This window comes from Sinohyriopsis cumingii, chromosome 1, assembly GCF_028554795.1.
Source record: "Sinohyriopsis cumingii isolate HCF-2022 chromosome 1, ASM2855479v2, whole genome shotgun sequence".
NCBI classification, from domain to species: Eukaryota; Metazoa; Mollusca; class Bivalvia; order Unionida; family Unionidae; genus Sinohyriopsis; species Sinohyriopsis cumingii.
Window position 1 is genome coordinate 179,171,443 of NC_142961.1, and position 551,407 is coordinate 179,722,849.

At 37.0% G+C, this 551,407-nt stretch overlaps 6 protein-coding genes across 18 annotated transcripts; 3 read left to right on the forward strand and 3 right to left on the reverse strand.

The window, feature by feature from the left end:
* Nucleotides 1–61,672: 61,672 nt before the first annotated feature.
* On the forward strand, nt 61,673–64,340 carry LOC149808474 (uncharacterized). The gene is made up of 2 exons (XM_089950712.1): nt 61,673–61,776; nt 63,765–64,340. The coding sequence occupies exons 1-2, from the start codon at nt 61,725–61,727 to the stop codon at nt 64,106–64,108; spliced, it is 396 nt and encodes a 131-aa protein (XP_089806838.1). The 5' UTR covers nt 61,673–61,724; the 3' UTR covers nt 64,109–64,340.
* A 34,388-nt stretch (nt 64,341–98,728) lies between these two features.
* On the reverse strand, nt 98,729–274,394 carry LOC149808475 (echinoderm microtubule-associated protein-like 2). 13 transcript variants are annotated; one of them, XM_089977845.1, is made up of 24 exons: nt 274,337–274,394; nt 223,132–223,212; nt 211,134–211,283; nt 210,320–210,563; nt 176,746–176,805; nt 171,922–171,947; nt 167,499–167,625; nt 165,702–165,851; nt 164,528–164,600; nt 159,855–159,902; nt 151,004–151,105; nt 150,323–150,424; nt 143,440–143,574; nt 142,140–142,239; nt 139,318–139,472; nt 136,539–136,664; nt 135,470–135,601; nt 130,858–131,014; nt 124,401–124,498; nt 115,221–115,308; nt 110,523–110,618; nt 105,282–105,412; nt 99,106–99,453; nt 98,729–99,027 (listed from the first exon to the last, which is right to left on the reverse strand). In XM_089977845.1, exons 1-23 carry the CDS (start codon nt 274,380–274,382, stop codon nt 99,328–99,330), a joined length of 2,553 nt encoding a protein of 850 aa, XP_089833971.1. In that variant the 5' UTR covers nt 274,383–274,394; the 3' UTR covers nt 98,729–99,027; nt 99,106–99,327. The 13 variants fall into 13 exon arrangements, with proteins under 13 accessions (XP_089833971.1, XP_089833946.1, XP_089833954.1 ...); XM_089977820.1 differs by lacking the exon at nt 274,337–274,394 and adding an exon at nt 256,125–256,568; XM_089977828.1 differs by lacking the exon at nt 274,337–274,394 and adding an exon at nt 256,125–256,568 and having other exon boundaries at nt 99,095–99,453.
* LOC149808476 (uncharacterized) lies at nt 270,580–361,048 on the forward strand. The gene is made up of 14 exons (XM_089977937.1): nt 270,580–270,622; nt 272,741–273,056; nt 290,900–291,093; nt 314,665–314,749; nt 321,568–321,715; nt 327,313–327,371; nt 329,143–329,407; nt 330,038–330,099; nt 335,539–335,655; nt 339,720–340,227; nt 341,886–341,955; nt 343,137–343,253; nt 344,852–344,941; nt 356,137–361,048. The coding sequence occupies exons 2-14, from the start codon at nt 272,745–272,747 to the stop codon at nt 356,312–356,314; spliced, it is 2,205 nt and encodes a 734-aa protein (XP_089834063.1). The 5' UTR covers nt 270,580–270,622; nt 272,741–272,744; the 3' UTR covers nt 356,315–361,048.
* Nucleotides 361,049–421,365: 60,317 nt separating this feature from the next.
* On the forward strand, nt 421,366–481,976 carry LOC149808477 (uncharacterized). Its single transcript, XM_089977948.1, has 12 exons — nt 421,366–421,463; nt 426,221–426,325; nt 428,481–428,544; nt 431,007–431,184; nt 435,570–435,881; nt 439,784–439,847; nt 443,095–443,153; nt 449,430–449,543; nt 456,936–456,989; nt 457,381–457,659; nt 471,462–471,527; nt 476,975–481,976. Exons 3-11 carry the CDS (start codon nt 428,482–428,484, stop codon nt 471,524–471,526), a joined length of 1,188 nt encoding a protein of 395 aa, XP_089834074.1. The 5' UTR covers nt 421,366–421,463; nt 426,221–426,325; nt 428,481; the 3' UTR covers nt 471,527; nt 476,975–481,976.
* Nucleotides 481,977–523,600: 41,624 nt separating this feature from the next.
* On the reverse strand, nt 523,601–525,721 carry LOC149808478 (uncharacterized). The gene is made up of 2 exons (XM_089969185.1): nt 525,469–525,721; nt 523,601–524,490 (listed from the first exon to the last, which is right to left on the reverse strand). The coding sequence occupies exons 1-2, from the start codon at nt 525,719–525,721 to the stop codon at nt 523,601–523,603; spliced, it is 1,143 nt and encodes a 380-aa protein (XP_089825311.1).
* A 5,049-nt stretch (nt 525,722–530,770) lies between these two features.
* On the reverse strand, nt 530,771–550,754 carry LOC149808479 (uncharacterized). The gene is made up of 3 exons (XM_089977959.1): nt 550,112–550,754; nt 539,075–539,140; nt 530,771–537,373 (listed from the first exon to the last, which is right to left on the reverse strand). Exons 1-2 carry the CDS (start codon nt 550,395–550,397, stop codon nt 539,076–539,078), a joined length of 351 nt encoding a protein of 116 aa, XP_089834085.1. The 5' UTR covers nt 550,398–550,754; the 3' UTR covers nt 530,771–537,373; nt 539,075.
* Nucleotides 550,755–551,407: the final 653 nt, after the last annotated feature.

Genomic DNA, 551,407 nt, shown 5'->3' on the forward strand with positions numbered 1-551,407 from the left:
TGTTTTATTGAAAACCGTATGTTGATACGACTAGGGAGGTTTGTCTGTTATTTGGACTTTTAACGTAGCTTTAAAACATTTCAGTCATATAGCTACGATATCGGCAGTGTTGCAGTTTATAGTAATGTCTAGCACTTGGGTATCATGCCGCAGACATGTAGCACGATGTCCCAGACAGTCACATTATCCTGACACCAGGCCGACCAGTACAAACACTAGCCTCTTAATGCTGAGCGAATAGGGAGGCAGCTGCTAGTATCATTGCTATAAGTCTTTGAAATGACTCGACCTGGTTTCGAACCCGCGACCTTCCGCATCCGAGGCGGACGCTCTAACCACTAGGCCACTAGAGTGGTCAACGACTAAGGAGGAGGAATAGATAAAAAAAGAATTTTGAAATAACCATTATCGCTGCCACAGTGAATGTTCATAAGAGACCAGTTCAATTTAGGACTGATTATACGTCAGAAAGAAACCGCGCGCATGGTCTCATGACTTTGCTATGCGTAGTACAGGACAACTATACTAAAATAACAACCATCAACTTTGGTCGTACCCACTGAACAACGGACGCAAGAAATAAAAGCTCCCTTTGTCTTCGACCAGGAAATCCAAAATTATTGGAACACATCTCCAATATATACTCGAATAGTTGGAATAAATCAAGATACACGAACAAGTGTTATGATAGCAGTCTTGTTCTAGGTTTTGCACATAACAAAAGTCCACATTTAATGTTCGTGTTATAACTTTTGTGCTCTTAATATATGTAGAAAGAATTCCCTCTAAAAACAACATAGAATTTAAAGTTTATTGACATCAAACAAATATGGGAGGGAAAAGTACATATTTCACTATGACAATATTCATTAGATGCGTTTCTGAGAATTGTATAAAGAAAATTTACACTTGCCCAGCTTCGCATAAGGGAAAAGTGTCCGTTAGGTGACACTGACCATTATAGCAGAAGATTCTTGGGTAGTTTTGCAATTCCGCTTCCTCCTCCGGCACCCTCTCCATTTTACGAGATTAAGTCTTCATTACCAAGCCATTGGCATACAAGTCTTTGTCCTAGTTATAGACAAAGGGATCTTCTAGACACTGACCATGATCACAGAAGCTGCGCAGACAGTCTGTAAGTGTGTTTTCTCCGTCAAGGCATGGACATATACATGGTATTCGGAGAAAAGATTTTTTAAAACTTGATAAACAATCTATACAAAGCAGATTTACATAGTATATATTGGAAATGTAATTTTATTCCTATATATAATGTTAGATGCACAATGGACGGGATCAGTTCTAAACCCCTCTCAGCCAGGTTAGATACACCATTTCGGAATTAATTAAAAAGTAGTAAATACTTTGTTGTCAAATGAACAGAGTGCCTGAACAACGTGGATTGAAGCAATGCAAATGAAATTTGCACAGATAGACTTATTCATGGGGGAAAATATTAAATCATGTCAAATACAGAAAAATTAACCCGTACAGTGCAGTGATAGGTCTGGGTGTAAAATATATGTTCAACTTATACCTTATGAAAGTTACATTGCCACATTACTTATAAACATACTTCCATAACAGTGTCACTTTTCAAAGTTAGATAAACATATGTCCATATGTTTCTAAGGGAATCCTATGTTACACATTAACGTTTCACTACTATTATTCAACAGTATCTTGCGAAAAAGAAGAATTTTCTTTACCAGATAGTGTAGATTAATCCAAAAATTTTCTTTACCAGATAGTGTAGATTAATCCAAAATGCAAAGAGCCAACACTTTTATGGTTCTCATAGTTCGTGGATAATAGTCAGCAGACAACTGTGTATTTAAACACGAGGAAATTGTTTTGATGATGCACAATAGTACAAAGGTTCGATAAGGAAGGTTTGCACTTGCGTAGTCGCCTTAGTTAGAAAGGTAGAATGGATATAAAGGCACATTGGTATGAATAAACGGTTAATTAATTTAACAATAACTCTGAATGAACATTGTTTGAACTACAACAACAGAACAGTACAAACATTACAACTTATAATCAAATTATATATATATATATATATATATATATATATATATATATATATATATATATATATATATATATATATATATATATATATATATATATATATATATATATATATATATATTTATTTATTTATTTATTTATTTATTTATATTTACGGAAAACAAGCCCTATGGCAAGAGTTTATAATCGGCCATACTGGAATCATTTTGAGAACTATGGGCATAGGACAAGGATGAAAACTTTAAGTTTCCACCCACCTTCCCATCCCATTGCTATTGATAACGAATTGCAAGCTTAGTGTGAAAATCTCCATATAATAGATAAAGCATCCGGCATGATGACATTTAAAAAATAAACACTTTGTCATTCAAACAGATATTAGGAACTAAATGGATCCACTCTATTCAGTAAGGAATGTTTTTGTTCGTCTGTTGAATTGACGAGGACCATTCTAGTCATCCGAGGGTTAGAGGGGTTGGTTCTGTTCTGTGCGTGTGCAGGTGGCCGGTGAGGCAAATTCTTGCACGTAATGTTCGTTTGCATAAGGGACAAGGGATGAGTGTGACATATTCAGGAGGGTTGATGACACGCGTTTTTCTGGCTTGCCTCTTCAGCTCTGCAACTGCTGTCCTACAACTTGAAGCCTTTGTGCACGGAGGAACGCCAGGTGACTCGATCGCTTGCTGTTGGCTCCCAGGAATCAGGGTTTACGTTGAACGCTTTCAATGCAAATTTCTGATTGTCTTTGAAGCGGTTTTCTGACCTCCGTTCGAATGCTGTTCTGGCCATAGAAGAATCTCTTAGGCAGCAGATGGTCTGGTATGCGAACAACAGGTCCCGTCAAGCGTAGCTGAGACTGCATCAGAATGGTGTAGATGCTGGGGATACATACCTGGGCGAGTAACTAAGTGTCTGCAACCTTCTCTTGCCATTGCCTTTGAGGATTGTCCTGAGACTTGTGGTGTGAATGTGGTTTAGCTTCCTGGCGTGGCACTGGTACACCGTCCGCGTTTCGCATGCGTAAAGTAGTGTGGGGGGCACAAATCACCTGTAGACCTATATTTTGGTCTAGATGATGATGCCTCTTCTATTCCAGACGTTGTCATACAGTCTGCTGAACGTTCCGCTAGCTCTGACAATGTGGAGATTCATATCTTCGTCATGAGTGACGTTCCGTGACAGTGTGCTACCAAGGTAGGTGAAGTGGTTCACTACGTTGAGTTTGTGGCCGTTGTCGGTGATGTTGGGCTCAACCTAGGGCTCGCCAGGAACGGGCTGATGCAGCCCTTCAGTCTTCTTGGTGCTGATGGTGAGACCAAAGTTTGTGCAGAAGCTAGAGAACTTGTCAACGCTGTGTTGCAGGTCGGCTTATGAGCCAGCATTGAGGGCGCAGTCATCATCAAATAAGAATTCACCGATGGCATCTGTCATAACATTGATTTTCGCTTGAAGCCTCCTCGGGTTGAACATTTTTTCATCTGTACGGTACCTGATGCCGACTACATCTTCGTCTCTGAAAGCATTAGTCAGCATGGCGGCGAACAGTACACTGAACAGTGTAGATGCCAGAACACAACCCTGCTTGACGACATTGGTTACTGGGAATGGCTCAGATACCTCTCCATTGTCCTGGACTCGTGCCTGCATGCCGTGGTGGAAATGATGCACCATGGATATAAATTTTCTCGGGCATCAGTACTTGACCATCACCTTCCACAAGCCTTTTCTGCTGACAATATAAAAGGCCTTTGTCAAGTCGACGTAGATCGAGAAAATGTCGTCGTTTTGCTCTTGACATTTATTTTGTAGCTGCCTCGCAGCAAACACCATGTCGATGGTTCCACGTTTTCTCCAGAATCCACACTTGCTTTCTGGTGCGTAGTGACGAGGTTCAGATGGATTCTGGCGAGCAACTTTTCTGCGATTTAGAGCATGGATATATCCCTGTGGTTATCGCAGGCCTGGCGGTTCCGTTTGCGCTTATACAGCTGGATTATGGAAGCGTCTTTGAATTCCTGGGGGATATTCTCTTGCTACCACATCTGTTAAAACAGTTGGTGGAGCCTTTCTATCAGGGATGTGCCCCCTTCCTTGTAGACTTCAGATGGAATGGAGTCTGAAACAGGGGGTTTGCAACTGGAGAGCAGACGTATCTCTTTCTGTGTCTCGAGCAAGGTTGGATGGTCATCCAGTACTTCGTTGATGGATAATTGGGGGAGACGACTGATGGCTTCATCGCTGATGGATGATGGGCGATTCAGGACGCTGTCAGGGTGTTCAGCCCATCGTTGAAGAATCTTCTTTTTGTCAGTAATTATTGTGTTCCCATCTGTGCTGGGAAGGGCGGGGGTGATCCAAAGGATGTAGGTCCATACACTTCTTTCAAGGGGTTGTAGAAGTTCTTCATGTAATGCCAGTCTGCGTAGCACTGGCTATCATCAGCTTTGTTGCTTATACAAGTGTCTCGCCTCTGACGGAGTTTATGTTGTAAAGTTCTGCGTATATCGTTGTACGCATCTTTCCTGGAGGTGGACTTGGGGATATTGATGTAGGTTTGATGGAGGCAGTGTTTCTCATCCAGCAACTGCTTGGTCTCGTCGCAGTTCTCATCAAATCAGTATTGGTGCTTTCTGGTTGAGGATCCCAGGATTTCCGAAGCTGTGCTGTAGACCAGCTCCCTGAATTCCGCCCAGTCGGTCTGCACATTCTGATTATTCAGAGAGGTGGATTTCAGACGTTCTTCAAAGGCATCCACGAGAGACTGTTTGGTACTGGTGTGCTTCATCTTGGTGATGTTTAGTCGTTTAGGAACCTTCTTTCCCTGGATGTCTTTTCGGCTGAATGCGGATGTTGAGCTCGGTGATGATGAGGCGGTGGTCTCTCCAGCAGTCGGTGCCGCACAAGGACTTGGCCACACGCACATCCTGCCTGTCCTTTTTCTTAACGATGACTTAGTCGATGAGATGCGAGTGCTTAGAGCGAGGGTGCATAGATGACGTCCGGTTACGGGTAGGGAGGCGGAAGACTGTTTTGGTTATCAGCAGTTCATCCTCGGCGCAATATCGGGCAAAAGGAGACCGTTGTTGTACAATGACCCTCATACGTGCTTTCCTAGCACTCCATCCCAGGCAAAGTGACCACGGCCTACTCTTGCATTGAAGACGCCAAGAATGATGAGCTTATCTGCCAATGGAACGTCCACAATAACGGAGTGAGGATCGTCATAGAACTTGATCTTCACTTGATCCGGTTTGGTTAAAGTTGGAGCATATCAACTGATGATGGTAAGTTGCTTTCATCCTGACAAGAGGGGAGTTTCATGGCCATTAGTGTACCGTTTACTCCCTTGGGAGGTGCAGCCAATTTGTCAGTCAGTGTTGTCTTCATTGCAAAGCCGACACCAGCCTCACGGCACTCTTCACTTCCTCGGCCGCTCCAAATGAAAGTGTAACCGGGGACACTTTCACAGTGTAAAATCTCCATATAATAGATAAAGCATCCACCATGATGACATTTATAAAAAAAAAACATTGTCATTCAAACCGATATTAGGAACTAAATTGATCCAGTCTATTCAGTAAGGAATCATTATGAAAGAAACCCTTTTTCTATATGTACAAACTGCTTGAGATCAAGTTCATAGTAAACCACGCTCTGGAAATTGCATGTAAAGTGCGCTTGTTATTCAATTTAAAGGAAGTAAAGTGTGTTTTAACTGTCTGACCACAGAAGCATATTCATTATAAAATAGAAACAGTCTATAGGAATTGAATAATTTAAATGTGTACATATACGCTGCATGCAATTTTTACACAGCAGTTGTTTCTCTGATACTATGACATTTTCTAAATATAGCATTTATAGCTCCAGTGTTTCAATACGGATAACTTGAAAACGTCTTACGCGTCAATCCAGCTTAATCCGCTTTGATCCAGTAGTTTAATTTTATTATAATGTCACATTACAATTTAGTTCATACAAAATAGTCATACCAATAACTATGTGGCACCATCTGGTAAATGATGACGTTACATACACAAGAAATGCGTTCACTTTCTGGTGAGTGATTACCTGACCTAAGTTAGTATCAGAAATGTGATGATGGTAGATAAACTAGAAAGTATCAGAAATGTGATGATGGTAGATAAACTAGAAAGTATCAGAAATGTGATGATGGTAGATAAACTAGAAAATATCAGAAATGTGATGATGGTAGATAAACTAGAAAGTATCAGAAATGTGATGATGGTAGATAAACTAGAAAGTATCAGAAATGTGATGATGGTATATAAACTAGAAAGTATCAGAAATGTGATGATGGTAGATAAACTAGAAAATATCAGAAATGTGATGATGGTAGATAAACTAGAAAATATCAGAAATGTGATGATGGTAGATAAACTAGAAAGTATCAGAAATGTGATGATGGTAGATAAACTAGAAAGTATCAGAAATGTGATGATGGTAGATAAACTAGAAAATATCAGAAATGTGATGATGGTAGATAAACTAGAAAATATCAGAAATGTGATGATGGTATATAAACTAGAAAGTATCAGAAATGTGATGATGGTAGATAAACTAGAAAGTATCAGAAATGTGATGATGGTAGATAAACTAGAAAGTATCAGAAATGTGATGATGGTAGATAAACTAGAAAGTATCAGAAATGTGATGATGGTAGATAAACTAGAAAATATCAGAAATGTGATGATGGTAGATAAACTAGAAAATATCAGAAATGTGATGATGGTAGATAAACTAGAAAGTATCAGAAATGTGATGATGGTAGATAAACTAGAAAGTATCAGAAATGTGATGATGGTAGATAAACTAGAAAATATCAGAAATGTGATGATGGTAGATAAACTAGAAAATATCAGAAATGTGATGATGGTAGATAAATTAGAAAGTATCAGAAATGTGATGATGGTAGATAAACTAGAAAGTATCAGAAATGTGATGATGGTAGATAAACTAGAAAATATCAGAAATGTGATGATGGTAGATAAACTAGAACTGAGTTCACCATGTTGAAGGAGACAACATTGCGTAAGGCAATACGTTAATGTTTACAAATCAATTCATATTGCCCAAGTTGTGATATCATTTTATAAATATGAAATTTAATGCGTATTTACATTGAAACGCAATCCTAAAATGCTTGAGTGAAATAAATAATGATATTACGGATGCAAAAGGGATCTCTAACAGGATCGAAGGTTAATATTGATTACATTTCTTAAATGATAAATGATAACCGTATGGACTTTAAATTGTCATACTGATGAATATGTATATTTACAACAGCGTGATAACTATATGGACTTCCATATGACGTTTAAAAACGTGTGTTGTGATGTGATTTGGATTTTTAACGTAGCTTTAACAATTTTTCAGTCATATCGCTACGATGTCTGCAATGTGGCAGTTTATAGTGATGTCTAGCACTGGGGCATCATGCCGCAGACATGTAGCATGATGTCCCACCCAGTCACATTTTCCTGACACCGGGCCGACCAGTCCTAACACTAACCTCTTAATACTGAGCGCCAAGCGAGGCAGCTGTTAGTACCATTTTTGTAAGTCTTTGGTATGACTCGGTTGGGGATCGAACCCACGACCTCCCTCATCCGATGCGGACGCTCTAACCACTAGGCCACCGGAGCGGTCTTAAAAACATGTGTTTAATTGAATCTCATAATATGATGAATATATGGAGTTATTTGGAAATATATCGTGTTACGTGTTTAGGCTTTCATAAACAGTAACAAGAAAAGAGTGAAGACAACAAGCTTTTAAAATTTAAGAAATAATTTATTTCCTATGAAATAAACAAGGTAAAATGAGGAAAGGAACTTACGGATTTAAGAATCAAATCCAAAACTAATTCAAAAATTATAAATTATTATCGAAAATGGAAGGCGATGATATATAATGTAGCCAGTATAGTATCGAAGTGTCAACATTTCTTGTTGAACCACAGAAAATAATCCTGTTTGAATTCCAAATAAAATTTCAATGAATATCTTTTTCCAAGAATGATGTATGAGCACTTAAATATTCCCAGGGAAAAGAATTAATCTCTTAGAATCAAAATAATGTGAAGATAAATTAAAATGTAACTCTTACTGGTCACAACAAATATAAAATACTTTTATATCTAAGTGTATAAAAGACCAACTGAGATTATTTCTCAAAACATCGGTATTAAACCTAGCTACTGCACAAAACAGATGCCCGTATGAGGGTCAAGTGATCACTTTCCAGAACAAGGTAGAAGCTTTTCCTCAAGTACTCTTATCACAGCCTCGATTTCACTAATAAATCACACATTAAGAACGAACAAAAATGATGTTGTTTACTGCAACTGTTACTAATTTTGAATTACGTTCAGGAACGAGGTCAGCATAAAGATACAAAGTTCTATTTTTAGGTTTTAACGGAAAAACAGTCCGGTCAAACTAATTTCTGGAAAATGTCAAATTTCAATGATCAGAATTACATTACTATAACATGTAAAGGAATTAAAAAATGTAAAACTAGCAACCAAACGATTAAATTAAATCAAATTTAAATGAAATCAAATATACATAATAATCGTTTGCGCCGTATGTAATTGCAACTGAATATAGCACAAAAAAATCATATGCCTATATTCTCATTATTTGTGAAATCCTTTAGGTACAACAAGAATTAGTATTACTAATTCATGATTGAGAAGTATTAATACTTTGATTGTCGTAACGATGGAAACTAAGCAAGACGAAACTAATCTTTGAACGAAAAAGAAAGAAAACTCAAGTAATAAACTTTTAATAGATACATAATAGTTATATTGAGGGCTGTTGATGTCAGAACTATGTAAACTCTGCCAGAATGATATAATAATTCTACCTAATTTAATGTAATACACAATTATGTACAGTCTCAAGTAACATTTATGGTAACGTTAGGTTCAAAGGGTCTTGTTCAAAGTCTTTGGCCCTCTTTAGTTACTTCTTCCTTGGACGTGTTGAAGTGTTGGAATTCGATAGGATTTTGATCGATATTTAAGTTGACGTACACATTGTTGATCCTATTTGTATGCGTGAATGTAGATAGCCTAATTATATATTAAAGCACATACACATATTCTTGTTCCAAATTCTTATTTATTGTTAATATCATTTAAGTGTAGATTATGTCAAACGTTTGCAACGAGAGCTTGTTTTACAATCAGTAACTCGCTTTTTTTGCTGCCCAAACGCATGAAAACGATTGGAGAGGCAATATGGTTCGTGTGTACTCGATGTTATATAATTTTCTTTGCAGACAAATTCAAGACATAACAATATGTTAAGTTTCAGCCTTTTGCAAAGAAAGAAATACATCTTGAACTACCCGCAAGATTGATAAAATTGTCATTGCTTGCTGAATGTGGGGTACCTTTTGTAATGAATACCCAGTACTACATTTTTAAATAGATGCAATTTGTTTTGAAACAAATGCCAGTAAACTTGATCAAGAATCATATTTTTGTGTCTCTCCTGACCCCCAGTTCATAAATTAAAATCTGTTCCGGTACCTACACCGTAACCTTATGTAAGTCTTCCAGGTAAGAAGAGACGATGACACTTACCAAAGTACTTTGAAAGCTACTTGTAGTCCCATGCTGAAAGTAATGTACACGAAGAACTGGAATTATTTTTTTGCAATCAATATTGGCAATTTATGTTTGTTCAATTCATTTTGGCACAACCTATATATGGTGATCAGTACCTGGTTACCTTAGAAACCCTTTCTTCTCTATCAAACCGACAGATAGTTGATCTAGAAAAGGAAAACATAGAGAGAGAGAGAGAAAGAGAGAGAGTTTCTGGAACCGTTATTTTTAACTTTACTAATCGAAGACTATCATTTTTAGGTCCGTAAGTAAAATCAATTTGCACTGCTACTCCTATCCAATTGTTGTGAGGATCGGCATACACATTTTTATTCTTAGGTTATGTCCAAAATTAAAACGGTCACCTCTGACAACCAATATAGTTGCCACGATAGCTAGCTTGAAAATATTGTTCTTGATACCACTTCTGATGAAATCGTCGTGTTGGCTTTGCCTTTCTTCCCCCGACTCCCTCTGCCGCCCCCCCCCCCCCCCTCAAAAAATAGAAAAAACAATAGGTTCGTAAAATCCGTTACAAAGTAGAAAAAAGATATTAAAGAATTGCAGAAACAACCAACGTAGGTTCTAAATTATTACTTTATCCACTAGAATAATCTTGCACTTTGAGCATTATTATTTCTGGGTAACTTTAATAATGCTTCAATGCATTCATGATTAGACTTTCTACGTACTCATATAGACATATACTGGAATCCAAGCAATTCATATCATAAAAATTCTCATTAGTTCCCTTTAGGAAATCACCTTTCAGTATATTTTCATCACAAAAACAAGATACAGTATTTTACCTATTTCTTTCTCAGAAATTCCTTCCAAATTTTCTTATTTTGCAAGTAATCAGCTATTTACGTCATTTCTATAATTACCTGCAAGCCCAATTCGCTCCTTATATGTTTACGTTGTTGTGTTCATTTGAATGAGTTGTTTTAATTGGCATGATCGATTTTAAAGACACTTAAGCCATATATTTTACAACAATTAATAATTTCTAAATGCACCATTGATGTACAAATTCTGTTTTAACAAGAACAGATAGTACGCCCGTTTTGATTCGTTAAAAATCAATCAATCTAATTACAGCAGTAATAGCAATCATACAAAAAAAATTATGTAGCAAAGACGGGCAATTGAAGAAGAATTCCCTCACATATTCACAGACCAAACCAACAATGACACACCACTAAATGACCGATTCAACCTCGATGAATGGAGAAAAGCACTACTTAACACAAAAAACTCTTTTCCCCAGGTGAAGACAACCTCGGCACGTCAAAAAGTATAGCAAATATGTTAGAAGACACTATGTTATCCATCAGGGAGACCGAAGATAAACAACAAACCATCGAATTCCGATGGGCACCTTCTCACATCAATCTGATTGGCAACGATAAAACTGATCGAAGGGCGAAATACAATCTCCTGAACAATGCAACAGAAACACTTATCTACAGTGTGCATGAGATATATAGTCAGATAAGAAGCAAAATGAACAAGAAAGCCCTGGGACTACACCAACAAGGGCAGACATTTATACAAACTGCAAAAAGAGGCCACAACGGTAATCAAGACACCTAAAATCATGGAAATCGTGGACATCCGAATTATCAATAGGATCAAAACAGTAAAAACTTTACTCCGAAACAGCTTTGGGAAACATTTCAGGAAGGAATTGAATCAAACTACTAACTGTCCACATTGCCCTGCTGAAGAAACACCGGACCACGTAAGTAGTGAAAGGGGTGAGATTAGCGTCAATGGGAATTAGCATTAAAAACACCCCCTGGGCGAGATTAGCGTCAATGGAAATTTAACATTAACCACCCTGGGCGAGATTAGCGTCAATGGAAATTTAACATGGGCAAAAAACCCTGGGTAAGATTAGCGTCAATGGAATTTAACATTGGAGAAAGGAAAAAAAAGGAAATATTGAGATTAGCGTCAAAGGCATTCGAACAATGGAAAAAAAAATATCGATTCTAGGGACAAAGGCAATTGAACATGGGGAATAGAGTTTGGGTCTGTCTAGGGACAAGGGGAATTGAACATGGGAATAGAGTTTGGGTTTGTCTAGGGACAAAGGGGAATTGAACATGTTAGAAAAAAAAACTACTTTAGGGACAAGGGGAATTGAACATGGGATTTTTTTTTTTTTAAATTTTATAAAGGGGTAGGCAATCGAAAGGTTATCTCTTTTCGAGAAATGTGGGTGGCCCTGAAAAGGGCCTTTGGGTTTATGTTAATATTAATATTAACATAGACGGCATCTGTCACATCTTCTTCTTCTTAAACTCCTTCTAACTGCAGGTCCATACACAAGTACCCTCTTGAGGCATCCTTGTCTTTCTATGTAAACTCTTCTCATCCATAGACTAGTATCTGTCCTATCAACAACAGTCCATTTGGACCGGACATACATGAGCATGTCCGTCCTAAACATCATGGAAGACACAAGGGTGGATGATTCAACTGTGGTCCACATCGTGAGGCGACGAGAACAGGTGAATCAATGCAGTGAACTGCGCTTATTTATAGGTAGAGGAAGGATTGAAACGGATTGAGTCCATTCACCAATCTGAACACGCGTTACAAAATTCAGACAGTCCGCATCCAATCCGAAGAGAGCAGTCTGTGACGTCATGTGGTCTATATAGATTCGCTAGCGCCTGTGTGCTGTCAATCTATGCGACAGTGATTCAACATGACGGAAACTCAGAAAACGATCCATTGGGGTGCACCAGCAGTGGAGACCGCCCAAGGGAACCCGGACTTACTTTCAGAAGAGGTACATTGGGATTCTGTGGATTTTCTTACCTCGCAAGAATTTGTTCCGGAACCTTCGTCTCATTCTTCATTACCGCAAGTGGAGAATTTTAGACAGAGACAGAAAGAAGAATTGGAGAAATTTATGCAACGACAAAAGGAAGCGGAACAAGCTTTTCTCCTACAGCAACAGCAACAGCAACAAGAAGAGGTAAGAAAAAAACAACAACAAGAAGAAGTAGCAGCAAAGAAACAAGAGGGTGAAAATCAAACGGCTACGGTACTGTTGGACATTTTAGCGGAGTTAAGAAGTCTGAAACAAATGTATCAGACTTCTTTATCACGACCGAAGAGAATACGACCTTCCCGAGCTAAACAAGCCAACCCTGTGACTAAGCCTATCGTACCACCCTTAGTGATTTAAACCCGATCATCATCATCATCAGAAGTAGGCCTCGGCCGTGCCAAAGGCTTAAGGCAGTTAAAGTTGATTGCTTAAACTCACCCCTACACCAAAAAAGGCCCTTTTCAGGGCCACCCACTTCTCTCGAAAAGAGATAGCCTTTCAATTTGCCAATAACTCAAAAATCAACAACAAAAAAACCATTTTACCCTTATAGTACATGTCTGTGTATGAGTCCGTGAGTGTAACTTTTTATTTTAAAATCAAAACTCAAAGACACTTACCTTATATAATTAATGTATTCTTTTCTCCATAGTTACAATCCAATTCACAATTCACAACAGAACACTTTATAAATTACATTCACTTCTTCTGTTTCTTTTTTTACTCTCTCTTTTTTTTCAATTTCTTCACCGTCACAGTCTTTTCCTCCTCTTCCTCCTCACTTTCTTCCCTTCTTCTTTTCTTCTCCTGTTTCTTTTTCTTCACCTGGCTGCTTTCTTCCTCTGAAGAATCTCTCTCTTCTTCTGAAGAATCCCTCTTTTCTTCCTACTCCTCTTGTTTCTATTTTGGGCAATCTGGAGACCAATATCCTTTTTCTTGACAATAATAAGAGGTATCTTGACTTTTGTCTTTTCTAGCCCCGGTTTTTGTTCTTTTTTGACGGTCTGGACACTCTGAAGACCAATGCCCTTTCTTCTGACAGATATAGCAAGTATCTTGACTTTTATCTCGAAAGGAAGGAGAGTAGTCCGTCGGCTGGTCTGAAGAGAATTTTCTAATGACCCCTCGCAAAGCTCTGATGAAACGTTCCATCTGGGTAGTCTCTTCCATCGTTGTGCTCGGTTTGAGAGGGAGATGAATAGTGAAAGGACAAGACACACACCCTTTTTATATACGCTGGTTTGTCATGACTATAAATTAGTCTGTGGTGTTTAAACTTGAGTCATTTGACGTTTTGCACTCAAGATGAAACGATCCTATTCATTCGAGAAGAAAGAAGAAGAAGAAAGTAAGAGGCAGAAACGTGATCTATCGCCTCGTACCAGAGCTGAAGTCTTGGCACAAATTCATGCCAGTGATTTTGAAGAGGACATGAGTGAACCAGAATCCGAACCCTCTAAACAAAGTTCACCACCCTTAGTTAACCCTGAAAAGTACTATTCCATTCGAGAGACGGAAAAGCGCTCCTCTAGAAAATTTAGAACCACGGCTTACACCTATACAGTGAAGTTTAAAGATTTCAAGTCCGACGTACCATTGGAGAAAGCAGAAGGGTTTATCACCGAGATGTGGGATTCTTTGCTCACCGCACTCAAGCGGCAATGTCAACCCAAAGAAGACGATCGCTTGACACTATCCATAGATCACGACGGTTTCAAATCCCCTGTTTGGATCGAGTTTAGCAGACCCGCAGAACTAACCCCTTCCAAAGTCATGGACAAGATTCAACACGTACAACAATCTAATGACTAGTTTGACATCACCGATGGTAAAGCCACACTGAAAATGTCCCACGTCTCTCCTCCTCAAGGGACCGGACAACGCAATAAGGTGTTAGAGGTGAACGACCTTCGCAGCACCAAAAAGAGTCTCGTCCAAATTAACAACCCTCAAGACCAGATGTGCTTAGCCCGAGCCATCGTGGTGGGACGAACCTATGCCAACAAGAACGACACGGCAGAATGGAAAAGAACCTGGAAAACTATTCAACAATCGGACCGAGCCAAACAACGAAACGAAGCAGAACTCCTGTTGAAACAAGCTGGCCTGTCCAAAGACACACCCTGTGGCATTCCTGAAATGCAAAAATTGCAAGATGTCCTAGCTCCACGCTACACCTTGAAAGTGCACCCTCAAGAAGTGCGTGGGCCTCTGTTGTTTCGAGGGAAAGACTTTAAGGACGGAAAATACATTCATGTCTATTATCACGATGACCATTTCGATACCATTACCACTATCACTGGATTCCTGGGATACAGTTATTACTGTGAGAAATGTGACTATGGCTATAACAATCGAGAGCAACACAAACATTGAGGATGGAAATGCCCAGGATGTTTGGCCTCTCCACCCTGTCTGAGCGAAGGACAAGAAGGAGTACATTGTCCTGCTTGTCTGCGCACGTTTGTCAGCCCTGCCTGTTACCAACAACATCTGAAGACGCAAGGTTCACAGCAGAAATGTGCTTGTCAACTGCTGAGACTGTTCCCTACGTGTCGACAAGGCCTACGTACCAATAATGCCAAGGCACACGTATGCTCAGGAAAGAAAAAATGTCACATTTGTCACCACATCGTGGACTTGGAACACCAATGTTACGTGCAAAAATACCAACCCCCACCAGAGAAAGAGGACGGTCACAAGAAGAAAGGCAATTTCATCTTTTTCGATTTCGAATGCATGCAAGAGACTGGCATTCACATTCCTAATTTCTGCGTGGCTCATCGAGCGTGCGAGAAGTGCATTCAAGAACCTATCTTCAGTCATTGCCCTCACTGCAGCAAGATTCCCGGAGGGCGTGAAAAAATCTTTCGAGGACCGAACACGTTAGCCGATTTTGCCCAATGGGTCTTAGACCCCATCGACAAGACGTGGAGCCAAGAGGACATCGAACGTTACGGAGATTGTCATCGTCATGCCACAGTGATGGCTCACAATTTCTTCGGATACGATGGACAGTTTCTTTTGAGATACTATACGGAACAAGGCACCGAACGTCCTAAAGTCACTTTGAACGGAGCCAAAATCATTTTCATGCAAGTGGGACAAGTGCAGTTTAAAGATTCGATGAGCTATTTGGTCTTGCCTTTGAGTCGAATGCCTAAAACGTTTGGAATGACAGAAATGGCTAAAGGGTACTTTCCACACTTTTTCAATACGGAAGCCAATCAACACGCCGTTCTACCCCATTTGCCTGAGGCTCACTATTACGACCCCGACAACATGCGTACCGAACAACGAGAAGCTTTCTACGCTTGGTACCAGACTCACGCCTCCAACCCTTTCGACTTTCAGGAAGAAATGCTAAAGTATTGTCGTTCTGACGTGGACATTTTACGGCGTTGCTGTGGAAAATTTCGAGAACTGTTCATGGAACACGGAGGGGTCGATCCTTTGAAAGAAGCTTGCACCATTGCCAAAGCGTGTTCCTTAGTGTATCGACAACGATTCATGCCTGAAAACACCGTGGCTGTCATCAGTCCTCAAACGACCCACTTTGTCAAACGTCAATACTCGGTCAAAGCCCTACGTTGGTTACATTACTTGTGCGACAAGGAAGACAAATGGATTCAGCATGCTCTCAACGGAGGAGGCGAAAAGACCATCGGAACGTATTCGGTCGATGGCTGGGACTTAGAAAACCCCAAGATCGTGTACGAGTTTAACGGTTGCTTATTTCACGGATGTCCCGTCTGTTACCCTGATCGTAGCACTAAAAATCAGTTTTTACAACGAACCATGGAAGACTTGTACCAGGACACTTGTCAGCGACGCCTAAAGTTAGAACAGCAAGGATACCAAGTGGTGGAAATGTGGGAACACGAGTACGATCACCGTATGAAAACCGATCCAGAGTTTAAACGTGCCGTGGAAAGTTACAAGCTGATGGACACCCTAAACCCGAGGGATAGTTTGTACGGAGGAAGGACCAATGCCACCTGTTTGCTGTACCAAGCCGACGAAGAGAAAGGAGAAGAAATCAAATACTTGGACGTGTGTTCGTTGTATCCTTACGTGTGCAAATATTGTCCCTTTCCTGCAGGGCACCCACAATTGTTCACGGAACACATCGACCTGAAAAACATTCGACAATACGAAGGCTTGATCAAGTGTAAAGTTTTGCCTCCCACGAACCTATACCATCCCGTCTTACCTCACCGTTGTCAAGGCAAACTGATGTTTCCATTGTGCCGTACTTGTGCCGAAACGTGCAACCAAGACCAACCTTGTCAGCACACCCAGGAAGAACCGGCCTTGACGGGAACCTGGGTCAGCGTAGAATTGTTCAAAGCTCTGGACATGGGATGCCAACTGTTAGAAGTGTACGAAATTTGCCACTTTCCCAAGACACAACAATACCACAAGGGTGACCCCAGTCAGAAAGGCATTTTCGCCGACTACGTGGATGCCTTTTTGAAACTGAAGCAAGAAGCCAGCGGCTATCCTTCCTGGTGTCACACTTCCGAAGACGAAAAAACATTCAAAGAGAAATACTATGAACAAGAAGGCATCTCTTTAGACCACATCGAGAAAAACGAAGGCAGGCGGTCGTTTGCCAAAGTGATGTTAAATTGCTTGTGGGGTAAAATGGCACAACGACCGTGTTTACCCAAGACGGAATATTTGACAGAACCTTCCCGCTACTTTCAGATGATTCACAACAAAACCAAATACATGAAACACGTGGACGTCGTTCGCGAGGATTTGATCTTGGTCAATTACGAAGAAGATCTGGACTTTGTACAAGACGACCCCTTTGGAAATGTCATCATTGCGGCTTACGTGACAACTCATGCTCGCTTAAAATTGTACGAAGCTTTAGAACTGTTAGGGGAACGTGTCCTATACTTTGACACGGACAGTTGCATTTACATCCATCACCCGAGTCAACAGCACCCTGACATCGAAGGAGACCGTTTAGGAGCCTGGACAGACGAACATCCCGACGACAAGATTCTAAGTTTCGTCAGTGGTGGTCCCAAAAATTACGGCTACGAATACCGGGACATACAAGGAGAATTGCACACGACGTGTAAAGTGAAAGGATTGACTCTGAATTATCGTACCAGTCGAGTGGTCAACTTTGGGGTATTGAAAGAAGCCTTGCAATCGGGAGAGGATGCAAACTTTAAAGTGACCACCTATCAACCGAACAAAATTGTACGTTTACCCACTCACCACATCGTCAGTCGACCCTTGGAAAAAGTCTATCAAATCGTGTACCAGAAGCGAGTGCGACTTCCCAATCATTTCACCTTACCGTATGGACACGTCGGTATTGGTCTGTATATAAAAAGGAACCCTAGGCAAGATCGATAGTTCATTGTGACTACCAAGACCGAGCGAACAAGATGAATACTTTCAGAGAGACACAGAACAAGCTTAGACAGGCACAATTCAAGTGTGGGGCTTCTGAAGTGGAATGCGATTGCGAGCCTTGCGACTTTTCAACCTGTGTTAGTGACGGTGCCAGAAGAACCCGTCACCCAGGACGGGACTGTCCTGGACAGGCCTGAAAGACCCTTTCGGGAGGACACTTGTGTGACCTTACCCCCTACTATAGAACTGGTTAGAACATTACCCAAAACATGTTGTACACACACTTGTGTTTATTCCACGTTAATGGTTTTCATGTGCCTTTTATCCTTATACTTAAGCCTTTGGCTTTTATGTATTTTTGTCTTTCGTATTCATGTTTGAAACATTCATTAAACGTGTTCTGAAAAAAAGTATATAAACTCTTGTCTTGTTTGTTTTCGTGTCACAAGTGACATTTCTCACACTATGGCTACCTCTGCTGTCTCTGCTCCCTCTTCCTCCACTGTCAAAGTCATCGACGAACACTTAGATCGTGCCAGTTGGGAGGCTTTGTATCTTCGCCATCCCTTTAACATGCTCATTGCTGGACCTAGCGGTTCAGGCAAAACCGAATTTGTCAAACGTTTGATCGAACATAAACATCATTTGATCGATCGACCACCTCAGCTGATCGTGTGGTGTTACAAAGAGTGGCAATCGGCGTACAGCCTCTTGCGAGAAAGTCAAGGCGATTCCATCGTGTTTGTGGAAGGCATTCCTAAAGAAGACGACAGCATCGTCTCTGACTCCCGTCAAACCCATTTGGTCATTTTTGACGACATGTTAGGAGAAGACGAAGAAGAAATTAAACTGTGGTTTACGCGCAAAGGGCATCACCGTAATGCCAGTGTCGTTTACATCACCCAAAATTTGTTTCAACAAAGTAAAGCCCATCGCACCATCAGTCTCAATGCGCATTACGTGGTCTTGTTTAAAAGCCCTCGAGATAAATCGCAAGTGCAAGTCTTAGCCAAACAGTTAGGAACGCCTTGGCTGACTCAGGCGTACGACGATGCCACTCAAACGCCACACGCCTATTTACTCGTCGATTTGAAACCTACGACCCCCGAGGATTTGCGATTTCGTACCCACTTGTTTCACCACTGGTGCCAAGACGGAGGGCCTGTCCTGTACACGTCTCCGTCCTCGACTTCATTTCACTCCACATAAAAAAATCTATAAAAGCCTCAGACCCTTTTTCGTCTGTCTCACTCACAGTGTGAACATGACGTCCCTTCAGTCGCATCTTCCCGTCAAATTGATTCGTGCCTTGTATGGCATCAGTCGAGAAAAAAATCCACAAATACGAGCTCGTGTCTTTGAAACTAGTCTCAAAGAAGTCTTACGATGGTTCACGGTGACGGCACGTAAAATACTCCAAGGAATCATTCAGATTCCTCATCAAACCAAACGCTTTTTCGATCGAAACAAAGTCGCTTTGGTCCAACTGGCCGATCCCCGCATCGACACTCAAACCAAAAAACAAATCATTTTGAAACCTGGAGGGAGTTGTACTCTAGGAGGGGTCATCATTCGCTCACTCTTAAGATGGGATCCTAATGCCCCCAAAGTTATCCCCAAGAAAAAAGTCCAACGAAGCCCCAAGAAGAAAAAGAAAAAGACCAGGTGCCCAAGAAGAACTTCTCCAGTGGCGGGACCCTCCTCTTACCAGACACCACCCCGGAAAAAGAAAAGAAGCCCCCCCCCCCAGAAAAAGAAAATCCACAGAAGAAAACTAGTCGCAAGAGAGGCACTTCGGCCAGGACGCAACCTTACACTCGCAAACCACGACCTGCCACGGCGGTGACCGCATCTCCGGCACCCTCACGTTCATCCACCTCTCCGTTGATGACACCAAGAACTGAAGAGTACTTGGAGACGTTGATCACACCAAGAACTTCTCCGTTGATGACCCCAAAAAGAACTTCCCCAGTGGCAGGACCCTCCAATTTAGTGGCAGTGGCTGCTGCTCACAAAGTACCTTCTCCCAAAATCAAAGTCCATGAAAGATCGGGTATGTTACAAAGTTTACTGGATTTGTCCAAGCAAGAACTGGCTCGATTTAGTCCGTTGCGTACCCCTCCACGACGTGTCATGCATGTCCTCAAACTGATACGCCGTAAAGACAATCAGTGGCGACGCGTTCCAGTATAAAAAAGACCTGTGACCAAGTCGGGGGTATCAGTGTTTTTTTGGTGCTCCTGAAGACTCAAAGATGTCACCCTCCAGAAAACCCCAAGGAAAGAAAAGAAAAGGACTACCACCACGTTTAGTCAAACATGGGGACATGTTATCTGTCCTGTCCAAAGCTTCTCCACCTCTACGAAAAAAACTCATTCAATCGGCCTCCAAAGAGGTCATCGATACCGTGTGCGAATGTTGTTTGAACGTTTTGAAAGGCACGATCCCTTTGTCCAAACACCAGAAACAATGCTTAAGCAAACATCGTCACGTTCTTCGCCAAATGGTTCAAAAGAAAATTCCCATTCGTCAAAAGAAGAAGATGTTAGTCCAACGTGGAGGCATTTTACCTCTCTTGTTAGGCCCCATACTGAAAGGAGTCTTGGGAACCATGTTGGGGGGACTGGTGGGAGCAAGATAAAAAGGCTCTCGGAAGTCCCAAGATCTCAGAATCGACCCCTGACAACCCTATGGAAGGACGAAAACTAGCTTTAGTGCCTTACAAACGATGGATCGAATACCATCGGTGGCAAGAACAACGCACCCCGCATTTACCTCCCAATCCCAATTTGAGCGAGATGTCCCAGTTACAACACGAATTGCAGTCCTTAATGGATCGCCAAGATTTGTCCGAAACAGAAAAATCGCAAAAGTACGGTCAACTCTTGCAACGACTGCAACTCTTTCACCAGAAAGCTTTAGACGAAACAGCTCTACCCACTCTGAAAGATTTTAAGACCTTGATGAAAAGTCCAGCACCATCACCAGTACCAGTACCAGTCCCACCACTACCAGTGACCAAGACAGAAAAAGGAGAAGAAGAAGAAGAAGGGTTTCAAACTCCACCAGAAAAAGTACGCAAGTTAACAACACCACCTACCTCCAGAATTGGATGGATTAAAAAGATGATGGCCACCCCTTCTTCATCACAAGAGAAAAAGAAAGTGAAGACAGAAGTGAAGACAGAAGTGAAACAAGAACCGATATCCCCCGCTCAGATATCCTCCTCTTCAACACCTATTGCCGGTCGCACACGCAAAGCATTGCAATCCAAGAAAGTACCCCAAGAGAAAAAGAGTAGCATCCTCCAAGAGTGGGTGTCTTATTAACACACAAACACAAAAAAAAATGGAAAAAGTCTTAGCCAGCATTTACTACGATCCCTCTCATCCTGCAGGTTACGCAGGAGTTCAAAAATTGTATCGTGCTGCCAAAACGCGACTGAAAAGTCTCCGTTTACCTCAAGTGCAACGATGGTTACAAGAACAAGCTACCTACACTTTACACAAACCCATTCGACGCAAGTTTGCCAGAAGTCGCACCCGAGTGGAAGGCATCGATCATCAATGGCAAGCCGATTTAGCCGATGTCTCTCATTTAGCCAGCTACAATCGTGGCTACAAATATTTGTTTTGTGTCATCGACGTCTTTTCCAAATTTGCCTGGGTCGTGCCCTTGACTTCCAAATCCAGCAGCGAGTTAGTGCGAGGCCTGCAACGGGTGTTTAAACAAAGCGGTCGTCACCCTCTTCGATGGCAAACGGACAAAGGCACCGAATTTCTGAACCAAGCTTTCCAAAAAGAATTAAAGAAACGTGACATTCATTTTTTTACCACCGAGAATCCCGAAACCAAAGCCAGCATCGTGGAACGTTTTCAACGCACTTTGAAAGAACGCATGTGGAAATATTTTATGCATCACCACACTCTGAAGTACATCGACATCTTACCGTACCTGGTGCAAGCGTACAACCAATCTTACCATCGAAGCATCGGACGTGCCCCGCAAGACGTGACTCCCGACAACGAAGTGTTGGTGTTTGAGCGTCTGTTCTGTACGTCCCCGACGAGGGCTGTCCCCAAGAAAAGTGGAGAGTTGGCCCTAGGAGATTGGGTGAGCATTGGCAAAACCAAACGCACTTTCGACAAAGGTTACTTACCTAACTGGACGACCGAATTGTTTCGCGTCACTGGACGAGTGCATGGCCGTCATCCTGCCGTCTATAAATTGGAAGACATGAACGGAGAAGTGCTGAAAGGAACGTTTTATTTGCCCGAGTTACAACGTGTCACCAAAAAAGAAGACGACGTGTACGACATCGAAAGCATTCTCGAACGCAGAACCCGTAAAGTGGGCAAACGACGTGTCAAAGAAGTCAAAGTACGTTGGAAAGGATATCCACCCAGTTTTGATTCTTGGATCGACGCTTCGCAAGTCATCGACTATAAAAAGAAGTGACCATCATGCCCTTTCACACAGACGCAGCTACGTCAACCACTCCTCCTTCACCTAGTTCTTCTGTGCAAGATTTACAAAAACAACCCTTGTGGGTGTGGTGTGGAGAACGTGTGCCTAAAACGCAAATCGTCTTTTTCTGCCAAATCTTCGTGGTGTATTGTGTCATCGGGGCAGCCATTGCCAATTTGAGTTTGCAACAAGGAGACAAACAATTGTGGACCATTTTATTGAGCAGTTGCATCGGTTACCTTCTTCCCAATCCCTCCCTGAAATTCTCCTCGAACGGGAACCACGGGAACCTTGTGTCCAGTGCCAGTGCCAGTCACCACTCCAACAACAACCACAACCAGAACCCCATTTTGGGCGGAGACACGCCTCTGACATCCACTAACCCCTCGGACAGCCACAGAACTCTGGAATTATGAGTCACGAAAACCAATTTCACTTAACCTTACCCAGTGACAGTTCCATGGAGGTGTTTCCCCACAACACGTTGTGCTGTTACACGGCCAAATTACCTCAAGCCATCCAGTTAGATCACGAAGCCCATTGGGAAGTGGCTTTAGTAGAAATGATTCACCCTACACAAATCCAAAACATCACCGAAAAGCAAAACACTTTTGAGGTCGAAATCCTGAACCAACAATTACAAGAAGCCATGAATGACATCGGGTTTTCAGGGGACACAAGACCATCCAACAATTCACCCTTCAATATCTACACCTTGAAAATTCCGGCAGGGTTTTATTTTAGTGGCCAACATTTGGTGGACACCATTACTTCCAGGTTCGAGTTAGCCTTTGGCAAAGCCCTGAACAGAGTCAAAAAAGTGTCACCCTGGAGTACCATAAAGTGGCTCGTCGCTTACTGATGAAATTTCAGGATACCCAAACGTTGTCCATCAGTTTTAATCGTGACTTGTTTGATATTTTAGGTGGAGACTCAAAAATGGCTCCAAATTTTAAACCGAAGATCAACAGTAATACGGAATTTTACAAGTTTTTTCGATTCCCTGTAGAACTGAACCAAGGACTGAATTTGATGTTCGTGTACTCCGATGTGGTGGAGTATAACGTGGTGGGACACACCTCTGTACCGTTACTGCGTGTCATTCCTTTCAAAGTGGATAGTACCACGACCAGTGACCAGGAAGGTGGAAACACCTATCACGTCCACCGGGAATTTGTGCATCCTCATTATTTGCCTGTCAGCAAGCCGTATTTGGACACGGTCAACATTGCTATAAAAGGAGATTTGGGACAAAATATTCCATTCACCAAAGGAAAAGTCACGGTGAAACTCCATTTTCGAAAACGGTTCTCTCACGACTCGTAAGTCATGTATCCAGTGTATCGAGGGGTTGCACGACAGCGAGGACACGGTTTAGGAGATATGTTAAAATCGGCCTTTCGTTCGGTGGCCCCGGTGTTGAAACCGATGGTGACACGCGGATTGCACGCCTTGAAAGATGCGGCACTGACACAAGACAAAGAATTTCTCCAAAATGTCATCATCGACAAACAAAACCCTAAAGAAGCCTTCATGAGGGCAGGCAAAAATGTCTTGCTGCAAACGGGTAAAGACCTTTTGGGCCGACAAGACACACCTATAAATGCCCTGCACGCTACCGAGTCAAGCATTCAGCAAGGACAAGGCAGAAAGAGACGACGAAGAAAACACCCTTTCACCAGATTTCAAGCTAGAAAGGCCAAGAAAAGAAAAACCGTTCGAGACTTAGACGTTTTCGATTATTGAGACACTGCAACAAAAAAATGATGAGTCTTGCACCTGTTCCAAGACGGAACTGGATCTGTTAGCCATGCCCCCCACCATGATGACCATGCAAGAATCCCAATGGGTAGAATTTCATCCCGTCTCCTCACTGACCGATTCCGCTCCCATCGAGTTTGAAATCAAGGGACAGCCCGAAGATTACATCGATCTGAATAGCAGTTACTTGTACCTGAAAGTCAAAGTTCTAGATAAGGATGGAAATGCTATAGACACTGAGCCAGTAGCTCCCGTCAACAATTTCATGCATTCCTTGTTCAGCTCAGTGGACTTGTACTTGAACAACAAACTGGTTAGCAGCAGCATGGATACTTACCCTTACCGTGCCTACCTGGAAAATCTCTTGACGTACGGAATAGACGCCAAGAACACTCATCTCAATGCCTGCGTGCTATGGGAACCTGACGAAGCGGGCGAATTTGATAAAACAGGTCTTGAAGCTGACCCCAAATCAAAAACAACCACCAATGAGGGATTTGTAGAACGAAGAAAGAGAATCATAGGACCCAACCAAAGTTTAGAACTGATGGATCGTTTGCATTTGGACATGTGGTTGCAAGAAAAATATTTGCTGAACGGGGTGGATGTCCGCCTGAGACTGAATCGGAGCAGTACCGCTTTCCATTTATTGGCTGATGCTGGCGAGTACAAAACCAAAATCCAAGAAGCCAGACTCTACGTACGTCGTGTGGAAGTGTTACCTAAAGTAGGTAACGACATCAGTCAGACGTTGAGCAGAACGACCGCCAAGTATCCGATCAGACGCGTAGAAGTGAAAACTTTCACCATTCCTAGGGGACAGCGATCCATGATCGAAGATCATCTGTTCCAAGGACAGCTACCCAAACGTTTGATCCTTGGTATGGTCTCGAATGAAGCCTTCAACGGAGCTATCACTAGAAATCCTTTCAACTTTCATCACTTCAACGTGTCCAAGATTGAAGTCAGTCGCGATGGCAAGACCTTGTGTACCCGACCTTTCGAACCTGACTTTGAGAAGAAGAATTACTTGAGATCGTACTTGTCCTTGTACGAAGCCACGGGACAGTTAGGAACCAACACCAGTCACGGCATTACGTACGACGATTATGACGGAGGCTATGCTTTGTGGGCTTTTGATTTCACTCCAGACCAAGGCAGCGACGAGGGACATTTCCACCCTATAAAATCCGGCCAGATTCGTGTGGAAATTCAGTTCGGAAACAGAATCGGTGATGATGATGTAACGTTGAACGTCATCCTGTATGCAGAATTCGATAATACCATAGAAATCAACAGTTTGAGAGAAGTCATTCTAGATTATTAGAAGCCATGGAAGACTGTTATCCCTCTTTACCTAGTGGAGAAGCTTTGAAGATGGAATGTGAGGAGACCGTGGAAGGAGAATCCCAACACAAAGACGAAAAGCACATCGTGATCAAGTCGAGATGGCCAGAACAAGAACAGCAATTGGTCTCCTACTGTGCTACATACCTGGCAGACACAATTACGACATGGATGAAGCATGATTACTATGGATGTCAAAACATCAGTCAAGAAGAAAAATTCAACGAATATCTGGACGAAGCTTGGAGTCTGTTTAAAAAAGATGTGTTACGTTGGTGGTATAAAGACTTGCGTGAACATTTCTGTCCTCCATTAACGACTCGAGACATCCATTACATCAAAACCCTCTTTGACAAATTCAAAGAGAAAGTCGAGATCGAAATTGATCACTTATTATCAGCAAAAGAACATTTAGTGACTTATTTTGATCGTGATTTTTCTAGAAACGATGAGAAAGTAAATCGTTGATTTTGTGACTAGTATGCTTATTTTGTTGTCTTAAGCTAGGAAACGTAGTGTCCATCCATGACTCAATGACTTGCAACAGTGGAAATCACAATTTCATTCACAACTTTGCCAACCCTGTTTAAAGTAGAGTGTAAATTGAAAAAAAATGTTTGATGTTATATTGTTGGATTATTGTTAAAAAATGTTAGAGTTGTTGGTTAGTGTTAAGTGATTTTTGAATAAAAAAATGATGTGTTTTGAAAAAAAAATGCCTTTGTGATTTGTTTGGCTATAAGAATGTTTGATTCATGCTCTTTGACTTCTTACTATCCCTCTCATGACACTCATTGAACATTGCCGCTCGAAAACCGTGGAGGGATGTTTTCCTTCACGTCCGCGCTTTGACTTTAAGAACCGGGTTGTTTCCAGTCTAACCATCCATTGTCGACTCATCCTCCTACGAAGATGTGCTCCAAACTAGCTAAGCTAAACGAAGCCTACGTGAATTTGCATAGGGTCAGACACAGTCTGATACCGAAGCCAGAAGAGATAGAGAATGTGAGAATGCTAAAAGTCACTGAAGACTTGATAGAAGAACTCTTCAGAGAAGAACTGAACAGGGAGAAAGAAGAATGGACAGAGAAGTACAGACTTCAGAGACAGCAGCAACAACAACAACAGCAGCAGCAACAGCAGCAGGAACCTGAACCTGAGAGAGGCTTTGTCGATTGTCGTATCGACACCAAAGAGTTCTTCTTCTCTTTCCGAAGAAGCAGACCTATCGCTAGAAAGTCTATCCTCAGAGGACATCGCATTCTTAAAAACAAAAAGATTGCCATAGCGAAAAAAAAACCAAAAAAAAAACGGCCCTTTTCAGGGCTACCCCAATACTCAAGAAAAGAAATAACAATCAATTTGCCAATATGTGTAGGTAGAGTAGTGTGAATATAAACACTAACTCTTTTTTATAGTGTGAGGGTATGTGTTTGTGTGTTTGTGTTTGTAACATCTCACGTACGTTGGTGTGGATAGTAGATTAAGATCATGTTTTTTTTTTGGCTGTTTGAGGTGTGGGGAGAGTAGATTTGGGGGGTTTGATTGAATTGCTTTGCGTATGTGAATAGTATATTGGAGTGATTAATGAAAAAATGTTTTAGCATAGGAATGGGTAGTATAAAAAAAGTGAGTGAGTGTTTCTTTTAGGTCCGCGCGTTGTTTTTTGGTCATGATCTAGGTAAGATCAATTTTATGTTTTTTAGGGGGATGTTTTCCTTCACGTCCGCAGTTTTAGTATAAATTGAAACTCGTTCGGCAGTCCAGCTACCCTTGTTGATTGATCAACACCAGAATGAACACGAGACTGGCGAAACTGTTGGAACTTCATGTGCATCTGGAATATGCCAGGCGCCTGTTGAACGAACTGGCCGCGAAGGCCATTGTGGAAGAAGGAAGGATGAGAGAGGAGGAGGAAAGAAGAAATAAAAAAGAGGAGGAGAGAAGATACAAAGAAGAGGAGGAAAGAAGATACAAAGAAGAGGAGGAGAGAAGATACAAAGAAGAGGAGGAGGAAAAGGAGAAAAGAAGAAGAAATTTCAGAATCCCAGAAACCGAAAATTGGGATTCTGAAGCCACATATCCTGCCTCTGCTCTCTCCCCAAAAAAGTAAAAAGCAACTGGGGAACAAGATGTGTATGTGGCGCCAGGCCTGGAAGGTGCCACCATTAACCAGGTGTCCATGAAGTTCCAAAAAAAAACAGCCCTTTTCAGGGCTACCCAATACTCTAGAAAAGAAATAACCATCAATTTGCCAATGTGTGTGTGTGTGTGTGTGTGTGTGTGTGTGTGTGTGTAGGTAGAGTAGTGTGAATATAAACACTAACTCTTTTTTCATAGTGCGAGTGTATGTGTTTGTGTGTTTGTGTTTGTAACTGCTCACGTAATTTTGTGTGAATGGTAGATTATGGGTTTCTTTATTGTTTCTTAGCGTATGTGAAGAGTATAGTTTGGGTTTTGTAACCGCTCACGTACGATTGTGTGGATAGTAGATTTGGGTTTGTTTTAATGATTTGCGTGTGTAAATTGTAGATTTGGGGTTAGTTTATTGTTGCTTCACTTATGTGGATAGTATATTACATGAAATGAGAAAAGTAGGGGATGTTTTCTTTCACGTCCGCACGATGTTAGGTCATGATCTAGGTAATATCAATTTTATGTTTTAGGGGGATGTTTTCCTTCACGTCCACGCTTTTCGTATAAGAACCCACAGTATTCGTCGTTCAAACCATTCTACAGAGAAGATGGCTTCGAACCACCTCGATAAATTTCAAACATTGCAAGACGTCCTTGACAATTTGGGCATGATAGAACAAATGCTAGTACGACTCAATGAAGACCACTATTCTTATAGTCCGCATAGAGTAAAAATGGAGATTAACAACTTAAGAAAAGCAAAGGACATGATAAGTGGTGTGATGAAGGAAATAAAGGAGGAGAAGGAGGATGAAGAGGAAAGGATAAGAATAAGAAAATGTAATGAAAAAATTGAAAAAGAAGAAGAAAATGAGAAGAGGAAGAAAGAAGAGGAGGAGGAAGAGAAGAAAGAAGAGGAGGAGAAAAAAAGAAGAAAAAGAGTGTAGGTGAGAAAATAAGAAGTTGGTGGAGAAAAAGAAGAAATTAGAAGCAGAAGAAGAAGAAGAAGAAACCAAAGGCCCCTTTTCAGGGCCAGCCATATTTCTCGAAAAGAGAATGACTTTTCAATTGCCTACCCCTTTATAAAAAAATTTTTAAAAAAAAAAAAATCCCATGTTCAATTCCTCTTGTCCCTAAAGTAGTTTTTTTTTCTAACATGTTCAATTCCCCTTTGTCCCTAGACAAACTCAAACTCTATTCCCATGTTCAATTCCCCTTGTCCCTAGACAGACCCAAACTCTATTCCCCATGTTCAATTGCCTTTGTCCCTAGAATCGATATTTTTTTTTCCATTGTTCGAATGCCTTTGACGCTAATCTCAATATTTCCTTTTTTTTTCCTTTCTCCAATGTTAAATTCCATTGACGCTAATCTTACCCAGGGTTTTTTGCCCATGTTAAATTTCCATTGACGCTAATCTCGCCCAGGGTGGTTAATGTTAAATTTCCATTGACGCTAATCTCGCCCAGGGGGTGTTTTTAATGCTAATTCCCATTGACGCTAATCTCACCCCTTTCACTACTCACGTATTCAACACCTGTCCCAGATACCATAATCAACGAGTCGGTTTCCAAGATTACCAAAAGAAAATTAATTCCCCTAGAACATACCCTGAATTTTTGGACAAGGTACGCAACAAAAACATCGATGCCACATACATGAACATAATAAGGTACCTCAAACACATTAACAAACATGGCAACATATAAATCCAACCACAAGTAATTATAATAGCAATTAATAGAAGGGTTAAAGCAGTAAGGTAAGACTGCTAGCTGAAGCGCACGCCCATGGTAGTTCTTGTTGTTGTTGTGTGTGTGTGTGTGTGTGTGGGTTTTTTTTTTGGGGGGGGGGTTGGAGGGGTTGGGGGGGCCGCATGTAGGTTTGCAGCTAACACAAAAATAACCATCATGGTCTGAGAAAAACAACACATATATTCCCATAACTGCGTATACATATTATAAAGGTGGCAAACCCCCGCCATCAGGCCCAGATACACACGACAACAGGAGTGGTAAGATATAAATAAACACAAAAAAATTCTTTGGCCCCAACCATCTTAAGACTATAAGGTGACCTAAGCCCATTCATCAGGTCCCTCACACAAGGCGGAACTAAATGAACACCAACAACACAATCCCCAATTATTAACAGGACATGTAAATCCAACACTGATACTCATGCAAAAAAAAAAAAAAACAACAAATTTATACAACAAAAAGAGGCACAATATACCTTCCAAATTCAATATAGCTATTAAACAAAGAATAGTTTCAATAAAAAGACCAGTCGCAAACACCAAGATCTAAGGCAATGGAAGTCGAGTCGAAGCAGAACAGAAAACTCTAGCAAAACAGCCAAACACTACAACAACACGAAGAAGAAAGAAAGAAGTTAACAGAGAATGAAGAAGGAGTAAAGAAGAAAACGGACATCGACTTTCAAATTGCCAATTTATATGAGGTTCTTCCTTTGGCAATTGAAGACCTCTTTCGATAAATATTCTATCACCACAACCCTAACTCGATCCTTTGTATACCACCATCAAAAGTGAAAACTGAAAGTAAACACAGCGTGACCCAAACATGTATAGGGTGCTTTACACCCAGCTGATTGACAACATTTCGGAAATTCAAAAGTACACCTTGTACACCAAATTCCAACTTTAATTAAAAATAGTAATGAAATTACACAACTCAGAGGATTAGGAAAATTATACGAATGGCTTATACACCATTGGAATATATTTTTGTTCACTAGTACAACTGGACTTGATTTGTTCTTACGCGCTTTGCCGATTCTGGGAGTACAGCTTTCCTGAGGCATTTCGCGTCCCGCGGGCGCCTTGCCTCCTTTCCTCGGCCGGACATGTTCATGATTTAAAAAGTGCGACATTCGCACATAAAAGCGGGACTGTAGTGGCTCCATTCCTACAGTCCTGATCAATTGAAAATCTCGACCTTCGAGACTTAACCAGTCGTGAAAGCACTAGTTGCGTAGGTGACTTAAATCCTTTAATTGATTGATTGATTGTCAACGAATTAAAACAATATGCAAATACGTTGTCTTGTAAAACGGTCAAAATGGTCTTAAAAATGAGTTGAAATTATCTTTGAGTTATACATGATGTATACAACATGTTTCACCATGTATAGACAGCACGCAAGACAAGGAACCACATTAGCTCCTTGGAAATAAAGACTTTAATGGACAAAGAATTGACGGGTTTGCCTGCACTGACACTTTTAGGTCACAAGGTTTCTCAGGATGCATCAAGTAGTCATTATAGCAGCATTTGTCCATTCTGTGGTGTTAAGTTGGCCATCATAAAGTAAATAAACTGTTACACTTTTAGATTTAGCGTTCAATATAGTAATATAGAACGTCTGATAGCAAGATTTTTATCGAAAACGTATTGTAGCAGACAGTTATGAGGGTTTGTAAAACGAGGAGACAACAGTAGCCAAATACAGCAGAAAATGATTTTGGTCAGGTAACGGTGGTACACAATTGAGGATTTATATGCAGTCGAGATTGTTAAACATAATTAAACTTGATGTTGTCAAATTAGGTAACCAGATGTAAAGTGTGTTTACCAAAAGGCTCACACATATCACTATGTAGTAAGATACTTTTGAAACAGCTGTCACCATATTACTTAATTTCCTTTCATGTTGGTCCTTGCGGAGTTTTAAACCGTTAACTTGACAAGTGTGGTTTTCATTGCAGAACAAAAGTGGGTTTCTTTTGTGTAATTCTGTTTACGGCTGAAATAATAGCATGATTAACAATCTGTCTGGGGAAAAAGGAAATATAATTTAGGTTGGTAAATAATATACAGGTATGCTGGAATCTAATTGTTTTTTCTACATATCGTCCATTTTGACTACCAGTTAACACGGTATTTACAGAAATCTTGCAAGCAAGATAATGTCCTATAAGTCCGAAGTGAATGATCAGGCATTTTGTGAATCTGTTTACAATACTTCTAATTAAACCACTCCTTTGCATTCCCCTTAGTTCCTGCCTCCAAAGATTCTGTACTTAGGGCATCTTGATTCAATCGTGTACGATCATACGAATATATTTGTATTGTACAAACTTTGTGAGCTAGATTGAACAAAACCGACTTCAATACAGAGAAACACAAATTTGTGCACATACGTGTGTGCATATTCTAATGACCTAAGCAGACTCTTATTTCATTATAATATAACGTTTGCTATTTTAACTATACACTTTTTTTTAAAAAATCACACAAGGAACTGGTGGTATACATATAGAAATCACCAAAACTCTCTGCTACGAAATAAATGCTAGCAGTCTGAACATGCATCTATATATTCTTCTTAAATGCATACAACACACACACACACACAGACACACACACACACACACACACACACACACATATATATATATATATATATATATATATATATATATATATATATATATATATATATATATATATATATATATATATATATATATATATATATATATATACATACATACATACATACATACATACATACATACATACATACATACATACATACGTACGTACGTACGTACGTACATATATCGATATTCTAACGTTCGTAAAGCATGTTCGGAAAAGCCTGTCTGCCAATCCCAGTCGCAGAATTAGGTACTGTAGCAAAACACTCCCTCGGCTACATTACCCTGAGTCTCGCTATCTCGAGTTCTGTAAGATAAGTCTTTGTATTTGGAGTGATATACCGTTGAATCTGTCTGAGGACTGGCGCTCCAGAGTGCAACTGATTTCTTCTCCAGCATGAGTCGCTGGGTCGCTGAATCGTCGACTTGGTGTTCTTTGGTCGCCGACTGGGTCGTCGACTCAGCCACTGGGTCATCGACTGGATCGTCATTTGGGTTGCCGAGTCGCCTAATCGCCGACTGTGTCGCTGACTTGGTTGTAAATACGCTGACTGTATCTATCTATGGTAGCAGACTTGGTTGCAGAATCGCCAACTTAGTCGCGGAGTCCAACGAAACCAATATTAAAGTTCATTGGTTTTCTTCATTACAAAATCCGCGCCTCCACTACAATGTGCTTCCACGCACATACGGATAGATAAAGAAAAAGAAAAATCACGTAAACCAGGGTTAAATTACAGCAGAACACAATATTAAATAATCACAAAAGAATTAATGTGCAGTTGAAATGACAGTCACTATTTCCCTGTGCCTCCTTCCAGCCATCATGGCACTTGTTCACAATTCCGGATTAGAAAAGTTTAATGCATATTATTCGTACAACGTCTTGGTTAGTTCCCCTGTTTCCTGGGTCACTCATCACCAGCTGTTCTTGACATTCCATTGTCGCTGTTGTTCACTTTGAGTTTTTCATTCATTGTGTCGATGGGGTAAAGCTCAACGAGGTTGGTATCATCACGGTCTTCGTTCCCTTGATTTTTATTAATACTTCCCGAAGTCTACGAGTCCAATTCCCTCGTCCCTTCAGCGACTTAATTACGTCCTTGATACCTTTTCAAGCGAGCAATGTGCACTACGTGAAGCTTTCCATATATACCGCATTTAACTCTATAACTAATGCCACTTAACCTATGAACGACTTCGCAGGGCCCATACAACCATGTCTGTAATTTCGGCGAAATTCCCATTTTTCTTTCTGGCGAAAACAACCAGACAAGATCGTCTGTCTGAAATCGCTCACATCTGGTCCTGCTATCATAATAGCGCTTCTGTTGCCGCATGTTGGATTGCATGTTCTCTCTGGCAAAACGATGTGAAATTTCTAACCTTCTTTCTAATGCTTGAATCCATTCATGCGAACTGTTGTAACGTTGATCTGGTGATTTTCCAAACTCAACGTCCAACGGAAAGTCAGCCTCCCTTCCCATCATCATGAAATTGAGAGTAAAACTTGAGGTTCATTCACTACAGAGCGGTATGCCATCGCTAGGTACGGAAGGTGTTCGTCGCAGTCTTGTTGTCGTTCTACGACGAAAGCAGATAGCATGGGTTCAATTTCATGAAAGAGGTCACTCCCGAACTGTTGTCCGTGTTACGTGTGAATCTGTCTTGTCACAACAAAACGCATTACGACATCTTCCACTATCAGTTGTGCGACAACTGTAGCGTCCTGACTAGGCATTGTAAATATCTGAGTCCATTTCGTAAAGTAGTCCGCGATCAACATAATGTGAACGTTTCCATTTTTGGTTTTCGGAAATGGTTCCAAGATGTCAACAGCTATAAGTACCATCGGATCCATAGCGGCAATTATCTCCAATGGATGTAGCCTGTCTGTGCTGGTGAATTTCACTTCGCATAGGCCTCATATCTCTAGCACCACAATCGCAAATTTTTCTGAAGTCCGACCTGTTAATATCCTTTTCTGACCTTATCAAGAGTTTTTCTGATGAAGATGTGTTCTCCACTTCACACGGTGGTTGTTTCTTGCTTTCCACCCAGTTCATTACAATTGCGACATCCTGGTCAGATTTTTGAGACAATGCGAATTCGTCGCTACCACAGGACATCTTTATCGCAGCTACCGGCATATCAGTTGTACCACTCTAATCCTTGTCTGTCGCTGGATCATGGCTGCTTACTTTTGTTTCTTTCTTTTCGGTTTAAGTCTCTACTTGAAAACCCCCTTGCCTACACGAGCCTCTGGAAATGTCTTCAGGGTTACGATGCATTCTTGGGCGATTTTGAATCTCAAAATTAAACTGCGACAGGACTTCGATCGATCTTGCGAGTTGCCCTTCAGGATTCTTGAAATGCAGTAACCACTTCAGGTAGATGTGGTTTGTCCTAATCCGGAATAGAATAGTTACGGTAGCACCCGTGTCAATCAGGAGATCGACACCAGCCCCTTCAATACTGCCTGCTACATATTACCCGACGTCAGCATCCGACTATCGGTTTCTAAGTCGATAAGTAACATTGTTCCTCATGCGTCTTTGCCTCTCGTTCCTGTCGTATCTCTTGAGACACGTCTACCGTGAGGTCGATTGTGATCTACTATTGTTAGCAGGACAGACTTTCTTGAAATGTCTCAGCTGGCCGCACCAGTAACAAACAAGTTTGTCACGGTTTCTGTTTCTGTGTCACTCTGGGACTTGTCTCGCTTGTTTAGTACTCCTTTCTTCAGTCCTAAGTTCAGCGACAAATCGAGTCAGCTTCATCATTTGCTCTCTCAGTTCTCTGATCGCTGGCTATTGTCCTTCTTCCTGCGGCAACACGCCACATAACGTGCCTTTTCCCACCATTACATTTTAGCTCAGATCTAGCAAACGCCTCTAACTCGACAGCCATCAGTACGGCATCGTTAGTCATAGTTAGTTGCACATTTAAGCGCATGTCAGAATCGTCCATGGCATGAATGAACTGCTTCTTCGGGAGTTTTCGACCGAAAGAAAACTCGACTCTTGTTAGGCTAAAGTCGCAAGACGCTGCATAGCCTACGCAAACTCTGGTAATGATTCTCCATTCTTACAAACTCCACATCTTAACTGAACTCTGTATAACTCGCTCTGGTTCGGTGATGCGAATCTTTATTCAAGAGACTGAACTAAGTCCGCGTAAGACTTCTTCTTTGGTACTGCCAACAATTGCTTTGCTTGATCGCAGAGTCACCGAATATGTTTTTCTCTGGTCGCCGACTTGGTCGCACGATCGTCGACTGGTTCTCCTTACGGTAGCCGACTGTGTAGCAGGGTTGGTCGCAGAGTCGCCAACTGTGTCGCAGTGTTTCGACGTCAAGCTGTAGCTGCCACAGTTGGCACGTATATGTATATAATGCCATCTAGCGTCTTAGTTTTTCTGTCACGTAATTTCGTCTATATATATATATATGTACCAACCAAGACGAAATCACGTGAAAGAAAACTAAGACGCTAGATGACACTGCAGCGCCCGACAAACATTTAAAATCAAAACATAAACTTTAATGAAACGAAAATTACACTAACGAAACGGAAATATAGACCATGGGTTTTCCTAGTTACAGTATACCAGATTATCCCCGCGTGATAAGATTAAATATTTATTCACGTAAAATTAAAATAGTTATAATGGTAACACTGACAAAAACGCTTCCATGACCGAAGCAGTTAGAGCGTCCGTCGCGGGTTCAATCCCCGGACGTTTCATACCAGTGAATTATAACATGGAAATATCAGCTGCTTCTCTTCGAGATCAGTATTAAGAGGTTAGTGTTAGGACTGGTCGGCGTTGTGTCAGAATATTGTTAAGGGGCTGAACATGATGCAACATGTCTGGCTGTATGATGCCCCACTGCTAGATATCACTATAAACTGCCACACAGAAGACATCGTAGGGATATGACTGAAAGTGTTAGTGCTAACATCCAAATCACACACACACACACACACACACGAGCGCGCGCGCGCACTGACCTATTTAGGAATAGAAATAGTTATATATGTGGTTCTTGGGGCGGAAATAGCATTAGGGGCATATGGGGAATTATTATGAATATGTCACTTGGGGGCATAAGGGGAATTTAACATGGGAATGGCACTTCGGTGCATAATGGAAATTACAATGGTGACGTCATGGGGTTTACGGGGATAAAAGATTTGGGCAATGCGTATTCGAGTCAATTTAGTGACCCTGAAGAGATCCCTTGAGTATTTCTTTCTTCCTATATTTCACCCACTTCTTTCGCGATATGCTCAGTTGGTCAACTAACTTCTCTTTCTTGTTTTTTTCAGGGATCCAGTCTGGATGCCCCATGGGTCTAAACATTTTTAGCACCTTCAACCAGTCCTCATTTAGTCTGTCAAAGTATTCATATTTTATTTTTCTTTCCTCTCCATTGCTCAGATTGATTTGATCTTTTGCACTTTTTCTTTTGTGGCTTTCCTCATAAGATTATCAACTTGTTTAAATCAGTTGATCCCCTTTTCAAACAGCATAAGGTTGGATACGGACAACTGGCGCAGGCCTAGATCTTTTCTATATATCTTCAATCACCACCCCATTGATTAATTTCCTACTTCCATAGGTCAACTCTGCAGTGTTCAAAGATTATTAATCCTTTCATCTTCTTCTCTTTATCCAACCATGCCTCTTTCACAAGTTCCTTCGCTTCTGTAACTGTAGAGACCCGTCTTGTAACACACTGTAGAATAGTTGCATATCTCATATAGGTCGCTATCTTCTCTAAAACAAGCTCAGCCTACTCCATCCGTTGCAAAGCATTTCTCAATCATCTACACAACTCATTTTCGTGTTGTTGATCAGTCAACGATAGGTAGTCAGACTGAGGAATGAATTGCTTTTTATGTCTGAGGCACCGACGTGAAGAAGAACATCCCTTCATACAGCCTATACATTACATAGAAAGCATCCAAAAGGGATGGTATAACAGCGCGGACCCAATATAAACTTTTTTCTTCCTTTTACAGACCAACACACTAATATATACAAAAAGGTATGTATTTCACAATAGCTTATGTCGTTTACTTTGATGGGTCCTGTGTTGTCGGTGTTTTGGGGTTGTTTTCCTTATCGGTTTTATTGAAAGTTGATTTTCCTTCTTTGTAGGATAAGCATTCCTCTTCCATAAGGCAATTCATTTCCATTTCTCGAGTGGTGTAAATGCAATCCGTAGACTTAGGATGGAGTAGTTCTGAGCAACTGGTACATTTTCGGCCACTCATTTTGTATCCACCAGTGTGTTGGCCACCGCAGTTGTCACATTTTAAATTGCGGTTGTCACATCTTGACTTGCGTCGGCAATAGCGTGCGAAGTGCCCCCATTCCTTACAGTTTCCACCGAAGCGTGGTTTATTAACATAATTTTCCAGTCTGGTAAATCGTCCCTGTGACACTAGTCTTACTAGTAGTGGTAGTGGTGTCTTGAATTCCAAAATAGCTGGTGTTGTCTCGTAACCTCTAATGTCCCGAAGTTTGTAGTAATAAATATAGCATGTTCAACTGAGTGATGTCACTGAGAATGTTCCTTTTCTTGGTTTCGCGGTCCTTGATCATCTGCTTCTTTCCTATGGCTTTGATTAGGATGGGTTATGCGATTTGTAGTATTGGAATTGTTATATATCTCCTTGCTTGATTTGTTATTCTTGGGCATTGTGGATTCGGTTTGATTCTTAACTTGGATGCTTGTCGTCAGTTCTTTAGGTTTTCCTGGAGTTTTCACTAGTTTCATTCCTTTCCCAGTGTATCCGTTGGAGGTTGGGTGCTTTGGGGTTTGTACTTTTCTCCAAAACTGGCTGTCTAAACTGTCTATCATTTGATCTATTTCTTTCTGCTCGTACAGATCGATGGGTTGATTACATTTGACGGCCCTGGTATCTGGCCATTGTGAATACCTTCGTTTTGCTTAATGTTGTTTTTGTTTGTCGACTTTTCTGCTGGTGAGAGTATACTTACAATTAATGATTTGGTAGCTTCCTGAGGTGGCCGATTTGACGCTTGGGTTAGGATGGCGGAGGAGGAGTCTTGGGAGATGGTGCTGAAATCGTACTGGATAATACCGTTGCTGTCGGTATTACCTAAGTTTTTCCGTCAGTATTGTTTCTTCCCCTGTATCTTAAAGAGTTGGATATTCAACTTTCTTTTTCGTTCCTTGTCTTTTCAATGTAATCTTGATTGGTTTTTGTTTCGAGTGAGTTAACAATAACACCTGCAACGTGTCACTAATGTTTTGGTATGGTTCCGATTTATTCCGTTGTTGTAACCTCTAATTGTTTCCAATGTGTGTTTTCCAGGCTGATATTATCGTAATATTTTAGGAACTAGTGTTGTCAATCATGTCTTCTGTCCTCATGTTTCCTACCCCAAATGGTGTTTCTTTCATTAGTTGAATATTGTCATCCAGTACTTCCGGTTCGTAGACTCGATTGTGGTCACAAAAAGTAATTTGTGTATCACCAGTCAGTGGTGAGGAGGTAAGCGATGTCGGGATAGGGATGACAAAGGTGACGACAAGGGAGGTGTGGATGGAATTATTGCCTGGAAACAAAGGTTGCGGGTGATAGTCTCCTTCACAGTTAAGCTGGTGTGAAAGTGACATAAAATTTTGTAAAATTGGCGATTATGGGGGTATATTTATGGCTATTGTCTCTTGTATTCGCTATTGCATTGATTGTGTTAGAGCATTTAGCCATTTTCTGAAGAAGATTGCTATTTTTCCTAATGTTGTGAATAATGGATATCACCTTATTTTTTTTTTATTTTTTTTTTGTTGCTGTGCTAATTCTAATGTAGAGACTAATGTATTTGTTATTATCTAATTGCAATTAGATTGCAATTAATGACTTCAATGCAGTTGCTCCATTAAAAGTTACTCTAGTGGCGGCAATTCTCACAGCGGTCGACATGAACATGTTAACTTGTATGGATTCTGCCCAGATACATGCCAGTATTGATCCTGACTGCTGTTTGAGAGCTCGGAATCACCATCAGAACCTGCACAATTCAAAGAGAAGCTTTGACTCACCCAGTGTAAATTGTGTCACCTATGCATTTTGTCTGTTCTTTCTCCACAGAAATAGTGAGAATCATTGATCGGTTATATCGCTAATAGTTGTTTTAGCTATGGCTGCCGAAGCGTTACTGTGTTGTATTTATTTAGGGTCCTATATGTTTTTGGATTCAATTATTTAAAATTGTGACCATGATGTTTTGGGGGTACAATCTTATTATTTCAGTTGTTCTGAGTCTTCCATGTGGTTGTTTTATTTTTTATTTTCCTCCTTGTGTAGAAAACTGTACCTCTTTGAATCCTTCTCTGGCATAAATTCATTCCATTCAACAAATACTTGTCTTGCAAGCACATGTCCAAATGCAAACGGTCTATCAGTTCTAAGCTGCGCCCTTGTATGATTTTCTTTCTGCGGTCGTTAAATCCCACATTGTGAAGATTTTCAGCTTCTGTCAGGGCTGTATCGTTGAACTTCTCCGACGTGTCAGGTTTCCATACTGGGCAAGCATCCAGATAAGTGTTCTTGGCCTCCTCTCCGTTAAGTCAAGAGATTTTATAGGTACGCTCGGTAAGGCTAAGAATCCATGTTGCTGAAAACCAGTTTGTTATTCCAATACAAATCCACTTAACTGAACAACGAATGCATAAAATTGCTGACGGGAGTTACTCCGGCATCGGCTCCTGGAGCGGTGTCGTCCGTTTTGAGAACTTTAACCTTCAGGTACATGTAACTGATTATCATCTCAATGTAATCTTCCATCTCTCCTTTGATTTCAAATGGGGCCTGAGGTCATCAAAGACGAAACTGGATGAAATTTACCCATTGGGATTCTTGGATCGTCATCTTGATGGTCGCATGTGAAACAGTTCCAGTCCTGACCTGAAACATTTGCATAATTGTTTGGTTTAATTATCAAAGATGTATAATTCTCTGGCTGTTCTTCTTTTCTTAGTCTTCCTCACAACGTGTGTTTGAACTACCATGGAAGGGAGTTGGCTTCTCTTTCTGCATTTTCCTTGCCGTGGAAGAATGACTTGGTCAGCAGCGCGCAGTACATTTATAGGAATCTTCGTGACGACTAAAATGTCTTTTCCAGTTTGAATCCATACATTTTTGCATGCTTTGAAAAAGGCTTTTTTGAGAATTTTGTTTCTCTATGTGAAATGTTTAGAGAATATTTTTTTCCTTCCGTCAAATCAGTATCTTTCAACGCGTCCAATCCTCGTGTTACCATTGGTTTCAAGACGGCAGCCACCCGATGAAACGCAGATTTCAGCTTATCTCCTAAAACCACGTCCTTTTATAACAATGTTGACACTGTTGAAATATGACTTTCTGACAGGAAAATAGTTAGGATGTACAAATTCATGGTAAACGTGATACGTGTTCCACCCTCGTAATAAGCGGTCATAGCAGAATACAGTTTGAAAGGAATGAATCACAGTAACGGCGCGACAGTGTTGGTATCGGAAAAAAACATGACCAGACGATGAAAGGTTTTATGGTACTCGATATTGACAAGTTTTATATGTTTGACTAGGGCTTTGCTAAACTGTTCGTCTAATATGAAAGCAATTGATTCCACCACATTTTCAGCATTAATGTAATACCCCAGATGAATTCACATGGTGTAGATAGTCAATCGACGATTAGATGCAGATGCCCTTTTGAATTCGTGCCATAGAGGATAATTTGTGTCAAAATGTTGTTGCACTTGTTCGTTCATAATATGGAGCACGAAAGTGTTTTGAGTTTTGGTGAAAATTAGGATTTGAGTAGGATTGATGATTTCTTCCAAAGCTGCTTCTCAACGAGTTTCGTGATCCAATAGGGTGGCCTCAGGTAAATTGACCGTGAAACAGCACAAGGTATTGTTAGAAAGCACATCCATAGAACTATCACTGGGTAAAGTTAAGTAAAGCTAGTTATTCATTCGAGGTCAAAGTAGTTTCCAAGAAAAGGTTGCTCCGGCACTAATTTGGTGGTGACTGGCTTTGGTGGCGAGGCTCCTACTGATGTGACTGTAATATTTCAGGAAAGGGTTGCGGAGATGCAATGCTGAGTAAAATGGTTCACAATTCCTTGTTGCAAACTCAAATTGGCGATGGCTGCTCTAATGACACGCTTAAGCCACACAGATTTGGTAGCAAATGACGATTTGCGTTTTAGGCATACGTTTTCCACACCAGACCCACAGACGTTGTTTTTTAAGATCTTGAAGCTGATGCTGTATTTAACTGCATGACGGTCACTTCTTTTTTATGTGGAGGACTTGCGAAGTTTTGATCCAAGAATCAAAACTCGGAGGATATCCTTTCGAAAGCATGTTTGCTTATTTTTCTCAGCGTTTGACAATTGTATGGGTTCTTCGATCTAGAAACCTTTCGATGTCATACACATAGTATTCTTTTGTGGTCACTCGTTGTAACTATGGCAAGTAGAAAGTTCATTTTAACACTTCAACGTTCATTTTTTCCAGTCTATAGACGGGATGATGACGGCCACGCACTCGTCCAGTGACACGAAACAATTTGGTGGTCAGTTTGCTAAATAAACATTATCGTTGGTACGCTTGATGTATCATATACGCACCCAATATCGCTGTCGGGATTCACTTTTTTGATGGCGCATCCGATGCACCGATGTTAAGATTGGTTCCAAGCTTTGACCATACGCGGCAAGACAACTGTGTAATTGGGGGTGTGTTGATAAGCAAATTATTTCCATGTGCGTTCTCTAAATGTACGTTGAAAACGTTCCATGATGCCGGCTTTGGTTTCGGAATTATCGGTGGCGAAAAAATGGATGTCTTTTTTCTTCAATTAATTTTGGAAACCTTGTTTCAGAAATGCGGTGCCTTGTCTCCTTGCCATTGAAGAGGCTGACGACTGATGGTTGTTTAAACACCAGTTTTAAGTCTCGCACTAACTCTGAACTCGATGTGGAAGTCTTAGGCACTAGACACTTGGAAAAGACGTCGATGTCACAAAATAAATATTTACTCTGTGATTCTAGGTGGCCAAACGAGATACATTGGCTAAATCAGCTTTCCATTTTATGATTGATGCCCTCCACTTTAGTGCGACTTCTGGAATATTTTCATCAATTAGGTTTATGTAACGAGTGCGTGGCTTGTTCTTTAACCATCGTTGCACTTGAGGTAAACGTACACTTTGAATTGGGTTTTGACAGCATGATGCAATTTTTGAGCCCCTCTATAACCTTCATGATAGGAAGGATTGTATTAACTGTTGTCTGAACGATTCTCTATCAGGACTTTCTATAATAAAACATCTACTATATTCTTCCGTCCGTGTGGTTCTTTGGAAACTCCTATCGTGTTCGACTTGCCACAGGAGTAGGCGTAGAGGGTCTTGGTGCAAAAGCGTTTAAAACCCTTTTCGTGTATCTTCCTCCTCTGGCATCCCTGCGTTAATCTTGGTCGCTGTGATTGGCGTTTAATCATGGCCTAGAAATCTTTCAGAGTCGGATTGGCTGTTTTTTCTAAAGCTTTCTGGTGGAAGAGTTGAAGATTTTGCAAGATTTGGTCTTACCGTTGCGAGTTTTTCGTTTCGGAAATATCGGTGCGATCCACCAACGATGGTAATTCGTGTTGTAAATGTAACATGTCGATCAAATTAAGATTAGAAGGTAAATGAGGTGTCTTGAAACGATGAAATTCCATTATTCGTGTTTTGAAAACAACGGTATTCCGTCTGTCGTTTATAGTACACTAAAGTCAGCTTTCGTCCTTCTATGGAATTCCAAAACACACCTAAGATGGCTTCCAACAAAAGTGTCCTTTTTATCTTCTTTCTCCTTCTTATCTCAAACCACTAGGTTCAGCACTTCCGATAATTTCTGCAAGCAGCGTTATAGTCAATCCTTTGATAAAGGGTTCTAGCAACATATCATAACAAATCCACCGTGTTGCACAAAATATCTTTAGCTAATGGGCATTTTCTTTTCTTTATGACCATCTGGCGTGGAATTTTTCGATGCTTTTGCTAAACGTTCTTTGTGGTGCTTGGATTAATGTACAGTAACTTTCTATCCTTTTTTGCGGCTAAAGAAGAAGATGATGATGAAGTCGTCACCGGAGGAGATGTTTCTTAGATACGGGTTTCATCAAATTGGTAAAGATGCGTGTCAAATCGGTTTTAGCTGGCATCGTCAGCAACAGTGAAGTGGAAGAACCTGCTGATGACGATGAAGACAAGGTCACAGAGGGTCGAGATTTGGAGAAGTAGGACTGCGTCTGGGCAGCACTGTCTCTCTTTCGGGTTGAAGCTGTTTTCTCCGGACATTTCTTTTTTCCGGGGATGTGACCTCGTCGTACCACTCTTTCTTCTCGGAACGTCTTTGGGGAGAAATTGGTGGCTGGTGCAGTGGCATTAGGGTCCCATTTTCAGAGGGATCCAATGATAACACCCCAAAGCGAAAGACTACCTCCAGGTTTCAAATTGATTTGCTATTTTCTTTTAATATCGTTTCTGGGATCTGCCAGTTGTGACAAGGCTATTTTGTGTTAGTCAGAAAAGAGTTTGGTTTGATGAGGCATGTGAATAATACCTTGAAGTAATTGACGTGATGTCACCCTAAACCATCGTAAGACTTCTCTCAGAATGGCTTCTAAGACACGAACACGAACTTGTGGATTTATGTCGCGACTGATGCCGTACAGGGCACGAATTAATTTGGCTAGAAGATGTTGACGATTTGTGACACAGACAAGACGTGTCAGAGATTTTTTTATTATTTTTTATTAAGCAGATGGGGACCTGTAAACGACGGGCCTACTGTCTTGGCACGGGGTACGAAATCTCAAATAATCGTGTGTTTTAAATCGATGAGTAAATTGGCGTGAGGTGTTTGAGTGTCGTCGTTGTACGCATACATAAACTAAGGAGTTACTAACGTTTTGAAAAATTCTTTCACTTTAGATTTATTTTTGGGGCTTTTAAGCTAAACCTCATTATGAGCATTGAGACCGATGGTGCGATGGGCTTTACTTTGTTGAAACCATTTGGGTAATTTAAATGACACTGGCATTACGATGATGCCTTTTGTGTGTAAAACTAAGTTTAAGGTCTTCTTCGTCTTCTCATAACATGTTGTCGAAGATGACCACATGTGTTTGACTCGAGTAGGACAGGATCCTGTCATCTTTGCGATGAACATCTTCCAGCAAGACAATGGCTGTAAGCTGATTGTCACTCTTTGTAACACCACACGATGAAATGGGGTGAACGATTGGGTAAATTGGTTTTGTGCTCGATCAAATTCGATTTTGTCTGAACCACTTGGTCCGGCAATCAACATATTACAGGGTTGGCGAAGATACAGTACCTCCAAACTGGAATGATCTAACTTTTCGTCAATGACTTTGAGATCAGAGGTAGAGGTAGACGAGGAAGATGTTGCCATTGTCAAGGTATTCAGAATTTTGAAACTAACATAGACAAGACAAGAGATTGTATACATTTCATGACACGTTTACTGAGTGTTAAAAATGACGATTGGACACGAAATACAACCAATCCATAAGAACCATGAGGGTAAGTGCATGTCAAACTAGCAAATCAAAATGATGAAAATGCGATACCAACAAAGTGACTTGACTGTTCAACATTTTCGACGAATGCGTGGTGTCCTAAATTACTTATGTCATAGGGTACGGCATCATTTTAATAACACGACACAGCATCGCACTCGAGATTATCATTGATCTTGAACCCTTCGTTTGCTTCTGTCTGTGTAAAATGATTTTGCTTTCAAGCTTGGCGTTTGTCGTCACAGTCGGCCTTGGAATTTTTCCCATTTATATACCTGCTGATATGAACGTGTCCTTACGGTAAAGTAAAGTTGTTGGAAAGTCGCATTCGCTCCTGGTAGATGATTTGATAGATTTTTTTCAAGCGTCGGATGACGCTTTGATGAGTGGGTAAACGTCACATTTTGTGCGGTTCGTAGGTGGTCACACCAAAGTCTTTCCTTCTTGAGACTGAAACGCTTCTTTCAGTACACCAAAGTTCACCAATTTCCTTGTTCGATGATTCAGTGTCAATCCATTGCTTTGCAGCCGGTGTACGGTTATCATCGTTTGCCACCGTACTCGTAGCCGTAATTGTTTGGACATCCACAAGCAAAATTCAGAATCTTGTTATCAGGTTGCTCGTCCGTCCAGACTCCTAAACCAACTCCTTCGACCACATGGTGGAGATGATCGGGGTGATGGATGTATATGGAAATGTCACTGTCAAAATACACGACGTGATCTCCTAAATGGTGCAAGGCTTCGTACAATTTTAAGCGAGCGTGGGCCGTCACGTACGCGGCAATTATGACATTTCCAAATTAGTCTGGTCTACAAACATACTCTAGTTTTTCTTCACTGACTAGAATCAAATCTCGGATCGACAATACTTTAACATTTCTTCCTAAAAGTCGAAGTGGTTCAAAGCGTGAGAGCGGTGACAAGCGTATAAAGCTTCTCTTTGTTCTGTGCGCATGTTGTCGCCAAGCAATTGTGGAAGGACAGCGTGTTGATTTGCTTCGGTATTGAAAAAAATGCGGAAATTATTATTTGGTAATTTTTGTCATTCAAAATGTTTTTTAGCATTCAGCTAAAAGGCATGGCTAAATAAATCGTGGAATCTTTAAACTGTACCTGTCCCACTTGCATGGATATGATCCTGACACCGCTCAGTGTGACTTTAGGGCGTTCGGTGCCTCGTTCTGTGTTGTATTTCAGAAGTAATTGCCCATCGTATCCCGAGAAAATGTGACCCCACACCGTAATATAGCGATGGCAATCTCCGTAGCCTTCAGTGCCCTCCTGTCTCCAGGTGTCGTTGGTAGGTTCTAAGATCCTTTGCGCAAAATCGGGAAGTGTGTTTGGACCTACACTCACACACGTAGACCGTTCAATCATCATGGTAAACGCATCCTTGAAAGTTTTTTCACGTCCTTGAGGAATCTCGCTAATGTGAGGGCAACGAAAATGGATTATTGTATGCACAACTATAGGCGTATTCTAGGAATCAGGTGATACTGGTAATGACAACGAATTGTTCTTCGTATTGATAGACGTGAATATATATTTCGACGGAGAAATTCTTGCCACGAAACACCAAACGTCCACGCACCTCATGAGGGTGCTCGTTTAACGTTTAATATAGCAGAAAGAAACATGTCTCTCTTGGTTTTTATTTTTATAATAAGGATCCACACTCACACACTCACGAACGTCGATCATTCAATCAGTATGGCAAACAAGGAGAATTAAGTTTTACTTGATTGGCAATCTTTGAGTAGTCACACTTTTTCTAGAGAGTTAGGTGGCCCTCGAAGTCACCGTTGAGTATTTGTTCTTTTAAAAACAAACGCATGAAATGGAGGCAGTGAGGTAATAAATTGTGCATATCTAAACGGTATCAAACGCTTACCTATTTTCCACACAAAACTATGCACACAATTAACAATCAACCTAAAAAGACATTACAACCTTTAATACTTATTTTGTTGTCTCAAGTGGTACTGTTAGGTGTCACGTGAGCTATGCTTACATTTCAATGTGTGCGACAAGCTAATATAATTACTTTAGAAAGCAATCTCCAAAACTAACATCTGTCATTTGCGTAAGCTACACCTAAAAACTTCATTTGATATGCTCTTTTTTAGTTTGAAGACTGCTGTTTGAAAGTACAGATAAATTAATGTAATCGTTCATGGCAATAAAATTATCAGTAGTCAGCAAAACTGAACGCATTGAATGATAATTAAATGATACTTCCATCTCTCTCTCTCTCTCTCTCTCTCTCTCTCTCTCTCTCTCTCTCTCTCTCTCTCTCTCACAGTGGGTTGACAAAACTTGGTCTGTACAGTTTGCAGTTGGACGCGTCTAATAGGCGAATAAAGATGGTAAATTAAATAAGAACTCAATTAAAAGCTATTTAGTCTGATTTTTAATTTTGTATAGCTTTGTATGGAAATGGGTAAGCGTTTGATACAGTTTATATATGCACCACTTATCTGAATTGGTTCAACTCCATTCAAAGGCGCGCAAAACTCTTATATGTATTGTACACAACTGATCGCTCTCTTGATTTTGCTATCAGTATGATATTAAGTTAGTGCCAAGAAAACTGAGTGAAAATTGATCCAAATCACAAGACATGTTAATCTACCGGTGCACCAAATGCCTTAGATGGGAGAAATTCACTTCAACCGAATTTGTACCTATTTTATTAGATATTTGTCCTTAGGCCATGCATTACTAAAGGAGCCAGAGTGTGTGTGTGTGTGTGTGTTTTGGATGTTTAATATAGCTCTAACAATTTTCGTCATATCGCTACTTTGTCTGCTATGTAGTAGTTTATATTGATGTCTAGCACTGGGACATATTGCTGCATACATGTAGCATAATTTCCCACCCAGTAACATTATCCTGACACCAGGCCGACCAGTCCTAATAATACAATCCTAATGCTGGCTGCCAAGCAAAGAAGCTGCTAGCTCCAAGTTTAAAATTATTTTGTGTGATTCGGCCGGGGTACGAACCCCCCGACCTTCCGCATTGAATGGTGCCCCCCCCCCCCCCGGAATAATCAGGTGTACATAATTCTCTGCCTGGGAATTGGCAGATATACGTTTCCGAACATGTTATTCCAATGTCAAACTGTGGAGAATCGGAAATGGCTGTAAGCATATATTATCTTATATTTTTTTAAAAATGCATTGTTACTGTTTGCCCACTGAACTCTTAATTTCCAAGAACCTAATGCGGTCCCTGTACACAGTAGTGAATGTTCCATCGAAACAATTACTTCTATTTCTCAATAGGTGCAAAATAGATGGTATGATAATAGGAATGGTTAATTATCATTTTAATTTAGAATCAATTTATAATGAAAACATTATTCTAAATCTATTCACGAAATGTCTGATCATTTCTCTTCTGACTTAAAAGAAATTATCTTGCTTGCAATACAGCTGTAAATTTAGTGTAACTTGTAGTCAAAATGGACACTATAAAGCCAGCCTACATTTATGATATTATTTAACAACCGAAATTCAAGTTGACAGATACAATCCTTATTTTCCCTCCAGACAAATACTTTATCGTATTATTATTTCAGGCTATAAAAAAATAACAAAACCGAAACACACGTTTGTTCTGCAATGAAAACCACTCTTGTCAAGTTAATGGTTCAAAACTCCGCAAGGACCAACATGAAAGAAAATTAAGTAATGTATTGACAGCTGTTTCAAAAGTATCTTTCTACATAATGATGTGTGTGAGCCTTTTGGGAAACAAATGTTACATCTATGGTTGGTTACCTAATTTGACAACATCAAGTTTATTTATGTTTAACAATATCGACTGCGTATAAATCCTCAATTGTGTACCACCACTACCTAAGTAAAATCTTTTTCTGCTGTATTTGGCTACTGTAGTCTCCTCGTTATAAACACCTCATAACTGTCTATTACGTTTTCTATACAAATCCTGCTATCAAACATTCTTCATTATTATATACTAAATCTAAAGGTGTAACAGTTTATCTACTTTATAATGGCCAACTTAACATCATAGAATGGAAAAACGAAGTTTCACGAAGTAGAAATCCAACGCGCAGAGAACAATGGCAAAAGTAAATAAATAAATAAATCGATTAAAATGCAAAATTATGCAACATAACTGGTGTATGGAATTGTGGTGTCAGAATGTAAAATACATTTGATTATTTAAACAATGAAATAATATTTGTATCTTCATTAATTTGCAAAAATATATATTAACAAAATTCAGGACTTGCGCCTACTCCACATGATATAATGAATTCTGGAAGAGTTGTTTCATATTTCATTACACCTGAAATGTTTGAAAACGTTTTTAATGTGGTACAGTCTTCAATATTGATTTTACCAAGCTGTCGGCTTTATATATAATTTAGTCAACTTCAGTGTAAAGTACAGGAAGTCGATCAATGTTAAATGAGGGAGGGGACATAGACGACTCGTCTTAAATGCTGCTATAACGACTACTTTATACAGACTGAGAAACATTGCTACCTGAAAGTGTCAGAGCAGTCCGTCGCTCTTTGTTCATTAAATTCTTAATTTCAACTAAGGTGATGTGGTCCTTCGTCTTATTTGCGGACTATTTATAGTGAAATATGTTGTATGCATCCAAGCTACTGGTACTTACTTTATATTTGGGATATTTTGGAATGTATTTTTCTGCACCAGTCCATTTCCGTATGTGAAGAGATTCTCATTAGGCCATCCAAGTAGGCATGCAAATATACGTACAAAATTTCAGTTCTTTGTGTTCAGCTTTTCTGTGTAATTATGCTCACAAGATGTCATATACGGAAGCCCATTAGTGCTAAATTGTGTCTATTTAAAAATACTTATTGCGAATATTCGCAATACATGGCTAATAAACGCAATATTAATTGAAAATCTCCGTAATACATTGCGATAAAACGCAATACTATTGCAAATGAACTGAATACATTGCGAATATTCACAATATGTATTGCGAATAAACAATACTATTGCGAATCAACAATATTATTGCGAATAAACACAATACCTTTTTGTGATATTGACAATCCTTTTCTTACATTCAACATGAAGAAGTTTTTGAATTTCTGTCGTCAAATCCACTGTATCCGTTGGTGAGTATGAAAGTATTATTTTACATTTGTAAGTAAAAATGCTAAGAATATTGCTCTATTTCTTAATGCATTCAAATGAATTTAAATTTTGCTTAACTATTTCTTTTTGAATAAGAATGAAATCAGGAAAAGACCGTGCTTCGTGCACTCAGTTTATTATTGGAAAAACATTGGTATAAACATAAATAATGTTTTGCTTTGTAAAGTGACTGAACCTTGATAAAGTTAGACAGAAGAATGGACAGAATATGTATTTTCAATATCAGATCTCCATTATGCAGTGATCTTATTCTTGCGACGTTTTAGTGAACTTGTAAAACATTTTGCTAACTTCAAATGATTCTAGTAGTATGCATTCGAAATTTTTTGTAGCACATACTTTAATTACCATTAAACTTTTTCATCACGAAAGGCAAGAAATAATTATTTCAAATAAAGTGATCTTTTCCTATAAATATGCTTGCCGAAGGCATGAAATTTCTTTTCAGTTCAAATTAAACTGCTAAGCTGTTTTATGACAAAAATTGTATATCGCCACTAACTGTACAATACCACTAATTTATAACAAACACACATATATGTATGTATGTATGTATGTATGTATGTATGTATGTATGTATGTATGTAAATACAAATGTTATGATATGGTAATGTACATGTTATGAAGAACAGAAAGCAGCTTATAATTGACATAACTTTGTCATTCCAATGTATTAGCATCTTAATACTTGGTCTCAATCTATTGAAATAAATATATATACTAATTTAATGACAACACTAGTATTTGTATGACATAATCTGAATAAATAATTGATGTTTTATTATTCCCATGCATCTTTGCAACGTGTTCTGGATATTGTGATTATTGGTTGTTGTGCTGGAACGTACTGTCAATTCATCGTGAATAAAGCCACTGCAGTTGCTTACTTCATTTCACAAATAGAATCAGCGAGTGTACAAGTCAGATAACTGTATCCACTTGAATGTGTCATCTATATATATTTAGTACAAAATAACAGATAACTGTATGCACTTGAATGTGTCATCTATATATATTTAGTACAAAATAACAGATAACTGTATCCACTTGAATGTGTCATCTATATATATTTAGTACAAAATAACAGATAACTGTATCCACTTGAATGTGTCATCTATATATATTTAGTACAAAATATCTTTTTGCAGTAATGTGTTATGCGTCACACTGATAGTAGCAATACATTTGAGAGTGGCTATAGAAACATTATCAGTACATATCCATGTTATAGTGGCCTTAATACATAAAGTATTATACATGAACAAATAGGGATTTTCATTCTTACTTTTAATGTTTATTGGAATTTATGATGACGAGACACGTATTAGTTCAGTGTACACTTATACTTTTTCAGTTTGCTTCATAGTGATCCAAAAAGTGCCGGTTCATATCCTTTTTTATTTATATATTTATTCTTTGCCAATTTGGTAAGAAATATTATATTTTTGTTCGTGTTTAAGGAAGTCTATCTGCAGTCTCATTGTTACTTTTACAGTTTGTCTGCATTTTTGATGGTGACACAAATCCAATCTTAAGGGACGAAAATTTATTTTAAAAATATCGAAATATTGATATGGAAATAGAGTTCATCATCTGTAATAATTATGCCTTGTAAGCTTCGGTTCTTCGTTTGTGTTAATGACATTTGCCATAAAGATATAAAATAAATCTTCGCCTGGTCCTGAGTTCATTCTTTATTTAGATCATGTGCCTTTTTTTAGATTATTACACTGTTATTACACTGCGTGGTGTAAGGGGTGCTCATGGAGGGCTGATACCTCCTGGTGGAGGTAGCAGTCATACTCTTTTGGGGATAGCTAGTCTACCTTTGGTCCCCACTTGGCGCTCAACTCTCATCTATGGCTCCATGAACCTGTAGCATGATCAGCGGACACACTACGGGCAACGGCTTCGGCTGGCGGGCTAAGCCAGGTTGAAGGTAAGCGACGGGTCTTAAATCCCCGGCGAGATTAGGGCTTGTCACCCATTGCATGTGAAGACTGGGCCCGGCGGACTGCGCGGAGGAACCAGCAGCTGGTCAACGGGCAGGAAGGCGGAATCAGCAAAACGACATGGATCGCTACGAGCAAGGCAAGACACGTAGGACGCTTTGGTCATCCACTGCATCCAGTCTCCATTCCAGTCGTTCTGACTATGTCTTACCAATGGACAAAGTGTAGCTTGACGAGGGAGTGAGGCTGACGCAGTGCAAATCTCACTCAGTCTAATCAACTTACGCTCTAGTTATTTATGTCATCACCGTGTCCAAGTCCTGCGGCAATGGGCGAGCTGTGACGCGGCAGGTGTGGATGCACTGGCAGCCGTAGTTGCAGACCTGTATGCAGGAGGCTTGGGTCATATATTCGTCTTCCATCGACCTGAAGCAGAAATGAAAGTCGGCAGCCGTCTGAGCGACTAAACAGACCTCTTCAGGATAGCACTGCTTACCTCTTTAGCCTGAAGAAGGGGATAGAAAAGGTGCCCTAAAACAAGGCTGTTTCTACTACCAAGACCAGCTTACTGCGGCTGGAGGGAATCCCATTATTGTGGTCGAAACACAAAGAAAAGCCAAAAGGTTCCACTCACTCTTGGTGTGTTGAACATACGGAACCTATTTGATCGTGCAGAGGTTGACAGACCGGAGCGAAGAACTGCCTTGATTGCAAGAGAACTTACTCGCTACAAGGTAGAGATAGCAGCCCTGAGTGGAATTCGCTTGGCCGACGAGGGACTGTTGACTAAAGTTTGTGCTGGCTATACGTTTTTCTAGAGTGGACGTGGCACCGACGAACTTCGTAATTCTGGAGTTGGTTTCGCTGTCAAGTCGAGTTTGGTGAATAAGCTCTCCATCTTACCAAAGGGAATTAATGACCGGCTTATAATGCTGAAGCTATCCTTACCTGGAAAAATGCAAGCCACACTCAATAGTGCTTATGCACCAACCATGACCAACTCGAAGGAAACCAAAAACAAATTCTACCAGGATCTGGAAGCTCTGGCTGCTTCAGTACCAAGGACAGAAAAGTTGATCATTCGTTGTGATTTTAACGACAAAGTTGGCGCGGATCACATCTCGTGGAAGGGAATTATTGGTAAACCTGGTATTGGCAACTGCAGCAGCAATTGACATATGTCCTTGAGGATGTCCGGACACATATGATCTCCTTATCACAAACATCGTCTTCCGCCTGCCTAACCGTAATAAAACAATGTGGATACACTAACGGTCTATGCATCAGCATGTGATCGACTACATCTTAGTCTGTAGGAATGACAGGCAGTATGTCCGTGCGACCAAGATCATGTGTGGTTCTGACTGCTGGACAGACCACAGACTATTGATTTCCAGGGAATTAAAGTCCCAAAGCGACTCAACGTCTCCAGGCTTATAGTCTGAAACACTGAGCAAGCTCTGTCTGAAAATCTGAAAGGCAAGCTGGAAACCACTGATGCTGATACCAACGACGTAAAGAAATACATGGTGGCCTTCAAGCATCTGGTGTACTCTCTACTGCATCTGAAACCCCTGGTGTCACTGCGCGAAAACACAAGGACCGGTTTGATGAGAACTTTGAAGAAATAAAGTGCCTGCTAGCGGAGAAACGTCTTCTCCATCGTGCGTAGAACATCAACCCCAAGTCCGCTGATAAGAAAGATTCCTTCAGCAGAGTCCGCAAAGCTGTGCGAATGAAACTGCGCGAGATGCAGGACACATGGCTGACAGAAACGACATGAAGAAGTTTTATAGTGCTCTTCTTGATGTCTTGAACAAAATGTCCAGCTATATATCACCTTTGTGGACCTGACTAAGGCATTCGATACTGACATTCGGGAAGGCCTTTGGAAGATCATTGCCAAATTTGGATGTCCAGACGTTTTCATTGAAATGGTGAGGCATTTTCATGATGACATGCTCGCCTGAGTTCAGAACATGGGTAACTATTCCGAACCCTTTGCAGTTACGAATGGTGTGAAACAAAGATGCGTCTTAGCCCCCACTCTCTTTATCCTCATGTTCTCTACAATATTGATGGATACTTTCAAGGACCGTGATTTGGGAGTAGGTCTCCGATGCCTTCTGGATGGTAAGGTATTCAACCTGACGGTTTCAAACCAAAACCAAAGTCTAAATTCAGAACATACATCACGATAGCAGGCATGAAACAGAGCATGAACCTCTTTTCCACAGCCAATTATCTCTGAAGAACTGAATCCAAAGGAAAATACAAATTTATAAAAGCCGTAAAATGTATGTTTGAATGTACTCAAATGTCAAAAGAAGTAGCCATTATTAAGTATTGCGTTTATTTGCAAAAGTATTGCGTTTATTTGCAATAATGTTACGTTTATTCGCAATAAGTATTGCGTTTACTTGCGATATATTTATTTTTCACAGACACAGTCTGGGACTAATGAGCTTCCGTTATCATAAAAATGATTAAGAAACGTAACTAGATTTGCTAAGCATATGTTCATTTCTGTTCTGATATACAAAAGTATATATATATATATATATATATATATATATATATATATATATATATATATATATATATATATATATATATATATATGGCTTGCTATACTTCTTGAAATAACTGGTTAATATGACAGAAGTATAGTGGAGGAGACATAATATGGTCTTCAATTCATGAAGCTGTCATGCCTTTGAAATATACACGAAGTACACAAAGAGCGAAAGTGAAGAAAGATTGGAAACTCTGTTTGACATAGAAACAGAACCGAAACATTTTTGTTTATTTAAGTTTAGATGTTATAACCGTGCTGTACTCCTTGTTGACTGTTGATATAAATATTTGCTAAACAATGAATCAACGATATATAGAAAAACACCCACCTATGTACACATCAAACCAGTTTCAAATAATAAAAACGTCTGTCTTTATACCTACCAAATCAAGAGCACATTACTGAACCTCAAGCATTAACATAAACACAACCAGGCAGGTTGCCTATATGGTATATTTTAAATGAATTCAATTAAATATTGATGGCTGCAAGGAATATCAAAGACCTTAACTGCAGATCTTGACTGTTATGCTGCATGTACGTGAGATGAAACAATTTTAAATATACTACATCATTAATTATGTTTAGTTCAAAAGGTTTGAATCCTTTATGAATAATTGTGCATACAGTATATATAGTTCCTGTTCAAACAAAATTTTTCTTTTATAAACTTAAAAACTTGTTGTTTGGCCCAGGTCCCCTTACGGATACTTACGGGCCCCGAACCCGGAGAGATATCCCCGGTTGTGTGTGTGTGTGTGTGTGTGTGTGTGTGTGTGTGTGTGTGTGTGTGTTTTGTAACAATCACTACACAGGTATAGACAAGTTACTGAGTATTTACATTTTCACTGATACTAACACCTATAGATTATAAAACGCAGGACTTTCTGTTGACACTTTATTTCGTGGATCTTTCTGTTGACACTTTATTTCGTGGATCTTTCTGTACACTTTATTTCGTGGATATAGAACTGGACTTCGTAGCAAATTCACAATTTAAAGTTCGTTAATTAAATTTAGATTGTATTGCGATAGCAAGAATGAAAATGCTTTCCTTGTAAAATGGACTGCGTGGATCATATCATGTACATTTGTGTATGGGTGTGATTGACCAATCCAAAATAGTATACCTTGTAAGTGTGATACTTGTGTATGGGTGTGATTGACCAATCCAAAATGTTATATCTGGTAAGTGTGATACTTGTGTATGGGTGTGATTGACCAAGCCAAAATATTATATCTGGTAAGTGTGATACTTGTGCAAAAAATATGCCATATTTGTGGGTCATATACAACCAACAATAGTTGTAATCTTTTAACATTCGTCTATTGCGTTCAACTGTTATCAGCATTAGATTTCGCTTTAGATTTGCGAGTGGATTTCTTTGCGTAGGATGCAAAATAATGGATTACAGGTGATTACTATGCTTATATTGGATTACAGGTGATTACTATGCTTATATTAGACTGGTCTGAGTGATTTCCATTAAATGTTTTCATTTACTTCTTTTATGCACGATTACTGCAAATTTACTAATATATTACAGACTCTTAGGATTTAAGTTTATTTTAGTGAGTTCTTTATTCTCCTATAACGTGAACTCCACTTAGCTATAACAATGAATTGTGTTGCAACTTATGGGAGCGTATCTCGTTTTGAACTATGCATAAAAACGTCAGCAAAACAACAACTCTTTTGCTTTTGGATATGTAATCTCAAACATCTAAATAAATGCTCCATATTTGTCCTTTAAATGACAATATTGATTTCTACACTGGCTGTAAGAAGACATTAGTATATTGTCCGTTTTTCCCCTATTGTTAAATATATTGAAACAATTATCCAAATTATAGAAAGAAAATCGGAATAGGAGGCTATTCTGAGGTATAAACTGCATTATGATGAAACAGGTGTCACTAATAAGTCATTCTTTAACTCGTGTAAAAAATAATTTAGTCTAAAACAGGAGTCGATAATTAACCACATCTTGAAACCATGTAAATACTCCATCATGCTAAAACAGTTGTCAATAATTATCCTTTTAACTCGTGTAAATACTCCATTATGTCGAAATAGATGCTAATAATTATCCCCATGATGCTGAAATAAGTGCCAATAATTAACCATCTCTTGAACTACTGCATAAATTAAATTATAACATATTTAATTCACAAAGAATTATTGTATACGGGATTGAAAGTTATACAAAGCATCTCAGTAAAATATGTTCTGCAATTGCGCGGAAATTAGGAACCTAAATTCTATAAACTGAACTAACTTGATCAAAACCTCGATGATACTGATAACACCTCTGGCCAATACATATTTCCAGTGATCACTAAACATACTGGGATTGACAAATTAATGGGTGCAACCTCAGCAAAAGGTGGAGCTATATACATGTCACATATTTGAAGAAACAAATTTGATATCATTGTGTAAAACATTTGGAATTCTCGTGAAACATGAAAACAGCGATTTAATTGGCTTATTGGTTTGTCTCTTTGATATTCACATTTATTATTCAGGTACCCTTAGAGCCATGTTAAATGCATGAAAAAACATACAAAATATGTCATAAAATTCATTAAATACTAATTAATATGTTATTCATTGATAAACAGAGGCCATAGGACATGCAGTGTGACATGTATGAATCTTACCAGCAATTATCACAGTTAAAATTAATGTGGATAGAACAAAATCAACTTCAGAAATGTACACTTGGCTGACTACGTAACTACCAAGGTTTTGTAAGAAATGTTATGTATTCGGTCAGTATTTGTCTAGAAAGTCTGCTGGTAATGACGTGTCTTCAAATCAGACACTGTGCAGACAATATGTCTCACAATTTCATGAATCCTGGCATTAATCGGACGATCATTAGTTTGGTCAAAGACTGCAAACTACGACAACAAACAACAATTTGATAAATGCCCAATTTGTAAGAATTAACTACTTAAAACAAATAGGTTTATGTGTAACACAATAACCTAAGATACAAAGAAAATGACAGGTCTCGAACAGTTCTGAGTAATCTCTCGCTTTTATATTTAGCATTATGAATAATTAGGTACCATGGTGTCCATTGGTGATTAATACAGAGTAGAGAGTTGTTCAGCTATGGGACTGGAAGGACTGACAATAACCGAGTCAACGTTTTCAAGGAGTTTGAAACGTGTTTCCTCCAGGCTGCTATGGTAGTTCGATGACAGCATGGATGTGCAGCTTGTACATTATGCTGATAAAAATTTACTATCATGTTTGGTCCAAATATGCCTTGTACATTATGCTGATAAAAATTTACTATCATGTTTGGTCCAAATATGCCTTGTACATTATGCTGATAAAAATTTACTATCATGTTTGGTCCAAATATGCTTTGAACATTATGCTGATAAAACTTTACTATCATGTTTGGTCCAAAGATACCCTTTCGGTTTTGAGATGTCAAAATAGACAAGTATGAGATATCGTAAGGAAGCCGTTATCTAAAACAGAAGTACTTGCAAATGTCTCTATACACCAAAATAAACGAAATAATCTGAAAACGTATTTGTTCAATTTGTGGCTAAGGATCTGACTCCCTATTCAGCAAGCAATAAAACTTTTATTAAATCTTGCGTTTGTTTAAGATGTATTCCTTTCTTCAAAAATGGCTGAAACTTAATACATTGTTATATCTTGGGTTTATCTGCAAAAACATTTGTACAAAATCCACTACACATGAAATATATTCCTCTCCAGTCATTCTCATGAATTTGGGCAGCGAAGTATGTCTTCATAGCTCTCTTTACACCGTTGATCCATTCTGGAGACCTTGATGAAAACATTCTAACGTAATTATCTTTAACTAGACATTTATGTTGTCTATGACCTGCAAAACAGTTATTGTTGGACGAAGAGTTACTGATTGTAAAACAAGCTGTCGTTGCAGACGTTTGACACAATCTACAATTAAATGATATTAAAAATAAATAAGAATTTGGAACAAGAATAGGTATATGTGCTTTAATATCTAATCAAGCTATCTACGTTCACGCAAGCAAATAGGATCAGCAATGTGTACATCAGCTTAAATATCAATCAAAATCCTTTCGAGTTCCAAAACATTTACGTGTCTAACGTTGCCAAACAAGTTACTTCAGATCGTACTTGATTACAGTGGAGTATATTAAATAAGGTTAAATTAGGATGTCATGCTGACATATTTTACATAGTTGGTATCATCAACAGTCCTTAACATTATTTAGTACTTTGTAAACACTAAGGATTAATACTAAGTGATTGTCTAGTTTGTAATATATCGCAATTACATGGTCGTCTCCAAAATATAATTCTTGTTGTACACAAACGATTTGACAAATAATGAGGTCATACGCACAACATATCTTTTATTAAGTTTAAAAACACCCAAATAATGAATTGTACACGAAAAGATGTAATACATTCATTGTAAGAAATTACAGGTTGCACTGATATATACGTGATTCTCACTTACTCACTATCTTACTTTCTCTCAGACAAGCCACTATTCTATATTACCAAATATCCTACAACATCAAAATAAAAATTAAATAACATCAAAGCTGATTTAAAAGATTTAAAAATATCTGGCTCTCTCTTTGGGAGCTATTCATGGGGTAGATTCTGAACAAGACTATGACTCCGAACCGGTGCTAGGCTGATCCCAGCCTTATAGTGTAATCTGGGCTGATCCCAGCTTCCATAGATCGTGCAAGGCTGATCCCAACTCAAGTAAAATCTGTGCTAGGCTGATTCCAGCATTCAAGTGTATTCTGGGGTGATTCCATCTGAACTAAATCGATGTTAGGCTGATCCCCGCATAAGAATATATTCTGGATTGATCCCAGAATAGTGGAATAGAGCAAGACTGATCCCAACATGAAGAGTATTATTATTCTTTCCTGTTTAGAAATTTAAAATATGCTGATCCCATCGTCAAGTGACTCTATACCAGGATACTCCAAGCATTACAGTGTATTTTGGGTTGATCCCAAATCAATTATAATTTGTGCTAGGCTGATCCCAGCATTAAAGTGTATTCTGAGCTGATCCCGGCTTTTGTATAGTGTGTTTAAAAATGTAAAATAAATGTATTAAACAATCATTACCTTTACGTTATTAGTATTGCATATGAGTATCTGTTTGGGGTAAAGTGCCGCACCCTAGCCCATGACAGCCCTTTGAGAAAGCACTGAAACTAAAGGCGTGAACAATCTAAGGGCACAACACAACATGTAGGCATCAGTGGGTGGTGAATGGGGTGGTGGCTGACCAGCACAAATCAGTAAGAATAGTTTTATGCCTAGATTCTAAATCCATTGCCTGTATATTTGAAAAGCCAGAAACGCGACTGATCACGCGGTACTCTACATGATCATGCACTGTTACGTAAGATTATATACTTTTAGTAGGCTCTTTGAATTCAGCTGTCAATGTCAACCCATAGGTAGAGTTCTGGTCATGCTCACTCCATTTGATCTTCCAACAAGACCCATGAATGCAGCAAGTAACGAGGCTAATAATAGCCTCTTGCATAATTCCCTGTCTGCCTCTCAATTTCAATGTACATATACACTACCCATATACAAGTGTTTGCCAATGTTAAGTCTTGTAATTCTACATTACATCAGCTTAGCACACCACCAGTTCGTCCCTTAGTGGTCATTATCAGACGTAGCCCATTACAAAATTGGCAATATGTACAAAAACTAGCTCAAGATTATCACGATGTGCAAAAACTAACCATTTATTAAATTATCACTGGCATTCGCATAGGGTGCAAACGATGTACTTTCACAATAACTCCAGTCATAATATGAAGTTCAATTAAATACGTTATTTAAATGTCCTATGAAAGATCTTGTGGCAATCCCGCTATTCTAAATATATACATTTATCACTGTTCCTATTTCAAGTCCTTATGCTCATCATTCAGTACTTTAGAAATGCAGTTGATATTAACATTCGATCTTGTTTCTGATTTCTTTTCTATTGTATTCTGTAAGATTAATTATTTCATTCAAGCATTTTTAGGATATATATATATATATATACATACATATATATATATATATATATATATATATATATATATATATATATATATATATATATATATATATATATATATATATATATATATTACGCAGCAATTCTTGTTTCATTTATTGCGAACTAGTTCCTACAGGTTCTTATGATGGAAACCTCACGGTAACTGTAGGTTCTAAAAGATGATAAACTATGCTTGTTGCTTGGTCCATGATCTACGGCCTGTTCTTTATCTCTAGAAGGAACCATTGTATTTCACATTCGTTTTGAGCAAATATTTTGGACGCAAGTTTAGCTGCTTCTGCTACCTTTTGTAATTCAACGATTATACCGGGTATATTCGCAGAAACATATTTTATTGGACTTTCAGCAATGTACTGGATTTTTTCTGTCTGGTATGCTTTTGAAATCATTGCTCATCGACTGGTATAGTTGTTCAACTATTTAGATGACACACATGATTTTCTTTTAAGAAATGAACAATTCTCCCTGATGACTTTGCTGGGAAATTTTAAGTACGTCGTTAAATAAATTATTACCGAGAAGTTTTCTGTATTTGTTAATCCAAATCGGTTTCATCGTAACTTGGATTTTTAAAATCACATCAAAATCTTTCACTTTATACTAGTTTCAAACGAAATAATTTTTTTTTACAATTGTGACAAGAGTTACGTGCTATTGAAGAGTCAAACAGAACTATCCTCACGTCCATTAAAAATGAGAAATTCAAAACAAGATCTGACAATTGGCCAAGCAAATGGCTAGCTCATAAAGAATACTGAAAATATTATGGAAAATAAGCAAAGGGATGTTAGATTCACTCCCAAACTTTGGTATTCTAACCGTAACATGTTGAATTAGCAAGTTTGTAGTCTCATACATAAAAGTAGATGTTATGTATATTTAATGTGTGTTTTTCGCCAGGATTATAAATTGTAATGGTTGTACTGTTCTGTTGTTGTTGTAGTTCAAACAATCTTTTTCGTTTCATAGTTTTTGAATTCATTAATCGTTCGTTCGTACTAATGTACCTTTATATCCATTAAACCTCTTTTCTAACTAAGGAGATTACGCACCAGAAAACCTTTGCGTTATCGAATCTTTTCTTGGAACAAATAAATCTTTGACATGATGAACCTTTGTACTTTTGAGCCGTCGTCAAAACAATTGCCTCGTGTTTAAACATGCATTCTTATGCTGACTATAAAAGGTTCATCCAAAATCTAGAAGAAGCAAAATACATCGATCTTCACATCAATAGGCAGATCTTAGAAGAAATAACCCAGGCATATCTAAACTATGAAGACCATAATAGTGTTGGCTCTTTGCATTCTGGATTCTATACTATCTGGTAAAGAAATTTCTTCGTTTTGCAACATACTCTTTAATAATAATAGTGAAACGTTTGTCTGTGAATTTGGATTCCCTTAGAAACAAATGTATGTGTATTTATCTAACTGCGAAAATAGACATTGGTATGAAAGTTTTTTTATAAAGTAATATGGTTGTATAACAGATAAGCTCTTCTTATAATAGATTGTTTACATCCAGACATATTGCATTTTGCCGGTTCATGTCAGTATTTGACGTCACCTAAACCTTTAACCATGAATTAGTCTTTCTGTGCAAATTCCTTGTGTACTGATTCAATTCGTTCAGTCATTCTGTCCATTTGAGAATATATATGTTTCACTACTTTTGAATTATTTCTGTAATGATGTCTCAATGTGAAGGCAAGATGAATAAATCTTAGGTAAACAAGACACCGTTTGCTGGATATACGCTCTAAACTTAATGGAATTTTCCATTCTAGAAGGCTATAAGGTCAGAATCAAGACTGTATTTTTAAATCTATTTCAAGTAAACATGTTTACCATTAAGAATGATCTGAATACTTAATCCTCAGAAAGAAAAGTTTAGCCATATTTTGTAGTTTACAAAATACATTTTAGTCAGGTCATTTTTAACTTGATTTTAGACAAGATGAAGTACAAATGTACATAGAAACATCAAGAAAAGCGAACAAACTTTACACGTTGAAAAGATATAACAGTAATTCTTATCATTTAAAAGAATGAAATGTCTTCGTTTAGGAAATGCATATATTTATTAAAAGGTAATACACACAATGACGTCTAGAGACATCTAGGAAATGCATATATTCATTAAAAGGTAATACACACAACGACGTCTAGAGACATCTAGGAAATGCATATATTCATTAAAAGTGAATGCACACAACGAAGTCTAGAGACATATAGGAAATGCATATATTCATTAAAAGGTAATGCACACAACGACGTCTAGAGACGTCTAGGAAATGCATATAGTCATTAAAAGGTAATACACACAACGACGTCTAGAGACATCTAGGAAATGCATATATTCGTTAAAAGGTAATGCACAAAACGACGTCTAGAGACATCTAGGAAATGCATATATTCATTAAAAGGTAATACACACAACGACGTTTATAGACATCTAAGAAATGCGTATATTAATTAAAGGTAATACACTCAGCGATGTCGAGAGACATCTAAACATTAGCATTATACCACATAATATTGACTTATTATACTTTGTATTCTTAGCAAATTATAGAATGTACTGTTCATTGCCGTATGAAACTATTACGTAATGAATATATCAAGCAATAAACATATATTGTTGTGTGTTTATGGAGAAATGATCAGTTTTTGGAAGCTCGAAAATAACTTACCGTTTAATTAGTCCATCGTCATATGGCGACAGCAGTGAAACTAATTAGTTTTAAATTAAATTTCCTTTTACAAAATAAAATGACATTATTGAAAGTGATTTTTTCGTTATAAAATCATGTTGTATTTGACAAGTTGAGGTTCTTAAGGATCACATGAAATGTATCATTATATACTCTTTAAGGAATAGTTCATTTTTCTCTCTATCATAGATGTATTCTATTCCATATCTGAGACACAAGAAATACAAAACCACAAGAATACACATATATTGTTCTCCTTTTTCTAGAACTATACATAATTGAGTATTTAAAAATCGAAATTTGCGACACAAAAACCTGGCTGGTGAATTAGTAAATCGATTCTCGTTTGCAAGGTGTAAATTACTTATATTATTATTATTATTATTATTATTATCATTATTATTTAAAAAATTGAATATGATGGAATCATACCAAAACATTGAATGTTTCCGAGCATTTAAAGAAATACGAGAAACGGAGATAATAAATGATTTGATATTGATGACATCATAAGATAATTATCCCTCATTTTAATTGATTGTACAAAAGCGGATTTTTTTTTTAAAATGTTAAACAGTACATTCTCTGATAAATTGCAGTTTCAATATATCCTGATGGCAACGAAGACCCTATTTCGGATTGCCCTGAATACTTCTGCAATGATGTTTTAACGTGCGGCTACGAAATGCCTTTTTCCGAATACCAGGGTAAGAGATGTAGATGTCCATGCTTTGAACCAGGAAACTCACGTATAACCTGCCCGAGCAGCTTTTGTGATGGTGATGTTGGTGATGATGGTGATGTTGGTGATGATGGTGATGATGGTGATTATGGTCATTGTGTAGATGAAGACTTCGCCTATTACCATGATACAGAATGTGAGTGCCGATGTTCTGAACAGAAAGACGATCTTGTAAAATGGGGGAAGGAACAGGCGGAGTAAATGGAATTGCAAACCTTCCCGAAAGGCTGCCATAATGGTCAGTGTCACCTATTGGGCACGTTTCCCTTAAGCGAAGCCGTGCAAATGTAAATGACTATATTAACCTGGCAATAATTCATTACCAAAATTTCTTTATACAGTTCACAGAAAAGTATCTAATGAATATTGCCATAGTAAATTATGTACGTTTACATTGCATATTTGTTTGATGTCAATAAACTTTTAAATTCTATGCCGTCTTCAATGTAAAATATATTTTCGAGATAAAACGTAAACTAATTGAATTAATAAAGGATTCTAAAAGAGTCCCTTGAATGGTGCAACAAAGGTCCATGGACTTATTTTGATACATCGGTAAGCACTAGTAGGGTATATTTAAATCTGGTGATCAATAACTAATTGGTCCCAATAACCTCCACATTTAGTAAAGATCTGTGGTCTTGAACTGAACTTAACATACATCACCGTCATTTTCGTATTAGACCTATCAATGTGACATCTGGTTTTCGGGTCATAAAATCAACCTATAAAATTATATAAGTAGTATATAGGGCCACCCTAGCGTCAATGGACCTACCATGCAAAAACGGTCCATGCACTCTATCGTCAAGGGGAATTTAACATGGGGAATTTTAACATGGATGGAACTGTAGAGCGTCAAGGGGAACTGAACATGGAAATTGAACAGGACTGGTGCTTTAGCGTCAATGGGACTTTAACGTTAAAATATGGGGTTTGCACTTTGGCGTCATTGGGAATTGAACATGGGAATGTCACCTGGGGATCAATGGGAATTAAACATTGGTGACGTCATAGGTTTATAGGGTCAAAACCTTTTATAGGGTGAAATGTATTTGTAGGGACAAAGGGTTGATAGGGACAAACATAGACATACAGAAACAAACAAATACACATCCAAACACACAGAAAAGAGGACAGAAATATTCTAAAGAAAGACTCACAGATAGAATAGAGACTCTAAAAAGAAATGTCTGTTGTATGGGTTCAAAACATTTATTCAAGTATATACATGGGCACTCTGGCCTGTGCTTTGGTCTAAGCACTATCCATTTAATACATAAACATTTGGACATAAAACAAACCTATTTACGAGTTGTTTAGTTATTGACTCTAGTAAACTAATGTTTAAAATTAACGTTCACTCCTTTCTGAAATCACTTCATATGCAACAAATTTACATTAAATGTTCGTTTATAAGAAAAAGCTAAAATAAAACAAGTAACAAACAATCAAATAAGAGAAAGTTCGTGTTTCTCTCTCTATCCGTCACACACGTTGTTTAAAATCTGGTCAGCTACCACTTGTGTCCCAGCATAGATGTTTCCCATCACGTACTCCCTTTCAGTCGTAAATCTGCTGTTACGTCCATCGTGCTAGGTACACTTATCGGTAAGCAGATCAAGAGCAGTCATCGTCTTCTTCCCATGGAGGTACAACATATGCCATATGAATAATCACTTTTCCATCGGTGATGTCAAATTTTTCTCTCATCGACTGCACGTATTCAATAGCCCTCAAAACTTTGGAAGAAGTTATTTCTGCAGGTGTGCTAAATTCGAGACATACAAGCCAGTTCAAACTGTCGTGATACATAGATAGGCTCAAACGACCTCGATCTTTGACTTGGCAATGACATTTGAGTTCCTCTAACAGTGAGACAAGTAGATCCGTAATGAAACCTGATACTTCCTCGGCTGGAACGTCAGACGCAAAGTCTTTAAATTTCACCGTGTAGGTGTAAATTGTCGTTCTAAATTTTCTCAAGGTCGCTGTCTGAGTCATTTGGATGCTAAAATACTCCTTTAGGTCTATTGAATCTTTTCCCTTCTTGAACGCACTTTGCTATGACGGTATGGTGGTAAAAGAGGTCAATGATGTTTGTTCCTTCTCTTTTTTTTCTGCGTAGAGTTATTCATCTTTCTCGTCGCTTGTCCTCGCAATGAAGTGTCGTTCTTGGAAGTTGTCCTTTTTATATGCTGACCAATATCAATGTGACCGTACGGCAACGTAAAGTGATTGGGAAGTCTCACTCGCTTCTGGTACATGATTTGATAGACTTTTTCCAGCGATCGACTGACGATTTGGTGAGTGGGTAAACGTACAATCTTGTTCGGTTGGTGAATGGTCACTTTAAAGTTTCCATCCTCTCCAGATTGCAAGGCTTCTTTCAGTACCCCAAAGTTGACCACTCGACTGGTATGATAATTTAGAGTTAGTCCTTTCACTTTGCACTCCGTGTGCACTTCTCCTTATTTGTCCCGGTATTGGTAGCCGTAATTTTTAGGACCGCCACTCGCGAAAATTAGAATCTTGTCGTCGGGGTGTTCGTCTGTCCAGGCTCCTAAACGGTCTCCTTCGATGTTAGGGTGTTGCTGACCCGGTCGATCGATGTAGATGCAACTGTCCGTGTCAAAGTACAGGACACGATCCCCTAACAGTTCTAAAGCTTCGTACAATTTTAAGCGAGCATGGGCTGTCACATAAGCCGCAATGATGACATTTCCAAATTCGTCGGCTTATACAAAGTTCAGATATTTTTCGTAATTGACTAAAATCAAATCCGCGCGAACGACGTCCACGTGTTTCATGAATTTGGTTTTGTCGTGAATCATCTGGAAGTAGCGGGAAGGTTCTGTCAAATACTCCGTCTTGGGTAAACACGGACGTTGTGCCATTTTACCTCACAAGCAATTTAACATCACTTTGGCAAACGATCGCCTGCCTTCGTTTTTCTCGATGTGGTCTAAAGTAATGCCTTCTTGTGCCCAGTATTTCTCTTTGAATGTATTTTGGTCTTCGGGAGTGCGACACCAGGAAAGATAGCCGCTGATTTCTTGCTTTAGTTTCAAAAAGACATCCACGTAGTCTGCGAAAATGCCTTTCTGAGTGGGGTCACCCTTGTGGTATTGTTCTGTCTTGGGAAAGTGGTAAATTTCGTACACTTCTAACAGTTGATATCCCATGTCCAGAGCTTTGAACAATTCTACGCTGACCCAGGTTCCCGTCAAGGCGCGTTCTTCCTGGGTGTGCTGGCAAGGTTGATCTTGGTTGCGCGTTTCGGCACAAGTATGGCACAAAGTAAACATCAGTTTGCCTTGAGAATGGTGAGGTAACACGGGATGGTACAAGTCCGTGGGAGGCAAAACTTTGAACTTGATCAAGCCTTCGTATTGTCGAATGTTTTTCAGGTCGATGTGTTCTGTTAGCAATTGCGGGTGTCCTGCAGGAAAGTGACAATATTTGCACACGTAGGGATACAGCGAACACACGTCCAAGTATTTGATTTCTTCTCCTTTCTCTTCGTCGGCTTGGTACAGCAAACAGGTGGCATTGGTCCTTCCTCCGTACAAACTATCCCTCGGGTTCAGAGGGTCCACCCACTGGTAACTTTCCACGACACGTTTAAATTCGGGATCGGTTTCAAACGGTGATCGTATTCGTGTTCCCACATTTTCACCACTTGGTATCCTTGCTGTTCTAACTTTAGGCGTCGCTGACAAGTGTCCTGGTACAAGTCTTCCATGGTTCGTTGTAAAAACTGATTTTTAGTGCCACGGTCAGAGTAACAGACGGGACATCCGTGAAATAAGCAACCGTTAAACTCGTACACGATCTTGGGGTTTTCTAAGTCCCAGCCATCGACCGAATGCGTTCCGATGGTCTTTTCGCCTCCTCCGTTGCGGGCATGCTGAATCCATTTGTCTTCCTTGTCGCACAAGTAATGTAACCAGCGTAGGGCTTTGACCGAGTATTGACGTTTGACATAGTTGGCCGTTTGAGGACTGATGACAGCCACGGTGTTTTCAGGCATGAATCGTTGCTGGTACACTAAGGAACACGCTTTGGCAATGGTGCAAGCTTCTTTCAAAGGATCGACCCCTCCGTGTTCTATGAACAGTTCTCGAAATTTTCTACAGCAACGCCGTAAAATGTCCACGTCGGAACGACAATACTTTAGCATTTCTTCCTGAAAGTCAAAAGGGTCCGAGGCGTGAGCCTGGTACCAAGCGTAGAAAGCGTCTCGTTGTTCGGTACGCATGCTGTCAGGGTCGTAATAGTGAGCCTCAGGCAAATGGGGTAGAACGGCGTGTCGATTGGCTTGCGTATTGAAAAAGTGTGGAAAGTACCCTTTAGCCATTTCTGTCATTCCAAACGTTTTAGGCATTCGAATCTTTAAACTGATACCCTTAAGATTTCAATCAAAACTACAATGAGACAGAGAGAGAGAGAGAGAGAGAGAGAATGTATTTCCTACTTTAAAAATATCACGACACGTACGTTTGTTTTTATGGTATATTTTCCTTATGAAAGTTTCAAAGAAACACTCATTCCACTTACGTAAAATAAGATAAGAATTCTTTATTTCAGACTACATAGTCTATGCATCTAAATTAAAATATAGATATAAAGTAAAATCATTGAAAAGATAAAAGAACATATAAAACATAACATAATCACATCCATAAAAAATACACCATTAAAAAATATCACAAGAGTGAACTGAACACGAATGTGATTAAAAAGTGACCACATAATGGTAGATCGAAACAAGTCGTGATCTAAAAAAACACAAAGATATAAGACAAGAATGATTAGAACGAACACAAAGACAGCAAACTGTAGCAACAAAGATGTTTTCCTTCACGTCCGCGTAACTTAAAGTTTCAATCCCTTTGCAAGACAAACTCGGTACCTTTTGTAGAGCTTGAAATAAAAAAACTGAACAAACTTAAGCACTTTGCTATAGATATTTTCTTTCGCAGCAACAGACTAAACAACATAAATACCGTTACAACAATAAATAATCTTGCATCTTCTATAAAAAAGGAAATACGTCAAAATATAGAATTAAAGATTAACGATGATTAACCAACAAAATCGACTTTAACAAAGGCAATGACATGTGTAGAAATGCCTCTCACTCTGAGAAGGTATTTGGATGTAATCTGCCATGCACCAACAACTTGAAAGAAATGTATAAACAGAGAGAAACCTTAATTCAAAATTTAACTTTATTCCAAATTGTTTGTGTCTTTAGGGAACATACCTAAGCACTAATAAAGGGTGGAATAGGGAAGATACACATAAAAGCTTTGATATTTCTGAAAAAATGAGGTGATATTCCTACAGTTCTTAACCAGCTTTATATGCTGGGACGGGTCTGTGGGATATCCACAAATAAAGAAGTACAGATTTCTGGTCACGTTTCAAGTGTGTGTGTGTGTTTTGGAAAATGGTAATAATTGGATACACAATTTTCTCGTGACACTTATAAAGTGAAGAGTCTGTGCAACTGTCAGAAGCCGAAGTCATATAACTTTTGTACGGTTTGTAAAGATTTCCACTTTAGAAAATGTGAAGTATCAAAAGTTATTATCACAAACAGAAATGGAACATAGGGGCTTGACAGTTGCTGTTTGGACACCTCCGCTGAACTTCACAACTTGCTTGCTCTGTCTCATATTTTGATCTTAAGGAAAGATCACCTTTGTGCAGCAACAGTGGTAAAAGCAGGAGGAGACGCTGTCACTGCTGTCGAAAAAGGGTAATTCTTTTAAAAATGAGTTTAGTATATGTTTTAAAAATATCAGATGAAGAAAAACGTGTGTTAAAACAGGGTTGGTAGAATCGTAGTCAGCGACAAAGTAGAAGTGACTGAGAGAAGGAGACATCGTTGTTGAATGGCTTAGTCTTCTGGAGTACGTACGTGTCCCAGCGACACAGTGCCACCGTCTCTAGCTCTCTTGAAGACACCAACTGTTTGGTTTTTTTTTCTTGCAACTTTTTTCTTTCGTGGTAGGGTTTGAATCGAAGGGTCGTCAAGATGCATGAGGTGTTTAAGACGCACCGCTGTCGTTGGGTTCCTATATGCTTGGCTTTCACTTGCCCTTGTGAAATATACCAAGTCATTGTGACAACAAGAGGTAGAGAGGGTATATATGGAGAGAATGAACTTGGTTAAATCATTTCTGAATCAGCAACGGAGATGAAACGATCGCACGATTTCAGTGAGAGAGAAGAAGAACATAAGATGCAGCGGAGTGACGTATTGCCTCACACACGAAATGAAGTGTTCGCTCAAATAGAAGACATGAGCGAACCTGAACCAATACCTTCCACGTCTGCGACCAGACATAGAGAGCCTACTCCAAACCAAAGTCCACCAGTATCACCCGCAAAGTATTACTACATTCGAGAGACGGAAAAGCGCCCCTCTAGAAAATTTAGAACCACGGCTTACAAATACGCGGTGAAGTTTAAAGATTTCAAGTCCGACGTACCGTTGGAGAAAGCAGAAGGGTTCATCACCGAGGTGTGGGATTCTTTGCTCACCACACTAAAGAGACAATGTCAACCCAAAGAAGACGATCGCTTGAGACTTGCCATAGAACACGAGGGTTTGAAATCCCCTGTTTGGATCGAGTTTAGCAGCCCTGCAGAATTGACCCCTTCCAACGTCATGGACAAGATTCAACACGTGCAACAATCCAATGACCAGTTTGACATCACCGATGGAAATGCCACACTGTCCATGACCTACGTCTCTCCTCCTCAAGGGACTGGACGCAAAAAGGTCTTATTGGTGGACGACCTTCGCAACACCAAAACAAGTCTCATCCGAATGAACAACCCTCAAGACCAGATGTGTTTAGCCCGTGCCATCGTGGTGGGGCGAACCTATGCGAACAAGAACGACACGGTAGAATGGAAAAGAACCTGGAAAACTATTCAACAATCCGACCGAGCCAAACAACGAAATGAAGCAGAACTCCTGTTACAACAAGCCGGACTGTCCAAAGACACCACTTGTGTCATTCCTGAGATGCAAAAATTGCAAGATGCCCTAGCTCCACGATACACCTTGAAAGTGCACCCTCAAGAAGTGCGCGAACCTCTGTTGTTTCGAGGCCAAGACTTTAAGGACGGAAAATACATTCATGTCTATTATCACGATGAACATTTCGATACCATTACCGCCATCACCGGATTCCTGGGATACAGATATTACTGTGAGAAATGTGACTATCGCTATAACAATCGAGAGCAACACAAGCATTGTGGATCGAAATGCTCAGCGTGTTTGGCCTCTCAACCCTGTCTGAACGAAGGGCAAGAACGAGTGCATTGTCCAGCTTGTCTGCGCACGTTTGTCAGCCGTACCTGTTACCAACAACATCTGAAGACGCAAGGTTCACAGCAGAAATGTACTTGTCAACTCCTGAGATTGTGCGCTACGTGTGGACAAGGCATATGTACCAAAAGTGCCAAGGCACACGTATGTCGAGGAAAGAAAAATGTCACATTTGTCACCGAATCGTGGACTTGGAACACCAATGCTACATGCAAAAATACCAACGCCAACAAGAGAAAGAGGATGGTCACAAGAAGAAGAAGAAAAGCAATTTCATCTTTTTCGATTTCGAATGCATGCAAGAGACTGGTATTCACATTCCTAATTTCTGCGTGGCTCATCGAGCGTGCGAGAAGTGCATTCAAAAACCTATCTTGAGTTATTGCCCTCACTGCAGCAAGATTCCTGGAGGACGTGAAAAAATCTTTCGGGGACCGAACACGCTAGCAGGCTTCGCCCGATGGGTCTTAGACCCCATCGACAAGACGTGGAGCCAAGAGGACATCGAACGTTACCGAGATTGTCATCGTCATGCCACGGCGATGGCTCACAATTTCTCTGGATACGATGGACAGTTTCTTTTGAGATACTATACGAAACATGGTACCGAACGTCCTAAAGTCACTTTGAACGGAGCCAAAATCATTTTCATGCAAGTGGGACAAGTGCAGTTTAAAGATTCGATGAGTTACTTGGCCATGCCTTTGAGTCGAATGCCTAAAACGTTTGGAATGACAGAAATGGCTAAAGGGTACTTTCCTCACTTTTTCAATACGCAAGCCAATCGACACGCCGTTCTACCCCATTTGCCTGAGGCTCACTATTACGACCCTGACAGCATGCGTACCGAACAACGAGACGCTTTCTACGCTTGGTACCAGGCTCATGCCTCGGACCCTTTTGACTTTCAGGAAGAAATGCTAAAGTATTGTCGTTCCGACGTGGACACTTTACGGCGTTGCTGTAGAAAATTTCGAGAACTGTTCATAGAACACGGAGGGGTCGATCCTTTGAAAGAAGCTTGCACCATTGCCAAAGCGTGTTCCTTAGTGTACCAGCAACGATTCATGCCTGAAAACACCGTGGCTGTCATCAGTCCTCAAACGGCCAACTATGTCAAACGTCAATACTCGGTCAAAGCCCTACGCTGGTTACATTACTTGTGCGACAAGGAAGACAAATGGATTCAGCATGCCCGCAACGGAGGAGGCGAAAAGACCATCGGAACGCATTCGGTCGATGGCTGGGACTTAGAAAACCCCAAGATCGTGTACGAGTTTAACGGTTGCTTATTTCACGGATGTCCCGTCTGTTACTCTGACCGTGGCACTAAAAATCAGTTTTTACAACGAACCATGGAAGACTTGTACCAGGACACTTGTCAGCGACGCCTAAAGTTAGAACAGCAAGGATACCAAGTGGTGAAAATGTGGGAACACGAATACGATCACCGTTTGAAAACCGATCCCGAATTTAAACGTGTCGTGGAAAGTTACCAGTGGGTGGACCCCCTGAACCCGAGGGATAGTTTGTACGGAGGAAGGACCAATGCCACCTGTTTGCTGTACCAAGCCGACGAAGAGAAAGGAGAAGAAATCAAATACTTGGACGTGTGTTCGCTGTATCCCTACGTGTGCAAATATTGTCGCTTTCCTGCAGGACACCCGCAATTGCTAACAGAATACATCGACCTGAAAAACATTCGACAATACGAAGGCTTGATCAAGTTCAAAGTTTTGCCTCCCACGGACTTGTACCATCCCGTGTTACCTCACCATTCTCAAGGCAAACTGATGTTTACTTTGTGCCATACTTGTGCCGAAACGCGCAACCAAGATCAACCTTGCCAGCACACCCAGGAAGAACACGCCTTGACGGGAACCTGGGTCAGCGTAGAATTGTTCAAAGCTCTGGACATGGGATATCAACTGTTAGAAGTGTACGAAATTTACCACTTTCCCAAGACAGAACAATACCACAAGGGTGACCCCATTCAGAAAGGCATTTTCGCAGACTACGTGGATGCCTTTTTGAAACTAAAGCAAGAAATCAGCGGCTATCCTTCCTGGTGTCGCACTCCCGAAGACCAAAAGACATTCAAAGAGAAATACTGGGCACAAGAAGGCATTACTTTAGACCACATCGAGAAAAACGAAGGCAGGCGATCGTTTGCCAAAGTGATGTTAAATTGCTTGTGAGGTAAAATGGCACAACGTCCGTGTTTACCCAAGACGGAGTATTTGACAGAACCTTCCCGCTACTTCCAGATGATTCACGACAAAACCAAATTCATGAAACACGTGGACGTCGTTCGCGCGGATTTGATTTTAGTCAATTACGAAAAATATCTGAACTTTGTATAAGCCGACGAATTTGGAAATGTCATCATTGCGGCTTATGTGACAGCCCATGCTCGCTTAAAATTGTACGAAGCTTTAGAACTGTTAGGGGATCGTGTCCTGTACTTTGACACGGACAGTTGCATCTACATCGATCGACCGGGTCAGCAACACCCTAACATCGAAGGAGACCGTTTAGGAGCCTGGACAGACGAACACCCCGACGACAAGATTCTAATTTTCGCGAGTGGCGGTCCTAAAAATTACGGCTACCAATACCTGGACAAATAAGGAGAAGTGCACACGGAGTGCAAAGTGAAAGGACTGACTCTAAATTATCGTACCAGTCGAGTGGTCAACTTTGGGGTATTGAAAGAAGCCTTGCAATCTGGAGAGGATGGAAACTTTAAAGTGACCATTCACCAACCGAACAAGATTGTACGTTTACCCACTCACCAAATCGTCAGTCGATCCCTGGAAAAAGTCTATCAAATCATGTACCAGAAGCGAGTGAGACTTCCCAATCACTTTACGTTGCCGTACGGTCACATCGATATTGGTCAGCATATAAAAAAGAACAACTTCCAAGAACGACACTTCATTGCGAGGACAAGCGACGAGAAAGATGAATAACTCTACGCAGAAAAAAAAAGAGAAGGAACAAAGATCATTGACCTCTTTCACCACCATACCGTCACAGCAAAGTGCGTTCAAGAAGGGAAAAGGTTCAATAGACCTAAAGGAGTATTTTAGCATCCAAATGACTCAGACAGCGACCTTGAGAAAATTTAGAACGACAATTTACACCTACACGGTGAAATTTAAAGACTTTGCGTCTGACGTTCCAGCCGAGGAAGTATCAGGTTTCATTACGGATCTACTTGACTCACTGTTAGCGGAACTCAAATGTCATTGCCAAGTGAAAAATCGAGGTCGTTTGAGCCTATCTATGTATCACGACAGTTTGAACTCGCCTGTATGTCTCGAATTTAGCACACCTGCAGAAATAACTTCTTCCAAAGTTTTGAGGACTATTGAAGACGTGCAGTCGATGAGAGAAAAATTTGACATCACCGATGGAAAAGTGACTATTCATATGGCATATGTTGTACCTCCATGGGAAGAAGACGATGACTGCTCTTGATCTGCTTACCGATAAGTGTACCTAGCACGATGGACGTAACAGCAGATTTACGACTGAAAGGGAGTACGTGATGGGAAACATCTATGCTGGGACACAAGTGGTAGCTGACCAGATTTTAAACAACGTGTGTGACGGATAGAGAGAGAAACATGAACTTTCTCTTATTTGATTGTTTGTTACTTGTTTTATTTTAGCTTTTTCTTATAAACGAACATTTAATGTAAATTTGTTGCATATGAAGTGATTTTAGAAAAGAGTGAACGTTAATTTTAAACATTAGTTTACTAGAGTCAATAACTAAACAACTCGTAAATAGGTTTGTTTTATGTCCAAATGTTTATGTATTAAATGGATAGTGCTTAGACCAAAGCACAGGCCAGAGTGCCCATGTATATACTTGAATAAATGTTTTGAACCCATACAACAGACATTTCTTTTTAGAGTCTCTATTCTATCTGTGAGTCTTTCTTTAGAATATTTCTGTCCTCTTTTCTGTGTGTTTGGATGTGTATTTGTTTGTTTCTGTATGTCTATGTTTGTCCCTATCAACCCTTTTGTCCCTACAAATACATTTCACCCTATAAAAGGTTTTGACCCTATAAACCTATGACGTCACCAATGTTTAATTCCCATTGATCCCCAGGTGACATTCCCATGTTCAATTCCCAATGACGCCAAAGTGCAAACCCCATATTTTAACGTTAAAGTCCCATTGACGCTAAAGCACCAGTCCTGTTCAATTTCCATGTTCAATTCCCCTTGACGCTCTACAGTTCCATCCATGTTAAAATTCCCCATGTTAAATTCTCCTTGACGCCAGAGTGCATGGACCGTTTTTGCATGGTAGGTCCATTGACGCTAGGGTGGCCCTATATACTACTTATATATTATCCTTATTGCAAGCTATCCATAAAGTCTAGTCAAGGTATTTACGCTAGATTAGTTAAATAGTTTTATTAAAGCTACAATAAATTAACCTTTGACCGTTTCACTCGTAAATCGGTCGGACTCTTTCGTAGCTTAATTGAATGCATTACATTTGCTTTAGTCAACATACGTAGTCTAAAACGAATGTTAATATGCAAAACTAGCTTGTCTCCTTCAACCATGTCGAACTTTACCGGTTACTTGAATTCAAAATCAATAGTGTAAGTCATCCACAAACACTTTTTGCAGGTACATGTTTAATAATGCAAGTTTTTTGCAGGGCACATTTTTCCTCTGTCAGTTACTGTGACCCTGTCCTTTTACCTTGTGATGCCAATATAGATACTTATTCGAAGTATTAATTCATATTATTGTATGGAAAACATTTTCTTCTTTAATTCACAATGACCCTTACCTTTTTTTAAACCGATGTACCAGTCACTAAATTGTAGAGAACTTAAGTTATGGTGAAGGAACACGTATTCTTTCCTCAGTCAGTCACATGGTCTCTTTGAATCCAAAATGTGTAGGTTTCCTCATTATCAGAAGCAAAAGTCATCCGCAGAGTTGATACCTGTAGATACCTGTAGATGGTTGAGAACTTGAGTTTCTGGACGAAATAAAGTTTACATCTTTGAATCACAACGACCCTTAATTTAACCTTTTGTCACAAACATCTGATTGGATTCATGCATATCAAAGTATAAGCCACTTTCAAAGTTCTTAAAATATAGATGGCGGAAAAACAAAGTTGTGTGAAAATGATATCAAATGGATAGAATTAAGCATCTAAAAATGTCTGTGTTTAACAACCTGTCTGCCAAAACGATAAACCGATTCACTTGTGATACTTAGTTTTAACTGATTCTTCCTTTCAAGAAAATGTACTTCCTAAACATTCATTTGCGTTGTGTATAAACTGTGTCGTTTGATTATAGTGTTTCACGAACTTTCATCAATTACCCTAAAGATAGAAATATTTCGTCTTCTACATTACCGTTTGCTCGATGTGTAGCGGATTTTAACAGTTCTTTATGTATTTGTGACACCATTACATCAGAATATGAATCGTTTAGTTTCCCTTTCTGTTTTGTGACTGGTATAATTCTACTTGGTGCCACTCGTGGCATCTTGGACGTTGACCACCTCCGTGTATGGTTGATCATTGTCATTCTAGCCTTATGTTCTTTTACAATCCTGGTAAGACCTGGTATATTTTATGCCTGATTGTACAAGGAGGTATTGATTAATTCCAGAGCCTTGATATTCGTGACATCAAGTTCGATTTCTCCTTCATGATATTGATGTTGCTCTTCCAGCAAGGGCGCGCTCGCATTTAAAAGAAAAAAAGCAATAAACCAAGCTTATCATTCGCAAAATACTTTTGAAACAATCACGTGTTTATTTTCTATTACTTTACTTATCTTCATCGCCATTATTTGAGGAGTATCAAATAGGTATGTTTTACTATAATTGTGGTTGGCTGTTTCCATGTTGATTGGTCTGGACTGTTTAATTCAAATAACTTAACTCTTTCACCACAACAAAAGGACCATCATATGTCAGCTATAACTTGGGACAGGTTTCTGGCTTGGTCTGCTCAAGGATATACCATACTATGTCTCCTTCCTTCTAATGTTATAGGTGTAGCCTTATGTAGTAGCTGTCCCTTTGTATTTTGCCTGCTTCTCCAGGGTCAATGATGCCATATAGCATGCAAGATGGATTCGATCCTGTAATCTGTCAACATACCCCCGTAGGATGTTACTTCGCCGCGATGATAATTATGATTTGTATGAAACACAAATTGAACTAGAAGACGAAGTTCTCGACCTATCATTAAACGACTAGGATTTAATACAGTTTACTCGCTTGGAGTGACACTGAGAGCGGCAACAAGACAACCTAAGTTTAAATCTCATCCATTATCCTCACCTTTTAAGTACGCCTTAATCATCCGAAGTAATGGTCAATTAAATAGCTCTGCATACACATTTCATTTTGGTTTTCTTGTCGTTGGTCTTGTCTTGTTTTCTTGATTTCCAGTATCCAAAATAGCTCTGAACAATTTTCACTCTCAAAAGCTCAACTCTTCTCTGAATGTATCGGACATTGGGAATCCATATCTTGCAACTACCTCATTCAGCATTTTCCGAGCACAAGTTTCAGCACTTTCATTTTGTATGAAAAACACTTCAGCCCTTTGATCAAATAATCTATTGCTAAGAAAAAGTAACGGCTACCTCTGGTGCTTCTAATCAAATGCCTTATATGTCCACCCACTCGCTTGTCATGTTGTACGCCAAGTTGCATGTTCCCTTTTTATGCAGGGCTATTGTTGCAGTGCACACATTCCATTTTATTGCATTGCTGTTAATGTCTTGTTTCATTTGAAACAGTAAAATATATGTTCTGTCTTCGCCATGGTTTTCTTCTTCATTTTTTCACCCTCAATATACAGATAAGCATCAGTATCAAGACTTTTCATTTTAGACATCTGGGTTAAAGTAAATATGTACCCGAGCCATTCCTCTTTTAATATTGCCATTATGAAACTATACAGAATTTCATAAGAGCCAGTAATACCTTGCTGTTGTACTTTGCTTCACTATTTCATTCTAGGATTGTCCGTCTCAGTTTCCTAGCTACGTGCAGAGCTACAAAGCCCATGAACCCTTTACCAATTTTATCTTCAGCAGATTGGACCATATTCTGAGTTATCTCTCCTGGTACCTCCAGACTTGAACCTCCGTCGGTCTTGCTGACTTCTAGCCACACTACTAAGAAAACACTATGCCTAGGACACAGACTCGAATCTTTGGAAAAGATATCACGAGGTCGGATACAAACTCGATTTCCTTCACATCTGTTTTCTGAAAAATGCATTCCCCACTTCACTAACCTTAACATTTCCGTTGCTCCTCTTCGACACTTTTTACAACTCTCAAACTTCAAAGGTCCCATCATATCCACTTCCGTATATTTGCAATTCCAAGGGCTTAAATATCTTGATGTTGCATCTTTATTTCTATTTTTTCTTCGTCTGCATTCAGCAGTCATCTCAAATGCAATTATACATGTATGTCTATACTTCTCTAACGTTTGAACTTTTTTCATCAATTCAGTTATTTTCTTCTCAAGTTCTGACAATCCATCCGCTTTGGTAGTCTTGATTACTATATATGGATTTCTTCTGTTTATTTTTACCGTAGTGTTTCTAATCTGGTGAATATTTTCTTCAACTTCCGTTTTCTGTCTTACAGCTGCTCTCACAGGACTGTATACTAAATGACTCCGGTTGATCTCATTGACTTAGTATCGTGATACCCATCTTGACCTGGTTATCTCTTTCTTGTTTTAACGTTCTTTGGGGGTTTTTTTTCTCACAACTCAGCATGTAATTTAACTCAATCATCATGGAGATCATCGAAATATCTGCGCAAATGATATTCCTGTCATGTTTCAACATCGCGATTTCCATAAGCTTTGCGATATAAACCTCTTAACTCGGTCGCATATTTTCCTACCGCCTCATGTGCTATGTGATTTTTGCGACTGAATTGAGCGTCATATGTTTGCATTTTCTCCACAATTCTAAATCTACTGTTAAGTTCTGAGATAAGTGTTCCATAATCTGATCGTGCCATCCTTGGTAGCTGACCAAACACAAAATCACAAGCCATTCCATGTAACCTTGGGAGCAATTCATCTAATCTAAAATCATGTGTGCATCCCTTCCACTGGTTTTTATTATTAAAGGGAGGTAACTTTGTATTTTCATGCTTACGTCTGCTGCTTGAAATAGTTGAAAGGTCACTGTGTGAAAAATGTTGCAACTTTTCATTCGTTACTTGACTTGAAAACGGACATACTCCTATGAGAATCTCTACTATTAACGTTTCTACTCTGATGGACCTTCACTCTTCTTCCTCAATTACTCTACCATCGCTAAGTTGCACGTTTCGCTGGGTTTCTGTTAGCTACATCGTGTACTAAATCTCTAATATTCCGATAGATATGTAGACTGTTGGACTGAATCGACAAATATTGATGTAATCTCCTGAAGAGGAGCCTTACGCAGACTTCCTACGTGCCTGTTAAGTGGCCCATATATGCCCAGCTGATCCTTTGCTTTTCATTGAACTCTTTCCATTGAGTTTAGACTCCTGCTGTCTGTGGAATCCATTTTTGAGTGCATGTTTCTTATTTGTTGTAACACCCTTTTCTTCTTCCCTTTGCTTTGGTTCTCTATCAGTAATACAATCAAATAGGTATTTCTCTGTACCGACTTATTTGTTCCTACTTCTACAATGATTGTATTATCACTACCATACCCTGAAAACCATTGAACTCTCTTCTCCATAAAAAATGTTGTCACAGAATAAGGCAAGAAATAACTTGTTTACGTCTTAGAACGATTTGATCATTTTCGTCATATCTCATCGTAGATTGCTTGCGGCTAGAGACACGAAAAACACGGTATGCACGCGTATTTTACCATTACTAATACTCATTCTCCTGTAGATTTAAGGCAAGTTTCTTTCCTGTATGACACACTGGTCTTATAGATCTTATCAAAGAGTGTACATTCTCCATTTTTGTTCTACAAACAAAGGAGGGTATATATATATAATATATATATATATATATATATATATATATATATATATATATATATATATATATATATATATATATATATATATATATTCCATACCTGCTAGTCTGACCAGTTTGATTTTGTTGTAGTGTCTGTGCGTATGTATGTACAGGTATATCAGGCTGTTGGTCTTGCCGTCTGCATGAGGATAGAAGCAGGTGTGACCATCAAGGCCATACAAGGACGGAACCGCTGATTTGTAAACTTGTGCGACTGGTGGATCCATGAAGGATGTCGTAGGCCAATACAAGCGTGGGCCTACACAGTAATAGAGGAGAGCTGTGTGGTTTGACAGTGCCATAGACGCGTAAAGCAGTTCGAAATGTTTCAATTTGCAAGTTTTTACAAGTATTTATGAGTTATACGTTGTTGTGTTGTTGAACATGCGAGCTGTACAAATGACTGAGTCACGAATCCTATGTTTGTTTCAGTTGATTATGTTGTTTCAATTAAGTACAACTGAGTTACTTTCATTACGAGAATATTTGAATCTTACTTTCAATGCGAGATTTTTCTAATTACTTTCATTACGTGAGATTATATGAATCTTACTTTCATTACAATAGTTTATATAAATCTCACCTTTATTGCATGAGAATATATGAATTACATTTTTGTTTTCCTATTTGTGAATGTTTTTTTTAAAAGTAATTGAATGAGTCGTATGTTTAGAGCGTGAAAGAATCACACTGCATTTGTAGAGTATGTACATATTTTATTATTTCATTTCATAAAATTCCATCTTTCATCACATGATTTTGTATATAACCGAATAACCAACGAATCTGAGCTTTAAACGTTCTATTTTATCGATGCCTGAGCACCGACCTTCTGGCTACCGATTCGAACTTTCCGGGCCTTAAATACGTATAACTGTAATTTCCCTGGAAACCGTTAAAAGTTGGAATGTTGTTGGAAAATTGTTGGATGTTGGAGAGCTTTGGAAATTGTTGGGAAACACTAACCCATCAAAAGACTAGAAATAAATGCAAAAACAAATAACATTATTTATCTGTTGAAATTATCATTAAGGTTATTTCTTATATGAAAACGTATCCAAAATTTGTTGCTGAATCGCAATTTGGAAACTCATATCGCCTTCCGTACATGTGTACTATATTGGCCCTATCCTTCGCATGCTCAGTGAACTATAAACATCAATGGAAACAAAATATAAAGGTTGTACTCAGTGATGAATGAAATGCAGCCCGGTATTGTCTATAAGGATCGATGACATTATATATTAAATATCATCTCTGGTAAACAAATACGATCTCCGCAATATGTAAAACTTCACATTACCATGTCAAAATTGCAAATGCGTCCCTTGAAATCGTCAGTAGGTCACATGTACGTGTATCTTTATCTATATCTATCTCTATACGTAGCAGAGACCAATACTGGTATTTACCTTAGGGAGTGAGCGTTCGCATCGTAGTAGCTATTGCGAAGTGCTGACATTAAAGATTACACTGATTAGCCCTTACAACACTCTCGTCAAGGCGGTTCCACTTCACAACAGTTTTTTTTTATAAAGAAAGAGTTCTAAATTATTCAGTACTCTAAATTTAACAACTAAACTTAAACAAGTGTTATGATCCTGATTGTTCAAAGAGTTTTAATTTTAAAGTCAGTGTCGGATTTAGATTTTACACGTTTTCTTGGTTTACGGTCGAATAAGTAATCAGCGGCGTCTAATTCAGGTAAGGCTAGGGGGTTCCAGAACTTCTAGCATCCTGGATACACAGCTTTCATCACGAGATCTATAATCCTTTTGAATTAATCGTGCAGCTTGACGCTGAATGCTTTCGATAGATTGTATATCTTTAACACGGTAGGGTTCCATTATGGATGAGAGATACTCGAGTATAGATCGGACCAAAGTTTTATATTCCCCACTACAGAGTTTTGTGTTAACGGCAATATAGATGAGCCATACTGGAGGATTGATGGGACCAAAGTTTTATATGCCATTTTCCTGTTTTCATGATAGCAGTTCTTTAAATCCCGTTTAAAAAACTCCAATGTAAAGTTTGCTTTGCGGCAGATGTTGTTAATATGTGTGTCCCATTGGGGATCATCTGTAATGAAAACCCTTAGGCATGAACGTATCCGTACTTGTTATAGAAAGGTGCTGTTTATCTGGTAAAAGTTAGAAGATTTGTTCCTAAAGCTGAGCTGATAGTATTTCTTAGCGTTAAATTGCACGGCCCATGTTGAAGCCCAATTTATCAATTCCATACGGTCGTTTTGAAGAATTACACGATCTTGAATAGATCTGATGATTCTGTAGAGTAGGCGATCATCTACGAGGAGTCTAACATATGAGGAGGCGTACTCTGGCAGGTCATGTATATGGCAAAGGAATAATAGAGAGCCGATTACCGTGCCTTGAGGTACAACAGAGACTATTGTAACGCTCTTCGATTATTCGATTTCGCATTCGACGTCCATGACCCGGTCTTTTAGGACGGAGGATAACTACTTGTTTAGTTGTCCCTGTACTCCATAAAAGTGCATTTTACGAAGAGGTTTGTAGTGTGGGACTGTGACGTAAACTCTATAAAATTCTAATATTGATACATTAAATTGCTATTTTCGTCCGAAGGATTGTAGGAGATAGAGTAAAGTGACAAGTAGTTATGATTTAGCAGAAAATCCCGATTGAAAGCCATGATTTAGTTTAAAAAGGGTTATGTGTATAGCGAAGTGTCTCGTGGTTGCAAATGATGTGTTCAAAAATCTACATGACACACACGTTAAAGATATCGGTCCGTAGCTTACTTATAAGTGTTTATCACCCTTCCTGAATACAATGGAGATGTGAGTATTTCTCAAGTCATGTGGCAGCCTGCCAGTGTCTAGTGAGAATTGAAAGATTCCGTGTCGACCATTAGAAAGTTCATATGCACACGTTTTCAGAACTGTGTTTGGTATTTAGTCAGGCCCCGTGACCTTGGATGCATTTATTTTAAGTAGTTGTTTGATGACTCCTTTGACTTCAATGTTTAAGTGTGTGATCTTTAGAAGGTTTCTCAGAACTTTAAATTTTGGTAAAGGGCTGTCACTTTTTCTTGTAAAGACCAATTTTAATTGTTCAACTTAGATAGTTGCCTTGGCTTTAGAATCCATAATAAAGTTGACCTTCTACTTGAGTTCTATATCAATGTTGTCCTGTTTCTTTATGTTGACATACATCCAGAAAGATCTGGAGTTCTCTTCCAGTAGCCCTTCATGAGTAACGTTGTTGACATGGTGTTACGTGTTTAGGCTTGAATAAACAGAAACACAAGAAAGAGTGAAAATAACAAGCTTTGACAAATATAACAAATGGTATATTTCCCTGGAAAAATACTGTAAAAAGGGAAAAAATTAACTTACGGTTTCAAGAATAAAATCCAAAATTAACCCAAGAATAATCCACGAATAATATTTTAGAGGTCCTAATATTGTAATGTTCCAATGAATTCAAGTAAGAGTCCCGACGAAGAATCCAAGATGGAAGGCGATGACGTTGGCTGTAACCTAAACTCTGTTGAAATCTACATTTCTTTGTAGAAACACAATAATTAATCCTCCCGTTTTCGAAATATAAATAAAATGTTTAAAAATGTCTTTGTTCAAGAATTCTGTTATGAGCACAAAATATTTCCAGAGAAAAGAATCAATCTTTTAGAATTCGACAAATTAAAATAAAACTCAAAAACTCAAAACTAGTCACAACAGAAGAAAACAACTTGACATCGAATGTTTAAAAGCCCCAAAACTCTCAATTCTCCCTAAACATCACTATTAATACCAAGAATTTCGCAATTTAGGAAATGCCTAAATGCAAAATAGAGGATCACGTGATCATGTTTCCATATAAAAATCTCGTAGCCCCTGTATGTCCTTGCTAAGAACCAATCATTTTACTCCGAGAATAAAAGTTGTTTATTTGACCATAAATCAAGGCCATGAACTAAATCATAAATAGAAACAGTGTTTATATTATTTAGTATTTATGGAAAGATTCGGGCCAAACTGAATGTTCTGGAAAATATAAAATTCCTAGTAAACAAAATTACATTACATTGACATATAAAGAAACTAAAAAGTTTCCAAAACCCACAAACAATCAAATCAAATCAAACACAAATTAAAGCAAATATAAATTAAATCAAATATACGTTACACTCCCCGCAAAAAGAAAAATAAAGATTTATATGATAAAGCCTTCCCTTTTTTTACCACAGTACATGAAGTTAAAAAGAACTCCTAAATTTCACACAGTGTACATGAAATAATACATTGTTATAGACTGGAAAGTGTGTCTCCTAGTAAATTATATTTTCCCTTGTTGTGCCTGATGTCAAGATTATATTCCTGTAACAACAAATTCTACCTTAATTGTCATTGATTTTCATTTTTTATTTTGCCTACGAACGTAAGAGGGTTGCGGTCACTAAATACAATAATCGAAGAAGGAGCTGAACTAAGGTAAACTTCAAAATGTTGTAATGCCAATATCAAATCCAAACATTCCTTCTCCATTGATGGGTAATTTCTTTGACGCTTATTTACTTTCTTAGAAAAATAGCACATTGGATGATCAATACCATTTTTATCTTCTTGAATCAAAACTGCTCCAACCCAACATCAATTGCATCAACAGACAGTTTACATGATTGGCTGAAACTAGGATCTGTTAGAACTGGCGCGCTTTAAAATATGGCTTTTAACTTGTCAAAAGCCTCCTGACATTTTTCAGTCCAAAAGGAATTTATTTTTCTTACTCAATAAATTTGTCATGGGTTCAGCCATTATAGAAAAATTGAAACAAAATTTCCGATAGTATCCGGCCATACCTAAACATCGCTTCAGTTGCTTTTTATTAACAGGCACGGGAAATTCAGAGCTAGCCTTGACCTTAGCATCTATCGGTTTAACTTGTCCATCGGCGTGTCCTAGAAAAGTAACACTAGCTCGACAGAACTCACATTTAGATAAATTAATTGTCAAACACGCCTCTGTGAGTATGTTAAAGAATTTCCGAATTGTTGCTAAAAGTTCTTTACAGGTGTGGTTGTAGATGATGACGTCATCGATGTAAGCATCACGATTGTCTAGACCAGAGGTGATCATATTCATGAGACGTTGAAATATGCTTGGCGACACGTTCATCCCAAATGGCCTTACTTTAACTTGGTAAAGCACATCTGGAGACACGAATGCCGAAATTTCCTTTACTCTTTCCATTAGTGGAAAGTGCCAAAATTCTTAAAGAAGGTCAAATTTGGTGACATAATTGCATTCCCGATCTTATCAATACAGTCATCAATTATTGGTAATGGGAATGAACATGTTTTTGTCACACTATTCACCTTCATATAATCAGTACACATACGATAAGTTTTATCTGGTTTGGGAACACGTATTCATATTGAACTCCAATCACTTTTACTGAATTCTATAAAATCGTTCTCCAGCAAATATTGAATTTCTTTTCTTAAGTATTCCTGTTTGAGAGGGTTTATCGTATACGCGTGTTGTTTCACAGGCTTGGAATTAATAATTTTAACGTCACGAAAAATTTTGTTCGTTCTTTTAGGAACATCTATAAAAGGTGCTCATATTCAAATAATAACTGTTTAAGTTCATTTCTTTCTTGCTCTTGCAAATTTGAAAGTTTCTGGTCAAGATATTTCATAATTAATTTCTGAATTCCAAAGATTTATCACTCCAATATCAGTAGCATCCGGTGATATTCCTTCACATAAATCGTTACTTTGTGGGACTTGCATCTAAATTAGTTGTACGTTTTACCTGCCTATCTCTTTCAATATACTATTTTAGCATGTTTATGTGAAAGAGTTGTTTTTGTTTACGCCTCCCAGGAGTATTTGTAATGTAATTTAAATCATTTATTTTCCTGTGAACTGCGTAGAAACCATAATACTTGGCCTGAAGAGGATTTTGTTGTATGGGCATGAAAGCCAGGATTCTATCACCAGGCTGAAAGTTCCTTTCCTTCGAGTTTTTATCATATATTGACTTCATTTTGGATTGAGTATTGTGCAGATTTGCTCTTGCGACCTCATAAGCCTTTGACAACTTATATTTAAAATTAGAAACATAATCAAGAAAATTAATTTCAGAATCTTCATTAGAAAGAAGTTTCTCTTTCAATAACTCCAATGGTCCACGCACAGTGTCCAAAAACTAGATCAAAGGGACTCAAGAATAAAGATTCTTGAACTGATTCCCTAACAGCAACCAATAGTAAATGAATGCCTTCATCTCAATCTTTACCCGTATCAAAACAATATGATCGAATCATATTTTTGAAAGACTGGTGTAATCTTTCTAATGCCCCTTGCCTCTCAGGGTGTTAGGCAGAAGATTAGAATTGTTGCCGGCCTAATTCGTACATACCTTGTTGGAAAATTCCAGACATAAAATTTGAGCCTTGATCAGACTGGACAGATTTGGGAAGGCCAAATTGAGTTTTTTAAAAAAAAGCTTTATCAAAGCTTTTACTATTGATTTAAATTTTATATTCCTCAAGGGAATTGCCTCTGTAAAACCTTTTTGACGCACACATAATGGTCAACAAGTATTGGCTACCTGACTTGGTCTTAGGTATGGGACCAACACAATCTACCATAATTCTAATAAATGGTTCGTCAAAGGCAGGAATAGGTTGTTGATGAGCCTTGGGTAATTTTTGATTGGCTTTTCCTACCATTTGACAGGAATGACAAGGTATACAGTATTTACCAACATCACTTTTGAATTTTGGCAAAGAGAAGTGAGTCAAGATCTTGTGATACGTTTTATTGATCCCTTAATGACCAGCCAATGTAGTTTCATGGGCCAGACTAATTATTTCCTTTCTGTATGGTTTTGGAACTACAGTTTGATAGTTGACTGACCACTCCTCACCAGCAAGTACCTCGGAAGGTCTCCATTTCCTCATACAAATTCCATTTTTAATGAAATAACATACATGAACTTCAGTGGCTTCAGTTTCACTAATGACCCTTTGAAACAAACAGGAGATCTCGGGATCGTTTTCCTGTTCCATTACAAGTGATTGTTGTTTATAACCCTTATTATAATAAAGACAATGAGTCGTTAAAAGAGAAACACATTGTCAGTGCCTTCTGATTGATGCAAACAAGGAGTGAATGTGACCTCATCAAATGCCTGGCGAATGATGTGTCAGCTAAAGGAATACTTTCCTTATCAACACCATTCTCAAGAGCTTACTTTGCCATAGCTCTTGTAACTGCACAAGATGTGAATAAATCAGGGAATTCTTTTTCAGTTGGATCGACTTTCTGATCCAAGCAACGTTTGTCAGTTATAAGTGGATTAACCACAAACTTGTTTCCAGCTAGGTCGTTGCCTAGTAATAAATGAATGCCCTCAACGGGTAGAACATAGACTGTTCCAGTTGTCACGGGTCCTGAGACTAAGTCTAATGACTGATGTACACAATAGAGAGGAACATTAACAAAGCCGTACTCTACTCCCTGAATAAGAACACTTTCGTTCGAAGAAGACGTCTCAGAAAAAGGCAAAGTACCTGACAATAAAAGATTCTGAGAAGCTCCTTTAAAATTTTAATAGGGATAGGATTGGCCGAATCACCCAAGAATGATATAGAACCCATCGATATTAATGGTTCATAATTCTCCATAATAAAATCAGACTGGTGTTCATTAGACCCAGCAAATGTATTGCTTTCAATACATGACCGTGACCTTGACCTCTTAGAAATAAGAACATTTAGAATAGGTCTGTTTCGATTGTGATGCCTATCTTCAATTTATAGCAATCAGAAATAACGTGTCCTTTTTTCTTGCAATAGGTGCACGTATGAAGAGACAATGATCTTGAATCAAGCTTATCAGAAGCTTGATTTTTAGACGTTGTGCCAGTTTGAGTTTTAGAAGGGCTTGTATTAGGCTGAAATACATTTCTGCCAGAAGACTTTTGAGTAGAAGTCTTATTTGAAAAAGAACTTTAAGAGTTACAGAATACTCATCGGCAGCTCGAGCAGCATTATCCAAGGTTTCAATCTAATTATCGTCAAGATAAGACTTAATGTCACTATGGACACAGTTTTTGAAATCTTCAAGTAATGCAAGTTGTTTGAGACTTTCATAATCTCGTTCAACGTTTTTGGCTGAGCACCATCTATCAAATAATTACTGTTTTCTATAGCAGATTGGACATGAGTTTGTCCAGCCTTTTTTCCATAATTTCTGAATTTTTTCCGATAAGCTTCAAGGACTAACTCATAACCCCTAAAGATGCATTCCTTAACCGTATCATAGTCACCACTTTGTTAAACTGACAGTGAACGGTAAATATGGCTAGCTTTATCAGCGAGTACAGATTTTAATAATTGAGTCCGATGCTCCCTTTTCCACTTCAAATTTTCAGCCACTTTTTAAAATAAGGAAATTATAAGTCTACACCTTTCTCTCTAAAAGGGGGCACTAATTTAACATTTTTTGCAAGATCAAAACTTAAATTTGGATTTTAAGTGTGAATATGCTATTCACTTGCCAGCTCCATTTCTTTAACTCTAAATTGATATTCCCTATCTTCCTTCTCCTCTCCGGTGGTCTAGTGGTTAGAGCGTCCGCCTCGGATGCGGGAGGTCGTGGGTTCGATCCCGGCCGAGTCATACCAAAGACTTACAAAAATGGTACTAACAGCTGCCTCGCTTGGCGCTCAGCATTAAGAGGTTAGTGTTAGGACTGGTCGGTCCGGTGTCAGGATAATGTGACTGGGTGGGACATCAAGCTAAATGTCTGCGGCATGATGCCCCAGTGCTAGACATCACTATAAACTGCCACATTGCAGACATCGTAGCGATATGACTGAAAAATTGTTAAAGCTACGTTAAAAATCAAAATCACATCACATCTTTTTGGATTGGCATTTGCTTCTCTCTCTCTGCCACGGAATTGTGTATGAGTTACATCAATATGTATATGTTGTCAAAAATATACTCGGGTTTCGTTGCCGCGTACAGCTTCACCCGAGGGTGGTATATTTTTTCGGCTCTAGTTATTTCGAAATCCTGAGCGAAACTCAGACCATGCTGGCAAACTGCCTGCCAGCGGAAAACCTAAGTACCTAGCTGCGCATATCTTGTGACGGTTTACATATAGAGCAAATTCTCTATAACCAAATTACATTACGACGAGTCTTGTCAGAAAAGCTTACCCCTTTACGGGAGCAAATCTCCAGCTGTAGAGCTGCCTTATACGTGCTGCCATGCCTTATACATGCTGCCATACCTTATAATGGTTTGATGTGGAGTCACAGAACTCGGTGTGGTTGAGTAAGACGTATACCCTGTGTCATGGTGACGTTGGATCGGAAGAGTGTACTGGTTTACTCGATGCGAGGGACCAAGGCTTTGATACCATCGGGTCTATGTTAAATGTGAGGGCTCTCGAGGGATCCTTCAACAGACTGAGAGGGGCGGACCATGCGTGGGTGCTTCTCTGGCCATTGACTAGAGCGAGTGGAACGGGAGTTGTATTTTGGACATCAAATGCGCGCCACGATAATTATATATATTGTTTTCCAAGTTATTTTCACTATTGCTATCTGAGCATATTTTCATTCATTCCTATTTCAATATCGTTATGTGAACGATCGATGGGTTCATAATTTCATTCATTCCTATTGCAATATCGTTATATGAACGATCGATAAGTTCATAATTTCATGCATTTCAATATCGTTATATGAACGATACATTCAAATTTACATGCATTTCAATATCGTTGTATGAACGATACATTCCAGATTTTGTTTATATTGGGGTGTAGATCATAAACTTTTATTTTGTTGATCTGTGATAGGACTTAATTCGCGTTTGCTTGAAATTCCATTTGTTAAATTCATGTCTGAGTTTTTTTCTCGTTATTTGTTGTTGATAGTTCCATGTTAGGAACTTTATAATTCTCTTTTTGTTTATAATGGTGTCAGATTTGTTAATATTTAAATTGCGTTTATAAATAAACATCTTATAAACGCAGTTGCTTTTGGTGTCTTGCCTAATCCATTCCCAACCCAGCTTCATCTTGTGACAAATGGTGTCAGAAGTGGGATTTGAACCCATGCCCACATTCGTAGCATTTGAAAGGGAGAAGATGGTATTTGAGAAGGAGAAGATAGAGTTGGAGAAGCAGGCAGAGAAGGAAAGGATAGGGTGGGAAAGGGAAGCAGAAAGAGAAAGAATAGAGCAGGTAAGAGAACTTGAGGAAAGAAAGTTAGAGAGGGAGAAACAAGCAAAGTTAGAAACCATAGAGTTAAAAGACAGGAATATAGAAAAAGAACATAAAAGGAAATTTGAATTATTAGAGGCTAAAAAAGATGGGCAACAAGAGTCAAAGTTAAGAGGCCCTAATTACCCCCTTTTGAAGATGACAAAGATAACTTGGACAGTTATTTACGTATATTTACATAGGTTTGAGCGATATGACACCCTACAGAAGTGGAAAAAAAGATTATTGGTCGCTCCATCTCAACACGTTATTTAAAGGTAAAGCGCTAGATGTGTATTCGCGTCTACCCATAAACGACGCATTGAACCATGACGCGTTAAGAGAGGCACTTAAGAGATACAAGTTGACAGAGCAAGGGTTCCGCAAAAAAGTTTAAATATAGTAAACCCGAGAAAGGCGAGACATTTACCCAGTTCATCAGTACGACGGGAAATTATTTTAAGCGGTGGGTTGAATGTGGCAAGACAAAAAACACTTTAAATGTGGTCATAGTAAATGAAATTAAATTTTATGGGGATCAAATCATATAAGTGACAAGAGGTCACAAAGTTGAAGACTTTATTTCTAGACACGATCTGTATCTATATAACACCAAAACACCGACATATTTACACCCAGGAACAGATACATACACGTGCATCGATTTGACAATTTGTTCTCCTTCGCTGCTTTTAGACTAAGAATGGAAGGTCGCTGATGACCTTCACAGCAGTGATCACTTTCCAATCTCTCTTAACAACATCGACGTTACAATTGACGAAGCAATTCCACATTGGAATTTAAAGAAGGCCGACTGGGCCAAATTTGAAACACTTTGTACAACTATACTTAACAGGGATACTGTTTTAAACGACAATAACCCTTTTCGATATTTTACTTCTGTTTTAATCGACATTGCAGAAGAATCTATTCCAAAGTCCTCACCAAACAGTAAAAGAAACTCAAAACCGTGGTTCACAAAAGAATGCAAAGAGGCCATTAAACAACGCCGAGAAGCACTGAAAAATTTTAATAATCTTCCAACACCCGAAAATTTACCGTATTGTTCGAGCCAAAGTCCGCCGCACAATCAAAGAAAGTAAAAGAGCATCATGGAAAAAATGTTTCAACTCTAAATTCTCGTTCCTCTATAAAGAAAGTTTGGGACACAATCCGCAAAATAAATGGAAAGGGAAAATACAATTCCTTTTGACATCTCAAACTAAACAACAAAAATATCAATTTCAAACATGACATAGTTAATATACTTGCTGATAGTTTCTCAAACATTTACTCATCCTCTAATTATTCAGACGCTTTCAGAAGATTAAAAACTCAAAAAGAAAAGACTCGGTTGAAATTTACTTCGAATAACTCAAAGTTATAATCAACCGTTTACACTGTTTGAGCTGATGGAATCTCTGAATAAGGCCCACGATACATCTACTGGACCTGACGAAATACATTACTGGTTTTTCAAACACCTCGCAGAACCTTCATTAACAGTCCTTTTGGAAATTTTCAATGATTTATGGATTACTGGTAATGTACCAAAAGTTTGGAAAGAGGCAACAGTAATATCGTTCCCAAACCCGGTAAAGATAGCGCAGATGATAACAGCTATCGACCAATTGCACTCACAAGCTGTGTGTGCAAAACAATGGAGCGAATGATCAATTCTCGGCTTGTCTGGTACTTGGAAACTAACAATTTAATATCTCCTTTCCAACGTGGCTTTCGATATGGCCGGAGCACAAACGATCATCTGGTTAGAATAGAAACATTCATTCGCGATGCATTTATCAAGAAAGAACACTTAGTAGCGATTTTCTTCGATTTAGAAAAGGCCTATGACACGACTGGAAGTACGGGATACTAAATGACCTGCACGATCTAGGTCTAAAAGGCCGTCTGCCCTCTTTCATATCCAACTTTCTCTCAGAGAATTCAAGGTACGAGTGGGCTCTACTCTCTCAGATCTGCACGAGCATGGGATGGGTGTGCCCCAGGGCAGTATTTTATCTCCGACACTTTTCGATATCAAAATTAATAGCATCACCAAGTGTTTGACTCCTGGTGTAGATTGTTCGCTATATGTTGATGATTTTCTCATGTTACCGATCAAAGTATATGCATACAATTGAAAGACAACTACAGCAAAATATTGGGCAAGTACGAATGGCTTCAAATTCTCTTAGTCAAAAACGGTATGCATGTATTTCTGTCACTTACGACGACACCATAATGAACCTAAACTCAGGCTGGACGGAACACCTATTCCAGTTGTTGAGAAAACAAAATTTTTAGGTATAATCTTTGACAGAAAACTGACTTTTATTCCACATCTAAAGAACTTGAAAGCTAAATGCTTAAAAGCACTTAACCTACTTAAAGTAGCAGCGCACACTGACTGGGGTGCTGATAGAAAAGTCATCCAGAATTTATATAGAACGTTTATTTGCTCCAAACTGGACTAAGGTTGCGTTGTGTATGGTTCAGCCAGAAAGTCATATTTGAAAATGCTTGATCCAATTCATCATCAGGGAATAAGACTGGCTCTGGGAACATTTAAAACATCCCAGTGTGAAAGCCTACTAGCTGAAGCGAACGAACCACCATTATCGCATCGTAGAGAAATGCTTTCCGCACAGTATGCTATCAAATTAAAATCAAACCCTCAGAATCCTGCTTTTTCGGCTGTTTATCAACCCAAATACAAACCTTATACGAAAATAAACCAAATGCCATACCTTCCTTTGGCATTAGAATACCATCCAGCCTTGACAGTACAAAAAATATTGATCTTTCTAAAATTCAGAAAACGTCCATCTCCGAAACACCACCCTGGCTACTTAAACAACCAAAAGGACTTTTTACGCTACACGATGGGAAAAAATCTGAGACAAACCCTTCAGTCTTCCAACTGTTGAATCAAAGGATGAGGAAAAGGCCGCTGCAGCCTTCGTTTGTGGAAATCACACAACGCAAGTTCGCTTACCAAATGGTACATCAATTTTTTCAGCCGAAATCAGAGCAATAGATCTTGAAAACAAACGTATTTTAAACAGCATCATCTCCGATCACTATCAGTACTTCAGTCACTACACAACAGAAAACTGGAGAATCCATTAATGAAAAGCATACTCGTTAAAAATACCAAGCTGAGTGTCTCCCACAATATAATATATTGTTGGTTACCTAGCCCATATTGGTATTAAAGGTAACGAACAAGCAGATCGCGCTGCTAAAATGGCCCTTACTCAAGAATCATCTGTTGTTAAATTACCGTATACTGATTTTAAACCTAGTGTCAGAAAGTACTTATGTCAGAAGTGGCAGGCATCATGGAATGATGCAGTGAGTAACAAACTTCATACAATTAAGCCAACTCTAGGAAAATGGACTCCTTCCTACAGAATCATGCGTAGGGAGGAGATAGTCATTGCAAGAATCCGAATTGGTCATACTTATATCACCTACTCCCACATCCTAAAAGGTGAAGACCCACCAGAGTGCGTTTCTTGCAATGAACCATTCACTGTTAAGCACTTTATGATAAGTGTGTTTTGATCTGCAACCTACGCGCGATCAGTATTACAATGTGCATAACATGAAGGAACTTTTTGATACTATAATCATCACTCGTATTATAGAGTTCCTGAAAGCAGTGAACATTTACTCTAAACTCTTAACTTTTATGCTATCACCTTGTGCAGTTTTAAGCAATATAAATACCATCCATTTTTTAATACCTTTTCATCATTCTTCATTAACATACAACATTTACATTCCCCGCTGATCAGGAAACTTTATTTTTCACCGTTACCATCTTATTGTTTTAATTTCAACTATTTGGTTTTGATATCACTGGTCTATATGAGACTTTTTATAATTTTTAAAAGATTATGCATATAACATTTTGTTTGGCGCCAAATAGCCTAACAGTGCTGATGTGCCGTTAAAACTCAATCAATCTATCAGTGGGGTTTTTTATCTTCCAAATCACACATTTTTTACAATGCCAAATTATTTTAAACAGATGATCAAAACTGCTTTCTCCTAGAATACATTACGGTACATTAAAACAATTTCATCCCATCAGAAACATCAGTAAATAACCTTTAACTATCATTTTAAAAAAGTGAAAGCACCAACGTTCACGTACATGAGGTTCATCTGCTATCTGAACCTTGGACTACCACTTGCATGCATCAAATGACCATATTAGAGAAAGTTAAGGTCTACTGTTGGACAAGGAAATCCATATGTACTTCTAAGCCTAACGTTCTTTACACATGATTTTATGCTTGATTTCACATTTTAACATTCTGAATCAAACAGAAAAAATAAATGCAAAGAAACATTTGACAATTTCTATAGCAGTGATGCTTTAAAATGGTGGACAGAGGATTTAAAAAATAATTTTCAAAGGCCTTCCCCCAGTACTAGTAATTAGGTCTGTCACTGATTTCTGTGGTAAGCCAAGATATTTGTAAAACTATCCAGAAGTCTGAGAAAAAAAGAATTGCAAGGAATACTAAACCTAAAAGACTTATGAACCACACATTTATTGTCATGTGTAACACAAATGTTTTTAAAGACAAATAAATGCATAATAGTATTAATTATCCCATGCCATGAAGTCAAGTGATATATGGTGATTTTGAACAGTCAACATCCAGTTCCCCTCACAGTCAAGGAATTTAAATGTGTACAGTTGGTAAGCATGCACTGTTAAGATTATCTCATTATTTTCCATCTTATTAACAAACAACATTCATATTTGATAAATTAACTCAATGGCCATTGGATACTTTTGTCATTTTCACCCGAAATATGGGTAGGAAATGCATTTTGGGGTTTTAAACGCATAAATTTTCCAAGAGATTTTTGTTTAGCCAGATTCCATGGCTATTTTGTGCATCCATGTGCAGGAGGGTGAAAACTAGACCCGTTTTCTTTTTTCTTTTTGGACCTACAACTTTTGTCTCCTGGCCACTTTTCACTGCTTATCTCCAACTTATCCTACTTTTTGCAAAGGTTCTTATGACTGTGTGCAGTTCCGACTAGTCTGCTCTAAATCTACTGCCACAGAGTCTAAAATCCTGACAAACTCCAATTCTGAAATTGGCAATTCACGGCTTTAAAAATCAGGTCTCAACATTTTTTTGTTTGTTTGGCCATTTTGTTGTTTTAATGGAGGCAAAAAACTAATATCATCTGGTATCATTGTAGGATTACATATTTCTCCTTTTCTCCAACGCTTTGGTGTATCTGAGTTAAACACAGACTTATCTTTTTGCATTGATCTCTGACATTCACTGCAAACAAAGGTGAGAATTCTATACTTTAAAAAGAGATATGCAGTTCACAACATTCATTTAGCTCTCTGATGAATGTAACTGATATTACTGCAATTTTCCAAGATCACAAGTCACAATTAGCTCTTTTATCTAGCTTTGTAATTTTTGTGCTTTGGTCTTTAAAGGAAACAGACTTCTTGACTGTTTATATTTTAAAGTTGCAGTGAAATGGAACCTCAAAAAATACAAAAAACTTTTCACTACAGTACTGTGGTTACCCCTTTTGAGAAGCCCCTCTCAAAATAGACTACCTCTCATCAGAGTAAAACCAAATACCAAAAGAGTTTATACCTTTTTGACAAATCATGAAAAGCCCACTTCTTTCACAAGGCTACGTTTTTCACCACAGAAGAGGTGGTCTCATAAGAGTGGAACCACTATGTGTACAGGACCTAAATACACTGAGGTCAGAAAAAATGTAACAATAGGATAAATAAACAAGACTAGAGTCCTTCAAAGGGACTGAGGCTCTACTGGACAAATAGAATTTCCATGCATTCAAGACAAGACCATTTTTCCTTTAAAGTGCAGAGTGATGAAGCCATCTCTATTGTTCTTTAGCAATAACAGGATTATCAGAGCTGTGGTGGTTGACATTATTTATGACTAATAATACATTTTTTTTTTAAATTGTGGTAACCCCATGCTGATACATCGGTCCATTTTGATCGAGTAACAACAGCAAGATTTTCAACATGGCTGGAATGTATTGGATATCATACCTGGACCATTACCATCACCATCGCAAGAAATCTTTTGGTGACAGTACAATATCTATGATTTAGAAGCAGCGAAAACAAGACTATTTATTAAAGTAGGAATTGTGGAGGCCATATTGTAAATCTGTTGGCAGCGTTTTTATTTGCGACCAACATAACAGGAGTCCTTCAGTGAAAACCCTGTTTATATATGACCCTTCATACAACAGTAGTAATAAAAATATTTTCAATATGGTACTGTGGCTGCTATATTGGATCTCTGAGCTGCACCAATTTCATTTCTGACCAACTAGAATTCATAAGACCAGAAAAAATAATGATAAGACCAGACAAAATAATTTGTGTGTCTGGTTGGAAGACCATCCTTGTTTCTCATTGCCATCCCTAGTAGTTTGTCTCCCATGGCAAAAAAAAAAAAAGACTTATCGACCCTAATTTTTAAACCAGTGCAACTGGAAACACATTATTGTCTTTGGCCTAAGTTGTTTAGTAAACACCCCATGCTCTATACACTGCGGATAACTAATAACTAGATTTTCAAGATGGCCACATAATATATACAAGTGGTACAAGTGGTGAAAACACCTCTGCAATGTGTAGTGACATCAAGATTTCAAGATGGTGGCCATATTGGACATCTGATCATCACCATTTTAATTTAGAACAACTAGATATCATAAGAAATCTTAAAAAACCCTCATGTTGAATGACCATTCTGTCAGGGGCATAGCAATAACAAGATTATCAAGATCACCACACTGGTGGCCATGTCTGAGTGTCACCATTTTCATGTAGGACCAACTAGTCCATGGGAAGAATGGGTGTGGAAAATTTCAAGGTAATCCTTTAAGTAGTAAAGGAGAAGTAGTTATTACAAACCTATGCTAACAGATGGATTAACAATAGACCATCCAATACATTCTTTCTGTCTATGACCTGCAAAGCCACAAATGGGTGTGCTGAAAAGACTCCATTCTTTTGTAAGAAAATAGAGCAAGTTCTTTCATTCAATACTATAAGTAGAGTTCATGAACATTTTTTGTTACATTCAATCATCCTGTCACAATGAAAATACCACAAAGCTCATATTCATAAACTGCATCTCAGAAAATATGATGCTGACTCAATAATCTCAGCATTCAGTCAACCAAAGTTTGGACTGAAGTCTACATCTGTAATTAAAGTGTGAGCTTTCTGGAGGTCTCTTGCAAAAAAACATATTATGAATGTTTGAATATTCACACGTTTATAAATGAATATTTTAATAATCACACAGGTTTATAAATGAACAATTTAATAATCACATGTAATCACTAGTACTTGGTCAAAGATGTCATACAGAAACCTCCTTTACATGTTTAATGAGGACAAAATCAGCACTTGATAAACATACAAAAACAAAGATTTAAACAAGCACATAAAAAGGGAATAACAAAGATCCATCATTACAACAGAAATTATCCATGTCTCAAGCTGCAAAGTAAACTTACCGCTTAACCCAAGACATTTTGAAATGAACTAGGTAACTACTGACTGGTCAAACATGAATTTTGCGGCTCAAACAGAACTAGAAATTCTGAGTAAATTCTACCTGTACACAGGTACTTTATTTAAAGGAAATCATGGTTCATTTCTCATCCTTCTAATGAGCCTTTCATCCAATTCAGCCAACATCCTGCATATAAGACTCAGTTCAGATATATATATAAAAACAACTGGCTACTGTGTATACTTATTTATTAAGTCCAATGAAATAGCGGATACAAGTCAATGCAGTTTGGGCATGACTTGTATATCTAAAATGCTCCAATTGTTTTTACATCTTTTGAAGAAATTTCAAAATGTTTTCTTTCATCTGTTCACAAATTTTATAATCATTACCTGCTCAGAATTACTACATTCATTAAGATAGGCATTTTTGTCTGACAAATATTCACTGATGCTGAAAATTTTAAACTAACTCAACAAAACAAATAAATGTTTATTTGATAAGTCCATTATTGCATACACATTTATGGAAAATGCAACATAAAAAGAATTGACTTTTGAAACGTTTATTATCAGTTTCATGAGGCAGACCATATAGCATTCTGAAAGATGTTTTGGTCCACTCCATAATTACCTATTTGAAAAAGAATATGTTAAATTATTTATGGACAATTTAGCTTCTTGAACTTCATGCTCTGCAGGCCAAACAAAATAAACGGAAAATTAAAAGAGTCCAATTTAATTTTGTTACATGGTGATGATTATAAACATGCTCATGATTTTCATATTGGTATACAGTTTCATTACGATTTTTATCAAACTGTACCCAGATTTTAACGAGTTTGAGACCTGTATATGACATTCTATATGCCGTTGTAAGCAAAACAATGTTGAAAATCACTATCGAGTTTGAGACCTGTATATGACATTCTATATGCCGTTGTAAGCAAAACAATGTTGAAAATCACTCTTCTCATCAAAAGAATAGGAAATAGTCAACTTAACAACCAAAATGTTCAGTGCTACTTTAAAATTTTAGAGATAGTGAATATATTTAAAGTGTACTAAAGGTTTTCCAGTGGACAACACACTACATGATATTAAGTCCAGTCTGGATATTTTATAGTTATCCTTCCTGGGCATTGCACTTCACACAACCTCCCACTGAAGAACTGCCATATCACGGCCACCACACGTGATCAGTCGCGAGTCATCAAACAAGAAAGCAGCATTGGTCACATGACTGCTATGTCCTCCATAGGAATGACCATGGGACTGAAAAGGGGAGAAAATTATCAAAGTAAAAGGAAGGTGAAGTTTACTAGAGTGTAACAAACTATCAAAAAGATCCAAGCATTAAATCAGATTTCTTGTTTATGTCATTATATATTAGTATAAAGGTTGCAATGTAATTATTCAATCCAGATATGTTTGTATGAACCAGAATTTTTGTGTGCAAAAACTGAAGAAGAAAGTTTAGTTGCCAGTAATTTTGATCTACAACTTGTTGCAGATTCAAATTATTGGTAACTATCACAACAGTATGTCCAGATCACAAATAAACAAGAATTCTGATAAAATTAATGCATCACCAACCCCACCATAGCTGTCACAGAATAAGGCAAGAAATAACTTGGTTTCGCATTAGAACAATTTGATCATTTTCATAGTACATGCATACAACATTAACCAGGGTGGATAGCTGTTTTTCTAGTTAGGTGACTGAGCTAGCAAGCATCATGTTGTAGGTCGCTTGCGATGAGAGACACAAAAAGCATGGTAAGCACGGGTATTTTACCCTTGCTAATACTCATTCTCCTGTAGATTTTTAAGGCAAGTTTCTGTTCCAATCGACACATTGGTCTTTTGGGTACTTGTCAAGGAGAGTATGCTCTCAATTCTACAGCCATAGGGGTAAGTGGTACATTTATTTTATTTGCAAATATGTGATGCATATCCAGTGTTCATGACACAGCATGAAATGTTGCTTTTATCACTATGCGGATTTGAAACGTTATGAACTTCTGAACTGTTACAAGTTGCTATTAAGAGTTTAATTTAGTAGCATGTGTTTATAGATTTTAATTATGTACCTGTTATTACAACCAGTTTGGTTTTATTTTACCTGTGTGTTCAGGTTTATCAGGCTGTCGGTCTGGCTGTTTGTATGTCTGTATGGGGGGATGGAAGCAGATGTGACCACCAAGGCCATACAAGGACGGAAGTGTTGATCTGTAAACTTGTGTGCATGGTGGATTCATGAAGGGGATTGGCCAATACAAGTGTGGGCTAACCCAAGAATTCAGGAGAAGTGACGTTTGAAAATGGACATGTGAACCAGGTCACAATTTCTTGTTACAAAGTTTACATGTATTTAAATGAGTCAAACGTTATTATGAATCGTACATGCTGTACAAATGACTATATGAGTCACGAGTCTTATGTTTGATTCAATTGTTATGCTTATTACAATTGAGCATGTTTGTTTCAATTTAGTATGTTGTGCTTCATGGAACATATGTTGTGTTTCTATAGAGTACATGTGAGTTACACCTATTTGCATCAGATTATATGAATCTTACCTTTATTACACAATATTATATGAATCTTACCTTCATTACATGAGATTATATCAATCACATCTTGGTTTTACGGTATCATGTGTCTACAATTGTTGAATACACTGGTCAACAGTGAAATCATTACTGACTTGAAAAGGCCCTAATCTGTAGTATTTTGGTGTGCCGAACACGAATATAACCGTGAAAAATTTTTATTGGCTCTCGTTTTGAAGATATTCATATACCTCATTTTCTATGTTTCACTGTGTAAATTTCTCCAGTAGGACTGCAGCAACATCCGGAATAATGATGTAACATTGCATAATACCATCATGCTCACATCATCCACAGTTGATTGCATCATTTTCTGATGCAATGCAATACTAATGCCATGCGGCTGCTGAAGTAAGTTGACGTCAGCAGTGTACTATACATGTGTAGGCCTATTATACTAATGCCAGGCGGCTGCTGAAGCTGACGTAAGCAGTGTACTATATAAAGCCCAATCAGATAGGTTCAGCATTTAAAATATTTTAGACGTTGTGCGAGACAGTTCAAGCTACTGTTACATAAAACTTATTATTTTATCCATTTACGTACAATAAAGAACAGTAATGCCTCGAAAGTGTGTTAATACCGCGGACAATTTTTGCTATATTTGTGGGGAAGTGACATTTGCCAACCAGAAGAAAAGTATCAATTCTCAAGTGAAGAAGGCATATCATCTTTACTTCGGATGCAAGGTTGGTGACCAAGACAAGCCTTGGGCTCCGCATATATGCTGTGCTACATGTACAACACAGCTTTCACAGTGGTTGAATTGCAAAAGGTCATCAATGCCGTTTGCAGTCCCAATGGTGTGGAGAGAGCCAAGCAACCACCTAAATGACTGTTACTTCTGCTTGGTTCCTCCTCTTTCCGGCGGAATAACGAAGCGAAAGAAGTCGAGAATAGTCTACCCAAACATTCCGTCTGCATTGAGACCAGTTCCACATGGTGAGGGACTTCCTATTCCAGAACCTCCAGCAGAATATTCTCTTGATTCATCTGACGAAGACAAAGGTGAGTCGACCTGTTCTTCTCCTGGTCCATCAGCATGCAGTGATCCAGATTTTCACTGTGGTGCATCATCAACCCCACACAGAATAACACAGGAAGAACTAAATGACCTGATTCGTGATTTGGACTTATCAAAGAACAAGGCAGAATTGTTAGGATCAAGACTCCAACAATGGAATCTTCTAGAAGAAGATGTCACAATTACTGCACATCAAAAGCGCCACCAGCAATTGGAGCCTTTCTTCAGAAAGGAAAGTAATCTGATATTCTGTTCCGATATTGAGGGCCTCATGAATGCTTTAAAAATCACTCATGACCCACAAGAATGGAGACTATTTGTGGACTCTTCGAAACTGAGTCTCAAGGCTGTGCTTTTGCACAATGGAAACATTCTTCCATCTATTCCAGTAGCGTATGCTGTCCACATGAAAGAGACATACGATAACTTAAGGCAGCTACTGAATTCCATTGAGTATAACAAGTACAGCTGGCACCTCTGTGGTGATTTGAAGGTAGTTGCCCTTTTAATGGGACTGCAGCAAGGATATACAAAATACATGTGTTTCTTATGCGAGTGGGATAGCCGAGCAAGGGAAATGCACTACATGAGGAAGGAATGGACTCACAGGCAGAATGTAGCCATTGGAGAGAAGAATATCCAACACCCAGCTCTGGTTGAGGCTCAGAAAATCTTGCTACCACCCCTTCACATCAAACTAGGTTTGATGAAGAACTTCGTGAAAGCCATTGACCGGACTTTGCCAGCATTCCGATACCTGCATGAAAAATTCCCTCGACTCAGCGAAGCAAAGATTAAAGAGGGAGTTTTTGTGGGTCCTCAGATTCGAGAGCTTTTCAAAGATGACCGGTTCAACAACTTGCTGGAAGGTGACGCGAAACAAGCATGGAATGCTTTTCGCCTAGTTTCTACAAACTTCCTCGGAAATGTTAGGGCAGAAAACTATAAGGAACTAGTAGAAGACATGTTGATGAAGTATAAGAAACTTGGCTGCAATATGTCTCTAAAGATTCACTTCCTTCATTCCCATTTGGATTTCTTTCCTAGCAACTGTGGTATTGTTAGTGATGAACACGGCGAACGTTTTCATCAAGATATCGCAACAATGGAACAAAGATACCAGGGAAAATGGTCCACTACAATGCTGGCTGACTACTGCTGGACACTCCTCAGAGATGCTCCCGAACAGCTGTACAAGAGACAGGCGAAGAAATCTAAGATGTAGTCAATGACTTGATTTTTTATAGGTAGGTTATTACAGTTGACCTTTTACTATTGGAATGCATTTCGTTATGTAAACATTAATTTCTTGCAGATTACAAAAAAACTAGAGCCAATTTTGCAATTTGACTGTCATATTCGTGTTCAGCACATAAAAATTGATAAGAATTGACTAATTTTATTTCAGTAACATGACTTTTGTAAAAATTTGTTGTCCAGTGATATATGAATCATATTTTTTCGCCCCCATTTTTGAATGATTGTATGAATTATTATTTTTTATGTCATAAGGTTTCATAAAGTCACAAATTCATTCACATATAACAAATGTTTGTGTTACGTAATTGAATGAGTCGTATGTTCAGAACATGAAAGAATCATACTGTATATGCTGAATATACCTATATTCATTAATTCATTTCATAAACTTCCATCTTGCATCACATTGTGTTGTGTTGTCATTTAATCCAGGTATCCATTCAGGTCAAATCCTGTTACAATAGCATACTAAAATCTTGCCAATTAGCTATAGTAAAATTCCTGTTTTGAGTAGTACTCTCCAAGATGAATAGGCTTGTCGAGTTTCAGATCTGCCAATTCTAACAAGACTATTCGAGTTAAGGCAGCTGATTTTTCCCCCAACAAGTTAGACTAGTTGCCAGTAAGTTGTAACAAAATATCATGTACTGCTATTGTAAAGTTGGGAAACATTCAGACAGTTTGGATGTTATCTTCGAAAATTGATGCAGCAAGATAAACATTATAAAGTACTCTTAGACCTTAATTACCTCAGTACAGTTGTACAAACTTCAGTTCCAAACCCTATGGAACTCAATGGCTTGTTGCTATCTCAACTTGATGTAATTCTTGGATTTTTAAAAAAAATTTCACATGATGACAATCATATATCCCACCTAGAGACGTACTCAAATTAATATGTGATGTCCAGTAAAAAATTTGCCCAACCTATACTTTTTCCCAAGAATATAAATATTCCTTTTATTCTTCTGCACTGACTATTAAAACTTTTTAAGAGGCTTATTTTCCATTTCATCATGAACATGCACTGCTTGCTGGTCACCATATTTTCGAAATTTTATAAGCAACAGCTTGTTCGGGCAGGCATTCTGCGTCATAAATTACGTGCAATTTAAAGCATCTGAGGGACTCCTGTTAAGTTAGTCTGGTTCCCTGACCAACACTATTAAATTTAAAACGAAACCTGGATACAAATTAAATGCAGACAGGCCAATATCCAGATTTTACTGCAACAATCATATTTTTGTAATTTTCACTTTTGTTTATAAGTTAAGGTTCCTTTTTTAAGATGTGCAGCAAACTCATTGGCAGGTCTGAAATTTCATGACTTAATATACAACAATGCCACCAATGGAAAATTTACCCTTACGTCTTGCTTTGCAAAAATGATGGCCATAAAGTCAAAAAAAGCCATGACAATCTGAGAACTTGAAGACACTCATTGAAGCCACAACAATCTGAGAACTTGAATACACTCATTGAAGCCAAGACAATCTGAGAACTTGAAGACACTCATTGAAGCCACGACAATCGGAGAACTTTAAGACACTCATTCAAGCCACAACAATCTGAGAACTTGAAGACACTCATTCAAGCCATGACAATCGGAGAACTTGAAGACACTCATTGAAGCCACAACAATCTGAGAACCTGAAGACACTCATTCAAGCCATGACAATCTGAGAACTTGAAGACACTCATTCAAGCCATGACAATCGGAGAACTTGACGACACTCATTCAAGCCACGACAATCGGAGAACTTGAAGACACTCATTCAAGCCACGACAATCTGAGAACTTGAAGACACTAATTCATGACACCAAATAAAATTTGACAACAATAACAGCTCACATCAACAAAGCTTGATTCACATAAATGTTCATACCTCTGACATACTGATTCTAGCATATACTGCAATCATAAAATGTACTGGTGTGCCAGCAGACCAGGGTCTATGCTGTTTGAATCTGACTTGTAAAAGAGTACATAAGGCACTGATTCCATCTAGCATGTCTTTACAAACTTTACTGGTGGACCACGTCCTATATTTTCATTCTATTTAAGCATGAAAACACGATGGACCTCGATCTGGACGCACAGGATACACAGTTGTGTGCGTTATATTTTGGGGAATGTGGTACGTCAAAAAGATAGGGGCAGAAGTATTTGAACAAGAAGGAAATTGGAAGAGAATAGTCCTTACCTTTGGTTGGCAACAAGGGTATTTGAAAAGGTTCACTTTGCCAAAATCATCAGCGCTAGCAATGAGATTTCCTTTGTGGGAGCGAGCACAGTTGTTGACGTCAGTCCCATCAGCACCATCAGGCCAGATTCCTGTCAAACAGGCACAGATAATAAATCAACGATAGAACAGGTAAGAAAATACAAGGAGAGAAGAGAAAGATAAGTGCACTGACAAAATCAACTATCTTTTTTGTCAAATCCATATTTCATATGCCTAACAAAAACATACATGAAAAGTAAAAAGCTGTAACAATCAGGTAATTTGGGGAGTGCATGTATGTATGGATGGATTGACAGGCATCAACATATTGAACGTCTGCCAAGATGTTCTTAATGAATGTGACAAAATGGGATAGAAATTCCACATATTGAAGAATGTGTGTGTGTGTGATTGGATTTTTCATGTAGGCAGCTGTTAGTACCATTTTTGAATGTCTTTGGTATGACTCGGCCAGGGATTGAATCCACAACTCCTGCTTCTGAGACGGACGCTCTAAGCACATGGCCACCGGAGCAGTCACATATTGAAAAAAGCATCTGCATCTAATTTAATCAAGTTTTGCTACTCCATGAACATCATAACTTGTTCTGACCCTACCCATTAACCATTTTCTCAATAAATCTACAGCAATTTTTCACCTCTAAAGGTAAAAGATGTATATCTAACCACAATGACCTAAAGAAGACTTGGGAATATAACTTCCACAAAATGTTAATGTTGAACTGAAAATCAAAGTGGATTATAATGATGTGTCTGGCTTTATTATATACACAAATTTTTCCAAATTATGTCATGTCTTAGCAGAAAATGCTGGGTCTTTTTATTTCACTGGATAAAAAATATTTCAATAGTATGATTTCTGCACATAAATTCATATAACTACAAAGGGATATTTCAGAATATATGTACATATATACATTATTTGTGGAAACACATAAAAATTTTTGAAACAAACTGGAAAATATCAAAAGTCACAATCGTCTTTCTGCCAATGAAACACAAAGAAAACAAATTCTTAATTAATTAGAGATTCTGGTAGTCTTAACTGTCATTTTGAACTTAATGCATGTACAAGTCTTTGTACATTGCCATGAACTTAATGCATGCACAAGTCTTTGTACATTGCCATGAACTTAATGTATGTACAAGTCTTTGTACATTGCCATGAACTTAATGCATGCATAAGTCTTTGTACATTGCCATGAACTTAATGCATGTACAAGTCTTTGTACATTGCCATGAACTTAATGTATGTACAAGTCTTTGTACATTGCCATGAACTTATTGCATGCACAAGTCTTTGTACATTGCCATGAACTTAATGTATGTTCAAGTCTTTGTACATTGCCATGAACTTAATGCATGCATAAGTCTTTGTACATTGCCATGAACTTAATGCATGTACAAGTCTTTGTACATTGCCATGAACTTAATGTATGTACAAGTCTTTGTACATTGCCATGAACTTAATGCATGCACAAGTCTTTGTACATTGCCATGAAAATACTCTGAAAACAACATCTAGTAGTAGTTTTGAAATTGACTAGAGAATTCGTCACTAATCTCTTCTAAATCCAGAATTCATCACTGATCTCTTCTAAATCCAGAATTCATTCACTGATCTCTTCTAAATCCAGAATTCATCACTGATCTCTTCTAAATCCAGAATTTGTCATTAATCTCTTCTAAAACCAGAATTCATCACTAATCTCTTCTAAATCTGACTATTCTTAAAAAGAAATCTTTGTTGAAACACAAGCAACCCTTCTTGAGTGTCCATAGAATAACATTCTATTTTTGGAAACCATGGCTTTTGCACAGGGTTTAGTTATAGATTGGGTCATAAACTTCAATGAATATTAAACAAGTTGAGCTAACAACCAATATATAATTTACTGTAGTATTATTTATTTTCGTTGGGCTCAATTTTCGTGGTTTTGTATTTTAAAAAAGGCATTTTCATGGATACATAAATTAGTGGTTTTGCCTGTCAAAGTCTGCATATTAGTAGGTATTTAACTTCATGGTTTAACCTCTACAAATACCAAAAATAAAGAATACAAAAGAATAAAACTATGCCGATGTAATGGCATTCACTTTAACGTTTAAAACAAAACTACCAGCTGTATGAGCACTTTATTCATTCATTCAATCAAAGACCTGGCAAGTTCAAAACTTACACAGTGTTTTCGACCAAGTGAATAACATCAGTCAAAGCCACCGCAGCCAACAACACTAAAACAATACTTCCATCTGGATGAGCACAAATAAAACACTATCAAGAATAATCACTTTCGTAATGTTTTTGTTTGAATGCTCAACATCAAAGGAAGCCAACGCATCCAGCAACACTAGGCCAACTGGATATTAAAGAACATATGCATGATCTCTTACTTAAACCACTATCCATCAAGTTGCATCCTACGATCTTGGCATTAACAAAGTGGCTTAAGAGTGGTAAAATTCAACTTAGAATTTATCAAATACTAGAAGTTGTGTTAATCTTTAGGAATGAAACACTAAGAAAACGAAGGTGTGTGTGTCAACCCTTTGAATACATGGTCACTTTGATAAATATATAATAGAGACAAGTTTTTTTATACTAACTTGAGAATTTCATGAGACCCTATATTTCTTGATGGTATTCTCATTTACAGTGACATTTTTCAGTAATATCTCATTTTGATGTGAAATTGTTCCTTTTAATGACTTTTAATTCTGTGGGTTTAATGCCACTTTTATCATATTATAGGCTATATATGGTGGCCAGTATATTTGGTGAAGAAAGAACCCATGAAAAACAAGCAAATCACACGAAACTGCTGACAAGCTTTCTCACATCCCCACAATGGTCAAGCTGAGACTCAATCTCATGTGGATAGATGTGAGTTATATGAAAAGGAGAGTGCCAATAAAGTCAGCATTGGAAAACTGCATTGGAGAATGTCACAAATTTGTGATTTTTCAGCTAGTTCAAAAACTGAATTGGAGAATGTCACAAATTTGTGATTTTTCTGCTAGTCCAACAGTCTTACACTTCCTATGGTCGCTAGTATTTTCAGGACTGATGCTATACCGATACAGTGCTACCCGAAAAGTTAAGATACCTTCCATAAATATTCAAGTATTTTTCACATTAAAAATACTTCTCAAGTTATAAACCTTATTTCTTAATATTTATCTAAAATACACTAAGAAGGGTTTCAAACTGCTGTCTTCATTACTCATTTCTACATTATTTTGACTGAGTTTCGTACAAGTTTTTGTTGAGTACCTGTGGTGTTTTAGTGAGAACGAGGTAGTGTAAAAAAGAGTAAAATGGGCCCTGAAATATTTGTCGATAATCGGCAGAATCTTTTTATATTTTTTGCACATTGTTTTTACCTTTGTACAGTCCTCATCCAAATTACACAGACTCAGATTTGTGTCTATGCTCTTCAGAGGTGGGTGGGTGTAAACAACATACAAGTAAAGTATCCACTGTCTACTGGTGTAAACAACATACAAGTAAAGTATCCACTGTCTACTGGTGTAAACAACATACAAGTAAAGTATCCACTGTCTACCAGTGTAAACAACATACAAGTAAAGTATCCACTGTCTACTGGTGTAAACAACATACAAGTAAAGTATCCACTGTCTACCAGTGTAAACAACATACAAGTGTGTTCTGTGATTTTTAGCATAGCTTCAACAATTTTTCAGTCATATTGCTATCATGTTTGCAAAGTGACAGTTTATAGTGATGTCTAGCACTGGGGCATCAAGTCACAGATATGTAACATTATGTCCCACCAAGTCACATTACCCCAACACTAGGCTGACCAGTCCTAACACTAACCACTTAATGCTGAGTGCCAAATGAGAAAACTGCTTGTACCATTTTTTAAAGTCTTTGGTATGACTCGACCAAGGTTCAAACCCATGACCTATTGCATCTGAGATGGACACTCTAACCACTAGGCCACCAGACTGGTCCTAAACAGCATACAAAGAGATCTACAGATAATATGCAAGCAGGTCAAGATCTGGGTTACTTACTTTAAACCATGAACAGCATGGGCAATATATACACAAAACTGAATATATATTTTGTTCCAAGATGGCGGAAAGGAGTTTGATATAGCATAGGGCTATATCTAAGCCACCAGGCTGGCAAATATTCAAGTCATTCCATATAAGTTCTTTCTTTCGACTTGGAACAAAACATGAATAAGTGTTGTAGTTATTAATTATCTACTCTTTTATGCTTTCTAAATATATTTAGCTTTGCAATAGGAAGAAAGTTCAAAATGAATCGGGGGCCCTAAGTGTCCGAGTGGTCTAAAGCGCTCTCCATTACAGATCACTGCCATCTCACCTCTGTCCGAGTGGGTTCGAGTCTAGAATTTGGCCAATGTGGGTACATGAGAAAGCTTGCCAGTAGCTTCTCGTGGGTTGGTGGTTCTTCCTGGGTTCTTCCTCCACCATTAATACTGGCCACCATGCATAGCCTATCATGTGCTGAAAAATGGCGTTAAACACCACAACAACAACAAAATGAATCAAGATTTATACAATTCACTTCTGTGCATCTTTTGCTCTCTGATATCAGAAAAAACAACTAAATAGTTCCAATCTGTGTGTTTTACATAAATACATAGTGAACATGTGTACATAATACAAGAGGAAATCAGAATGCAAGATAAAACTGGTATGTAATACATAATACTAGATGAAATTAGAATGCTAGATAAAACTGGTATGTAATACATAATATTAGATGAAAATAGAATGCTAGATAAAACTGGTATGTAATACGGACTGTAATACAGAATTGCTGGCACACAATGTAACAGCAGCAGATCTGTCTCCATGGTATTTACTTGAAACCATGAGTAGTAGGGAAAGCACAGACTCTGACCTGAAGGCACACAAAATTTACCAGCAATGGACCCGTGTCTATGCTGTTAAGTAGCTGTGTGTATGTTATACTTGCAAACACGTTGGATTCAAATGCAAACAGCACAGATCCAGATCAGCCATTTCATAATCTGCCAGCAGATCCGGGTATTTACTTTTGTCAAGACTAAATTAAAAAAAAAGACGATACAAACCTTGATTTGTATGAGCATTATGCAATGGCAAATCATGTTCTATGTTATTTGTAGTTCCTACCTACTCGTATGTGATTATATATGTACAAAGTAATGACATTACCTGCAGCATTGAAAGCCAGGGTACAGTTTTGGGTGGCCCACTGTATCTCTCTGATCGTGTCTTTGCTGGTGAACTGCTTACAGTTTGATGCTGTCCCTGAAGAAGAAAAAATGTAAAAGAAAATGTAAAATAATTTAAAAATAAAATAAAAAAAGAAACGTGCAAAAATGGTGACTGTCATAATGCTGAGAAAACAGGTTCTCTGAGTGAATTAAAGTGATGAGGAAAGTCTAAATGCATTTACTATATATATTCGCTTATAAGTCAAGTCAAACTGCAAACCACAAAGATCCAAATCTGCTGTAGCATAATACACCTACTGATCAGGGTCTATCATGCTTACTGTACTGATCACTCTTGATGACACTTTTGTGATTTACTGGAATTTAAATAAGGTATTTGACACTGTATACTCAGCATCTGAGGAAAATTTCTTAAAAAATGATTCAATCTGAAAACAATTCCACTCAGTTTACAACATAACTGATGTCAACACTGCCTTAATCACATGGATCAATAATTCAATAAGTCTTAGATATTCACTGCCCCAATCAAAACAAAAAGGGTTATGCACAATCTTAAACCCATGTCAATTATCCCTAAGATCTATGAGGTCAGGCATCTAAGGAATACATTTCCTAAGAAAGGCATTACCTGTACCAACAAACCATATATATCAAAAAATATATAGGCAAAATTGGAGGTCATAAAAAGATTCCTGATATTAATAAGATCATACCTACTACAGCTCATTGGAAACATCCAAATACAATTGAATTAATGATATAAATAATAGCAAGTATGGCCTACCTTGTTCCCAAAGGGGAGGGCAACAGGGCTCTGCTGTCCAAATTGAACAAAAATGACTCAAAACTCCACGATAGATTGTACTACAAATAATGTTGCAGTGAGAGTGTAAACACTTAACCAGAAGGGTTTACTGCCTGAATATGTATTTGACACCTAACCAGAAGGGTTAACTGCCTGAATATGTATTTGACACCTAACCAGAGGAGTTAACTGCCTGAATATGTATTTGACACCTAACCAGAAGAGCTAACTGCCTGAATATGTATTTGACACCTAAACAGAAGAGTTAACTGCCTGAATATGTATTTGACACCTAACCAGAAGAGTTAACTGCCTGAATATGTATTTGACACCTAACCAGAAGAGTGAACTGCCTAAATATGTATTTGACATGAAGATGTAAACAACTAACCAGAAGAGTTAACTGTCTGAATATGTATTTGACACCTAACCAGAAGAGTTAACTGCCTGAATATGTATTTGACATCTAACCAGAAGAGTTAACTGTCTGAATATGTATTTGACTCCTAACCAGAAGGGTTAACTCCCTGAATATGTATTTGACACCTAACCAGAAGGGTTAACTCCCTGAATATGTATTAGACACCTAACCAGAAGAGTTAACTACCTGTATATGTATTTGACACCTAACCAGAAGGGTTAACTCCCTGAATATGTATTTGACACCCAACCAGAAGGGTTAACTCCCTGAATATGTATTAGACAGCTAACCAGAAGAGTTAACTGCCTGAATATGTATTTGACATCTAACCAGAAGAGTTAACTGTCTGAATATGTATTTGACAGCTAACCAGAAGGGTTAACTCCCTGAATATGTATTTGACACCTAACCAGAAGGGTTAACTCCCTGAATATGTGACACCTAATCAGAAGAGTTAACTGCCTGAATATGTATTTGACATGAGGATGTAAACACCTAACCAGAAGAGTTAACTGCCTGAATATGTATTTGACACCTAACCAGAAGAGTTAACTACCTGAATATGTATTTGACACCTAACCAGAAGAGTTAACTGCCTGAATATGTATTTGACATGAGGATGTAAACACCTAACCAGAAGAGTTAACTGTCTGAATATGTATTTGACATGAGGATGTAAACACCTAACCAGAAGAGTTAACTGCCTGAATATGTATTTGACATGAGGATGTGAACACCTAACCAGAAGAGTTAACTCCCTGAATATGTATTTGACACCTAACCAGAAGAGTTAACTGCCTGAATATGTATTTGACATGAGGATGTAAACACCTAACCAGAAGAGTTAACTGCTTGAATATGTATTTGACACCTAACCAGAAGGGTTAACTCCCTGAATATGTATTAGACATATAACCAGAGGAGTCAACTGCCTGAATATGTATTTGACATGAGAAAAGACAAATTTATGTAGAGCATGACTGAATTTAACCGGCCAAAAAAAGATGTCAGCTGTAAGAAATAAGACTGTTACTGTGCATGGAAGATGTCAACTATAAGAAACAAGACTGTTACTGTGCATGGAAGATGTCAGCTATAAGAAATAAAACTGTTACTTGCATGGAAGATGTCAGCAATAAGAAATAAGACTCTTACTGTGTATGGAAGATGTCAGCTAGAAGTAAAACTGTTACTGTGCATGGAAGATGTCAACTATAAGAAATAACACTGTTACTGTGTATGGAAGATGTCAGCTATAGAAAAACTGTTACTGTGCATGGAAGATGTCAGCTATAAGAAATAAGACTGTTACTGTGCATGGACCTATGATGTGGGGTCCAGACATGGTTTGTATTCTTTCTAGTCCTGAACATCTAGAACTTTCATCTATTCGGAGAATGGAATTTTCTTGTATGGACAAGGATAATTTCTGTACATAAGAGCAAAGCAATATCAACAGGGAATATATTACTGATATTTAAAAGAGTCCCTTGAAGACACTGATGCTCTATTGTCTGTTAAGAATTTTCTAGAATTAAAAACCCATTTCTTTTTAATTGCAAGTGTTGAAACCATCTCTGATATTCTTGAGCAATACAATTTTCAAATTAGCCATAGTGGCAGCCATATTGAATGTAACACTGGCACAATTTTCATTTAGGACAAACTAGACACCATTAGAATCATTTGGTGAAAACCCCATGTTGCTATAGTGACATTTTCAATTGCTTTTAAAGCGATTAGAGCAGCAAGATATTCATTCAGGACCAACTGGATTATAGTGATTAGTCATCTGGTCAAAACTCAATGTCAATATTATTTTCCATTTATTAGAAGTAGTTACAATTTAAGATGGCTGGCATAGTAAAAATTATGTATGTAAGACTGGCACCATTTTCATTTAATACCAAATACATGTCAAGTCTTCTTCTGAAAATCCCATGCCATCAAGACTTTCCATTCAGGAGCAATAGCAATAACATAGTATTAACAAGATTTTCAAAATGGCTGCCATGGTGGCCGTATTGGATGTCAAATTGATTCCATTTTCATTTATGACCAACCAGACATCATATAAATCATTTAGTGAAAGTCTATTATTGATATAATTATCCATTCAGGAGGTACAGCAATAACAAGATTCTCAAGACGGCCAATGTGGTGACCATAGTGGATGTTCATGTGGAATCAATTTCATTTAGGACAAACTAGACATCATAAGAAGCCTTCTGGTGAAATCCCCATGTAGTTATATAATTTTGTTCAAAGGAGAAGCAATAGTAAGATTTTCAAGATGGCTCTCATGGTGGCCATTTTGAACATTAGATAAACACCATTTTCAATTAGACATCATAAGAAGTCTTTCATCAAAATACCCATGCTAATATGATAAGAGGTTTGTTTTGGTTTTGGTTCTTTACCACACAGCATTACAAGTAGGTTATTTAGTGCTGAGGCAATTGCAGAAAAGTGCCTTGCCCAAGCACACACCATGGTAGCTGACCCCGGCTGGTCCAGTGATTCTAACCTGCAGCCTTTCAGCTCCAAGACTGGCAAACAAACCACTCAGTCACTACAGTTCCTACATACAGGGGGTGTAGTGATAAGAATTCAAGATGGCTACTATAATGGCCATAGTTAATGTCTAAGAAGAATCCTTTTCATTCAGGACCAACTAGATATCATAAAAGGTCTTTTAGTGAAATCCCCATGTCTATATTAGCAGCCATTCAGGAAAAGTAGCTGTAATATTTAAAGATGGCTACTATAGTGGCCATATTGGATGTCTGAGCAGCAGCATTTTCATTTTGCAAAAACTAGACCTTGTAATGAATGCATGTATAAAGTTTCATGGCAATCCTCCATGTAGTTTTGAAGGAGCAATAATAAACATGTGCTTTGTTCAATAACCAACTACATGAGATCAACATCACATGGAAAACTTCATCCACTGAACCTAAGAATTGAGCAATTTAAGAAAAACTTCAACAATCTGATGTAGTTTTGTGGAACAAGCTTCCACTGCATGTAAAATCTGCACAACACACTATTGTATTTAAGATCAGGTAACCTGAATATGTATGTTTTACTAATATACATGTACTACAACATAATTTTATATTTATAATACTATAATTTAGTATTTATAATACTAAAGATACATTAAACTACATCGTAATTACTATTATCTTTTGTATGATGTTCTTCTAAATAAGGCTTTTAGGGAGTAGTCCTACTCAAAATGAGGCAACCTCTATAATAAAATATTATTATTATTATCATTATTTGATAAGCAAGAAATTACAGTCTTGCAAACGAAGACACAATCTGTAAGATCTGTAGAAAATTTTACTTTCAAACAACCTTACTGTGTGATGAATAGTAATTTTCACAACATGTTCAAAGAAACATTCAAACTGTCATCTAATCTGACTGGTGGTACTTACAGCAGAGCACCTCGTAGTCTCCAGAGTTGGACACGATATACTGGCTGTCAGTGGACCAGTCCAAGTGTGTGACAAAACTGCTGTGGCCCTGGAAAGATAGTGGATGCATTAATTGGATGACAAATGGCTGCAATAGCTCTTCAAAGAGTGTGAATGATACACAAATTGGATAAAATAGATGCAAGTTTGAAAAAAAGCATAGATAAAATGGTAACAATATCAGTGGAAAATACACTAGTTTCTAATGCTTGTAGATTAGGGTTTCTCTGGTAAGTAAATTTTCAGAAGTAAAAGGCATTTCTATATTTAACAACAGCCCCAGATGGGCCTCATATTGCTCACTTCCATATGTGCCATGTTCCCAAACAGTGCTGGGAGGAAATGGGCACTTGAAAAGTGTTGTGAGTTCCCAAAGGAGGTCAGTTTATATGACCTAAAAAAAGTGACATTGTCCAATTGAGAATAGGTTATCTTTTCATATAAATTACTTTAAATTCAAATTTGATAAAAAGGAATTGACATGATTTTTATTGACACATTTAATATACTTACTTACAAACGAAATAGTTGGTGGTCTTGTAATTGTCTAAAATCAACACGTGTCCAAGTGTTCATAATCACACATAAATACAATCATACAGCCATTAAATTTAAAAAATAAAATAAAAAATATACCTAGTTTCTGTCTTTAAAATTCATTGGACAACGGAATATTTTCTCAGCTAGATGCAGTCTTTGCTGTTCTTAATATTTTGAGGGTTGATTGGGGGTTTGAGGGTAATACAAATGTCATTTGTGTTTATCTTGGCATTTATTTGAGTCAGGATGCTACTGCTGTTCAAATTTTCCCCAAGATCTTGTTGAATTTTTCTCAACTTAGAAAATGAGGTTTTTTTTGCACCTGAACTGCTGTGAGGGAGTGCCAAACAAGCTGGTTGTGCTGCTAAAACAAGCTGGTTGTGTTGCTATGTCGACTGAGGTCATACATGCCAAAATGACTCAAATATGTTGCTTGCCGGTGTGCAAAAATAAACTGCTCTCCCTTGCTGCTGCACTTCACAAAACCAAACTCTGTCTAGGGGTTCTGAAGTTTAGGCTTCTACTAATTTTGCAGATAGCTCATCTTTTCCTAAACCACAACTACGAACAGCATTTATGAAAAAAATGAGGAAATGGTACTGGTATTAGCAACTTCTCAAAATGGTTCAGGTTCAACAATGAGCTGTTTAACAACCTGTCCATAATGTAGTGTAAGTGTTTCTGATTTAAAAGTGACACGTTTCGTTGATCTGACATGATCTTCAAGAGCAGCTGAGCTACAATTGCTATAATTTATTTGCTTTATACACAAACTGAATAATACCTGTCCCCGTAACTGACACTTAACATAAGTGTTGCCTAGTTTAACCGATACCTGTTGGTCTTAACTCATCTTCAATTCTACATACAATGTTGAAACTATTTGAAGGAAAATTTATTCTTCCTGTCTTTGTCAATTTCCTTCATTCTAGATTCCTCATTTTTCGTTAAGATACAAATTTTGCGAAGCGTTTTAAATCATGAATATTTCTCCAGTCATCGTAACTTTTAGCCTGGTTTTTCTTCTCAAAGCTGAATGCAAAACATTATTTGATTAGTGGAATGTTACTAAACATGCTTGGCAATTGGTTATTAAGTGCAATCAGATTTTTTCATTTTTTTTGGCCAGGTAAACAGCTGTCTAAATTACTGATGAATGATTGTCTTGTTGAAGTCTTTGTGGACTGATGGCCTATATCCCATCCCCAAATTTCTCCTTGAATTTTTGCCGATCTCAAAAATGACCCTGGGGTTGAATAAATCCAGAGAATTTGCAGCCCTGTACATTTCATCATTTTGCCTTAAAAATAGAACCACATTTATAGTTTTCTGACTAAAAAATAATCATGTTTTGCGTTTCTAATATGGAGTCAAATCCAACTTCAAAGAAACAATGCCACTGATTACAAACTTGCCAGTAATCGTTAATATTGATGGCCTACACGTTCTCATTCAAGACAATAAGCAATAACCTTTGGTCTTCAACACGCGTCTCTTTGACTGTAATCAACTCAAACAAATTGTGTTGTTCCACTGAAGTGAACTTGGCCTATGCAAATTAGCCAAATGGGCTTTCCCATAGCATTACTGAAAGGACTTCACATGATGACAGTTGACCATTTCACTAGCAGGCTTACATAATATTCAAATAACAAAACACCCTATGTAAACTATCACCTAACCATTTATCATTTCAGTTGTACCCATTTTAAAATAGCCAAATAAAATTATTACCCCCTCCTTGAATTATTATTGTGTTGTAGACCTTAAAAAACTTAAATCACCCAAGATCATAAATATACATGCAAACTAAAATAGTTTTCATCAAAATCGGATGAGAAACATCAATAGATGCAAGATCTTCTCATTGATATGTGGAGATCACAATTCTAATAATACCTAAGACCATGATGATACAAGCTTACTTATTCTCCGGAGTTGCAAAAAGTACAGCCGATTAGAAACAAGAATACCTCGTAAATATGCATCGCTCATGCTCAAATTGAACTCAACCAACATGATGATGATATCAAATCATATCCAAGACCACCTCATTAACAGACAATCACATTCAATATCACCTCATTAACAGCCAATCAGATTCAATAGCACCTCATTAACAGCCAATCAGTTTCAATATCATCTCATTAACACCCAATCAGTTTCAATATCACCTCATTAACAGCCAATCACTTTCAATATCACCTCAGTAATATGTCTAGACGTGATTTGGATCACTTTTATGAGCAAGATGCTCACAAAATATCCAGCATCTTGATGATATTAGCCAAGTTACAAACCTGATCAAAATCATTTCAGAAATCCGTCTTTTAAGTTAAAAGCTCAGCAAATCTGATGCAATATCATCTCAGGGCTGTTCAGTAAAACATATACCCCCCAGGGGGAAGGTACTTTCAAATTCAACCAACCCACAACAAAAGCAATTTTAAATAAATTATGATCCAACGTCAGATGTTTTAATTGAAAAAAAAACTGCCCCCTACAGAAGGATGTTTTTATACATAATTTTTGTCTATGGGTTAGTGGGCAGTTGAAGTGATTTTAATATTTGGTTGGGGACAGAAATGATTTAAATGACAGCTGGCTGGAGGTAATCTACTAAATTCTTGTAGATCATATAATCTACTGCATATTTTTATTTGTATTCATTCATTATAATCAATCTTCTGTCCTTTTGTTTGTTTCCCAGCCATGTATATCTCTGATATTGTGACATCACAAATTTTTTTGGTGTCTAATTATTTGTCATTGATAGTCCCTTAATACCTACAAATTTAATGTCCATGAATATAAATTTTATAATAGGGATTTCTATTCATATATAGAAACCATGAATTTGTATCCTTACTAAACTGTGATCACTGTTTTCCTATTTTCTTAGTTCTCAGGAAGGCTGATTTTGATTTGAATAATACTTAAATCTTGTATTGCTTTAAATGTGTGGTCAGATGCTATGATTTCTTGTTATTATTTTTTTTCAATAAATGTTTTGATAAATGTATAATATATGATTTGTCAGAAAAACACACTAATGCCTGTGGAAGTGATGTGGCATTATTTCTGCCTACCTTTACATGATATCATTTCTTTTAAGAACATATGTTTCAGTTATTGATGTCTTATTTTTATACCTTGTTGCAGACATGTATCATTAAATCCCACCCAGTCACATTATCCTGACACCAGGCTGACCAGTCCTAACACTAACCTCTTAATGCTGAATGCCAAGCGAGTCAGCTGTTAGTATCATTTTTGTAAGCCTTTGGTATGACTCGGCCGGGGATCAAACCCACAACCTCCTGCATCCGAGGTGGACGCTCTAACCGCCAGGTTACAGGAGCGGTCAACAAAGTATGAGAGAAGCATCAATGTTTTTTGAATGATGCATATGAATTGAGCAACAGCCAGAATTAACAAAAAAAAGAAATGAAATTATTCACATCTCTCAGGCAGAAGTACGGTGTATAATCATAATCTGTCAAAAGATTTTTCAATCTTTAAATTTGCCAATTTTTTTCCAACCATACTGATTCAGTGGAAATAATCACCAGAATTGACAGGAACAGACCAGAACAGATATAACCAGAAGGTTTTAATCGATCTGATGCATCTTTTTTAAGCTAAATTCACATTGGTTTATTAACTGTACACCCTTTATTGCCCTCCCTTCAATGTAGTTTCTAGCTAAGAGAATAATGTTGCACACATCAAAATGAGGCACACTTCTACTCATTATTGTTGCTATTATCCTTCTCCATTCCAGCTTGTTCTTATGATTTTATCCCCCCACCCCACATACTATTTGTTTGATTATGTATCTAAATTTGTCTCTTCATTTTCCTATTACTATGCTAACTGTTTGTGAATATGTACATCAATGTGAAATTCAAATGGGGAGACTAAATCCAAGATTAAAAAAACCCTCTACATTTCTGGAGTTATTCTGCTTGGATTCCAAATTTCTGCACAAATCTCATGAGTTCAGGACTTGCTGTATTAATTCTCATTGTAAACCTGTGCAAACACCATGATATTACAAAAAATTCTGTAACTTAAAATTTCCGAGTGCTCATGATCAAATTTGTATCAGAATAGACAATTCTATGATGACTGCTTTTGTGAAAAGAAAATCATAACAGCTGCACCATGTTCTGGATCTACATGTTTGAAATGTGTGCTTTTAATACTACACCAAAGAGTCAGGTGATGATTTCAGTAATGAGTCTTCCAAACTCAGGTCTGTAAAGGGACGGAAATGATGTTAATAAAACACTGTCCCTGACTTTTTTCAGTTACAAGTAGGACATGCTCCCAAAAGATTCTTTTTTTACTAAAATCTTGCTTTCATTATCAACCAATCTGGTAGTCAAACACATATATACTCTATTTTATCATCACTGATTTATAGTATGGTTCTCATTCTTTCATATCTGTAGTAACTGAGTCCTTCAACAACTCTCAATGGTTGTATGCTCTTTTCGACCATGCTCATTGGACACACTGTAAGATAAGGTTCAAGTAACAGAAATACCATGGGAGAACCAGAGACCAATAAAATCAATCAAAATGGTCAAGTTATCTCCCCTGCAGGGATGCTACCAGGATTTCAGGATTTAATCCAAGTTCTGTATGGGTGTGATCTCTGAGAAGGAGGTAGTGGTGGGAAGAATAGCCACTGTGCAATATCTCCCTTAAATATCTGTCACTCTATTACTGTTCCACTCTGTTAAGGCTCTACTGATATCAAAATACTCAAAGAGATGTCATCTCTAGTTGAATATTGATTATTACTGTTATGTCACTGGGCATGGTCACATGGTCGTGGTGGGGTCTTGGTTGGGATGGCAGAAAGACCATAGGCTTACTCCATATTTGACAGCTAATTAGGATGTTGTCAAAAGAATTAAAACTTTTCTAACAATTCAGTTGGACTCGGATTATATACTTGATTCATAGTCAATGAACAGGTCCTAAAACTGATGTGTTTATTTTGGAGTTATGTTCCTCCATCATATTCAATATTTGGACATACCAAAGGTGAAATTAGTACAGTTGCAGCCTAAATTACTAACATGGCTACTTCAAATGTTACTTAATGTGAGACTTTATCGCCAGAACTCAGTTTCAGTGATTTTTGGGTTAAAAAATAGAATTTCTTCTCAAACAACTCAATTTGGTGCAGATAAGTTTTTTAATGACACTGTGATAATTCTTGATATGTAAAAATTGCACGAGAAATGAACAACATCAGATCAGGAAATTAATACCACTGGGAAAATACTGATAGGAATATGCAGAAATAATGATATTATTATTTAAATGGAATATGTGGTGACAGTACGAGTGCTGGTTCTACAACTTTGTGAAATACATCTTGTACAAACTATTCTGTTGTTTCTAACAGCACTCTTTAATATGGCAATAATTTCTACACACATGAAGTTGACCCACTTTTTACATTAGTCCCTTGTTAATTAACAGTTTTAGATATTACAACAAAACTAAGCATGTTTTACCTGCTGACAATAATACATGATAACAAATATTTGGATTGCAAGAAAATAGAAAATTACAATTTCATTAAAAAGTACTGGTACAGTACCAGTAAGACTAAATGAGATGGTAAAAAAGAATCAGTAGTGTAGTAAAGAATCCATATCTCAGAATGACATCATCTTTTTCATCAATTTCATCATTAGTTAATGACACTGCTTCAAAATGTTGTGTACCTGATAATAGAAATCCAATTTGTAATAAAAATACGAAATAATGGCTTGGAACTAAGTTCCAAAAGGTCTGCAGAATATATCACCATGTTCAAAATATACAAGGAATAACCAAACATAAACAGGGCAAATTTTATCCATCTTGCTTTGAGTTTACACAGATCAGCCAGTCTCTTACGTTTAATGTCATATACTTTTTGCACATAAAGAGCATGTACTTCATTTGGTCATACATCTGCATGATATGAAAGTCTGTCTCGTTATTCTTTTGTTGCCATAGTGGTTCTAGAAACTAGAGATCTACACACACTTAATTATGTTGTATGGGGATTATACACTTAATTATGTTGTATGGGGATTACACACTTAATTATGTTGTATGGGGATTACACAATTATGTTGTATGGGGATTACACACTTAATTATGTTGTATCGGGATCCTCTGATGCTCCCTATGAGCATTAATCTGTTAATTGTTTCTGAATTTAATATGATCCTTCTCCTCTGCGTATGAATATTATCCTGTGCTGAGAACTCCTCTTCATTGTCTGCTGTCTGAAACGCATATTAATAACTAGTTTGAACAAGTTGTTGTTTATGGTTGTGATGACCCCATAGGTATTTTCTCTTTGATATCTGTTCCAAAAAGAAAAGTTTTCACTAACACGAACTCTGCCAAAGTTTCACTTCCTTGAATCAGTGTTTTTCAGCCTCTAATGTCCAATTTTTCCTCTTCCATAATGCTGTATTAGGGTTTTAAGTCCAACATACCCAAAGTCTGCTTGTTCAGACATGGGTATCTTGAATATGCTTTTTTTAATTTGTTAAATCCTTATTTGTTCAGTTTATCTGAACTCTCATCTTAAATTGGCACAAAATCTCATAGTGCAGAGTGTATGGTGAAAAGAAACTAAAATTGCACTGAACTTTTTAAACTGCCCGTATCTAGGGTTGGTAGTTTCGAAATAACACTGCATAGCAGGTTGGGCCTAACGGGCATCTGTCCATCCAACAAGCACATCGAACTCGCACTCAGCATTCATTTTGGGCTCAAAATCACACATTGGTATTTCCAGTGAAATTTTCCCATTGTCCAACAGACTGATATACATGAAATTCATTGTCACCATAGCTATCATCAATATTTGCCAACTGAAAATGTCTGAAGACAAACCCTGTCGTGACTCAGCCATATTGGGTTCCTGTGTGGCCCTTATTTGAAACACGCATTTATAAAATGCTCGTTTCAGGGCCAAATGAACCAATCAAATTTAGATTAAACGTCATTCATGTCAAACCGAAGTATCCAGCTATTTTAGTTAACTTTTTCCTTCCTGAAACTGGGTGTTGCATCAAGCGCTGAGAGACTGCTACTGGCAGCATGTCATAACATACACTTTTCAAGTTAAAAGTTGAATAAAAATTGCATACTGCACAAAACACTTGTTTTATATCTGCGATGTTGACGTAATTTGCAGAACACATATCACTGCTTTAATAGTACGCAAATTTGTACAAATTTGATGCACTCACATGTACTGGCATTATTTCTGACCCAACATTTTATTCACATGAGTTAGACTGCTAAGAGGGGGTTAAATTCTTTTTTAAATTGATATTCCTTTTTTTCCTGACAACCCCACCAGCGATTTCTCATTTTGTTAACACGACCCACAACATAAGTGATTTTCCTAACCAAACTTCCACTGTCAGAATCAAAATAGTTTGAAACACAACCTCCTACAGAAGGTTTTTTGAAGTGCCATCCCTGGGGTGGGTGGGATATATGTTTTACTGGAACAAATCTCATCCATACATGTAAATCTTGTTCATAATAAAATCATTTTGGATAAACCTAATTAAGATGGCTGATGTAGTGGCGTCAATTGATATCAGAGCTGCACCATTTTTCTGAGGGCCAAATAGAACATGCGATGAATGTGCGTGTGTATATTTTCATGGCATTCCTCGAAGTAGTTTAGGAATTTGTACTAACAGATGGACAGAGAACACAACATTCCATAACCTCTTGTGGTCGATGAACAGTAGAGCTAAAAATCTAATTGGTTCTTGTAAACATAACCCACACCATCCTTGTAAACATATCCCGCACCATCCTTGTAAACATATCCCACACCATCCTTGTAAACATATCCCACACCATCCTTGTAAACATATCCCACACCATCCTAGAGCTTTAAGTGATATCTACAACATCCTGTCTGGGATCTGAGATATGTTTGCCACAAAAACATGACCAATTTTGATCATTAGTAATTTCCCATACTCAGAGCATAAATATCTTATGAATTCAAAATATTCTGCAACATCACACTGCCTTCATCAGTGCCTGATGTTTATCAAGTGACCTATAATGTAATAAGAGACTGGTGTAGATGGGTTGTATAATGTAATAAGAGACTGGTGTAGATGGGTTGTATAATGTAATAAGAGACTGGTGTAGATGGGTTGTATAATGTAATAAGAGACTGGTGTAGATGGGTTGTATAATGTAATAAGAGACTGGTGTAGATGGGTTGTATTTCATGCTCCTCATCCCTGTTTAGTGTTGGCCTCCATATTCTGATTGCCTCCTTCCTTTTCCAAATATATAGAGATATTTATGCTTCGAGTATGGGAAATTACAAATGATCATGAATTATCCAGAGCAAGGAAACAACCTTTCAGCTGTATGATCAAATTTGTATCCTATTAAGACTGGTAAATAAAATGTAACCTTGAAAATGAACATGAACATGATGCAATGTACACATGTACGTAAGACATGAACTGGCCTAAGAACCAATACTCTGATGATACCACATGTGCAGACAGACAAGAGTAATAAACATACCGAGCATCTTCCGATTTTACTGTACTTGTGGCCATTCTCAGCCACATTGAACACATAGATGAAATTGTCTCTTGATCCAATAGCCAGGTAGTTACCATCTGAAACACATTAAATGAACATGTCATTACTAAACACATCAGTCATTCACTATAATGAAAATTAACACAACAAGGTCCTTTATACAACATTTATATAACACTGTCTCTTATACATCATATCATTTATATAACACTGTCCCTTATACATCACATCATTCATGTAACACTGTCCCTTATACATCACATCATTTATGTAACACTGTCCCTTACACATCACATCATTTTATAACACTGTCCCTTATACATCACATCATTTATATAACATTGTCCCTTACACATCACATCATTTATGTAACACTGTCCCTTATACATCACATCATTTATATAACATTGTCCCTTATACATCACATCATTTATGTAACACTGTCCCTTATACATCACATCATTTATATAACACTGTCCCTTATACATCACATCATTTATGTAACACTGTCCCTTATACATCACATCATTTATGTAACACTGTCTCTTATACATCACATCATGTATGTAACACTGTCCCTTATACATCACATCATTTATGTAACACTGTCCCTTATACATCACATCATGTATGTAACACTGTCCCTTACACATCACATCATTTATATAACACTGTCTCTTATACATCACATCATGTATATAACACTGTCCCCTATACAACATAAAGTCATGGATCTCTTTATAATTGATGAATTACATTTTTGTCAATACAGCACTACCACAGTACAAGATAAACTTGCTTGTATGTGGTTTATGATATTTCATCAGGATTTTCAAGCACTTTCAATGACCAAATATTAATTTTAAAGCACTATAATTAACAGCATATGAACTCATGGTATATCGAGTCCATCAAATTTAATAATTAAGTATTTCATTTATAAACAAGAATTGAAGAAAAAGTTTTGTTGAGCTAAGCATAAGTGAAGACAGTGTCTCAGTGGACTTTGGGACATTGAGGTAGAGGTGCAGTCATCTCATCTAAGTAGTCTGAGAGTTGGTACTGTCTTATTTGCCAGTTTCCAAATTATCCTAAATTCATTCTTTCTGTTTATATATCATCTTTTTATGCTTTTCATTCTTGCCATGACACTTCAAAGCACTTTTACTTGCTGCTCTAGGAAAAGTTACTTAACTCTTGAAGTTTCTAATTATAATAGTGGGGATGACTTTAAACCTGAAGTCAAATACATCAACATTTTCAGCAGACTTGTCAGATCTGGCACAGTAGGTTTATGTTTCTTTATCGATCTGAACTAAATAAAGTATAACACAGTATTCAACAGGCAATTTTCTACTTGTTTTGATCAATGTTAGGGGGCACCAGAACAAATGCATCAGTTTAAGGTTATTTCTAATTATGTGACTGGAATGCAAGTCAACAGTAATGTTTACACCATCTGTATAATTTATGATGATCTCAACTACCACTGATTCAATGTCTTTCAACAAAAACATTCATATACAGCACATAAAGCAGTCTTTTTATTAGCCTTAATAGTCCAATCACCATGGCAGCCTTTCATTTACATCATGAGATGATCATAATCCCAAACAAGGTTGAGTACTAACAAGTCTCTAGGTCACATGACCTGACTTCTCACTGAATACACAAATGAGCCAACACAGAACTATAAACAGGGGAAGATCCGTTTTCTAAAAAATTTCTAAAATGATTCTTTTACTTTTTTCCTTTATATTTCTGTCTGTAAAATTTCAAGTGCTTTTTAAGGATTAGTGAGTGTTATCAAGCACTTTTCATTTAGTGTCCAAATTGCCAAGCACCAAACTTTTCATGACTGTATGAACCCTGTATCCCCAGCAGAGTCATACCAAAGACTTACAAAAATGATAACAATAGCCGCTTCGCTTGGCGCTCAGCATTAAGAGGTTAGTGTTAGGACTGGTCAGCCTGGTGTCAGGATAATGTGACTGGGTGGGACATCATGCTACATGTCTGCAGCATGATGCCTCAGTGCTAGACATCACTATAAACTGCCACACTGCAGACATCATAGCAATACGACTGAAAAAATGTTAAAGCTACATTAAAAATCCAATTCACACACACACATGCTATGTATAATGTACCACATCATTGTATACTTATATGGCTCCCTTGAACATTTATAATATGGCTCCCCTGAACAGTGTTATAGCAAGTTCCCACTGTACTATGTATACTGTACCACATCACTGTATACTTATATGGCTCCTTGAACATTTATAATATGGCTCCCTTGAACAGTGTTATAGCAAGTTCCCACTGTACTATGTATACTGTACCACATCATTGTACACTTATATGGCTCCCTTGAACATTTATAATATGGCTCCCTTGAACAGTGTTATAGCAAGTTCCCACTGTACTATGTATACTGTACCACATCATTGTACACTTATATGGCTCCCTTGAACATTTATAATATGGCTCCCCTGAACAGTGTTATAGCAAGTTCCCACTGTACTATGTATACTGTACCACATCACTGTATACTTATATGGCTCCCTTGAACATTTATAATATGGCTCCCTTGAACAGTGTTATAGCAAGTTCCCACTGTACTATGTATACTGTACCACATCACTGTATACTTATATGGCTCCCTTGAACATTTATAATATGGCTCCCCTGAAGTGTTATAGCAAGTTCCCACTGTACTATGTATACTGTACCACATCATTGTATACTTATATGGCTCCCTTGAACATTTATAATATGGCTCCCTTGAACAGTGTTATAGCAAGTTCCCACTGTACTATGTATACTGTACCACATCATTGTACACTTATATGGCTCCCTTGAACATTTATAATATGGCTCCCCTGAACAGTGTTATAGCAAGTTCCCACTGTACTATGTATACTGTACCACATCACTGTATACTTATATGGCTCCTTGAACATTTATAATATGGCTCCCTTGAACAGTGTTATAGCAAGTTCCCACTGTACTATGTATACTGTACCACATCACTGTATACTTATATGGCTCCCTTGAACATTTATAATATGGCTCCCTTGAACAGTGTTATAGCAAGTTCCCACTGTACTATGTATACTGTACCACATCATTGTACACTTATATGGCTCCCTTGAACATTTATAATATGGCTCCCCTGAACAGTGTTATAGCAAGTTCCCACTGTACTATGTATACTGTACCACATCACTGTATACTTATATGGCTCCTTGAACATTTATAATATGGCTCCCTTGAACAGTGTTATAGCAAGTTCCCACTGTACTATGTATACTGTACCACATCACTGTATACTTATATGGCTCCTTGAACATTTATAATATGGCTCCCTTGAACAGTGTTATAGCAAGTTCCCACTGTACTATGTATACTGTACCACATCACTGTATACTTATATGGCTCCTTGAACATTTATAATATGGCTCCCTTGAACAGTGTTATAGCAAGTTCCCACTGTACTATGTATACTGTACCACATCATTGTATACTTATATGGCTCCTTGAACAGCGTAAGAGTGAATTATAATATGGATGATACCACTATTATGTACAATGTAATCCCAGTATATATTGCATATATCACAACAGATGTGATTCCTTTGAACGGCATTATGGTAAACCACCACTGTATCATCAATATAATTGTTTACCACACTAATAGTTAAGGGACACCCACACCCAAGACTTTGCCTTTTTGGGATAAAACTCTTCCTTTGTGCTTCAGCAAACTCTTGAACATAGCATCATATTGTATGATCCCCATGTTTATGTGTTATATGTGATCACAGTATACAACAAAGGCTCAACCTGGCTTAACAGCTAAAGGCAAGGGTAATTTTGAGTTGTCTAAAGGTTTCTTATTTTTAGCAACAGCAGCCAAATTTGATGATGGATCGGCATCAGTGGAACAAATTTGAAAGGCCTTGATGCAAGAAGGCTATTTATACAAGTAACAATTTGATAATTGATCATGCCACACATTCACTTGGTTTTACAGCCAGGTGAGTTCAAAATAAAAGGGTTACTTTAACTGCTATATACTGCCTATGAATTGTACTATCATATACTGACAGGGAATCTGAATTTAAAGAATTTTATCACAAATCTTTACACTGATGCAGCCATTACCACAATTATCCTAGGAAAGCGATACCTACATCTCACAATAAGCTAAATGAAATGTTTTTAAAAAAATAACAGAAAGAAAAAACTTTCACATCTACTCCTCTTACTGATGGGAAGAATACAGTAAATTCATGCTGATCTCCTTAAGACTATGCAATGCATCAGTGATCCTCTTACTGATCTGGAGAGTATGCAATACACTCACGCTGCTCGCTGCCATCATTGATACTCTTACTGACCTGGAGAGTATGCAATACACTCATGCTGCTCGCTGCCAACATTGATACTCTTACTGACTTGAAGAGTATGCAATACACTCATGCTACTCACTGCCATCAGTGATACTCTTACTGACTTGAAGAGTATGCAATACACTCATGCTGCTTGCTGCCATCATTGATACTCTTACTGACCTGGAGAGTATGCAATACACTCATGCTGCTCACTGCCATCAGTGATACTCTTACTGACTTGAAGAGTATGCAATACACTCATGCTGCTTGCTGCCATCATTGATACTCTTACTGACCTGGAGAGTATGCAATACACTCATGCTGCTCGCTGCCATCATTGATACTCTTACTGACTTGAAGAGTATGCAATACACTCATGCTACTCACTGCCATCAGTGATACTCTTACTGACCTGGAGAGTATGCAATACACTCATGCTGCTCGCTGCCATCATTGATACTCTTACTGACTTGAAGAGTATGCAATACACTCATGCTACTCACTGCCATCAGTGATACTCTTACTGACTTGAAGAGTATGCAATACACTCATGCTGCTCACTGCCATCATTGATACTCTTACTGACCTGTAGAGTATGCAATACACTCATGCTACTCACTGCCATCAGTGATACTCTTACTGACTTGAAGAGTATGCAATACACTCATGCTGCTTGCTGCCATCATTGATACTCTTACTGACCTGGAGAGTATGCAATACACTCATGCTGCTCACTGCCATCAGTGATACTCTTACTGACTTGAAGAGTATGCAATACACTCATGCTGCTTGCTGCCATCATTGATACTCTTACTGACCTGGAGAGTATGCAATACACTCATGCTGCTCGCTGCCATCATTGATACTCTTACTGACTTGAAGAGTATGCAATACACTCATGCTACTCACTGCCATCAGTGATACTCTTACTGACCTGGAGAGTATGCAATACACTCATGCTGCTCGCTGCCAACATTGATACTCTTACTGACTTGAAGAGTATGCAATACACTCATGCTACTCACTGCCATCAGTGATACTCTTACTGACTTGAAGAGTATGCAATACACTCATGCTGCTCACTGCCATCATTGATACTCTTACTGACCTGTAGAGTATGCAATACACTCATGCTACTCACTGCCATCAGTGATACTCTTACTGACTTGAAGAGTATGCAATACACTCATGCTGCTCACTGCCATCAGTGATACTCTTACTGACTTGAAGAGTATGCAATACACTCATGCTGCTCGCTGCCATCAGTGATACTCTTACTGACCTGGAGAGTATGCAATACACTCATGCTACTCACTGCCATCAGTGATACTCTTACTGACCTGGACAGTATGCAATACATTCATGCTGCTTGCTGCCATCATTGATACTCTTACTGACCTGAAGAGTATGCAATACACTCATGCTGCTCGCTGCCATCAGTGATACTCTTACTGACCTGGACAGTATGCAAGATATTCATGCTACTCGCTGCCATCAGTGATACTCTTACTGACCTGTAGAGTATGCAATACACTCATGCTGCTTGCTGCCATCACTGATACTCTTACTGACCTGGAGAGTACGCAATACATTCATGCTGCTTGCTGCCATCAGTGATACTCTTACTGACCTGGAGAGTATGCAATACACTCATGCTGCTCGCTGCCATCAGTGATCCTCTTACTGACCTGGAGAGTATGCAATATACTCATGCTGCTCGCTGCCATCAGTGATACTCTTACTGACCTGGAGAGTATGCAATACACTCATGCTACTCGCTGCCATCAGTGTTACTCTTACTGACCTGGAGAGTATGCAATACACTCATGTTGCTCGCTGCCATCAGTGACTCTCTTACTGACCTGTAGAGTATGCAATACACTCATGCTGCTCGCTGCCATCAGTGATACTCTTACTGACCTGAAGAGTATGCAATACACTCATGCTGCTTGCTACCATCAGTGATACTGTTACTGACCTGGAAAGTATGCAATACACTCATGCTTCTCGCTGCCATCATTGATACTCTTACTGACCTGGAGAATATGCAATACACTCATGCTGTTCGCTGCCATCAGTGTGCACAGTCAGAACTTCTCTGCTGGAGAGGTCCAGAACTAGCCAGCGTCCTGTAGACAGTCCAACAGCTGCCACATCTCCATTAGGATGAATAGAAGCACAATGGGCTGGATCCTGAGATAATGAACAGGAAAATAGTTCATCAAATTTAATATTCCTATTGGACATTGCATTCTGGAAAATCAACATAAACCTAAAATTACATATTTCTTTCAAATCTGACAAAATCATGTATAAAAAACAAACAAACTAGGATGAAGCCTGTAAGAGTCGCAGCAACAGAATAAAGCTTATTCATTGCTAACTTTTCTTTACAGTTACAAATCTGAGACATGAAAAACACTGGAACAAATCTGTATGGATTATACTTAAGCAGATACAGTTGGCCTAATCTCATGGCACAGCAATTTAATCTTTCCTTGGTGACGGGTTGGGAAGGATATGTTTTACATGGTACAGGAATTTAACCTTTCCTTGGAGTCTTGTTGGGATGGATGTGTTTTACATGGTACAGGAATTTTTAACCTTTCCTTGGTGTCTTGTTGGGATTGATGTGTTTTACATGGTACAGGAATTTAACCTTTCCTTGGTGTCTTTTAGGGATGGATGTGTTTTACATGGTACAGGAATTTAACCTTTCCTTGGTGTCTTGTTGGGATGGATGTATTTTACATGGTACAGGAATTTAACCTTTCCTTGGGTAGCTTATTTGGATAGATGTGTTTTATATGGTATAGCAATGTAAACTTTCCTTCATAGTTCATTGGAATGGGTGTGTGTGTGTGTGATTTATATTTTTAACGTAGCTTTAACAATTTTTTAGTCATATCGCTACGATGTCTGCAATGTGGCAGTTTATAGCGATGTCTAGCACTGGGGCATCATGGTGCAGACATGTAGCATGATGTCCCACCCAGTCACATTATCCTGACACCGGGCCGACCAGTCCTAACACTAACCTCTTAATGCTGAGCACCAAGCGAGGCAGCTGTTAGTACCGTTTTTGTAAGTCTTTGGTATGACTTGGCCGGGAATTGAACCCACGACCGCCCGCATCCGAAGCGGACGCTCTAACCAATAGGCCACCGGAGCGGTGTTCATTGGAATGGATGTATTCTATGTTGCATGGCAATCTAACCTTTCCTTGATAGCCTACAAAGATGGATGTGTCCAAAAAGTAATGTCTCTGCCATATAGAAAGAAGATTAAAGAGGTTTGTGATGTAAAGTTGGTCAGGGATAATGAATTTTTTTGGTCACATTTAAAAAGTTCACATAGTTACAACAAAAAAACTATTGCTTTCTGTTCCATTTTAAAGAAATACAAGATTCTGCTATGTGCTTTTTGTTTCAAATTATGTTTTTGTGAATTCGAGGGGCACTGTGAGAACATTATAATGTGACTTGCTCACTCCAGATGAAAGAATAAAACTGATTGTCTAATATTGGATGCTGGCTGTTTAACATGGATGCTCATAACAGCCATTTATCAATAAATAGCATCCTCTACTATGTTAAGTGGTATACTGAAGTGGCACATTATCATGTACTTCCAACTAATTTTTTACTTCAGGTAAGTATGCGAGACTGGCCATCTCACTGTGCAAGACTGGCCACAGCACAAGTGGTACTCGACACCATCAAGATCTGATGTTCTGCAGTTTGTGAACAGTGCTGGTAACCCTATGTTTTCCACTTAATCAGGCTGATCAAATCCCATAGGTTGACATCCCGGGCTACTCACTTTTGAAGTCGAGCAAATATCATTTTGCAAGTTGCTAGCTCGGAAAAAGTGCTTTTTACCTTTTTAAAAAGTTAGCCATGTCTGTATGTTTATCCTTTAATTAGTTCATCTACCTTTATCTGGTCATTCATGCCCTCAAGGTGTAATGAACGCTTGATTTCACCCATTCTATGTATAAATTTACATCCAGTATCACAACTAACTGTAACTGGTTCATTTACACATGTTCTATTACTGCTGGACTCCATTTGGGGCTAAGGGACCAAATCAAAACACACCAAACAGAGCAAATCCTGTAATTAGCATTGTTTTTAGTGGCTCTGCATATACTCAAACAAGATCCTCACAAAAGAGACACTGATTCTAAACCAAGAAGTGCAATTAAAAATAACGAAAGGGACTTCACCAACTTCAGTGTTGGTTTCCTGATTAAATAACAGTAATGGTTCTTTACATTTTAACTGATTATACAAAGGATTTACTTCCATGTGCAATGTTATATTTAAAGCGAAACATTTATGGAATTAATGAGCTGTCTCTGTTTATATTAAAACCACAAAATAATGTATATTATGACTACTTTGGAAGAAGTTGTCAGGCAAACTTATATTAATATGTGGATAAAATGATTCTGCAAATTTCTTTTTGCAAGGATAGTAATAATAAGATTTTGCAAAAAGGAATTTTTTAGTGAAAGTAGAGGGATAAAATGCAAGTTTGCATCCGAGTATAGGATAACTACAATGAGACACAAGCCTGAATCTGTGGCAGCAAATACTGTCAAATAAAACTAAAAGACAGAAATTTTCAGCCACACTGGATTATTACCCATGGCTTGAATTTATTGACTTGGAAGGAAAGGCATTTTTTCAGTTATTGTAAACAATAACCCAAATTGGAAACTGCTGGAAATTCAATTCAACATATGTATTAGTGACTATGTGCACTTTCCTCATGATAGGGCAGCTCTGGTGAAATATGAGAGGAAAGACTGCAGGTTTCCTTCTCACCATCTTGAAGTTATTTGCAAAATGGAAGACCATCCTGCCATTCATCGGCAATATTCAGAGTTCAAAGAGACGATGATGGCATATAAGGAGTCACATGATCCACCTCTGGACATTTTTGAGAACACTCTTGCTGAACAATCCACTTTCTCAGAGTCAATTATACAAACTTTTAGAAATGTTACAAGACTGTCCACTCCTGAGTGTGTAAGACGATTTAGTTCATGGATCTTAATCAAGACTTCATTGAGGAATTCATGAAATGAAGAGACTTTACAAATTCTAAATAACAACTTCAGCAAATGGACCAGAGCTTGAGGACTTCAAGAACCAGCCATCAACTCTTGTCTTGGCATTGGTCCAGGTGGCAGGCATGTACAATTTAGTTTGTTCAAATCCAGCAGCAAAAACATATATACCTGAATCAGCCAAATGTGTAGGACAAACCAATATTTTGAAAAATGCAATTCCTTTATTAAATAAATTATTTTGTATATAGTTTTGTTTTATTATTGCTTTGGATTTAAGCACATGCGTCTTAGTAAATCGTGACAAGTAACTACAATTTTAGGAGAAGTAAAAAGGTGGGACAACTGAATTTTTGGAAACCACTTGACCCTGGTGAAAACAAAATTTGATCAGTTCCGACTTAACTATGGTATGTAGACTTGTGACTGTTGATCTGGACTATTAACACCAAATATCCAAATTTTGGTATCAGATGAAGAAGAAAGCCTAGAGAATACATTAAACATTTCCTATTCTTTTTAATACTTTAGTCTCATTTTATAAAATATTTAAAACATCAGTATCAAATGAATAGAGTTCTGAGCCACATAACATACCAAAATGTTACGATGTGTGATGAAATTGCAGTTTAATAAAGAAGGCAGTATTCTTGAGTATAATTATTCACTCTACATAAACTGTTGTAATCAGCAAGGTCAAACTTTGAGATTTCTAACATATTTACTCAACTACCATAACCATTATAATTACCATAGCTATGACAAAACAACACATGCATCTGATAACAAAGTGACATAAAATCAGAATCGTTCACATTTTTCCATAAAGAAATCAGTATTTCTGTTTATTAGGTTAATTGAACAAGATAGCTGTATCTTTGGATCCATAACATCTTGTCACTTCACTAACAGTCCAAAATTGTTATGTGGGGAGAAAAAAGGAAATTTGTTACAGTCAATTTCGTCTATTTCTTTCTACTGGTTGTGTTTCAGACCCTAATTAGAACTTCTCAATATGGAAGTCAATGCTTTCCTATAAGGTAAGCAATCTAAAGTACAGTACAACAAAATATAATATACTGCTATTGAAAAATGTGAGATATATTCAAATCAGCCTGTGTTTAAAATATGTAAGTGTTGCCTTCTCCTGTCAACCCCACCCAACCTGCCCAAGAATCCGAATATTATTTTTTTTAATACTCGTGTGCTAAATGTTTACACTTTTTATGATGCTTATTGTCTTTTTCATTTGCAATGTGTGTTTTTTTTTATTGGACGACATTTTCAGACAATGCTGTATTAGCAACAGCTTGATAATGCAGGCAACATGCATGAAAAAATATGTGCAATTTAAAGCATCTGTGGTACTCCTGTAACGTTACACTGGTTCCCCAGCAAACTCAACTCATTCTTATATGAAACCTGGATTTGGATCAAATGCAGACAAGCAAGTATCCAGATCTGATAGCAACAATTAGGTTTTCATAAATTTTTTTATTCCACAAGGTTAAGGTGTGCAGGTCTGGTGCTTATATGTGGTGTTTTTAGTGTCATAATGCAGTAGTACTCACAGCTACTTCCTTGCTCCACACAACAGAGCGAGACTGGCTGTCCCACATGTAGATATAGTGATCTGAGCCACAGGTCAGGAACTGGTGCTGGGAGGGGTGTGTGGCAAGTCCCCACAGCTCCTCTTTGTGACCCTAGAAGCAAAGAAAAGAAATTAAGTTACTTATAAATATTTCATGGCATGGGATATCATACAGTATAAGACTCTTCTGGACTGAAATGGTGTGGTTAGAATCCTACCATTGTATCAGCCGTGGTCAGCTACTGTAGTGTGTCCTTGCACAAGGCACTTTACTCTGATTGCCTCAACACTATATAACCTGCCTGTGTTACTGTTCCTTAAAGCACCAAACCAAAATATAAAATCATACAAAAATATATACTTCATCCAAGAACTGCCATGGACAATACTTCCAAGTATGTATTATTTAATTTAATAATCCCATACATTAAAGTTATTTGTTAAACAATTGTATACTAAAGAGAAATGATGCAATATGGTTTTCCAATATCCTGTTTCTACAGCATCCTTCTAAAAGATAAATTATACAATTTCTACACTCCAATTATGAGATTCTTCAACTGTATATAATAATAGCTGGATTTTTTGTTTTCTCCAAGTTCAAGATTGAAAGTATGTGAATAAAGTACATCTCCCATGACAGAGGGCCAGCTGAATAAATTTTACAAAACAAATGCGATATTACTTCAGCTGTAATTGCATTCTACAGTAGTCTACGAAAATCATCAATAATTTTTCTCAGATTGCTCATGGAGATATGCTGACCAGTGATAAATATTATTTCTGTTTGGTTGATGGCAGCATTAAAGCCTAAAGTAAAGAACAATAACAAAAAATTAATTTATCAAGTTCTGCATTTCGGCTTCTGGTTAAGATGGCAAAGCAGCCAGATGTGATTTGCACAGTTCTGGAAAGGGTGCTTACATTAAAAAAATTCCAGTCATTTCAGTTGAATACAATTATTTCCAGAAAATGCAAATTAACTTATGCAGATCTGTTAAAATCTTGTGTCCAAGTCAATGTCTAATTTGAGTTCGACTTTATCTCACCTCAACCACACAATTTAGCTCCAGGTCAAGTGTTCCCTGTAGGATGCAGTTCCGGATAGTTCCCACCAGGATCAGATTACCTTGGCCCTGACTCAGCATTCGGACTGGTCCATACTGTTCTGAAATCTGCGCAAGGAAGACAGTTGTCAAGACTTGGTTTCACATTAAGATAACTTTTCAAATAAAATTAAAACACAGGGTATTAAATTAATATTGAATGACTGACAAAGAGTATGTTCATGATCTGTGCTTTCACTCAAATTGGCCACATGAAACATCTTAACATTAAAAATTATGCAATTTATCAGTTATGAAATACATGTTGTATGAAGTAGCATGAAGGGGTCTCCTGAAATGAAAATACTATGGTTGAATGTTCCATAGGTAATAATGTAGATTCTCTGAACCATAAGAGGACTAGAAAGCCATTTAAATTTAAAGAGTGATGATGAGATTTAAATCAACAACTGATTCAATCAGTTAGGAGATATTTTCAATACACTTTGATGAATATAACTGTATTCCTGAAAGCCTTACTTTGTCCTCTGGAAGTTGAAGTGTTTATTGCCATATTTTTGTCCTTGGTCAGGTTGTTGATGCTCGAGTTGTACAAAATGTCACAGTTTAAACAGGGAGCTTTTGATAATACATTTTTATACTTGGAGATCCTCAGGGATGAGGATATAATCTATCCTTCAGAACTTCAGTAAATTCTAGGGTATCTATGATAATCAACAAAGTATATTTCTGTTCCAGTGGGATACAGAAAAAGTGTATCCAGGACAATTCCTCTGAGGGTGAGGCCAAGTGGTTGGGACATAGATATCCTGTGCAAGAGTCACAACTAAACCTCTCCTTCCTTGATGACTTTTCCTGTGGAATTTGTGACGGTCATAGGACCTCATCACTTGTACATCTGTGGAATTTGTGACGGTCATAGGACCTCATCACTTGTACATCTGGGGGCCACCTCCTTTATGGTATAGAATTACTTTCCTTTGAAGGGGAAAGTTCCACATACCAAACGGGTTACAAGGGAACATGGGGAAGGTAGGGACATTGATCTGAGTTCATATCCCAGGTGCGTGCATAAAAGCATGCTCCATCCCTGTGATTGGTTAAATAGGTAATGTAGTTAAAGGGGGTTTTCAAACCTATCTTTGACCCTATATCTAGATACAGAATGTTGTGAAACTGGTACCTAGTCTGAGACCAGAATTTTGTGAACAGTGAACTGCTTCTCATTGGCACCGGTCTGGTGGCCTAAGTGGTTCGAGTTTCCGCCTCGGATGTGGAGCGTAACGGGATCAAACCCTGGGAGTCGTAACAAAGACTTGTGAAAATGGTACAAACAGCTGCCTTGCTTGGCGCTCAGCATTAAGAGGTTAGTGTTAGGACTGGTAGGTCTGGTGTCAGGATAATCTGACTGGGTGCGACATCATGCTACATGTCTGCGGCATGATGCCCAAGTGCTAGACATTACAATAAGCTGCCATACTGCAATCATTGTAGTGATATGAATGGAAAATTGTTAGAGCTACATTAAAAATCCAAACAACACACACACATACACACAGTAGTCTGTGCCTGGAGCCTGGTGACTAGTGGTCAATACCCAGCGAAAATTTATATGCAGTCAATGGTAGTTTAGATTTAAGGGGACTTTGTTCAGAACTAAAAGAACAAGTGCAATATCTAACCCTTTTATGGTTGCATTATCTACTCCTTTTGCTTCACCTGGTGGAGGTGCAAAGAGTCTCCAAATTAAGGTTCATTTAACTCACACAAGGCATAGCTGCCAACCCATAACTACATAAAATACTGACTGATTATGATAAAAATACCGATTTTCAGGAATAAAATACTGATTTTCAGGAACAAATACTGGTTTTTAAAACTTTAATGCATATGTATCTATTTACAACATCTACAACAATAGTAAAGTAGGACAGTAACTTAATTATTTAATGTCAAAGATGCACATAATGCACTCCTGCACCTTCTGAATGGGTGTACGAGTGCCACATAAATGCAGACACCGGCTCTTTATAGTATCCTTTTTCACTCCTTGTTTTTTCTCTCTCAATCATTATAGATTCCAATGTACCATCTTCCATCGATGATCTGAATTCTGTGTGATTTTCTTACTGAACTATTTTCATTCTAGCAAACAAGTAATCCTATATGATATTAGAGTCTGAAAAAAGTGTGCAAAATAAATCACCTACAACACTAGTAACTGAAACGGCGAGGTTCATTTCTAAAAGAAATTTAGTAAACCAAACTTTGATCAAATTCATCAAGGTTCTCTCTGTTAATTTTTAAATGTCATAAGTTTAGGCTGATGGTGAAGCAGCAAGCTGAATCGTATTACCTTTTCCATGCTGTTCTAAGAAAACCCTAAAACTGGGAGTGCATCTAACAAGGAAGAGATATCTCCATTAAGAACATGTACAAGGTTAAGTTTATACACACACAAAAAAAATTCAATCATTAAGATTTTTTCATTGTTAATAATTGATTATGAAAAATCATTACAAAACACTTGGTCAATTGATTTTTCTACAAATTAAAAAAAAATATCCAAGACTGTCACACCAAACTACTGAAGATGACAATAAACTGAACAGGCTACTATTACTGACAGTACAATAATTCATCTCAAAGACTAAGTAAAACAGACATTTGCAGGAGTAATAACTCCATTTATCAAGATCTGTTTAATTTTCAACCAAGAATTCCATTCTGCATGCTCCAAGTCACCTGGCAAATATCTTACCTCTTTCTCAGTAACTTGTTTATAGTTGCTGTCCCACTGCTTGATCTTGCGATCCTTTCCACCTCCAGAAAGAATGGTCCCATCCTTCATCTTACACAGGGAAAATACCCCACCATCGTGGGCATCCTTGATAGCATGGGTGATCTTGTTGGTGCCTGGAAAAAAAAAAAACACAAATCCACCCACAGATGACAAGACTGCATACAAGGAACAAGACTTTCTTTCTGCAGTTTTTGTACGAGGATAAAAAAAAAGTGTTTCAACTTAGAGACAAACAAAAGACTGTACAGGAATGTGGATTTACAAAAATTTATGAAATGAGTTGAATGACAAACCTTTTATGATACTATGAGCCTTGAACAAATCTTGGTGAGAAAAAGATACAAATTATTTAATTCATTCCATAAATTTTGTTTGAAATGAGTACAAATGTAACTTTTATCACATGAAGGAAAACACCAATTTGATGAAACTACAAAATAGTAGTTAAATGAATGAAATGCATTTGCATGCTACAGTTGGTATGCCATTTCTTGTGTGATGAGGTATTATTATATTTGTTACATAAAGAAAAATTATCCTATGGGAATATTAACTAAATAACAGTAGTCATCTGATGATAAATGCCATATCAAGCAAGTAAAATCCATTAACATACTTTGAATATTCTTTACAAAATGAAAATTGCTGAATAAAGAACAATACCTTAATGAAGTTATTTAGAGATAAGAAGTATTTTGTGCATACATTTTAACAAGAGCAAAGCACAATATTCATCCTATCATCCCATCCCTGAATATAATTTATACAACTTTAAATCTTGACAGATGTTGATATCCCTGATGCCAGAAGAGATGCCTGCTTCTTGTTATCATTTACAGGCAAGACAAAAGAAATTTAAGTTTTTCCCCCCAAGAGTGTCTAAATGCATTGTCATGTACCTTCATAGCACATTTTAAATAGATAGTTCCAGTCACAAGAGTCAAACCGTCAAGAGAAAACTCATTCTTTAATACAATGAACCATAACTGTTTCTTTAGAAAAGATCAAAGAAACATCTTCTGGCAGTGAGTAATCTTGTCATGAACTTTTATGTTTTAATTATTGAAAAATCAAATCTGCACTGGTCACTGTTCTGATCTTGTATTTACATAAAATTTCAGCAAGACAACAAAACATTATAGCAATAATAGAAAACTGGAAGTAGCAGCAATGGGACACAGTATCAACAATTTATTTGGCAAAGTGTTAACAGAAGAACTTTGGAGATTGGCAATCAGGGGCCATAACCCATCTACATTATGATGCAGAAAGTTGGAAATCTCACTCCTGTAAGGTCAGATCAATACAAAGATATTTAATAATCATGGCTGAAATGAAATATTCCTTAGTTAAGTTAAACTGCAGAAAGCAAAATTAGGAGGACAGTGAATCATGGGTCATAAGAGTTGTAAATGAAAATGTTGAAGTCTTGAAATTAAACTCATTCAATATCTCATCAACAGAAAGTGCATACCAAATTTGTCTGAAATCCAACAAAGCTTAGTAAAGTCATGATATGGTAACCAAAGTAAGGATGGGCAATCAAGGGCTGTAACTCCAGTGCATGATGTCATGGAATGCTGCAAGTCAAACCAACTTAAGGTCTCATAAAACTGAAGTCACATGTTAGCATGGTTAAAATCCAGTACTTCTGGTCAGAGGGATGACTTGCTAGCTTTAATAACACATTTAACATATTGTTGGCTATAACATGCCAAAGAAATGGGAGCTAAGTGCCTTTCCCAAAAATAAACTGTGGTAGCCAATCCTGGTGGCCTGGACTGGGCAGGAATGAACCTGCTCCCATTGGATGACGAGTCCGACACTCTAACAACTGAGTTACTATAGCTCCTTATAGCAGGGGTACACAACCTGCAGCCTGTGAGCCAGATCTGGCCCATGAATGTGTTGTGTCCAGCCCTCAGGGCAAATTAAAACAACACAGAAATCTGGCCTATGAAAAGTAATTATATTAAGGAAATTAGAAATCCATTGGGCTCCTAAAAATAAAATTATATAAAACCTTCACGTCAAGCATTAGTTTATTTCAACATTATTCATGTTAATTATGTTTACCAAGTTGCTGTTGTATAGAACATGTAGCATCGTGTTTGTGGCCCTCAAGTGGTCTTAGAAAATGCAATCTGGCCCTTGGCCCGAAAAAGTCTGTGCACCCCTGCCTTAGAGGGACAAGCAACCAGGGCCCACAACTCTTCTTAAAGAGACTAAACTCACAAAAAGCACATGCAAGTCTACAAGATAATGTTCATATCAAATTACAAAAGAATAAATTGAATGGCTTTTGTTGGTTACAAGCAGCATCACGTGCAAAAATTATTAAGTTTCTTGTCAAACCTATGCTAAAGGCACATCCAAATCTGGACACAATGTACACACCAGACTGGACCAGAATATGCTGGTTATGAGAATCTAATGTAGCAGAACATAACATTGGTGAAAAAAGGCAACAAGTATCAAAATTAACTTGAAAAGACAAAACTTTTAGAAGGCATATCTACATGTAACGAGAATGGCTATCAAATGGCATCCAACTGTATGAAAGGCAGATTATTACAAGTGTGAATGTACTGTAGAGACAGACAGCTGGACTGACGGACATGAACAGACAGCAAGGCAATTAAAACTCCAACATCTTGATGCAGGGTTCTAACAATTTCCAATACAAGCTTCACTTTATTTAAAATGCCATATGCAGAAACAGTAATTATGTTTTGGGGAAATTGGACAATCCAAAGACATGATATGTGAATATTACCTACCTTTGCCCCAAACAAAGATGGAGCCACTGGAATCTCCCGATAACACATCACCACTTTCAGTGAAAGCTAGGCAGATAATAATCTTGGGTTTTTCATATTTCTGAAAAGTACAATAACAAAAGTAATTTTTTCCCCTATATCACGTTCAGTTTTACAAGTACAAAATTGCATCACTACTGACAAACTCCAGAGGCAGGCAAGTTCCATTATATGCTTTAAAATTAATTTTCTAAAAATCTCCATCTTGTTCTCTTCCTGTAGTGGCCAACAGTTAAATGATTGAAAACTTACCTACATATAATTACTATTCATCAAATAGATGGCATTTTGATTTAGACATGGAGAGAATAAAAACATTATTTTCCACTGAAAAATTACAATGGAACATTACAAAAATTGAAACATTATCATGGGTATACACTAAAAATGAAGACTGCAGTAATTGTGGCACTTCATGGCACTGTTTATCAATTTAAACCATGTATGTGACCTTATTTTGAACCGTGATCAATCTGAACCATGTATGTGACCTTATTTTGAACCATGATCAATTTAAACCATGTATGTGACCTGATTTTGAACCGTGATCAATTTAAACCACGTATGTGACCTGATTTTGAACCGTGATCAATTTAAACCATGTATGTGACCTGATTTTGAACCATGATCAATTTAAACCATGTATGTGACCTGATTTTGAACCGTGATAAATTTAAACCATGTATGTGACCTTATTTTGGCTACATCTGCCTATCATTCTTAGCTATTTTAAAAACGTCTAGATAAGCCTGCATAGTGATACAAATTCCACACAATAAATCTTATCTCACTGTCCACGTTGCAAGGCTGCTATGTATGCAAAATGTAATCATGAAGAGCCCACATTTATTTCAAATCTCTTGACATGAAAGCTATGGATACACATTAAATAACTGACAATATCTGAAGTTTGTTCTTGGTACCCCCTTGTATGGTCTAGTATTTATATAAAATATTCTAACATGTTTATTGTATCTGCCTTATAAATACCACTACTCACATTATATCTGCCTTATAAATCCTAGTACTCACATTATATTTGCCTTATAAATCCCAGTACTCGCATTATATTTGCCTTATAAATCCCAGTACTAACATTGTATCTACCTCATAAATCCCAGTACTCACATCACATCTGCTTTATAAATCCCAATATTCACATCGTATCTACCTTATACATCCCAGTACTCACGTCATATCTGCTTTATAAATCCCAGTACTCACATCATATCTTATCTACCTTATAAATCCCAGTACTCACATCAAATATTCCTGTGCGCTTGTTCATGGTGCCTCCCTCATATGTCCAGAAGCTGATCTGACCCTTTCCACAGCACACAATGGAGTTCTTCTCAGATGGATGGAATTCTGCAGATGTTACAGGATCACCAGATGTCTGTTGAATGTAAGTACATGTATAATTATACCAGTGTTTCTCTTGTCTGGAATTTTGGGGATCAAAAATGTCCACCGCACCCACCCCCATGTATGTGAAATTCTTGAGGGGTGGTGCTAAGATCCATTCAAGCTTGAGGGGTGTGGATTTGTAATAAATTGGTTGTGAGCCTTACACAGAGTGATATCATTGGTGTGTGCATGTGTAATTGATTTTCTCAACGAAATAGTCCTGTTATCACCACTGATTTTTTGATAATAATTATGGCTAAATCTTCAAAAAAGCTCTTATTGGTCTAATTTCATCACTGGTTAATTATCCTTGTCAATGAAGCACTGGAACAGATATCAAGTACTTTGGTTACCAAGGATAATGCATTATCTAATGCATAATGCATTATCTAAACGTAAAACAATAAAAATCTGGAATGCAATGCAGAAAATGAAGAGCTCATATTGGTCATGTCAATGGCCAAATTGCTGTCAAAGATGCAAGAATGTACTCAAGAGAAAACATCGAGATAGTATTATTTTTTACTTTAAAGCCAGAATATTTCTCAACAGTAAGGACCTCTAAATGTGGCATTTGTAATTTTATGGTTCTCGCTGTGTCAATTCTCTTGTACAATGAATAAGCTAAAATGGAAGAAGTTTCATCTGCCAAAGCAGAGTCAACACTAAGTTATTATGTTCTCAGTGCATAATAGGCTATACTGAGTGGCCAGTATAACTGGTGGAGGAAGAACCCAGGGAATCTTGGTTAAGAATTTCAAACAACATGAAGTTACTGACAAACTTTCACTCATTCCCAAATTAGCTGACCCTGAGACTCGAACATATGTGGACAGAGGTGAGATTGCAGTGATCGGTAAATATGAGTGCTTTAGACCACTCAGCCATTCGGGGTCCCAAACTAAGATATAGTAATTATTATGATTCTAAAGGTCTTAAAGTAAGTAACAGAAAAGAGCAAGAATCAGTAAGCTTTGTAAAATTCAACAAATAATCTATTTACCAAGAATACAGAGTGAGAATTTAAAAAGAACTTATGATATTGTGAATTAAATCCCAAATAGTGGTAAAAGTTCTATCACAAGTCCAAATGTATTTAATACTCTGCCAAGTAGCAGAGTGGTCTAAAGCGCTCTCCGTTATGGATCACTGCCATCTCACCTGTTTGCGTGGGTTCGAGTCTCGGATTCAGCCAATGTGGGTTTGTGAGAAAGCTTGCCAGTAGATTCTTGTGGGTCAGTGGTTCTTTTGGGGGTTTTCCGGGTTCTTCCTCCATCATTAATACTTGCTGCCTTGTATAGCCTATCGTGTGCTGAAAAATGGCGTTAAACCCTACAACAACAACAATTTAGTACTCTGAATGAATTCCAATATTGAATGTGCTGATATGCCAGTGGTCTCGAATGTGCTAGTTTGCCAAGTCTCGATATATCACAATAATATAATGTCTTTAAATGAATTCACAATTCCATATAGTAATTTAGTCCTTAAGTCTGATATACATAATACATTTAGTTGCTATTGACGGCTGTCAAAAACAGAAAGTTTTACTCACTAATAGATAGTTTATGCTTCATTAATGCAGATGAAATTTAAAGTTTAGTGAACATGTTGCAGAAAGAAGAGTCTTCAGAATGATTTATGCCATTCATGAACAGAATCTTAGAATGATAACCACCTCTTATGCATTCCAGTTCTACCCAACAAATATAATCTTATGGTTCTAACTGTGTTCACACTGATTCAATGATGGAGATTAGTCTATGGTTAAAAAAAAAAAAAGAGGGCAAAACTCTTCTAAAGATAGTGCTGGTACAATGACTGGTCAAAATGCTTAAATGTACAAAGTTTCACATCAATCAACTATAAGCCGCAAGAGTATTGCATTCACAAAGTTATGTCATACATTGCATCCACCTACTAGTGACAAAGGTCAATAACTCTCAAAAGTCCTGACAACATAAATACTTTAATGTACATAAAATATTCCTACATTTCATTTCCCTCTACTTATATCATTTACATGAGTTGCATTTACAGGATTCTTGCTGTCACAGACTACATTCAGTTCGGTCTGGTCTAACATTTTATGGCACAGTGAAAAGGATAGTCTATTTAGTACCAAGGCAATAGAGGTAAAGTGCCTTGTCCAAGGACACACCATAGTAGCTGACAAAAGGTCCATAACCCTAGCAAAGAAAGTGATTTGTCAATATGCACCATATTATTTACCAAATTACATGGGAATCTAACACAAACTGCAACTACAGGTTTCAGTAGCAAGCAAAGACAGATGTATAAACATGAAGACAAGATTGCATTCTGGATGGAAAGGTGGATGTATGGATATGAAGACAAGATTGTGTGCTGGATGGAAAGGTGGATGTATGGATATGAAGACAAGATTGCATTCTGGATGGAAAGGTGGATGTATGGATATGAGGACAAGACTGTGTGCTGGATGGAAAGATGGATGTATGGATATGAAGACACGATTGTGTGCTGGATGGAAAGGTGGATGTATGGACATGAGGACAAGATTGCATTCTGGATGGAAAGATGGATGCATGGACATGAGGACAAGACTGTGCTGGATGGAAAGGTGGATGTATGGACATGAGGACAAGACTGTGTGCTGGATAGAAAGATGGATGCATGGACATGAGGACAAGACTGTGCTGGATGGAAAGATGGATGTATGGACATGAGGACAAGATTGCATGCTGGATGCAAAGGTGGATGTATGGACATGAGGACAAGACTGTGTGCTGGATGGAAAGATGGATGTATGGACATGAGGACAAGACTGTGTGCTGGATGGAAAGATGGATGTATGGACATGAGGACAAGACTGTGTGCTGGATGGAAAGGTGGATGTATGGACATGAGGACAAGACTGTGTGCTGGATGGAAAGGTGGATGTATGGACATGAGGACAAGATTGCATTCTGGATGGAAAGATGGATGTATGCACATGAGGACAAGACTGTGTGCTGGATGGAAAGATGGATGTATGGACATGAGGACAAGACTGTGTGCTGGATGGAAAGGTGGATGTATGGACATGAGGACAAGATTGCATTCTGGATGGAAAGATGGATGTATGCACATGAGGACAAGATTGTGTGCTGGATGGAAAGGTAGATGTATGGATATGAAGATAAGATTGCATGCTGGATGGAAAGATGGATGTATGGACATGAGGACAAGATTGTGTGCTGGATGGAAAGGTGGATGTATGGATATGAAGCTAAGATTGCATGCTGGATGGAAAGGTGGATGTATGGACATGAGGACAAGATTGTGTGCTGGATGGAAAAGTGGATGTATGGATATGAAGATAAGATTGCATGCTGGATGGAAAGATGGATGTATGGACATGAGGACAAGATTGTGTACTGGATGGAAAGATGGATGTATGGACATGAGGACAAGATTGTGTGCTGGATGGAAAGGTGGATGCATGGACATGAGGACAAGATTGCATTCTGGATAGAAAGATGGATGTATGGACATGAGGACAAGACTGTGTGCTGGATGGAAAGGTGGATGTATGGACATGAGGACAAGATTGTGTGCTGGATGGAAAGGTGGATGTATGGATATGAAGATAAGATTGCATGCTGGATGGAAAGATTGATGTATGGACATGAGGACAAGATTGTGTGCTGGATGGAAAGATGGATGTATGGACATGAGGACAAGATTGTGTGCTGGATGGAAAGGTGGATGTATGGACATGAGGACAAGATTGTGTGCTGGATGGAAAGGTGGATGTATGGACATGAGGACAAGATTGCATTCTGGATAGAAAGATGGATGTATGGACATGAGGACAAGACTGTGTGCTGGATGGAAAGGTGGATGTATGGACATGAGGACAAGATTGTGTGCTGGATGGAAAGATGGATGTATGGACATGAGGTCAAGATTGTGTGCTGGATGCAAAGGTGGATGTATGGACATGAGGACAAGACTGTGTGCTGGATGGAAAGGTGGATGTATGGACATGAGGACAAGACTGTGTGCTGGATGGAAAGATGGATGTATGGACATGAGGACAAGATTGTGTGCTGGATGGAAAGGTGGATGTATGGATATGAATACAACATTGCATGCTGGATGGAAAGATGGATGTATGGACATGAGGACAAGATTGTGTGCTGGATGGAAAGATGGATGTATGGACATGAGGACAAGATTGTGTGCTGGATGGAAAGGTGGATGTATGGACATGAGGACAAGATTGTGTGCTGGATGGAAAGGTGGATGTATGGACATGAGGACAAGATTGCATTCTGGATAGAAAGATGGATGTATGGACATGAGGACAAGACTGTGTGCTGGATGGAAAGGTGGATGTATGGACATGAGGACAAGATTGTGTGCTGGATGGAAAGATGGATGTATGGACATGAGGACAAGATTGTGTGCTGGATGCAAAGGTGGATGTATGGACATGAGGACAAGACTGTGTGCTGGATGGAAAGGTAGATGTATGGACATGAGGACAAGATTGCATTCTGGATGGAAAGATAGATGCATGGACATGAGGACAAGACTGTGTGCTGGATGGAAAGGTGGATGTATGGACATGAGGACAAGACTGTGTGCAGGATGGAAAGGTGGATGTATGGACATGAGGACAAGATTGCATTCTGGATGGAAAGGTGGATGTATGGACATGAGGACAAGATCGTGTGCTGGATGGAAAGGTGGATGTATGGATATGAAGATTGCATGCTGGATGGAAAGATGGATGTATGGACATGAGGACAAGACTGTGCGGGATAGAAAGATGGATGCATGGACATGAGGACAAAACTGTGTGCTGGATGGAAAGGTGGATGTATGGACATGAGGACAAGATTGCATTCTGGATGGAAAGGTGGATGTACGGACATGAGGACAAGATTGTGTGCTGGATGGAAAGGTGGATGTATGGACATGAGGACAAGATTGTGTGCTGGATGGAAAGATGGATGTATGGACATGAGGACAAGATTGTGTGCTGGATGGAAAGGTGGATGTATGGATATGAAGACAAGATTGTGTGCTGGATGGAAAGATGGATGCATGGACATGAGGACAAGACTGTGTGCTGGATGGAAAGATGGATGTATGGGCATGAGAACAAGACTGTGTGCTGGATGGAAAGGTGGATGTATGGACATGGGGACAAGATTGTGTGCTGGATGGAAAGGTGGATGTATGGACATGAGGACAAGACTGTGTGCTGGATGGAAAGATGGATGTATGGACATGAGGACAAGATTGCATTCTGGATGGAAAGGTGGATGTATGGGCATGAGGACAAGACTGTGTGCTACATGGAAAGATGGATGTATGGACATGAGGACAAGACTGTGTGCTGGATGGAAAGGTGGATGTATGGACATGGGGACAAGATTGTGTGCTGGATGGAAAGATGGATGTATGGACATGAGGACAAGATTGCATTCTGGATGGAAAGATGGATGTATGGACATGAGGACAAGACTGTGTGCTGGATGGAAAGATGGATGCATGGACATGAGGACAAGTCTGTGTGCTGGATGGAAAGGTGCATGTATGGACATGAGGACAAGACTGTGTGCTGCATGGAAAGATGGATGCATGGACATGAGGACAAGACTGTGTGCTGGATGGAAAGGTGGATGTATGGACATGAGGACAAGATTGCATTCTGGATGGAAAGGTGGATGTATGGACATGAGGACAAGACTGTGCTGGATGGAAAGATGGATGTATGGACATGAGGACAAGATTGCATTCTGGATGGAAAGGTGGATGTATGGACATGAGGACAAGACTGTGTGCTGGATGGAAAGATGGGTGTATGGACATGAGGACAAGACTGTGTGCTGGATGGAAAGATGGATGCATGGACATGAGGACAAGTCTGTGTGCTGGATGGAAAGGTGGATGTATGGACATGAGGACAAGACTGTGTGCTGGATGGAAAGGTGGATGTATGGACATGAGGACAAGACTGTGTGCTGGATGGAAAGATGGATGTATGGACATGAGGACAAGACTGTGCTGGATGGAAAGATGGATGTATGGACATGAGGACAAGACTGTGTGCTGCATGGAAAGATGGATGTATGGACATGAGGACAAGACTGTGTGCTGGATGGAAAGATGGATGCATGGACATGAGGACAAGATTGTGTGCTGGATGGAAAGGTGGATGTATGGACATGAGGACAAGACTGTGTGCTGCATGGAAAGATGGATGCATGGACATGAGGACAAGACTGTGCTGGATGGAAAGGTGGATGTATGGACATGAGGACAAGATTGCATTCTGGATGGAAAGGTGGATGTATGGACATGAGGACAAGATTGTGTGCTTGAAGGAAGATCGATGTACAGAGTCTGGATATAACAAAAGCAAATGAACTGCTCTGACCAAAACCTTCAGCAAATCTTTTATGTCTGTTACATTTACCACAAAATCGAGAGGGACTGAGCAACTATGGCACAGAATTAATTTTTCTAGCTTCATAATGATTCATAGAAAATATGTGCGAACAAAAACCTTTATCCCAAACCATTACTGTTGACAATAACAACAATGATGCCTGCAGCAGCTGTAAAGTGACTGCCATGTTTTTCTTTCCACTAATGCAAGCTTGACAAAAATTGCCAGTAAGTTTGTTATCTCATTGACAAGTAATAATCCCTCCAAAGCATGTAAACAAAGATTCAATACTGTTTATTTTAAAACTAACCTTGGATTCTCCAATCTTGTGGTACTTGTCACGTGACAGGTTCCATACGGACATCACATGGTCATTACTCTCATCCACAACCAGAAGGTGATTTCCGCCATCCTGCAAGAGGTAATTATTTCAATGAACCATCTTACAGACATGCCCAGCACACAGTTATGATTCCTACCATTTACAAAGACAGTTTTAATGGCGTGTACCTTAACTTTACATGTAAGTTAGTGATTTTCTGCAATTTTCTGAAAGTAGAGGGAGATAATGAACTTAAGACATGTCTGAATTTAGGGTCCTTTGGACATAATAATCACTTACTTTTAAAATAAAAATGGTATCGTACATCTTTGGTAATAAGTTGACTATAACTGCAAACAATATGGACCCTACTATGTTGTCACATAATACACTTGCAGATCAGGGTCTATGTTGTCTTTTCTACTAATTATGATTACAAAGTGAAGATGCCCAACTCAACTGAGCTTTATAATGACTGTTCATATATTTTTCAAAATAATCCCATTCTTGAAGTGATATGAACAAGAGCAAGAAAAAATTGATATTTGCATAATTTAAAAGCACTGAAAAAATATTCTCACCACTAGTCTACATTAGTTGCTTCCCTTAGCATGGAGAACTTCCTGATCATATCTTCTTTCTTTGTTTACAAAAATGTATTTGACTTACCACTTTAGAAAAGGATACACAGGAGATGGCTCTGTCAAATTCCCCCACTCCTAATACATGGAGTGTCTGTAGGCTCACTGAGTCCCAGACACGCACATGTGGCTGAAAGCAAAAACAAATCTAAGTATGTTTAGTGCACAGGGAAGCATTTCATTACAATAGTTTCTTTTCTAGAATGAAAATTGAAATCAAGATGGCTTTTCACATAGTAAAAAGAAAACCTACATTTGTTATCAACTCACGAACTGCTTTAGGTGACTTATGCTCATAGTAAGTTGATGTTTTAATGAAAAATGCTCCAACTGCAAAATCTATGTAAAGCCCAGTTATAACAATATAATTAAAATAATTGTGTCTAATCAATAAATATTTATCTAAAACTGATGGACCCAGGTCATACTACAAATCACCCTAGCATCCCAACAGCTTCAATTTTCTTGAGGAAGCTGTGGCAGCTGTTGGTAGAATGTTGAGCTTGTAATCCAAGGGTAAAGGGTTCGATACTCAACCAGACCAGCTCAGGTTCACTGCCTTGGTATGTCATTTCGAAAGCGATTTCATTGGGACAATATAGCCAATCATGTGTAAAACGTTCTGGTAAAACTAGCAATCAGTCGATACTCCTGAGCTACTCTATTGCATCCCTATTAGATACATAATCACTTGATGTGTGGATCTTGCTCACAGCTGCATTCATTAAAGTGCTTGATTTTAGTCTCTTTACAAAGCTGATTCATATCAGATCAGAAATAGTCTCTAGTGGCAACAAGCTTAGCCAATCAGGTATAAGATTACTTCATTATTATAAATAAATCTTATTCAGTACTTAAGTCATTCAAGATCTTGATCAGAGAAGCCTATGTTTCATGTCTGATTAAACTACAATCAGAAATAGGACCTTCAGAGTTGAAACCAATCATATACAAGATTACCTCATTATTATAAATAGATCTTATTCAGTACTTAAGTCATTCAAGATCTCGATTAGAGAAGCCTATGTTTCATGTCTGATTAAACTCCAATCAGTAATATGACCTTCTGAGTTGTAACCAGCCCAACCAATCATATACAAGATTACCTCATTATTATAAATAGATTTCTAGTGGCAACAACTCAACCAATCATATACAAGATCACCTTATTAAGCATTAATCTTGCTCATTATCAAATTCCTCTGAGGTTACACTCTATGGTTTTCAAACAAACTTCACTTACTCACATGCAATTCATCTCTATGAAGTTCAACCTTGGTCCAAAAATTGCCAAATACTGGGATCCATTTTATCTCTTATGATCCCAAACAAAATCACTATCTGCCTAGCTTATGATTTCATTGCTCTTTTAGGAAAGAATTTATTCAGCATCCATTTATTTCCAGCTTGTGAACTTGCAAAAGTGTTTGTGTGTGTGCATTTGTGTTTTGGATTTTTAATGTAGCTTTAGTTTATGTTTAACACTAGTGCATTTTGCTGCATAAATGTAGCATCATGTCCCATCCAGTCACATTATCCTGACACCAGGTCGACCAGTCCTAACACCAACCTCTTAATGCTGAGCTGTTAGTAACATTTTTATAAGTCTTTGGTATGACTCGGCCGAGGTTTCAAACCTGTGACCTCCTGCATCCAAGGCGGATGCAATAACCACTAGGCCACGGAGCGATCCCAAAATTGTTTCTAAAAAGGCTGAAATTTAGTAACTTTGCCATCCATATTTTTGACAAAAATATTTTCCCACAATTACACTCTTATGAAAATATAAAGTACTGAATATGCTTTCCCATAGACAAAATCTGAAGAAACTTTCACCAGAAAAATGTTTTATTTTTATCTCAAACAAGTTTCACATTTAAACATTGTTCTAATAATACTGAGATAGATATCTATTCCATCTGGTACATAATGAATCCTTAAATAAAATGGCTTTAAGCCAACATAAAAATGACTAGTCGCCCGCATCTAGCTATACAATTTGTATAACCCAGTCTATTTAAATTGACTTGTAATTAGCATCTAGCTATACAATTTGTACAGACCAGTCTAATGAAATTGACTAGTAACTGGCATCTAGCTACAGAATTTGTACAGACCAGTCTATTTAAAATGACTAGTAATTGGCATCTAGCTATACAATTTGTGCAAACCAGTCTAATGAAACTGACCAGTAATTGGCATCTAGCTATACAATTTGTATAGCCATCAACAGAATATTATTCCCCATCTCTACCAGAATGCCATTATGTACATAATTCATCAGGCCAGTTTCCATATTGATTTCTTGTGGGTGGATTTGTGACCACAGCTGTTCTCAAAGAATGAAAATGCAGCTGTCGACACAGTTTTATTTTCATTTACTGAATTTATTTGCAGGTAATCTGTTAATTGATCATGTGGGTAATTTGGTAATCATGTAAGAAAAATGGTCATAAAAGATTTTGTAATTTTAAACATTACCAGAACTGGAAACATTTTGAACCCTCTGCAGCCTCCCCCTCCCCCCTTTCCTGTTATATTCCCAATAAAGTAGATTGGATATCTGGATATAAATCTCCAGTGTGGCAATGATACATGAAGTGTTTCAATTATTTGATTGGAATGTTCCATTTTAGGCAGCAACCGGTGCTTGACCTGTATGAAGAAGATGAAGTACATCATGTTGGAGTTAAGCAGGCACACATTAATATACTGCTGAGATGGTAACATCTTTAGAATATTTACTGATATCAAGGTCATAATTTTCTGAAAATCAGGCTCTACACCATATTGTTTGACCTAGATGTTGTTCCACAGACCCTCCCTCCTGTAGCCACACACAGTATCCCTAACCTGGTAATAGGAATGCTTTTCATCAATGTTTTAATTCCTACACACTGCAAAAAGCTATGAAAGACCCATTGTGTGCCATGAAACTGGTGATAATGTACACAATCCTTGGTCTTCCACTGATTTCTCATCTATGCAGCAGCCAAAAATGTACAGTTTCTGATGCATTTGTTGGGATGTGATTTATAAACACTATTTATTGGAAGCTTGATCTAAAACCATTTATGTAATAAAATAACTTCAACATAATGTAATATAACAACTTCGTCATTTAATAATGTCTCAATAATGCAGATTTTTCTTTATCTGTTACAGTCCCTCATCACCCTTGACTGTAACTGTAAACTGATCATCCAACAATATCTAATGAAAATAAAAATGTTACACACTAAATTATCTATGACCAGTTCAAGTAAGACCATGAATCAGAAGATACTATCATACAAACAAATGTGTTCTACTGTCGGTGTATATGCATATATACACACACACACACACATTTTCGAAACTAAAAAAGAAATTCTTGAAAATTTACACATAGATAAATATCAGCTAATTGTGGTGTGATTCAGGGGCAGAACACATAATCCAATCATCCAATCACACATAAGTCAACAATATGCAAAGAAATTAAAACAAGCCAAACCCAAAATAATAAATATACACCAACATACACAAACAAAATCCATAAAAAACTACATAAACTTTACAAATATAATATAGCTCTTCTCTGTATGTGAATGTAGAATAAAAACAGTGGAATAGCACCCAAATAGACGAAAACACATAGACCACTCAATGTATGCTGCATATGTTTCTAACTTGACAAAAACTGCAGACATTTGCTAGCAATCTGGGTATATTCTAGAACTAAAAATGTATGTGTGTGTGTGTGTGTGTGGTCTCCCTCCTTTTGCAAAAATGGGCAATTTTCAGAACATAGGGACTTGGTGGAGAAATAAAGGTAAGGCATGAAAACAGGAATTTTGCAAGTTTGGATTTTTCAGAATGATTATTTGTAACTTTGCATGAATCTCACAATGTGCATTGTAGATAACCATCATTACTCGCTTCGAAGTCAAGTCAAACTCCAAGATATTGATCAGCATAATGTGCCTGCAAATTAGGGTCTATGTTGCTTGTTCTACTGATTACTCCTAATAAACTGCACAGACCCAGACCTGCTGGTGCATTATATGGAAGCAGATCCACACCTGTCAACTCTCATGCTGGGAGAAAAAAACTCCTGATTTTTGGGGTCGTTCACATCTACCTTCTGATTTCATAATATCTCCCGATTTTTGCAGAGAACTCCCCATCATTAAATGCCTGTCGATTTTCTTTTCTCCTTAAAAAATCCTACATAATAAGATATATCTTATGCAATCTACAGAAGCCATGTTCTATTTGAATGTTGCGATGAAAAAATTATAACACTACAAAGATTTTTTCTTCAAAAAATAGAATGTTAAGTTTAAACATTATTCATGTCAATTAATGACTTTTTTTAGAACTCTACAACAATACTAAAACAGAAAATAAGCCACAACAAAAAATAAACCACAAGAATAAAATTGTCAGCAATTAGTTTCAATCCCAAGAATGATCAAAATCATAAATGTAGCATCATCATACTGTAGCATCATCATACTGTAGCATCATAAATGTAGCATCATCATACTGTAGCATCATCATACTGTAGCATCATCATACTGTAGCATCTCATACTGTAGCATCTCATACTGTAGCATCATCATACTGTAGCATCATCATACTGTAGCATCATCATACTGTTGCCACCAAAGAAACTTGCAGGAGTGAACACCTGGCATTATTGTACCATATATACAAATGTCAATTACCATCATTAAATTAAAAGAAGGAATGAAGAAACATACCATGCAGCTAGTGCATTACAAAAACTAAATCAGAATAAATGTTATTTAGTGAACAATGTTAAATGTCTTTCAAATCGAGAATAAAGAAATTTGGTGGGATATGAAATGTGGGAAAAATAGTTGCCACATGTACGGTACTTAAGACTGTGCCCTTAGTCACCACTTCCTACAACAAAACAGGGCACCGTTTATTTGCCAATCAATTGCTGGTGCTTACATAACACACTGTAGAACCTGGTTTTATAAAACTATTTCAGAGGGCCAGTCTTTTGCACAAGCTAACTACAATGATAAGGATTTACTGTTAATTAGTCACACTGGCTTTCTTGCTTGTTTACTTAAGACTAACCTTCAGCTATTGTGCAGTTTGACTAAATCTAACCAGAATATGAAAAGAGGTTGCATCCTGTGGGAAAATAACCATGTCACAAGGAGACATGGTGAGTCCTTTGAGAATTTCATGCATATTGGACCCAGAAAATCAGTCAATATTTAGTTGAAACAGGGCTTAAAAAAGGCCATGAAAAACCTCCCAATATTAGGTCCCAATCCCCCTAAAAGGCATTTGAAAAGTTGACAGGTATGCAGATCAGACTCTGTCCAGTTTGCAGATGGACTTTTAAGTGACTATAAATGGTAGACCCTGACCATCTGCCATGAAAGATACTACACGGTACTACACAGCACCACTAACATCCAAGAGGAATACTAAAACCATGTATAGGTTACTCAACTGTATCTAAATAATAATAATACTTTATTTATAGAGGGTGATTCATTTTAGTCAAGGACTATTCTCCTTTGAGGCCTTCTTAAGGACTGTGTGTGTTAATCATTTCAGTCATATCGCTACGATGTTTCCAGTGTGACAGTTTAAAGTGATGTCTAGCATAGGGGCATCATGTGCATTATATGAAAGATAGCAGTTATACTGATTATCTTAATGTGCAAGTACTAAAATACTGAACTGCATTATAATCTATTAGAAACAAATACATGCTCATGACAAACTAATATTTTCAGCAGATTTTAAAAGTAGTGGAAGCTTGTTCAACAAAATTGTGCCAGAGTAAAGCTCTTTTTAAATTGCACTTTTCTTGGTTTAGGTGCTTGAAGGTTTCCATGTGAAACTGATCTCAATTGGTATTGTTTTGAAAAAATAAATCCTGAGGATACTATGGTACAGTACCATGTAGACATTTATATATAATAACTGCCTTGTGAAAATCTATCCTGTCATATACTGTGAACCATTTTAGTTCAGAAAACAATCTCCACTAACACATACATCTTTATACAACAAAAATTTCAGTGAAACAGTTCTTTCTTATAAAAAAAAACTATGTTTAACGGATAGTCTCATGTTCCGACTCGAACGTCTTCATCTGGTTATGATATATATAATCTACTGAACACGTTAATTGTACTGTCAGGTAAGTTGTTTTGATATGCCTGGAGGCTGTGATAATGAATAGTCGATGCATGCATGCATCATACACATGGTTAGTTTATAAGCAAAGCAAATAAATCAACAACAATCACCTTTTCTGATGAATTGTAGTAGACTATATTTTGACTGTTAAAAGTGCTTTATTTTATTCCATTTTAATGTTATATATTCACTAAGATAAATTTTGTCATAAAAATCAAGGAGTGTAAAGAAATTCGACAAACATTTCAAGGATTTAAACAACTTTTTATAAATTTAAGGAGTTTTCTAGACAACTCCTCAAACTGAAGTATTCTTACAAGACTATATACCATTGTAAATTCAGTGTCATAATTACAAAGAAAACATTCAAATGCAAAAGTGAAAATAAGGACTCTATATTGGGTGACTACTTTGTACATTAGTTCTGGCTACTTCACCATGGCAAACTAATGGCTGAACTGAAACAAGTGCAATTAGTAAAAGCAAACAAGAGAACTTTTTTTGTCAAGCCCACCTTTTATGTACAGCAAAGATTGTTTATGATGTACTTGGATACAAGATATTCTCTGAAGAACATCTGAGTTTAACTTACCCAGCCAAATTCTTAATTGCTATGTATTCCAAATGCTTTGTTATAATGTTCCTTCATTTACAGCACTTAACTGGTTATAGCATTTCAATTGTGTGGTCTGCCTTTGAAAATGAGCTAAAATGTAGCATTTTTATAACCTAATGTACAAAAGCCAGATAAACAATGGCAGTCATTTAAATGACAAAGGTCTAATAATAAAGCCACCAGGTAACAAAAAAGTGACAATTACACTTTTTTAAAACTTGGTAAATAATAATGGCCTAACAAAGGTAATCACACCTTATTCATAATCATATATTAGAATCAGATACAATTAAAGCATGAAAATAAATGCTTTTGTTTTGTACTTCGACTACATAATTTGGAAATATCATTTTGTTATTCTCTATACCTGTGTACTGACAAGTACAGCTCAAAGTAATTCCCTCATGTTCATTTTGAATACTGACTTGGGAAATAATTCGCCAGTCAGAAAAAGAAATAGGCTCTTTATACACAAAGCTAAAAAAATATAACAGAAGCAAAAGGACATGTCGGATTTGTTTGAATTGCCACCTTCAACAACTGGAACTGTTTGGTGTACTCATGATAGCTTTAAACATGTGCTAATCCCGAAGTAGAAGCCTTTGGAATTGGTTAAAAGCAGTAATTGCGTCCACCTTTCAACCAAAGTAGAGGTCTTTGGAATTGGTTAAAAGCAGTAATTGAGCCCATCTTTCAACCGAAGTAGAGGTCTTTGGAATTGGTTAAAAGCAGTAATTGAGCCCATCTTTCAACCAAAGTAGAGGTCTTTGGAATTGGTTAAAAGCAGTAATTGATCCCATCTTTCAACCGAAGTAGAGGTCTTTGGAATTGCTTAAAAGCAGTAACTGAGCCCATCTTTCAACCAAAGTAGAGGTCTTTGGAATTGGTTAAAAGCAGTAATTGAGCCCATCTTTCAACCGAAGTAGAGGACTTTGGAATTGGTTAAAAGCAGTAATTGAGCCCATCTTTCAACTGATGTAGAAGTCTTTGGAATTGGTTAAAAGCAGTAATTGAGCCCATCTTTCAACTGATGTAGAAGTCTTTGGAATTGGTTAAAAGCAGTAATATTGAGCCCATCTTTGAACCGAAAGCTGATGAAATTTCTAATCCAGGAGTACAAAATCTCAATGCAGATCAAAACTAGACTGACCAATTTAAACAAAGACATGAGCAGAGAGGTGAGTGGTGAGAGTGCATGGGCTTGTGAAACTAGAGATGCCGTCCAGAAAACAAAATGTCTACTGGAACTATGGAAATCGTATGAACTTAGAAACGTGTTCAATGCTAATAAAACAGGTATATTTTTTTAAAATGCTCATCAGCATTAACAAGCTAAAAACATTCTGACAAATAATGACGAATTTGGATAAAACATTTCTTGTTATAACATTCTAAAACTCTCTGAAATGAAATGTTTCAAACAATCTTTACTGTAGCTGGAGGACATGTATGAAAAGAAAAGTAAAAAAAAAAAAATAACCCAATATTAACACGGAGGTTAATTTAGGGTGTGGATGGCTAAGCAAATGGATTCTGGTCACTATGCCATGCTTTTGCCAAGGTGGGATTCACAGAAAAAGGAAAAGTATTTGATAATGTATGCAACATTAAACTGCAGAAAGCATTTTACTGGTGAAAAGATGCACATACACTCATGAGCTAAACTAGAATTGGCACAAAAACACACTAAAATAAACTAAGCTTCCTGTCTGTTCATTTGTCTGTGTCATTAGGCCTGTAAAGTTTACACAGGTCAAATTTTAACTTGGCATTTTGCCAATTCTGCCAATAAATAATGTCCAAAATTCGGATTAAAGTTGACATTGCATTTCTAATCCAAGTTCAATATTACAAATATTTTTATAGTTTTCTTTTTAAATTTAAACAAAATAATTATTATACTTCTGCTGAGCAATGTCTTACTGCAACACTTTGGTTTCTTAATGCAGCACTCTGGTTCCAAGTTTTCTCTATATTACAAATTAATCTGTCCTTCAAATAACATCATTATTTCAACTTTTCTTCTACTGATCCTGTCTGTCCAACTGTCTGTCTATAAGCAGCATCACTACAAACAACTTACCATTTTTGTTCCGTCTGCTGGAGGTGGTTCTGACTTTCCTACCTTTCTCTAAAACAATATGCACAAGATGCAAGATATATACTAATATTTATCTCTGTGCATAATGTAACCAGATACAATATACCATATACACCTCTCCCTCGATAACTCGTGCACAACAGGGTCCACAAACATAGACCACACAAGCGAGGGCGCGAGTTACCGAGGTACCGCCAAAAAATTGAAAAATTTAGCTGTGTGGGGGGCTGTTTAATTACTGAATCCTAATTTTATAATCATGTCGATAATAACTTTTAATAATGTGCTTTTTGTAATGAAGTTGCTCATTATTCTGTTTAAATAACATTTATTTTCAAAATGTCCAACATGTGAAAGATCGTTCCAATTGGTTTCAACAACTAGCATGTGTACAACAAAATCTGTGCATTACATCACTGCTTTTTGTTTTCTTGACGAGTCTGGTTCCTGTAGTGGTGTTTAATAGTATCCTGCCAAATCGGGAGTCCCCATAGCAGGGAACTAGACTAACTGTTGATAAACCACCAAACAAAATTCCTTTGTTTTCAAAAACTCGCAACATTTATTTCGTGAGACAATCTTCTATGTCAAAACTCAATTTTTGAATTGTTCAATTAGTACAATATTGATGTTGTGATTTCACTGGAAGTAATAATAAAACTTCTTATCATTCTCGAGGATATCTTTGAGTGCCATTTTCAGAATTCTCTGAAACTCACTTGCTCACAAATGGTTCGTATCTGCGAATTCAAGCTCTTTATTTTATGAAGTATTCATTTTGCTTGGCTGCCTTGCTATCTTTGAACACAGGTATTAAAGAGTCGGTTAACTTAAGGTAGTTTATGTTACATACACAATAACATTTATAACTGATTGATTGGTCAAATGAAGTGAGTTTACCCGACATAAGTCCGGGGCAACCAGATTTTAAGTTTGTAGGATTTTTGTGACTTTTAACTTTTCTTTTATTCCATGTCCTTTGATTCAAAAGACATAATTAACATGATAATACAAAGGAGGCCAGCTTTTAATTCAGTGCAACAATATAACAAATACTTCTGCAAGTCAGTTATCAAAACATGGTCGGCACTTAATTAGGTTCTCAGAGAAACGCTTACAGACATAGCTGTTAAGTGTGTGTGTGTGTGTGTGATGTGTGTGTGTGATTTGAATTTTTAACATAGCTTTAACAATTTTTCAGTCATATCGCTACAATGTCTGCAATGGGGCAGTTTATAGTGATGTCTAGCACTGGGGCATCATGCCGCAGACATGTAGCATGGACATAGCTGTTATGGGTAGATTGATGCATTTTACGTTTAATTACAAAAGGACACATTGCATTTATGACAATTACACTTAAAAGGAACTAAAAGATAGAACTAGGACACAAATTTCAATTGATAAAAAAATTATTTAATTTGTATTTTTTATTAAAGTACTGCTTCCACTCAGCTTAAATGACATTTTCAATGATCGAAATTTCCTTAAATATCGTTAATTGCAGTGTAGTAGGAATGTTGTTTCGAACAAAAATGTAACAAAATGTATGACCGATTTTTAAATTTGATATTTCATAATGGTGATTAAAATTTCCAGGTTTATCTACTGTTTTCGACAATAAAACGAGCGATATATCAAAGTTTCTGTTACCAATTTTGATTGCGATTTTCTTCAGGTTCAACAAATAGGGATCAGTTTTGGGGATAGTTTCTGGTTTTAAAAGATTCACACCTGACCCCACATTATAAGCGGGTTTGTGAGTTATCAGGGTGTGAGTTATTGAGGGAGTGGTGTATCCAGAATGTTATACCACCTTGTTTTAGATAAAATTATCAATATCAAAAATGATTCTTAATTTGTCCTGTAAATTTAGCTTTTGAACACATCAGCATATTTTTTCTAATTAGCTCAATGAGAATAATGGAAGCCAAGTAAAATATCAGGCATTTCAAAGGCTATAAGGACTTCAAGCAGTGTATGTGCTGTATTAAACATGTTGAAGATACCAAAATTTTAATACATCTTTTTTTTTCTGATTAGGCTGAAGAACTGTGTAGCTTCATTTCAATGCCAGATCAGGACCCTCTGTTGTGAAACTCGATCCCAAATCTTGTTAATAAATATTCTGACCAATCAAAAGGCTGAAACTGTACAGATTTTCAATAAGTTTTCCATGCTGGAATAACATCCGGTACTTGAAATGCATAGTAATGTTTTACGATGAAGTGGTCAGGTCTTGGAATGCAGACATGAAGAATTTTTTTTTTAATAAGCAAGTTTCAAAGAAATCTTAACTTCTCCATCCTTGCAGCCATCTGATTAGATTCAGAAACCTGATGTGAATTACAGGTGCTTGAACTTTACCTTAAATGCTACAGCTGGGATGTATGGACTTGATGGATGGGAAGCTGAGGCCAACTTTAGTGGCAAAGACATGTAGCAAAGGCTTTTTAAGAATGTAGAAGCAGGATGATGAGGAAAACAAAGGTCAAGGTCACTCCAAAACATCTAAGACATAAATATACACTTTTTCCATCTTGAACAATTAATGTAATGGTTGATAACTGATCAGTGTTTTTTAATTCAATTGAATCTTCTCTCTTTTCATAATTAAAAGATAATAAATATTATAGGAAAATATTCCAAAGCTACAAGAACATGTGCAAGGAAAATCCTTTAATTCTTGAATGACGTGAATATGCAAAGAACAAATTCATTGTAAATATACAATGCAAGTGATATTAACCCTTTACCTCATGTAAGCACTTTTGGCTGTCTCTACTACATTCTCATGGAAGCAATCCAATTTGTATACAAGCATACTTAGATGCTTGTGCAGCACCTGTTGGAAGCATGTGTTGCAGCCCACAGAAAACATCAGCCCATTCTAAATGGTTGTTGCAGTACCATCTTTGGTGAAAACTCCCTACTAGATATTACAGGCATTGAGGTAAATGACCATTACATCACATCACATGGTTCTTATTTGAGATATAGTCATAATCTGCTATTTCAAATAAATGGGACAGATGCTCCATTCCTTTCAGCACTTTCTCAAGTTTGGATGATTAGAACAATGACCGTAAAGGCTTCAACAATTAAGATATAAGCTCCAATATTGATGTAGGTAACAAAGATTTTTTTATAATGTACCAAATTCAAATGATTTAATGATACAGTTGTAGGCAACAAACCAGTCGAGTCCAAGGTTGAGAAAGATCAGCTGAGATTGGTGACACAGGTTCAATGACTTGATGGGAACAAGTTTTCTCAAGACTTTAAAAGATAAAAAATTCTTCGTGAAAATAAATTATATAGCAATATGTATATCAACAGCCTCCACAGTAACAGGTGCTCTAAGGGTAAAGGGTTCAATTTTGGGGTGAAAACTAAGTATTGGCGGTATTTGAAAAGTTCAGAATATTTGCTTGCTTTTTTTTTCTTTCAACTTGTGAATAAATTTGATGCCAATTGATGGACCTAACAGCATTATATACAATGAAATGCCACTGTACATACTAGCAGATATATCCATGTGACATAATGTATGCAAATGACAGTGACTTTAAAATGTCAGAGGTGAAACAACTGTGCTGTTGAGCAAAGTGCATACTGTAAAATTGGGTCACTCTTAGGGCCCTCATTGATAGCAAGACTGACTTGGATCAAGTTTATGGGCGTAACTCTGTCAAATACCACAAGGAACCCTCCCAATGATATCAAGACCAATTTGGATGAAGTTTACAGATACATTTGCCAAATAAGAACAGAGTGACCAGATACAATGAATGAGATTGTCACAGGCAAATAAATGTGGATGTACATTTCTGAACCCATCTTGAGAACTAATAAAGTTTGGATTGAAGAAAACGAACAGACACCACAAATTACTTTACACAGTCTGACTGACCAAGTTTTAGGAGCATTCCTTTCTATGCAAAAGACCAGGGTCATCCATGTCTGAGTCTGCTAGTGTCACTGGACATCTGTAAGAAACCAAAGAATTGCAGAGTTCTAGTCCACTGCTGAACCACTTGTCCATACACCAACATCTGAGGTATTCACCTCATCCATGACAACACTCCTGTGCATAAATCTGTCTCAAGACTTCCTGAACTAACAAAGCAATGCCATTCAAACTCTGCCATGTCCTCCACACAGCCACAATTTACATCCAAGTGATTTCTGGCTGAATCCCATTATCTAAGATTCACCAAAAGGCTGGTGATTTCAAAGCAACCTCACTGCTGGAAGTACAATTTTCAAGTCTATGAACAACATATGAACAGGTTAATACAAAATGGTATTTAATGATTGGATAATCAGACTGAGAACGTGTGTAGAGGTACAAGGAGAGTATTGAGGGTATGCAATGATTACTGTTTATCAGCAAAGAACTTTACTGAACAACACATTAATATTCAGAACTTTTAAAATACCCCATATACAATTTTATTAAATCATGTTATGTTCATGGCAAGTATGTAAGGAAAATGAACTTTGTGCCCATTTGGTAATATGAATTAGATTTAAACCTTTAGTTATGAAAAAACAGTTGCTTCCATGTTGGTCCCAAATCCCTTAAGCTTGCTATACAACACACCAATCTCTATACATGGCCAGGCTTAGCTGATAAAACGATTTGTTCTTACCTTCCCTTCCTTCTTGTCATGACCTGCAACTTGCCCAGAAGCTACTCTCACTTGGTCTGGGTGAATAGCCAGACTGCAAAATAAAAATTCACAACATTGTGTTATGTAAGTGACAGATGCAGGATGTTTTTGGCTACCCTAGAGTGGTAAGCATATTTAATATTATCTCCAAGTAATGATGTGCTGTCAATGATGTTTATTTCTGCATCATTACAACAAAGCATATTTATTACACTGGAAATGCATAAATTCTACTTTATTATACAGTACAACAGCACTATCAAATCAAAATATTATGATGCATATCCATCTGAAAGAAAACCTTTGAAAGGATAATGCATGTATTTTCCATACACACAAATTCTTTTCTTCTTTATTAAAAGTATGAAAAGTAACTTGTAAAACATTTATTAACATTTCGGGGAAGAGATCATACACGAGTTCTAATATAAGACGATCGCTGCATGGCTTGTGCAATTTCATATACATGTATTTTTCTTGTACACTAAACAAGTTCTTCTTAAAAGTATGAAAAATAACGTGTAAAAAGTCTATTCAGGGATCATGCTGACTTCACGAATGTCACAAATTGCAAATTATTTTCCTTATGGCGTCAAAATATACCACTTTTTTTGCGACACTGTTGGCACTTAAACTTGTATATACAAGCATTGGTTTGGAGTCGTCATTATACAAGTGTTTTTCAGCGTAGTTTATCTTCATTTAAGCAAAAGCATGTATTTTTGTGCCAGCTTTTATTACCTCACTCCCACGCATATATTAGTAAATGTATCATTTTCTCTTGGTTGGTTATAACATTGTTCGGTCTATAACAGGGTTGGGTTCTATGGACCCCAACCACATATTACAGCAGGGTCACACTGTAATATACTTCACAAAGAACTGGCTCTTTTTTGAGTTTCAAGCCTCTTTCTTAAAACAATCTTTGTTTTTATTGACCTTTGATTTGTCAGTTTTTATTTAGCTTTAGAATAGTTACATTTTCTGACATCATCTTGTTCATAACATGACTCAGATGTGACATTTTATACTTGGGACAGCTCAGATTATAATATTATTCAAGCATCTTGATATTTAGATGCTCTTTAGTAAAATTTCCAACCAAAACTTTATTCCACTCTATGCATCTTTGTAACTAGAAATGTTTACTTACCACTTGATGTCATCCGTGTGTCCAAGGTAGTGTCTCTGTGTGCCTTCTTCTAGGTTATGTAGAACAACGACAGCGGCTGCGAAGTAGATACACTCTCCTGTGGGCAGCATGTACAGGTTGGAACGACAGTCTCGCCCACGGTAACCATATCTAGTTTTATTAAGGATACTGGCTTGTATTGCATGAGAAGGATCATGTTAGGTTATATAGTCTACTACACAAATTGATTGCATAAAATTTGTATATTTGCAGATCATTTGAAGGCTTATTAAGATATATCCAGTGGAGTACTAAGGGGTTCCATATCCAAAGTTCATTCCTGTATTCTGATAACGATAAACATCCCATGAACCATGGAATGGACTAAATGGGCCTGAATGATTAAAAGCAGACCTAGTTTCAAGCCCTGGAGCAATACGAGGTCCGAGGCAATGGCAGCCGCAATGCATGTTGCATCTTAATTTACAAATGTCCAACCTTCTGACATCCATCCATTGGGTTTCCATGCTAGCTTGCTCAAACAATTGCACAACAATAGTACCATGAATGGCACACTGTATGCCTACTCCAGATTTAATTTTATGTAGTAACGTAACACACTAAGCTTAATGTGAAGAAACCACTATTTTCTTATTAAACCTGCCATTACCATTACCTCTGACATCGAGACCTGGGAATCTGTACCATTAAATCTGACACTGAGACCTGGGAATCTGTACCATTAAATCTGACATCGAGACCTGGGAATCTGTACCATTAAATCTGACATAGAGACCTGAGAATCTGTACCATTAAATCTGACATCGAGACCTGGGAATCTGTACCATTAAATCTGACATTGAGACCTGGGAATCTGTACCATTAAATCTGACATTGAGACCTGGGAATCTGTACCATTAAATCTGACATTGAGACCTGGGAATATGTACCAATTTTTATCACATTAAGTGCAAATCATTCATAACATCTGGTCAAAGAATTTTTACTCTTAAACAAAATTCTTTACAACATATGGCCCACAATGCCCTTGACCTCTGGACCTCAAAGCTGAAAGGCCTCTTTTGCCTTAAGTGCATGCCCTCAACAAACTTTGGATATGGTCAAGGTAGATGGTCTAGAACTAATGATAGTATGCAAAACAAAATTTGTCCTTCTGCAATAGTGAATTTGGTCCAGGTCTATGATGTGAAACTAATGTTACTGTGCAGAAGTAATTTCTCTTCTTTCTGTCAGTGTATTTGGCCAGCCACAAAGTTTGATATGTAATGTTGACCTGAACTGTACAGAACCCCTTTTTTTCTTTCACACAGTGAAATACCTTGACCTTTTTGATCCACAAATCAATAGGCTTCTTCCTTTATCCCAAGTTTGGAAACTGATGATGGCAGAAACATTTTATTATTGTGCAGAAACAACTTTTTTATTTCAGTTACAATGACCTTTGACCCTGAAGTCAATTATGTTCTTCCTTGTCCCAAATGCATGCTATCACAAAATTTTGTATACAACAGATAAACTTTACATCATTACTATATCCAAAGCATCTAAAATATGTAGGCATTTTTCTGGGGGTGGAGGGGCTAATTTTCTCATTTTAATGACATAATACTTACCTGCTGTTGTTGCATAGCTTATTCCTTTTGAGAATGTGTGTGGATGTGTAAACATACTGCTGAAAATGTCATATCTTTATTGAGCAATAAATATCAATACATTTTATCTTTGAATTTTAAATCAATTTTATGTTGCTAGCCAATCAAACTATTAGCTGTTGTCATATATGACTGTACAGGATACACCCAATCAAGTAGGAGCTTTTCATTGGGTGGGTCGTCAGGTTTAGAGGCATTGAAGTTCGTGACAGATGGAGGTGCCCACAACTGAACAGGCCTCCCCTTCATGTAGATCTTCAAGAAACCTTCCTCTGAAAGAATGAAATACAAATGATTAGCAGCACATCTTTATTTGACTCGGTTATCAATTGTTTCAACTGTTGCTTGTGCTATGTAGTTTTGAAGTACATGATCACTCAGTGCTGAATTATTTGTGAACAGAAATGAAAAATGCACCGATTCTAAACTGTCTATATTTTAATTTCTGTACATAAAAGAAAGACCAACCCTATATGAAAAATGACTGCTGGAGTCGGAATTTTATGACAATCATCAAATCACACATGTACCTTCATCATATATGCAAGTACAGGTGCAATCATAGGTAAAATTAGAAATGACCTTTGTATTTCTTCTGTAGTTTTTGTTTCTTTTTTTATGTAAAAAAGTTTAAATAATCTTAAATCTTAATCTTAAACAATACTGTATTCTTAAGTGGCTCAGTCTTTGGTAGTTTTAAATCCAAATTTGGAAAATCATAGTTGTAAAATATATAGCTGTCAATAAGCATCCAGTACAGGAACACCAGAGGCAAGTTTAAACCCCATCAAGTCTGTAATGAATTTTCACAAAACTTTGCAGTTTTTCTTGTTCTTTATTCAAGTATGTCATCTCATGTCCACTTATGAGCTTAGACAGTCAACTGTAAATTTCATTACCTGTTAGAAGTGCTAGTGTCATTGGAAGCATTCTGGTGTTCTTTTGGTAAAAACCCCATGTCTATATGACCATCGAGTCAAGGGGAGTAGCAAAACCATGTTTTAGAAAAGGAACACCATAGCAATCATACTGGATATATGATCTGCACCCTTTTCATTTAGAACCAACTAGGTATCATATGATCCATTTTGGAAGGAACTGAGATAACAATATCTTCAAGATAGCCAAGACAGTGACCATACTGAGGGTCAGTTTACATCATTTTCAATTAAGACCAACTGGACACCAAAAGAACTTTCCTGATATAAACCCCATGTCAGAATCACTTTCCATTTAAGAGGAGCAACAATAACATGATGTTGTCCATCAATGTAGATATACTGGATACCAGGTCAGTACCATTTTACCTTAGGACCAACAGGACATCTTACGACATCTTTTGATGAAAACACCATGCCAATATGACTTTCTGTTTTGGTGGCATGAACAGTAGCAAGATTTTTGACATGACTGTCATAGTTGTCATACTGCTTATCAGGTTGTCACCATTTCCCTTCAAGATCATCTAGACATAAGAAGTTTTTTTTATGAAAGCACAATGTCAATATGACCAACCAACTGGGATAAGTAGAAGTAATAAGATTTTCAAGATGGCTATTGTGGTGGTCATATTGAAGGTCAGATCAGCACCATTTTCATTCACGATCAACCAGGCATCATAAAAAACCCATTTTAATATGACCTTCTATAGGACAAGTAAAAGATTCTCAAGATGACCTCTGTGGTAGCCATATTGGATGTCCGAGTGGCACAATTTTAAGTAGGACAAAGTAAACATCTGAAAAAGTCAGTTAAAGTTATTTTGTGTTTTATGGCATTGACAGAAGAAAAAAAAACATCCCAAAAGCTCCCTTGGTCTATGACCAGTATCACTAAAAAGAGTAAAGATTTGTTAGGCGTGATTGACATCCATTTTCTTATGCAGCTCTGTCAACCAAGTTATCCTCATTTACTTTCTGAACCACATAATGATTCGTTAGATCTATGATCCAATGCAAGAAATTCTCCAAAAAGTAGCCTTATGTATTCTATAGGCGTGGTATTCGCCATTCAGTTTTCAAACAATGATGAATAATGAACTGCCCAGCATATTTTCTTTTCAGACAGCATGTACATCAGACTTGTATTCAACATCTTTTTCAGGATCATTGACACTTCCAATAACATTTTCCTAGCTCCAATAATCTTGTTTACTTTGATGCTGTCAAAATCATTGTCATCATTTCTATTATCAGCCAGCATCTGATGAATTAAAGTACCTGATCATGTTAGGAGACATCCACTCTGAGCTTTCCATGTGGCATTGTATTTTAACCAGGCATTTGTAAAACTTCTTTGCTAAATGAATAGTACAAGTATGACAAAATGCTTGTTCCAGGGTCCAATATACGAATCAAATTTAATTACACAAACATTCATGTCAAGCTGAACACTCAGATGTGTAAATAGTTGCTAACCTGAAAAATGGCAAGTGCTAAAGGACCTCTATGAATGACATGACATGTGCCATGCTCAGCACTTGAAAGATTAATTCACTCCCAGACTAAAAGGGTAATTTATCAATTTTACGAGAGGTTTTCATTCAACATATATACATTTTGTACCCTAAGTTAGTTGCAAAGCTGAGGCTCTTGATTACAGATAATTAGGTCCCTTGTCAAAGTCCCAACTATACATAAAATGGCACCATGTTCTCTCCAGCTGTCCAAGAAAGGCACCCTAGTTTAAGTTTATGTTGGCTTTGTACTTTTTTTTAAAGGTCTTTAACTATTTTATTAGTTATATATTTGTAGTTCTCTTTGATACAAAATTACTATTCAAGTATTTCCACATGTTCTTATTCAGTATAATACTTCCTACAGTAAAGATATATAAGGAAATAGCTGACTACACATAATGTGGCTCTTTGATACAAAATTACTGTATTGCCACATGTTCTTATTCAGTATAATACTTCCTACAGTAGAGATATATAAGGAAATAAATGACTACACATAATGTGGCTCTAGCACTGTTTTGCAGCTGCTGCAGATCTGTGAACAAAATGAAATCTTGCATTCTTTTTTTGTCATGTTTATTCTGAAGTCACCTTTTTCATCTGGGACATAAGTAGTGCAATCATTCCATATTCATGCTAAAGGTGTCAATCGATACCGGGGGACCCGCTTGATCATAATTAACCAGGTAAATAAAATTAGCTATAGGGTACCTGTTTATTTCATGTAAGAAAAATAATAAAAACATATAAAAAAACATGTTTCCAAGTTCAGATGAAAGATTTTATCTGGCAACATCTGAAGCAGGTGAGACACAAAATAGCGAGTACAGTTCAAGACTCATGTAATGTCACAGTGATCCATCGCAGACGTCTGCTGATCTTCTGTGCCAACAGTTTCCTTTTCTGTCTATTTATGGTAACTGTATAAAACATATTTTGAAGAAAACTGACAGGTTTCTTAAAATTTAAATCATGCGTCACAGATTCATTATGGTTTGATACACACCAGACTATATTGAAAAAACATGTTGCCAAATAGTATCAAGTGAAACAGACTATGTTAAAATGTTAGAGAAGAGGGATTTTGATAAAATGATGAACATGTTGCATCAGGAAAAGGACAAATCAACAGTGCTTTACAAATTTTGAAAGAGGAATTCACTCTGATCTAAAACAGCATTAAGAATTTGTGGACATGACTTTATGACCTATGAGTGAAAGTTAAACATGTGACGCAGATTAAAGTGATTGTACATCAATAATTTATCACTTTGTCTGTATTCTTGTACTAATCCATATGGATTTAACCTATTTGTGACGAGAATTTTAACTTGAGATCCAGGTAGCAGAAAATTGCACATTTCTCATATGGTTTTCTGTAATTAAGGCATGTAATATATAGATTACTCTTTTTATTCGGTTTTTTTGCCACTCATATTAGCAATATAACGCTTATACCTCTTGGGGGGTTGGCATGTAGTAGTTCAGGTTCACATTTAATATAATTTCCCTTTGATTGGGTACCCAGGTAACCGATCATTATGATTGGTGAGTGCCCAGTCGACTTTTCTAAAATTTTGACATCTCTAATTCTTGCACATTCTTTATGCCTGGATAGTCAAACTATCACTCTTGGCTCTTGTATCAGATGCCAAGAAATTTAAACATTTCCTATGACTTCTACTTCTGTGTGTTTTAAATCTCAGACCATCAGCAGTTATGACCTTCAATGACAAGTAGTCAGTGCAAAAAAGTGAGACATTCTTAATATATTTTTCATTCACTCACCTAGAGCTCTATCAAAGCATGAAATAATCTCGATCACTGAAAAGTTTGTCACATCACCAAAGTAATAAAATCCCACTGACTCAGTGGACATGCCTGATAGCCAAAACACAGAGCACATGAAGAATGCCTATTTGTGTGCATCTTTTATGACATGTTGCCAATGTATACATAAAATCTGCACAATTTTGCAGTAAATGCCACAAGGATGCTGCTTGGAGAAAACACCAATAGCAAGGAATTAATAGAACTAAGGTGTGTGTGTGTGTATGATTTGGATTTTTAACACTCTTTAAATACAGTAGCTAGTTATAACACTCTTTACCTTCATTCCACTGTGCTTCTTTAATACTGAAAGAGAAAATAAATAAAAATATTTTACAAATAGACAAATCTAATAGAATTTTTATATATTTTTATATGAGAAATCGTACTGGTATCAAAAAGATGTTAGTTTCATAGATATAGCAATGTTCTATTCAAACCAGATTTATGATACTAGAACATTACTAAGTAATTACCATTTTCCCCATAAAAGGATTAGGGAAATATGGTACATTAAACAGGGTCAAACAGAAAACATACATGATTAAAAAATGTTCATAATCATGTTGTTCTTTTTTATAATCATAACCAAATTCCAATATTCATCTAAAAATGTGAAATCTGAATGTTTTTCGCCATCTCTTACCTGAAGAACTGATACAAATATTTACAAAAATTGTCTGATTATTACAAATTATAAAAATATTTTGTAATTAAACCATTATACATCTACCCCCTGACTAGTTGCATTCTCAGGAGCAGTCACATAACTCTAAATGTTTGGTTTCACTACTGTTACTTTGCACTGAAAAATAAGCAATTCTATTAAGTTTACTGTCTTTCATTTTAACCATTAACAGATCCTAATATTTTAGTCTTAGACAAGTAATTTCATTAATTTTAGTCTTTACTAAAAAGTAATAAACATAAAAAAATCATATATTGCATTTGCAAAAATTCCTGCAAGTCAAACTTGCTTAAGTCAGCGGATACCTGTACAGAGAAGCAGTAAAACATCAAAGGAGGTAACCATTACATAATATCCTCTTAGGCTTAAGAGTTATATCTCTTTACATGACTAGAAGAGAAATAAAAGAATGTCTAATATTAGAAATACAAACTATTCACAGTAACTGAGAGCAGACTGTGTGCCATAAGCTTCAGAAGAATAAAATTGAGAGCCAAATATTCCATGTAAACCAATGGCATATCTATAGTTGCCATGAGTACCATAACAAAGGCATTGTTGTGGACATTTTGCCTGATAAACTGATGTGCACTTGAAATGAAAGCAAATAGTTATACTTAATAAGTGGGCAAAATCAGCTCTGTTTAATAATAATGGTATTTTAATGGCCAAAACAAACTTGTACAAAGATAATGCTAAAATTGATTAACATAGTTTGTAAAAAATCGTGCTGCATGCTGTATTAAGTCGTATAAATAGCCTCTGCATGACCATAACGGACATAAAATGAATTGAAAAGATAATAGATTGTAGCCTAGTTAAAAACTGATAATCCAATGTACCATAAACCTTGCTCTAGGAAGAACATTCAAAGTGAAATATCCTGAAACAAAAAATGTAGTAATGCAATTACAAGCCTAACACAAAGTTTTAGTCTATGTCCATAGTGGAAGGGAAAAATAAAACTCTTCAAACAAAATGGCTTTTGGGCACATAAATAAAAAAAATGCTATTACAATAAAACAGCCGACTGTTAATTATCTTCACTGTTTTATCGAAGTGAAAAACACAATTATCTTCATTGGATGCAAAAATATTTCATTATTTATCAGTATTATCAAGAGATTAATTACATGAACAAAATCCATCCCTTATGATGAAACTGGATGCTTGCTATTTTACTGGTTTTGTTAAAATCAATAAATTCATCACAATACAATTTTATGGAGTAAACTAAATTCCCTGGGTCCTGTTTACATTGGGACTGGTTCTCTTATTTTAGCTCTTTAGCCCACCACCCTCTTCCCGACAAAAGAAAAATAAAGATAGGTTGTTTTTGTATTTCGTTTTAACAGCACTTTTAACACATTGTTGGCTACATCCCAAGGAGAGGGAGCTTAAAATGGCTTCTCAAGGGTACACTGAGGCAGGCATCCTAGGCAGGTTTCACGACCCCGACCCTTGCATTATGAGTTTGACATTCTATCAACTGAGCTAACAGATAGACAGAATGTAATTCTGAGTAACAAACAAGGTGTAAGAAATGTTTTCTGGCTAATATATATGATTATATACATGTCACTAATGAACTAAGAATTATATGAGTAATTAGTCAAAATCTACCTGAAAGTGGGATACACAATTAAATTAGTGTTGATTATACACAAGTGTAGTGAATATAATAATGCTATGGGTCTTGGTGGTCAATGATCATTAGAGACAGCAAACAACATATTTATCCATCACCACACAAGTAATGACTGCAAATTATATCAGATGAGACATATGCTGAATTTTTTTGCCTGTACTATCAAAAAGGTATGGATCCTTCTTAAAGACTTTAAATTTGTTTCTTAATTGAAATTTAAGACGCACACATTTACTCAAAACATGATTTCTAAAAGCATAATCCATTCAGGCTGTCTCAGCAAATTTTATTATGTTTTACGAAGCAAAGTAAGTTTTTCCAATAATCTGATTTGAAATGACATTCAGATAGATTAATGGCAGTACCAGCAATGCATGTATATAATTTGTAGGGCTCTAAGGCAATTTTTATGAAAATGGTCTAAAATGCTATATGTGTCAATATGTATTATTCATTATAAAAAATCAGCTTAGATTCTTGTATTCCCAGCGGATATAAACTGGTTTGCTTGAACCGAAAAAAAAACCATTTATTTATGTACAATTCCAGTATCAACTACTATATTTATTCCCGTACTCGTCCAGTACCAGCTACTGTATTTATGTACAATTCCAGTATCAAGTACTGTATTTATTCACTTGTTCAGTACCAGCTAATGTATTTATGTACAATTTATGTGCAATTCCAGTACCAACTACTGTATTTATTCACATACTTGTCCAGTATCAGCTACTGTATTTATTAATGAACAATTCAAGTATCAAGTACTATATTTATTCACATACTCGTCCAGTATCAGCTACTGTATTTATTAATGTACAAGTCCAGTACCAGCTACTGTATTTATTAATGTACAAGTCCAGTACCAGCTACTGGATTTATTCACATACTCATCCAGTACCAGCTACTGGATTTATTTATGCACAAGTCCAGTACCAGCTACTGTATTTCATCACATACTCGTCCAGTATCAGCTACTGTACTTATTCACATACACATCCAGTACCTGCTACTGGATTTATTTATGTACTAGTCCAGTACCAGCTACTGGATTTATTAATGTACAAGTCCAGTACCAGCTACTGTATTTCATCACATACTCGTCCAGTATCAGCTACTGTACTTATTAATGAACAATTCCAGTATCAAGTACTATATTTATTCACATACTCATCCAATACCAGCTACTGGATTTATTAATGTACAAGTCCAGTACCAGCTACTGTATTTATTTATGTACAAGTCCAGTACCAGCTACTGTATTTCATCACATACTCGTCCAGTATCAGCTACTGTACTTATTCACATGCACATCCAGTACCAGCTACTGTATTTATTTATGTAGTAGTCCAGTACCAGCTACTGGATTTATTAATGTACAAGTCCAGTACCAGCTACTGTATTTATTTATGTACTAGTCCAGTACCAGCTACTGTATTTATTTATGTACTAGTCCAGTACCAGCTACTGTATTTATTAATGTACAAGTCCAGTACGAAATGCAAGCAATATAGACATTTTTGTTGCTGCTTCATGTGTCTGATTGTACTGTTGATTTGTTCCAACAATGTAAACAAAACCAGATCTGCGTGTGCACTATGCAATGGCATTTCTGGAGCAGTACTGCTTCATCTAACTTGTACACCATTATATAGTTCACTTTTCATTTAACGGCTGTAGTTTTGTCCCATGTCTGACGATGCATTTGCTCATTATTATAAGTCAGTTTCTCTATCTAGCATACCCATTATACACACTGTAGCAATTATTAGTTTCTCATGAGAATATAAATGTTGATCAATACTTATCCTAAAATTAGAAAAAAGCAACACAACACTAGCATCAATATCTTTCAATTTTGAAATTTTGACAGTAACAGTGACATTTCTTTTCAAATTCACAAAAAGCACACGGCAATGCCCATCATGTCTCATATAGCAAATATGGTTGAAATGCATGCATATATATAACTGAAAGAAAAATGAAGAAAAAAAAAACTTTCCAGATAAGTAGCACTTACAATCATCTGATGCAACGATGCATGCTGATATATGCTTTCCAAAAGCAATATGCTCGATATTGATGAACTAGACTTGCAGAGATACATATGGTAGAGGGGAGCATTTTGGTGAATATAATGATGGAAATGAAAGATATTCTCAGTACTGCAGTAATGGAGATTGGTCAGAAGAGATGTATGTCACTTTCCCAAATTTTTGAAAAATAAATAAATTCCAGAGTTACATTTTTAAATATCACAGATTATTTGATAAATATTTGTCATCTGAACTGCAAAGGCTTACACAGAAATATATAACAACCTTCAGGATGAAAAAGCCATCATAAAAACAGAAATGAATATAACAAATTTTGGGGTCCGTTCCTTGCATAAAAGACCAAAAATGTACTAACTTTTTGCTTACATTGTGATACTTGTCACCAGCTGACCAATCACCAGCAAACTGAAGACAGATGGGTTAGGTAAAGTAGGCTTTGCTAAATATGAATGCTCTGGGGCAACACAACAGTACAGTAGAACCTGTCTTGAAAGGTCATTACTTATACCAAAAATATAATGGTCTCTCAAGAAAGGTGGTCTCTCATGACAGATCATAACACTATACAATGAACAATTCTGCACATGGAGAACCCGGTCTCCCAAGATCATTCATCCGTCAAGACAGGTTTTACTGTACTCGATAGGTTTATATGCACTAGTCGGGTAAAAAGCACAACTTTGTGAGGTACACTGCAGCTATCTATATTACCCCTTCAAATTGGATGCCTTGGATGTAGAAGCTGACAAACTTGTGTGTGAAGAGCTACGTCTACAGGAACAGAGACGAAACTCGGGTTATACACACAAAAACAATGCATATCAACAACAAAACCTAAAGAATACACCGTGAATTGTACTGAAAATACAAATATAAAAAAATGAGACCTCTTGCTCTAACGACTGACTTGTACTGAGGTAAAGTAAAAAGGTTTACAAGTTGTTTTACTGTCTATTCTTTCAACTGTAAACAACACAAATCCTGATGTGCCATAACATAATCCTCCTGCAGATCAGGGTCTATGTTGTTTGTTTCATACAAACTCCACAAATCCAGAGCTGATAGAGATCACATCGCATTATGAGATGGCGGATCTGGGTCTCTGCAGTTAGCCCCATCATATAAGCGAGTATATACGATAATCTAGGGTGTGTGTGTATGTGTGTGTGTGTGTATATATATATATATATATATATATATATATATATATATATATATATATATATATATATATATTAATGACTTGCACACAATATACACATGAACACAAATTGATTGATATGTCAAGCTTCTGCCAAATAGTGCTCTTACAAAACCTAGTGTACACAGTAACAGTGAGAGACAGCAGTGACAAATAAATGATAAAGTAAATTATACGTTTCTAACATGATGGACAATAATTCTCTGTAGCGATCATAAGCAATGACATCATGCATGTGTCAACATCATCCATCTGTGAAAGTTAATAATTACTATGCTTTAGCTGCAACCTAGAACATAAATACACAATCTTTTTACCCACCCCCAATAGAAAGCAACAGCTTGTAGAACATGTTATTTGCTTTAATACAACCTATTGACCAAAAAAAATCATACGGACAGTTGGTATCATATGGAATTTCAAAATGTTCAGCTGGGTAGCAATACATATTGATACATATTGTAATGCATTCAATACAGTACAGTAACTTTATACGAATGCTTCAGATTTGATAGCCGAAAGACATTGGATCTCACAAGAACTTATGACCATCTGCTATTAAACTTAACATGATACAAATCATGTTATTGTACTGATGATGCCCTAAACAATTAGTATAGAATTTAAAATTTATTAATGCTATTACTGTTCTTTTATTTTGATTCCATCCATCTACTCGCATTGCACATTGTGTCCAAAAAAGTGAAACTGTTATGCAACTGTTGTCAGTAAAGTCATCCCTGTCACCAACAAATAAAAAGATGTATTAATCAGGTGTGCATATGGTAAAATGTTTGAGATGAGCTTTGGGAAAAGTATCATTTATCATGACACATATAATGATGTCTAAATAATTCAAATGTTTATATCATAATACAATTTCTGCTGGCAAAACTCTCCCCATTTCTGCTCAATAGGTCTTTTAAGATTAATACTAATGGGGTATTTCAAACTTTCTTTGTTAACCAGGATCTAATCTTGAACTGAAAATTGAAGGGTGAAACACCTCCCAAATCATTTTTTAAAAATATGGAAATTTTCTTAATAAGGGAGGGTCTTGAAAACTTGATGCATAATTTTCATGCACAATTACGCATTTGGTTGATTTCTAGGCATCTGCATCAATGCCCCAATAATACGTCTTACACAAAACCTTGCATTACAAATCACTAATTACCATATCAAATTATTCATAATTTACCCAAATTTGGATCTTCAAAGTGCATGATGGAAAAGAGAAGCAAGTAAAAACAGCTCAAGAAGTTCAAACAAAGTATTTGGGGTGACTCTGAAGTGAAAAAAAAACCCCTGCTACACAATGCGTAAACTGATACATTCTATCCCTTTGTTTTCATTATTTTAATTCTTTTTATGTATATCAGATACATTCTCTGTTTTGATGCAGCATGTGGCCATGTGTTTATTTTGTCTTCAATATTCACTCAATTTAATTATATGCCCTGCATAACTGATAAGACCTGTGCCTCCAGAGGGTGCTAATCACCAATATATACTGTATATTGCGACTTTTAAGTCAAGTCTAAAGCAAACTGCAATATTCTCTGATTTGCCATAAAAAATATTGTGTTATGGTTCTGTGCAGGTTGTTAGGAGTAATTAGTAGAACACAGACCCTTATCAGCCTGCACATTATTCAATGTAAGATCAGGTCTATGTTGTTTTGCAGTTGGACCTGACTTGTAACTGGGTACATAAGGCAGGTCATGTTTAATAGATCACATGCAATTCCATCTAATGCAAACAATCCAGAGAGTGAAATGGGGGGGGGGGGACAGACGGCAAGGATGACTCGACTACTTCTAGTTCTCTTAATCTGCATATGGATTTGTGAAAATTTGCTGACAACATTTTCAAGTACTTGAGTGCTGATGACATTGAATTTAACCTATATATTAAAAACTGAGCCCTTAAGTTCATTAGATACTGAAGTTAGATAGAATTCAACTAAATCATCATTAGTTTTCTCAGTCTATAGTGTGTGCAGTTAATTAGGTCTTGTTAGAAATCACTGCTGACGTGATTGATCAGTTCCTCAGAGTCTCTCCCCATGAAGGAAATAAACCACATATAAAAAATTACACCAAATGTAAGTATACTGACCAAGATCTGTTGTATTACAAGCAAGCATATCAGAGTCTATGATGTTCAAATGCAAATATCAAGATGAATATTCATAAAGACCTTGCCCTATTGCATTACAAGTCACATGGATGATTCCAACAATAAAATTTTGGATTTCTGTCCCTGGAATTGGGATTTTTCCTTTGTAAAATGAGTATTTTCTGAAATTATTAACACATGGTTTGTAACCTTCATCATGCATTCGTAATTTGCATTTGTAATTATTTTCACAATTTACACGTATTTTCATATGTCGCTTTAGCGTAGATAGAAAACCTTACTATTATAAACCAAAATTACCAGGAATTAATTCATTTTATTTCTGTTTTGCAAACAAGTTTCCTATTTAAATAGAACTGGTAGCAGCTGTTGCTGCAATTAGTACTAAAGTTTTTTTTCTTTTTTAAATAACACAATCTTTATATGTAACAACTTTATTTCTTTAAGCATGCTATAAAATAAGATTGCATTATACCAATTATGTTTAATTACTTAAAGGTGTTATTGAAATACAATGCCCTATGATCATATGACACCATTAGTTAGTTTCTAATCAAATTAAAATTCTGTATTTTAAAAGATAGGATCTCTGCAGTACATAAAGCTACCAGACACAAGGCAACAAACTAGAATACTAAATACTTTTTAAAGTGATATTCCATTTTCAATAAAAGAAAGCATGAAATATAGAAGGTCAGAAGAAACATGATTTGGTTCATTAGAAGTAGAGTACTCCATCTTTTAGCATTTCATGTTATGCCAATTATACCTCGGCAGACAAATCTCAGACCATGTGCTGAATATAAGCAATTCAAGCACAAAAACACTCATCAACCATTACCAATATGTGTTGTCAACATCCAAACAGCTGGTCAACAAAAAAATTCTAATTATAGAATATTATATACTTGTCGTTATGAAAATGAGGAGTTGCCTGCTCATGTTAAAAATGAACATACATTGGAGACTCCCATTAACAGCAGGGTCCATAATAGGGGGTAAATAAGGGGAAAAGATCACCTAAGAGTCTGTAATTTTACCAGAATAGACCGAAATGGTAAAGTTAACTTTACCTTGCAATGATTTAATCAGATTTTCCCTGCCCGATCTTGTTTTAATACAATACATTAATAATCAAAGTAAAACACTGAATCTAGCATCAGCTTTCCCATAGAAAGTGTGGGGGTGGGGTGAAAGGATAGTTTTTTTTTCTGTAGTCAATTTTGGTGATAATTGTAACATCATAACTAACAAAATCTACACTGCTATCTACAGGACTTCCACTGAAAAGGAACCTTGAAACAAAAGAAGTGAAAAGTGAGTTTATGCTGCCCAATTTGAAGCAAATTAGGATTTACTGGATGTATCCAGGTCCATTACTAATAAAATTATTCATTTTATCCAATAATTCACTATAAAAACAGATGACAAAGAACTTCTGCTACAGATGACATTGACAATTTTAAACTGTAACCTATTTTTGAGGTTGCTGACATTTTATGTTCTACAGTCACTTTAATTTATTTAAGATGAATACGGATTTACATAAACACCAAACTGTATCACTGACATGTTAACTAGTAGTGTGATGGTCAATCAAAATAATCTATGACTGGTTGGAAAGTCAAAAGACCTACCATCTGATTATGATTTTCAATATTCAGATTTAAATTAGTTTTTTTTTTAAAAAAGCCTTTTATCTATTTGGGGAAAAGTAAATTATCACAGTAACAGCTTCTAATTAACATAGATTTCATCTGTTTAATACTAATTATCATAGTAACAGCTTCTAATTAACACAGCTTTCATCTGTTTAATACTAATTATCACAGTAACAGCCTCTAATTAACACAGCTTTCATCTAATACTAATTATCAGAGTAACAGCTTCTAATTAACATAGCTTTCATCTATTTAATACTAATTATCAGACTAACAGCTTCTAATTAACACAGCTTTCATCTATTTAATACTAAGCTACAGCAGCTGTTGAAAAGACAGAAAATATATCCAACTGATTATAAAACTGATGGTTGATCACTTATGATGGACCAATCACTAAGCTTTGAATCTGAATCAGTTCCCAGTGCTAGCTGTAACACATGACACCTTTTTCAGCATGATAACTGACAAGTATTAAATGTTGGTGTTAGTCACCTAGCAACAAAAGTTAAAATCTGCAACCAAGCTAACCCTCCAATAAGAGAGATTTACAAAATGACAGGCCCTTCATTTAATATGTACATAAATACCATTTCTAGCTATTCTGTCAGTCTAATTACAGTGGCTGAGGCTCTTAATACAGACCGTCAGAATCTTAATGGATATGTCTGATATTGCATCTTTGCTATGAAGATGTTTGGTGCCAAACAACACCAACACATGAAGATCAAGACCATGCAGGGTAACTTGCATAAAGTACCTTACCCTGAGATGCAGTGTTGCACCTACGATACACATAAAAGAAAACACTGTCTCCCATCCTTCAGATTTGGGGGACAGATAACACCTGCCCAGTGAAAGACCACTGTTATGAGACCCAACAGTCTTGGAAAACCACATTCCTGATGCATGAATATATTCATTACGTAATGTTATGACCTGTCATGAGAGACCACAATTATTGTTTGGCAGAAGAGGTGGTCTTTCAAGACAGGATCTACTGTATTTGCATGGACACTTGCATTGTTGTAATAAATATTTTGTAAAGTGCTTAAGCAACTCATGAAAATAGTAAAATGTCTCAATATCTGATTCACCTGAAAAATGCAGTACTACAGAATTTTATGTTCTGGATCCTCTTCTGTTTCACTTATTTTCTAACAGCATTTCTTAAAACAATTCCAATTTTGGGGGAATTACTGTTTAATTTAGCAATTAAATGACAAATTGTGTATTTATATAATTTTTGTCCTTTCTGCCATCAATTCAACCTGAACATGGGTTTAATTTTTGTAGCTGTAGGTGTGCCCCCAACCTCGAAAACACACTGGAAGTCAAAAGACTATCACAAACTTTTGAAAGTCTGTATCACGAGATATGTTGTTTAAGACAGATATAACATTTATTATTTGGTGACTTTAGCCACTGCACTAAGAATGGCAGCAGACATATTTTTTAAAGTTTTTCCTGGACAAAAACAGTGCCCAGTAGATGCACAACAGTCATGATTTGACACATGAAGATAAAAATTGCTAGAAACCTGCAATCTTGCACTCAAAGTGCAAAACTGGGTATCTGTACCATGGTCCCAATAGGATTCAAACCAGCACTTTTTTGGTATCAAGTCTGGCATAATAACCAATGAACCACTGCATAAAACCCAACCTTACATAGACATTTCATAAACAAGTCTCATTTGTTTCTGTTGAATATGTGCAATATCAGCTCAAGTCAAACAGAATGTAATCAATGACAATTACAGAGCTCAGCTCAAGTCAAACAGAATGTAATCAATGACAATTACAGAGCTCAGCTCAATAAAACTTTCAGTAGTCTCTAACAGCCACAATGAACATTAATTATCACACATACAAAATAAACTGAAACTAAAGTGATCTGGACTATGAAATGCCGACTGCTTTTGTTACAAGATATTTATTCTGCTGACTTCTTTTATCACAAAATATTAATTATGCAATATATTATCTTCACATTTTGTGCTTCAACTTTTAATCAGCACTACTGGTGGGATAATTATTTTTTGTTTGTTTTATTGATTTCCAGCTACCAAATGGCTTGAAAACAATACTTTTGCTCTGTTTTCATGACAGTCCCACTTCTATCCATCATAAAAGAAAACAATTGTTTTGCGGTACAAAGAAAGTGAACCCACAAGACCTCTCCAAAAAAGTAAATAAATACTTGGTCTTTTATCAAGATGTGGCCCCTCGCCAAGTACCATGACTTCAGGAAATATAGTAAGCACATAGCAAACAAAAACTTTGTGGTCAAAAGCTAGATGCCAAATCTCAACCAAGGCCAGTGTGTGGGGACGGTACTAACAGAGATGCATATGTCATCAATTTTAGGATTCTAACATGCACAACATCTCAAAAATAAACATTAAGTAATGCTTGTAGCTTATTAGTCAGTAAAACATACAATATGGACCATAACAACCAACTTCCATAATAACCCCGTCAATCCCTCCCCAGGGGGTAGATACTGTGAACCTCACTCTAAACTATTGTCTAGGCCCTATGCGGAAATACTAATTCATATGCAGTTGACTCTGAACATATTTTGCATCATGTGATCATGAGTACATGAATCTTATACTGGTGCTGCTTGTTATCTTAAACCTGTCTAATAATTTCAAGATGGGGATTATTTTCCGTGTTTTAGCATTTGTGTATGATCCTAAGATGGTATGTTGTGTATGAATAAAAATCCTCTTGCAATGAAAATTTCCAAGTCAAAAAATCTGTCTTCCTGAACTTTTGTAAACATTCAAGTCGTAACACTAAAAATCCTCTTGCAATGAAAATTTCCAGGTCCCAAAATCTGTCTTCCTGAACTTCTGTAAACATTCAAGTCCTATAACATTAAAAATCCCTATTCTCTGAAACTAAAATATATTTTTGTACCAAATGTTAATTTAACACTAAAATGAACCATATAAAACCAAAACTTAATCAGAACATGTGACCAGCCAACCATCTTTAAACAATCTGAAGCCATATGAAATAAAATACACCTAAACATACACCTGATGAAATAATTATCACACCTCTATTGTAAACTTTCAATGGTAACCAATATTTTATCAAAATGTATTTCATTAACTATGTGCGTGTATCTCATTTTCAGGCAGCAACAAAATTTAATTTGGTCTAGAGCAATTTCGAGCAGTCTCTAGAGGTTTCATAGTAATAACATTCTTGCTATATTGTGTCCCTGGGGCAACAGTAGAAGCAGTGATGTGTAGCCAATAGAATTCACAGTGCAAACCCTTATCAACAGTTTGACATTAATAATGCCGGGGGGGGGGGGGGGGGGAGGGGAGAGATAAACTTCAAGGTATCATTCATGTGTATGCCATATTTATAGTGTTTTCACACCATCCTGTTTGTTTGCCACCCCCACACCATAACAATTTTAAAAACAAGGCATCAAGGATATGAAACATGCACAAAACTTAGCATTTTCATTCAGTGATTTATAAGTTCTAACCCAATTGTCACCAAGGGGTCCCAAACACTGTCAACTTGTTAGTGTTTCAAACCAAATGGGAGTTTCTTAAGCAACACTGGGTCTTCATATTTGCTTGGGGCAATCTATGTTTAAAAGCAAGAGATGTGATGTAGTTCATTGTCTTTGAAAATCTCAATTAACTCCTTAAATTCTGGATTTTCGTCTCTTTGACAACAAAGAGTTCCTCCTATTTATTTGTTCAATTTCTTTTAGAAATATTTTAACTGGACATTACAACTATTGGATGCAGATGACCCCGTTTTTAATGAAATAACAGTAGGCTATTCTAGAAACCTGAAATGGACAGCAAGCACCCGTTTTTAATGAAATAACAGCAGGCTATTCTAGAAACCTGAAATGGACAGTGAGCACCCGTTTTTAATGAAATAACAGCAGGCTATTCTAGCACCCTGAAATGGACAGCGAGCACCCGTTTTTAATGAAATAACAGTAGGCTATTCTAGAAACCTGAAATGGACAGCGAGCACCCGTTTTTAATGAAATAACAGCAGGCTATTCTAGAAACCTGAAATGGACAGAGAGCACCCGTTTTTAATGAAATAACAGTAGGCTATTCTAGCACCCTGAAATGGACAGCGAGCACCCGTTTTTAATGAAATAACAGTAGGCAATTCTAGAAACCTGAAATGGACAGTGAGCACCCGTTTTTAATGAAATAACAGTAGGCTATTCTAGAAACCTGAAATGGACAGCGAGCACCCATTTTTAATGAAATAACAGTAGGCTATTCTAGGACCCTGAAATGGACAGCGAACACCGGTTTTTAATGAAATAACAGTAGGCTATTCTAGAAACCTGAAATCGACAGTGAGCAGTCTCATTGCTTGAATACGTCTGGAACTTCCATTTGGGTTGAAACACCAATATTTGACCGTGTCGGGGACCCTTCGGCAACAATCAGGTTAGAAATTATGAATCAGTAAATGAACTGTGTTTTGTGCACTTTTTTAATTCCGGAAGCTTTTAATTTTTAAAATTGGCAGGGGGAGGGTACAAACGGAAGGGTATAAGAATACTATTGTTTGATAAAACAAGAAGGCCTGAGCTTTAATGCTGAACCCATGATTCACTGGAAAGCGTTACACAAAAACATTAACTGTACCCGATAACAATGAACTGAGTGTCAAATTTGAACAGTTCCACCTTCCATCAAGCTTTTTTCCTTTACAATGAAATTCATGTACAATGAAATTCATATTAATTTATTACATCTATTTACTTTTCTTCACTGCCTTCTCTTTTATATAAAGTATTTTTAAAAAAAGAAAAAAATCCTGAAAAAGTTCAATACTCATGCCATGTGAAGAAATCTCATCAGAATATTATCCAATAAATCACAGCCATCAACATGAAAACCTGGCTTGCTAATTTACCATTTCCTCCACTCCCATCCCATCTAAGTCCCGTTGTATAGATTAATCAGTTTTCTAAATGTATTGCTCACTTCTTAAAACCAGCTGTGATGGGATCTACAAGTTAACTTCTCTGCTCTAAAATGCTGACAAGGATCAACATACAAATCTCTTATCAAAGAAAAGGAAAATTATAGCTAATGAGATTAATACTTACCACTCATCATCTCTGGAAGCCATTGCTTTGAGGCCTAACTAGGAAAGCTGAACTGGGACTATAGATTTTTATCAGTACTGTTATTCATAATTGACAGCTGTTGTCAATACACAAAAGAAACACCTATGCTATGTACTTGCTTATAAGACAAATTCACCTGCAAATTGCACAGAACCAGATCTGCCGTAGCATAATATGCCAGCAGATCTGGGTCTTTGCAGTTTGTTAGGAAAACAAAAATCACAGACCCTAATCAGCAGGCACATTATGCTATGATAGATCAGATCTTTCTTGTCTGCAGTTTGAAATGACTTATCAGCAAGTAAACATGGTTGGTATCTAATAGCATATACAAGACAGATCTCTGCTTAGTTACAAGTTAATTAGCTTTGGTAATCTAAATTGCAATTTCTTAATTTTCTTGAACTTTAGATAGGCGTCAGATAACAATACCATATGTCTTTATATTTATTTTTTATTTTTATTTGTGAGAGAAAGTTTAAAAGACAAAGGAAAATGTATACATGTAACATTAAAAATGAACATAAAGCAGAATGTCATTGTTCTTTATGTTAACTCAACATGATCAGTCTTGAGAGATTACCCCTTCTACCAACAAAAAATGATCTCTCAAAACAGGTGACCACTCATAACAGGTCTGTAAAGCAGAGCCGGATGTTAAGTACAAAATTCAATTGAATTTAATGAAAAATGCCCACAATTACTGTACATGTATTTTATTCCCAATTATTGGATTGTTTTTAAAATTTTAATTAATTTATATAGTAACAAACATATGCATCAAATATATAAATAAATCAAAAGAACAAATTAGTTCATCCTGAAATAGCATAAATAAAATGAATAAGGAGATGAGAGCCACATGTTTCATTTCCCAACAACATAAACTTATTAACCAAACTTAGGTGATAATGCAACTATACTACAGTCAATAGATGACCGAATCCCTATGTCATTTTCAGCTTGGTGTAATGGTTTTAATAACTGTAACATCAATATAGCAATGAACAACAATCTTGACAATGACTAAGGAATTAACTCATATGAAAATGCTAATACCATAAACAAAGATCTCATTCAACCCTGGCATTCACAAAAGGTATACCCAAAATACAACCGTGAAAGCAGAGTTGGAGGATATCTCATGATGACATCAGCGCTGTGCAGGTTTTCATAATAAAGAAACGATGTGGAGCTTTGAAGTGATTCTGCCCATGACTGCATCCTTTAATAAACTAACGGGTAATCTGAATGGGAATTTACACAACTTTGTTACCTCAATAGCGGTTAGTGACATCTACTTTAGTCTGGCTATTGGAATATAAAATGATGCAATGCATTGAGCAATAGGACTAAAATTGAGACTGCCAATGAAAAAGATTATTGTAAGATGATCAAACAAATTAGTATAAGTAGATCTCAATTACCAATGGATTAGTATTCACAGGTAGAAACTTGAAAATCCATGCTTGTTCCCTTGCAATCAGCTCTGAAACAATCAATGCCATTCTCAATTTTTTAATACTTCACAAATTTTCAAAAAGGAAAGAAAAAAATGCTGATAAATCGATAACGAATCCATCATCAACTGGTTAGAAGAAACTGCTTATGCTGAACAGTCAACAGGATTATGTATTGTCACGTTGTGTGAGAAAATTTGCTAACAATTCATGTCTCATGTTTATAAATGTCTTTTGATAGAATTCGTACTTCAAAGTACTTGGGTAATGTCGATACATGTTATATAATATTACGACTTTAGACCGATTTTGAAACAAAGTAACTACTTGCCAGTGAATTAGCCATTGTGTTACAGTCAAATTCGTGGTTACTTCAAAGAGAACCTTGCCATGGTGATGAGAAACTGTTTATTTTGCAAACAGCAGTGATGTCACTGGTCAGCTTAGGCTTAGAGGCCAGAAATCCGATATTATAACATATCAGTCCTTCTACCCCTGACAGTTTTCAAAGAGACTACCAGTATCCAATCAGAACTAAGTCAAAATTTGGCTCAGATTTCTCATGCAGCCAGACATTATTCTGTTATATTCACTGTGACAAAATCAGCGCTTGTTTGGATGCTTAGCAAAAGCAGATCATAGGGAAGTTGGAGATATTAGACTGCACTCCAAGTGCCAAAGCTGTGCACTTGCTAAAAGGGCAAAAAGAAAGTTCTAGGAACTTCTGACGAGATTTGGAACAAAAGCTTCTAAGGAAATATATCTTCGCCCAAATCTGTCTCACTATCCTAACTAGGTGTCATAAGACTTATACATTATGTGCATTTAATTTAGCAGAACTTTAATCTTCCATGTATAGCTTAATTATCAACATGTCGTAATGTAGCGTATAACAAGTTAGTAATATTCAAGTTTAATGTATGTAGCTGGATGGTGTAATCTGCTACGATGTTGTGTCATGGTGCGTAACTGAATTTAACAGTGAGTAGTGTTAGACCTTGAATTTGTTTGTATTTGAATATATCGTGTGGATTATGCAGAATTAGGCATTGTTGGCCTTGTGCACATATAATTAGGCATTTTTGTACTTGTATGTGTCTTTTATAATTTGTAAGGTAGGAAATGCAAAGGAATATTGTTGATGTTGATAGTTTACTATATTGAGAATTAGGGATATGCGTGTATGTATCAGAAGTCGTGAAATTATTGTTGTTATAGCCTTTATCAAAGAACAAGCGTGTTGGAATATTTTGATGTGAGTGTATGACTTGACCTAATGACTTAATTGCCATTATGCCGATGAAAGGTCCGTGGGAGTGTGCTAATTCTCATGTGTTTGAACAAGGAGGTAAAAATGCACGTCGGTTCTAATCCACAGGACGCTTTATGGGTGGGATAGGACGTTACCTGAAGATAAAGAGAGAAGGAGACAAGAAGAGCAAGTGGAATTAGGCAGTTGTGCAAAGGCACAGGGCCAGGAGATGGAACAAGGGCACCAGAAGTACCAACAAGGAGGCCAGGAGAATGGAAACAAGGGTACCGGTAGTACCAACAAAGGAATACAATGAGAAGTTACAGGTGAGTAACAGAGAAGGGACACGGGAAGGAAACAATGCATGTGTATTTAAATGAGGCTCACCTGGCTGAAATCAATCCAATAGCTAAATACAAAAGCAGAAGAACAAGAAAACTGGGTCAACTGGATGCTTCATATTATCATCTTTCCTTAAGCTTATGACAGCATGTTTTGAAAACAACTGTTCCATGATGCGTTTACGTTTGTATCTTCATCCATATTTAATAGGGCGTCATCCTCAACTGTCTTAAGTTAATCAAGTTCTTTTATGTACTTTTATTTTGTATCACCAGAATACAGTGGGACATTGAGCCAGCCCTGCTGTGGACAGATTACTCAGGGACATTAATTAGCCATTCCTGTTATTTGACCAGATTACACAAGGCTATTAGGCCAAACTTACTGTGTGAACCAATTACACAGGTATATTAGTCCAGCCCTGTTGTGTGGTCATATTTACTTAGGGGTATTAGTCCAGCCCTTCTGCATGGCCAGATTACAGTGATATTAGGCAAGCCCTTCTGTATGGCCAGATTACAGGGATATTAGGCATGCCCTGCTGTATGGCCAGATTACAGGGATATTAGGCAAGCCCTTCTGTGTGGCAAGATTAAAGGGATATTAGGCAAGCCCTTCTGTATGGCCTGATTACAGTGATTTTTGGCAAGCCCTTCTGTATGTCCAGATTACAGGGATATTAGGCAATCCCTGCTGTATGACCAGATAACACGGATATCAGGCAAGCACTTCTGGATGGCCAGATTAGTGATATTAGACAGGCCCTTCTGTATGGCCAGATTACAGTGATATTATGCAAGCCCTGCAGTATGGTCAAATTAGTGATATTAGGCAAGCCCTGCTGAATGGCCATATTATAGTGATATTAGGCAAGCCCTTCTGTATGGCCAGATTACAGTGATATTAGGCAAGCCCTTCTGTATGGCCAGATTACAGGGATATTAGGCAAGCCCTTCTGTATGGCCAGATTACAGGGATATTAGGCAAGCCCTTCTGTATGGACAGATTACAGGGATATTAGGCAAGCTTATCATTTTTATGAACGAAGCGTGTGCAGCAACAGTAAAGCAACAGTAACTCATTTTCACTGTTAAAGAGTTGAGACAAGGGGTGGGTGGGCAGCAGAACCATACTGGAATATATGATTTATAGCAATTGTGCAGCCATCAAATTTTGCATTACAGAAGATTTCACCAGGAACATTTATATGAGGCCTGGCTGATAGCATCTGAACTGTCACTGATGGGATATTGTGAGATACTCCGATGGGGACAAATGCACAAATTGTTCAAACTTGTCAAGCGAGGCAAAGGAATAGTTAATCATGCATATTCAGTTGTAACTAGGAAACCTCAACAAAAAGTTTTCCAGTCTTGTTTTAGAGTAGTACAGGATCAGAAACTGACAGTATTGTTTTCTAACTTCTGAGATTTTACGGTAAAATTTTGGCTTATTCTTAGGTAGAAATTTTATATGAATATAATAAAGTAGGATATGGACCAGTTCTTTTGTATACAGTGTAATACTGGACACTCTGGTTGTATAGCAAAAACACAAGAGGATAATCTTCCAACCCTGTTGTTTAGCAAGATTACACAGGGATATCAGGCCTGGCTCTAAGTATAGCTATTACCATGGCATACTGGGCCATCCCTAAAGGACTTCCAGAATAATCTGGAATGCCAGGTCATTTTGTTTTGGGGATAATGGGGGCAGTGCTGTTTTATAGCAAAAACAGCATGTGATATTGAGTCTATGTTGTAGAGCTAAAACACTGGAATACTGTCAATTTATGCTGTATATGCACAGCGCAGAGAAATATTTGACCAGACCTGTTGCATAGCCAGCATGTTGTGGACTACTGGATCAACACTGCTGCTACTTTACTGGTGTATATTATGTCAGTCCTGTTGTGTTGTCAGAATGCAGTGCAATATTGGAACATGCTTTTAAATTTGAGCATGCTGTTTTGGGTTTAATGCCATTTCTCAGTGCAAGATAGGCTATACATGAGGGCCAGTATAACTAGAGGAAGAACCCAGGAGAGCTCCAATAAGAACCTGGAAGCCATGGGACACTACTGGCTGACTAAGCTTTCTTACATACCCACACTGGGCAAGCCTAAGACTCAAACCTATGTGGACAGAGGTGAGATGGCTGTGATCAGCAAAGAGAGCACTTTAGACCCATCAGCCACCCAAGGCCCCCACTTTCAGCATGCATCTAAACTGGATTATACATGAATTTTATAGTGTTGTTGTTGTTGTAGGGTTTAATGCCATTCTTCAGCACACGATAGGCTATGCATGGCGGCCAGTATTAATGGTGGAGGAAGAAACCGGAAAAAAAACAGAAAGAACCAACGATTGACAAGAAGCTATTGGCAAGCTTTCTCACATACCCACATTGGCAGAATCCAAGACTTGAACCCACACAGACAGAGGTGAGATGGCAGTGATTCGTAACTTAGAGCGCTTTAGACCACTCGGGGCCCCCGAATTTTATAGGGAGTTGTAATACATAATTAAAAGGAGAGTCCCTCTAAAGGACTGATGTTCTCTTGACCAAAAAGAACTTCCTGGAATTGAAACTACGAACATTCTTCCTTTTAACTCATATCTGCTTAAACCATTTCTAATATTCATCAGCAATAACAAGATTTTTAAATTAGCTGCTGTGTATGTCAAATTGGCACTATTTTAATTCTGGACCAAGAAGACATTATGTGCGTGATTTTTTATGTAGCTTTAACAATTTTTCAGTCACATCACTACAATGTCTGTCATGTGTCAGTTTATAGTGACGTCTAGCACTGGGGTATCATGCCACTAACATGTAGCATGATGTCCCATCCAGTCACATTATCCTGATGCCAGGCAGGCCAGTCCTAACACTAAACCTCTTAAAGCTGAGTACCTAGCGAGGCAGCTGTTACCGGTAGTACCTACAAGTCTTTGGTATTATTCAGCCAGGCTTCGAACATGCAACCTCCCGCATCCAAGGCAGACGCTCTAACCACTAGGCTACTGTAGGGGTCTAAGTCTTTTGGTGTCAACATGATGCTGCTATGACCTTTCCAAATTTTAGAAGTAACAATAACAAGATTTTCAAGATGACTGCCAATGTGGCCATACTGGATATCAGATATGCACAATTTCCATTTAGGACCAACCAGATATTATAAGAAATTAAGCAACATGTTCACAAGCACTATATAACATGTACAAATTCAAATGTGTATAATTTCATCATTTTTTCAACCAATTTTTATGAATGTGCTGCATTTATTTGAATATTTATACTGATATAAGTGTCATATGAAACAAACTTGATTTTATTAATGACATTGTACATTCAAAAATATGTGCAGTTTTCTCTGATCCAGCTATAGTTTAATTACAAATAACTTCAACATTCACTATGGCAAGCAAGTGGAGACAAAATGTCGAGGCCAGCATGTTTGTTATTACACTGTCCTTGAATGTGGTCACAGAAACAGATACATGCCCAAGTAACTACCTGTCCCCTGAGTATTGCATACATGTATACTATCACTGTTAGTCTTGAAAACAAACAGCCTTTTGTCTACTAACTGATAATCAAATTACATTAACAGAACTGAATCTATACATGTACATTAACAGTACTGAATCTATACATACACAATAACAGTACTGAATCTATACCTATACATTAACAGTACTGAATCTATACATATACATTAACAGTACTGAATCTATACATATACATTAACAGTACTGAATCTATACATATACATTAACAGTACTGAATCTATACATACACAATAACAGTACTGAATCTATACATACACAATAACAGTACTGAATCTATACATATACATTAACAGTACTGAATCTATACATATACATTAACAGTACTGAATCTATACATACACAATAACAGTACTGAATCTATACATATACATTAACAGTACTGAATCTATACATATACATTAACAGTACTGAATCTATACATATACATTAACAGTACTGAATCTATACATATACATTAACAGTACTGAATCTGTACATATACATTAACAGTACTGAATCTGTACATACACAATAACAGTACTGAATCTATACATATACATTAACAGTACTGAATCTATACATATACATTAACAGTACTGAATCTATACATATACATTAACAGTACTGAATCTATACATATACATTAACAGTACTGAATCTATACATACACAATAACAGTACTGAATCTATACATATACATTAACAGTACTGAATCTATACCTACACATTAACAGTACTGAATCTAGACATATTACTATGCACTGATTGAATTGTTATTCAATTAAAATGCACATATAAAATATTTAACCAGGCAAGGTAAAAAAAAAAGTTTTGCAATGTGGTATTTTTTCATCAGTTTTAACCTGTATATATACAAGACATATAAGGGAAATTGTGTTCTTGCAGTGGACAGGGCAGACAGGTGTCATTTGCACAACAAATTATATTTTCATTCTTTATTGTCATTTATATGAAAGTTTCCATGAAGACAGGTTTTAGTGTACATAAACCACAGATAACTGCAAGGATACAAATATAACACATTTCAATACCCCCCACCCCGTATGTGGCTAAAAATCATTATGTAATTATCATTTTATATTGCCAATGGCAAGTTATATTGATTTGTACACTCAGGTCCTAAGTATTTCCATAAAATCAATGCCGCATGTGGTGCCTTGAGTTAAGTACCTGAGTCAATATTTTTTGGTAACTTTTAATTTTCTTATTATAATGTCTGGGCTCTGTGCTGGCGACATCATGGTTGGAGTATTGTTCTGTCTCCTCATTTTTCTCTATCTACAGGTGTTGGGGAATACATTATCATCCAGAAATATCCAAGAGTCTTGCAGAAACACCTTGATGATAACGGGTCACCATTTCTTCAACAACAGCTATACAGAGTTTCAAGTCTATAGTATACTGCCATTTACAGAGACAAAGGTACCCATGCCACTGTAAATGTTCCAACCCCCCAAAAATGACACTTGCCTGAACACAGGGTTTTGGATCATTGTGTACTCCAAGGCATTATGGGGCCCATTTCTCATCATCCCTGTACCAAATATATATACTCTGCTGTCATTACCAAGAATTATTCAAGTTTTGAAGTAACTTTTTGTAAAATTTATCTACTGTAATATGCAATTTAGAAAGATATCTGGCCTTCTAGGAAACTGTTTTGTGACTAAACAATTTTCTTCTTTATTAACCTTCTTTTGTCTCCATGAAATTTTAAACATCTATTTTCACAGCTGATTCAGAAATTTTTAATTGCATGGTTATTAAAAGTATTTATAATATCTTTCATACATTTCCTACAGCCGTTTCTAACAATATGCAACAGCTGGCAGTCTATATTGGCATCATTTTTCCAAGGTTGCTCACATTATGGGCTACTTTCTATTGATTTTTTTTGTACTATATAGTGAATTTTGAGGTTTCACAATAATATAATCCAAAATGTCCTGGACTGAATTCACTATAATTCAAATTAATGATTCAAACTTTGCAACAATAAGCCAATTAATTCCTAATACATGTATTTCTGTAATTCCAGTCCCACTAAAACTTTCCTTGTATGACTAATGCTTCTTTTTTGTTCTTTGCACAGTTCCTTTCCCTTTCCACTCAGGTTTGTTTGCAGATGACATGTAAACAATTGGCACATAATTAGACTTATAACCTGCAAATAAAAACTGGTGACAACCAACCAAGTCTAAGTGTAAAAAGAAAATCCAGGTATTTTTTCATTATCAATATATTTTTATTCCCTACATATCTTACGATTATGTGGTCTTAAACTAACTAATAGAAAAGAGCAGACATAACTATTGTGAAATTCAACAAAAATTTATTTCCCTACAATACACAGTTAAAATTTAAAAAGAACTTACAGTAATATGAATTAAATACCAAACAGTCCTAAAAGTTCTAATACAAGCCCAAATGTATGAAAGTTCCTATTGAATTCCAGGGGTGTTCCAAATAAATTCCATTACTGAATGTGCTGATGTGCCTGTAGTCTCGAATGTGCTAATGTGCCAACAGCCTGAAATGTGGCAATGTGTCAAGTCTTCCGATGTATCCTAATAATATATTCCAAAATGTCCTTGACTGAATTCACTATAATTTCAATTACTGACTTAATAGTCCAAGGCGCATTAATGAGAACTTTGTAATTTCAGTGAATAATATAAATAAATCTACCCAAATTAAAACCTGAACATAACAGTAAAACTGCTTCAACTTCAAATGTTAAGGTAGGAATGAGCAATTTTTAGAGTAAACAACATGGATGTAAAAAGCTCAGACACAATAACAGAGCCAGTATGTAGATCAGTTTCCTATCTAAAATATTCAAAGCTGTCAACAATTTTAGGAATTTCCAAGTGGAAAACTAACATCCTAGACTAATAAACATGTTTACCTCCATTAATAATGATCTGCCTATTTAATCATAGATACATATTAGCTATGTATTATGTTGTTTACAAAATAAATGTTACCAGAAGGTACTGTAATTCATTATCTTGATTCAGACCATGTCAAATATCAAACAATAAAGAAAACAATTGAACACACAAACTGGTCTATATTAATAATTATCCTGGTTTTTGCAAAAACATAGTTAACACATGTAAAAATTTAAGCTCTTACCTTTAAGATCTAGTGGTCATTCCACTATGCCAGTTTTGTTAAATGAATAATATATTATCAAGATGTACATTAAATACAAGGTACCTGGGAAATAACGAGAAACATCACATTATAAATGGGGCCCCACAGTGGCAAAGTGGACTAAACTGCTCACCTTTTCTGAATACGGCCATCTCTCATCTGTCCATGTGGGATTGGGGCTCAGGCTTGGCTAATGTGGGTATGTGAGAAAGCTGCAAGTAGCTGAGCCATAGGGTGGTGGTTCTTACCAGGGTTACCCCAGGTTGCCATCCACCAGCTCTACTAGTCACCATGTATAGCCAATCAGGTGCAGGGAAATGGCAACCAAAACAATAAGAACAACAACATATTTTAAATAAATGTAAATGTCACATTTGCATCCCAGATGAAACGTGTTATTTCACATGGTACATATCAGCCCATAATATACTCTGAATCAGACAGCATTCATTCAGTGAATATATTCTAGTTTCTTATATATATGAATGACCAATGGATGCATTGTGAGTCAAATACAACTGTTAAATTAACATTTTTAAAAAAAAAAAAACCAAGGACTAATTACAGTAAACACTTGGGGGAGGGGGCAGAGAAGAGTGTAACATCACTAAACTGCATATTTGAGGGGCAGAACATTTTGAAGAAAAAAGCATATATGCCCACTAAAGAAACATGAAAAAATTCTGATTACTCAGCAATGACATCTGATCTGGTTGACCGATTAGAAACATTTATGGCAAGTCCAATTAAAATAGTGATTAATCAAATATTTCAAATTCAATTTCTTGCAAATTATGTGTAAACTCAAGGCCAAATTTTCATTCTGTGCTGGTAGATTATCTTTTTATGATTTTGCATCATGGCAAATATTCTTTCAAATCCTTCATATATCAAAATCTGGTCAAATATGATTATCAAACGAACATTTATTAAAAAAGCATCAGAGAATAATTAAAGTAAACACTTGGGGAGGGGCAGAACATTTTGACGAAAGAAAAGCAAGATGGTAAATATTCTTTCAAATCCTTCATATATCAAAAACTGGTCAAATACGATTATTAAATGAACATTTATTAAAAAAGCATCAGAGAATAATTAAAGTAAACACATGGGGAGGGGCAAAACATTCTGACAAAAGAAAAGCATGATGGTAAAGATTCTTTAAAGTCCTTCATATATCAAAAACTGGTTGGCTGGTTTGGCTTTGACTTGGAGTCAAATGGGTGCCCAGCATCAATATTTAGGTGTCCCAGGTAAGTGGATCATGGATTTTTCTTGAGTAACACTGTTAGAACTATAGAAAATGCAAGAAAGGAAATGCTGAGGAAAACCTTGGCTTTTAATCCTAACTCTTAAAGTAAAAAAGTACATGCAAAAATAAGGTTAGTATATAAACAAGAGGGATTTTTAATGTTTAACTGAATTTTATTTACGCTTGAGCTAAATTAGTTTATCTGTTAGACAGATGCAACAAGTAACCATTATTAAAGTTACTAACATATAAGAAGAGTACAACTGCAGAGTGCAAGGACCCAGATCTGCAGTTGCATAATCCAGCAATTTGTTAGGAGTAATCAGTAGAACAAACAGCATAGACAATAATTTACAGGTGCATTATACTGTGTCAGATCAGGATCTTTGTCATCTGGAGTTTGACTCAACTATAAGTGAGTACATATGATATATGCTACACATTGCACATTTTGCAAATGACAATATAATGCAGCAGGTGAATCAAGAGCGTGTGAGAACAGCATATATGCATATATTTAAAGATATCAGAGTAAAATGCATTTGGTAATAAACAGCCTAACAATTACAACATACATGTATATACCATCTACATGCTTCCAGCCAGCTGAAAATTATATACAGAAATGTAAGAGTTAATACTCAACATACTGGGCCCTTGATCTTTGCATCCTGAACACTGAAATAAATCCTGTGACAACTGTGTGTGTGTGTCTCACAACCCCACCCTTTTATATACAGCTTTCCTGCCTTGCAAAAGTTTAGTGGGCCAAGCAGAGGTATATATGTATATATAGCACACAGGATGCTCCACTAAAAACCACAGTACAGTCAGCGTGGGCTTAGTAATCATATTTAGTAAAGTGATGCACTGTGTTCAGGGAGCATGAAGTCTCATGAGACTTAGTGTTGTTTGATATTAGCCATGTGAAGGCTAAATGAACAGCCTTAGATGTAGTAAAGAGCACATAAGGGAGCTATGACTGAAAAGCTGGAGGATCAAGTGGCTTCAATGTTTGTAAATTCTACTTGGCACATTTGTAAATTTATTTTGATTCTGAATGTGATTGCTTTTACAAAAATTCCAATGACTTCAAATTGTACAGTACTTATTTTTCATTTTTACTTTTAAGAATAAATCAATTTCATACTCATTCATTTTTGAAGTTTTCCTCCTATCAAACAATGGATTCTCTGAATTCTGCACTTAATGAACTGGGAAGTTTCTTTTTAAATAAATATGCAGCTGTATGTCTTGTAGTAAACCTGCAACCTCACATGTAACCTCATAAGCAGCCAGCTTTAGAATGTGGCTGTTGAGGGAAAGGGGCGGGGGGAATCATGCAACATAAATATGTTACCAGGAAAAACCAGTAATTGGCTGCATACAGAAATACAGAAGGTGATTGCTTAAACAAGGCAACTATTGTGAAAAGTTGGAGCATACATACTGTTATGTATATTTGATTTAATTTAACTGTCTAAGTTTTTAAAAAATTATTACATGTTGAAGTAATACAACTCTGTGTACTGGAATTTGATATTTTCCAGAATCTAGTCTGACCTAACTGTTCTGTCGAAAAACACCTAAAAATAGAACTTTGTATCCTTATGCTGACCTAGTTCCTGACTTTGAGAATCAAGTAAACAACTTGTTTTTATATATAAATCATTCGTAATGTGGGACTGATAACAGTGAAATCGAGGCTGACTGGGACTTTGTGACTTCAGAGTACATAGCTTCTACGATGTTCTAGAAATTCTGGTTTTACTGGAGGGTTTACCCTCATCCGGGCATCTGTTTTGCGCATTATTTGGGTTTTATACAGATGTCTATAGAGAATTTAGTCAGTTGAGCATTGAACACTTGATGTCAAGGTGTTCGTTTTGTTGTGACAACTTTGGAGTTTAATTTTTATTTTTATTCAAATTATTTGGACTCTAAAAGATTAATTCGTTTTCCTGAAAATATTTTGTTGCTCATACAGAATTCTTGGAAAAAGACATGTCTTTAAATTTTATTCGGAATCCAAACACCGGAATATTATTGTCTGTGAAACAAAGAACTATAGACACAACAGTACTATACTAGCTATAGCATACCTCATCGCCTTCCATTTTGGATTTTCATTGGGACTCAAACTCAAATTTCAATAGAACATTCTATTATTAGGACTTCCAATTTAATAATTCTTGGATTATTTTTGGATTTGATTCTTAAAACCATAAGTTCAAAAGTTCAAAAGGAAAACCTCATTTTTACCTTGTTTTTTCCAGGGAAATAAAGTATTTGTTAAATTTTACAAAGCTTGTTCAGTCTTCACCTTTTCTTTGTTACTGTTTATTAAAGCCTAAACATGTAACAATACTTTTTGTAAATATCTGGTCTATATTTATTTATGCATGCATTTGGGTGATAACACATCAGCACAAAACTTGCTATACGGGTGCTGATTAAAAGTTATAAAATAAAACAAACAAAAATAACTACAATTAACTTTAAGACAAACTTTTACAAACTGATAAATAAATATGAATAAGGAAATGCAAGTTCATATGATTTTCAAACTGAATGCAAGGATCAAATAAATGTTTCTTTTGCTCCAGAGCATTCAATTCGTATCCCTGACTGGACATAAAATTAATATTTCTCCACATTTTGATTCTCTTGATGATATAATCCCACTTTATCTGAAGGTGCTGCTACAAATTTTGTCCTATATTTTAAACAGTTGGCAAACAAGCACTTTGGAGGAATTACCACACCTGTGTTACTCAACAGAATGAACAATTCAAGGACAAAGTTTGCCTGGCTGGCTGTATAGCTAACTTGTCAGGAGGTGCATGGGAATGTAGTGCTGGCCAGGTGAATGAACCAATTCACCCATGGATTTTACATGACTACTATTACCAGAGTGGGTATTCCAAGTTACTGTTATTTACATGACTACTATTACCAGAGTGGGTATTCCAAGTTACTGTTATTTTCATGACTACTATTACCAGAGTGGGTATTCCAAGTTACTGTTATTTACATGACTACTATTACCAGAGTGGGTATTCCAAGTTACTGTTATTTTACATGACTACTATTACCAGAATGGGTATTCCAAGTTACTGTTATTTTCATGACTACTATTACCAGAGTGGGTATTCCAAGTTACTGTTATTTTCATGACTACTATTACCAGAGTGGGTATTCCAAGTTACTGTTATTTACATGACTACTATTACCAGAGTGGGTATTCCAAGTTACTGTTATTTTACATGACTACTATTACCAGAGTGGGTATTCCAAGTTACTGTTATTTTCATGACTACTATTACCAGAGTGGGTATTCCAAGTTACTGTTATTTTCATGACTACTATTACCAGAGTGGGTATTCCAAGTTACTGTTATTTTCATATGGAAAAGTTGTTGTATAAGATGCCCCCAAGTGGCAATACCAAAACCAATACCATGTGAACATGATGCAACTAAAGGTGAAAGTTACAAGTCAAAAGGAGAAACTTAACTCCATAAGCTGTAGTAGCATGAAGCCAACTTGACCTACATATTGATAATGCATAGCTATATACTGATATGCATAGGTGCATATTGATAATGCATATCTACATATTGATAAGCATATTGATAATGCTTATCAACATATTGATAAGCATATTGATAATGCATAGCTACATATTGATATGCATATTGATATGTATAGCTACATATTGATATTGCATAGCTACATATTGATAATGCAAAGCCACATACTGATATGCATACTGATAATGCATAGCTACATATTGATAATGCATAGCTACATACTGATATGCATATTGATAATGCATAGCTACATACTGATATGCATATTGATAATGCATAGCTACATACTGACATGCATATTGATATGTACAGCTACATATTGATAATGCAGAGCTACATACTGATATGCATATTGATAATGCATAGCTACATACTGATATGCATACTGATAATGCATAGCTACATACTGATATGCACTGATAATGCATAGCTACATACTGATTCGCATATTGATAATGCATAGCTACATACTGATATGCATATTGATAATGCACAGCTACATATTGATATGCATATTGATAATGCATAGCTACATACTGATTCGCATATTGATAATGCATAGCTACATACTGATTCACATATTGATAATGCATAGCTACATATTGATAAGCATACTGATAATGCATAGCCACATATTAATATGCATATTGATAATGCATATCTACATATTGATATGCATATTGATAATGCATAGATACATATTGATATGCATATTGATATGTATAGCTACATATTGATATTGCATAGCTACATATTGATAATGCTGAGCTACATACTGATATGCATATTGATAATGTATAGATACATATTGATATGCATATTGATATGTATGGCTACATATTGATATTGCATAGCTACATATTGATAATGCAGAGCTACATACTGATATGCATATTGATAATGCAGAGCTACATACTGATATGCATATTGATAATGCATAGCTACATACTGATATGCATACTGATAATGCATAGCTACATACTGATATGCATACTGATAACGCATAGCTACATACTGATTCACATATTATTAATGCATAGCTACATATTGATATGCATATTGATAATGCATAGCTACATACTGATATGCATACTGATAATGCATAGCTACATACTGATATGCATACTGATAATGCATAGCTACATACTGATTCACATATTATTAATGCATAGCTACATATTGATATGCATATTGATAATGCATAGCTACATACTGATTCGCATATTGATAATGCATAGCTACATATTGATATGCATATTGATAATGCACAGCTACATACTGATTTGCATATTGATAATGCATAGCTACATATTGATAAACATACTGATAATGCATAGCTACATATTAATATGCATATTGATAATGCATAGCTACATATTGATAATGCATAGCTACATACTGATAATGCATAGCTACAGTCCCTAACAGGCTTGAATCAATAAATAGCTTATACAGTTACTGAGCAGAACTGAACTGCCAGTGACGAGAGAAGTATTAAATCAAACAGGAACCATAACTCTATCAATTTTTGTTGGAATCTGGTGGAACACCAACATGTAAAGCTTAATACATAATATGATTTGAATCCATGTTTCCTTCAAAGATAATTGAGAGAAAACAATTTTGTAACAAACGATGGTAACATTCTTAGGCAATGGTCTCAAACACGTGGACTGCAAGCCATATCCTTTGGCCACAAAATGATTGGTGTCAAGTTGTCATGAGAGATAAAGGTGGTGCAGCCCTTGAGCCATAGAAAATGTCTTCATGCTGCCCTCAGGGTGGCTTGAGGTTTTGACCTCTATTCTAAGGCAAACAGGAGCTACATGTGTATATGTGTCAAGTTTTGTAAGAGAATGGTGAAAACAGCTTTGACCTATGACTTTCTGAGGTAAAGAATCATACCAAATGTGGTTTGAAATCATCAATTCCTTCAAAAGTTGCTTAGATGAAATGTAATTCTGATGCAAGATCTAAGTAATACTGATAAGTCCATTCTAATTTGATGAAAACTAAACTTGACCTAGATTTTTTCATATCAAAACTGGGTTGAATCCAATGAAGTCCTCCAAAATGTACCTCACAGAAATGAAGTTTGTGTGATTTGACACAAACGACAGTATAGATGGGCAACATTGCTATGGCACCAGCATAAAAATAAGAAAGAAAAAAAAGAAGAAACATTTTTAACTTGAAATTTTAAAACTTTAAAATTTATTGGCAGAGTATGTATTTCTAAGTCATCCTGTGTAGCTTGACAATATTTAGACCCATTGTACATTGGTAATGTTTTCAATTTTATGGCCATTGTTGCAATCCAGGTGAGACAATCTACTAAACTTGTTTATCACCTGTTGCTGCCTATGTAGGGATTTCCTCAGTTTACATGAATATGCATGAATCTTCTTAACCAATCACTGTGATTGCAAGTAAAAATGTCTCACTATTGTGACCTAACATCACCTTTCAAGGTTTTGAATAAGGCAATAAAAGTTTATCTTTTTAAACACGATCGATAAAAAGGGCAATGTCATTTAACTATTGGAAATTGTTACATTGTTTTGTTGAACAGGTTTTTTGTTATGCTACCTCAAGAAAAAGGAAATCTCCACACAGACAGCCATGGGTGAAAAAGGAGTACAGCCAATTGTCACCTGCGACTTGTGACAATGTTTTTTGGGCATAGGAATTGTCACATCTGACCTGGAGAAAATATGCATCATTCTTTGATTGGAAATGGAGCCTTTTTTTCAATTTAAATAAACCTAGGAAAATTCTTGTAAAGCTCATTAAACAGGCTTATATTTGTTCTTAGCTTCAAGAAAAAACAATATTCCTCTTAACCAAAATCTGTGTACCAAATGGTATGGACAATAACTGCAATATGCTTACTGTACAAATGTTACTTGTATATCAGGGAAAATAGCCCTATAGTTGGCCTGTTTCGTCCACTTCACTCACTCATAACTGGCTCTATAGTTGGCCTATTTCACCCACTTCATTCACTCAGTTTTCATGGACACAGTGGTAGTATGTAGTCTGGGCACAGACTCTTTATCTAATACCAAGAGTAACTTAAAAAACTGAAGGAAATGTCAAAATGCAACATGTCCTGAGGTATACTGTCAGAATTAACTGCAGTAAAAATGAAATATTTTTTTTCAAAATAACGAGTGTATTTTTTACATTTGGGAAGTGCTATTTCAGCTTTTGATGCATTTTATTTCTCATCTATGTATATTCATTTATTCGAACAAAAAGTATTGATAGTCTTTCATTTAATGTGAACTTGTTGGTTGGGATTGGTTAACTGCTTCCGAGATGGACTTGTGATGGAAAATAAATTAACCATCATATTCTCGTATATTTTGAGAGTAGCTGCTTCAGTTTAACTGGCAATATATAGCCTGGATTGTCCTGATGTGGCATCACACACAGACACACATAGTCCATGCCAAAACTGATACTAGCTGCATGTTGAACTGTAGCCTGTCTGCCTCATGGGTACCTATACCCTACCATCTCTGCTGAACAAAAACCACATACCACAAGGCTAAGTAGCAATACTGTATTTGTTGATTAAAGGCATGCAGCTAATGAACAAGAGATGTAGCATTCTTAACACTGCCCAGGTAGGACATAACATCTTGGACCCAAGTGAATGAAGTGTATTCACACCAAATCAATTTAACCCATTAAAGTATTGATTCTATTTTCGTCCAGGTGAGCTCTTACCTGCATCTTGGGTAAGTTGCTCTTCACCTGATGATGATGTGGATAACCATCTCTGACATGCAGCCAGTGGATGGGATGTACATAAGAAAGTACTTCAGTGTATTCAATGAGATTCACAGGAAGATGGGATGTTTTAGGTGAGATACAATCACATAACAATGCTGACCTCCACAGGATCTAAGAAAATGACCACCTGGTAAGTTGACCATTCACCTACTACTGACATCTCCTATGAGAAGTCTTGGGGTTGGGGCCTTCATAATTTCTTCAAAAATTGCTAGGGGGAGACTTTTAATAGGACAGAAATATCCTTATCAAACACTGCTCAGCATTTATAAAATGGGATGTGGGCTTATCACCAAGCATGGGGTTATCACCCTGCATGGGCTTATCAGAGGATAATTAAAGGATACTGCCTGTATCTGTCCCAGTCTCCATGACTACTGCTGGCAATATTTACAGTAGTTCCTTACAACCAGGTTTCATGAAAAACAAAAAAAGAGAATAAACAATACTTTCAATAACAATAATGTATATTAAGCAGAACAGTCTGTAAGAATCACAAGGGACTTCTGACAAATACCATAATCCACCATGCAGTTACAGATTGCTGTTATTATGATGAAATAAGGTTCTGCCATACACCAGTCCTTGGGGCTGAATTGATCCTACAGTACTTGTCTGCATAAAATGTCCACAATACTGTGAACATGGAACAAATACCAATCTGCAGTCATGAATTTAAACATTTGACTAATCAGAATACTCTTTACGAGAGTCATGTGCTAACTAATATATGGAACAAATAATTTACAAGGGTCACTGCAGAATGGAAGCAAACAGACCGGTTTTTTAAAAAAAACCCAGATCAAAGATGATATAAAAAACGGACTATATCAAGAAAAATCTGATTCAAGGCAGGAAAAAAAGCAAAATTCCGCTTTCAGTCTTTCAGTAAACCATGTTATAACACTCCTGCACTCGAGTAGTAATAACATTTTCAAGATGGCCACTGTGGCAGCTGTATTGGATGTACAAGTGGCATCATTTTCATTTAGGACTGCCTAGACATCACAAGATGTATTCTGGTGAAAAATCCATGTCAATATGCCTTTTCTTGAAGAAGTAGTAATAACAAGATTTTCAAAATGGCTGCTGTGGCAACCATACCCAACATCAGATTACCAACATCACAAGAATTTTAGTGAAAACCTCATGTTTAAGATAATTAGCAATTACAAGATTTCCAAGATGGCCACCGCTCTGGTGGCCATGTGGTTAGAGCACTCACCTCAAATGCAGGAGGTCGTGGGTTCAAACCCCAGCAGAGTCATACCAAACACTTACAAAAATGGTACTAGCAGCTGCCTCGATTGGCACTCAGCATTACCTCATTAAACCTTGTATGTTTTTGTCATTTTCACCTGAAATGAGTGAATAGGAAGCACATTTTGGGGGCTATTTCTAAATACATCCAAATAAATCTACATCCAAGAGATTTCTGGTTAACCTAATGCCTAGTTGTGTGAGAAAAGTTTTTTATCAGCTATTTCACTCGCGCATGAGCAAAATGGTAACAGGAATTTTTTTTTACTTAATGGACCCATCTTTTTCATATCCAGACCACTTTTTATTCCAACCGCCCATGCAACTCATACAATACTATTAAAGACAGAGACTTCAAACCACAGGATATGATCATAGGATAGTCTGTATATATGCTCATCTGTTCTTAAACTCTGACCTGTCCAAGCAGAACTATTTTCATTCTGGATCTACTGTACATCATAAAAAGTCTTGTAGTGAAACCTGATGTTGGTATAACCATCCATTCAGGAGAAGTAGCCATAACAAGATTTTAAAGCTGACCACATTCATGGCCATAATCTAGACATAATTAGGTCCAACTAGACTATATGATGAATAAGCGAGTCAAGTTTCACAGCAATCCTGAAATTCTAAATGATTTCTTTTACACAAAATGCATAGTAATTTTAAGTGTTTTGAATGCGGTGCAACTCATCCCATCATTAAACAGAGACTTCAAACCTCAGGATATGGTTGTGTGTTATCTGTACGTGCACAGCTGTTTTCATATTTCGAAGAAGCCCCTGACAGTTGGGGGGTTAGGGGAATGGTTTGCTTTACTTAAATTGAAAATAACCTCTAGATTATGTCTGAAATATTGTGTGTGATTACCAACCCAAGTGTCCACATATGTCAGACGGGGGTTTATATGGGATCCTGAGGGGATACAGTTTTGGCCACTCTGTAACAACTTCCATACAACTGAAAACCACATCCTAAAACTATATATACACTTAGTGGGCATGAAATTGATTCATAGATTTAGGGTTGGGTTGGACAAAGCAGATTAACACTCATATGTTTTACAAACACATACATTGCTTGTTTATTTCTCTGTGCCTGCACCAACATTTACAATCAGATGAAATTGAGACAACAGCTGACTTTCTCATTTTCTTAACACTAGAACATCATTTAAGTATACTTTACAGGTTGTGTAATTAGTACAAAGCCCATAACGTTACATGATGTGTAATTAGCACAAAGTCCATAACTTTACAGGTTGTGTAATTTGCACAAAGCCCATAACTTTACAGGTTGTGTAATTAGCACAAAGTCCATAACGTTACAGGATGTGTAATTAGCACAAAGTCCATAACTTTACAGGTTGTGTAATTATCACAAAGTCGATAACTTTACAGGATGTGTAATTTGCACAAAGTCCATAACATTACAGGATGTGTAATTAGCATAAAGCCCATAACATTACAGGATGTGTAATTAGCACAAAGCCCATAACTTTACAGGTTGTGTAATTAGCACAAAGTCCATAACATTACAGGAGTTGTAATTAGCACAAAGTCCATAACTTTACAGGTTGTGTAATTAGCACAAAGTCCATAACTTTACAGGTTGTGTAATTAGCACAAAGTCCATAACTTTACAGGATGTGTAATTTGCACAAAGTCTATAACATTACAGGATGTGTAATTAGCACAAAGCCCATAACATTACAGGATGTGTAATTAGCACAAAGTCCATAACTTTACATGATGTGTAATTAGCACAAAGTCCATAACTTTACAGTTTGTGTAATTAGCACAAAGTCCATAACTTTACAGGATGTGTAATTTGCACAAAGTCCATAACTTTACCGTATGTTTAAATGGGAAGTGGTTTTAATGTTACTTTTTCATGTCAAAATGCAATAATATATTCAATTTTAACAGTGCTACACATGTTAATACAGCCTGAAGAAACACAAGATTTCTGGATCTGGTGGGTTTGCTAGCAATGCCAATGCAGTGCTTTTTGGGATTTTACTGGGGAAAAATGCATACCTCTGTTGTAGGAAGTCTAAAAGAATTGCAAATGATTAAGCCATTTCATAAACAACACAATTTATTCTGAAATGTCACTGATCTCTTACTGCTATATGTATACACTGTAGACCTGACCAATAAAGAGCACTAAGCAATTAATGGGACACTTCATAATCAAATATTAAACAATAAAACAATAGTGTATTCCGTAACAGATCACTATAAATTCAATCATCTGAATATTCCTTTTACATTTTTTTAATGTTGACAAATTCTGAAAGAACATTTCAAATTTTGCACAAATCAATAATATGAAATATGGTAAAGATGTTCATTCCAACATCTACATATTACAGAATTAATGAATAAGAAAAAATAATATTTCATTCACTTTATTGTGAAATAATTCATAATGAGTTGACTATCACAGTCTGAATCCTGTATTTACATTATATCACAAATATTCTGCATGTCTGAATCCTGTACTTAAAAGTATGTAAAGAAATAGTCTGCATATTAGAGTGATACCTGTATTTACAGTACAATGTCACGTACATCACAAACAGTCTGCACATATCTGAATCATGTATTTACAGATGTCACAAATATTTTGTATATCAGTCTGAATCCTGTATTTACAGTGTATCGCAAATATTCTGCATATCAGCCTGAATCCTGTATTTACAGTACATGTACATCACAAATAGTCTGCATATGTCTGAATCCTGTATTTTAAGTATGTATACAAATAGACTGCATATTAAACTGAATCCTGTATTTACACTATGTAAACAAATAGACTGCATACCAGACTGAATCCTCTATGTGCAGTATGTCAAGAAACTACATATTACAATCTGAACGCAGTATTTACAGTACAAAAAAAAGAAAAGGAGTCGGCATATCAGCCTGAATGTTGAATTTTCAGCATGGCCAATAGTCTGCATAAAGCCTGAATGTTGAATTTTCAGCATGGCCAATAGTCTGCATATCAGCCTGAATGCTGAATTTACAGCATGGCCAATAGTCTGCATATCAGCCTGAATGCTGAATTTACAGCATGGCCAATAGTCTGCATATCAGCCTGAATGCTGAATTTACAGCATGGCCAATAGTCTGCATATCAGCCTGAATGCTGAATTTACAGCATGGCCAATAGTCTGCGTATTAGCCTGAATACTGAATTTACAGCATGGCCAATAGTCTGCGTATCAGCCTGAATGTTGAATTTACAGCATGGCCAATAGTCTGCATTTAAGCCTGAATGTTGAATTTACAGCATGGCCAATAATCTGCATATCAGCCTGAATGTTGAATTTACAGCATGGCCAATAGTCTGCATATCAGCCTGAATGTTGAATTTACAGCATGGCCAATAGTCTGCATATAAGCCTGAATGCTGAATTTACAGCATGGCCAATAGTCTGCATATCAGCATGAATGTTGAATTTACAGCATGACTAATAATCTGCATATCAGCCTGAATACTGAATTTACAGCATGGCCAATAGTCTGCATATTAGCCTGAATACTGAATTTACAGCATGGCCAATAGTCTGTGTATCAGCCTGAATGTTGAATGTACAGCATGGCCAATAATCTGCATATAAGCCTGAATGTTGAATTTACAGCATGGCCAATAATCTGCATATCAGCCTGAATGTTGAATTTACAGCATGGCCAATAGTCTGCATATCAGAATGAATGTTGAATTTACAGCATGGCCAATAGTCTGCATATCAGCATGAATGTTGAATTTACAGCATGGCCAATAGTCTGCATATCAGCCTGAATGTTGAATTTACAGCATGGCCAATAGTCTGCATATCAACCTGAATGCTGAATTTACAGCATGGCCAATAGTCTGCATATTAGCCTGAATGTTCAATTTACAGCATGGCCAATAGTCTGCATATCAGCCTGAATGTTGAATTTACAGCATGACTAATAGTCTGCATATCAGCCTGAATGTTGAATTCACAGCATCATTAATAGTCTGCATATGACAGCATAAGTATGAATCCTGTATTTACAGTAAGTGAACACTTGTCAAAACAATGTGACACCAAACCACACCCTTTTTCTTGGGATTAGATTAGTGACAGCTTGTTACTACTAATTACAGGGTAAATTTTGTAATATAACTGTGTGGTTCAACATGGAGATGCTTTCTACCACAAAAATTCCTTATTTAAATAGAAACTGAAAATTCTTGCCACCATTTTAACACAAGTTCTCTGGAATACTGAACCTTTTAAATACGAGACATACACAACCTCTATAGAATGTCTAGTCTGCATTTTCCCTAATTTTTCTTCTATTTACTGTTATATGTTTTTTTAAACATTTCTCTGAATCCAGTAGCCTACGCTCAAGTTTAATCCAAAGATTTCAACCCATTATAATTAATAGCACTTACTTTGTATGAGACAGTTGTGTGGTGTTGTGACCATTGGTTTCCATACTGTTTGACACGGATCCCCACTTCTTGATGGACAAAGATGTAGAAGGCCTAGATGAGGGGGGATGGCGTGGGGAGGGGGTTGCATGATAGGGTACCACATTAACATTCTCAAGTGCACTAAGATGAGACTTTCGATCAGACCCTGAGGGTTTTCTAGGTGTCCTCATGTGTGGTTTGGATGGCAAAATACTGTTCTGTGCTGTAGTTAGAAAATTCAAAATATGGATAATGTATCTATGGATACAACATGTGCACAAAAATTGTTTTTTTGTTGTTATTTATCTACAAACAAAAAATTATTTTCCAAAGCCACTATACTTAATATTTCTGTTAGATATTCTCCTGTCTTTTATGAAGTGTTATTTCAACAGTACACTTAAATAATATAATAAAAGGATACACTACATCTAGTATGCACAAGTACATGTATATATTACATCTAGTATGGACAAGTATACATAACATCTGTGCACTAGAATAAATTATATTACTATGCACTAGTATACATTACATCTAATATGCATAAATATACATTATGTCTATACACTTCATATTTCTGGTCCATTTTTTAACTATACCAATTTGCTTAAAGAAATAATTCATGTTAGAGCTGTTGCTATATACAATGAACTCTTTCAAAACAGCTGGACTCGACGGGTAGCTAAATGCCATTTTACTATTGCGATTCTTGCTGTTAAGATTTGACAGTCATTTTTGACCAACAGAACTTTGAAAAATCAATAGATAGAATTATAAGCAATTTCTGTACCTCGTTCATGTTCTGCCTGACTCTGGCGTCGCAGGACATCTGCAAGTGCAGATTTGATGCAGACAATCTCATCCTCCTGTTTTTGGACCTTGGTTTCAAGAGCTGCCACTCTCGCACTTAATTCCCTATTATCCTCACTCAGCAACCCATCTGAAAATTGCAAACAAGGTTATATAGACTGTCTTATTCTATCTATCAACCTTGCATACCATCTCTCTCTTTTTCCAAATATGAGAATGACTAAATTCACCACTCTTGACCTATTCAAATTCTGCTTCAATTTAAGTGAATGTCAGTTTAAAATTTATCAATAAAATTGCAGCCATGAGAACAAAGAAATTTTTGTTAGTTGATTTACTTTTAGTAATAACCATTCATATGTAGCTAATGAAACTGGATGAAATATTTGCAGCAAAAAGAGAAAAACCTGCCTTGCATTTCAAATACAACAACAGCAACGACAACTACTACTACTAATAATATTAATAATAATAATGAAACCAACAGTATTAGTGCAAACCTTCACAACATTATCAAACGACTTAAATATATATATTTTCTCATTATTATATGACCTCTGCACTAATTACCTTTACAACAACTGATCATGTATATACATATACTTGTATTTGTAATGATATCTCTAGTCGTTCCAGAAACTCTCTGTAAATAAAGTGGAGATAAAGTCAGGAAAGAGGGTCAAAAAAGGGACATTTTATGCAGAAAAACAATGTGAAATTTATATACATTCCTGAGAAAATAAAACCTTTAGATAACTTGCTTTCTCAAACTTGAACAAAAGCATGCTCTTTCTCACATATTAGCCATCTCTTTCATCTACTGTCTTAAACACCTAGCTCCACATCACCAATAACACATCTGAATTCACTTTGTTCATGCAGCATGTAATCAGTTTTCAACAAAAAAATTATACAATGTATGGCTAGTAGGGCCATTCTGAAAACCCGAAAATTGAGTCTGCCAAAATGTAGGAAAAAATATGAAAAGTAGGTAAAACAAGGACTGCTGGAAAGACTCCAGTTCAAGAAAGTAAACAAATACTATTTGTTAGAAACATTCCAGCTTTCTACTGAATCTCCAGATCTTGCATTGTTTTGAATTATATTTGTTGATGTTTTCTTGAATAAATATTGTTAAACTCAAAGTATCAACTAAAAGATGTTGAAAGGGAGATAATTCAGTTAAGACTCTTAAGCTAAACACAAGGGAACTAGCCCATAGGTTTATGGAATGAAAAATGTGTAACTGATGTAGACTGCAAATACTCTATCTTAACCTGATCGAAATAAAATTTCTTAATAGGAGATGGACCACCATTAAATCATCATCATTACTTAACTAATTTCAAGATGGACACAAATCTTCCTTTCCTATTTTGAACAAAACTTGATAATGAAACATAAAATTAAGTTAATAAAATGACTGAAGCATTAAAGCTGGGTATTGTGAACAATTTGGTGCTGTTGTACACCATAGAATTTCTGAATATACCATGATATGTACCACAGTATACCACAAATAGATTATGTCACGGGGCAAAGGGCTTGACACTTTTAAATTTCTATCGGTCAAGAGAAATAAAAATATCTTGCTATGAATAATGTAGACTACACTGTTTCACCAGTAGCGGGGGCCCGATTCGTCGAATGGTCTAAAGCACTCACCGTTATGGCACTGCCATCTCACCTCTTTCTGCGTGGGTTCAAGTCTCAGGCTCGGCCAATAAGGGTATGTGAAAAAACTTTCCAGTAGCTTCTCATGGGTCGGTGTTTCTTTCCGGGGTTTTCCCGGGTTCTTCCTCCACCATTTATACTGGCCGCCATGTATAGCCTATCTTGTGCTGAAAAATGGCATTAAACCCTACAACAACAATCACCTTTAGAGACTCTATCCCAAAGGCTTCATAAAACAAGAGCCCCTCTATGGGACAGATGCTCTTCTGACCAAAAAATTTCCAAGAATTCAAGACAAGTCCATTTCTTCTTTTAAACTGCCAAGTGTTGAAACCGTTCTTGATTTTAAGAACAATAACAAGATTTTTAAAATTAACCATTGTAAGATTGGCACCATTTTCATTTTATGACCAAATTAAAACTGTAAGATTGTCACCATTTTCATTTTATGACCAAATTAACCACTGTAAGATTGGCACCATTTTCATGTTATGACCAAATTAAACACTAAGATTGGCACCATTTTCATTTTATGACCAAATTAACCACTGTAAGATTGGCACCATTTTCATGTTATGACCAAATTAAACACTAAGATTGGCACCATTTTCATTTTATGACCAAATTAACCACTGTAAGATTGGTACCATTTTCATTTTATGACCAAGTTAACCACTGTAAGATTGTCACCATTTTCATTTTATGACCAAATTAACCACTGTAAGATTGGCACCATTTTCATGTTATGACCAAATTAAACACTAAGATTGGCACCATTTTCATGTTATGACCAAATTAAACACTAAGATTGGCACCATTTTCATGTTATGACCAAATTAACCACTGTAAGATTGGTACCATTTTCATTATGACCAAATAGACATCATACAGTAAGTTTTGTGATGAAATCCCCATGTGAATGTCCACACACTCTGGAGGAATAGCTATAACAAGATTTTTAAGATGGCTGCCATTTGGCCATGCTTGGATCACAGATTAGCATCATTTTTATTAAAATTGTCTTCTGGTTAAAAAAAAACTATCGAAAAGGCTTTTGCTTTAGGACCCAATACACATCATAAGAACGTTCCATTTAAGAGAAGCAGCAATCAGATTTTTCAAGATAACAGCCACATTGGATATGACCAATTTTCATTTTTGCCCCAATCAGGCATCACAAGAATTTTTTTAGTGAAAATGCAATGTTGATTATGACCATCCGTCTGGGAGGCAGCTATGATAGCCATATTTTACATCTGACTGGCACCATGGCACAACTAGATGCCACCAAAAGTCTTAAGTGAAAACCCAATCTGATTTTCTGTCAAGAAGATGTTATAAAAAGATTTTCAAGAAGGGTGTCACTGCAGCTATACTGGATGTCAGACTGGCAACATTTACTTAGGATCAAGTAGACTGTGAGAAATCTTTGAGTTAAAACCTGATGATATAACTTTCAATTCAGGGAAGTGGCAACAAAGATTTTCAAGATAACAAGATTTCAATACTGGACATCAGATCAGCACCATTTTCTTTGTAAGATGTCTTTAATTCAAAACTCCCATGAATACGTGACCATCTATTCAGGACTAGTAGCAATAACAGCATTTGCAAGATGGCTGTTGTATCTTCAATACTGGCAGCCTGAGTGTCACCATTTTCATTGAGAACCAACAACAAATCATAACTACTCTTCAGGTAAAAATCACCAGTCAATATGACTCTCTGAGTACAGCAGTTATGACCAGAATTTCAAGACAGCTTCCATACTGGATGTCAGACAGCTTCCATACTGGATGTCAGATTAGCAACATTTTCACCCAGAACCAACCACAAGAAGTTTGTTAATTTAACTCAATGCTGATATGACCATCCATTCAGAAGCAATAACAAGATTGTCAAAATGCAATCTGTGTCTTTGTGACACATTTTTATTTATTGACTAACCAGACCTTTGGCTGTAAATGTGTGTATGTAAAGTTTTGTGGTAATCCTCAAAGTAAAGCTTTCACTCATTAAAATGCTGTAGTTAATTAAGGTTCATTACCACTGACATTTATTTTAAGTTATGCACCAAACTGCACTATACCAAGAACTGCAATATCAATGAAACTTCCATATACTGAGCATAACATATGAAACCACGGTATATCTGGCACAGTCAAAACTTGTTAAATAATGGGATTTTGAAAAGGGTATCAAGGTATAAGACCAAATTTCACCTTCTTTGCTTTCAATTGTAGTTGTTATAAATTGGTTTAATTTTGGTCAAGAGTTCCATAGTAATACTGCATTATATTCAGAATTGCATTATAACGAGGTACATTGTAATTGGTAGAGATGTAGTTTAGGAAAAGTAGCTGTAACATACTTGTGTTAAGAGACGGATGACAAACAGCCATCCCAATAGCTCCTCATATTTCTGACTAGTAGAGCCGATGAAAAACATAAAATGGGGATTACAAACAAGAACTATTCTTTACAAAACAAGATATGCTCCTGCAACGAACTATCTATAGCAAATAGCATAAAACTTGACCATACTGCCCTACGTATGGGTAATGATCAAAGCGTGATCATGAGCTAGAAGTGTTGTATCCAGAAAGGATTATAGTAATACAATTACAATTATAGAATGTTTTATTGGTGTCCAATACAGATACCTCCACACTGTGCAGACAGGAAAATCCCTGGACAAGATGAATGCTAGATGACCCCAATCTGGTTAAAATCACATCTCCACTGTCCCATGTGAAGATCTGACAGCAACCGCGTAGGGATCATGTTCTGGTGACCTGTGTTATTACCATAATTGCTAATTTTATCAGCCAATCAGATGAAGCCTTGTATCTTTGTGTAAATGAGACTGAGCAGTATAACTGAAGAGCATCAGTGTGCACCTATCGATTGGATTCACTTTCAAATTTCTGAAAGCTGCATTTCTTTTTGCCAACTCAAAGGTCACCATAACATGACCCCTTAGCAGTTGCTGTCAGATCTTCACTCAGGACAGTGGAGATTTGATTTTAATCAGACTGAGATGACCCCATCTCAAGAAACGATGCGCAATATTTATTTATCATGGCAGACGTAGGATCCCAATACGAAAACCATATCTGGGTCCACAAAATATGCTACCAGAAGTTCATTTCCTACTTGACTGAGTGCTCAGATTACACGTCTGAAAATATGTTCAAGCATTTCATAATGACGACTAATACTTCAATGAAGGACAGGCCTATACTGGAAGAGAATTTTACAAATTTTCCAAACACTTCCATGCTATATCACATTTATACATGCTCAAACACATTGCCTGATTTATTCAAGGATAAAATTAGCATTTTCACACTAATCTATTATGAGACACATAATATGCCTTTCATTATTGAATCCCTGAGCAGACTGTGTAATGAGTGGCTATTGATTGTCCAACCTTACTGCTGTACAACTCATAAACCTACAATTTTATCATGGGAAAGATTATGCTGACCTTGCAGTCTACAACATAACTGAGACTGTCAATGGACCCAGTTATAAGAAATAGCTGTCAAGGCACTGCCGTCCAAGCCCTCTACCCTGCATGTACATTTTTGTCATGCCTGCGGCTTCCATTATACTTTTGTTATTGATATCATGAACGAGGATCGGGGAACAAAGCAAGTTTCCTTTCTCCCTTTTTGAATAATAATAATAATAATAATAATAATAATAATATAATAACAATAATAATAATAATAAGTAATAAGAAGTAGTAGTAGTAACAGTAGAAATAGCAGTAGTAGTAATATTTGACCATAGAAGTGAGATTAAATATGTTGGAAAAATGAAATGGGTGGATATATGGTTTGGGGATGGTTGCTTAAAAGAGGTGATCATTAAGTGAATGTTACAGTGTATATGCAGCTTATACAAGATGAATTTCCTCAAAACAAGCTAGTTACACCTAATTAAATGCTTAGTAGGCTACATTATGCAAACTGTACAATGCTGAGTGTATTGCATTGAAGAAAATAAAAAAAACACAACTTTAACAGACTTCTCACAATTTAGCTGTTTATGTCGATGCTGACGTCAGGGTTGGATTAAGGTCATTGTAGGCCCTAGGCACTTCTTTAATAAAATGATCAACACTGATGACTTAGCCTCTTTGTGCATACACTTTTCAGTAACATGGTGTTTCCTAGGCCCTAGGCACTTCTTAAATACAATGATCCACACTTACGACTTTGCTTCTTTGTGCATAAATTTTCAGTAACATGGTGTTTTCCTAGGCCCTAGGCACAGTGCCTACCTACTCTTGGCTAATATGGCCCAGGTGACTGACTTCACTGTCTTTTTAAACACCTAGTTGTTTTATACACGTACATTTAGGGTCTACACCATTTGCGAAATAATCAATGAACTAGGAGAGAATGTCACTTGTGAACATTAACTTGGATGAAACAATAAGTAGATGATCATAGTTCGGAAGATGCTTTATTCTAAGTAGATGATCATAGTTCGGAAGATGCTTTATTCTAAGTGCTTGGAACTGGTCTTACTCTCATGTACTGGTCAGTATAACTGCCACTAAGACTGTTAAGTGTAAATGTCATTCTAGCAACATTTTATGAATTTTAGTTCATGAAACTCTGACAGGGACTCCAAGCACTTATGACCTTAGTGATTACATAACCATCTTCCTGTCCAACACAAGATAAGCCAAAACAAGTGCTTTGTTAAGGTCCATCTTGGACTGATGTAAATATCAACAAGTCCGAAATAGTTCCTTAGTTAATGAAAGTTTGCTTGCAAGGCTTCAAGCTAGTAATGACAGAAATTAAGTTACAGTGAAATAGAATACAACCAACATACACAATTCCAGACACAGGGACTGGAAACAGCAGTAAGATTTAATACTGACATAGATTATGTCATCGAGGCAGTCAGAAGCATTTCATCATGCAAGTGGTCAGCAAACAGACACGACAAATCATCATTCATCTGCTGAAAACAGTAATCTGGTTTGCCAATATTTAAATTAATAATTCCTACTTCTTTGGTATTCAGACAATTATTTGTCACTCAAATTACTGTTATCATGGCAATATTAGCTTGATTTTCGGAGCAATGGTTATACTGTATTCAACATAATACCTCTACAGGTCATAACAAGCATACCCTCATTTTATCCAAACTCCTATCATCAAACTCATAAAATGCCTTTTTTAGGGGCAGGTCAATCCCGATTGCATTATGGCTCAAGGAAGGGAAGCGGTTTCTAAAACCTGTCTAAAACATCTTGATTTTCCTGAAAATTACCATCATGCATGCCTGCAGGTGTCTCAATACCAGTAACTTTATGGGTTAATATGTATGTACTAGCATTTAAGGGCACATCAGCCCCCAAAAATGGCATTTCTTTTGACTGAAAGTAAAGTTTTAAAAATGTACTAGTGAACAATTTTACAAAAACAACTTCATGATGTTTTGTTGGTTAAATCAGTGCCAAAAATTGTGCGTGTGTGTGATCTGGATTCTTAGTGTAGCTTTAAAAAATTTTCAGTCATATTGCTACGATGTCTGCAGCGTGACAGTTTATAGTGATGTCTAACACTGGGACATCATGCTGCAGACATGTAGCATGATGTCCCACCTAGTCACATTATCCTGACACCAGGCTGACCAGTCCTAACACTAGCTTCTTAATGCTAAGCGCCAAGCAAGGCAGCTGTTAGTACCATTTTTGTAAGTCTTTGGTATGACTCGGCCGGGGATCAAACCCACGACATCCCGCATCTGAGGCGGACGCTCTAACCACTAGGCCACCGGAGCGGTCATGCCAAAAATGAATGACAGTAACTGTGGCAGCTATATTGGAGGTCCAAGTGAATCCATTTTGATTTAGAATTAACAAGATAGATTCAAGAAGAGTAGCAATAATAGCATGGCTATTATGGTGGCCAGATTGGACATCAGATTGGCAACATTTTAATTGAAGACCAGAAGATGTCATAACAAGTCTTCTGGTAAATACCCCATGGCAATGACTTTTCAAGAGATTTAGTGACCTTATGATCTTCAAGATGACTGCTGTGGTGACCATATTTGAGGTCAGATTTGCACCAGTTTTCATTTAGGATTAACTAGATACTTAAGAAATCTTTCAGTGAAGACCTCATGTTGACACGACAAGCAATTCAGGAGTAACAATAACAAGATTTTCCAGTTGGCAATTGTGGCAGCTATACTGGAGGTTCAAATGGCACTATTTTCATTTCGGAATAAGTACACCATGGGATGAATGTCAGCATAAAGTTTTATGGCTGTCCCCCAAATAGTTAGGAGAAATATTGATAACAAATTTGTTTTAATGGACTGACAGATGGATGTTAGACAACAGACCATCCAACAACCCTCATGGTCTATGAACAGCAGAGCAAGCAAGTCGCAAATATCCTTATTTGTTTCTTGTTTATCCAAGAAATTCATACATATATCATTATCACTGACACTTTTGTTGTGGATTCATCAATGTTTCCAGCATTATATGCTAGGATTCAGTTACTGAAGACTTCAACAAACTCAGTTTTCTATAAATCCTTCTCCACTAAATTAACCATACCAACTGTTCATGACATGGTTATTTTATGAATGTGGAAATTGTAGAAAACCATGATATGGTGCGACCCAAATGAATGAAAGTATATACAGCTTAAAAATTGCCAGTGATCATTATCACCCTCCTTGTCATGAACCAACCTACTGGCATTGAATTTCTCCGGCTCTAGTATCCATTTCATCCTCTCTGTATGCTACTTTGGAAATGAATACAGCAGTATTTTTCTCAAGATTTCATGTTATCTTCATTATTTTTTTTCTCCATGATCATTGACCATGTGTTCTTGATTTGTGCCCAAGCTAATCAAAGTCAGTATGACATGTACGTTAGGCAAGGAAATTGATCATCTTAAACTTCTTTGGCAGTGAGTACACTCTACTCGGAAAGCCCGGGATGTGCTCTATACAGTCAGCTCAAAATCATGTGACATTATCCCTTACTTTTCTTTTCTGACGTCTTTTTATAATATTATGGTAGGAAATTTCTTGTAACAAAAAACGAGAATTAACTATCACTGGTGCAAGTGCACAGCCTAAAATGAACCCTTTATAAACGTAATTTAAGTTTTTCTTTCGGTAAAAAAATGTGCAAAATCATCGGGCTTTTACACTAACTGAGGACATGATATGGGTATGAAATATGACACTTTCACCAATACATTCTACCGCCTCTAAAATACATTATCAATACATTTACATTTATTGATTGTACCTACCAGGAACAATGTTACCTGACTTGTGCATGGCATAGAGCCCTCAAAGTGATGTCGACCTTCGAGACGATAATGTAGATCAAAGAAGTCATTTGTAAATACAGTATCGGTTATGCCTTTGGTGTATGGGTATTCTAAGGTCTCATAATAATATTTAGCCGAAGGTCCATTCAGCAAACAAGGCCCTCAAAGTCTACTTTTTTTTCAAAACATGGGTACAACAGATCTCAAATACTGACATAATAGCTTAAGAGTCCTGATACAGAGAATAAATAAAGCATGGACCCGATACTTTCTCAAAAGCTCAAAGATATATCAGATAATTCTGATGCCATCTATCAGTGTGTGCATACTCAAGTATTTGCCTTGTGTAGTACAATTAACTCTTCCTAGAATAGCAATTCTAAACTCTGGAATATCAATAGGATTGTATCTTAGAAATAAATATCTTACAAACAAGGCATAAATGAGACTGATTCAAGGCAATTTATTCCTATTGTAAAAATTAAGATGTTAAAAAAATATCAAGCATTTTGCTAAATAATCTCACAGAAAAGGCAGATTAAGTAAAAGCTTTTATGTTTAAAAAGTGAATGAGCATGCCACCTGTAGTTGACTAAATTTTATTATCCCTAAAAAATACTAGCAATCCCCATGTCAAAATCATTAAATGCAGAACATAGTCATCCCAAGGACCACTCAAGCATATCATGTGGATAAGATCTGTAAAATTATATAAAAGATTGTCAAAAGTCTGAATTAAGAGTCAAATCCACACAGGTGTGCTTCATAGATGTAGTTTGAAAGGAATGTATGGCTTTGATTTTATGTGGCTAATGCCATTTTTCCGCACACGATAGACCGTACACAGAAGCAAGCATATTTGATGGAGGTAGAACTGGTGAAGAACCCAGAAAGACCCACTGACCCAAGGGTAGCTATTGGCAAGCTTTCTCACATATTCACAGCTGAAACAACAATCAAACCCATGCAGACACATGCTAGATGCAAGTGATCTGTAAAGGTGAGCATCTTCGTTTACTTGGCCATCCACAGTCTCAAGATGGAGTGCAGGATAGACAAAGACTTGCAAGAAGCAGACACAAAGATAGGCAGGCTGATCGGTTAAAGTAAATTTTGGTAACCTGTGTTTATGAAGAACAAAAAAAAGAAATAAAAGAAAACATGATTACTTTTGATTACTATAAACATATGCTACAGGTGGGAAAATGGCAGTCACTGATGTTGAGATGGGTGCTGCTACATACATGCTTAATAAGAAAATGGAAGGAACTGAAAAACCATGGTTGCTATGAACAGGTGATTGCTATACTGGATTTGACTGTATATACAAATATATACAAAGCCATGCTTATCAATTAGAATTTGAATGACTGAGTTATGCCAGTGAATTACAAGACTGCAATATCATGCATTTCCGAACAGCCATATATATAGGTAGCTTAACTCCTTTGTGATCATGGTAATAACAAGGCCAGGACCTGCACGTCAAACCAATGATTAACACATTGTTGTAAAATACATGACCTTGACTGCAAGGTCAAAAGTCTCGATTGAGAATCTTGCAGAATGAAATGTCTCAGCTTCGTAATTATTTATCACAAATATGAACAAAATTAATAGAAGGACTTAGGATGAATAAGCAAATAAAAAACTAATAATTTTATGTAAAATTTCTGCTACTGTGACCTTGTCTCCAAGGTCAAAAGAAATAGTTTGTATGTCACAATAATATGTCTTAGCTTCATAATAACCAATCCATAATATGAACAAAGTCCATAAGGTATTTAACAGAAAAAAGAAATAATCAAAACCTGTAGAAAGAAGAATTCTAGCACTGAGACTTTCACCCAAAGGTCAAAGCATGAGCAAATGTGTTACTGAATACACTGTCCAAGCACCATTAGGAGTCATTGCATGTATAAACAAAGTCCATATAAACAAAGTCCATCTAGGCATTTATGAAATAGGCACAAATTAAAAAATCTTTAACCAAGACCATAATCCAGATTTTCTCTTGACTCAAAGGCATAAGCAAGCATTTCATAGAATGAACCACCCAAGTTTCATAATGATTCATGCCAATTATGATGAAAATGTATTATCGAAATACGATGAAAATGTATCACAGAATGAACCATCCAAGTTTCATAATGATTAATGCCAATTATGCTGAAAATGTATTATCGAAATACGATGAAAATGTATTATCGAAATACGACAAAAATATATCATAGAATGAACCATCCAAGTTTCATAATGATTCATGCCAATTATGATGAAAATGTATTATTAAAATACGAACAAAATGTATTAATGAAATACGATGAAAATGTATCATAGAATGAACCATCCAAGTTTCATAATGATTCATGCCAAGTATGATGAAAATGTGTTATCGAAATACGACGAAAATGTATTATCGAAATAAGACAAAAATGTATTATAGAAATAATAATACATAAAAAGTATGAAAATAAAGCACTTTAAGCAAAACTGGAACAAACTTTAAAACACTGCCAGTAGCAGCAGTGGAAAAGTGACTATACATCTTGCTTTCCAATAATGTGGGACGGACAATAAGTTCTCCCCCTTCCAAGAAAAAACACAACTTCATATATTTTTTTACAGAATTATTTCTTTTCCAACTTGTACCTATTCGAGCAATTTAAGTTGCCCATTCTTCAATTTATCTTGCATATTCATACAGCCATTATTATCTGAATTCCATTACATGGAAATGTGCAGTCTCCTAATTTGTCTTTAGAGATTATAGAGATCACATGTTCCATTGTCTTAAAAGAATAACCAGAAATGTGAAGAGTCGAGTCCCTTGAATGGCTGCATAGTGATCCATTATGTATTAAATTTAGCACTATAGCTGGGAGAGAAAAGGGTCTGAATTTCACTTGTATTCTATGGCAAATTTTGCAGTGTGGCTGAGCCTATATATTACCATGAACTTACCAGCAGGTCCATATAGTGTGTCATCCAAACAAAAACGGATAGTTTTTGGCCCTTGCCAGGCTTTTGAACGTTTCTGGTCAGCTACACAGTAAAAGAGAATTGTTATTTGATATATTTATACTAGAAATTTATGGTGAACAGACATTAAAATGACAGTTAAGTAAGCCTTTCCCATTCTGGATATTTCTCAACAAGAACTGGAACAAGAATGCAGCCGAGTACTAAAACATGGCTTTCTTCAACAGTTCACTTTAAATTACCTGTGCTGAAATTTTTCCAATTGTCTAACTAAAATATCCAGAAACAGAATAACTGAACAGCACATTATACAACTGCCCAGTGTTTATCGGTCCTCAGTGTAACTACTAGTAAGGGACAGTCAACACTTGCAATTAAACAAGTCCTCCACAAACTTGAGTACATGGTCATAAGCTTATTAAACAAAACTCTTTGCTCTCTTTGAGTAACAATGACCTTAATCATTTACCTTGTGACCCCCAAATAAACAGACTTCTTTCTCATCCTAATGTGCATGTCATCCAAAAACAGTGGTCTAAGTACATGGTTGAGAACTGAAATTTTTTGTGCCGAATTGACACTTGATCTACGTCTTTATTGCAATGCCAATGTTACTGTGCTAAGACCATGTTTTCTTTCCCTCACAGTGACCATGAACTTTGATCTGTTGATTCTGAAATCAACTGGCTTTTACCCTGATTCCAATTACAAGCCACCAACAAAGTCCAGGCACATGTATGTGATCTAGTACTAATGTTCATCTGCAGAATATATTCTTTCAATCACACTGACATTGACTTTTTGAACCTGAAATCAACAAGATTATTTTTTAGCCCAAGTGCAAGACATCCTGAGAACTGGTTAACTTCAGCTGATGGAGAACTTGAGTTTTTGTGAGGAAACAAAATTGGTAAAAGACAGAACTTGAAGACAACATAACACAATATGACCCACCTTGTGGCAAGTGTATTCAAACTAATTTATTACTTCACAATTTTAGTTCATGCAGTTAAAAATCGAGTATTCAATCCAACAAATGATTGTCAAAAACATGCAGGAATTGGCTCTGCACATATCACAGGCAAAATAATTATGAATTTGCGCTTTTGTTGTTAGAGATAAAGTCAACAAGTCAGGGACTATTCTAGGATGTGACATTTGAATCATTGACCTTGTACAAATTTTCCTGAAAAACGGACTGAATGTACAAAAGTTATGCGTCATATCTAACAGCCCTGGCTTCATAAAAACCCTCCTGTATTTAAAAACTTCACTTTTTTTCACCCAAGTGTGTCTCTCTGTGTTTGTGCATTTTGTGTACTCCAACTTGTCTATTCTCAAAAAAAAAATACCTGTCCAGGATTAACTTGTCTACTCTCAAAACATCTACCTGTCCAGGATTAACTTGTCTATTCTCAAAACATCTACCTGTCCAGGATTAACTTGTCTATTTTGGCATTACATCTACTCCTAATTGGTCTACAATGTCAAGAGGTCCACACTCAGTTTTATTCACTCACCAAGATTTCTTTAAAATACCTATATTTACATGGGTTCTTTTCTTTAAATCAAAATCTGCATTGCTGACAGCAAAACCAAAATGTAGTACATGAAAACAAAGTGGTGTGCTTGTGGATTTTAAGTACACATGAATGAAAGTGGAGACAAACTTTAGAAGAAAATTCTGAGAATCCAATTTGAAGATGTGATGTGCCACTCATGAAGAGATGAAAAAGGATGCTCATAAGCATGAAATGTGCATTCTGTGATGGAAAATCAACTTTAAAGACTGTATACATAAGTGTAGATCATTTATTTAGATGCTGAAACACAAATTCTGTTTAAATATAATGTGCTTTTGTTTCAAAAGATGCTGACTGTACAGGTGTATACAACAGAAGAGCAAACTAAACTAGCTTATTCCAAGGGACTGATACTCTCCTGTTCAAAATGAATTTCCAGGTATTCAAAACTGCAAAGTGTCAAAACCATTTTTAATATTCCTGCACAATATGATTTCAAAATAACTGCCGCAAAAGCTATATTTGATAAAATATTGGCATCATTTGCAATCAGAACCAACCATATTTTATAAGAAGTGTTTTGGCAAAAAAACAATGTCAATATGATCAACTCTGAAGGGATGGTAATAACGAAGATTTTCAAGATTGCCAGAATGGTGTCTGTATTGGATGTCAGTTTGGTGTTGTTCTCATTCAGAACCCAACTGATACCAAAAGAAGTATTCTCTTGAAATACTACTGTTGAAATGACTCTCCATACTGGAGTAATGATAACAAGATTTTCAAGATGAATGTCACCTTTGAGGTCAGAATGGTACCATTTTCATTTAGGACCAACTGGACAGCACAATCTGGTGAAGACCTCATGTTGAAAATGACCTCCCATTTAGGAGGAGGAGTAGTGATAACATGATTTTCAAGATGGTCTCTCTGGCAGCCATTGGCACAGTTTTCATTTAAGACAAACTAGGAAACATAAGAAGTGTTTTCATCAAAACTTTGAGCTGATATGACCATTCATTCACAAAGAAATGCAAAATGACAGTATTTTCAAAATAACCAATGTGGTGGCCATACTGGATGTTGGACAAACTGGACACAAGCTCATCATCTGAGCCTGACATCTTATTAAAAGCCAACTGCAAAATCTGGGTCAGCAGAAAGGAATGGTGGCCATATCTGAGGAACCGTCTTTATTGTAAACATTCAAATTCATGTCAAAAGTAAACATTCTACCTTCTGTCAAAAGTTGTCAGATTCTATTGGTGTTTGCAGAGAATTATTTCAAGGCTTTTCTGATTTTAGTAATGACAACCATAGTGGTATAATTCATATTAATTTTGAAAGCCTTTCATACTGAATGCTTTCTATTAATTGTGCTGGGTTGTAATTAGAAAAGGTCATGTAAAGGTCATTCTATTTATAGGAACACTGGCCATATCTGATGGCACATCACTCATTTTTTTTCTAAAATTGAAATTGCTTCAAGTCTGGTTCTCTTGACTGGTTTTTGACATGTTGCATTTAAAGGATTTTAAAGTTTTAATGATGGTAGCCAATACTAGCCATGTTTGATGGCAGATCAGCAATCTTAAATCCCTTCATTCCAGGATGTCGTCTGCCAAATTGGGTTGAAATTGGTCTGTGTTCTTTTAAGAAATTGAAAATAATAAGTATCAACAGCTATATGACAGAAGCAGGGTCAACCTATAAACTCATTTGGCAAGGGATATAAAACTAACAAAAAACTGCAGCTAATTCACACTCTAGCAGGTAAGGTGCCAGTAGACAAAATGACACAGTACATGCTTGGAAGAAGATGAACTGACCTAGTAGACAAGGTCATCCTAAATGGGTTGGGAGTAAACCAACTGTGAATGCATCATTTTAGAGTACTGTTATACTCGCTTATAAGTCGAGTCAAACTGCAAACACCGAAGATCCTGATATGCCATTGCATAATGCATCTGCACATCAGGGTCTATGTGGTTCATTCTACTGACTACTCCTAACTTGCACAGACCCAGATCTGCAAGCACATTATGCGATAGCGGATCTGAGTGTGCGTTTGCAGTTGGACTTGTCTAGCAAGTATATACAGTATTCAAATAGAGGCTGGCCTGATTGGCAACCCCCTCCCTCTCCCACAATTTGTAGTTATAAAACAGACCCTGGAAAGTCATATTTAATCAATAGGTAAGCAAATGATGATACACATGTGGCAGTCTCTGGTTTCATTCCAATACCAACTTTTAAGGACCCTCCCCACATTACCGTTTAAACCGGATAGGATTTAATCAACTCCTGGTATCCTGGTGTGGTGCATTATAATCCTGATGGAATAAAGCCAAGACCCAAATGTTATAATTTCTGTACCCTAAGGTAAGTAGGGTGAAATCAAACCTATTAATCTATAATTATAAAAGTAATCTATAATTACAACTAAAAATTAAGTTATACCAAGACCAATGATGGAATTATTAAGAAAAAGTTTTCAATATACTGGTCCACTGGTATCGAACATTTCCAGTGACATAAGGAGGCTCCTAGCATTTCTTCATTTCACAACCGATGTCTCATATGGATGAAATTTTAAGACAATTGAACAGTTGTAGTAACATAAATACTGCCTGCTTCTCTGTACTTTTGTGTCACTTTCACAGTTGAATTTTTCAGTACAGGATATTTTATATTTTGTATATGTTTACATGTTCACACATGCCCGAGCATTATGTTCCAGACTTGATATTTTGATTTTCAGAATCATTTAATTCTTTAGTGTTGAGCCCAATTTATCACATACTGTTGTATATACTGTATATAATACAAGGCCTCATTAGTTCTGGAACTGAGTTACCTTCTCTAAATAATGTCTTTATTATTATTATTATTATTTAAAGTTGTACATTTTGGGGGTACTAGAGGGGGGTTACATCTCAATTATAATATTTGGAGATATTAAGTGTTCAACGAAAATAACTGCCACCATCTGACTTTCATAAAACTCCCTCTACACTATTTTCATAAAGGCACATTTATGGTCAGCATTTCAGAGTTAAGCCCCCACCCCCTCAAAATTAATGCACTTATTCCATTATAATTTATAATTTATAATTGAAAGCAAACTTTTAGCTAATCCTTGGATGCACATCACTTGCACAGAGTTCAATAATAGGTCAGATGGTGATACAAAGGCCACATGTGTAACACAATTCAATACCTGTTCAATACTTTCACACTGTGGAACATGAGCCCCAATATAGATGACAATAGTGCCTCTGTTGTCAGGTACAACAATTTAAACTAAATATTTTAGACTATGTTGATGTTTACCGAAGACAGCACAATACTCTTCATACAAATACTATTAACAACAGGATACATATATAATACAGTAGTTGTAACACAGACTTGTTTGGAATCTTGAATTTTATTTAAACAATGTTATAATGAAACTTTTCAAATCCAAACAACCTGATTGCTCCCTATTAGTTTAAAATGCAATTTATGAGCCATCACCTCCCCCACCTACCACAATAAGAATGCCACTGGAATAATATCCTGTTTGTTTGTTTCCTCTTTCACTCAGTCTATCAAGATTAAGGGATGTTATTGTTTTTCTATTATTATTGTTGTTTGTTGATCTTGGACTAGACTTTTACCAAATACATAGGTGGTTGCTTTAGTTTCATATTTTGCATAGTTCCATTTTTAAAGTGAAAAATTTCCCAGGTTTCCTCACTGGTTATACTGGCTATTTAAAGAAGAACTTGTATATTTTAGTTATTGTTAAAAGAACTTTTAATTCCTATTATTTTAGTGTATGATTGTTGGGTGTCATTTTGATATTGGGTATACAGCTTGTCCTTACTTCGGATCTGCACCTATAAAAAAACTGCTAGCTCCACTTGGTCATATCACTTCCTGGATTTCAGAGACAAATTGATATAAAAAAGAGCCAATTACATTTTTTACATTTTATATAATTGGTATTTCATTCACTGCATTTCAATAACTAATAAAGATGGCTCTTTAAACTAATTCAGCTATTTTTTTAGCACATGGGAACAGTCATTTTGGTTAGGTATGTGCTTAGATCATGTACAATTTCCATAACTACAATATCCAATTAATTTCAGCTACAGTACGTGAAAGTAACATAGAGGCTTACCAACATTCTATCCACTGTACATGTTGCACAACTTCATCTTACACCTTTCACTCTCAGAAATTCATAATATTTGTAGAGCATCCCCACAGGAAAGATGCATTAAAAGTTAGCTTCCTTCATCTATTTTTGGAGCTCTCCACCTGGGAGGTGCATTGTTTCTCTCGTTAAAGTGACACCAAATAAAGCAGATTAAGATCAATTTTGACAGTGATTTCACTCGCTAAGTAGTACTGAGATGTGCACAGCAACAAGTTTTATGGCAATCCTGATATTCCAGGCAGCCAATTCCCTTCCATCAGGCATGCTGGGATTTTAAAAAAGTGCCTTCAGTAAGGCAAACGTCAACAAAATTTTTTCAACAAGATGAATATGCATGTTTTGATATTATGAAGAATATGGTAGAGTAAATGTGGTTGTAAGTGCTTCATGGACTCTGAACGTTTGGTACTAAATACTGTATATACATGTTTAGCATAATGTCATCCTTGCCTGGTTTAGAAGGGTGTATGACCTGCCTCTTTGAGGGTTACCCATCTTAAATCCTATGACATAATAGATGGCATATGGTAGCATTTAAAATCTGCATTTGGGCACCAATTTGGCATTATTATCACCAAATACTGACAGGCAATCGGCACTCTGCCCTGACTAGCGGTCTAGAGACAACACTAGTGCACATCACCAAATACTCTGACAGGCAATCGGCTACCTGCCCTGACTAGCGGTCTAGAAACAACACTAGAGCACATATCCAAATACTGACAGGCAATCGGCACCCTGCCCCGACTAGAGGTCTAGAGACAACACTAGTGCACATCACCAAATACTCTGACAGGCAATCGGCACTCTGCCCTGACTAGCGGTCTAGAGACAACACTAGTGCACATCACCAAATACTGACAGGCAATCGGCACCCTGCCCTGACTAGAGGTCTAGAGACAACACTAGTGCACATACCAAATACTCTGACAGGCAATCTGATGCATATCACCAAGAGGCAATCAGCACCAAGTCCTGACTAGTGGTCTACAAACAATATTTGTGCACATCACCAAATACTCAGAGGCACTTGGTGTGCATCACCAAGAATCTGTGCAGTGATTTGGGAAAAACACTGGCACACATCACCTCAAGCTGTAATCACATTTGTCCAACAACATACACAGTGGGAATTTCATCCTAATACATATCATGGGTAAGATTATTAAAACTTTTGGCTTCAGACTGGTCAATAGGTCAAGGTCAACCACATTTAACCTTTGTCAAGGGCAGGTTTTCAAGTTTTTGTCTCACTGTCATACATATCCTAATTTGTTATTTTGAGCAAAATCAAACAAGTCTCAAGGGTTCTATGAATTGATTTTAAATCAGTTGAAACTGCTCCATTTGCCCAATGAAAATGGCCTGATGAAACTTGTTTGGGTTTTGGAGAGTGGACTTCAAGATACAAGTGACCAGTGTATTATGTACAGACACCTTTCTGATTGTATATTTCTCCCAATTATATGTAACATTTATGATCTTTGTTTCTTATTATTATAAAAGTCATATAGTTGTGATGATCATCCAGTTCTTGGCAACATTCAGACATGGTAACACACAAGGATTCTATCTGTATAAAAGAGTAAATAATTTTGTTTTATTTTTATACCAACATTTTCTGTTCTTAAAATAGTACCAAAGGACCAGTGCACTCTAAAACTCAGTTAGATTTAGTATGGATTCAGGCTAAATAATACAATTTGTACCTTAAATTCCTTCTGCTCTGTATCGATTTCTGACAAGAGGTTAAAAATAAAACACTGCAATTTTGTCTTGAGCTGGTGTGTGTGTGTGTGTGTGCTGCATGAGCATTTGCAAAACTTAACTGTTTATCTTTGTTGCCTAATATTATATATAAAGAACAGTATTTTCAATTTTGCTGCCAAATCCTGGATGACTTTCTAGAATGTTAATGCATTTCCCTCCAAGCATGTTTGTCAATGTATGTCATTATATGTAGACAAAAAAAGAAATCAGGTTTAAAAGACACACTGGAATAAATGTAGCTAAAGTACACATAGAACTGATACTGCTGTCTGACTCACCAAGTTTTGACTCCATATCACTCATGAGTATCCCCCTCCTACCACTCCAAACCAACATCTGAAATTCCAGCAAAACTGGGTTCTCACCAATCAGTTTACAATGTTTTACAAATCTGACAACAGTTTAGTTTGATCAATGAAGATGCTTGCATCTACTCTAGTCCAATAACAAATTCCAGCTTTACAATTTTGTGCAAGTTCAGCAATAGCAGACGACACATCATATGGATGCCCCATGTATTACTGCATAATGGATTTAATAGCATTCATTTCCTGGACAGTACTATACTTGTCTATCCCATTAACTTCTAGAATCAGCCCAGTTTAAAATACTTACGAGTTCAGCTCTCAAAAGAATGGGGACTGAAGATTCATTCTCTGATATGATCTTCTGTACTCTAAGTCATCCTCCCCCCCTTTCTTTTCATTAGTGCAGAATAATACATACTTTCATGGGGTATTTACAGGTGAAGACAAAGCATGTACTTCAAGTTGTATACTAAAGGTGTAGACCAAAGCATTAATTTACCATAATGGGGTAAACAAGGAAAACACAATTTGTTTCCGGTCAGCCAACCATCCCTGTTTTTTTGTTGCTGACCCTAGCACTTTGGTCTCTCCAGAGGAAAAAAAAAGACCCCAAAAATGGTTTGAGCTGGTTTTGCCCAATACTTTAAGTGCTAAGTACATTATATATATTAATCAGATATGCACACACACATACACACACACACACACACACATACACACACATATATATATATATAAAGTAAATAAAAACACCTACATACCTATTCTAATTTTAAAACCAGTGCAATAAACAGGTATGCATGATTACAAACATTTTCAATTCATGGGGAATACTAAGAGTGTTGCTGTCACTGTGTAGACTGTCATCTGTATTTGCTACATAAATAATTTAGGTCCCATTTTGAATGAAGAAAAAATCCGAAATCCAAATTGTCCATAAGAAAATGTTATGATCTACTTACTTGAGCTCCAAAACAGTGCAAAAAGTAAGCTCTACCTACTACTACAGGTGCATTGTAATACACTGCACTTTTCTGGTGGTACATACCACTGCACTTTTCTGGTGGTACATACCAATGCACTTTTTTGTACTGATACATCGGTAGCTTCCATAAGTAAGGAATCTACAGAAATTCCCATGCAATCTTATTAAGACTAAAATGATATGAACATTGTGTTTTCATTATTCATGACCAAATAGGTCATCAAATTAAGTTCTTTTGAAAAAATGGTTGTATCTGTCACAAATAAACAGTGAATATTACAAATATAATTTTTATTACATACCCATTAAATCTCAAATGGCTGATCTGGTGTGCAATACAGATGTTTAGTCTGATTCTGTATTGCATACCTAAAACTTCCACATTGCACACCCAGCCTGGAACTACTTTTACAACTTAAAATATTAAATAAAAGTCCACTTATAGAATATCGGAAACGATTTATTGCTATGCATTTTAATGTATTCAAAAAATAGAGCACACCTTTCTAACTTAAGAAATGCAGTCAATTTTGAAGAAAATGGCCACCATTGTCCCTGGGGATAATTGAGTACTGCAGGAAGTGATGAGTGGTTTATGTGAGAGACAGATAGAGTAAATACTTTGCTGCTCAAATCTTGTACTGAAATTTTTAAAAATCCAGACACATTAAGAATGACTCAGGGAATCATGCATCAAGATTCAAGGTATGGTCAGTAATGCCCCATGTTTGGAGAAAACTTTACCTCGTGTTAAATTCCCAAAAGACATTTCATAATATAAATTACCTAATATACACAACTTAGCTAAAATCCATTTCAGGTTCAGTTTCAAAACATGGTTTACATATTATATTTTTCTAAGGAACAAGTGGAGGAACTTTTAATTTGTCTATTAATATTACTGAGAAAATTGATTTCTTTTAGTAAATCTGAAGATAAAACATGACAAACCTTTGCAAAAAGGCAGATGTATCACAGGAAGCTACTGCTGTCTTCAATATGACACAAAGTTAAAAGAATTCAATCTTTTTACAGTACTGTTGTTGAGACTTTTCATTACTGGGACACATGCAGGGAATTGTTTATTTACAATTAAATTCTTGATTCAGTTCAAGTAGACAATAAAAAGAAAAGACTGATACTATTTAGAATTTTCTTGTTAAAATAACCAAATTGTTCTTAAAAAACCCTGTTCCACATGTTAGATAAAGACTGAATCTTTATTTTGCATAAAATATTTGCTTAAATTATAATTATATGCTTAAAAACAAGTTCAATGCATCAATAATATCTAATAACAGAAACACAAAAATAGAGTTTGAAAGTACTGTAAATAATGAGCTTTCGGAATAACATGGAATGTATTTAAATACTGTTATTCCGTGAAATTTGCTTGGAAGAAGCAAGGAAAAAAATCCACTTGCCTATGACTGAGTTAAAATCAATCAATGTATCCCATACAACGATTTTGAAACATTCAAAGCTAAAGAGTAAATCAGCATCTCAGCAATGCAGACACTCTGATGACAACTGGACAGGATATATCTAGGCCCAGTCTCCCTTACTTTCGTCACATGGGGAATTTTCAGAGGTTGTACAAAATCTTTATTAAAAAGTCAAATGCCTCATTCATATTTTTTAATGTAAAAATTGAAAAATTGAAAAGAATGCACGACTAGAAAGGGGTTATGCAATAGAACAAAACCACATAAATGTTTCATATGGGGAAAGAACTCATTTGATATGGCATAGGAATGTAAGTCCTGCACTGCTTCAAAATCATTCTTTCCGCCCACTCAGAACAAAAAACACAAGTACTTTTGTCTTTATATTAATTCTCCTTTACTCACATAGTTGATAAGTGTCATGTATGCCAACGAGGTGGCAAAATGGAATGTTATGAAACATTTTAGCTAATTCCAACTGTTAGAAAAAAATTGATAAAAAAACAAAAAAGTGTCATTTTTTCATTATTTACTAGTATATGTGAATGTGTTAAGTCTATGTATTTTATTGTAAAGCTGCGAATCATCCAACAATTTTCAGGAGCACACTTGTTTCCCGTTTTTGAACTTTATGTAATTTTCAAGTCCACTAAATACTGTTTTGTGTGTTGAGTAATTAAGTGTGCTTTAGTTTACTGTTTATCCCTAATATACCAATCGATACACATAATATGATGTATTACATTATTGATACACAGAATACAATCCATTACATTATCGATACACATAATATGATGTATTACATTATTGATACACAGAATACAATCCATTACATTATCGATACACATAATATGATGTATTACTTTATTGATACACAGAATACAATCCATTACATTACCGATACACAGATCAACTTGATGGTCCTTTCAACTACAGAAGGTCTCTCAGTAGTAGGGTGGTACTGTTTTATGTCATCAGGCTGGTTGTATTTCTAGTGTGCCAAAGACAGACAGACATAGTCTTATTATCTGTTCATATGCCATTCTTGTCCTTGACGATTAAAAAAATACTTCCAAAGAGACTACCTCTTAGGTGCCAGTGACATTTATTCAACCTTTCAGGCCATTTCAGGCTGCTCCATTTGACCAGATGAAGGGCTCTTGGTCACAATGCCCTTTGTTTTACACAGCATGAATGTTTCTAAAACATTTTATTAACAAGTTCATGTCTTCACTTAAATTTGGAAGGCATTAAAGTGTTATCTTCAAAACAGAAGAAATAATGCAATTAACTCATGCAAGGAAATTCTTGTCTAGAACAAGTCCATGCATGGAGATGACTATCAACCAAATCCTTCACATTGTGCCTCCTGTAAATGCAAAAACTGCAAAAGGCACAGACATGTTTTTGTGAGTGAAAAAAGGAAATTACTGAGAAAAAAACCCACACCCCTTCTATAAAATAACAAGATGATTATAACTCAAGTGTTTGGGATCTGACCCTTTGTCAATTCTGTGCCAATTTTGTTTTGACACTTTCAGTCACTGATTAAATATATATCAGTGTAAAAGAAGACATTCCAAACTTGTTCCTCATGTACGATTTAAGTACATTACAGATCATTTAAAAGACATTTCTGCATGACGTTTTCTGTTGCTTTGTATCTATTTTGACTAGATGGCAATATTACTTGTTTGTAATGTAGTAAATAAGCTAGTTAGTTAGGAATGATGGCTATAGTTTATTCTGAATTCACAAATCAGAAATGAATGTAAAATATATCACTGCATGACACACCTGAAGTGTAGCCCTCGTATTCAATAAAAGTAGACAAGATGTGAACCAACAGTGAAACTTGTGTAAAAGTGGTTATTTTAAATTCTCAATAAAGTACTTAAATCATACATGGGGAACAAATCCAAAATGTATTCTTTGTGGTAATATGACTTCAGTGGCTGAATTGGTCAAATAATCAGCATGGAATTGGCAAGGATGGGTGGGGTAGACTTCGAACCATGCGACTTTTCACCTTGTGTTTGCTAATTTGTAGAAGGTAAAGAGGGTTGTCGAACAGGTTTTCATTGTTAATGACATAAATAAATCCATGTGCCTGCTACTGTTATTGCAGATAAATTCTCAATTTAAGGAATAAAACAGGCAAATGGCTAATAATTATACACAACTAAAGTAATTTGTATAAGGTAAGTATCGTTTTGTATTGATTCTTCACCTTTTGTATCAATATGAGTAATATATTAATACACTGATATATAGATTAAACATTTCACCCATAGTCCACACAGCTAGATAAAACAGCAAAATGAACTCTGAAATTAATGTTATCATAGATACTGGGAACATGTGTCTATCTCTTGGCCTGTTATAATAAATGAGAGTACAATATCGGCAAGCCAAGCAGTGTTCCAATTAATGAAGATGGGTCACAATTCCTCTCAATGATGACATGTATTTTTGAAGTACTTCAGACCATTGATCCGAAGTAGAGATATGAAGTTGATCCACAATGTATTTATCTACCAGCATTTTACAGCACCTCAACACAATAATGCCGTTATGCTGCCATGTAAAGGAAAAGTTGGAAAATGTAAAATTGATGATATGTACAAAATATTACAGGAGACAGACGCATCCAAATAAACGTAATCATACAGTACAACAAGATGAAATATCAAAGTAAGCATTCTGCAAAAAGTATGTAAAATAACAGATAGGGGTAACACAAGGAGCCATAATTCCATCCAAAATGGATAATAGGAGACAAAATACATAAAAGGCACATTAAGGTCTACAAAACATTGTTAAATAAGAACTGTATTGGAAATAAATCGGCCCATTTTACTCTAGAACCAAGTATACATCATAATTAATCAGCCCATTTTACGCTAGAGCCAAGTATACATCATGATTAGTCTTTTAGTGAAAAAATTCATATTGATGCAACAATCAATTCAGGAGTAATGACAACTTGTATAGCCCATTTCATGCAGACTTCGGTGAACTTCGTAATTTGTTCGGAATTTCGATCACGTGGCGGGTGGTCAGCTGACCGTAATAGGTGGTAGGCAAAATATGGCTAACGCTTCAGCATCATCATCAACTTCTGTAACTACTTCAACATCGTTTATCAAGTTGAAAAATGCATATTCAACAGCAATGCTGCCACAGATATTGAATAAATTTAATATTGGAACCATCTTGTCTTATTTTCTGGAAACCAGGGCGGATTTCAAACCCATACGAGAGAGTAGCTTTGAGCTGTTTACATCTGGACATGTACATGTAAGTAAGTAAATGGTGTCGAAGTAAACAAATTTAATCCTGGCAATCAAAGAGCAAGTTCTTCAAACTATTTCTGTGCATCTGAAACGTCACTATAATAAAATGCGTTTCATATGAGTTTATCAGATTTGTTATTGAAAGTCTGTGGATAATTTACATATAAATTTCAATCATTTAATTAATTTTATTTCTGAAATATTTCTAAACAACAATTGACGTTATTTTGTTATGTACATGTACCCACCAGCGTTTGATTGGCTGGAGTATAAAGTAACTCAGGAGGTTATTCGGATAATTATGGAGCAACTCGGTTAAATTTGGTATGAAATGGGCTATTTCAACTAGGATGATTACAAGAAATATGCATGTAAGGATGTTAACACATTAACCCCTGGAGGTTATTGACATTATAGCCTGAAATTCGAGTAGGAAACACATTTCAAAAGCTATTTCTGAATACATCCTAAAACATCAACCTCCAGGTGATCTTCCAATAACATACTGCCTAGTTGTGTTAGAAACATCATTTTTCATTGGTTATTTGGCTTGCACATGAGCAGAAGGGTAAAAGTTGGGAGTTCTTTTTTTTTTGTTGCTTGATGGACCCATTATTTCTGTAGAGACTACTCTATTCCAAATGCCCATCTTATCCTACTTTTTGCAAAGGTTCATCTGTCTGTTTGCAGTTCATACCAGTCTGCCTTAGATTGGAGACTGAAAAGTCTAAAATCCGGACACAAAATCAGATTCCGACCACGGGCAAAATTTGGGTAGAAATAAATCGGGTCCAAAACATGAGGTTTTTCCCTCTGTAATTTGTAGTGCAACTAGAAATTCCAGATTATTTGGTATCATTGTAGAGCTACATCTGTCTACCTTTCTCTAATACCACCCACTTTAGTGTATCATACATGACTTGACGCTACAGTGTTCGGGAGTAGGCTACTACCCCTCCTGCCATGTAAACTCTTCACCAGGGGTTAATGTGTTAAGATCATCAAAAAAGGTCAAACTATTGGTACAAAACACATGACCATCCCAATGTAGCAGAATAAATTGCTCCATAAGGATTTACCCACTAGATAATATTTGTTTTGCTTAATGCCATTTTTCAGCACATGATAGGCATACATGGCAACCCATAGATTCTGTAGAGGAATAACAGGAAGAGCAGAGCTGGGAAGAATACATGACCCATGGAAGCTTTCCCACATTTAGTTGAGTGGATACTCAACTCACGTTGATAAAAGATACATGAATGAATTGTAAAGACAAGTGCCTTAGACCCCCACACCCAATATATAAACAAAATTCAAGGGTTTAAGAAATACAAGAAAATGACAATGTTTAACTCAAGCCTTGCTGCAAATGTTTCATGACTGTTTGTTTGATCATGAAATCAAAGAGGTGCAAGGACAGGTCTCTTGTATGAACTGACTGGATTTCACATCCAAAATGTAAAGTAATTTGATCAAAAGTTTAGGAAACGTAAGCAAATAAAAAATCTTCACCCAAAATGAAAATGCAAATTTTGTACACCTACATCTTTGACCTCAAGATCAAAGCAGGAAGTATGCGCATCAACAAAATGAAATGTCTTTGTTTCATAATGATTCATCAAAGCACGAAGAAAATTCATCAATGGTTTTAGGAAATATAAGCAAATGAAAGAACCAAAACATTAACCAACCCTAACCCAGTGGTTAACCTGTTACAGAGCTAATTAAAAAAAAATATTTTAACAAGAGCTTTGAAAAAAATGGAGGAAAAAAAACCTTTAACAGAAATGTTTTGATTGTAACCTTGACCCCGAGGTCATAGGAGCAAGTGTAGATATCAACAACAGGTTTGTCTTGATTTCATAACAATTCAACACAAGCATGAGAGAACCCATCAAGGTGTTTAGGAAATTTAAGCAAATGAAAAGACTTTAACCTAACCTTAATGCAAACCTTCTATCATGGTGACCTTGACCCCATGGTCACAGCAGTGAGCCAATGTGTCTATTCAAATGAATTCTTTTACGTTCATAATCATGAAAGCCATATATCCTGACAAACTACAAAGGGGTTTAGGAAGTATTAAAAGAAAAATCCAACTAAGACCATAACACAACATTTCTGACTAGGTTGGTTGATTTAACACACACACCCAGCACATAATACATGGCAGCTAGTATATCTGGTAGAGGAAGAACCCAGGAAGATCCAGAGCAGTTTTTTTGAACCCATGAGAAACCAGTTGACATGTCAGTGATCCGTAAAGGCGAGCACATTAGACCACTTGACCATTGGGGGACTCTGACTGGAACCTTCATCCCAAAGTAAAAGGGGTACTCGTAACTTTTGGCCCTTTTAGTTCACAATAAGTAGGTTTCTTCCTTGACCAAATGGCATTTAACTAACAAGTTTGGCCAGGACAAATGGTACAGAACTTGTTATTATCTGGAAATTAAATGTGAGAATGAAATAGGAAACAGATACAGCAACATTAAAAGATGCATAAAAAAGAAATTGCTTTGATCAATGGAGTAATGCAGTAAGTAATTTTGTACAAGAATAAATAAAAAATATGTGCTTCTGGTTTTAAAAATGGACAACTGGTTAGTACAAACATTTTTTTGGTCCCAGTGGATTTAAATGAAGTAGAAACAAGAAAATAAGCATCATTTAAGTCCTATATTAACTTTGATCATAGTTATATCCCATGGTCAGTTTACTTTCTCCTGATTTTTTTTCTTTTTTCAACTGGTTGTCTTTTTCAAAAATAAAATTTTGGGTTGAGAGGAAAAAATGATTGGTCAGATAACTCGAACAACACTTTTTTATCTGGTCTAATATCACTCTACATGTTAAGTTTCGAAATTAGGTACAAATTAATTGTGCAGGTAAAGTGTGTTTTGTAATTAATTGCAGTTTTTTCATATTTAGCCTTCAATGATATACCCTATTCCTCTGTATACTTTGAATAATGGATTAAGATTATTCACCAATGCAGACAGTAGAAGAATAAAATTACAAATACATCACTAAAGTTTGAAAATATAATGATTATTCATCAATCTTCTAATGGATGAAATATTGCTGTCTGCCATTTGTTTGTTTACACTAGTCAATTACTGCATCAATAAATAGTCAGACATCCTAATGAGTCTGAATGGGGACAGAACTGGATTGGAACCAAAAGTTTACAAGGCTTACCAAAACTCCAATCCATGAACAAAGCATTATCTTGATGATCATTCAGGCTTCAGAATTTGAACAGGAGACGATTGATCATGAATACAAGATGAAATGAATGTGAATAATTAGATGAATGTGAATAAGATGAATGTGAATACTGAGATAAATTGAATGTGAATACTGAGATGAAATGAATGTGAATAATGTGAGATGAAATAAATGTGAATAATGAGAACAAATGAACATGAATACAAGATGAAATAAACATGAATGGAATGCAATGAATGACAATAATGAGATGAAATGAATGTGAATATAAGAAATGAAGGTGAATACAAGATGAAATTAATGTGATATGAAATTAATGTAAATAACAGGATTTAACATTTTTCCAGACACACTATCATCAATGTTTTCACAGAAATAATCCCAAGACTTTTCATCACAACTAAAATAGATTTTAACCTCTTTTATTTAAAAAAAGCTTCAGAATACATAAACAAATTAACAATAATTCGCATGGGGTAATTGTAAACATAACATAAGCCGATTTTTTAACAAGTGCTAAGTTAATGAGAAGATATGGTTATAACTGCTTTGGCGGAGCTGACCATGACCTTTAAAACCCACAGTTCCTTCCTTGCTTTGGCGGAGCTGACCATGACCTTTAAAACCCAGAGTTCCTTCCTTGCAACAAAGGCAAACAACTGCTATTTGTCTGCTAGACAAAACATAAGGCAATGACGTTGCTTTCCTGATACATTCATCATAATTTTAAGACCAATTTAGAGTTCTGTATTTCCTGTAATCTTACTGACCCATAAAACAATACATGCTGATTACATTTTTTTCCTGATATCATAGTTTTGAGCAAAGGAGATTCCTGTAAACTTTCATTTCTTGTTCTATACAATATTTTTTTTCTCATTTCAGTATTTTGTACTGACCACTCAGACAGCTCTGGGTTGTTTCAGTTTGACAAATCAAAACTAACCATGAATATACATGTTGACAAAAAAGTGTGCTATTATCCCAACTTTTTCTCATATGAATTCTTTTACTTAGCCTAAAGAATCTCATTTGAATTTGGGTGATTTTCCATTTTAGAAAAAGGAACTCCAGTCCGCACAACGCGTCAACATAAGGTAGTGTGAAAGCCATTTGGCAACTTACAATAAACTCTATTATAACTTAAAGATCCTAATCAGTTTTCAAGTTGCTGTATCATGATAGAACAATAAAAACCATTATTGCAATGTATAATAACTTGTAACTAAAATGTGGTTAAACACTGAATATTTAGATAGTACGCATTTTGAATTTAAAAACTGGGTTCTATAGGGAGAATAGGTGTGTTTGTTGTCCACATGACTAAGTAACAAAGGTTTTATTAATAATAATGTTTCTTTGCCCAATAAATCTGGCTCCAAAAACCTAGTTAGCTGTGAGGTATAGTGTCTTTAATTTAATTAACTTGGAAAACTGCATTCTATATCTACTTCTAAACTTTGACATTAATGTCAGAATTTTTACTTGCCTTTCCCTTCAGACAAAAAGGCAATGAAAAAGATGCAAATAACACAAGTTGGTAATGTGACTATTACATTATTCCCTTGATAACTCGTGCCAGGATAACTTGCAAACCCACTTATATATAACATGTAAAACCAATTTTTTTAAAAAGAAAATACCCCCAAAACTGGCCCCCGTTTGTTGAACATGAAGATAATTGTGATCAAAATTGTTAAACGAAACCTTGGTATATCATTAGTTTTATCATCAAAAAACGAATTTTCTTTCCAAAAAAAACATTCTCAAAACACTACAAATAATATTTTTGAAGAAATTTCAACCAATGAAAATTTCACTAATGCCTCTTGGTAGTAACACTTTAATAAAAAATAATAAAAAAATTAAGCTTTGTCAACTGAAATTCATGTTTTAGTTCTATCTTTTAATTTGGTTACAGTGTAATCATCATAAATGCTATCCATGTCACACTTTTTCAATCGACTTTCATAGCTATTATCTCCAAGCATTTCTGTGTGAGATCCTAACTAAACATCAACCATGTTTTGATCTCGGACTTCCTGAATTATTTGTTGTATAGTTCCACTCAATAAAAAGCATACCTGCACTGCATTAACATGTTAATTTTCTATCACATCAAATAAAAGGCATGAAACAAAATAAAAGATGCATGCAAATTCTACTTGCATAAGAGCTAGTAGTCACAAATGTGTGTCAGATAGAGTCGTTGCAATTGAACAATCTAATAATGCAATAAATATTATGATCTAACTAATATAATTAAACGACCTTCAATTAGACTACTAATTTACAAAAGTGATTAAAGACAGCAAGGCATCCAATTATAACTTGGTGAATAAGAAGCTTTGTTTCAAATAAACATTCATTAGGAGACAGTTCAAGAGTTTATCTGACCTTAAAATTCCCAGAGATTTCCTCCAGTATGAGAAGTTTCACTAAATTACAGTACTTGCAGTGAAATCATGGCATTAGTATTTTACTAATGGATCAATTCAAAATAACTGAGTTTCAACATTTACAATTGTTTCACATAAAAAAAATAATCTTGTTTTGTTGTGAATCATCAACAACAAAAACCAGTGATACGGTAATTGATACAAGAGAGTGAACAACTTCAGTAGGAAAATATTTTTATTGACAAATATTACCAACACAATTATAAAATGAGTATTCAGCTGTTAAACAACCTGTTACCCTTCCCCCTTTGATTTTTTGATTGCCAGCAGGGATGGCATTGTAATTATTTCAGGTCCCTCAGTAACTTACACCCTTGTTAATAGTGACATCTATGTTTTAGGACCCAGTTGAGCATGAGAGGAAGAGACGTATAATAAAAAAAAATAAAGAACAGGCGTATAATAGAAAAATAAGGAATAAAGATCATGAACATTCACCTAGCATCAGCAGCATCACTTCATCTTATGAATAAGAGTTTGAACTTTTAAGGAAATAATTTCTGAAATTTTAATGTTTATTTTTACTAAGCTGAAAATAATATTCAAACCTGGTCATGATCAGCAAAGAATGCAAATTTTGGCTATCTGACAGTTTTGCCTCTGTACTTAAATACCACGTCCTGAATTGCACAAATACCTAAGTAGCAGATACCCAATAGCCCAAAGTTCAATACACATTTAGACGAACCAAAGTGTAATCAATGATTACATATTTCACCTCTACTACCGGTAATACTAGTCTCCAGTAGCCACTGTAAGCATTATCATGCAGAAAATAAATTCAAAGAAAGGTCATCTTGGCCCCTTTTCTAACTTGAGACCTTTTTGCTTCATTTATATTGGCACTACAGCCAGTGTTTAGGTAGCAACATTTACACTGTATGGCTTGGTTTAGTTTACAACTTGTAAAGGTTTACAAAACCAGGAAAAAATGTAAACAAACTTGCATGTTGCAGTCATGGATGCATGTACCTGTTCCATAGTTATATACTTCCATGTCAACGCTTAAAATGACTTTGTAAAAGGAGTTTTCTAGAAGTAATTCTTTTCTTAAAGTATGTATCTGTGTAGTTTTTCTGACCTTTCTCATCTCCATTTCAGATAATGTGTTGTTTATGTTTGGGTATCTGAATATCTATAATATCATGGGAAAAGTCACAGAATACTCAAACTCTTATCTATGATTTTCTTACCAAATGTGGCATAGCAAGGGAAAAAAATAAACAAGTTTACAAGAACTATTTACAGTGCAAAGTACACAACAATGACAACATCACATCCGGTTGATATATGCAAATTCTGGGGGTGGGGGATCATATTTTAAGGGACAAAGGAAAACAGTAGATAGTACTTAATGTGGTTCTAGTGCCACAAATATTAGATTATCTTTCTTGCTTCAACAATTTTACCATTTCAACATAGTCATCAGCATCACAGTATCATCAATTCCTTGGAAACCAGTACTTCAGATATGCAGCAGTATATCTGTGTATTTCACTCAAAACAGTAAAATACTTGATTGTTTTCTTTCAGTATATCTACCAGATACACAATGATTTTATCTTTTGCTCAAAACATCAATGCTTTTGTGTCAATCTTTGTGCCAACAAACAGATGATTGAAACTTCAGGTCTAATGTTATTGTCTGGTACCACTTGCTTTACTGATGAAATAACTAAAAACCATATTTTGGGGATGTGAACAAGCATGGTAAACAAGTCTAAATTTTATTGCCAAAATTGACAGATTGTTTGCTTGCTCATTTATTGCATAAAATCAAGCATTCAGGTAACATCAGACACATGCTCAAAATGCCAGGAATAATACATAAAAACCTGTAAAGCATAAGTTTTGGTCTCAAATTTCAACAATTTAAGCTTTTTTCCCAGTCAAATGAGTTTGTCGTTAGCATCAATAGTAAGACTTATTCTCTCAAATCTGTTGACTCAGCCTATATTAAATGGTCCAAAGACACATGATGGAAACAAGACTTTATCTGAAACATGTATTGTTTTAAAATGGATATTAACTGCCATCTTACAGTTTTAGTTCCTTTAGCCATTATGGCAATTGCTAGTGCAAAACATCGATGTAGATGAATGTACATTAAAGGAAAAAAATAGGCATATATTTTGTTATTTTTCTTCTCATGATAAAGCATGCCCTGTGGGCACACAGTGATCAAGATTTGACAGGCATTGGACAATGTCCAGCTCAAATGTGCAACAATGGGTTCATCTAACGATGATACTGACATAATTTATTAAAATACAGTATTTTCCTTTAATTATGTTTGTGGTGGCTCTATTGGACATAAATCTGCCCCGTCTTACTCTAGGGCCAAATAGACATCATAAAGTGTAAAACCACCCCGTTTTACACTAGGACCAAATAGACATCATAAAGCGTAAAAAACCCATGTTTTACACTAGGACCAAATAGACATCATAAAGTGTAAAACCACCACGTTTTACACTAGGACCAAATAGACATCATAAAGTGTAAAACCACCCCGTTTTACACTAGGACCAAATAGACATCATAAAGCGTAAAAAACCCATGTTTTACACTAGGACCAAATAGACATCATAAAGTGTAAAACCACCATGTTTTACACTAGGACCAAATAGACATCATAAAGCGTAAAACCACCACGATTTATACTAGGACCAAATAGACATCATAAAGTGTAAAACCACCACATTTTACACTAGGACCAAATAGACATCATAAAGTGTAAAACCACCCCGTTTTACACTAGGACCAAATAGACATCATAAAGCGTAAAAAACCCATGTTTTACACTAGGACCAAATAGACATCATAAAGTGTAAAACCACCATGTTTTACACTAGGACCAAATAGACATCATAAAGTGTAAAACCACCACAATTTATACTAGGACCAAATAGACATCATAAAGTGTAAAACCACCACGTTTTACACTAGGACCAAATAGACATCATAAAGTGTAAAACCACCACGATTTACACTAGGACTAAATAGACATCATAAAGTGTAAAACCACCACGATTTATACTAGGACCAAATAGACATCATAAAGTGTAAAACCCCATGTTTTACACTAGGACCAAATTGACATCATAAAGTGTAAATCCACCACGTTTTACACTAGGACCAAATAGACATCATAAAGTGTAAAACCACCACGATTTACACTAGGACCAAATAGACATCATAAAGTGTAAAACCACGTTTTACGCTAGGACCAAATAGACATCATAAAGTGTAAAACCACCACATTTATCCAATTCAGGAGTAATGACATGATTTTCCAGAAGGCCACTGTGACTACCATATTGGATATCCAAGTGGCATTATTTGCATTTAGGACCAAATAGACTATTGGATTAATGTGTGTGTGTAGTTCATGTAAAACAGACCATCCCATCAGCTTTTCTAGTCTAAAACCAGTACAGGTAAAATCACAATAACAATGATGTGAACACAAATTTATAAAATTAGCAAAAACTATTTTTTTAAAAATATTTAGAAATCTGTAGTGATTTACAAAATACTGCAAATCAGTCTCGCTGGATTTCTGTTGAAGAAAATATGTTATTGGAATTATTTTTCCTAAGTTAAACAAAAACGCAATCACCTGTTACAGAGCTCACCTTTAGAAAGCATTCTGTAGCTATTCCAAAAACAATAATTATCATCCAGAAAATAAATTCGGACAAGACTAATCCAAACAAAACGTTGACCAGAGCATAATGAGATAACCAGTAAGATGAGAAGAACCATATTTTTGTAAGAGTTCTAAGCCACAAAGCATAGGGTTAAAGTCACATGCTTTGAGTGACTTTGAAGTTACAGCCAGTTTGATCACTGCTAAATTACAATGATTAGACTCATCAAGTGAAACTTGACATGAAATGCATGCAGTCCACTCATCCAATTCCAACAGTCCTCATTCATATATACAATGGTACTAATCTGCTGATTTCAAAATCTGTCTCCGGTAATGTGAACTACCCTATTTTAAACACCTTTATAAGTTTTCAGCATATATGAAGAAGAAAACCTAAACTGATCGTGCTCAGTTTTTTCACATACAAACTGGTAACTTTATATTGCAAATTGTTACATGAATATAAATTTGAAATTGTTACATGAACATAAATTTGGAAAAAAGTCATAAAAGCCAAACCGAAAAACTAATCCTCTGAACCAATTTTGTTCACACTATCACTGGAACTGCACATATTTATTTTGATTCACTCTATTCCACAATGCATAGTCCTCAATATTGAAGATTTAGCACTGGATAATTGAACTAAGAAAGTATATTTTGAGGAAATTCAGGATGTAAAACTAAGTATATTTTTTGCCATTCTTATTACCAGCTAAAGAAGACAGTTTATGCCTTGTCACTTGGATGTTATTTGTAAGGACCCTGTCTGGCGTCTATAGCTAGCCTAAATCCAAAACAATGTATAAAAGAAAAGTTAATTCGGAATGTGCCAAAGCAGCTGGTATGTGGCAGTCCACGAAACATCTCGTTTAGTTCATTCAGAAACAAATTTAATCAACCAAGTGTCTACTACGAGAGTGTACATGATTTGTTACAAAGTTGTTCCTAATACACATATTGGGCACACACGAGTTCAATATGAAGTTGAGCGCGAGTGTAATATCGTAAAATACTGAATGATTCTAACAATGTAAAGTTAACGTAAGAAAAAAAACTGAGCATATAATAATTGGGTATTTGGGATTCCTATCAGCTTCTAAAATATGCTGAAAAATCAACTGAAATCATAAAATTGCATATAATATTTATACGTCTTCTATGTTTTTTAAGACTTCCACCCTGATATTTACGTTGTCTGGGTCGATCCAAGCAACATCAATTTCAGGGTGGACGTCTTACACTGTAGGACTGCATAACACATTAAATCCCTGTTTGAAGATATATATTTAAGGCAAGTAGTGGGAAAACAAATGCACACCAAACTCTTCATTTTTTTTTTCTCTCGTTTTGGAGGGGGATATAAATATTTCAAAACGTTAAATACTTCAACATTCCACAAGCGATCATCCTTAAAATGATTATTATTAGAAGGGCCATCACTGACACTTGTTCCGTGCACACCAATACACCCGTACTGAGTTATACAAAAGTGGAGCATGGCTAAACATCCATTAAAAAATAACGAAATGATTACCTGCAGTTCCATTTTCGAAACACTGATCCTCACCAATCTGTCCTTCGTCTTCCATGCCTGTCAATCCCAACAGTCAAACCCGAGTTATGGAGTACAGCTACGACAAATTCCAAACACAGGTACAAACTATAATGTACATGCAGTGAGCCGGCCCTGATTACAGGTAGTGTGCGCACACGTGTATCTTAAAAAGCCTTGTGTAAGCAAACCGGGAGACCTAATATACATCAAACATTGATCTCCTCAATTTAAAATCTGGAGTACATTGAAGCCAATACAATATTCTGTGGTCAATTACAGTCCCACTGTCAGTACAACAAATCAGGAGTATTTCTTTCAACTGGTGGATCAAACCATTCACATGACAAGATTAAACCGCTCTTTTAGGGTCATCCAAGGACCTTGACCCTGCTACTGAGAACCTACCAATAAAGTACTAGCAGTGCAAATACGTTGAGTGAATGAATATACCTTTTGATTAGATAGGCTGCTACTGTCGTAGCAAGGATATATTGGTGAACTATGGCGTTACACTTCTATAACATTTTAATAACGTCACTCTTTATACATTAAACACAGTCTAGTGTGCTGTTAACGTGTCATATATTATATCCCTAAAAGGATAATGAGATCAGACAAATCTATCAGGCCGGCCGTATTTATTTAGTCGCTGTACAGCCCGCAAACTATCTGACAGGTCTATTGATAAAATGTCTGAATTGGGGTTATAGCAAGTATAAAATCTACAGAACAAATACTTCAGGTTCAACTGTACAAAACACACAGTAAACTACTCATTGTATTATGTATACAATTTATTTAGAGATGTATATCATACTGAACATACATTAGTATCAGCTGATCACAGCACAAAGACCCCCCCCCCCCGTATAATTAGATACAACGACCAGTGGATAATACATAAAAAAAGCATCAATTTGAAAATTAAAAAAAAAAGAATTTGTATGAAAATAAACAAATAAGCAAACTGGACATGTGCATTCAGTTGCCAAATGCAGTGAAAAACAAAGGTAAATGTATATCATGTGCCAGTGTGTGTGTTTGCGTGTGTGTGTGATTTGGATTTTTTAACGTAACTTTAACAATTTTTCAGTCATATTGCTATGATGTCTGCTGTGTGGCAGTTTATAGCGATGTTTAGCACTGGGGCATCATGCTGCAGACATGTAGCATGATGTCCCACCCAGTCACATTATTCTGATACCAGGCTGACCAGTCCTAACTCTAACCTCTTAATGCTGAGCACCAGCGAGGCAACTGTTACTACCATTTTTTAAGTCTTTGGTATAACTCTGCTGGGGATCACTAAGCCACCGGAGCGGTTCAGGTGCCAGTAACAAAAATGTGTGTTTGATTAGGATTTTTAACCTGGCTTTAACAATTTTTCAGTCATATTGCTATGATGTCTGCAGTGTGGCAGTTTATAGTGATGTCTAGCACTGGGGCATCATGCTCCAGACATGTAGCATGATGTCCCACCCAGTCACATTATCTAGGGAGGCAGCTGTTAGTACCATTTTTGTAAGTCTTTGGTATGACTTGGCTGGGGTTCGCACCCACGATTTCCCACTTCCGAAAAAAATATAATGGATCATTCCGAACCTGATAATGAGACTAAAACTGTGCAGCAGAGATTACTCTTAAAAGACTCTTTTAATAGCAATGCTTTATACAGTACCCCATCTTAAAGGGGCAATGTGCTCCCATGTTACTAATATTGGGGAGGCCCTCGAGTGGCAAAGTGGTCTAAAGCACTCTCCGTTACTGATCAATGGCATCTCACCTGTCTGTGTGGGTTCGAGTCTAGGATTCGGCCAATGTGAGTATGTGAGAAAGCTTGCCAGTAACTTCTCGTGGGTCGGTGGTTCTTCCCAGGGTTTGTTCTCCACCATTAATACTGGCCGCCATGCATAGCCTATCGTGTGCTGAAAAATGGCGTTAAACCCTACAACAACAACTAATATTGGGAAACAAAATTTACTCCCCTTTTACCAATACTGGGAGACACACAATTTATTCCCCTGTCACCAATATTGGGTGACACAAAATTTAAAGGGCACAAACAACTGTTTGCATTAAAATGTAATGGTAAATGCACAAAGCCAAGATTTGGAGGAGACAGATCCAAAACTTGTGGGAAATCACAACCCTGCACTCAATGTTGCAAGTAAAAAAAACTGGTGTTATTTATGGAATGATTACCATCATAAACAGCAAGTGTCAAATATAAAACAGATCTCACTGAACCAGGGCAACAAAAAAATTCCCTCAATTATCAAGGGCACTGAAACTCATTTACAATGAAAATTTCAAAACCACAAACTTATTGCTTTTGACACAAGTTAATATATCTACAGTACTGAACTATGATCCATATATGCCATAATTTGCACACATTATTTGTTGGGTGAAAATTAGCACCAAAAAAAGGTAATAATGAATGCATATTTCTGGATCTGTGCATGCTGCATTTGAGAAAATCATTGTAAGAAAAACCACAAAGCAAACCTTGATTTCTTTACACTTACTAGTATGCATGATGGAAGTGCAGTTAACACTTGATTTCTTTACACTTACTAGTATGCATGATGAAGTGCAGTTAACACTTGATTTCTTTACACTTACTAGTATGCATGATGGAAGTGTAGTTAACACTTGATTTCTTTACACTTACTAGTATGCATGATGGAAGTGTAGTTAACACTTGATTTCTTTACACTTACTAGTATGCATGATGGAAGTGTAGTTAACACTTGATTTCTTTACACTTACTAGTATGCATGATGGAAGTGCAGTTAACACTTGATTTCTTTACACTTACTAGTATGCATGATGGAAGTGCAGTTAACACTTGATTTCTTTACACTTACTAGTATGCATGATGGAAGTGCAGTTAACACTTGATTTCTTTACACTTACTAGTATGCATGATGGAAGTGCAGTTAACACTTGATTTCTTTACACTTACTAGTATGCATGATGGAAGTGTAGTTAACACTTGATTTCTTTACACTTACTAGTATGCATGATGGAAGTGCAGTTAACACTTGATTTTACAAGCTATGAATAAAACTAGATCGAGGTTCAGCATGACCATCTCACACTTGATGGGGACATTGCTTACACTTATCATCATGAGCTTTAACACAATGAAATTTACCCAAAATAATAACTGTACAATGTACAAGTACACAGTGCAGGTGTTACACTGTATCTTTAATTTAATTCGTAATAAGCCTACATTTATACAATCGTGTTTTAATAAGAAAGTGTATGAAAGACGTTGTAAATTTATAACTAGACAAGAATGAAAACATCCTGACTCCATTTTTTAGGTAAATTTTGACTGAAGAATATGAGAACTGAAATTGATGTAAATTAATAAGCATGATACATTTAAATTCTTCCTCTGTAAGTTATCGAGTGATTGGGCTCAACTGGCTCAATTTGATGCACAAATCAATTTCTGAAAGGTGGGGTAGGGAATTTTTATTAATTATTTTGTTTTACAGGGGGGTGGAGTGCTAGGGTTATCAATGAATAATGAATGACCGAAAATACACTTTTTATGGCGGGGGTGGAGACTGGGAGCGGCTTTAGTAATATTTGTCCTTTAAGTGAATTTATCATCTACATTGTTGGGCACTGAACTTTAAATATAAATTTAGCTTTCCTTAAACATATTGTATATTAAGCTAGTCATAATCTATAATCCTTCATACATTCAAAGGCATTATCAACACTGTAGTCAAGAGACAGACTGTACCTTTTGTTAAATCTGTATTACTTTGCTAAATCCTAAGCACCCCATATGTTTCCTAGTGCACTAGTTTTAAAATTAGGGTATAGGTAGTTTTTAAACAAATTTTAAAAATTATATATATTTTAATGTTTAGCATATATCATGTAATAAGCATTTCAAGTACTGGACTAAATCAACTCAATTCATCAATTAGATACACAAATCGATTTCATGACTTTTTTAAAATGTTTTTTTTACTCCTTGAGGGGCAAAAAGTGCTAAGGTCAGCAACGTAAAACGGATGGTCGACTGATCAGAAACACACATCTTATTTTACCAAACAAGAATTCACTTCATATAGGATTTAAATTAAGTGTTACATTATTACAGACCAGTTCAAGCTATATCCTTTGTGGGGGCCATGGGGTCGAATGGTTTTGGACATTAATATCTCTTGGTTATGTCAACAGCTCATCCAAATTGCATATTATGTGACTGGCAAACATTTGTTATTCCAAAATATTTGTTATTGTATTTCAGACACTAAATTAAAAGATACAAATGAGTAAGTACACTTGTTTGCGCAATTAGAAGTACTTACTTAGTTTCTCTACTTACTGATTTCTAAATTGACATGAGAAATTCGTCAGTTTAAATGAAATTGCATTCATTCAAACCATAAGCATGGATATAAAATCCAGTGGTAGGAACCCCTCTTTTGTCATAATTGATTGGGCAGTGACCCCTCTTTTGTCATAATTGATTGGGCAGTGACCCCTCTTTTCTCCTCACTGATCTCCTGGTTAGTGTATCAACCCTAATCACTGGACACTCTCAGGACTTTGTAATCTGAACTTGATTCTTAAAGAAATCATTCAGTCATGGGTCTGGCTTATAGGGTTATATTATTTTGAGAAGAAATGATTAAGTTGCCAGGTATATCTATATCAATGACTTGATTATAGCATAAAGTGTAATTGATAAAGTGAAACTGTTATCTGCAGTGGAAAAGCTTGTTCTCAGAAGGGTAATGCTTCTCTGACCTCTGAAACATCCCAGTCATAGAAAGTGGGATTTACTTTAGCGGAAATAAATAATTTTCCAGTCCCTATTCCCTAAACATTAATAATAACAAGTTTCCTCAAACTCCTACATATGGGTTTTTAGAGCTTTGTTTTATATTTTAACATGACCGAATTGATGCTGCTGACATCAGCATTTTTCTCTAAAACAAGGAATGACAAAAAGCTCAGTGATTTCCTACTGAGTGAATGAAAAGTGATGTCAGTTATGAGTATTCATCAAGTCCCCTGAACTATGGAGTAAGGTTTTAGAACCATTTTTCAGTATTAACTTACTGACGACCACTATGACCACTATGAATATGACCAAATGATAAAATGTTCTCCATCTGAAAACACACCATATCGATGAGCATGCCAATGTGATCTTGCATACCTCAGGTACTCATTCAGAAGTCCAGTCTAATTGCAAACACCACAGACCCCGATCTTCCATCATATAATATACTGGCAGATCAGGGTCTACACTGTTTTTTCTACTTCCTGCTTCCAAAAAAAAACTTCATACACCTAGATATGCCAGCAAAAGAATGAATTGTGAACTAAAGGCATATAAATCAATAAAATTACAATGTCAAGATTCACCCTTCTATATCATCAACACATTTTATATTGAAGGGCATATAAGGTATCTTCATACTCCTTCCTATATCTGAGATTTTTGGACTGTGATTTGGAAAGGATAAGAATGGTAAAAATTTCAACTGGTTAAGAACAAAATTTTCTAGTGCAACTCGTTTAATACTGGTGATTTGGCACAATTTTGCACGTTGTCCCATTTATCATTCTGGGATTTTATAAACTGTACTATAATATATAGGTCATATATTAGGAATGTAATGGTAGGAGGCATAGCAATTAGTCGTAACTAAATACACATACATAAACTATCATATAAGCCTGGTCCAAGTGCAAACAACATCAACATAGATCTGCATCAGGTAATGCATTGGTAGACCAGGGTCTGTGTTGTTTGTTCTCCTGATTAGTCCAAACAAACTGCACAGACCCAGATCTGTTGGTGCATTATGTGATTACAGATCTGGGTCAGTGCAGTGTGTGGTTGGATCTGACTTGTAAACAATTATATACCATAGATGTGCTTTTAAAGCCCATGAAGGATACAATGCACAAAAATAAAAATGACAGTTTTCTGAGATTGATACTGTATGACTTGAATACCAGTATGGTACTTTTTTGTAAACTGATAACCATAATTTTATTATCAGTTAGGAAGAGCTATCATTCAAAATCATGTTACAAGTCATTACATCCCTACTCAGATAGAAAAAAAATAACATGTACTATCTGCCCTACAACAAACACCAAGAGCTTCTAATTACAGCTATCAGGTCAGACAGGTCTACATGTAACAGCCAAATATCCTACCACAATGTTATGTATACTTGGCAAAACTTGTGGAATAAAAACCCACAAACAAGCTTCATAACATCAAAACTTATTATTGGAGTATGCCATCCCTTATATATATATATATATATATATATATATATATATATATATATATATATATATATATATATATATATATATATATATATATATATATATATATATATATGATAAACTGACAGCGATAAATGTTTCATCTAGTTTTATTTCAACCTGCTGCTGATACTGGCAAATATTTTTATTGGCCAGGAAATTGATGAGCTATAACGACATGTTATTTTATGTAAATTTATGTAAGCGCAGATTATATCCCAGATATTTAATTGTTATAGTAGTCATTATTGGCTATTAAGCAAATTTAGAGAATTATTTAAAAGAAAATGTGTTGGCTGCAAAAGACAATTTTATTTCGGCATGGCCATCTTTTTATAGTCTTCTTGGTTTCGCACTGTTTGTTGTCAGTTTATTGCATTTATCTAAATCCATTTGACACGTGATCCCTTGCTGGATCCAGTGCACTTGAAAGGATTGTTATTCGCCATATAATTTGTATTCTTTATATATATCAGAGGTGGAGGTCTTCTATTAGTCAAACATAGGACACACACTTTGAATATCCTCTGCAGAGTGACTTTTGGCCAGAGTGCATACCCTGTGAATGTCCATGAGCAGTGCAAGACAGAACACAGATTACACACTGCTTTCCTGTTTTGCTTGCAAAGTGTTGGGACAACAAAAGTAATGGCATAGTTCATATACCATAATCATACTTGCTTATAAGTTGAATCCAGCTGCAAACTGCACAGACACAGATCTGCTGTTACAGTATAAACATGCAGATCTGAGTCTTTGCAGTTTGATAGGAGTGAAACAAACACAGATCCTGATCTGCTGGCAAAATATACAATGGCATATCAGGGTCTATGTTGTTATTTGTTAGACAACTTCCAAGCCAATATATATGGTATGCAGTTATTACACATGAGAACAAATGCAGAAGTGTGTTGATGGGCATCACTGAAAACAAATAGTCCACTTTCTCTAAGAACAAACCGCTCCAGTGGCCTTGTGGTTAGAGCGTCCGCATCGGATGCGGGAGGTTGTGGGTTTGATCCCCAGCCGAGTCATACCAGAGACTTAAAAAAATGGTACTAACAGCTGCCTCTCTTAGCGTTCAGCATTAAGAGGTTAGTATTAGGACTGGTCGGCCTGGTGTCAGGATAATGTGATTGGGTGGGACATCATGCTACATGTCTGCGGCATGATGCCCCAGTGCTAGACATCACTATAAACTGCCACACTGCAGACATCGTAGTGATATGACTGAAAAATTGTTAAAGCTACGTTAAAAATCAAAATCACATCACAAATCACACTTCTCTAAGAACAAACAATAAAGTCTGGCAAGGTTATATACAGTGAAACAAGTTGTTACACTGAAAGGTTTTATTTTTGGGAGGAGGTAGCAACCCTGACCTTTAATATAGACAGGCTTACACCAAATTCAACTGGTTGCTTAATTTCTACCTTTTCCAGTAAAACTCAATATGCAGACTATTTTTCTTTATTAGATAACAATAATTTGAACCTTGGATCTTTCAAACTTAAAAACGCTTTTGTATCTTTAAGGCAATCCACCAATGAAGTTTTTTTTTATATGTACATGTGCATTAGACCTCAAGTTATTTTGAGGATTAAAGCAAAATAAGTTACCTGAGAGACAGGTTATTAAGAGATAGATGGATAAAGTCAGTTATATCTACAACGTGATGAGGCATCAGGTACACCAAACTTTATCCCAAACAAAGACTAAGCATTTGTACATAATTTAGGACATATTTATATGCAAAACTGCAAATAAATGTGACAATACATTTTCTCACGAAGAGGAAATTCAGAAAGGAAAATAATTTACCTAAACAAGAAAGGATGACTATACTTAACATGCAATATCAACTAGGCAAAAAGCTTAGAGTGTTTACAGCAGACAAAATATGCAGCCACCTGTTACAGCAAACCTACCTCACTCAATGTTGCTGGTAAGGGCTGCATACCACCAATAAGGGACAGACCACTTAGAGGCAAGGCCCAGAAGTTTCTTTTCAACCAGATTTTTTAAAACTAATTGTTTATCTCAATGTAAAAGAAAATTTCCAACCATGTTCCTTTTCTTTAAAGGTAAACAGTATTTTTTGCAAGCTATATACAGGCCAGAATTTTTCCTCTCAATAAAATCCATGCTTCTCTCCAACTCCCCTTAATGGTCGGTCCCTTACTTATTGAGTAAAAACCCACCTAAGACATCATCCATGCCTCCTGCAGCAGGTAAATCTGTTTGTCTGAATGTGTGGGGAAAAAAAGACATCCTGAACAAGCTGATTCTCAGTATCTTACACTATAACACAATCTTATCTCCCAATGGAATGCATGCCCATCCTTTGATGGGTCACTATCTGCACAGCATAAACAAGACAGCACACTAGTAGCTCAGGTGACTTTGTCCCTCATTCAAAACACCACAACTGATGATATTATCCAGAGTGATAATCTAATAAGGCTCCCTCACATGATCTGAATGCAGTACTGTTGAGTAAAATCAATATCTTTGCTACAGGGGAGAAAAGTAGCTTGATTTAAACTCCAGTCTGGTCTTCAAGCCTTGATCCTGCCAAGATAACACCCTATGATAAGATATGTACAGCAAGATAAAGTACATAAGCCTGGCATAATGGACGAATATAGACAAGTAAAAACTAAGCAAAATTCAAATATGAAAAGTGGAGGCTGGGAGCAGGACAAGGGAGGCAACTACACCATGCATATCTTCATCATTATTACCACTCAAGCCCACAAGCTAATGATGTCTCTCTTTGTAGAGAAGAAAACTTCCAGTACATTAAATATGTAAACCACTTGCAAAGACAAAGAATAAATTTCACATAAAGTTAATTAAAATATATTATTTTATCAAAATGATAATAAAAAAATTCAAATAAACATGATCCTACTCCATGAGCCTCAAATGACCATTATAAAACAATGGGGTCCACAGTATGCTACCTCGTGCCTTTTTGACATAATGCAACCACCTTTGTGTTGCCTACTATGAAGTTAATTCCACATATTGGTTGAGATTCAGAACATATTTAATTTTTCAAGTTTTGACTTATTTTATTAGTTCCTCCCCAGAGTGACTTGGATTTTCCATTCAGTGAAAGTATATAAATGGTTTTATGGTGGGTATCTCAATACTTTCAAAATTAAGACACAGAAAATAGACACCAGAGTTAGGACAGACCCAAGAACATGTTGACTGCACAAGAATATTTACTTGTCTTGCTAAGCAAGTGTAGATATTCAAGTACATACATAAGGGTAGGACTAAGTTATGTCAGACATTCACAAAGGGTAGAGATAGACCTAAAGATTGCATAGACAACTTATAAAAGTATTAGGGTGGAAATTTCAAAAAGTCATGTTAGTTCAAAAGAAAGATCAGATTCAAATTAAAAGCATGCTTTATAGCAAAACTGCATCAAATTCTATCAAGATGTACTATGCAGAAGGTAGACATTGGTATATCTGTCCATCCAAGCACACACAGAACATTTTAAATTTTTTAAATGATTTAGATTTAATGTAAACAGGCTGATTCCAATATGATCAACATCAACATTGTTGTCTCTTTTTTCTTTTCTGGTCTGGCTATTATCAATTCAGTTTAAAGCAGAGCTTTTAACATCTTTTATCTGGATGACACTCATAAGAATTTATACTTGTTAATCTTTATCCAGTGTTCCTAAACTGGTTACATTTGATAACTGTATTGTGCAGTCATGGGCATGGTTGTGGGTGCACTGCACATATACCAGTAGTAATATTTGATAACTACATGTGTATTGTGCAAACAAGGATGTGGTTGTTGGTAGGTGGGCGCACTGCTGGCAGTTACATTTGATAATTGTATTGTACAAGCTGGGGTGTGGTTGTTGGTAGGTGGGTGTACTGCTGGCAGTTACATTTGTTAATTGTATTGTACAAGCTGGGGTGTGGTTGTTGGTAGGTGGGTGTACTGCTGGCAGTTACATTTGATAATTGTATTGTACAAGCTGGGGTGTGGTTGTTGGTAGGTGGGTGTACTGCTGGCAGTTACATTTGTTAATTGTATTGTACAAGCTGGGGTGTGGTTGTTGGTAGGTGGGTGTACTGCTGGCAGTTACATTTGATAATTGTATTGTACAAGCTGGGGTGTGGTTGTTGGTAGGTGGGTGTACTGCTGGCAGTTACATTTGTTAATTGTATTGTACAAGCTGGGGTGTGGTTGTTTGTAGGTGGGTGTACTGCTGGCAGTTACATTTGTTAATTGTATTGTACAAGCTGGGGTGTGGTTGTTGGTAGGTGGGTGTACTGCTGGCAGTTACATTTGTTAATTGTATTGTACAAGCTGGGGTGTGGTTGTTGGTAGGTGGGTGTACTGCTGGCAGTTACATTTGTTAATTGTATTGTACAAGCTGGGGTGTGGTTGTTGGTAGGTGGGTGTACTGCTGGCAGTTACATTTGTTAATTGTATTGTACAAGCTGGGGTGTGGTTGTTGGTAGGTGGGTGTACTTCTGGCAGTTACATTTGATAATTGTATTGTACAAGCTGGGGTGTGGTTGTTGTTACATTTGATAATTGTATTGTATAAGCTGGGGTGTGGTTGTTGGTAGGTGGGTGTACTGCTGGCTGTAGTATTTGATAACTGTATTGTACAAGTTGTGGAGTGGTTGTCTGTATGTGGATACATTGCTGGCAGTTACATCTGATAATTGTACCGTACGAGCCATTGTGTAGTTGGCTGGTGGGTGCACTGCTGGCTGTAATCTTTGAAACTGTATTGTATAAAACAGGGTGTGGCTGTTGCAAGGTCGGTGTACTAGTGGCAGTTACATCTGTTTTTAAATAAAACCATCATAATGATTAGTATATGTAATGCACTAAGCACTTCAAGTACTGTGCAAAACTGGCTCAATTAGACACATCAATCAATTTGGGAATGTTTTTATAAAAACAATTATAATACATATTTTTACAACATGGGAAGAATTGATAAGTGCACCAGAACACATTTTTTTAAGGCCTAAAGACAAGCATCTTAGACCACTTGGCCCCTGTTGAAGAAAATAAGAGTGCAATAATAACATTAACTACAGCAGCTGCAACAACCCACCATAATTAAAATTACCATAAATTGTATTGCATGGTTCACCCCCATTTCTCTGCTGTACCTCCACCCCAGACAACAATCTAGGGGTCAAAATAAAATATCAATCACATATTTGCAGCATATTCTTGCTCTCACTGCATATATAAAATGTTGGGAAGGAATATGTGTAGATTTGATTTAACCGAAATCTATCTGACTTATGATCCCCTTTACTGTAGATGGTTACCCAAGGGGAACATAGCAAAATTGATTTGTGATCTTCCACCCAGTGGGTTATGAGATGTGGCAACTAAATAAAAGAGGGATGGACATCAATTATTATTATTATTATTATTATTGTTCACTGCATCTTATCTGTCATAATTTACTTCAGTCAAGTATACTTGATTGTTTATCTTTGATGCAGACTATCTTGTTTAGTGTACAGAAAGCTGAGAAGTTGAAACTCTCTAGAGTAAAGACCAATACGATGTAATGAATAGCAATTGTTTGGGTTAATGTCACCAAAGCATGTTAAGTACATTTTAACAGCAATAATTGCACTTTACAAATTTAATAATTAATCTCTCCCCCCTCTCAACTAATCAACAGAATGTTAGCCCCATGGAGCTTTGTCCCCTATTATCTTTAGTTTACACAGACTAATGAAAATAGAGCAAAGATACCAACTGTGTATGACGTAGGCCCAAGACACTAATGAAGGGTAAAACCAAAAGAGGACAATACAGCAGGTCTCTGCTGAATTGCTTCAGAGAGTTCTGATTGGCTGAAACCTACTGCATGAGATTTTAAGGCATTTGTTTATCTAAACCTGATCTGCAGTACAAGGATTAAGCCAAAGCCAAGGGAGAATGCAGCCTATGTATCACTCGGATATGAGATTATCCTCCGAGATCTACCTCTAATTAATCCCTTGCAACTCTGAATAGCAACTCTGAATAGCTGCAGTCACATGGAAAATGTTCAATAACGACTAAAACTGTACAGTCATAGTAAGTTAAGGGGTGAAACGATTAATCGATACATCTATACTTTCCCATATCAATACATGAGCTGTACAATTGATAAAAATTATACTTACCCTATATATATTACTTTTAGCAGTTGTGAATACTTATTGGACATTTGCTAATTTATTCTTTACATTGAGAATTCATCTGAGACCGATGTGCCAGGCATATGCAATCATTTCCTATCACTAAAAAGAAAAATTCTAATGAGAACACCTTCTACAAAATAGTAAGAGACTCTCTTATATCATTCAAAATCTGCACACACCCACACCCACATACCAAGTCAATTCCATGCTAATTATTTTATCCATTGGCATATTCATCCACTGAAAACATATATCAGCATAACGAAGACATTAGAGATTTGTTCTCCATGTAATAACCACTTTCATGCAAAGTTTCTTTTGCTTCATGTCTTGTCTACTTGGCTCAAATCTGAAAACACTTCTGGTGTGTCATGCAGTGAAATATGTTACATATAATTCTGATGGGCAGAACTCCAATTCACTACTGAATTAATCACAATTTTGACCAAAAGTTCTAATTGGTGAGTACATTTTGCAGAACAGTTGGCAGCTGTTGACAAAAAAGACAACTCACTGATTATAATTTAGCTCTCAGTCATGGTGAGCAAATGTTTGTAAATGGCAACTTTATTTATTTTTAAGTTGGTTGTCATTCTGCAACCAATAAATCGGACCAACTTGAGCCCTGATGGGTGGTTACTGTTTGTTCAAGTCCAAGGTAAAACAATAGCAACCAATCAAATCTAACTGTAGCTTATTTAATGCGGGACACACACCAAATGTACTGGCATCCAAACTCAATCCAAACAGATACAAAGCACGAGAAACTTCATGCTAATGATTTGTAGAGTACTTAATTGTGCATGGGGAACAACTTTGGAATGTCTCTTTATATGCTGATATTTGTAATCAACAACATAACATTTCAATGGCAAATGCAAAATGAACCTCAAAACATTAGCACTGAATTGGCACTGGAGCAGGTTCCAAACCACTTAAGTTATAATCACCTTGTTAAAATTTGTAAAATTAAGTCTATTTTGTCAATAATTTACTTTTTCACTGACAGAAATGAGTGTCTGTGGTCATGGTTGTTTTGCATACGCAGGAAGTACAATGTGATAGATTTGGTTGCTGGTAGGGATGGCACTGGGCTTTGCCAATGTCGCAAATTGTGATTTCTTTTACCCAATGGCTACAAAATATACCATCTGGCAAATTTTTGCGACAACATTTTTTGGTTGTATATACAGTCTTGAGTTTGGGGGGGAGAAATTCAAAGGTACAAAAGGAAGCAGCAAATTTGGATATAAAATGTACTGGGAGCTATCTATTGTTACATAAATCATTTGTTCATATCGACAAGTGCATTTCCAGATCATAATCCGATTATGCAGACACCAGGCTCTGATACGGATACTCATGCTACCAGATTAGTTACAATCGATTAACCTCCAAAGACCGGAAAGGATTGGCTGCATTCGACCATTTGTTTTGGGGGTCTTTTTTTAATGTACCCCAAAAAATAGTTTTACTGAAACTTCACAGGAAATTATTACATTTGATGCACTAAATACTGAACAAATGAAAAACAAAAATAATAAACCAGTCAATCAGTGCTCTTCTACAATTATTTGATGTTACAGACACAACAACAAACCAGCATTTGTTTGGTCCTCAAAAGTTTGTATAAGTGCTGGCTTCATTAACACATGCACCCTTCATCAAAGCAAGCTGCCAACAATTTTCAATAAAAACAAAGCAGCTTTCATCAAAAGAAGTCGACCCCAAACATAAATAAAAGCAATGGAATCTGATCGATTACTGCATTTTCCAAAGTGATTTGAACACTTTTACTGCGCCATGAAAGTTTCTACTTTGCAGGAAAAATGTTTAGGCTCATGATTGCTACCACAGGTGGCATAAAATGCAAATTAAATTTAGAATCTTTTGAAACCATATATATTTAGCTGCAAAGATGTTAGTTAATCTTTTTATTTTGTTTAATTGTTTTCATTTCCCAATTAAAAGCCTCATCCCTTTGGTAGCTTCGGCAACATGTTAGCTGTCTACAGCTGTCCAAAATCTAGACCATGTACATGTGGCATCTAAACAACTATAAAGCCACATGCTACTGGCAACATTGAATATCTCATTGAATTGTTTAATGACACAAGTTTGTTGACAGTGGGATACAAGGACTAATATTTTTGTTTTCTAACATAATGTGAATGGTATATAAATTTTCTAACATGTGATCCATACTAGAATTTATGGATGTTTCATATACATGTACAGTACCTTTATGCATTATAGATTCTTCTACACAACTGTAAGTTCTCAATACACATGTGTATTTGAGGTTAGCTTTGTCTTCAATTAATCAAAATTTCAATTCTTTATTTTCTTTCCGTGTAAATCCTACTCACTGATGTCAGGCCACCTCTTAACAAATTTCACTTACATGCAAAATTTTAGTTTTGTAGCCCTCCTCCACTTATTTCTAAATCCACTTAAGTTGGCAATATTACCTTGGTAACAAGGATATCAAGATAAATGAGTAATTCTGTATTATGAAAATGGCAACAGTTTTGGAAAATTGGCAACAAATTATTTAGGGTGGCGATATTTTGGGCAACAACTTTCTTAATGCCAGCACCATCCTTGGCTGGTCATCTCTCACAATCAGTCCTAGCACAACGAAATTGCAATATTTCTTATGTTTTGAAGATAACATTAATACCTTCCAAATTCACACAAAGACATAAAACTGGTAATAAGATTTTTGTTGAAGCATTCATTTAGTGCCAAACAAAGGCCAAACAGGCTGAATTAAAATCACAGAAAACAAAGAGGCAGACTGTATGGAAATAGTTTAAAATGTAAAGAGAAACAGCAGGAAAATATTGCTTTACATGGAATCTTTTGAGATCTCAATAATACATGTCAATTTAATTTGATTTTGTTTTTATCTTCTCATATTTGAAGTATAGCAATTGCAACACTGTGCAAAAACTAAATAGCTTTTAAAAAAGACAATTTTGCACACGAAAATTGGAATCAGGTCTTGTGGAATTTGACTTGGGGATTGTGAATTTTTTTAAGTTACATGCCCTGGGCCAATGTATATAAAATATAATTTTCTTTGAGCACAGACACAGAACTTAAATTCAATCTGAAATTAAATAATGGTGCCATATTATAACAGGGCACCTTTATTCCAATAATATCTGTAAATAATAAGCAGAATTATTATAATGCAGCTTAAATCTATATTAAGTTTCAAGAATAAAAACAAATTTGTTTTGTGGTAAGGACTTGTCATAAAAGAAAATCCCATTTTAATATCAAGGACATAAGAGCAGCAACTTCTACTATTGCTATTAAAAAAGGCAACTTCTCTACAAAACAAGAGCAAAATGATATGTGAAACTAATTTTTGTTTACAATATATTTTTTAAAAAAATCTGCATTAAAGTAAAGTCTGAATATAAATTGCAACAGAAACTAAAAAGAGATGATGTGATGGTCAGGAGGTTACAAACTGCAGTAAAATTCCCCAATATACTCATTTTCTGATGACAAATTCCCTTCTGCAGGGATGGAGACCCCAAAATAGTAAAATATCTAATAGTAAGAACTGTATCTAGAAATCTCTGGAACTATGCCATTCATCTCAAAACTCATATTAGTAGATGGAACAAATTACTCTTTAATGTGCTACATAATTTAATTCTTACTGCTGGGCACAGTCCGTTGTTGTAGATGTGTCTGTATACTTGTACATAAGATATCTATCATCTTTTATGTTTAAAATACTTTTACTTTATATCTATACTTTAATTATCTTACCTTATTGCAAAAATTAACCCTGCAAAACATCCTCTTGCTTGAATAGAATTATATGGAATTCCTTTTAAAATCCACTGTGACAGAAGGACTACACTGTAAGAGTGTATGTATGTATGTATAGTTTAAAAGTGTACTGCCTAACACAACATTAAACAAAGTCAGGTAACGTAACTTTTTTTCTTGCAGGACATTTGGTCGATCAAGTCTTTGTAGGCAAGATTAAGGTCCTGCAGGGCCAAACTGCCAAAAGTGCCAGGTGCATAAGTACTAGACCCAGTAGAATTATGTTTGCCCTTATTTAATTGGTCAATTCTTTAGCATGTTACCTATCAACCAATGTAAAGCTAACTTACCAATGCATATCGATGTCTTGGGAGATGATTACCAACATGGTACCAACAATTAATAGGATTTTACACACTGTTTCTTTGTCCACTTAAACAACAACTTTTGCCACTCAAAATAGTTTGTTTTCAGTAATGACCAATTGTCCAATGCTAATTTCCAAGACTTAAACCTGGTGACTGGGACAATCTTTAATGTTTACAACACTAACATAACTTTATGATCCAAGATGGAGATGATGCAACTCAAGATTTTTGTTTATATCCAGAAATGCTCACAAACAGCATTCACTTCAAACCTTTCTTTTATCATCTGATTTATTTTGAGAAATATAGCATTTACAAATTACACGAGTCATACGATCATAGATAAATCTCAAAGGATACTAAATTTATCCAAAAGTACGCTCTCTAGTCATGGCAAATTCCTTTGGATTTTTATTGTTTGTTTTTATTTGAAATATATTTTGCAGAAATATTCTCAAAGGTTTTATTTTATGTGCACAGTTAAGCCCCACCCCAAATTTTCCTGTCAAGCCACAGCAAACTATAGTCAACAGAGACTTTTGTAAAGCAGTTTGTAACAAGTGCAGTGTGCCTTCAAATTCACACTGAAAGTCATGGCACTTGTAATGTAAATTTATAGCATAGGGCAGCATGGGCTTATATGATAAAATAAAAATCAAAAAGGGTTTTTATTACCAAAGAGCAATAAAAGTACCAAAAACAACCCCAATGATATGGTGAAAATATGAGTGCTCCCGATGGCAATGTTCTTTGTAAACAGCAAGAAGATAATAAAAAAATAAAATATGATCATAAACAGTATGAATCTTCATTAAAAAACAATAAAAACAAATAAGGTTGACTGCAAGATAAATTTCTGAATTAATGTTAACTTCCTTCAAGAAATTTAAGATAAAAGATCTTTACCATATCAAACAGCTGCTCCATGTGCACATCATTGACGTAATGATCGTGTGTAGGTTGGAGATTGAAACAATCTATCATAAAGTGGTTCACGGTGAATGGTTCATTGCAAGAAAAGCACTCTGGCCGATCTTTACAAGTGGGTTATATAAATATGACCCAGTCTAATTCTTGAACTTTTGAAAGAAGGCCTATTGCAGATATTTGTGTCATGTATAATGCTTACCACACCACTCAAAAACAAATTGTGTTTTTACTGATATAAATGCAGTGAAATATTTTTGCTTTTTATTACTAATAAACTTTCAAGGTTAATTAATATGAACCTGGATATATGTATACAGTCTTCTCAGGTGCATTTCCTGGATAATTTCACGTGTTGTTTATGTCTATACTGTATGTTCAACTTTTGTCCATGATTGAAGATTTTAAGAGTTATTTTGGAAACAACATAATACACAGATAGCGAATGTCTCTATACTCATCAGTGCTGATGATTTTTCATTTCTTTGGGAGAAAACAGAGCTGAACTGGACAAAAAATTTCAGCTTACCAACTAGAGTAATAATCTACAAGAAGTAATTGATAAAACCAAAGTGCCATGAAACTGGAATTATTCAAAATATCACGTAATACTGTACTCTGTGGAAAAGTACATGCTCAACAAACTGATTCCAAGTAGGTACGTCAAATTATTTCTGAAATGTTAAAATCCTACCATCAGATCGGCCAAGGTTAGCTAAACCATTGTGTGTGTTGTGGCAAGCATTTTACTCCAACAGCCTCAGCACCTAATAATGGCTAATTGTGTTGCTTTGCCATAAAACACCAAGCAAAATAAATCCTTTTGTTAGTCATTTGTCAGCTAACCCAAATTTCAAAACACATGAAATTGATGCACCTTCCAGAATTAAAGTTCTGCAAATTATCCAATCACATTATTACCACTTTAACACTTTGTTGCTAACAAACATGAATTAAAAATCAACAATTACTGCAGATCTTTCATTAGTTTTTCAGAAATTCATGAACAATGAAATTAACCTAAAATTATGCAGCAATAATTTGTATAAATTTTATTTGAAAATCGACATCAAAAAGTTGTTTTTAATGTTCTGTTGGCTATATTGTTCCCTTAAATCTTATGTCTGAACAACAGTTAACTGTGCAAAGAACAGTGTCAAGGTGTGTGTGTACTTGTGATTTGGATTTTTATCGTAGATTTAACCATGTTTCAAGTGTCAAGGTGTTGGGTTGTTTTTAGTCCAGAGACTTAATGCTACAATAGAAAATAAACTGATGTAGAAAAATGTTCATAGATAATGTACATGAATGGTCTGTTGAAATATCCCAAATTAGCATTACCATTAGTGGACAGTGTCATGTTATAAGTGCGGAACAACAGCCAGATGGAAACATGTATATGCTAGACCCTGAGGCTAATTATTCGCTTCATAAATGTTGCGAAATTGGTGGGAAACATTGTTATTCTGGGAATTACAAAGGAGTTTCGGAAAGGAAGATTTTAGGGGCCGGAGGAACTGTAGGAAACAGAGATGGGAAATACCCTGGTACAGTTGGTCCAGAGTCTCTGGGAGACAAGAAAAGGAGAGAACAGAAGTGAAGAAAGTGAAGGGTGAAGGACGTGGTTGTTTGACTGAAGGTGTACTGGGTACCAGTCAAGAAATACTACAGATCATGAGATGAGTAGAAACACAGGGAAAGAGGAAAATCTATCACACTAAGTCAGATGATGAAATAGGCAGTAACTTGGTCGAGTGAAAGACGAGTGATAGGGTTTTGAATATTGAATTTCATTTGAGGAAGGATTATCTGTAAATGAATGGAATTAAATTTGTTATTTATTTGAATTTCACCTTTTGTGTATTCAGTAATTTAACTGTCTGCATCGCTGACTGGGGGCTCGAAGCTCTGCATCTCTATCACTTCTAACAAAAATGGGCCAGGATAAGTCTTCTGTAATATTTAAAGATAATACTGGGAGCACCCCACCCCAACCTAAGGTAGTCAGTGACAAGAGGCCCCCATTACAGACAGAAACTTCCTTGCAGAGTCTGAGATCAGTTTCTAGCTTTAGATCAGTTTTCTTCACATGAATTTTCTTCCCATTAAGTAAAGAAAATTAGATGCTCTGGCATATCTTCATATAATATGTATCATTTTTTTGAGTAACTAGCCCATGTCCAGTCAATATTCGTTGTATACCACGTATACTCACATATAAGTGGAGTCAAACTACAAACAACAAAGACCCTGATCTGCTATAGGATAATGCACTTGCAGATCTGGTCTTTGTTGTTTGTTCTACTGATTAATCCTAACAAACTGTACAAACCCTAGGCCAATAAATCAGCCCCTCACCCATGAGGGACCAGCTTCGCACTGCTAAATGAGACCACCGTAAAGCTGAGAGGCTTTGGCTTTCCACCAGACTCACTATTCATAAGCAAATCTATGCTGCCGCTAAGAAGAATGTCACAAATATAGTCCATGCAGCGAAATCAGCCCACTACAGTACTAAGATAAGGGAAAGTTCCAGCTGCAAAGAGCTCTTCGAGATTATTAACAAGCTAATGTCAAGGAACAAATCTACACCACTTCCAACTATCTTCTCTCCAGTCGACCTTCTGGACAAGTTTGCAAATTTCTTCCATGATAAAGTACAAACCATTAGAGATAAGCTTGACACCACAGTTTCAATGGACTCGTCATCACCATATAGTTGGGATACAGACTTTCAGCAGCAACCATTAGCAGCATTTGAACCTTTATCTATGGATTTCGTACGTACAATCCTGATGATGAGTACAGGCATTCATGATACAGCCTTAATGTGGTTCAAATCATATTTGGTCAACAGGACACAAATTGTGTCTGCAAATGGAATACACTCCAGCCCAATTGATCTATGTTTTGGTGTTCCACACGGGTCTGTTCTTGGACCTGTTGTCTTCATTCTATACATTCAGCCACTCTCAAGTGTCATAGATCATCATCCAATGTCTCACCAATTGTATGCTGATGACACAAATATACAAATCTAGCCACCCAACTGAAGTTGATGCTACCATCCAAGGTGCAGAGAGGTGCATTTCTGACATGAAATCATTGATGACATGTAACAAGCTGCAGATGAATGATGATAAAACTGAGGCCATTCTGATCATAGCACAGAGACTTTCTCATTCACATCCTTTACCTCAAACAATAAATATCAGCAACACCAACATTAAATTCACAAAATCAGTATGAAACCTAGGTGTTACTCTGGACAGTACTCTCACACTGCACCAACATGTCATGAACATATGAAAGGCTGCATATCTTGAGCTGATTTTGATTTGATTTTGATTTTTAACGTAGCTTTAACAATTTTTCAGTCATATCACTACGATGTCTGCAATGTGGCAGTTTATAGTGATGTCTAGCACTGGGGCATCATGCCGCAGACATGTAGCATGATGTCCCACCCAGTCACATTATCCTGACATCAGGCCGACCAGTCAACACTAACCTCTTAATGCTGAACGCCAAGCGAGGCAGCTGTTAGTACCAATTTTTAAGTCTCTGGTATGACTCGGCCGGGGATCGAACCCACGACCTCCCGCATCCGATCTTGAGCTGAAACGCATCAGCTCCATTTGTAAATATCTTTCAAATGATGCCACTAAAACACTTGTGTGTTCATTAGTACTTTCAAGACTGGACTATTGTAACTCAATTCTGTCTGGTTCATCTCAATATTTACACAAAGACAGTGATCCCATTCAAGAGAGCTCTTAAAACTCACTTATTCTGACTGCAAGAACAAGCTTAAAGACCTAATAATGTCTCCTACCTTAAATATTTTCAGCACGTTTTTTATATTTTCTAATTTCATGGTGTTGTTTTTTGTAATCATGTCCTTATATACGTATTTTATGTTTTAGGTGTTGTCTAATGTAAAGCGCTAAGAGCTTCTAAAGATTAGGCACTATACAAAGTCCTCATTATTATTATTATGATGATGATATTGATTTTCGGGGTAGGGGGATGATATGACCTATTTGTCTGCAGCCAACTTGAATGCACACATTAGTGTACATTTTATAAACTCTTGGCTGTTGAGGTATCATCTGCCGAAGTGTTCTTTAGGTGACACTTACATTTCTGGAGCAAATCCTATGTTTGGTGACTTGTAAATCCACATGGAATAGCAGAACCATCTGTCCTGTGGCCATTGTGAATTTTATGCTAGATAAGGCCGTTACCAATTTCACGTGTCTAATGTGTACGCAGGTATGTTCCGGGAAGATTTGCATGCAACAAAATTGGACATTATAATGAACGGATGACATCAGACCCACATATCATACATCAGTATCAACAAAAGAGGTGGGGGGTGCAGTGATTTATCAGACTACACAGACCCAGATCTACTGGCACATTATGCGCTGGCAGATCTGGGTCTGTGCAGTTTGCTGTTGGACACGGCATACAAGGGAGTACGAAGGTATACCAATATCACACACATGATATCGAAACATGGTTGGTGCATCATTCACCTCAGGAACAGAGAGGGGTCCATAGATAGCATGTGATGGCTCTATTCTGGCACTTCTAGAAAGCAGATGACAACGTACAAGATTATGAACAAAGGCAACCAACTCCGGTAACACCTTTCATGCAAGTTCACCCATATTAGTAAAACTTTCTTTTGACCAAACAGCTTTATAAAAATAAAAAAAAAGGTCAGAGTTACCTGGACGTGCGTACTATAATTTAATGCTTTTGCAACACCTGTTCTTACTGTGGTTGAATAAAATGTGCGTACAAGTAACTTTTTCTGAGTATTTTAAGTATCCTGCAAATCAACATAGAAGGTTTTGCCGAGTCTGACTGTTACTTTCATTTGTATTTATATACATTTTACGTACCTACACTACTGACCCCAGCAATGCCAGAATCTGAACGATGCACTTCGTCCATCATAAACATGTATATGGCCCGCTCTTCTAATGACGTCATCGATTTATGTGCATGTTAAAATCAAGTTATTTTTATGACGCGAAAATTATGAACTCGTAATTTATATAAGCATTATATCATCAGGGTTGTAAAAGTTAAAGCATATTATTTTTATTCGTCATTAAAATAGATTTATTAATTTAATAGTCTTGCATACCTCGCGCGCTAATACAGCTGATTACATCATCAAACTTTGTGCGCGGGAAAGACTAACTTTAAGTACAACGCAATTGGACAGCTTTGAGTAGACTAGACTAGGTCTAGAGTTCTAAAATACTATTTGGTAGCATAAATTGAGCTTGATCAGTCTGAAGGCAAATTTTGTTCTAATCTCGTTTATTAACTTTTCATTTTCTGAAACCTGGTATGAGGTGCAGTTTTTATCCGTTTTGCGTACGTCTTAATATCGCTCTTTTGTGGTGGGGACTGGACTTCATCAATAGTGTCCCTTTTAAATTAATTGATAAATACGAGTGTCTGTTTAGAAATGACATTAACGTTAAACTTTAGCAAAAATGACGAACAAAGCTTACACCTCGTGGTGGGGCATAACAATGGCCGCTAAAGGATAAATAAGCACGATTTATCATCCAATGAATTTTCACTGTAGAAACCAATGCATTGAGACTGCACTAGATAATAGGTTCTTAAGATTATACCGTACAAACCTAGCGGTTTACGTAATTAGCCAGAGGGTAATTCCAAATTATTTATGACCGTATAGGGTTCAGCTATACTATGAGACCACCTTAAAATTACACTAAATTAGATTTTCAACTCTAAAGTATGATTTTTATGCCAGCAAATAATGGATGATGAACATATGATACCCATATAAATGAACACGTCAACTAGTACCACAAATTAAAAGTTGTAAATTATTGTGCATGTGTAGATGCATAGTTTTCTAAACGTTTTAAGGTCAAATGTTTCCAAAACCCTGATGCTGCAATGCCTGCATTTTGTATTAGTTTTAAATTGTCTCTGAATTCCATAAAACACTTTGTTTTGGTGCAGATATTGCTATGCACCCTATTGATATTGAGGCAGTTAAGGCAGACTTCATTTGAGGAGTTGTTTTCACATGAATTATCTTTTTATATTTTTTCATCACTACCAAATCCCTCTTGAAAAATAACTATTTTGAATGGATTATTTGAGGTAAAATCTTGTATATTGATGTGAATATATCTGTCTTGTTGCCAGTATGTTTACATTCATTTTGTTTTCCACCATTTTGTTCAACTATTTGCATATTTAGAAATGTCAAAATTTGAGACAATTTACAATTCATTTAGAATACATCAGCTTCAAACACATTTTTGCATAAAATTTATATGCAAAATTCAAGCAAGTTATATAACCAATTCAGACTTCATGAAAATACAGACATTGCAGCTTTGAAGTTAAACTGCATCTAATGTACATGTGCATATTATTGATCTGTTCATTCTGTAAAAATAAGATGCACTCTGTTGTTCCACTAGTTAGAGAATTCTGACCCGAGCTCCTCGATTTTAACAACGTAAGGTCACAAGTTTCTCATAAAGAGTACTATTTATTATATTTTACATGCACTTCCTTGAATTTTGTCCCAAGCTCAAATAAATTTTAGAGATTAAAAAATGTTAAAACTTAACATATATAGCACTTATTAAATTCAGAAATGATTTTCGTATATTTTCCAAAAAAGTGATAAAATGAATTGAATCAAATGAATCATAACATAAATTGTTACCAGAAGAGAATACATATCTCTGCTGTCGTAGTATGATAATTATTTTTGTTGTTGCTGTATTTGTACTTGTGTAGTTATAAACAAAATCACGTACAAAGACAATGATTCATTATCAAAGCATGTAGGCCTACTCAATCTAATTAATAAAACATGAAATTAACAAAGGAACGTATCATTAATATTTTCCACATATAAATTAATTTCCAATTTCACTTACAACATTAGCCAACATTCACAGTTGCAAGATTCACCCTTATTTCTAAAACTCTGTGCTGAAAAGTTCATGATCAAAATGCTCCAATTTAAGCCCTGCCTTTTAAAATATTGTACAGAAAAATCAACCAAAATGCACAAAATGCTTCTTTTTGAAGCCCTACCTTAATTTCTTCATTCCGTACCCACTAGTTAAAAAATTATTTTTTCAAATGAAGGGGGAATTTTTCTCCAATATTTTCAGTTTTAGAATAGTCCCTGGTTTTCATCACTACTTGACTTTGGTTACAAATGCAAACTTATCAGCTGGTAGCCAACTCTAAATTAATGCCAGCTTTTCCAGGTGAGCTATATATTTTCACAGATCTGGAATATTTTTGTCATGCCTTTATCTTGTACTTCTAATTCTGATCCAGCTATATGAAAATATAATGAGATGGCTGTTTGAGGAACCTATACATGCATTACTTTGATGTGTGAGCACTATTGAAGGACACATAATGGAGAAGATGAAGTAAAGGCATTGTGAGTTTAAAGATCAACATTTTTTGTTTGTTTAGAATTATGGAGACTGAATACTCCTTGTACTATGAGGACCCAAGTCATCTCTATAGACATTTGCTGATGGAGTCTGACCACGAAACTGCACTTCTCCTTAACATGTCATTTTCTCCTGCCTCCTCAACTTCTACTACTGGGGGCACTGATGCCTCCATGGCTACAGCAGATGGATCAGATGCCTGCACACAGACAGATGAACACAACTCTTGTCCATTCTCTAACCTTAAATGTGAGGAAGAGGAGGAAGAAGATTTTGAATATGAGGATGACAGAGATGATGATGAATATGTACCCAAGTCAAGGCCAAATAAAAAGGTACTATTGGAGACTTGTAATGTTGAAACACCTTTTAACATAATTGAAAGGTTCTCAATAAGTATATTACCTGAAAGATTTTCTCATGTAAATCCAGAAATTATTATTTATCCTTAGAATGTCATTGTATACCACTTGATATATTAGATACATTGTATGTAAAACCCTTGTATCTTGGTAAGGCAGACAGAGACTTGTATTTTGACATTCAACTACTCAATCAACTGCAGAAAAAACTGTTTAATGTTTGAAACAGTGGTTAAAATTGATACTATGGGGAACAAATAGAACAAAATTTTAAGAACTAACAGTATCAGTTTTCCCTGAAACTGTAAGCCTGCAATTTTCTTCCTCACTTAAGATAATTTGATGTTTGACACAAATTTAAATAACATTTATACAAGTTTCTCTTCAAGGACCCCAATAAAAAATTCCTTAATGTCCCACTACTAGACTATTTTTTAAAAAGTTGTTGCTGTTTTTTTTTTTTAATATTAGGGAAACTTGTAAATTATAGCTCGGGGCCCCGAGTGGCCGAGTGGTCTAAAGCGCTCACCGTTACGGATCACTGCCATCTAACCTCTGTCTGCATCGGTTCGAGTCTCAAATTTGGCTAATGTGGTTATGTGAGAAAGCTTGCCAGTAGCTTCTCGTGGGTTGGTGGTTCTTTCCGGTTTTTTCCGGGTTCTTCCTCCACCATTAATACTGGCCGCCATGTATAGCCTATAGCCTATCTTGTGCTGAAAAATGGCGTTAAACCCTACCACAACACAAATTACAGCTCCATGATCCCCATTTAAAAAGCCATTTAGATTTAATGAGCCCACTTGCCTGTGTAATAAAACTCTACTTAGCATTTAGAGTTTTGAATGTTACTCCAGCCTTATAAATCTTACTCAGAATTGAACAATGCTCAGTATTGATTGGTCAGGATTTTCAAGTGAGATTTGGACTCTATTTTTATGACAGCTGGATAAGGTGACTATGTTCAGAGGACCCTTTCATCTTTTAATCAAAGGAAACTGACGTGTTAGATTGACAGATTGTGGCAGTTATATGACAAAATAATATGTCAGCAGATCAGGATCTGTGTTACTTCTTCTGATTACTTCATACTGCATTGACCCATAACTGCTGGTGCATTTTGCCAACTGCGGTGACAGAAGTTTAAAGAGTAGCAAGCTATGCTTGAAGACTCTTATATTGCTACATAAGTACTACACTAATGATAATATTAATGACAGCGTTTTAAAGCATCAGTCAAGAAGTCCAATTCTTACCTAGGACAGAATCGTAGTTCGCAAAACTGTATCTTCCAGGCATCATCAAATATGGTTTTCATGTGTTCATCTGAAAGATCTTGTAATTGTTCCAGATTAGTAAGTTTGTCATTACTCTGTGCTGTTAAGTCCACCTTTTGTTTCCATCATTTACTCTCAGATATGTTATAGTTTGGGCTGCAAACAAAGGGATAAAGCAGCCTGTCGCATACTCCAATCACAAACAAGTGATTCTGCAAATGTAAATCTGTTCTTTGCTCAGAAAATCAATATATGCTTGAATTAACTGACTCACATGCTGTATTAGCATTTTACTTTGAACTCTTGAAAAGCACAAGCTTATTATTGTTCAGTGCTGAGATCTGTTATGTTCACATTATTTACAAAAGACGGTCAGAGGTTAGAGGGTAATTCCTTTCATTGATTATTGAGACTGTAACACTGTCTGGTGACTTAAATTCATGCTGGGAGTTACCATATGTACCTTTCTTCAAAGGACATCACCTTATGGCAGCATAGACAAACCACCAGGTTAGTAGAGTTTAACCCATAAATAGTTGATACTACAGTCCATTTTAGAATGTACATTTATGGGATTCACACAGATTTTCCAAAAATGACAATAAAAATAAAGCAAAAAAACTGCATCACATTTTCATGCCCATCCTTTATGTATATATTTAATCTCTCATATTTAGAAAATTCAACTCTTTGGTCAAAGTGCAGGGTGGATTTTGCCCCAAAATCTTGAAGTTCTAGAATTGATTGATAGCCATTGCATCATTTAATTAGGAACAAATAGTTTGGTAGATAAGGTAACTGCACTGTCTAACCTGTGTTTGCACTCAACTGTGACTGGTGATGTCTTCTTTCTGTCACCTGTGTGGGCCATTTAGTAACACCATTAGTTAACCAAATAGCTTATGAAGTGGGTTAGAATGGTGTTGGTAGGATGTGATATTCTTTCCTTTTTCACAAACATTTGGATCATCACTGACATTAGACCCAGGTTGTATTAATTAATTATCATGATAACTTTATTTAATGTAATACTAGGAATTAATTCTCCCTGTGGCTTTATTTTAATTTGGTATTTTTACTCTGCCTATTTACATGAATAGTATATAAAGTTGAACATACATTAAAGAAAGCACATGCAATTCTTTATTTTTGTTCTGGTGGAAACAAAAACCCAGACAAAGGTAATAATCTAAATTTTTGTACGACCTTAATAAACAGAAACTGTTACAAGAATAATAGTGAGGCAACAAAATGGAAGGTTTGTGAATTTATATTGTACAGTTGTAATGAATATTACATCAAAAGGGTTCCATTTTTCAACCAGTAATTTAGATATGTGTGTGTGTGATTTTGATTTTTATGTAGCTTTAACAATTTTCCAGTCAAAACGCTATGATGTCTGCAGTGTGGCATTTTATAGTGATGTCTAGCACTGGGGCATCATGCCACAGACATATAGCATGATTCCCCACCCAGTTACATTATCCTGACATCAGGCCGACCTGTCCTAACACCAACCTCTTAATGCTGATTTTTATGAAATATATTTGTGTTAATTTCCTGTAGATATTTGTGCCAAAATAGTGAGCTCCATTAATGAAAACTTTGCTTAAAAAGTTTTGTAATGAAAAGATGGTTAGCTGAAACTGATCTTTAATTTAGAGTGCTGCTTTGTTTTCATTCATGAAATAGTTTTTTGAGATAATAAATAATAATAGTAATAAAATAATAATTGGGCATTGTAGCTTAAAATGCTCTGTATATATTTAGCCTTTCTCAGAAACATTAATTGACTTATTTTAAACATTTTAATGACATTGCATTTGGGATGTTCTCAATATTGTGCAAGTTTGCTATTTTGCAAGTGTAATTATTTGCAGAATATTCTTGTCAGAAGTGTTTATCTGTTCTAATTGTCTAAAAGTATGGTTGTATATTGCTTTTGTTTTGAATTACGTTCTAAATCAGAGTTTGAATGCATACAGTGCAAGGCTAGTTACAGGATTAAAATTGCACCAGAAAAGAGCCACCAAAAAGTTAGAACTGTTGACGTGCTGCCTTGCAGCTCTCCACTGTTGACATGCACACAGCCATCACTGAGATGATTCCTGTTCACAGTTGTTTTTACAAATAAAGAATTTCCAAATTGATCTGTTCTGCAATGCTTAGTGGTATAATAAAGATCCAAGACAAGAAAACCATAATGCAGCAGGGATCTGACTACAGCTAGATATGTGGTTTGTCTGCATGTCCATGAACAGTGTGTGAGGTTTCTATTGAGAAATGCCAATGAAGGGTTTGATTGGTCACTTTGATATGAGAGTCCCACTTGAAGTCTTCAGATAATGTTTTAGTCCAAGATATGTTTTCACTGACTTGTAGTATGTGATTATTTAAGGTATAGAGGTGCGTTGATTTGGATAGATATGGCATTATTTTGTTCAATAACCAGACATGGATTGACTTTATGACATATGATTTGAATATGTACATTCCATTGCAAATTACTATCACTCCCAAGGATTTCGTTATTAGTATTCATCTCAGACAAAAATTCATTCAACTTGAAAATCAAATTGTTTTTTTTTTTCCAATTTAGCTCACTTTTGATGGATGTTAATAATTGATACTTTAATCTCATCCATGTATACTTTCATGTGTTATTCTCCTTGCACCAGGAATGTCAGTGAGGCTATCTGAAGGGACACCTCTAAGCCTGATTTTAATTTGTTTGAAACCTGGTAGAGTGGGGTCAGTAGATGAAGTACTTATTTTGACAAATTGTATTATGTTTGTTGGATAGTATGTAAAGCAGTCACTGAATGAATCATCACGATGATATATATATTAAATTTATTGACAACAAGGTCAGGAGCTTTTCTAAGATCAGCTAGTATGGATATAACTAATTTTCTTTGATCTAAGGCAGTAATGCATCTGTCATGGAGATCAAGTCTGTCCAACAGGAGTGGAGCTTTTTCTTATATCCCGAAATTGGTTTTTGTGAAGTTATAGGTTGATAAACCACATCATATAATTATCATGAACAGTGTTTTGAAGATGGATCCATAGTTAATGACATCTCCTTTGCTGCATGACTTATGAATGGGAGTAACTTTTACCAGTTTCTGTTTCTTGGGAAATATCAAGGTAGATATGCTGTTGAAAGTTTGAACTTGCAGTACTGGTATTTAATGTTAGGTTATTTAAATTTATGAACTTGAATTTGAATGTTAGTAACATGTATCACATCAGACGTAGAGTTCACTGCTCCGGTGGCCTAGTGGTTAGAGCGTCTGCCTCGGATGCGGGAGGTTGTGGGTTCGATCCCCGACCGAGTCATACCATAGACTTACAAAAATGGTACTAACAGCTGCCTTGCTTGGCGTTCAGCATTAAGTGGTTAGTGTTAGGACTGGTCAGCCTGGTGTCAGGATAATGTGACTGGATGGGACATCATGCTACATGTCTGCGGCATGATGCCTCAATGCTAGACATCACTATAAACTGCCACATTGCAAACATTGTAGCGATATGACTGAAAAATTGTTAAAGCTACGTAAAAAATTAAAATCACATCACATCACAGATGTAGAGTTCGACAGTGTACCAAGTGAAACATACTAGTGTGATTTAGTACCTTATTACTAGGAAGGATATTTCGTAGACATAAAAAGTATGGAAATGTCCAACAAATAATGCCTATTTTGGATCATATGACAATCAGAAATAAACAATTAAAATTAATCCTTCCCTATTAAATTCTTGGAAACCTTTTTCTTTTGCAATTGTCCTTTATTTACCTAAAAGAAATAACTAAGTATCTTACATGGGTAGACAATGGCAAAAACCCAGTGATTTTTATTACACATATTCTTCCCCACTCCAACCTCCACTCAAAGCCATGATATATAACCCAAAGTCTGTAACAGCATAATGTGTCCTTGTGCTTTGACAGCATGTTTAAAGTTGATCACAACATATATTCAATAATAGCATTGTGTCTGCAGTTCCTACCAAGGGATGTTATAAATGGGTATAGAATGGGTTGTGCACTCCTGTCAGGGAGAAGTAGCACTCCCCATTTCATGATGGCTGAGAGCTAGTCATGCTCAAGGATTTTCTATGCTGTATGTTGAGATCATGCTCATTGATTTCATACCGTGTTTGTTTCCGAGTGTAGCTGAATAAGTAGTGCTTGTGACCTCGAAATCAAGACATCTTATGACTTAGACAAAAATCTGTTTGCAAATTTGGATCAGTATTTTGGGGATTAAATGGCAAATTGACAAAGATTGTAATGAGATTCAGAGAAGTACCGTATTTTCCCGCATATATCCCGCGGGTTATACCAGATTTTACAAACCCCGCAGGGGAGGTGCGGGCTATATCACTAATTTTTTACACGTAATAATATTTCAATATATTGTTTGAAAAACATAACTACATAACTTATATATTGTTCTAGTTTTGTTTTGCTAGGGTTGGATATTATGGCTACTGCGGTGACTTTACAACAACATACGGTATCGGGACCAAATCAACATTTCGGGATAAAAACTTAAAATTTCGTATCCGTCATGTTTTCATAATCAATATTTTCTGTTTTCAATTGAAATAACTATCTAATTTTACATATTTTAATGATAAAAATTAAAAACACGTGTTTTGTTGTTTATCTTGTCGACTCGTCTCAAAAAGACTGCTTCCGATGATTGAAAACAAAGACATTATAAATAGCAAAGATGAAGACAAAGAATCAAACTTTATTTTCTTTGGTTGATATTATTTTACTGTAAACTATGGGTAGACTGATGAGTAATAACTTGAATCTTGATAATAAAATTTAAAACTAATAATATCATAATTAATTATCTGGTTGATCTTCATCACTGGCTGCATCACTGAAACCCTCAAAATCCTCATTAATGTCACTGTCGTTGTCCAGAATGTCAAGAGCATTCTGAAGGCGCAGCTCAGTGACATGTTGATCCTCTTCTTCTTCATCAGTATCATCGGTACTTGCTGGAGCTTCAACAGGAGGAGGGATCAATCCAGCTTTGACGAATCCATTTCGCATCATTTCCAGTTTTATTTTGTTCCAAGCTGTCACAATCCACTTGCACACTTCTACATATGTTGCCCTGTGTTGTCTGCCTGCTGGGTTGAACGAATGTTCCCCATTCGCCATCCAATTTTCCCATTCCGCGCGCACGTAAGTTTTGAAGGGATGGTTGACAGCAATATCCAGGGGCTGCAACTTGCATGTTAGACCTCCAGGGATTACGGCAATATGCGCACCACAAGAGTTTATAACTGCTTGAACTTCTGTTTCTTTGTGTGCCGCCATCGAATCAAAAATCAACAGAGATCTCAGGGAGAAAAATCCCCCAGGCCTGGCTCGATAACATTTATCGATCCAGATTTTCATTACATCACAGTTCATCCATCCTTTTTCGTTGCAATGGACAACAATGCCTGAAGGTAGTTTCTCACGAGGCATTGTCAACCGCTTGAAAATCACCATAGGTTTAATTTTCACTCCATTTGCAGCACAAGCCAGTACAACCGTGAAAGAGGTTCGCTCGTGCCCGGTTGTTGCCACTTTAACGGTTTTAACGCCGACTTCGTCCACTGACCTTGTTGCCGGAATGTCGAAACACATTGGTACTTCGTCCATATTAATAATGGCAGAATGGGGAAGGTCAAGCTTCTGAATTTCCCTGGCGACAAATTCACGAAAATCATCCATCTTCTTCTCCCAATTCTCAGGTAGACGTTGGCTGACGGTCGTTCGTGTTCTGACTGACAATTGGTTCCTCTTCATAAATTTATATACCCAATGCACTTCTCCTTTAAAATCATCAATGTGCTTCTCTGCCGCCATGAGTTTGGCCTTCATTTTGATGGCAACTGTCAAGACTGGTCGGTTGTTTTCCCGCTGGGCCACAATCCACTGCTTCAGGCCAGCTTCAAGGTGAGGCCATTTTGCTTTAGGTCCGCGACGAGCACGTTTTCGTGGATTCATCTTCTCCAACGTTCCTTTTTCTTTTCTCCAACCTCGGATTACACTCTCATCAATATCAAATTTTCTGCCTGTGGCTCTATTGCCATGCACTTCAGCATACGCAATGGCAGTTAGCTTGAAGTCGGCTATTTAAACTCGAATCTACAATTAAAAAGAATACAAGATTATTTAGAAATGTCCGCGTTTATGTAGCCTGTAGTTGAGGCACAGCTCCTATAGACAGCCTACGCGCACAAGCACTGTGTACCGAGCCTGAATACCGGTAGTTAATTGACGTCATGCGAGCTACATTCGAAATTGACAGTTGTGGCATTCAGCCTCAGGACCTCACACCATTGCATATCCGGCTCACAAGTACCTGGCTTCAAAATTCAAATCTGCCGGCTGCCAGCCGGAATATAGTGGAGGCAAGGTGACTAACTTGAACTGATGCAGAGGGATGAATATGGACCGGGGCCGACTGACTTGATAGCGTAAATACAAATTTGCATGTTGGGCGGGTGAGTGAAAATGTAGTAGTTGTAGTATTGTTTGTCATCCACGTGTGAGCATTGATGAATTCGGTCCTTCTAAAAACAGTAATGGTAGACAATGTGAACATACACAAAAAAGTTCATCAATCTATGGTTGCGGGTTATATAAAGGTGCGGGTTATGCCAACAATTTTTTACCCAAAACCCCAAAACCTGCGGGCTATATGAGGGTGCAGATTATCTGCGTCTGCGGGATATATGCAGGAAAATACAGTAAAACATTAACTCATTCGGCCCCAGAGGTTTTTGTTGTATTTGCCAGAAATGTGCATAGGAAAGACATTTGGGGGGCTATTTCTGAATATATTGTAATACATCGATTCAACAGATTTTCCATGAGACTAAAGCCTAGTTGTATTAGAAACATCCTTTTGCATTGGTTATTTTGCTTGCGCACATGCAGAATAATAAATAATAAATTCTTTTTTTTTTTTTTTTTGCTTAATGGACCCATCATTTTTCTATGTAGACCACAATTTATTCCAAATGCCCACCTTATCCTGGTTTTTGCAAAGAATCACCTGTCTGTGTGCAGTTAAAACCGGTACGCCTTAGATCTGAGGCCAAAAGGTCTAAAATCCAGACACAAAATCGCATTCTGACCTCGAGCGAATTTTGGGTGAAAAAAAAAACCAGTCCAAAAAATGAGGTTCTTCCCTCTGTATTTTGTACTGCAACTATAACTTCCAGATTATTTGGTATAATTTTAGAGCTATATCTGTCTGCTTTTATTTAATACCACCCGCGTTGGTGTATCTTAAATGACCTTGATGCTGCAGAGCTTGGAAGTAGGGTACAGCCTCATCACGCCTACAGACGGGATTGGGGCCAAATCAGTTAAGACCTTAACTCGGTTGTTGCTAGTGAAAGAAGAGTGACCCAATGTGAAGGAATATGACTGCAAGCCATGTGTCAGAAAATTTAGCGAAATGAGAAATAGAAAAAAGTGAACATCATTGTAGATAAATAATATGATATTTGTGCATCAGTTTTACTACATAAATGTTTAAAAGAATTACAAATAATTACAAATAAAACTGACAAAGTTTTGCATCTCTTTATTCCTGGCATTATAATGGACAATTAGCCACTTCAGGTATGCCCAGTTTGGTTCTGGGAGGGGACTGCAACTTTTGCTAGTGGTCCTGGACTCTTAGTTTTAATATCCTAATGAAACTTTTGTTGTCTACAGCTTGGTGCAGGCTGAGTGTGTGTCACACACACACATGGGGGGGTAGCAGCAACCTTTCAGTCCCCATTGTCAGTTGTTGATGGGATCATGCAAACCTGTCATGGGGAGAGCTCAGATCTTTGTCAGAATAGGGTAGTGTCTTCCTATACATCTGAGTTGCCTGACCCATGTTTGCCCAGGCACAGGGACCCATTTACTGGACACCAGACATGGGCCCCTTAAGTACAGGGTTAAGGATCAGTTTTTGCTGTGGCCTTGATGTCATTTTTCAGCACATGATAGGCTATCAGCCAATGTGACATACCTTGGGAGACAAGGAGGAACCATCTCTCTTATGGGCAACTACAAAAGGAATTACTCTCCAAGTTGGCCACATTCCCAGCAAAAAGAATATTTTGCAGACAGTCTGTTAAGGAAAGGGGGAACAGTCCTCAAGGAATGATCACTTCACCAATCCACAGAAGACTCCTTGTTCCATCTTTGTGGGACTTTTTTGCCACCAAGCTAAACAATAAGCTCCCCTTTTACATTACCTGAGTTCCCATTCAGAGGAGGCTTTCAACCTAAAGTTGTTTTGCCTGATTGCTTATGCCTTCCCACCTTTCAGGATAATGCTACAGTTTCAACAGTCAGGCACTCCACTGCTCCACTCATTTTGATTGCTCCTCAGGTTCAATGATCTTGATTTGCTGGTGGACCATCACTGAGACCCTACCTAAGAGGGGACATCCTGCTGCCACACAGAAGCTCTCTCATTCACAACAGCCTCCAGATTCTGCAATTTCATGCTTGGTTCATCTTAAACAATCTGTTCACCAAGAAAATCTTTCAATCAGAGTTGCCAAGTGCGTCATTTAATCCAGGAGAAGATCAGCATATTAAGTATATGATTCCAAATGGAGATTCTTTTGTGGTTGATGTAGTAGAAAATGTGTCAGTCCTGGATGTCTGAGTGCAATGGCCAATTTTCTTCTCCTCCTATATTTTGAAGAGAAACATTCCTCGTTTTGTACTGCTAAGGGCTATTGAGCATTGAGCATCCCTTTCCAGCACACTCAGACGTTCTAAAGGACCAGCCATTAGGTCAGGTTCTCGCTTAGCAGGCCTGATCAGGTATTTTAGGCTGCAAAGACCAGTGTCTCCCTTTCTGATGCCTAAATGAAATCTTTCTTTTGTCCCATGGTCTCTTAATAAACTCCCCATGAACCTTTGGTTGAAGCTTCCTTCAAGAACAGTTTTTTTGAAACAGTTTTCTAGCTCACCCTGTTATCTGTGAGTTTCATGCCCAGCCTATGGAGAAGGGCTGTATCGGGTTCATTGAAATTATGAGTCTGTTTCTTTCCTTTGCCAATCAGTTTTTTTCTCTTCACCAAATAATGTTTCTACTCCCAGTTGAGAATCTTGGCTGTGTCTGTGTTGGGAATGATCAAGATAGACTTTTGAGCCCAGTTTTACGTCTTTATTTGGCAGGAGAAGGAATGGTAGGATATGTCTTCCTCAACATTAAAAAGGTTCAACTGATATTTCAGCTTCTACCATTATTAGGTGGATTGTATTGACTGTTGAGAGCTTACCAGTCCCTTTATATATATTTTTTTAAAAATGAAAATGGAAATCCTGAGGTTCAAGCCATTGCTGTTTAATGGGCCTAACTCTTTTATCTTTGAAGGTTGTGACTCTAATTTTGTACAAAAGGGGGAAACACTTGTGAGTATTTATTGTGTTAATTTTTATTCACTAGTTGTGGAATCGTCATTCTCATACCAACCAGACAAATTCAGCTATGCAGTAGTAATAGGTATGGTATTACTGGTATTACATTTGGGGTAGGGTACAACTCATTTTAATGATGTAATACTTGCCTGTTACATTTGCCTAATTCTCTCCTCCCAACCCGCACTTATGTCTCATTAAATTGAGCTGCTCCCCAGGATTAGAATAAAGGACAACGTGCATGGGTGGGGGTGTTCTGGAATATTCTGATCCACCCTAACAGGAGGATGAATTCTTGTCATACAGCAGGGTATTTTCCACCTGGAAAAGTACCATCTATGCAATAGCAATATCATTAAAATTAGTTTTTTCCCACCCATTTACAAAAGGAGTTTTTTGTTAGAGTTGATGAATTTATATACTGTATTTAAAATTAGAATACTTGTAATTCATCATGCTACTGTTGAATCAGCCCAGTTTGGCTACACTGATGTGTCCTTGGGCAAGGCAGTTCTCTCCAGCTGCCTCAGCAAAAAATAACCTACTTTTGTTGTTGTGCTGTAAAACACCAAAAACAAATAAATCATTCTCCACAAGTCTTTTAAAATAAACATTCATCAACTTTTTAATTTTTTTTGTCACTTCAAGGGTGAATATAAATTTCCATTTAGCTGACAAGTATTCAGATCAGCAGCATCTTCACTGGGGACCAGCTACACAGCATAAGAAGTCTTTTAGTGAAAACCCCATTGTTGATAAGAATATCCATTCAGGAGTAGTAGTAATAACAAGTTTTTCAAGATGGCTGCTGTGGCAGCCAGTATAGACCCCAGATCAGCACCATGTTTATTTATATCTATGTTATTAGAAGTCTTTTAGTGAATCCTCTATGTTGATATGAGGAGGAGTAAGAAGGACTAGATTTTCAAGATGGCTGCCTTGGTGCTATTGGAAATTAGATTGGCACCATTTTTAATTTAGGACCAACTAGACATCACAAGGCATTTCGTGAAAACCCCATGTAGATATGATCAACCATTCAGGACGAGTAGTCATAACAAGATTTTCAAGTGGCCACTATTGTGGCCATATTGGATGTATGAGCATTGCCATTTTCATCTCAACAAATTTCCATATACTCTTTGTTCCGCAATACTGGACCTTCTTCAAAGACAATCGAGTGAACCAACAATTATACCAGCGAGACCAAATCCACTTGTCCAACAGAGGTACTGCCATGCTCCTTAGGAATATAAACCAGTACATAAGACTTATAAAGGGGGTTAGGCATAAGTCAGACAACTGCTTGTATTGTGGAGAGCACGGTCATGTAACACAGCGGTGTCTGCATGGAAAACAGATTCATTGCCATCTTTGTAACGAACTAGGACATAAGCTGAAGTTGTGCACATACCAGTAGGTAGAAGGCTATGATGTACAGGCCTATGCAACACATATCCAGCAACAAAATGTATTAGAATGTGTGTATACTTTTCAATGTAATAATTATAATTCTATAAACAGGTTTCAGGCACTATCTGATTTGTGTACAAAGTGCAACTTGTTAACATGTAAACAATGGTGTGATACTGTTCAAGTTACTTCTCCCTCTGAGGCCCCCCAAGTGTCTAATATGTCAATGTCTTCTTGTATGTATGTAAATCAGTCTCATATTGAATATTCTCATGTATCCACTACATGTGGTCATGGTACAACAGATGGATCTTGTATGTTATCTTCTTCATGTGTTTATGTAAATAATCAAGGTAATGAAAAGAAACATGTCAAGTCTAAAAACAATACATGGCATACTACCTTGTCTGAAAATCAATCCTCTGATCAAAATTGTCATGTCTTTGGGCACCTCAAAAGAGGTCTGCAAGTAATCAACCTAAATATTCAACACATCCTCCCTAAACTGAATGAGATAAAGTTAATATCACAGCAAACTAGATCAGTCAATATTCTAGGTCTATGTGAAACCTTTCTTTCCGATGATACTGATGATTTGGCTCTCCAAATACAGGGCTTCAACTTTGAAAGAAAAGATAGAGAATCCATGGGGGTTGGGGGTATTCTTCTCTATGTAGACAGTTCCATTAGTTATAACAGACGTGTTGATCTAGAGACTATTGGGGTAGAGAGTATCTGGATCGAAGTAACCCTGGCCCAATCAAAGCCAATACTCTTATGTTCGGTTTACAGACCACCTAGTTCCACAGCTGATTGGATTGATAGATTTGAGGTTCAAATTCAAAAAGCATTACTAAAGGAAGATTTAGAAATTATTGTATTAGGTGATTTTAACATTGACTACATGAAAACTCCACCATTAACATGGATAAGTAGCTTTGAAACTTCCAACTTTACTCAATTAACACTCCAACTAGAGTAACGGATAAAAGCACTACCACCATTGATCATGCCTATACTAATAAACCTGAATAAGTGAAATTAAGGTGGCAGTGTATGCACTGAGTGACCACTACCCAGTCTGTATAACTAGACATGTTCCGAAATCATCAAAAAATGGCCAACACATTGAAATACAATACAGGGACTTCAAACGGTTTGATGAGGAAATGTTCTTAAATGATTTAGTTTGCAAACACTTCCAATCAGTCTGCAATATAGCTGATGTCAACACTGCCTTGGACAAATGGTATCAGATGTTCAATGCAGCCTTAGACAAGCATGCCCCAATTAAAACAAAAAACACCAAATTACACCCAAGTGGATTACCCCCGAGATCAATGAGGCTAGGCACCTAAGAGATAATTTCCACAAGAAAAATGACATGAAAAGCTATAGAAAGTGGAGAAATAAAACCAAGCACCTGATAGATAAGGCAAATCAGAACTACTATAAACAGGCTATTAATGAAAGTAAGAGTACCAAAACATTGTGGAAGCATCTAAAAGAGCTGAACCCACCCAAGAACAGTTGTCTTCCCCCTAGACTTAAGCAAAATGGTGATATAGCAACATCTGTACAAGACATTGTGGAAATGTTCGACAATTTCTTCATAAGCATCTCCAGTAAGAGTATTCAGAACCAGACTAACATCCCAATTGAACTTGATGCTCTTCTATTATTTATAAGAACTAAAATTCCTGATGATAATTATTTTTCAGTAGCTAATGTTAGTGAAGCTGATGTTTTTGATATGCTAATTAAGGTGAATATTAATAAATCCTCTGGGTTGGATGGTATTGGTCCACAGATTCTTAAAATTGCTGCACCAGTAATAACAAAGTCACTAACGCATATCATAAATTTAAGTATAATGAGTGGTAATTTTCCAGAAACACTGAAATGTGCAAAGGTTACACCTATCTTTAAGAAAGGAGAAAAGGAGGATCCAGGAAATTACAGACCAATATCAATTCTACCTGTATTGTCAAAACTATTTGAAAAGCATGTAGCCATTCCGGTCTATCCATTTTTTGAAACATACTCTCTCTTTCATAAAGCGCAATCAGGATTTAGAAAGTACCACTCGTGCCAAACAGAACTTACCAAATTAATTGATCTTTGGCTGAAGGAAATGGATAATGGACATATGACTGGAATTGTTTTCCTTGACTTCAAGAAAGCCTTTGATCTTGTTGATCATGAAATTCTGCTGCAAAAGTTGAACTGTTACAGGTTTGACAATCCTTCTTTAAACTGGTTTAGATCATACCTAAACCAAAGGTCTCAACAAGTAAGCATTGGCAATATTAGCTCTCGAACTTGCACTATTCATTCAGGAGTCCCTCAAGGCTCAGTCTTGGGCCCTCTCCTCTTCCTTATCTATATCAATGATGTACCATTAAATAATGAATCCACAAATACAGATTTGTTTGCAGATGATGCAACCTTGTACACATCTAGTTCTGATACTGAAGTTATCCAAATGAGATTAAACTCAGACCTTATTAGAGTCCAAAACTGGGCACAACAAAATAGGATGGTAATTAATGAAGGTAAAACAAAATGTATGATTTTGGGGACATCACAAAAGCTACACAAGTCTGGGAACCCAAAACTATCTCTTGCAATAAATAATCATCCATTAGAAAATGTCAAATATGAAAGGCTTGTAGGTGTGTCTGTAGATAATAATTTATTATGGAATGACCATATTGATAAGCTTTGTAAAACACTGTCATCCAAAATTGCCCCTCTCAGCAGAATCAAGAAATATTTACCTATGGAAACTTGCAATCTATACTACAAGTCATATATTCTTCCAACAATGGATTATTGTTCTAATGTGTGGGGAAACTGTGCAAAATCTGAGCTTGACAGGATTTATAAATTTCAGAAATGAGCAGCACGTGCAATTTTAGATGCATCTGTTGATCATCCCTGAAAAGCATTATTTACAGAACTCAAAAGGTTCACAATATATGACAGGATAGATTTTCACAAGGCAGTTCTTTTATATAAATGTCTACATGGAACTGCACCAGAGTATCTTCAGGACTTGTTCAGGCGTTTTTCAACACAATACTAGTTGAGATCAATATCACATGGAAACCTTCTAGTACCAAAACCAAGAACCGAGCAATTTAAAAAGAGTTTTCAGTACTCTGGTACAGTTCTGTGGAATAAGCTTCCGCTACATGTAAAATCTGCTGAAAATATTAGAGCATTTAAGAAAAGATATCATGAGCATGTATGTGTTTCTAATAGATAATGGAATTTAGTATTTTAACACTAAGCATGTTAAAATAAACACTAATTATTGCTATCTTCATATAATGTGCATTGTTATACTCTCTTTAAGAGGGCCTCAAGGGAGAATAGTCCTTGACAAATGAGTCACCCTCTATAAATAAAGCATTATTATTATTATTATTATTATTATTATTGTTATTATTATTAATAGACCATGAGATAAATGTAAGTATAAAGTTTCATGGCTGTCCTCCTAGTAGTTTAGAAGCAGTAGCTTTAACAAACTTGTATGGATGGACAGATGACAGCAGACCATCATATAAGCTCTTCTGGTCTGATCAGTTAAAGAGCCAATACAAAATAGAGCAACTGTAATGGCTTGCCATCACAAATCCCCATGTTCTACTGCATATTGCAAATACTCCCTTGTACTTCACCCCACCCCACCCCTGGTACTCACCCCTCCCCTCAGACAGTGATTTAGGTGTCATGATACAAAAACATCACATTCTGTATATGATGCATCTTGCAGCATTGATTAAATATTTGAATTTTGTTTAAAAAGTTTAGAAAATGTCATTCTGATTGCAATATTTATATATTGGATCTCTTGGACCCACAGGTCTTAGCTGTAAATGATGTCTCTCTAACATCACACAGGCAACATAACTGAAGTTTTGTGAAATTCCACTATGCTGCAAATGAGATGCAGTAATGGACAGATAGATGGAGGGTATGACAATATCTCCAGCACTTTAAAAACCATGGAGATTTTTTTTATAACTTTACTCTTATTACATCATTAAGGGGGGGGGGGGGGAGTTCAGAAATGATGCATCACACATTTCATGCATGTTGTTTGTTTGTTTCCATTTTACCAGAATTTAAAAAAAATAGAATTACAATTAACAGCAAAACACGGATACTGCATGTATCACTATAAACAATACACCGAGGACACATAATGAGCAGGCCAACTTTTCATAGCTAATCAAAAATGCATTTTTTGGGCTTCTTGTCTTGAGATTCTTGACTAGATGCCAAGAGCTGACGTTTCTGAGTGTGTTTGCCCGAACAGCCCAGGTTGATCTGGGAACATCACCAAAATTTGTTGGTAGGTGCATTCTGCACTTGTCTAATTCTCAACCTGATAGCAACCAAGGTTCTTTGCTGTTTTCAACCAAGGTTCTTGTCTTTGGGTAAAGAGCTCAGTCTTATGGCTTGTCTTAGGACATGCACAGTGTTTGATCAAGGATATGTATCCTATGTAGTTATTGTGTAATGTGTTTGAACTGAGTCATTAGGCTTAATTAGTTTAGTTATTTCTTGATTGCTGAGGAACAAAGAAAACAATTATCTGAAGTCTGAATCAGCAACAGCTTTTGTCAGTTAAGAATTAACACAATTTACACATCAACAAAATATCACTTCAGTATTAATTTTCCATATTTGCAAATGACAAGACATAGCTATCTTGACATTATTGTCATTGAAGTTTTTTCAAAACTTTAAAATAGTACTGTTTGCAGGCATGACATGATGCTCTTTGGAATTTTTTTTTTATCATTGTGTTATTATTGTGTAAAAGAGCTGTATCATTCCTGGTTTGTTATGTTTTTTATAGAAATGGCTGGGGTTCTGTTATCCTGCCTGTGTGAAAATATGTGCATGCTTGAACAATGATGCTTAATTCTTCGTTTGCTGCATATAAGAACAGAGTTGATAAATTAAAAAAATTTGAGCCTAGGATTTGGGGTTTATTTTGAGTAAATTCAAAATGAGACTAATGTTTATGAGAATTGTTGCTTGCATATGAAATCACGTGTCAACATACATTGTAATTGAAACCCCAAGGTAACAACAACTAGAAACTCCCACCTGATACATTTAGTTATATAAACATGTACTGAGTGTGCAAGACAAATTCAGAAATATGCAACTGACTTGAACTTGGGATCTGATGAAGAAATTATTGAGATCTCCACCCATTAGCCATATGTACACTTACTGGGCCCAATTTATACCTGGGATGAAAAGACCAATTTATACATGCAACTGACAATGGTCCTGGGTCCATTCCTAATTGCAAGGAACCTGGCAACTGTTAATATACCCCCCTCCCCCGAAACCGTAAACACCAACTAGGCATGACAAAATGAACTCAGATATGCAGCTAAAATTTGCTTCTGAGTCTGTTCTCACCCCTTGGTACAATACTCTTGGGTCATAAATTTGGTGATGCAGTTAGGAAGTTGTTTAGATTGTGATACTGCTGGTAAGTTGGAAATTATATGCTTGAAGCAAGAACACTCCCAGATGTGTTGACTTGTTTTTCCATAATGTCATTGTCAGTAGTTGGACACTGATATTGCTAAAAAAGCTAATGAGAAATCATGTGCATCTTGTTTCAGGGATCTAAAAGCAAATATCGGCCATATGGAAACTATCCAAAGATTGGGTCATTTCTGCTGTCTCCCGAGGCAGTCAACAGCCGTGGCAAGAAAGGGGGAGGTGTTGTCAGCTTCTCTTCTCGGCAAGATAATCGCAAAGACAGAACACCACGCACCATCATGAGAATGATGGAAAGGCATCGGGAAAATGAACGGTCAGTCACATTTAACTGAAAAAGCATTATGCTAAATTATACAATATACGGCAAATCACTTATTTTGAACTTAACTAAAAAATAAAAAATAGAAGTACGCTGGTAATCAGTGTCAGTATATATGTATGCCATATATATATATATATATATATATATATATATATATATATATATATATATTCTCCCTGCTGCCATGTTAAAGGACAGGTGCAGATTGTGTGATGCTGCCCACGTGTGATTTCTCCAGCTTTTCAAGAAATGGATTCCCTGGGTCAAGATTATGGGTCTTACATAGCTGCCAACCCTCACGAATTTGGTGTGATTTCACAACTTTTTCAACGATTCACAAATTCACGGCGCAAGCCCAATAATTCACAAATTCTCCAATTCTTGATTATTTTTAAATCTTTAATAAAATAACTGATTTCCTGTTAAGCGCTAGTCGTGACATTGACAGTTGCCGAAACAGTCCAGTACTGCTGGTCACGATAGTAGTAGAACTACAGCCGATTAGTACAGTTGGCCCAGTAGCAAGCATTTTAGCCTATTTTAATCTGTATGTATAAGAGTAGTTTTACAAATGCTTTTGAGAGAAACTGGGGCCGAACCGGAATTTTGCTCCGCACATCCATCACCAACACTGATTCGAGTTAACGTTCAGCATCACATGTAAGATCTTGAAAATGTCTTCACCACCAAGGAAAAAGAAATGTATTGCTCAAAAACTGAAGTTTAATTTGGAATATATCAAAAATTGGCCATACATTCTGTCACTAAACATTGATGTACATCATGCTTTTTGCACACAGTGTGCGACAAATTGTAGTATTGGGCATGGTGGCAGAGACGATGTGAGGAAGCACATCGGTTGCAAAAACCATGTAGAAGTTGGGAAAAGTAAAAATTCGCAGATTTCAGCTCTGCAATATTTTAAGCCATCAGTGGAAGACCTGCAAGCTACCAACGTTGAAGCATTATTTGTGAGTTTTCTTGTTGAACACAATCTACCTTTATCATCTGGAGACCATGCTAAACATTTGTTCCAACAAATGTTCCCAGACTCGAAAATCACTTCCAAATTTTCCTTTGGAAGAACCAGAAGTGCTGCAACTCCTATACATTCCTCACAGCAACAATGACAGTGAAAGAGTATTTTTTCTAGTGATGAAAAATAAGACACTGGCCCGTACAAAATAATTAGGCGGATTCCACCTGGAACTTAAACAGACTCCAGGCGGAATCTGCCTAAAATGTTAAAAATCTGGTTAATACAAAGGCGGACATGGAAAATTTGTGAAGTCAAAGATGAATCCATCTAGAGTCCATCTAACTCTAAGATGGACTTTTGTCAAATTCCTGCTATAAATACATCTTTAGGCATAATTTTGGACTTGGTTGATTTTCCACCCACCATCTAGGTGGAATTAGGAACTTAGTCACTGACATCTATTATATGAAAGGAGGAATCTGGACTTAGTTTATTTTCTAACCAACATCTAGGTGGAATGAAGAACAGCAGCAGAGGGGGCGAATCGGACATTTTGTCCAATCGTTATTTTGCTTAATTATTACTTTCTGCACTCAGCGGATCCGGTGTAATCAGCGCTGGTAAAAAAAAAAACGACGTCGGTCCATCCTACACGATGGTGACGTCATTTAGTTTAATTAACACCTTCTGCGCGCCGATCCCAGCGTCGTCAGCGTCCGGTAAGCACAGCGACGACCGCGTCGATGTCATCGCCCCCTCTGCTGCTAAGTGGTTATTTACAATGAGGGTCTTTATGATCTTACAAACAGAGTGATCACTAACTCCTCCTCCTGTAGATCAATTAGGTTATTTGACTGATCGGTGAGTTTAAAATTAATTCTCGTTAAAAACCGATCATGGCATCGCATATAGACCGGATTAATCGGATTCTCAACGATTAAATATCCCGGAGGGGCTGTTGGTGAAAATGAATAAAGGATATATCCCTGTTGAGCTTGATTTGATTGATTGGTATCCACCTGGTAACTCCCTTCGATAGCATCACACACTAGATTAATTGCTATCACCGATGCGATATTTACGTTGTATGGAGCAATATGCCTACCATCATCTCCGTTATCGTGTCTGAGGATATGAGTTGATGAACTGATAAAATCATTAAGAGACTTTCTTAGTTCTGGCGCGTTGTATCCTGGAAACTTGAAATCGGGTAAATCGGCTTCTGTGATATTATACTCGGTTAGGAATTTTTGTTTATTATCATCGCTGCTATCGGATATTACTTTAACGATTCGTTCATTGATATATTCCATGTCTGATATAAGTTGATTTAACACCTCAACGTGTTTTTGTGCTTTTGTCTCTCGTAGCTGTTCTAGTTGTAATTGGTAATAATGATTAATTTCGGCAAACATATCAGTGATATTCTTTAAACTAATTACGAATGTGGTGTGCAATTTAGGAGTTTCCCCATGCTGAAAATACCATTGCATGTTATTCCTGTCTTGAAATACAAATATACTGGGTAATAACGCGTTTTTCATATTATACAATTTATTTTGATAATTGGGATTAATATCATGATACGATTGCTTGTCCGCGGGGGTTTTATGAGGTGGATTCTCAGGCCATCCTAGTATGGTTCTTATTGAACTGTTATAAATATCAACCATATACCCCGGTGTGCTTATTTCAATCGTCGACGATAACGTCGGTTCATGAACCGTAATAGCGATTTTTGATTCCTTTCCTGTGATCGATTTTATCCTGCGTTGAAATTCTTTATTGATTTGTTCTATTTGGTATGACCCAGTTGGTATTGTAACCTCCTCCCAGTCTGGGGTCCCATCGGGTTTATTTGTCCGTGCAAAAACCAGCGAGTTATTAGGTTGTTGTCCGTTAAATGCGTCCGCTCGGATATTAGGCCAACTGTGATATACTCGCAATTTTGCCAGCGCTATTTCCTTCACTGGAACCGGCGACGGGAAGTTCACACTGAATTCGGGTTTCGTTGACGTTATCGATATCATACTTGTTTGTACCGGAGTGGTGTTCTCCGCGATCCGCTGAAGTAATTGAAACCCTTCGGGGTTCAGCGACATTATTATTATTCGTTGTCTTTAGTGTCTAATTTCAACAACCAGGTGGTTCCGGCTTCCAGTTGAAAATCCTCGATTTTTGACATCGCGGAGCTATACAACTGGACCATCGTGGAGAATTCAACATCGGATACGAACAAATTATCAATTGACAACGAGATCAACCCGGATAATTTCGAGTACGCGTCGGATACTATTTGATGTTTTACTGTATACTCGTTGAGTTTTTTCTGAAAACACGATATCTTCCTAGTGATTGCGTTGGCAACTCGAGCAACTGTTGTCATCGCGGAAACAGCGATTGGAACAGCGATCGGGGCTATCGTGGTCACCGTGGATAAAATAACACCGGCGCCAGCTACTATACCCGACACCGAGTACACGACCGCGTCGATGGCGGTTATTTTTCGACGGTATTTTTTTATTTTTGCACGGTATTGTTCGGAAAGCGTTTTCAAGTTCGCGGAAAATTCTTTTGCGGTATCGAATCGATATTGATGTGACGTCGGTGATACCTCTGATTCAATTTCCTTGGTGGTCATTTTTATTTTAAAAGAGCTAGTGTTTTTAATTACTTAGATTCGCTGCAAATTCCACATACCATGTAATGTTTGCCCGGGCTAGATTTCTATCAACGGCATAAATTGTAAACTGTTCAGTTGCGTTCCTGTCTATAATTGTTGATATTGTATTGTTAAACCCGGATGAACTCGACGATAATATATTAAACTGCATCATTGAAACCAGTGTCAATCGATAAATACCCTTGACAGTTGCGGTAATATTTACTGTATTCTGTGTAGGAGTCCAATCGAATGATCCATGCCGAATTGTGTATACTGTGTTGATGATGTTCTCATGAGGGATTTTTATTTTTTCGAATTGCTCTGCTACTCTCGGTAGTCCGTCTTTAATCGCTTCAACATCAGTTTTAATCGTTCCTATTTCCTGTATATACGTGTCCACATCTTTTTTGTTCGCTGCAACCCTAGTAATGAGTGTATTTATTTCCTGTATATGCGTGTCTATACTTTTTTTGTTCGCTATAACATTAATTTTGAGTACTTCTATTTCCCCTTCATGCACGTCTATACTTTTTTTGCTCGCTATAGCATTAGTGTTAATTGTTTCTATTCTCTGTCCATGCGCGTCTACATTATTTATGATCGTTACAACATTAGTTTTGATTGTTTCTATTTCCCGTGTATTCTCGGTCATACTTTTTTTGTTCGCTGCAACATCAAGTTTGATTGTTCCTATTTCATATGTATGCACGTCTATGCTTTTTTTGTTCGCTGCAACATCAGTTTTGATTATTCCTATTCCCCGCCAATACGCGTCTACATTTTTTTTGTTCGCTTCAACATCAGTTTTGATTGTTCCTATTTCCTGTGTATGCGCGTCCACACTCTTTTTGTTCGCTTCAATATCAGTTTTGATTGTTCCTATTTTCTGTGTATGTGCGTCCATATTATTTATGATCGTTGTAACATCAGTTTTGATTGTTTCTATTTTCCGTCCATGCGAGTCTACATTATTTATGATCGTTGCAACATTAGCGCCGATTGTTTCTATTTCCCGTTCATGCGAGTCTACACTCTTTTTGTTCGTTGCAACATTAGTTTTGATTGTTTCTATTTCCTGTCTATACGCAGTGATATCATTTATAGTTATTGTGATCTCATCCGGCTTGGTATTTTTTTTACCAAAGAATTTATCAAAGTTGTCATCGATCCTGTTAACATTTTTTCGTAACGAGGTAAATTGGCCCGGCAGCGTCATAAGATCCGAAATAGCATTTGTTATTATTATAAAATTCGGTTCGGTTGCCGTCGGGGGCCCCCGAAAAAAACTATCGACAATGTGTCGCACATCGTCGAAATGCGTTAGCGTCGACATGAACTGTTTTTCATGCAAGTTAAATTCACTACGTAAACCTTTTAACAAATTTGACATGGTTATATAATTGTCGCCAAGTGTACTTATTTTTCCATTTATCGTCAAGATGGATTCACCCGGTTTGAGTCGTCCGTCGCTGGTATACAGCGCGATAGTGTCCTCGGCGGCATCACGCTGTCGTATTAAAACGTCATTCAGTGACACATTACCGGATTTCAATTTACCCTGGCGGTCTTGAAATACAACTATTTCGCCCGGGTCAACACTTGTTAGATTCAACATATCAGCGATTTCATCCTCAATTAGTTTTTTTATGTCGGCGGCGGCCGTTTCCGTGGATTCTTTCAGCGCCGAAACCGGTCGGCCCCAGATATCAATCATTATTATTGTAAATGTTATTCTCTAAAATCCGTTGAGCTTCTACGACCCCACTAGTGTATTCGTTTACAACCATATGAGGTGGTTTTCGCGATGATGAAATCGCCGCAAGTACGTTCAATACCTCACGGCCACATATCGGTGGGTCACTTAACTGCTGTGTTGGCAGCGTGGAATAAAAAACCCGGGCTGAACACGCCCGGGCTGAACACGCCCGGACATACCGCATGAACTCTTTCGGCGGGGCTAACCCGTATGAATCAAAATAGACGATCGCACGCGGATCAATCGCGTATGCAACCCAATGAGTTCCCGCTCCGGAGGATCCATCGAGGTTAATTATGCCTGTTTCAGTATTCCTTGGGGCCGCCGGTAATTGATCCCTCATAAAAACACCTCTGAAGTTTTTTATCGCTAGCGCGTTTGCGGCGTCTATTAAATCAAAATTAGACATGGGAGTCATAGACTCAGGAGTCATTGACTCCCGAGTCAATAAACGGTTCCCGGTAGTCTTAGACCCTTTCCCGAGTACCATGAATACGGGGTTCCCGGTAGTCTTAGACCCTTTCCGGCCACGGGTCGTTTTTTTTTGTAGCCTTTCCCGGTTGCCTTCTTCAATGCCATCCCCGCCGCGGTACCAACGGCTCCTAACGCCGCCGCCTTAGCCACTGCTGGGGCCGCCGCGGCAATCAACGCTGGAATCGCAGCTAACAGCGGAAATATCCCACCGGTCTTTTCCATGTTTTTAATTGCTGCGGCTGAAAAATCTATTTGAACACCCTTTTTATTCTTCATCGCATCATTGAAATGTTTTATTTGACGCGCCGTCAACGATATCTTATGATTACCACCTGCCATCTGCGACGGCTTCAGCGTTATTGTGGTCCCGCATTGTTTAGCCGACTTTGATCGTAATTTCTTGACTTGACCATCAGTCAACTCTACACTGACGACACTATACGACATTTTATTGTAAACGCGTTTGTGTTTTCAATTACATGTTTTCCACTGGCGCATCAACGATTCTCATTCGTCCACCAACGCCTTCTAGCAGCATTGATTTATCGCTGAGAATGACAGCAACCGCTCTATAATCGGCGCCACCCGTGGCTATACGAGCTCGGAAGTGTATATCAACGACGGATTGTCTCGTTAAATCAAGATGTTCCAACGAAAAATAATAAATCGGATACAGGTTTTTAAAATCAAGTTGTGATATTTGCAAACCAGTGTCGACGTTTTGATCACGACCCATATACGACAGCAATCGATGGTACACACGTGCGATATGGTTGTCGCCGTAATTAAGCTGTATATCCTCGGATGGTTCCTGTTGTCCGTTTATTCTCAGCGAAACATCCCTGACTCCTAATTGATCAAATATCATATGGCTGCGTTCTTGATTACCCAATCGATTCCTATTCTGTAGCGCTATGAATATATGACGCGGGGCTGAAACACCTTGTTTTGATGCCAGGTGCCATGTAAACGTATCGGCGACGTTATCCTCTTTAGCATCAGTTGTTACCGCTAGCCAACTCAACAACGATTTCCCTCCCTGTTCCATAAATGCTAACAATCGTGCTTCCGTGGTAACTGATGGAGTCAACACCGGCATCCACAATGCCATTTTAGTTAAAACAACCTTACCGGCAGCGACGCCAGCAGCACGCCATATTGCATTGTTATCATCGCCCCTTCGCGTCAGCGCGATTGTATGCTTAGCCCCATAGACAACTTTTCTGACATTTCTGCAGAATCCAAATATGTGATGGAGTGGAATCGCGCATGAAAACTGTCGGCGTGGTCCTTGCAACATTCCTACTCGTGCTGCGAATCCTAGATTGTAATCATTGTTGGTGCTTTTTATAACAGTGAAATTAGCGCCTGGTCTTGCTCTGCGGTCTGGATTGGCTGCTTCAGCCTGTGGGTCAGTTGCGGTATCTCTTTCCGCCAGCACGTTGATGTACTGAATATGGTCAGCGTTATTGGTGGTGTCCTTCGCAAACATCATAGATGGGCCCGCCGATCTTGTATAATCATCCGAGTATCTCGCTAACCCAATTATCGTCGTTGCAACATCAACCTCGCGTTCTATTGATTCAATTTCTCGCCCGTCAATAAGATATCTGGCGCTCTCAAATAACGCTATGATACCGTTGTTGACAAAGCCAACTCGAACACGATGGTCATCTGCGTATGGTGCATTATCGGCGGCATTTGTCACGAGTTCTCCCTCAATTTCGATAAACGCTTCACACGGCAGAAAGTATTTACTGGTATCTTGGACCTGAAGTTCAATTCGCGATCGTAGGTCAGGTTGCGCTGCATAATAAGAATAAAATTGATAATCACGGACAGAATCATCCCTGCGCACTGGGGCGTCCATATCAAACGCGGGATCAGCGGTACGCGCAAACATTCTATTATTTATCATGTTGATGTTTTCAATTGCGATTTTTTCGTCGTAAATTCTTTGAATTTAAACCACTCCCCGCTATCGCGTTCATGAGCGCGTTGGTTGCCGCATCGGCGGATGGCGAAGTCGCCAACGACGGAGTCGTCGCCAACGACTGAGTCGCCGCCAACGACTCTAGTTTTTCTTCCACGGCGTTATTTATTACTTTACTGACATTTGCAGGCATCACTGTCGTTGATGGCATTACCGGTGGTTTCTGTTTTTTTCTCCTGGATTTCACCAACGACATTAGTTTGTCTCGCGCGGCTGAAAGCGCCTTTCCGGCAACATCTCCAATAGCACTAATTCCCTTATCACGAATAACATCAATAGCCTTCATTCCTAATTGTTTGGCTAACGGCGCTACTTTTGGAGCCATTCTTGTAAATAACCCCGCAATGGTGCTACCGAGACCGTCTCCATAGTACGCGTGGTAAACAGGCAATCGCGAGTTTACCACGTAGACGAGTACTGGTTTATCATGGTTGTAGTGTATGATCATCCTTATTAAAAACACCAGTTTTCCAATTAATCATCCACGAGTTCGTCTATGAGCGTTCGATATGCATTAATGTCCATAATACCGCCTGTAAATAACCGCTTGCAAATATCAGCGGCCTCATTGATTATTTCCGTAGAGTTATTTCCGGCTCGTTTTCCTCCAATTAGTACCTCTAGCCGTGATATATCACTGAGAACACTACCAGGACAGGTAACGCCGTAGGATTCTTTACCAACAGAGTATCCTTTTCCTTTTTTTGGTGTTATACTCTTAACTTCCTTGTGGAATGCGTCGTAATCGGATTTACTACGATGTGGTAATGCATCTTTATGTTTACTTGCTAAATACACTATTCTTGCCCAGTCCTTTAACGACTTTATATTTTTCTCGTAACCGCTATTGATATGCTTCTTATCTCGTATGCTCTTAGCAAAATTGTTGGCAGCAAAATTAATTAATTCTTCCCTGTTGCTGAAGCCTCTAATTTGATCTATTGTGCTCTTCTTGAGTACAATACGGGGTATATTCCCTTCTTTTTCTTCCGGTATTTCTTCTTCTGGTGTTTCTTCGGGTATTTCTTCTTCTGGTTCTTTCGCAGTAGCACCTAGTTCTTCTTCGTCGGCCATTGTAACATAAGGTTCTTGTGGTTCGGTTATAGCGAGTGGTGGTGGCCTCCGTGTTGTAGCAGCCGCTATTTTTGCAGGGAGTGTTTCTAAAGACCTTTTTGTTTGTTCGGTCTGAGTTGCTATCTTTTCAAGCGCACCAAGAACGGGTACAGTTACCGCCGTAACATCCTTAGTCGCTTTAGTTACCGGGGCAAATAACTGTTCACTTCCAACAGCAAAATCAGTTTGCATTTGTTGTCGCGTTTGAAGTTTCTCTCTCACTCTGTCTCGTAACGGTATAAACTTTCTAAGCGCTGCTAGTCGCTCTCTGGCTAGCCGAGAAGTAAGTGATTCACCTACCATTATTGTAAATTGATCCGCAATTTTCTAATTTTCCGCCGAGTGTACCATCGGGGGTTCCACGGAGTTTTCGTCTATAATCCTTCTAATGTTTTTGATCTTACTAGAAATCTCCCGGCGTCGTTCATAAACACGTCCGAGTTTTTTTCGTATTATTTCAACGGCAGTAAATAGTCCAATGAATGCATTTGCGTCATTGTGGTACAAGTTTTCATTGATCGTATGTTGTAATCGTTTTATAAAAAAGTACTCGCGGGCCAGGGTAAAACGCCCCCGTTTCGACTGTTCGTTAATAATCTCATAATCGGATAATATTTTTTCACTGTCGAGACCATCAGATAATTCAATTCCTTGATTTTTTAATTTTGAAATCTCGGCTAATATATTATTGATGTCTTCGATATTCATTATTCTTATAGAACATCTTGTTTTTAAATAAAAAAAAATGAAACCCCGTGTATCAATCCCGAGGTGTTCAACAATACTGAATACTTTGTTTTCTTCCGGAATGGACAATTTATTGTCATGGCGACTTCGTCAGCGCCATAGGCGCCGGTGACTTCGTATCTATATATGAAAATCGAATTCTATGCCCGGTCTTTTTTGAGATTGCTGTTTGATATACTCGTTCTGCTACTTTTCGTATTGAGGCGATACAAATGTCAAAGTATCTACTGGCTTCATTCATCGACTGAAATATTTTTTCCTCGTGAGTTGTTGTATCAAATGACTTTACGGGTTTTGCTTTCTTTGGGTATTTACCGGTTTGGCCTTTTTTGGTATTTTGACTCTGCGAGACAGCTTGCAAGTTTATAAGAGAATTATCAGTCTTATTATTATTAATATGATCAATCACAAGTCCATTTTCGATTAATCCGTTGAATACCTCAAATACCGCCCTATGAACATGGTACTTCTTCTTTCCGGCACCAAACATCAGATACCCCTGATTACTTACGGTACCAACCGGCTTCTTCAGTTTGCGGTTTCTAACAATGCCGTCGCGAGATGCCTCGTAATTGACGAGCAAGGGGTGAGGTCTGAACTCTTGGTCCATTTATATAATAATACTACTTGTCTAATTTATTATTTGGTTTAATTATGAATCTTTCAACGTAGTCTTGGGGGGTTTTGATGACGAAGTCAGCGGTGGGGTCAATGACGGCGTTTTTTATTCGTTTGTCATAATAGCGTTTTAGTTCCCTGTATCGCTTTCCGCCACAATTGATACACAACTGCGATTTTCCTCTTACACCGACGTGGCAAACCAAGCACGGGAGGGGGCCAAGAGAACCATTACGAACGCTTTGTAAATGGTACCCGCAGAATTCACCTCTACATGATTTATTGCACGGGGTTGTCGACCCAATCATCAACCATTTGCAGTGATTCATTATACTATATTCTTTCATTTAAATACTTGTTTTAATTATATGGATGAGTTCGAGAGATTGGCAGCAATTAAGCCCTGGAAAAATATTAAGTTCAATCTCGATAGAGTCCTCAAGGACACACCAAAAGCGTTAATAAACGATAAAACCCTGTTGAGTAAAATACGCGATTGTATCAATGAATTCAAACGTGATGGTGCATCTCATAGTTGGTCAACATTTCGAATTGATGGTGTTGTTGATGCTACCATGAACGACAACCGCGCAGCAATGATAATATCACAACTTGACGGTAAAAAGTATTTCTTCAGAGTAAAATTCATTGTCCGGGTGGAATCAGGTGATTGGATCATACGTGATAAATTTGAACCAGTTCTCAGCGACAAGAAAACAGTCACTGTCAGCCGCGACTCCAAGCCGGGGTTGTTAACCGGAATTGACAGACCATACTATGAACGAGCGTATCCTGAAACAGCAGTTGTTTATGGAATATACCCGTTAAATAAGAAACCTGATATCGGAAAACTGAAACCGATGAAACAGTCAACGGGGATAAATTGTGTAGCAGAACGAATAATAGAGCATTTTACAAATGCATGTCGAGGAAACAAATTGACTGATTTACGACGTAGCAAAATCAACCAGTGGGAACTAACCGTAAAAGAGCGTGGAGCAACCATCAGCGACATAGCGAGATTAGAAACATCGCTGAGATTTCCAATAACCGTTACAACGATAACCGGTGAAGTATTATACGAATCGAAGTATAAATCGAAGGGAGTCCCAATCAAAATTATTGATCATAACGAACACGCATGGACGCCCGCGATCACAATATTTCCACGGGATAGAACAGTAAAGTATATCCCCGAAGAATTCTCCCGGGATGGTTTTCTCTCGCGGAGAGGAAACTATTTGATGCTATTGCCTACTTGTGTAAAAACGACCCTGTATCAGTGTGGTTACTTCGCAGCGCTGAAAACGATGCGGATACCTTTGATCAGTTTGTAAGACCAAACGGCGAATTATATCGCACTGAAGCATTTCACAACAGGATGAAAAAAACCGCCATAGAATTTGAAGAGCATGATGAACAACTGCTAACAAATTGTTTTACGATTCCATCGGTTGTAGCTCATGTTGCAGCAAGGAAAAATGCGTGGAGACCAACGCGCAAGGAATTTCTGCCGGATGTACAATCCAGTTGTTTGGAATACTATCACGGTGGACTATGGAACACTGAATACAACCGCGACGCTATGATCTCGGTTGATATGGTTGCCTGTTATCCAGCGAGTTTTCTCGGGTATGGATCCGCCGCTGAGTATTTCAAACGATTTGGACACCCCAGTCATGAAATGACTCGTGTTGCTATTAATGGACCACTGCCTGATTTTGATTTAACCGGATTCGCTCGCATAGTATCATTTGAATTCGCGGCAGGACTCCATCGCTGTTGCTATATTTGGATCGGTAGACACATGGCTGAAAAGAAGTGGCTGCCAATAGCGCTGCTACGGTATATGATTGATTGTAGCATGCTAGTTTCGTTGATTGTCAGTGACGCGATTATATCATACCGGGCGCAGACTGAAGTCTGGTTACCAGAACCGGAGCGTCTAGATAGCATAATTGACGAGTCCAGAAAAAACATCGATGCCGACGAGGAATATATCATCGAATGGTCCAGGAGGATATTTAACCAACGAAACCGCGAGGCAAAAGATCTCGGTAGAAGAATAATTGGTAAGTTCACACAAGGTGGAAAAAACTGCGACTACAAACGATATTGCTCACGGCTGATTATAGATGACGCAGAATATGATTTCGTAATCAAGGACGCAGTGGCAAAAAATAGATACGTGAACTGCAAAACAGCTTTCTTGTCCAATGGAACGAGGTTGGGTACAGTTGTTACCTACAGCGATGGAGACAGCCCGGCGTATCCACATTTGAGGGCGTCTATGCTGGGTTATGCCGCTATCAATTTATTCTCGATGATAAATAGATTCCCCGATACCGCGGTTAGAGTAGCCGTTGATTCGTTTTATATTGACGTAAAGTATAAGGGAAACGTAGCCGAGTTTACTAGTCCGGACGAGAGTTGGGGTACATGGAGAATTAAAAATGAAATACGACGCGATTATTCCTCGTCAGCAGATGTCACCGTTGAGAACAACTACTTACGTGGTGATAAATTGTCAGAATGGTCTAATGCACCATCGTGTTCTGATCCAATTTGTAGACACAAGACGGTTTATTTAAGCGGCTGTGGCGGGTCAGGAAAGACGACTCGGGCAATTGAATTATTTCGAACGCGGGCAAGTATAATCGTGCTTACACCGACCCATAGACTAGCGCGAGAGATAAAACAACGAAATGTTGACGCCGTTACTTATCACAGCTTTTTTCGATACAGCGGCGGTGAGTGGACTCCTGATCGAATGGGTGAAAAATTTATTCCCGACATTATCATCTGGGATGAGATATGTACTGTTTCGTTAGATACTTTACAAATGTTTCTTGAGTGGTTGCTGCGCGCGAATACAGCGGTGATCATGTGTGGCGACCATGGCCAACCACCACCATTTGTCGGTGAGGGTCCACATGATTGGTTAAGGGGTTTTGTGGACTATTATGAAGAAACCGATACTGATTACCGAGCACTTGATGAACAACTGCGCGAGGTTAAAAAACTAATCAGATTACAGCCGGATAGAGTTCAGTGTGAAATAATCCGCGAGGTAATTCCGGAAACGCCGTTGAATGAATTCTGGGAAACATGGAGACCAAACGATTTGATTGTAGCGAGTAGAAAGATAGTCAGAGACACACTTCAGCGGAAGTTGTTTACGTTGCATAAGGAAAAGTTTCCAACGCGTCCAGTGCCGTTATGTTATAGACCCGCGGACACACGGCGGCAGAACATTGAAGTTGAAATTCCAGGCCGGACAGAAAAACAAATTCTCGTGCTGAATGATATCGTGCTCGTTGATATCGGTGTCGTCGAGGACGCGCTACGTGCTGATAAATCCCCGTGGACGCTAGGATACGCAACAACAATACATTCCTCGCAGGGACTAACCATCACGGACACAATTGTTTGGATAGTTGATAATCGCATCGAATGGTCGAATCTAGTCTATCTTGCAGTGTCCAGAGTACGAAGGATAAATCAGCTTCGAAGAATTGTTATTGACGAAGCCACCGACGAAGCCGGCGACAAAGTCACCATCGATGCAAGCGTCATTGATAGAAAACTCTCGGGTTACCGCCAACAGGATAAAAAAAAACAGCGGCGTTTTGATATTGATGCCGAATTAATAATCTCGCTACGACAACAACAGAATAATCACTGCGCGAGTTGCAATTGTATAATGAGTTGGCGTTATTCGGATAAAGACACTCGCCAATTTACCGTGGATAGGATCGATAACAGTCTCGGTCATGTCAAAAACAATGTGAGGTTGACCTGTCTTGAGTGCAATAGACGCAACGGCGCTAGTTAAGACCACGTGGGGGCAATTGAGTATCGTTAGGTATCACTTGTAGTTGCTCGCGTGTAAATCCGCGCTGAGGAGCAGTTGAATCCAGTCTGTAGATCGGTGGTCTACCAGTTGATCGTGTTATCGTTGATATGTTATGTGTGGTAACACTCCAAATAGGATCGGTAGCCCTTTTTTTACCGCCTTCAAGCTCTCCTGGTTCATATAGATATCTAACAGTGACATCGCCAAGAATCGGCTTGGAAACGCTATTTATTTTTGATTTTCCGGGTATATACTCGTATTTAATCGCGTCGCTGGGCTTCATGTTGATTGCTCGGGTAATCTCGTTATTTAACGCTGCAATTACACCTGGCAACCTTTTAACCCATTCACGAGATCGTTTTTCTTGGATGAATTCCTTCGCGTATTGATATCCAAATAACCGTTCAGCGAGAGTCCGATTGAATCGTTCAACAATTGCCTGATCACGATGTAGCGCAGTATGACCTCGTCGTATTGCGACGCTATGATGTTTCAGCGTTGATAGAACAGCGCCGCGAAATTCACTACCGGGATCAACTTGTAATAGATTTGGCCAGCGCAGAGGACCTCTTCGATAAATTCTTTCAAACGCAGCGGCTACTTCAGTTGCCGACTTTGTTTTTAACGGCTCCGCTTGTTTGTATCGACTCGCAACATCAACTACGGTTAGCGCGTATTTGTAACCGTTGTCATGCGGCAGAAATAGTATATCAGCCTGATGAACTTCATTAGGTACGCTGACATCAAAGCGCGAGAAGTTGATTTGTTTAGGCGGTGGTAGATAGATTTGCCATATAGCCTGTTTGGATAACCAATTAACCGCAGTGGTCCTTGTTACCTTTGCAGCGCTTGCAAGCTTACCAATTGCGGCCTTCCCCTTCCAGTATCCTCTCGGAGAATAATAGATGGATTCCATGTTGTTATTATAAACGCTAGCGTTTTCAATTACCAGCACCAGAAGCTCCGCTTCCAATCATTAATTTACCTTTCATAGCCGATTTTACCAACCATGAGGCCAATTTTTCTTTGACGGATTTATCAGGAATAGCATTTAATGCGTGAATTAATTTTACATCCGCGATATGACGCTGTTGCAGATCGCTACTTTTGTAAGCAACATCATGAGCATGACACGCCTTATCGATAGCGTTTATTGGATACTCACCGGGTTTGGGCTGATTTTGATCATCGAGTCTAATATCTAATCGTGTTCCGGGGCCACAGTAGTTATATCCTGGGAGGTGTTTTTCTCCTGGATACTTTGCCCACGGTGTTCCGGGGAGTTTTGCCAATTTGGCTGCGATGTCACCACCTCGCTTTTTTTTAAAACATCTCCGGGTCTAATAGAAATAAATCTAAATTTCTTTGTACCGCATTGTACACACTTGCCAGTAAGCGCCGATCTATTATTTCTTGTTGTAACGGTTGTCATATCATTTGTGCCAGTACGCACTCTACACTTTACACAATATAGATCCATAATTTATGTATAGAGATATGAATATAATTGATTTTTCGGCGACTAAAACAAGAGAACCAGTTAAGCATGTTGCAGCGTTACCAAACTCGATCCGGATGATTATCATCGGACCATCTGGATCCGGCAAGACGCAATTGTTACTCAATTTAATAATGAGATGGATGAAGTGGGATAAGTTGTATTTGGTTGCTCCTAGCGTAGATGATCAACGATGCTACGAGGTGTTGAAAGATTTCAACGAGAATGCATCAGCGATCGCTAAAAAAAATGTTATTGAGTTTATTACGGATATCAATGATGCACCGGGTATTGATGATATTGATGGCGACGTTAACAATCTAGTCGTGTACGATGATGTTATGTTAGACAATCAAAAAAACCCAGCTAGGATATTTTCCAGAGGCAGGCATAAAAACACTGACGTGATATATGTCACTCAACGATACACTCAGATTCCAAAAGTAATTAGAGACAACTGTAATATTCTTGCTGTGTTCAACGGCGTTGATACACACACGCTACGAAATATTTGGCAGACATGGTGCGGCGGTGACATGGACTTTAATGTTTTTCGAAACTTTTTTAGTCATGCTCAGTCGACCCCACATGGATTCGTAACGATAAATTTACATGATCCTCGGACACGATATCGTATCGGACTTGACCAAATATTCGGTTAGTTGTAAATAATTTTCATTGTAAATAACTACTTAGCAGCAGAGGGGGCAATGACATCGACGCGGTCATCGATGTGCTTACCGGACGCTGACGACGCTGGGGATCGACGCGCAGAAGGTGTTAATTAAACCAAATGACGACGCGCCGATCCCCCAACGACGACGTCGTTTTTTTTTTACCAGGCGCTGACGACACTAGATCGTTGAGTGCAGAAAGTATTAATTAAGCAAAATAACGATTGGACAAAATGTCCGATTCGCCCCCTCTGCTGCTAGAACTTAGTGAGTCATTTACATCAGTTAAAAAAGGCATAATTAGGACTTGGCTTTTGTGTGACTCTGTAAAGTTAAATGACTAAAAATATAGTGATATTTTGTGATTATAATATCACTGACTGTTCTATAAAAATATCAATAAGATATAATAAATTATTTATTGTTTCTGGTACAATTTGAATGATTTTCAGCAGCATTTTTATTTCCTGTTTCTGATAGCTGTAATTTTATTGTTTATTTTGGGCACAATTTATAACTTCTTTCCACAGCTTTCCTTGTTAAATTTCTTTTTCAAATTTGTTGTTGTTGTATATTTGTTTAACTTCAGTTGAATTTAACTGCCCTCGAACAAGTTTTCATCTTGTTTTCCGTTTTAAAACATAATTTCGTTTTTCTCCTGACCTGAATTTCCTTGATATGGACCCATTTTTTAATATCGTCTCCAAAACTTTTTTTTAAATAATGCTCTATCCGGTCCCATTCCACAACAAGCTTTCAAATAAGTATTTGTTCTGTTTATTGTTTAACAGAGGATCGTTGTATAAAGCTTTCTGATTGGTCAAACTTTTTAAACTGCCCAATGAATCGTCACGTAACAGAAACTGATGGGAAAAAGCATGTTTGCTAAACATGCCGATTCAAATTTTCGAGCGGGATGAGAGATTGAATAACCATTTGAAAAATGTGCGGCAATGAGAATACCATGAACACAAATTATATGGGAACATTATTGGTCAGTCTGTATGAAAACTGAACGCCAGGACAAGCATTTTGGATGTCTGACAATGTTGTGTCATCTGCATAGAGATCTGTAGATGTTATTGAGTCTCTTAGTAAAAGTGGTAGGTCATTAATAAATAAAATGAATAGTAGTGGACCTAGAATTGAGCCTTGTGGTACTCCATATCTAATTGTTTCAGGTTCAGACAGAACGTTATTTATGTAAACATGTTGTGTTCTCTCATTTAAGTACGAAGTAAACCATCTAATTGTTCTTTCATCACACTGGTAGATTTTCAGTTTCTTCAAAAGGATTTCATGATCCACCATGTCAAAAGCTTTCCTGAAATCTACAAATACAGTTCCTATTATTCTACCTTGGTCAAGTGCTTGAAGCCATTTATCAGTTAGGAGATCAAGGCAGTCTCACAGGAATGGTTCTGTCTAAAGCCTGATTGATTAGGGTGTAACAGTAAGTGTTTGGTTAAATATGACATGAATGAGTTATGGACATGTTTTTCAATCAATTTTGACAAGTTTGGTAGTATTGAAATTGGTCGGTAGTTATCAGCATCATCCTTAGAACCAGATTTGTGAATAGGAGTTACTTTTGCAGTTTTCCATATTTTGGGGACAGATGAGGTTGCAATACTTAAATTAATTATGAATGTTATGCTATCTACAATAGCAAAGGCAGAAGATTTAATGAGTCGTGGACCAATCTGATCAAGTCCTGTAGCTTTCTTGGTATCAAGTTCACTGAGACATTTTTTAACAAAGTTTTTTGATACTGGTGGTAAAGTAAGGTAGCATTCAGTCAGTGTCCAATTTTAGCACCCCGTTCATGATGTAAGGTAGCGTATCAGTCAGTGTCCTATTTTAGCACCATGTTCATGATGTAAGGTAGCATTTCAGTCAGTGCCCAATTTTAGCACCATGTTCATGATGTAAGTTACCATTTCAGTCAGTGTCCAATTTTAGCACCATGTTCATGATGTAAGTTATCATTTCAGTTAGTGGCCAATTTTAGCACTATGTTCATGTTGTAAGGTAGCATTTCAGTCAGTGCCCAATTTTAGCACCATGTTCATGATTAAGTTAGCATTTCAGTCAGTGCCCAATTTTAGCACCATGTTCATGATGTAAGTTAGCATTTCAGTTAGTGGCCAATTTTAGCACCATGTTCATGATGTAAGGTAGCATTTCAATCAGTGCCCAATTTTAGCACCATGTTCATGATGTAGCATTTCAGTCATTGCCCAATTTTAGCACCATGTTCATGATGTAAATTAGCATTTCAGTTAGTGGCCAATTTTAGCACCATGATGTAGCATTTCAATCAGTGCCCAATTTTAGCACCATGTTCATGATGTAGCATTTCAGTCATTGCCCAATTTTAGCACCATGTTCATGATGTAAATTAGCATTTAAGTTAGTGGCCAATTTTAGCACCATGTTCATGATGTAAGTTAGCATTTCAGTCAGTGCCCAATTTTAGCACACTGTTCATGATGTAAGTTAGCATTTCAATCAGTGCCCAATTTTAGCACCATGTTCATGATGTAGCATTTCAGTCATTGCCCAATTTTAGCACCATGTTCATGATGTAAATTAGCATTTAAGTTAGTGGCCAATTTTAGCACCATGTTCATGATGTAAGGTAGCATTTCAGTCAGTGCCCAATTTTAGCATACTGTTCATGATGTAAGTTAGCATTTAAGTTAGTGGCCAATTTTAGCACCATGTTCATGATGTAAGGTAGCATTTCAGTCAGTGCCCAATTTTAGCACACTGTTCATGATGTAAGTTAGCATTTAAGTTAGTGGCCAATTTTAGCACCATGTTCATGATGTAAGGTAGCATTTCAGTCAGTGCCCAATTTTAGCATACTGTTCATGATGTAAGTTAGCATTTAAGTTAGTGGCCAATTTTAGCACCATGTTCATGATGTAAGGTAGCATTTCAGTTACTATATAGTTGCATCCATTCCTCCCACCCCCACCCACCCCCCACCCCCGTTGTTGTGGCATACAAATCATACTGAGTTACTCCCCCAAACAATAACTGTAGTGAAATACCTTTCAAAACTTTGTAGATTTATACTAACACCAAGGGAACCCATGGTGTGCCATTTTACTATTCATCCAGGATTTTTTTTAATTAAAGAAAATTTTGGATATCATAAAAAAGAATATTTTGATCTTTTAAAAAAAGCTCTCTAAATTATACTTTTTATATCAAATATTCAATTTTTGTGATATAGAAATCAGTTTTTGATAGAAAAATCTTTTATTTGATATTAAAACATTTAATATTTTATATCAAGCTGGGTAGATTTTTTATACCAAATATTTTAAAAAATTATTTCAAATATTAGCCTTTTTATATACAAAAATGTAATATTTGATGTCAAATATTGTGTATGATATTTTTTATTGAATATTCCAAAACATTTTACATAAGAAATGTATTATCAAGTAGCAAATTTATATTAAAAAATATTTCATTCAAGAAGACATGAAAATGCAGTAATTGCACTTGAGGAAGTCCTTTTGCAGTGAATCCCATTGAGTAAAGGAGTTAAATAAATAATAACTTGACTTTAACTTGATCACTTTATATAAGGAAATATTTTCATGCTTTCAATTACATAGTTTAAAGAAAGTGAGGTAAATGAATTTTCATCTTGTGTCAGGCATATAAAGAATGTTTGAAAAAAAATAATTATTGAATAATGTTTTGAGAAAATTATTTTGATGCAAATTCTGATTTTATTATCATCATAATTATTTCATGTGAAATATTTCTGCTTGGAAAGTCTAACCACAAGACTTGAATAAGAAACACTTAATTTAGTGACCACAAAATGCATCATAGAAACAAAAACTGATATTAATCTCTACAAGTAAAATAAATGTAGAATACATTTCTCAAACCATTGTATGACCTACAGACATTCTTGACTACCTGTACAAAAATGTCATCTTTAGTTAGAAAAGTGATTATTACCTATAAATGTTTTTTTAAGACACCGTTAGCCAGGATAGATGTTTTCTGTTAGTGAGCTTGAAGGAGAGATTATCATGTGCCAAATTACATTTTTAAAAACCAGTTTGAGAGTCTCTAATTCCCAGAGCATATTTGGGGAGGTACCTTAAAATTATTCTTCATCAACTTTGCCATCAAAACAATATCAATTTAATTATAACATTGTGCATTAAGATTATTCTGATGATTTATATAGCATATGAACTGCATACAAGTCAAGTCTAATTGCAAACAACTTAGACCGTGATCTGCCATCAAATAATATGCTGGCAGATTTTTGAGGAAAAAAGCACTAAGGGCAACAACTATGTTTAGTGGACATCATGTGATGTTGATTTGAGTTTGTTGCATGGTGGGAAATCTGATTGCCATCGCCATGGCCCACATACAATTTATGGTTTGCAACTGCAGCTTATGAAACTGTAGTTGAGGTTTTAGTAAACTATACTAATATTTAGTTTAACACAATATTTACTGTTGCTGCATCAGTCTTGCATCACTTCTGGACTTTCAAATGCATGTTTTGCAGTTTCACAACAACAGTATTTTTTAAAAATATTTTTGTTACACCTTACTGAAAACAAGTCAAACTTACAGAAAGAAATCAACTGCCTTACTAAAAAGGCCTTAATGGCATTTGCAGGTTTGTAATTGTTGCTTTGACTGCCAGAAATAATAAAATTAATTCAGTTTGCAATTTCTCACATCTTTAAATTCAAAGGAATGCACACAGATGCTGATGAATAAGCCAAGATGTATATGTAAGTGAAAGAGTAGATATAAGAATGAATGAAACAAATGAATGAACAATCACTGAATATTAAAAAAAGTGAGAAAAATAGAAGAATTGGAAAATATATGAATTTATACAACAATAAGAATAAACAAGAGGATTAACTTTGCTCTTCCATTATTTTAAAAATATTTGACTGCAGAATCCATAACTTCACATCCAAGGCAAATACTGGCTAAGCTATGTGAAGTTCTGAGTGTGTGTTACATGGACCAGAAGAATGATAAAAAGATAAACATGTTATCTGTCACAAAAGTTGTAGAAGTGAATCTGATCAAAGAAGATGAATCTGTATTGAGAAATGTCATCAGATTTACTTAATGTAAAGTCCAGCTTTTGGAACTTGCATAATTTTTGTGCTTATAGATCCTTCCCATAATTTGGAAACCATGCAGTCTAAGCATTATGTTGCTCTTACAGCACAGTGAATAAAGGGCTTGCAACCAGTAATTTGCTATTTTAATGCATTCAGGTAATTGTTTGGTGTACTATTTTAATGCATTCAGGTAATTGTTTGGTGTACTGTTTTAATGCATTCAGGTAATTGTTTGGTGTACTGTTTTAATGCATTCAGGTAATTGTTTGGTGTACTATTTTAATGCATTCATGTAATTGTTTGGTGTACTGTTTTAATGCATTCAGGTAATTGTTTGGTGTACTATTTTAATGCATTCAGGTAATTGTTTGGTGTACTGTTTTAATGCATTCAGGTAATTGTTTGGTGTACTATTTTAATGCATTCAGGTAATTGTTTTGTGTACTGTTTTAATGCATTCAGGTAATTGTTTGGTGTACTGTTTTAATGCATTCAGGTAATTGTTTGGTGTACTATTTTAATGCATTCAGGTAATTGTTTGGTGTACTATTTTAATGCATTCAGGTAATTGTTTGGTGTACTATTTTAATGCATTCAGGTAATTGTTTGGTGTACTGTTTTAATGCATTCAGGTAATTGTTTGGTGTACTGTTTTAATGCATTCAGGTAATTGTTTGGTGTACTGTTTTAATGCATTCAGGTAATTGTTTTGTGTGCTGTTTTAATGCATTCAGGTAATTGTTTGGTGTACTATTTTAATGCATTCAGGTAATTGTTTGGTGTACTATTTTAATGCATTCAGGTAATTGTTTGGTGTACTGTTTTAATGCATTCAGGTAATTGGTAGTTTACTAAATTACATGAATATCAGAATCACAAGTCCTTGAAACCTTAAAACTTGGGACATGATGGAATGTGGATGCATGAACAGTGGTTTCAGAATTTTAATTCATCTGCTCATGCTATTTCATTTAAATGAGAAAAGTTCAAATTTAAGCAAATGGGACACTGCCACTGAATCTCTTATTTCAAACTTATATTCAACAGTAGAAATAATATTTGTTGTTAGTGTACATGTGTACCACCTTAAATATTTTTACCTGACACTTTTGGGAGAAAATCTGGGATAGTATAATACTGCTCATCTGTGCATTTTTCCATAATGTCACACAGTTCCACCTCTTGACAAATCAAGATTTTAAACCCAGGGATCTGATTTGGGCTGGTCATTAGATGTGTGCAATGTTTTCAGGCTTGTGATCAGTTCACAAGGTGTAAAACTGAAGAGGTGGAGATGTTGTTTTAGGAAGTGAAGCCATACTAAGCTGTGAAATGCACTGTTATCTTTGGAGAGAGAGTTTTTATGCTACTCACTTACTTATAGTAAAACCTGTCTTAAAGGACACCTGTGCAAGGGCACTTGCAAAATAAGAAAACTTTCAGGAAATCCTAAAAATCCTCATGTATTTGTCCTGTTTAGTAAGGGCACCTTTATGTTGCAAATAGAGAACACTTATTTTCGCGTGGAATATTTCTGTTTTAACTGCATATAGAAGAAATTTTCACAAGATTATAAAAGTATGAATTGTCTGTCACACAGATGAATTTATTTTTTGGACCTGTTCACATCATTCCATAAACTGAATTGAAGACTTTAAGTTCACTACAGATATCAGATCATGCAGTGTATCCCCTAGGGGTGCAAGGCTGAGAGTCAAAAATCTCCTTAGTGTCAAAACTGGGGGTCAGGCTGAGTATAAAACAAACTTTGGTATCAAAACTGGGGGTCAAATAAAAAATTTGGGGGTCTCTGAAGCGCAAATGAAGGTAAAGGGAAACACTGATCCTTGTATTGACAGGTTTTACTGTTCATTGATGTATAGCTTCTATAAAACCAAAACTTAAACCATTTTAGAAATTAGAGAATGACCTTGGAATACATTTATTTTGAGAAAAATAATAACTATACATGGAGTCGTTTCTCTGTGACTTGAGCTCAGGAGATTAGTTGTTTTGCATTAGGTGATGATTTCTTTTTAAATTTTGTTTAGGGTACGTCACCATACACTGAATGAGACCATGAAGGAGTTGTGCACTAGAGTGCCTGGCTATGATGGTTTCACAAAGGAAACGAAGGTGAGAATACGTTTCACTAATGGAGCTGAAAATTGCAGCTCCATACTTTACAATCGGTCACTTGAATAGACGGCACAATGTCAGTGGCTTACTTGGACTGTTTGTTGAGCCTGTTCTTGTCTGTGACCTTGGACCTTATCTTTTTTTTCTTCTAGAAATGGGTCAAAATTTACATTAAAAAAATTTATTTATCTCGCATAGGATATCATTTTAATATGAGCTTCCATGAAGAACCTTTGAACTGTGGCACCCACATTTTATTCAGCAATTTCGTTAGCCATACACAAACATTTATTGTCATGGAAAAGTTTTGAAACGAATCTTCTTAGTAGCATTAACTAGACCCTGCATCTTTTAATTCAGATTTAGGTGAAGTTATTTTTGATTCCTTTTGTTACACCCCCACCAGAATAATAACAAATGACTATATGTAAAAGACAGTCAAATCTTTTTTAAGATGAGGTTTCAACATAAATATTTTTCAAGATAGAGTACAATATACTAGGTAGAAGTATGGCTACCTGTGTGGAGGTTTCCTTGGTTTTCATTGGAGAGGTTGATCAGCCATTTTAAAGTTATTAGGTATCTAATTAAAAAAAAAAAAATTTGTGATTGGTTGATCCACAGTAGTCCATTGGAGTCTTTTAGACTGTATTGCTCTTGGTCAGTAGTCCTTAGGCTGAGTCTTCTACCAACCTATAAAACTGAAACTTACTCCATCCCAATATTTTGTCTATGGTGGGATTAATCTCCTCACAAACATGATTGGTCCGTGTCCCTTCGAACAGAGTAGTCAAGATCCTGCCCCACTTGGAGATGCTGAGATCAGAGACCACATCAGCTTGTTTGTTTTTTTCTTTGGGGGGGGGGGTTACCTTGTGCGTTGCAATAGACTTGGTTCCTCTTGGCAGATTGTACTTGTGCCCTCTCCAGTTTCTCCTTTTAGCAAACTGGAAACCGTGCTGAGACCCACTGAATGCTGAGATTTCTCCAGATGCTGATTTCACCATCATATGATTTGGGATGGGTCTGTTTCTGACGAGAATCTCCATGCATTCCCTCAAACCCGACTCCTATCACTTTGCGGATGCATTAAATTCAGGGTGCAGTGCTTATCTGGAGCTGAAATTAACTGATCCTTCAGGGTTCGTGTTCTGAGATGAATCTACCGACCACAGTAACAATTTTGAAACAATAGCCTTTAGAGGTGCATCAACAAAATAAGAGTTCGCCGTGTAACTATCATCTCAGACAAAACATCAATGGTAGAGAACCTCAAGAGACAAGAGACACATATGCCCTTTCTGCTGGGTGCCTCAGAAAAGATTACCCTCTGAGCTAGCCACATTCCTAATGATTCTGCTAGGGTGAGCAATTGCTTGCATAGGGCAAAATATTACGAATTTGAGAACTTGCAGAGTACTGATGTGTGAGAACTCCCACAATATAGTTTAAAGCCATGTATTTAAAAATGTACACTGTACAGTATACAATCCTTATTTATCTCTTCACCCTTAAAATCCTTGTAGCAACACAAGTCATGTCAGTAGAGGCATCATAATGCTGTCACCACGTCTTTTCTGAGGTAGGCAGCTGTTGACACATCTGAGTTCTTTGGCTTGACATGAATGGTTGTTAAACTAAATTTGATTGGCACAATCCTCCCTGGAGCAAGCATTCTTTTCTTGTTTTGAACCTTGCATCTAGCTAGTTTTACAAATGCATGTTTGCAGTGCTACCTCAGAAATACCAAATGGTGGATTCCCTGCAAGATTCTGCTTCAGAGAACCATTTCATCAGCAAATACTGGCTGATGAGTGATGAAAGGTTTTTAAAGTTATGAAGCATATAAGATTAATTATAAGTTAAAATGGTCATACCAGTAAGTGATTTTGAACCCAGAAATGGTGTTCAAGACAAGTCCAATATATATGCTGGATGGACAAAATCAACATGCCACTCAATCCCCCTTTCAATGGTAGTTTGAATTTAAATGTTATAAAATGCAGATAACAAGCCTAAAATGCAGACAATTTGAAAGTAGAATGCAATTTTTAGTATTTAAACAATTGAACTCTGAGGGATCTTGTGCTACTGAATTATATAAGGGTTAAGATAAGCTGAATAAATAAGAAATCAAAAATCTGAAATTAGGAAGTGATGATATTTTTTTGATCAAAATACCTCTGTCTGAACAAGCAGACTATGGCACTGATGGAATTAAAATCCCAGTACAGCATTATTGAAGAAATACCAAATCTCGCATAGTAGTCAGTGATTCAAGAAAGTGTAACTGATGTTAGTGAAATAAATATTATTTTGGAACAGAAGTTTCCAAAAGACACTATGTGAGAGCTGTGGAAAATTACACATAATTGCTGTAAATAAGAATTTCACAACTTGCTCCAGCTGGCTCAGCTAGCTGGTGATATGCCCCTTCAAACACAGGATGCAGAAGGGGGTTCTCAGCACAAGGCAATAAGCAATAATAATATACAGGTAAGAAACACAAACCTGAGAAACAAGAAACAGGTTAATGCTTATAAAACTAGAGGCAGCCTCCTCTGTGGCCCCAGTAATATGGATCAATGATTTCATCCAGCAGGTGGACCATCCCAGAACATTACTCCAGAGGAGATACCTGTAGGAAATGTGTCAGACCTAGCGGTCCTTCTGTGAGCATAGTGTATGATTTTCTTCTCTCTCCTTTTGAAGAGAAACAATGCAAGTCCAGTGTCTTGCTTGCTAATGCATTTCTTGCGGTCTGTAGATTAAAAAGCTATATGAACTATTTAGTGAAGCTTTCAGAACCTTATGCTCAAGATGCTATTTTGTTTTTGTTCCCCATAGCACCTGTATCAAATCCATAGAGCCAAACTGTATGAGGTTCAATGGAAGTTTTAGCAAAATCCAGCTTCCATTGGTTGCTATGCTCTCAATTGAGATACCCTGTCACAGTTGTATTGCCCTGGGTGTGATCCACTTAATGTCCAGTTAAAACTTATGCTTTTATTTAGCAGTTTCTAAAGAAGACAGAAGGATAGGAAATTTGTTTTATTCCCCATTTTTGATTCAGCTGATCTTTCTCCTTCAGTCGTTCAGGGTAGATTGCTTTTCCTGTCTGGGGAACTAATCAATCCCTTTCTGAAAAGGACCTTTCATTCATGAAATAAAGCTCACAAGGTTCAAGCTATTGCTTCCTCATGGGCATATCTAAGTCATTAGTGTCTGGACGATAAGATGAAAGCCACTTTTCCATGATATCACAACACCTCCTCTTTTTACCTTTGCTTGTATGCTCACCAAAGCGAAGATATATTTTAATTTGGTCCAATTTGCCGTAGCTCAAAAGTGACCCATGTGGAGTCCATCTGGCAGTAGTCTTCTGTTCTACAGGCCAGTTGTAGGATCATCATCCTCCCATCAAACAGACAATTTCAGCCGTACAGTAGCAACAGGTTTTGTATTACTGATATTAAAATGTAATTGGGAGGGGTAAAACTAATTTCAGTGATGTAATACTTAACTGTTACTATTGCCAGATTCCCTCCTCATATCTGGCACTGATGTCCCACTAGTTTACGCTGCATCCTTAAAGAATTATGGGCAGTGTTTATGGGCAAGGTGTCAGGGGGGCTTTGACTAGATGTGATCTTGTGTTCTACAATCTTCTAGCTCATTCTAATGGGAGGACGAATTTTTGTCATATGGGTTGGGGGTATTTTCCACATGGAAAAATACATGCTATGCAATAAAAACAGGAAAGTATTACATCATTAAACTTAGATTTACCCTCCACCCTTCCCCCAAAATACAGATGCATATTCAACAAGTACAGTCATAACTGCCATAACAGCTAGTTTTATTAGCAGTTAACTGGTCTTAGCAGCCATTCTCATTTCCTCCCAAGAAATATCCACTTTAAAAGTCATGTATTAAAGATTCACTCACTTTCCCTGGTCAACAGCTAAGTGTTTTCTAACCAAACAGTGGTTTCTTATTTATTAAGGCGCTCACTCCAACCATTTTAACTGTACAAATAAATTATTTGTTTTCCAAAGAAAGGCATTTGTTAGGTAAAGACATGGCATGTAAATTAATGTGTAAGCACGCTTAAGCTTGCTTATATTCTCTTTTCTCGAGTAAGACAGTGCAACTTTTAATTGGTTAATCTCTTCTTTTTTATTTTAAGAAGTTGAGTAAACCTCAGTATTGCTTCCAAATTTTTTGGGTTAAATATACAGAGTTTGGGGTTAGGTGGCAGGGAATGTTCAGATTAGATTAACTGAGAATTTTTACATTTTACCCAGAATTTACATTAGTTTATCAAATTAGATCTGTTCAAAAATTTGTATTTCAAGATTATGGTCGGCTCTTCCTGCAATAGCTCAGTTGGTAGTATCAGACTTGTAATCCATTGGTTGCAAGTTTGATACCTGCCCAGGTCAGCTTGGGTGGGTTGCTTCTCAGTGTGTCCTTGGGTGAAAAAGTACTTAACTTCCATTTCCTCAGCACGATGAACCAAAAAATGTGCTGAAAGTACTGTTGAAATCCAGCTCCAGCCAATATTCATATTGTTTATATGGAACATTCAGCTTTCAAACATAGCCATAGCTGCCAAGTGTCCCATTTATTTCTCCGTATTTGTCTCATATCTTGTCCCTGAATGCAGCTGAATGTTTTTCTTTTTAAAAATCCATTTTTTAATTTTAAAAAATTAAATAAAAAATTTCCTTGCAATTTTCTGTTTATAACAGGCAGCAGTTCCGTTCTGGGAGTAAATGTATCGCATGGATATTGGGATATCGAGTTCTAAAATATGATTGGTTCATTAAAAATCGAGGCTACAATGGCAGTCTTTTAGCTACCATATTTAAGTGCGCAAACAGTTGTCGCAATTGCTGTATATCATATTTTTTGTATTCACCTTCTAATCGTGTCGAAAAGGAAAGCAGAAGATTCAGAATGTTCTCAGCAAAGAAAAGAAAACACAACTGGAAGGATAACTGTACCATTCTGTTTAGATTTGTCAAACCATCTAGTAAAGAAGAAAACCTTGCGTTTTGCAAATTGTGTAATTTTGTTTTCACTATTGGGCATGGAGGTACCAATGACATAAAACAGTACGAAAAAGCTAATAAATATCAGCTTGATGCTTCATCATCAACACCTCAGTCCGAACTTGCAACATTTATAAATGCCACAGAGAACCTTGATGTAATTCAATCAAAGTTCAGTTTACTTGATTTCTTTTAAAAATGCAACTTCCTCAGTTACTAGTGTTGCTGGCAATTTATTCACAAACTTTTTTTACATGGCAAAATTGCAAATTATTACTCATGTGCTAGAAGGAAAACAGTTCAGTTTAAAAAAATCGCATAGAATTCAGATCATCAATGAAAGATGGTACATTGGAATTGATACTGATTGGAAAAAACAAGGTGCAGAAAAAGCTCCTATAAACAGCCTATGTCGGAGTGTGTCTTTCTGAATAGGCACCCAAATTTAACAGGATGCCCATTCGGTAGGTGCAAGAGTGCAACACATGCATCTATGACATTAAATAATTAAGTTACTTTACTGATGGTTGTAAATGTTGTAAATAGTTACATATGCATTAAAGTTTTAAAAATTAGTAATTGATCTGAAAATCAATTTTTTTCATAATGTTACAAAGTCTTTGCTCTTAAAATAAGTAACATAAAAAAGTGAAGACAACAAGCGTTGAAAAATTTAACAAATACTTTATTTCCCTAGACTACAAATTACAGAATTAAGAAAAAAAAACTTACAGTATTGTAAATTAAATCAAATTGTAATCCAAGAATTAAAACATAAGTCTTATTAATGAAAAATGAAAAGTTCTAAGTGAATCACAGTTAAAATCCCGATGAAAATCCAAAATGGAAGGTGATGATGTATGCAGTAGTCAGCGTTGTACTGATGTGTCAAGTCTCTTGTTGTATCACAGAAAATGTTCCAGTTTTTGAATTCTGTACAAATTCCAGTAAATGTATTTCCCAAGAATTATCAAAGCACTTTAGTATTTCCAAGGAAAACAATCACTTGAAATTCAATAATTTGAAGAAAATAACAATTCAGCCCCAAACTGGACACAACATAAAACAACTTGATGTGTCAAGTGTTAAGGCATGACTGATAGAATTCTTCTCATAACATCAGTTATAAGACTAAATAAAATGCAAAACAGATTCTCAGATGGGGGTCAAGAGTTCATCCTTCTGGAAAAAATAGAAGTTTGGTTTCGAACTAACATGTGGCCTTGGCTCACCTTGATAATTCTTACTCTGAGAAAGAATTTTTTTAAATCAAAAAAATTGTTTACCAATACTGTCACTGATTTTAAGGTCTCCAACTAGATACATTGTTTCTGTTATTAGCTATTTACATCAGTGAAATAAATATTTAAAAAATCAACCAATTCAAACAGAACTGAACTTAATTCTGAAAAAAAAAATCAAGTCCAGTAAACAATATTGCATTACAATAACATATAATGGAACACTTTTTTTTTTTTTAAAATCTAACAAACAAACAAGTAAAATATACATAACACATAAGCAGTCAGTATTTTACTCGGGGGTTGGTAACAATACACAGTTCATTTCTGATGGATAAGTGGATTTTGTTAATAATAATAAAAATAATAATCATGGTATTTGTTGAAGAACAAATTTTTGAAAGGCAAAACCTGTATAAAGGCCAGTTTGGTCTTCTTCCATAGGTGGCTGCTTAAGAATGTTTTTGGTTGGGGGATGTTTTTTTGTTGTTTTTTTAAAACTTTTTATCTCCTATAGGTGATTCAAATGCAGAGGATAATCGGCTACGAGTGTTTCCTGGAGAACACGGTCCTGTACCTGTGTCATGAGTTAGGCATCAATCCTCGTCAACTTAACCTTGGTACCCATCTCATCACTGACAAAATCAAGGACTACAGGATGCCAGGTAGAGAGGCCTTGGATATGCCTTGTTTAAGTTGAAATATTTTCATTATAAATGTATTGTATAACCATCGTAATGCAACTGTAGGGGTTGGGCAGCAAGTTCTCCAACGTATTACAACACTTTCAGTGGAATAATATATGAGGTGGGGGTGGATGCTAATAATAATAATAAAAAAAGACTTTATTTTACCAATGAGAACTAATCCAGTTTGAGGTCCTCTATTATGTACTTATGTGATGGTGACTAATACACCCACCCACAACAAAATACATAGTACATTAACCCCTGGCACCGTGTTTGTGTGTCTGGAGGTAGTAGCCTACTGCTGAGCTCTGTAATGTTAAGGTCATGTATGATATACTAAAGTGGGTGATATTATAGAAGGGTAAACAAATGTAGCTCTACAGTGATACCAAAAAGCTGGACATTCTAGTTGCACTACAAAAATACAGAGGGAAAAACCTAAAAAATTTTAACCCAATTTTTTTCCACCCAAACTTCTCCCGTGGTCAGAATTTGATTTTGTGTCAGAATTTTAGACTTTTTGACCTCAGATCTAAAGCAGATGGGTCTGAACTGCACACAGACAGGTGAACCTTTGCAAAAAGTAGGATAAGATGGGCATTTGGAATGAAGAGGGGTCTCGATACAAAAATGATGGGTCTGTTAAGCTGTAAAAAACAAAGAACTGCAACTTTTAACCTTCTGCTCATGTGTGAGCAAAATAGCCAATGAAAAATGATGTTTCTAACACAACTAGGCAAAATAGCCAATGAAAAATGATGTTTCTAACACAACTAGGCATTGTTTAACTGGAAATCTCTTGGAAGTCAGTGTATTAGGATGTATTCGGAAATAGCCCCAAAATGAGTTTTGGGTTAAAACAACAAAAAACCGCCAGGGGTTAATGAGTTAACAACTGTTTATATATATGTTATATTGCTGTAGAAATGAAAATGAGGTGGGTTGTTTAACTTGTACTTTAATATATACATCATATTTTCATTTTTTTCATGATTTCATTCATTTAATACATCTTTTATGAAAGGATAAATAATTGATGCTGATTTAATATCATGTGGAATGTTATTTCAAACAGGCACGTACAGCATGGAAGCTGTTTTTCCATAGCGCCTTTTCTGCTTTGAGTACTTTGAAATCGTAAAATTTTAAATATCTTAGATTTGGGGGATCAGTAGATTATCTTTGGTGGAAATGATGCTAAGGTAAAAGGGGATCAGTTTTATAGATGCCTCATGCATCATTTTGGCCTTTCTGAAGAATATTCTTTCATGCATTGGTAATACATTTTAGCATTGGATTTTTGAACATTGTCTGTTTGCTGATAAAGAATTATTTTTTACATGCCCGTTCCTGGAGCCTGGAAAGTTTTCTCAAATTTGTAGTAGATGCCCCCCCCCCCCCCATTATAGTTGTTGTTGAATGTAAGTTTTATATTTTTGTAAAAGTCTGTGCTGTATTGAAATGAAGGCCTTAATTTCCTTTTGGAGCCAGAGATAATTAAGAGTTCCTATAATTTGTATGATGAACTTGTAACGTCTTTCTATGACAAATTCAAGACAGAAGACTGGGCTGTGCTCAACACGTTTCATTCACTCTCCTGTCACCACTGTTCCACTCTTCTTAACTTCTTTTGACAAGCGCTTACAACAGTAAGAAGGGAAATAACTCGTACAACCTTACTGTGAACTAGACTAATACATGTACATATGCATTACGTTACATAACTCATGGCATTTTAATTACTATTAGTTATGGTTCACAAATATCACACATTATCAGTCACTCAAATATCACACATTAATAATCAGTCACTCAAATATCACACATTAATAATCAGTCACTCAAATATCACACATTAATAATCAGTCACTCAAATATCACACATTAATAATCAGTCACTCAAATATCACACATTAATTATCAGTCACTCAAATATCACACATTAATAATCAGTCACTCAAATATCACACATTAATTATCAGTCACTCAAATATCACACATTAATTATCAGTCACTCAAATATCACACATTAATAATCAGTCACTCAAATATCACACATTAATTATCAGTCACTCAAATATCACACATTAATAATCAGTCACTCAAATATCACACATTAATAATCAGTCACTCAAATATCACATTAATAATCAGTCACTCAAATATCACACATTAATAATCAGTCACTCAAATATCACATATTAATTATCAGTCACTCAAATATCACACATTAATTGTCAAATATCACACATTATCAGTCACTCAAATATCACACATTAATTATCAGTCACTCAAATATCACACATTATCAGTCACTCAAATATCACACATTAATTATCAGTCACTCAAATATCACACATTAATTGTCAAATATCACACATTATCAGTCACTCAAATATCACACATTAATTATCAGTCACTCAAATATCACACATTAATTATCAGTCACTCAAATATCACACATTAATTGTCAAATATCACACATTATCAGTCACTCAAATATCACACATTAATTATCAGTCACTCAAATTCACTTAAGGATGGACCAGGTTCTTTCTTTTCAGGAAGGTTATTTAGGTCAAAATAATACATGATCTCCAGGATATTTATAATTTAAAATATGGAATTTTTATAAATCGGATCAGTATCTTAGATAATGATAGATCTGCAGTGAGAGGTGGTAAAAGATCCTAAAGACAATGTGGGCATTGAGTCTCTAATTTTATACAATGTACACAATTTATGGCATTTTTGTCTTTCATATAATTTTGACCAACCAGTCTCCCAATACAAGTTTTCAGCTATGGTATTTATGTTTGTATGCATGTATTAGAATTTTATGATACCTCAGTACAACAGTAGCTGTATGATGCCAGCTGAAGATAACATTTAATAAAATGTCAAAGTAAATTCCACAGAAACTTAAGATTAACATGAAATCTTAAAAATGAATGTAAAAGATGAAGGTAGCATATATAAAATTCATTTAAAAAATGTATGTTATAAGTGCCTGTATCAGATTCTAGCAGATTCTAATTGTTAGTGGTGACACCAGAACATTAATCCCAGCATTTGGATATTTGATTCCAGAGTCTGTCAACAGGTTCAGTGCTGTTGTTTATCTTCCCATGGCCAGCTGAGCCTGGGTAAAGCACAAGTGTTAATTTAATTAAGATCCCTTATCTCTAATCCTTACTAAAACAAGAGCAGAGTGGTAGAGCAGGCAGTTTTTAGTTGGGCTTGGTACTGTAAGCTACACTGGTTTTCTAGTTTATGTGAAGATTTTAGATTAATTAAGTTGAAGGACCCTTACTTGGTGTTTGTGTGTCCTTTGAACCCGCATGTAACGATGTACTTTTGGTGATTAATAACAGTTTGACCTGGATGGTTTTCTAATCTTTCTGAGTTTTCTTGAGTACATTTGTACCTGAAGACAACTGTATACTCAGAAATTACAAGTATATTTTTCTACATTACTTCTGGGGTAATTTGAATTGTAATGCCCTAGTGGTCCTATCAGATTGACACAGAATTAGATCATGTGTTATGTGATGTCCATTTTTTAGTCACTACTAAGAACTACACTCATGGTTATGATGTGTAAAGTTAACTGTTTTGTTATGAAAGACTAGATTTGGAAGTTGAAACTAAGAAACTGAGCATAACATCTGTTTTTCTTTTGATAGTAAACTTGTCTAACCATTGATTATGCCAGGCCTTTGGAATTTCAAGTGTACATAGTCAATTGTATCCGTATTTTTGGACATATATACCAAAGAGGCATCATCTGCTAATAAGACAAAGTAAATGAACAGCAGTATCATTTTTACAGGGTTCACACACTACTGGGAAATGGAGAAACATTGGGAGGAAAATAGTTTGTTTCCATTTGGGAAAACCATTGAATTTTGCAAATATTGATAAAGTTGGGGGAAAACCAGGAACTTTCAGCTGAAATTTTGATGTATAAGGTATAGTCCGAAAATAGACCAGATTAAGTTATTGATGTCTTCAAAGGAAAATAATATACCTGTTTTTGGACTCAATGAAACAAAATTAAATGCTAACCACAATGATAATCTATTTCACAGTCAAGGCTACAATAAACCATTATGCAAGGACAGAGAGACAGTGCGGGGGGGGTCTTGTTGTATACGTTAGGGAAGATGTAAATGCAGAAAGGTGACCTGACTTGGAGTTGCATCAAATTGAGAGTTTTGGATGGAAATTTCTCAAAATAATGCAAAATCATTCTTAGTTGGTTTCATTTATAAGCCACCTTCCACCAAAGCAATTTTGAATGACAACTTTTTGAAACAAATGGAAATATTCTTGCACACGAGAAAGAAACATATATACTCGGTGATGTAAATAAAGACCTACTCAGTACTCAAATTAGGAACCACTGGATGGAATTTATTGAATCATTAGGCCTAGTCTAGCTGGTAAATAAGCCCACAAGGGTAACAGAAAAATCAAGCACCCATATTGATCACATTTATACCAACCTACCAGACAGTGTGGATTAAACATACTTAAAAAAATGCTTTAGTGAACTTGTTACCAAGAAAGCTACAGGACTTGATCAGATTGGTCCACTACTCATGAAAACTAATGCCACAGCTATTTCTGATAGCATAACATTCATAAACAATTTAAGTATTGCAACCTCATCTGTCCCAAAAATATGAAAAGCTGCAAAAGTAATGCCTATTTAAAAAAATCTGGTTCTAAGGATGATGCTGATAACTACTGGCCGAGGCTAATCAATCGGCCATACTAAGTATACTGCAGTTTGAAAAGTTAGGAAACTGGCAAGTTTTAAAAAGTTAAGAAACTGACAAGTTAGGCTTTAGTGCTCAGAAATCAGTCTACATAGATGTAAAGCCAGAATATATCATATTAACTTCACTTGTATCAGGCTTTTATGCCAAGAAGTCTAATTAAGTAATTGAAAGCATTTCCTCCAAATTGGTTTGTGAAAGCTTGCAAGTAAAATATAGTAACTGAAATGTGCTTTAGGTTAGCCCCCTCATCCAATTATTTTAGTGATTGTTTTTATTATTATTATTGTTATTATTATTATTATTTTCAAAGCTACCAGTTATTCCTATGTTCAGGACTGTCCAGGGAGAGACATTGTATTTATATGGTATTCTGTCCTTCATAGATTTCATTCCTATTCAGTAAAGAGGAGTGGGGTGAAATATGCACAATCTTTGTTTATGTCCAAAAATCGTGGGTATCTGCAATTACATTGATTGACTTTGTATGATAAGTACCTGCTATCTAACTTCTTATGTATGGATTTACAGTCTTACAATATGAGCATATAAATTATTATCATTCATTATTATCAGAATTTTTTTCCATTTTCTTATTTTTTTTTTACATATAAGATTAAAAGTACCTGCTTTATATGATAACAAATTCTTTTTTGTTTTGATTTACTTACATCATCTGCTGCCATGATGTTTGACAAAATTGAACTTGTGTGCAGACTTGGATCAATTTTAAAAAGTAATAATGGAACACATTATCATTAATGTAATTTTTGTCTTCTTCTTATATAGACTTTATAGTCGGCTCACAGGAGGAAGTTCCAGAGAATTTGAAGCCATCGCCACAGAGGGTATGGAGTCTGCAATGTTCTTATTATATGTCATTGTCATACACTTTTACTATTTTTCTTTTGGGTATATTTAGGCAAAAATAATTTTTGTTTTCTTGTGTATTGAAAATTACAGATATTTAATGAAAACAAGCCCCACATACAAAAAAGTAAATAATGTAATAATAATTGTTATGGTCTGCTAATTAAATTGTATGGAAAATTGCATGTTATGAATTGATTCAATTGTATGGAAAATTGCATGTTATGAATTAATTAAATTGTATGGAAAATTGCATGTTATGAATTGATTCAATTGTATGGAAAATTGCATGTTATAAATTGATGGTCTGCTAATTAAATTGTATGGAAAATTGCATGTTATGAATTGACTAAATTGTATGGAAAATTGCATGTTATGAATTAATTAATTTGTATGGAAAATTGCATGTGATGAATTGGTGGTCTGCTAATTAAATTGTATGGAAAGTTACATGTTATGAATTAATTAAATTGTATGGAAAATTGCATCTTGTAAATTGATGGTCTGCTGATGAAATTGTATGGAAAATTGCATGTTATAAATTGGTGGTCTGCTAATTAAATTGTTTGGAAACTTGCATGTTATGAATTAATTAAATTGCATGGATAATTGCATCTTATAAATTGATGGTCTGCTAATTAAATTGTATGGAAACTTGCATGCTATGAGTTAATTAATTTGTATGGAAAATTGCATGTGATGAATTGGTGGTCTGCTGATTAAATTGTATGGAAACTTGCATGTTATGAATTAATTAAATTGTATGGAAAATTGCATCTTATAAATTGATGGTCTGCTGATGAAATTGTATGGAAAATTGCATGTTATGAATTAATTAAATTGCATGGAAAATTGCATGTTATGAATTAATTAAATTGTATGGAAAATTGCATGTTATAAATTGATAGTCTGCTGATTAAATTGTATGCATGTTATGAATTAATTAAATTGCATGGAAAATTGCATGTTATGAATTAATTAAATTGTATGGAAAATTGCATGGTATGAATTGATTAAATTGTACAGAAAATTGCATGTTATGAATTAATTTAATTGTATGGAAAATTGCATGTTATGAATTAATTAAATTGTATGGAAAATTGCATGTTTTGAATTGATGGTCTGCTAATTAAATTGCTTGTTATGAATTGATGGTCTGCTAATTAAATTGTATGGAAAATTGCATATTATGAATTGATGGTCTGCTAATTAAATTGTATGGAAAATTGCTGACAATGTTGAGTTGAGAAGTGTGTGACAAAAAAAGCAGAGATTGATGTCTATAAATTCACCCCCTAAAATATCTGAAAGCAGTAATTAGTGATTTCTAAAAAGAATAAATCATACTCCACATGTATACATGGTGGAAAAGCTCAGTTAATTAGATAATTACTCCCATGATTGTGATAGAACATAAAATTATGCGTGAAGATCAATTAACTGTTGTGGGAATATTATATTGTGTATAAATTGGAAATAATAGAAACCCTTTGATTAAGATGTCTGACCATGGCCTGAAGACTGTTAGTAGAATGAATTACACATTTGAGACTGCTACAGTTTCCATTGTGTATTGCAGAAAATGGACAAATACTAAAGCTTTCTTTAATTTTCACTTCTTGCATCTAATTTGACACCCATTGTAGTTGAATATAAGAAAAATTAAAATTTAAATATACATTAGTCTTTCAATATTTATTTCAAAATTAATTGCATAAAATCTTGTCTAAATCAATTTTTATTTTCAAGTCCTCGTCAGATGCATGCTACATTGACCTGAACCGCAGAGAAAAGATCTCCTCACCAACTGTGGATTCTACGACAGGTAACACCTATGCTGCAGCTACTCTTAAACACATGATGTCATTTGTCCCCAGTTGCTACAGTCAGAGTACAGAATGCTCCCAGGACAGCATGGTTCCTACCCAGAGTTTCATACCTATCAGCAGACCCCTAAGAGTTGACCTCCATGACTCCCAAGAAGAGGTGGATGAAGTGATTGACTTCTTACATGGTACAGATTGGGTTGCAGCATAAGATGTTGATACACCTCTTTTGTTTTTGGAACCTCGCATTAGATAACCTTGTGTGTAAAAAAAAATTAGTTTTAGTTTATTTTATATATAAATTAAGCATTGTATTGCCAGTTTTATATAGATAAGTCAATTGTATTGATAAAACATTGTTGCACCTACTTGAATGTATCGTAGTCAACATTTTTTGTCAACATAGCCTCCAGAATTAAGAAACCCATTGTAAACTCAGACCACAATGAACTAATTTAGATAATATTGGAAAACATCTGATTCATCTTGCCAACTCTGTCCTAACTACTTGAAAACCGTATTGATAATCTTCTGATATCGAATTATATTCATGAAAATCAGTCAGGCTTCAGAGAAAACTACACCTGTCAGACAGCCTAGGTTTCAATTAGATACATAGATTACAGCCTTAAACCAAGGAAAATTTAAGAGGGTACTAAGTTTTAATAGTTATTTGGAGTTTATATATATTGAAAGAACTGAACATGTTCATCTTTTCAGGGTTATAAACATTTTAAAACCAAACATATTAATACTTTAATCTTGGAGAGAACTGCAATATACCTGAATTTTTATTATGATACATCCTCTTACCACAGGTGAGATAGAGTCCTTTTTTAACCCAACCATCAATGAAGAGTCAGCTAAGCCAGCTTTTATGGTAAGTCACTAGGCTGTGTAAGGATTTCCTCTTATAGTTAATAATACAAACTCTTTAAAACTTTAAACATTGAAAATTATCGGGAAAAAGAAATTTTCTGTTCCTGCAAAATCTGAACTTCCAATATTTCTAATGATTAGAATTCCAAGCATTAATATTTATGCTTACAATTTTAAATTGTATGATGTAAAACCAGAATTTTTTTTATCATAATTATAAACATTTTTAGGATGGGTCTAATATATCAAATGTGGCTCGATTGGTGCAGGGAAAGGATTGAAGTTGACATGGGTAGGATGTACTACACTTTATTTTGTACAGTAGTCCCCCTCTTGAATGGCCCCCCTGACCAACGGCCACCCGCTCCTTACGGCCGGAATCCGTTGGCACTGACGAGTTTGTATTCAAAAGTACCCCTCACGAAAGGCCACCCGGCTAACGTGACCAGTGGCCAGCATATTAGTGCAATAATATAAAATTTACCCCTCACACGCGGCCACATTTTATATTAATATGCATCCAGAATCAGTATTTTATTCATAACGTGTGTTAAGTAGTCTGATTTCTGTTTCCCGATGTCAGGTTTTCGTTTCTGTACCACTGTGGTTAATGGTTAATATATCATTTACGCCTCACCAGAAGCCACATTTATTCCATAAAGCCGAGAAAGACTCAAATTTTATTCCATACAAAAGGGTAAGTACATGTAAACCAATTAGCCATACTGCTGTGTTATTATGAGATATCCAGTTTAATCATTGATAATTGTTAAGATTACAATTATTGAACTGTAGTAACAGTTGAGAAGTGGCAGTATCGATGTACATACACAAGTAAGCAGGAAAATAGTTTGATAGCTTTTATGGCTTCCCTTAGTAAGATGTTGAGCTTGTTCACCTTTAATAATTAGTAATCAAGATCACAACTCGTAATGACCGCGAGGTCAAGTCTGTGTGATGTTAATTAATGGTACATATCAAAGCCATTTTGGCTTCTCTCGCTTCATGTAAAGAAATGTATAAAAACAATAGGGTATCAGACTGTGACTAACGAATCATGTGACACAATTACTTCATTTAAAAACACATGGCAATTTGTTTAAATGCAGAACAATTGTTTTATCAGTCTTGTAGTTGGCAACATTGAAATAATTTACTGCTAAAAAAGTTCTACATGTCATCGAGGAAAAATTCTCAATTTAGAAGAGAAAGTAAAAGTAATTCAACTGACCGAAAAGGGGGAGATTTCGAGGATCCTTGCAGAAGAATTTTATGTTGGAAAGACTCGGATAAACAATATTGTGAAAGATATGGAAACAATTCTGCGGAAATGGAAATGTGGAATGGACGGAGAAACGAAGATTGTTAGAGCCAGGATATGTTTGTATCCTGATTTGAATGACAAGGTTTTTTAATGGTTTTGCACTGCGCATGCTAAGAAAATTCCACTCACCGGTCGAATGATCCAAGAAAAGGCAACAATTTTATCAGTTGAAATGGGATATGACAACTTTACCGCAGGTAATGGTTAGTTGCACAGATTTCAAGTCCAACACAATATTAAGTGTTCTATCCTTAGTGGCGAATCGGCTGATAATATTGAAGTTGTCGAAGATTGGAACAAAAGACTGAACGATATATGCAATGGATATGACAGCAAGGATATTTTTAATTGTGACGAGACTGGTTTGTTTCTTAGACTGTTACCAACAAAGTTGCTCATACAAAAAGGGGACTCATATAAATGTGGGAAAAAAGCAAAGGAGAGATTTACAGTTTTGCTCTGTGCCAGATGTTCTGGTGAGAAACTGAAGCCATTGGTTATTGGAAAAGCGCAAAATCCAAGGTGCTTTAAGGGATATAGCCGAACACATTTGAGAGTTACATATGAGGCAAACAGAAAAGCATGGATGACAGGACAGATATTTGAGTCCTGATCAAGAAACTTATTCAGCAGATGAAAGTGCAGAACAGAAAGATCCTGCTTTTTCTCGACAACTGTGCTTCACACCCAAAACTGGATTTGTCAAATGTCAAGGTTTCATACTTTCCTCCAAATACAACTTCAAAACTTCAGCCCCTGGATGCAGGGATAATCAAAACTGTCATATGCATCCAGTATTTGCAATATTTCAAAAAAAGAAAATCTGAGGAACTCTTGCATACATTGGTTGAAAAAGATGTAATTCCAAAATTTTTAGAATTATTAGGATTATAAAAGATGGGTAAAGATCACATCTGTTGCTTGAAAACACAGACTCACCCAAACGACAGTGTTACTAAAGAAAGTCCTGTTTGGTTCAAAACATCAATAAAAACTGTTAACACATTAACCCCTGGACGTTTTTGCCATATTTGCCTGAAAATTGAGTAGGAAACACATTTTGAAAGCTATTTCTGAATAGACTCAAAAACACCAAATCCCCAGTCATCATTCAGTAACATACTGCCTAGTTATATTTGAAACATCGTTTTTCATTGGCTCTTAGACTCATGCATGAGCAGACAGGTAAAAGTTGGTTTTATTGTTTGGTTTTTTTTTTTGCTAAACGGAGCCATTATTTTCGTATGGAGACCACTCTTTATTCCAAATGCCCATCTTATCCTACTTTTTGCAAAGGCTCATCTGTCTGCTTGCAGTTGATACCAGTTTGCCTTCGATCTGAGACCAAAAAGTCTAAAATCCGGACACAAAATGGGATTCCGACCACAGGCGAATTTTGCGTTAAAAAAAAGTCGGGTCCAAAAAATGAGGTTTTTCTATCTGTATTTTGTAGTGCAACTAGATATTCCAGATTATTTGGTATCATTGTAGAGCTACATTTGTCTACCTTTCTATAATACCATCCACGTTAGTGTATCATGCATGACCATGACTCTACAGAGCTCGGCAGCAGGCTACTACCTCCTGCCCCGTAAAGTCGTCGCTAGGGGTTAAAGTGTTAATTGAGGGAGTTACCAAGCAAAATCATACATACACAGAGGAAGGGGTAGAAAACAGTAAAGAAAAGAAGGGGGGGGGATGGCTGCCTTTTTTGCATATGTAGCAAATGGATGGCTCCAATATTGATGGAGAAATGAAAATCCCAAATATCTGTTCTTAATTCATGAGTCCTGCTACATTAAGCAATTTATTTGTTTTATTTTGAGATTTTTTTGTTGTTAAAATATTTTATTTGTGAATTACCAGAAGCATATTTTTATTTATTTTAGAAAATCTACTTTTATAATGCTTGATTGTTCAAAACATTTATATGATGTTGATGCAAGAATCTGTGGTAAATTAATTACAAACAAAATTACTCAGATAGGACTGTCTATGAAGAATTTTGAAGGGCCAACATTATTTTTACAAGGTTTGCTGTGTTTTTCTATAACTTTGTTATAATGTTATCAAATTGATTTTTTAATATATTTATCCATAAAATAGCAGTTGGGAGGTCAGTGAACAATTATATGTGATGCTTTATGTTTTTATTTTTTTTTTTCTCCATTTGTAAATTTTAACAGTGTTGCAAATCCTCCAGTGCATGGTCCATAGGGGACCTTGAAAACCTTGAAAAACCTTGAACAATTAATTGTTCCCTCAAGTCCTTGAAAACACCTTGAAAATTCAAAACATTATCTGGGTACCTTGAAAAGCCATGATTTTCTTGAAACCAAAAGGAATTAATAAAATCATTCTCATTTTACAGAATTCATAAAAAGAAATGGGGAAAAAACAATCTTGTGCTAAGTTTGCGCCAGAACAGATATTTTTCCACAACTGGCCACTGCGCAGTTGTACATTTTGAACTTCCAATTGTATGAAGTCTGAATGTGGCAGTGATTTAAATTTGAATCGTTCGCTTTGACATGGCTGGATACCAATTCCTACTTCGGTGGTTAGATGAAGAAAAATATAAAGGCTTATAAGATCTTCCTTGGAGAGCTTTGCAACATGCAAATTATGCCTGAAGGATATTGATTTGCATGCAATGGGAGAGAGTGCTCCACGGTCACATGCAGCTGGAAAAAAAAAACGAGCTCTTGTAATGGCGCTTACTACAGACCAAAGAAGGAGCCTTCAGCATGAAATCATTTTTGATGAAAGAGGAATTCAGTGAACACAGAGATTCAAGTTCTAAAATAAAACTATATAGTCTTAATTATGAAATTAGTTTAATCCAGTTCTGTTTTGGGATTGAGTGGAAATTGGGCAGACAATAATTGCAATGAACATGATAAAATCGAAAAATATAGAATACAGCTTAGAGAAATAATATATCTAATATTAAATAATTTATGATATCCATATGCTGTTTTTAAATAAGCATTAATAAAAAAAAAATCTTTACTTTTTTGTTTTTGTTTATGAGGATGAGCGAAGAAGAAAGAAAGGTACTGTAAAAGACATTAAGACAATGACAGCTGCTGCTGCTGACTATGCATTGAAAGCAAAGATCCATAGAAAATTTCCTTTATCATGATATTGAAATAATTTGAGGAAAAGTGAAAAGGACAAAATCGCTGAACTTGGAGCTCTTGTAAAACAGCTTGATGACAAGCTACAAAAACTGAAGAATTCACTCTGAAATATTTTGGACTTTGCAAATAGTGTAGTGTAAACAGAGCAAAATTAACATTGTTCAGTGACTACATTATTCTAATGCCCAGATGTAGGATGTTTAATATTAATGGGAAAGATGTCAATGATCATACTATTGACTTCATGTTTTATTTTATTTTTTAAATAAATTCGCAAGAAATATTCCTTGTATGGAGTAATAGTAAGTATTAACCTGTGTTTACACACAGTTTCATTTATGTATCCTTTAAAAAATGTGTATCCTTTAAAAAATAATGTAATAATGCACCTTGAAAACACGATTTTATACTTTGAAAATTTTGAATGAAATATGCTACTAACCCTGGCAATGTGCAAGACCTTGTTTCTTGCGGGTTTTTTTTTATTATTGCCCCTGCTGTATATGTGGCAGGATCATAGAGTGTTACACATATCTGTCCATTATAAATTTCATTTACTCTCAATAAATTTTGAATGATTCACTGGATTAATTCCAAATTTGGTATGAGGCTATGCATAAGTGATAAAAGTTATATTGTCACCATTTTTCAATCAAATTTAATGGAGTTTTAGCCCCTGTTACATGCATCAGAATTTAATTTCACTCTAGCTCTTGAATTCCAAGCAAACTTGGTATGAGGGTTTTCTTTATTCTCACATTACCTAGGTAAAGTTTGATTTCCACAATTTAAAAAAACTATTAATGGAATGATGACAATGTTAGACGTGGAACATACTGTTATCCTTGTCCATCTATTCATCCATTTGTCATTCATACATTGATCAAGTTTTGCAGATTGGCTATTACAAGGAATGCAGTTGGGCATCTTATTTCATGAACACATTTCTAGTTACCTTTTTTCTTCTTCTCAGCATGATGATTTAGCACCCACATCTACCATTGATGAGAACTCCAGCTTCAATGGCTTTGATCTGTCCAGCCCAGATCGATCTGTAGGAAAAGTTTTTCTGCAAAGTCCCAAAAATATGGTAATATATTTATTTTATCAAAACAGGATTTGGGAGGAAGGGGAGCATTCCAAGTCATTACATTACAATATATATGAGACTCTTGAAATAATATTTTTGGTCATCATAATTCTGTACCTTGTAGAAATACAGGAAAATATAATCCTGTCAGTGACTCATTTTTACCTTATTTTTTCTGTTTGGAGCAGCATAATGTGACCAACACAAGAGTCTTTGTCAGTTGTTAAGATGTCATTGGTTATGTCAGCTCCAAGTTATTATTTCTCTTAAATTACGTAGACTGCACATGATACTTATCAGTAAGAATTTGTTTTTTGCTGGCTGTAATTTGAAAAGGAAGTGACAACATTTTCCTTGAAAAGAATGATTTGCAGTAAGGATTACTTAAGATGTTGACAAATTCTAGCATCAGCAGACTTGCAAACCCTTACACTTCGACCTCAAGTCTTACCAAAATGACCTTTACATTATTGGCATGTAGAATTAAAAGCAAAAATTACCAATAATATTGTAGTCAAATCCAGATAATGGCTTGTCTGTGTTTAAGCCAGAGCCAGGTTTCATATTAGATTCATTGAAGTTGGTCATGGAACCAGACTAACTTTACAAGGGTACCTGTGACCCTGTAAACTGCCCATATCCTTCATGACAAACATAATCAAGCTGTTGCTTATTAAATTTCTTAAAATGTCATCCAACAAACAAAAAATGTTGAAGGCAAAAGGAACAATAAGCCTATTGAAAAGTTTAAACAACCAGCACATAAGTATAAAAAGGAATAATTGGATTCTTCTTGTGGGGAAAAAGCAGGAAAGGCAACTATTATGTTGATTGGATTTCTTCTCGTGTTGATTTGAGCCTGTCGTGCGGACGAGACAATTGATGTCACCACATGAAATTAGAAAAAAGAAACTATATGTCAGATTGAGAAATCTAGCAAGAAGTCGTGAAACTAAATGGAGTTTGGAGCTGTAGTCTCTGAAACTTTGGTATTACATAGCTTATTATTCCAGGATGGAATTTTCCTTGTCCATGTAATAAGGATTTATCCTTCTGAAGGATGAACCTCCATACAGAATACAGGAAGAATCCAGAACACAGCACAGACTCAGTCTGCAGTCAAGATCTCAGGAGCGTGCACCTATAGTCCACCTCTTTTCTTGGACACCATTTGCAAGATTGTAAATGTTGCTTTATGAAATATGTGCCTTTGCTAACATTAGATCTTGCACCAAGGCTACTAATATTTGTGTCTGTATTTTTCAGAGTTTATTACCTTCAGACCTTAATTTTACATTCTTTTCTCTGTGTGTGGAGGTTTAAAACCTTTGCTGGCAGGTTTGGAGGTGATTACAATCCAGTTTAGTCACATCCTTGGCAGGGCTGTAGGTCAGTCCTAAGTTAAAAATACCTGAACTCCAATTTATGTTAATCCCTACCATCTGTAGAGTATGTAATTGGTATATCCAATAAAGTTCTCTATCTTTTCTAAAAAAAATAGTGCTCTGGATCATATTAAATGATTTCTGCTATCTGATATTTAGCACAATCTCTGTTGTGGTCATATAAATTAAAATGCTTAGACATGAGTGAATGTATATGATTATGGATATCCCGCAAGTGTTGTTTTTATTCTCACACTTGGAATTCCCTTTTTTGGTCTCACCTACATTATAGTGCAGGTGAGTAAATAGATGACATTATGTGTGGTACAATTTCCAAGAACTAAGGAATTCGGGACAATTCGTGAATCTAGGGAGTAGATTGATTTCTAATCCTCTAGCACTTATCTCTTTAGGCCACACTCTTGGAGGTAGTCCGCCACCTTTTTCAATTTCACAAATTTGGGAAGTGCTTTTCTTGCTTGATAGAGCGGAATTGATTGGGAAGGTAGTGGCCGACGTTTCACTTCTAGGCATTCTGTGCCAGGTTCTTCCAGTTTTATCATTTTGTTTGAAATCTCATTTCTATTGACAACTGTATGTGTGTGCGACTGCTCTGGTAGCCTAGTGGTTAGAGCGTCTGTCTCGGAGGCAGGAGGTCATGGGTTTGAACCCCGGCTGAATCATACCAAAGACTTACAAAAATGGTACTAACAGCTGCCTCGCTTGGCATTCAGCATTAAGAGGTTAGTGTTAGGATTGGTCGGCCAGGTGTCAGGATAATGTGACTAGGTGGAACATCACACCATATGTCTGTGGCATGATACCCCAGTGCTAGACATCACTATAAATTGCCACACTGCAGACATCATAGCAACATGACTGAAAAATTGTTAAAGCTACGTTAAAAATCCTGATCACACACACACACACAACTGTATGTGTAGAAGAAATGGATAAGAGTACTGATGCAGTCTTGTATAGACTCCCAAGGCTCTCAGTAGTTTTGGGGTTAGATTCCCACACATTAAGTATGATATATGGCCTTCACATTCAGTCAGTCAGATTCCTCTTCCTATTGGGCAGTTCTATCGAAAAATCTAAAGTTTTCTAAAGGTTCAGCCATTAGTTTGAATTTTCTTATTGCCTGTCTTAGAAAGGTATTTTGAGCTGCAGAGATGTGTGTGTTGCACACTTATATTAAAATAGAACTTCTTGTGTTTCTTGTATTTAACTAACTCCTCCTACAAACCTTTGCGTGATGCTTCCATTCAGAATCTTATCCACAAGACATTTTTCTTTTTCTCATTAACATTCACAAGATGATGGAGTGAGCTTCATGTCCTGTCTGTTGAACAGGGATGTCCAAGGTTCCTTTGCCAGTTACAAATTGGTATCTCTCCATTGCTAACCAGCATTTTTCTTTGCCAAATACCAGCTAGGTAGGATCACTCCCTCAAAGATCTCAAAATCAGTTTTTGTATGTGCTGGGGATGATCAATCTTTTATGCCAAGTTAGGGCATTAAGATTCATTCTAAATAGAAAGGGTAGGAGACTTCATTTCCTCCCCAAAGGGCTCTGGGGACATTTCAGTATGATATATGGACTGTCAAAAAAAATCAAGAGAGATTTTACTCCCTTGCTGACAGGGATCTTTCGTTCATGAGGATTAAAGCCCATTAACAGACCTGCTAATTCTTTTGATTTTGCTGCAAGTCTTACGGAAATAACCCTTAAAACACTGACTTGTAGAATAAAACCACAAATTACAAAGATACGATTGTTTGCAGTAAAATCCAGATACTGGTTTGTCAGCATTTGATTCAGATCCTTGTTTCATATTAGGTTCATTGGAGTTGGTCAGGAAACCAGACTAACGTTACATTAGTACCTCAGATGTTTTAAACTGCACATACTTTGTGAATCAACTTGTCTGCATTATCAAACTGTTCCTTATTTTTTAAAAATGACATCTAACAGGCAATAAAATTTCAGGTCAAAATGGACAATTAACCTCTTTTAAAAAATTTAAGGAAAAAAAGGAATATTCAGATTCTTGTGGGGACAAGCAAGAAGGGCAAGAGTTACATTTAGTGAGCATCATGTGTGGATTGGAGTATGTCTTGTGTGAATTGTTTTTAAAAGGGTTTTGTCAAGTTGAGAGATAGCACAAAGTCATTGAGCTTCATAGGTTTGGAACTGCAGTTTGGGAAACTGGACTCAAGGTAATAAATGTCCAAGTATACTTTACACACTTTTTAGTTGAACACATGCTTAACGTCACTGCATCAGTTTTTAATCACACTTCTGGGCTTTTTAGATGCATATTTTCAAGCTTGACAATAGCAGTACATGATATTTTGTTGCACCTTACATGTCACTGAAAACTGGTCTAACATAAGGAAAAAATCAACTGCCTTACTGAGAAGGCCTTGTTAGGGTTTGCAGGTCTGCATAAGGTCTGAGTTGTTTTTACCATATTGGCTTGTCTAACTCCATCATCATTGGACTGTGTTTTGAGTTTCATCCATTAAAGGATGAATTCTTATTATATGATCAAGGGTATTTCTGTCTTCTAATAATAAGCTTTGCAAAACTAACAGGTAAGTACTAGTCTTACGGTATGAAGTTAAGTTTTACCCTACCAACAGACTGTGATATTAGTTCTTGTCAAATTGCAGAGCTTACACAGACATGGAGATGTGGAAGGTTCAGAAGCTTTGGAATCAAAAGAACTGACATCTATTTCACCGGAATCAATCCTGGAGACAAAACCAAGGGAGAAATTCTTCCTGAACAGCACTCTTCGTATTGTCCCATCCTTAGATAATACAACAGTAGAATCGGGATTACAGTCAACTGACAGGCAATCAGGGATAATCACGATCCACAGCAGCAGTGACTGCAATCAGGGATTCAAATCCAATGCTCAGAACCAGTCCAAACACCCATTCTACATCAATTCAGAGAGTAGGAGTAACTCCGAGTCGGAGGAAGAACTTGAAGCAGAAAACAGGCATCCTTTGGGTAGGGAGAATGTGTACCATTGCACAATCAACAAAAGAAAATGCTTTATTCCCAGAAGAGCACCATTTCATATAATTTCTGGCAATTCAAATAAATCATTTAAGAAAACGTTGGAAAGTGAGAAATTTCAGACAGTATCAGCAGATGAAGATGGAAGAAAAGGTATACAGTTTATTAGATAACAATTACTTAGATTATTTTTGTTCAAGATAAATGATGATGCTACTTTGATAGGAGCAAACGGCATACTGTCACATTTATTCATCACCAATACCACCCTGACCTCTTGGCTGCTGGGGGATTTTTTCAGCACATATTTAAGTCATTGTACGCCTTTCTAAATGTCGCCAATTTTATAGAAAATTTTGTAAATGTTGTGTAATAACTTGCATGATGTATATGTTTGGTCCAGCTCTCGTTTAAAATTACTGTGAAGTGCTAAAATTCTTTTTTTCCAAAAGTTAAGGCTCAAATTGTAAGCATGTTATCATTTGAAATATGGAGATGACATTTCCCCCAGAGCACCACTTACAAAGAATCCTGTTGAACTGTGTGTCCATGGTAACATGATGAAAATATTGAATGTGGAAAATTTGAAGTATGAAAAAGGCAACTTTAGACAAATTTAGTTGAAATATTTTGAATGGTTTGAGAGTTCTGCTTGAACACAGTAATATTTGCATATAAACCATCATAGCCATCCCCTGTATGACATTGGATGGCTAAAAACTTACTACAGTCTGACCCCACTATAACATGGAAGTTGGGGTCTGTAGAACCCGACCATATTATAGACCAAACCGTGTTATAAACAATCAAATCATTTAGCTGAAGAAAATGATGCATTTACTTAAAATGTGGCAGGCAAGGTGTGTGTGTGTGTGTGTGTAATAAAAGTGGGCACAAAAATATGTGCTTTTGATTAAATGAAGACAGACTAGTCTGAAAAACACTTGTATATTGACAACTTACATTGTATATACACTTGTATTTAATAAATCCATGAATGTAAGTATAGATCATGTTATAAACTTCATCCTGTATGAAAACATCACATGTATATATATAAAAAGAACTGGAAGTCCTCATTTTGATCTATTTCCGATTGTCACTTAACAATTCACTACAGTTGCAGCAAGTAGCACATGGCTATAGCTGTCTACATGCTACATATACATGTACTTAAATTGGCCCTGATTTTGGTCAGCTGGAGACGGTATCATCTTTCCGAGGCTAACTAGGGGATGAGGCTATTGATAGGGAAATTAAAACTTGAACAAATTAAATGTTTAGCAAGCATCTTTGCAAGATACTCCATCATCAGTTAACTTGACAGCCATATATCTATGGTTTCAGAAGATTGGAAATTTAATTTGCGTTTTATGCAGCCGTTCGTAGCGATCATAAGCAAAATTTTTTATGGTATATTTTGTTGCCAGTAAGGAAAATAAATCACTGTTTGCAGCATTGGTGAAGCCCAGCAAGATCCATGAATAAACTTTTTACATATTATTTCTCATACTTTTAAGAAGAAAAACATCTTTCGTGTACGAGATAAATACATATATATGAAATTGCAGGAGCCATGCCATGATCATCTTATGTTAGAATTCATACATGATTTCTTCCCAAAAAATGATATTAAACTTTTAACACATTTCTTTTCGTGCTTTTAAGAAAGAAAAAAAATTGCTTATGAGAAAAGTACCTGTATAAGAAATTTTGGGAGCCACACCACAATCATATTATATCCAAATTTGTGTTATAACAGAGCATGCTATAGCAGGGTCACAGTCTAACACTCTTTACTTTCTTCCCAGATGATGATGATTATGATGATGATGATGACACTGATGAGGAGATTGATGAGGACCTGATGCACTTCTCAAGGTGAGAGAACTGTTGTTAAATGAAGTAATTAAAATCCTGATGAATCTGCCAGCAAAAGATAAGAACAAATGTCATTCTGATTTAATTAGCTCTTGGTCCCTCTTTGTCAGAGTGCTCTCCAAAAATATGCATCAGATTCATTCTTTGCATTGTTTTTGGGGGGAGCAGGGTTTAAGTCAAGTGTCCTAATTATCAACACAGCACTCCTTAATTGTAGCATGTTTCATTATAATATAATTCTGGATACAATGCAGTCATGACGCCATTACAAAATATATTTAAAATTGAGGGCTGTTTCAGTAAAACATGTACTACCCAGGGAAAAGGCACTTTTATATTCAACCAACAAAAGAAGCAGTAAAAAAAAATTATGATCCACCATCAGATGTGTTATGATCGGAAAACATTTCCTCCCTTATAAAAGTGTATTATTTTACCTAATTTCTGGCCAACTGGTAGTGGGCAGTCAAAATTATCGCAATTTTGGTTTGGGGACAGAAGCAGTTTAAATGACAGGTTATCAGAGATAATCTATACCAAATTTTCATACATCATCATAATCCACTGCATATTTTTATTTGTATTCATTTTTGATAATCAGTCATTGCTCTTTTATTTGTTTGTCAGCTATGTATTTTGCTGTTACCATGAAATCCTGGTGACTTATTATTTGTAGATGTGGATCAGTCACTGAATACATTTTCTGAAATATTAGACTCCAGCATGGAGCCTGCTAAATTATGTCCATCATGTCACATGCATTGTAGTAAATTTTGTCCCAGGGTCTGTATAGTAAAGAGCATAGAAACCGGTTGGGAAGTTTTTATGCTAAAGTCAGGAAAAATTTACAGATAGGATCCAATTTCAGATGCAAAACAGGTAGAGAAAAATCCCTGTATCAAAAAGATTTACCACAAAAAGAACATTGTCTTGTTTTCTTTGGTGAAATTTTTTAATTATCAATTAAATTTTTGCCTGGCATATATATAGATTTCTCACAGTGGAGTTCACGTTTTCTAGGCAAAAGAAATATAACAGAATCATGAATGGCATCTTTGCAAGTAGCATTTGATTTGATTTTTGATATATATGTACTGCTTTGAGTTCAACCACAATCGGGGTGGATGCAGTGTTAAGTCTTAAGGTGGTAAAATTATACTGTATGTCATGTATCTCTGTAGGAATGAGAAGTCTGGCACTGCAGAGATGAAGACTAATGTGAAGGTTGATCACCGCAGGACCACGTGGATGAATGGATTTATGATGTTTAGTCAGCTCAACAGAAGGAAGTTCATTGAGTCAGTCTAAAATTTACTACAAGTCTACTTGAAAATTATTGGATTTGAAGTTTCTCAATTTTTTTCATTGATTTCTCTTAAATTCAGTCTTTAAATGCCAGTCACCAAACAAACATGGTTCTTATTTCTCAGCTTTATTTGGTATCTAAAATTCACTAAATAAATTAGGTTTTGCAGCTAGGAATGAAACAAAAATTATTTTTGAATATTTGCATCATTATCAAGAGCATGAATATTTCTGATATTACCATGTTATCCTGTCTTGCACCATTAAGACATTTTTATGTCTTTGCTTTTTAATAGTCAAGAAATTTCCAACATATAGTATGTTTAACATATTTTAGGCATTTTATACACCAGCCATAAGGCAGAGCACATTATGTTATAATATGGTACATTCTTCTATGTGGTGTCTACACAATACCTTTAGTTGTCTACAACCTAATTGTCAAACTTTGTGGATGTCTTGCACTTGCAGCAAAGAAGAACCATATTGAATTCAGGCTAAAAAAACACAGAGGTCAGGGTTTTGTGACTGTTGTTGTTGTAGGGTTTAACGCCATTTTTCAGCACGTGATAGGCTATACATGGCGGCCAGTATTAATGGTGGAGGAAGAAACTGGGAAATCCCTGGAAAGAACCACCGACCCTCGAGAAGCTACTGGCAAGCTTTCTCACATATCCACATTGGCCGAATCCGAGTCTCGAACCCATGCAGACAGAGGTGAGATGGCAGTGATCCGTAACGGAGAGCGCTTTAGACCACTCGGGGCCCCGTTTTGTGACTGAAAGACGGAAAATGGTTTCTGCACAACAATGCAGGGTCTCTATCATCTTCAGTTACCAAGCTTTGTGCTTCCACTTGAGGTTAAGAAACAACTCTGATGATTTGGGATTAAATGGTCAAAGGTAAAGAGTAATGTGATTGAAAGAAGATAAATGGTTGTTGTACAATAACTTGAATTCTACACCATCTACAGGTACCATATTTTGTGGTTGGCTTGTACTTGGGGCAGGGAAGCAAGTGTCAAATTTGTGGCTTAAATAATAAAAGGTCAGGGTCATTCAGAACCAACTAAACTTTGTTGATTGTTTACTCTTTGGTTAAGGAAGAAAGCTCATGGCTTTAAATTTACAAAATACAAAATATTATCTCAATAGAGAACTCTAAACATGGGGTAGATTTAAAATATGTTATTCACTATTCTTTCAATCAGATTCAGTATCAACCTCAGTCTTACAATGACAACCTTGGACCACATACCTCTCATATCAGCCTTTCTATAAGATTCAGTATCAACCTCAGTCTTACAGTGACAACCCCGGACTACATACCTCTCATATCAGCCTTTCTATAAGATTCAGTATCAACCTCAGTCTTACAGTGCCAACCCCGGAGTACATACCTCTCATATCAGTCTTTTAATCAGATTCAGTCTCAACCTCAGTCTTATAGTACCAGTCCCGGACTACATACCTCTCATATCAGCCTTTCTATAAGATTCGGTATCAACCTCAATCTGACATTGCCAATGCCAGACTACATACCTCCCATATCAGCCTTTCAATCAGATTCAGTCTCAATCTCAATCTTACAGTGCCAATCCCGGAGTACATACCTCTCATATCAGCAAGATGATGGGCCATGTTTGGAGGAACATGACTGCTGAGGAACAAAAACCATACAAGTAAGCATATTGTTTTCAGTCTGATTGGCTCGTAGTTAAGTAAGGAATTTTTTATATGCCTTGTTAACTTTTAGCAGTTTAAAAAATATTGTGGGGTTTTTTCTCTCTCTCTCTCTCTCTCTACAGCAGTATAATAATAAAGTTCAGAACATGTATTTGTTATTTTTGCAAATTGAAACCATGTGAGTTATGAATAATCTGCTCCCACTAGTATATAAAACCATGATGGGCGAATGGACCTTCTGTTAATTTCAATTGGCATGACCAAATTCTTATCACTCAACATTGTACCATTACAGTACTGATTAGTCCAGCAGTAAGGGCTACAGAAACTGTATTCATACACATTTATTGTAAATGTCATTTATTTGCTTAAGTATTTCATTTAGCAGTGCATGTTTGGTGAACTGGATGCCCTAAATTGTCACTGTTATATTGATAGATTTTTCCTGGATAATTTTTAACCTTTTGAGAACAGCCCATAGGATGGCTAGTTGTCTGTCTGTTTGCCCATTAGCAAAAGTTGGTTATCACTAATCTACCTAAACTATTTGGAAGAGTACACATGTTTATCCATGGGTCCTGTTGGTCCTAAATGATTCTGGTGTTGCTCAAAGATCCATTATGGTTCCCATAGTGACCATGTTTACAATTTTGTTATCCCTACTCTTAAATGATTCATCATATTGATTTGGGGTTTTCATCACAAGACTTACTGTGATGCCAAGTTGCTTCTAAATGAAAGTGTGATCTGACATCCAGTACCGTGTTAAAATATTGTTATAGCTGTTTCTCCTGACTGGAAAGTCATATTGACCAGAAAATTTTTTTTGGTGTCTAGTTGGTCCTAAATGAAAATATTGCAAATTGGATACTCATTATGGTCACAGTGGTGACTATTTTCAAAATCTTGTTATTACTATTCCTGCTGAATGCATGGTCACATCAACATGGGTTTTTCATCAAAGAGACATCTTACGATTTCTAGTTGGTTCTAAAAGAAATTGACATTGCATTTAGTATGGCCACTAGGATGGATGGTCATATCAACATTAGGTAATCCAACAATATCATAGATGGTTTCAATACACCATAGTTTAAGGAAAGAAAGTTGCTTCCCCTGGAATGGGGGGGGGGCTAGTAGAACATCAAAGGAACTGAATAATTAGTGAAATAGTGAATTTCAGAGTCAAAAGATTGCATTCATGAAAGTTATCAAATATTCTACCTGGCATTATTCACAAGGCAAAAATCTTTAATAGATGAATTTCTTTTGCAACAATGTAATGAAACTAATTAAATAATTAAAAAGCTATGATCTAGACAACAGAGGAAAAAATGTCAGACTAGTTAAAGTTTTATCCCGAGCCATTAATTTCTAATTGCAGTGCCAGTAGCTGGTAAAGGAAAGTAACATTTCCATTGGTCAGAATGTTACCACATGATCAAAACGATTTGCATTTATTTCTGTATGAACTGTAAGGAGAACTACTTTTCTAAGAATACCCACTTCTATAAATAGAGTCACGTGTACAGCATAAGATAAACACTGCCAGTGAAGGCAGACACGAAGTAAGCATTAAAGGAAAAGAGCATTCTAACAATTTTAAAAAAAAAATAATTGACTAAATTTGGTTTTCATTGGTTGAAGGACTGGTATTATGATAACCTTATTACGATAAAGCAGGACAATCCCAAGTGCTGTGAATAGCTGCATAACAGAAAACCTCAAACATGTTTTACTACGCTTAATTAAGACTTATGTTTTTTAATGATGCAAACAAAATAACATGACGAATAATTAAAATTTCAGTTATAAAAGTTTCTTTTTTTTTCTTCCGAGTTTATTGTGGTATAAACTATCAGTTGCTGACTTACATAATGCCCGAAAGCTGTGTGAGTCGGCAACTTACAGTTTATACCACGATAGACTCAGAAAAACCCATGTTAAACTCTTAAATGATATTTTTCCTCTGTGAAGTTTTGTTTAAAATATTTGTGATATTGCAACAATTCATTTGCTGCACAATGGATTTTAAAAAATACAGAAATACATTTCCAAGCATCTTTGTTTTGATATTTTAAATGAAATTGTTTACAACATGATAAATGGTTTATTTCAGCAAACTTAAAAACTGCATTCTTTCCCTCATTTTTTATCGAATGTGTACCTTTATGAAGTAGTCATAAAGTCTACATGGCTATTTATTGACAAAAACCATCCCCAGCCTGGTTGTATTGAAAATTGTGAACTTGATCATCGAAGTCAAGTTAAATGACATTGTAAGGGTCCTGAGTAAAAAAATTTAGATCCAGAAAATAAAGTGAATCATCACAGTTGTTATTTTGCATGTGTATCTTCAGATTAGCACATTCCTCTAGTGCTGAAGACTTATGGTAAAGGTCAGAAACATGATTAACTGCTTAGTTAAATGTGTGGATTCTTTAATATTCCTCTGGGAATTGATTTGTTCATAATCAGAATCACATGGTACATGTGGCTGAATAAACTGAATTGTGATATGTTGATTTTAACTCTGTAGCCCAAATGGAAAGTTGGGATTTTCTTCTAAGCAATAAGATGCTCATATTCTCATTTCCTAAATAATTGCTTTAAGTGAAGCCTATACATGGGTATTGGCCTCATATTGTGTGTGTGTGTGTGTGTATATATATATATATATATATATATATATATATATATATATATATATATATATATATATATATATATATATATTTTGCAATAGGTGTGAAATGGCCTTGTGGGCTCTGTAGTGGTGTAACATCAACCAATGCCAGGTACATAGAAAATATTTCTTCTTCAGATATGTTACCTTCTCAAAATACCTTAAGAGAACTACTACTAGCTCACAAATCCAGCTTTCCCAGATTAAATCTTTTTAGCTAAAACACTAAAAGCTATCTTCCCAGATAGGTGGCAGTTAGACTGATATCTCCTTGATACCAGATTTGGCACAGAATCCTGTGAATTCATCAATTACTACTTCCATTCAGGCTAAGTAGCACACTCTTCAGAGAGGCCTCACAAAATCCATACATACAAGCCAACCATTACACTTTTGGCATAATAATTACACTGTTGTTTTTTTTTAACTAAATTACACCTTACACGTAACAGTATATGGATTGTGCTTTTTCGGTATATCTCCCTCCAAAAAATATCAGCAAGTTTTCTCATTTTTATTAACATCTCATTAATCCCACAGATCATATTCAAGAAAAGATGGCTTCTGCGTAACTATGACATAAGAGTACACTTGTCTGTAGAATTGCATGCACAGTATTAATGTGTTTTTTTATATAGTGGCTATCCTATTTCCAAGAAATATGCTGGTTTCTACTTTCAGACCTTTGTTATGATTCATGTTTGTTAGAGTCTGTAGTGCACTACAGGCCATGTCTAATGGCTTTTATACAAGAGTACAATAGACCTGTATGTACTTTCCTTTCACTATCATTATGTTCTATTTATAGCAGATGTATGGCTTAGCTCGGAGAAAACAAACTGGTTGCTCTCAGATTCTTTGCTCTGATTCATATTTGATACAGAACCAGTCTGAAGGTATTTTAATGCAAAAAGTCAAGTCAGATTTATTCTAGTCAGTGTGTGTGTTGAAGAAAAATGTTTTTTCAAATAATTTCACATTTACACACCTCCTAAGTCTTGCCAAGAGTTATTTCATACACTGCATCACTTATCAATCTAAGTGGATTCAATGAATTTTTTATACTCTTGAGTTTGTAAAGGGATACAACAATGGGTTCTAATACTGTCCATTGTAGAGGTCATGTAATCATTGTGGAGCAAGAGATGCTACTTCATGTCCCTACTTGTACAGCTGCCAGAAGTTCTGTGAATCACCCACAACAGGCTAAAAAAAACAACAGTATGCTAGTAATATTTTTGAGCAAAATATGATTTCATGTGTTACCCTCTTCATTCTCGATCTCTTTGTCAACAAGGATATCTCCAACCTCATACAATTTCATGATTTTGCACACCTAGGTAAGGTTCATCCATATTCAGGTAAGAATGTTTCCCCCAGGAACTAGAATTGAATTAATGGAATGTTAGATTCCTTGTCTATACGAAGCAATCCATCTGCTAAAGAATTCCTTCACCTGCTGAGTTTTTCTTCCAGCAGCAGCCAACATTGTAGTCTTAGGTAGTGTTCTTGGGCTCCCAGCAGCAGCCAACATCGTAGTCTTAGGTAGTGTTCTTGGGCTCCCAGCAGCAGCCAGCATTGTAGTCTTAGGTAGTGCTCTTGGGCTCCCAGCAGCAGCCAACATCGTAGTCTTAGGTAGTGCTCTTGGGCTCCCAGCAGCAGTCAACATCGTAGTCTTAGGTAGTGCTCTTGGGCTCCATAACCATAATTATGTGGTCCAAATGGAGGCTGAATATTGACTATTGAACCAGCTTTAACAGTCTGCACCATATGGGGTTGTATCTCAAAGGCAGGGAAACCACCCTGGACTTCTATTGGGAATACCTCTGCAAGTTCAGCCTCTGGCAATCACAATCGGTACAGATGCGACTGGAGAGCAAGTCTCCTACCATTTCAGGAGTGTAGCCTCCTCGGGATCATTATTTACATAACATTCTCCAACAAAAACCATTTTTGAAAGTTTTTCATTGGTAGCTGGAGAACATGCCTAGGAATGGGTTTCATTCTGTCTGACTCCACTGTGGTAACTTCTCTCAAACAGCAAAGGAGAACCAAGTCCCCAGACCTTTGTATTCTTGTTTGAGATTTTCTAAAGCATAGTCCTCAATGACAGATCTAAATTTAAGTTTGACATGCCCTAGGCTGGCTAATGTATTGGCAGATTCATTTTCCTGCAACAAGAAATTAATGCAAGTGGAATGGTCTCTTCATCCCTCAGTTTTCACTCAGTGGGATATTCGACCTCTTGGTGACAAAGTGGAATACCAGAATCCCAACCTTTATCTTGCCAGACCGAGATCCAAAAGGTCTGGATAATCGATGCACATTCTATATATTGAAATCACCAGATGTAACACTTCTCCAACACCTCCAGTTTTGAAGGTGATAAAAGAATCAGACTGTCTCCTAATCGTGATTATTCCGCTCACATGAGAATCTTGGATCAATCTCGCAACAGAATCACCAGGAATTCAGATATTGCCTCGTATGCATTACCTGCACGTCTCGATCTTATTGAATACGCTCTTAAAAACAATTCTCAATACAAGTGGTGAAGTATCCCTCAGGTGAGATAGCCATCCCACTTAGAGGCGTACAAAAGGCAGTAGACTATATTCTCAGTGGAGCAAACAGGATCACTTATGCCAATGTTGTCATCCATACCGCAATAGCTATCTTCCAGTGACTCTTCAATGAGAAAAAGTTAGCACCAATCACAATTAAACCTGCCATTCCACAACTGTTTTATCACGGAAGAGAGGATATAGAGCAAACCAGTCTTTTGTTTATTTTAGATTTCACCTGACTAATGACACTCTTGCACAAGTGATTTTTTGTGGGTACTAACCTGGTTGAACAAGATACCATTTGAACCGCTCTCAGGGGCTTAATTAGTTAACCACTTACATAACATAAACCAGTGAATTTGCCTGCATATGAGCTCACGAAATTAGGAACTTTGTCACAAACATTCCATAGGAGTGAAACTGTTCTCTAGCTGTAACTATCTGTGGGATTGAGAACTAAGTACACTTCTAAAGGACTCTATTTGATCTGAGGAACCTTTTCCCTGGTGCAAAAGGTTACATTTCCAGGTTGTTTGTCAGCTTCATAAACATGCAGCTTCACAACTTCCACAGGATTTGTGGGAGGGAAATTTTTTTCCTTTCAAAGTCACTCCCTGACAGAAGAATAGTCTCCAGTTGGGTTATCTTAAAACTGTCCCATATGGGACCGGAGATGGTCTCTCCCTCCACCTCTTACCTATTCTCTCAAGTTATTATTATACATTGTCTTTTCAAAAGTATAATGAATAGAAATAGAGATGGTAGGAGCAATATGACTATTCAGAATTTCAACATGATAATTATCTTGCAAGTTTGATTTCTGGTGATTCGTGAGGTTTTAAGTTTTTCCCTTGTAAAGTAATAACTCAGTATTACATATGTTACAATTTTGTTTCTTTCATAAAATGCTGTCAAAATTGCCAGATAACAAATATTCAAAAACCAAGTTTCTATTCAAATAATCACAAAAAGCTAAACAGATTTGAATGTTCAAATATTTATTGAACTCTAGTTTTGACTGATAATTTGCTGACTTTCATATCTTTGCTTCTTTGAAATAAATCTCAAAATAAATTTTATATTGAAAGGACAGGTGGCTTAATGCCACATTATGTTGCATGCTGTTAAGAGATATAGACAATCAGATTTAGTGAAGATGTGGTTGAAGTGTCATTTTTTTTATTCCTTGTAATCTGAGATAAATGTTGACTCAACAGAGATGCCAACCATTCCGGAAGTTGCACATTTATTTTGAATGTTTGGTCAAAATCCAGCATTTCAAATTATATTCATGATATTCTGGAAAATCAAGAGTTTGATAGAGAAAATTTTGACTTAGTTTTTTGTGTGGACACAGGTAGGGATAAAAGTACTGCAGCACCAGTAGGACAGTCTGGTACATAAAATGTAGTTTCTCAACGTTAAAAAGTGTTGTGTATATAATAAGTAACCAGTCAGCTGAAATGAAGAGATGAGAAAGATGCAAATAATGCATGAGGAATAATATTTATGGTTATTTGCTTGGGTCAAAATGTTGAAGGAATTTGAAGTTCTGGAATTGAAGGAATGCATACACCATCTGTAATCATGGAACCACCACTGTTCTGACTCTGAAGAGATTTGTATGGGCTCGTGGGAAGATCCCAAACCAAAATTGCAAGCTTGTTTTAAAGCTTGCAGCAAGCTTGCCACAAGCTTATTTATAAAGCTTGCGGCAAGCTTGTATTTGGAACATTGCAGCAAGCTTGCGCAAGCTTATTTATAAAGTTTGTGGCAAGCTTGTATTTGGAACATTGCAGCAAGCTTGCTGCAAGCTTGTATTTGGAACATTGCAGCAAGCTTGCGCAAGCTTATTTATAAAGCTTGTGGCAAGCTTGTATTTGGAACATTGCAGCAAGCTTGTATTTGGAACATTGCAGCAAGCTTGCGCAAGCTTATTTAACAAAAGTGTCATAAGCCTGCACAAGCTTGCGCAAGCTTAAGCTTGCACAAGCATGCGCAAGCTTGTTATTTATTTACCTAGTACAATAAGTATACACAAGCTTGCGCAAGCTTGTTACTAGCTTGTTGCAAGCTTGCAGAGATTTCTTGCTACAAGCATCTGGGCTTTCAAAAATCAGACATGATTGTGTTTTCCCCCCTTCCAAAAAACCCCCTGAAAATGTGAAGTGGGGGGGGGGTCTGGGAGTCCGAAGGCCCCTGTCCAAAAATGCATTTTAGACTCAACTGCTCCTGGTGGACCAAATTATCATAATATATTGCAAAGTTTTACTTCATTCCAATGAAGTAATCTGCATATTTAATGATTAAATAATGCAATCTTATAGTTGCAATGCAGTGGAAAACAAATCTGTTCTGCCAAAACATTAAGTTTAATTCCATTGTTCAAGTTTATTCATTCACTGCAAGCTTACCCAAGGCTGCAGAAGCTTTATGTGTTCCCCTAGCTGCAAGTGTCACGCCCCTATGAAATGATCATGAATAATGAATGAACTGTTCATGAACTTGGTTCAAGAACCGTTCATGAAAGTTCATCAAAAGGTTCATGAATTATTCTAGAATGTGCATGAATTGAAAACAGTCCACAAATTGGATCATCATCATTCATGAACAAGTGCATGAACATATTCATGAACTATGATGAACAAAGTTTCTCAATGATTCATCACTTCATGAACAGTGCCTATAAAACAAAATATGATAACCTGACAAGTCACAAATACCTATTCATCCTGAATCATACAATAACCTTAGATGGGGGATGGGGTTAATACAGTATAAAATGCAACATATTATCTTAAAAACTGTATTTGATTTCAGATAAATTTAAACTGACAAATGATATTCTTTTTTTTTACCCTTAGCAACACTTTTTGTATGTTCTGTAATTTTTCTTTGAAAAATGTTCAAGAGATATTGGGGCAGTTGCCTGCAATCAACTGTTGAAGCATATGTCATCGTCATGGGGCTGTCTTTCAGCTGGGGTTTCTCCTGACCAATCTTCTTCCAGAGACTGACCTGTCTGATAACTCTTTTGTGAAGATGTTCAGGGTCTATAATTTAATCAAATCCTGTCCATTGTCACTACTGAATGTCTCCTTCTGCAACTTAAGCTGTTCCATCTGATTACTGTTTGGATCTTTAACATTGTTGCAGCAGTCACAATTTAATGTCTCTTCCATCTTGAATCCTCCAGTTTTCAAATTTTCATCCTTAACCTACAAACTTCATCCTCTAACAATTTTACTTTTCTGCTGTCTGGTCTGAAAAAAAGGTAAAGTTAGTTAATTACAGATAATCTCTGATCAACATTGTTTTTAGCTTTTAGCACATTATCATTGTACCCCACTTTACTTACTGGAATAATATGATCCAACTCAAAAATGATTTAATCCCTTACACATAATACTGAGCATTTATATTATTGCAGAATTTTGTCACTGTTTTATATTAACTGAATCTGTCTAGCCATAGGTATAGTCACAGGAGACGGATGTTTTATTCAGTAAAATATGACATTTTTTTTGACAACACCGTTACACTAAATAACCGTATATATTACAGATAACGGTTATTTCATGCTTTCAAATATTTTCGCCATTTTTTATTGATAAAACGCCAGACTTGTGTGGTATAGGCCCTTAGTATGTCTCTAATGCATCCACTCCGACTCCGCATGTTGCGTATAGCTACTTCCGGTTTCATCACGTTGTTATTTGCACTTTTATTGTGAACAGTTTCACGCATTAACTATTTTCTTAAGGTTTTTTTTTTTAAATTACGAAATTACATCAGATTATAGAAATAGTGATGTCATGTAAAAGAAAACGATCTCGAACATCTCAACTCCTATTGATATCGAACCACGTCTGGTATCGAGAACTGGGGGGGTGGGGGTGATAATGTTTAGTGATTTTCAAAACTTCGATGAGCAAGTTTAAATTAGGTCTGAACAAAATCGTGTCATTAGCTTGGTTATAAATAATATGATGACATATATAAACCAATAAAATATCCATATAACTTCTACTGAAATAATCACGAATGACCAAGAAAAAGATACTCACCGTAATTCTGGTCATCCAGGCTTGGTACGCTTTTGCGCCTAATTTTGCTCTCAACAAATCATTTCCTTCACATTCTTCAAAGTCGCTTCTCTGTACTTCTACTTACTTTAAAAAAATGATATTGAAAATATTCTCATCTGTCCATTCCATGGAGTCCACGGTTTTTGTTCGAGGTTTTTGCCTAACCATCTGCATGATCTTTGGTTTCTGAGGAAGCTTAACTGTTGAAATCGCGCGCGTATATTAACCAATCATATCACGTCTTTTTTCAAAGTCATCCAATCAGAATAATCGTTGTTAATATATTTCGGTTTTTACTGCAAATTGGCAACCAGTGACTAAGTCAATAGAATAAGCAGTTTATAACAGTAATGGAGAGAAGAAAAAAAAACGTTAGGACAAAGTCATTGATAGCTTTTTAAAGCAAATACATTTTGTTGATGCTGGCCAGAAAATATTTTCCCATATTAATCCAGAAATACTCAGGTTAAGTAAACAAGTATTGAATTAAAGATCTGTATGAACATTTATACAGTATATCATTTTAAAAAAAGAAGAAAAAATTCACCTTTATTTAAATTTCACTAATATTGTGAGAAGTTTGTATGATAAATTTTCATGATCATTTTATGAATATAATGATATAGATATTTAATATACATTTTTTTAAGAAATACCATGGTATTGCATCAAAGTACTTGAATTGTTCATGAACCATTAGTTCATGACATTTCAGGAACTTCAAAGATATTATAATAGTTCATGAAAATTTATCAGTGTGTTCATGAACTTCAAGTACATGATTCATCAAAATTCTTGAAGTTCATGAACTTACTTGAGGAACTTTCATGAACACTTCATGATTGTTCATCAAGTCATGACTTTGTTTTCGTAGGGGCGTGACAGTGATGGTGCCTGCTACTTGGATACATGGTCTCAAACTTTCACAAGCAGTGGATATATATATATATATATATATATATATATATATATATATATATATATGAAGAAACTTGTTGCAAGCTAGTTTAAATTTACTTTCTGAAACATACAAGAAAGCTTGTGCAAGCTAGTTTACTTTCTGAAGAAAACAAGCTTGCACAAGCTAATTTTACTTTCTGAAGAAAACAAGTAAGCTTGCGCAAGCTAGTTTTACTTTATGAAACAAACAAGAAAGCTTGTGCAAGCTAGTTTTAATTTCTGAAGCAAACAAGAAAGCTTGTACAAGCTTGCACAAGCTTGTGCAAGCTTGCGGTTATATCCAGCTATCTTGCCTAAGCCTGCACTTGCTTGTACAAGCTTGCGCAAGCATCCATGTTAGCTTATAAACATCAAACTAGCTTATCGCAAGCTTGCCACAAGCTTTCAGCAAGGATGCATTTTGGTTTGGGATGGACTATAATTGTATGGATTTGTTACTTTTTTTTAAGTCTGTTACCCATTAGGAGGGGCTGCCTTATTTATGCAAAAATTGACAGTAGGATTCCTGATAAGCATGCTTGGGGGTTGGCATCTCTCTGACTCTAGTGTTTGAGAGTACAACAGTGAAGATTTCTGAAGAAATGCAGTTTATTCATAGTAATAAATAAATATGAAAGTGTTTGCAGATTTGCCTTTTTTATTCAGTCTTTTTCAGGTGAGTCAGAGATAATCATTACCTATAATCAGTACCATAATGGTGGATGCATGTAGTGGCCAGCGGGAGGTAAATATGAAAGAATTTAAAGCTGGAATGTTGTATGTTGGGCCAAAATTGACATACCCCTACATGTTTCATACTTTTGTATAAAATGGGAAGAAGTAAAAACAATGTCTCAAACTATCAACAAATGTGCTTTCAAAGACTCTGATTGTTGTTGTTGGGATTTCAGAGACAAGGCCAAGACCTACAGTAACTATATCAGAGGAGCGTATGAAATGGATCTGTTCAGGGACAAAGAGAATTTCGACTCTGTAGTACCAACCTCCACCACAACCAGAGAGAGAGATGTTACCTATGGCAGCAAGGGAGGTGATCTGAGGAATTCAGGAAGACAGAAGACCTCATGATACTTCAACACAATCATAGAGACCTCATTTTTCTGTAATCATGTGAAAAAATGCTAAAGGAAACCTTAATTGTTTCTAGTTTCTTCAGGCAGGTTATGCTTGCTTTCAAGTGGCACTCCTTTTCCCTACTTTTCAAATCACTTTTATCGCTTTTTAAATTGTGGCTATATTTTTTTATCTATTTGATATGTACTAATTATGATAGAAAAGTTGTTTGTCTCTCAGTGCTTTCTTTCCAGCAATTTATGCAGCTTTAAGGAAACGTGGCATTCATGTATTATACAGCCTGGTCCGTTGGTCTTTGTGCGTTGTGAGTGCAAGTAACAACATGTCAGCCGTATCATAAACACAGTTTCAGTTGAAGGTTGGCTGCTTTAGTGTCTCACCAGTTTATTCCTGGATAAAGCTTTCGGGATTAAGGAGCAAATATGTGAGTGGAGATTTGGTTGATTTTAGTCCTGGCCTACCTTTCTGTCTGATTTTCCCAGTTTATCTTACTTTGGCCAATGTTTTAAAACCAAATATTCCTGCTTTTTCACAAAAGGTGGAAAAAGCCAGAGTATGGAGCAAAGGGAAATAAAAATGTATGCCATCATTAGGACACTAATTGGTTTTAATATGAGACCTGCACATGTGTTTTGTGCCACACTTCTATGGCACCTGATATTTTGGTACTATCTAACAGCAAGAAATATTGAATTATGGCCAGTGTTTGTTTTTCCATTTATGTGGACTTGTTTCTCTGTTAGCTTTATATATGAATATATTTGTAGAGAATCTTAAGTTTATTGTAACATTGGATATTTTACAAACATGCAGATGTAGAAAGAACTGATGCAAGAATTAACACGGATTTGTGAGATATCAAAACCAATTTTATTAGTCAGCTAATGTAATTTTAATTTTCATACATGAAACCATATCTCATATCAAGTTTACAAATTCTCTAGAGTTTTATACTTTCCAGTGCACAAGCAAAGCAGATCAGAGTGTGAAAAAGATCATCGGATAGAGCTGGTTTTATAGATTTAACAGACTAATAGAGACAGACAGGGATAGATAAATGACTACTTAAGAATGAAATATAACTGCAGGTCTTCCTTTTTTTTTATCATTTTTCTTCTGTTCTGTTGTACTCTGGAATTGAAAATGTCTTCATATAATTAATGTACAAAAATCATAATAGGATGGGGGTTTCAAACGTTTTCACTGAAATCATAGAAATACCAACAAATGTATTCCTAATTGCTGAACTTGAAGAAAATCACGATCAAAATTGGTAACAGAAACTGATATATCGCTAGTGTTATTGTCAAAAATGGTAGATAGGACCTGAAAATTTTAATCAACATTATGAAATATCGGCTTTAAAAAGAAGTCATAAAATTTGTTACATTTTCTTTCCAAATGACATTCTTAGTACACCATAATTAATGATATTCAAGACAATTTTGATCAATGAAAATGTCACGCCTAGTGGAGGCAGTACAAAATGAATACCAATTAAATAATTTTTTAGATCAATTGAAATTTGTGTTCTAGTTTTATCTTTTGGTTCCTTTTTTATCATCTTGAATGCAATGTGTCCTTTTGTAAGTTAACGTAAAACTTGTAAATCTTTAGTAACAGCTCTGTCTGCGAGTGTTTCTCAGAGAACCTAATTAAGTGCTGACCATGTTTTGATATCAGACTTGCAGAAGGATTTGTTATATTGTAGCACTAAATAAAAAGTAGGACTCCATTTCCATTATCACGTTACATTTTTTTAATCAAAGGAGGTGGATAAAACAAAAAAGTTAAAAGGCATACAAATCCTACATACTTAAGAACCAGTGGCTCCGGTCATATGTCAGGTAACTTATTTCAGTTGATCAATCGAACACTTATAATGTTATTGTGTATGTAATCTAATTAAACTACCTTAAATTAACAGGCTGTATCATAACTGTGATTAAAGGTAGCAAGGCAACCAGGTGAAAGGAGTACATAGTAAAATAACGAGTTTTGTTTTACAGATATGGACCATTGTGATATGCCTTTTGCACACTAAAATGACCAAAAACAAATTATTTTTAACTCAAGTAAACATTTTTTAGTTCCAATGCTTGTTTTATTTGAACCCTTAAAGCTTGATTGCACATCTTAGTAATTTTCTTTGCAGTGACAGTTTTGTTTATCATCTTCAGCCCTACACTTTGGCATATTAAACATAAAACTGTCTTCCAAGAATTAAGATTGTGATAATGTTGTCCGTAGTGAAGTGAATACTAAAGGTCAGACAGAAATGAGACTGTTAAGATATCTACATTGTGATCGTACTAACAGGCAAAAATTATAAAGATGATATGGATTAAAAACTACTGGTGTTGAACACATACAAAGACCATTTACAAAAAGTGATCATGTGACTCATGCTTTGATCTGGCAAGCCTAACTGGTAACTACTGGTAGGCGTAACTACTAAACAATAATGCTGGATAGGGCGCTGGGTGTTTGTATGTACATCTGCATAAATGACACCTGCTTGATGGTGCAAGACACTGGATTGTGTAAACTCCTGATTTGTGTGTATATTGTACTACTGGGAAAACTTGTTGAAATCACATAACTATGAAAGTATGGTGTTGCATTCCTTAGACATCAGATTTATGACACCAAAGGTACCAAAATAAAACCTTTTTCAACCAATACTTTATTATGTATAAAAAGTTCAAATATTTATTTAGTTGTAAGAAGAAAGAAAATGGACAACAATATTCAATCCATCAGTGGAGCTAAATCAAAAGATGGAAATGATACCTCTCAAATGGGGTTGAAAGCCTGGGTGCAAGTTCTGTGTAAGCTTGATCTCCCCTAGAGTGGAGGGATGATAGTTTGGTTGATTGATTCCAGACTGTGCTGTCCTGTTTCCTGAAAAACTTGTCCAAGGAAGACTGCACTGAGCAGCTTCGCTCTCTTTATCAGCCTGGCAACCTTAGCACTTTCATGATTGGGGTTGTTCTCAAGAGTGAACAATAGAAGTTGAGTTTTTAACAGAGAGCGTTGAATGGAGATGCTGCTGCCATAATGGCTACACTGAAACTGAGTGAAGCTTCCAGAATCATCCCATGCTGCATGTTTGCATATATTTGCACATATCTGTGCATTGTTCTGCTCGGGTGTTAATGTGAATAAACGTAAGACTTGGCAAGTTAAATACATGTAAATCTGGAGTTTTCTGAAATTGCTGTGCAGCCAGCTTGGAGAGAATAAGATATTTGCTGATACTTTGACTGTACTGCTTACTCCTGTCTAATACTGTTGAAAACTGCATGTATTCAGTCCCATCTAATAGTGTTGAAAACTGTATATCTCCATTCCCATCTGATACTGTTGAAAACTTAAACTCTTGTGTAATACTAGTGAAAACAGCATATATCCACTCCTGTCTAGTACTGTTGAAAACTGCATGTATCCACTCCTGTCTAGTACTAGTGAAAACAGCATATATCCACTCCTGTCTAGTACTATTGAAAACTGCATATATCTGCCCATCAGATACTAATTTAAACCTGATTCAGGAGGTACAGGTGATATTTAGAGGCATATTTTTTATTTCTTCAGCAAGACCAGATTTAACCTTGGCCAAAATTTGAAAATGCTTTACTTTCCAGTAAGTTGGACTGGTTTTGGAACACTGAGGCTGTGATATTTTAATTCTTAGTGAGAAAATCAAATTAATTGGCTTTATCACTATAAAATCTAAGGTTTATACTTGCATGAAAGTTGGATCCAAAGGAGAACAGATTTATCCAGATACGCCAACACTCAATGTGCAGGCAGATCTGCATCTAGGAAATTTGTTAAAATTAATAAGTAGAACAAAAATTATAGACCCTGATCTGTCAGGTCATTATGCAATGGCATATCATTGTCTATGTTGTTTACAGTTGGACCTGATTAGTATATATGGTTTGTGTCAGCCCCATATAATGATTTATTACATTTGCTTAAGCCCCACACTCTTTAGGTTGGGTAAAGGTGAACTTCCCTTTTCATTGGTATTTTACACAACTCGTCAGTTACCTTGATATGGGTCCAAATCCACATTTATGTGTGTCTTGATTTTTAGTTAAAGCAAGCTAAAAGGTGAACTCTTCTTCCGACACAGGTATATCATTCAAGAAACACTACAGTATTTTTCACCATCAAAACCTTTTGCTTGATAGAGTTCAATATTACAGCAGCACTATCTTCTGTAATGTATATAATACACCCATACTGTATGTACTTGCTTACAAGTCGAAGCAAACTGCAAACAACAAAGATCCTGATCTGCACTGGCATAATGCATTGCAGACCAGGGTCTTTGTTGTTCTACTGAATAATCCTAACAAACTGAACAGTCGTAGATCTGCCAACACATTATGCGCCATCAATCTGGGTCTGTGCAATTTGCGGTTGGACTCGACTTCTATGCGAGTATATATGGTTCATTGCAGTGTGATTTGGCTCCATACTGAAGCATAGCTTACCTTAAATCTACTACTTAAAATAAATCAGACATGTTATGAAAACCTTTTTCGTACCAAATTTATGAAACGTTAATTGTCAAGTTTTGTCACTTGTCATGATTACGTTAAAGAACACCAATGATGCATCCTGTTTCCTTGCAACAGGGTTTCTAACAGTTGAACTCAGATTGAGTGTTTATAATGTATTCAGATGTTCATGGAAATTTGGGATGGGATAAAATGCAGCATGAATTCTGCCATTGTTAGAGGATGGTAACGTGTTCAAAAAATATTTGTTACATCATCATGTATCGTCACAAGAGTGAATAGCTACAGTAAGATATGGTTACAGCACCCTGTTCCCCAGGCAGTTTTAACTTAAACCAAACAAACCTTGCGGTCAATCTATTTACTATACATCACTGATTTTTACATGGCATGAAGATGAATGAAAACAACCATGAATTATATGTCACTGGATGTCTGCAAAATACTTCTCATTTCATAAACTGTGTTTAGAGTTTCTTGTGCATATCCTGTGAGTACCTTCTTTCATTGAAGATGCTGACAAATGCATTACCTGTGGCAGACCTCTTTACGGTAATGTTTCAATCACCTGTTATATAATATTCATTTTTATTAGCAGATTCTATATTTTCAGTTTTAAAATAAAGAAAAGGGAACAATTATTTTTAACGTAGCATCTGGGATTCAGACTCTTGCTTAGTGTCTGTTTTGCCTTGACATTTGGGGTATATTTTTATGTCCTCTATTTAACCAGAGCTGAAAATCATGCACATGGCCAGTTTTATTGTTTTGGAAAAACAAGCAGAAAAGACAATATTTTAAAGTAATTCTGACCCAAAATAGGCTCATTTCATTTTAAATAATTTTAATGTGTGTTAAGCTAAAGTTTTTCTAGGGTCACTATAGTGGATTGATAGATTTGTGCTAATTGCTTCCTGAGATGTTTAATGACACCTTGGGATGAATCATGCTTAAAAAGTAAAAAATGAATTAGGCTGAATAGTCTATGCAAAGTCCAAAATTATATGCACTTGTCTAGAAACTGTTTATTACTGAAATAATTGCATATAAATTAATTACATTCATTTTTTAAATGAAAGTATTGTAAACTAAGTACATTTTAGTAGAGAGGAAAGTGCTAGTAGATTAATTACCTTCATTTTGTTAGTGAAAGTTTTGTGCATTAGTTACCTTAATTTTGTTACAGAAATAACTGCAAGTAGATAGATCACCTTAACTTTGTTACTGAAAATAAGTGCTAGTAGATAAATTAAGTTCATTTGAAATGGAAATAAGTACTAATAGATAATCACCTTCATTTGGTTATTGAAATTTATGTACGTTGATTACCTTCACTGTGTTACTCAAATAAGTGCTAGTAGAATTATTGCCTTCATTAAATTTTTGTATTTTAATTACTGCCAGTTTTATTACTGAAATAAGTGCTAGCAGATTAATGACATTTGTCATTTGAACATTTCCATATGGTAGATGTATACATTTTTTAAAGTATGCATGCCCAGTAATGATCTTAGTAATTTGATTTACGGATTTTATATATTTGATAATGCAGTTAATTTATAATGATTCATTTTCATGGAAATTACCTGATCTTATTTGTTTTGTTATTTGCAATACATGTTGTACAACAGTATATTGTACTGTATATTGATGTCTCGTACACATCATCAGAAGCTTATTCCCTGAATTAGGCAAGTAGTTTTCTTTGTTATCTTTTAAAATTCATTGGGCTTTTTCAGTTTCATCGGAGTATATAAATACACCCTGGATACAGTCCAAAATTAATGCCCCTTTTCTATTTTCTATTTACTATCAATACTTGTTTACAAGTTGGGTCCAACTGCAAACTGCACACAGATCTGCTGGTGCACAATGCACTGGCAAATCTGGATCTATACAGTTAGAAGTAATGAATAGAACAAGCATCATAGACCCATTGCAAGCAAGAAATAGCATCCAGCACAATTCTTTTTCCTTTTTACTTCCGATTTTTTTCTTTTTATTATTCAGAGGATTAATTCAAGCCCAGAATGTAAAAAGACATGTAATGCTGAAGCATGTCTTATTTTCCCTTGGCATATGAAATATTCCACTACAGTATAACTTGAGATGAAGACCACCTCTTCTGAGAGACCACATATCTTTTGAGTCCTCAAAATTCTCGTATTTGATACTGTGGTTGCTTTTTGAAAAAAGCCTGCCTTAGAAAACTACTTTTGGGGTTTCCATAGGTTCTCATTGTGTGCCATGTGTTTTATAATACAAACATGTTTTATGAACTTTGTCTTTTTCTAACATTGCTGTAGACAGAAGTATCTATGTCAGACATAAAATTTATAATTTATTATGTTGTTATTTTGCTATAAAGGAAACTGAGTCGGATCGACGTTTAGTTCATGATAAGTATAATATTGACATGAATTCTGTTACTGTTGTTTTTGTATGAAAATATTGCACCTTATTTGTAAGTACCAACTTTTCCAATTGAATAAGAGTTGTAAGTATATTAGTCCATTATTCTTTTGTGTGTTAATTTTACATTAACACACTTTTAATATGCCCACGATAAGGCACAGTGAATTACGTTAAGCGGTTGAATGTCTGTTACTAAGTTCATTTCTGCATAATGGAGTTCTGTACCATCTCTGTTTACCAGACTTTGGGAATGACTTGCACTTGGTGTAAAGAAGATGCCTGTTGATTTGTGGGTTTGAAAGGTCATAGACTAACTGGTAAATAGAGGAAAGGTGTATATTGAGTTCATGGTAACCATTTTGTTCTGACTTTCATTAGGTTTTTCTCAGAGATTTATTTTATAACTGCTATTTAACAAGCATTCTTGCTACTTATTTTGTTTTGACTTTCATTAGGTTTTTCTCAGAAATTTATTTAATAACCACTGTTTAACCAACATTCATGCTACTTGTTTTTTTTTTTTCCTGACTTTCATTAGATTTTCTCAGATTTGTTTTATAACCACTAATTAACCAACATTTATGGTACTAGTTTAGTTCCGACTTTAATTAGATTTGTCCGAGATTTATTTTATAACAGCTATTTAACAAACATTCACATATTGTTATGGTTTGTTGAAATAAATTTTGAGAAAACCAATAGATTTATTTTTTCATTGACATCATTCACTCACTTAGCATTTTTTAATAACTTTGTTTGGGCAATAAAGGAAAAATTCCATATACCATTAGCGATATAAAACTTCAAAAGTCAGCATTCAGATGTTTTTGATGTATCTATACATTATGAACATTTAATTTGTAGATATTTTTATTTAAAGTAAAATTTTAACGTTCCACTTCTGTAGATAAGGTATTGAAATTTCCAGTTTGCTGTAGACCACTCCAGTGGCCTATTGGTTAGAGTGTCACCTCAGATGCGGGAGGTCGTGGGTCCGATCAGTGGGGAAAATACATTACAGACCCCACTTGGGCCTGTATAGCGTCATTGGGAAAATACATTACAGGTAAGGTGATGTCACAGTACTGAAGATTGGTAACAATGTAGCAAGGGGCTGACCTCAATCAGGACCAAAGAGCTGGGGAAAAAAATAGAATGTTTGGGCGGGACAGAGACTGGGAAAACACATACAACAGACAACATATAAACATAAACAACTATACAACCAACGAAAAAGATTTTTATGCAAAGCAAAAGCAAATCTTTTTGAGGCATATGAGTGGCCCTGAAATGAATTCTTCTATTATCTACAGTTCTTCCACCATATTCTCACTTTCTCTATAATTCCTTTCTTTTTTGTTTCTGGAATCCAGTCGGGATGTCCCATCAGTCTAATTTTCTCCTGCACCTTCATCCAGTTTTGATTTAGTCTGTCAAAGTCCTCTTTTTTCTTTCTGTTTTCTTTGTCCTTTCTTTCTTAGCCCACCTGTCTTTACCTTCTTCACCTCTTCTTCGGTCACTTTTCTCATTATTTCTTCTTTCTTTAGATGGTCCAGACCTCACTTCACAAATGACCACTCTGTCCAATGCAGTGTGTCTTCTAGAAAGCACCTGACTCTCATGACACCATCAAGTGCCTCAATCAAGGTACCCATTCCTACATATGGAGGTTGAATGAAACCTCTTAACTTTTCTACTTCCTCCTCTATCATTCCTTGTATCAGATCCCTGGCTACTTTCAAACTAGTGACAAAGTCTGGGATACCTGGATGCTTCCATTCCTTTTCTAACCTTTCCACCACATAGGCTGAGTCCATGATCCAGTACCAACAGTCCTTCAATTTGTTGAAAAACTCTTTTGACATTTTCGCTTATTCAGTGTTGAATGGCGTGAACCATGAATGCTTTGACATTATATGTGTCAAGCATGGACACGAAGGAAAACATCCCATACACTCTCTTCACATACATATTATACACACAGGAAGGAGAAAAAACAAACCCTTACTATACTATCCACAAACCAGAAATATACTATCAACACAAAGGTGAGGAGCAAAAAACACCAAAATATACTATCCACACGGGAAGGAGAAAAAACGAACCCAAAATGTACTATCAAAACCCACAATATCTACTATCCACACACGGGAAAGAGAAAAAATGAACCCAAAATATACTATCAAAAACCACACTATCTACTATCCACACACAGGAAGGAGAAAAAACAAGCCCTTACTATACTATCCTCACGGGAAGGAGAAAAAACAAGCCCAAACTATACTATCAAAAATCACAGTTGCTTTCAAAACTCAAAAATCTACTATCCACACAAACGTATGCTCACTTATGCAAACACTACTATTCACACAAACGTACGTGAGCTCATAGAAACACACAATAACATTAAATGAGTGTTTATAATCACACTACTCCACACTGGTTACCAAATGGCAACTTGAATAGTCTCTTTTCCAGAGATTTGGGTAGCCCTGACAAGGGCTTTTTTTTAAAAACTCCACATACACCTGGTTAATGGTGACGCCTCCCAGTCCTGGCATCACAGACTGTCGGCTATAGTCATTGTCCCAATTGACTGTAGTTGCTAGAGTGCAGAGGCAGCTTGGGTGGACTCATCATCCCAAGCTTCAGTTTGCGAGACCCTAAAGACTTCCCTCTGTCTTCTCCTTTGATTTTCAGGGCTGCTCTCGCAACTCATCCTCTGCAACTCATACGATCACGGTCCTTTCTACTGGTGGAAGAGGTTGTGGTGCTGGTGCTGCCTGTGGAGGTGTACTCACCATTGGTTTCACCTCATACACGTCTCATCATGAGGTGAGGTAGGATACTTTCCTTCATTTCTTTCTTCTTTTTCTTCTCCTTCTCCTCCTTCTCTATCCTGGCCTCTTCTGCTATGACCTCCATAGCCAGTTCATCCAGGATTCACCTGGCATACTCCAGGAGAATTTGGGGTTCAAGCAATGTAGCACTTCTGTTGCTCATCTTCTTTAGTTGATGTGTTAATGATGGGTAGCCAGGCTGATGAGCGTTTCCCTTTATAGTTGTCAAGCGCGGACATGAAGGAGAACATTCCCTGATACCAAAACGTACAAGACCCATATCACCGCACACAAATGGAACGCATGGACCTGAAAGAAACAATCACTTTTTTGTGCTTACAATCCCTAACAACAAACAGAATCGCATACAGATTCATTTTTGACCAGCTACGGAAACGAAGTGCTTATCGGCACACTTCTAACAATGTCTAACAAACGAAGTGCTTATAGACACTTATTTTTTTTCAATTACTAGCATACCATGGACAGTTGAATTAATATCGCTTGTATAGAGTGTTGGGTAGCTGAAAAGGGCTGTTATTTTGTGGACAGGGAGTTATGGCAATCTTTTATCATCTAAGACTGCATCCCTGTCTGGCAGCAGGCTTTCCCATAGGATAGGGTCCACTTCTTCGGAAAGAGAACAAGACCTCTTTCGTGTCTACATGACAATCTACAAATCCACTGTCTGGTTTCTGCTGTTGCTGTTGCGGTTCTCTCTGCTCTCTCTGTTTCTGAGGTCTGTACTTCTCCGTCCATTCTTTTTTTTTCTTGATTTCTTCTTTGAAGAGTTTTTCTATCACGTCTTCTGACATTTTCTATCTCTTCAGGCTTAGGTATCAGGAATTGCTTGACATGATGTAAATTCATGTAATCTTCGTTCAGCTTGGCTAGTCTTGAGCACATCTTCATAGGAGGATGAGTCAACAATGAATGGTTAGACTGGAGACTATCCCACTTTTTATGGTTCAAGCGCAGATGTGATAGAAAATATCCCTACACTGCAGAGTCAGAATGCTAAGATAGCTTGATTTGAGAGTGAGAGACAGAGAGAAGTCAAAGAGCATGGTTCATGATAAAAATTGCAAACAAACGAAAGATGCATTTTTTCCACGTACAAAGTATTGTTGGGAAACAACTCCATGGAACTTTCATTGGGTAAGTTTAAGTAACATTCGATGTTGTTCATAATTCCAGAGTTCTGGTGCTGTCCGAGGGGTCACACAAAGTGACAGGAGTGCCTCCGTCCAAATTGTTGTTGTTGTTGTGGTTGTGACTGACGTTGGGTACAAGACTCCTGTTGTTCCCTTTCGAGGAGTATTTCAGGGAAGGATTGGGAAGAAGGTAACCGATGCAACTGCTCAGTAAAATAGTCCAACATTGTTTGTCTGCTTTTTGGAACCGATGACACAATACACCACAAAGATTTGGTAGAAAAATCAATTTGGGTTTTAGGCACACGTTCACCATACCACACCCAAAAGGGTTGTTTTCGTAGATCTTGTAGAGACGAACTCAGTGAAGGAGTGGTCACTGCAGTGGTAGCGGTATCTGAGGCTGTGTGGAAGGGCATGATGATCACTTTTTTATAGTTGATGACTTGTGAAACGTTGATCCAAGAATCACAACTGAGTGGATATCCTTTCCAACGCACCTTGACTTCATTGACACGTCGTTTTCCTACTTTACGGGTTCTTCGTTCGAGAATTCTTTCGATTTAGTATACATCGTCTTCTTTTTTGATTATGCGTTAGATCTCGGGTAAGTAAAACATTCTTTTTAACACTTCCCCGTTCATGTCTTCCAATTTGTAGACAGTAAGATGACGGCTACGCACTCGTACAGTGACACCAAACAATACGATGGACCAGTTAGGTAAGTAACCTTTGTCGAAAGTGCGTTTGGTTTTGCCAGTGAGCACCTAATCTCCTACTATCAACACTCCACTTTTCTTCGGGACAGCGAACGTTGGGGACGTACCAAACAGGTGCTCGAAAACGAGCACTTCGTTGTCTAGTGTCACGTCTTGGCAGGCACTAAGCTGCTTCGATGGTAAGACTGGTTGTATGCTTGGACCAAGTGCGGTACGACGTCGATGTACTTGAGAGTGTGGTGATTCGTAAAATATTTCCACATGCGTTCTTTCAAGGTTTGTTGCAAACATTCCACGATGGTTGCTCTGGTTTCGGGATTCTCGGTGGTGAAAAATGAATGTCACGTTTCTTTAATTCTTTTTGGATAGCTTGGTTCAGAAATTCGATTCCTTTGTCGGTTTGCCATCGAAGAGGGTGACGACCACTTTGTTAAAACATAGTTGGAGGGTTCGCACTAATTCACTGCTCGATTTGGAAGTCAATGGCACGACCCATGCAAAGTTAGAAAAGACGTTGATGATACAGAATAAATATTTGTAACCACGATTGTAGGTCGCCAAATGAGAGACATCGGCTAAATAAGCTTACCAATGATGATCGATGCGCTCCACTTGAGTGCGACTTCTGGACAATTTTCGTCGAATTGGTTTCTGTAAAGTGTGCGTGGCTTGTTCTTTTAACAATCGTTGCACTTGAGGTAAACGGAGACTTTTCAGACGGATTTTGGCAGCACGATACAATTTCTGAGCTTCTCCGGTTTCTGCAGGATGGGACGGATCATCGTAAATGTTGGCTAACACCTCCATTTTAATAAGTTACCCACTCTTCGCTGATGCTACTTGGGGGGGGGGCGCTGTCCGTTATGGATCACTGCCATCTCACCTCTGTCTACGTGGGTTCGAGTCTTGGATTTGGCTAAAGTGTGTATGTGAGAAAGCTTGCCAGTAGCTTCTCGAGGGTCGGTGGTTCTTTCCGGGGTTTTCCCGGGTTCTTCCTCCACCATTAATACTGGCCACCATGTATAGCCTATCGTGTGCTGAAAAAAATGGCGTTAAACCCTACAACAACAACTTTGGATGGGGCAAAATGGTGGTTTGGAAACAGCTTTGCTTGTCCGATGTGCCACGGGAGTGGAAGTCGAAGGTAGTGGTGGTGGTGGAGGTGGTAATGGGATGGCTTTGGTCTTCTTTTCTTTTTTCACTTCTGATTTCCTTTATTTCTTTTTCACTTCTGTCTAAGGGGGAGTGGACATCATATTTTTAACCCTAACTTGCAGTTCTCGTTGGGGAGTGGGGGAAGCGGTCAACAAGGACGCTACAATCTTACTAGGAATGGGAGCTGCTAATGGTGTTTGAAAGACTTCTCGTACCTCTTCTTCATCAGGCATTCGTCGGGCTGCATATGTCTTGACCGCTGGGGTGGTGATGATGGTGATGGACTTTTCATCAAGGCCTTAACATCTTTCAGAATGGGCAGAGCTGTTTCTTCAAAAGCTTTCTGAAGAAAGAGTTGCACTCGTTGCATGACCGTAGTTTTGCGATTGTTCTGTTTCTGACAAATCGTTGCGATCAATCATCGACTGCAATTCATGTTATAACTAGGATATCTCGTTCAAATTCGCACTGGGAGGCAAATGCGGAGTCTGTTGTTCTTGCCAACGATGGTATTCCAACCATCGCTTGTAAGGCACTAAAGTCAGTTTTCGTCCTTCCATTCGATTTTAATGGTCACTTCTGAGATTTTGGACTTCAGAGGTCCCTTTTATCTTCTTGGAATTTTTTATGTTGCTCCCATGAATCTTCCCAATATAGTTCCCAATACTCCTTTCAGCAAGGGTCCAAAAAACAGAGGCGAAATTCCTCCACGTTGTACCAACATCTTCTTCTTTTGACAAATGGGTATTTTCTTTTGAACCATTTGGGGAAGAATGTGACGATGTTTGGCATAGCATTTTTTCTCATGTTTAGACAAAGGGATCGTGCCTTTCAAGACGTTCAAACACCATTCGCACACGGTATCGATGACATCTTTGGAGGCGGTTTGAATGACTTTTTTCGCATGGGTGGAGAAGCTTTGGACAGGACAAACATGTCCCCATGCTTGACTAAACGAGAAGGCAGCCCTTTTCTTTTCTTTTCTTTTCTTTGGGTTTGGAAGAGGGATGGCGTCTGGGGGATGACATCTTTGGGTGTTGAGGAGCACAAAACACTGACTCCCATGCTTTGCCTCAGGTGTTTTTTTATAAAGGCACGCGTCGCCACTGATTGTCGTTACGTAGTATCAACTTGATGACAGGCATCACGCGTCGTGGAGGGGTTCGCAACGGACTAAATCGGGACAGTTCCAGTAAACTCTGTAACATGCCCGATCTCTCCTAGACTTTGAATTTGGGAGCAGGTACTTTGTGAGCAACTGGTAGAGGCTGTCACCGCTGGAGAAGTGTTTGGAGACTCGGGTTTTCATTGTTTCATCAAATGAGGAAGAACGGGTGTCAAACTGGGTTTGGCAGGCATCACCAACAACAGAGAAGAGGGGGAACCTGATGTTACTGGACACGCAGTCGCCGCTGCTGAAGGTAGTGGTTTGCGAAGGTTGAGTCCTGGCCGAAGTGTGTCTCTTGCGGGTAGAAGCTGTTTTCTGGGGGTTTTCTTTTTATGGGTACTTTTCTTTTTCCTTTTCTGTGAGCTTTTCTTTTTCTAGGGTTGTGACCTGGTCTTCACCACTGCTCTTGTTCTTCTTTGGGCATCGTTTGGTTGTTTGGGACTGGCTTTTTTCTTGACGAGAACATTGTGGGCGTCAGGATCCCATTTTAAGAGGGAGCAAATGATGACAACCCCTAGAGAACCGCTACCTCCAGGTTTCAAAATGATTTGCTTTTTCGTTTGAGTGTCGATGCGGTGATCGGCCTGTTGCGTCAAGGTTACTTTGATTCTCTCAAAAAAGCATTTTGTTTGATGAGGAATGTGAATGATGCCTTGCAGTAATTGACGTGCTGTCACCGTAGACCATCTTAAGACTTCTTTGAGACTGGCTTCTAAGACACGAGCACGTATTTGCGGATTTATTTTCGCGACTGATGCCGTACAAAGCTCAAATCAATTTGACCGGAAGATGAGACTGAAGGGACGTCATGTTGACGCTGTGTTGATTTTTTTTGTTAAGTCGACGACGAGGACGTGCACAAGACAGGCCCTCCGTCTTGGCACCAGTGGTGAAACAGATGGGTACGGAATCGCAAATAATCGTTTTTTGTTTTTTTTTAAATCCACGAGTAAATAGGCGTGTGGGGTTTGAGTGGAATCGTCGTACGCAAGAGTCAGCCAAGGTGTTCTTACTATTTGGCTAAGACTTGCACTTGCGATTTATCTCTAGGACTTTTAAACAAAACCTCGTGATGAGCATTGAGACTGATGGTGCGATGGGCGTTACTTTGTTGAAACAAGTTTTGGGTAATGTAAGTGAAACTGGCATTACGATGATGCCTTTTGTGCGTAAACCACAATTTAATTTCTTCTTCTCCTAACATATCATTGAAAATGACCAGATGGGCTTGACTAGGGTCAGATACGGTTCCGTCGTCTTCGCTAGGAATGCCTTCGACAAACACGATGGAATCGCCTTGACTTTCTGGCAAGAGGCTGTACGCCGATTACCATCTTTGTAACACAACACGATCCGTTGAGGTAGACGATCCATCAAATAGTGTTTATGTTCAATCAAACGTTTGACAAATTCGGTTTTGCCTGAACCATGGGATGGCGAAGCTACAAGGCCTCCGAACTGGCACGATCTAAATGTTCGTCGATGACTTTGAAAGTGGAGGAAGAGGGAGCAGAGACAGCAGAGGTAGATATAGTGCAGGGAATGTCTGACACGAAGCCAGACAAGACAAGAGTTTTTACAGTTTTTTTCAGGACACGTTTATTGCAAGTTAAAATGGAACAACACGAAAGACAAAATACATAAAAGCCAAAGGGTTAAGTACAGCACACACACAATAACACATGAAAATGATTAAAGACACTGTACAATATGATTTCGGTAACCAATGTTCCTAGGGACAACATATAATGCTCTTAAAGTAACTATATTGAGTAAAGTCACACAGGTGTCCTCCCGGAATGGTCTTTCAGGAATGTCCTTGTGAGTCCTGTCCTGAAGGGAGTGGGTGGTTGTCCTCGGTGATGGGTTCGTCTTCTAGCACTGTCACTAACACAGGTTTAAAGGTTACTTTTTCACTGTACGTTTGAATTGAGGATCCCAAATCTTGGGCATAGCTGGCCACTTCTTTGATCGAACCTCGAAACCCCAATTTTTCCAGTCACGTACATCTGTCAAGTGAGGGTGTAAGTCACAAACTACACAAATCGCCATACACATCTTCAGTACCTAAAAGTTGACGGATCTTTTTTTCCCGCAGAGGTCAGGAAGCATCCAGATGAAAACGCAAGGCTTTTTAACAAAATTAATTTCTCGGGGACATTTAAAGGGGCTACTTTCATGCTTTATCTGGTGGCAAGTACTGTTCGTAAAGAGTCCAAAAGGAATCGGCTGGTAAACGAAATCCCAGAAAGCAAGTCACTAAGACACACAGCACATGTAGACCCAAATGGAGACAATTCTCGTAATAAGTGTCGGTAATCCTCCACTGTCTGAATAATGCCATTGATTTCCTTCCACGGAATCTATTGTATCACGAGTGACAGTTCGTGGCATGAAAGCAAAGTTTTATACCCTCTTTTGTCGGAAGTAATAAGGGTACTTTCTGCACAGAGATGATCGTATGATCAGAGGTGATCCAGTGGTCTAAATGATTTAGTCACTCACTTGCACGTCACACTTCGTTCAGAAGTTTCCACTTTAACTAAATTTATTTTGTGTTAAAGATTTTGGTAACCCTCTAACTCTTCTTCTGGAATTCGTTGCAGTAAGTCTACCTAGTAGCAAATAGAATCATCAGTAACAAAACAATCCTTCGTGCCAATGGATAGTTGATCAATGTCTGACCGCTTGAACACTTTCATCTGAATCAGTCCTCTTATATCATTCAGGTACCAGTGGTTTAAACACCGGTGACCTAATGGATGCATTAGTTCTTTGCCTCTCACTTCCATTTTGATCAGCTCTCGGTATATGCGTTCTCTCAACTCCACAGGCAAACCACGAATCTTCTCTTGTAAAGTATCAATGATCATGTCAGTCAGCATTATTTTATTTAAAATCTTCTCCTAGAGCAAAAGTAATGGACATAGTGAGTAATTTCTGACCACTGCCATTCAGGGTAACGGTCAAGAATGTCAATAAAATCTTCTGATGTAAACGGTCTAAAGCGGAATAATCGGAAGATCGCAGACTTGATCCAGAGAAATCTGACTCGTTTGTTGACTTTTTTCACTTTCCTCTTGTGAATTTCTCGACAAAACGTTCTACAGTCACCAAATGAGATTTTGCTCTGGCAAATTCCTGCCAAACTTCATTGTAAATCTTCTCTTGCCATTCGTTTGGTAATTCTCGTATATTATTTTTAAATGGGGTTTAAATACTTGTCGAGGTGTTATCCAACGTTTGACTCCTGGCCAAGCTGGTTTCTTAAACGACATAGCAAGCCACTTGAGTGAACAGGTCCCACTAAAGGTAGGTATTAACAATCCGGAGACCATCGAGCATGTTCCAGGTAAGCCGAATCGTTCTGCTCCCACTGGTGAAATGACACACCACAACTGAAGCACTTGACTTTATCCCATTCGCCCAAGTAGATAAATCCTGCTCTGTCTAATTCTTCTGGGGTAGATCCTCCCGTATATTTAGGTCATTTTCCTTGGAAGGTTTGGAATCTACTTTCAAAGTTACAGTATTCAGGCAAACGCACAGGGAACGAATATTCGTCTTTCACATATTCATTTCGATTACGGTAGGGTGAAATCCGTAGGAATTTACTCAGTTTTGGATGACATCCGTATGGTGGTAGCTGCATGGTGTCTCATATAGAATGACATCCACTATGAAATCGGATAAATAGTCCACGATAACGAGGGGCATCCTTTCGCATCCGTCAGATTTGATACGTCCAGTATCCCTTTCCATGGTAGGTATTGTAGTAGTAGTAGTTATGGCAAAGGTCCGATGCACACACACACACACACACCGTAAGGTAAAATGAAGTGGTCGGGAAGCCGGACTCGCTTCTTGTAGACAATTTGATAGTTTTTCCAAGGTTCGACTGACGATTTGGTGAGTGGGTAAGCGTACAATCTTGTGCGGTTCGTAGGTGGTCACTTTAAAGTTTCCATCCTCTCCAGACTGCAAGGGTTCTTTCAATACGCCAAAGTTCACCACTCGACTGTTGCGATAATTTAGAGTCATGCATTTCACTTTACACTCTGTGTGCATTTCTCCTTGTTTGCCCCGGTATTCGTAGCCGTAATTTTTGGGACCGCCACTAGCAAAACTATTGTCGCCGGGGTGTTCGTCCATCCAGGCTCCTAAAAGGTTTTCTTCCATGTCAGGGTGACTTTGACACAGGCGATCGATGTACATGCAGCTGTCAGTGTCAAAGTACAGGACGCGATCACCTAACAGTTCTAAGGCTTCGTACAATTTTAAAAGTCAAGATACCTGTTATCTTTGTCAAGAGAAAGGACAATGGTCTTCAGAATGTCCTAAGAAACAACAAAAGCATGATGAAGTGAGTTGTTCCGAACAGGAAGAAGAACAGGTACCCTCCCCAAAGGAAGAACCCAGACACGTACAGAAAAAGAAAAAAGAGAAGAAAAGAAGAGGAGAAAGTGAGTACGAAGAGGATGAAAAACTGGTGAAAGTGAAGAAATTTAAAAAAAAAAACAGAGACAGTGAACAAAATACACAGAAGTCTATGAACTTTTTAAAGTGCTATGGTGTGATATTGAATTGTACAATTAGTACCAGAATAGACCAGGCAGAAAACTTAAGCGTCTCTTGGTTTTGATTTTTGAAAATAAGAACCTACAGTCACGCACTCACACACACACACACACACACACACACACACACACACGCGTACATCATGGATAAAAATGGATTTTGAGTTTTATATTGATTTTGACAACTGAAATAATATTTTTTCAAGAGAAGTGGGTGGCCCTAAAAAGGACCGTTGGGTATTTGTTTGTTTGAAGAAAACAAACTCAGGGACGTGACTTAATCAGTTTTAACTGCCTTTAGCCTTTGCCATGGCCAAGACCTACTTCTTGACTGCGTACTGTCGATGATGATTTGGTAGAAATCACTAGGGGTGGTATCAGTAGTAAGGTGGGCCACCCTAGCGTCAATGGAAATTAGCATTACAGAGACCCCTGGGCCACTCTAGCGTCAATGGAAAATTAACATGGAGAAAAATCGTGGGCCACTCTAGCGTCAAGGGGAATTTAACATGGGGAAAAAGTCTTGGGCCACTCTAGCGTCAAGGGGAATTTAACATAGAGTTTGGGCTTGTCTAGGGACAAGGGAAATTGAACATGGGATTTTTTTTAAAAAAAAAAAAATAAAATAAAAAAAGGGGTAGGCAATGGAAAGGCTATCTCTTTTCGAGAAATATGGGGGCCCTGAAAAGGGCCTTTGGGTTTATGTTAATGTATTCATTAACATAAAGGACACCGCATTGGTCTTCTTCTTGTCCTTAGGCTGCGTCTCACTGTTGGCCCGTAAATCAGCACTCTTTTGAGGCATCCTTGTCTTTCTACGTAGATCCTACGTATCCACAGACTGGTGTTTGTCCTGTGGACAACGGTCCACTTGGATCGGACATACATGGGTATGTCCGTCCGGAACATCATGGAAGACACAAGCGTAGAAGATTGCACATCGGTCCACATCTTGAAGCGACGAGAACAGGTGAATCAATGCACTGAACTGCGCTTATTTATAGGCAGAGGTAGGATTGAAACGGATTGAGTTCATTCACCAATCCAAACACGCGTTACAAAATTCAGTTACCCCGCATCCAATCCGAAGAGAGCAGTCTGTGACGTCAGTTGGTCTATATAGATTCGTTAGCGCTTGTGTGCAGTCAATCTATGCGACAGTGATTCAACATGACGGAAACTCAGAAAACGATCCATTGGGGTGCACCAACAGGGGAGACTGCCCAAGGGAACTCGGACTTACTTTCAGAAGAGGTGAATTGGGATTTTGTGGATTTTCTCTCCTCGCAAGAATTTGTTCCGGAACCTTCGTTACCTTCTTCATTACCGCAAGTGGAGAATTTTAGACAGAGACAGAAAGAAGAATTGGAGAAATTTATACAACGACAAAAGGAAGCGGAACAGGCTTTTCTCCTACAGCAACAGCAGCAAGAAGAAGAGGTAAGAAAGAAACAACAGCAACAACAGCAAGAAGAAGTAGCAGCAAAGAAACAAGAGGGTGAAAATGAAACGGTCACGGTGCTGTTGGACATTTTAGCGGAGTTAAGAAGTCTTAAACAAATGTATCAAACTTCTTTATTACGACCGAAGAGAATACGACCTTCCCGAGCCAAACATGTCAACCCTGTGACTAAGCCTACCGTACCACCCTTAGTGATTTCAACCCAATCATTATCATCATCAACATTACGCAGTCCAGAAGTAGGCCTTGGCCGTGGCAAAGGCTTAAGGCAGTTAAAATTGATTGCTTAAACTCACCCCTGCTCCATAAAGAAAAAAGGCCCTTTTCAGGGCCACTCACATTTCTCGAAAAGAAATACAATTTCAATTTGCCAATAACTCAAAAAAAACCCACCCATTTTTACCCCTATAGTACGTGTCTGTGTATGAGTGCGTGAGTGTAGCTTCTTATTTTAAAATCAAAACTCAAAGACTCTTACCTTATATCATTAATTTATTCTTTTATCCATTTTTTTTACAATCCAATTCACAATTCACAACACAACACTTTAATGAAAAGTTCATTGACCTCTTGTTTAGTCTCTCTGTTTTTTGAATTTCTTCACTGTCTTTTCCTCATTATCTTCCCTTCTTCTTTTTTTCTTCTCCTGTTTCTTTGCCTCTTGTAAATAGAATTGTCTTTTTTCTTCCTCTTCTTCCTCTGAAGAATCCCTCTCTTCTTCCGAAGAATCCCTCTCTTCTTCTGAAGAATCCCTCTTTTCTTCTGACTCCTCTTGTTTCTTTTTTGGGCAATCTGGAGACCAATGTCCTTTTTCTTTACAATAATAACAGGTATCTTGACTTTTGTCTTTTTTAGTCCCTGTTTTTGTTCTTTTTTGACGGTCTGGACACTCTGAAGACCAATGCCCTTTCTTCTGACAGATATAGCAAGTATCTTGACTTTTATCTCGAAAAGGAAGGAGAGTAGTCCGTAGGCTGGTCTGAAGAGAATTTTCTAATGACCCCTCGCAAAGCTCTGACGAAACGTTCCATCTGGTTAGTCTCTTCCATCGTTGTGCTCGGCTTGAGAGTGAAATGAATAGTGAAAGGACAAGACACACACCCTTTTATATACGCTGGTCTGCTATGACTATAAAGTAGCTCATGGTGTTTACACTTGAGTCATTTGACGTTTTACACTCAAGATGAAACGATCCCATTCATTCGAGAAGAAAGAAGAAGAAGAAAGTAAGAGGCAGAAACGTGATCTATCGCCTCGTACCAGAGCTGAAATCTTGGCACAAATTCATGCCAGTGATTTTGAAGAGGACATGAGTGAACCAGAATTAGAACCCTCTAAACCAAGTTCACCACCCTTAGTCAACCCTGAAAAATACTATTCCATTCGAGAGACGGAAAAGCGCTCCTCTAGAAAATTTAGAACCACGGCTTACACCTACACAGTGAAGTTTAAAGATTTCAAGGCCGACGTACCCTTGGAGAAAGCAGAAGGGTTTATCACCGAGATGTGGGATTCTTTGCTCACCTCACTCAAGCGACAATGTCAACCCAAAGAAGACGATCGCTTGACACTATCCATAGATCACGACGGTTTGAAATCCCCTGTTTGGATCGAGTTTAGCAGACCCGCAGAACTAACCCCTTCCAAAATCATGGACAAGATTCAACACGTACAACAATCTAATGACCAGTTTGACATCACCGATGGTAAAGCCACACTGAAAATGGCCCACGTCTCTCTTCCTCAAGGGACAGGACGCAAAAAGATGTTATTGGTGGACGACCTTCGCAACACCAAAACAAGTCTCGTCCGAATTAACAACCCTCATGACCAGATGTGTTTAGCCCGTGCCATCGTGGTGGGACGAACCTATGCCAACAAGAACGACACGGTAGAATGGAAAAGAACCTGGAAAACTATTCAACAATCCGACCGAGCCAAACAACGAAACGAAGCAGAACTCCTGTTACAACAAGCCGGACTGTCCAAAGACACACCCTGTGGCATTCCTGAAATGCAAAAATTGCAAGATGCCCTAGCTCCACGCTACACCTTGAAAGTGCACCCTCAAGAAATGCGCGGGCCTCTGTTGTTTCGAGGCCAACATTTTAAGGACGGAAAATACATTCACCTTTATCATCACGATGAACATTTCGATACCATTACCAGTATCACTGGATTCCTGGGATACAGATATTACTGTGAGAAATGTGACTATGGTTATAATAATCGAGAGCAACACAAGCATTGTGGAATGAAATGCCCAGGATGTTTGGCCTCTCCACCCTGTCTGAGTGAAGAACCAGTGCCTTGTTCGACTTGTCTGCGCACGTTTGTCAGCCCTGCCTGTTACCAACAACATTTGAAAACACAAGGTTCACAGAAGAAATGTGCTTGTCAACTGCTGCGATTGTGCCCTACCTGTGGACAAGGCATACTTACCAATAATGCCAAGGCACACGTATGTCGAGGAAAGAAAAAATGTCACATTTGTCACCACATCGTGGACTTGGAACACGAATGCTACGTGCAAAAATACCAACCCCCACCAGAGAAAGAGGACGGTCACAAGAAGAAAGGCAATTTCATCTTTTTCGATTTCGAATGCATGCAAGAAACCGGCATTCACATTCCTAATTTCTGCGTGGCTCATCGAGCGTGCGAGAAGTGCATTCAAGAACCTATCTTCAGTCATTGCCCTCACTGCAGCAAGATTCCCGGAGGGCGTGAAAAAATCTTTCGGGGGCCGAACACGTTAGCCGATTTTGCCCAATGGGTCTTAGACCCCGTCGACAAGACGTGGAGCCAAGAGGACATCGAACGTTACGGAGATTGTCATCGTCATGCCACGGTGATGGCTCACAATTTCTCCGGATACGATGGACAGTTTCTTTTGAGGTACTATACGGAACAAGGCACCGAGCGTCCTAAAGTGACTTTGAACGGAGCCAAAATCATTTTCATGCAAGTGGGACAAGTACAGTTTAAAGATTCGATGAGCTACTTGGCCATGCCTTTGAGTCGAATGCCTAAAACATTTGGAATGACAGAAATGGCTAAAGGGTACTTTCCACACTTTTTCAATACGGAAGCCAATCAACACGCCGTTCTACCCCATTTACCTGAGGCTCACTATTACGACCCCGACAACATGCGTACCGAACAACGAGAAGCTTTCTACGCTTGGTACCAGGCTCACGCCTCGGACCCTTTCGACTTTCAGGAAGAAATGCTAAAGTATTGTCGTTCCGACGTGGACATTTTACGGCGTTGCTGTGGAAAATTTCGAGAACTGTTCATGGAACACGGAGGGGTCGATCCTTTGAAAGAAGCTTGCACCATTGCCAAAGCGTGTTCCTTAGTGTATCGACAACGATTCATGACTGAAAACACCGTGGCTGTCATCAGTCCTCAAACGACCCACTTTGTCAAGCGACAATACTCGGTCAAAGCCCTACGTTGGTTACATTACTTGTGCGACAAGGAAGATAAATGGATTCAGCATGCCCGCAACGGAGGAGGCGGAAAGACCATCGGAACGTATTCGGTCGATGGCTGGGACTTAGAAAACCCCAAGATCGTGTACGAGTTTAACGGCTGCTTATTTCACGGATGTCCCGTCTGCTATCCTGACCGTGACACTAAAAATCAGTTTTTACAACGGACCATGGAAGACCTGTACCAGGACACTTGTCAGCGACGCTTGAAGTTAGAACAGGAAGGATACCAAGTGGTGGAAATGTGGGAACACGAGTACGATCACCGTATGAAAACCGATTCCGAGTTTAAACGCCTCGTGGAAAGTTACCAGTTCATGGACCCGCTGAACCCGAGGGATAGTTTGTACGGAGGAAGGACCAATGCCACCTGTTTGCTGTACCAAGCCGACGAAGAGAAAGGAGAAGAAATCAAATACTTGGACGTGTGTTCGCTGTATCCCTACGTGTGCAAATATTGTCGCTTTCCTGTAGGGCACCCGCAATTGTTAACGGAACACATCAACCTGAAGAACATTCGACAATACGAAGGCTTGATCAAGTGTAAAGTTTTGCCTCCCACGAACCTATACCATCCCGTCTTACCTCACCATTGCCAAGGCAAACTGATGTTTCCCTTGTGCCGTACTTGTGCCGAAACGTGCAACCAGGACCAACCTTGCCATCACAGCCAGGAAGAACGTGCCTTGACGGGAACCTGGGTCAGCGTGGAATTGTTCAAAGCTATGGACATGGGATACCAACTGTTAGAAGTGTACGAAATTTGCCACTTTCCCAAGACACAACAGTACCACAAGGGTGACCCTACTCAGAAAGGCATTTTCGCCGACTACGTGGATGCCTTTTTGAAACTGAAGCAAGAAGCCAGCGGCTATCCTTCCTGGTGTCACACTCCCGAAGACCAAATACAATTCAAAGAGAAATACTACGAACAAGAAGGCATCACTTTAGACCACATCGACAAAAACGAAGGCAGGCGATCGTTTGCCAAAGTGATGTTAAATTGCTTGTGGGGTAAAATGGCACAACGACCGTGTTTACCCAAGACGGAATATTTGACAGAACCTTCCCGCTACTTCCAGATGATTCACGACAGAACCAAATACATGAAACACGTGGACGTCGTTCGAGAGGATTTGATCTTGGTCAATTACGAAGAAGATCTGGACTTTGTACAAGACGACCCTTTTGGAAATGTCATCATTGCGGCTTACGTGACAGCCCATGCTCGCTTAAAATTGTACGAAGCTTTAGAACTGTTAGAAGAACGCGTCCTGTACTTTGACACGGACAGTTGCATTTACAACCATCACCCGATTCAACATCACCCTGACATCGAAGGAGACCGTTTAGGAGCCTGGACAGACGAGCATCCCGACGACAAGATTCTAAGTTTCGTCAGTGGTGGTCCCAAAAATTACGGCTACGAATACCGGGACAAACAAGGAGAAGTGCACACGACGTGCAAAGTGAAAGGACTGACTCTGAATCATCGTACCAGTCGAGTGGTCAATTTTGGGGTATTGAAAGAAGCCTTGCAATCGGGAGAGGATGGAAACTTTAAAGTGACCACCTATCAACCGAACAAGATTGTACGTTTACCCACTCATCACATCGTCAGTCGGCCCTTGGAAAAAGTCTATCAAATCGTGTACCAGAAGCGAGTTCGACTTCCCAATCATTTCACCTTACCGTACGGTCACGTCGGTATTGGTTTGTATATAAAAAGGAACCCTAGGCAAGATCGATAGTTCATTGGGACTACCAAGACCGAGCGAAGAAGATGAATACTTTGAAAGAGACATCGTTCCAGTTTGGGGATTGTAAAAAAGTTGTATCTTCCTCTAGTGTGACTAATACTGGATGGATAAGACCCATGCATTGCGACGGAAAATGTCCGGAAGGAAACTGCGATTGTCCATGTGGTTACCATTGTAATTGCGTAACGGAGTTTGCAGACGAGTGCGATTGTGAGCCTTGCGATGGGACCGATGCTGTACGTTGTGACCTGAGCGATGCCGTAAAGCATCATGGGAACTTTAGTGTCTCTACCCCTATCATGGAAAGTGATGCTGTGCGTGTCAAACCTGTGGGATGCGAAAGTGATGCCCCTCGTCCTCTTGGACATTTTACTGGGTTTCGTTTTAAAGGGAAATGTTCACCTTCACGTCTACCCCCCTACGGATGTCATCCAGCCCTGAGCAAACTCCTGCCCATGTCACTCAACCCTCATCGAAACGAACCTGTGAAAAACGAATATTCGTTTCCTGTGCGTTTGTCGGAATACTGCGACTTTGAAAATCGTCTTCAATCGTTCAAAGGAAAATGGCCTAAGTATCTGGGAGGACCGACCCCCGAAGAATTAGCCAGAGCCGGATTTTTCTACTTGGGCGAAGGAGATAAAGTCAAGTGCTTCAGTTGCGGTGTGTCACTTCACCACTGGGAACCGCAAGATTCGGCCTACGTTGAACATGCTCGATGGTCACCGAATTGTCATTACTTACCCTTAGTGGGACCGAGACATTGAAGTAACTTCTTACCATAATAATCTGTTCATGGATACTTTACAAGAGAACATTCGTGCTTTGCCTGTGGAGTTGAGAGAACGCATTTATCGAGAACTGGTCAAAATACAAGTGAAACGTAAAGAACAATTGCATCCGTTACGTCACCGGTGTTTGAACCACTGGTACCTGAAGGCTATACAAGGATTGATTCAATTGAAAGTGTTCCATCGGACAGACATTGATCAACGATCCTCTAGTTTTAAAAAGGATTGGTTTGGCATGGACGATTGTAGTTACATCATTGTAAACGTACTGCATCGAATTCCAGAGGAAGAGTTAACGAATTACCAACATCTTGAACACAATGTCAACTTAGTGAAAGAGGAAACTTCTGAACGAATTGTAATGTGTAGATTAGTGACTCAACGATTTAAATTCGACACTGAAGTGAAACCATGTTTGTGCAAAGAGTACATTTCTTGTGTCAGACCAAAGAGGATTTAGTATGACCTATTCATGGATACTTTGCTAGAGAACATTCGTGCTTTGCCTGTGGAGTTGAGAGAACGCATTTACCGAGAGCTGGTGAAAATACAAGTGAAACGTAAAGAACAATTGCATCCGTTACGTCACCAGATCTTTAACCACTGGTACCTGAATGGTATAAGAGAACTGATTCGTCAGAAATTGTTTCAGTGGTCAGACCTTGTTCAATACTTCCAGGCCCCCGATGATTCACTTGTTGATCATTTTGGTTACTTCGAGATTCACCTAGAGCAACCCATTGAGGAAGACGAGGTAAAGGATTACCAACATTTGTTACGTGGAATCTACTTAGCGGAAGAGGAAACTTCTAATCGAACTCTGACGTTTCGGTTACAGTATGCAAGATTTACATTCCCAACTGGAGAACGAAGATCACTGGCTAGAAAGTACGTGTATTCTTATCGAAACAAAGAGACTATAAAAACAGGCTGCTATGCCACGACTTATGTCGTATGTCATCCAACAGATTCCGTGGAAGGAACTCAATGACCATATTCAAACCGTGGATCATTACCATCGATTATTACAAGAATTGTATCCATTCAATTTGGGACGACAAGTGGTGTGTGTCTTAGTGACTTGTTTTCTGGGATTTCGTTTACCAGCCGATTCTTTGTGGACTCTTTACGATCAGTACTTACCACCTCCATGGCCTTAAATGGTCACGAAAAACTCCTTTTGCTCAAAGCCTTGCGTTTTCATCTGGATACTTCTCGACCTCAACAGGAAAAAAGATTCGTCAACTTTTAGCTACCCAAGACGTGTATGACGATGTGTGTGTAGCTTGTGACTTACATCCCCATTGGACAGATGTCCGTGCCTGGAAAGAATGGGGTTTTGAGGCTTGGACCCAAGAAGTGGCCCAGTATGCACGAGAGTTGTTCAAGGAAAAAAGTTACTTTTCAACCCGTGTTAGTGACGGTGCCAGAAGAACCCGTCACCCAGGACAGGACTGTCGTGGACAGGCCTGAAAGACCCTTTCGGGAGGACACTTGTGTGACCTTACCCCCTACTATAGAACTGGTTAGAACATTACCCAAAACATGTGGTTGTTGTACAGACACTTGTGTTTATTCCACATTCATAGTTATCATGTGCCTTTTATCCTTGTACTTAAGCCTTTGGCTTTTATGTATTTTTGTCTTTCGTATTCATGTTTGAAAAAAAAACATTCAATAAACGTGTTCTGAAAAAAGTATATAAACTCTTGTCTTGTTTGTTTTCGTGTCACAAGTGACATTTCTCACACCATGGCTACCTCTACTGTCTCTGCTCCCTCTTCCTCTACTGTCAAAGTCATCGACGAACACTTAGATCGTGCCAGTTGGGAGGCTTTGTATCTTCGCCATCCCTTTAACATGCTCATTGCTGGACCTAGCGGTTCAGGCAAAACCGAATTCGTCAAACGTTTGATCGAACATAAACATCATTTGATCGATCGGCCCCCTCAGCGGATCGTGTGGTGTTACAAAGAGTGGCAATCGGCGTACAGCCTCTTGCGAGAAAGTCAAGGCGATTCCATCGTGTTTGTGGAAGGCATTCCTAAAGAAGACGACGGCATCGTCTCTGACTCCCGTCAAACCCATTTGGTCATTTTCGACGACATGTTAGGAGAAGACGAAGAAGAAATTAAATTGTGGTTCACGCGCAAAGGGCATCACCGTAATGCCAGTGTCGTTTACATCACCCAAAATTTGTTTCAACAAAGTAAAGCCCATCGCACCATCAGTCTCAATGCGCATTACGTGGTCTTGTTTAAAAGCCCTCGAGATAAATCGCAAGTGCAAGTCTTAGCCAAACAGTTAGGAACGCCTTGGCTGACTCAGGCGTACGACGATGCCACTCAAACTCCACACGCCTATTTACTCGTCGATTTGAAACCTACGACTCCCGAGGATTTGCGATTTCGTACCCACTTGTTTCACCACTGGTGCCAAGACGGAGGGCCTGTCCTGTACACGTCTCCGTCCTCGACTTCATTTCACTCCCCATGAAAAAGAATCTATAAAAACCTCAGACCCTTTTTCGTCTGCCTCACACAGTGTGAACATGACGTCCCTTCAGTCGCATCTTCCCGTCAAATTGATTCGTGCCTTGTATGGCATCAGTCGAGAAAAAGATCCACAAACACGAGCTCGTGTCTTAGAAGCTAGTCTCAAAGAAGTCTTACGATGGTTCACGGTGACGGCACGTCAATTACTCCAAGGAATCATTCAGATTCCTCATCAAACCCAACGCTTTTTCGATCGAAACAAAGTCGCTTTGGTCCAACTGGCCGATCCCCGCATCGACACTCAAACCAAAAAACAAATCATTTTGAAACCTGGAGGGAGCGGTACTCTAGGAGGGGTCATCATTCGCTCACTCTTAAGATGGGATCCTAATGCCCCCAAAGTTATCCCCAAGACAAAAGTCCAACGAAGCCCCAAGAAGAAAAAGAAAAAGACCAGGTCCCCAAGAAGAATAACTTCTCCAGTGGCAGGACCCTCCTCTTACCAAACACCACCCCGGAAAAAGAAAAAAAGCCCCCAGAAAAAGAAACAGAGAAAAAGTCCTCAGAAAAAGAAAAGTCCACAGAAGAAAACTAGTCGCAAGAGAGGCACTTCGGCCAGGACGCAACCTTACACTCGCAAACCACGACCTGCCACAGCGGTGACTGCGTCTCCGGCAGCCTCACGTTTATCCACTTCTCCGTTGATGTCACCAGGAACTGAAGAGTACTTGGAGACGTTGATCACACCAAGAACTTCTCCGTTGATGACCCCCAAAAGAACTTCCCCAGTGGCAGGACCCTCCAATTTAGTGGCAGTGGCTGCCGCTCACAAAGTACCTTCTCCCAAAATCAAAGTCCATGAAAGATCGGGCATGTTACAAAGTTTACTGGATTTGTCCAAGCAAGAACTGGCTCGATTTAGTCCGTTACGTACCCCTGCACGACGTGTCATGCCTGTCCTCAAACTGATACGCCGTAAAGACAATCAGTGGCGACGCGTTCCAGTATAAAAAAGGCCTGTGACCGAGTAGGGTATCAGTGTTTTTTAGGTGCTCCTAAAGACTCAAAGATGTCACCCTCCAGAAAACCCCAAGGAAAGAAAAGGAAAGGACTGCCACCACGTTTAGCCAGACACGGGGACCTGTTATCTGTCCTGTCCAAAGCTTCTCCACCCCTACGAAAAAAACTCATTCAAACGGCCTCCAAAGAGGTCATCGATACCGTGTGCGAATGTTGTTTGAACGTTTTGAAAGGCACGATCCCTTTGTCCAAACACCAGAAACAATGCTTAAGCAAACATCGTCACGTTCTTCGCCAAATGGTTCGAAAGAAAATTCCCATTCGTCAAAAAAAGAAGATGTTAGTGCAACGTGGAGGCATTTTGCCTCTCTTGCTAGGCCCCATACTGAAAGGAGTCTTGGGAACCATGTTGGGAGGACTGGTGGGAGCAAGATAAAAAGGCCTTGGAAGTCCCAAGATCTCAGAATCGACCCCTGACAACCCCATGGAAGGACGAAAACTAGCTTTAGTGCCTTACAAACGATGGATGGAATACCATCAGTGGCAAGAACAACGCACCCCGCATTTACCTCCCAATCCCCATTTGAGCGAGATGTCCCAGTTACAACACGAATTGCAGTCCTTGATGGATCGCCAAGATTTGTCCGAAACAGAAAAATCGCAAAAGTACGGTCAACTCTTGCAACGACTGCAACTCTTTCACCAGAAAGCTTTAGACGAAACAGCTTTACCCACTCTAAAAGATTTTAAGACCTTGATGAAAAGTCCAGCACCATCACCAGTACCAGTACCAGTACCAGTACCACCAGTACCCGTGACCAAGACAGAAAAAGGAGAAGAAGAGGAAGGGTTTCAAACTCCACCAGAAAAAGTACGCAAGTTAACAACACCACCTACCTCCAGAATTGGATGGATTAAAAAGATGATGGCCACCCCTTCTTCCTCACAAGAGAAAAAGAAAGTGAAGACAGAAGTGAAACAAGAACCGATATCCCCCGCTCAGACATCCTTCTCCTCTTCGACACCTATTTCTGGCCGCACACGCAAAGCCTTGCAATCCAAGAAAATACCCCAAGAGAAAAAGAGTAGCCTCTTCCAAGAGTGGGTGCCTTATTAACACATCAACCAACACAAAAAAATAAAAAATGGAAAAAGTCTTAGCCAGCATTTACTACGATCCCTCGCATCCTGCAGGTTACGCAGGAGTTCAAAAATTGTATCGTGCTGCCAAAACTCGACTGAAAAGTCTCCGTTTACCTCAAGTGCAACGATGGTTACAAGAACAAGCTACCTACACTTTACACAAACCCATTCGACGCAAGTTTGCCAGAAGTCGCACCCGAGTGGAAGGCATCGATCATCAATGGCAAGCCGATTTAGCCGATGTCTCTCATTTGGCCAGCTACAATCGTGGCTACAAATATTTGTTTTGTGTCATCGACGTCTTTTCCAAATTTGCCTGGGTCGTGCCCTTGACTTCCAAATCCAGCAGCGAGTTAGTGCGAGCCCTGCAACGGGTGTTGAAACAAAGCGGTCGTCACCCTCTTCGATGGCAAACGGACAAAGGCACCGAATTTCTGAACCAAGCTTTCCAAAAAGAATTAAAGAAACGTGACATTCATTTTTTTACCACCGAGAATCCCGAAACCAAAGCCAGCATCGTGGAACGTTTTCAACGCACTTTGAAAGAACGCATGTGGAAATATTTTACGCATCACCACACTCTGAAGTACATCGACATCTTACCGCACCTGGTGCAAGCGTACAACCAATCTTACCATCGAAGCATCGGACGTGCCCCGCAAGACGTGACTCCCGACAACGAAGTGCTGGTGTTTGAGCGCCTGTTCGGTACGTCCCCGACGAGGGCTGTCCCCAAGAAAAGTGGAGTGTTGGCCGTAGGAGATTGGGTGCGCATTGGCAAAACCAAACGCACTTTCGACAAAGGTTACTTACGTAACTGGACGACCGAATTGTTTCGCGTCACTGGACGAGTGCATGGCCGTCATCCTGCCGTCTATAAATTGGAAGACATGAACGGAGAAGTACTCAAAGGAACGTTTTATTTGCCCGAGTTACAACGTGTCACCAAAAAAGAAGACGACGTGTACGACATCGAAAGCATTCTCGAACGCAGAACCCGTAAAGTGGGCAAACGACGTGTCAAAGAAGTCAAAGTACGTTGGAAAGGATATCCACCCAGTTTCGATTCTTGGATCGACGCTTCGCAAGTCATCGACTATAAAAAGAAGTGACCATCATGCCCTTTCACACAGCAGACGCAGCTACGTCGACCACTCCTTCTTCACCCAGTTCTTCTGTGCAAGATTTACAAAAACAACCCTTGTGGGTGTGGTGTGGAGAACGTGTGCCTAAAACGCAAATCGTCTTTTTCTGCCAAATCTTCGTGGTGTATTGTGTCATCGGGGCAGCCATCGCCAATTTGAGTTTGCAACAAGGAGACAAACAATTGTGGACCATTTTATTGAGCAGTTGCATCGGTTACCTGCTTCCCAATCCCTCCCTGAAATTCTCCTCGAACGGGAACCTTGTGTCCAGTGCCAGTGCCAGTCACTACTCCAACCACAATCAGAACCCCATTTTGGGCGGAGACACGCCTCTGACGTCCATTAATAACCCCTCGGACAGCCACAGAACTCTGGAATTATGAGTCACCAAAACCAATTTTACTTAACCTTACCCAGTGACAGTTCCATGGAGGTGTTTCCCCACAACACGTTGTGCTGTTACACGGCCAAATTACCTCAGACCATCCCCTTAGATCACGAAGCCCATTGGGAAGTGGCTTTAGTAGAAATGATTCACCCGACCCAAGTCCTCAATGTCCTTCCCAATCAAAATGTTTTTGATGTGGAAGTTCATGACGAACAATTGCAACAGTACTTGGATACCTATGGCAAATATGACAAGAAAACCCCTGGCACAAAAAATCAAAAGTACACCACCTATCACTTGTTCATTCCCCCAGGGTATTATTTTAGTGGTCAACATTTGGTGAGCACCATTACCTCCAGGTTTAATGTCGTGTTTCTGAAAGCTTTGGAAAGTGTCAAAAAAAGTGTCACCATGGAATACCACAAAGCAGCTCGTCGCTTCTTGATGAAATTTGACGGGAGTAAAATCCTGTCCATTTTATTTTGTCCTGAATTGTTTGACATGTTGGGCGGAGACATGGACATGAGAATGGCCATGATGAAGAAAAACGAATTACCCATCGTTTACGACAACGAGTCTTTTAGCAAGTTATTTCGTGCCCCGGTAGAACTGAACCAAGGACTGAATTTGATGTTTGTGTACTCCGATGTGGTGGAGTATAACGTGGTGGGACACACCTCCGTACCGTTACTGCGTGTCATTCCTTTCAAAGTAGATTCTGCCACGGGCGCTGACGAGGAAGGTGGAAACACTTACCACGTCCACCGCGAATTTGTCCATCCTCACTATTTGCCGGTCAGCAAGTCGTATTTGGACACGGTCAACATTACTATAAAAGGAGATCTGGGACAAAATATTCCATTCACCAAAGGAAAAGTCACGGTGAAACTCCATTTTCGAAAACGGTTCTCTCACGACTCGTAAGTAAGTCATGTATCCAGTGTACCGAGGGGTTGCACGACAGCGAGGACACGGTTTAGGAGACATGTTAAAATCGGCCTTTCGTTCGGTGGCCCCGGTGTTGAAACCGATGGTGACACGCGGATTGCACGCCTTGAAAGATGCGGCACTGACGCAAGGCAAAGAATTTCTCCAAAATGTCATCATCGACAAACAAAACCCTAAAGAAGCCTTCATGAGGGCAGGCAAAAATGTCTTGCTGCAAACGGGCAAAGACATTTTGGGCCGACGAGACACACCTATAAATGCCCTGCACGCTACCGAATCAGGCATTCAGCAAGGACAAGGCAGAAAGAGACGAAGAAGAAAACACCCTTCCACCAGACTTCAAGCGAGAAAGGCCAAGAAAAGAAGAACCGTTCGAGACTTAGACGTTTTCGATTATTGAGAAAGAGAAAAAAAATGATGCACCGAGAGTCTTGCGCTTGTTCCAAGACGGAACTGGACCTGTTTGCCATGCCCCCCACCATGATGACCATGCAAGAATCCCAGTGGGTGGAATTTCATCCCGTCTCCTCTTTGACGGAATCAGCTCCCATCGAGTTTGAAATCAAAGGACAACCCGAAGATTACATCGATCTGAATAGCAGTTACCTGTATTTGAAAGTGAAAGTGATCAAAACGGACAACACCAATCCAGGAGGCGATGCTAGAGTAGCTCCTGTCAACAATTTCATGCATTCCTTATTTAGCGAAGTGGACTTGTACTTGAATAACAAACTGGTCAGCAGCAGCATGGATACTTACCCATATCGTGCCTACTTGGAAAATCTCTTGACGTACGGAAAAGAAGCCAAGAATACTCATCTGGATGCTTGCGTGGTATGGAAACCTGACACAGCAGGTGTAGGCACGTTTAGCGACACAGTCCTGACAGAAGATGACAATCCTCACAATGTGGGGTTTAACGACCGTCGTAAGAAAATTCTGCAAGGGCGAAGTTTAGAACTGATGGATCGTTTGCATTTGGACATGTGGTTGCAAGAAAAGTATTTGCTCAACGGGGTGGATATCCGTCTGAGACTGAATCGTAGCAGTGCCACTTTCCATTTGATGGCCCATGCCAACGAATACAAAACTATCATTCAAGAAGCCCGACTTTACGTGCGTCGTGTGGAAGTGTTACCTAAAGTGGGAAACGACGCCAGTCAGACGTTGAGCAGAACGACTGCCAAGTATCCGATACGACGCGTAGAAGTGAAAACGTTCACCATTCCTGCTGGACAGCGATCTATGATCGAAGATCATCTGTTCCAAGGACAGTTACCCAAACGTTTGATTGTTGGTATCGTCAGGAATTCAGCCTTCAACGGAACCCACGATCAAAATCCTTTTGAGTTTCAACATTACAATGTGTCCAAGATCGAAGTCAGTCGCGACGGCAAGACCTTGTGTACCCGACCCTTTGAGCCCAACTTTGGTGTCGCAAAGAATTATTTGAGATCGTACTTGTCCCTGTACGAAGCCACGGGACAGTTAGGAACCAACACCAGTCACGGTATTTCGTACGACGATTATGCAGGAGGCTATGCTTTGTGGGGTTTTGATTTCACTCCAGACCAAGGCAGCGACGAGGGACATTTCCACCCTATAAAATCAGGCCAGATTCGTGTGGAACTTCAGTTTGCAAATCCACCTCCAGATCACACAGTGAACGTCATCCTGTATGCAGAATTTGACAATACCATAGAAATCAACAGTTTGAGAGAAGTCATTCTAGATTACTAGAAGTCATGGAAGACTGTTATCCCTCTTTACCTAGTGGAGAAACTTTGGACATGAAATGTGAGGAGACTGTGGAAGAAGAAGAAGTGATCATAATGAAGTCGAGATGGCCAGAACAAGAAGCCCATTTAGTCTCCTGTTTTGCCAAACACTTGGTCGATAAAATGACGGAATTGATCAAGAAAAATTGCTATGGATGTCAAAACGATCATCCCAGTCAAATTCAACACGATAAATGCCTAATGTTAAGTCAAGAAGAAAAATTGGACGAGTATCTGGACGAAGCTTGGAGTCTCATCTCGAACAAAGACGTGTTGCACCAGTGGTATAAAGACTTGCGTGAACATTCTTGTCCACCATTAACCACTCAAGAGATCCATCGTATCGAAGCTCTCCTGAATCAGAGTGAGGAAACAGAACGAATAACCGTTTATTCGTCAGACATTTTCAAGCAAAAAGTCAGGATCGAATTGACGACTTATTATTACCTGTGAAGAAGAAAACAAAACAAATGGATACCTGGGAACTGTATTACCTTTTGAACCACAGTTCGTATACGGCTTCTTGGAATCCTGTCGTCTGTGCTAAAGATGAACTCCCTCATCGCAAACCTAAAGACCATCAAGCTTACGTGATCAACACGGACGACAGTCATCTCCCAGGAACCCACTGGGTAGCCGTCTACTTTCCTCAAGAAGGATGTGTGGAATATTTCGATTCGTACGGATTGCCCCCTTTGGAAGACGATATCATTGACTTTATGAGAAGAAATGCTCAAACCACCCGATTCAATAACGTGAAATTACAAGGCACAGATTCTTTGGTGTGTGGACAGTACTGTGTGTATTTTCTGCATCATCGCAGCCTGGGCTATTCCTTAGAACATTTAGTGACTCATTTTAATCCTCGTTCTTCTTCAAGAAACGATGTGAAAGTAGATCGATGGTTTTGTGACCATTATGCTTATCTTTTGTCTCAAGCTAGGAAACGTAGTGTCCATCAATGGCCTAATGATTTCCAACAGTGGAAATCACAATTTCATTCACAACGTTGTCAGCCCTGTTTAAAGTAGATTGTCCATTGAGAAAAAATGTTTGTGATTTGAAAAAAAATTGTTTGATGTTATAGTGTTGGATTATTGTTAAAAATGTTAGAGTTGTTGTTTAGTGTTAAGTGATTTTTGAATAAAAAATGTTGTGTTTTGAAAAAAATGCTTTTGTCTTTTGTTTAGCTATAAGAATGTTGGATTGATGCTCTTTCATTTCTTACTATCCCTCTCATGAACGTTGCGGCTCGAAAAACCGTGTGGGGATGTTTTCCTTCACGTCCGCGCTTTGACTTTAAGAACCGGTTTGTTCCCAGTCTAACCATCCATTGTCGACTCATCCTCCTACGAAGATGTGCTCCAAACTAGCTAAGCTCAACGAAGCCTACGTGAATTTGCATAGGGTCAGACACAGTCTGATACCGAAGCCAGAAGAAATAGAGAATGTGAGAATGTTAAAAATCACTGAAGACCTGATAGAAGAGCTCTTCAGAGAAGAAATGAACAGGGAAAAAGAAGAATGGACAGAGAAGTACAGACTTCAGAGACAGCAGCAACAGCAGCAACAACAGCAACAGCAGCAGCAACCTGAACCTGACAGAGGCTTTGTCGATTGTCGTATCGACACCAAAGAGTTCTTCTTCTCTTTCCGAAGAAGCAGACCTATCGCCAGAAAGTCTATCCTCAGAGGACATCGCATTCTTAGAAACTAAAAAAGAATGCCATAGCAAAACAAAAAAAACCCAGCCCTTTTCAGGGCTACCCAATACTCTAGAAAAGAAATAACGATCCATTTGCCAATGTGTGTAGGTAGAGTAGTGTGAAAATAAACACTAACTCTTTCTTAAAAAAATGTGAGGGTATGTGTTTGTGTGTTTGTGTTTGTAAGTGATAAAGTAGGTTGGTGTGGATAGTAGATTAAAATGATGTTTGGTTTTTTTTGGGCTGTTTGAGGTGTATATTTGGGGTTAGATTGGATTGCTTTGCGTATGTGGATAGTCTATTGAAGTGATTTATAAAAAATTTTACAATAGTGATGGGTAGCATAAAAAGTGAGTGAGTGTTTCTTTTAGGTCCGCGCGTTGTTGTTGTTTTTGGTCATGATCTAGGTAAGATCCATTTCATGTTATTAGGGGGATGTTTTCCTTCACGTCCGCGCTTTCACTATAAATTGAAACTCGCTGGTTAGTCTAGCTACCCTTGTTGATTGATCAACACAGCCAGAAGAATGAATAGCAGAATAGTGAAACTGTTAGAACTCCAGATGCACCTGGAATATGCCAGGCGCATAGTAAACGAACTATCAGCGGAGGCTATCGTAGAAGAAGCAAGAATGAAGAAAGAAGAGGAGGAGAGAAGAGAGAGGGAAGAAGAGGAAAAGAAAAGAGAAGAGAGGATGTCGTTCAATATTCCCGAGACGGAGGATTGGGGTGTTGAAGCGAATCATCCTCCCTCTGCGCTCCCCAGAAGAAAGGTGAAAGAAGACTGGGGAAGAAGATGCGTGTGTGGCGCCAGGCCAGGACGGTGCAACCATTAGATAGGTGCATCAGGAGTTCAAAAAAACAGCCCTTTTCAGGGCTACCCAATACTCTAGAAAAGAAATAACGATCGATTTGCCAATGTGTGTAGGTAGAGTAGTGTGAATATAAACACTAACTCTTTTTAAAAAATGTGAGGGTATGTGTTTGTGTGTTTGTGTGTTTGTGTTTGTAAGAGCTCAGGTATGTTAGTGTGAATAGTAGATTATGGGTTTCTTAGCGTATGTGAAGAGTATAGTTAGGGTTTTATTATATGAAATGAGAAAGTAGGGGGATGTTTTCCTTCACGTCCGCGCGTTGTTGGGTCATGATCTAGGTAAGATTAATTTTATGTTTTTAGGGGATGTTTTCCATCACGTCCGCGCTTTCACTATAATAACCCACCACGTTCGTCGTTCGAACCATTCTACGGAATAATAAAAACGATGATGGTGGTTGCAAGTGACTTGTTCAACAATTTGGTACATATATACAACTGGATAATAGATGGTATCTATGTAGTGGAGAGACTGGAAAAAGAATGGAAGATAGCAGAGTACCTGGACTACGCTAAATGTCTAAACATAGCAAAAGAAGTGATAGCAGGAATGATTGAAGAGGAGGAAAAAAGATTGAGAGGTATGATAAATCCCACCTATGTCAGAGTGGGAAGCCTAAAGGAAGCACTTGACAATGCAAGCAAAGTCAGGTGCTTTCTTGAAAAAATGTCACATGGGACAGAGTGCTCTTATGTGGAGAGAGGCCAGGAAAGACTGAGGAAAGGAGAGGAGTTGATGAGAAAAGTGATGGAGGTAGAAGTCAAGAAGATTAAAGAGAGATGGTATAAAGAAAGAAAAGAAGAAGAAAATAGAAAAAAAAGGGATGAATTTGAAAAACTGAACACAAACTGGATGAAAATCCAAGAGAAGTTCCGGGCCATGGGCCACCCGGACTGGCTGCCGGAAACAGAAAAGAAAAAGAAGAAAGGAATGATGGACAAAATAAGAGGATGGTGGAAGAAGTTAAGAAGTTAAAAGAAGAAGAAAAACCCAAAGGCCCTTTTCAGGGCCCCCATATTTCTCGAAAAGAGATAGCCTTTCCATTGCCTACCCCTTTTTTTATTTTATTTTTTTTTTTTTTAAAAAAATCCCATGTTCAATTTCTCTTGTCCCTAGACAAGCCCAAACTCTATGTTAAATTCCCCTTGACGCTAGAGTGGCCCAAGACTTTTTCCCATGTTAAATTCCCCTTGACGCTAGAGTGGCCCACGATTTTTCTCCATGTTAATTTTCCATTGACGCTAGAGTGGCCCAGGGGTCTCTGTAATGCTAATTTCCATTGACGCTAGGGTGGCCCACCTTACTACTGGTATCGCGCGCGTAGTAACAGGATTGAGTTGCTTGCCTCGGGAAGGTTTTTTCTCTTGAATCGCATTAAGGAAGTCTGATACATTTGTTTCAAACTTCTTAACTCTGCCAAAATGTCTAAGAGTACCATCAACGTTTGACTTTCATTGTCCTCCTTCTCTCCTAGACATTGTTTCTTTTCTGCTTCTTCTTCTTCTTCTTGTCGTTTCCTTCTTCTTGCCTCTTCTTCTTGCTTTTGGGGCCCCGAGTGGTCTAAAGCGCTCTCCGTTACGGATCACTACCATCTCACCTCGGATTCGACCAATGTGGGTATGTGAGAAAGCTTGCCAGTAGCTTCTTGAGGGTCTTTGGTTCTTTCCGGGGATTTCCCGGCTTCTTCCTCGACCATTAATACTGGCCGCCATGTATAGCCTATCGTGTGCTGAAAAATGGCGTTAAACCCTACAACAATAAAAATCTTCTTGGTGTTGCTGTTGAAGAAGAAAAGCTTGTTCTGCTTCTTTCTGATGTCGTAAAAATTTCCCGAATTCTTCTTTCTGTCTCTGTTTAAAATCCTCGACGTGTGGTAAAGAAGGAGAAGGTTGCGAATGTACTGGTGCCGGAACAAATTCTTGAGAAGAAGAAAGAAAATCGACTAAATCGCAATTAGAATTGACCTCTTCTGGAAGTAGGCTTGTGTTGACTTTGGTAGCCGCTGATATGATATGCCATTGATTCTCGTCTCCACGGCTGGTGAACCCCAATTCATCGTCTTCTTAGTTTCCGTTATTGGTGTGGTCCGCCTCAGCATTACATCATTTGACGAACCCCCTAGTTCCTAAAATTAAATGATTTTTTAATGTCTTTTTTTAAAAATAAGTATGTTGAAAGACAATTCCGACAGGAAGGTCAGCGGTGTGGAATCGAGATTATAACACGTTCCCAGTACCTTTAACCAGGTATAAACCATAAAACCACGAAGCCACAAGGACTATGAAATGGATTATTCTAAACTAGGAAAGAAAATTTCTTGGTGATGGAATGAACATAGAAACGAAAATGGACTTTGCTTTGGAATTTCGGATGATTCATATGGAATTTTTAAATAACAAGTTCACAACAATAACAAGGTATAACCCGTGAAACCACAAAATCACAAGGACTATGATATGGAATATTCTAATCCAGGAAAATGTATTGGTAATGGAATGAACATAGAAACGAAAATAGACTTTGAATTAGAATTTTTAATTACGGATTTACTAATCAGAATTGCCAAATTCTTTTTATACAAGACACGGAAACTTATTCAATAAGTTACAAATGGACAGACAATGAAATTAACCAAAGGAAAAACGATATCAGTTGGATACTAATTACTGATTTACTAATCAAGATTGCCAAATGATGAATTTATTTTATTTAAGACACTGGATCTCAACAGGTATGCAATATTATAATTTGGCGCGCTTTTGATTGATGCATGTTTTCCATCACGTCCGCGTCATGGAAAATTTCAATCCTTCCGGAAGTGCCAAGGTGCTCCAAGTTTTGAAACTATCTAACTGAGGCAATCTGTAAATAACTACTACGTACACAAAAGAAACAGGGCTCTCTTGATAGTTAAGCCATGTAAGGGTGTTCACTCCAAAGAAAAGCTATACGGGAGAGCCTGGCCATTGGAAACTTGATTTTTTTTTATTATACACTAAACATTTTAAGTCAACGTGATAGAGATTTTTGATTCGACGTTTGCATCAAGATGCAAAAAGTAACAAAACTAATTGCAATACAAAAACAACTTAATGACAGTGTGTTCCATCAAGTCCGCGTGATGGAAGATTTCAATCCTCTTTTTGCACCAAGGTGCAACAAGAAAGCTAACACAATTAGACCACAATATGCTACGGCATATAGAAATAACTGAAATACCTATAACAATACGCAACACATGCACGCACTGAACAAAAACAAAAGCACTTAGTCACCTTATTATTTTTAATACTAAATATTTTATTTTCGGCTTGAAATATCTTTTTGAACATTTTATTATCACACTAAGCTTAGATAAGAAAACATGACTACAAGGGACCCTCCCTTAGACTTGATAGTCTTAAGGGTGGTGGTGGTGGGGGGGGGGTGCTAGTACTATCCTAAGTTCAAAGTGATGATAATTTGGAAATCAGGCCCAATGCCAACCCGGGCATAGGGAAGAAAGTGCAATTATCTGAAACTTTTTCTGGGATAATGCAAAACTATGTAATTACCATTGGACGAACAAAACAAAGAGCAACCCCGTTGAAGTTACCTTTATTTTATATTATTACTTGTCTGATGCCGGAACTCCCCTCCACTTCCCACGTCCGGACATTCGTACAAAGGGCGGAGATGCGAAACAATTTCCACCCGCCTAAAATTGGTGTCCCAGTGTGACGTCATTGTCACCAACCAATCGCGACTGACGTTACAACTGCATTGGTGGACACCACAGTGACTGGTAAACAGAAAATTGATTTTAGTATCACGAGTGCGTGGGTCTATTCCCAGTAATGAAACACCCCTCCAATCAGACCTCAATGGGAACCAAAAGGACCCGCGGCTGAAGGCTGTAATTACCAGTGTACCATGTCCACACAAACGCCTGGGGGATGAGGCTCTTTTTCCTTCCCTTATGATCAATTATCAGGTCGCTGTGCGACCATTAACAGTGAGTAGTGAATAGGGATACCCTACGGACAATGGGAATTAGCATTAAAAACACCCTTGGGACACTCTACGGACAATGGAAATTTAACATGGCGAAAAATCGTGGGACAATCTACGGACAAGGGGAATTTAACATGGGAATAAATCGTGGGACAATCTACGGACAAGGGGAATTTAACATGGGATTTTTTTTTTTTAAATTTTTAAAAAAAGGGGTAGGCAATTCAAAGACTATCTCTTTTCGAGAAATATGGCTGGCCCTGAAAAGGGCCTTTGGTTTATGTTAATATGCCCTTAACATAAAGGGCATTTGCGACATCTTCTTGTCCTCAAACTTCGTCTTACAGCAGGGCCATACATCAGAGTCCTCTTGAGGCAACCTTGTCTCTCTATATAGACTCTTCTTATCCACAGGCTGCTGTTGGTCCTGTGGACAACGGTCCACTTGGATCGGACATACATGAGCATGTCCGTCCTGAACATCATTGTTGACACAAGGGTTGAAGATTCAACGTCGGTCCACATGTTGAGGCTCCGAGAATAGGTGAATCAATGCAGTGAACGGCGCTTATTTATAGGGACAGAAAGGATTGAAACGGATTGAGTTCATTCACCAATCCTAACACGCGTTACAGAATTCAGTCAGCCCGCATCCAATCCGAAGAGAGCAGTCTGTGACGTCACGTAGTCAATATAGATTCGCTAGCGCTTGTGTGCAGTCAATCTATGCGACAGTGATTCAACATGACGGAAACTCAGAAAACGATCCATTGGGGTGCACCATCAGGGGAGACCGCCCAAGGGAACTCGGACTTACTTTCAGAAGAGGTGAATTGGGATTTTGTGGATTTTCTCTCCTCGCAAGAATTTGTTCCGGAACCTTCGTTACCTTCTTCATTACCGCAAGTGGAGAATTTTAGACAGAGACAGAAAGAAGAATTGGAGAAATTTATACAACGACAAAAGGAAGCCGAACAAGTTTTTCTCCTACAGCAACAGCAGCAAGAAGAAGAGGTAAGAAAAAAACAACAGCAGCAACAGCAAGAAGAAGTAGTAGCAGCAAAGAAACAAGAGGGTGAAAATCAAACGGTCACGGTACTGTTGGACATTTTAGCGGAGTTAAGAAGTCTGAAACAAATGTATCAGACTTCATTATCACGACCGAAGAGAATACGACCTTCCCGAGCTAAACACGTCAACCCTGTGACTAAGCCTACCGTACCACCCTTAGTGATTTCAACCCAATCATCATCAGCATTACGCAGTTCAGAAGTAGGCCTTGGCCGTGGCAAAGGCATAAGGCAGTTAAAATTGATTGGTTAAACTCACCCCTGCACCATAAAGAAAAAAGGCCCTTTTCAGGGCCACCCACATTTCTCGAAAAGAAATACAATTTCAATTTGCCAATAACTCAAAAAACCCCACCCATTTTACCCTTATAGTACGTGTCTGTGTATGAGTGCGTGAGTGTAGCTTCTTATTTTAAAATCAGAACTCAAAGACTCTTACCTTATATCATTCATTTATTCTTTTCTCCATTTTTTACAATCCAATTCACAACACAACACTTTAATAAAAAGTTCATTGATTTCTTCTGTCTCCTTGTTTAGTCTCTCTGTTTTTTGAATTTCTTCACCGTCACACTCTTTTCCTCTTCTTCTTCCTCCTCGCTTTCTTCCCTTCTTCTTTTTTTCTCTTGTTTCTTTTTCTTCACCTGTCTTCTTTCTTCCTCAGAAGAATCCCTCTCTTCCTCTGAAGAATCCCTCTCTTCTTCTGAAGAATTCCTCTTTTCTTCTGACTCCTCTTGTTTCTTTTTTGGGCAATCTGGAGACCAATGTCCTTTTTCTTTACAATAATAACAGGTATCTTGACTTTTGTCTTTTTTATCCCCTGTTTTTTTTCTTTTTTGACGGTCTGGACACTCTGAAGACCAATGCCCTTTCTTCTGACAGATATAGCAAGTATCTTGACTTTTATCTCTAAAGGAAGGAGAGTAGTCCGTAGGCTGGTCTGAAGAGAATTTTCTAATGACCCCTCGCAAAGCTCTGACGAAACGTTCCATCTGGTCAGTCTCTTCCATCGTTGTGTTCGGCTTGAGAGTGAAATGAATAGTGAAAGGACAAGACACACACCCTTTTATATACGCTGGTCTGCTATGACTATAAAGTAGTTTATGGTGTTTGAACTTGAGTCATTTGACTTTTTGCTTTCAAGATGAAACGATCCCATTCATTCGAGAAGAAAGAAGAAGAAAGTAAGAGGCAGAAACGTGATCTATCGCCTCGTACCAGGGCTGAAATCTTGGCACAAATTCATGCCAGTGATTTTGAAGAGGACATGAGTGAACCAGAATCCGAACCCTCTAAACCAAGTTCACCACCCTTTGTCAACCCTGAAAAGTACTATTCCATTCGAGAGACGGAAAAGCGCTCCTCTAGAAAATTTAGAACCACGGCTTACAAATACACGGTGAAGTTTAAAGATTTCAAGGCTGAAGTGCCGTTAGAGAAAGCAGAAGTGTTCATCACCGAGGTGTGGGATTCTTTGCTCACTGCACTCAAGCAGCAATGTCAACCCAAAGAAGACGATCGCTTGAGACTTTCCATACAACACGACGGTTTGAAATCCCCTGTTTGGATCGAGTTTAGCACCCCTGCAGAATTGACTGCTTCCAAAGTCATGGACAAGATTCAACACGTGCAACAATCTAATGACCAGTTTGACATCACCGATGGAAAAGCCACACTGGACATGACCCACGTCTCTCCTCCTCAAGGGACTGGACGCAAAAAGATGTTATTGGTAGACGACCTTCGCAACACCAAAACAAGTCTCGTCCGAATTAACAACCCTCAAGACCAGATGTGTTTAGCCCGTGCCATCGTGGTGGGACGAACCTATGCCAACAAGAACGACACGGTAGAATGGAAAAGAACCTGGGACACTATTCAACGTTCCGACCGAGCCAAACAACGAAACGAAGCAGAACTCTTGTTACAACAAGCCGGATTGCCCAAAGACACACCCTGCGGCATTCCTGAGATGCAAAAATTGCAAGATGTCCTAGCTCCACGATACACCTTGAAAGTGCACCCTCAAGAAATGCGCGGACCTCTATTGTTTCGAGGCCAAGATTTTAAGGACGGAAAATACATTCATGTTTATCATCACGATGACCATTTCGATACGATTACCAGTATCACCGGATTTCTGGGATACGGTTATTACTGTGAGAAATGTGACCATGGTTATAATAATCGAGAGCAACACAAGCATTGTGGATTGAAATGCTCAGGATGTTTGGCCTCTTCACCCTGTCTGAGCGAAGAACCAGTGCCTTGTTCCACTTGTCTGCGCACGTTTGTCAGCCCTACCTGTTACCAACAACATCTGAAAACGCAAGGTTCACAGAAGAAATGTGCTTGTCAACTCCTGAGATTGTGCCCTACGTGTGAACAAGTCATATGTACCAATGCTGCCAAGGCACACGTATGTCGAGGAAAGAAAAAATGTCACATTTCTCACCACATCGTGGACTTGGAACACCAATGCTACGTGCAAAAATACCAACCCCCACCAGAGAAAGAGGACGGTCACAAGAAGAAAGGCAATTTCATCTTTTTCGATTTCGAATGCATGCAAGAGACCGGCATTCACATTCCTAATTTCTGCGTGGCTCATCGAGCGTGCGAGAAGTGCATTCAAGAACCTATCTTCAGTCATTGCCCTCACTGTAGCAAGATACCCGGAGGGCGTGAAAAAATCTTTCGGGGACCAAACACGTTAGCCGATTTTGCCCAATGGGTCTTAGACCCCGTCGACAAGACGTGGAGCCAAGAGGACATCGAACGTTACGGAGATTGTCATCGTCATGCCACGGTGATGGCTCACAATTTCTCCGGATACGATGGACAGTTTCTTTTGAGGTACTATACGGAACAAGGCACCGAGCGTCCTAAAGTGACTTTGAACGGAGCCAAAATCATTTTCATGCAAGTGGGACAAGTACAGTTTAAAGATTCGATGAGCTATTTGGCCATGCCTTTGAGTCGAATGCCTAAAACGTTTGGAATGACAGAAATGGCTAAAGGGTACTTTCCACACTTTTTCAATACGGAAGCCAATCAACATGCTGTTCTACCCCATTTGCCTGAGGTTCACTATTACGACCCCGACAACATGCGTACCGAACAACGAGAAGCTTTCTACGCTTGGTACCAGATTCACGCCTCGGACCCTTTCGACTTTCAGGAAGAAATGCTAAAGTATTGTCGTTCCGACGTGGACATTTTACGGCGTTGCTGTGGAAAATTTCGAGAACTGTTCATGGAACACGGAGGGGTCGATCCTTTGAAAGAAGCTTGCACCATTGCCAAAGCGTGTTCCTTAGTGTACCGCCAACGATTCATGCCTGAAAATACCGTGGCTGTCATCAGTCCTCAAACGACCCACTATGTCAAGCGTCAATACTCGGTCAAAGCCCTACGTTGGTTACATTACTTGTGCGACAAGGAAGACAAATGGATTCAGCATGCCCGCAACGGAGGAGGCGAAAAGACCATTGGAACGTATTCGGTTGATGGCTGGGACTTAGAAAACCCCAAGATCGTGTACGAGTTTAACGGTTGCTTATTTCACGGATGTCCCGTCTGTTACCCTGACCGTGGCACTAAAAATCAGTTTTTGCAACGAACCATGGAAGACTTGTACCAGGACACTTGTCAGCGACGCCTAAAGTTAGAACAGCAAGGATACCAAGTGGTGGAAATGTGGGAACACGAGTACGATCACCGTATGAAAACCGATCCCGAGTTTAAACACCTCGTGGAAAGTTACCAGTTCATGGACCCGCTGAACCCGAGGGATAGTTTGTACGGAGGAAGGACCAATGCCACCTGTTTGCTGTACCAAGCCGACGAAAAGAAAGGAGAAGAAATCAAATACTTGGATGTGTGTTCGCTGTATCCCTACATGTGTAAATATTGTCGCTTTCCTGTAGGGCACCCGCAATTGCTGACGGAACACATCGACCTGAAAAACATTCGACAATACGAAGGCTTGATCAAGTGCAAAGTTTTGCCTCCCACGAACCTCTACCATCCCGTCTTACCTCACCATTGTCAAGGCAAACTGATGTTTCCCTTGTGCCGTACTTGTGCCGAAACGTGCAACCAAGACCAGCCTTGTCATCACAGCCAGGAAGAACGGGCCTTGACGGGAACCTGGGTCAGCGTAGAATTGTTCAAAGCTCTGGACATGGGATACGAACTGTTAGAAGTATACGAGATTTGCCACTTTCCCAAGACACAACAGTATTGCAAGGGTGATCCCAGTCAGAAAGGCATTTTCGCCGACTACGTGGATGCCTTTTTGAAACTGAAGCAAGAAGCCAGCGGCTATCCTTCCTGGTGTCACACTCCCGAAGACCAAATACAATTCAAAGAGAAATATTACGAACAAGAAGGCATCACTTTAGACCACATCGAGAAAAACGAAGGCAGGCGATCGTTTGCCAAAGTGATGTTAAATTGCTTGTGGGGTAAAATGGCACAACGACCGTGTTTACCCAAGACGGAATATTTGACAGAACCTTCCCGCTACTTCCAGATGATTCACGACAAAACCAAATACATGAAACACGTGGACGTCGTTCGAGAGAATTTGATCTTGGTCAATTACGAAGAAGATCTGGACTTTGTACAAGACGATCCTTTTGGAAATGTCATCATTGCGGCTTACGTGACAGCCCATGCTCGCTTAAAATTGTACGAAGCTTTAGAACTGTTAGAAGAACGCGTCCTGTACTTTGACACGGACAGTTGCATTTACATCCATCACCCGATTCAACATCACCCTAACATCGAAGGAGACCGTTTAGGAGCCTGGACAGACGAGCATCCCGACGACAAGATTCTAAGTTTCGTCAGTGGCGGTCCCAAAAATTACGGCTACGAATACCGGGATAAACAAGGAGAAGTGCACACGACGTGCAAAGTGAAAGGACTGACTCTGAATTATCGTACCAGTCGTGTGGTCAACTTTGGGGTATTGAAAGAAGCCTTGCAATCGGGAGAGGATGGACACTTTAAAGTGACCACCTATCAACCGAACAAGATTGTACGTTTACCCACTCACCACATCGTCAGTCGACCTTTGGAAAAAGTTTATCAAATCGTGTACCAGAAGCGAGTTCGACTTCCCAATCATTTCACCTTACCGTATGGACACGTTGGTATAAAACATTGGTTGTAAGAGGATAGCCACCCACCAGAAAGATGACTTCGCCACAGCAAGAATCGAGTGAGAAAACCGATGAGAACTCCAAGTTCAAACCCTACCATTTTCAAGTCTTCTTACCTGACTATTGTGATTGTGCCCGTCGATTGGACACGTTTCAGAAATGGCCTACGGATAGGGAAGGATTACCTTCTTCGCATGTTTTAGCTAGAACAGGATTTGTCTACTTGGGACCTGAGTCAGGATTGGGATACGAGGTACAGTGTTTCGCTTGCGGACTGAAGTTACGAATGGATCTATGTATCTATAAAGATTCAGCTATTCTGGAACATACTCGATGGTCTCCGCACTGCCCTTACCTTTCTATGGCCTTTCCACCCATTACACTACGGTACAATGTTGACGGTACCTTAGAGACGGTACCTTCCGAAACAAGACATAAAAAACGTAAAAAAGGAAAGATGTACAAACTGGAGACTGCATTGCGACTAGTATAAAAAGGGGGCTATGGTCAAGATCGATAGTTCATTGTGACTACCAAGACCGAGCTAACAAGATGAATACTTTGAAAGAGACATCGTTCCAGTTTGGGGATTGTAAAAAAGCTGTATCTTTCTCTACTGGATGGATAAGACCCAGACATTGCGACGGAAAATGTCCGGAAGGAAACTGCGATTGTCCATGTGGTTACCATTGTAATTGCGTAACGGAGTTTGCAGACGAGTGCGATTGTGAGCCTTGCGATGGGACCGATGCTGTACCTTGTGACCTGAGCGATGCCGTAAAGCATCATGGGAACTTTAGTGCCCCTACCCCTGTCATGGAAAGTGATGCTGTGCGTGTCAAACCTGTGGGATGCGAAAGCGATGCTGCTCGTCCTCTTGGACATTTTACTGGGTTTCGTTTTAAAGGGGAATGTCGACCTTCACGTTTACCTCCCTACGGATGTCATCCAGCCCTGAGCAAACTCCTGCCCATTTCACTCAACCCTCATCGAAACGAACCTGTGAAAAACGAATATTCGTTTCCTGTGCGTTTGTCGGAATACTGCGACTTTGAAAATCGTCTTCAATCGTTCAAAGGAAAATGGCCAAAGTATCTGGGAGGACCGACCCCCGAAGAATTAGCCAGAGCCGGATTTTTCTACTTGGGCGAAGGAGATAAAGTCAAGTGCTTCAGTTGCGGTGTGTCACTTCACTACTGGGAACCGCAAGATTCGGCCTACGTAGAACATGCTCGATGGTCACCGAATTGTCATTACTTACCCTTAGTGGGACCGAGACATTGAAGTAACTTCTTACCATAATAATCTGTTCATGGATACTTTACAAGAGAACATTCGTGCTTTGCTTGTGGAGTTGAGAGAACGCATTTATCGAGAACTGGTCAAAATACAAGTGAAACGTAAAGAACAATTGCATCCGTTACGTCACCGGTGTTTGAACCACTGGTACCTGAAGGCTATACAAGGACTGATTGAGTTGAAAGTGTTCCATTGGACAGACATTGATCAACGACCTCCTGGTTATAAAAAGGATTGGTTTGGTATTGACGATTCTATCTACTACATTGTAAACGTACTGCATCGAATTCCAGAGGAAGAGTTAACGAATTACCAACATCTTGAACACAATGTCAACTTGGTGAAAGAGGAAACTTCTGAACGAATTGTAATGTGTAGATTAGTGACTCAACGATTTAAATTCGACACTGAAGTGAAACCATGTTTGTGCAAAGAGTACATTTCTTGTGTCAGACCAAAGAGGATTTAGTATGACCTATTCATGGATACTTTACAAGAGAACATTCGTGCTTTGCCTGTGGAGTTGAGAGAACGCATTTACCGAGAGCTGGTCAAAATACAAGTGAAACGTAAAGAACAATTGCATCCGATACGTCACCAGATCTTTAACCACTGGTACCTGAAGGGTATAAGAGAACTGATTCGTCAGAAATTCTTTCAATGGTCAGACATTGTTCAAAACTTTGAGGTCGCTAATGATCGACATGTTCATGATTATGGTTACTTCGAGATTCACCTAGTGCAATGCATTGAGGAAGACAAGTTAAAGGATTACCAACATATTTTACGTGGAATCTACTTAGAGGAAGAGGAAACACCTAAACGAACTCTAACGTTTCGGTTACAGTATGCAAGATTTAGATTCCCTACTGGAGAACGAAGATCTCTGGCTAGAAAGTACGTCTATTGCATCCGAAAAAAAGAGAATATAAAAACAGGCTGCCATGCCACGGTTTATGTCACATGTCATCCAACAGATTCCGTGGAAGGAACTCAATGACCATATTCAAACCGTGGATCATTACCATCAATTATTACAAGAACTGTATCCATTCAATTTTGGACGACAAGTGGTGTGTGTCTTAGTGACTTGTTTTCTGGGATTTCGTTTACCAGCCGATTCCTTGTGGACTCTTTACGATCAGTACTTACCACCTCCATGGCCTTAAATGGTCACGAAAAACTCCTTTTGTTCAAAGCCTTGCGTTTTCATCTGGATACTTCTCGACCTCAACAGGAAAAAAAGATTCGTCAACTTTTAGCGACCCAAGACGTGTATGACGATGTGTGTGTAGCTTGTGACTTACACCCTCATTGGACAGATGTTCGTGATTGGAAAAAGGGGGGTTTTGAGGTTTGGACCCAAGAAGTGGCCCAGTATGCACAAGAGTTGTTCAAGGAAAAAAGTTACTTTTCAACCTGTGTTAGTGACGGTGCCAGAAGAACCCGTCACCGAGAACAACCACTCGCTTCAGGACAGGACTGTCATGGACATACCTCAAAGGTCATTCCGGGAGGACACTTGTGTGACAATACCTCAAGTAGAGACTGTAAGAACATTACACACTGTCCCTAGGACATCTTCGTTACCCAAAACATGTTGTACAGACACTTGTTTATATTTCACTTTGATTGTTTTGCTGTGTTTTATATTCCTGTACATCACTATTTGGGTTGTATGTATTTTTGTCTTTCGTGTTCATATTTGAAACATTCAATAAACGTGTTCTGAAAAAGTATATAAACTCTTGTCTTGTTTGTTTTTAGTGTCACAAGTGACATTTCTCACACCATGGCTACCTCTGCTGTCTCTGCTCCCTCTTCCTCTACTGTCAAAGTCATTGACGAACACTTAGATCGTGCCAGTTGGGAGGCTTTGTATCTTCGCCATCCCTTTAACATGCTCATTGCTGGACCTAGCGGTTCAGGCAAAACCGAATTCGTCAAACGTTTGATCGAACATAAACATCATTTGATCGATCGACCCCCTCAACGGATCGTGTGGTGTTACAAAGAGTGGCAATCGGCGTACAGCCTCTTGCGAGAAAGTCAAGGCGATTCCATCGTGTTTGTGGAAGGCATTCCTAAAGAAGACGATGGCATCGTCTCTGACTCCCGTCTAACCCATTTGGTCATTTTCGACGACATGTTAGGAGAAGACGAAGAAGAAATTAAATTGTGGTTTACGCGCAAAGGGCATCACCGTAATGCCAGTGTCGTTTACATCACCCAAAATTTGTTTCAACAAAGTAAAGCCCATCGCACCATCAGTCTCAATGCGCATTACGTGGTCTTGTTTAAAAGTCCTCGAGATAAATCGCAAGTGCAAGTCTTAGCCAAACAGTTAGGAACGCCTTGGCTGACTCAGGCGTACGACGATGCCACTCAAACGCCACACGCCTATTTACTCGTCGATTTGAAACCTACGACCCCCGAGGATTTGCGATTTCGTACCCACTTGTTTCACCACTGGTGCCAAGACGGAGGGCCTGTCCTGTACACGTCTCCGTCCTCGACTTCATTTCACTCCCCATGAAAAAAATCTATAAAAACCTCAGACCCTTTTTCGTCTGTCTCACACAGTGTGAACATGACGTCCCTTCAGTCGCATCTTCCCGTCAAATTGATTCGTGCCTTGTATGGCATCAGTCGAGAAAAAGATCCACAAACACGAGCCCGTGTCTTAGAAGCTAGTCTCAAAGAAGTCTTACGATGGTTCACGGTGACGGCACGTCAATTACTCCAAGGAATCATTCAGATTCCTCATCAAACCCAACGCTTTTTCGATCGAAACAAAGTCGCTTTGGTCCAACTGGCCGATCCCCGCATCGACACTCAAACCAAAAAACAAATCATTTTGAAACCTGGAGGGAGCGGTACTCTAGGAGGGGTCATCATTCGCTCACTCTTAAGATGGGATCCTAATGCCCCCAAAGTTATCCCCAAGACAAAAGTCCAACGAATCCCCAAGAAGAAAAAGAAAAAGACCAGGTCCCCAAGAAGAATAACTTCTCCAGTGGCAGGACCCTCCTCTTACCAGACACCACCACCATCACCCCGGAAAAAGAAAAGAAGCCCCCAGAAAAAGAAACAGAGAAAAAGTCCCCAGAAAAAGAAAAGTCCACAGAAGAAGAAAACTAGTCGCAAGAGAGGCACTTCGGCCTGGACGCAACCTTACACTCGCAAGCCACGACCTGCCACAGCGTCTCCGGCAGCCTCACGTTTGTCCACTTCTCCGTTGATGTCACCAGGAACTGAAGAGTACTTGGAGACGTTGATTACACCAAGAACTTCTCCGTTGATGACCCCCAAAAGAACTTCCCCAGTGGCAGGACCCTCCAATTTAGCGGCAGTGGCTGCTGCTCACAAAGTACCTTCTCCCAAAATCAAAGTCCATGAAAGATCGGGCATGTTACAAAGTTTACTGGATTTGTCCAAGCAAGAACTGGCTCGATTTAGTCCGTTACGTACCCCTGCACGACGTGTCATGCCTGTCCTCAAACTAATACGCCGTAAAGACAATCAGTGGCGACGCGTTCCAGTATAAAAAAGGCCTGTGACCGAGTAGGGTATCAGTGTTTTTTGGTGCTCCTAAAGACTCAAAGATGTCACCCTCCAGAAAACCCCAAGGAAAGAAAAGGAAAGGACTGCCACCACGTTTAGTCAAACATGGGGACCTGTTATCTGTCCTGTCCAAAGCTTCTCCACCCTTACGAAAAAAACTCATTCAAACGGCTTCCAGAGAGGTCATCGATACCGTGTGCGAATGTTGTTTGAACGTCTTGAAAGGCACGATCCCTTTGTCCAAACACCAGAAACAATGCTTAAGCAAGCATCGTCACGTTCTTCGCCAAATGGTTCGAAAAAAAATTCCCATTCGTCAAAAAAAGAAGATGTTGGTCCAACGTGGAGGCATTTTGCCTCTCTTGTTAGGCCCCATACTGAAAGGAGTCTTGGGAACCATGTTGGGAGGACTGGTGGGAGCAAGATAAAAAGGCCCTCGGAAGTCCCAAGATCTCAGAATCGACCCCTGACAACCCCATGGAAGGACGAAAACTAGCTTTAGTGCCTTACAAACGATGGATGGAATACCATCGGTGGCAAGAACAACGCACCCCGCATTTACCTCCCAATCCCAATTTGAGCGAAATGTCCCAGTTACAACACGAATTGCAGTCCTTGATGGATCGCCAAGATTTGTCCGAAACAGAAAAATCGCAAAAGTACGGTCAACTCTTGCAACGATTGCAACTCTTTCACCAGAAAGCTTTAGACGAAACAGCTCTACCCACTCTGAAAGATTTTAAGACCTTGATGAAAAGTCCAGCACCATCACCAGTACCAGTACCAGTACCAGTGGTCAAGACAGAAAAAGGAGAAGAAGAAGAGGAAGGGTTTCTAACTCCACCAGAAAAAGTACGCAAGTTAACAACACCACCTACCTCCAGAATTGGATGGATTAAAAAGATGATGGCCACCCCTTCTTCATCACAAGAGAAAAAGAAAGTGAAGACAGAAGTGAAACAAGAACCGATATCCCCTGCACAGACATCCTCCTCCTCTTCGACACCTATTGCTGGTCGCACACGCAAAGCCTTGCAATCCAAGAAAATACCCCAAGAGAAAAAGAGTAGCCTCTTCCAAGAGTGGGTGCCTTATTAACACATCAACCAACACAAAAAATGGAAAAAGTCTTAGCCAGCATTTACTACGATCCCTCGCATCCTGCAGGTTACGCAGGAGTTCAAAAATTGTATCGTGCTGCCAAAACTCGACTGAAAAGTCTCCGTTTACCTCAAGTGCAACGATGGTTACAAGAACAAGCTACCTACACTTTACACAAACCCATTCGACGCAAGTTTGCCAGAAGTCGCACCCGAGTGGAAGGCATCGATCATCAATGGCAAGCCGATTTAGCCGATGTCTCTCATTTGGCCAGCTACAATCGTGGCTACAAATATTTGTTTTGTGTCATCGACGTCTTTTCCAAATTTGCCTGGGTCGTGCCCTTGACTTCCAAATCCAGCAGCGAGTTAGTGCGAGCCCTGCAACGGGTGTTGAAACAAAGCGGTCGTCACCCTCTTCGATGGCAAACGGACAAAGGCACCGAATTTCTGAACCAAGCTTTCCAAAAAGAATTAAAGAAACGTGACATTCATTTTTTTACCACCGAGAATCCCGAAACCAAAGCCAGCATCGTGGAACGTTTTCAACGCACTTTGAAAGAACGCATGTGGAAATATTTTACGCATCACCACACTCTGAAGTACATCGACATCTTACCGCACCTGGTGCAAGCGTACAACCAATCTTACCATCGAAGCATCGGACGTGCCCCGCAAGACGTGACTCCCGACAACGAAGTGCTGGTGTTTGAGCGTCTGTTTGGTACGTCCCCGACGAGGGCTGTCCCCAAGAAAAGTGGAGAGTTGACCGTAGGAGATTGGGTGCGCATTGGCAAAACCAAACGCACTTTCGACAAAGGTTACTTACCTAACTGGACGACCGAATTGTTTCGCGTCACTGGACGAGTGCATGGCCGTCATCCTGCCGTCTATAAATTGGAAGACATGAACGGAGAAGTACTCAAAGGAACGTTTTATTTGCCCGAGTTACAACGTGTCACCAAAAAAGAAGACGACGTGTACGACATCGAAAGCATTCTCGAACGCAGAACCCGTAAAGTGGGCAAACGACGTGTCAAAGAAGTCAAAGTACGTTGGAAAGGATATCCACCCAGTTTCGATTCTTGGATCGACGCTTCGCAAGTCATCGACTATAAAAAGAAGAAGTGACCATCATGCCCTTTCACACAGCAGACGCAGCTACGTCGACCAGTCCTTCTTCCCCTAGTTCTTCTGTGCAAGATTTACAAAAACAACCCTTGTGGGTGTGGTGTGGAGAACGTGTGCCTAAAACGCAAATCGTCTTTTTCTGCCAAATCTTCGTGGTGTATTGTGTCATCGGGGCAGCCATCGCCAATTTGAGTTTGCAACAAGGAGACAAACAATTGTGGACCATTTTATTGAGCAGTTGCATCGGTTACCTGCTTCCCAATCCCTCCCTGAAATTCTCCTCGAACGGGAACGTTGTGTCCAGTGCCAGTGCCAGTCACCACTCCAACCACAACCACAACCAGAACCCCATTTTGGACGGAGACACGCCTCTGACATCCACTAACCCCTCGGACAGCCACAGAACTCTGGAATTATGAGTCACCAAAACCAATTTTACTTAACCTTACCCAGTGACAGTTCCATGGAGGTGTTTCCCCACAACACGTTGTGCTGTTACACGGCCAAATTACCTCAGGCCATCCCCTTAGATCACGAAGCCCATTGGGAAGTGGCTTTAGTGGAAATCATTCACCCGACCCAAGTCCTCAATGTCCTTCCCAATCAAAATTTTTTTCATGTGGAAGTTCATGACGAGTCATTGCAACAGGAGTTGAATAAGAAAGTCATATATGACAATAAAACCTATAATGAGAAAACTCAAAAGTGGACCTACCACTTTTTCATTCCTCCAGGTTATTATTTCAGTGGTCAACATTTGGTCAACATCATAGCTGCCAAGTTTAATGGCGTGTTTGGGAAAGCTTTGGAGCATGTCAACAAAAGTGTCACCATGGAGTACCACAAAGTAGCTCGTCGCTTCTCGATGAAATTTGAGCGGAGTAAAATCATGTCCATTTTATTTTGTCCTGAATTGTTTGACATGTTGGGCGGAGACATGAATCTGAGAATGAGCATACTCAAGAACAACGAATTACCCATTGTTTACGACAACGAGTCTTTTAGCAAGTTATTTCGTACCCCAGTAGAACTGAACCAAGGACTGAATTTGATGTTCGTGTACTCCGATGTGGTGGAGTATAACGTGGTGGGACACACCACCGTACCGTTACTGCGTGTCATTCCTTTCAAAGTGGATTCTGCCGCGAACGCTGACGAGGAAGGTGGAAACACTTACCACGTCCACCGCGAATTTGTCCATCCTCACTATTTGCCCGTCAGCAAGTCGTATTTGGACACGGTCAACATTACTATAAAAGGAGATCTGGGACAAAATATTCCATTTACCAAAGGAAAAGTCACGGTGAAACTCCATTTTCGAAAACGGTTCTCTCACGATTCGTAAGTAAGTCATGTAACCAGTGTACCAAGGGGTTGCACGACAGCGAGGACACGGTTTAGGAGACATGTTAAAATCGGCCTTTCGTTCGGTGGCCCCGGTGTTGAAACCGATGGTGACACGCGGATTGCACGCCTTGAAAGATGCGGCACTGACGCAAGGCAAAGAATTTCTCCAAAATGTCATCATCGACAAACAAAACCCTAAAGAAGCCTTCATGAGGGCAGGCAAAAATGTCCTGCTGCAAACGGGTAAAGACATTTTGGGCCGACGAGACACACCTATAAATGCCCTGCACGTTACCGAGTCAGGCATTCAGCAAGGACAAGGCAGAAAGAGACGACGAAGAAAACACCCTTTCACCAGACTTCAAGCTAGAAAAACCAAGAAAAGAAGAACCGTTCGAGACTTAGACGTTTTCGATTATTGAGACACAGAAAAAATGATGCACCGAGAGTCATGTGCTTGTTCCAAGACGGAACTGGATATGTTTGCCATGCCCCCCACCATGATGACGATGCAAGAATCCCAGTGGGTGGAATTTCATCCCGTCTCCTCTTTGACGGATTCCGCTCCCATCGAGTTCGAAATCAAAGGACAACCCGAAGATTACATCGATCTGAATAGCAGTTACCTGTATTTGAAAGTCAAAGTGATCAAAACTGACAACACCAATCCTGGAGCCAATGATAGGGTAGCGCCCGTCAACAATTTCATGCATTCCTTGTTCAGCGAAGTGGACTTGTACTTGAATAACAAACTGGTCAGCAGCAGCATGGATACTTACCCATATCGTGCCTACTTGGAAAATCTCTTGACGTACGGAAAAGAAGCCAAGAATACTCATCTGGATGCTTGCGTGGTATGGAAACCTGACACGGCAGGTGCAGGCACGTTTAGCGACACAGCCCTGACAGAAGATGACAATCCTCACAATGTGGGGTTTAACACACGTAGAACTAAAATTTTGCAAGGACGTAGTTTAGAACTGATGGATCGTTTGCATTTGGACATGTGGTTACAAGAAAAGTATTTACTGAACGGAGTTGATATTCGCCTGAGACTGAATCGTAGCACTGCCGCTTTCCATTTGATGGCCCATGCCAACGAATACAAAACTGTTATCCAAGAAGCCAGACTTTACGTACGCCGTGTGGAAGTGTTACCTAAAGTGGGAAACGACATCAGTCAGACGTTGAGCAGAACGACCGCCAAGTATCCCATACGACGTGTGGAAGTGAAAACGTTCACCATTCCTGTTGGACAGCGATCCATGATCGAAGATCATCTGTTCCAAGGACAGTTACCCAAGCGTTTGATCGTTGGTATCGTCAGGAATTCAGCTTTCAATGGACTTCACAACGAAAATCCTTTTGAGTTTCGACACTCTAGCGTGTCCAAAATCGAAGTCAGTCGTGACGGCAAGACCTTGTGTACACGACCCTTTGAGCCTAACTTTGCCCAGAACAATTACTTGAGATCGTACTTGTCCCTGTACGAAGCCACCGGACAATTAGGAACCAATACCAGTCACGGTATTACGTACGAAGATTATGCAGGAGGCTACGCTTTGTGGGCTTTCGATTTCACTCCAGACCAAGGCAGCGACGAGGGACATTTCCACCCTATAAAATCTGGCCAGATTCGTGTGGAAATTCAGTTTGCAAATCGAGACCCTGCTGATCCAACGTTGAACGTGATCCTGTATGCAGAATTTGACAATACGATAGAAATCAACAGTTTGAGAGAAGTCATTCTAGATTACTAGAAGCCATGGAAGACTGTTATCCCTCTTTACCTAGTGAAGAAACTTTGGACATGAAATGTGAGGAGACCGTGGAAGGAGAATCCCAAGACAAAGACGAAGAAATTGTCATGATGAAGTCGAGATGGCCAGAACAAGAAGCCCATTTAGTCTCCTGTTTTGCCAAACACTTGGTCGACAAAATGACGGAATTGATCAAGAAAAATTGTTATGGATGTCAAAACGATCATCCCAGTCAAATTCAACACGATAAATGCCTGATGTTGAGTCAAGAAGAAAAATTGGACGAGTATCTGGACGAAGCTTGGAGTCTCATCTCAAACAAAGACGTGTTGCACCAGTGGTATAAAGACTTGCGTGAACATTCTTGTCCACCATTAACCACTCAAGAGATCCATCGTATCGAAGCTCTCCTGAATCAGAGTGAGGAAACAGAACGAATAACCGTTTATTCGTCAGACATTTTCAAGCAAAAAGTCAGGATCGAATTGACGACTTATTATTACCTGTGAAGAAGAAAAAAAACACAAATCAATGGATACCTGGGAACTTTATTACCTTTTGAACCATAGTTCGTATACGGCTTCTTGGAATCCTGTCGTCTGTGCTAAAGATGAACTCCCTCATCGCAAACCTAAAGACCATCAAGCTTACGTGATCAACACGGACGAAAGTCATCTCCCAGGAACCCACTGGGTAGCCGTCTACTTTCCTCAAGAAGGATGTGTGGAATATTTCGATTCGTACGGATTGCCCCCTTTGGAAGACGATATCATCGACTTTATGAGAAGAAATGCTCAAACCACCCGATTCAATAACGTGAAATTACAAGGCACAGATTCCTTGGTGTGTGGACAGTACTGTGTGTATTTTCTGCATCATCGCAGCCTGGGCTATTCCTTAGAACATTTAGTGACTCATTTTGATCCTCGTTCTTCTGCTAGAAACGATGTGAAAGTAGATCGATGGTTTTGTGACCATTATGCTTATCTTTTGTCTCAAGCTAGGAAACGTAGTGTCCATCAATGGCCTAATGATTTCCAACAGTGGAAATCACAATTTCATTCACAACGTTGTCAGCCTTGTTTAAAGTAGATCGTATTTGAAGAAAAAAATGTTTGTGATTTGAAAAAAATTGTTAGATGTTATAGTGTTGGATTAATGTTAAAAAATGTTAGAGTTGTTGTTGTTTAGTGTTAAGTGATTTTTGAATAAAAATGTTGTGTTTTGAAAAAAATGCCTTTGTGGTTTGTTTAGCTATAAGAATATTGGATTGATGCTCTTTCATTTCTTACTATCCCTCTCATGAACGTTGCGGCTCGAAAACCGTGTGGGGGATGTTTTCCTTCACGTCCGCGCTTTAACTTTAAGAACCGGGTTGTTCCCAGTCTAGCCATCCATTGTCGACTCATCCTCCTAAGAAGATGTGCTCCAAACTAGCTAAGCTCAACGAAGCCTACGTGAATTTGCATAGGGTCAGACACAGTCTGATACCGAAGCCAGAAGAAATAGAGAATGTGAGAATGTTAAAAATCACTGAAGACCTGATAGAAGAGCTCTTCAGAGAAGAAATGAACAAGGAGAAAGAAGAATGGACAGAGAAGTACAGACTTCAGAGACAGCAGCAACAGCAGCAACAACAACAGCAGCAGCAACAACCTGAAGCTGACAGAGGCTTTGTCGATTGTCATATCGACACCAAAGAATTCTTCTTCTCTTTCCGAAGAAGCAGACCTATTGCCAGAAAGTCTATCCTCAGAGGACATCGCATTCTTAGAAACTAAAAAAGAATGCCATAGCAAAACAAAAAACAGCCCTTTTCAGGGCTACCCAATACTCTAGAAAAGAAATAACTATTAATTTGCCAATGTGTGTAGGTAGAGTAGTGTGAAAATAAACACTAACTCTTTCTTAAAGAATGTGAGGGTATGAGTTTGTGTGTTTGTGTAATTGTGTTTGTAAGTGAAAAAATAGATTGATGTGTATAGTAGATTAAAATGATGTTAGTTTTTTGGCTGTTTGAGGTGTATATTTGGGGTTAGATTGGATTGCCTTGCGTATGTGGATAGTCTATTGAAGTGATGGGTAGCATAAAAGCGTGAGTGAGTGTTTCTTTTAGGTCCGCGCGTTGTTGTTGTTTCTTGGTCATGATCTAGGTAAGATGAATTTTATGTTTTTAGGGGATGTTTTCCTTCACGTCCGCGCTTTCAGTATAAAATGAAACTCGTTCGGCAGTCCAGCTACCCTTGTTGATTGATCAACACCAAAAATGAACACGAGACTGGAGAAACTAGTGGAACTTCATGTGCATCTGGAATATGCCAGGCGCATATTAAATGAACTGGCCGCTGAAGCCATTGTCGAGGAGGGAAGGATAAGAGAGGAGGAAAGAAGAAAAAAAGAAGAGGAGGAAAGAAGATATAAAGAAGAGGAGGAGGAAAAGGAGAGAAGAAAAAATTTCAGAATCCCAGAGAGTGAAAATTGGGATTCTGAAGCGACATATCCTGCCTCTGCTCTCTCCCCCCAAAAGGTAAAAAGTAACTGGGGGATAAGATGTGTATGTGGCGCCAGGCCTGGAAGGTGCCACCATTAACCAGGTGTCCATGAAGTTCCAAACAAAAAAAGCCCTTTTCAGGGCTACCCAATACTCTAGAAAAGAAATAACTATTAATTTGCCAATGTGTGTAGGTAGAGTAGTGTGAAAATAAACACTAACTCTTTATTAATAGTGGAAGTGTATGTGTTTGTGTGTTTGTAAGAGCTCAGGTATGTTTGTGTGAATAGTAGATTATGGGTTTCTTAGCAAATGTGGAGAGTATAGTTAGGGTTATATTATATAAAATGAGAAAGTAGGGGGATGTTTTCCTTCACGTCCGCGCGATGTTGGTCATCATCTAGGTAAGATCCATTTTATGTTTTAGGGGGATGTTTTCCTTCACGTTCGCGCTTTTCGTATAAGAACCCACAGTATTAGTTGTTCAAACCATTCTGCAAAGAATACAAAGAAGAAGATGGCGTCAAACCAAATGGACAAATTACAAACCTTGCAAGACGTTTTAGACAACTTAGGAATAATGGAACAGATGCTAATAAGACTGGTTGAAGACCATTATTCCTATAGTCCCCATCGTGTGAAGATGGAAATTAACAATTTAAGGAAAGCAAAGGACAAGATTAGTGGTGTCATGAAAGAGATCAAGGAGGAGAAGGAGGATGAAGAGGAAAAGATAAGAATAAGAACATGGAACGAAAAAATTGAAAAAGAAGAGGAAAATGAGAAGAGGAAGAAAGAAGAAGAGGAGGAAGAGAAGAAAGAAGAGAAGGAGAAAAAAAAGAAGAGAAAGAGTGTTGGAGCTAAAATAAGAAGTTGGTGGAGGAAAAGAAGAAATTAGAAGAAGAAAACCCAAAGGCCCTTTTCAGGGCCAGCCATATTTCTCGAAAAGAGATAGTCTTTGAATTGCCTACCCCTTTTTTAAAAAATTTTAATAAAAAAAAATCCCATGTTAAATTCCCCTTGTCCGTAGATTGTCCCACGATTTATTCCCATGTTAAATTCCCCTTGTCCGTAGATTGTCCCACGATTTTTCGCCATGTTAAATTTCCATTGTCCGTAGAGTGTCCCAAGGGTGTTTTTAATGCTAATTCCCATTGTCCGTAGGGTATCCCTATTCACTACTACAGTGGTACGTGCACAACGTGCGCACACCAATACAATCCAACTAATCAATCAATTTAGAAAACCAGGGTGTCACTTCTAAGTCTTAACCAACTAAATGTGTTGGGATGAGGCTATGAGGTGTCAACATAGTAGAATCATTTACTCTCGTATCGTCAATGTTGTTCCGTACGGACTTACCCATGTATGTCAGATCATCATAAACAATTATCCGGATCACCAATACAAGCGTTTGGAAAAGAATTTATGTGGGACAAGGCTGTTTGAAGTGAGTTCTCATCTACGGACCAGAAGTCAGAAGACGTTTGAAGAAGAGAAGAGTGCCTATGCTATGCCCTCTATGTTAACGGAATGATGTTAACATAAACCCAAAGGCCCTTTTCAGGGCCACTCATATGACTCGAAAAGATTTGTGTTTTTTTGGCCTAATTTTGTTTGTGTTGTCGGTTGTATAGTTGTTTATGTATGTATATTGTCAGCTGTATGTGTTATCTCTTTCCTTCTCCCGCCTAAACGTTCTAGTTTTTTTTTGTTCTCCCCCTCTTTGGTCAGGATTTAGGTCAGCCCCTTGCTACATTGTTTCCAATCTTCAGTACTGTGACGTCATCTTACCTGAAATGTATTTTTCCCCTTGTCGGTATACATCTTGACGCTATACAGTCCCAAAGGGTTCTTGTTCACAAGTATGTTTAATATTTTGTCTTTTGTGTTTCGTGGTTTAGCGTATTTTGTCTTAGTGACATCATCTTAAAGGAAGGAAATTTGTTAAAATAAGTCAGAAGGTCACCAATATTTAAAATATGCAATAAATTTCAACCTGTGCGCCCAAGTTCTGACGCCCTTGTGCTGCCATAGTGTCTTGCGAACACGGGTGTTGTCGCTTTAAAAACTGTACGTATGTTAATTTGTACACACACATTGATGTCTCTGTAAGCGGGGTATATTTGACTACACACTCACTTCGTACTTGGTGACCTGTTGCGTCAGATCTTTTTGTCACTGCATCTTGTCAAAACCTGCTATCATTCAAAACAAAGTCATATGTGAATACTTGCTTCTCTCATTTAAGACAAAGTTATAAATGAGTACGTGCTATATATGTAAGTATTCATGTATGTATCTTCGCATGTATGTAATATAAGATATATACGTCGCTCTTTCAAAAGTGTAAAATCATTGTCAGTCAATGCATCGAGTTAAAACGTTCTGATTTACTGATTTGTTGGTTGATATGTTTTCATAATTAAAGATGTTTTATTATGGTGTTTTGTTTGTTTTCAAATGCAGGAATCATTCATGCAGGCGTGGGGAATCTATCGATTTTTCTCTGGATCTTAAATCGGCCATTTTGATATATATATATATATATATATATATATATATATATATATATATATATATATATATATATATCACAGTATCAATAATCAGATGGTCCAGTTACAAATAAACTCGTCAAGTAACGTAATATCACAGTATCGATAATCGGATGATCCAGTTACGAATACACTCGTCTGGTAACGTAATATGGCACGTGGTATCAGGGCCGTCTTAACAACATTGTAGGCTCTGGGCAAAGCATTGCACTAGGGCCCCCTACCGGCCAATATTCATTAACAATATGCCCCTAGAAGCGTGAGGCCCTGGGCAACTGCCCAGTGTGCCCATGCCTTAAGACGGCACTGCGTGGTATCGGGTTCATATAAAGGCCGAAGCTGAGCGGATTTTGGATATTCTGATCGAGCAGCTAACGGAAAATCTAGAAAATTAAAATAGGGAATAACTGCTTTATCTTGTATGCATGGGTAAGCGTCAGGGTTCGAGAAAATCTATCGGCCGCTACCATTCTCTGGAAAACCATAGCAGCAGTACCAGGGTGGATGGTTAGGAGACGTCCATTAATTATGTCAAAAATTTTATGCAATTTTTTACCCCCCCCCCCCCTTGCCACTCAGAACTAATCTACCTTGAGGCCTTCTATTCTAGCTTCTATCATCTTCCCATGGGGAAGCCAAATGTTCCTCAATTGTTATAATGGGCATAGTGGCTGATTCACTAATTTCTTGTGGAACCGATACACCCGACAAGTCAACATCATCTACATCTAACCATTCTGCGCTTAACATCTCTCCATGAGCAATAATTGCCATCAGCTCTCTCTCAGTCTTTTGGTAGCCACTCGTATTGGCCGAATTCTTTAAGGTTGAGGAGCATGTGGTAATTGCCTAGGCCCAAGATCGCGTTGTCGGTGCTGTTGAACATGCTTCTTCAACATAACTTGTGAAGTAACAAAGAGGTGACAGATTTTGCAAATAAATACAAAATATGATGATGCAAGACTATGACTTCCTTGGCAAGAGCTCAACCGGTTTAGGATTAAACCGGTGGGTTGTTGACGGGCGAGCGAGTGTGTGCCATACCAACGCACCGACTAATTTCCTATTTTTTGATTTATTGTTGTTGTTGTTGTTGTAGGGTTTAACGCCATTTTTCATCACAAGATAGGCTATACATGGCGGCCAGTATAAATGGTGGAGGAAGAACCCGGGAAACCCCCGGAAAGAACCACCGACCCACGAGAAGCTACTGGCAAGCTTTCTCACATAACCACATTAGCCAAATCCGAGACTCGAACTCATGCAGACAGAGGTGAGATGGCAGTGATCCGTGACTGCGTAAGCGCGTTAGACCACTTGGCCACTCGGGGCCCCTTTGATTTATTAAATTTATTGTAAAAAATAACATTGTTGACGTCAGTTTATCTTCAACTCCCGCCCCCCCCCCCATGCCCCCCCCATGTCAACAATTGTCAAACTTCTTCAACACCCCCCCCCCCCATTTTGTTGACATAATTAATGGACGACCCCTTAGCTACCAGAGCCATAAATATTGGTCAGTGAATGCCTCCTTGCACGTTACAGTGCCTTGACACACTTGCAATAATTGAAGATATACAGGTATATGTCTGTAAAATTTATTGTTATTTTGGGGGTGGTTGGTCTATGTAAAATTATTCCACATAAACCTAGTTTTCTCAGTAAGAGAGACAAGTATCAGTATTCTTGCCACACACTTGTGATTAGTCATTCTTAAAATTGTACGATGTTTAGGTTCAGTATATATCTACAAACAGACACAACTATCCACCTACGTATATCTACCCGACTGACGAAGGTCAACAGAAGGGACATGTTTAGATAGGGTAAATAAATAAACAGGAAGGTAAGAACAAAATGAATACAGAAAAATCTGTATATACGTGTAGACTACCTATATTGTACATAACTTGATTAAAGGCATATAATTTGGTAGTATATCTAGAAAAATACGTAGCTAATTGTAGGGGTATATAAGTATATAAATAGATCGCTGGGATTTGACGTGATAAATGCGAAGTACAACACATAAAGTTCTAGAAGTTATCATATTGCGTCTCGGACAAATTGGACAGTGTATGTTTGACGGGTAAGTCTGGCTGATTTTAAATATCATAATCTGAATGTATTTATGAAGTAGACGCCCGATTTCTGATCGATGAAACAGGAGGTATTTACGTCAATTTGGGTCCAGAAAGACTGGAGTAAAAAGTATAGATTTTGTCATTTTGGTCAGACCAATTGAATATACTTCATGACAGGGATAATTAATTTTGTGGCTAAATAAACCGTGTTCTGATATCTTTGATACTGATCCATGTTTATATTATCAAAACTACAGATTTGCTGAGTGCAATAGAAATTAGAATCAGCACTGAGAGAGAGAGAGAGAGCTGTTAAGTACGACAAAATCCGGTTCTACAATTATTTTATGTTGTTGTCTTTAAAAAAATCAAATTCACCCATACTTATTCAGTTTTTAGCAATTGCTGTATCATGTGTTACTTAAATCATTATGTAAAGACGACGCACAAACACGGGTATTCATCAAGTCTATATTTAGAGTGGAAAATCCGACAATGTGCTATTTATAGCGTTATATAACCACTTTATACGTTAAAATGGAATGATGTTGTTTTAGAGTTATAGCGATTGTGTTTATAACCTTGATTCGGCTGAGTTTTAAACATTACTCCCCCTATTTAAAACAAAAAATAAACCTAGATCACCAACACAAACGTCAAGAAATTATATACGAAGAAATTGTCAGGTTATGGGGCCAAAACACACCTCGGATTACTGTCCCTAAAGTTAAGGAAACTAAGTTACATTACCGAAATCCTCCTCTTGAAACTTTTATTTCATTATCTGCGAGTTCCATTCAGACATGAAGTTGATCCAGCAATACTAATCCATCCATTGACCGATACTCGTAATTTTTTAAAACCTTTTTTACCTTTTATTTTATTTTATAAACGTTTGTAATGAGCTCCAGTGGAAGTGATACGCATGCTTTGCTCCAACTACGCACATAACGTACATCTGCCTGAATCGAAGGGTTTGTTTCTGGCTTTGTCGTTTTGTATAGGATGCTGTTGCGGTTCTTTCTTATAGTATAAGAAAGAACAGTCACAGTAAATATTGCTCATTTGTGCGGCTGTCAATTCAACGTCCGCTGCAGAGTAGTGCTAGTAGAAAATACGATCTCAAGATAATAATAATAAACCTTAGAGGTCCTTATATTTAACTAACAAACTAGTTAAAAGAAATACCTCGTATAACTAACACAGTATCCAACATTAACAGAATATCAACTACACATACAAGGGACAGGGATATGGCCTTCTTGAGTAAGGAGTGTTTGATCATGAGCATTTATAATTTTCAGTTATTTAAGTTTTAATATCACCTTGTTTCTATGGGTTTACTATGAGAGTTGAATTAGCAGTACATCTTAAGAATATATCCCGATATTATCATTCCTAAGGGAGGTAACCCTCCATGAGAGACATTGTAGAAAAATTAATATCAAATAATAGTATATGTTTTGTAGTTGAGCAATGTATAACAGAACAGTTGGAAAATTCTTTCTTTGTAAAATCAATTGTGGACTGGAATCATCTGAGTGACAGTATTGTGTGCACTCAATTAGTGGAGAGCTTCAAGAGAGCTCTTGAACATTACTACTAACGTTCTAGCTAGCTCTCTCTTCCGATGCAAATTTATGCCATAACTGGCCCTGCACTATACACATTCAGATTTATGCCATAACTGACCCTGCACTATACACACTTAGATTTATGAAATAACTGGACCTGCACTATACACATTCAAAATTATACCATGACTGGCCCTACACTGTACACATTCAGATTTATGCCATAACTGGCCTTGCACTGTACACATTCAGATTTATGCCATAATTGGCCTTGTAAAATACACTTTCGGATTTATGCCATGATTGGCCCTACACCGTACACATTCAGATTTATGTCATAACTGGCCCTGCACTATACACATTCAGATTTATGCCATAACTGGCCATGCACTGTACACATTCATAATTATGCTGTAACTTGCCCTAACCTATACACATTCAGATTTATGCCTTGACTGGCCCTACACTGTACACATTCAGATTTATGCCATAACTGGCCTTGTACCATACACATTCAGATTTATGCCATTGGCCTTGCACCGTACACATTCAGATTTATGATATGACTTGACCTACACTGTACACATTCAGATGTATGCCTTGACTGGCCTTGCACCATACACATTCAGATTTATGCCATAATTGGCCTTGTAAAATACACATTCAGATTTTGCATTGACTGGCCCTACACTGTTCACATTCAGATTTATGCCTTGACTGGCCCTGCACTGTACACATTCAGATTTATGCCATAACTGGCCTTGCACCATACACATTCAGATTTATGCCATAATTGGCCTTGTAAAATACACATTCAGATTTTGCATTGACTGGCCCTACACTGTTCACATTCAGATTTATGCCTTGACTGGCCCTGCACTGTACACATTCAGATTTATGCCTTGACTGGCCCTGCACTGTACACATTCAGGTTTATGTCATAACTGACCCTGCATTATACACATTCAGATTTATGCCATATATTGCCCCACATTATACACATTAAGATTTATGCCATGACTGGCCCTACACTAAACACATTCAGATTTATGCCATGACTGGCCCTGCACTTTACACATCCAGTTTCAGATATGTTTATAGACCATGAAATAACAATAGTTGGCACATAAGCCGTTCCAGGGAAAGAGGTTGCATTGGTTTTGTGAGCATCACTTTCTCAAACATGACATTCAGACATGAAACCTGGATGTTAAGGTGCATAAACTTTTATAAGCTTCCATTTACTTGCTGGATCAAATGAATGATATTCTGATGTTTTTATTAATTATAGCTATCCCAAACTATGGCTTTTATGTTTTTGATCTAAATAGTGTATTGTTTCTTTTTAAATGAATTTGTACCTCAAACATAAAAATGGTCATTGCAACCTTAAAATCACTATAAAAAAATATTGGTCCAGTCATCCAGATCTGTTATTATTTTCTATTTAATTTTCAGGTATATTAATAATTATTATGCAATATGCACATTACACTACCTTCCTAGTCCTTTTCGCATTGGGGGTGCTCACCAGTTAATATGTACTTTTGAGAGAGTGACGTATGTAAGGTGAAGTAGTTCGCATTTAAAACATGCACAATGGAGAGAATGTTGGCATATCTATATGCTACTTAAATGTAATGTGTATCTTATTTCTTTGGACATAGTACTTTTGGAAATTTTACATGATTTAAGCACACTGCTAACTAAAATGACTGCTCCCTTGCATTAAAAAATCAGCCTGAATTAGTCTAAAGTACACTATACATAGCAGCTATTAAAGTAGGGAAAATGAATTTTGCCAGACTAGATAATACCAGCTTCTGAAAGTGCAATGAATGAATTACCAAATATGTATATACAATTTACCTCTGAAGTTCTGGAAGTGAAAATGACCAAGTGGAGCTAGCACTTTTTTGAAAGGTGCACATTTGAAGTAAGGCCAAGCTGTATACTCTATAACCCATAGTACACCCATCAATCATACACTAAAATAAAGGGAATTAAAGGTTCTTTGAATTATACCTAAGATATACAAGGTCTTTTTTAAATAGCCAGTATAACCAGTGAGGAAAGCCGGGGAAATTCTTTTTCTTTAAAATCCTAACCCATGCAAAATATGAAACTGAAAAGCGCCACCATTGTACTCCACTCAGCTGTGTGGGAGAGTCAGTGCAGGGGAGGTAACTGCTTTTTCTATATCTTGTAACATATTGTCAGGATAGTGTAGCAACTTTTGGGACTGGCTTCCTAGATATGAAATACGAATTAGGATTCTAATTTATTTTATTGCTTTTTCTGTATGTGTCATGCTAAACACTCATATTTTAATAAATATTATTCATATTTTAGTAAAGACATACCTAAACATTGCATAACATGTCACCATATCAAGTAATTTACCCCCACTGGAGCAGATTCACAACAAACAAATTATAATTAAATGTGAATAGTAAGTGCCACTAATGGAACAGTCTTGCTTAAAGCGATGGATTTGGTACCTTGTAGTCCATATTTCAGGGAAGAAGAGTACATTAGTTTTAGTACACTTATATTCTACCTTCAATCAAAGTTGACATCAGATTCATATGTCCCAATTAAGCTACAAAAAGAAATGTATCAATGTTAAGCATTGATCAGAAATCAAAGAAAAAGCTGTAACATAAATGGAGAATGTGATGGGCATAACAGTTAACCCAAATATTTGTATCTGATGAGGTAGATATTAAATTGTTGCATTTATGCTGTATGTGTGTTTATTGCTTGTTTATGGTTCATCAGTCTTGTTAAAATTACTTACATACATGTATATAAATTCCTGTTATATAGCTTTTGTGTTACTTCTATACCAGTTTTTCTTTTTACCCAATATTGATTTCCTCAAGGCAATGTATCAGCAATTTTTTTCATACAGTGTAAGTTATAGAAAGAGTAGATCATTCTTTCCTAGCAGTATAGCAGTTGTTGTAAGTAAAATTTGACTTGCCGTCTTTAGGAGCTTAAGGCAGAAGGCACACATTTTGTCATTTATGGATTTTAACAACAGGAAAAATTGTCATATTCATGGGGTTAACAGACTAATTGATTAATTCACTAAGGCTCGTGGAGTACACAATACAATTTTTCACCTGAACTTAAAACATTTTCACTGCATATTGAAAGTTCATCAGTATCACTGTTTTTTTCAGATCTCAATTTGCATGACTGAATATTAACTGGATCATCCAAATACTTATCCTGTACATAAGAGATTGACTTTTACGAACTTATCTTCTGGAAGAGTTGTGTTTTTGGTATGTACTAATTTTATATGCCAAGCAGTTGTAATGCTTCCTTTCTTGATGTAAAAGTTTTCATGCTTGACCTGTGGGTGAAGAAAAATGAGAGTCCTAGCAACCTAAATACATGTATAGGATAACTTTTATCCATTGATTTTGAGTAAATCTGGCTTTAGAATTCTTATATGTCTGTCTCCATCAGCAAAGGATGAAAAGTGAGGTGACATGCCTGGTTAATAAAGCAATGATATTTAATTAAAAACATAAAACAAGAATGTTCTATTGATAAACAAATAATTAGCATCAATCACAGCTAGACACTAAGAAGATAAATATAGTCTTGTTTAAATGGCAGTTTATGAATAATTTGCCTCACAAACTCTCTTTTTTTTATGGTGAAGGGACTTTAGATTAGCCTTTTGTAGATCCTAATCTGTGTCAGTGGGCATGTCAAGTATTGTTTTAATCTTGTGTGGGACATTTTCCAGTCCTGGTCTGACATACTAACTGTAACTAATCTATTCCAGCATTGTCAGGAATTTATAAACTAAAATATATTTTTAAGTTTGTGACGTGATGAGGTTTGAAGAATTAATCTAAGATTTACTGATTAACTTTAATATCTCCGAATTACCAAGACTGTGAGACTGCTCCAGTGGCCTAGTGGTTTGAATGTCTGCCTTGGATGCAGGAGGTCACAGATTCAAACCCTGGCTAAGTCATTAACTGATAAAAATGATACTAGCAGCTGTCATCACTTGTCGCTCAGCATTAAGAGGTTAGTGCTAGGACTGGTCAGCCTGGTGTCACGATAATGTGACTGGGTGGAACATGATGCTACATGACTGCAGCATATGCCCCAGTGCCAGATATCTCTTCAAACTGCCACACAGCAGACATCATAGCAATATGACTGAAATATTTAAAAGAATCTATGTTAAAAATCGATATAACACACACACACACACACACACACACACACACCAAGACTGTAGTGGTTACCTCCCCTGTGTTAGCATCAGAACAATAATGAAAGGCAATATTACAAGTCCATTTTACTAGATAATGTTTAAATATGTGATATGTTCAAAGCTGTTGTCAGAAACTAATTTGGGTACAATGTTTTAGGTAGCAGATGATAGCTTCATAAAATTGCCATTGTCTATCATATGACTTTTTCAGCTATTATTTTTAATAATTAAAGATAGCGATATATTTGTGAATTGGGTTTTTCAGGCTTGTGTTGTTGATGAAGTACTTCCAATAGTTAATTCACAGCATCTAGCTGACTGGTTCATGTTGTGACTCAAATCCATGTCACAGGAGGTCTTCTGTAGGGACACGAAGGGTCATAAGTAGATCATAAGTCTAAGTGTCCGGAAGTCCCGTTGGTGGCCTTTTTAGGGCTACAGCAAAAATAAAAAGGTTGGGAACCACTGATCTAGACAGTGAAATGCCAATAGTTTGGGTTGAAATGTCAAAAATGACCTAGATGGCAACTAGTTTGAATTGTATCAATCTGTTTAGTACACAATGCCTTTTGAAATTATCAAGAGCTTGAATTTGTACTGTGAGCATTGTATTTTTAAGTACCTTCAGACTTGAAAATTGCATGGATGAATTTGGGGCTGGGGTGCATAAACTTTCTTTGCAATGAGCTTACATTGACCTGTCACCTGAAATGAATAGTATTCCTATGTGTATCCACAAAATATGAGTCTTTTTTTTTCTCTCACTGGTGTGATCTGTTTTGGGCTTTCATGTGCTGAAATCAATTCATCATATGTCACTCTTAATTGGTCAAGCTCAGAATGCACAACTACTACTTAATTATGAGAATTATATTGTGTGTTATTTTGTTCACAGAAGGAACAGTAGTTTAATATAAAGCCAGAGTTTGACTTCTGTCTTGATAAACAACTGTATTGCACATGTATAGTTTTATGGGCTTTTTTTAACCCCGATAAGTAAGTTTGTGGAAATGTGCAGAAACATACCAGAATATTAAGGCAACAAATTTTCATGCAACATATATCAGCTGACATTAATAGAAAGGCTGAAAATATTTTAGTCTATGAATAACAAATAATTATTTATTTTTTGGAATCTTTCTGCATCATTTTTTGACTGTGATATGTTTTTCAGTACTGCATACTATATTTCTTTGTAGAATGAGAAGTGGAACCAAAGAAAAGATGTTCAGATTTGGTCATGCTATTATTCTGTGCTGTATAGTAAGTGTTGAATTATCTTGTTATTTCCTGTTCATCATCAAACACGCATATTCAGTTACTAGTATTAGTGTATGGGAGTCATCTTAGTAACCACTGTATGGGAGTCATCTTAGTAACCACTGTATGGGAGTCATCTTAGTAACCACTGTATGGGAGTCATCTTAGTAACCACTGTACGGGAGTCATCTTAGTAACCACTGTATGGGAGTCATCTTAGTAACCACTGTATGGGAGTCATCTTAGTAACCACTGTACGGGAGTCATCTTAGTAATCACTGTATGGGAGTCATCTTAGTAACCACTCTACGGGAGTCATCTTAGTAATCACTGTATGGGAGTAATCTTAGTAACCACTGTACGGGAGTCATCTTAGTAATCACTGTATGGGAGTCATCTTAGTAACCACTCTACAGGAGTCATCTTTGAATTATCATGCTGAAGCCTGTATTGGATGTATCATTGTATTCCTATTTGTGTGTCATTCTGTATGACATGTAGTACTTTGCTTTTTTCTCTTGATTGAACATGTATTCAAGTGAAAAACAGTGATTGTATTTCTGATAACAATTAAAATGTGACAAATATTGAAACACAGGCATACAAGGTAGCATCATATAGATCATACAACTACATAAACTAAGTTGTTCCTTAGCAATCAATGGCATATAGATCATACAGCTACATAAACTAAGTTGTTCCTCAGCAATCAATGGCATACACAAAATTAAAAAATTTTTTGATCAATGTTTTAATAATACTGTATTTGTACATTGAATCTGGAAATTTTGACATGATTCAGTATTTCTATTCTAGTTTCTTTTGAAGACATTTAGCAGTAATCAAAGTCTTTTTTAAAAATATGTATAACTGTAGTTTTCAAAAATATAACTGAATTATCCTGTGAAAAGGTATCATTGAAGTATAAAATGCATACATGTTACAGAACAAAATGATCAGCTTAGGACAGGTCAGGAGATTTGCAAAATTTGGTCAGGAGATTTGACTTTAAATTAGAAGGATTTTCAATGACCACATGGAAAAGAAAATGACAACTATTGTACGTATTTCCTTTTTCTGTATTATACTATGAAGGCCATCTCATCACATCAGATTTTTCATAATAACTTGCTCATACTGTCCTTGTATGCATTGTTAGACTTTCTTAGGGGATCGTAGCCTTGATTATATTTGTCATCATTGTTGACCTAACACTTTCAAGATTATGTGTCATTACTGGATCCAGATTTCCTCTGGATTCAGCCTGAATTTTTCTTAGAATGGAGTCAGCCAGAATTTTTATCAGACTGGAGAATGTCCTTTTAGAGTATGCATTGGAATGTGGGATTGTGAGTATAACTCTGTTGAGTCCACCAAGATGTTTAAATTGTATGCTGCCTGTGAGTAGATTCAGACTATTCATTGCTTGCCAGAACTGCCTATGGCTGGTACTAACTTGGTCTAATTTAGGAAGATCTTCTTAACATCAATTTTACACAAATGGCAGAATGCATATTTATGTTCCCTTGAACTTGATTTCAGAATCTGTAATTATTGTTTTCATCCATTATTGAATTTTTGTGTAATATTTGGTTGCTTTGATTTTGGCATTTTAGTACTGCAAGATGACATGCTTAGGGATCTGGATGAACTTAAAATATTGAAACTAAACTGACCTTTCGAGCTCTTTTGTGATGACTAATTCAAGTATAACCCATTAACATCTTTAATCCTTTCTGAATTTCTTCTGATCACACAATAGTATTATCCATTTCAACAGACTTTGAACACCAATCCATGTTGATTGTTTTGGTACCATGTATGCATACTCATTTATAAGATGAGCTCAACTGCAAAGTACATAGACCCAGATCTGCTGTCACATAATGTGCCGGCAAATCAGGGTCTGTGCAGTTTGTTAGGAGTAATTTTCAGAACAAAGAACACTTACCAACAAGCACATTATGCTATAACAGGTCAGGATCTTTGTTGTTTGCAATTTGGCTGGACAGTTTATACAGAATTAAACCATAATCCATTAATGTCTTTAATCCTTTCTATATTATTACTGATCACACATTTTAATTGACAGTGATTAATTTTAGGTTGTTGTCTGATGATCTAGCAATTAAGTGCCATGCTTACCTCCATAATCCAGTGCAGTCACATCATTACAGGAAGTCTTTACCATAAAAATATTACACTCTAAGCAAGGTATAAAAATCACAAATTTTGTTTCCTAATTTTTTAAGTAATGAGTTAAGTACACGGGAGATTTAATTGAGTGATGGCATTACAGGGGACACACCTTATCACTGGAGGAAGACTTTCCCAGTCAGGAGCTTCACTTGTATGAAACTACACTAAATCAGTTTAGATAATGGAATAAAATATACATGTTTCTTAGTTTTAATGAAATCTTTACACTTTCATGGAATACTGTATTGTCTGTATTGTTCTTTCAGCTGCTGCTACTTAAATCAGCCTTTGTGGAGACAGAATGTCCACCTCTTTTCTCTACTGAATGGCAAATAAAGGAAGCTTTTAAAAACTGTATCCCACCCAAGATGTATCACTGCCTATTAACAACAGATTACAGAAACGACATTGAAATTTGCTTGGTACCTTCTACTATTCCTGCAGGTATTTGGTCAGGCCATCTTTATAGTCCTACATACTATTATGGCAAACTTCAAAAGTTCCAGGTTCTTTCTTCATTTCTATTTATGGGATTGTCAACTACAATAAAGAATTTACATGTCATGTTGTCAGAAGATAGACTTTAATCCTATTTCAAACATTTATCTATCATATTTATAGCATTTCTTGGAATATTTCAGGTTTGTAGGTAGAGAAAGTAATATCACTGCCCAAAGCATCTTTCAAAACATAGAGTACACCTTACGGCTATATTGATGCTGCCAGGGTTCACAAATTGCACAATTTTTTTTTGAATGCATTCTCTTTTAAAGCAGTGATGCATGAGAAATCCAGCAAATTAGTTTAAAGTCATGTGTATAGAAATGTATTCTGCACAGTATACTATTCATATTAAACTGTAAACTCTTAAAGCGTTTGTTGTGATATAAGTTTGCCGCTGGTAGAGGTCTTGTAAAGCTGTGTTTTTACTGGTAGGCAAGTGTTACACATCTAGGTCCTTAGGCTTGACATGAATAGTTTTTACACTAATTTTGACTGGCACATTGGGCCCTTGAACCAGCATTCTGTCTGGTTTGGACCTTGCATTCATCAAGGAAGTTTTTCAAATGTATGTTTAAAATACAGACTACCTAGAAAACCCATTATGGCTGACTCCAGCATGGCTCATCTTTTGATGACATGAAATATTGGTTGATGATAGCGATGATGATGATCATTTTTACAGTTTTGAATTGTATCAGATTAGTGGAGTTTGGAAAGTGTTACTGGAAATGGAAATGGCAAGTGAGTGATTTTATGATGTTCATCACAAGTCCATTGTACATGATAGATGGACAAAACAGATGGCATGCCTGTCTACCCACTATTCAATGGTTTTTCAAACATTAATGTAGAAAAGGCAGAATACTAAAGCCAGTTAAAATACAGTCCATTTGAAAGTGCAATCTTCATTTCTTTTTTCAAACAATTTAGCCCTGTGGGTTCTTACACTACAAAACTTTGATGGAATGAGATAAACTGAATAATAAAGATATAAAAATAAATTGAAAATTAAGGATATTTATTTGATCAAAGTACCTTTGAACAAGAAAACTCTAGCATCGATGAACCCTAATACAGAATTGTGGAGCAAATAAAACAAATATGGCATAGTAGACACTGATTAAAGAAGGCAAAACCCTGGCAACGCTCATGTTAGTGAAAAAAAATTTGGGCAGCAGAGATATATGACAGACAATGCCTATGAAATGTGGAAAATTGTACATGACCACCACATAGATATATAACAGACAATGCCTATGAAATGTGGATAATTGTACATGACAACCACAGAGATATACATCAGACGATGCCTATGAAATGTGGAAAATTGTACATGACAACCACAGAGATATATAACAGAAAACACCTATGAGATGTGGATGATTGTACATGAATACCACAGAGATATATAACAGTCAATGCCTGTGAAATGTGGAAAATTGTATATGACAACCACAGAGATATATAACAGACAATGCCTATGAAATCTGGATAATTGTACATGACAACCACAGAGATATATAACAGACAATGCCTATGAAATGTGGAAAATTGTACATGACAACCACAGAGATATACAACAGACAATGTCTATGAAATGTGGAAAATTTTACATGGCAACCACAGAGATTTGTTTCATGATTTGTTCAAAACCTGCTATGCAAATCCCCTTCAGATAGCAGACCCGAATGAAACTTTTCAGCACAGAACAATATTCCTTCACACACAAAGAACAGATTAAGCTCAGAAACAGTGAACAGAGATTATGGTTATACAACTAGATGAGACATCTTTTGAAGATTTTGATTTCAGTTTAGTTCTAAAAGAGTGGAGTAGGAAGAAAGAGAGATGGATATTTAAATGTTAGATAAATACTGAAATATGGCCGGTTGCTCCTGCCCCCTCCCCATTTTTTCCCCACTCCCCTCTTATTTGAATGACATAAGGAGAGCTCCCCCCTTTATAAAAAAGTCATGGCAGCATCTTGACAGCTAGGACATTATCCAACAGACACAGCCATTTGTATAAATTTTGATGTGATGAGACATTTTGTTTGAGTTTTTACATTCCCAACAACTGTACATACTAGGGAAACATATAAATAGGCATGTCCAATTTGACTGGTGATCAATGTAGCATCTACATTTATATTCAGGTTCAAGCCCCAGCTGAGGCATACCCAAGACTTATAAAAATGGTACTAGCAGCTGCCTCGCTGGGCACTCAGCATTAATGGGTTGGTGTTAGGACTGGTCAGTCTGGTGTCAGGATAATTTGTCTGGATGGGACATGATGTTACATGTCTGTAGCATGATGCCTTAGTGCTAGACATCATTATAAACTGTGACACAGCAGGCATCATAGCAATATGACTAAAATTGTTAAAGCTGCATTAAAAATCCATATTTATATTCAATTTTAGCCATCCTTTGTATAAAATGTTAGTTCAAAAATATACTGGATGAACTGTGCAATGTCTGAGCAGATTTCTTTCCTTCTTTTTCATGAATAAGTCCTCGGTTACTATTGTTGGGGTTTGAGTACACTATTGTTCTCATTTCTCATTCTGTTTGACAAAATATTTTTTTGGGGTGGTGGTGGTGGTGCTAGTCTGGTCTCAAATGTCTTTGATAATTAATGGATTTGTCAGCTTTTTTTCTCACTCAGATGACTTTAATAAGCTGATTTCTGTCACTTAGATGACTTTAATAAGCTAATTTTTGTCACTCAGATGACTTTAATAAGCTGATTTGTACCACTCTGATGACTTTAATAAGCTGATTTGTGTCACTCAAACGACTTTAATAAGCTGATTTGTGTCATTCAGATGACTTTAATAAGCTGATTTGTGTCATTCAAATGACTTTAATAAGCTGATTTCTGTCACTCAAACGACTTTAATAAGCTGATTTGTGTCATTCAGATGACTTTAATAAGCTGATTTGCCTCACTCTGATGACTTTAATAAGCTGATTTGTATCATTCAGATGACTTTAATAAGTTGATTTGCCTCACTCTGATGACTTTAATAAGCTGATTTGTATCATTCAGATGACTTTAATAAGTTGATTTGCCTCACTCTGATGACTTTAATAAGCTGATTTGTGCCACTCAGATGACTTTAATAAGCTAATTTGTGAACCTTGTTATAACATTGGGATGCCTTTTGATGAGCAAGAAAGATTTTTGCATCCTGATAATATTAGATCCACCTCTCTTTGCCGCTATATTTTGTGCAAGGGAGTTAGTCAACTCGATATTGAACAAGTGTGAGGATTGCTAGATTTGTCTATTTCTTACAGATTTGTGTTACAGTTAGTAAATTGTATGTGAATGCTCAGTCTATTACATTATTATACTTTAATTGAATTCTATGACAGTTTCTGAATATGATCTGTGTTTTATCTGGTGGGGTTCTTTTTACAATAGAGTGCCCTTTGATCAATTTCATATTTTGAATGTCTTTGCCATATTCTAATTATTTTATTCAAACAAAACAAAAGAAAGCAAACTTTAAAAAGAGATGGGCAGCAGGCACTAACTGTTTACATTACACCCTCCCCAAAAAACAGTGGTTATATAAATACATTATATGATTTACAGTGTATCTGCATAGAAATGGCCAATTAATGTAACTCAGTACATACTATTTTACTAATGTCTAGTACATGAAGTTTTGATTGGTTTATTTACTTCATGCAAATGTGAAATTTACTTTGAACAATATATTTATATTTACAGAATTATTTCTGTACAATTACGGTTGGAAAGTGTTTTAGTTTTGTTTTGCCAAACAACCAGTTGTCATGATTAACTACCAATTGGTACCAAGCATTGCAGTTTTGTCATGACTAAGTTTCATTTGGTACTAAGTGCTGTAGATTTGTCATGATTAACTGTCAGTTGGTGCTTAGCACTGTAAGCTTGTGGTGACTAACTAGCAAATGGTACTTCTTACATATAAAATAGCACATGAATGTCAAGAAATGTACAAGATGATTTTTTCTACATTCATTTTGTAAATTGTACACTTATAAAAAAAACGTTTTGTCTTAATATTGCAGATACAATAAGATTTTGACCACATTTGGTCAAAACAGCAATTTTGTCATCCCTGTAATGAACCTACTGATAGTGAAGGACACTTGTCATGACAATAGCAAATTGCCATGCTAATAGCAGCATTGGTTCTTTGAGGTCAGTGAAAAAATGATGTTATATCATTTGGTGGGTTAGAGCTAAATCTCTCACAAAGTCATTTTCAGAATTTTCCAAAACCTTTAGTAATAATAGTATAAACTGTTTTGGTAATTTACCAATTTTAGGACATCGGATGGTGTTTGATCTTGGGACCTCCATGCCAAAGGAAGAGAAATGTCCACATGACACTTTTCAGCAAAGCAAGCGGTGGTCAAATGAAACTCTTTCCATGTGCAACTTTTACCGCTCTGTCTGTAATGATGAGGGGGAATTGGAGTACTTGCGAGGAAATGAAACTAGCGACCGCATTTGCAGATGTGACTATAAGAGGGACTATGTAGAGTTTAATTACAGACATCGCGCTTCTGTTGGATTCTCAAAACAACACAGCGATGTGTATTGTATCTACTTTGCATGCAGTGGTACAAGGCTTAGAAGTAAGCACACACACACACACACACACACACACACATACACACACACATGCACACACACACACACACACACACACACACACACACTATTCCCTAAATTCCAATGGTGAAACCTCTGACAACATACAAGAAGGCCTAGTATTGTGGAAGATGGAATGGACATTCATATTATTTAAGGGAATTATGTATTGATTGATGTTTAGAATTTACATTACCTGTACATGTTGCTATTACTAACTAGTCAAATGCATAAGGGGGCACTCTTCAGATTCAATGACCTTCTGAGAGAGTGGTGGCTGTAAGGTGAAGTTGTTCACTTTTGCAACATGCACAGTGGGGAATATGTTGGTATATCCCTTGTTACTTTCATGTACTGTGGCTGAAATAATTATGGATATTGTACTTGTTGACATTGTACATGATGTAAGCACACAACAAAATAAATTGACTGCTCCCTGTGCTAAAACAAATCAGCCTGAATTAGTCTAAAATACACAATCTTTAGTAGCTATTGAAATAGGGAATGTAAATTTTTCCAGGCTTGACAATACTAGCTTCTGAAAGTGCAGTGAATGAATTACCAAATAGAAAAACTGTTAAAAAAAAAATTATCAGCTCTTTTTTTACAATTTACCTCAGAAGTAAAGGAAGTGAAAATGACCATTTGGAGCTATCAGTTTTTTGAAAAGTGCACATATGGAGTAAGGCCAAGCTGTATACTCTATAACCCATATTACACACATCAGTCATACACCAAAAACAAAAAGAAAATAAAAGTTCTTTGAAAAATACCTTAGATATACAAGGTCTTTTTTAAATAGCCAGTATAACCAGTGAGGAAAGCCAGGGAAATTCTTTTTCTTTAAAAATCTAACCCATGCAAAATATGAAACTGTAGAGTGCCACCTATACATTTCATTATACATGTTCAGTTAAGCACACAGTCATTCACAATTTGGATTTACTTTTGTATTTGGATAGTGTAATTCTTTTTTCTTAAATTAAAGATTACTTTTATCCTTTTCAGGTTATAATAATAGATAATTTCATTTCATGTATATTGTACACACAAGCATAGTAACTTTTTTCATACATGCAGATTCTACACTAATATAAGTCAATTCCAACTGCAAACAACATAGATCCCAATCTGCCAGCACTGCCATCACTGGCAGATCAAGGTAATTGTTGCTTGCTCTACTGTTTGCTCCAAACATACTACATAGATCCGGATTTGCTAGTGCTTTATGCAGTGGCAGATATGGGTCTGCACAGTTTGCTGTTGGACTTGACTTATAAGTGTTTATATTACATACATGTCCTTTTCAGCTTTTAATAGGTTTATTGACAGTTAGCTGGTCATGTTTTGCTTCCACACAGATAATATAATTTGCTGGCATCTTTGCAATTGAAACCAGGGCTGGTATACTGATACAAGTCAATATTTTGGTTCTATAATGTTGGGTCTTTGAATGTATTCATAGTTGGAGTCTTAACTCTTATAGATGGAAAATTATTCCGAGTGTCAACAGCTGAAAAACTAAGGAAGTAATGTCTTGCAGAGAGTCAGCAAATAACTCTTTTGTTGCTTGAAAGCATTGTCTCTGGTTGTTTCTTCTTTACCCAATTCTAGTAGTTTTTCCTGGTATTCCAATGAACATGTACACCTTGATTATATCTCCTGGTTCCCCTGAAACTCGCACTGGGTGTTTTAAGGCTTACTAATGTCTCATCAGGTCTTATAGATAATTGACTAAAAGTGCATCGCTTTTTTCTTAGATCTCCATGAGTCAGGAGTTGGTTTACATTAAAGAAATTGATCATGCTTAAAATGTGGTTGGATAGCATTGAACAAATCCAAGTGTGAATCCCTATGAAAATTCTCTGATGTATTTCTTGCAAAATGCCTGGACATTGTTAGTCTCATACACTTTAGTCACAATATGTTTCAAGACTTTAATTTAGGGTCTGTATTAACTCCAAGATTATTCTCAGTGCTGTACATATAGTTTACAAAGTTCCCATTTGCATCTTTTGTGTATTATTGATGCTGATATGGAGAACCTTGCATTTACTTGAACTAAAATGAAGCTGCCAATAATCCAGTTAACAAGATAATCAGTGTCCTTAAAAACATCTGTAAAAGGTTGTCCTTAAAAACATCTGTACACAATTTCAGGCATGTCATTTTCAAAAATGACAAACAAAACTGATCATCAGCACTACATTGTGGAATTCCACTAGCCACTGAAGCCCAAATTTATGTTAACCCAACAAGAGAGACATGTGTCTTCTACCCTGAAGAAAGTGATTCATTTCAAATTCTCATTTTTACCTGAAATTTAATTAGAAGTCATTGATGTGGAATGGAATCAAAGCCTGGGTAAAGTCAAGGTTTATTGTTATCACTAACATCTAATTTTATGCATATGTCCAACCAGCAATGAAACCACATTGGGACTTGGTAAACTGTTTCTTCCCATATGCTAAACTATCTTGACCCTCAGCATGGATTCCTTTCTAAGTAAATTATACTGGTGAGACTCACAGGTTCCTTGTTTACCAGTATCACTTTTTTTGTCCTTCTTAAGCAGAATTGTCACATTACCATCCATCCATGTCCAAAGTAAGACACGTTTGTTAGGAGATATTTGACATATCATGGACAATGGCTCTGCAATCTGATAAGCAGCTTCTTTTAGAACATGCATATGAATACCATATTTACCATATATATTGGGATGCAATAAAATTATTATAGAATGATAATTTTGTATGGCATGAGGAAGCTAAAAACTATTCATGGACTAAAAGTATGGCTTGTGCATGTGCAGGAGAAGGGTTGGCTTGATTCGAAGATGCTGCTATGATTAAAGTGTTTTATCTTAAGTACACACTCTAATATTTTTTAAAATAAAATTTAATCTTGAGTGCATTTTCAAACATGTAAGTTCATGTGATTTAAAAGGTGTCCCAAAACTTACAACTAGAAAAAACTACATGTCCCAGAATATATATTGCACCAAAAAAATACCTTAAAAATTAATTCATGGTGTCCCGACAAATATGGTGACCTAATATATATAGTAAATATGACATCATCTCACCCTGGCAAATTCGCTGTTTTTAGATCTTTAGCTTTTTTGTATATGTAGCAGTTTCCTAGTTAAATTGTATGCTTAATTAAATCATAGTGTCTCTTACACTGCTCAAAGAAATCATAGTGTCTCTTACAGCTCAAAGAAATCATAGTGTCTCTTACACTGCTCAAAGAAATCATAGTGTCTCTTACACTGCTCAAAGGCAGATAAGGGTCCACGACTTTTGTAGTTACTATACTGCAGACAAATTGTTTTCAAGACAGTATAGTATGCACATTATGAGCTAATTTTTTATTATTTGTATTGCAAAAATTCTAGCTTGGAAATAAACTGAACAGAACTTAAATGTGAATTTTCCAATATATTGACCACATTGAAAGATCTATAATTAAATACTAAATGATTACAGTGTGAAAATATTTTTCATGGATTTTGACTCAAAACAGTGTCCAGTTCAAAGAGTTGTGAGTTAGCCAAGTAATTGGCAAGACAAAGCCACATAGCATGTATGGATCAGCCAGAACACACTAACATTCTAACATGGATACAATCAGTCATCATTGTTTTTCTTATTGTCTGCATACCAAAATTAGTGTAGTCCTACCAAGGTTAGATTTTCTAAGTCATTCATTTGTGAACAGATTGAATGGCTGATGTTATGTTTACTTCTCAACGTATAAGACATCTTCATAATTAATCATGGAAAAATGCCAGTATTATTTGCAACCAACTAAATTAAGTGGTGATTCAATCTGATTTTATATAAAAAATTCCTTTTAATATTGGTTTTTGTTTTCTTGCCAGATTACTCATGTGTGGAGAAGTGTCCTGAGGGGATGCATTATCCGGATGACTCTGGGCAATGCGAGTAAGTGGCCAAATTTCTTACCTTATTACTCCTGTGTACTGTCCTCATACGAAGATGCCCATGTTTAATGGTGAAAGCTTATAATATTTATTAACACCTTATACCATCATGCATTTTTGTTTTTCTTCGCTGAAATTCTTTACATTAATTTACTTGTTTTCCAACAAATAATTAGAATTTCAAGTTACTTATCTATGTCCGATGCATGTTAGTAAAGTGTCCAGCCAGTGTTATTGATACACAGGCCACAAGCCATCATTTACTAACATGAGATCCTAGTTATTTATATCAGACAGGTCTGTTATGTTAAAGCCATGCAAAGATCCTAGTTATTTATATCAGACAGGTCTGTTATGTTAAAGCCATGCAAAGATCCTAGTTATTTATATCAGACAGGTCTGTTATGTTAAAGCCATGCAAAGATCCTAGTTATTTATATCAGACAGGTCTGTTATGTTAAAGCCATGCAAAGATCCTAGTTATTTATATCAGACAGGTCTGTTACGTTAAAGCCATGCAAAGATCCTAATTATTTATATCAGACAGGTCTGTTATGTTAAAGCCATGCAAAGATCCTAATTATTTATAAGACAGGTCTGTTATGTTAAAGCCATGCAAATATCCTAATTATTTATAAGACAGGTCTGTTATGTTAAAGCCATTCAAAGATCCTAGTTATTTATATCAGACAGGTCTGTTATGTTAAAGCCTTGCAAAGATACTAGTTATTTATATCAGACAGGTCTGTTATGTTAAAGCCATGCAAAGATCCTAATTATTTATATCAGACAGGTCTGTTATGTTAGAGCCATGCAAAGATCCTAATTATTTATAAGACAGGTCTGTTATGTTAAAGCCATGCAAAGATCCTAGTTATTTATATCAGACAGGTCTGTTATGTTAAAGCCATGCAAAGATCCTAATTATTTATATCAGACAGGTCTGTTAAAGCCATGCAAAGATCCTAATTATTTATATTAGACAGGTCTGTTAAAGCCATGCAAAGATCCTATTTATTTATATCAGACAGGCCTGTTATGTTAAAGCCATGCAAAGATCCTAATTATTTATATCAGACAGGTCTGTTATGTTACAGCCATGCAATTATCCTAATTATTTATATTAGACAGGTAATGTACACAACAAAAATTACATAAAAGTTAGACTATATGAAATAGAGAGGAATAAAATATAATATAATATAATACTGGTCCATAATTTTGACCAGAGTTCAAAGGAAGTTAGAGAACATGCCTTAATGTGAGTTTTAGTAATAATGATTGCCCAGTTCTTCTTGCCAGATTGTGGTTGAACCTCCAATATTTGAAGCATGTTCTTTAAAATTTCTGTGATGCAAAGTTTGAAAATACATATAGAACTAAATCATATATAGGTAAATGTGATAATTTTATTTAAATGTACATCCAGACTTACTTACAGAATATTTACCGTTGATTGCTACTTGAGTTTGTCCATGGTTTGTTTCTATAGATAATGCACAATACATTATAAAAATGATTATTTATACAAGCTGCAACTCAGGAAAATGTGAGTACAAGTTTGTTTGGCCCTGGAATTTGTCCCTCATTTTTACATTTAGATTTTACTTCTTTTATTTGTTTTTGTTTTAATTCTTATAAGAAAATCATTTGATATTAGCAATGACCACTGTAGATATGTTTGGGCCATTAGATATATTTGGGCCATTGTATATATATTTGGACCACTGTATATATATTTGGACCCTTGTAGATATTTTGGACCATTGTTTATTTGGACCATTGTAGATATATTTGGGCCATTGTAGATATATTTTAGACATTGTAGATATATTTGGGCCATTGTAGATATTTTTGCACCATTGTAGTTATATTTGGGACATTGTAGATATATTTGGGCCATTGTAGATATATTTGGGACATTGTAGATATATTTGGGCCATTGTAGTTATATTTGGGCCATTGTAGTTATATTTGGGCCATTGTAGTTATATTTGGGACATTGTAGATATATTTGGACCATTGTAGATATATTTGGGCCATTGTAGATATATCTGGGCCATTGTAGATATTTTTGGACCATTGTAGATATATTTGGACCATGGTAGATAGTTTTGGAGCATTGTAGATATTTTTGGACCAGAAGTTTTGATAGTGTAGTCACTTTAGTTACGAGCTAGTATTTGGTAATGTCTAGCTTATGTTTTTATTCTTGGTTCCTAAAGCATTTGGTTTGGTTCAAAAGTTATTATTTTTCAATGTTGTAGAAATTTGAAAGTCTCAGAATCCTAAATCCTGTGATACATTGAAAGATTTCTGCTACTTTCTCTATATACTCCAGCCTATGATAATTTTTTAAACATGTATTTGTGTTTTTATGGATCGTAGTTTCATGTAAGTACTACTGCAAAGATCTATTCCACAGAGAAGGCAATAACACTATGTGATAAAGCCTGTGTGCAAAGTTTGATTTAAACACTTTATATTTTTTGGATCACAAGGAAACCTTCTTTTAAAAAATAAAATGTGTCCTTACAAAAGTTGAGAATTTTGATAATATTGGAGTCACTTTCATTGAAACAACACCAACAAAATTATCATTATTATTATTATTATTATTATTATTTGTATTATTGAGTTGATAAGATGAACACAGTAAAGGACTAATTAATTGTTGCTAGTTACTAACAGATATTTAGTAATGTATAACTTACCTTTCTTTTGCTTTTGTTGAATTACTACATGAATTATATTCTTAGTACGACTTTAGTGGGGATATAAACAAACTAACATGTACACAAGATATAGGTATAGATATAAATATAACAAACTAACATGTACACAAGATATGGGTATAGATATAAATATAACAATGTAACATGTACACAAGATATAGGTATAGATATAAATATAACAAACTAACATGTACACAAGATATAGGTATAGATATAAATATAACAATGTAACATGTATGCAAGATATAGGTATAGATATAAATATAACAAACGGTTTAGTTACCTTATTAATGTAAGATGAATATATGGGTTGGTTACATTATCAATAACAGTTGTTACAAATTAACCACATTGGTTAAAGCTCATATACTTGTTCAATTAAAGATGGCAACAGTGAATGGTATTACTATCAACTAATAATATCCTTGTTAGAATATTAATTGATATATTATTGATTGTAATACATTAATTGAAATGATTGTATGATTTCTTTTTTTATCAAATTTGTTAAAGAAACAACACAGACCCGGAGAGTACAATGATTACTTCAGTGTCATTACATATTACAAATGGTAACAATTCTCTCTCTCTCTCTCTCTCTCTCTCTCTCTAAAAAATGACCAAAAGCTTAGTCTCAGACTAGACTGAAGTTGATATGTCACTGTGCAATTATGAAATGTGTTAGCGTATATTTGATTTAATTTATATTTGATTTAATTTGTGATTGATTTGATTTGATCGTTTTTGGATTTTGGAATCTTTTTATTTTCATTACATATCAATATAATGTAATTTTGTTTACAAGGAATTTGATATTTTCCAGAAATTTCAGTTTTACCTGAATCCTTCCATAAATACCTAATAATAGAAACACTTGTTTCTATTTTTGACTTAGTTACTGGCCTTGATTGAAGGTCAAATAAACAACTTTTATTCTCAGAGTAAAATGATTGGTTCTTATCAAGTACATACAGGGGCTACATGATTTTTATATGTAAACATGATCACGTGATCCTCTATTTTGCAATTAGGCATTTCCAAAATTGCAAAATACTTAGTATTATTAGTTATGTTTAGAGAGAGAGATCACATAGTTTTTTGGGCTTTTAAACACTTGATGTCAAGTTGTTTTCTTCTATTGTAACCAGTATTGAGTTTTTTGAGTTTTTGAGTTATATGTTAATTTTTCTTCAGATTATTTGGACTCTGAAAGATTAATTCATTTCTCTGGAAATATTATTGTATTCATACAGAATTCTTGAACAGGACATTGCTTAAAATTTTTATTTGGATTTCTAAAACTGCAGGATTAATTATTGTGTTTCTACAAAGAACTGTAGACTTTATCACAGTACAAGTTACAGCATATGTCATCGCCTTCCATCTTGGATTCTTTGTCAGACTCGAGTTTGAAATCATTAGAACATTTTATTATTAGGATTTCTAAAGTATTATTTGTGGATTATTCTTGGATTATTTTTGGATTTGATTCTTAAACCCGTAAGTTCATATTTTATCATTTTGTACAGTATTTTTTCAGCGAAATAAATTATTATATTTTTAAAAGCTTGTTGTTTTCACTCTTTCTTGTGTTACTGTTTATTCAAGCCTAAACATGTAACAAATAATAATAATAATAACAGCTATTATCGTCATCATCAGTTTGTTTATTTATTTATTTATTTATTTATTCATATTTATTTTAAAAGGAAGGCTGTATGTTATATTAGCATAATATTTTTATGTTGAAAAGGTTCTTTGGAACAGTTATTTCCAATTTATTGATCTTTTTTCTAACTTTATTAATTCCTCTATGTTAGGAACAATATATTTTTTAAAGTATAATTTATTATTGAATGAAGCTCAGAAAATATGGCATTCATAGATTTTCTTTTTAAAAATTTGAATCAAACTAATATTGTGAATTAGTATTATTATTAGTATTACAGTCCTACCCATTTATATTGGCATCACTTATATTGACATCACTTATGTTGTACTGACATCACTTTTGTTGACCTCACTTATATTGACATCACTTATGTTGACATCACTTATATTGACATCACTTATATTGATGTTATTTATGTTGACATCACTTATATTGACATCAGTTATATTGACATCACTTATGTTGACATCACTTATTGACATCACTTATATTGACATCAGTTATATTGACATCACTTATTGACATCACTTATATTGACTTGACTTATGTTGACATCACTTATTGACATCACTTATGTTGGCATCACTTATGTTTATTTCACTTATATTTACATCACTTATACTGACATCACTTATATTGACAAGCTGTACTAGTATTGTATAGAGGGTTATTTTCATGGATGAGAATTTTAGCAATATTGTCTTAAATGAGGGGTCTTTAATTTGATATTGTTTGATTACCACAGTGTTTCCCTTTACCCTCATTTGTGCTTCAGGGACCCCCAAAATTTTAGTTTGACCCCCCCCCCCAGTTTTGATGCCAGAGTTTGTTTTTTACTCAGCCTGACCCCAATTCTGACACGAAGGGGATGTTTGACTTTCAGTTTATCACCCCTAGGGGATTTGCTGATTACCGATATAAGCTGGGTTTTAATTTAGCTTGGACAAAGCAATTATTTTCTACCTTTAAAAAAAGATTTGTTTTAGATTTTAGTGTACATGAAATTACATTGACTTCACAATATTAATAGGAGAACAGAATAAAATGATTTGTATACAATTCAGAGAAAAAAATTAAGAACAGATCTTGCAACCACAATATGTTATTTGATTGATACACTATGTTATTTGATTCACAAGGCTGTCAGTTTACTTAGAAAAACAATTACTGTAACTTATTATTAGTTTGAGCTATTGGATGAGAGCAGAAATCAATAATTTTCCCATTATATTGTGAGTTTGACTGGCTGGTGGGCATTTATTCCTCATTATATTGTGAGTTTGACTGGCTACTGGGTGTTTATTCCCCATTATATTGTGAGTTTGACTGGCTGCCGGATGTTTATTCTCCATTATATTGTGAGTTTGACTGGCTACTGGGTGTTTATTCCCCATTATATTGTGAGTTTGACTGGCTGCCGGATGTTTATTCTCCATTATATTGTGAGTTTGACTGGCTACTGGGTGTTTATTCCCCATTATATTGTGAGTTTGACTGGCTACTGGGTGTTTATTCCCCATTATATTGTGAGTTTGACTGGCTGCCGGATGTTTATTCCCCATTATATTGTGAGTTTGACTGGCTACCAGGTGTTCATTCCTCATTATATTGTGAGTTTGACTGGCTGGTGGGTGTTCATTCCTCATTATATTGTGAGTTTGACTGGTTGCTGGGTGTTTATTCCCCATTATATTGTGAGTTTGACTGGCTACCAGGTGTTTATTCCCCATTATATTGTGAGTTTGACTGGCTGCCGGGTGTTTATTCCCCATTATATTGTGAGTTTGACTGGCTACCAGGTGTTTATTCCCCATTATATTGTGAGTTTGACTGGCTGCCGGGTGTTTATTCCCCATTATATTGTGAGTTTAACTGGCTACCAGGTGTTCATTCCTCGTTATATTGTGAGTTTGACTGGCTGGTGGGTGTTCATTCCTCATTATATTGTAAGTTTGACTGGCTGCTGGGTGTTTATTCCCCATTATATTGTGAGTTTGACTGGCTACCAGGTGTTTATTCCCCATTATATTGTGAGTTTGACTGGCTACCAGGTGTTTATTCCCCATTATATTGTGAGTTTGACTGGCTGCCGGGTGTTTATTCCACATTATATTGTGAGTTTGGCTGGCTACCAGGTGTTCATTCCCCATTATATTGTGAGTTTGACTGGCTGCTGGGTGTTTGTTCCCCATTATATTGTGAGTTTGACTGGCTACTGGGTGTTCACAGTTACTAGTTAAGCTGCATAATGTGAATACTTCTTAATATTGTCTCTAACAGTGGATATGTTGACATACCTTGACATTGTTTTTAACAGTGGATATGTTGACATACCTTAATATTGTCTCCAACAGTGGATATGTTGACATACCTTGACATTGTCTTTAACAGTGGATATGTTGACATACCTTAATATTGTCTCTAACAGTGGATATGTTGACATACCTTGACATTGTCTTTAACAGTAGATATGTTGACATACCTTAATATTGTCTCTAACAGTGGATACGTTGACATCTCTTGACATTGTCAGTGACAGATATTATTGAAATGTACTCAGCAATAATGAAGTCAGTAATTTAGTTAACTGTCAGTTCCAAAGACAGGGTGCTCATGGGATGGAAGTAACATTTAATTATCTGTAGTGATTGTGTGGCCATTATAGTATTTCAATACTGTATTAGCACTGATACCAGCTACAAGGCCATTTGGCAGACACCAATAACAGATTAAAAATGTTGCTGTGTGCGGGTTGAAGAAATGCATGGATAAGTGAAAACAAAATACAAAAAACAAAATGCAACAAGCAAACATGTATGTACACTATACAATCTTGACTAAAGTATCTATTTATGTGATACATGCTGGATGGAGGATTTGATTGTATTCAGGTTGTTTGAGAGAAAAACAAATGTTGGTAAACATTGATCCTGCATTGGTACCTGAATTTTTATGGGTAACTGTACCTTGTAGACCTTGCTGATGCAGGGGATTAGGTGGTACATGCATAGTACCCAACAAAGTTATTTACGACGTTTTAGAATAGGGTCAGATCGGTGTACATGTGTTGTTAAATGATTGGTATTGCAGGGTGTTAAGCCTGCTTTAAGTACTCTCAGAACAGTAAAAGTTATTATGTCCTATTAAATACAAAAACAAGCTTTATACAATTTCCATATGGTGTATGCATATTCTACCTTTGGTCATGCTAAGGTAAAGTAAGCCTTTTCTTTATCTTTGAATGGACAATTCCTTCAATTATTTAAATAATCCTATGCAATCATCACCAAATAGGCAAAAAGTCTAAACCATTTTCAAATGTTGCGCAGTAAATTGAGTTGTATAACTGTATAATAAACTATTGACGATTTAGCAGCATGAAGTGACATCTTTATGTAGAATTATTTCCTCTATAGGTTTATAAGTGTTGTTAACATGAGTAAAGAAAAATGTAGTTTTACAAAAATGTTGGGGTTATTGGGTATAAAAGTAGAGGGATACAGGAAAGAAATGAATTTAAAGGCACACAAGTATTAAAACAAAAAATAAAGCCCTGATAGCATTAAAAAATACCATGTTATACCACATGACAATCAAAGTACTGGATGTAGTGACAATTTGTTTACAAAATAGAACTTGTATTATTCCACCAAATTAAACTGTTAAATAAATGTATCAATTCATATAGAAGTTAGAATTATTTAGATTTAAATAAAATTACATAATGCATGCATGTCCTTGTCTTTTCTGATTCAAGAAATTGTTTGCTTAACACACATCAACACAGTATCCCCTAACACATACAGTGATGGATTGCTTTGTTTTATTCATGTAATGTTACTATATTTAGTTCCATGAATATTATTCCTGTTAGGTATTAGTACTATTACAACTCTATGATCTTAAACTATTTATCAGAAAAGAGCAACAATCAACAAGTTTTGTAAAATTCAACATATCATTTTTTCCCTTGAATACAAAGTGCAAATTTAAAAACAACTTACAGTATTGTGAATTAAATCCCAAATAGTACAAAAGGTTATATCATTAGTCCTAATGATTAAAGTTCTAATTAGCTTCCAGTGGTGTTCCAAAAAGGCTTCCACTCTGAATGTGTTGATGTGCCTGTAGTATCCTGTGATGTGGATATGTGCTAAATATATTTTCATGAATCACAATAATATAATCCAGATGTCCTTGTCTGAATTCACTATAATTCCAAGTTAATGTATCTGTTGAAGAATATTATTAAAGAACACTTTGTATTTCCATTGCATAATAATTTGAATAAATAATTACACCTAAACCAAACACTGAAAACAGCAATAAGAATGATTCTGCTAAAGATGTGAAAGCACAAATTAATAATTTTTCAAGTACATGTAAGCAAGATTGTATAAAAAAAACTAAGACACAAGAGTAGAGCCAGGATGTAGCTCCAAAGTCCATTTCTGTTACTAAATTTATAATAAAGAACATGGGAAACATCAGATGCAACAGGTTTTTCATAGGGGAATTCCAATATCCTAGACTCAAGACCAAATAAACATGTTTACCTTTATTGATAATGATCCTAATATTTAACCCACACATAAATACAAACAAAATATACATAACAGTACTCCTTGAAAAAAAGGACTGGAAATTTTGTATCAGAAAAGCTTGAATACAATAACAATTATTGTGTGAATCAATTTGAATTTATTCAGATTAATGATCCATTTGTATTTCTAGCAACACAGCCCTTTCTTCTCATAGTTCTTCAGAACCTTTTTCAGTATCTTGCCAACTATTTAGATGATGGTTTTCAGTTGAAGCTGCTTTATGTCTTCAGGATATTGAAGTTTAAATTCCAAAATGGAAAGGTCATCTTTCTTATTTTTTTATTGCCATTGGTAAGTTAGTTGTGACTGTCATCATTATTGCTTATGATCTTTAGCAAACCACTACTCATGCAGCTGGTAAGTCAGTTGTGACTTGTCCTTTTGTGCAAATAATTATTCATGTTCAGAAAATATAAATTTTGATGGGATTTTTTTCTAAGCAACAGATAAATCTCTAAAATTTCTCCACCACTAAAATAAACTGTCATACAATATTATTATTATTATTATTATTATTATTATTATTATTATTATTATTAATATTATTATCAGCCAATTTATTTATTTTGCAGGATACCATACTCCATTTGATGCAACTTCCTCCACACCCCTCCCAATGAATAGGGATGATTTGGAACCCTTAAAATTCATACTTCCTATTTGCGTCATTTTGTTGCCTTTAATAGGTATGTATATTAATTATAGTTGTTGAATTATATTTCAGGAAAATCTTCTTTGAATTTTCTCAGCTTTTCCTAAGTTGTCATTAAATTGCTAATTTTCTGCTGTATGAATTGCTCATGTTTTTTACCTTACACTTCCTTTAAACTTCTGTAACATTAATGTTTCATCATATTTTCCACCCCATGTCGTAGGCTTTGACCACACTATAATCAAGTTCCTGTTGTATATGAGAGCTCTTTTGCAGATTCAAAAGTTTTTGCCATGCCCACTTACTTGATGCAAACTGATCTCAAAAATATGTTTTTCTTCTACTGCTGACCATTTTTTTATTACAAAGCCACTGAATCTTTTTAGCTCATTGTTGTGTCCAGGCCCAAAAGTGTTTGACTCTGTATTTGCAGCAGGGTAACATATTTTTGACCCCATATTTGCTGCACAGTGACATTTGCGGGGGGGACCCTTTGGTCCAAAATCGTTATTAGATCTGTATTCCTGCAGTTAGTCTTAGTATTCAGTACAATTAGATAATACATTTTAACTGTTAATTATCAATGGATGAACTGGTCCGCTTGATAAAATGACTTACATTGTAAAACCATTTCAGTTCTGTTTGTAGCTAACAAAACTGTCACTAAATCAATAATCATATTTTGTGAATGTGTGGATGAGCCCCTGATTACATGTCTGATCTGCAGCTTATGCTTTAGAAGAATACAGAATAGCACAAGTTTTGCATGCATTTTGGTTGTTGCTTTATATGCATGGATTTCCGTAAGGCATTGGCTAAAAGCATAATGAAGGGAATGTACTGAACTCTGGGACGTGATGTGTATGATGATTAAGGTGATTTGTGTGATGATTAAGGTGATGTGTATGATGATTAAGATGATGGGCATGATGATTAAGATGATGTTTATGATGATTAAGATGATGGGTATGATGATTAAGATGATGTGTGTGATGAAGATGATGGGTATAACGATTAAGATGATGTGTGTGATGAAGATGAAGGGCATGAAGATTAAGATGATTTTTATGATGATTAAGATGATGGCTATGATGATTAAAATGATGGGTATGATGATTAAATTGATGGGTATGATGATTAAGATGATGTGTGTGATGATTAAGATGATGTGTATCATCATTAAGATGATGGGTATGATGATTGAAATGATGAGTATGACGATTAAGATGATGTGTATGATGATTAAGATGATGGGTATGATGATTAAGATGATGGGTATGATGATTGAAATGATGTGTATGATGATTAAGATGATGGGCATGATGATTAAGATGATGTTTATGATGATTAAGATGATGGGTATGATGATTAAAATGATGGATATGATGATTAAAATGATGGGTATGATGATTAAGATGATGTGTGTGATGATTAAGATGATGGGTATGATGATTGAAATGATGGGCATGATGATTAAGATGATGGGTATGATGATTAAGATGATGAGTATGATGATTAAGATGATGTGTATGATGATTAAGATGATGGGTATGATGATTAAGATGATGTGTATGATGATTAAGATGATGGGTTTGATGATTGAAATGATGTGTATGATGATTAAGATGATGTGTATGATGATTAAGATGATGGGTATGATGATTAAGATGATGGATATGATGATTGAAATGATGGGCATGATGATTAAGATGATGGGTATGATGATTAAGATGATGGGTATGATGATTGAAATGATGTGTATGATGATTAAGGTGATGTGTACGATGATTAAGATGATGTGTGTGACGATTAAGATGATGGGCATGATGATTAAGATGATGGGTATGATGATTAAGATGATGGGTATGATGATTGAAATGATGGGCATGATGATTAAGATGATGTGTATGATGATTAAGATGATATGTATGATGATTGAAATGATGTGTATGATGATTAAGGTGATGTGTGTGATGATTAAGATGATGTGTGTGATGATTAAGATGATAGGTATGATGATTAAAATGATGGGTATGATGATCGACAACACAGTTAGAGTGATATTACTAAAAATATGACAATCTTAAAATGACGGTGTCTTTATATGACAGTATCTTTATGATGCTTTCAAAGGAAAAGAAAAGTGCTTAATTTACAAAAGTGTTTGTCACAATAACCTTTCAGATTAGTACTAATGATGCAAATATTATTAAATTATTTTTAATTTCTTGAAAAAGGAAAACTATCTTGCAACTTATTTAAAAAAACAAACAAATTGTAAATATAATCTAAAATTGACAAAACTTCATTGTGGCATCGGGGCTTGTTCATGTTATATTTTGCTGTTTGGACATCAGTTGTGTTTGCTATTATTTAATATGAAAAACATTCAGCAATTTAATTTTGAAAGCCACAGATCACTGGAAAACATCAAGTGTATACAATTTATAAATTTTTTAAATATGTAGCTGATTAGCTGTCATATATCACCATGGTTACTTTAAAGAAATGCAAGAGTATTTTTGTAGAATGTGACAAATATAATTTTACCATATTTGATGGCACTTCCAACTACCTTCTCTCCAGTCAAACTTCTGGACATGTTTGCAGATTTCTTCCGTGACAAAGTACAAATCATTAGAGATAAGCTTGACACTACAATTTCAACTGACTTGTCGTCACCATGCAGCTGGGATACAGAATTTAAGCAGCAGCCATTAGCATTATTGAATCTGTTTCTATGGATTTTGTACGTACAATCCTGATTAAGAGTACACCAAAGTCATGTGAACTTGATCTAATTCCATCATCACTGCTGCTTGAGTGCTTAGATCTAGTATTGCCTTCACTAACTGATATTATTAATACCTCTTTCTCATCCAGGGAATTCCCATCATTTTTCAAAACCGTCATTGTAAAGCTTCTGCTGAAGAAACCAACACTAGACCAAAATGATTTAAAGAACTACTGCCCAGTTTCTAATCTCCCATTCATATAAAAAATCTTAGAAATGGTTGTTCTATCCCAGCTTGTATCTCATCTAAATTCAAACAGTCTTTTTAGCAATGTACAATCTACATACCGTCCTTGCCACAGTACTGAAACTACTCTTCTAAAAGAAGCTAATGACATACTCTCTGCGTTGGATAGCAGAAAGATTACAGTCCTCACTCTCCTTGATTTATCTGCAGCATTTGACACAATAGACCATGATATATTACTTCACCATCGCCAGCATGTATTTGGCATTCATGATACAGCCTTACTGTGGTTCAAGTCCTACTTGGTCAACAGGACACAAATTGTATCTGCAAATGGAATACACTCCAGCCCAGTTGATCTATGTTGTGTTGTTCCACATTAGTCTGTTCTTGGACCTGTTCTCGGACCTGTTCTCTTCATTCTATACACTCAGCCGCTTTCAAGTGTCATAGATAATAATAATAATAATAATAATAATAATAATAATGCTTTATTTTTAGAGGGTAACTCATTAGTCAAGGACTATTCTCCCTTGAGACCCTCTTAAGGAGAGTATAAAAATGCACATTATATGAAGATAGCAATAATTAGTGTTTATTTTAACATGTTTAGTATTAAAATACTAAATTACATTATCTTTTAGAAGCACATACATGGTCATGATATCTCTTCTTAAATACTCTAATATTTTCAGCAGACTTTACATGGAGTGGAAGCCTGTTCCACATAACTGTACCAGATTATTGGAAGCTCTTTTTAAATTGCTCTGTTCTTGCTTTTGGTGCTAGAAGGTTTCCATGTGATATTGATCTCAACTGGTATTGTGTTGAAAAAGGCCTGAATAAGTCCTGAAGATACTCTGGTGCAGTTCCATGTAGACATTTATATAAAAGAACTGCCTTGTGAAAATCTATCCTGTCATATATTGTGAACCATTTGAGTTCTGTAAATAATGCTTTTGAGGGATGATCAACAGATGCATCTAAAATTGCACGTGCTGCTCATTTCTGAAGTTTATAAATCCTGTCAAGCTCAGATTTAGCACAGTTTCCCCATACATTAGAACAATAATCCATTGCTGGAAGAATATATGACTTGTAGTATAGATTGCAAGTTTCCATAGGTAAATATTTCTTGATTCTGCTGAGAAGGGCAATTTTGGATGACAATGTTTTACAAAGCTTATCAATATGGTCATTCCATAATAAATTATTATCTACAGACACACCCTACAAGCCTTTCATGTTTGACATTTTCTAATGGATGATTATTTATTGCAAGAGATAGTTTTGGGTTCCCTGACTTGTGTAGCTTTTGTGATGTCCCCAAAATCATACATTTTGTTTTACCTTCATTAATTACCATCCTATTTTGTTGTGGTCAGTTTTGGACTCTACTAAGGTCTGAATTTAATATCATTTGGAAAACTTCAGTATCAGAACAAGATGTATACAAGGTTGCATCATCTGCAAACAAATCTGTGTTTGTGGATTCATTATTTAATGGCAGATCATTGAGATAAGGAAGAGGAGAGGGCCCAAAACTGAGCCTTGAGGGACTCCTGAATGAATAGTGTGAGTTTGAGAGCTAATATTGCCAATGCTTACTTGTTGATACCTTTGGTTTAGGTATGATTTAAACCAGTTTAAAGAAGGATTGTCAAACCTGTAACAGTTCAACTGTTGCAGCAGAATTTCATGATCAACAAGATCAAAGGTTTTCTTGAAGTCAAGGAAAACAATCCCAGTCATATGTCCATTATCCATTTCCTTCAGCCAAAGATCAATTAATTTGGTAAGTTCTGTTTGGCACGAGTGGTACTTTCTAAATCCTGATTGCGCTGTATGAAATAGAAAGTATGTTTCGAAAAATGTATAGACCTGAATGGCTACATGCTTTTCAAATAGTTTTGACAATACATATGAGGTAGAATTGATATTGGTCTGTAATTTCCTGGATCATCCTTTTCTCCTTTCTTAAAGATAGGTGTAACCTTTGCACATTTCAGTGTTTCTGGAAAATTACCACTCATTATACTTAAATTTATGATATGCGTTAGTGACTTTGTTATTACTGGTGCAGCGATTTTAAGAATTCGTGGACCAATAGCATCCAATCCAGAGGATTTATTAATATTCACCTTAATTAGCACATCAAAAACATCCACTTCACTAACATTAGCTATTGAAAAATAATTATCATCAGGAATTTTAGCTCTTATAAATAATAGAAGAGCATCAAGTTCAATTGGGATGTTAGTCTGGTTCTGAATACTTTTACTGGAGATGCTTATGAAGAAATTGTTGAACATTTCCACAATGTCTTGTACAGATGTTGCTATATCATCATTTTGCTTAAGTCTAGGGGGAAGACAACTGTTATTGGGTGGGTTCAGCTCTTTTAGATACTTCCACAATGTCTTGGCACTCATACTTTAATCAATAGCCTGTTTATAGTAGTTCTCTTTTGCCTTATCTATCAGGTGCTTAGTTTTATTTCTCCACTTTCTACAGCTTTTCAAGTCTTTTTTCTTGTGGAAATTATCTCTTAGGTGCCTAGCCTCATTGATCTCAGGGGTAATCCACTTGGGTGTAATTTGGTTTTTAACCCTTTTTGTTTTAATTGGGGCATGCTTGTCTAAAGCTGCATTGAACATCTGATACCATTTGTCCAAGGCAGTGTTGACATCAGCTATATTGCAGACTGATTGGAAAGGTTTGCAAACTAAATCATTTAAGAACATTTCCTCATCAAACTGTTTGAAGTCCCTGTATTGTATTTCAATGTGTTGGCCATTTTTCAATGATTTCAGAACATGTCTAGTTATACAGACTGGGTAGTGGTCACTCAGTGCATACACTGGCACCTTAATTTCACTTATGTTTTCAGGTTTATTAGTATAGACATGATCAATGATAGTAGCACTTTTATCCATTGCTCTAGTTGGGGTGTTAATTAATTGAGTAAAGTTGTAAGTTTCAAAGCTGCTTATCCATGTGTCTCACCAATTGTACGCTGATGACACCCAAATATACAAATCTAGCCACCCAACTGAAGTTGATGCTACCATACAAGGTGTAGAGAGGTGCATTTCTGATGTGAAATCATGGATGACATGTAACAAGCTGCAGATGAATGATGATAAAACTGAGTCCATTCTGATCACAACACAAAGACTTTCTCATTCACATCCTTTACCTCAAACAATAAATATCAGCAACTCCAACATTAAATTCACACAATCATTACGAAACCTAGGTGTTACTCTGGACAGTACTCTCACATTGCACCAACATGTCATGAACATATGCAAGGCTGCATATCTTGAGCTGAGATGCATCAACTCAGTTCGCAAATATCTTTCAGATGATGCCACTAAAACACTTGTGTATTCATTAGTACTTTCAAGACTGGACTATTGTAACTCAGTTCTGTCTGGTTCATCTCAATATCTGCTCCAGAAACTTCAAAAAGTTCAAAACACAGCCGCTTGGATCGTACTTAGAGTACCATGATCAGAACACACCTCCCCGCTGCTCTGTACCCTACACTGGCTATCCATTTGATCCAGAATCAAACACAAAATTTGTTCTCTGTGCTACGTTTCACTGTCAGACTCTAGTCCAACATATCTATCCGACCTCACCCATGTGTACACACCAGCAAGATACTTACGCTCCTCTTCTGACAATCGTATACTCATTATTCCAAGTAATAAAAACAAAGTCATATGGACAGCGTTCTTTTGTATACCAGGGCCCAGCAACGTGGAATGAATTGCCCACTGAACTTAGATACAAAGACACATTGATCACATTCAAGTGGGCTCTCAAAACTTGCTTATTTCGACTGCAAGAACAAACTTAAAGACCTAATAATGTTTTCTACCTTAAATATTCTCAGCATGTTTTTAAAAAAATGTTTTATAATTTCATGGTGTTTGTTTTTGTAATCATATCATTATATGTTTTCTAATCTTATAGGTGTTGTCTAATGTTGTAAAGCGCTTAGAGCTTCTAAAGATTCGGTGCTATACAAAGTCCTCATTATTATTATTATTATTATCTTTTGTTTGGACAAAAGGCTTTTTCATTTTTTTAAGACTTATTCTGCTCTACTATTAAATTTTACCTTTGTTTTGTAAATTAGTAAGCATTTTAAACAGCAACTTTTACAAATATGTATTTTAGAATTTCATAGAAATTGTATCAGCTGTGTAGAGTCTTCTCAGGTGTTGTGTAACTATATGTCAGATGGGGTTTTTCTATGCCCTGTAATGAAATCGCAAATTAAATTTTTAAAATTTAGTTTATACTATACAAAAAGCAGTTGTACAATCTGTAATATACACTATGAGGTTTTTAGTATTATTATTATTATTATTATTATTATTATTATTTAATAATTAGTTAAATAACCAATTAATTAACTGCTTTTTTTTCAGGTATAATTGTGTTCCAGTGCCAGAAAAAATGGTGTCCAATAAAGAGAAAACAAGGCAAGGTCTTATTGTATTAAAAAATATTGTCATAGAAAAGCAATACAGATTAAAATAATGCTAGAAATACAAAAAATATAATATTTATATCACAGATTATCCTCCTGTTAACAATTTTGTATTATTTATTTCTTCTCTTATTTCCATAATTTTGTGCACATGATTCAATTTTTTATTTTTAAGTATCACATAACAAAACACATTGCCAGTGACACCAAACATGCTTGAATTTTGTTCTGTTTCCACTACATACATGTGTCCTGTTACTATTGTTTTACAAACACATTCACAGAATACATCAGTACTATCTGCAATCATACTTTTGGTGAAATGTTTTATGCTGCTTTAATTGTATACAAGAGGCATGTGAATTTGTTGCTTTTGTATTCAGGTAAACTGGAGGTTATAGCACAGACAGAAAAAAAATTACATCAACTTACTGACTATATAGGTGATTGGTGGAATCTAGCAAAGGAACTTGGTTTAACTGATGCAGAGATAGATCGCATTAAGGCAGATTATAGTACATGCAAAGAACAGTGCTATAATGTCCTTCGCACTTGGAAGAAAAAGAATTATGATACTGGGGGACACTGGGTAAAGAAACTTTTGCAAGCATGTCGAGATGCAGGGGTGGATCATATGGATCAAGCAGAGGCGATTTTCAAGGGTAAGTGATAATTTCAGCCTGCTTCAGCAATGTTTGTGAACACAACATGTGGACAACAGTGTCAATAGCCTTTACATTTTGCTTATAAATGGTGCGTACTCATTCTGATATAGATTTTCTGGTAGCAATAACAAAATCTTGAAAGACGTGTTTCACTTGGTATGCTATATTGATTGGTATAGCAAATTGTTGTATTCATATTTTTGTGTGTCTCATATTGTGTTTGAAATTGCAGGTTTCTCCATGAAGTACATTACCCAATCACACTATTGTTAGGAATTTTTTCTGTTAACTCTGGAAGTCAGCACTCCCATAGTCTTTGTATAGTCAAAGGGACGTTACTCATACAGATTATCTCCCCTTATATTGCTAAGGGTACTCTGTATACAGATTATACCCAGTTTTAACTTTCACCTCCATGAATCCATTGATTTCTATATTTTTTCTATTAGCCATCCAACAGTCTTTTTTTGGGGTGGTACAGCAAGTCAAACAATCAGTATTGTATTCTATATTTTTTGTGTATTTTAGTGAAATTTGCAATACTTTTGCAAATTTGTTAACCATTTCATATGAGAATGTGCATACATTCGACAGTTCCATATTTGCTTCTGTATCATACACAGTTTTCATTCATAGGTTCACCTATTTTCGTATTATTATTTGTATGATATGTTTATATTATCAGTATATATTTTATTATTGTTTTGTTTTGTCCTTGTTAATTTGATCGGTAACTATGTTCATGTTTGACTCGCAGACTATTGTTGATTTAGATGATCTAATGAAAACATACATTCATTATTTGATGTTTGTTAGCCATCATCTCACTTTGTTTTTATACCAGGTGTGTTTTTGTTCTTTATATTTTCAGATAGTCTGCAATAACATGGCTATTAAATGTAAAAAAGTGAAGTTAATTTAAGTTGGCAGAAGATGGTCATGAATCCTTTCATGAAATCCCCTCTGCCCAACATCTGCAAGGTGTGATCTCTGTGGACAGAACATGTATGGTCCAACATCTGCAAGGTGTGATCTCTGTGGACAGAACATGTGTGGTCCTATGTTCTTCAAAATTATCTGATCCAAGTCCAGTGAACACCGCACCTTAGCTTGTTATCCAGTTTATCTGGAGATGTGGGAATGATTCCTCCTCCCTCCCTGCCTCCGCCCATTAAATTGCCTCATATGGAGGAAATATTTCAGTCAGATGCCAACATTGATCAAGAATCGATGATGTCCATATGATTTGTGAAGTTTTGTCAATATTTTTGTTGACAAGTGAATACTACGAAGTTGCATCGTACAGATCTATGAAGCCCATTGAGTACAAGTCCAGCTGCCTGCCTGGACATGACATAGGCAGTAAAGCCAGGCATATAGGAGTGTTTTTTTATTATTTGGCTTGCTGATCCAGTCAGCTTCCTTCTTATGGTGATTTATTTTCCCCTCCAGCTGTCAACCAACCTGTCAAGCTGTCAAGCTGCACAGACCCACCCAGCCATTTAGACACAATACACATATGGGTTCAGTTTTCAAACATTGTTCATCCAAACCATCAGCAATGATGTCCTATACTGACTTCACTGTCCAAAGCGCTGAGCCATACAACTTACATATCTGCATCTGAAATGTTTCAATGCTCACAATCACAGCAGTCTAACCAGCCATGCTGGCTGGCCATACCACCATAGCCATCAATGCTGTCCCAGCCAACCCATCCAGTCATGTCAGACCATCATCTTAGTATACATGGGGTCCAGTATGTCCCCCCTTTCATACCTTTCCTGTAAGGAAGATTCTTGGCAATACATTGTTGGCAAGACACACTGACAATACAGCATCATCTTTTGCTGTACAGTATGATGTTCCCTGGGGCATCAGTATGTCATCCCCTCAGTATTACAAAGTGGACAGACAAGTTTTAATGCCACTTCAAAACTTTTACAGAATGTGGTTTCTATATCATCCCCCATGGATTTGGCCTCTCTGTCAACATACTTTTTGCAGAGATGACTGGGAACAATTACTCTTGGGATGAGGGATGAGGTCAGTCGCATCTTCAAAGTTACTACTAGGGTGACTCATCATGTTATGGCCAAAGCCTTAACAACTTCCTGTAACTTGGATCTAAGGTAGTACAAAGGGATATCATACTGTACTCTGCATTGCTCAAACCACACTACATATAAACTATGCACTCCCTTCCTTTTGGGTCCTCACTCATATTTTGGGGGACATATTGAAGAAATCAGAAAACAGGCATCACAGGAGTCTCCACTACAGTTATTGGTACAAAATCTGTTCTTGGGTTAGACTCATCATGAGCAGCCTTAGAGATCAGATGGCAAGCAATACTAAAGAAGCTGAGTGAGCAGTAAGATATCATTTCACCCTACTTTTCACATACCGGCAAAGGGTCAGGAGAGAAAACAGGTTTTCTCCTCCTTTAAGCCTTTCAGTGCCAAACAAAATGACTTGCCTCCTCTACTGCCCCCTGGTTATCCTCTGGTGAGTGCCAGGCTCCTTTTATTACACACACAGTCAAATGGAGTGGTCAATACACTTGTTTTTGAGGAGCGTAATATCTTGTTCAGCCAGCTTCCTCCCCTTTTGTCAGTCCCCTTCATGATGGAGACTTTGACCAGCCCCATGAAGGCTACCATTTTACAGAAGTGAGATAAAGGTATCACTAGACAAAAGAGTGGTAGAGATTGTTTGAAACCCTCCCAAAATGCATAGACTATATTCTAGCATTGGAGAGAGCTTCTTCCCAAAATATTTGTTATGATGAGGGAGTTTCTTCAAATCTTTGGCCTTTTAAATGCAGCTGTGGATCTCAGGAATCTTGGCCACCTCTGTATGCAATCTTTGCAATTTCTTCCTGTTAGTTCAGGAGATCTCAATGGAATCAGACACTTCCTGATTCATTGGCAGTCTAGAGAAGAGTTAGCATGGGAAATTCTGTTTGGAGTCATGCAACCACAGGTTGCAATCTGCAGAAATGCAAGTTCATCAGTTGGCAGGACCCACTTGCTACTGGATTTCATGATGGTCAGTGGTAGGTGGACACTACAAGAAAGAACCCTTCATAAGATCCTCTTCAAAATTATGGCAATCCCCAAGGTCCCCCATGCTTGGCAGGACCATCATCGTTAAAAAACAATCCTAATAATGTTGGACAATTCATTGGCGATGTATTACTTGGGACTACCTTTTTGGGTCTTCCTAACATCAAAAAAACATTCTGGTATGACATATTCTGGGCAGGCTCAATGTTATGGCTGATTTTCTATCAAGGAGGGGACGAAAACTGCACACAGTGGTGGTCCCTCCATCCATCCTTTTTCCATCAAGTCTGCAACCTGTGAAGTTTACCAGTGACCTGCAACAGTGTGGAACAAACTGCTGTGCACCTTTGTCCTCCCATTTCCAGACCCAAATGCGTGGTCTATTGATGCACTTCCAATTGACTTGGAAGTAATCTGGGCCTATATAATTGCCCTAGCTAATTTCAGGTCCTAAAGTTATTCCAGAAAAAGAGGGGCACAGATTGCATGATAATCCTGATTGCCCTCTCTGTTGGGACAAATCACTGATCTGCTTGACTTGACAACAGATATATACAGGAAAATTCTAGCAACCCCAAAGCTTCTTAAACAGCTGTGGTCACTATTCTTTCATTCATGACCAGAGAAGCTTCTACTTCACACATTGCCCTTGTCTGATATGCTATGTGAAGGAAACATTTTCCGTCTTCAGTTGTGGCAAGGATCTGATGAGGTAGACAGTTTTCCACTTTAGAAATATATGAGGGGAAATGGCATGTCTTTTGTGACTGGTGTCTTGTGAATGACTGGCTGCTTTCTTTCTTTTTTGCTTTGAAATCAAGAGGTAGTACTGATGGTTTCATTGCTAAAAACAAGTTTCCATCTTCTGGCAACCAGAAAATAATAATACAGCCCCTCTCATCTATCAATCCTTCAAAAGAGACAAGGTTACAGGATTCATTATGTGCTCTCACAAAATCTGTCACAAGCTCATGAAGTCTACCAGGTATGGATGCCAGGGGCTTTTCTTCAGATGAAAACCAGGGAGGTAGGACATGACCCACAAGTGTTATCTTCCTGGCTAAAGGGAGTCCTCCCTCAGCATATTCATATCTGTTTCAGGAACAGGTTATTGTTGTTGTTGTAGGGTTTAATGCCATTTTTCAGCACACGATAGGCTATACATGGTGGCTAGTATTAATGGTGGAGGAAAATCCAGAAAGAACCACCGACCCATGAGCAGCCACTGGCATCAGGAACAGGCACATCTCATGAAGATGTCATCTCATGAAACATGAGCTATTCCTATGAGTCCTTCCTTTCAGTGCAATGTATGAGTTAAAGACATAATAGAATTAGTTGGTTGGCATGCCCAGTCCACGTTTTCCACTTTCAATTTGCATGACAAGGCCTCACAAAATAGAGATTTGGATCTTGTTGGTCCAATGGTTGGTTCCCAGACAGTCACAATGCCACTGCTGACACAACCACACTCTCAGGTAGGATTAGTAAAATTTCATTAGATTCACCAAAAAAAACTTTCTTTATAATTATTTGTCAAGAGCAGGAGCCTACAGGGTAGTTCCTTGCATATGGATATAAACCTATGTTTGGTTTTGTCAACTATCATTAAGAGAGTCTCACCCTTAAAAGTAGAGAGCTCTTTTGACCCTACAGGGTACTTTTATTTAGAGCTGGGATACTCAGCACTTCCTTCTCCTATTACATTTCTCCAATGTTAATGTGATTGGGTAATGTATTTGATGCTGAGAGGAATCTTTATTGTAAATTATGTTTCTCCAAAAATTCGTATTCATTGACATTGCTAAAAATCTCTCTCAACCCTATGAACAAAGCAAACCATCCAGTCTCTGACAGTGCTAAATTAAATCTAACTATATCTGGTATACAGAGTGCCACCTAGTGAATTCAGAGGAGGTAATCTGTACAATTAACTTAACCTTTGTCTATATAAAATAAAAGCGGGGAGACTTTTTAAGGCTATGGGAGGTCGGGATTCCATTGGTTGAAGAAGTCATACCAAACATAAATCTGATTGGGTAAGTTCTGTTGGAGAAACATGATTTGCTATACAATTTTCTTTTTATTTTTCTACGAACGTAAGTCTGAAATAAATTATTGTTATTATTATCATCATAATTATTATTAGCTATCATATAAGAAACATTAAAGGCTTGTTTGCTTTGGTTTCAGTAGTTAAAAAGTATTTCTGGCACACTGTTTTTTTTTTCTGGTTTCTTTTTTATGTTGTTTTTGTTTTAAATTAAAAGAAATTCATGTCAGCAACTCTTTTGCTGCCTTTCAAAATTTAAATCAAACTTAAACTTCATTATGTAATAAACTCAGCTTCTTATCTACACAAAAAATGACATACATACCTGAGATAAATAATTAACATATGACCAATCCTACAAATGACATACATACCCAAGCTAAATAATTAACATATGACCAATCCTACAAATGACATACATACCTGAGCTAAATAATTAACATACGACCAATCCTACAAAACCTTTTGTGCTAAAGGCAGAATGATACACACATACAAATGTTTCATCTATTTAACAGTGATAAGTTTTGGTATGTGGACCCTTTCACATAATCCAATAATTTCTTTTACAGCTTATACTTACACACAAATCTGGACAGACACAAATCTGGACAGACACAAATCTGCAGTTGTATAATATGCTAGAAGAAATGGGCCTAATACGCAGTTTGCTAGGATTGATCAAAAGAACAAACAACACAGACCTTGATCTCATGATGCATTATGCAAAAGCTGATCTGGTTTATGTTGTTTGAATTTGTACTCAAGGTGTAGAAAGTATATGTCATAGATGTTGTGTTCAGTAGTTTGTAAACAGGTACTCAACGTGTAAGCAAGTATATGTCATAGATTTTGTGTTCAGTAGTTTGTAAGCAAGTACTCAATGTGTAAGCAAGTATATGTTATAGATTTTGTGTTCAATAATTTGATTGCCTTTTAAAGGATGTTATTGAATTGATTTGTCTTCTACATTATATTTCTACATTATATTGAAATAGTGTAATAAAATGGTTTGAAAGTCTTCAGAAATCTCCATAAAATATGCCACAATAAATAATTAGTAAGTGATACCAACATGTAGTCTTCAGAAAACAATTTTTATATTGTCTACACTGATCTGGATAAACTGCAGTTTTTTAGTTGCATCCTTCAAAATTAAAACTGGTAGGCATTTAACAAGCATTAAAAAGCATGATATTTGCTGCATTGGTAACTGTAGATATTAAACTATGCTTCATTAAATAGCTGATACTTTTCTCTGGTATAAGAAATTTTAAATTCTCCACAATAGATATTCTTAGATCGTGGATCTGTCTTGCAACTGAATTCTTTTAACTGACAATTAGCCATGTTTCTCCTGTTGTCCTGTTACTTATACTAATGATATTGTTTTTCTCTGATAGTTTGCTGTCAGTTGAAATTTGCAAAATGTAAATACGTTTATCTCCTATTTATATTGCTTAAATATGGTGTGAGATCACTGCTGTGCTTGAAGTGTCATTAGTTTAGATACACATACAACAATTTTAGGGATGTAATAACTATGTCTTGTTATTTATATACACCTACAATGATTTAGGAATGCAATAATTACATTTAGTTATTTAGATACACCTACACTGTTTTAAGGTATGCAATAATTACATTTTATTGTTTCAAACATTGTTCTATACAATGGATCTGTCACTATGCCTTACAATCATTGCTTATGTGCATTTGGCACAGGTCACTGTGGCTTACAATCATTGCTTATGTGCATTTGGCACAGGTCACTGTGACTTACAATCATTGCTTATGTGCATTTGGCACAGGTACCTGTGACTTACAATCATTGCTTATGTGCATTTGGCACAGGTACCTGTGACTTACAATCATAGCTTATGTGCATTTAGCACAGGTCACTGTGCCTTACAATCATTGCTTATGTGCATTTAGCACAGGTCACTGTGCCTTACAATCATTGCTTATGTGCATTTGGCACAGGTCACTGTGACTTACAATCATTGCTTATGTGCATTTGGCACAGGTCACTGTGACTTACAATCATTGCTTATGTGCATTTGGCACAGGTACCTGTGACTTACAATCATTGCTTATGTGCATTTGGCACAGGTCACTGTGACTTACAATCATTGCTTATGTGCATTTGGCACAGGTCACTGTGACTTACAATCATTGCTTATGTGCATTTAGCACAGGTCACTGTGACTTACAATCATTGCTTATGTGCATTTGGCACAGGTACCTGTGACTTACAATCATTGCTTATGTGCATTTGGCACAGGTCACTGTGACTTACAATCATTGCTTATGTGCATTTAGCACAGGTCACTGTGACTTACAATCATTGCTTATGTGCATTTAGCACAGGTCACTGTGACTTACAATCATTGCTTATGTGCATTTAGCATAGGTCACTGTGCCTTACAATCATAGCTTATGTGCATTTAGCACAGGTCACTGTGACTTACAATCATTGCTTATGTGCATTTAGCACAGGTCACTGTGACTTACAATCATTGCTTATGTGCATTTAGCACAGGTCACTGTGACTTACAATCATTTTTTATGTGCATTTGGCACAGGTCACTGTGACTTACAGTCATTGCTTATGTGCATTTGGCACAGGTTTTGCTGCTGCTCCTTACACAGACTAAGTCATTGTACTTTAATCTACTTTTATTTAAGGTGCAGGCTTTGGAGTTGTGCTATGCATAAGCTCCACCATTTCATTTTGTTGAAGTTGATTTTGTACAGCCTTAGACAATATCTCAAGATTGTCAATGATACAGCTGATGATAATTAGCTAGAGAAAATTTGAGAGCTAGATAATATGTGTTAGGCCAAGCACTTCCATCTGTCTTGTTGTATTCCTTGGTTGCTTCCATTTTCTTTTCCAGTTCATTTTATGTAACTGTTTATAATTAGCATCTATCTTGTAGAACAAAATGTCTAATGTTTATGTTTGAATTTTTCAGTTCATTAGACAACAGAATTAATGCTTCTTGAGATGTAAGAGAAGCTGATGTAATAAATGTAATTACATCTTGTAAGATCAACATTGTGATGTAATTACATCTTGTAAGATCAACATTGTGATGTAATTACATCTTGTAAGATCAACATTGTGATGCAATTACATCTTGTAAGATCAACATTGTGCTATGTACAGGCTTAATTATTATGCTGGACAATTTGTGTCAGTGTGTTTGGCACTGTTTATACTTTTGTTGTATACAGTGCCTTTTTCATACAGATGACTTCAAGTCAATTTGGAACACCAGTTGATCCTGTCTGCATGGATTCAAAATATACACTCCATAGACTGAAAATTGCTGAAACTGTTCATGGTACATCTATTAATGTAGCTCAGTCTCATTTCAAGTTACATCTGTCTTTAAAAGAAGGACAATGCCATTGTCTTTATTGTACGAGTGGTGTTAAAAGATTGTGTACAACAAACTACATCATTAGAGTAAAGAAGGTGTCAGAGTTAAATACAGATAAGTAGATCTGACTGTTTGAAGAATGAAGTATTAGACAACAAGAGGATAAAATAAAACTTTATTTGCAACTATATACACAACATATAATGAACAGAAATTGGGACAAAATCTACTTACTGTTGAAAGGAAATAATCATTTTCTATAACAAAATCAATTCTTACAAAATTTTCGGATGGCAGCGATCAAAACTTAAACATGTTTTTTTGTCAAGTCCTGCTGATGATAGATGTAATTTAAATTTGAAATATTCAAAATACATACCACTTTCAATTAAAATTTTTATCTTGTTAGGACGTTTATTATTAAGGAGTCAGTTACACAGATTCTGATCAAGAGGTAAAAATCATACTGGACATCAATGATAAATACATTCATACAGCAAGGATTTCTTGATCGATAGATTCATGAAAGATGAGAGGAAATAGATTTTAAAATAATGATAAGAGTTGTTGATGGCTTTAGATTAAAGGTCCTGTCATTGGAAAAACTGGTAAAGATTTTTAGTGATGAAAAGTTGTCAGATAAAATTAGATGGTTTCGATGAATGCAACTTAAACATTTAGGAAAGAACATCTCCCAGGATTATATCACAGACAGAAAAGTTCTCATCACTATTCTGTTCAAACCAATCAGGAATGATAAGAAATACATCTAGGTTGCCATGGCATACTTCAGCATAAAGTCAAAATGACTGACATAAATAAATATATGTTGATGATATGTGACATTTTTTGGATGAATGAGTGTCTGCATATAAAACTATGAACTCAACCCTATACTCACTATGTCATTACTCAACCCTATACTCACTATGTCATTACTCAACCCTATACTCACTATGTCATTACTCAACCTTATACTCACTATGTCATTACTCAACTCTATACTCACTATGTCATTACTCAACCCTATACTCACTATGTCATTTCTCAACCCTATACTCACTATGTCATTACTCAACCCTATACTCACTATGTCATTACTCAACCCTATACTCACTACATCATTGCTCAACCCTATACTCACTATGTCATTACTCAACCCTATACTCACTATGTCATTGCACCTGGACTAGCTCATGGTGCATGCTTGAAGTTTGCTAGTGTAAAACTTGTTGAGAGACACTTCTTGATGATTGACAGAAGAATATGAGGTGAAATTAGCTTAATTCTACATTGATAAGCCAAATTTAATGATGAATACTATGCAGATAATGATCCACAAATTAAAATTTATGAATATTCCAACAATGTCCTACATCATGTATCTTGATCAAAATAACCTATATAAATGGGTAGATCAAAACAACCTATATAAATGGGTAGATCAAAACAACCTATATAAATGGGTAGATCAAAACATCTAATAATAATTTGTACATCAAAATGGGTAGATCAAAACAACCTATATAAATAGATAGATAAGTACAGCCTATAAGAATGGTTTGATTAAAATGGGTAGATCAAAACCTATATGAATAGGTAGATCAAAACAACCTATATAAATAGATCAGTACAACCTATAAGAATGGTTTGATTAAATGGGTAGATCAAAACAACCTATATAAATAGATGAGTACAACCTATAAGAATGGTTTGATTAAATGGGTAGATCAAAACAACCTATATAAATAGATGAGTACAACCTATAAGAATGGTTTGATTAAAATGGGTATATCAAAACAACCTATATAAATAGATGAGTACAACCTATAAGAATGGTTCAATTAAAATAGGTAGATCAAAACAATCTATATAAATGGACAATATGCCAACATGAAGTTCTTTAACATGTATGATTACTTGAATGATAGGAAACATGAAGTCCTTTAACATGTGTGATTACTTGAATGATAGGAAACATGAAGTCCTTTAACATGTGTGATTACATGAATGATACGAAACATGAAGTCCTTTAACATGTGTGATTACTCGAATGATAGGAAACATGAAGTTCTTTAACATGTGTGATTACTTGAATGATAGGAAACATGAAGTCCTTTAACATGTGTGATTACTTGAATGATAGGAAACATGAAGTTCTTTAACATGTTTGATTACTTGAAGGACAACATGATTTAAATACCACATGTACACAAAAGAAATTCCTTGATTTTTCATGGATGAACTACGTGGCACACCTATAAAAGAGTTTTGTGGTTTGAAGTCTAAAAGAGTGGTTCCCATCCCCCAGGTCATGACCAAACTCAGGGTTGCAAAGACATTCTGGAGGGTCACCAGGATTTTTTTTTATTGTGACAAAACTTATCAAAAATGTGGAAATAAAGTTGTGAGACCTAGAAAAAATATTTTTTAGATGTTCTGGCCAAAAGAGGCTGGGAACCACTTTTCGAAAACTATTTGCTTTGGACTGATGATAATGAAAAGAAAATGTCAAACTAATAAATACTATGTGATAAAATAACCCTAATTTTGTATTTAGTCATTAAAAAAATTACCAGGAAATTATTAACTCAGATCATCTGATGATGAGATAAACAACACCAAAATGGAAAAGTTGGTTTTCTCAGCTCATGATGACTTAGTACCTTATGGCTGTTTAAAGATATGTATTTTAGTAGTTAATTAAATTGTAAAGTAATTAAATAATGATAAAAGATATTAATGTTTATGTTGTCAAGGAATAGAATAACTGTATTTAAGAAAATAATGCGACAAAAATGATAAACTGACAGGAATTTTAAATGTTTTTTTTAAAGTTGAGAAGGACAGGAATAAAAGGATAGCATGTGGAAATGTTAGTGTGCCTAGAAATGAATACAATATCATGACAAAGTTTGGCATAACATATCTCAGTTATAAACCTGAAGAAATTCAAAATAAATTTATTTTGATCTGGAGAGATAACCCACAGATGTCTAAAGAAACAAGTAAATGAAGATGAAATATAGCTAACAAAAAAGGAGACAAAAAAGCAAATTGAAACCACTTTTGAAGCAGTAGGTAGTAGTCCAGTTAACATACAGATATCAGTCACAAGTTTTCTATAGCATTTTGTAAAAAGCCAAATATTAAAAAAATGTTTAATTGGAGTTAAGTAAATGATTCATAAAATTTAAAATATTGAAATATATGACCAATATCAATTTGTTGGAAATTCTCCACTATTTCTTCTGAGTGCATATTATATATGTCTTGAACACAGCAAAAAAAAACTGATGGCTTACCATGCTTATTTCTTCATACATGGATGTAATATTTTGGGTGACACATTGCTAGCTATGAAATAATTCTAACACTATATCATTGATAAAGCAAAAGTTTCATTGAACACAATAACAAACCTAACACAGTGACTAACAAGAGAGTATATACAAATTGACTGGGACCAGTTCAGTCCCGTAAGTGGTTAGAGTGTCTGCCTTGGATGCAGGAGGTCTTGGGTTTGAACCCTAGCAAAGTCACACCAAAGACTTACAAAAATGATACTAACAGCTGCCTTGCAAGGTGCTCACCATTAAGAGGTTAGTGTTAGGATTGGTTGGTGTGGTGTCAGTATATTGTGACTGGCTGGAACATCATACTACATGTCTGCGGCATGATGCCCCAGTACTAGACATCACTATAAACTGCCTTGCAGACATCGTAGTGATATAGCTGAATTTTATTTAAAGCTATGTTAAATCACACACACAGATTGATTGGATACGTGAAAGGGTACACTGACCAATAGATCACTATTAAATATATAATAACAATAATAATAATGAGGACTTTGTATAGCACCTAATCTTCAGAAGTTCTAAGTGCTTTACAACATTAGACAACACCTATAAGATAAAAAACATATAATGATATGATTACAAAAACAAACACCATGAAATTAGAAAACATAAAAAAGACATGCTGAGAATATTTAAGGTAGGAAACATTATTAGGTCTTTAAGTTTGTTCTTGCAGTCGAAATAAGTGAGTTTTGAGAGCACTCTTGAATGGGATCACCGTGTCTTTGTGTCTAAGTTCAGCGGGCAATTCATTGCACATTGCTGGGCCCTGGTATGCAAAAGAACGCTGTCCATATGACTTTATTTTCATAGTGGGAATAATGAGTATACAATTGTCAGAAGAGGAGCATAAGTATCTTGCTGGTGTGTACACCTGGGTGAGGTTGGATAGGTATGTTGGACTAGAGTCCGACAGTGAAACGTAGCACAGAGAACACATTTTGTGTTTGATTCTGGATCAATACTGGATTGAATGGATAGCCAGTGTAGGGTACAGAGCAGCGGGGAGGTGTACTCTGATCATGGTACTCTTAGTATGATCTGAGCAGCTGTGTTTTTAACTTTTTGAAGTTTCTGGAGTAGATATTGAGATGAATCAGACAGAATTGGGTTACAATAGTCCAGTCTTTAAAGTACATGTACTAATGAACACACAAGTATTTTAGTGGCATCAACTGAAAGATATTTGCGAATGGAGCTGATGCATCTCTGCTCAAGATATACAGCCTTGCATATGTTCATGACATGTTGGTGCAATGTGAGAGTACTGTCCAGAGTAACACCTAGGTTTCATACTGATTGTGTGAATTTATTGTTGGTGTTGCTGATATTTATTGTTTGAGGTAAAGACATCAGTGTATGATATCTGTGTATCATTCTGCCGTTGGTCAAAAAAGTTTTAAAAAATGATTGTGTATGTCTTGATGATGTAGCTCAGGACTGTTGCTCATGTATGTAACTATGGTGATTTTTTCTGGCACAATGATGTTTTAGTTTGAAATTCAATTAGAACTCATTAAAAAGCATTGTTATTGATATGAGTAAGTTTGAAAATGAAAAATACCAGTGTACTAGATCTATAACTTTCTTAACTACTAATGTACTATATTGATCAATGTTGAATGTCATGCTTATACTATTTTGATCTTGCTATATTTTATTGCTAATCCTCATAAAATATGAATGTCCCCATAAACACATAGACTGTGGAAATGCATGTTAGTAGACATTTTGTCATGAAGTGTCATGGGGATGCCAAGCTGAAAAGTTAAGGTGTTGACTATTATGGTATGAAGAGTGCCACTCATGTAAACATGGTCTCATGTAAACATGGTCTCTGCTCAATATAGACTGTGGAAATACATACATATATATATATAATTTGTTGTTTTTTTGATGCCTGCAATATGTAAACTTTAACTTTCAGAGAAGACACCTCTATTGACCAATGGTGATGGGAATCAAAATGATATACTGGAACATATAGTTTAGAGTAAGTAAACAACATCATGTATGGATGCTGGTCTCTGAGCACCAAAAGTCATGTGCTTTGTATTTTAGATTTGTTTTTCACATATGCTTGTACTGTAGCTATTTGATTGCTCTAAATGTTGGCTTGTGTCACTTACACATGGTTATAGCTGGAGTTTCCTCCCTTTTAGAAGATACTTTTATTAATAATATGCTTCTGCTGCATTGACACTTATAATATCTGTGTGCTTTCTTTGTTTTTACATAGTGTGTGTTTGTCCTTGTATATTTAAAATCAGTATGATCACTTGACTCCAATCACTATGCATGTAAATGGCATCTTAAGGATGTATTATTTTAACCAGTTTATTTTTAGCACTGCATGTAATTGTAGATTATATTATATTCATCTAATTTAACTTCTCTGCGTAGAATTTTTAATCAGAAATGATAATTTATAGTAAGTAAGAAACATCAGGCATGGATGATGGTTTCTGAGCATCAAACGTCATGTGCTTAGCATTGAGATTCCAGTTGTAATTATGCTTGTAGCTAATTTGATTGCCCTAAATATTGCATATATGCTTGTAGCTGTTTGATTGCCCTAAATGTTGCATATATGCTTGTAGCTATTTGATTGCCCTAAATGTTGCATATATGCTTGTAGCTATTTGATTGCCCTAAATGTTGCATATATGCTTGTAGCTATTTGATTGCCCTAAATATTGCATATATGCTTGTAGCTATTTGATTGCCCTAAATGTTGCATATATGCTTGTAGCTATTTGATTGCCCTAAATATTGCATATATGCTTGTAGCTATATGATTGCCCTAAATATTGCATATATGCTTGTAGCTATTTGATTGCCCTAAATGTTGCATATATGCTTGTAGCTATTTGATTGCCCTAAATGTTGGATTGTGTCACTTAAACATGGTTATGGATGCATTTTCCTCCCTTTTAGAAGAAACTGCATTAACACTTATCATATTTGAGGGCTTTATGTTTTGTGTAGTCTGTCTTTGTCCTTGTATATTCAAAATTGGAATTGTTGACTAGCCATATTTTAACCAGTATATTTTAACACTGATGTAAGTGTGTTGTATATTATATTATATCCATGTAAATTCACTTCTCTGCATTGAATTTATAAAGTGGGAGTGGGGGAATATTTTACCTTAGAATCATAATTAAAGAAACATTTTGATTGTAAATACTATATATCGGTTGAATTAAATTGTTATATTGTTTACAGTTGGTAAAAGAGCTACAACACGCTAATGTTTCTTATTATGTAATGCAATGCCAACTATAGTTAAATAAAATTTATCTGTTGTCTGCTTTTTTTCTTTTGTCTATTCATTTCTGGCCTCCTTGGTTTTTCTATTCACATGGGCTGACATGATTATAATTTATTTTGCTGTCATAGTTATTGTAAATTTTAGAATTGTCAGACTTCTGGAAAAATCACTGACATATGGGAATTTATTGGCAAGCTTTCTTGCATAACTACAGTGGCTGAGCCCAAGACTAGAGGCCACTCTGGGCCCCACCAAAATACAGATGCATACTTACTGAACTTTGTAGTGAGGAAACTATCTGAACCTGAAAACTGAACTTGGACACAAAATCCAAAAGTAGAAACTGTACTTAGAGTTTTCTTTACATTAAAAAAAAATAAAAATAATATCCTAATTTCCTAATTCTTTCAGTTTGGTAGTTTTACATTTATTGTGAATATGGTCACTAAACTATTTGCATTTTGAGTCTGAGTTCAATTTTTATGATCTGCTTGGTTCATGGCCCTCAGGGGCCTCTAATTCCAAATGTTTCCTGACCATTAGGGTTCTGTTGCCGCTAATCCAGAATATTTCAGATCCACAGGGCCCTGTGACCTCTAATCCAAATGACTGTGCCATTTTTAAAAGTCTGATGTGCAAATGCAAAGTTCGCAAAGTTGAGTTGTGTAGGGAAGATTGTGGACCATTTTCTTTTGAACAACTGGGTCCTGGGTGGTTAAGTGGTTTAAGAGCTCACCTTTACAGATCACTGACAGACTTCTATATCCATGGATTTGAGTCTCAGGCTCAGCCAACACGGGTATCTGGGAAAGTTTGCCAGCTACTTCCCATGGGCAAGTGGTTCTTCCTGGATTCTTCCTCCACCAAACTATACTGGCCACCATGTACTGAAAATTGACATTAAACCCATAACAACCAACCAACTCTTGAATGACCATCATATCTGTGATGGTTAATTTATATATGTTTCGAAACTTAACAAGAAAATGTGCCTGTTATTCAGTTATTATGTAAAATGATGTATCATGAAATTGAAAATGTGTGAAAACTATTATACAAATCTGAATTTGGAGCCTGCTGGAGTTGAAATTAAGTTCAAATTTGGGCATGTACATTTTGAATTGTCACACTTCAGATATAAAATGTTGTTATTTGTTTTGATATTAGTTTGTATCTAAGACAATTAGTTTTCCATAAGGACAGATAGTAGGCTGTATCATATGCTGTCTGTGGTTGAATTTAAGCAATGGCCTGCACTACAGTTCATGCACAGCATTCAAGCAATGGCCTGCACTACAGTTCATGCACAGCATTCAAGCAATGGCCTGCACTACAGTTCATGCACAGCATTCAAGCAATGGCCTGCACTATAGTTCATGCACAGCATTCAAGCAATGGCCTGCACTACAGTTCATGCACAGCATTCAAGCAATGGCCTGCACTATAGTTCATGCACAGCATTCAAGCAATGGCCTGCACTATAGTTCATGCACAGCATTAAAGCAATGGCCTGCACTACAGTTCATGCACAGCATTCAAGCAATGGCCTGCACTATAGTTCATGCACAGCATTCAAGCAATGGCCTGCACTACAGTTCATGCACAGCATTCAAGCAATGGCCTGCACTATAGTTCATGCACAGCATTAAAGCAATGGCCTGCACTACAGTTCATGCACAGCATTCAAGCAATGGCCTGCACTATAGTTCATGCACAGCATTCAAGCAATGGCCTGCACTATAGTTCATGCACAGCATTAAAGCAATGGCCTGCACTACAGTTCATGCACAGCATTCAAGCAATGGCCTGCACTATAGTTCATGCACAGCATTCAAGCAATGGCCTGCACTACAGTTCATGCACAGCATTCAAGCAATGGCCTGCACTACAGTTCATGCACAGCATTCAAGCAATGGCCTGCACTAGAGTTCATGCACAGCATTCAAGCAATGGCCTGCACTATAGTTCATGCACAGTATTCAAACAATGGCCTGCACTACAGTTCATGCACAGCATTCAAGCAATGGCCTGCACTACAGTTCATGCACAGCATTCAAGCAATGGCCTGCACTACAGTTCATGCACAGCATTCAAACAATGGCCAGCACTACAGTTCATGCACAGCATCCAAGAAATGGCCAGCACTACAGTTCATGCACAGCATTCAAGCAATGGCCAGCACTATAGTTCATGCACAGCATTCAAGCAATGGCCTGCACTACAGTTCATGCACAGCATTCAAGCAATGGCCTGCACTACAGTTCATGCACAGCATTCAAGCAATGGCCTGCACTACAGTTCATGCACAGCATTCAAACAATGGCCTGCACTACAGTTCATGCACAGCATTCAAGCAATGGCCTGCACTACAGTTCATGCACAGCATTCAAGCAATGGCCAGCACTACAGTTCATGCACAGCATTCAAGCAATGGCCTGCACTACAGTTCATGCACAGCATTCAAACAATGGCCAGCACTACAGTTCATGCACAGCATTCAAACAATGGCCAGCACTACAGTTCATGCACAGCATTCAAGCAATGGCCAGCACTACAGTTCATGCACAGCATTCAAGCAATGGCCTGCACTACAGTTCATGCACAGCATTCAAGCAATGGCCTGCACTACAGTTCATGCACAGCATTCAAGCAATGGCCTGCACTATAGTTCATGCACAGCATTAAAGCAATGGCCTGCACTACAGTTCATGCACAGCATTAAAGCAATGGCCTGCACTACAGTTCATGCACAGCATTAAAGCATTCAAGCAATGGCCTGCACTACAGTTCATGCACAGCATTCAAGCAATGGCCTGCACTACAGTTCATGCACAGCATTAAAGCAATGGCCTGCACTATAGTTCATGCACAGCATTCAAGCAATGGCCTGCACTACAGTGCATGCACAGCATTCAAGCAATGGCCAGCACTACAGTTCATGCACATCATTCAAGCAATGGCCTGCACTACAGTTCATGCACAGCATTCAAGCAATGGCCTGCACTACAGTTCATGCACAGCATTCAAGCAATGGCCTGCACTATAGTTCATGCACAGCATTCAAGCAATGGCCAGCACTACAGTTCATGCACATCATTCAAGCAATGGCCTGCACTATAGTTCATGCACAGCATTCAAACAATGGCCTGCACTACAGTTCATGCACAGCATTCAAGCAATGGCCTGCACTACAGTTCATGCACAGCATTCAAGCAATGGCCAGCACTACAGTTCATGCACAGCATTCAAGCAATGGCCTGCACTACAGTTCATGCACAGCATTCAAGCAATGGCCTGCACTACAGTTCATGCACAGCATTCAAGCAATGGCCTGCACTATAGTTCATGCACAGCATTCAAACAATGGCCTGCACTACAGTTCATGCACAGTATTCAAGCAATGGCCAGCACTACAGTTCATGCACAGCATTCAAGCAATGGCCTGCACTACAGTTCATGCACAGCATTAAAGCAATGGCCTGCACTACAGTTCATGCACAGCATTCAAGCAATGGCCTGCACTACAGTTCATGCACAGCATTCAAACAATGGCCCGCACTACAGTTCATGCACAGCATTCAAGCAATGGCCTGCACTATAGTTCATGCACAGCATTAAAGCAATGGCCTGCAGTACAGTTCATGCACAGCATTCAAGCAATGGCCTGCACTATAGTTCATGCACAGCATTCAAACAATGGCCTGCACTACAATTCATGCACAGCATCACATCTTACCCATATATACCGTTACATTGACTTGTCTTGTAAGTCCTTGAAAGTGCTTGTTCATGAACTATTGAAATATGGGGCAGGAAATTAAGAATGCCTTAAATAATCAGTAAAAATATTACAAAATTTATGGTCTGGGATGGCTAACAAACTAGTACACTTTAAAGAATTATTTTAGGGTATGAAACAAATTGCATTTTAAATTAGCATTTTTTTACTTTTAATTGATTGCTGTCAAAATATGGGATGTGTTTTTACCACAACCAGGTTATGAAAAAGAATTAATGCAGTTGAAAGCATGTTTGAAATTTATTTATATTGTTACACACTCATCACTGTTCAATATTTTGTTGTCACTTCATCAACAATGCATTTGCCATGGTCTTCACTATTATTATCATATTTTTCATAATTATATTATTATTACTATCCACAGCATCGAAAAGAGGACATGATGATGAGGGATGTGCCAGAATTACATAAGGGGAAATCCTTTGATGTGCCAGAATTACACAAGGGGAAATCCTTTGATGTGCCAGAATTACATAAGGGGAAATCCTTTGATGTGCCAGAATTACACAAGGGGATATCCTTTGATGCAGTAACCGACAAATTGTTCTTTTCACACCATTCTCTCTGCCAGATGTATTGTTGTGATAGAAAAAGAAATTCTGTACCAATGAGTTTTGGTTCTAAACCCATGCATGTTACTATTGACAAGCTTTTCTTTTCGTAACAGCCAATAGTTTTTTTTGTTACTGACAAAAAATGTCAGACATCCTAGACTCTTTGATTATTAAAGGAACAGTAGGAAGACAGTAATAAGAAATTTGAAGAAAGAATCCTTTGACATATCACCTATGTATAATTTGAGTCAGGGACTCTTGGAAAAATAAGAAATTTTGGCATGGATTGTATTTTTCTTATAATTGCATAGTGTAAAAAATAATGGGACAGAACATCTGAAATTCATAATGGAACTAAGTGTTCTGCACAAAATTCAATCTTTCTTTTTGGGTGCTTAGAAACGTTTTTACCCTTGTCTGCATTTTCTATCTGTCCATATCTCCCTAATCATCAGATTATTGAAGTCATTATATTTAATAAGGAAAAAATGCCAAAAATACGTCCTTGAAGAAAATCTTACTTGTATTTGCTGAAACATTTTGTGTATTACCATGAGAGAAAAGGAAATCTGCCTCATTGAGATTCAGATATAATTACAGTAAAACCCTGCCATAACATTATGCCCAGTGTCCACAAAGCTCTGTCAAACTATGCACTATATATAGCTATGCATTATACAACCAAAACTAGAAACCTGAAGAAAACAGTGCATGTCTCCTTTTAGTATTAAAAGAGAAAGGGGGTGGGGACAAAGCTATGCATGTCTCCTTTTAGTATTAAAAGAGAAAGGGGGTGGGGACAAAGCTATGCATGTCTCCTTTTAGTAACAAAAGAGTAAGGGGATGGGGTACAAAGCTATGCATGTCTCCTTTTAGTATTAAAACAGAAAGGGGTGGGGACAAAGCTATGCATGTCTCCTTTTAGTATTAAAAGAGAAATGGGGTGGGGACAAAGCTATGCATGTCTCTTTTTAGCATTAAAAAAGAAAGGGGGTGGGGACAAAGCTATGAATGTCTCCTTTTAGTATTACAAAAGAAAGGGGATGGGGTACAAAGCTATGCATGTCTACTTTTAGTATCAAAGAGAAAGGGGGTGGGATACAAATCTATGCATGTCTTAATGTATTAAAAGAGAAATGGGGTGGGGGGACAAAGCTATGCATGTCTCCTTTTAGTATTAAAAGAGAAAAGGGGTGGGGACAAAGCTATTCATGTCAGTGATACAGTTACCAACGTGATGTATATTGAATGAGAAATACTAGCAGTTATAACATATTTAATATTTACATTTTGACAAACAACCATTAATTAGTACATACATATACAGGTATAACACAACTAGCAGCTGAAGTATAAATAGTTAAATGTACTAACCAGCCAGTCATGCTGGAATGATAATAGTAATTCCTTCAAAAATGTTGAAACAAAAAGCATGCATTCCATTAGAATCCGAAAACACTCACATTGATATTACTGGATGTGAACAGAGGGTTCGATTTATGACTCACAATAAATGCATACACGAGACATTGGGAGAAATCACACAGGTGGTGGTGTGTATTGACCTTGTCATGTACTTATGACGAACAATATAAAAAAAATTTGTATTACTGCCTGGATGCTGTTTATGCCTATATCCTAGTTTTTCTATGGATAAAGATTGATATCAATAAAGATAGTTGAGTCATTCTCTAAAAGACAAAAGAAAACCTGTATTCATTAAAACTTGTAACTCACTTGGCACTACTACACAGCAAAAACAGGGAATAGCATGTTGAAATACAACAGTATGTCCCCCACCCCCTACAGTTTAAATTGTTAGTGTTATGTGGAGATAAACTTGTTGCTACAATGGTTGGGTGTGATGATTGATTGATGAGGTTTTAGTGATCTTTTATTTTCTCTTGAATAGGTAGATGTTAAACATTTTACATTTGCTCCATCCATCCATCTTCCATCGATGTTAAACATTTTACAGATCACTGCTTTGTTTGGTGCTTGGATGTGTATGCAAGATGACCGAGTAAACATCTGTTGTCTATTTACCAGTTGTACACAGAATACACTGAAAACAAAACAAGGAAGGGTTAATGTCTTTAATGTTGATGGTTCAATAATAGATTAACAATCAGCAGCTTTTTAAGGCACTAATTTGTTTGCAAAAAAAGTAAAAATCAGTGACATTTATTTCTTCAAGAATCCGTTAAATCTTGCCAAATAATAAAATTAAATTCGTAGTGCCTTTTGGCGCTAAAGCTTTGTAGTACTTCGACCATTTGATGCAATTATTGTAAGATTTTGGCAGTAATGATAATGCTGTATTTGAATTAATATTATAACAAATCATGTTTTTGTGGGGTTTCACTGTATTGTGTTTTCTTTATTATTTTTTTGCTTTTGTCATTGAAGTCAGCTTTTTGTGTGCAATTCTTTTTTGTTTACATGTTTACCGAATTTGCCGGTCATAAGATGATACTTTTTGACCATAAAATTTTAGCTTCGTCTTATACTCTGAATTGACTTATACATGGAATTTGTCATCCAAATCGCTTTATCGTATGTCATGTAATGTTTTGTGTAGAAACAATTATCAAAAGTATGAAAAATAATATGTAAAATCATGTTTAATTTTGGGTAAGAGAAAGTGTATGAAAAAATATAGGACTTTACATTCAGAAGGATTTGAATCAGTTACATGATCGTCAGTCATAAAAATTAACTTACATCAGATGTCAATGCATTAAAGCAGCATGCATTAATAATATACATTGTTTGTCATAAGTGTTGTTTAAATTTGATATGGGTGCATTAGAGTTGACAAGTTAGTAGATGAGTAACCACGACAAAGACAGCTATTCCATCACAGTTTTCTTACAACACCTCATGATCAAATAAAAATTATGCCCCATTATGAGAGAGAGAGAGAGAGAGAGATGTCTTGACGATTGTACAGTAATCTATTGTCCACTTGATGACTGTGATTATACTTATGTACCAAAGGGCAGTGCCTAATTCCATTATTAATTAATACCACTAGGTAAGCAATTCCTTCTAGTTTTAGTTATCACTTCCATTGTCCAAGAATCATGTAGAAGTACAGTAAGGGTGTATACACTTAAAAAAAATATTTGTTTGGAATGGAGAGGTTGTTATACTTGCAAAGAAAATTCTACAGCATGCGAAAAGGTCATTTTAACCTAGTAAATGGAGTCTGAATGGATACAAATACTGTGAATATTCAAACCCTAAAGGAGTATGGTATGTATATGTATTATCTACATTTACTATTTATTAACTTTTTCTCTTTTACAAAAGCATCAGCAAACCAGGGCAGTAAGGTGGGGAAAAAAATAAAGACCTGGAATATCTCTATTTCATAGATATCAGACCATATTTCATTTTTATCATGAGTGCAATACGAAACATGCGAGGGAATATATATGCATCTCTCTTCCATAACAATGTGGAAAAAGCATTTAGCATTAATGATGCAATTTCCCTATTGCTTATAATCTGAAATAGCATACAGTGATACTTTTAATATTTATGAAACTGAACGTTATTGTAGTTTATTTCCACATAGTATCACAAATTTTATCCTATCTGTAACTCAATAAAGTTTTAGGTCTGCATCGTTATGTGTAGCTAAAAGTACATAATACATTTAAAATATTTTATGTGAAACAAATTAGGATTTTTAGCTACATTTATTGAGCCAGACTGGAAAGGTTACTGAGTTACAGATATACTAAAATTTGCGATGCTGCAGGGAACAAAGTGAAAATGACAAAGCCCAGGTATTGATCTGGCCTCGTCTTATACTCATCATCGATGTATATAAGGATGAAGGATGGAAAATTTGACAAATTTGCTCATTCGAATTATTCTCTGTATCAATTTATAGGCCGGCAAATACATTACCTTATAGTCAGCACCATGTGATCTCTATTGTGCTGACATATATCTCTGGTCAGATCTGTTCATTTTCATTGGCATTGGTGCAAGCATTTCACCCTTATTACATTAATATGTGTTAATTGCTTGAGTGGCTGGTAGTGTTTTTGGTTGGTTGTTTGTTTCTTGAAAAGTGAAAGACTTAGTGATCATGGAGTAGATAGTTGAGTTTCTATGAGTACATGTTCTTCTTTATGTATTTTTGATTTTGTTATAATGAAAATGAGAGAATGGTTGTGGAATAGATATAAGTTGAGTATCTATGAATACATGTTCTCCAGTATATATGTATGTGACATAATGGTTTTGAATTAGCTACATGAGTGTCCACAAGTATATGTTCCCCAGTATGTATTCAATTTTTATTTTAATGAATGTTGGAGAGTGGTTCTGGAGTTGATAGTTGAATATACATAGGTATACATTCTCTAGTATTTATTCTATTTGTATTTTAATGAATGCAAGAATGGCATATTTTATCTGTGTTCAAATGAATTTGAAAGACTGGCATTAAGTTAGATAGTTGAGTATCCATGAATATATGTTCTCCAGTACAAATTTTATTTGTGTTCTAATGAATGTTAGAAAATGGCCATCAATTAGATAGTCAAATGTCCATAAACATAACCAGAGTATGTGGTACAAAGGACACAAGTCCTTGAAAGAGATTTATTAATAACAGGGTTTGTCTGTGCTGCTGGATGTGAAATTATATTAGCATTTCTACCTCTCAACCAGTGAATGACGTTAGTCAAAGACATTTATCTTTTTTCATAATTTTTCTATTTTAGTAACTATTTTTAAATTTGTTTACATATTTTGCTCAAATATTACTGGAAATAAAAGTCCTGATGTTTTTATTTTGTTGCTTGTTTTGTCTCTGCAAGTCCTCAGAATAATATTAGAACTAATTATGTAACACCATGAAATTAACGGGATAATGTTTAGATTTAAACTTTGTTTGTGTTTTGTTCCCATCATCCATACACCTGATTCACATATTAAATTTATATAAAGATTGGGTATTTTTTTTTAACCACTTAAATTAAAATCTTTACTGTCTTGTACAGAGTTAAGTTTTGAATTATAATTTGAAATAGTATCACAAAAATTGATATTGCAAAAGGCAATGATAAAAAAAATGAGTTCAATATATGATGGAAAGATATACAACAATTATTTTTTTAATACAAGAATTACTCCATCTGGACCAGTTGTCAACTATGTATATTGTAGCATGGTCACTCAGTGGTTGGTTAAAGTACCAAACTCTCAACCAGAAGGGATTGGGTTATATTTCTGTATAAACCTGTGTCAGTTTCGCACCTTTTTTGATTAGGACCAGGTAAAAATCATTAGAGGAGTTTTGGTTTGATCCCCATGTCAAATTGATCTTCTATTGGAAGGGGGATAGTTGCAACAAGATTTATAGGACAGTTGTCATGGCAGCCATATTCGATTTATGACTGTGCCATTTTTATTTAGGTTCAGCTAGGTATTGTAGTATTGGTTTAAAAAATGTTGATATAGCCATCCATTTGGAAGTAGATAACAATATTTTAAAGAGATGACTTTCTACTCATGAATCTTCAGTAATTCCACAGTAGGAAGTTGGAAACCCATTATTGACCAATATTGTCATTAAACATACCAGGCTGTGTACCTGTCGCAATACAATATACTGTTGGTTACCCAGTCATGTATACTGTTGGTTACCCAGTCATGTCAGTATTATAGATAATGAAAGGGCACTTCTTGCTGCAAACGTAGCCCTGTCTTTACAACCATCTGATTTTAAAAACCACACACTGACTTTAAACCTAATATCAAAAGTCTATTTAGTAAGTGATGGGAATCGTGTAATGATGCTATCAGCAAGAAGCTCCATTTGGCCACGGCCTTTCCTACAGACCCGTCTGTAAGGACAAGGCCGTCATTGCATGAAATAGAATTGCTCATATATAGATATTACCTACTCCTGCGAAGATCCATCAGAGTCTTTCTTGCAATGGACTCTTTACCATAAAGCTCTTTCTGATAAATTATTTTGATCTCCAAACTATATGCAAGTGTTACAACAACTTTTAGCACATGAAGGAACTTTCTGATACAGTAAATTTGTCTCGTAGATTTCTTGAAGGAAGTTAACATATTTTCTAAAATATAGCTTATGAGCAACCTATTTCCTTTGAGAAGGTGGGACAATTACCCCAAATTATTTCATTGTTTAATTACCCTTTATACACAATTTATATTCAGATTAATGGGAGTCCTTATATATAATCCTCACCAGTAATATGGTTTTCTTTTTCTTTTTTATTGCTTGTTGATAATGAACCACCCTCATATATATGTACCATTTATCATATAACCTTTCATGGCACTATATAGATTTACAGTGCTGTTGTGCCATACAACCATTATCATTCAAAAATTCAGGAATAGCAATAACCAGATTTTCAAGATCGTGGCTGCTGTGATGGATATCTAACAATGTTAATTATCTACCCATTCAGGCGGAGTAGATATAAGATTTTTCAAATGGCTGTCATGGTGGCCATATTGGATCTTACATTCACATCACTTTTATTCAATACCAAATTGTCATCATATGAAATCTTTTAGTAAAAATTCCATGTTGATATGACTATTCATTCAGGAGTAGCGAAAACAAGATCTTTTATATTGCTGGCACAGCTGCCATATTTGATTAAGATCAGTGCCGCTTATTTAGAATCAACTAGATGTCACAAGAAATATGGCTGATATGACCATTCATGTAGGAGGAGTAGTGATAACAAGATTTTCAATATGATTGCTCTGGCGGCCATATTGGACATTGATCAGCACACTTTTATTTGGGACCAACTAGGCATCATAAGTCTTTTAGTGAAAACCCCATCTTGATATGACAGTCCATATAAAGTAGTATTGATAAAAAGTTATGAAGATGGAGGCAGGATTAATTTCCTGAAGAGTATCATTTTTATTGAGGACAAACTACAAATCATTTTAAGTATTTTAGTGAAAACTCTATGTCGATATGACCATCTTTGTAGGAGAAGTGGAGATAAAAATATTTTCAAGATCATCGGATCCATTTTGATTTAGGACCAACTAGATATCATACTAAGTCTTTTAGGAAAACATGCTATGAACATACATTCCAGAGGATTAACGATATCAACATTTTCAAGAAGACGGCCATATTGGATATCCAAGCAGCACCATTTTCATTATGGCTGGTTAAGCTTTAGGTTGGCCTTTAGCTGTGGACTGTGACGAGCTTGTCGTCAAAAACCTTCCATGTCTGAAAAGCTATATAGACAACCATGTGACGCAACTTGTATTTCATGCCTTCTAGGTCCATCCAGATCCATTTCTCAGAGATTCCATGGCCTTCCCGAACTCAGTTGTCTATGAACTTTAAATGTCTTTCAAATTTTTTTCTAGCCTGAGTAATCAAATCGATGTTGAACTGGAGGTACATAGCCATCCACGCACTCTGCCCAAACTCCAATGCCGGGTGCAATTTCATATCTTGCATTCCAAGATGGGAAATGAGCTAGAAAATTTGGCAGTGGACCACGAATCACTCTTTTTGAGCAAGTTGGGGTAAAATTTGTAAAATAGGATGGTCATGTTAGTAACCATAACCGTTTACACAGGTATGGTAACTGTGCTAATATTATGGAGAACAAAGGAATTAGACATCAAAGTGCTTAGTCCCAAGTCCCAAGACAAATTTCCATTTACCCATGCTGATTTCAAGGTTTAAATGCTTACAATAGCTGGAATAGATTGCTCCCTGAAAACAAAAGAAAAATCCGCTAATGAAAAAATTATGCAGACGCCAAAATATTCAGCTTTCTAGCTATGGGAATTTTTTTCTTAATCCAAAACACAAAAATAAAATAGATCGATGATGGTCTTAATCTATCTATATTCAGAATTGTCGCCTTTATTGTGATCATGTGGCAGTTATGTGAATAAATGCTGATTGTGTGCCATATTCAAATTAAACACATGAACTTTTCATAAAGATAATCCTTTAGCATATAAAAGTTGAACTGCTTCCATTCCCCAGTGGACAATCTTTGGGTGTGCCCTGATACTTGGTCAATGCCATATTGAGTATCTTTGACCATACTGCGTAAATAACACTTCTTCAGTTGCTGTATTTCTTTATAAGAGACTGCAAAGACTGTATGGTCAAAGTGACTCTGACCTCAAGCTCAACCTCAACATAAATAATGATCCAAGGTTTTGAATAGTCAGTGTTCTATCTGTTACAGCGTACTTTAACGCTAAGCTATCATACATCGTGAATTACTAAACTTAGATACTTTCAGCAATAAGGGGGAAAAGAAAACGTAATGAAATTACGATGGAGCATTTAAGTTAAAGGCTGTTGACTTTGCCAACCCACCCACCCACCTCAAAAACCTCACAAAAAACGAATGGTGCAATAGTACAGCTGTAGCTGTTGGGTGCACCCAACAAACTTTGGAGGGGGAACCCCAGCGTCTCCCAAAAGGCTTGCAACGGAAGTGGACTTAAGGTGAAGACTTAGGACGTCGGTGCAGTTCTTCCTTGATTTCGAACTCCTTTCTCTCCCTTTAGTGGCTTTTTGGAGCACTGCTGTCCAAGTGTTCTCTGACGACTTGCTAAATATGTTACAAGGTGACACAGAAGACTTGTCATGCATACAATGCATGGGTCATGAGTATTCTCCCTGACCTTGACTTTCTTGCACTTCAGAGATTTGGAAGACATTCCACTGAAACGACACAAAAAACAAACATTAAGGCGCAAACTAGTGATGTATTTGAAATTACTAAGTCACTGAACACTGACACAACTAACAGAGTCGTAAACGTGTTGTACAGAAACATAAAAACTCACTGTTATGAACTTATATAAAATGCTTAGCTAATAATTAAACTGCAAGTCTATCAAAGCAGCATAAAATAAACAAAACAAAAATATAAAGCATCACTTTATAATTTCGCCAATAAGAGCTCCGTAATGGTGAGCAAAAATAACTCTAAGTAACGCTAACTAATAATGACTTTGTGTAGGTCAATATAATGGCGTGATTTGAAGTGGGTCTTAAAAGATGAAGTCCCGAAACGTGATAAAACCACTCAAAAGGAATGATGGAGAGGTCCATAGGAACACAACGATGGCTGGATTGTCGGATGATAAACTGTACTACGTGTGCTCTGTACAACAGCGAAGCTAAAACTTGCGACACCTGGCGGTGCCAAGTGGGTGTAATTAGTAAGAGTTATTGCTCTTTGTCTATTTGAAATTGATAGGATAAGACGATTTTCCTCTTCTAGTAGAGCTGGATTTGCGAGGTAGCAGGCTAATATTCCTAAAGCAATGAAATTGGGGAACGTATTGGAACGAGAAACATGTGCGTGACTGGTGGGAACAAAAGTCAGTTCTTGTTTATAGTGCCATAAATCTGAAGAAAATTCGAATAATAGAAAGCCCTTTTACAGACTGGGAGTTTGGTTTGAATGAGTGGGTTATAAAGTAGTGTCAAAATGGGCGTGCAGTCACTAGAAACACTTGCAATGCCCAGAAATTGCCGGTCGATGTCGAGGAGAAAGTGAATAATTCTTTAACATTTGTTATCAAGGAGAGGAAACATGGACCAAACTCCCTTGTTTTTTTTTACCTGCCGGGAAATTCAACTGTGCACCAATTGGAGACAAAACGGTGACTATACGGCTTTCACAGCACTATTTAATTGTTTAGCAAATGGAATGAAACTGAAGCCAATACTTGAGTTTCAATGCAAGATTATGTCAAAAGAAAAGATGCAAAGATGAGTTGTTGTAATCTTTAACCCTTAATGACATTTGACAGTACAATTTGCTTAATCTAGAATGATAAAGTAGGGAACATTAGACGGGGTGCATTTCATTACTTTATGCTCCATTTTCATTAAATTAAATTCCTCTAAACCATTCATGTTTCTTTTGCTCTAGTATACCCATATGGTATTGTTGTGCCGAGTGCTTATTAGAGTATCTCACAGCTTTGAGTTGTTTAACAAAATCTTAGAAGAAAGCATTTTAAAATTCTGATTGCTTTATGCTCATTCTTCCTAAGCATCGTTGACTAGGATTTTGTCTTCATGATTCAATGTACTGAAATGTTTTTTGTATTGAATTCATATCCTACAATCTAGCATTTCTCCCCGACCAGTGAAAGACAATTTATATTACCCTGCCCTTGCTTTCGTATGGGTCAATTTCTTGCGAGGAACCCTCTTGAAAGACAATTAATTCAGTTGTTGTCCTTCGGAGAGCTAAGTACAGTATATTTTCGCTCCTATCCGTTTACTTATTGTGCTCAAATATCAGCCAACTCAATTTTAGCTGTACAGGTCGTAAACCAGAAGAACTTACGGAATGGTATGATATCCGTCACCCGTTAGCATATTTGTTATTGTCACTCATCCTACAGTACTTGGAAGATTGCCAAGAAATTGTAAACACATTCATTCTATCATCTAGTTGGACTTAAATGAAAATGATGCTGCTCAGACATCCTATATGGCCGTCATCTTGAAATTTTTGATATCGTTAATCCTCTGGAATGGATGCAATACTATTTTTTCCTGAAAGACTTATTGTGATATCTAGTTGGTCCTAAATCAAAATGGAGCCGATGATCTTGAACATATTTTTTTACCTCCACCTCTCCCACGAGGATGGTCATATCGACATGGAGTTTTCACTAAAACATGAGTGGAGACCTCAAAGGAAGAGAGTGCAAAGTCATTACATTATGCAGTTTCAGCAATGCAGAATATAGTATGGTATCCCTTTGTATCAGACCCAAGTTATTGGAGACTTAATAATAACTCTGGGGATGCAACTTATCGCATTCCAGACGTAATTATTCCCAACCATTTCTTCCGAACAGTTCACCAACAGAGTGGCCAAACCCGTGAGAGGTAATGGAAACCACATTCTGTACATGTTTTGAAGTGACATAAAAACTTGTCAGTCACATTGTAATACCGAGGGAATTACATTGATGTCACATGGTATGTCATGCTATAATGTAAGATGACACTGTTTTGTCAGCGTACATTGCCAAGAAACGTCCATACAAAAAGGCTATGAAAGGCGGTAATGGGACTTTCTGGACCAATTCTGTACTAAGATGATGGTCTGGCATGACTGGCTGGGTCGGCTGGGATAGCACAGAAGGCCTGGTTGGTATGGCCAGACAGTTTGGCTGGTTAAACTGTGTGTTTACACAACGTTACTGGTGCAGCCATGTCGGTTGTATGGCTGGCCGCTTCAGACAGAGAAGTCAAAATAGTATATTGTTGCTGATAGAATAAATGAATTATGCTTGAACGCTGAACCCATATCATGTGTAATATGTCTACATGGCTGGGTGGGTCAGCCAGGACTGCACATATTTTAATGTGGAACGCTTGTTGGCCGGGCAGATGGGCAGGTTGGTTGACAGCTGGAGTGGCAAATAAATAACCATAAGAAGGATGCTGGCTGGGCCCGAGGCAAACAAAATCCCAATCCAATATGCCCGGCTTCAATGCCTTTGTCATGCCCAGCTGGGCAGCTGGACATATACCCAATGGGCTCCATAGATCTGTATGATGCAACTTTGTCATACTGCCTTGTCAACATTCTTATTGACAAAGCTTTATAAATAATATCGATTCTAGATCTATGTTGCATCCAGCTGAAATAGTTTCTCCATAAAAAGCAATTTATTGGGTGGGGTGGGGGAGGGAGGGGGCCAATGTTCCCAGATCCCTGGCTAAGCTGGATAACGAGTTAAAATAGGATGTAAACATATAATATCTTGTTCACTGGATTTGGATCGGGCAATTTTGAAGAACATAAGATCATAATCTTCTGTCTACAGATATCATACCTTGCAGATGTTTGACAGGGGTGATCGCATGCAGGCAAGGGAGGATTCATTCGCCAATTGAAATACCCTGCATTTTTTCATTTAATAGCCATACTGACTCTCTGAAAACATTAAGAATCAAAAACACACCAGTTGGAAAACCAAAGGGAGGTGATAGCTATTAAATATCAAATTATGAATGCATTTTTCCATTAGATGACCTAAATCAAGAATTGTCTCTGAGTCAAACGTGAAAACAGTTACCGAATAAATTAAGGAGGACAAAATAAAACAGTGATGAAATATATACTGATAATATAACAAATTTATCGCAAATATGTCATAAAAATGGTGATATGCGAAAATAGGCGAACCTGTGAATGTAGTGTAATGCGGTATGACACAGCAATCAATATGGAATTGCCAACTGTATGCAAATTCTCATAAGGACTGGTAACAAATCTGCAAAAATATTGCAAAATTCACCAAAAGAATATATAACAGAGCAGTGGTGTATTAAGGATGGGTGCGAATTTGGAGATCCTCCTCGGGAGACAGTCAGGAAGGGGGTGCCATCCAGCGAGTTGAAATACCAGTACGTTGCCACCTGGTAGGGTTTCTGATTCGCTGATCCGGATATATCCGAACAGGAAAACCGTAGTTTTTGGTTTTCGTGACGAAATATATTTTATTTTCTGTTTAATACTTCAATTTCGAAATAGCCGTTCTCCGCGCCCGACCCATAACTGTATGCTGTAATAGATATCTAGGTTAGTCACTGTGTGCATGGTCTACTGTTTCCTCTTATTTCTAACAGGAAATATTTTATTTATAATTTCTTTTGAACCAATAATTTGGAAAGCAATTTAGCTGACATTATAACCTTTTTATAATTCAATGTCTATTCCTTGTGTAATTGAAGACCTTGGTTTTATTGTGCTTTCAATTATAGGGAGGATTATATCTGTATGATATTATTTTGAAATCACTTCTCACAACCGTAATTTTTGCTCATGTATTTAGAATACGGATATGATTTCTTTCGCAACAAAAATTTCATTTTGCATTTAATACTTTTTTGAAGAATTTCGTTAGACACATTATTATCAGAAAAAAAAGTTTCTTTATTTGTTGCCCGATAAATTTGAATCAGAATTGTTTTTATCGTAAGTTTGATTTTAAAACTAGGACCAAAAGTCTCTACCATTACCAGTTACTAGTGTCAAACTAAGTCATATTTGGGTAAACAATTTCAATAAGAATTGCGTTTTATTCAAGAGATACATACGTACATACATACGGCACTCAATTCTTGTTTGTGTAATCTCGTCACATACCTGAGAGTTAACTAAATTTTTGCTTATGTAACGTCAGCACTCACCTGATAGTGAACTACATTATTGTTTATGTACCGTCAGCACTCATTTGTTTGTGAATTCAATTATTGTTTACGTACCGTCAGCACTCACCTGATAGTGAATTCAATTATTGTTTATCTACCGTCAGCACTCACCTGTCAGTGAACTCATTTCTTGTTTATTTAATCTCACCACTTACGCTGATAGTGAGTTTAATACTTGTTCATGGAAACTGTTAATAGAGAAAAATATACCCCGGGGAGGAGAATATCTTCGGAAAACAACGTCTATGAAAGAACTCGCTTATAAGGGTGAACAAGGTACCAGTTTTCTATAAGAAATGGTTTAAACAGAATGTGATAATTTTAAAGGTAAATATGGAAACATTTCGATTCAAAATGAAATGGAAAAGCATGCCAAAAGTAAACATCCAAGTTCCTTCGAAGCTTTTCCAGTTGCCCCGTTGGGAATATGATGAATGCAAATATGTAACTCTTTCACCAAAGAAAATAGAATAGCTCGATAGGTTACAATCACAGGATTGATTTCAAATGTTTTGTCACCTTTCAGGCAATATTGAAAACAGCACACCGTTTTAATTAGCCCCTAGAAAGATGACGTGACGCTACAGCTCAGAAACCAATCAGTTTTAAATTGTACAAGAACAATAGGAACAACAACAATACTGCTACTACTACTACTACTGCTACTATAACTACTACTACTACTAATAATTTCTGTTTCAGAAGTGTAAACGAGTTTGCAGCAAAGAAGGCATAACCATTAATACAAAATTTGCTGCAGTAAATCATGTAAAACAACAATTCATATTTTTGCACATGTACAGAAGAAGAGATTTGCTACAGTTCCATGTAGAATGCCGAACCCAATCGGCTGAATATATTTTGAGATTTAAGTGCACAAATCCGTTCGATAATACATTTTATGTGTAACAAGACTATTTTTTTCCCCACATAATAACAATAACCCCATCATCAGTTATTATCGCTGACGATGTGTGATGACTAGAATATATACCGGGTAGGAATGTTTTCTTCTATTTATTCCGAAGATAAAAACAACCTTCCTGGCAGATTATATTGACTATATTAATAACTTAGTATTCGGTATAACTATTGACAACATATGGTTTACATTCATTATATAAATTAGTCCTTCTTCTAGAAGTAACACTGATTATATCAAATCAAATGGGTACTTTAACATTTGTTACTCTGGTAAAAATCGCTTTGACTTGATGCAATATTGTGTCTTGCATTTATCTACGAATGAAAATTATATTAAACTCAGCTGTACATGAAATATCTAACCTCTTCAATCAAATAATTTCCGACCGCCCCGGTGGCCTTGTGGTTAGAGCGTCTGCCTCAGATGCGGAGGTCGTGGGTTCGATCTCCGGCCGAGTCATACCAAAGACTTATAAAATGGTACTAATAGTTTCCTTGCTTGGCGCTCAGCATTAAGAGGTTAGTATTGGTAATGGACGGCCTGTCGTCAGGATAATGTGACTGGGTGGGACATGATGCTACATGTCTGTGGCATGATGCCTCAGTGCTAGACATCACTATAACCTGCCACACTGCAGACATCGTAGCAATATGACTGAAAAATTGTTAAAGTGATATAAACAGAAAATGCAAATCACACACACACTCTCAAATAATTTCCAAGCGTATTGGGCAACGAATATATATTTGACATTTAAGTACACAAATCCGTTTGATAATACATTTTATATGTAACAAGGCCGTCTCCTCCATATAATAACAATAACGCCAACAGTAATTATTATCCCTGACGATGTTTGATGTGTGTGTGTGTGTGTGTGTGTGTGTGTGTGTACCATATACATTAGAAATAACATGGCTTCTAAAGTGGTGGTACAAAGCAATTTTTATTTCAAATTGTGATCCGCCCACGGCGCAATAATACGCATATATAAATAATCCTGGAACTGTTTGCTGTCGATTCCAGGTCTAGAGATCAATGACGAAATTCCACTAATTAACCATTTCTGACGTATGACAATAATGATAAAAAGTATTAATAATCCCCGTTTTCTAAATGAAATTAATATGGTACACAAATTCAGCTGAATCCTTTCTGCTTTCCGTCGTAACGGTATGTTTACATTTTCCTTGGGGTTTATATACAACGTTCATAATATTAATGATACAAAGTTGCCTTAGCCTGTCGACAGTATACGTTAAATTTTTCGTTTACTTGGTAATAATAATAATAATAATGAGGATTTTTTATAGCGCCTAATCTTTAGAAGTTCTAAACGCTTTATAACATTAGACAACAACTATAAGATTAAAAAACATATAATGATATCATTACAAAAACAAACACCATGAAATTAGAAAACATTTGAAGAAAAAAACATGCTGAAAATATTTAAGGTAGGAAACATTATTAGGTCTCTAAGTTTGTTCTTGCAGTCGAAATAAGTGAGTTTTGAGAGCCCTCTTGAATGTGATCACCGTGTCTTTGTGTCTAAGTTCAGTGGGCAATTCATTCCACGTTGCTGGGCCCTGGTATGCAATAGAACGCTGTCCATATGATACTGTTTTCATAGTGGGAATAATGAGTGTAAGATTTGACTTGGCAAAGACATTTGAGTTCCACTAACAGTGAGTCAAGTAGGTTCGTAATGAAACCTGCTACTTCCTCGGCTGGAACTTCAGACGCGAAGTCTTTAAATTTCACCGTGTAGGTGTAAGTTGTCGTTCTAAATTTTCTGGAGGTCGCTGTCTGAGTCATTTTGATGCTAAAATACTCTTTTAGGTCTACTGAATCCTTTCCCTTCTTGAACGCACTTTGCTGTGGCGGTATGGTGGTGAAAGAGATCAGTGATGTTTGTTCCTTCTCTTTTTTTCTTCTGAGTCGATTTATTGATCTTTCTCGTCGCTTGTCCTCGCACTGAAGTGTCGTTCTTGAAAGTCGTCCCTTTTTATACTGGGTGATATCAGCATGTCCATAAGGTAAAGTTTTGTGGTCTCTAATTTTCACTGGTTGCACGTAGTTTGTCATGGCATTAGTACATAAACAATTGGTATTGCATTGGTGATGTGATCGTGAGGCATAGAATCACACCCGAGTTTTTCGTTGGACTTGAGTCTTACGCTCGATACTTGCTGTTTGAAAGGATTCAATTTTCTCGATTGACGTTGATAGTGAGAGTGCAACAACAGTGGTACGAGTGGTAGGAGACGTCGTCGCTGCTGTCGAAAAAGGGTAGTTCTGTTAAAAACGAGTTTAATATTTTTTTTAAAAAAAATATCAAATGAGGAAACGGGTGTTAAATCAGGGTTGATAGAATCGTAGTCAGCGACAAAGTAGAAGTGACTGAGAGAAGGAGACATCATTTTCGCGTAGCGTAGTTTTCTGGAGTACGTACGTGTCCCAGCGACACAGTACCGTCTCTAGTTCTCTTATTGACACCACTTGCCTGGGCTTCTTTCATGCAACTTTTTTCTTTCGTGGTAGGGTTTGAATCGAAGGGTCGCCAAGATGCACGAGGTGTTTAAGACGTACCATTTTCGTTCGCATAAGTCAGCCAGGGGTTCCTATCTGTTGGACTTTCACTTTCCCTTGTGAAATATATCAAGTCATTGTCACAACAAGAGGTAGAGAGGGCTATATATAGAGAGAACGAACTTGCTTAATCATTTCTGAATCAGCAATCGAGATGAAACGATCGCACGATTGCATTGAGAGAGAAGAAGAAGGTAAGAGACAGCGACGTTACGTATCGCCTCACACACGAAAAGAAGTGTTCGCTCAAATCGAAGACATGAGCGAACCTGAACCAACACCTTCCACGTCTGCAACAAGAACGAGAGAGAGCCTATTCCAAATAAATGTTCTTGTAGAAATGTTAATTGTATTAAATGGATAATGCTTAGACCAAAGCACGGGCCAGAGAGACCATGTATATACTTGAATCAATGTTTTGTACCCATACAATATATTTTTGTTTTTCGAGTCGCTCTGAGTCTTTCTTTAGAACATTTCTGTCCTCTTTTCTGTATGTTTGGATGTGTATTTGTTTATTTATGTATGTCTATGTTTGTCCCTATCAACCCTTTTGTCCCTACAAATACATTTCACCCTATACAAAGTGTTGACCCTATTAACCCCATAACGCCAACCAATGTTCAATTCCCATCGATCTCCAGGTGACATTCCCATGTTAAATTCCCATTGACGCCAAAAAGTGCAAACCACCTCTTTTATAATGGAAGTCTATGTGAGGTTATACATCTTGAGGCTAGAATGCAAACAACCAAATTTAACCTCGAAGTCTACGTGAGGCTATAAGTCTTACGGCTATAGTACAAACGACCAAATTTAACAAAGTCCACGTGAGGCTACAAATCTTGAGGCTATAGTGCTGGTACCTTATTTTAATATAGAAGTCTACGTGAGGCTACAAATCTTGAGGCTATAGTGCCGGGACCCCTTTTTAACATAGAAGTCTACGTGAGACTATATTGCCCCCATATACTACTCACGTGACTGAAACCTAACGAGTATCAGACCAAATACGTTCTCCTCTTCTGACTAATATCCACGAACTCTACATGACCTTCTACCTTAGAGTAAACTTAATATAAAAGGCTTACTCCATGTCAACCAACTAAAATTTTCATCGAGGCACAGTCCAGGCCTGACTGACTCAAATTTACATCGAGGCACAGTCCAGCTACTAACCGATTCAAATTTACATCGAAGCTCAGTCCAGGCCTACGTGGAAGGGAAAATATAAAGGCATAACGTCAAGATGAAGACTATTGCAGTTTTGATTTTTTGTATGATGGCTTCTTCAATATTTGGTAATGCAAATTTTTTATTTATTCGAAGATACTATTTCAGTAATTTAAATGAATAATCGTAGTGCAAACTTTGTAACCTAAGACTGTCATCGAATCATCTTTCTATCAAATCATGTAAGTAACTTTGAAAATGATCACGGCTATGAATGTAGTTTTGAAAATAACCTCGTATATAACTTGTCAAAGTAAACAAAGGTATTTCATCTCCAGATATAATACTGTACTCCGCAGGACCATTTTTCCTGTTAAAGTCCTCATGCCATCTGTTTTCCACAGCATCATTTTTTTTGGTTGGAATTTCTTGTGCAAGTCTTCAATTAATTCACGATGTACAGTCACTATATTTGTCCATATATTACTTACAGTACGCCTGAGTTCATTCTACAATGATATATCAATCATGCTGCAGATGTGTTTAAAACAGGACCCTACCTAATGTGTATTTAACACTAAATGCACGTAAACAATAATAATCTGCCTAATTTCCAACATCTAATTTGTTCATTATCTTTGCACAGATAGTGTTGTATGCTGCAAATAAATTATATTTAAACCAATGGTGTTTATATAGCACAAAAAGTTTACTTAACTTTTGTGTCAGTTAGTTCCTATTGAAACATTGTATAATGTACTTGAATTAAATGTACAAACGAATATTCCAACACACTTGCTGTATAGTTTCTAACATCACCATTGGGAATGTAAGAAGATCTAGTGTCAGAAGAACCTAACGATGCAACTATCTCTTTCACAAAAAATGAAATTGCATGCTGCTGTAGATGATAAACATTGGAGTAAGTTCAAATCTGTGGTCGTATTTCAGTCGAAATCAAACAGATGATACCGATTAAATTAACCCCTAATAAAGATGACATTAGGTCACAGCAGTGAAAGGAAAGAATTTTAAATTGCGGTTTTTTAAAGAACAAATACACGATGAAATTACTTAGTTTTTGTAATTATCTCATTGTAAAGAGAGGGTTATATTATTTAAATTTGGGGATATGGCAACATGAGATTTCCGTGCATTTTTACGTGGGGGAGCTGTAGATCATGAAAAATACTTCTTAAAATGAGTATTGTATAACATTTAATGACTAGTATTATTTATGTTTATATTAAATGGAATATATTCCATAGTAAAGGTCCAAGTTATACGAAACCGCGAAGAATAAGAATAAATTGTTGTGCATTTTCTAGGACTAAACTTATGGACACACGGTACTAATTATACTGAAGAACTGTGAACCAGTCTAGAAATGGGTGAACAAATAATAGAGTATTTATGGGTTTGCTGGTCCATAATTGGTTAATAATGAAAATTAAAATTTTAGTAAAAATATCTTTTGAGAGCTTATCCTATATGTAATTTGAAAAGAAATAAAGACAAATTTCTACTGATGCAATTTTAGTATTGTTACAGGCTTGACTCAGGAGTACTCAATAATGAAAGTAGCACCTGATTCATTTGGTGCAAAATCAATAACATGCGTTTCATGCACATGTAGATAAACAAAATGCCGCGGCTCATATGGTATTCTCCACACATAAGCTTGCACCAAGGTTAGATGTGCATGGAGAATTATAGGTCTTCTCATCAGCACCTAGAAATTTTAAGTTATTGAATTTTGAATATGATAGTGTTTCCATATGTTTACTGTTGGAGTTGAATTAGTACCGTGAGTCCTTATTTACATATGTCTCCCATCGAAAAGTCATTACATACAAAAGTAAAAGAATCAGTGCACTGGTACCGATGCTCCATAAAATAAACAAGTATCTAAAGATCAAGAAGTCGAGAACGTATTTGCTGGTGAGTGAATGCCTTCAACATTTCACAAGTACTGAGATATATCGTAATTGCGACACAAAAATCCTGGACATAAATCTGGAACCCAATCGTTGCTGCACAATGTCATATACGTTTATTAATTGTATCTTTTCGGAGATGACTAACCATGTCGAAAAATTATATATCTGTCCGAGCGTTCGTAAGAATACGAGAAGCGGATATATCATATGACCCAATACCGATGGTGTCACAATAATAATTAACACTTCCATCGCTATTACATTTCAGCCCATCTGCATGATAGACGAGGCATTGGTGGCCATGGACGACCTATTATACGAAAGTCTGCAGTGGGCGTAGAAGTTCCCAAGTGCCACAGTAGCTTCTGCGGAGATAGTGGGTGCGGACTATATACCTTGATAAATGGTGGAAAATGTAGATGTCATTGTTTTGATTGAGAGGGCCCTTATGGGGTGTAAATGGGGAGACGGGGGGAGGAAACAGAATCGCAAACTGCCAGAAAAGTTTATTGCATAGCGACCTGTTAAACAACATCTCCATCTACAGGGCTGGACACATGTAAACGCCCTTGTGAAACTTGCTGATAAGTCCTTGTCATTTGTCAAGAATTTCTTTGTACTATTCTCAGGAAAATATCTCATGAATATTGCCACTGTGAATTGTTTACTTTTTCTTCGTATATTTGCTTGTTGTCAATAAACTTTAGAATGCCCTCTTGTATTGAGATATAGTTATTTCTATATATACTAAAGGTACCACAATCTTTATGGAATATTTCATCAACTAGTAGACAATAAAGGAAGAAGGAAATAAATTTGTTAGAATGGGAAGCTCATATCACTTGCTCACTAGCAATATTTTGTATAGACCCGGAGACGGACGCATCCTAAACCTTAATTGCCTGGGATACAGAGTAATCATTGGCATGATAACAAACGAAGACAACATGCAATGTATATGTTTATTGTATATGCTTACTGCACGTCCTTCATTTAATTTAAATCTTACCCAGAGTAAGAAAGTAAATACATTAATCGGATATGATTCCAGGACTTGTACTTTTGTATTACTGTTATATTCGTAAAATAAAGCTTGAAAGGTAGCCGTGCCTCAAGGGGCATTTCAGACAAAACCACCAGATTCGGTAGATATGTCTTATTTGAAGCCATTATGCCAACAAAGGAGAGATTAAAGACTTGCTGTATTAAAGAATTTCACCTTCTATTTTAGGCTAAGAAATATCGTCTAGATAGGACAAAATGACTACAACGTGTAATTCTCATTCGTTGATATTCTCATCCAGAACTTTACCTATCGTTCCATTTAGGCATCCACCAGCCATCCCTAAATTAGCCTACACACACACATACATACATACATACATACATACATACATACACACATACATACATACATACATACATACATACATAGATACATACATACATACATACACACATACATACATACATACATACATACATACATACATACATACACACAAACACACACACACGCACATACATACACACACACACACACACACACACGCATGCATGCATACATACATACATACATACATGCACACAAACACACACACACGCACATACATACATACATACATACATACATACATACATACATACATACATACATACATACACACACACACACACATGCATGCATGCATGCATGCATACATACATACATACATACATACATACATCTGTTTCCTCAATCATGAAAGATACTTATATGGCCTTCTGCAATTGTTAAGATTTTCTACAGGTATAATGATGAACTAAACTGAATCCTGCATTACTGTAATACAACGATTCCGGTACAATTTCCACTGTTACCATTCAATTGACACCACCTTTAAGAATTTGAAGGGTAGATGGGATTGAAATATGGGACAATATCATTTGCTGTCTCAAGCCGACAGTGATGCAGATAAATGTATTAGAACAATTAGAAAAACAATAAATGCGGTTCATGCATAACATAACAGTTGGAAACAAGACATGTACAACTTTTTGCCCAATCGAAGAACCACATCTCATTCAACAACCAAAAGAACTTCCGCCGAGATCCTATTGTGACGAATAATTTGGAACTTCCGAGCATATAAATCGAACCACAGAATATAACTAATCTATAGGATCGATGATGAGAAAACGGAAAAGATAAAGAGTCAAGAGATCAAATTTCAAAGTAGAGGCAACATTATGTTTAAATATAAGAGCGAAACCAGTTATCAACATCATTCTACACAACGCCATATCGAGTTCTTGAGAAAATGTGATTGATGAAAACAGAGAGAAGAGATTGTTATGTGACTAGAAATTTGACATTTTTGAAGACGGTTAACAATCTCAAAAGATTCCACTTTCAGATAACCAAACAGAGGATTTAATCAATCGTAAGGAAGCATGTGAAACAAATCCAACAGCAGATTATTGAGAAGATCAACATCCATAAGAAAACTGCCTTACTACCTAAAGGATTATCTTTTTAAAAAATAAGGCAAGCTTTTGGAAGCATTACCTACACAGAGTTGATCTGATATTTGGCTTATAAATAGTTCAGTATGTTGCAACTGTAAACTCAGTTATTAACAATAGTGCGTATACGTCATCAAGTGGTAATTCAGCTTGACAATGTGAATTTGAACTCTACATCATTCGAAATTATCAGGACTAAATACAGAAAACTGTCAATATACACTACCCAGTTCCATTGTGACCGTTTTGTACAATATCAGAAAATCAACAAGTGAAGTGATTACGTGCAGATCTTCGTGTGTTGTAAACTTCAATCATTATAAAATGTATATGGTCATTATGATAGGTGTAAAAAATTATAGATTCTAAGACTGAAAGAAAAGGAGGGATATAGTGTTCTAGAAGCGGTGTTATACGGTTAGATACAATTTACTTCTGCTGAATCAGCAACCCAGAAATCAGAGATACGGCTGACATAGGTTTGATAGGTGAGTTAGTTCTAGTATTCATGCCATGCAACAAACACGTCTATGTGGCTTTCATTAAAGAAAATTCAAACATTACATGAGGGTTGTTGGTGCATTCTACCAAATTATGGGTAGTAAAAGGGGAAACGGGGGGGGGGGGGACAGAATCGCAATCTGCAAGAAAAGTTTCTTGCATTGCAACCTGTTAAACAACATCTCCATCTACAGCGCTGGGCACATGCAAACGCACTTGTGAAACTTCTGATAAGTCCTTGTCATTTGTCAAGAAATTTTTTTGTACTATTCTCAGGAAAATATCTCATGAATATTGTTATTGTGAATTGTTTACTTTTTCTTCGTACAGTTGCTTGTTGTCAATAAACTTTAGAATGCCCTCTTGTCTTGAGATATAACTATTTCTATATACACTAAAGGTACCACAATCTTTATGGAATATTTCATCAACTAGTAGACAATAAAGGAAAAAGGAAATACATTTGTTAGAATGGAAAGCTCCTATCATCTTGCTCACTAGCAATATTTTGTATAGACCCGGAGACGGACGCATCCTAAACCTTAATTGCCGAGCCTCAAGGGGCATTTCAGGCAAAACCACCGGATTACGTAGTTATGTCTCATCTGAAGCCATTATGCCAACAAAGGAGAGATTAAAGACTTGCTGTATTAAAGAATTTCACCTTCTATTTTAGGCTAAGAAATATCGTCTAGATAGGACAAAATGACTACAACGTGTAATTCTCATTCGTTGATATTCTCATCCAGAACTTTACCTATCGTTCCATTTAGGCATCCACCAGCCATCCCTAAATTAGCCTACACACATACATACATACATACATACATACATACATACATACATACATACATACACACATACATACATACATACATACATACATACATAGATACATACATACATACATACATACATACATACACACATACATACATACATACATAGATACATACATACATACATACATACATACATACATAGATACATAGATACATACATACATACATACACACAAACACACACACACGCACATACACACACACACACACACACACACACACGCATGCATGCATACATACATACATACATACATACATACATACATACATACATACATACATGCACACAAACACACACACACGCACATACATACATACATACATACATACATACATACATACACACACACACATGCATGCATGCATGCATGCATACATACATACATACATACATACATACATACATACATACATACATCTGTTTCCTCAATCATGAAATATACTTATATGGCCTTCTGCAATTGTTAAGATTTTCTACAGGTATAATGATGAACTAAACTGAATCCTGCATTACTGTAATACAACGATTCCGGTACAATTTCCACTGTTACCATTCAATTGACACCACCTTTAAGAATTTGAAGGGTAGATGGGATTGAAATATGGGACAATATCATTTGCTGTCTCAAGCCGACAGTGATGCAGATAAATGTATTAGAACAATTAGAAAAACAATAAATGCGGTTCATGCATAACATAACAGTTGGAAACAAGACATGTACAACTTTTTGCCCAATCGAAGAACCACATCTCATTCAACAACCAAAAGAACTTCCGCCGAGATCCTATTGTGACGAATAATTTGGAACTTCCGAGCATACAAATCGAACCACAGAATATAACTAATCTATAGGATCGATGATGAGAAAACGGAAAAGATAAAGAGTCAAGAGATCAAATTTCAAAGTAGAGGCAACATTATGTTTAAATATAAGAGCGAAACCAGTTATCAACATCATTCTACACAACGCCATATCGAGTTCTTGAGAAAATGTGATTGATGAAAACAGAGAGAAGAGATTGTTATGTGACTAGAAATTTGACATTTTTGAAGACGGTTAACAATCTCAAAAGATTCCACTTTCAGATAACCAAACAGAGGATTTAATCAATCGTAAGGAAGCATGTGAAACAAATCCAACAGCAGATTATTGAGAAGATCAACATCCATAAGAAAACTGCCTTACTACCTAAAGGATTATCTTTTTAAAAAATAAGGCAAGCTTTTGGAAGCATTACCTACACAGAGTTGATCTGATATTTGGCTTATAAATAGTTCAGTATGTTGCAACTGTAAACTCAGTTATTAACAATAGTGCGTATACGTCATCAAGTGGTAATTCAGCTTGACAATGTGAATTTGAACTCTACATCATTCGAAATTATCAGGACTAAATACAGAAAACTGTCAATATACACTACCCAGTTCCATTGTGACCGTTTTGTACAATATCAGAAAATCAACAAGTGAAGTGATTACGTGCAGATCTTCGTGTGTTGTAAACTTCAATCATTATAAAATGTATATGGTCATTATGATAGGTGTAAAAAATTATAGATTCTAAGACTGAAAGAAAAGGAGGGATATAGTGTTCTAGAAGCGGTGTTATACGGTTAGATACAATTTACTTCTGCTGAATCAGCAACCCAGAAATCAGAGATACGGCTGACATAGGTTTGATAGGTGAGTTAGTTCTAGTATTCATGCCATGCAACAAACACGTCTATGTGGCTTTCATTAAAGAAAATTCAAACATTACATGAGGGTTGTTGGTGCATTCTACCAAATTATGAGTAGTAAAAGGGGAAACGGGGGGGGGGGGGACAGAATCGCAATCTGCAAGAAAAGTTTCTTGCATTGCAACCTGTTAAACAACATCTCCATCTACAGCGCTGGGCACATGCAAACGCACTTGTGAAACTTCTGATAAGTCCTTGTCATTTGTCAAGAAATTTTTTTGTACTATTCTCAGGAAAATATCTCATGAATATTGTTATTGTGAATTGTTTACTTTTTCTTCGTACAGTTGCTTGTTGTCAATAAACTTTAGAATGCCCTCTTGTCTTGAGATATAACTATTTCTATATACACTAAAGGTACCACAATCTTTATGGAATATTTCATCAACTAGTAGACAATAAAGGAAAAAGGAAATACATTTGTTAGAATGGAAAGCTCCTATCATCTTGCTCACTAGCAATATTTTGTATAGACCCGGAGACGGACGCATCCTAAACCTTAATTGCCGAGCCTCAAGGGGCATTTCAGGCAAAACCACCGGATTACGTAGTTATGTCTCATCTGAAGCCATTATGCCAACAAAGGAGAGATTAAAGACTTGCTGTATTAAAGAATTTCACCTTCTATTTTAGGCTAAGAAATATCGTCTAGATAGGACAAAATGACTACAACGTGTAATTCTCATTCGTTGATATTCTCATCCAGAACTTTACCTATCGTTCCATTTAGGCATCCACCAGCCATCCCTAAATTAGCCTACACACATACATACATACATACATACATACATACATACATACATACACACATACATACATACATACATACATAGATACATACATACATACATACATACATACACACATACATACATACATACATAGATACATACATACATACATACATACATACATACATACATAGATACATAGATACATACATACATACATACACACAAACACACACACACGCACATACACACACACACACACACACACACACACACACGCATGCATGCATACATACATACATACATACATACATACATGCACACAAACACACACACACGCACATACATACATACATACATACATACATACATACATACATACACACACACACACACACATGCATGCATGCATGCATGCATACATACATACATACATACATACATACATACATACATACATCTGTTTCCTCAATCATGAAATATACTTATATGGCCTTCTGCAATTGTTAAGATTTTCTACAGGTATAATGATGAACTAAACTGAATCCTGCATTACTGTAATACAACGATTCCGGTACAATTTCCACTGTTACCATTCAATTGACACCACCTTTAAGAATTTGAAGGGTAGATGGGATTGAAATATGGGACAATATCATTTGCTGTCTCAAGCCGACAGTGATGCAGATAAATGTATTAGAACAATTAGAAAAACAATAAATGCGGTTCATGCATAACATAACAGTTGGAAACAAGACATGTACAACTTTTTGCCCAATCGAAGAACCACATCTCATTCAACAACCAAAAGAACTTCCGCCGAGATCCTATTGTGACGAATAATTTGGAACTTCCGAGCATACAAATCGAACCACAGAATATAACTAATCTATAGGATCGATGATGAGAAAACGGAAAAGATAAAGAGTCAAGAGATCAAATTTCAAAGTAGAGGCAACATTATGTTTAAATATAAGAGCGAAACCAGTTATCAACATCATTCTACACAACGCCATATCGAGTTCTTGAGAAAATGTGATTGATGAAAACAGAGAGAAGAGATTGTTATGTGACTAGAAATTTGACATTTTTGAAGACGGTTAACAATCTCAAAAGATTCCACTTTCAGATAACCAAACAGAGGATTTAATCAATCGTAAGGAAGCATGTGAAACAAATCCAACAGCAGATTATTGAGAAGATCAACATCCATAAGAAAACTGCCTTACTACCTAAAGGATTATCTTTTTAAAAAATAAGGCAAGCTTTTGGAAGCATTACCTACACAGAGTTGATCTGATATTTGGCTTATAAATAGTTCAGTATGTTGCAACTGTAAACTCAGTTATTAACAATAGTGCGTATACGTCATCAAGTGGTAATTCAGCTTGACAATGTGAATTTGAACTCTACATCATTCGAAATTATCAGGACTAAATACAGAAAACTGTCAATATACACTACCCAGTTCCATTGTGACCGTTTTGTACAATATCAGAAAATCAACAAGTGAAGTGATTACGTGCAGATCTTCGTGTGTTGTAAACTTCAATCATTATAAAATGTATATGGTCATTATGATAGGTGTAAAAAATTATAGATTCTAAGACTGAAAGAAAAGGAGGGATATAGTGTTCTAGAAGCGGTGTTATACGGTTAGATACAATTTACTTCTGCTGAATCAGCAACCCAGAAATCAGAGATACGGCTGACATAGGTTTGATAGGTGAGTTAGTTCTAGTATTCATGCCATGCAACAAACACGTCTATGTGGCTTTCATTAAAGAAAATTCAAACATTACATGAGGGTTGTTGGTGCATTCTACCAAATTATGAGTAGTAAAAGGGGAAACGGGGGGGGGGGGACAGAATCGCAATCTGCAAGAAAAGTTTCTTGCATTGCAACCTGTTAAACAACATCTCCATCTACAGCGCTGGGCACATGCAAACGCACTTGTGAAACTTCTGATAAGTCCTTGTCATTTGTCAAGAAATTTTTTTGTACTATTCTCAGGAAAATATCTCATGAATATTGTTATTGTGAATTGTTTACTTTTTCTTCGTACAGTTGCTTGTTGTCAATAAACTTTAGAATGCCCTCTTGTCTTGAGATATAACTATTTCTATATACACTAAAGGTACCACAATCTTTATGGAATATTTCATCAACTAGTAGACAATAAAGGAAAAAGGAAATACATTTGTTAGAATGGAAAGCTCCTATCATCTTGCTCACTAGCAATATTTTGTATAGACCCGGAGACGGACGCATCCTAAACCTTAATTGCCGAGCCTCAAGGGGCATTTCAGGCAAAACCACCGGATTACGTAGTTATGTCTCATCTGAAGCCATTATGCCAACAAAGGAGAGATTAAAGACTTGCTGTATTAAAGAATTTCACCTTCTATTTTAGGCTAAGAAATATCGTCTAGATAGGACAAAATGACTACAACGTGTAATTCTCATTCGTTGATATTCTCATCCAGAACTTTACCTATCGTTCCATTTAGGCATCCACCAGCCATCCCTAAATTAGCCTACACACATACATACATACATACATACATACATACATACATACATACATACATACATACATACACACATACATACATACATACATACATACATACATAGATACATACATACATACATACATACATACATACATACACACATACATACATACATACATAGATACATACATACATACATACATACATACATAGATACATAGATACATACATACATACATACATACATACACACAAACACACACACACGCACATACACACACACACACACACACACACACACGCATGCATGCATACATACATACATACATACATACATACATGCACACAAACACACACACACGCACATACATACATACATACATACATACATACATACACACACACACACACACATGCATGCATGCATGCATGCATACATACATACATACATACATACATACATACATACATACATACATCTGTTTCCTCAATCATGAAATATACTTATATGGCCTTCTGCAATTGTTAAGATTTTCTACAGGTATAATGATGAACTAAACTGAATCCTGCATTACTGTAATACAACGATTCCGGTACAATTTCCACTGTTACCATTCAATTGACACCACCTTTAAGAATTTGAAGGGTAGATGGGATTGAAATATGGGACAATATCATTTGCTGTCTCAAGCCGACAGTGATGCAGATAAATGTATTAGAACAATTAGAAAAACAATAAATGCGGTTCATGCATAACATAACAGTTGGAAACAAGACATGTACAACTTTTTGCCCAATCGAAGAACCACATCTCATTCAACAACCAAAAGAACTTCCGCCGAGATCCTATTGTGACGAATAATTTGGAACTTCCGAGCATACAAATCGAACCACAGAATATAACTAATCTATAGGATCGATGATGAGAAAACGGAAAAGATAAAGAGTCAAGAGATCAAATTTCAAAGTAGAGGCAACATTATGTTTAAATATAAGAGCGAAACCAGTTATCAACATCATTCTACACAACGCCATATCGAGTTCTTGAGAAAATGTGATTGATGAAAACAGAGAGAAGAGATTGTTATGTGACTAGAAATTTGACATTTTTGAAGACGGTTAACAATCTCAAAAGATTCCACTTTCAGATAACCAAACAGAGGATTTAATCAATCGTAAGGAAGCATGTGAAACAAATCCAACAGCAGATTATTGAGAAGATCAACATCCATAAGAAAACTGCCTTACTACCTAAAGGATTATCTTTTTAAAAAATAAGGCAAGCTTTTGGAAGCATTACCTACACAGAGTTGATCTGATATTTGGCTTATAAATAGTTCAGTATGTTGCAACTGTAAACTCAGTTATTAACAATAGTGCGTATACGTCATCAAGTGGTAATTCAGCTTGACAATGTGAATTTGAACTCTACATCATTCGAAATTATCAGGACTAAATACAGAAAACTGTCAATATACACTACCCAGTTCCATTGTGACCGTTTTGTACAATATCAGAAAATCAACAAGTGAAGTGATTACGTGCAGATCTTCGTGTGTTGTAAACTTCAATCATTATAAAATGTATATGGTCATTATGATAGGTGTAAAAAATTATAGATTCTAAGACTGAAAGAAAAGGAGGGATATAGTGTTCTAGAAGCGGTGTTATACGGTTAGATACAATTTACTTCTGCTGAATCAGCAACCCAGAAATCAGAGATACGGCTGACATAGGTTTGATAGGTGAGTTAGTTCTAGTATTCATGCCATGCAACAAACACGTCTATGTGGCTTTCATTAAAGAAAATTCAAACATTACATGAGGGTTGTTGGTGCATTCTACCAAATTATGAGTAGTAAAAGGGGAAACGGGGGGGGGGGGGGGGGACAGAATCGCAATCTGCAAGAAAAGTTTCTTGCATTGCAACCTGTTAAACAACATCTCCATCTACAGCGCTGGGCACATGCAAACGCATTTGTGAAACTTCTGATAAGTCCTTGTCATTTGTCAAGAAATTTTTTTGTACTATTCTCAGGAAAATATCTCATGAATATTGTTATTGTGAATTGTTTACTTTTTCTTCGTACAGTTGCTTGTTGTCAATAAACTTTAGAATGCCCTCTTGTCTTGAGATATAACTATTTCTATATACACTAAAGGTACCACAATCTTTATGGAATATTTCATCAACTAGTAGACAATAAAGGAAAAAGGAAATACATTTGTTAGAATGGAAAGCTCCTATCATCTTGCTCACTAGCAATATTTTGTATAGACCCGGAGACGGACGCATCCTAAACCTTAATTGCCGAGCCTCAAGGGGCATTTCAGGCAAAACCACCGGATTACGTAGTTATGTCTCATCTGAAGCCATTATGCCAACAAAGGAGAGATTAAAGACTTGCTGTATTAAAGAATTTCACCTTCTATTTTAGGCTAAGAAATATCGTCTAGATAGGACAAAATGACTACAACGTGTAATTCTCATTCGTTGATATTCTCATCCAGAACTTTACCTATCGTTCCATTTAGGCATCCACCAGCCATCCCTAAATTAGCCTACACACATACATACATACATACATACATACATACATACACACATACATACATACATACATACATACATAGATACATACATACATACATACATACATACACACATACATACATACATACATAGATACATACATACATACATACATACATACATACATACATACATACATACATAGATACATACATACATACATACATACATACACACAAACACACACACACGCACATACACACACACACACACACACACACACACACACGCATGCATGCATACATACATACATACATACATACATACATGCACACAAACACACACACACGCACATACATACATACATACATACATACATACATACACACACACACACACACATGCATGCATGCATGCATGCATACATACATACATACATACATACATACATACATACATACATACATACATCTGTTTCCTCAATCATGAAATATACTTATATGGCCTTCTGCAATTGTTAAGATTTTCTACAGGTATAATGATGAACTAAACTGAATCCTGCATTACTGTAATACAACGATTCCGGTACAATTTCCACTGTTACCATTCAATTGACACCACCTTTAAGAATTTGAAGGGTAGATGGGATTGAAATATGGGACAATATCATTTGCTGTCTCAAGCCGACAGTGATGCAGATAAATGTATTAGAACAATTAGAAAAACAATAAATGCGGTTCATGCATAACATAACAGTTGGAAACAAGACATGTACAACTTTTTGCCCAATCGAAGAACCACATCTCATTCAACAACCAAAAGAACTTCCGCCGAGATCCTATTGTGACGAATAATTTGGAACTTCCGAGCATACAAATCGAACCACAGAATATAACTAATCTATAGGATCGATGATGAGAAAACGGAAAAGATAAAGAGTCAAGAGATCAAATTTCAAAGTAGAGGCAACATTATGTTTAAATATAAGAGCGAAACCAGTTATCAACATCATTCTACACAACGCCATATCGAGTTCTTGAGAAAATGTGATTGATGAAAACAGAGAGAAGAGATTGTTATGTGACTAGAAATTTGACATTTTTGAAGACGGTTAACAATCTCAAAAGATTCCACTTTCAGATAACCAAACAGAGGATTTAATCAATCGTAAGGAAGCATGTGAAACAAATCCAACAGCAGATTATTGAGAAGATCAACATCCATAAGAAAACTGCCTTACTACCTAAAGGATTATCTTTTTAAAAAATAAGGCAAGCTTTTGGAAGCATTACCTACACAGAGTTGATCTGATATTTGGCTTATAAATAGTTCAGTATGTTGCAACTGTAAACTCAGTTATTAACAATAGTGCGTATACGTCATCAAGTGGTAATTCAGCTTGACAATGTGAATTTGAACTCTACATCATTCGAAATTATCAGGACTAAATACAGAAAACTGTCAATATACACTACCCAGTTCCATTGTGACCGTTTTGTACAATATCAGAAAATCAACAAGTGAAGTGATTACGTGCAGATCTTCGTGTGTTGTAAACTTCAATCATTATAAAATGTATATGGTCATTATGATAGGTGTAAAAAATTATAGATTCTAAGACTGAAAGAAAAGGAGGGATATAGTGTTCTAGAAGCGGTGTTATACGGTTAGATACAATTTACTTCTGCTGAATCAGCAACCCAGAAATCAGAGATACGGCTGACATAGGTTTGATAGGTGAGTTAGTTCTAGTATTCATGCCATGCAACAAACACGTCTATGTGGCTTTCATTAAAGAAAATTCAAACATTACATGAGGGTTGTTGGTGCATTCTACCAAATTATGGGTAGTAAAAGGGGAAACGGGGGGGGGGGGGACAGAATCGCAATCTGCAAGAAAAGTTTCTTGCATTGCAACCTGTTAAACAACATCTCCATCTACAGCGCTGGGCACATGCAAACGCACTTGTGAAACTTCTGATAAGTCCTTGTCATTTGTCAAGAAATTTTTTTGTACTATTCTCAGGAAAATATCTCATGAATATTGTTATTGTGAATTGTTTACTTTTTCTTCGTACAGTTGCTTGTTGTCAATAAACTTTAGAATGCCCTCTTGTCTTGAGATATAACTATTTCTATATACACTAAAGGTACCACAATCTTTATGGAATATTTCATCAACTAGTAGACAATAAAGGAAAAAGGAAATACATTTGTTAGAATGGAAAGCTCCTATCATCTTGCTCACTAGCAATATTTTGTATAGACCCGGAGACGGACGCATCCTAAACATTAATTGCCGAGCCTCAAGGGGCATTTCAGGCAAAACCACCGGATTACGTAGTTATGTCTCATCTGAAGCCATTATGCCAACAAAGGAGAGATTAAAGACTTGCTGTATTAAAGAATTTCACCTTCTATTTTAGGCTAAGAAATATCGTCTAGATAGGACAAAATGACTACAACGTGTAATTCTCATTCGTTGATATTCTCATCCAGAACTTTACCTATCGTTCCATTTAGGCATCCACCAGCCATCCCTAAATTAGCCTACACACATACATACATACATACATACATACATACATACATACATACATACATACACACATACATACATACATACATACATAGATACATACATACATACATACATACATACACACATACATACATACATACATAGATACATACATACATACATACATACATACATAGATACATACATACATACATACATACATACATACACACAAACACACACACACGCACATGCACACACACACACACACACACACACACACACACACACACACACGCATGCATGCATACATACATACATACATACATACATACATACATACATGCACACAAACACACACACACGCACATACATACATACATACATACATACACACACACACACACACATGCATGCATGCATGCATGCATACATACATACATACATACATACATACATACATACATACATCTGTTTCCTCAATCATGAAATATACTTATATGGCCTTCTGCAATTGTTAAGATTTTCTACAGGTATAATGATGAACTAAACTGAATCCTGCATTACTGTAATACAACGATTCCGGTACAATTTCCACTGTTACCATTCAATTGACACCACCTTTAAGAATTTGAAGGGTAGATGGGATTGAAATATGGGACAATATCATTTGCTGTCTCAAGCCGACAGTGATGCAGATAAATGTATTAGAACAATTAGAAAAACAATAAATGCGGTTCATGCATAACATAACAGTTGGAAACAAGACATGTACAACTTTTTGCCCAATCGAAGAACCACATCTCATTCAACAACCAAAAGAACTTCCGCCGAGATCCTATTGTGACGAATAATTTGGAACTTCCGAGCATACAAATCGAACCACAGAATATAACTAATCTATAGGATCGATGATGAGAAAACGGAAAAGATAAAGAGTCAAGAGATCAAATTTCAAAGTAGAGGCAACATTATGTTTAAATATAAGAGCGAAACCAGTTATCAACATCATTCTACACAACGCCATATCGAGTTCTTGAGAAAATGTGATTGATGAAAACAGAGAGAAGAGATTGTTATGTGACTAGAAATTTGACATTTTTGAAGACGGTTAACAATCTCAAAAGATTCCACTTTCAGATAACCAAACAGAGGATTTAATCAATCGTAAGGAAGCATGTGAAACAAATCCAACAGCAGATTATTGAGAAGATCAACATCCATAAGAAAACTGCCTTACTACCTAAAGGATTATCTTTTTAAAAAATAAGGCAAGCTTTTGGAAGCATTACCTACACAGAGTTGATCTGATATTTGGCTTATAAATAGTTCAGTATGTTGCAACTGTAAACTCAGTTATTAACAATAGTGCGTATACGTCATCAAGTGGTAATTCAGCTTGACAATGTGAATTTGAACTCTACATCATTCGAAATTATCAGGACTAAATACAGAAAACTGTCAATATACACTACCCAGTTCCATTGTGACCGTTTTGTACAATATCAGAAAATCAACAAGTGAAGTGATTACGTGCAGATCTTCGTGTGTTGTAAACTTCAATCATTATAAAATGTATATGGTCATTATGATAGGTGTAAAAAATTATAGATTCTAAGACTGAAAGAAAAGGAGGGATATAGTGTTCTAGAAGCGGTGTTATACGGTTAGATACAATTTACTTCTGCTGAATCAGCAACCCAGAAATCAGAGATACGGCTGACATAGGTTTGATAGGTGAGTTAGTTCTAGTATTCATGCCATGCAACAAACACGTCTATGTGGCTTTCATTAAAGAAAATTCAAACATTACATGAGGGTTGTTGGTGCATTCTACCAAATTATGGGTAGTAAAAGGGGAAACGGGGGGGGGGGGACAGAATCGCAATCTGCAAGAAAAGTTTCTTGCATTGCAACCTGTTAAACAACATCTCCATCTACAGCGCTGGGCACATGCAAACGCACTTGTGAAACTTCTGATAAGTCCTTGTCATTTGTCAAGAAATTTTTTTGTACTATTCTCAGGAAAATATCTCATGAATATTGTTATTGTGAATTGTTTACTTTTTCTTCGTACAGTTGCTTGTTGTCAATAAACTTTAGAATGCCCTCTTGTCTTGAGATATAACTATTTCTATATACACTAAAGGTACCACAATCTTTATGGAATATTTCATCAACTAGTAGACAATAAAGGAAAAAGGAAATACATTTGTTAGAATGGAAAGCTCCTATCATCTTGCTCACTAGCAATATTTTGTATAGACCCGGAGACGGACGCATCCTAAACCTTAATTGCCGAGCCTCAAGGGGCATTTCAGGCAAAACCACCGGATTACGTAGTTATGTCTCATCTGAAGCCATTATGCCAACAAAGGAGAGATTAAAGACTTGCTGTATTAAAGAATTTCACCTTCTATTTTAGGCTAAGAAATATCGTCTAGATAGGACAAAATGACTACAACGTGTAATTCTCATTCGTTGATATTCTCATCCAGAACTTTACCTATCGTTCCATTTAGGCATCCACCAGCCATCCCTAAATTAGCCTACACACATACATACATACATACATACATACATACATACATACATACATACATACATACACACATACATACATACATACATACATAGATACATACATACATACATACATACATACATACATACATACACACATACATACATACATACATAGATACATAGATACATACATACATACATACATAGATACATAGATACATACATACATACATACATACACACAAACACACACACACGCACATACACACACACACACACACACACACACACACACACACACGCATGCATGCATACATACATACATACATACATACATGCACACAAACACACACACACGCACATACATACATACATACATACATACATACATACACACACACACACACACATGCATGCATGCATGCATGCATACATACATACATACATACATACATACATACATACATCTGTTTCCTCAATCATGAAATATACTTATATGGCCTTCTGCAATTGTTAAGATTTTCTACAGGTATAATGATGAACTAAACTGAATCCTGCATTACTGTAATACAACGATTCCGGTACAATTTCCACTGTTACCATTCAATTGACACCACCTTTAAGAATTTGAAGGGTAGATGGGATTGAAATATGGGACAATATCATTTGCTGTCTCAAGCCGACAGTGATGCAGATAAATGTATTAGAACAATTAGAAAAACAATAAATGCGGTTCATGCATAACATAACAGTTGGAAACAAGACATGTACAACTTTTTGCCCAATCGAAGAACCACATCTCATTCAACAACCAAAAGAACTTCCGCCGAGATCCTATTGTGACGAATAATTTGGAACTTCCGAGCATACAAATCGAACCACAGAATATAACTAATCTATAGGATCGATGATGAGAAAACGGAAAAGATAAAGAGTCAAGAGATCAAATTTCAAAGTAGAGGCAACATTATGTTTAAATATAAGAGCGAAACCAGTTATCAACATCATTCTACACAACGCCATATCGAGTTCTTGAGAAAATGTGATTGATGAAAACAGAGAGAAGAGATTGTTATGTGACTAGAAATTTGACATTTTTGAAGACGGTTAACAATCTCAAAAGATTCCACTTTCAGATAACCAAACAGAGGATTTAATCAATCGTAAGGAAGCATGTGAAACAAATCCAACAGCAGATTATTGAGAAGATCAACATCCATAAGAAAACTGCCTTACTACCTAAAGGATTATCTTTTTAAAAAATAAGGCAAGCTTTTGGAAGCATTACCTACACAGAGTTGATCTGATATTTGGCTTATAAATAGTTCAGTATGTTGCAACTGTAAACTCAGTTATTAACAATAGTGCGTATACGTCATCAAGTGGTAATTCAGCTTGACAATGTGAATTTGAACTCTACATCATTCGAAATTATCAGGACTAAATACAGAAAACTGTCAATATACACTACCCAGTTCCATTGTGACCGTTTTGTACAATATCAGAAAATCAACAAGTGAAGTGATTACGTGCAGATCTTCGTGTGTTGTAAACTTCAATCATTATAAAATGTATATGGTCATTATGATAGGTGTAAAAAATTATAGATTCTAAGACTGAAAGAAAAGGAGGGATATAGTGTTCTAGAAGCGGTGTTATACGGTTAGATACAATTTACTTCTGCTGAATCAGCAACCCAGAAATCAGAGATACGGCTGACATAGGTTTGATAGGTGAGTTAGTTCTAGTATTCATGCCATGCAACAAACACGTCTATGTGGCTTTCATTAAAGAAAATTCAAACATTACATGAGGGTTGTTGGTGCATTCTACCAAATTATGGGTAGTAAAAGGGGAAACGGGGGGGGGGGGGGGGGACAGAATCGCAATCTGCAAGAAAAGTTTCTTGCATTGCAACCTGTTAAACAACATCTCCATCTACAGCGCTGGGCACATGCAAACGCACTTGTGAAACTTCTGATAAGTCCTTGTCATTTGTCAAGAAATTTTTTTGTACTATTCTCAGGAAAATATCTCATGAATATTGTTATTGTGAATTGTTTACTTTTTCTTCGTACAGTTGCTTGTTGTCAATAAACTTTAGAATGCCCTCTTGTCTTGAGATATAACTATTTCTATATACACTAAAGGTACCACAATCTTTATGGAATATTTCATCAACTAGTAGACAATAAAGGAAAAAGGAAATACATTTGTTAGAATGGAAAGCTCCTATCATCTTGCTCACTAGCAATATTTTGTATAGACCCGGAGACGGACGCATCCTAAACCTTAATTGCCGAGCCTCAAGGGGCATTTCAGGCAAAACCACCGGATTACGTAGTTATGTCTCATCTGAAGCCATTATGCCAACAAAGGAGAGATTAAAGACTTGCTGTATTAAAGAATTTCACCTTCTATTTTAGGCTAAGAAATATCGTCTAGATAGGACAAAATGACTACAACGTGTAATTCTCATTCGTTGATATTCTCATCCAGAACTTTACCTATCGTTCCATTTAGGCATCCACCAGCCATCCCTAAATTAGCCTACACACATACATACATACATACATACATACATACATACACACATACATACATACATACATACATAGATACATACATACATACATACATACATACACACATACATACATACATACATAGATACATACATACATACATACATACATACATAGATACATACATACATACATACATACATACATACATACACACAAACACACACACACGCACATACACACACACACACACACACACACACACACACACACACACACACACACACACACGCATGCATGCATACATACATACATACATACATACATACATACATGCACACAAACACACACACACGCACATACATACATACATACATACATACATACATACATACATACATACACACACACACACACACATGCATGCATGCATGCATGCATACATACATACATACATACATACATACATACATCTGTTTCCTCAATCATGAAATATACTTATATGGCCTTCTGCAATTGTTAAGATTTTCTACAGGTATAATGATGAACTAAACTGAATCCTGCATTACTGTAATACAACGATTCCGGTACAATTTCCACTGTTACCATTCAATTGACACCACCTTTAAGAATTTGAAGGGTAGATGGGATTGAAATATGGGACAATATCATTTGCTGTCTCAAGCCGACAGTGATGCAGATAAATGTATTAGAACAATTAGAAAAACAATAAATGCGGTTCATGCATAACATAACAGTTGGAAACAAGACATGTACAACTTTTTGCCCAATCGAAGAACCACATCTCATTCAACAACCAAAAGAACTTCCGCCGAGATCCTATTGTGACGAATAATTTGGAACTTCCGAGCATACAAATCGAACCACAGAATATAACTAATCTATAGGATCGATGATGAGAAAACGGAAAAGATAAAGAGTCAAGAGATCAAATTTCAAAGTAGAGGCAACATTATGTTTAAATATAAGAGCGAAACCAGTTATCAACATCATTCTACACAACGCCATATCGAGTTCTTGAGAAAATGTGATTGATGAAAACAGAGAGAAGAGATTGTTATGTGACTAGAAATTTGACATTTTTGAAGACGGTTAACAATCTCAAAAGATTCCACTTTCAGATAACCAAACAGAGGATTTAATCAATCGTAAGGAAGCATGTGAAACAAATCCAACAGCAGATTATTGAGAAGATCAACATCCATAAGAAAACTGCCTTACTACCTAAAGGATTATCTTTTTAAAAAATAAGGCAAGCTTTTGGAAGCATTACCTACACAGAGTTGATCTGATATTTGGCTTATAAATAGTTCAGTATGTTGCAACTGTAAACTCAGTTATTAACAATAGTGCGTATACGTCATCAAGTGGTAATTCAGCTTGACAATGTGAATTTGAACTCTACATCATTCGAAATTATCAGGACTAAATACAGAAAACTGTCAATATACACTACCCAGTTCCATTGTGACCGTTTTGTACAATATCAGAAAATCAACAAGTGAAGTGATTACGTGCAGATCTTCGTGTGTTGTAAACTTCAATCATTATAAAATGTATATGGTCATTATGATAGGTGTAAAAAATTATAGATTCTAAGACTGAAAGAAAAGGAGGGATATAGTGTTCTAGAAGCGGTGTTATACGGTTAGATACAATTTACTTCTGCTGAATCAGCAACCCAGAAATCAGAGATACGGCTGACATAGGTTTGATAGGTGAGTTAGTTCTAGTATTCATGCCATGCAACAAACACGTCTATGTGGCTTTCATTAAAGAAAATTCAAACATTACATGAGGGTTGTTGGTGCATTCTACCAAATTATGGGTAGTAAAAGGGGAAACGGGGGGGGGGGGGGACAGAATCGCAATCTGCAAGAAAAGTTTCTTGCATTGCAACCTGTTAAACAACATCTCCATCTACAGCGCTGGGCACATGCAAACGCACTTGTGAAACTTCTGATAAGTCCTTGTCATTTGTCAAGAAATTTTTTTGTACTATTCTCAGGAAAATATCTCATGAATATTGTTATTGTGAATTGTTTACTTTTTCTTCGTACATTTGCTTGTTGTCAATAAACTTTAGAATGCCCTCTTGTCTTGAGATATAACTATTTCTATATACACTAAAGGTACCACAATCTTTATGGAATATTTCATCAACTAGTAGACAATAAAGGAAAAAGGAAATACATTTGTTAGAATGGAAAGCTCCTATCATCTTGCTCACTAGCAATATTTTGTATAGACCCGGAGACGGACGCATCCTAAACCTTAATTGCCGAGCCTCAAGGGGCATTTCAGGCAAAACCACCGGATTACGTAGTTATGTCTCATCTGAAGCCATTATGCCAACAAAGGAGAGATTAAAGACTTGCTGTATTAAAGAATTTCACCTTCTATTTTAGGCTAAGAAATATCGTCTAGATAGGACAAAATGACTACAACGTGTAATTCTCATTCGTTGATATTCTCATCCAGAACTTTACCTATCGTTCCATTTAGGCATCCACCAGCCATCCCTAAATTAGCCTACACACACACATACATACATACATACATACATACATACATACATACATACATACATCCGTTTCCTCAATCATGAAAGACACTTATATGGCCTTCTGCAATTGTTAAGATTTTCTACAGGTAAATGTTTGTATTTTTGCACCATAAATACGCTAATCTTCCTCAATGAAACGCATGTTATAAATTTTAATTTCGACCATACCGCTACATTTTTTTTTATTTACATAGACAAGTAATTATACCCTATCGATATCATATTTAGGCAATGATATCGGTGCTTGGCTCAGAATGGATTAAAACTATATACAACAAAAATTAGATAACGCGAATTCCTGCATCCGAGGCGGACGCTCTAACCACTAGGCCAACAGAGCAGTCAACAAGTCGTAGCACGCAGCACTATATATATATATATATATATATATATATATATATATATATATATGTATATATATATATATATATATATATATATATATATATATATATATATATATATATATATATATATATATATGTATGTATGTGTACGAAATTATGTTCATGAGTACATTTTACTCGTACGTACGCATCTACACAAAGCACAAAGCAAGATGGTAATTTAAATCTGTCATTAGTTTCAGCCAAACAACAATCTTCGATACTTATTATACCACCACATATATGGTTGTACCGAGGAACATACAGTAATCTATTTGCTTTCGGCAATTCCGACAAGTCTACTTGTATACACAATATCTGTATGAAATATTACTATTTTTTCAAAAATTCTTATATATGTCGAAAAATCGGCATTAATGGAGGCATAGCCACCAATGCCTAACATCTAATTTACCGAGGAAGATGTATGTAGCTTATTGCGAAAAATTAACCCACAGACGGCCAATTGAACAGACGCATTTCCAGCTTGTCTGCCCACGGGAGGTGGCACATCTTCAGGCGGAGGCAACTCTTGGCCAATCACAACACGCACGTGAAGCATGGCAAGGTCGGCATTCACTATGCGCAGAACATTGTGGAGAGATTACCGTGCTCTTGTCGAACGGCCGGTATGGTACCAGTTGTTGTTGTTGTTGTTTTTGTAGTTGTAGGGTTTAACGCCATTTTTCTGCACACGATAGATTATACATGACGGCCAGTATTATGGTACCAGTAAGCAAGGAGATGTTGCTTTGCTAGATCAAGACTGCAAAACATAGCTCTGACTGGGTGAGGAAGCTGCTTGTGGTTAAGGCAGCCATTAACTGGGAGATAAAATGACTCTTATGTAAAAGGTCTGTTCATGCAATTCGCGATAGGTCTGTGCTGTCAGCGATGTCTGTAGTGTCTGTAACTCGACTGCTTAGAGAGAAAAGAGTAATAACTGCCATACAAATTCATGGTGTGAAGTAGCTATGCAATTGGAGAGCTAAAAAGTGGACAATTCTGTGCAGCTGATTGTGAACGGTACCTAAATGTTTACATGCTGACTGAGAAGTTTGTCATCCCAGGCCAGCCATCTGTGTACCGTATATCTGGAGGACCTATAGATTGTGCCTAAGGGTACTCTGCTATCACCTGAGGACATTCCCGGCCTAGATTGAGGGAACACTCCTCTTTAAAAAATGAAGAAAGAACGGCTGAGATGTGTTGGTAGCCAGCCCATACTCATCTTTACAAATAAGTATGGCAAACTATTTTGAGGACCTAATGCATCCAGCTCAGCAAGAGCTTGAAATTGAAGTGTGCGTCGTGTTGCATGACGTTGCATTTGTCTCAACCACCAAATAAGATGAAAGGCTCACTGCAAAACCTTGACACAGCTGTTTACAGGTGCCTCGAAGAGTAGTGGCAAATCCCCAAATTTCTCAAGCGACTGGCGAACGGCGTTCTTGATGTCTGGCGTAAGTGCCCTTTCCATTTGTTTCTGTATCATGGCGTGATGCTATCTACATGCTTCTCAAACTTCTTGCTTATGTAAGCCATGCCTATATTCATCCAAGGCCACTGTGGTCATTGTGGTTGTCCTTAGCCGAAACACAGTGTTCTTAGCGGTACTGTAGTAGCTGAATTCTTATGTCGCATTGTCGTCCTGTGCTATCCACGTTGTCGTGTCCAAAAGCGAAATGATCGCACTATTTATTCTGTTGACACCCATTTTAGTAGTGGACGATGCATATAGCACCATCTGGTGATGTAACTCCGATCTGTAAGAACCTCTAGGTACAGGTAATACCTTATATCGTTTTATACCACTGCTCGTAAGAATTCTTTGACCTCCCGGATTTCCAGCTTGTCTGCCCACGGCATGTTGTACATCTTCAGGCGGAGGACCACAGACTCCGCTTTTATGTCAGCATGCGCTAATCTTTGCGTATGATTTTTTTGTTGGTGGTGATGACCAGCACGTGCCCTTTCTGGATAACTCTCGAGTCATACAGGTATGATTTTTTTCCTGTGTAAAGTGCAGATTTTCGCTTTTGATTTCCATGAGCAGGATGTCGGTGTCCGTATAGGAGGCGTTCCTTTCCGCCATACCTGGCCCTGATGCTGTTGTAGCAGAAACTATACATCACCAGCTTGCTAAGGTCTGAGATCGACATCCTTATGTATATTGGCTCATTGATCTTCAGGTTGGCCTTTTGCTGTCGATTGCGAGATGTTTGCCATCAAAGACCTTCCATTTCTGAAATGCAATATAGACAGAAATGTGGTACCACTCGTCTTCAACGACGTTCAGCATAAATAGGTTCACCCATAAATGTCGTTGCAGGGATTCTTTAGCTTTCCTGAACACACGTGTTCACTAAATTGAAGCATCTTTCAAACTCATTTGCAACCTGCGTAATCCAATCGGTGTTGAGCTGGATGAGCACAGTCATCCAGCAAATTTGCTGAAACTCTAATGCTCGGCGCAATTTCATATCTCGCATTCTGAGATGCGTATATATCTTTTTCAGTGGACCATGAATCGCTCTTTTTGTGCAATGTGGCAATTCAGTTCGTGTTTTCAGTGATCATGGACCCCAGGTAGTTCACTGAGCCATGCTAATCGTCGCTCAGTCAACATACACAACACCTGAAACTGAATGGATAATATAGCCTATGGTGAGATCTCTTTCATCACTTTGAGTGCAGATAGGTTTTCCATCCGTATGAAGCTCACCTTTGGCATGCTCAAAAATGGTAGAAGTTGTTGGCGAGTCAACTGTTTGGCATCATGAATCCTAGACACATCAGGTTGCTCTGTGATGCGTGCCGCTTTTATTTTAAACTTTTATCAAAATCTCAAGCCTAGTGAGTTGTAATAGTGAAGCGGGTCAAGACTGTAGACCTTGATTAATGTCATGAAAGGCTTCAATGACATCTGTCAATGTCAGGTCTTAGGTAGAAGTTTTGGTGGTCTGACAGGTTTTGGCAGCAGAAACGTCTTTCACACGCTCTTCGGATGTCAATAGACATTTTAGAAATGCCTGCGTGGACGTGTTAGCTATAGAAGACCTCCACAGTGGGAAGTTGTTTTCTCCTAACTGCTTCCAGTACCTTGCCAAATCATGTGAACAGATGCCCTTTTTATGTGTACCAACTCGTAATGCAGTGCACCTCTTTAGGCATACTCGTGGCCGGTTTATCAAGGGTACTGTTTATAAACAGCATTCTGTCGATAAACTGCAACTGCCTTAGTGAAATTGTAATGTGATCACTGCGCTTCCAAGAAGATGCGTCGGTGTAGACCAAGAACCGCCACTACATAATGGCCATAGGATACTAGAACTTTTATGCCAGGGCATTATCTGGGTTTAAGCTGTACGCATATTATACATGAACATATGTATACCATGGCAAGACTCGTATTTCTCTGAGTTGTTAGTTACTCTAAATGTTGTCTGTAGGGGTTGCGTTGTTCATATATGCACAGCCCAATGTTAAAAGAAGACAGAACATGGCTTTTATTACTATTAATTTTACTTCGAGATGTTATAAACGTTAAAATTAAAATAAAAAACGTAAAAAAATCGCATTTTTTTCTCAATAAATAAAAAACGAAAAAAAACATAAAACGTTCCAGTAGTTTTTAGGCAACACAAAAATCAATATTTTACTTATTTACACGCTACATACCAGTTTTAAAGTTTCAGTGATATCGTAGTCCAGATAACATTGAAATTTTTTTCACTCAATGTCGTTATCACCATCTGACTGATCTGACCACTCTATGGTTTCCTCCATATAATTTATATTGTCCAGCTTTTCCTTTAGGCGAAGATTTGCATAAACAAACACTACATCTCGCACTCTCTTGCACTGCATACGGTTTCGCTTTTTCGTGTGAATGAAGTCAAATGTTGACCAGTTTCTCTCGCAGGCGGAGGCGGACGTCACCTGTGCTAAGACCCTAACCGCAACTTGTTGCAGTTCCGGAACGTGAGCTCCGATTGACATCCACCACCTGTATGCTAGCATTTCTTTAGCAGCTGCAACCGCCATCGGTCGAGCAAATAATCCTCGTCCTACACGATACACGGCGTGCTGTTGCACGGCTTTCACCTGCGACTGAACGTCGTCACGGTATATTCTTTCTTTCATCGCGTGAAAGCCCGAGACGACTTCTTCGTTTTGATGTTGCAATAAATGAGAATACTCAGGGTCGAGCACAAAGCCGGCTGCATGTAGATCTGTATGCAACATTTTCCATCTGTCCATAACGAACTGGCGAATTTGTTTTTTTTTTCGTGCTGGTGGTAAAGCAGCAGCTTTCACAGACTGATCGACATGGAACATTTTCCAATATACTTTTCCTGTACAAGGTACTTCTCCGTCAGCCAGTCGCAGTAGCTCAACAATCGGCTCACACACTTTAGTTATTGTTTCCACCGAGCTCCAAAACGTTCCATTCAAAATCATTCTTGTGACTGCCTCGCCTTTCTCTTTATAAACTGCATCATTTAGCCATTTTTTGTACTCACGACTTATCACAGTGTCCTGCAGAGCATCCTTAACTGTACTCAAGCGTTGGAGCATAATAAAGTGAGTAGCAAATCTCGTTTCTCCGGGCTTTAGAAGCTCTAGATGAGAATGATTGCGAAAACATGCCTGGGAATACTGTGATTCGTGATGAATTTAACGATATCTTTAGAATCAGTAATTACACTATCTATCCCTGGCAGCTTCCCTATGTCTTCAAGTAAAATATCCAGACAGTGAGTCGTGCATGGCGAGAAAACTATATTAGGATATTGCTGCTGTAACATCGTACGAGCTGCAACACAATTTGATGCACTGTCCGTAATAACTTGTACAACACTTTCCGTGCCATACGATACAATGCACTTTGATATCTCACCAGCAATAAACGATCCATCTTTTATTTCGCCGGAAGTATCCAAAGCATTGAGAAAAATAGAGCCGTCACCAGTAGCTGCAAGAAAGTTAACAATGGGCTTGTTCTGCACATTTGTCCAGCCATCAGACATAAGCGTAACTCCGTGCTTGACGGCCTCTTCCTTAAAAGAGGCCATATATTGTTCCACTTGATGTACTTCCTCAGCTAGCAGTTCAGTTGAAATTTTGATTCTGCTTGGTGCTTTATAGTGAGGACCACATTTTGCCACGGCAGCTTTTGCAGCCTTAAAATAAGTACTGTCGACAATAGCGAAAGGTATGCCGCTGGTATAAAACAAACGAGCGACAGCTTTGTCTGCATCCTTTTTCGTAGCACTCGCGAACATAAAGGGTAACGACATCTGCTTCTCACTCGCCTCACTACTAGCGGCTTTTGTGGCTTTATCCAGTGCGTCGAGTTTCCGTTTTTTCGCTTTCGCTTCTAGTCTCACTGACTGCTGCTTCTGTAAGGCCTGCTGCACTTCACATGGAACTTTTGAACATTTCCTGATGCCACACTTTGGATCTCCAAGTAGGTGACCTCTTATACGTACAACACCACCACCGTGAAATTCTTTATTACAGTAAATGCAACTAACTTTGCTCAAAGTGACGTTATCTTTTCATCTAGTACTAAAACATGTTTCCATTCTTCACTTTTTTCTTTCGGCATTTTAACGGCTATACACAAGAGGTATTTATTTTAATTTTGTAATTTACTATCAGACAATCTTAACCGCTACTGGTCCGTTAGTTGTGTATGTAAGGCTTCAGCACGAGCCAGTATCTTTCTGTAGCCCAGGCAGCTCGGCCTACGCACCGAGCTGTCGCAGTGGGAAAATCGATTTTCCCACGAAACACTACGACTATTATGTGGAATATCGACTGAAAAGTTTCTAAAAGATGTTTTCGTAGTCAACTAGACCTATGAAGTATATGAAAATTGTTTAGGCATAGCTTACAGTCAATTTCAGTCTATAATTGCTATTTTGTGAAAGATATTTATCCTAATCTGATGACTAGAAAATACTCAAAAAACTACAAAAATTGGACTTTATAGCATGCGAAACGTTCCAAAAAAAGGACTGCAAAAGGTTAAACACAGCGTCATCTTCCAATGTATACACGCCTGGCCTACACTACCAGATATCAGCACTATGTTGTGGCATGTTTACGTAAAGTATCGTAGGCTAGCATCATAGATTCATTATTGATCGATATTTGTTATCTAGAGTATGAATGAGGACCGCCTGTATGGCCGATGATAAAAAAAAATGGAAGTACCAAATATAAAAAACGCAAAAAAATAAAAAACGTAAAAAAACGCGTTTTTCGAGGTAAAATAAAAAACTAAAAAACGTTTTTATCATCTATGATTTTACTATAACTGAGGTATGAATGACAAACATTTAAGAAGTTAGTATTAACAAGTCACCCATACTATAGTTAAATGACTATATCATGTCGGGTGAATCATTGGCACTGTTGCAGCGTGGCTGAATGGACATATTTCTCATTAAAATCTTTGGCATGGTATCAATAAGATGCTGACGGTTTGGTGTCGGCTGCACGGCTGGTGATGTCGGTAAGACCAGTGATGTCTGGACGGTTGGACGGCCCGTAATAGTGTGGCAGTATTTAAAGTTGCATCCAACGGATCCTACATGAACCCCATGTGCCCTGACATACAGAACCGAAAGCCATGCTAGGGCAAGCAGGCGATGGAGGGTGGGTGTGGTGGAGTTACGTCTAAAATTGGGAGAATATTCTCGCAATGCGTCTGTAAGTGGAGTTGTTGTATTCATTAACCATTAAGGATAGAAGACAAGGTAATTTGTTTTTGGTCTGGAATGAAAAAGTATAGAATACCTGACCTTGTGTATTGTTGAAACATAAGGCATTGCTTATTACAATCTTAGTGGGTGTCTAATGCATGGCAGGAAACCCCAGATGCAACGATGGTCAAATCATTGAAGATTGTGGTATGTCCATTGCAATGCATGGGTCAGAGAATGCTGAACTTTTCGGTATTTCATTCGAGATAAGACCAACACTGAAGTAACATCAGATGAATATATAGATAAAGAACCAGAATTGGACGAGGAATCGGATCAGGAATCCAAGTTGGACGATGTTTACGACGACCGGATTACAATGGAGGAATTCATAACTTCATTTGGTAACTGTCGGGCTCTGTACCAGATGATATTAGACAATGATATGTATAGGATACTTTGAATCTCAAACATGTGGCCTTTGCTTTGTCTATTATAATACTTTTGAAATTAATATATTACAAAACATTGTGAATCGCATCACTCTGGATTACGATTTTCATACCCCTCTATATATTACATAAAAGTCGAAGCATGGATTTCTTATATATATATATATATATATATATATATATATATATATATATATATATATATATATATATATATATATATATATAGATTAACAATGTCAAGAATTATGAATTTCATTACATATAGATTCATATGTTGTAAATGTTCAATTGATGTGTACAGACTCAACCCATTAATATAAACTTATTTATTCTACATTGCTTTTCGTCTTTATTTGTCCCGTCTATCCATCTATCCAGTTCGACTTGTTATTTTTCCCGCAAGCGTGACACCGACTCATTGACCACACGTGACCCCTTGCGGATGAATTTGACTTGCAAAAGACACATTGACTTAAAGGAGGGTCATAGGGAAATTATCCCTTTGAAATCCAAACATGGGAGGGGGACGATTTGTTGTTAATTTAACTTTTAAGCGATTTAATACGGTACATGTGCAAAAGGGTGAAAATTCTGATCTGCAACTTATCCTACTGTCTGCAAACGTTTATCTGTTTGTGTGCAGTTTAGACCACTCTTCTTTTTTAGCTCAAAGGCTAAAACGTGTACAATCCTGTCACAAACACAGAAACTTGTAATTTTCATCTTTAAACAATCGGGATTCAAAAAGTTTGTTCAGCTGTGTTTTCATTTTCCAGCATGGGCAGATATTCTACATTATTTGGTTTCATTGTAGAACTACATCTTTATCCTTTTCTGAAATACTTTGGTGTATTTGAGGTGAACACAGTAAATACTTTGCCGCTTTGCGATGATCTTTGTGACATTCAATGTCAATGGATTTGTAGTTCACAATACATTGAGCTTGCTCTTGAACATAACTGATGCTACTGCAATTTTCAAAGATTACGAGTCGCTATTAGCTCTTTTACCTTTCTTGTCAGTTTTTTGTTTTGGTCTTTAATGGAAACAAACTCTTTCGTGAAGATGTTTATATTTGAAAGTTGCTGTGAAACTGAGCTTCCAAATACAAAATTGCTCGTCGCAATACTCTGGTCCCCCCCCCACACACTTTGAGAAGCCCCTCGCAAGATAAATTACCCATCCGTCAAAGAAAACTGCACCAAACACCAAAATGGTTGCTTTTGACTACACGTCACCTCAAGAAAGTCCAGTAAGTTCATAAGCTTATAGTTTCATTGCAGAAAGAGTGGTCTCGTAACAATGGAATCACTATATGTACTTGACCTACATATATTTATGAAATCAGTCAGAACAAGTATTACATTATGATATATAAACAATAGTACTTCAAAGAAACGGATGCTCTACTTAGCAAACAGAATTTCCAGGACTTCAAGACAAAACTATTTTTCCTTTAAACTGCTGAGTGCTGAAGCTATCTCTGATATTCTATAGCAATAACAAGATTATCAGATCTTGTGGTGGACATAATTTAGGAGCATCAAGACATCATAATAAACTTTCTCATGGAAGCCCCATGTTAATATATCTGTCCATTTCGATGGAATAACTATACATTTTTAAGATCGCTGCCATAGTGGCAATCTTGAATATCAGATTTGCACCATTTGTATTAAGGACCAATCGAACATCACAAGAAGACTATTGGTTAAGTACAATATCGATATGGTCAGCAATAATGTAATTTTGATTGGCAGTATTTTCATTTGTGACCAACAAGACATTATCAGTCCTTCAATGAAACCCATATTTTGCTATGACCCTTCACTCAGGAGTAGTAATAAAAAGACTTTCATTATGATACTGTGTCTGCCATATTGATGTCTAAGCATCACCATTTTTATTTGTGACCAACTAGACATTAGCTATTAGTTGATCAGGTATAATAATTTGAACTGATGTGGTGTCCAATTGGTTTCAAATGAAAAAGGTGCTAATCTATTTTTTGTTGCTACTCCTCCTTCATAGATGGCCATGTAAACATCGGGTATAAAATTCGTCATAACATCGGGTTTTCATCATATAACTTCTTATTAAGTCCAGTTGGCCTTAAATAAAATTGGTGCCGATCTGTTAACCTATATGGCCACCATGGCAGCCATCTCTAAAATCGTATCATGGACTTGGGGTTTTCAACAGATTAATTCTTATGATGTCCAATTGGTCTTAAATTACAATGGTGCCGATCTAACATTCATAATGTCTGCCACACTTTGGCCTTCTTTAAAATTTTGTTACTTCTATTCCTTCTGTATGGATGGCTGTATTAAGACGAGGTTTCCACAAACGGATTTCTTATGTCTACTTGGTCTTAAACGAAAATGGTGCCGATGAGATATCCATTATAGATACCACAAAAACCATGATCTTGAAAATGTTATCATTACTCCTGAATGGCTGATTGATAGTGATTTTACAGCATAACAGCACTGTAATGCTATATAGTGCCACAAAAACGCTATTAGATAAATGATTTATGTATGAAAGATGTTCATTAGTAACGAGAAATGAAATAAAAAGAAAACCATGAGATGGTGAGGATAATTTATGAAGGTTCCCGATCAAACTGTAATTTAAATGGTGTGTATAAAGGGTAATTAGACCATACAAATAAACAAGGGCAAACTGACTCTACATACTCACAGGAAGTAGGTTTCATATAAGCTGTATTTCAGAATAAATGTTAACTTCCTTTAAAAATGTAAAGTACTAGACACATGTTTATCAAAAAGCTCCTTCATCTGCTAAACATTCTTGTAATGTTCGCATGTAGTTTGGAGATATAAACAATCTGTCAGAAAGTGCTTCATGGTATATGGTTTATTGCAAGAAACACTTGGATGGATCATCACCTTTAAGGTATGTAGGACTGGGTCATATAAGTAATACCAATTAAAATGTATGCAATGACTACCTCAACCTTTTGGATGGTTCTATAGAAAGGAGGATATTTCCCTAAGGAGAGTTTGACCCAGGGGCATACTTAAAGTATTTGGCACCCAGAGCAGATCATTCATTTGGCATCCCCACAAATCATTCTAAAATGTAAACACACAGAAAAATTATTATGTTTGCAAGTAGATATTTAAACAGTATAGGGCTGTCATAAGCAAATTGGAAATAACTTTTACTTTGGCAAATGTTTCATTTGGTTTGAAAACTTGTACTGGTATTTCAACTCTCCAGATGACACCCTGCCCTTCTGGCTATCACCAGGTGCGCACTGCCCCCCCCCCCCCCATCCCCTTTAGTACGCCACTGGTTTGAGCACATGAATGTTATTAACAGCATCATTCCATGAAGCTTGTCACTTATTAAATAAGGATATTTTGATGCCAAGTTAAAAATCAGCATATGGTATTTAAAGTCAGGTGGTTGTAGAGATAAGGCCATTCTGGCAGCATGACCTTCTCTTTCCTTACCTATAATACTGCCATGACTGGGAAACCTACAGTATATGGCATTGTGAGAGGTATAGAGGTTGGTATGCTTAATGAGTGTATTGCTCAATAAGGTGTTTCCAACTTCCTATGGTGGAGTGATGGATGACTCGTGAATGGAAAGGCATCTCTTGAAAATATCACATCTAATCCTCCCAAATTGATGGCTGTTATCAAGATAGGGTTTTCACTCAAAGACGTCTTTATGAGACCTAGTTGATACTAAATTAAGATAGTTGAAGCCATATATCCAATATGGCTGCCATTATGACTGTCTTATAATCTTGTTGCAACTGCTCTCCACCCCACCTCCAACGACGATTAAAATAATATGGAGATTTCACCAAAACACTTCTAATACGGTCTACATTGTCCTAAATGAAAATGGTGCCAAGCTCACATTCAATACAAGCAGCACTGAAGGTGATTTGAAGAAAAACTTTTATAGATGAAGAATATTCGAGATGGCTTCAACACTTGACAGTTCAAAGGAAGAAATTGTGTTGTTTAAAAATTATTTTTGCCCAGTAGTGCATCTGTCCCGCTGAGGGACCAATGTTCATCATAGTCTTTAATGCATATGTTTAATGGAAAAACAATATGTGGCATGTTTGGTTTGGCTTGGTGTTTAACAGTACATTAGCAATTGAAGTAAAGTGCTTTGCCTAGAGACAGGATACAGAAGGCAACCTGGTCTAATTAGTATAGAATTCTAACCTGTTCTATTCTGATTGCCGAGTTTAGCACATTAACCAAGTGACAATACCACAACATATCTGGTTAACAGAGTTGATCCAGATGGCATAATTCAAAAACAAATTGCTGTAAATCTACATATTATAGACCAAATTTACTTTTAATACCAGTGCCTTTTGCAATATCTTTGTAATAATATTGTATTTCAAATTATATTTCAAACTCTGGAAAAGAAGTCAAAGATTTTAAATTAAGTACTTAAAAAGATACCCATATAAATTTAAGATAAAAGTCTGTAGTATAAAGATCACTGGAATATAATAGATTTAAGTCTGAAGCAAAATACCTTCAGTTTCTTGCTGTTTTATAATTAGTTCTAATGATATTATTTTCAAGATATGCAGAGATGAAAACAAGCATCGAAATAAAAACAGCAAAAATCTTTATTGATATAAATAATTTAACAAAATATTAAAACAAAATGTATGAATATTTACAAAACTAGAAACAATATTTGAAAAGATGACTTCGGTTGACTATATGTACTGGCTAAGAGGTAGAAAAACTACAATAATCTCCCATCCAGCAGCTTACTGTAACCCTGATAAAAATAAACCTCTTTAAATGATTTGTGTCCTTAATATCACAGACTTTGACTTTTGTGGAATCTGGATGGTCATTCTCTCGCATCCATTGGAATATATACTGAAGGACACAACCTAGTGCATACTCAGCTATCAAACTGTCTGCTGTTATCGCACTCATTAGAACACAAATGGAGAACATTTACTCATGGATACTCAACTATCTAATTAACTGCGTTTTCTCTAGCACTCAGTGGAACACAAATTGAATATATACTTCGAACACATACTCGTGGATACTTAAATATCTAACTGACTACGATTTCCTTGCATCCATTAGAACACAAATATAGTAAATACTGGAGAACACATACGTGTGGATACTCAACTACCTAACTGACTACCCCATTCATTGGAACACAAACAGAATAAATTGTGCAGAACATGTATTCATGGATACCTAGACATCTACTCAGCAACCACTCTTGCACATTCATTATAACACATAATGGGCGAAATGTAGTTGTGGACACTCATGTTACTAATCCGCACCCATTATCTCACATGCATATATACTTGAGAACATGTAATCGCATATAATTATCTATTCCACAACCATTTTTCCACTTTCATTATAACAAAATAAAAAATATATACTACATAATATGTTCTCATGGATACTCAACTATCTACACCCATGACCATTTTCTCACATTCAGTATAACACAAATTGAATACAAAATGGGGAACATGACCTTGTGGACACTCAATTATCTAATCCGCAACTATTATCTCACATTCATATGTATTTAGAAAACACGTGCTCATAGATTACCAACTCTCTATTTTACAACCATTGTCTTGCATTCATAACAGCAACAATTTCATACATGCTGGAAACAAGTAATGCACTTAAAAAATACTCTAGATATTTCTTCATTTTGTCTACATGTTAATCACTCAATTTTGGACACTTCTGAAGAAAAAACATAAGAAAAACAAACAGATACAATGTTATTAAACATTCATAAAACAGGGTAAAACAATATAACAATCGCTGAATATGTCACTGACACTGAATAGACATAACCAGAAATGTAAGTCATCACAGTACTGGCTATATGGTGCTGACGGAAAGGTAAACATGTAAAATGAACATGAATTGCAGACAAAAAACTTATTTAATTAACAAAGGTACGAAAAGGTAAACATAACTCGATACAGTGAAATCCTACAATAACACGATTTTTTATAACATTAATTCGCATATATCATGATCATTGCTGGCCAAATCGCACAACAATTTCACTAACTGGCTGAATTACTACAAAATGGTAGTGCCAAAAAAGTCTATGAATATTTAATTTATTAATTTGGCAAGATATAAGAGATTCTTGAAGAAAAGATATCACTGCTTCTTACTTTTTTTGCAAAGAAATTATAACCTTAAAAGGTGCTCATTACTGAACCAGCAGCAATAAGACCATTAAATCCTCTGTGTGTCTGTTTTCACTGTATCGTGTTGCTGCTAAATCCTAGCAAAACAATAAATAGATGTTTACTCAGTCATCTGGTAAACACATACATGCACCAAATAATGCAATGATCTGTAAACTAATGCTTTACAACCAAATTTATAAACATGGTTCCCACGCTTTCCAAAATATAAATTTCCAGGTCATTTCCAGGATGAAATTAATTTTTTCATTGTTTACATATGACTATTACTGAATGGAATTAAAGAACATTTTAGATTATAAACATGCATTTTTTAAATCTAAAGATGGTTCTCTTTCAAGACTTTCCAAAACATGTACGACAGAAACAAAACCACATAATGCATCACACAAAATAAGTTTGATTATATTCTTATAAAATGGCATGTAAAGTCATTTCAATGTACACAATAAAAATTCTAACTTTATTTTGCTGACATGGATTATGTTGCCCAGTGGGAACAACATCATAAACATAAATTAGTTTTGTTCTGTTTAAACCTTTAATTGTAAATAATTCTATATTAATATATCTATATGCATCTTATAGAAAGTAAACATTACCTATTATAGTATATAAAAAACAATAAACGCAAATAATTAGAATCTTGTCTCGTAACGAAGAGTTTAACCCTGAATTTATCTGTGCCAATAATATCGCAAACAAGAGTTTTCAAACTACCTAATCTCCTCAAGACGATCTGTTTAAAAATCCATCATTTAAAAAATATTTTCACAAAGGTTGATTTAAATCAACTTGTCTTCTTGTAATTCGTTAAAACCTGTATTGATCCAGGTGCTCGAATCGATATTTAATATACAATACAAGGGACACTTTATCATTTCAGCTCTGAGATTCAATAACTTGGAACTCAAATTTGGTTTAAAACGAATCGCTGTTCGTTTTCTAATCCGGTTTTCTACGAATATTCCCACCCTATTTTTAATATTTGGACATTTCTGTTGGGGTGTGGGGTCGTTGCAATTGCATATCGAAAATTTGGAATATGACACTGCCGTGCGGTAGCGACCAAAGGTAGTCGCTTACCAGTCGGCCTAGAAAACTTATACTCAGGTTATATTGACTTACACCTGCATGAAATCGATAGGAAAATAATTTATTTTCTCAGAAATAGCAATCATTATAATCGTAACGTCTTTAATCCCCTGACAAACTAGACGAAACTACAGCATTGACGAAACCTTACCCGGTACTCACCATTTTCATTACTAGTCAATTCATAAACCTCAAACGACGACATCGGAAGTCTATTATTCACGTGATATTAACAACAAACTCCATTTTAATGCTGTTGTAGAGAAATTCAATTGTAATAAATGACTGTCAGATACTTTCTGTAAAATCATGCAATCTGGCCAGTCTGTTTTATCAAGCAGACTGCACGTCATCGTGATAGTCCAGTGATACAACAAAACTGCAGAAGTTGTTCCCGGAATATATAATATGGAAACATTTGTATTCTTTCGTTTTTGTATTTTTATTACAACCAGTATAACACTCTCATTTAATATTCTTTTTTTTTCTCTACAACATTTGAAAATGTGGGTTGTTAGATTTGTGTACTCATGCGAATAGCAATGCAAATCGCGAGCACTAGGTCACATTTCATCAACACCGTAGTTTTATCTTGTCATTCAGCAGATTAAACACATATCTATTTTAATACCCACAATTTCGGAGAAAATAAGTCATTTCATGCATGTATCACTCGATCCAGCAACGTTTAAAGTTTGCTAGGCCATCCGGAAAGCGGCTACACTTTGCCACCACAATGTTTGCCTCTTGTGATGCTAGAGTGGTTTTCATACCTTCCACGTAAGGAAAGATAAGCATATCGAGCTGACTTTGAAAATAAAAGTCTACTGAACGAATCTAATCCACTGTTCATCTAGATTGACTCAGCATATATGTTTATTGTAAACACCCAAATGATCCATACTACACGCTCCGAATATATTGGTTAGAATTCGATAAATTAACTTACGTTCAGTTTAGTTATGACACAATTACGTGATTAATTCAGGCGTCAAGTGGTGGCGGAAAATTCCCGAGATTTTTAAGACTTTCATCAATATTTGGGATGTTCCAGGACTTTTCACTGTTGGGAAAAATTATCATTTCTCCCGACTTTTACCTGGTAGCGTGGGAACCTGCTCATCGTTTATCTCGACAAGTCAGAAATTATTTGATGCTGCCCCCAGACTTTGATTCTGCCATCTCAGATGACATACGTTTGGTCTTCTGAAGTTTGTTTCCATGGCAACTTCAAAACATAGCATGAGCACCCATCATAAAAACGAGCCAAATACAATTTTGTCTAAAACATTACACCTTTCATCAAAACAATGCAGTTACAATCTTTTATAAAAACGAAGCATCCTTCGAGAAAACAAGCCAGCTAAAATCATTTTAAAAATGCACCGTTCATTAAATAAAATCAGTACCAAATTTGTATAAACTCAGTAAAATGTGATTGCATGGTTATTGGAGATTAATTGAGTTGTCCAAGTTTTGTTTTCTGCTGGAAAAAACATTATCTTTATGATGGCTAACAGTGACAGCTTAAAAAGCAAATTAATTTACAATCTCTTGAAATTAAAATATCAGGCTGTGAAGGATATTGCAAAACTGTGTGTGAAAAGTTTTCACTTTAATAACACTCTAGATGGCTGAAAGCTGCGGAGTTAATACAACAAGAATACCAGAATATGGAAGTCAACTGAGTTTCTGATAGGAAGAACCAGTAGACTGCTAAATTCGAAGATGCGGAGAAGGCCCTAGCAAAATGGTTTCAAGACACACGCACTGAAAATTCCATCGCTTTTAAATTCGTCTTTACATTGCTTACAAACGGATTTGTGGAGAATCCAAGTCGGCAGAGCTTGAAACCTGGAAAGCCAAACTTATAACATTCAGAATTATCAATCTAAATGCAGATGAAACAGCTTTATATTTTTAAGTGCACTCCAGACAAGACTTACTGCATCAAAGGTCAACCATACACTGGTGGGAAGCAGCCGAAAGACCGCATCTGTTCTAGTTACCTCCAAAAGTGCGGCTCCTTGTTATTGTTAAGAGACCTCACCGGTTTAAAATTGTACACTATCTTCCTGTCGATTACAAAGCAAACACAAAGCTTGGATGATGTTTGAGATTTTTATGGAGTGGATAAGGAAATTCAACAGATAGATGAATGTACAAGGAAGAAAAATTGCCTTGATTGTTAATAATTGTTCAGTGCATCCACACGTGGACGATCTCTAACATGTACAGACTATTTTTCTCCCTAGTCACTAATTCAACCATGGATAAAGGAATCATCCAGAACCTAAAACTGAACTATAAAATACTTCTTGCTCACTTAAAGCTGGCAGTGACTGATCAGCAGGAAGAATTTAAGGAAGATTTGCTTGCGGTTCTGTACAACTTGAGGAAAGCTTGGGGATTAGAGAAACCTGAGAACAGTGCATAGCTTTGTCCCCCTCCTCTTTTATTAGTAATAAGATTCATAAGCACTATTTTATTCATTTTTCACTTAAAAGACTTGGTTGGATATAGAATGATATGGTATACAGCATAAAAGCACATTGTGGATCCTTGCTATAGCAGAGTTTCACTGTAGTTATATTTGAATCTCCATGAGGCAAATTGCTTGCACTGTCCCTCATGGTTATGTAATATATAAAATGTTTCAACAAATATAAGTAATATTTTCTTATAGGACGGATATTGGCAATTTTCCCTATTAAAATATAATGACTTCAATAATCTCATGATTATGGAAAAATAGAAAATGCTGTTCAGCAAAATTTTCTGTGCAAAAGAATGGGATTGAATTTGGTGCAGAACACTAAATTCCTTTATAAATTTCAGATCTTATGTCCCTTTGTATTTTATACTACGTATTCATAAGAAATATAAGATGCCAAATTTTCTTATTTTTACAAGAGGCCCTGACCCAAATTTTACATTTATATGTCTTATGGTTCCATAAAGCCTCAAATGCTGTCATTTATGATAAATTTCACCATTCTACCAATCTAACTAACTTTGGAAGGATAGAAATGACTTGGTAAAAAAGCTCTCTGACATAAACTGTTCTTTGAAATAATCAAGATGTTTGGTTTAAAAGATGTTTAAATATTCAGTTTATAAATCAGTGGTGATACCCCTTAATTCAGTCACTGAAGTCACTCGTAAATCTGTTCTTTTTACGAGTGATCCAAACACAGTGATCTGATATATTAAACAAATTCTGTTAGTAATTAACAAGAACAACATTCCCACGTGGCGGACAAATTGATTCAAAATGGAATGATGCAAGGTAGGACAACTTTTTTTAAGCAGAGCTGAGACGAAAATGTTTGCATTAGATAAAATTAAATCCTATGCTGAGTACTGTATCATACTAAATGCAAATGAGGGAACTGTACGTCTCACAAGGATCAATTTGAAAAAAATGGATAGGTTTCTCAGTTCAAGGAAGAAATTACATTGCTCATATGGTGATGATGCATAAATAGTATCTGATATTAATGGAACCCACTGAAGTTCAGAACCAATATCCTTCAATATTCAGTATTGTTCAGATGATTTGGCATATACAGCTCTTTGTGCATGTAACGGTGGCATTGGTGATTTAAATTTCTCATTAATATGTTCCTAGTGTTTTTTAATGCTCCAAAAGAGAGTGTGACAATATTTTGCCAATAAACGAATAACTATTGGTTACAAAAAGGAAAACTTTTCAAAAGCAATATACATGGGTCAAAAAATCAATTCTGTTTGTACAGAATTTCATTTTTTATCACTACAATAGAGTTGGCAGAGAGAATCATGTGAAAATAACAATTTGTCATTTAATGCATCAAAGGATTTTCCCGTCTGTATTTCTGACACGTCTCTCATCATCTCTATATTTCCATGCTGTGGATAATAATAACATTATCATTATTAATATGACAAATATGATGATACTAATGAAGAAAATGGCAAATACACTGTTAATAAAGTGACAAGAATAATGATCACAAGTTAAATATATTTTACAAGATATACTTTAAACTGCATTAACATTTTTTGTATTATTCACAACCTGGTTGTGATAAACACATCTCACTTATCCTGATAGTAATCAACAGAAAGCAAAAAAGACTAATTTAAAATGCAATTTGTTTCATGCCCTAAAATAATTCCTGAAAGGATACTAACCCATTAGCTGTCACATGACTGACCATACAATTAAATTTTCTCCTACTTTTGAATATACAGAATTAACTCCTGGACATGCCACCATATAATATTTTTACTGATTATTTATGGCATTCTTAATTGTCTGCTCCATAATTCAATGGTTCATGAATAAGCACCTTAAAGGAATTACTACAAGAGTAAATTTAAAAACATATATGGGTAAGATGCAATTGGCTGCCATGTGAGGTTAACCTGTGATGCTAATCAATGAACTGTAATGCTGGCTATTGCACTAATTTACCGACAGAAATCACATTATAATGATGCTATTCTGTGCTTTTGGAAAGACTAATTGTGTCTGGTGCTTATGAAAACAATAACGAATAACAACATTTTAGATCTGAAGTTTGAAAATTCTAAAATGTACATGGCCATATTTGTAATTGCATCTCAACTCAAGTAAGCTAAAAATCCAAACTTGTACTATACTTTTCACACATTTTCATTTTAATAAGCAGTCATTATACCTCAGACTAAATAGGCACATTTTGTTGTCATGTTTCTAAACAGAAATTAACCACGTAAAATCTGATGGTTGATACAGAAAAACAGTTACCAAACTTCCCTACACAACTCAACACATCAAACATTGCACAATATATATTCATAAATGGCACATTCCATTTCAAATTAGAAAACCTAGAACCATGTAGATCAGAAGTCGTCTGGATCAGACACAACAGAACCCCATGGGTCAAGAACCATCTGGAATTAGAGGCCACAGAATCATGAACAAATGTGAATTACAAAATTTCAGCTTGTACTAAAAGTTTAAACATATGTTCCCAATAAATGTTAAACAGCCAATCTGTCAGAATTAGGAATTCGGGACATTATTTTCATTTGTTTTAAAAGTTAAAATGATGGAAGCACAGTTTCAAATTTTGCAATTTTGTGTCTGAGATCCGTTTTCAATTTCAATAGCTTTCCCACTACAATGCCTGTCAAAGTAAATGTGGAGTTCATCTATGTATGCATCTGTGTTTTGGTGGGGTTTCAGGCAGCAGAGTAGCCTGGAGTCTTGGGCTCAGTCACTGTGGTTATGTGAGAAAGCTTGCTAAAAGCTTCCCATGCGTAACTGGCTCTTCCTTCACCAAAGATATTGGCCAATATGTATAGCCTAACATGTACTTCAAAACTGTATTTAACCCATAAAATTCATAAAATGCATCTGCATTTAAAGAAGCTGTATTTAAGATTAACTTTGTCCATCAATCCATTCTTGTCTCAAATCTTGCGCTGTTGGTGTTCCACATGTGACATCAAAATACATTATAATCAGCCTTTATGAAAGGAGAACTAAGGACGTCAGAAATGTGTATAATGTGCTTTTGATGCTGAGAGACCAGCATTTTATGCCTGATGTTTACTTACGCTAAACTTCATGTTCCTGTATATGATTTCCATTCGCATTACCATTGGTTAATAGAGGTGTCTTCTCTGAAAGTTAGAGTTTGCATGTTATAAACCTCAAACTATCAAAGCCAAATAGATAGATAGATAGACAGACAGACAGACAGACAGATAGATAGATAGATAGATAGACAGACTGACATACAAACAGACAGAGAGATAGATAGATAAATAGATAGATATATAGAAGGGTTGTTTCAATTAAATTTTGTAAACCAATTCCTCATATCAAATATCCTGACTTTATGAAAACTTGAAGATGCAAATTAAGTTGAAGGTAAAATCAGATTTTGCTCATTTTATCAGCAAATGTATAGTTTTAAAAAGATCTTAAAATAGAAGTTTCCAGGTTATTTGTCAGGTTAGTTTACTTACCTTGCATCAAAATCTAAAATAGTTCCTTGTATGCATTTTGAAGATCTGATGAAGAAGCTTGTGACAGGTCAGTTGCGAAAAACTGCTTGTGTACAGACTAGTGTTATTAGGGTGGCACTCTCTATTCCATAATAGTTAACAACTTGTATTGTTAAGTTTAGGATCCCCTTCATGACAAAGTTTGAAGACATGTATGTTCGATTAATGCAGTCTGTGTGTTTATGGAAACATACTGCATCAAAGTATTTCAAGCATTCACATTTTAACAGGATGAGTAATCAAATAAACCAGGTTCAAAATATTGTATGTATGGCATCCAACTTTGTCTGATCATTGTACGGAATTAGTGGTTAAAAAATGCATAGAATCACTTAGACGTTCATATTTTTCATTTTCGAACCTTACACATAAACAACAACACAGCGTTTAACTGCTACTGCTGTATCATGTAGAGCTAAATTTGAAATTCAGTAAGACGTAAATTATCACGCATACATGACCAACAGTCCTGATCTATATCATCAAGACATACACAATCTTTTTTAATTTTTTAGAGCAAAAGGCAGAATGATATACATCTGCACCCTTTCATATATCTAGTCAATTTTGAACATTTTCTATTGTTAGTCTGTCTTTTAGCTTTGTTGCTGTGTAAAATGATACTTTTGCCTTGCGAATGATATCTTGGTAGAATGATTTGATAATTGCAAATTGTCTTCACTCAAATTCATCCTTGAGATTTTCCACTTTATTCATTGAGGTTAGCAATATGTCATCCGAAATATTAATTCACGCTTGAAGAAAGAAGCATGGTGAGCCATCAATGTATATTTTGGTTGCTTTGTTCTTGGCATAAATGTGTTGCATTCAGAAGATACAGTTTAAAAACTCCAAAATATCGGACAATATTACACTATTAAAGTCCACATGCAGCAAAATTTCAGATCATTTCTTGAACTCACATTAATTTTTTTTCAACATTTTTCTTATCATAAATGCAGTGGAAAATATGTGGTTGATATTTTTATGATAACTGGACCACTAAATATTGCTTCATATGTGGTTTCAATTTTGTTTTTTATTTCCTACCTTGTTGGCTACTTCTGATCTGTCTTTCTAGATCAAAAGAAATTTGATTTCAAATTTCTTTGGAAACATAACAGGGACATGCATGATTATGCAATAACATGTTTCTAGGCACACTATCATTTTCAAATGCTTTCTTTGTCTTTCTGTCCTTCTCTTCTTCAAAACTTTTTTTTATATACAAATTTGTGACAATTTATAATTTTTGTGGTGTCTCTGATATTTTCTTGATGTATTTATGACATTCCAACACAAGTCCCAAGTCCTTTACAACTGAAATATTTATATATTGTATGATTTTTTTCTTTGAAATTTAATTAACTACTAAAATCCATCAATTTAAATAGCCATAAAGTAATAAGCTGTCTTTAATTTGATGTTGTGCATCTCATGATCGTATGATTTCAGTGATTAATTTCCTGGTAATTTTCTTAATAATGCAAATAAACAATCCATCATCATTAGCGACTCAGTCTCGAAAGACCATGCGAATAGTGCCCTTGGGGTGTTGTCTGTCTCTGTTGGCATCGTCTGCTGTGACTGTGCAGGCCTATACGTGAGTGACAGTCCCTATTGCAATTGATGCAGTTATACTGGGAAGTCTGTGTTACTGTGGTTGCTGCCGCGTTCTTCTTTCTCTTACGTTTCTCCGCCGCCAACTGGTCTCTCCTCGCATCAGCAACTGATATGCCATTGTTTACCGTCAGTCTCCAGGTGCCTTGGTCCTCGGTCAGCTCTTCCCAGCCATCGGGTGAAATGTTGCATGCCTTCATGTCCCTCTTGCATACATCCTTGAAACGGAGTGAGGGGCGGCCGACTCTTCTCATGCCAGTGGCCAGCTGTCCATATAGGATATCCTTTGGCAGCCTTCCATCCTCCATGCGTCGGACGTGTCCCAGCCATCGAAGGCTGTTTGCTCAACAGGGAGTACATGCTGGGGGTACCTGCACGATGCAGGATCTTGCTGTGTGGAACACGGTCTTGCCAGCTGATTTTCAGGATGCGTTTTAGGCACCGTATATGGAAGGAGTTGAGCCGGCGTTCTTGCCTAATGTAGGTACTCCAGGTCTCACTTCCATATAGAAGGGTGCTGAGAACGCAGGTCTGGTAGACTCGGACCATGGTGTGCTCTGTCAGCACGTTGTTTTCCCACATCCTCTTCGTTAATCGAGCCATGATGGTGTTTGCCTTTCCAAGCCTTTTGTCCAGCTCCATATCAATCGAGAGAGTATTGCTGATGGTTGACCCCAGGTAGGTAAAGTTGTTGACTGCTTCCAGGGTGACACCGTTGATTTTGATGGAAGGGGCAATGGTGGTATCTTGCACGCTGACATTTGTTTTTTCCAAGCTGATGGTGAGACCAAACTGCATGCAGGCATCAGCAAAACGGTCTCCCAGTCTCTGGAGGGCTTCATCGGTGTGGGTCACAACAGCTGCGTCATCTGCAAAAAGTATCTCCCTGATGAGCACAGCTCTCACTTTGGTCTTTGAGCGCAGTCGTACCAGGTTGAACAGTCTCCCGTCGGACCTAGTGTGTAGATATATGCCATCTGTGGACGTGTCCAAGGCGTAGGACAGGAGCAAGGAGAAGAAGATCCCAAAAAGTGTTGGTGCCAGCACGCAGCCCTGCTTCACGCCACTGTTAATTGGGAAGGAGGTTGAGGAGGATCCATCATACAGGACTGTTCCCTTCATATCTGCATGGAAAGAGACTATCATGCTGAGGAGTTTTGGGGGGCAACCGATCTTACTCAGAAGTTCAAAAAAGCTCTTCCTGCTGACCAAGTCAAAGGCCTTGGTGAGGTCGATGAACATCATGTAGAGTGGTTGACCTTGTTCTCTGCTCTTCTCTTGGAGTTGTCGTAGGGAGAAGATCATGTCTGTCGTCGACCTGCCTGCTCTGAAGCCGCACTGTCACACGGTCCGCCAGCAACTGCAGCCTGTTGAGTATGATGCGGGCGTACACTTTACCAACGATACTCAAGAGCGAGATCCCTCTGTAATTATTACAGTCACTGCGGTCGCCCTTGTTTTTGTAAAGGGTCACAATTGTGGCATCACGCATGTCTTTGGGGACTGGTCCTTCATCCCAGCAGAGGCAAAGTAGCTCATGCAGTGGTTTAATCAATGTTGGTTTTCCACGTTTGATAGCTTCGGGCGGGATGCTGTCACTACCTGGTGCTTTGTCGTTTGGAAGGGAGTCGATTGCTTTGCTAAGCTCCTCTAAGGTTGGCACTTTGTCGAGCTCTTCCATGATGGGCAGATTCTTTATGCTGCTGAGGGCTGCATCGGTGACTCACGTTTCTCGGGAGTATAGCTCTGAGTAGTACTCCTCCCATCTGGCCATCTGTTGCCCACGGTCTGTGATCTTCTCTCCCATCAGAGATTTCAGGGGAGCGACCCCTTTCACTGTAGGGCATAGAGCCTTCTTGATGCCACTGTACATACGTTGGATGTGTCCGGACTCGGCACTGCGCTGGATCCCTTCACACAGTTGTTTCCAGCACTCGTTCGCACACTGTCTAGCGATGCGTTGGGTGTTACTTCGGGCACTTTAGAGCAGCAAGCGCTGTTCATTAGGACATTTTTTGTAAGCTATGAAGGCTTTTCGTGTCTCTTCGATTTGTGGTTCCATCCTTGACAGGTGTGCGTTGAACCAATCCTGGCTGGGTCGTTCCTTCTTGCCAAACGTTGACATAGCTGTACTGTGGATGGCACCCTTCATGGCGTTCCACTTGGCTGTAGCGTCGTGCTCAGGCAGGTCCTGGAGAGCCTTGTCCAGGGCGGACACATACTCCTCCACTTTGGCGGGGACTGACATCTGCGCGGTGTTTATGCTAGGACGTCCTTTTGGTTTTGAGTGGTGTAGTGTGTGTGGCTGTAGTCGCACTCTGCTGCTCACGAGGGCATGGTCGGATCTCGCAGTCTGCACTGTTGTAGGTTCTGGTGGAGAGGACGCTGCTAAGGCCAGAGCGCCTGGTGTTGACCAAGTCGAGTTGGTGCCAGTGATGCCAGGATCCCCCTCTCGTCCTTGCTGGTGGGGTCCAAAGGAATGCTGAGCATTACATTTGGCACCAGTTTGGATGCAGGGACTGCCGGAAGGAAGTCGTAGTCGACCCCCAGCCGCCTTAGGGGCTCCACTCCAATTTTCTGTCTGGGTTTACTCCCGTAGCCTTTCCTTCTCCCGAAGATATCCACAAGGCAGTGGAGCCAGAATCCAATGGATGGGACTTGGTAGATTTTAAATCAGAGTTTCCTTCTCCTAGATGAACTGCCTGACAAGGTTAACGAGCTTCATCTGCCCGGGTTTGGAGTCAGAGTTTCCCTTCTCTTAGACTGGTTGCCTGCCAAGGCTAACAAGCCCAGTCTTCCCACCCAGTTATACCGCCGGGCACTCGGTCGCGCCACACAGCAGGCTCTGTTAAAACAGGGGGCCCCGCGTGAAGGTGCTGCTGTGGACACAATAGTGTAGGAGAGGCCATAAGCAAGTACCCTCCTGCCCCACAAAGCGAGACAGTGGTCCTGCGGCGATCACTACACCTGGGAAGGAGAGGCTATGAGAGACGCTTCACTTTCCTTTGGCAAGCGGGACATCAGGCCCAGGCCTCGCACACCCCCCACACAATCCATATACATGTACATAAAACATAAGGTTATTTTTATCACACTTTTTATTACCTACCTTGAAGCATTTGTTTTCTTTAAGTTTTGTTCTAAGCAAAAACAGATTAGACATTAAGCCACAAAACTCTTTCAATCATGTGCCATGAAGCTCATGAATGAAAAGTCCAGGAATTGATTTTGTTTGCTTGGGGTATATATATATATATATATATATATATATATATATATATATATATATATATATATATATATATATATATATATCATGTTGTTATTCTTGTAATCATTGGTGTCAAAGAACTCCATGTTCACTTTCGTGGCAGTGTAAACGTTGCCAGTAATATGAATACCTGCAAAATGTGTCTCAGTCATAAAATTATTTTAGTTCTATTTCAGTACAGCCTACTATACTTTTTGTAATTTATTTCAAACCAAAGTACCTCCACTGGCTCCAACACAGTGAAGGCACCATAAATATGTTTGACTAATTTGATCTTTTAGATTTTTTTATACTAATCAAAACCAGTAATCTTCATCAATAATTGCAATCCAAACAATAGAAAGATCTTTCTGCCCCTGATAAGTTTACTTTCATTTGCATGTATTTATTTGCTTGTTCTTTTCCTTATCCTTTCATTTGTTTGCCATTTGTACTGTTATTCATTTCATCAATTTTAAAATGCCTTTAAAAAAATCAATATTCAATAAATGTCTCAAAGCTGTACTATGTTTTCTGCAGAAATAAACAGCAGTGGCTGTTCAAAAAGTACAACTACATACGTTATTTAGTTTCAACCCTAATTTCAGGCACAGCTTTAAATTTATTAAGTGAAGAACATAATGTTGTTTGAAATTTAATATTTACAGTAATTTTGGTACAGTTAGATTAGTTCTGTTCCCATTTTGGATTGGTTTCTTTTAAATTTCTGACATTTCATCCAGAGGTGCTATCATCTTTTCAGATGTGAAAGTATAGTTCTAAAATATTTGTGCAACTCTTTGATTTCTCCCAATCAACCTCTAAAATGTACTCTGTTTCATTCTCATCTGACATTATTTTCATAACTTTTGTTATTATTTGCCCATCAAAAGGATTTCTGTTTTACTTTTTATTTTATTTGTCAGGACATATGTCGGCACATTACCTATTATTACAGATTGTTTTGATCTAGATACATGATGAAGGGAATTAGTTCAGAGCTATCGTACTCAAGATCATTTTTAATTTGTCCATCGTTAGTTGCATAATAATTGTACTGAATTTGGCATATCAATTAAGAATTAAGCTAAGTTCATGTCATTTTCAACTGTTGATCATCAAGACCATGTTACAGTCTGTCAAATGTTCAAGGGCTACGCTAATAAGCTTCAAAATTAGCATTATGAGTTAGTCCTGGTGCACTGAAATAGCAAGCAGAGTTGGGTTCAGAGTTTTGCATGCAAACACTTCTGAACTCCTACAAATTTCCCACATTGACGTATCTTTCTTATGTCAGTCATGGTGACTTTGGGTTGAAATGTACTATGGCATCCTGACCTGTTTGGACAGAATAGTGATGAGAACATTTCTAAAAGTGGTGTAGATGTTTGGTTTAATCTTTCAAAGCTCGGTAAATATTCATGTGGAAAATGTCTTATTTCAAATATTTAAGTAGCAATAATTGAAACCATCTAATTTTACCTGACTTCTTATCCCTCAACTCTTTACCAACTGCTACACTGATTATGCCATAAATCTAAAGATAATAACAACTCTTATCATTCTTTTAAAATCAGTTTCCTCTTGCTCTTTGATGAATCTCTCGACCAAGAAATCCTTGCTGTATGAATGTTTTTATCATTGTTGTTCAATATGCATTTTACCTCTTGATTAGAATCTGTGTAATGGACTGCTTAACTAATAAATGAATATTATAATGAGCCAAATTATAAATATAAAGTAGTATGAATTTTGAATATTTTAAATTTAAATTGCAATTGTCATAAGCAGGACCTCTATACTTGCTTTGTTAAGTGCTTGTATTAAAAAAATCTTTGTAAGCAACAATTTCTTTTTCAAAATTACGGCACACACTGATCGAGTTAAACTGATTGTCATCTTCCTCAGTGTATACCACATATTATGAATCTTAGGTTTCAGCTCTAAATATACTAGTTTTGTGATTTTGCTTAAATGGTACCTGCATGTAACTTTGTCTTGCCCAAAACTACATGATAGCAACATGCCAATCTTTCTTAATTGGGATCACTGTAGTAGGTCTATTGCTTTTATATTCAACAATATCATATAGAGAATTTATTTTTCAAACTTATCAACTTTATTAAATTTTTGAAAGATATCTGTCAAAATAAATTGCTGTATCATTCTAAAAAGTATTTTTAGTGCCTTGAGAGTTTGTATGGCTTTATTTAAATTGATTTTAAAGCATAAAAAGAGGTTCATCAATTGTAATGTTCATTCATGGGTTATGTTACATTACACCCAACTGGATAATTCTTTGTATGAGTGGTTCATATCTATGTTCAAATTTATTAGTCAAACCTGTCAAATTACAATGTGTGCAAACATTGATCCTTTAGTTAAATTTTGCATTGAAAATTTGCATCCCATAATATGTAAATCACAAAATTAATCTCGTATTTTGTCACGATGGCTCTATAATAATAATATTGTAAAATATCTTTGTTTCTTTCCAGTGAGTTTGTGAATTTTCATCTTCTAATATGGACTCATTTCATGGTCTTGACTAAAGATTATGTGCTTGTTTTGACCAATACCATGAGAACATTTTTAATAATTCATTTTATTACAGAGAATGATTCTTTACTTTCAACAGTAAGTAGATTTTGTCTCAATTTCTGTTCATTCTATGTTGCATATGTAGTTACTAATATATATTTTATTTTATCCTCTTGTTGCCTAATGCATTGTTCTTTGAACAGTTTCATTTTATAGATCTACTTAGCCATATTTAACTCTGACACCTTCTTTACTGTCACGATATATTTTGTTGTACACATTCTTTAAAAACCAGTCATAAAATAAAGATAATGGCATTGTCCTTCTTTCAACGATTTAAACAACATGATCACCTTAAGTGGATCTGAGGTACATTAATAAATGTACCATGAATAGATTCATCAACTGTCAGTCTGTACCATGAATAGATTTATCAAATGTCAGTCTGTACCATGAATAGAGTTATCAAATGTCAGTCTGTACCATGAATAGAGTTATCAAATGTCAGTCTGTACCATGAATAGAGTTATCAAATGTCAGTCTGTACCATGAATAGAGTTATCAAATGTCAGTCTGTACCATGAATAGAGTTATCAACTGTCAGTCTGTACCATGAATAGAGTTATCAACTGTCAGTCTGTACCATGAATAGAGTTATCAACTGTCAGTCTGTACCATGAATAGAGTTATCAACTGTTACTCTGTACCATGAACAGATTTATCAACTGTCAGTCTGTACCATGAATAGACTTATCAACTGTTACTCTGTACCATGAATAGAGTTATCAAATGTCAGTCTGTACCATGAATAGCTTTATCAACTGTCAGTCTGTACCATGAATAGATTTATCAACTGTCAGTCTGTACCATGAATAGCTTTATCAACTGTCAGTCTGTACCATGAATAGACTTATCAACTGTTACTCTGTACCATGAATAGAGTTATCAAATGTCAGTCTGTACCATGAATAGCTTTATCAACTGTCAGTCTGTACCATGAATAGATTTATCAACTGTTACTCTGTACCATGAATAGCTTTATCAACTGTCAGTCTGTACCATGAATAGCTTTATCAACTGTCAGTCTGTACCATGAATAGATTTATCAACTGTTACTCTGTACCATGAATAGATTTATCAACTGTTACTCTGTACCATGAATAGATTTATCAAATGTCAGTCTGTGGAGTTTATATTTTGAATGCGTAATAATAGGATCAAAACGTGTAACCAATATATTTGAAATCAGTATGAAAAATGTGCTGTATGGAACAAGAGTGAAACCAGTGCCAAATGTACACTGACACCAATGGTATAGCACAATAACAGAATCTGTGCATAGCACAATGTTTGATACTGGAAGATATAATTCTTACATCAGCTTATTCTTACATCCCAAGAAGCATGAAATATATTGTCCAAGAAATTTAACATTCATTTTGTTTAATAAGCTAGCGAATACAGAGGGAAATCGAAAGATTAATGTTAAAAAGTTACAGCAAAATGAATTAGAAATGACAATGGAAGAAATCAAGGAATACAACAAAACAAATCGAGAAAGAACTGCTAGACCTCACAGAACTGACAAAAATAAAAATATATTTTCTGTCTCATACAATCTCAAATTTGCTCTCGCTAATTGGAATCAGCTGTATCATTTAAAAAACTGAGATTTTGTTTAAGCCTACAAACACCAGGTCCAACTAATGGTGGATCTTATGCATAGCACAATGCAAAAATCTGTGATTTCCATAAATGGTGATTACAATACAATGGCTGAATCTATGTACGGATGCAAAGCCTATGCCTTCGAGAAAATGTAGATTAAAGTACAATTTATAAGCCTGTGTAAAGAACAATGGTTATCCTGTGTACACAAAAATGGTGATGCTGGTGTAAAGTAGAATGGTAAGCCTGTGAAAGATGGACATACACGTGGATTGTAAAGCACATTAATGGTGGCTGTTTATAGCACAATGTTTGATACCACAAAATGTAATTACTACATCTGTGATATAGTGTAGGCTTACCAAAACTAACTGAGTTTAAGCATGGCAGTACTCTCACAATATTCCTTCTGAAAATAAATGTTAATCATATCCACTTTATTGCCAATTTAAACTCACATCAAAATGTTAGAGAGTAACAAGATCAACATAATTTACAGGGTACATTAGAGACATGGTTAATTGGTAGTTATGGTATGGTATTTGAAAATACTATTCTGCTGCAACATAGATTCACAATCTAATATATTTATTTTTGAAGATTTTGACAATTTATTTACCACACTCTATATCAAGCATAATCAATTTAATTCTGCACTGTTTAATATCTAATGGAAATGTTTATCATGCGCTTATTATCATGCCTTTTTATGCTTTCTAAATGTATGTCAGTTTTAAAATGATAAAGGATGCAGATGTAATACTATCTGACAATAGTGTGATCAATTGTTTTGCAAAGGTTACATATTGTGTCATTCATTCATTATTTATAGAGGCATAATTTATGGACATTTCTGTACACTTTCAAACCATTTTACTACTTTACTAATGTGTTATTTTCACTTAGTTGTCAAGTACAAAAAATTAAATTATGTCCTTTAAAAGGCAAATATAAAACAATAGCTACCATATATACTTGCTTATAAGTCAAGATGCATACAACATAAACTCTGATCTGCATCATAATTAAATATTTCATAATCTTAACAAACTGCATTTATCCACCTATGCCAGTACATTATGTGGTGGCAGGACTGGATCTGTACAGTTTGCAGTTTGACTTAACTTGTATGAAAGAATGTACAGTAAATAAAATTGACTTGATTCATGAAAGGGTACATAAACCAAAACAGACAGCTCTTAAATAGATAAAACATTTGTGTCTATTGTTCTGCTTTTAAAAAGATTGGATGTATCTCATTTATTTAGTCCAGAACGGAGTGGCATTTATGTGATTAAGAAACAGCTTTTGCACACCTAAGTTTTAATTTGAATCAAACTTTTATAGGTAGTGGCTGAGTTGCTACCATGTGTACTTTTCAAAAATTTAAATTAAAAATAACCTGTGCTACAACTACTTTTTAACTACTAAAATGGAAGCCAAGAAACCTTTAATTTGTATGCAATAGTTAAACATTCCTGAAGCAGGCTGAAATTATCACTTACCCTTGAAAATCGCCTCTACTTGATCCATATGATCCACCCCTGCATCTCGACATGCTTGCAAAAGAATCTTGATCCAATCTGCCTTAGTATTATTTTTCTTCCATATGCGAAGGGCATGATAGCACTGTTTTTTGGACGTACTATGATCTGTCTTAATGCGATCTATCTCTGCATCAGTTAAGCAAAGTTTCTTTGCTAGATTCCACCAATCACCTATATAGTCAGTCAGTTGGTATAATTTTTGTTCTGTCTCTGCTATATCCTTTGTTTTGTCTGAAAAAGGCATTAAGCTCTCATATCGTATGTACAATTAAACCAGCATGAAAAATTAAGAGTGTAGATAGCACTGCTGTATTGTATAAATATGTGTGTGAAAAAATAGTAACTGGAAAATACTTGTGCCGTAGGAATAGAAAATTTGAAATTGCTGGCCATGTCTCTCCTTATGTGGTGAATCTATAAAAGGGAAAGTCACCATCTTTTTATGAATCAGGAGACAATATGGTAAATTAATAGTAAAGGATTTCAAATATGGTTTACAGAATGATTGGGTCAATATCAGCTTCAATACACACTTTCACCTGATGCCAAATGCTTCTGATATCCTTTCTTCCTACCTTACTTCACCCACCAATGTAATATTGCATACCAAAGTAGTAGAGGTAGTAGTAGTATGATTTAATGCCATATCAGCACAATATTGGCTATACTGTACTGGTAAAAGTCTAAATTATGCAGCAGCTTTCTTCCTTTTTTCTTCATATTGCATCTTTATTTTTCATTGAAAGCTTCCCTTGGATCATCAACCATCTGAGCATATATTATTTGTGTTGGTGTATATGTATATATATATATATATATATAGTTATTCATTTAATAATTTTTGTTAGTGTAAGTTGAAAGGTTTAAAGCTTATTTTTGTACAATTGACACCATTTCAGCATGTAGTTTATAGACTGTTTTAACCCTTAACTTCAGTGCTGTCCAACCCGCAGCCCGCGGACCACATGGCCAGCCAGAGCTCGAGCAGCTATATATTCACTCTTTTTCAGTTTTCTGCTGTGGCCCTCGGCTTTAAGAAAAACATTTTTCAGTGGCCCATGGTGTCTAAAAGGTTGGACAGCACTGCTTTACCTCATAGTTTGTATGGTTTTGTAGGGAGTTTATGTACATGTATGAAAGTTTCACAGTGCAGTGTGCTATAATATAATATCTGTTATCTATTTGACTCCATACACATAGGCCTAGTTAGTTCACTGTTAGGGTAGTGTAGTATATGTTATGTAATGTTACATA

Coding starts and splice junctions, on each gene's coding strand:
- LOC149808479 (XM_089977959.1), bottom strand. CDS start 550,397: ATGCCTTTTTCAGACAAAACAAAGGATATAGCAGAGACAGAACAAAAA. Junction 539,141..550,111: donor AGTAGAGGCGATTTTCAAGG/GTAAGTGATAAT, acceptor TCTAACTTTCAG/AGAAGACACCTCTATTAACC.
- LOC149808476 (XM_089977937.1), top strand. CDS start 272,745: ATGGAGACTGAATACTCCTTGTACTATGAGGACCCAAGTCATCTCTAT. Junction 314,750..321,567: donor GTTTCACAAAGGAAACGAAG/GTGAGAATACGT, acceptor TATCTCCTATAG/GTGATTCAAATGCAGAGGAT. Junction 330,100..335,538: donor CAGCTAAGCCAGCTTTTATG/GTAAGTCACTAG, acceptor TCTTCTTCTCAG/CATGATGATTTAGCACCCAC.
- LOC149808478 (XM_089969185.1), bottom strand. CDS start 525,721: ATGAATACAACAACTCCACTTACAGACGCATTGCGAGAATATTCTCCC. Junction 524,491..525,468: donor CGTGCAGCCGACACCAAACC/GTCAGCATCTTA, acceptor ACTGTAATAAAG/AATTTCACGGTGGTGGTGTT.
- LOC149808477 (XM_089977948.1), top strand. CDS start 428,482: ATGAGAAGTGGAACCAAAGAAAAGATGTTCAGATTTGGTCATGCTATT. Junction 456,990..457,380: donor TCCAATAAAGAGAAAACAAG/GCAAGGTCTTAT, acceptor TTTTGTATTCAG/GTAAACTGGAGGTTATAGCA. Junction 457,660..471,461: donor AGCAGAGGCGATTTTCAAGG/GTAAGTGATAAT, acceptor TTTAACTTTCAG/AGAAGACACCTCTATTGACC.
- LOC149808474 (XM_089950712.1), top strand. CDS start 61,725: ATGAAGACCATAATAGTGTTGGCTCTTTGCATTCTGGATTCTATACTA. Junction 61,777..63,764: donor TCTGGATTCTATACTATCTG/GTAAAGAAATTT, acceptor GATAAATTGCAG/TTTCAATATATCCTGATGGC.
- LOC149808475 (XM_089977820.1), bottom strand. CDS start 256,194: ATGTCTTTTTTTCCCCACACATTCAGACAAACAGATTTACCTGCTGCA. Junction 211,284..223,131: donor CACACTATATGGACCTGCTG/GTAAGTTCATGG, acceptor TGCAATTTTCAG/ATGGGTTGCTGAGTGAGGAT. Junction 150,425..151,003: donor GTGTATCCTTTTCTAAAGTG/GTAAGTCAAATA, acceptor TACCTCTTGCAG/GATGGCGGAAATCACCTTCT.